General features: G+C 43.5%; 14 protein-coding genes and 2 pseudogenes across 47 annotated transcripts; 10 read left to right on the top strand and 6 right to left on the bottom strand.

The window, feature by feature from the left end:
- The first annotated feature begins 30590 nt into the window (after window positions 1–30590).
- LOC103290551 (aldehyde oxidase 4-like) lies at window positions 30591–98096 on the top strand. Of its 2 annotated transcripts, XM_054722946.1 has the most exons (36): window positions 30591–30644; window positions 34479–34536; window positions 37781–37877; window positions 38487–38595; window positions 46063–46189; window positions 48120–48181; window positions 49877–49960; window positions 50526–50606; window positions 51918–52062; window positions 52287–52379; window positions 53758–53760; window positions 54964–55115; window positions 56578–56671; window positions 57586–57695; window positions 59635–59819; window positions 61170–61332; window positions 63485–63577; window positions 64935–65104; window positions 65414–65528; window positions 66030–66152; window positions 68311–68407; window positions 71286–71410; window positions 74138–74271; window positions 75805–75892; window positions 76207–76293; window positions 76460–76651; window positions 79044–79271; window positions 82884–82979; window positions 84705–84833; window positions 89537–89611; window positions 90457–90509; window positions 90932–91046; window positions 91225–91290; window positions 93359–93544; window positions 95807–95974; window positions 97600–98096. In XM_054722946.1, the coding sequence occupies exons 1-36, from the start codon at window positions 30591–30593 to the stop codon at window positions 97651–97653; spliced, it is 4011 nt and encodes a 1336-aa protein (XP_054578921.1). In that variant the 3' UTR covers window positions 97654–98096. The 2 variants fall into 2 exon arrangements, with proteins under 2 accessions (XP_054578921.1, XP_008144698.2); XM_008146476.3 differs by lacking the exon at window positions 53758–53760.
- Window positions 98097–102868: 4772 nt separating this feature from the next.
- Window positions 102869–164122, top strand: LOC103290550 (aldehyde oxidase 2). Its single transcript, XM_054723074.1, has 35 exons — window positions 102869–102922; window positions 105408–105465; window positions 107450–107546; window positions 108517–108625; window positions 108990–109116; window positions 109348–109409; window positions 112730–112819; window positions 115089–115169; window positions 117155–117299; window positions 118747–118839; window positions 122502–122653; window positions 124302–124395; window positions 125853–125962; window positions 127810–127994; window positions 129371–129554; window positions 130769–130861; window positions 131951–132120; window positions 132834–132948; window positions 134490–134612; window positions 135427–135523; window positions 136011–136135; window positions 136871–137004; window positions 139186–139273; window positions 141347–141433; window positions 141601–141792; window positions 143049–143276; window positions 147149–147244; window positions 148640–148768; window positions 150719–150793; window positions 151519–151571; window positions 152940–153054; window positions 153752–153817; window positions 153930–154118; window positions 156049–156216; window positions 164069–164122. Exons 1-35 carry the CDS (start codon window positions 102869–102871, stop codon window positions 164120–164122), a joined length of 4038 nt encoding a protein of 1345 aa, XP_054579049.1.
- Window positions 164123–170866: 6744 nt separating this feature from the next.
- On the top strand, window positions 170867–186082 carry BZW1 (basic leucine zipper and W2 domains 1). 3 transcript variants are annotated; one of them, XM_008146472.3, is made up of 12 exons: window positions 170867–171064; window positions 172167–172240; window positions 174392–174568; window positions 177150–177244; window positions 178035–178100; window positions 180000–180135; window positions 181276–181385; window positions 181719–181889; window positions 182100–182246; window positions 182745–182883; window positions 183131–183253; window positions 183624–186082. In XM_008146472.3, the coding sequence occupies exons 2-12, from the start codon at window positions 172177–172179 to the stop codon at window positions 183653–183655; spliced, it is 1260 nt and encodes a 419-aa protein (XP_008144694.1). In that variant the 5' UTR covers window positions 170867–171064; window positions 172167–172176; the 3' UTR covers window positions 183656–186082. The 3 variants fall into 3 exon arrangements, with proteins under 3 accessions (XP_008144694.1, XP_054578712.1, XP_028008936.1); XM_054722737.1 differs by lacking the exon at window positions 170867–171064 and adding an exon at window positions 171464–171564; XM_028153135.2 differs by lacking the exons at window positions 170867–171064; window positions 172167–172240; window positions 177150–177244 and having other exon boundaries at window positions 174491–174574.
- Window positions 186083–190291: 4209 nt separating this feature from the next.
- Window positions 190292–197485, bottom strand: CLK1 (CDC like kinase 1). Of its 4 annotated transcripts, none has more exons than XM_054723213.1 (13): window positions 197413–197485; window positions 196186–196349; window positions 195707–195935; window positions 194591–194681; window positions 194114–194180; window positions 192892–193008; window positions 192620–192807; window positions 192314–192408; window positions 192089–192218; window positions 191603–191685; window positions 191109–191188; window positions 190764–190854; window positions 190292–190654 (listed from the first exon to the last, which is right to left on the bottom strand). In XM_054723213.1, the coding sequence occupies exons 2-13, from the start codon at window positions 196347–196349 to the stop codon at window positions 190511–190513; spliced, it is 1479 nt and encodes a 492-aa protein (XP_054579188.1). In that variant the 5' UTR covers window positions 197413–197485; the 3' UTR covers window positions 190292–190510. The 4 variants fall into 4 exon arrangements, with proteins under 4 accessions (XP_054579188.1, XP_054579186.1, XP_054579187.1 ...); XM_054723211.1 differs by lacking the exon at window positions 197413–197485 and adding an exon at window positions 196752–197080; XM_054723212.1 differs by lacking the exon at window positions 197413–197485 and adding an exon at window positions 196752–196775 and having other exon boundaries at window positions 192620–192786.
- On the top strand, window positions 197485–220198 carry NIF3L1 (NGG1 interacting factor 3 like 1). Of its 3 annotated transcripts, none has more exons than XM_028153138.2 (7): window positions 206901–207009; window positions 209374–209834; window positions 210663–210825; window positions 212741–212867; window positions 213133–213271; window positions 215155–215238; window positions 219565–220198. In XM_028153138.2, the coding sequence occupies exons 2-7, from the start codon at window positions 209399–209401 to the stop codon at window positions 219747–219749; spliced, it is 1134 nt and encodes a 377-aa protein (XP_028008939.1). In that variant the 5' UTR covers window positions 206901–207009; window positions 209374–209398; the 3' UTR covers window positions 219750–220198. The 3 variants fall into 3 exon arrangements, 2 of the variants coding, with proteins under 2 accessions (XP_028008939.1, XP_028008938.1); XM_028153137.2 differs by lacking the exon at window positions 206901–207009 and adding an exon at window positions 207019–207108; XR_008557450.1 differs by lacking the exons at window positions 206901–207009; window positions 209374–209834; window positions 210663–210825; ... (2 more) ...; window positions 215155–215238; window positions 219565–220198 and adding exons at window positions 197485–197549; window positions 204268–204327; window positions 204521–204580.
- On the bottom strand, window positions 199592–206756 carry PPIL3 (peptidylprolyl isomerase like 3). Of its 2 annotated transcripts, none has more exons than XM_028153142.2 (7): window positions 206666–206756; window positions 205633–205700; window positions 204493–204567; window positions 203408–203501; window positions 202988–203055; window positions 200398–200516; window positions 199592–199980 (listed from the first exon to the last, which is right to left on the bottom strand). In XM_028153142.2, the coding sequence occupies exons 2-7, from the start codon at window positions 205633–205635 to the stop codon at window positions 199854–199856; spliced, it is 486 nt and encodes a 161-aa protein (XP_028008943.1). In that variant the 5' UTR covers window positions 205636–205700; window positions 206666–206756; the 3' UTR covers window positions 199592–199853. The 2 variants fall into 2 exon arrangements, with proteins under 2 accessions (XP_028008943.1, XP_054579190.1); XM_054723215.1 differs by lacking the exon at window positions 206666–206756 and adding an exon at window positions 206359–206522.
- An 877-nt stretch (window positions 220199–221075) lies between the features above and the next one.
- ORC2 (origin recognition complex subunit 2) lies at window positions 221076–247434 on the bottom strand. Of its 3 annotated transcripts, none has more exons than XM_054723208.1 (18): window positions 247176–247434; window positions 245620–245668; window positions 244616–244722; window positions 243474–243617; window positions 242372–242461; window positions 237631–237723; window positions 236948–236979; window positions 234992–235052; window positions 234231–234424; window positions 232959–233057; window positions 230824–230933; window positions 229135–229267; window positions 227417–227513; window positions 225445–225591; window positions 224458–224629; window positions 223854–223915; window positions 223122–223240; window positions 221076–221930 (listed from the first exon to the last, which is right to left on the bottom strand). In XM_054723208.1, the coding sequence occupies exons 3-18, from the start codon at window positions 244713–244715 to the stop codon at window positions 221844–221846; spliced, it is 1740 nt and encodes a 579-aa protein (XP_054579183.1). In that variant the 5' UTR covers window positions 244716–244722; window positions 245620–245668; window positions 247176–247434; the 3' UTR covers window positions 221076–221843. The 3 variants fall into 3 exon arrangements, with proteins under 3 accessions (XP_054579183.1, XP_054579185.1, XP_054579184.1); XM_054723210.1 differs by having other exon boundaries at window positions 244619–244722; window positions 247176–247433; XM_054723209.1 differs by lacking the exon at window positions 247176–247434 and adding an exon at window positions 246902–246923.
- A 2838-nt stretch (window positions 247435–250272) lies between these two features.
- HYCC2 (hyccin PI4KA lipid kinase complex subunit 2) lies at window positions 250273–295882 on the bottom strand. 9 transcript variants are annotated; one of them, XR_008557553.1, is made up of 14 exons: window positions 295813–295882; window positions 288167–288266; window positions 285752–285830; window positions 283355–283456; window positions 278525–278704; window positions 273892–273972; window positions 272050–272165; window positions 270009–270104; window positions 266148–266264; window positions 265097–265184; window positions 263128–263287; window positions 262234–262401; window positions 257265–257988; window positions 250273–250617 (listed from the first exon to the last, which is right to left on the bottom strand). XR_008557553.1 is itself a non-coding variant. In XM_054723545.1 (14 exons), the coding sequence occupies exons 4-14, from the start codon at window positions 285800–285802 to the stop codon at window positions 257387–257389; spliced, it is 1761 nt and encodes a 586-aa protein (XP_054579520.1). In that variant the 5' UTR covers window positions 285803–285830; window positions 288167–288266; window positions 292987–293081; window positions 295813–295847; the 3' UTR covers window positions 254506–257386. The 9 variants fall into 9 exon arrangements, 7 of the variants coding, with proteins under 7 accessions (XP_054579520.1, XP_028008923.2, XP_028008924.2 ...); XR_008557554.1 differs by lacking the exon at window positions 250273–250617 and adding an exon at window positions 254506–256919; XM_054723545.1 differs by lacking the exon at window positions 250273–250617 and adding an exon at window positions 292987–293081 and having other exon boundaries at window positions 254506–257988; window positions 295813–295847.
- A 169-nt stretch (window positions 295883–296051) lies between these two features.
- On the top strand, window positions 296052–304890 carry NDUFB3 (NADH:ubiquinone oxidoreductase subunit B3). The gene is made up of 3 exons (XM_008146465.3): window positions 296052–296272; window positions 300492–300639; window positions 304667–304890. Exons 2-3 carry the CDS (start codon window positions 300494–300496, stop codon window positions 304821–304823), a joined length of 303 nt encoding a protein of 100 aa, XP_008144687.1. The 5' UTR covers window positions 296052–296272; window positions 300492–300493; the 3' UTR covers window positions 304824–304890.
- Window positions 304891–312841: 7951 nt separating this feature from the next.
- LOC129147019 (CASP8 and FADD-like apoptosis regulator) lies at window positions 312842–346551 on the top strand. Of its 7 annotated transcripts, none has more exons than XM_054723186.1 (5): window positions 312842–312865; window positions 340843–341243; window positions 344022–344127; window positions 345126–345261; window positions 346131–346551. In XM_054723186.1, exons 2-5 carry the CDS (start codon window positions 340963–340965, stop codon window positions 346253–346255), a joined length of 648 nt encoding a protein of 215 aa, XP_054579161.1. In that variant the 5' UTR covers window positions 312842–312865; window positions 340843–340962; the 3' UTR covers window positions 346256–346551. The 7 variants fall into 7 exon arrangements, with proteins under 7 accessions (XP_054579161.1, XP_054579158.1, XP_054579157.1 ...); XM_054723183.1 differs by lacking the exon at window positions 312842–312865 and adding an exon at window positions 328666–328963; XM_054723182.1 differs by lacking the exon at window positions 312842–312865 and adding an exon at window positions 328666–328979.
- Window positions 346552–348160: 1609 nt separating this feature from the next.
- On the top strand, window positions 348161–365155 carry LOC103290542 (CASP8 and FADD-like apoptosis regulator). Of its 3 annotated transcripts, XM_054723180.1 has the most exons (7): window positions 348161–348740; window positions 349725–349782; window positions 352837–352886; window positions 353604–353685; window positions 362538–362680; window positions 362819–363048; window positions 363794–363936. In XM_054723180.1, exons 2-7 carry the CDS (start codon window positions 349758–349760, stop codon window positions 363930–363932), a joined length of 669 nt encoding a protein of 222 aa, XP_054579155.1. In that variant the 5' UTR covers window positions 348161–348740; window positions 349725–349757; the 3' UTR covers window positions 363933–363936. The 3 variants fall into 3 exon arrangements, with proteins under 3 accessions (XP_054579155.1, XP_054579154.1, XP_028008916.2); XM_054723179.1 differs by having other exon boundaries at window positions 362538–363048; window positions 363797–365155; XM_028153115.2 differs by having other exon boundaries at window positions 362538–363048; window positions 363794–365152.
- Window positions 365156–365880: 725 nt separating this feature from the next.
- LOC103290618 (actin, cytoplasmic 1-like) lies at window positions 365881–367542 on the top strand (annotated as a pseudogene).
- A 14228-nt stretch (window positions 367543–381770) lies between these two features.
- On the top strand, window positions 381771–416948 carry CASP10 (caspase 10). Its single transcript, XM_028153107.2, has 8 exons — window positions 381771–382072; window positions 383489–383842; window positions 385666–385762; window positions 390962–391097; window positions 399516–399595; window positions 409902–410010; window positions 411091–411583; window positions 415066–416948. The coding sequence occupies exons 2-8, from the start codon at window positions 383496–383498 to the stop codon at window positions 415226–415228; spliced, it is 1425 nt and encodes a 474-aa protein (XP_028008908.2). The 5' UTR covers window positions 381771–382072; window positions 383489–383495; the 3' UTR covers window positions 415229–416948.
- Window positions 398832–400661, bottom strand: LOC114233330 (septin-10-like; annotated as a pseudogene).
- A 21154-nt stretch (window positions 416949–438102) lies between the features above and the next one.
- FLACC1 (flagellum associated containing coiled-coil domains 1) lies at window positions 438103–502582 on the bottom strand. Of its 7 annotated transcripts, none has more exons than XM_054723195.1 (16): window positions 502442–502582; window positions 496351–496510; window positions 495769–495843; window positions 493444–493492; window positions 491843–491976; window positions 489373–489466; window positions 487691–487752; window positions 484945–485042; window positions 483655–483707; window positions 481948–482047; window positions 479070–479173; window positions 475580–475642; window positions 472304–472393; window positions 472077–472186; window positions 470917–471074; window positions 438103–438511 (listed from the first exon to the last, which is right to left on the bottom strand). In XM_054723195.1, the coding sequence occupies exons 2-15, from the start codon at window positions 496461–496463 to the stop codon at window positions 470948–470950; spliced, it is 1272 nt and encodes a 423-aa protein (XP_054579170.1). In that variant the 5' UTR covers window positions 496464–496510; window positions 502442–502582; the 3' UTR covers window positions 438103–438511; window positions 470917–470947. The 7 variants fall into 7 exon arrangements, with proteins under 7 accessions (XP_054579170.1, XP_054579173.1, XP_054579172.1 ...); XM_054723198.1 differs by lacking the exon at window positions 438103–438511 and adding an exon at window positions 444757–444767; XM_054723197.1 differs by lacking the exon at window positions 438103–438511 and adding an exon at window positions 452665–452714.
- On the top strand, window positions 440640–469313 carry CASP8 (caspase 8). The gene is made up of 9 exons (XM_054723200.1): window positions 440640–440841; window positions 451961–452065; window positions 452229–452565; window positions 455086–455191; window positions 456323–456461; window positions 458262–458380; window positions 460581–460722; window positions 466028–466526; window positions 467957–469313. The coding sequence occupies exons 3-9, from the start codon at window positions 452261–452263 to the stop codon at window positions 468114–468116; spliced, it is 1470 nt and encodes a 489-aa protein (XP_054579175.1). The 5' UTR covers window positions 440640–440841; window positions 451961–452065; window positions 452229–452260; the 3' UTR covers window positions 468117–469313.
- Window positions 502583–503410: the final 828 nt, after the last annotated feature.

Genomic DNA, 503410 nt, shown 5'->3' with positions numbered 1-503410 from the left:
AATACAGTGTTACATCATTTTATAATTGCAAAGAGTGATGTTAGATCAACTCAGGCAAACAAGATCAGCAAACATATCTTCAATGACTCTTAGCTATTCAGAAAGAACGGGCTACAGGAAAACTGCCTCGATCGATAGGATCATTTCCTCCGCACAAGTCACTGAGAGGAATTCAGGCCCTGAAATATATTTATTGTTCTACCTGCAGGAAAACCATATCCTTTTGTTTGTTTGGAAAAGCAAAGCAAATAAGAAATTCTGGAAACTTTGCAATCTTTCTGGCATTTGCATAACTTTTTCCTTCTATCACACTTTATCGCAAAGATTTTGATTTAGCTCCTGTGCACAAAGACATGAAAAGGGGACGATTCACATTTATCTTGGTTCCTATAATAAAATGAGAAAAGCAATGCTGCATTGTCTATGTTTGGTCTGGCTGCTAATTCTAGCCAGAAAAAAAAAAACAACACTTTTGTGATGTGGCTATTTTGGCATGTTATGTAACAGTCTTTAATCAATACTATCTATGTTGAGTATTCCCCATACTAAGTTATAAACACTTTTCGGGTAAGGATTGTGTCTTGTTCTAAAAATACCTCCACACCAAAGGAATTGGGGTGCCATAAAGGTTGCTGGCAGACCACTGGGCCAGAGGCCGGGGGTGGGGGGTGGGGGCAGGCAGTAATGCTGGAAGCTAATTCCAGCATGTCATAAATACAAGAGTTTCATCAAAATGTTGATGGAACTTGGGGACTCAGTAAGGGCTGAATCACATATGTTACTGCCTGTTGGAAATGGCTAAGGGCATTTCCCCAAACCTGAAAAGGATGCATAAATGATTGCTTGCTGCCAGACAGCTGAGGGCATTTCAATCTACATGTTATTGCCTCCTGCTGGCCAAACACCTGAACAACCGTAGGCAGTTTCCCCCAACCTAACAATGCCTACTGTATATCTACCTTGCTTTAGGACAATTTGTGTTAATAAAAAGCAAGGGGTCCAGAGAGACAGAGAACTTGGTTTCTTTAGCTAAGTTTTCTCTGGCTGTCCCAAAATGCCTTCCAAAATTATGTTTTGTCTCTGGACTCTTTAATAATTTATACACAGTGCCTTCTCCAGATTTCTGAAACCCTTCTAGATGCTGAATTAAGACCCCCGCCACAGTAACATCATAGGCCTATGTGTCCTTTTGCCCCATGAAGCCCCTCACACCATCAAATGCACGCAGCTAGGCATGTTAGACTTGGGATTGAGTTTGTATAGGGTTTTTTAAACTCATATACTAAAGATGCACAAGTTAAAAACGCCCCAAAGTGAATGAAACTATTGCTCCTCATTAGAACGGGAAAAGAGAAGTAGAAAAGCTAGAGCTTTCTTGGTGGACAGAAGACTTTTCAATAAATCCATACAATTCAAATACTCTCCTCCTCCCCCCTCCTCGCCTCAAAAGTGGTAGAAGAATGAGGAAGAGGACAAGGTAAAAGCAGGTGATCTCACTGTGGTCTTGGTTGAATCCAAGCTGTGCCCTTCAAGTCAAGCCCCAGGTTGACTGTGAGAACTTCCTCTCCCAAATACCTCAATGTAATCTCTTCCCAGAAAGCTTCCCTTGGCATCGTCAATGGGAACCAATCACAGCACTTCCCATTGAGACCTGACAGGCCTGTGCTCCCTTTAGCTACACCAATCAGAAGCCCCCGTTCATTTCTGAGAGCTTCCTACCCCTCAGTTTTCAGGCGGGGTCCTCTGTGTTCTTTGCTTTTAGGAAAGGATTGGTGAAGGCCGCATCGCCCAATGCAGGTCCTGCATCCCAGGTGTGGTGATGAGCATCTACACTCCCCGAGGAAACCAGAGAGCAGTTCGTGGGACGCTTGGGTGTTGAGTCATGAACCTCTTACACTGTGGAGTGAGGATCGTCTTTAACAAGAGCAGCGGAGATACTTGAGTATTTCCCTCCGAGGAATTAAGCCAAAGGGCTTGACAAACATTGACTTGTGGATCTTTCCGGTCCATGCCAGCAGTGTTGGCAAGTATTATCCAACCCTATTTAGTGGGAGGGGAAATTGAGGCAGCCATCCAGAATGTAAAGTGAATTTTCCATATGAGTGTTCATTCTTGGCACCACGCAATTGTTTGCAGTCGTCGTAATGTAAATGTATGTTGGGGTAGCGTATGCCTATGGAAACAGTCATGGCGTGGCTGTCTTGATGCAATTGCAATGCGATCGGAATGGTGTTTGGAAATATTAGGACTTTAAAAAATTCTTTTAATTATGTACTTAGCCAAAAGAAGCAATGGCCTTTTGGTTTGTTTGTATTTTTCGTGGGGGCTGTTGCTGCTACAGTTGTTAAGTACTATTAATGCTCATGAAATCAGAGACTCTCAGAAATGGGGAACAAGCCACGTAGGACTCAGACATTTGCAATCATTTGAAACGCCTTGAGACTTTCAAAGTGTTGTTTTCCCTTTTTGTCCTTTTAGAAACTTGTAACTTCCTACTAAATTTTACAATGCGTTCTATCCTTTCAAGATACTTTTTAACTTCTATGCTAATACTTGAAAATCTGATTAAGCATTGCCTTCTCTCTGTAGGTCATTGATTAAAATATTGAGTAGAATGAGCCAAGTGGAGAACTATGAGAAAATGAATCAATACCGTTAACCTCAAACTGTTGTTCAGCCAAGCACCAGCTCTTCTGTGGTATCATACGTTTACCTCCTCCATTGCCTTCGCAGAGGGAGCAGACACTGCCAAGTGCCATGTGAAATCCCCACCTACTGTACCTATGACACTGATTAGTTCCTTCTTTTTTTTTTAATTCTTTATTGTTTAATGTATTCCGTAAGCCTCCTTTTTCCTCATTGACCTCTCCCTGGCCGCCCCCAACCCCATGGACACTGATTAGTTTCTCAGTCCAGAAATCTTTTCTCAAAAGAAATGGAGGTTGGTTTTCTTGAGTATCCAGACCCCTCTCAGGGACCAGTGCTCTAGGCCCTCTCATCAATAATTCACTCCAGAACAGAACCAGAAAGTTGCCTGAGAACAAAGTTGACCTCATCTAAGTCCATCTTTTTGAAAATCAGGATCAGTGGTTGCCTGTCTTCAGTATCCTAGCACGGCTCTGGTTTTCTGCGATGTCTCAAAAAGATTACTGACCATGGCTTCACAATCTCATCTACAAATCATTTCAAGCTCATGGGACATAATTCCCCATGATCTATCTGACCATGTGAACAAATCTGAAAAGGCTACATGCTCTCTTAAAAATCTCCCGGTATCTTGGCCTTCAGGTCTTCCTGGTGCTCTTGGTTTACCAAGCACACCTTTGGTGAAAATATGGAAACAAAAATTAGGATAAGATGGTTCTGCCTTCTCTCTGGCCTCTGTTAGTATTACTCTATAGCCACTGAGCAGTATATTTGTTCTCTTTCTGATACATCTTATGGTTATAGTATTTTCCACAAAATACATCTCTCTCCGGTGCTTTAGCCAACTTGACACTGCCTCCGTGCCACACGTCTGTCTTCAACAGTTTGTTGCATTGCTTCCGTCATATGTTCATATCCTTTATATTTGCTGATCAGAGAGAGCAACCTACTTACAACCCCCCAACTCCTTATTTCTTCTGTATCTATATTTACATTCTCCAAATTGCATTTCTGTGTACCTTTTTACAGTTTCTGGTAAGTGGGAGAGGGTCAATTATTGCTCTGTGCTTTCTGAAATTGGCTGTTCATAAGACTAAAGCCCTAAATAAAAAAACATCCGGCATTTTCCTCCTTTTCTTGTTATGAATCTAAAGTTGTTCTCCCCAAACGTTCCATGACTTCCATATTGCAGACTTTGTGGTTTGCTTGACAGCCATTCCCCTCATTTATTCCTCTCACTTGTGAGCCATGCAAGAACTTTTAAGCCCCTGTTCTTTGGAATTTCTCAAGCCTAGGTAATCAAAGCATCCCTTCCCAGCTATGTTCTTTCCTATTCCAGGTTTGTAATTAGCTTTAGGGAAGCCCCACCCATACCTGTTGTAGGACCAAGTGGCCTGTGTTGTTGAAACCCCCATGGACACTAAATGTTGGTTGAACTGGTAGGATGGGAATGGAGGTATGAAGACACCCCATATTGGGGCTGTAGAGGATACTGTAAGTGGTGTTCAGAGGAACACTGGGTTCAAGAGCCAGAAATAGAAGTGTCTCAGCATTTTGCCAAAAACTGAGAAGCTAAAGGCAGATATCAAAAGCCAAGTAAGGCCAAGGATCAAAGGTCAGGTAAAAAAAAAAAAAAAAAGCATAGAGACACAGTAAGTGAATCTGGACAGTTACCTCCAGCAAGCACCGTGGCGCATGGTGTGATGTATGAGTGAGTCAGGGGTAAACTTCTGTTTGTTTCTCTTTAAGCTCTCACTCAAATGGTCTCTATCCCCTTCTTTCCTGCGAGGTTCCTGGACTTCCACCCAAGTTTATATTTTAGGATCATATGGTCTCTGCCACCTGTGTTAGTTTTCTCTTCAGCATTGTCAGATATGAGACCCCTTAGTGAGTCTCATCCCCTGGGGTTTTGGTGGTCTCTATTAGACAACAGTAGGCATCACTGCACCAAAACTGCACGTCCTCTTTATCACCCACAGTCTCCAAGGTCATGGGACATAATTCACCATGGTGGGTACTCCGTACCAATTACGCAGATGACGAAACTGAAGTACAGAGTGATTAGGTTACTGCTAAGATCACATCACTAGCAAGTGGAATAGTCAGGATTTGAACCCAGATCATCTGGTTGCAGAACCCATGTTCTTAGCCATCTTGGCTGAATCTGTTTATTTTCTTGAGATCACGTACATTGTTATTTTTCTTAGACAATTATCAGGACCTCTTTTATTATCACACACACACACACACACACACACACACACACACACACACACTCATTGCATATTTTGGAGTATTATCCATGTAAGTTTCAGTCTTGTAATTTACTTATTCATTTCTCAAGTTCATTCCCGAGCCCTGCTATAAGCGTTAGTTGAGTGTCAGTGTGTTATGAGCAGTATGACTATGGTTCTTACCCTTAGGGCGAATCAGTCCAAACCAGGGGTTCTAATTTAGGGCCAATTAATGCCTGTAAGGGGCCCACAAATATTTTAAAGTTTGTGTAAAATGTGTACATATTCGCATGTGATTTTGAGTGTATACTCACAGAATTGTCAGTTCTCAAAGAGTTTATGACTCCTTCTTATAAAGCTGAGAATCACTGGTCTGAAGAGACACAGAAATAATTATAACAGAGTGACATTCGGAACAGATCAAGGAGTCATGCCCCCAAGCATCCTCTCTCACCCTTTTTGAGAGATAATCCCTCTGTGTCAGTCCTTCCAATGTTAGGAGATTTTTTAATACCATGTAATGATTTGTCAAGAACTGTAAAGAGTCTGAGGTTCACCCTACTTACAAGCAAACATGTTAGCCTGACACAATTTGATGGATGCTAACAGAAGACATAAGACCGTTGGGTCAGAGACAAAGGACATTATTGTTTACAGCAATAGCGTAGCTAGGGTGGTAGCATTTATGGCAGATTCTTGAGCCCCGGTTCCCACAAGGCTATGAGCAAAGGGCCAGTAGACACCTGGATGTGCAATGGGTTGTGCTGCAGGAGAGGCATCCTAAGACCAGGGAACTCGAATCTTTTATAATGGGTGGTAAGCCTCCCCTTTGACATTATCTTTATTATATTTGACAGTAAGAATTCTTGATCATTCTTCCACAGGGTGACACTGTCTTCATCTTCCAAGGCCGGTCTCTATACCAACATCCTTGACAAGATAGTCTGGAACTAGAGCAGTCAGTGGCTCTGCTCATCAGATGCGCTCCTCTCCAGCTCGTGGCTTTTTCCCCCTGTTGGGTTTCCTCTGTCCTTTGTCCTTTCTCTGCACTGACTTCTTGTTCTGCACCCTTCCCCAGAGTGCACCCCAGAAATGTTCTCTAAATGTCTTCTCAAGACACCGGTTCAATCTACAAAAGCAACTGGGATTTCGTCTATGATTCTTTTTTGAAGGAGAAAGGAGAGAGACATGCCAAGGGCAGAAGGGTCCTGTGGGTTGAGACACTGTGTAGTATGTCAACCCGGGTTCTGTACGCAGCCATGCTGAGTTCAGGCCCATTCTGGAGAGCAGGGGAAGTCTCAGTCCAGGGAATATGAAACCACTGACAGCTGCTGAGCCAGCAACTTCAGGATTAAACAGCAAAGCCTCACACCCATTATGTGCAATTGGTTTTCAAGGAAAGCCCAATATTGTGCGTTACAGACTCAGAGGTTTACTGCTTTGCCCATCTCAATGAGGGTAAGCAGATATTTTTCTCAGAAATACAGACAGGTAGTACCTTAATGGCTTCTTTGAAGGTGAAGGTTACAGAACAGCATATTCCAAGTGAAAATGGATTGGGCCATCTTCCTAACATCAAGCTTTGTGGTAGGGAAATTCAGAGAAGAGACTGTTTCTCACACTGTCATTTCAGCAGCACATTTTCGGAGTCACTGCCAAAGTGAAACATTTTGTGAAACAAATGCCTATGTCCTCTCTGAATGTGATTCCATCTTTGATCAGTACTAATGGTCTATGGGGAAGCGAGGGGAAGTCATTTCCATCTCTCATGTTGTGTGGAATCAATAGCTTCTAAGCAACCTGTAACATCCATAGAGCATTAATTTCAGACTCTCTTCTTCACACTGTCTGCAATAACCACCCTCCAAATAAAACCTATGGTGAGTAGGTAAGAAAGAATATATGGAGTCATTGATTCCAAAAAATACAATCTTTTTCCTGCAAAGATACTATTATGACTTATGAACTGCTGAAGTTATATACCCAGAGATGTTTGGATTCCTAAATTATTAAAAAGAATGTGGAAAAGTGAGAAAGAGTTTAGATGATTTCAAAAGGGGGCGTGCAAGGAAATATGTCTAAAAGAAAGAATAAAGAATGGAGACTAGAGAGCTTTGTAAATAAAATTGACATGAATAATCCATGTAAAACATTTGTTTTGGTACCTAGCAGTTATAAATATTAGTATTACTATTTACCTGAGCTGGAGAAATAAGACAAATTGCAATAAGATTTGCTTATTTATTTGTTCATTCACCTTTAAATTCATTCATTATTTATTCGAAAACATGTGTTATAGAATCTAGGTACTGTCCATTGTTACCTATAATTCATTTTCAGTTTCCTCGTGAGTTTAAAGGCTATGTAATCAGCTAGAACACCGGGACAAAGGAGCACCAAGAAAAGGCCTGATTCCCAGACTGTGATGAACAGGGGCGGGGCGGGGCAGGGGGCAGGAGGGTAAGGGGGAAGGTCACAGATTCAACAGGAGGGAGAATCCTTCCAGGGAGCCAATCCCTGGGTCTCAGGGGCAGCCGGGTGGGTATTGCTCTAACTCAGGAGGCTCCAGGGCCTCCAGGGCCACCTGGCCTTCCAGTCCTCACTGGGCAGCCTGCTCTCCACTCCTCTCTCTGGAGGGTTGTTTGGGGGATTAAGTGCCTTAATGAATGGGAAGCACTGGATTGTGGTGGACAATCAGAAAACTGTAGTTGTGGTTAATAATTAGAGGCCATGCAAAGCTGTGTTTTACAAGCACGACCTCCACTATCAGAGTGCATGGCTTCAGATTCTGACTCTGCTATTCTTTAGCTATATAATTTGATAAATTACTTAACCTTTCTAAGCTTCCATTCCCTTATCTGTAAAAGAATATTATGATCATGAGGATTAAATTAGGCCCTGTTTATAAAGTAGAAAACATCAGACCGAGCACACACTGAGTGCTCAATCAAACCTCTACTGCAGTTAACACAGCCACTGCCCCTGGTGCTACCACTGCTGCCGTCATTATTAATATTATCATTATCCTTATTGTTACCTCTCGTGGCATTTTACAACTCCAGAATGCCCTAATTTTGCCATCCTATACTCTCCCTTAGAGTCCATCTTGTTGCCAAATGAGCAGGGCAGGGAAACGTTGCTTGGCTCAAGAAGAAAACAAACCTGACTTCCAAACTCGTGCAGGTCTTCCCTTTCTCTCCTCTCTTACCTGCAGCCTCCCATATTTGGTCTCAGTGCATCCTGTCGGTTGTCCTGATGGACCTGACCAGCAGAGTCCCAGTGACCTGAGGCCTAAGACGGAGTTGGGAGTGGACCCCTGCAAACCACATTTGATGCTTCTGACATCACCAGAAGTATAACCAAGAATGAGCTCTAGGATGGCAGTTTGAATGCATAAAAAATAACGTTCCAGAAGATCTAATGAAGTGCTCCATCTAACCATTACCCGTTCTTCAGCCATAGTTTTCCCTGCATCTCCTCCCTGCAGAGTGCCGACTAACCAAGTTTAGTTCGTGTTAGAACTGGAAACTCAGTGGTGAATCTCCCTGGAACTATAACAGCCAATAGATAGAGTTGGATTCGGCAGTTCTTTGGGCTAGCTCTCTCTTAGCCATGTCTTATTTGATCTGAGATCTGCTTTCCTGTAATTCTCATATATATGGGCTGATACTGGGCAAGTCTATGCCCCATTTGATGAGACAGCCCTTCTCACAGGTGCAGCCAGCTCTCAACCCCACTCACCCTCCTTTCTAAGTTATTCTCATGAGCGTTCTTCACTTCATGTCTTATTCATTCCCGAGATTCCAAGTAAGCTCTCCATCAATGATGCCCAAACCTTTTTTGCTTCTGCTCTCTCTCAACCCTTTCTTCCTTCACACACCTGATCCAGAGTCCACTGTAACCCCACTCTTACTCCGCTGAACCAGTCTCTCTCCTGACTTCCATATGTATGGTAATGGTAGCACCATCTTTTGTTTTTCCTCCCCCATAACCAGGGCCTGAGGATTGTAACATGCACCAGCCCTCATGCTCATCAACTGCTTTTCCTCTGCACTCACACTGCGCTGGTCTAGTCCACCTTCTTTCACACTGAGATGTTGGCAACAAGGTCTTTTTCCTCTAACACCTCCCCATACAACCCAACCATGGCAGGGTTCCCCAATTTCCCAGAAGGCACCAACCAAAATGGGAGACCTAATGGTGCCTCGAATCCATCTTGCCCGCTGTACTAGGTTAAGGGTTTTGAGTGGTTGGGGTGCATGTATGTGGAAATGCTGGCAGAGTGAGTTTTAATTGGAGGACCTTGAAACTTGGGCATTTATGGTAAGGGGTGTCAACATTGGATCTTCCTGGACAATAGACCCTTCACTTCCGGTTATGTTCCAGTCCTTTAATTGGGGGTGGGAGGAAGAGGAGCAGATTTTGTGTGTGTGTGTGTGTGTGTGTGTGTGTGTGTGTGTGTGTGACTTTGGTTCTGTTCCAGGAGCAACTGGAGGTCAAAGTTCTGTCCTCTGCATATGCTGGGGCTGTATGACATCCTGTTTCAGTCTGTTGTCTCCACAGAGTAACTCAGTCTCTTATTAAACAGGACAGGTCCATTGTGAGCTGGTTCTGTGGTTACACAATGTGAAACGATTTATTGGAAATTTCACCAAAAGTTCTGCCCTTTGGATGGCTCCCACAAAAAAACAAAATAGTGTTTCATAAAATATTTTACAAGGACATCATAAAATTTATCAAACAAATTAAACAATTCGGTTTCCTTGAGAACTGGTTCCCTTATTTATTATTAACCAGGAGAAGTTGCTTAAACCATGCTTTCCCAGATGCACATAGCCATTTCGGGTTGAGAGGACTCTGGGCAGGGAGCCTGGTGCCCCCAAGTCCATGGTTTTGTTTACATTAACTATCTGAATCATCATGACCAGGTCACTTCCCCTCTTTGGGCCTTATTATATTCTTCTATAAAACAAGACCATGACCTGCACCAAGAGGTCACCAGTTTGATTCCAAGTCAGGACAACATGCCCAGGTTGCAGGCTAAATCCCCAGTGGGGAGCATGCAGAAGTCAGCCAATCAATGTTCCTCTTTCTCCTTCTCCCTTCCTCTCTCTCTCTCTCTAAAATCAATAAAAACATATTAAAAACTAGACCAGTGGTTCTCAGATTTACTCATGTAAAGAAGCAATGAGAAGTCAATAGTCAGAAATACCATATTCTTTGGGGAACACTATAGAATAGTGAAAAATTTAGTTAGAATGGAAGAAATAGGAACAATGCGACTACATTATAAGTTCCCTGCACGAGGTTAAAAATGGGAGCACAGAAGTCCATGAAAAAGAAGAGAAAGGTCACCCAATTAAGCATAGTCAACTATTTGCAAATTACCCTCATAAATCTGTACTTACTACTTGTTCATTCCATCTTATGGTCGGCCATCCCTTGTGCCACTAGTTTTAGACTAATGGATGGGAGGAAAACTTTAATGAAATTCTGCCCGTTAACTACTTCTGCTAGGGAGAAAAGTCCAATCTTCAACTGTGAAATCCCTCAACCTTGCTTGAGAAACAACGATGGTCTGTGAAAGGGAGGTCCCCACTGGCTTTTAAAGGTCTCACATTTGCTAAAACTGGTTTGGTTCAGTGGATAGAGCATCGGCCTGCAGACTGAAAGGTCCCAGGTTCAATTCTGGTCAGGGACATGTACCTTGGTTGCGGGCACATCCCCAGTGGGGGGTGTGCAAGAGGCAGCTGATCGATGTTTCTCTATCATCGATGTTTTTAACTCTCTAACCCTCTCTCTTCCTCTCTGTAAAAAATCAATAAAATATATTTTTAAAATAAATAAATAAATAAATAAAGGTCTCACATTTCATGCTTTTACCATATTTCTGTGATTCCGTAAAACAGCCAGCCTCACCTCACAGAAATATGGCCTTAGAGCCAAAAGAGCTTCTGGTCAAACCCCTAATTTGCAGATAAAGTCAGGCCTAGAGAGGTTCTGAGTTTTCCTAAATTCACCTGGCTTCTCAGTGACCAGACCGGGCCTGGCACCTGGGCCTGGTATACTGACTCAGTGTTTTTCTGCTCTGTAACCTTGCCCGACAATAAATAGCACACACCCCCCAGTGCACATATACTTAATTCTCTGTCAGTGTTCTATCATCATTTGTAACTTAGCCAACAATTATTTCTTCACTTGAGAAATTTCACCCCTGGCACCTAAGATCTTGTTTGTTTATAAGTTAAGATTTAATTAAAAATCTGTTTTTAAGTTAGAAGAGAAGGAGAAATAACTGTGCCAAGCAGTGAATTTAATTGTGAATTGATGAGGCCACTGTTCTATCACTATCTCTCTTTGTTTTGTTATCCATGGTGGGTTCCATTCAATACCACTCAGTTTGTGAGCTTTAATGAATCCCACATGTTTTGTCACTGACTTCAGTTTTAAGTTTGCATTTATCTAGTGCAGAGAATGGTGGAAGATCCCCAAAACAAATTTCCGATTTTTCACAGAGAGAGAACTACCTGGGTCACCCTAAGAACCCTAAATGACCTCTGGGACTGAAAATGAAGGACCCCCAAAGCTCATCTTGCGGTGGGGAGAGCTTGTGTTGGTGACAGCAAAAAGGTCACAGTTCCTACTTCCTACACTGTAAATGGAAATCAGTGAAAGAGGACATCATAGCACACACTCACAAATCAAAGTACATACCTGGTGATTCAAACTCACCCTTTGCCCAACTCACCGCCAGCTTGTTACATAATTAATATCTCTGGCTCCTAAAGACTCACGTAGCCTCTTATTCCAACTCTAGAATGAAGTTGACAACAAGCCTCACTTGTCGTAGTTTTATTTCACGGTGCTTATTAGGACTATCATAACCACTTCCAGGCATCGTGTTATTTGCAACACAAAATCTAGCTGCCTTTTTTCCCTATTGATGATCATTCTTGTAAATAATTCCAAAGTTTGAGGAAGTTTTCTATTCAATTACCTATCTCTCCTGCAAGGATTTTGGAATTATTTACAGTGACTAACACAAAAGAAGGCCTATTCTCCTTTGTCATGACAAGGTCCCTATGTTGCAGATGGTTCTGCTACAGAAAATTAAGACTCTCTGACACTAAGCAAATCCCCGGATTGTGAGGATGGAGGAAATCTCTTTTGCAATGTAATGTGAACCCCATTCTGATCTTCTGGAAAGATATTTCATCAGTTCAGAAAATCCTGGTAAAGACTAAGCATCCTTTCTTGAGACTCAATTTTTTTTTAATTTTTTTTTTGCACATAGCTGGGGCTCAACAAATGTTTGTTGATTCCTCCAGAAACTTATTCATCTGTCTCTAAACACCATCATTCAAGGAGGACTTGGTCTGTTTCTTGCCTCCAACATCCCGTGAGAGCAGCTCCCACATTCTCAGTTAAATAGCTCGTGGCATTTTCACAGGCCAGGGCAGTCACCAGGTATTTCTTCAGTTTTCTTTTCTCCAACCCAGCAGAACCAATTGCAGTGGCTGTCCCAAAGGCATCCAACAAGGAGAGGCATGACTTTCCCCTGCCCCCCCAACCCCCCGCCCAAGTTTTTCTATCAACATTCCTCTGAAAAGTACAGGTGAAATAAAATCATGTAAAACACCCATTTGTTTATTAATTTGATAGTCATTAAGCCTTGATCATGTGTCACACTGGGCTATATGCTGGTAAATCAAGCCTGCTGAAAAATACATGATTTCTTCCCTAGGAACTGCATTGTGGGAAATGTAGTTGTATACAAAGATAATTACAGAGTGATATGGTATGTGCTACGTGACATTAATATTTTCTTTTATCAGTGGAATCTTCCTTCACAATCTAAGGTATGTTTTCAAAATTATACTGTTTTTTGGATTATCCCAGTTACAGTGATATTTGTTAGGTCGCTGAAGGAGGAACGAGGCCAGAGTGGTGAGGGATTATGAATTTATTCTCTCATCCGCACACCAGGTGTCTGAGCCTGGATGACTCCAGCCCCCAGTGACGGGAGTCAGCGGCTTTTAAAGGACTTTTGGCAGGCTTTTTTCTGGGTGGAGACTTCTTTATGCATACCCGGAGGGGAGATAATGGGATGTGGTCACCACAAGTGAAATGCGGTCTCAGCAAAGGGAATGTCCATAGTGAAATGACCTGAAAAGCCAGTTCCTGGGGGGGGCGGGGGGGGGGGGGGCGGGGGGAGGATATTGATTCAATTGCTCCATCAAAGCTAACAACATTTACATTTTAATTAAGGAGGATTTGGGGATTTTTAAGGAAGGAAAAGACAAAACTACCCATTTAAGATGCTGCACTTGTTAATTTTAACCCTTTGCACTCGCTTGCTTTTTTCTCGATTCCTGCTACCGATGCTAACCGTGTCGAGTCACCCTCGACATGTGAAAAAGGTTAAAGCTAGTTGTAAAGTTGTAAACACTGAGTAAAATAAATGTTACTTATGTTCTTCCTAACATTATTTCCCTGTGTTTTCTATATACAAATCTGTTTGACTTTCATGATAAGAAAATAATTATTTTGTAATGTTGTTTGATAAGAGCATGAGCAATGTCCACCTCACCTCTTCTGTCATTCCAGCAGCCCTTCAGGTAACTCAAAACTTGCAGTTCACAAAACCTCATCTGTTCGTGTTGCCGATTTCACCTAAGATTTCTTTCTTTTCTATTTATTTGTTTTTTTAAATCTTTATTGTTGAGAGTATTACAGCTGTCTCTCCCCTTTTTCCCACCTCACCCCAGGCCTTCACCACTCTATTAGTATTATCTGTGTCCATGAACATTCTTTGATTAATCTCTCCCCGACCCCCAACTTCCCTCTGCTCCATGTTTCTATGCCTCTGGTTCTATTTTATTTGTCAGTTTATTTTGTTCATTGGATTCCACATGTAAGTGAGATCATGTGATTTTTGTCTTTCTCTGACTCGCTTATGATTTCAATGCTGCTCACTCAACTTCATGGTTCTGGTTCTTCATCTGAGAGATTAATTAATTCTTTCAATCTTTATTTACTTTGCCTTTGAACTTAGATTATGTCATAGTAAACATTCTTTGAAATCTTACATAAATATCTATTTCATAAGCTCAAAGGGCAGAGACCTCTATACCCAAGTGTTCAATGTCAAATCATAGTTGTATTAAAACAAGTCAGATATGTTTATGTTCCAAGTTCACAGTACAATGTAAAAAGCCACCGAAAGTGGATGTGTAGACAGTTACCTTCTTTATAAATAAATCCGTAGACTCCTGAGCTGGGATACCTGTTCTAAATTCGCCTATTTGGTAAGCAAAACAGAACCTTATTGAAGAAAATTCTGCCCCAAATTGAATTCATCAGTCACATCTATTTAAGCAGGTTAAAATGAACCTAGTCAAATTGTTTTACTTCCAAGAAGTACTAAAAGGAAACCTTATTTAAAATGAGAATTGCATAGTTTATTTCAGATTCTTTTCACAAGAGCCTTAATTTCCTGTCCAACTTCTCAAAATTAAAGCATGAGCTCCCTCTGCTGAGTGAATTCAGATGTCGCGATGACACAGGATCCAAAACATTTGCATGTTGATTATTTGGCCATTGTGTTCTTAGAAATGTAAACAATTATGAACTACAAAAAGTATTCTTTTTTAACAACTCATGGCTGTAATATGGGGTGGAATGGAAAGGTAGATAAAAAAATAATTTATAAGGTAAAGATTCTTATAAAAATAAGATTCATCTCACATATGGTTTTTTTAAAGTTCATTTACTTACATGGTTCACAAAAGTCTTTCCAGTTGTTTCAGCCTCAGACAGACCTACGGACCACACCCTCATGAAACCAAACATAATAGCACCATGGCTGACCTCAGGACCTGACACAATGAGGAACTGCTCCCTAGCTTGGCCCCAAACAATCAGGAGAGCCAACACCCCAACTCCTGTAGCCTCCATGATGAATACCCCCCCCCATATAACCCACCCCCTGGGAGCCAAAGAGAGGGAGGTCTTTGAGCACTAGCTCACCAGAGACTCCAGGATTGACGCCATTTCCTCACCTTATAAACCCTTCCTTTCTTAGCTGCAAACAAACAAATAACAAGACAAAAGTGTAGAAATTCATTAGTTGAGGTTTTTTTCCGAAGCACTGACTCCTGGCACGGCAACCGCTATCGGTGTAACCGCTATCGGTGTAATTTCCAGGAAGTATTTTCAAGCCCCTGTTCTTATACCTACTCTACTGCCTGGCTTCGGTTCAGCATAGCACTTATACCTGGAATGACATTACTTATTTACTCCTTGATCTGGCTACGGCTGTCTTCTGCTACTGGAATGTGACCTTCTGATAGAGGAGGCCTTGCCTGTGCCCTCAGCCTCTGGAACGGTGCCTGGCACACAGTAGGGGCAAGGGAGGCGGGCGGGCAGGTCCGCATTTACTTACAGCATCGCCTAGGATTACGGTTCCGTTAAAGAACGACCCAGTGCCAATCTTAGGGAACAGGATACCAGTTCAGTAGGAAAGGAGAGAAAGGAGAGAATGAACGCAAGCACGGTGGAAGAGGTGCGGCGTTCAAGCTCAGCCTTGAAGATGGGGAGGGTTTAGTCACGTTAGATGCCTCTCCCCAAATAGCACAAGCGTTGTGCTGGACACGGGGGATGCAATCTCTCTTTGTCTGCTTAAGAAAAGTCATGGACCCTGCCCTCATGGGGCCTACAGTCTGGTGGTGGAGACAGATCCCAAACAAACAATCACCCGAATAAACTGTAAAACTGCAACTGGGACAAGGGCTGCCAAGGAGAGGAACATGATGTTAGGGGAGCAGGTGGCAGGACGGACTCTGGTGGAGGTTAGAGCAGGCTTCTCCCAGCTGAGACCACAGGATCAGTGGGTGGTGGGCACGGTGCATGCCACGTGCAGAGACCGAAAACAGCGTGGAGGCTGGAGACTGAGGCGGAAGGCAGGTGGACCACACAGCAACTGGGGTAGGGGCGGGGGAGTGCTGTCTTTGTCCCAGACGCAATAACATGTTCCGAGTGGTTCCCATAGTTTCCCCAGGATTCTAAGTTATCTTTACTCTCTTTTCCCTAGTTCTCTGCACTTACAAGATGGTCTCCAATAAGCGTGTTCCTTTAGCCATCATTTAGGAAGGAGAAAGATGCCATGATATGCCCGCGCTAGCCTTCTCTCCCTGCGTGCAAGTTCCTTTCAATGATCACTTTCTTGCGGGAGCAACAAATGCAAATCTTAAGCCAGAACAAGTCCCAGTTTCTGTTTCCATTCCTGTCTCCAGAAAGGTACGAGATTATGAAAGCATGATGTCCACTTTTACCTGTTAGATTTTAATTGCTTTGTTTTTATCGTGAGTTAAACTCAACGTTATAAAAATAGAATGTGCAGCCAATATTTTACACACGCCTGGGTGAAAACAGTAACAGCAGAGCAAATGCTCACCTGCCTTGTCAGAGAACTCCAGGACAGGGCATTATTTCCTTAGCCTTCTTCCAACACTCAAAAAACCCGGGATCCTTGGAACCATAAATCAGATCACTGAAAAAGACTAATACGGTTATTGTACAAGCAAGGAGAAAGAGGCCCAAGAAATGTAATTGTTTCAATATGGTTTCAACAGCGAATGGGTGGCAGAGCCAGGACCCACACTCCACAGGACATAGAGAAAAAGGTGTGATGCTCGCCCGGCTGCGGTGGCACCATGGTTGAGCATTGCCCTATGAACCAGGAGGTCACAAGTTCGATTCCAGGTCAGGGCACATGCCGGGGTTGCAGGCTTGATCCCCTGTGTGGGGCGTGCAGGAGGCAGCAGATAACGCTTCTCTCTCATCACTGATGTTTCTTCTCTCTCTCTCTCTCTCTCTCTCTCTCTCTCTCTCTCTCTGAAGTCAATACAATAAAGATATTAAAAGAAGAAAAGAGAAAAGTAAAAGGTGTGGTCCTCCCTGAAAACGAATCTGCGACGCTGAATGAGCACAGGTCAAATTTGATAAAATCCACTCCCACCTTCAGCTGAGCTGGCGTAGGACTGACTTCTTTAGTGGGAGCTGAGGACCCATGCCTGAATGACACCCCCCTCACTGGTGGAAACTGGATAAAAAGCCTGAAAGCAAATAACATTGTTGAGATTTCTAAATAAAATATTTAGGGTTGGTGGGAGCCCACCAGCAGGGGGCAGCAGAGGCCTTCTGGCCCGCCTCCATGTAGTTTATGCTCCAGTTTTTCGAAGGCGGCTTTTTCTCCGACCAGTTTCCAGGTCTCAGAGGGCAGCAGGAAGACAGATGTGTTCTCCCTGCTTGTCATCTCCTTGGTCACAGTGAGGCATGAGGGTTGGCTGGTGAGGTGGTGCCTCCTTTTCTCCAGGCCAGACCGCCCGCATCCCACATGGCGGGATTCTTGCTGTGCCACCCAAGAGAGCCCAGTGGGAGGCAGACCTCCGTTCCCACGTTGTTACTGAGCCGGGCAGAACGCTCCACAAGAAGCTGGCATTTAAAGCACTGGCACTCACATCTGGATTTTTTTTTTTCCTTTCTTTCTTCTTTTAAAAAATATTTTTTATTGATTTCAGAGAGGAAGAGGAGATAGAAACATCAACAATGAAAGAGAATCATTGATCAGCTGCCTCCTGCACGTCCCCCGTCGGGGATCAAGCCCGCAACCCGGGCATGTGCCCTGACCAGGAATCAAACCGTGATCTCCTGGTCCACAGGTCGACACTCAACCACTGAGCTATGCCGGCCGGACTGAAGGTGATTTTTTTTTTTAATTTCTTTATTGATTAAGGTATCACATATTTGTCCTCGTCCCCCCATTCCCATCCCACCCCCCTCCCCACACATGCCCCCACCCCTCTGTTGTCCTTAACCGCCGGTTAGGCTCATATGCCTGCACACAAGTCCTTTGGTTGATCTCCCCCTTTACCCCCACCCTTCACCATGTGGATTACAGCAAGAGAGGAATCGACAGGACTACTCCAGCCATCAAGACAGAAGAGAAGCAGTCCAGAGATGAAGATGATTTCTAAAGTCCCTTTTCATCATGAGATTTTGTAACACACGGGGGCAATTTTGGTTGATGGTGAGACTTCTGTAGAACTTGGGTGCAACCTACGCATCTTCATTCTTGTCATGGAAATTAGTGAAGAGATAGACCATCCAGAACTTCAGACTCAGAGAGGAGGAGAGGGTTTTACAAAGGACCTTGATTCCTTGGCCAAAAAAGTAAGTTCTAGTGCCATCGGCCAGTGACTTCCAACCGCTGTCCCTGGCCCACAGGTTGAAAATCACCACCGTGGACTATGAGGACATTTGAGAGTCTGAATAGGAAGGTGAGGTGAGCACAAGCTCCCTCGGGTGAACCTGGCGGTGCAGTGTGGATTGAAGTGGGAAGAGAGTGTCCCCTGGAAATGAGGTGGAAGGCATGACAGTCTGCCAGGGACACAGCTGAAGTGCGTGCTGCCAGGTGCCTGCAAAGCCAGCCCTGGCCCCAGGCGGTTTCATCACAGAAACAGATTCGCTCTCAGGTAAGAACAGCTCATGCTTTGCTCTTATCTGACGGAGTTGCTGCTAAGTCAGTGATAACCAGGAGCCTGTTCTTGGGAGTGTGGCCAGGTAGGGAAATGGGACAGAGATGTATCGTACGTGCTCACAATTAATGATCATGTGGGCAGCAGTATCCACCTGTGGAATATGTGTCACGTTATCATGCTTCTTGGAACTCACTATCCCCATGATCTGGAAGAAAATACTGCTGACACCTGGTAAAACGCAGTGCATTCTGTTTTGAATATATTTAAATTTAAGTTCCTCTAAAAATAAGACCCTTGCCTGCTTGCTGTGCTTAACAGGGAAGTGCACTTGGGAGAACAGAAACATTAAGGGGAAGCTCCAGGCAAAGGATTACAAAAATGGGCATATACTGTATGTGTCAAGCCGAGAGGCAGCGTTTACACAGGTGATTCCTTTCCAGTCCTGACTTTGGTACCTGTTGATGCATTTCTAAATGAGATGGGTTTGTGTGTGTGTGTGTGTGTGTGTGTGTGTGTGTGTGTGTGTGTGTGTGTGTGTGTTTAATAGCTGTGGAACCCAGGTATGAGAGAGAATGTTTTGTCAAAGGTTGAACATCAAGATACAGGCGCAGGTCAAGGGAATGTACCTTGGTTGTGGGCTTGATCCCCAGTAGTGGGTGTGCAGGAGGCAGCTGATCAATGCTTTTTTCTCATTGATGTTTCTAACTCTCTATCCCTCTCTCTTCCTCTCTGTAAAATCAATAATATATATATTTTTAAAAGCCAGAGGCGTAGCTGAGTCCCAATTTTTACCAGTGTTCCCCAAAGGTCCTCCCCCTTCCTCTCAGATGATGACTGCCTCCTATTTCATATATAATAAAATGAATATTAATAATAATTGAGGCCATCAGTTGTTAATTGCTCCAAACACTATCTCTACCCCTCACCCCCACCACATGCACAATTTCAGAAAGTGAGGGCGCCCCTCCTTGCCAGGGCCAGTCTTTGCACCTGCTCCTTTGGTTCCACTTGCTCTCTGCAAGTGTCCCTGCTGTGCTCCGCACCTCTAACTTGCATCTCTTTACATCCTCGTTCTGATCAGTCCATAAATTCATATGTCCCACCCATAACAAGAGACCCTCCCTGGGTTCTGCTTCCTCCTCTAGCTGTTGCTTCTCCCCCCTGTCCCCTCTGAGACAAGTTTTTATCATTGCCACCCTCTCTGCTTCCTTACTTCCCATGTATGCCTCAACTGACTGCTTCTGCCCAAGTGCCCAGCGGCCTCTGGTTCTCCAATCTGAGAGACTTTACTGCTCTTTCTGGACGACCCTGCTGCCGTCCACACCGCAGACCACTTGGCCCTTGCAGCTCAACTCCCCTGCCTCTGACACTGCTCTCGCGTTTCTCCTTATGCCTCCTTGCACCTTCTTCACTTCCTCTCTGGGTGCCTCCATCTCTGCCTGGTTCTATTATTCCTTTGGGAACCCAGACCCCTTTGAGAGTCAAAAGGTGTGGACCCTTCTTCCAGATAAAAAGGGCACACAAACCATACTCCCAGCTGCCACAAACAACCCTGAAATCTTAGCGGATTAGCACAACCAGGGTCAATTTCTTTCTCTTTTTTTAAATATAATTTTACTGATTTCAGAGAGGAAGGGATAGGAAGAAAGAGATAGAAACATCAATGATGAAAGAAAATCATTGATGAGCTGCCTCCTGCATGCCCCCTACTGGGGATTGAGCCCACAACCCAGACCTGTGCCCTGTGCAGAAATTGAACCGTGACCTCCTAGTTCATAGGTCGACACTCAACCACTGAGCCACACCAGCTAGGGCCAGGGTCAATTTCTAGATTGGGCAAAGTGCAGTGTGGCTGTTCTCCTAGGCCAGTGGTCGGCAAACTCATTAGTCAACAGAGCCAAATATCAACAGTACAACGATTGACATTTCTTTTGAGAGCCAAAAACCGACTTCTGCGCATGGGCCACGAAGTTTCATTCGCACTGTAAGTGCGCGCCCGCAGGTGGTATTTTGTGGAAGAGCCACACTCAAGGGGCCAAAGAGCCGCATGCGGCTCACGAGACGCAGTTTGCCGCTCTGTTGACTAGTGAGTTTGCCGACCACTGACCTAGACTCTCGGTTCCAATAATTACAGGCTGTTGTTGTTCCTTGTGATTAAGCCCCTATCCCAGTGGTCGGCAAACTCATTAGTCAACAGAGCAGTAAACTACGCCTCATGAGCCACATGTGGCTCGTGAACCGCAGTTTGCCGATCACTGTCTAGGCCTCTCTCCTCTAGCATTGTTCAGGGATCCACCTTCTGCCCGACTGTGCTCAGACAACACCATACATATCTGTTTCCAGTGTTTATTACACACACAGCTCTGTGGACATCATGCCTGGCTCAGGACCCTTCCGCTCTGCCTAGATTACTCTCACCTCTCATAGACACCGTCTATTTATCATCGTGTCTCCACAGAAGTTGCTCCCACCACCCCTCACTGCGAGGAACACCTCCAGGTCTCCCTGACTCTGGTCCACACGGGACTCGGCTGCAGCATCCTGGCTGGCCGCCCCCAGCCTGCCCAGGGAAATGGCAGGAATCGTGTCCTGATTGATGTCTCAGTGAAACGCCAACCCTGGGCTGAGCAGAAACAGACAACATAGAAAGAAAAGGCAACTCCTTGCTTTCCAGTTTCTCTCCTCCGGCCATCGCCACCTCTCACCTGCCGCCCTGGGCTGTTTCCAGCCTTCCTCCCCCACCAGCTCCCGCTCATGCCCCCACCTTCCCAGGTCAACCTTGGACCCAGGCTTATCTTCATGGCACCTGGGCTGCTGTGCTCAGCCTTGCCCCTGACTCGGGATCTTGTTTATTGTTTCCGTTGGGCTGGCTTCATGAGCGATGGGAAACTCAGCGCAGCAGCCACTGAATGTCACACCCACGGAGGCCGCACATCAGACAGTTCTGAACTGGCATCTTGACTACAAAAACAACTGCTTCTGATGCTTTGCGGCGATAGCTGCACGGTTGGTTTCTTCGAGTGCAGGTTCAGAAGGCTCATTGCGTGTAACAGCCCTCTCCCACTCAGCATGGGATGTCAGTAGTGATCAGGGGTGACTCAGATGGCCTCCGGGTTGCCACCACCCTCGGCTGGTGAGGCAGGAGGACCAGCTGGGCCGTTCTGCTGCTCTGAGGGCCACCCAGCCCTCACTTGCCCTTTGCTATACTCCAGTCACGGAGGGCCCCTTTGACAAATGCCTTGGGTTCCCCCAAAAAGAACTTCTACATGTCCTAGCTGGTTTGGCTCAGTGGATAGAACGTCAGCCTGCAGACTGAAGGGTCCTGGGTTCAATTCCGATCAGGGCACATGCCGGGTTGCGGGCTTGATCCTGCAGTAGGGGGCGTGCAGGAGACAGCTGATCAATGATTCTTTCTCATAATTTCTCTCTCTCCCTCTCCCTTCCTCTCTGAAATCAATAAAAAAATATATTTAAAAAAAAATAAAGAACATCTACAGACTTCAATCACTCTTTCTCTCTTCCCTTCCAACTCTCTCACCCTAGGCAAGGCCAGCAGGGATCTGAGCAGGACCCCCTTGGTGTCTGGGAGGAGGCGGAGGTTTGAGCTTGTCCCAAGCAAATCAATCTCTCCTCTGCTTCTGCTCCCTGCCCACTTCCCAGCATCTCCTCTCCTGCCCGGAACCTGGACCCCGTCCTCGGCCCTTGTCCAGGCCCAATGGCCTTGCAGCGTTTCATGTTCCAAAATCACATTGAGTCACTCCCACATCCCCTTTCACTCACCGTCTAATCTCCTGACAGTAGCTATGAGGACATCACTGGCCTGTTTGACTTTTCCCCACTCTCCCTGGCTCTGCCTATTCTAGAAGCTTCTGAACTCATCTTTTTTATGCCTGTTCATCTTATCAGAGGAAGCCCCACCTGTTATCTTTGCTTCCTAAGGATCCCAGGATGGAACCCGCAGCCCACTCCACTCACAGGTGGAATGTTCAGGACCCTCGCCCAGGGTTTTCTGACACACATCTATTTCTTTTAATTCTCAAAACAGATGTATTCGGTTTTAAGTAACAAATACGTGCGCTAGCGCCTTGGAAGAGGAGGTTCTGTGCTGACAGCCAGCAAACAGTCATTTGTGTGAGCTCCACAGAAGGTTGGGGATGCCCCCCCCCCCCCCATCTCTTCTGCACCTGTGTCGGACTTGCTATTCTTGATAAATATTAAAATGTAGCACAGTATTTGGCAGATGAGCTTGACTGATAAGTTCAACCCACTACCAGGAAGAAATCAACATGTAATTAACCAAGTGGCATATAAAAGCAATGACTAAGCCTCCCCAAACAGAGCTTTGGGTGTGAATCCCATCTCTACTTGTTGCAAGGAAAGAAAACGGCTTAATGACAACCACATCTCATATTTGAAGAGAGCACACCAAGCAGCCATCCCCTTGAGTTCAGCAACATTCCCACGGTGGCCTTGAGCTTGGGAGAAGGAGGATTAAATTGCCCAAACGGGCCATGTGTCTGTTTCAGCAATTCCGCTTTGCCACTCGGTGACTGGGAAACCTAATCCTAACTTTACACAGATAATTCCTTCCGAAGTTTAACTACCCACACCCGAAATTGTGGTTGAAAGTAACCATTAAGCTCTGGAAGACAACGGCTACTTCCGGTGTTGGGTGTGTGTTTTCAAGTTGATATCCAGGGCAGGAAAAAAGAAGGGTTACAATCGCGAGTACGTGAAACCCAGAGTGTATCCTTGTATTATTATTCACCACTGCATTATTTTCCACATGAGCAACTGTAAACCTACGTTCGCCTCACCCTGTATATGTGTATTTATTAACATGCCCAAAGTTGCCTAACTCTGATCTGCCCTTTAGTCACACCCATCTTCCAGAATGTTCTTCTCTACCCCTCACAAAATTTACCTGACTAGAATTCTACTTGCTCAAGACATTCTGCCCCCCTGCTCTTGAGAAAAGGTAACCTGAGATTATGTATTAATGAGTGGCGCCTACCTGGTAAAATAAACATTTTAATGAAGGATTCCTGAATATCCGTGTTTCCCAGTTTCAGGAACCTGTGACACCAGTCAGCACCCCATAGGACACCTGCTTACATAAGGAGACCTCTTTATACCTGACCACATTCATAGACGGCTATTTAGTATACCTCCTTTCAAAGAAAAGTTAAAATATGTATGTAGCCAATATTTTGTCCCAATGAAAATAGCTTTATTGCTTTTTTGTGATTACATAAAAGATATGTGCTAATCGTTATTATTTAAAACACTTAATATATTAATATAATTTTATATATTTCTCTCTGTATATGTACATGTCTATATAACTTTACACCCTTGGGATCTCTTAGTACTTGCTTCAGTTAGTTGTAGACACACTTTAGAAGGCTTTTCCTTTGTCATTTTGCTTTGTTTTGGTGGGGGAGGGAATATTGCCTTCCCCACCCCCAGGTAATCAGTGTATGGTGTGCATCCTTCCATTTCTTTCCCCATGTTCATATATGCATAAGTAAACATTCATACATATACATGGAGTTTTGGTGTACGGTATCTTAATGTCTTTGTTTAAGAATGTTCCTCTCACCCTGGCCAGTTGGTTGAGTGGCCGTCCCATGCACTGAGAGGTGGCTGGTTTGATTCCCAATCTGAGCACGTGCCTGGGTTTCCAGCTCGATCCCCAGTGGAGGGTGTGTGCAGGAGGTAGCCAACAGATCCATGTCTCTCTCTCTCATCAGTGTTTCTCTTTCTCCCTCTCCCTTCCCCTCTCTCTGGGATCAATGGAAACATATTAAAAAAAAAAAAGAATGTTCCTCTCATCTACCACTTACTATCATTGTTCACCAAATTGAAATCAACTTAGCATTAATTTGGGTGAAAAAATAGTAGTTTCAAGGGAACTGTAATGAGGTAGGAGGTTGGGGGCGGCATTGTAAAGCCTCTCTGTCTCCCTTGGACTCCATTTAGCACATTCTCTCTCTAGACACCTCAGTCATCTCCTCTGAATCAAGAAAGATAAAACCCGCGGCCAATCAGGCTTTACCAGGCTTCTACTATGGGACTGACCAATGACGTCATCAAGCATTGGGACCACAAACAAGGGACTTGCTGTTGGAAGGTCTGAGTTTGCATACTGGTTCTGTACATTTAATGTCTATGTGACCCTGACAAGTGTCCAAGTCTCATCTCAGTTTTCTCATCTGCAAAACGGGAATCTATATATATATAAAACCCTATGCAACCGGTCGACTGGTCAACCAGTTGCTATGATGCGCACTGACCACCAGGGGGGCAGACGCTCAACACAGGAGCTGCCAAGCAAGAGCAACTTTGCAGAGTGTCCTCTAGCACTCCGGGACCCCTCGGGGGATGTTGGACTGCCGGTTTCGGCCCAATCCCCGCAGGCCAGCCCAAGGGACCCCACCTGCCAGAGGGACCCCGCTCACTCTGCAGACACCCTTCGAGCCCTGGTGCCACCCCAGGTGTGGCTGGCTGGGGAGGGACTGTGGGAGGTTGGCTCCAGGGCGTGTCTGGCCCATCTCACCCAGTAGCGCCCCGCTGGCCTCCTTTCAATGTGCACAAATCCGTGCACTGGGCCTCTAGTATTATAATAAATCTCACAGAATTGTCATGAGGACTAAACAAGGTAATACATGTGAAAGCATTTTTAAGTTATAAAGTGTATTAGACAGTGTGGGAAATATAAAGTACAAAGTAATTCTTACATAAGGGACTAAATTTTATCCAAATTGGTAAGATTAACACAGGGTGTTTCAGTCCTGGGGCAGTCGGTGGTTAAAGGGTAGGGCCATATACTCTCATGACCAAGGCCAGTAATTCCTCTCTTTCCAAGGCCAGATAAGAGATGTGCCCACACAGACTGTACCAGCTTCGTCCTATTGGTAAAGTAACACCTTCCCATCTCCTGATCCATGAAAGACTCAAAAGGGAGGCCCTTAGCACCTGTAAACATATTACTACACATATACTCAGACCTATCACTTTCACTGCTAGGAATTTTTTAACAGCTTTACTGAGATACAATTCACAAATCATAAAATTCACCCATTTAAAGTGTACAATTTGATGGTTTGAGGTATACTCATAAACTTGTACAACCTCACTACAGTCTAATCTTAGAACGTTTTTATCAACCCCTCCCCCCCTCAAAAAAAACAACAACACCTAAATCCACTATCACTTTTAGGAATTTAACCGATGGACATACAAAAAAATTCTTTTTGCCAAAATATATATATGCAAAGATGCTTACTATGAGAAGATATTTATATAAGAATGAAAAAAAAACCACAAAAAAAAACCATACAAGGTGTTCCTTATTTGGGACTTTTAATAAAGTGCATTGCATCTATATGATGGACTACTATGCAGATATTAAAATGAATGAGGTATACTATATCTATACATGGTGGCATGGGAAAATATTAGAAACTGCATAATTCTATGTGAAATAGGTCACAGGAGCTCTTAGACTAGATAAAACTCTATGGAATTCTAGCAACACGTGGTAAGGCAGGCCTGCCAGATATTCTGCAGGCCTGTGAAGATAACCTATGCTCTCCCTATACCGCCTCCAAAAGTTTACAAGAACGGCTCAGTATCTATTTCCGATCCTAGAAATAAGAGTATAAGTGGTAGAAGAATTTCCATTCCAGTGATTCTGACCGTTAGAAATTCTGGGATTATCAGTTTTCAGAAACTTGGGAACATGTCCCTTGTACAGTTTCAGAACTGCACAGGGAAAAGGCCATACTGATGCAACCCAATTCTCTTTCAGTGGTTTGCTTCTTTAAGGTATGCATTTTGCAATTAAGACATGTATAGGTTCCAAGAACCTCTTGACACCATTCTCCCCCTCCTCACCCAACACCAGTTAGGCCGTAAAACAGAGTAGAGAAGAAGGAACCTCATTGGAGATTTGGGATTATCGACTTGTCCTGCAGCCCCTGCCTTTTGCCCTGGGGGCATTGTATCTATTCTCTGAGAGTTCTTGACCTCTTGGGATTCTTCATTCATATGTGCCATTAGACAGGGCTTCATTACCTGTCTCAGGTGTTGGGCTTCTCCCATAGTCCAGCATATAATGATACAAATAACTAAATTATATAGTTGCTACCTGCCAACCAGGAAAAATGTGACATCCAGCTAAGGGTAAGATCTAGACTAGTGGAGGCTTTCCATAACAGCACAAATGAGGTTTATAGAAAGACATTAAATAATAACTAAGGCTTAAAAGTCAAAACATTGAGCAAACCTAATGTATAGTTGTATGAGTGTGAGAGATGTAAACACATATTAAGCAGGCAAATAACTACATAGGCCCTATTTTTTCTATGTTTGAAATGACTGCAGGGATAAACCACATAAGGTCCAGAGTGTTCATAGTTCCTGGGATTTTAGTTCTGTATGAAACTAAAAATACACAAGTATTGTGCTGGGTATTTTGGCACATAATCTTTCTAAATCTCTTATCTATATCTGTATCTGTATCTGTATCTATATCTATATCTATATCTATATCTATATCTATATCTATATCTATATCTAGAAAAGGCTAAGTGACTGTCTGACCATCCAACCTTCCGACTGGCCAGTACATGTGACGCACACTGACCACCAGGGGGCAGACCACCATAGGCAGATGGACCAAAGATCTGGGAACTCTGGGAGTAGCTGCTGGCTACGCTTCCCACGCTGGTGAAACTGAGCTGGGTCTCCTCACCTTCCAAGAGTTTCCTGTAAGCTGCAGTGTCAATGTCCAAAGCCATCTTCACATTGAGGAGGTCCTGGTATTCTTTTAAATATCATGCCATTTCACTCTTTGTAGTTCTCAACTCATTTTCTAATTTGTTGATTGTGTCCTGCATCGCACTAACGTGGGAGTTCTGCTTATGCTCCAGCTCTCGCAGCTGCTTTCCCAGAGCTTCGTTCATGCCCCGGCATGCTTTGATCTCCAGGGTCTTGGCCTTTCAGACACCTTGTCCTTGGCAGCGCACACCCCGTAGGTGTTCTTGGCAGTGCTCTCGGTCAGCATGGTGAAGCAACTCTTGTACCATTCTTCTGCATTCTGCATGTTCTTGGCAGCCAGCTTCTCATACTGGGCGCAAATGTCCTTGAGCGCTGCAGAGAGGTCGGACTTGGAGAACATGTCCATCTCCACGGAGATCTGAGCGTACTGGATTTGTGCCTGCAGCTCGGCGATCTCCTCTTCATGCACCTTCTTCAGAAAGGCGATTTAGTCCATCAGGCTGTCGGTGTGCTTTTCGAGCTCAGCTCCAGCGAGAGCCGCCTCATCTGCACCTTTGCGCGCCTCCATCAGCCAGCCCCCTGCGTCATCATGGTTCAGCACCTGGTAGCATGCCTGCAGGTTGCTCCCAGTCCCTTCCAAGCCCTGGTGCCTGCTAACTGCCCACTGCCCTCTCCTCGCCAGGGACAGGACTCGGTGGGCCAGGGCACAGGCATCCCATTTTAATTACAATGTTCAACCCCGGCCTGCTCCACCGGTGTCCACAGGTGGCCCGGGGGCAGACAGTGATCCCAGAGACACTGGCCATACCCCCCTGCCCGGATCCCCAATAGCGACCTGGACCCTGTGGGCGGCGTCAGGCGCTGCCCGCCCCACCTTCCGGGTCTCCAATCGCAGCCTGGACCCCGCAGGCGGTATCACGCGCTGCCCACCCAGACTGCCCAGTAACCAATCGCAGCCTGGACCTCGCAGGCAGCATAAGGCCAGCCCACGGGGCCAGCCCAGACCCCGATGGCGGCCTGGACCCTGCAGGCGGGGTCAGGCGCAGCCCACACGGCCTGCCTGGTTACCGATCGTGGCCTGGACCCCATGGGAGGTGTCAGGCGCTGCCCACCCGGCCTGCCCGGTTACCACCGTGGGGCGCAACCCCTCCCCACCCCACTCCCCCGCCTGCCTTGTTACCGATCGTGGCCTCGATCGAAATATCATGTTCTTGTATGTGACTTTTACATGAGCTGGGCAATTCATGCGAGCCATGATCATTTAGTTAAGAAACACTCAATAGGGTGATGAAAGAATTTAAAAATTGAATACAGAAATGATGCAAAGAAACTGAGCCCACTTCAGTGTACCCCACTGGAAATGATCGGTGCTTTGAGTGAAGCTGGGAGTAATGGGAAATGAGATGAACCTCCTAACAAGCACCAGCAGTTCCTCCATCCGGTAATACTGAGGCCCTCCCCTCCTCCCCATCCAGGCCTGAACTCTTGTAAAATGCTCCGCAGATTCAAGCCAACACTTCTATGGCCATGGGAACCACTCCTCCGGGGGCTTCTTGGTGGAGCAGTAATGGATTGCTACAGTCCACCCATCTGCATCGAGGGCGTGCTGTGCCTGGCAATAATCTCCACTGCCCTTCAGAAACTCCATAACCGTGTGACCAAGAACACCACAGAAAGAACCATGTTTACTCACTGAAGGTTGTGGCCTAGTCATACAACCGGTCCTGACAGCGGTGGTGGAGGCAGCCGCAGGGCAGGGGGAGGCATTGAAAGGGGGGAAGGGGGGAGAGCCGGTGGCGGCTTTGCAGAAGGCGGCAGGGGCACCAGACTCTGCCATTGAGAAACAGAGTGTGGAAAGAGAAGCGGGGGAAATGAATGCAAAGGAGAGAAGAAGTAAAGATGAGATCCAGTAGGGGTCGGCAAACTTTTTCTGTAAGAGACCCAGAGAGTAAATATTCTAAGGCTTTGCAGACCGGAAGATCTCGACTGCGACCACTCAGCCTGCTGTTGCAGCTGGAAACCAGCCAGAATCCATACCTAAATGAATGTTTGTGGCTGGGTTCCAATAAATCTTTAAGGACACTGGGAAAAGTTTCATGAGTTTCAATAGTATCCTATCTAATAAAGAGGGAATATGCTAATTGACCATCACTCCATCACAAAGATGGCTGCACCCACAGTTGAGGCCAAGTTCCCATAAGGAGCCTTAATGAGCAATCAGCAGGGACCTGAGGCTCTGCCCTCCCCTGCCCCCGTGGGGCTTGACAGGGGACCTCAGGCCACATCCCCCACCCAGCAGGACTTGACAGGGGACCTCAGGCCATGCCTCCCGCCCTGGAGTCAGGCTGGGGGACCTCAGGCTGCTTCTCTTGCCCCAGCACCAGGCTGGGGGACCTCAGGCTGCGCCCCCACCAGGTGGGGCTTGACAGGGGACTTCAGGCCATGCCCCTTGCCCCAGCACCGGGCCACGGGTCCTGAGGCTATGCCCCCTGCCCAGCAGGGCTTGACAAGGGTGGGACTGGCCAGGTCTGGATCTAGCCCAATGTGGGGTGGGGGGGCGGTTGAGTCTGGGTCTCACACGATTTTGAGGTGCATGTGGGTGGGCGGGGACTTGACTCTGGGTCCCGTGGTGTGCCCCAGACTCTGACAGGAGGAAGGTTTTCATATACATTTTACTAATTTTCTTTCATCTCTGACACTTCTATTATAAAGGGCAAATAGCAATATTAAATTATTTCCTCTAATTAATCCTTTTTAATGTGCATGAATTTTGTGCACCGGGTCACTAGTAGTATTATATTGACTGATGGTTTGGTTAGTTTAAAAATAACAATAGCCTATTTAAAACTCAATTAATATATATATATATATATTGATTTCAGAGAGGAAGAAAGAGGGAGAGCGAGATAGAAACATCAGTGATGAGAATCATTGATGGGCTGCCTCCTGCATGCCCCACACTGGGGATTGAGCCCACAACCCCGGCATGTGCCCTGATCGGGAATTGAACTGTGACCTTCTGATTCATAGGTCAATGCTCAACCACTGAGCCACGCCAGCCGGGCAAAACTCAATTTTTATTTATTAGTCTTTCTACACATTTCCCTAGCGAGCCATTCTGGGCATCAAAGGGGACAGGCAATGACTTGGCTCACTCCTGACAAAGGAGGAGACAGGTGCTGCCGAGAACCCTTTTGAAGTGCTTGCGGGCGGGGCGGGCAGGCAGCCCTGGTTGGTGCTCCTGTCTTCCGGCATGTGGCTATAAATCACCCGCTGACACTTGGGCTTTTCCAAGACTGGTAGGCATCTCGGTGCTTGCTCTCACCCACCTGCTCTATCGGAAGGAAAACCTCCTACTGGGGTGGAGGCATTGTTTCCTGGCACCATGCCTTCTCTCCCCAGTTCTGATGAGCTGATTTTCTTTGTGAATGGAAGAAAGGTAAGTTTACACAATAAATTAATATGAACTTCTGCACACCAGAGACAAAAGCCAAGCTAATTTCTTTTCACTCCTTAACCTCTGCCTTCTGTCTTTATCAAGCCATACTAGTATGTACTGGTCTGAACTTGAGCATGGGTCATTCATTCAAAGTTTAGTGCAACATTATGAAAGCATGGGGGCTTTTGCTTGCCTTAACTTTTCTTTTGGACAGTAAGGAGCTCCCATTTGTATTTGTTGGATTACAATGGGAGTGAATTCTGACCCAGGTTATGAAAAACTATATTAGCTCTACTCGAGTTTACCGATGTTATTTCAACAGAAGGCACATGTGACATTAAGGATGCTAATAGCAAAGAATGATTTTGTTTTGCCTTCATACATCCACTCAGGCTGGTCAATTAGCCCAGAAACTGAAGCAGCTCTGCTGAGCCATGGGACAGGGAGGCTGCTGTGTTCCCTGGGGAAGAGGTGCAGCAACTCAAATGCTCAGTTGTCCTCAGGCCTGTACTTGAATGAGCAAAATGAATAAGTAAAATGTTTGAGGTGCTTTGAGACAATTAGGTGGGGGGAAAAAACTTATAAAATATTAAAATAGAAAATTGTTTTGAAAAGTCATTTGGTGTTAATGATTTTGCTTCCCAAGCCTCAGATGTACGGCATTACCGATGTTCTTCCCTCAAAGAGGAGACACAACTTTAATCATGGCAAAAATTCTTGGGAGTGTTGCCTGTCAAATAGCAGGGAAACAACATTTTTAGGAAACCCGTGAACTAAAGAACAAAAAGTGAAAGAGAAAGAAAAGAACGAAGAAAAAATCTGGGTTTAGTAATACTGCTTACCAATTGGTCAGGATCTTGCATGACCTGAAGCCAACTGGCATGTCAGAAGAATAATTGCTGAGTAGACAATTCACAGGAATTCAAAAGCTAAGAACTTTTCTGAGTGCAGGGAAAACGGGGCTTTGTTGCTTTGCAGTTGCTGGGAAATGAAACCATTTATCCTTTAATAACACATTAGAATGATTTATTCCCTCTCCAGGTCTCCCAATCTTTCAAATTCATAACTGATATTTTGGTATTTTTCCCTTTCTTCGTTTTACAAATTTCTAAGACAAGTTGTAGATGGCAAATAAAAGGGGGGAAATATATGCAACTCTTTGAAGAAATCGGGTTTGCTGTTATTTTTGTGGTTGGTCTTCTTCCCTTTAGACCCAGGAGCGCAGAGTTGAGCGAAGCACATTCCTCCACCAATGGCACATCCTCATCACAGTCTGGACAAGGCTCTTCTTCTGCTTTATATTGTTTTCTTTTTTCTTTTTATTTCTTATTTTCTCCTCCCAGATGCATCCACTCTTGTGCATATACCATACATCCTTGTCATATACTTTCAATATAGTCATTTAGAAAGATAGGTGTATCCTTGAAATATATGCAGCTGACCCTTGAACAATACAGGTTTGAAATGTGCTGGTCCACTTATATGTGTGTGTGTTTTTCAATAAAGACTTTCAATGTATTTTCCTTATGATTTTCTTAATCACATTTTCTCTAGCTTACTTTATTGCAAGAATACAATATAAATATATATGTATATATAACATACAAACGATGTTTTAATTGACTGCTTATGTTATTGGTAAGGCTTCCAGTCAACAGTAGTCTATTAATAGTTAAGTTTTGGGGGAGTCAGAAGTTATACATGAATTTTCAACTGTGCAGGGGCATCAGCCCCCCCTAATCCCACATTGTTCAAGGTTCAACGGTACAGTGTTTGGCTTTGCATGCGTGTGCTTATATTCTTAAGTAACCCAAGTGAAGTTGTGATTCACTTTACAAAGACTTATACATCCCCTTCTATTTCTTTTGTGACTCACCGCTGTTTTTGAGATCTATCCATGTTGCTCTTTGAACCCCTGGCTCATTATTTCTGCATGTAGAGTTCTCCGGGCTGTGTACATCCTTCACTCTGCTTATGCTGTCCCCCGGTGATAGACACATGGGATGCTTCCAATTCCCCACTACATGCAGTGAACACCCTACCATGTATTTCCTTACCAACACTGGCAAGAAAATCTCTCAGTGAGATTATGGCATGCCAGGTGGCTTTCCAGAATCCTGCACAAGTTACATTTTCCCACCGTTGATTGCATGACAAGTGCTGCCTTCTTAACAATATACAATTTGCAAATCTATGATGTACCAACACTTGATACAATCAGACTTGCTAAACTGTGCTAATCTGATGGGTGTAAAATGTTCTCTTATTGCGCTTCTCCCTTGCTTATCTCTGGATATTGGTAAAGTTGCTCCTTTTTTCATATACATAGTAAAAAGAAATCATTTCCTAAGTGTCTATAAAGTACCAGAGGAAACAGAAGGTACAAGTACAATTTTGTGAGTGCAACTTATGGTATGACCAGAATTTTTCATATGATTACTGTAATATTTATCTATTTTTAAAATATATTTTTATTGATTTCAGAGAGGAAGGGGGAGAGAGAGAGAGAGAGAGAGAGAAAGAAACATCAATGATGAGAGAAAATCATTTTTTTTATGTTTATTTTTTTATTTTTTTAAATATATTTTATTGATTTTTTACAGAGAGGAAGAGAGAGGGATAGAGAGTTAGAAACATCGATCAGCTGCCTCTTGCACACCCCCTACTGGGGATGTGCCCGCAACCAAAGTACATGCCCTTGACCAGAATCGAACATGGGACCCTTGAGTCCGCAGGCTGACGCTCTCTCCACTGAGCCAAACCGGTTTCAGCGAGAAAATCATTGATTGGCTGCTTCCTATACTCCCCCTACTGGGGATTGAGCCTACAACCCAGGCATGTGCCCTGACCGGAATGGAACCATGACCTCCTGGTTCATAGGTCGATACTCAACCACTGAGCCATGATGGCAGGGCTGAAATGTTTATTTTAAATGGCTGGGAGTGCTATATACTTGAGATGTCAGAATTGCAGTTAGCATCCTTTCATTACGTTCCCAAAGTCTAATCTTGTTTTCTCCTTCATTTGGGCCTTGATCCTTCCATGTCATAATGGGTGCTGAGCTTATCTCTGGCTCTTCAGATCCTCCAAGGATGTGGAAGGAAGCTTGGAGATATGAGGCATTTATTAAAAATAATGTGGTTTGTTGTTGTTTTTCGTGGGGTGATAAAAATACACACACTTTTAGAAGAATAATGTCCTCTTTTTTGTTGTTGCTCAGTGCTACACTTCCAGGCGACTTTCTCTTCAGTTCTCTCTAATCTTGCCTGACTGTACCCAGTCAGGGAGCTGCTTGGGCAGGGAGGGCAGACAGCTTTCATCGCATGTGTCAGCTGTGATCTATTGGCGGCAACAGCCTGGCATGCAACGTGAGAGACAGCACAGCGATTGATGCTCCCTTCTGCTCTTCCCTCACCTGCTGGCACCTGCATTTCACTGAGGAAGGATGGAGAAGACAGGGGTGTCTCCCTTAAACCCACTCCCTTCTGATCTTATGACTCCCTTAGAAAATCTTCTGCAGCTAACCTGTTTTGTGGCTTTCTGTAGCCACTAGTTCTCTTGATCAATTTTGGAACCTGTGTATCCATTTCCCTAGATGACTAAGGTAAAACAATCCAGAATTTACACTTGTCATATGTGTTACCAAATTCAGAGGCATTAAGATGATGCTCCATCATTTTTTCAAAATTCTGGTTCCAAGTATTGTGCTTCCTTTGCTGTTGTTTTGTCTTTGGACGCCATCACCTATCAAAAACATGCCCCTACACAACAGGTAGAATTGCCATGCGTTCTGGTGTTCTCTTCCTGAAGCTCTCCTCTCGCTCCACAATGTAGGTCGTAGAGAAGAGCGCCGATCCTGAAATGAACCTGCTGTTCTACCTGCGGAAAGTCCGTATCCTTACGTTTCGCTGTAATCCGTCTGGACTGGCTGGTAAACAGTGAACACGCTAAGACTTCTGAAGAAAGCCGCCCTGTATTTGTTCTGGGTCAATAACCTGGTGGCCAATGTGTAGCGTCCAGTTGGAGTTCAGAGAATGCATCCAGAAGGGATAGATGTGTACTTTATTTGTTGTGTTTTTCACCTGAGCACACAACCAAAAGACCCCTCCAGGGAACCACGAGGGTCCACGGGGAATAGCTTTGGGAAATAACTTCATGACTTTTGGGGCCCACGGTCACCCAGATGGCGGCTCCATGTTCAGGCGTGTGAAGGTGAAAACGCCTGGCCAATTGCTCAGGGCAGCATGTCCCTGACAATGGTTTCCCACCAGCACATTTCACTGACTTGGCGCGTATGCCTTTTCGTAAACCTTATTGAAGAAAACAAGGTTTTATAAACACTTCAAAATTCCAAAGTCTAGCAAATGCCCTCCCATATCTAGAGCTTCCTTCACCTCTCACTCCTCCGAGACCTTCAGTAGAGCTTCGATAAAGATTCAAAAAGTATTTCTTGGTTTTGGGTGCAACTATAAAGGGAGTAGCATGAGGGCATGATTCTGGCCCTATATCTGTCTTTTTCCCTCCCAACATACACACCTCAATGCATGACTTTATTTCTCCCTGTTCTTCCCTTGCCAAGTTTATCTAATAAATTATGTGTGCTGGAAGCCACCTTGTCTATGGAAACCCTTGCAATATAGTTTCCTACCCCATCATTTTCCTCCTCTCATCAATATATCTACCCCTATTCCACTCACTATTCCAGGAACTGTACAGCTGACTGGGCAGCTGGGATGGACAGAGTGACTCCATGGGAGGCTGTGACCTTGGGAAGGAGTGAAATAGTGAAAGAAAGATGGGATGGCTCCCTTGGTTTCTTGTGTGACTGGGTCCCATTCTGGCAATGACGCCTGAGTCAGGCCCCATGTCAGCAGCAAATTGGGGTTTTGTGGGAGCCTGAAGTTTTTATAATATTGGAGACCTGCCTTCAGGGAAAAAATATAAAATTAGCAATGTAAATTAGGTACAGGGCCCTGGAAGGGGCCATGGGAGTCCTGTGAAAAGTGCTGGTGTATGCACACGGGGTGCTGGCTCTGGCAGAAAATCCACTATTTGTGAATCACCCACTTGAGGAACAAGTTAAAAATAAGCCTCCGGCCCAGTGGGTGTGGCTCAGTGGTTGAGCATCTACCCAGGAGTCAAGAGGTCACCTGTAGATTCCCGGTCAGGGCACATGCCCATTTGGGGGCTCAATCTCCAGTAAGGTGGGAGGGGCGGGTGCAGGAGGCAGCTGATCAATGATTTTCATCACTGATGTTTCTTTCTCCCTCTCCCTTCCTCTCTGCCTAAAAATCCATAAAAACGTATTTTAAAAATAATAAGCCTCTGACTCCATCCCAGAACTGTTGACTCTGTAATCAGAGGTTGGGGCCTGGACGTCTCAGGTGAGCCACATATACTTAGAACGACTTCTTTATGCCTTTAGGCACCAGGAAGAATGAACAGAGGAGGACACTGGGGAGATGGGAAATGGGAGGCTGGGGCAATTCTGCCTAGAGCGGCTTCCGGCCATGTTTCCTTGGGAGTCCATGCATGTTCAGCTTGCTCCGAATATCGATGAATTTCTTCATTTAGGAGGTCTAGAGAAAGCACAGAGACGTCTGTAGTGAACGTAGAAGTGCTATAAAGGGAAGTGGTAGGGTGTGCGATTTTGACGCTGGGTAAATGGGAGGTGGCAGAGCCCGGAGGGAGGATTTGGCCTGTTGTTTGCTTTTTGTGAGTTTGTTTTCCAGCTACAAGCCCAGTTCCTGGAATAACGAGTGGAATAGGCGCAGATATATTGGCTGGAGGAAAATCATACAATAATTAATGAATAAGGATACAAGAATAAACTGTGTTTCATGTACTCACCACTGTAGGCCTGCTTTTGCCCACCCCCTGTGTTTTATCTGGCAACCTACTTAAATGACGAACTTTAGGATGAACTGACAAAATATGGAAGGAACCGTTCGAGGCAGGCACCTCTGGTGCGAGTGGACGAAGGAAGCATCAAACTAGCTGTTTGGTGACCAAAGGACAAAGCTGCTAGTTGCACCAACTGTTCGTTTTTTCATTCAAGGAAATGTTAACACTTGCATCACAAAGCTGTTTCACTTCGGGAGTGTACTGACCCAACCCAGTATTACATCTCTAAGATGAAGTTAGTCTCTACCTCTACCCAAGCCAAGTATGAGCTCCACCCATGAAATCCTTTTTAAACCTCAGCCAGAAAAGCTCCCAAGCCAATTCCAGCAGATTCGTACAGAACAGAAAGCAGGGAGTTTACATAGGCTATTTGTTCTCCCTCCGTGGAAATATGCAAATGCTTTACAGAGGAAAAGTACACAGTGGTTTTTGACATGACCAGCTCAGGAACCATAGTTATTAAATTAATAGTCCCTAATCCCATAAGAAGGTAAAAGCATTGCATTGTTGAGCCAGAGAAAGGCAAGTTTCCCAGGGGGATTTTTCTAAGTTTTGCACACACCACCACCTCCACAGCAATAACGTAACCTGAGTCCAGAGTCCATGATCCACAACTCTGGATTTAACCGGCTTTTTCCTTCATTTGGATGCAACCCCTGATCTAACTGGCACGAGGCTGTAGTCTTCACGTACTCCACGTAGTGGGACTGTCCAGATGGTGCGCTGCAGAAATGGTAATATGTTGAGTTGCAAAGTGTTGCCCTAGTCCCTTCGGGAGTGCCATCTTATTATCTCCCAAAATATGAAAAAAAAAATTGCATTTAGAAATGCATCTGGAAAAGAAAGAAAATTTCTTCTCACCTTTACCAATGCGCTCCTTTACATGCAAAACTGGAACTCTGAGCAAGGAACTCAAGAGAACATGTTACTTGTCAGCATCCGCGGAAAAGGAGTGTAAAAAGCAAAGGGGCCCAGCCTGTGTGGCTCAGTGGTTGAGTGTTGACCCAGGAACCAGGAGGTTACTGTTCGATTCCCAGGCAGGGCACATGCCCGTGTTTCAGGCTCAATCCTCAGTAGAGGGCATGCAGGAGGATCAATGATTTTCTCTCATCGTTGATGCTTCTATCTCTCTCTCCCTCTCCCTTCCTCTCTCTGAAATCAATAAAAAAAATATTTAAAAAATAAAAGCAAAGGGCCTGGGCCCCTCTTTTCCTTGACTCGCTTCTTTCCAGTCCACCTCACAGGCACCAAGTACGGCTGTGGGAGTGGAGGCTGTGGCGCCTGCACTGTCATGGTGTCAAGATATGACCCCAAGACCAAGAAGATCCGGTATCCTTTGTGTTGGCCAGGGCCATGCTTGGGTACATCTGGGAAGGTTGTGGAGCCTCCCACTTTGCTGTCCATATTCACGCCTCTCCTCTCCCCAGGTGTCCATGGCACTCACACAGCTCTGGGCCTGCTCTCTCTGCAGCTTCCTGAGTTCCATATCTTTCCCATGGACTTTCTTCCCATCAGATTATATTTAATTGGGCTAGTGTGCAACCAGAGTATTTGTATTTTTAAAGGCTTTGCATGGCTGGGAATCACTGGGCTTAACTAACCCATGGTGGTTTATATAAGGCAATATATCATCTTATGATCAGTAAAACATTTCTTTCCCTAGAATGGGGGGGGGGGAATAGAGAATTGAGGGTCTCTGGGAGGCCCTACACAAAACGCTTTCTTATTCTATTTTTCCATTTCTTTTTAATATCCTACACCAGCCACATGTAAGTCCTTTCTTGAACACTTCCAGAAATTTATGGTTTTATATCTAGAGTTCTCTGTATTCTCACGGAAATACAGTCTCGTGATTCTCCCGGACCGACATTACTCCCTGAATTATGTTACCCACTCCCTATGATTCCCAGGTGTTCTCCTTACACAGTTCTATCACAGTCATTATCCAGTCACCGCATGCCTGGTGCCCATCTGTTCTCTGTATGGGGCTGCTGTCACCACGGTAGAAGGTATAGGAAGCATCAAAACCAGGATTCACCCCGTGCAGGTAAGAGTGTATTCTGATTGGGACCAGGTGTTGGTATAGATATCCCACATAGTCCCACGTACTCTAAATAGGTCACCAACTGGGAAATCCTTTGTGTTTTTAAATTCGCATTTTGTTAGATTCCATGCTTCATAGCTAGGGATCTTTTCAAAGATTGGTGTATAAACCAAGATTTCTTCATTAATTTTAATATATCTTACTTAGCTTTTCAGCCCCATCCTTGCCCTAAACTAAAACAAGGACAGTTCAGTCTTATGAGAAAAGAAAATGAGATAGAAAAGCAGAAGTTTATAGAAGATAACTGGTTGTCTACCACATTCAAAACACTGAACTCTGAATGAGAGGCTAATTGTGTGTACAAGTACTCCCCACACTCACCAAATGTCTCAGGAGAAAGTGAGCACCCAGGACTTTTTGAAGAAATGACGATGCTATTTGCATATTCTAGCATAGGAACTGCTGCAGAAGTTGTTTTAAACGCATTGTATAGAAAGAAAATTATAAATAGCCATATTTTCCCTTGACATTCTTTCCCTTCGAAAACTGTGCTTGGAGAATAGAGGCCAAGAACGTCCTCTGACAGTGTGTTACCATTGATGGGTATTTGGTTACAGTGCATGTCCTTCAACCATAACTTTAATGACTTTTTGATCTTATTAAGATCCTACCTCATACCTGACTCATCGCCTTAACAGTTTCAGAAGCACTTCATGCTGCAGCCTATCAGATTTCTTTCTCTCCAGTCACCTTTCAAAATCACACTTGACATTCAATATTACATTAGTTTCAGGTGTAAAACATAGTGGTTTGACATTAATGTAACTTATGAAGTGATCCCCCTGGTAAGTCTAGTACCAGCTGGCACCTACAGTTATTACAATATTATTGACTATATTCCCTATGATGTACTTTACATCCCATGACTATTTTGTATCTGCCAGTTTGTACTTCTTGATTCCTTCCCCTTTTTCACCCAGTCCCCGAACCCCCGCCCTCCCATCTGGCAACTGTCAGTTTGTTCTCTGTATCCATGAGTCAGCTTCTGTTTTGTTTGTTTGTTTTGTTCTTTAGATTTCACATATAAGTGAGATCATATGTTATTTGTCTTTCTCTGTCTGACTTATTTCACTTACATAATACTCTCTACGTTCATCTGTTGTCCAAATGGTAAGATTTTATTCTTTTTTAAGGCCAAGTAATATTTCACTGTATATATGTACCACGGCTTTTTAAAAATTTTTTTTAAATCTTTATTGTTGAGATTATTGGTCCCTCTTTTTCCCCCCTTGTCCCCTTCCACCTGGTTCCCACCTGCCACAGGCCTTCACCATTCTATTGTCTGTGTCCATAGGTAATGCATATCCTACATAATAAAAGGGTAATATGTAAATTACCATCACTCCGCTATGCCCACGATTGGGCCAGCAGGAGGCGCAGGGGGAGGGACTCGGCGTGGCCTGGGTGGCTGATTGGGCTGGTGGGCTGCTGAGCTCGCGTCACCATGGCTGTGCTGCGGCATAGAAGGGGCCTCTGGGGTAGCGAGCCCACGTCCTGCTGTGGACCATCAAAAGTGGGGAGCTAAAGCGGGGGAGCTGGCTGTCTGTCCGCTCTGGCACCAGGCCTTTCGAAAGCCTCCTCTGCACTGGAGGCTTTTGAAAGGCCTGGTGCACCAGCAGACAGACAGCCAGCTCCCCCTCGATCAAAAGCGGGGAGCTGTGTGTCCGCTCCAGCCCCAGCGGACCTCCTGCCATCAAAAGCGGGGAGCAGGCTGCTAACAGTGTCCGCGGAGCATGCTAGGCTTTGCGGGGCAGTGGATATGGCCTGGATGGCAGGTTAGGCCTAGGGGACCCTACACGTACATGATTTAATCATACACTGGGCCTCTAGTATGCATATAAGATCTTTGTTTAATCACTTCCCGCCCTCCACTCCTCTTCCCTCTGAGAATCGTCAGTCTGTTCCATTTCCATGCCTCTGATTCTATTTTATTCACCAGTTTATTCTGTTCATTAGATTTCTTATTCATTTATTTTGATTTTTAGATTCAATTGTTGATAGGTAAGTATTTGTTGCCATTTTGTTGTTCATATTTTTTTTTCTTTTAATATATTTTATTGATTTTTTACAGAGAGGAAGGGAGAGGGATAGAAAGTTAGAAACATCGATGAGAGAGAAACATCGATCAGCTGCCTCCTGCACACCCCCTGCTGGGGATGTGCCCGCAACCGAAGTACATGCCCTTGACTGGAATCGAACCTGGGACCCTTGAGTCCGCAGGCCGACACTCTATCCACTGAGCCAAATCAGTTAGGGCTGTTGTTCATATTTTTTATCTTTTTCTTCTTCTTCCTCTTCTTAAAGAATACCCTTCAACATTTCATATAATACTGGTTTGATGGTGATGAACTCCTTTAGCTTTTTCTTGTCTGTGAAACTGTTTTTCTGACTTTCAATTTTAAATGTTAGCTTTGCTGGGTAGAGTAATCTTGGTTGTAGTTTCTTGCTATTCATCACTTTGAATATTTCTTGCCACTCCCTCTGGCCTGCCTAGTATTTTTTGTGAAATCAGCTGACAGTCATATGGACATTCCCTTGTAGGTAACTAACTGCTTTTCTCTTGCCGTTTTTAAAATTCTCTCTTTTTCTTTAGCTCTTGGCATTTAAATTATGATGTGTCTTGGTGTGGTCCTCTTTGGGTTCCTCTTGTCTGGTATTCTCTGTGCTTCCTGGACTTATAAGTCTAATACTTTCACCAGGTAGGAAAAGTTTTCTGTCATCATTTCTTCAAGTAGGTTCTCAATAACTTGCTCTCTCTCTTCTTCTGGCATCCCCATAATGTGAATATTAGTACACTTGAAGTTGTCCCAGAGGCTCCTTACATTATCTTCATATTTTTGGACTCTTTTTTCTTTTTGTTCTTCTGGTTGGGTGTTTTTTTTTTGTTTGTTTGTTTGTTTTTTCTTCTTCATATTTCAAATCGTTGATTTGATTCTCAGACTCCTCTACGCTACTGTTGAATCCCTGTATATTATTCTTTATTTCAGTCAGTGTATGCTTAATTTCTGACTGGTCCTTTTCCTTTTTTTTTTTTTTTTTTTTTTTTTTGCATTCTCATTAAGATCCTTGAAAGTCTCCCTAAGTCCCTTGGAGGTTTCTAGAAGATTCTTGAGTAACCTTATAACCATGGTTTTGAACTCTATATCCAGTAGTTTGTTTCTTCCATTTCTTTCATTTGTGACATCTTTCTTTGTCTCCACATTTTGGCTGTTTCCCTGTGTTTGTTTCTATGTATTGGGTAGAGCTGCTATGTCTCCTTAAGTTGGTAGAGTGGCCTTGTGTAGTAGGTGTTTTATAGCGCCCAGTGACTCAGCCTCCCCAGTCACCTGAGCTGGGAGATCTAGGTGCAGTTTTGTTGTGTTGAGACTTGATTGCTATTGGTGTCACTGGGAGGAATTGACCTCCAGGCCAATTGGCTGTGAGGACCAACTGCAACTGCAGTGGGAGAGCTGCTGTGCAGGAGACACCCCTGTGGAGCAGGACTTGCTTCAGTGGGGTTTTGGTGCTCACTGAGTCTTCCCCTTGAGTGTGTTGCTTATGGATGTGTAGAGTTGTAATCTGGTATGGTCTGACACTGACCACTGGGTACACTGGCTCTTGGGTCTCCAAGGAGGTGCAAAGTCAGCTACTACCTGGGCCACCCAGCAGGAGCTACAGAGAGATCTGCAGATTTCTCCTTTGTATCAGATTTGGACGTGCCCAGACAAGGCCCAGCTGTGAAGCAAGGCAGGCTAGTGGTGGTGCCAGGTTTTGGGCTTTTTATTGATAGGTTTGGGGCTTCCTGACCCAGCTGCAGCTTGTTTGAAATTTTAACCGGAGCAAGGACAGGCCATTCATATGCAAAAGCCGCTGCTGACAGCTTGAGTGGGGTTGTAAATTGGATGAGGCAGGGTCTTAGGGAATCACCAGGGTGGAGCAAACAGAAATCGCTGCCAGTCAGCCCTGGCCCAGAGGTCCTAGCGTAGGAACAATGATCTGTGCAGCACCTCCATATGGGAGAAAGCCGTCCTGAGTTCCTGTCCTGATACCAGACAATCCAGTTCCTCCTGGTATGTGTCTGTGTTCCCCAGAGCCTCGCCCTGATGCTGGAGCTCAGAGGAAGCAAGACCTTGTAAGTTCAGTTTGTGGTGCTGGCCTTTTAAGAGGAACAGCTGGGTCTCCAGCAGCTCTGTGTCACTGAGCCCCAATCCACACTGGTTTTTACAGCCTGTAGTTTTTACTGCCCATAGGAATTTCTTTTCCCAGCTCTGGGACCCTGGGATGGGGGACCGGTGTGGGGCTGGGACCCCTTGCTCCTTTGGGCGACCTCTGCAAAAATGATTAAAAAGCGACCCATGTGGGTGCCGGACCAGCTCATTCTGTGCCTCCGCACCTCCTACCAGTCTCAGTGTGCTTTCTTCTTTAGTTCTCTAGTTGTAGGACTTCCGTTCAGCCAGCTTTCCAGTGGTTCTGGATAATGGTTGTTCTGTATTTTAGTTGTAATTTTGATGTGGTTGTGGGAGGCGGTGAGTACAGGCGTTTACCTAAGGCCACTATCTTCCTACTTTGCATATATTGATTCTGTACCACAAATATTTATGCACTAGTCCATTGATGGACATTTATGTTGTTCCCATATCTTGGCTATTGTAAATATTGCTGCAATGAACATAGGGCTGCATATATTTTTTTCAAATTAGCATGTCACGTTAACAAATGCAGTCTTCATTTCAGTAATTGTATTTTTAACTGATTTTTTTTTATGTTTGATTGTCATTCTAATGTTTCTTATCTCTTTGTTGAAGTTCTCACTAAATTCATCCACTCGTCCCCTAAGTTCATAGAACATCCTTATAAGCAGTGTTTTAAACTCTGCATCTGGTAGAGCTCTCCATTTGTTGAGCTCTTTTTCTAAAGTTTTATCCCATTCTTACATTTGGGACATTTTTCTTTGTTTCCCCAGCCATGTTGGCTGATTCTCTGTGTTTGTTTCTGTTTTAGGTGAATCTGTTACATCTTCTGGTCTTGGCAGAGTTGCCTTATATAATAGGTGTCCTGTAGGGCCCAGTGAGGCATTCTCCTTCATCACCTCAGTGGGTTGTCTGTGCCCTCCTATTATAGTTGAGCTTTCATTGCTGTGGCAATGTCAGTGGGACAAATTGACCCCAGGCTAACTGGCTGTGAGGAATGTCTGTGACTACCGCAGACAAGCTGTTTTTCAGGGGCTGATTCCATGGAGTGGTTTTGCTTTAGCAAGGTTCTGGTGCCTGCGCTGGCCATCCTTTGGGTCTGTTGTTTGTGTGGATAATTGGTTGGTGTTCTGGTGTGGTCTAAAACCAGGTATGATGGTTCTGGGACTTCTTGGGAGGATCTCTGGTGCAGACCAAGTCACTTGCTATGCCTGGCCCAAGGCCACAAGGTAGAAGCTACAAAGTGATCTGCAGATGGTTGCCACCTGTGTTGGACTTGGAGGTGCCTGGGAGAGGCGAGGCTGCAAAATGAGGCCGGCTGCCCCTTGTGCCAGAGGTATGAGGCATGCTGGGGCTAGATGCTACTTGTCTAGAGTTCCTGTGTCTCTAAGATATTTTAGGGAAGTCCACGGGGTAGGCCGAGACCTGTTACTTTAAAGAGGTTTCAGGCTTGTGCATAGTTGGGTAGGGCAGGTTCTTAATGAATCATTAGGGTGAGGTGAACAGTGTAATTAATTGGAGAATCAGATTTGGAACTATCTGCACCAGCAGGCCGGGCAGGAAAAGGGCTCAACATAGGAACAATGGTGTCCACCAGATGGCTATGTGGGAGGAGAGCTCAACCAGGGAACAATGGTGTGCACTCCAGTATTTCTGTTCAAGAGAGAGCCGCCCCTCCAGCCCTCATCTGAAGCCAGATGATTCAGGTGCTCTTATGTCCCTGGCACTTTTCAAGCTGCTATCCCTTTGCTGGAACTTGGGGCAAATGTTTGTGGGTAAGTAAATCTGTGCTCAGGCACTTTAAGAGGGTGCCTGGGTCTCCAGCACTTCTCCGTCTCACTCAGACAGAACCCCTGCTGATTTTCACAGCCAAGTATTGTAAAGACTCCTCTTTCTGGCAACTGGTACTCTGGATATGAGTCTGGGATCCCTTGCTCCCTCCACAGCCAAGGTACCCCACCCTGTTCTTAACCATCATAGGTGGGTGTTGGATCAGCCTGTTTTGTGTCTTTGCCTCTCCTACCAATCACTATGTGGCCTCTTCTTTAAATCCTTAGTTGTAGGAATTCCATTCAGCTAGTCTTCAGGTGGTTTTCAGTGATGGCTGGTTTATAATGTGATTATAATTTTGATGTGGTCATGGGAAAAGCCAAGCACAGCATTTTCCTACTCCACCGTCTTGACCAGAAGTCTCTCTCAAATATTGATAGTACATATGCTGGATTTGTTCAGTAGTGCCCTGGAATAGGCTCATACTGGCTTGTGAGAGCTGATTGTTAAACTTTCGGGAATTTTGTGAGCCATTCTTTAAACACAGCCATTATTAACAATGAAACTATACAAACTTACAATTAAATGAGTAATGATAAAAACAAAGGTAATAAATATCATCATTCATCATCTGTTAATTATTTCACTACATTTACTGTTGTTTATACCCTTAAGATTATTTGTCTATTATATCTACTTGGTGGAAATGCCAAAGAATGGTATGCCACTGTACATCTCTCACCAGATCCGCATTCAAGGACATCACATCGGAAGCCTGACACCAGCCCTATAGGAAATATCTGCACAACTGAAATTGGTAGAAACTACAAATCAGGGATTTTTTCCCCAGAGACCCAGTTGTTAAGATTGACCACCACATTTACAGCCACATTTTATATTCCACATCTGAAACCACACAGCCACATTTCCCTTTAGCATTAGAGCAGTGTCCTTTTTTAAAAATGGTTACATATGCCATGGTTGCATTAACATCATTATTTTTTTTCAATTACACTTGATATTCAATAGTATATCAGTTTCAGGTGTACAGCATAATGGATAGACATTTATTTAACTTCCAAAGTTCCCCTCAAGATGATGGAGTAAGTAAATACTATGCTTGACTTCTCCCCAATAGGTCTAGTATCCACCTGACACCATATATAGTTATTAAAATATTATCGAATATCTGTCCTTTAAGTTTAGCCATAGTTGAACTATGTGGCTTTCATCTCAGGGGGTGTGCTGTTTGAAAAATGTTGAGCCAGCTGGTTGAGCACCATGCAAGGGACACGTGGGACAGAGTCACACAGAGGAACCCAGAGTCACGTCTCCCATCAACATCTTCATGGCATAGATTGTTTGTATAGAATGGATGAAGTAAATTGTTATTTCTCACTCTCTTTTATTTCCTGTCCAGGATAAGAAACCCAAAGGCTTAATGCATAAATAATGTACCCTTTCCTCCTAGGAAAGACTTGCCAAGTGCCATGGCACACAGTGTGGCTTCTGCAGCCCAGGGATGGCGATGTCCATCTACACGCTGCTGAGGAACCACCCAGAGCCGACCCCTGAGCAAATAATGGAAGCTCTTGGAGGTGAGCCTTCTTGGCCTTCTGCAGGCAAGACCTAAGATAGGAATGGACCAAGTAACTAGAGAAGGAGGTCTCCTCCATGGAGAGAAGTTGTGGCTCAGCTTTGGGCTTCCTCTTTACTACCTCTCTTCACCCAAGTCCTTTCCAGGAAGTGCTGCCTTCATTTTGTCAGTAGAGAGGCCAAGAACTGGGGCTATATTGGTTTTATCACAAAACTTTCCCCCTTAATAGAGCCCATTGTCCTTCTGCAAAGCCATTCAGATGGGCTGTTTACAACACTTTCAATAGAATCTTTCCTAAAAGTGGAAATCTGGGCAGTATCGAAGAACAAGATTTAGTTGTTAATTTGTAAATTAATCTGTTAGGATCATTCATGAATTCTACTTACTTATATTAATTTTACAAAGAGAATAGGCTTTCAGATACTTTACAGTTTTATGTTCTGGTTGGGTTTATTATAAGATCAAAGAGGTCATAGATAGCAATTACTTATCATAATAAGCTTGGTGATGAATGCAATTTTCTTTTTTTTAATATATTTTACTGATTTTTTACAGAGAGGAAGGGAGAGGGATAGAGAGTTAGAAACATCGGTGAGAGATAAATATTGATCAGCTGCCTCCTGCACACTCCCTACTGGGGATGTGCGTGCAACCAAGGTACATGCCCTTGACTGGAATTGAACCTGGGACCCTTTAGTCTGCAGGCCGATGCTCTATCCACTGAGCCAAACTGGTTAAGGCATGAATTCAATTTTCTATAACAAATAGCTGTCAAGTTTAAGTGAACAAACACAATTTTCTACAAAAAAAAAGAGAGCATGTCATGTTATCAAATGTAGTCTTCTGTAACAAACATAGCTAGTTTCAAAGTAACTGGTCACTAGTTCTTAAGAGAAAGCTGTAGGAGCAAATCTCTGAAAATTATAAGAAAGGTCTTGGTCCCTTTCAATAAAAAGACCTAGACAGAAATTCAGTTTTATGATGAAAAGATGTAGACTAAAACAAAGTTAAAATTCAACATAAATTTTATGGTAACTGATATGGAAATATCCTCTAATAGTTTTCCTTGTCTCTCAACAACTTTTTTTTTTTAATATATTTTATTTATTTTTTACAGAGAGGAAGGGAGAGGGATAAAAAGCTAGAAACATCGATGAGAGAGAAACATCGACCAGCTGCCTCCTGCACACCCCCCACTGGGGATGTGCCCGCAACCAATGTACATGCCCTTGACCGGAATCGAACCTGGGACCCTTCAGTCCGCAGACCGACGCTCTATCCACTGAGCCAAACCGGTTTTGGCTCAACAACTTCTTTACTCAAATTTTTCCAGATTCTCACTAAGTACTAAAACTTTAGCCTATGGTTTCAATTATAATTTTAACCAAGCCTGAATAAATTTGAACAATAGATAATCTTTGTTCAGTGAAATAACCCACACTAATGAGGTATATAGAGTTTTGAAAAATCAGATATATTGTGATTTTTCTTGCTTTTTTTTTTTTTTTTTTAATATACACAATCTTATAGCAATGGAGTATTTCCTCCCAGATTCTATGCCTGTATTTCACATAGCGACCACTATGAGACTATGTTATAAAGTCTGGTACAAGATCTATTTTTGAAGAACATCTCTGTTCCAAAGAGTGATTTTGCTGGTTTGGGAAGCAAAAAAGAAGGAAGGAAGGAAGGAAGGAAGGAAGGAAGGAAGGAAGGAAGGAAGGAAGGAAGGGAAGGAAGGGAGGGAGGGAGGGAGGGAGGGAGGGAGGGAGGAAGGAAGGAAGGAAGGAAGGAAGGAAGGAAGGAAGGAAGGAAGCTAGGAAAAAAGAAAAGAATTTAATTGCTATTATAACTTTCCACTGAAAACATGAAGCACAAATATGCAATATATTTCTATATCATTTGTTAAAAATTGATCTCTTCTTAATCAGGTAATTTGTGTCGCTGTACTGGATACCGACCAATTATAGAAAGTGGAAATACTTTCTGCATGGTAAGTTAAAATAAAGAATATGTATAGAAATTTTTTCAACTGATTTAATTGTTTCTTAATCTATATTTCATTTTCTTCAATAGAGTTTGCATCTATTGAAAAGCAAAATTATTAAAAGCTCAGTATATCCTCTATGCCATGTCTATAAGCTTTGAAGGAACATGTGTGAAAGAGAATTAGTGAGCATGAAGGGAAGACACAGAGGAGGCTTAAGAAGAATAAACCTGGAAAGACATGATGGGAATGAGTGCATGGAGTTGCAGTAACTGGACAGCGCAGTATCCTATGATCCTAAAGAGGAGACATACTTTCAACAGACAAGGTCTCAGTTAGGTGTTTTACCAGCACCCATTTTTTTATGGCAAAAATTAATTATATATAATTTTGATTGACCAGAACAACTCAAGGTATACAAGTCACACAGAGGAACCCAGTTAATAGTTAATTCCAAATTCTAAATTTTTTTAAAAAAGAAACTACTGTTAGGCCAGTACTGAAGAATTCAAAAAGCTTTTACAAAGCTACAGGCTAGTTTATTTTAAATCCTGAGTAAAATACTATTTAAATTGAACCATATGAATTGCCAATATTCCACCATTTTTGACCCATGAAAACAACAACTTCATGTGATTCAACCCAATACTATGTAATTATTTTCCTGGAGGTGAAATCTATATAATGATAGGTATTGCTGTCTCACTCACTCTGGGTCCCCACATTCAGACATTTACAGTTAGTTCCTTTATTGTGCATAGTGTGGTCACAAAATCCAAATCCCTTCTTAACTCTGCAGGAAATGACCTTACCCAAGTCCTCCCCCGAGACTTGACTAAAAATATAAGCCACCACTTTCGCTCTTCTTAGTGTCAAAAACTGTGCACACCTATTGCAAATTTAATCTAACAAACCTCTTTGGAACCTGTTTCATTTTCCTAATTTAACAAACTCAACCCAGCTAGTATGTGCTAAAGCAGGAGCTAGAACCCAGGTCTCCTTGTCTCCATGTATGAAGTCACACTAGTGGCCTGTGAACGGCCACAGATGCAGGCTGTGTCTGTACATGACAAGGGCAGACAGGAATGAAATGATCCACCTGCAAGTTGCAGTCCCTGACCAGTGGACTCAGGCCCAAAACACTCCTTGGGTTCTGCACGAAAGGTCCTGAAAATTAAGCTCAAATGGTCTGGGACTTAAATTATCCAAATAACCAGAATAGCTACACTAACATGCAAATAAACTCGGGTTTTCCGTTTCTTTAGATATGTACGTAGCAGGTCTTCAAGGCAGTCTGCCTTCCCACGGCTTCATTAAAGGTCCACGCTGTCTGACCCTTACACAGAAAAAGAGCCTTTTCATTTTGTTTTGTTTTAAGTTACCACCTTACAACTACACTCCATTTACCTCGCTTTTAGTGGGAAGCCTTAACTGCTGAACAAACATCCCTCTAACTCTCTTCATCCTCCCCCGAGACTTGAGAGAGACCATAACAAGACCCTACCATGTTCGTGTTCCTGCCATTTCTCTAGCTGTTCAGTGATTGAATGCCTTGTTCCCCACCCCAGCCCATTACAGAGTCCTGAGGGCAAGGACACACTCTATGACCTCCTCCTGTGGGGCCTGGGCACTGCCTGGTACTCGGGTTAGAATTTAAAGAATCAACCAATGATTTTGTTTTAAACTGCATTCCTTCCAAAGGCATCAACTGTCTGTCAGATGAAAGGATCGGGAAAATGTTGCATGGATCAAGAAGAAAGGTCTTCTGTGAAGGGACAGGAAAAGGTAAGTATTGGTGCATTTCCCCTGCATTTGGGTTTGACTGAAAAATACCCACGTAGATCCAAATGTATTCACGTTTTCTACTCTTTTCAGTAAATTCAGGGCATATATAGCCTTCAAAAGTCCCCCAAATGGGCAGGCCCTTGACTTTCATGAGGCCAATCACCACAGAAGGCTGTCCTCCATCAGAAGCATTGCAACTTTCTGTGCTAATCTGGGTTTACCCACCCTCTCACCCCCAATCAGGCAATATAAGCAGGGGTGCCTCTTTATGCTCATGACAAGTACGTATCTGCAAATAACACTTGAGACCCAGCACAGAAGCTTAAAACCCAACTCCTGACACCCAAAGAGCCAGCCTGAGCTGAGTAAAGCTGCCAGGGGCTCCGTCGTGGTCCTCCGAATGTGGGGAGAATCCCACTGGGGACACCCTGGGCTCTGGCACCCACCCTTTGTGCCTGAAGTGTCAGAGGGTCAGGCCCTAACTCTGAAGTCCCACAGTTAGAGGCTCCTGTGCATCTCCCAGTAACTCTGAAATTCCACTTGTATTTTATTTTGTTTTGTCGAGATATGTACCAAACTGTATAATGAAGACGAATTCCAGCCCTTGGATCCATCCCAGGAACCTATATTCCCTCCTGAACTGATAGTAAGACACTTTACTTTTGTTATTTCATAACATAATGTGGTATAAGCCTTTTGTATTATCCGGTAATCTGTGGCATTACCGAGCTTTAGACATTAGAAGTTGGAATTGTGTCCACTATAATAACCCCTTTTCAGGAACTTGTTCAGCTCCATTGTAAATAATTTGAAGCAGATAGTTTAGAGGCGTGGGGCTGCCAGGACCTCAGAGGTGCTTTGGTCCCACCCGCTCCGTTGAAGGGTCTGAGCTCAGAGCTTGTAGGTGACGTACCCAATGTCACACAGTTACTCTGTGAGATACGTTTAAGGCATTTTGTAAAACTGGTAAAGTAAGATTCAAATGATACTTATTATGATGGGATTAAATTATTCTTACAATTCTCTGTGATTTCAACTCAGGTGGGAGAGAGAGAGAGAGAGAGAGAGAGAGAATATAAACAGTGCGATAGGCCCATCATTCTATGCCCTGGAGAGAGCATGAGATAAGGGATATAATTCTACTGGCTTCTCAGAGTCTCAGTTCCTCCACACCCCTCAGAGTGTGAGAACAGGGACACGCCTAGTATTTTGCGATTATATGCATACATGTTGATGTAGATACACATGTGTATAAATACAGAGTTATAAAAACATCCACATATACTATACCTGTTGGATGATTTAAGGCAGTGGTCAGCAAACTCATTAGTCAACAGAGCCAAATATCAGCAGTACAACAATTGAAATTTCTTTTGAGAGACAAATTTTTTAAACTTAAACTTCGTCTAACCCCACTTCTTCAAAATAGACTCGCCCAGGCCATGGTATTTTGTGAAATAGCCACACTCAAGGGCCAAAGAACCACATGTGGCTCATGAGCCACAGTTTGCCGACCACGGATTTAAGGGATGTTTTTCAAGGGTAACTTGACCTATAAGCAATTTTTATCCTAAAAAAAACCAACACCTAATCCCCAAAATGAGGCCCCTCTGAGTCACTCTTGGGACAGAACTAGAGTGAGAAGCTGGGCCGTTTAGACACTCATCATACCATGCGGCCTCCTCTTCACACACTTACTTCCAAACAAGGTCTGCTCTACTCTACATGCAGGCATTGACGGGCAGACACCTATTATGATGTTTAATGCCATGGTGCCCACACAAAACTTACAAATCTAGTCTCAAACAAAGCCACCCTTTCCTGTTCGTTAGAAGTTAGGTCTCATCAGAAAGCTAACATGGCCAGTGGGCCATTTGGACACCCAGAGCAGTGTATATCCTCATGGCATGCAGCCCAGCAGCCTCACCTGAGAGTCTGTGGCTTTGCTTCTCTGCAGAGGATGGCGGAAGATCCAAGCAAGAGAAGGCTGACGTTTCAAGGGGAAAGGACCACCTGGATGACCCCTGTGACCCTCAACGACCTCCTGGAGCTGAAAGCCAACTACCCCAAGGCCCCCCTGGTCATGGGGAACACCACAGTGGGTGGGTGTTTTAAAGTATGTTCTTTAGGTAACCCAAACTCCGGTGTCTCTTTAAACTCCTCCTAAATGCAATTCATCTTTACTAATGGACGCCTCTGCCACTAGAATGCTTTGTTGCTTTGTTTTGCAAATGTCATTTTTGTCACCATTTTCCCTCCTGATTATCTGTAGGCAACATCTAGTAACACCCATTGACTTCCTTTCCTAATTGCTTTTCTCCTTAAGGACCCGGCATTAAATTCAAAGATGAATTCCATCCAGTTTTCATATCTCCATTTGGGCTTCCAGAACTGTATTTTGTGGACAGCACAGACAATGGTACGCACCTTCTTTTTTTTAAATAAGATGTAATGATTGGCTGTTGGTGGACTGTTCATTATATTCAATGGGCTGATTTGAGCACTTCATAGAATATCTGCTGACCTCATTTATTCATTCAGAAATGCTTATTGAGCATCTACTCTGTTTCTGTGAGCTTTTTCAAACTAATGCACTCCCCTCAGCTGTGTCACTGAGGACTGCATTGTCATAGGAGCCATAATGGTGGGAAGATGCCACGTAGTTCAGCCAGGTACGGGGAGACTGACTGAATAAGAAGACTTAAGACATTGGCTGGCCGGTAGGAAAGCGTCTTGCTAGACATTCTTTTCTTTTTTTCCTTCACCTGAGGAAATGTTTTTTGTTTTGTTTTTTAAATATTTTTATATGTTTTTATTGATTTCAGAGGGAGAAAGGGAGAGGGAAATATAGAAACATCAATGAGACCGGATCATTAATTAGCTGCCTCCTGCATGCCCCCTACTGGAGTTCGAGCCTGCAACCCCAGCATACGAATCAAACCGTGATCTCCTGATTGACACTAAACTTCTGAGCCACACTGCCGGGCTGTTTTTATTTATTAGGGGGAGAAAGAGAGAGAGAGAGAGAGAGAGAGAGAGAGAGAGAGAGAGAGAGAGAAACACACGCCCGGACAGGAGATCTAACCCAAAACTCAGCTATGTGCCTTGACCAGGATTTGAACCCACAACCTGTTGTTGTTCGGGACAATGCTCTAACCAACTGAGCCCGCTAGACATTACTTTCTGATTCACAAATTTGTTTAAGGCTCATCTACACGCACATATATTCACACATACACACACATACACCCCCACACACACACACACACAACCTAGACTACAAAATTTTAGCTATGAACAATAACCTTATTTATTTCACGTTCTTTTCACAATTTAGCAAGTGCTTTCATATCTCATTTCTCTTTATCCTCACAACCCTGGGAGGTATACATAGCAGGTAGCCTTGGTATCTCTGTTCTCCTAAAGGATTTGTAGCGTTAAAGGCTGAAATAACTTCCCAACTTTGCACAGCTATCACTTGGTTAAGTCAGGACTAGATCCCATGTCTTCTTACTCTCAGTCAAGTACTCTTTCTACATGGCACCAAATAAGGCTGCCTGAGAAACATATCCCACCGTCCATTACCAAAGCTCAGCATCTGAATGGAGAACACGTTATAGGAGCTAAAAATGCTATGTAAAATAGGGTTCTCCCCAGTGAGTAAACAGCAATCAAACGGAAAATTGACTGCTTCCCCTATGACCTGCTAATCTGAAGTCAGTCTGCCCATTCATTCTTTTCACCTTTTACACTCCCAGGAAGAGGTGGAGCAGGGAGGAACCAGGCTGATAGAGGAGGCGGTGGGAAGGAAGGTTGTGGAAGTACTTAGTGAGGGGGGAGGGGCAAGGGTTGGGGAGGTAGAGCTTGCAGAATCGAAACCAATGTTTCTCAATCTCTTTATTGCTGCCTCTCAAAGGGGCAATAAAATTTTTTTCTCTAATCATCCCTCCATGAAATCTAAAACCACAGAGACAATGTATCTTTTTATGTACAGTACTAATGGCCTGGTGCATGAAATTCGTGCACAAGGGGGGTGTCCCTCAACTAGGCCTATACCCTCTCCAATCTGGGACCCCTCGGGGGATGTCCGACTGCCAGTCTAGGCCCGATCCCACAGGGACATCCCTCTCACAATTCGGGACTGCGGGCTCCTAACTGCTCACCTGCTTGCCTGCCTGATCGCCCCTAACCACTCTGCCTGCCGGCCTGCTTGCCCCCAATTGCCCCCATGCCAGCGTTCTCGCCCTCAACTGCACCCCCCGCCAGCCTGATCACCCCCAACTGCCCTCCCCTCCTGGCCTGATCACTCCTAACTGCCTCTGCTTCAGCCCCGCCACCATGGCTTTGTCCAGAAGGATGTCCGGAAGGTCTCCCAGTCTAATTAGCATATTACCCTTTTATTAGTATAGATATAGATCAGCACTTTATACATTAAAAAAAAAAAAGTTTTTTTCACCCCCTTGGGGGCAGTATTGCCCACTTAAGAATACCTAAACCAGATGACATCACTACTCAAAGCATCCCCTGTGAGTTCACCTGCATGAAACCGGCCCGAGGCACAGGTGGGTGTCTGTTCTCGTTCTGATGAGGGAACAGCAGGAAGTGATGGCTGTGGAAGGAAAACAAGTGGGCAACGCGAATGTGCAGGTCAATTCCCACATGGGCTTACTGAGCTTTTAAAAATCTTATAAAGTCTTGGCTGCAAATTTTATATTTGATCAATACATTCTGAAAAACACTAAATTGGAAATAAACTAATAAATTTCAAATATCTGTGACTGACATACATTAGCATATATGGCACATATGACTGTATACATGACTGAGAAAAAGAATTTGGTACCTACTATTTGGGAATAATGCAAATTGACAGAAATGATCTTGATCTTTGGTTTATGTCATTCTAAGTTAATGTGAAAAGAGAAGATCTATTTGAAAGGTGGCTTCCATGCAGCCCAGGTGTCTTTTTACTTAAAGGTTCCATTCCTGTGGTTTACTTTCAGGGGTGACAATTGGTGCGGGCTACAGCCTCGCCCAGCTGAATGATACCTTACATTTCATCGTTTCGGAGCAACCAAAGGAGAAGACTAAGACCTACCGTGCCCTCCTGACGCATCTGAGGACGCTTGCCGGAGTCCAGATCAGGAGTATGGCGGTAAGTTCTCTAGTGTCATAGGAAATGAGCCATAGGTACAGACAGCCGTACACTTCTGTTCAGTTGAGCAAACATTACTCTGAAGAGGAAATCCAACAAGTCGCTGTTGAATAAATCTCTGCAACGTGAGTGTGAGTGCGTAACTTTGAAGTTACATGAAAATTAAGGTCAAATTTAATTTTGTGTGTGTGAATGAGAGAGAGAGCCCAGAGTGAGAGGGATCACATTGGATGCATGTGGATGCCCAGAGTGAGAAGCAGCATATTATATAACAAGATTATGCTCCTGGAATCTGAAGATGCCCAAATTCTAATCTCAGCCTGTCACCTGTGAGTGGCATGATCTTGGAGAAACCACTTTAAGCCACTGTTTCTCCATTGTAAAAATTAAGCCCGGCTGGCGTGGCTCGGTGGTTAAGCACCGACTTATGAACCAGGAGGTCACAGTTCGATTCCTGGTCAGAGCACATGCCTGGGTTTCAGGCTCGATCCCCAGTAGGGGGCGTGCAGAAGGCAGCTGATCAATGATTCTCTCTCATCATTGATGCTTCTATCCCTCTCTCCCTCTCCCTTCCTCTCTGAAATTAAAAGTAAAAATTAAGGTTCAACCCAATGGCCTGTCTCTAAGATCCGGCCCGGTTCTGACAGTCTGTGAAAGGTGTCTTATCCAAGGTTTAGTAAACAAGAGCCTGCCTTCTGAAACACTCTCTTATGGATGGTTCTCCTCTTAGAGCTTTTCGATGAGGTCAGCTCCCAAACATGTGTATCCTAAATGTCAAGTCTTGGACATTCCCCCAGTTATCTAGCTTCAGCGGTTTCCTTATTATCTGAGATTTAAGAGAAAATTGGTTCAAACCACTACCCATTCCACACACGGTGAGTAGTTCAGTGGGGCTGGGAGGGGGGCACATTTTTCCTAGTTGTCTCTGGCTCCATTTCTGTTGATTCTCAAAATCCACCATATGTTTTCACCGTAGGCATCTTCTATCCCTTTTTCTGGACCATGACTTCCTCTCATCGTCTTGCCTTCTTAGCTCCCTTCAGATGTCCCATTATTGACGGTTTGGGAGAGAGGGAAGAATTCTATTGCACAGCAGCACCGCAAACACTTAGAAAAGGAGTTCCATTTCCGCGTTCTAGTTTCCTCAGGCTGCAGTCTCCATCTTCCCCTGTGTTACAGAACGCTCACTCTAGGGCCAATTCCCAAAGAGAGCTGTCTCCTCGTAACACATGGGAAAGGATTATTTTCTCAGGCAATGAGACTGAATGGAGTCAGGGGTGGGAATCTTGCCCTGTATGTTGCCCGAATCTACTTCACTGCCCCAAAGGTCTGCCAGATCTTTCTATGAAGCAAAGAAGAAAATTAAAAGCTAACACAAGATCCCTGCGTGGATAATTGCTTACCTGTTAAATAGCTAAGTGTAACTAAAAAAAAAAAAAAAATGTCACCTTTATTTATTTAGACTTTAGGAGGACATGTGGTGAGCAGGCCGAATTTTTCTGACCTAAATCCAATTTTAGCAGCAGGAAATGCTACCATCAAACTGATATCTAAAGGTAAGAGACCAATGTTTAAGTATTCTGTTTTATAATTATAACTGTCAGGTAGCTCCTCCCATGAACTATGATGTGGGAACCCAAGCATAACCAACTTTGACTTACCAAATACATATAGGTGATAGCTACATTCCCCTCAAACATAAGGATGAAGCTGAGATCAATTATCCTGTTCTCTAGATATTCTATATCTCATAGATAAGTTATTGCACCAGATAATTTTTCTCAGCTGTTTGGTCACATTCATGCACAGTCCAAAAGCAGTTATCAAAAAATGTCTGAGGTACATCTCAAGTTTTATGGCATATTCAATTTCAGAGTTTTCTAAAGGTGGAATTTTTCTTCTAGGACTTTTTATTTTAAATGAAATCGACTTTGTGGGGCACATGACTCATTACTTCTCTCTTTATTCACAGCCGGTTTAATCCTTGCCAAGGGAAAATATTGTAGTTAACGAAATAAAAGCAATGCATATTATTCATAGAACTATTGTTGCAACCCTCTCTTTGATTAAAATCACATTTAAAAAATATGGTGAATCAAATAAGAAAGTAGGGCAAACTGCTTAAAGAAAAGAAGCTATATCTGAGGCACCCCACCTTGCCACTAGTCCCGCCTCGAGCACTTTGGACAGGTCATCTAACCTCTCCAGACCTCCTCGGGACCTCAGGTTTCTACCCATTTCCCACTTGGGAAACTGGGTTGTTTCCGTATAGCCTTTTCAGCTTATCTGGCCCAACCCTTTCATTCCGATGATGAGGAGCCAGAAGCCCCAAAGGTTCTGTGACTTGCTTAAGGTGACATAGCGTGGAACCTGAAGCTAGAACCCAAATGGTCTGGCCCCCAGCCTGCACTCTGGCTGGGTATTCTCCAATTGGACACGTGCATTCTAATCAAGGTGATTTCTCTGATAGAAGGAGAACGGCAGATTCCTTTAGACGGCCATTTCCTTGAGAGATTGCCTGAAGTGGACCTTAAGTCGGAAGAGATTGTGTTATCTGTTTACATTCCCCACTCTACACAGGTAAGGACTCCTGACCCGCTGCCCACCCAGGGACACCCTGCTCACCCTGAACCCTGTGCAGGAGCCTCAGACAGACTCCAGGGGATGGTGCCATCTCCTTTTCCAACCAACAGCTGCAGGGAGACGATTGGGCTGTGCTCAGGAAGGGCCAGATTTCTCGATGACCATTTCATTTGCTTTCCTATCAGGCCCATCTTGGGCTTTTGTGGACCTTAGGCATTTTTGCCTTCCTGGGTCTCTTTGTTCATAAAGTATGAAATAAAATCAATTACCATCCTATATAACAAAAGCATAATATGCTAATTAGACCAGATGACCTTCCAGACAACCTTCAGGATGAAGCTGGGGCTGCAAGGGAAGCCGGTGCCGGCAGCTGGGGGAAGGAAGGCCTACTCTTGCACGAATTTTGTGCATCAGGCCTCTAATGTTATTACAAAGATGAATATAACCCAGTGTTATATATTCATTGTTATTATATTCATTTTTTCTTTCGTTTTTTTAAAGAAATTAAAAGAAAAACATTTCTGTGGGCCTTCTCTCTGCAAAAAGGAGAGCCTTTTGTGTGAGCAGCTGAATTTTTCGGTTTCAGATAAATATGCATTTTAGCCAAGACTGAGGCAAACTATCACCAATATAACCTCCTGGTGAACTGAAAGTTCATTATCATAAAGTACTTCCAAGTCAACCAACATTTGTTAACCAAATACTTTAAATACAATTTAAAGCCAGGCATGGGCTACATCCAGGAGACACCATGTGAATGTATAAAACATAGTGTCCTGTCTTCCAAGGTCTCTAAATCTCAGAGGAAGGGCTTGAGATAGGAAACAGGAAATGAGTGGACAAAAAAGCTGGAGTGGTTCCTGTGATGGGGAGAGCCCTCCCCTGGTGTTGTTCAAAAGGGAAGGAAAGCATAGGTCAGTGGAGAGAAGGGGCTGGTCATTCCAGGTGGGAGAACAGCATGAGGATGGGGATTGGGGTCAATGGCAGCTGGAGGAGCCCCATGGCATGAGACTGCATGGGAGCTGGAGCCCCATATCTATTGCTTCACCAGGTAGTTTGTGCATGTTCTAGCAGACAACCACCTCAGGAGACTTTCAAGCAAGGTAAACTCTGAATGAAAGAGTTTAAAGGTAAACTCTTAATGGAAGAATTTAAAGGTAAACTCTTAATGAAAGAGTTAAAACTTTTTTTTTTAATATTTTATTAAGTTTTTTACAGAGGGGAAAGGAGAGGGAGAGAGAGTTAGAAACATTGACCAGCTGCCTCCTGCATGCCCCCTACTGGGGATGTGCACACAACCAAGGTACATGCCCCCTTGACCAGAATCGAACCTGGGACCTTTCAGTCCGAAGGCCGATGCTCTATCCACTGAGCCAAACTGGTTAGGGCAAGAGTTAAAACTCTTTCATTAAGAGTTTACCTTGCTCTGAGAGACACTCCACCTCTTGATCCTCCCCCTCATCTCTTGAGGCACCATCTGATCAAACCCAACCTTCTCATTTTAAAGAAAATTAAGACCCAGTTTAAGTCATTTGCCCGAAGCCAAGAGTGGTGATTTGGAGTTGAAAGTAGATCAACATAGACTCTGAAGCCAGACGGCTTGGGTTTGAACACCAGCTCTGCCACTTACTATGTGACCTTGTGTAAGTTACGGAACCTCTCAGTTTCCTCATCAGTAAATTGGAAATGAGTACAGTTACTGTGAGGATTAAATATTAACATATGTAAAACACATGGGCCAGTGCTCACATACCATCAGCACTACAGTTAGTAACAGTGAGAATTCCAGTCCATTCCCAGGGTCCTTTTTATTATTAATAATCACCTAAGTGCCCTGTTTGTCACACAGTAGAGACAAGCACGAACCTTTCTGAGTGTTTTTATTTATTTTTTCTTTATTGAGTAAGGTATTGCATATGTGTCCTTATCCCTCCAGTGGCACTTTGTGTCGGGACTGCGGCTGGCCCAACGCCAGGAGAATGCCTTTGCCATTGTCAATGCCGGGATGAGTGTCAAGTTTGAAGATGGCACAGACACAATCAAGGACCTTAAAATATTCTATGGGCGTGTTGGCCCCACTGTGGTCTCTGCAAACCAAACCTGCAAGCAGCTCATTGGGAGGTAGGTCACAGCACGTCCGGAACACAGAACCCAGGCCTTCCTACTTTAATATTTTAATGAAAATAGCACTTAGAGACTTTTTTCTGATTATAAAATATAGCTATATATTCATTTAAAAAATTTAATTGCTGCAAAAAAAAGGATAAGGAAAATAAAAGTCACCCCAAACCAACATATTTCAAGGTACAGTAATTCTTTTATTGTGTTTCTGTAATAAGATTACTGCACAAATTAATAAAAGTAGGTATAACCTTCAAATTTTCACTTTCATTTAACCTAGAAAGTAAGTAAACATTTCTAATACTGTGTCCTAAAATATCTAAAAATTTCTTTAAACCACATAAAGAAGATGAAATATTCCAAAAGGTTAAATGGCCTTTCTCTCATCACTCTCAATACAGAGAACAGATTGATGGTTGCACCTGGTGGGATGCGGGGGTGGGGGGCAGAGGGAAAGAAGGCACAAATGGAAGAAGGGGGTTAAAAAGCACAAACTTCCAGCTATAAAATGAATAATTCATGGGAATTCAGTGTGTAGCATAGTGCCTATCCTATATATTAAAAGCCTAATATGCTAAGTGTCTGGTCGTCCAGTCGTCCATTCAACCAATCAAAGCATAATATGCTAATGATATGCTAAGGCCGCTCAACTACTCTCTATGACGTGCACTGACCACCAGGAGGCAGACACTCTGACTGGTAGGCTAGCTTGCTGATGAAGTCTGGATGATTGGGACTGAGTGAGATGGGCCGGACACATCCTAGAGCCCTCTTGCAGTCCCTACCCCACTGGCCAACCTCCCAAGTCCCTCCCTGGCCCCTATCGTGCACCCATGGGGTCCCTCGGCCTGGCCTGCACCCTCTCGCAATCTGGGATCCCTCAGGGGAAATCAGAGAGCTGGTTTCAGCCTTATCCCACAGGCCAGGCCGAGGGACCCCACAAATTCATGCACTGGGCCTCTAGTAGTTAATAATACTGTATTATATATTTAAAACTTGTTAAGAGAATAGATCTTAAAAATTCCTGTCACACTCTGGCTGGGTGGCTTGGTTGGTGGAAGTGTCATCCCATACACCAAAAGGTTGTGGCTCAATTCCCAGTCAGGGTACATACCTAGGTTATGGGTTTGATCCCCAGTCGGGGCACATTCAGGAGGCAATAGGTCATGTTTCTCCCTCACATTGATGTTTCTCTCACTGCATCAGATTCTAAATAAAGCAGATGAAACATTTAAGGACATTTTGTGTTGACTTCAAAGATGGATACAGATTGCTCTCCACCTTCCCTTGTTCTATCAGTTTAGTGCGTCTTTGCCTCTTCTGTGAAATATTTGCATTCTTTCCTACTAGACAATGGGATGACCAAATGCTGAGCGATGCGTGCCGGTTGGTCCTGGATGAGATTTACATTCCGCCAGGAGCTGAGGGTGGCATGGTAGAATATAAGCGAACCCTCATCATCAGCTTACTCTTCAAATTCTACCTCAAAGTGAGGCGAGGACTGAATAAAATGGTAAATGACTTCTCTGAGTCTCTGGGCACCTTGACATTCTGAGTGGGAGTTTGCACAGAAAAGGGCTTTCCCTGCCTGGTTTTGATGTCCACCAAGGGTCCTGAGTATGGGGCCCTCCTCGCCCTTCTTTATTCCTCTCCTTCTGTTCTCCTTCACTATTGGGCTGAGAAGGGGACAATCTTGGTATTCTATTTGCCCTATAATTTGTATAACTAATACTAATATGCTTGCAAGTTGACCTTCAGTCACAAAAAAAAACTTCAGTAAGTAAATCATAACATCTCTTCCTTATTTTAAGAAAAAAATTTTTAATAACCCAACTTTAATATTTAAAAAATGTGAATAAGCCAGAAAAGAGGAAAAAACCATTTGTAATCCTATCACCATAGCTAGCCACTATTAATATTTTGGTATGTATCCTTCTAAAACCTTCTTTATGGATGTGTATGTATATATGTCACATATATACACCAATAAGAACTGGTTGCTTATTTCACTTTGTAATATAAACATCTCTCAAAGCCATTAAATATTTTTCAGTGACATTATGACATAAGTTTGCATGTCATGTTTATGGAAAGATTATTTGGTTTATTCCTTATTTTTAGACATTTAGATTGTTTCTAATTTTTTATTAACTATTTTTTTCTTTTCTAGCCTCATTTAAAATGACTTCCATAGCAGTTTCTCAAAATATGGCCCATAACTGAGTGTCCTCTTAATAACTCATGAACTGACTCAAAATTGGCAGATAAATGACTATACCCACATTTCTTTTATGCCTGAGAATTTCACTCTCTTAGTTCAGCTAGCCCTTTTTATTATCATTTTATTAACATTATCATTAGTATTATCATATTCTATTATGTTTTATTATATATCCTATTATCCTATATAATAAAAGGGTAATATGCAAATTGACCCTAAGGGCGGAAAGACCAGAAAGACCACTCGACCAGTCACTATGAGGCGCACTGACCACCTCTCGGTCCCTTTCCCTGGCTGGCCGGCAGGCTCTGATCACCCGATGACGAACGGGGAACCAGGGGTGGGTGGTGGGGGACGCAGCTGATGCCAGGCCAAGGCCTCCGCCAGTCGCCCCAAACACAAAGAGCAACCTGCAGCATGGGTGGAGCCGGCAAGTGGGAAGGAACGGCCAACCTCTTGGAACGCCCCCCACCCCCCTGGTTGGCAGGCCCCGATCAGCTGATGGAGAATGGGGAACTGGGGGTGTGTGGCAGCAGGGGGTGGGTCCAGCTGCCAGCAGCTGGTGAAGATTGCAGACCAGGCCTAGGGACCGTACCCACACATGAATTTTGTGTGCCAGGCCTCTAGTGTGTTACATAATATCTTCAGTATATTAATATCTAATCAGTATATACCTAATATATTATTATATATAACCTATTAAATATACATTTTATTTTATATCCATTACATATTATCATATATTCTCTAAAATATTACATGTTTTATTATGTTATATATTCTATCATTATAGAAGTTTTCAAAATGCAGAGAAGCAAAATTTAAAAAATAATCAACTCTAATCCAGTAATCCTACAATTAACATATGAATACATACTTTTATATTTTTAAATTGAAAAAAATGTGATCATACTATACACAATTTTTTTCACTTGTGTTACATGAGCATTTTTCAATGTCAATAAGTATACTTCTACAAAATTATTTTTAATGACTGTAGAATATTGTATCTTATGGATATACCATAATTTGTGTAGCCATTTCCTTGTTTTGGGGAGTTTAGTTTAATTCTAGTTTCTTCACTAGCACAAATAGTCTGTAATTGGACATCCTTGTAGATAACTCACAAGTGATCTTTGCCTACTCCCTCAGTTGTTTCAGGAGGTTGGCTTGGATTTGAAAGCACAGATCCATGTAGAAGTATATACATATTCCACTCGTTCAAAAAGGAGACCTGGTCATGAAGGGAAATCTTCAATTCCTGGAAATAACATTCACATAAGTAGATGTAGTTATTCTTCAAATAACTGCTGCCAGTCTAGGGAACTTGAAGCTCAAGGCTCTCCCCGCAGAACTTGCATCTAATAACTGAAATATTTCTACATGTTTTTCCAAGCTAGTCACTCAGATTGTAAAATTAAATGTCAAATAATCTTATTTTTAGGATCCCCAGAAGTTTCCTGATATCCCAGAAAATTTCATGAGTGCTGTAGACAATTTCCCCATAGGAACACCCCAAGGACTTCAGATGTTCCAGGTTGGTGGGTAGGGTTTCTGTTTTCTAATAGGTTTATTCATTCAGATGTATGCATTACACATGTATTTCCCCCTTTTCAACAGCCATATTTTGTTACATGTAAAGATAAAGTCTACTGAAACCAGCTGATGTGACCCATTGTCACCCACACACAACTTGCTTTCATGGTTTTAGCTTTTATGTTTTTACTCAAGACTACACAAGGAATTTGATTTTGAATCTCTCTTCTTCACTATTTCCATCTGTCTTACTTAAAATTTCCTCCTTTTCTTGGCCACTGTTGGTCCTTTTTTTAAAACATCACTCAACATTTACAGCTTCTAGAAAATCCTCCCTGCTTAATTAGAGCCACCTTGAACCTCCCAGGAAACTGTTTTCCTTACACCAAGCATATCAAACTCAAAGGCTAACACGGGCCAAATAAACAAGGTTTAAGTTTATGTGGGCCGCAAAAAAACAAAAGCTTCAATTTTCATGGAAACGTAAGTTTATTTCGATAGAGACACACTGCATACAAAGGGCTGAAATAAATGAGTAATTGTTAACATAAAATAATAGAACATTTTAATAAAAATTAATATTTCTTCTTGAATATTAACTTACCAGGCACTGAATAACTGCAAATTAATAAGCGTAATGTGAATAAGCCTATTTTTCTTGTTCTTCAAAGTGAAATATTTCCTGTTGTGCACACCAAACAAGTCAGTCCAAGACTAATGACGTGGCAATCAGCTGCTAAAATATTCGCCACTAGTATTAGTGGAGAGAAATGGTGCGCCTGCGTATAAGGGAAATGAATGCAACACAATTATAGTCATCAGTCATTAGCAAACGTTGTAGTTCGTCATTAATAATTATGTATAACAGGATATTATAAAAATTAAGTTACAAAATGTTTATTAAAACATTTCTTACATACCATTATATTATCTGGGCCGCAAAAATATTCTTGTGGGTCACATGTGGCCTGCAGGTCGTGAGTTTGACATGCTTGCCTTACACCATATTAGCTGTGTAAATTATTCTTTATTATTCTATGAAATTGATCACATTATTTTAATGTATGTGTTCTGATTCCTCAGCAAGGTTGTAGAATCTTGAGGGCATGAACAATGTCATCTTGTGTGGGGGGGGGGGGGGGGGGGAGGGCCGCAGGCGAAGGTGGTTAGAGCCTGTAACCAAGAATATATCCCTTACCATAATACTCAATGGATATTTATTAACTCTGACTCATAGCTAGAGATACCCAGTTGCCCGTAGTTTTTCTTGACTTGTAAGTAATCGAAATATAACAGACCCAATTTGCAGCGCATGAGAATGTCTGGCAGTAAAATAACGGGCTTTTTTTCATAAACAGTGTGTGAATCCCTACCAACCTCCTCAAGATCCAGTCGGCCACCCCATGATGCACCAGTCAGCCATTAAACATGCCACTGGGGAAGCTGTGTATGTTGATGACATGCCCCCTGTCGCCCAAGAACTCTTTCTGGCGGTAGTTACCAGCACCAGAGCTCATGCAAAGATCATGTAAGGAAATAAAAGCTGTCCTTATAAAAGTTACTGAAATGCATTAATAATTTTATACTTAAACTGAGAGCTTACTGTATACGTAAGTCAATTAAAAGTATTTCCTCTTCTGGATGGGAATCATTCATTTTTAAAGCATAGTTATGAAAAAAATGTATGGCCAAGAGTCAGAATACCAACACAGAGAATTGCCCATGATGTAGTTATGAAGTCCATTGCACTTTTTCCCAGTGTTGGCGGAATCATGTATAGTGTACCCTGAACTTACCCTTGCAACTTTAATGTGTACTTTTACATGTTCTCTCCTAGAGCAATTGATGTGTCAGAAGCCCTGGCACATCCCGGTGTTGTTGATGTGATAACAGCAGAGGATGTTCCGGGAGATAATAACCATAAGGGAGAGATTCTCTATGCACAGAACGAGGTGTGTGATTTCTATGTGGCTTAGGATTCAAATACTTTGTGGAAAATGCCATGTCACAAAGACTTTCAGAGAACCAAGGACTCCACCTCATTTTGAATTGGGAACTCTTTTGAGATGCTCATAAAAACCATAAGCACTCTCAAGGAAGATTTCTAAAAAAAATTCATAGAAGTCTCAGAAGCAATAAAAGCATCGGCCATTAAAAGAACCAACAGAACTTCAGGAATTTCAGGATGGCTGGATCCCCGTGAGTGATTTCGGAACAGTGAGGAATGTAGCTGAAGACAGTCCTAGGCCAGACATAATCAAGTTCTGCATCCAATTTTGAACCCCCTAAGTCCCACTCAAGCCACTGTTTTAAATGTATTCTCATAGCCAGGAAATAATCTTTCTTTTGTTCACAAGAACCCAGAGGGTAAATGTAAGAACTTGGGAACAGTAAATCCTTTTTAGTGATTCTATGTTTCAACTAATTACATCCAACATGTGACTTTTCTGCAGGTTATTTGCGTGGGTCAGATCGTCTGTACCGTGGCTGCTGATACCTATGCTCATGCGAAAGAGGCCACTAAGAAAGTGAAGGTCACTTATGAAGACATAGAACCTCGGATTATCACAATAGAGGTATTCGAGCTGCTTTGTATCTTCAAGAATGACTAGGGTGATGTACTTTTGGCAGAATCCAACCCTTCCAGTCACAAAATAGTATAACTTGGGCTTCATCTATGCTTTATTCAGTGTCATCTCCAACTTGAGACATGATACTAAGAATTCTCCTGCCTGGAGCCCCGTTCCTTCCTGTGTCCACGACTCCTCGAATGGCCTCTTGCCAATGCCTGCCCCGAGGATATAGATAAGCAACACCCGAGGAAGGTCCTTACAGCTTCACATACAAGACGAGTCCATGAGAAAGTGCAGAGCCCTGTGACACTCAGAGCAGATTGCCATTGACCGAGTGACAGCTTGGGTCCTCTCGAACTCCGTGCCTATTTCCTGCTTTAAGCACAAGTTCTGGAGATAGAATACTCAGATTCATATTCTGACTCTGCCATTTAACAGGCTGTTAAATGGAAGCTTTGACAAGTTCCTTAAATGCATCGTATCTCTGCTTCTTCACCTGTGAAATGGGAACTATGTAAGTTCCTACATCAAAAGGTCATCATGAAGTTTAAATGAGAGAATCCAAACAAAATGCTTTAAAAAAGCGCCTGGGACATGGGGTGCTTTGAACACATGTTAGCTGTGATTTTATTTTAGTTGTGGTTATTAAGGAGGTCAAGAACATGCCCATGATGCTTATTTCCCTGGTGCCCAGCCAAGCACTACATCCCTAGTAGGTACTCAATAAATGTGTGTGATGGAGGGATAGATGCATAAGCAATATGAAACCCGGCCAAGTAGGGTACAGTCTTCATCATCCTCTTTGATTCTCCCCTGTTTTCCCAAACAGATGCCAAGTTCAAGTATTTTCCAGTTATCTGTTAAATGCCTCTTACATGTGCTCCTTTTTTCTATTTTCACTTACACCCCTTCCTACCCTCCAGCCCAGTCCTCACCACCTGATTGTCAGATTTACTACAATAATCATCTTATCTCAAAATACCTACCTACCATGTTAATTTTCTAAGCCACAAAGTTCACCAGATGACTTTTCCTTACAAAATACACACACACACACACACACACACACACACACACACACACACACACAAACAACAACCAAAAATACAATGTCTCCTTAGATAAGGTTCTTAGTATAAAACTCAAGGTCTTTCATAGTCCCACCTCACTCCATCTTTCAAGCTCATCCAACTGCTTATTTATCTATCTATTTGTTTATTTTTAGAGAGAAAGAGGAAGGGAGAGAGAGAGAAACCAAACAAAGGGACATTGATTTGTTGTTGCACTTATTTATGCATTCATTGGTTGATTCTTGTATGTGCCCTGTATGGGGATCGAACCCGAAACCAACGCTCTAACCAACTGAGCTACCTGGCCATGGCAGAACTGCTTCTTTTTTTTAAGAAATATGTTTTTATTGGTTTTAGAGAGATAGAGATGAAGGGAGAGAGAGAAACATCGATTAGCTGCCTCCTGCGCGCTCCCTACTGGAGATTGAGCCTGCAACCTGGGCATGTGCTCTGACGGGGAATCGAACCGATAACCTATCAGTGCACTGGATGACACTCAACCAACTGAGCCACACTGACCAGGGCTCAACTGCTTCTTGATAGAAAACTCCCCAGCCAATCTCGCCTTGTTCTCATTTTGGCCCCTCAGCTGCGTTTTAACCTCTATTGCTTTATGAGGTGCTCTTGACTTCAAGTGATTTTCAGTCTCTTCTCTGTCTGCCCTAATCATATCCAATTCAGCACCTGAGGTCACCTACACAGGCCATCCCTGAGCATCCCCAGCACCACCAGGCACCTCCTCTTGGCCACTCTTTGATCTATTATCTGCACCTCATCACAAAGTTGGCCCCTAACACCAAACTGCCTACTGTCAGCGAACCAGAGGGTAGGATTGTGTTTTATATATCCTTGTTTCCCCCACACCCCCCAGCTCTTCCTCCCAGCACTGAACAGAACGAAGTAGTCACCAATGCCTGCAATCCATTGTAACCCAATTTCTGTGACTCACCAAATTGCTCAGCTTGTCTTGGTGTGTGAAGATCTGATAGAACAGGAGCATGGGATTTTGCTGAGGTTTGAATGGCTTATTAGAATGTAGAAAAATAAGTAAAAACAAGAATCTTATTTTTTTGTTTCTTTTTCCCCTGCAGCAAGCCCTAGAGTATAATTCATTTCTTTCTGATGAGAAGAAAATTGAGCAAGGAAATGTAGAGCAAGCCTTTAAACATGTTGATCAAATCATTGAAGGTAAGTGGTCTTGGCCAGAAAAGTGAAGCTTCTGAAGATAAAGACTAAATCAGCCCATTGGTTTGAGAAATACTGAAATTCTAAGGCAGAGCTTCTCAACCCTAATGGGATACTTAAACTGCAATTTAAAATGCACAAATAAGGCCCGGCCGGTGTTGCTCAGTGGTTGAGCGTCGACCTATGAACGAGGAGGTTATGGTTCGATTCCCAGTCAGAGCACATGCCCCGGTTGCAGGCTCAATCCCCAGTGTAGGGTGTGCAGGAGGCAGCCCTTCAGTGATTCGCTCATCACTGATGTTTCTATCCCTCTCTCCCTCTGCCTTCCTCTCTGAAATCAATAAAAATATCTTTAAAATAAGTAAAATGCACAAATAATTTTAGTCTGATGAAGTTGTACATATGCAAGCAATCTGTGTAAATACTACCCACATGGAGATATAGAACATTTCCAGCACCCCAGAAAGCTTCCTGTCCCACCCCCTCCACCCCCCCCGCCCCCCACCCCCGCCCAGGTCAGCAACCTCCTGAAAGGTCTTATTCTAACTGTGGTCACTGTAGATGAGTTTACCTGTTTTGCACTTCATATAAACAGAAACTAGAGTGTGACTTTTTCTGTGTTTACTTCTTTTCATCAACATTATGTGTGGGAGATTCACCCGTGTTGGTGCATAAATCAGTAGTTCTTTTTCATTGTTCAGGAGCATTCTATTGTATAAAAATTCCACAATTTATGTTTCTCTTCTACTGCTCATGGACAGTTCCGTTGGTTTCAACTTGGGACTATTATGAATGATGTTTCTAAGCACACTATTGTGGTCCCAAGGGGATGCCATAACCCATGTAACCAAAAGTAACCTCACAGGCTGATCTGATCGTAAATTTCTAGCATGGTGAGTAGTTACCATGGCATATAACTTCCTTAGTAAAAAGTGTTATCTTTGCCTTAAACAGCCCTATCCTTTGTTTCTGTGCATCTAGATAAACACAAACTATGGCAACACCGTGCTAAGCATATTGCATGTATTATACTATTTAATAATGACAAAAACCCTGAGAAAAGAGTATTATGAAACCTATTTTAAGCTCCTAAGTATTTAGTGCTTACTATTTAATATTCAAGCAGAACGACTCTGAGAAGGAACATATATTGGTAGCTCCATTTTACAGATGAAGAAACTGAGGCTTAGGAAAGACAGGTAATTGACTGAGATCTCATATTCAGTTTATAATAGAGTCAGGACTGGAGCCCATTGACTAGGTGACCCAGAGGCCCTTGCTCTTAATCACAGTAACATATTTTCTTTTTCTTTTTATACTCACCCTAAGAGCAACGGAGTCACAAGGTGCTAGCTCTTTGTCACTTAGGATTTTAGCCATTGTGGGAGTTCAAAGTTTTAGCACAAATGGAAAATTTGAAATACGAAGGGAACTTGAAAATTGGGCAGAAATGACTAAGAATTACAGAGTATACCGACATAGAGAAATGGTGTAGATCAAAGTGTGGATCCTAGAGTCAGATTGCCTGGGCTTGAATGCCAGCTCTGTATTTACCGGCTGTGTAGCCGTGGGCAGCTTACTTAACTTTTTCATATCTCAGTTTCCTAATAATCCCTGCCTCATAGGATTGGTATGATGATTAAATGAATTTATTACCTGTAATTTGATATGCCTGAGAACAATACCTAGCATATTGTAAAAATGGTGTCGTTGTTTGAATTTAGATTAAAGTCAGTATATGGTATGGTAAAAACAAGGATTTGGGGGGAGAGCTTTTTGGGAGGGCTCACATTCTATTGTCCCAAGAAATAATTTCAAGAAATTCTTTGACTCCTGGAAAAGCAATTCACTTATTTTAACTACACAGGAATCTTTTGGCTAGTTTTAAAGTCAATTTTAAACTAGAGCCAAATGCCTCTCTTGGCACAGCCTACAAAATGATAAGGATGTTGTAACCAAGCCAAAAATCTCAGATAAGCCATTAAGAACAGGCTGTAAATCTTGTGGGAACAAGTCTGCCATTTTATTTATTTATTTCCTAGAGGCCCCATGCATGACATTCATGCAAGGGGCTCCGAGGGCTGAGGCAGCAGCCCCGACTGCCACCCCGGCCCTCACAGCAGCAGCCCCAGCTTCATCCGGAAGGATGTCCAGTCTAATTACCATATTACACTTTTATTATTATAGATTTACTTACTTATTCATTTATTTTTAAATTATTTTTATTGATTTCAGAGAGAGGAAGGGAGAGGGAGAGATAGAAACATCAATGATAAGAGAGACTCATTGATCAGCTGCCTCCTGCATATCCCGCTACTGGGGATAAAGCCCTCAACCTGGGCATGTGCCCTTGATTAGAATCAAACCTGGGACCCTTCAGTCCACAGGCTGACGTTCTATCCACTAGCCAAACCAGTTAGAGCCAGTTCTACCACTTCACACCTTTGTGTCCTTTGGCAAGCTACTTATCATCAGTGTGACTCAATTATTCTAATGTTACCTAATTGAGATGTATATTATTATTATTACCCAGATAAAGAACTGAGGCTTTAATAACATGGCCAAACTCACTGAGCAAAGAGATAACAGAGAATGGATATGTGGCCAGGTTCATCTGTGCCCTCAAGTCCAACACATCATGGATCTCACCACCCACTAGACAGATGAGGAAACCAAGCCCAAGAGAAGGGGACTGAATTACCCATGGTCACCCAGCTGGCTGGGCACAGTGAAGATTAATGAGGAAAAGTGGTTTAACCAAATGACATAAAGTCCAGTTCTCCATAAGCCGAAGCAACTGGCCCTTTATAAACCAAACCCCACTGAGCGCCTCCAGTGAGGGGCTTTCAGGCAAACATTGTCCTGTGTTCACGCTTCACAGGTGAGATCCACGTGGAAGGACAGGAACATTTTTACATGGAAACGCAAACCATCCTGGCTATCCCAAAAGAAGAAGATAAAGAAATGGTGTTACACGTTGGAACACAGTTTCCCACCCGTGTGCAGGTAACAGGATATTTTTTGAAATTGAGAATCCAGATGACTGTGGTGTGAGGCCCATACCACCAGGCATTCCTCGTTGGAGGAGTTTTTATTGTTCCCACTCCCCGTCTCAAACTTCCCTGCACACTTGACACTGGCTAATGTCTGTAATGGAGGAAGTGGGCAAATATTTCCCTAAATGGGCAGACCTTTTAAAGAGATCAGAAATGTTTTCTCCCTTCCAAAATATAGGGCAAACAACTGAATGGACGACTGAACAGGCTGAGTGGAGTGATAAAGCCAGCAGGGGGATCAGTGAGGGACAACCAAAAGACTGAGCAGCAGGCTGTGTGGGGTGACCAGGCTGGCAGAGGGGGGCATTGAGGAGCGACCAGGATGGCAGAAGGGGGCAGTGAGGGGCAACCAGGCTGGCAGAGGGCACAGTTGGCAGCAACCAGGCCGGCAGGAAGGGCAGTGACGGGTGACCAGGCCAGCAGAGGAGGGCAGTGAGGGGCGACCAGGCCAGCAGGGGGTCAGTTGGGGACAACCAGGATGGCAGGGGGAGCCATGAGGGGTGACCAAGCCAGCAAGGGGGGCAGTTTGGAGAGACCAGGCCAGCAGGGGGGAGTAAGGGGCAACCATGCTGGTGGTTGGGGCAGTTAGGAGCTACCAGATGGCAGGGGGGCAGTTAGGGGCAATCAGGTCGGCAGGCAGAGGTGGTTAGGGGTGATCAGGCTGGCAGGGGGAGCAGTTAGGGGCGATCAGGCAGGAAGGCAAGTGAGCAGTTAGGAGCCAACAGTCCTAGATTGTGAGAGGGATGTCCCAGATTGTAGAGGGTACAGGCTGGGCTGAGGGGACACCTCCCCATGCATGAATTTAGTGCACCGGGCCTCTAGTACTTAAATAAGGACACTGGGAGGAATAATTATAAGCATCCCTGAAGGGAAAAGCTGGGAGGTTCCTGGTAGAGCACAGTGAGTTGGTATCTTGAGGTCTTAAAGGGGTGGGTAGGCTCAATGGGAGAAGGAAGCTACCAAATGCCATTCGAGGCTAAATGAGGACAGTTGGGGGTGAAATCAGGCTGGCAGGGCAATCGGACTGAGCTGGGGTGTGCTGCAGCATCCAGAGGTGCACATGTGGGACTGGGCAGAGGAGAGTGGAGATATGTGCTTTGCCCCTAAGCAGCTACATGACCTCCTACAAGTCACTGGGCATCAATATCTTTTTTCTGTAAATTGAGGAAGGTGACAAAGATGACCTCTGAGGTCTCTTTTCATAGACAGTATGTGTCTCTGGTCTCTGAATGGATAACATATATGTCCTAAGGTCACTATTAATATTATTATTTTTTACATTTTTTAAATTGATTTCAAAGAGGAAGGGAAAAGGAGAGAGATAGAAACATCAATGATGAGAATCATCGATTGGCTGCCTCCTGCACAGCCCCCATTAGGGATCGAGCCTGCAATCTGGGCATGTGCCCTTGACCGGAATCAAACCTGGGACCCTCAGTCCACAGGCCAACGCTCTATCCACTGAACCACACCAGCTAGGGCGGTCACCATTCATATCTACCTGGGATACAGTGAGTCGGCTCCATAACAACAGGCATTTCCCAGGGCACTAGTCCTCACAGCTCACCACCCAGAACCTGGGGCAGTATCAAAAGCAGGCTCAGCAAGGACTTGGACGGACATTTCTCTAAGAAAGTCTATGCATGACTAATAAGCATGTGAAAAGATGTGCAGCATCATTGGTAGGAAATTCAATTCAAAACCACAGCAATACCACATCACACCTGCTAGAACAACTATACTCAAAAGGACAGACAGTAGCAAGTGTTAGCGAGGAGGTAGGAAATTAGAACCTTCACCCATTGCTGGTGACCACGAGAAATGGCACTTTGGAGAACAGCTTGGCAGTCTCTCCGGATGTTAAAAATAGGGTGACCATATAACCCAGCAGTTCCACAACTAGGTATCTACCCAAGAGAAATGAAAACACATGTCCACGCAAAAACTTATACAGGGATGTTCATAGCAGCATTTTCTATGAACGGTAGGCAAACGTAGACACAATGCCATAGCTCGTCAACTAATAAATGGATAAATTACGTGATATATCAATACAATAGAATATTCTTCAGCCATAAAGAAGAAGGGCGTGGCCCTGGCTGGGTCGCTCAGTTGGTTGGAGCATTGTTCTGTATACCAAAAAGGTTGCCGGTTCAACTCCGGTTTTGGTACATATGGGAGGCAACTGATGGATGTTTCTCTCTCTCATCAATATTTCTCTCTTTCTCTCCTTCCTCTTTCTCTAAAATCAATAAAAGCACATCCTTGGGTGAAAATGTAAAAAAAGAAAAAAAAGAATGGGTAAACCTTGGAAACATAATGTTAAGTAAAAGAAGCCAGTCACAAAAGGCCGCCATTGTATTATTCCACGTATATGAAATGTTCTAAACAAGCAAAGCTGTAGAGACAGAAAGCAGATTAGTAGTTGCCTTGTGGTGGGGCATTAGAGGGAGTTGAGGTTAGGGGGAGCTCAGAAGTGGCTGCTTAATAGATACAAGGTTTCTTTGGGGATACTTACAATACTCTAAAATTGGATTGTGATGATGGTTTCACAGTTCTGTAAATGCTGTATTTGTTGAAGTACTGATTGTCTTTTACTATGCAGAGGGGAAGTACATGGATGAGGAAATATCCTATTAAATTGCACTTTGTGACTTCAGGGGCTTATCTCTTGCAGGAATTTGTGGCTGCAGCACTTAACATCCCAGAGAATAGAGTCGCCTGCCACATGAAAAGAACTGGAGGAGCATTTGGGGGGAAACTTAGCAAGCCCGCCCTGCTGGGAGCTGTCTGTGCTGTGGCCGCCAACAAGTAAGAGTCGCAGTGCCGGCTGTTAATGTCAGAAGTCCTAGTGGGACAGGTGCCCCCCACGTCCTTCCAGCCCTCACCCACCCCAGGGTTCATTCCATTGGTCACAGGCTGTCACGTCCAAGGGGTGTGGTTAGCATGAGGGTGAAGGGACACTGCTCTACCCACTCTTCAACCGTCAGGGTGACCATAGGCAAGGCGCCTCAGTGTCCTCCCCGGTAAAGTGGAGAAAGTAATATCTACCTGGTTCACAAGGTAGTTGTGTGGAATAAACGCAGTCACTATCGATGTTGACTGGTTGCCCAGACGTAACTATATATTACTTCCTCGTGAACTGCTTTAACTTTCAATCTTTAAAATGTTTGTTTTAAATTGTTAAAATAGCCCTAGCCGCTATGGTTCAGTGGGTAGAGCATCGGCCTGCAGACTGAAGGGTCCTGGGTTCGATTCTGATCAAGGGCACGTATCTTGGTTGCAGGCTCTTCCCTGGCCCCAGGCCCTGGTCCTGGCATGTGCAGGAGGCAACTAATCGATTTGCTTCTCTCACATCGATATTTCTCTCTGTCTTTCCTTCTCTCTTCCACTCTCTCTCAAAAAAAAAAAAAAAAAAAAATGGGAAAATATCCTTGGGTGAGGATTAAAAATATAAAAAATAAATAAATAAATAAATAGTTAAAATAAATCAAGCTAGGGTGGCTGAATGGAGGGCGGGTCCAAGCCCCAACTTTACAAGGGACACATTTTGTGATGAAACACAGCAGGGTCTGCTGCTGCCTGGGAATGTTCACTTAACCTTGACATCATCCAGACAGAATAACCAGACACATTAAGAGCGAGAATAGCCATGACTTTTGGGGAACCTCTTATGTACCAGAGTTCAATGAGTATGTTCCGGACAAAGGAAACTGATCCCAGGCTATCGCTGCGGAAAGAAACACTGTGAATGTCAGTTCGCTGGCACTTTCCACCCACAGCAAAGCCTGTCCTGTGAGCAGAGGTGCGGGCAGGGGGAGCACCCCCTCCGAAGCCAGCGGGGTCCTCCACGGGCACTTTATGACGGGGAGTCTGCATGCGAGGGCGACAGAACTCAACGGAGTATTGACGGGTTCTCAACCCTGACAGCCTTAGCATTCCCCTTTGACACGTGTTTTAATGCCCCTTTTAACATCCAGCGTGAACATCCTCATCATATAACCTACTAATTCACACAATTGCAAAATCCTCATACTACAATGCCTTAATGTCATATAAAAAAGAAATAAAAGGAAAGTAACCTAAGTAAATAATGTATTGTTTCAACATCAAAATTCTCAGACATGACTAAATCAGGATAACATTAATAGGGGTTTTTGTTTTTGTGTGTGTTTGTTTTGTTACCTATTAATATCCCCACAAGCTTCCAAAATGTTGTTTAAGGTATGTCACTACCCCCATGGAAAACCACTAAGTTAGGTTATGCCCAGTCCCCTTTCGCCAACTCCATGTTTCTACACCTTTATGAAGTACCCAACGTATTAACAGAGTCACTTCCTATAGGACTGGCCGCCCAATCCGGTTTGTTCTAGAACGTGGTGATGACATGCTGATAACTGCTGGCCGCCACCCACTCCTCGGAAAATACAAAGTGAGTGAGAGCAAAAATTTTAGGAGATTGCTGAAAATATTGTCCAGGGACAACCAATCAATCATAACACAACTACTAAATTCCATACCGACTGCAAGGGGTATTTGGATGCTACCCAAAACCAATCAGAACTTTCTGTTGGGATCCCATGGTCGCCCTGGGCACCATCCTCAGTGTTCCTCTGCTGACTGTCACATCAAATCATGCTCATAAGCTGGGTATGGACTGACACGTGTGATCAGATGTGTTTATGTACAGTAGGATCTGGTTGTAAAGAACTGCTGAGAAAATGGTTTTGTCATGTGACTTTGCAGATTGGATTCATGAACAACGGTGTGATCAAAGCTGCCGACGTTGAATATTATATCAATGGTGGATGCACCCCTGAGGTGTCTGAGTTGGTAAATAAGGACTATGCCCTCCCCATAGGTTACCTGTTGAGTTGTATGTGCTACACTTTATTTGCATGGATATTTGTTATACAAAGTAGACAAAATTCTGTGAAGGGTTTGGATAACTGATTTTGAAAGTTTGATAGATGTGAAGTTCAGTTTTGTTTTCATTCAGGTGATAGAGTTCGTCGTGCTGAAATCTGAAAATGCGTATCATGTTCCTAACTACCGGTGCCGGGGTAGGGCTTGCAAAACAAACTTGCCATCCAACACCGCCTTTCGAGGATTTGGCTTTCCCCAGGTTTCAGTGGTAGTTGAAGCTTACATAACTGCTGTGGCATCTCAATGTAACTTACTCCCTGAAGAGGTAGGTAATCAGTCAGAATCCCCTTACAAATCTCTGCCATCAATGGTTCAAATATATATTGAGCACCTACAGACAGCATTATATTAACTTTTAAGATTCAATGAAAGTAGATAGTCTATGTATCAATAAGCTTTTACTGTGCAACAAGTCAATCAAAATTTAGTGGATTAAGCCCTAGCTGGTTTGGCTCAGTGGATAGTGTCCACCTGCAGACTGAAGGGTCCCAGGTTCGATTCCAGCCAAGGGCACATGCCCGGGTTGCAGGTTCGATCCCCAGTTGGGGGCATGCAAGAAGCAGCCGATCAATGATTCTCTCTCATCATTGATGTTTCTATCTCTCGCTTCCTCTCTGAAATCAATATATATATATAATATATATATATATATATATATATATATATATATTTAAAACTTAGTGAATTAAGACAACAAATAGTATTTCTTCTGATTATGTGGGTCAGCTGCTCAGTAGCTCTTCTGGCCTGGCTCAGCTTAACTGGAGTTTTATGGTCCAAGACAAATTCACTTCCATATCTGGTGGTCATTGACTGATTCGTCTAAGTGATGTCGCAGCTGGGAAGGGTCATCTCGGCTCCACAGGGTCTCTCATCCTCCAGGAGGTTAGCCCAGATTAGTTCTAATCATGGTTCATAAATTTTCCAGGAGAAGTAAGAACATGACAAGCCCTAATGCAAGCACTTTTCAAATCTCTGCCTGCATTACATATGTGTTGTCCCACTGTCCAAAGCTAGTCAGATAGCCAACCCCAGAATCAGTGTGAAACCACCCAAGGGCATGGCTAGGGAGATTGGCTTCATTCTAGCCATTTGTGCAAACATCCTACCATAGTTCAGATTTTGAGGAGCTAATCTGAGAACAGTTAAGAATAAAGAAACATTGTGTAGAAGTAAAAAATTTTGAGGCAGGAGAAATTTGTCTCATCACTAATGAAACTTGTCACAGGACTTATAATACACCTACTGTTTCTCAGGATTATTGCAAAGTTGTGGAGATTATACACTTAGTCTGCAGCCTGGAAGATATGATGTGTTCAACAGTAGTTTCTATTGTTATTATCATTACTAGAGGCCTGGTGCACGAAATTTGTGCATGGAGGGGGGTTGTCCCTCAGCCCGGCCTGTACCTTCTCCAATCTGGGACCCCTCAAGGGATGTCCGACTGCCTGTTTAGGCCCGATCCATCGGGCCTAAACGGGCAGTCGGACATCCCTTTCACAATCCAGGACTGCTGGCTCCCAACTGCTTGCCTGCCTGCCTTCCTGATTGTCCCTAAACGCTTCTGCCTGCCAGCCTGATCACCCCGTAACCACTCCACTGCCAGCCTGTTTGCCCCCAACTTCCCTCCTCTGCCGGGCTGGTCACTCCTAACTGCCCTCTCCTTCAGGATTGATCACCTCCAACTGTCCTCCCTGGCAGGCCTGGTCCCTCTCAACTGCCCTCCCTTGCAGGCCGGGTGCCTCCCAACTGCCCTCTCCTGCTGGCCATCTTGTGTCCACATCGGAGCAGGATCTTTGACCACATGGGGCAGCTATATTGCGTGTTGCAGTGATGATCAATCTGCATATTACTCTTTTATTAGATAGGATAGAGGCCTGGTACAGGGGTGGGGGCCGGCTGGTTTGCCCTGAAGGGCGTCCCGGATCAGGTGGGGGTTCCCTTGGGGTGTAGGGCGGCCTGAGCGAGGGGCCTATGGTGGTTTGCAGGCCGGCCATGCCCCCTGGCAACCCAAGCAGAGGCCCTGGTATCTGGAATTTATTTTCCTTCTACAATTGAGACTTTGTAGCCTGGAGCAGAGCCAAACCTGGGGCTCCCTCCAAGGCTGGCAGCCATTTGTGTTGGGGTTATAATTGAAACTTTGTTGCCTTAAGCGGGTGGGCCTGGCCAGGGTATGCAGAAAGCTTTGCTTCCCCTGTTGCCAGCGGCAACCCTGGCCTGCTCTCTCAAGCTCCATACTGCCGCCATTTGTTTGAATTTGTTTACCTTCTATAATTGAAACTTTGTAGCTTGAGTGGAGGCTTAGGCCTGGCAAGGGCAGGCGGAAAGCTTGGCTTCCTCTGTTACCTAGGAAACCTTGCTCTCTGTGGCTGTAGCCATCTTGGTTTGGGTTAATTTGCATACTCGCTCTGATTGGATGGTGGGCGTGGCTGGTGGGCGTGGCTGGTGGGCGTGTCAGAGGTATGGTCAATTTGCAAATTTATCTATTATTAGATAGGATGTTTATATGTTTACATTTGTACTTACATATTTATATCCATTTAAATAGTTGTTTCTTTTTTTTAGAAGACTTTCTTCATGTCAGGTATATAACAAAAACACAGGTTTCACAAATTGAATAGCATGTATGCTTGAAATGCTTTTTTCTTGTCTTTCAGGTTAGAGAAATAAACATGTATAAGAGAATTAGCAAAACAACCTATAAGCAGACATTTAACCCAGAGCCCTTGCAAAGATGCTGGAAAGAGTGTCTGGAGAAATCTTCATTTTATGCTAGGAAAAGGGATGCTGAGGAATTTAACAAAAATAATTATTGGAAGAAAAGGGGGCTTGCTGTGGTCCCTATGAAATATACTGTTGCCCTCCCTGAGGCCTACTACAATCAGGTGAGATTGGGAGAAATGAGTCTTGAGGTATGAGGTCAAATTTCAAGTCCATGTAAGAACTGAAGGGAAAAAGAGGATCCCTTTCCCTCTTTCCTAACTTCTTGGTGACAGCAATAGGGTCATTTCAAAACACTGAAAACAGACAGAGCTGTTCCATTCTCACAGAAACCCAGAGTCACCATACTGGACTCCATGACTCACAGGGTCACCATACTGGGCTCCATGACTACACAGGTTCATCATACTGGACTCCGTGACTGTACAGGGTCATCATACTGGGCTCCGTGACTGTACAGGGTCACCATACTGGACTCTGTGACTACACAGGGTCACCATACTGGGCTCCGTGACTACACAGGGTCACCATACTGGGCTCCGTGACTACACAGGGTCACCATACTGGACTCCATGACTACACAGGGTCATCATACTGGGCTCCATGACTACACAGGGTCACCATACTGGGCTCCATGACTACACACGTTCATCATACTGGGCTCCATGACTACACAGGTTCATCATACTGGGCTCCGTGACTGTACAGGGTCACCATACTGGACTCTGTGACTACACAGGGTCACCATACTGGGCTCCGTGACTGTACAGGGTCATCATACTGGGCTCCGTGACTGTACAGGGTCACCATACTGGACTCTGTGACTACACAGGGTCATCATACTGGGCTCCATGACGACACAGGGTCATCATACTGGGCTCCGTGACTATACAGGGTCACCATACTGGGCTCCATGACTCACAAGGTCACCATACTGAGTTACATGGAGTCATCATACTGAGGCTCCATGACTCATAGAGTCACCATATTGGGCTCTATGACTACTGTGCCTTCTTTTTAGTTTTACCTTAAACAGTTTTTTGTGTGGTTCTATTTCTGTTTCTGTTATTTATTGATTTACTTATTTATTTTCTTATTTATTTATGTATTTTCTTTTTTACTTGTTTCTATCCCCATCAATCTCTGAAATATCCCCATAACCAAACCCACACAAAGCAAAGAATGCAGGTCCCTGCATGGTTTCAATGAAGGATGCCCCAATACCCTTATGTCCACTCCCCTCCTCAGAGTCCGCTCACAATGTAGGAAGCAAAATGAGAAGGAGGGATGGGAGCAGATGATCAATCCTTCTCCCCAGGGAATATATCTGAAGCCAGAATAACACACAGACCATCTTTGAAGGGAAAAAATCAGTGGACTCTCAAGAGTTGCTTAAATTATCTATTTTAATGTTATTTAACTGTGTATGACAACAAAGAATAAGCTTCTTATAGTTTTGATGCCTGTATAAAACACAAGTGAATTTGGGAATTAAATTAAAGTAGTACTGTAAATGCCAGTAATATTCAAAATAGTTACATTAACTTAACATGGTGGGTGATGTTGCTTTTCCAAAACTAAATCCTCACGCAGTTCTGGCTGCTGCTGCATTTCAAGTCATTTTGAAGTCTTAATCCTAAATGTCTTTGTAGGGTGTGGTGACTCACAATCTCACCTCTTGTCTCTAATATGCCCCATCAATTATAGTCCTCCTGCTTGGTGCTTATACAAGCATCAACATAAAATCTAACACAGGCTCTGAAAGCATGTGGCAATACCGTTGAATATGGTCATCATTACTCCTGTTAGATGGTCATGAAGTGAAAATACAAAGTTTAAAAGTTCCTGTAGAGACCTTGATAGTCCTGATACTACAGTCTCAAACCAGGAGACTGGCATAGCTAAATTAGTTACACATGATGGGATCTCATTCATGTGGTCAAAATATATATATATATTTTCAACTTACATGAAGATATGGATATGGATTTTTTAAATTGATTTTAGAGAAAGGAAGGGAAGAGAGAAAGAAACATTAATCAGTTGCTTCCTGTACTTGCCCTGACCAGGAATTGAACCAGCAATCTTTTTGGTGTACAAGATCATGCTTCAACCAACTGAGCCACTCAGCCAAGACTAAATTAGTTGATGTTTTGAATTCGTAGTGGAGGGTCACAGGCATCAATGTGGGGATAGAGGTCCCAGGGCGAGAGATGCAGGGATCTGGGCCATGTGCATGAGCATATGGTGGGAATTGCTAAAGAAAAAGTCTAATGACTTGCAGAACAACCCGACATAGCCCAGCCTCTTCCTTACCTCCCTTCTCAGTCCAGTTCCTGGAGCCACATGTCCAGCCCCACAGAAGGACAATAGCATTTAGCCTGAAGGAGGCAGCACAGCATGGGTGTGGAGGACGCTGGGCTCAAGTTAGAAGTTGTGGGTTCCATTCCTGACCTTACCACAAATTAGGCACCAGGTGTGGCCAATCCTCTCCTTGTTTAGGTTTCTATTCCTTCACATGAAAAGTGGAAATTATGGACTAAACCTATAGATCCCAAATCTGACCAATCATCAAAATCACCTGGGAGCTTGAAAAAAACAAGGGCGACGGGGGTGGGGTGGGGGGGGGGGGAGTTAATCTGGCTTCCACCTCCAGCCTTCAGCTGAATTGGAATTTCTGAATGGGGCCACACCCCTCCCCCACCATCATTCCCAAGGTCAGCAGCATCTGGAAGCTATTAAAACATCTCAAGGGTCTTCCAGCTCCCCTAGTAGCCAGTGGAAGCTTTACTGGGAAATTGATTTATACTGGTTCCATTTGCTTTAAGATCAATTTTTATGTTCAAGGGGAAAGAATAGTAAAATATTGTACAGGTGGTGCTTTGGAGAGGTCGCTGCCAAGGCAGCCACACAAGGCCTCCAATAGGCCTGCAGATGGTGGGCATGGAGATGAGCTGCCACTCGTTGATCTTCAGCAAGCATGTCAAACTCAAAGGCTAACACAGGCCAAATAAACAAGGTTTAAGTGTATGTGGGCCGCAAAAAAACAAAAGCTTCAATTTTCATATGTTTGTTTCGATAGAGACATGCTGAGTGCAAAGGGCTGAAATAAATGAGTCATCATTAACATAAAATAATAGAAAATTTTAATAAAAATTAATATTTTCTTGAATATTAACTTGCCAGACACTGGATAACTGTACAGATTAATAAGCATAATGCAAATAAGCCTATTTTTCCTGTCCTCCAAAGGCAAAATATTTCTTGTTGCGCACACCAAACAAATCAGCCCAAGACTAATGACGTGGCAATCGGCTGCTAAAATATTTTCTGCTGGTATTAGTGGAGAGAAATGGTGCGCCTGCACGTAAGGCACGTAAGGAAAATGAATGCAACACGATTATAGTAATCAGTCATTAGCGAACGTAGTTCATTATTAATAATTATGTATAACAGGGTATTGTAAAAATTAAATCATGAAATTGTTATTAAAATTTTTCTTACGTACCGTTATATTGGTTGGGCCACAAAAAATATTTATTGTGGGCCACATGTGGCCCGTGGGCCGCAAGTTTGACATGTGCTTGCTCTACAGGGGTGGTTTCTATGTTTGAAGGGTGTTAAAGGGGTTGTCGGTAGCCACCAATAATAGCTTTCTTCTCCAGTATAAACAATGAGAGATTGACTCAGTGAAGCAAACCATTCATCTGTCAACCTCAGCCAAACGCGGGCAACATTTGGTTTTTCCAACTGGTTTTATAATTATTCCCCAACAGGCCGCCGCTCTCGTCCACATTTACATGGATGGCTCTGTCTTGGTGATTCATGGTGGCTGTGAAATTGGACAAGGCCTCTACACCAAAATGATCCAGGTGAGATAAGCATCCATTTTTCTCACCGTGGAAGGCTGTCACACCGGACAGTCAGTTTCTTGTTGAGCAGGAGAAATACCATCACACTAAAAGCACAGGTCAATTATAGCATTCATCTTGATATTAGGAACACATGAATGCAGGAGACTGATGGAAGTGGGTATTAGAATTGAGAAAATATGTTATATTATTCTTCCTGCATACTTAGAACCAAATCCCATCAGGTCTTCTGAAAAATGTGATTCCAGTTTTCAAAGATAAAATACTTTTCGGCTTTATGGCAAATGCTCAAAGCTACATTGTGTTCATGCAAATCTTCATTAGAAATGAATGTGTTTAATAGAATGAGAAATTATGTTCTTATTATTCACAATCTACTTAGCAACACCAATGATGGGTCATTATGTGTGCTAATTCAAAGCAATCTTCCTAATACTGTTGTTGAAAGAGCAAGAGATTATTTGCAATAGGAAATTTTCCTTTTTTAAAATATTAAATAAGAATTTGTTGAATATGAAATTTGAAAAAACATTGTGAGTAGCCTGGTCAGTGTGACTAGGTGGTTGAGTGTCTACCCATGAACCAGGAGGTCTCAGTTCAATTCCCAGTTGGGGCACATGCCCAGGTTTCAGGCTAGATTCCCAGTAGGGGGAGAAGGGGAGCAGTCAATTGATGATTCTCTCTCATCATTGATGTTTCTACCTCTTTCTTCCTCTCCCTTCCTCTGTCTGAAATCAATTTTTAAAAAATATATAAAAACAATGTGAGTGAGAGGGGGCAAAGCTTTTATCTTTTTAAATATATATATATTTTTTATTGATTTCAGAAAGGAAAGGAGAGGGAGAGATAGAACATCAATGATGAGAATCATTGATAGACTACCCCCTACTGGGGATGGAGCCTGCAAACCAGGCATGAGCCCTGACTGAGAATTGAACCAGGAACCCTTCCGTCTGCAGGCTGATGCTCTATCCACTGAGCCAAACCGGCTAGGGCCAAAGCTTTTCTCTTAATGAGAAATAGAAGGTATTTTCTTTAAGGAAATACTATTACTTAATAGTGTGCTTGGAATTAGAAAATCACAAAAATCCACAGAGCCTTCTTTGAACATACCTTGCTTCTTTAAAACAAAACCCTTATACCTACAAAATGTCTGTGGGACAAACACAATCTGCTAAATGTATGTAAGCCATGAGGAGAAGATGAAGGTAAAACAACAAGACAGAGACCTCAGTCTGGCCTGTGTGATTCCTACTGAACTGATGTCTTAGAATGACCGTATGCTGCATGGCTTCTGTGAAACTGGTATAAAGGAAAGCACATGGTATGGATCTTATACAGTGTCATTGAAAACCTTCAAACACAGAATCTACATGTCAGACCCAAGATGCTATCTTAAATGTTTGTCCCTAAAGAATTGCCAGAATTTATACTCAGTTCAAAAAAAAAAAATTAGCCCAGCTGGCGTTGCTCAGTGGTTGAGCATCGACCTATGAACCAGGAGGTCACAGGCACATGCCTGGCGTTGCAGGCTCAATCCCCAGTGCAGGGCATGCAGGAGGCAATCAATCAGTGATTCTCTCTCATCATTGATGTTTCCATCTCTCTCTCTCCCTCTCCCTTCCTCTCTGAAATCAATAAAAAAGAATTTAAAAGCTTTTAATTTGGGGGGAGGGAGGCTTAGAGTCAAAGATATCAATGGTGTTTTTCATTTGCTCCTGGCAGGTGGCTAGCCGTGAACTGAACATCCCCATCTCGTATATCCACACGTCGGAAACAAGCACAGTCACCGTGCCCAATGCCTCCTTCACGGCAGGGTCCATGAGCACAGACATCAACGGGAGAGCAGTGCAGGTGACTTTTCTTTCTTTCTCACCCAGTGACAGTGCTGGAAATAACCTTGCCCCAACCCCTCTCTTATGGGAACTGAAATTGAGGCCTAGAAAGGTCAACCAGCTGGTTTTAGACGCTCCGCTAAGCGGTTGAGAAACTTCGAGTGGTTGAAGCTTCCTCTGAGGGCCTCTTCTTTCCTCCCCTTGAGGGAAACCTACCTACAATTTTTCTAACCAACCTAAGATCATTAAAAACTCATCAATTGCTTTTATTTGCATAAACCATCTCATTCAATAATTAAAATGTTCAGTCAAAAATTCCAAAATGTACTTCAAATTGCAGTGTCTCGACTACTTAACAGCTTGGGCCTGCAGGTAGAAAGGGGTTGGGGCTGGCTTCTCTGATTTCCCTCCCTGCACCCCCGCCCCCCATAAGCTTCCTAGCCTATAGTTCAGACCCTTGTGAAGTCCAAGAAAGAGAGGGCACAGAGGAAAGAGGCAGAACACTCTAGGCTGGCATTGGTGTGACCTGGCCTTATTATACCTGACTCCTTCCCTGGTGGATGCTGTGGTGAGCTCCTTAGAGAGTCCCTTCTGAACAATGATACCAAGGCTTTAGCCACCTGTGACCTGCTCCAGCCCCACCTTAAGCCCCAGGCCTCCTCCAGCCTCTTTCTATTGAGGCACCTCATCCCTTGCAGGAAGCCCTTACAGATGGGATCCTTTCAAAAAGTGGTGATTAGAGGGTGCCAGAAGTCAGGAGGAGGGGCAAGTGGGGAGTTATTGCTTCATGGTTATAGAGTTTCTGTTTGGAATGATGAAAAAATATTGGAAATAGTAGTGATAGTTGCACGCACCAAAAAAAAAAACAAAAAACATCCTATATAATAAAGAGGTGATATGCAAATTGACCATCACTCCAACACAAAAGATGGCCGCCCCGTGTGGACACAAGATGGCCAACAGGGAGGACAGTTGTGGGCAATCAGGCCAGCAGGGGAAGGCAGTTGAGAGGGACCAGGCCTGAAAGGGAGGGCAGTTGGGAGAGATCAGGCCTGAAGGGGAGGGCAGTTAGGGGTGACCAAGCCAGCAGAGGAGGACAGTTGAGGGGTACCAGGCCTATAGGGAAGGACAGTTAGGGGTGACCAGGCCTATAGGGGAGGGCAGTTGGGGGTGACCAGGTCTGTAGGGGAAGGCAGTTGGGGGTGACCAGGCCTGCCACGGAGAGCAGTTAGGAGCAACCAGGCCATCAGGGGAGGGCAGTTAGGGGCCACCAGGTTGGCAGGGAATGGCAGTTGGGGGAAACTGGGCTGTCAGGGGAGTGGTTAGAAGGTGATCAGGCTGGCAGGCAGAAGCGGTTAGGGGCAATCAGGCAGGCAAGCAGGTAGGCAGGTGAGCAATTGGGAGCCAGCAGTCCTGTATTGTGAGAAGGATGTCTGACTGCCTGTTTAAACTGGCAGTCAGACATCCCCTGAGGAGTCCCAGATTGGAGAGGGTACAGGCTGGGCTGAGGGACACCCCCCCCCTCAGTGCACAAATTTCGTGCACTGGGCCTCTAGTGTGTGTGTGTGTGTGTGTGTGTGTGTGTGTGTGTGTGTATGAATAAGATTGTTTTAAAGTCCATGGGTAAAGTTCAGCTGACAACAGAAACCTTCTTCTAGGATTATGTAAATATTGCCAGGCACATTTGAGACAAAATAAAGTTCTTTATCTGAAGTCTAAAAACATAGGAAGTCTCAGAAGGGAGCCTTTTCACACATGGGCTTCCATCGGCTAGTTTGGGCAGAGCTGTGTCCAGCAAATGCGGAGAGCGCTCCTTAGAAGGAAAGGAGTGGCAACTTGTCACCTGGTCGCCCTTTAGACCGCCTGCAGCTCTTCAACGGGCTCCCTGGTGGGTTGATTACCAAGAGTTTTGGAGGCTCACTAAGGCTTCTCGAGGCTCCAGGTTCTCTGTCAGCGATCACTTTAGACTTTCAGAGGGAACACATGGCAAAAGCTGAGGCCTCGTTGGCTGCAAAGACAACAGTGGCTCCAACCTTGATGTAAATAGACTGCCCGTCCGTGAGAAAGGTGAATCTGTTCATTTCAGAACACCAGAATCCTTTTTAAATCCCAAGTCATTTCTATGGGAAGAAAAGTGGAGGAAATGGCTAGAAAAGAAAAATGACTTGTAGGAAAAAATCTTGAATAATTCCAAGTTAAATGCAACACTTCATGGATTAAGTAAATCAATAAGCATTAGTACATTGATGTCTACCGAAATAGAGATAAGCTACCTATTAAATGCCACGAAGCAAAGAAAGCAGCAAGTAGGGAAAATTGATTCCATTTTGGTTTTGTCTTCATCATGTTTTCTTAAACTGGAATGGTTAAATATAGAGAGTTCAATAAAATAGAAACAATTTACCCCAGGCAGCACCCACACCACAGGTTCCACCCTGACGCATGTCCCTTTGAAGGCCATGCAGGGAATCGGAGTACAGCATCTCCCCCCAGAGATGGCCCGGGACTTCCCGGGCTGCTGCGGGCTGCCTTTCACCCATAGTCTTGTGTGCAGCAGTAGACACGGATCTGTAGGCCCCCACCTCTAGAGGGCGCACATCAAGCTCTCTGAGTGGCTGTGGAGTATCTCTCGCTGGGTTTGCGATGGAGAAAGCCCTTCCTGCCACTCCGTCCTGAGAAGACGGAGATCCCAGCTCACCAACCTGTCGCAGTGCAATCCTGTCCCTCACTCCAACCTCCCAGCCTCTTCCGCTCCAACCCTTTGATACCACTGAGGCAGGTGAGGACCAATTTGCAGCCACTTTCTCTGCAAGACCTGCTTAGGAGGGAGAGCACCCCCATTTGGATTAAGGGGCTATTTGTCAGCTATTGTGCCAGTTTGTCCTTTTGAGTCCTTAGCCTAAAATTAGTCAGATAATGAATAATAAAGTATTAGGTAATAATAAATAAAGAAAAAATAATAAAAGGAAGGAAACATAATGGCAGGTGTCATGAATCGAAATAAAGGAAGTTATGGAAAGAGAAAGTGCAAGTGTCAGGGCGACCTTGAGCAGCCAGGAAACCAGGCTAGGCACTGACTGGTTGGTGACCTTGAACCTGGTCTGAAGGCAGCAGGGACAGGAGCGGAGCAGAGGGAGCTCACTTACTGTGCTTGAGGAGCTGCAAGGGTCAGGATCGTTGGAGCAGAGGGAGCCAAGGGGAGGGAGGTGGATGGAAATGTTAGGTCGCTGGGGTGAGGTTGGGGTATACATACTCATTGTCGAAACTGGGTAAGTGGTGTAAGAGGAACTATTGTACTATTCTCTCCACTTTGTGTATTTTGAAATCTTCTCTAATGCAAAGAAAGCCAGAAAAATTTGTATCTGGCACTTTGAGTTCCAATAGTGGGAAGTGACTCTACTAAGAAATATACAGTGAAAAAACTCTCCACACACAAAAAGAAGTTCAGATGTCACAAAAGAATGACAAATTGTCTCTGCTATACCTCAGTCTGTTCAAGGGAAAACTTACCTTCGCGGAGCATTAGACTGTTGGGCATAATGTTATAGCAAGGGTGCATGGTCAGGTCACAAGAGGAAGGCCATCTGATATTTGGACTGGAAGGAACTGTGCGACTTGGGTTTGCCTTGGGTGTGTTACTCTTTCGGAAGGCATGCATTTGTAATGAGGTCAGTGATTGAAGACTGAACGAACCAGCAAAGACAGATTTATGAATGCAGGGATCCCCTGAATGCATAAGAAGCCAGAGACCATTTCCCAGAAAGGGGGTGATGGAACAGAAGGAAGAGAAACCAACAGAGGGCCTGAGGCCTATTCTGAGTCTGAGAAGAATACGTTAAAGGCACACGTGTAAGCAGATTTGTATTCGAATTAAGAGAGGAAGCCAAAGCCCAGCCCGTGTGGCTCAGTGGTTGAGCATCGATCTTTGAACTAGAGCAAGCATGTCAAACTCGTGGCCGGCGAAGTACATGTGCTATAGCAGTTGAGACTTTTTCCACCTTCCAAGCAGCAATTCATCTTCAGGAAAACATTGTCCATCAACTAAATTAATGTCATTTCAAATTCTATTGGTATATACTAGTAGATTAGTCTGCACACTTTGTCATTTGGGTTTTTGCTTTGTAGACATAAAAGAGCTATAACCTTAAGGCGGCTCTACCTAGCTTCATGTTAGCATGTATTTAAACAACATTATAATAAAAATTAATTTTAACACTACAGGATCCACAAGAATATTTGTTTCTTTCAAAGGGGTTCCATACATTGTTCAAGTTTGAGAAACTCCACCTAGAGGACTAGGAAGCAGCTTACAAACTGGCATCTATGTTTGAATTGATTTAAATATTGAATATTTTGCTACTCCATGTGCCTTTCATTTCCCATGTCATTTCAAATATTTATTTTTTTAATTTCTTTATTGATTAAGATATTACATATGTGTCCTTATTCCCCCATTGCTCCCCTACCCCCCACTCATGCCCTCACCCCCCTGTTGTCTGTGTCCATTGGTTAGGCCTATAGGCATGCATACAAGTCCTTTGGTTGATCTCTCCCCTTTACCCCCACCATCCCTTACCTTCCCTGAAGTTTGATGGTCTGATCGATGTTTCTCTGTCTCTGGATCTATTTTTGTTCATCAGTTTATGTTGTTCATTATATTCCATAAATGAGTGAGGTCATGTGATATTTATCTTTCTCTGCCTGGCTTATGCTTATTTTTAGAATGCTTGCCAAATTCTCATGGCCCGTCTCCAGCCAGTCATCAGGAAAAACCCGGAGGGAAGCTGGGAGGACTGGGTGAGTGGTCCGCCTTACCCTGCCCGAGAAGGCAAATGCATCCGGATGGGTAGGTAAAGCCCTCAGCGCGTGGCTGGTTGGCGGTGCCCACGCAAGAAGCACAGCATTTACTAGCACTCGCTCCTGCTTTCCTGAGAGTGAGAGGGTGTCGTGTTCATCCCGAGGCTTCACTGAAGAGCCTCGTCTCTCACCGCGTGCAGTGGCCTAGCTCTGCTGTCGATCACACCTGGCGCGGCGCCCTGCCTGTCACTGCTCCTCTGGGCGCAGGCTCCTCCCAGCAATGGAGGTCACGGCAGCCATCTCTGTTAGCACAAGGTTACTCTGTTTTTAATAATAATTATTACAATTCTCATCATTATTATTATTTCCAGCTCTACCCAGTTTACTCCAGCAGGGAAGCTGATGTAATATACTGAGACAGCCAATCAAATAACATGGAAAAAATCAGGGTAAAAATACAAACATACTACATACATACATACATACATGCACACACAGGCACTTGTGTACACGTGTGTTTGCATATGTATATGTACATACACACCTACCTGTGTACACGCCTGTTGCATATGAATATGGCCTAGTCTCTCCCTCTCTCTAATTTAAAAAGCCAAAAAGGGTGAAAACATAATAAACTTTACACTGTGAGGCTCTAGAGGGTCCCAGGGCGCAGCGCGAGCTGCCGTGGGCGCCGCCCTCAGGAAGCGCGGCCTGGGCTTATACGCAGCCTCAGCCTTGCTCGGGGTGCAGGCGCAGAGGGTGCCGCACACAGAGGAGCAAGCCCAGCACGGAGTTCCACTGCTGTCCCCGCACTTACATGTCTTTATATCAATCATCTCTTTCAGATCGCAAAAGCCTACAAAGAATGCATCAGCCTGTCCACTACGGGATATTTCAAGTAAAGAATGCTTTTGCGTTGGTTTAGATTACACTTGGGCAGGGATGGCGTGGGCTCCTCATGCACAGATACCTGCTAAGTGCTGGCGCTCAGCCGTGCCCCGTGTCAGCCCTTCAGCCAGGGGCCGGGGGGGTGCGGGAGGAGAGCTCGGGGAGGCCAGGGACCCTTGGCGCCACAGCCGTTTCCCAGCCAGGAAGGACACCCCTGTGACCTAGCACAGCAGCTGCATGATGGAAAGTAGGGCTCAGACCCAATGGGCCTTCTTCCCGTGTCTGGGCTGGGACCCCTGTGGGAGGGGGAAGGTCAGAGAGGCCTTGGGTGCTGGGGTGGGAGCTCTGTTCATCTCCAGGACCCAGAGCGCCACCCAGGGTCCGACCACGAGGGGGAAGGAGCCTTTCTCTCCCTCGCGTTTCTCTTCGCAGAGGCTACCAGACCCATATGGACTGGGAGAAGGAGGAAGGGGAACCTTTCCCATACTTCGTTTACGGAGCAGCCTGCTCTGAGGTGGAAGTCGACTGTCTGACTGGGGCTCACAAGGTACAGAGGGGGTGGTGTTCCCCACCGTCACAGAGTGAGTGTTTCTCTGGACGCATGCTCTGTATGTGGGTAGTCATCACCCTGCCCCTGCCCGTGGGGAACCGGGGGCCGGTAGACAGTTGCAGTGAAGATCTATTTTTAAATAACCTTTTCCACCCTGTGTGTTCTCTTGGCGCAGCTCCTCAGGACGGACATCTTCATGGACGCCGCGTTCAGCATAAACCCGGCCCTGGACATCGGGCAGGTGCGTGGCACCAGACCGCCCCGTGGGGACTTTGGGTCAATTCCATTCAGAACATTATTTCCCAGAGTCCTCCAAATGCTATACCTGCTACAAGGACTCTGCAATATATGTCATATATTGCACACACACACAAATAGATAGAAAATGGAAAGAAAGTTCAAGAAAAAGTTAGCAGTGGTTGTCTTTATGTGGCAGAAATAGGTGTGATTTATCCTGCTTTATCATTCTCCATGCCTTCTAATTTTTCTTCAACAAACATTAATGTTTATAATTAGGGGATATATAAATGCATAATAATAAAGCCCCATTCATATTCATATGCGCATTGAATTTAAGTAGACTGAACAATTTAGAGAAATATAAGGGGAAAGAAATGCTTAAAAACAATTTCTCTCTGGCTGAATTTCTGATTTATATCTCACAAGTAAGTAAATCAACACACCCAAAACCTTTTTAAGCTTTAACCCTTTGCACGCGCTTGCTTTTTTCTCGATTCCTTTATTCTAATGCTAACCGTGTCGAGTCACACTCGACATCCGAGTGCAAAAGGTCAAGTGAAAGCCTTTCCTTGGTGTAGCTTTGCTTCCCCGCTGTAGCCTTGTTACTCAAAGTGGGGCCAGCCACATCCGTGCACCCCTGACCTGCCAACCAGGCCCCCGCCTAGACCTGAATAGCTGGACAAGCTGAGCACTTGGCTTCAAACCCAACAGACAGACATGTGGTTTCATCTGCCAGCAGCTTCCTGAGTCCTAAGGAGCTGGCTGACCGAGATTGGCCAATGGGCTTTCTGAGGGGCAATTTAATTGGTCCCTCCGTGTTTCTCAAAGTGTGGTCCTCCGACTTGGCAACGAAAGCCCTGACCGTGTTTATTGGAAATGTGGGTCCCTGTGCCCACCCAGGCCCACTTCTCCATCAAAAGTTTGCTGGGTGGGGACATGTAATCTGCCCATTTAACCTGCACCTGGAATTCATCCTAAGTCTGTCAAGTTTGACACCCACAGCTGGCCTCAGACCCCACCTCTCCTTCGCCTTCCTATCCGCTCCTACCAGCTTGTTCCTGCCTCTTTATTGCTTAAGCAAAGGCCAAAGGGGAAATGTTATGATCAGAAAAACCAGACATTTGTCCCATTGGAAAAGGAAAGAAAAAAACAGAAATGTGTTAGATTGGAACTCTTGGGCTTTAATCTTTTCCTTCGGGGGCAAGCATTTGGAAATATCCAAATTTAGCATTTAAATTTGTTTACTTTATTCTGTAATTTTACAATTCAATAGAATGCAACATGTAACTCTCCTTCAATTTTTTAACCTTGAGGCAGATATCCCCTTTAAAGGGGACTGTAAACCCTTTTTTCTCAGAGCATAATAGCTTGTGAGTAGAACTCAAATGGCTTTTAAATAAAACATATTTAAGTTAATAAAAAGATATTTCTTTCAACCCACCTTGTTTAAGTTTGATCTACTCTCCATCATAAATTATAAAAGGAAGCAAAAAAAAATCCAGATAGTATAATAAATACAGTGCCCCAATTCCATTTACTTAGGCCACAGTCCTTTAACGTTAGCTTCTTTTTCATATAATTCAACCAACATTTATTGAGAATGTATGTACCAAGTACTATGCTGAGAACAGAACACAAGAAGGCCAGACCTCATAATGCTTATAAACCAGTGAGAGACAGAGTGAAACGAGAGAGAGAGAGAGAGAGAGAGAGAGAGAGAGAGAGAGAGAGAGGAGTTTGCCAAGTGGACAAGCTGAGGTAGGGAGCAGTAAAGAGAGAAACTGCCCTTACAAAGAATTGGAGGGTTGAACGAATCTGGTGGGCTTGGAGAATCCCCCAGAACTTGACGAGTGCTGAGTCCCTGGACTGTGAGGTACCTGGGCAAGAAGAGCTAAGTCTAGGGGGCCAGGCAGGATGGCAAGCACCAGATGCTGAAAGACCCTTTGTAAAGTTTGCTGCAATGCTTTCAAGAATGACTTACTATGGTTCAGAGCTCCATTTGCAATCACATTGGGATATATTTTCAACCAACATCATGTGCTTATAAACTGTGCCATTTTTGCCTGTAGATTGAAGGAGCATTTATCCAAGGCATGGGATTATATACCATAGAAGAACTGAAATACTCCCCGGAAGGTGTGCTTTATTCTCGGGGTCCTGAAGACTACAAAATCCCCACCGTCACAGAAATACCAGAAGAGTTCTATGTTACTTTGGTGCGGTCCCGAAATCCCATAGCCATCTACTCATCCAAGGTAAGAAGGCAACACCTCTATTCGTTTGCTAGCGCTGCCATAACAAAATACCAGTTGGGGTGGCTTAAGCAACAGAGATATATTTACTCACAGTTCTGGAGGCTGGAAGTGTGAGATCAAGGCTTGATTTATTCGGAGACTTCTCTTTGGCGTGCAGACGGCCATTCTCATTGTGTCCTCACATGATGGTCTTTCTATATGGCACACATGTCGGGTCTCTCTCTCTCTCTCTCTCTCTCTCTCTCTCTCGTCCTAATTTCTTTATCTTATAAGCACATCCTAAAGACCTCATTTTAACTAAATTACCTCTCTAAAGACCTTATCTCCAATTACAGTCACATACTGAATACTAACGGTTAGGACTTCAACATGTAAATTGGAGGGGAGCACAGTTCAGCTCATAATAACCTGCTCCTTCAAGAAATAATGAAACAGTCCCCTGAATTTGCTTTCTTCTTGGAATTGCAGGTCCCAGAGGGAGATGGGGGAGGGGAGAGCAGACTCATGGCAGAGTGGTACTCACTGCCTTCAGAACCCTAAGTGGAGTCTTCACTCTTGCGAGAAATAATGAAATATACACTGAGTGGCCAGATTATGATGATCTCTGAACACATAATAATCTGGCCACTCTGTGTGTGTGTGTGTGTGTGTGTGTGTGTGTGTGTGTGTAATATATATATATTAGAGGCCCGGTGCATGAATTTGTGCATGGGTGGAGTCCGGCCAGCCTGGCCAGGGGGAGGAGACATGGGCAGTTGGCCAGCCTGCCTGCTGGTCAAACTCCTGGTTGAGGGGACAATTTGCATATTAACCTTTTATTATATAGGATATACACGGAGTGGCCAGATTATTATGCGTTCAGAGATCATAATCATCTGGCCACTCAGTGTATTTAAATAAAACAAGAAGTCAAACATCTTGGTTCATGAGGCTAAGTGCCACCGGGAGGTAAAGCTGAAGTTGTAGGCCAATTTCCCCAGCCCAGAGCCTTCTTTTCTGCACCCTTCCCACATGTCCTCCAGACTCAGTCCTCTCTTGCTTACATTGCCTCTGCCCACCCTCTCCCCAAGTCAGAAAGGGCTTTCAAACAAGTTCCTCACTGAGGGTGATTTGCTCTGAGGTGTGAATAGCCACTGATATAAGAGGTGTTGACGCACACGCTCCATGGCCATGGGGTCTAACTGGCCCAGGTAGACTTGCAGCAAAGATTCTCAAGCACATGTACAAAAGCACAACTTCTCCAACTGAAGTGCCATTCTGAGCCCACATCTGGCCAGACACAGGGCAACTTTAACGTCGGGTTTTCAGGAAACTACCTCTGTTTCTCAGGAGTAGGTCAGAGTTGGGAGGAAGATGAGACTTTCTATATGAATAGGCCCTCTCTCCACTTCTGCACCAGACTTCGGCCAGGGATATCTCTAAAGACTGTCCTGACACAACCCTGCCTCTTGGGGTCTAGCCCCTCCCTGCCAGTTGTGCTCCAAATAGGGCACAGGACCTCTCTGCTCTCGCCCCCTCCTCCTCACCTCACAGAAAACCCTTTCTTTTGCCAGCTCCACCTTTTCCTCCACATTTGCCTCAGAGTAAAAAACCACAGCCTGGGGTAGTCTTTATCTGCTTTGGGCCCTTTGTCCCATCTCTCTACTAAGGCCCTGGACACAGATCGAGGACCAGACTCCTTTGAAGAAAGAAGGAAGGAAAACCAGTACAAGAAGCAAGGGAGGATTATTCAAAATATAATGCCCTCACACTGTTCATCCAAAAGCATGCAGCACTTGCCAGGGAAGTGAGCACAAAGAGAATTTCAAAGTCCACTCTTCAGAGGCAACACCTCACTATCTTTCAAGCCCAGCTACAAAGATTGTGGTTCTTTTGCTGAGGGTTTGAACTAAACACAAATGGCCTGGAGCAGCGATTTTCAGCCATGACACACCGGGTGGAAATCACGGGTCTAGAGGCCAAATTGAAGTACTCCAGAGGGCACCAAGGGCTCTGGTCTTCTGGACCTGGGCAGGGGAACAGGTGTTTTTAGATGCCCTGCTACCCTGATGTCCTGGGGCATTTTCATTAACTACTCCCTCACACACCAATCGGCATGGGGGGATGGGTTCTGGAAATTCAGATGCACCCCACTCTGAGGGTTATAAAGCCAGAGAAGGTAAGTGTGCATGAGAGTGTGTTAATGCTTGTGTATGTGTCAACACAAACTAGAAGTCCTGAAGGAGCCATGCCTTCCTGACAGCCTTCTGCCCTCCTTCTCAGGGACTGGGTGAGGCTGGAATGTTCATGGGGAACTCCGTGATCTTCGCCTTACACGATGCAGTGGCTGCTGCCCGCAGAGAGAGGGGGCTGGCCAACACCTTCACCCTGAACAGCCCGGCGACGCCTGAGGCGATTCGGATGGCTTGTGCGGATCAGTTCACCGACATGGTAAGGGTGGCGAGGAGAGGCCCCTGCTGGGATCCCTTTTCCATGGCTTCCAGGTTCTCGGTATGAATTTGGTATCTATGACCGAATTCTAGGGCAGGTTCGTCTTTTCCAATGGAAATTCTCTTTTTTCCTCCACTTGCTACTTCCTAGATGCTCCAAAGCAGCTGCCTGCAAAGTGAGTGAACCTCTTAAAAGGATGTTTCATAGTTTCCAGCCCCAAAGAAAAGCACACTCAACTGAGTCAGTGCTGGTAGCAAATGGTATATATTTTTGTATAATGGTATATATATATATATATATATATATATATATATATATACATATATATATATATATATATAGAGGAGGTTTCTATTTCTTCCTTGATTTCAAAAAAAGGGGGTGGACATCTGTAATACTTTCAACAATAAAGATAAATTTTTAAAAAATAGCAAATGGGCATGGTAAGTTATTTCTTTAAACATTTGGTCAAAATGCAGTTGATGTGGTATTTGAATTACCTCAATAACCAAATTAGATTAAATAGATATCTGATCTGGTCAGTTATTCGGAAAGTATCTTTCAAGCAAACTAATAAAAAAATGTTAATGAAAATACCAAGTCACTGGGCACATGTTAAAAGAACACAGTTTTATTTTTCAGCTGCTGGAAATACATCTAGAACGATCAGAGACTATTTCTGCAGCCCTAAATGGGTCTGGTATAACATTAGACTGCAGTGTAGGCCTTTGACAATACAGGGCTTCTGGGTTTAAGATGCATTTTATCCCCAAACATTGCGAGAATGAGGAGATTTATGACTCAAGGTTGGAAAGAAATGTGAAAATTATAAGATTTTGGTAAGAATAAAATGGAGACTGACTTGTTCTTTTTAAAAAACAAATAATTTTTCTTCCGAATTACAACATTTTTCATATAACAAACAGAAAAACAGAAAAGAGATTTATTTTTCTGAAACAAAAGGAAGTTCTGGAGCCCAGGGCAGTCCAGTGATGCCATCAGGACCAGGCTGCTTCCCTGGTCCTGCTTCCCCACCCGCTCCGGGTCCTGAGAGGGGGGCTGTCGGTCTCCTGGTCACCGATGCTGGCTGCTCCCCAGGAGTCGTGACTGTGCTCCAGGCATCGTAGGGGAACAGAGACAAAGGCTAGGTGGACACGCCAGCAGAATTCGGACCTCTTTTTTATTTTTGCGGCTCTGAATTTCAGCTTTTATTTACTGCAGTGATTTTCAGATTTTCTTCTTTGACCCATTTAAATACGTTTTTTGTTTTGTTTTTTATTTTTCAGTTACAGTCGACATTCAGTATTATATTAGTTTCAGGTGTACAGTACAGTGGTTAGACATTTATATAACTTGTGAAGTGATCCCCCCAGACCTCTCATACCCAGCTGATGCCATACATCAGTTCTTACAATATTATTGACTGTACTCCCTATATTGGACTTTACACCCCCATAACTATTTTGTAACTGCCAATTTATACTTCTTAATCCCTTCACCTTTTTCACCCAGCCCCCAAGCCTCCTTCCACCCGACAGTCATCCGTTTGTTCTCTGTTCTGTTTTGTTTGTTCAGTATAACAACACTGCATTAGTAACCATCTGCCTTTATTTTGTCTTTTTCAGATTCCCAGAGATGATCCTTCAACATTTACACCTTGGTCCATCCATGTGTCTTAATCTTGTCTTTTCTTTAGAAAATGAAAGAGTTTATGATTGCCCTTAAAACTCTCAAACCAGAGCAATATATAAGGTATTTCCCAAATGTCAATGATAATTTTAGCTTTTTTATTTTTTAATCCTCACCCGAGGATATGTTTTGTTAGTTTTTAGAGAGAGGGGGAAGGGATAGAGAGAGAGAAGCATCGATGTGATAAAGAAATATTGAACAGTTTCCTCCCATATGTGCCCCAACTGGGAATTGAACCCACAACCTTTTTGATGTATGGGACAACGCTTCAACCAGCTTAGCCACCCGGCCAGGGCAATTTTAGCATTTTTTAATTACTCTCTGTAGTTTTGATCCCTGCATAATCATGTTTTAGGATGCAAATTTTCACTAAAAGGTATAATGGAGAATCAAAATTCTTCTTTTCATTGCATTATCCTGAAGATCTACAACATCCTGGGGGTTTTGTCTTAATCCTTGTCTTATCTTAATAGAATACCATAGACTGGGTGATTTATTTAAAAAAAAAAAACCACACACACACAAATATTTATTTCTCATGGTTCTAAAGACCAGGAAGTCCAAGATCAAGGTGCCAGCGGATTTGGTGTCTGGTGAGCCGCTGCTCCCTGGTTCACAGACTGAACCTATCTTCTCACTGTGTCCTGATTTGGAGGAAGGGACATGGGAGCTCTCTGGGGTCTCCTTTATAAGGGTGCTAATCCCATAGAAGAGGGCTTTGTCCTCATTAGCTAGTCGCCTCCCAAAGGCCCCACCTCCTAATACCATCACCTTGGGGGTTAGGAGTTAACATATGAATTTGGGGAGGACACAGACATTCAGTCTGCAGCATTCCATGCCTACGCCCACCCCCCCTCTGGCCCCCAAATTCATGTTCTCGTATGCAGGCAAATTGCTCTCCAACTGTGAACCTGTGATATCAAACATGTTACGTGTTTCCAAAATGCATGGTGGGACAGGCATAAGATACACGGTCCCATTCCCAAGGAGAAATGGGAGAGAGGAAATGGATGGCAGGCCCCATGGATGTTCCACTTCTGAAGGCTTGAAAATACTCCCCTTTGGCCAGATGGTCTACCCTCCAGGCCTGGTCCTCATACTCACCCAGACTCAGGGCAGGAAGGAGTTAGGTGACTCATGTGGCACTCCTGCCCTATGCACACCAATGTCAAACTTTCTCCATCCCCGGTCACATTCCGAAGGAACAACCTCTGCTCCAGGCACTGGAGGGGACCCCCACACACACAGCCCGAGGCCTCACTGGTCCCCAGCCTCCCATAAACCCAGCTGCCACCTGGCTCAGCAGAGACTGAACGGTTGGAGCTGGGAGGGGAGGGAAGAGGCCTCATAGTCGATAAGGTTGAGAATGGAGGGTCTGGACCATGGGCCTTTAATGACCCATCAAGGGTCCTAAAAAGTGCCCCTCTCACTCCTGGTCTGCTCACCTGTGCTCCATCTTCGGCTTTTGAAGAGCTCACAGCAGAGAGCAGCACACCAGGGACACGGGAGCATGGCCAGTACTTTTCCATTGGCATCAGCAAGCAGGATTTGTTACCGTGTGTGTTTTTTCCAGAAATAGGTTTGTTTTGGTTGCGGGGGGAGGGCAGTGTCATTTCCAATATTAATTCCGTCATTGGGTAAAAGGGTTCTTTGATGTAACTAATTCATGAGACCTTTCTTACAACAAATATACAAACCCCTGAGTCAGGAAGTGGGAGTTTCTCTCACCCACCAGAATAATCCATTTAAAGTGAAGAAATTCAGTCTTGCCTTTTCATTAAAGAAAAAAAAAAAATCAGTGGTTGTTTTTTTCCATTGTCTGAAATAAGATCGGAGAGGAACCCTTGGCGGAGACAGCAGCCTGCGCTCAGCCCTTGGTTCGCTCTGCACTGAGTGATTTTTGAGTTCCCAGAGCCCTGGGGTGTCTGAAGGAGAGAAAACCACAGGCCTTCAGGCCTCACCCCCAGCCCACTCAACCAGCCTTCCTGCTGAATTTGTTCACACCGCATAAGGTTTCATGCAAACAAAAGTTTCCCTGGTTGAAACAAGTTTGAAAACACTCTTGATAAATCATTCAAGGTCAGTTTTCATTTCCCAGAAATTAACATATCTGGTTCCCTTAATCCGAAGCGCTTTCATACTTGATGACTCTAATACCATAATCTGACTTTAGAGCCCTGTTCTACTTTACCCGCTTGCATTTTCTGTTGGCGCTGGAGGATCTCTTCCTAAAAATATTGGGACACGCCATGGTCTGTGGTTTTGTTGGCAGCATCCCTACTCCTGTATCAATGGGAAGCCTGTGCTCTGTATGTTCACTGCTTCCCTCTTTTAAGGGGCAGAGCGAGGTGGTGAAGAGATTGTGAACCCTTCAAAACAAAGCCTGTATCCCTTCTCCCGAAAGTGTAAGCAGCCATAAGAAGGGCGTTTGCCTCCACTCTCTCCTTCCCCAGCCTGCCCCGCCTCCATTCCCAATTCTCACAGAATCAACTCCTACTCATCTTTCAAGCCTAGTGGTTCCTTTCTCAGGCCTTCCCTGATCCCTTTCCCCAAAACAAAGCTCCTCTCCCTGTTCTGTGCTCTCACAATGGTAAATATTCTACCTCAGGTTAATTTTCTCTCTCGTACTAACCATCAACTCCTTGGAGGAAGAACACTTGTTGATCTTGTTTTTTCACTGTGCCTCTACCACTTAGCATACTGCATGGTGCAAGCTGGATGCCCAGTATCTACTGGGTGAGTGAATGAATGATGCCTTCTTCATTTAAAGTATTTTTAGATAATCAGTCAAGCATTTCTTAACCCCTGCAAAGAACAAGCTGTCATCCATGCTGGCCATTGTGGGGGATACAAGTAGCTCTGCTAATCTCCAGGAGCATATCACCCAACTGGGAAAATGAGACACCAACATTGAAAAGACAGCCAACTATTAGTGGCAGATAAGAGACTAGTTTCCTGGTTCCTGGTTTATTAAATGAAAAGTAAAGAAGTGATTGTTTGGATCTGCAAGTGTTTTTTGAATTGAAAAAAGGATAGAAGGGAGGTTTGATGCTGCTTTTTGATGGCAGGTTAAAAGGGAGGAGAGAGGGAGGGAGGGCAATCACAGCAGGACAGGAACAGGGCTGTTACCTTTGCAGACACAGAGGAGCCTCTTCAGTCACTCAACAAATACTTATTGGGCATTTGCTCTGTGGTCGGCACCATTCTAGGCCCAGAGATACAGTGACGTCCCTGCTTACATTCTAGTAGAGAAGGCAAATGAGATGAACAAAACTCCACGTCAGGTACTGATGAGAGCTCTGGAGAAAATGAAATGGGTGGTAGAAGAGAGCATGACAGAGGTGCTACTTCAGACTGGGTGATCAAGGAAGAGCTCAGACCCAAATAAGAAGAAGGCACCAGCCATGCCAAAGTCTGAGAAAACAGAAGTCAAGGCAGAATATATAACTTGCACCAAGGCCTTGGGACAGGAAAGAAATGAGCACATTCAGGAAGCAGGGGAAAGGCCAGTGTGGCCGAGATTATGAACAAGAGAGACAGTGGTTGAAGATGTGCTCACAGAAAGGGGTGGGGCCAGTCCCGAGGGGCCTCCATGGAAAGCTTATGGGGTTTTGTTAGGTATGTTGGGAGGCCAGTGGAAGGTTTCAAGAAGAAGAATGGTTGAGGCAGAAGAAGGATGAGAAGAGTAGTAGTTTTTGAAGAGCAAAAGGGCCTAACGCCAGAAATAGTGACAGATCTTGGAAGGCTTTGCACAGTGGGCCTAGGAATTTGGTCCTCATGTTCCAGGCCTCAGAGAGTTACTGGGCTATTTATAGCAGAAGTAGCATGATCAAAAAAATCTGACCTGAGTTCCTACCTTATTCACATTGTCATCTCCCACTTCTCTCATAACCCTGTTGTGGATTTATTCAGCGACTGTATAACACATGTGACACCCCCCCCCACACACACACACACACACACACAAACACATGCACATGTGCATAAACACATCTCCACAGGTGCACGAAGATGGGAAGGCCTTGGACCTAGACATTGAACTACAAAGAAAGTTGGCAGCTTCCAAGTGCATTTGGTTAGGAATGTCTCTAGCTCTGCGGTGGGAAGGATTCTGAAGCCACATCTCGACCAAGTGGGAAGGAGGATCTTCCTTAGTTAGCCAGGCCAAGAGGATGCCAGATGTTTGTTGTCTCTGGCCTGAGGCACTGTCACACAGTGAGTTTGCCTTAAGACAAAGTGTTGACTCTAACCATGGCATGCCAGGGCTCCACACACTCATGAAGGAAGTGGGCTGGGGGACAGAGAGGTCTTGCCTCCTCTCCTGAAACTACTTGAGCAGCTACCTGCATCACCCACATGTGAGGCCAAGTCCTGGGCACTGCTTCAGTTGAGAGAATATGAATTGCTTGATGTTAGCTCCAGACATCTAACTGGAGATATTCAGAAAGGTCAAAGTGATATTGTTCTTTTGATCAAGGAATCTGTCTATACACTCACAGGTATTTAAATCCAGGAGACCTTGGTTATAGTTCCCACTTTGCCACTTATGTTCTGCATGGTCCTGAGCTACTGATCTTACCTATCTGAGCCTCTGTTTACTTATCTGTAAAGTGGTTGCCTTGACTACATCACTATTTTCCAGTGGACCAATTCTGTGGGTGGGGAGGAAGTAGGAAGGGTAAAGAGGGGCTGGGTGGACACAGCACCCCACACCTCCACTTTAGGGCACAGACTGGAATTGTCCATATGACTTCCTACAAGGAGACATTTCTGCAATTAGAATGAGATCAGAGTAGGGGAAAGTGGGAGGTCCACTTCTCTCTCTTTGAGAAGAAGGAACCCATCCAGGGGCTGAGGCAGTGTACAAAGTGGGTTTAAGCTTAAATGGTTGTGTATGGTTTTCACACTGAGGCCCTCCAACCTCAGAGTAAGCAAGAAGAGGTGTGGGCCATGCACAGAGCAAGCTTTGAAGCCAGGATTGGTGGGAGGCAGAGTGAGGCACAAGGTAAGAGGCGGAACCACACAGGTGCTCTAGACTTAAAAGGCCACGAAGCCAAGGAGTCTGCTCTCTGGACTCCAACTGCCAGCTTCCACCCAAGGAAGGATTTCAGTGCTTGGACCTGAATCCTTTGTGCTCAGTCCCGTGGCTGGTGCCAAAGAGCATACCCACCTAGAACTGTAAGGTGAAACCTGTTTACAGGTGGGATGCTTGGCCTGTCGCGATCCGATGAGTTGGTTTTCTTTGTGAACGGGAGGAAGGTAAGTGTTGGGTGTTACGACCAGGGCTTGAGACAGCAGGAAACTACTAGCTGGAGGGGAGCCTTTGTGGCCCATTTGGGTTGAGACCCCTCCAGACAGGGACAAGAATACAGGGACTGGAACCCATACTAATTTGGCCTGAATTAGATAATTCAGTCACGGCTCTGCCTCTGGGATGTGGGGCGACAGTAAAGCATTGGGGTTAATCGCATGTGCCTCGGTATCAGTCTTGGTTCCAATCCAGCTCTGCCGTTTACTGTATAAACTTATGCAAGTTACTTCTCCTCCCTGGGCCTGGGAGTACCCTTCTCAGAAGCCACTTGCTGCGGCAGTTGTCAAGATTAAAAGAGAGGTGCTTCTTTCACTGATTAGGACTCCCCTCCAACTTGTAAATCACTGAGCACTGAGCCTGATACACCGGAAGCTCTTTATCTAGTAGCATATGTTGATCCTCAAACTCAGGAGGAGAAACAGAGCTTCCTTTATTTTTCTCTTTATCAATTTAATGTTTTCTGCTGAATCTCCATTATACAGAATTGGGTAAAATGTAATTGCAGTCCATATTGAGTCCCTTCTTTCCCTGGGCTGTGGCTAAGTTCCAGGAGGAACCTATATGACAAGGAGAGAGGGTCTCCCTTTGTCAGTCTCCCTGGCATCCCTCCCTCCAGTCCTCATTATCCATCCACACTGTCAACCCTCAGTGCCCAGGCCCCCCTCCTCTCCTGAGTCCCTCTCTGGTCCTTAATGGGACCATTAAGCCACCTCCCAAGGCAGATGACTTCTCTTGGGTCTCACCACCTGTCCATTAGGGCCCCTCATCTCTCTAGTCCCATAAACCTAATTGGGATTTGGCCATGTTCACCCACTGCCCACCCCAGGGCTTGGATCAAGAAAGGAGACAGAACATAGAACCTCTAAGTTCTCATCATTTCCCTTCTAATTCTCCATCCTGTATCCAATCTCCCCAGCCAGCAACCACCAGACATTCTTCCAAAACTATCACTTATGAGCTGAGCCCTTACTCGCTCGTTCCACTGCCTTAGACTTCAGAGGCTCCTTCCTCTATTTTCTGTTCCACATCCTCTGTGAGTCATGGGCCCCAAACGAAGTGGCTACAACTAGAACAGGGAATAAGTTGAGAGTTGGAGAAAATATAGATGTGTGTGGTGGGGGTTGGAGTCAGCTAGATAATAAAAACATTATCCAACCACATTCTCAGTAGATATTTTTGAAGGACCTGGGGTGGAAGGAAAGTGCAGAGGAGGGCTTCTTCTTTTGTTGACCAGGAGCCCCCTAGAGCTCCAGAAAGCAGGTGAATTTATATATACATATATTTCAGAGAGGAAGGGAGAGGGAGAGGGAAACAGAAACATCAATGATGAAAGAGAATCATTGATAGGCCGCCTCCTGTATGCTCCTCAATGGGCATTGGGCCTACAACCCAGGCATGTGCCCTTGACCCTTCAGTCTGCAGTCCGGTGCTGTGTCCACTGAGCTAAACCAGCTAGGGCACGAAAGCAGGCGAATTTTAATATCTCCACTTGGAAGCATCTTCCTGTACTCTTTTTATTCCCAGAGGTCTACACTAGGTCATGTTTTTCTTCCAGGGAGAAGGGAAGATCCTAACATGATTAGCTGTATCTGTCTTTCCTCTGATTCAAGAGAATGGCTGGAGGTGTTTGCAGGACAGTCAAAGGAAATATCCCCAATTAAGCAAATGAGAGAGAAGCACCAAACAAGGTTCCTCCATGGCTTTTAGGGATAAATCCCCACTTTTTAAGGTGAGGGAGGGAGAGATGCTAGGGTTCCGCCAAAGTCACCTGGACTCCTGAGCTGGGGCCACAAGACTCACCATCACCGCTCACCACACTGGCATGCCCTGGGGCCTCTCCTGATGACAGCAGCCCTCTCTGCCGCCCCTTCCTGCCACCAACTCTTAGGATCCCTAATGTTACTAAATGGACTCCCCACTAGAAGTGTCTCAGAGGAACCGGAATAGAAACTCTTCCTACCCAGCTTTCTTCCCTCCAGGATCCTTCATTAAACACACACACACACACACACACACACACACACACACACACACACGAATGCATATATATACATACATATACGCACATACACAACATCCAAGTCTCTCCCAGGTTAAAATATTTCAAGAGTAGAAAAGACTTGGTTGGAAAATTCCACAAAAATAGATAGTAGATCGGATCGAGCAGGGAGAACACAGCCCCAGGGCCCCTTGCACAGCAGCGGTTCCAGCTCTCATCACCTCACAGAGCATAGTCGCCACACTTGCTTGGTGAGTCTCCTGCTCTGTAAATGTACGTGAAGGTCGTTTGCCGTCAGAGCACTAAAAAGCAGGAGCAGGTGAAATCAGGACTAATATTTTACCCCAATCCCTGAATCCAGCTGGCCACGACAGACGTTCCACTGGGTCATTGATTCAGTCCCCATAATAATCTCTTTTCTGGTTTCAACGCAGGTGATAGAGAGAAATGCGGACCCAGAAGTCACTCTGCTGACCTTCCTACGAAAGAACCGGACCCTTTTGACCAAAGTCTTGGCTGTGTCTGTGTTTGCCTTGAAAGTCAGGCCTGCTGTGATTATGAGAACTAACCAAACTCTCCATCCCCAAAGAGTCAGCCCCTTGGCCCTTGCTCTCTCTTTGCTTTGGCAATGGTTTTAAGGATATTAAGTTAACTGGGCTATTTACAGAGGATGAGGTTTCCCCAGAGTTTCTCATATCTTGATTTCACAGCAGTGAAATAGAAGCCTAAGCTCTTTATTTCAGCACTAATTACTCCTTTAAGAGCCTTCCGGTCCTGGGAGGGCGGTTATGTAATAGAGGCTAGTGTTTCATGCACCCTGCCCTAGAAAGAAACCAAGTTTTCCAGATTCAGGAAGAACATGTGTCATAGAAAAAGATCTATGTCTGTTTCCTTACAGCAGATTTTCCCTCACCATTTTATATTCTGAAATTTAGGTCATCATCATGGCCAACATATTTTAACAGATAAGTCTGATGGGTCACTCAGGGATGCCAAAAAAAAAAAAAAAAAAAGACAGAAATTGCAGATTGAGGGAATCGGCCACTAAACTAGTGTTGGTTAAAGCTCACCTGGATTTAATTAGTTGTCAATGTTTGAAAATTAGGAAATCCCATGGTTTTGAATAACAAGATTTTTAGCTTCTCATGAAAAATGGGAAGCTAGTCATTCCTGTGTGGTAACAGTCTGGCTTAGCAGTAAGTAGGGACTGTCCCCAGGATGCTATGGAAAGTGGGACGTGAGCTCTCCAGGTACACCCAGCCCACTCCACTGGTTCACACGACCTCCCTGAGAAGCATTTAAGGTTATGACAATTTAAATGAATAAGCCCTATGGCTTTAAAAAAAAATAAAAGTCGGTGATTCCAAACTCTTTTTAGCCAGTCTAGTTAAGTATATCCAATCCCCTAAATTTTGTGGAAATGGACCACAATTAGGGAGAAGGCTGACGAAAGAGAGGGAGCAGAGGCTGAGCCTAGACCTGGACTTGAACCTGGACCAAGCAGGAGCAGGACATTCAAGGTGGTTTATGAAAATAAGGGTGGGGGTCTTCTCCGAATGCTCAGTCACTGGCATTCAAATGTAATACAAACTACTGGGCAAAAACTAGTGATACATTGAACTGCTCACAATAAGTTCTCTCCCAATTACGTGATTAGAACCCAGAAGAGTATCCATAATGAAATAGACTTTTTTCAAAGGGTTTTTTGCCGGGGTTCTTGTTCCAGCATTACAAAGGGTTCAGCAATCTGGAGGAAGGCTGTGCGCAGATTAAGTAGGAGTCCAAAGACAGAAGATAATTTTGAAAGGCATTGGGGGTCAGAGGAGCTTCAGCTAAAGGAGCTAAAGACTCCCCTTGTCTCAGGACCCTTGATTTTTATTGACACAATTTGTCCTAAGGCAAGGTGGAGATAATACACTTCAAAGGGTAGGGTTTACAGAAGCATTGTCAGATTGGGGAATAGCCTACAGCTGTTCAGGTGTTTGGCCAACAGGAGGCAATAACATGTAGATTGATATGCCCTGAGCTGTCTGGCAGCAGACAATCATCCTATTCAGGTTTGGGGGGAGTACCGTTTAGCCACTCCAACAGGTAATTATATATGTGACTCAGCCCTTGTTGAGCCCCCAAGTTTCATCAACCTTTTGATAAAACTCTTGTAATTATGACATGCTGGAATTGGCTCCTGGCACTTTTATTTTTATATCCACTATCCTCTAAGCTGCTTATGATAAGCATGTGAAGATGACGTGGGTATCACTTTCCCTCTTTGCAAATGAGAAAACAGGCAGGGAGAGGTTAATAGAATGTGTCGCACAGCTGACACGGTATGGAAAGGTCCTTACTGAGACCTGGAGGTGAGTGACTTCTCAGACGTGCATCCCCGTCTTTCCTTGCTAGAGACACCCTAGGGAGGCAGCTATAATGGAGGCCACAGGCCCACCTGGGCATCTTTTCCTTGACCACCTCCCTCCAGTAGGCCTCACAGGAACCAAGTATGCCTGCGGCAGAGGAGGCTGCGGCGCCTGTACCGTGATGGTGTCTAAGTGTGACCCTGTGTCCAAGAAGATAAGGTATCCTGCCCAGAAACCCAGGGCTAGGGGAGGGTTTTATTTCTTTGCCAGGCTTGTATATTCTCATCTCACAGCTAAGGAAGATCTCCAAGGACCTCCCAGCCTCGATATTTCACTATCTCTGGATCTTACACCCTTCCAAAAATCTGATAACAGCTGTGAACTGTCTTCTCAGAAAATACATTAATTAATTACATTTTTGCACAACTTTCAGGAAGATCATGGGCCTCCCACGGCCCATCTGTGCATCCCAAGTTAAGAAACCCCAATTTAGACCAACCACTCATTTTTCAGATGAGGAAACTAAGGCTCAACAATATGTAGTGACTTGTTTAAGTCATGCAACTAGTAAATCATAAAACAAGGACTTGAACCCACCCTTTTTGGCTGACACTAATGCCCTTCCTACTGTTGGGCTAGACCAACCCATAATCCCATCCTTAAATTAAGGACTAGATTCCAGAACTTCGGCTGTTCCCAAATCCACTGGCCCAAGAAATGTCTTCAGAACAAAACCATCCAACATTGTTGAGCGACCTTATACAGGGAAGTTAAAATTAACAAGCAAAAAAAAATTTATGAATATGGGTAAAAGGCATAGATGAGCCTTTTGCCTATTATGGGGTCAATGTCCTAAGGAATACCTACTGAAGTCCAATATTACTCCTGGTGACACAAGTCCATTCCCATTGAGTCCAGACCCAGGTAGTCTGTTCTGGGCTTGGAAAGTTTTCTGACGTTCGGAATGCCCATCTTTCTCTAGAGGATCCCCACTTCTTGAAGATAGCACTGAATTAGCAGAGGGGACTTTAAATTCTTCCACCTGTCCCCCCGTCCAATTCCCCATTTCCCAGGCTGAATGATAGGCCTGGGGGGTGGGGGGGTCCTGCTGCCCTTCTTGGTCCCCAAGTTCCCCAGGAGGCAGGACCGTGTTATTCCGCTTGATTTTCCTTGTACTTCTCATTCAAAGACACTTCTCCGTCACCGCATGCCTGGTGCCCATCTGCTCTCTCTATGGAGCTGCTGTCACCACTGTGGAAGGTGTGGGAAGCATCAAAACCAGGATTCACCCTGTGCAGGTAAGAGCACATGTTAACATTCTCACTTCTTGATCTTTTTACTGCTGACTTGACTGTGCTTCCTGGGGCTTCTAGGAGAGATCTTCTCACTCTGGGAATGGAGGCTGCATGCTGCTAATTCCCAATGAGAAAGATCTGGGCATTGGAGCTTGAGAAATGATTATAGTGATAGAAAATGGCTTCTAAGTCACTTCTTCCTGGAGCAAAGTAGGAGAGGGGACACTGGCCACCTCTGATGGAGGGGAGATGTGCACTGCTTAGGGAATGAGCTCTACCCTGACAAGGGAGATGCAGGGTGTGGAGCCTGGTGAGAGGTGGTGGCAGCAGGAAGGCAGGGCCTGTGACCATGTATGTGTCCTTGCAGGAGAGAATCGCCAAGAGCCACGGCACGCAGTGTGGGTTCTGCACCCCTGGGATGGTGATGTCCATGTACACACTGCTCAGGAACCACCCGCAGCCCTCAGAGGAGCAGCTCATGGAAGCCCTGGGAGGTAGGTTTGACACGGAGAATACTCACCACCCCCAAGGCCAGGGGGGTGGGAAGTGTGCCTCAAGCTGCTCCACCCCATCCACAGTGTCACCCCAGCCCCACTCAAGGACCCCCTTGGTTGTTTCTAAAGTAGCTGCAGTTCACCCCGGAGAGAAGAATGGGTCTGTTTTAACTTTCCAAAGAAACCAGTAAAAACAAAGCCTACTGACGCTCATGCCCCTTGTTTTATCAGGTAATCTGTGCCGCTGCACTGGGTACCGGCCAATTCTCGAGAGTGGAAAGACCTTCTGCATGGTGAGTAGTAAGAATGACACTGACCGCTGGTCAAGGCTGGGAATTTAGGAGTTGACTTTTTAAAACCATCTAAACAGATTATAAGAGAGAAAAGTGAGTTAGCTCCAGCTGACTCAAGGGAGTTTTAGCTATTTGTTGAGGACAAGGTAAACGTCACCCCTCCTTTGATGTCCCATGTCACACCACAGAGGGAAGCCAGGTGACCTAAGCAGACATCTCCCATGATAGTTAAGTGAAGCATTAGAGCAGGACAGGTAGGAGGGCTGCAGTGAGCCCAAAGAGACAGGCAAAGGCATGGAGTTGGCTTTAGAGAGCCAGCTTTATTCCAAGAATCCAGACCAGCTGAGAGTGTGAGCAAACAAAGAAGTCAAATATGCAGAGCAGAACCCAAAATTCACCCCAGGCACAGAAGCACAGGGAGCTTCCTCCACAAAATGAGGGTACCTCACTGGGCTGCTGTGAAGATCGGGTGGGAAATCATGGCCAAGCGTGTAGCAAAGTCTTGCTTGGCACTTAAAGGAGCTCAACCAATAGTTACTACTGTTATTGCTGACACTGTGAATAGAGATTGACGGGGAGACCAGCCAGGCACCTCCGATGGCCCTCTCCTGAGGGCAGGATCGATGTGGGCAGTACCACCCTTCGACCCACGCAAGGAGGACCCCACACTTTGAAGGGCCCCTCACTGGTCCTCCTTCAGCCACTCTCAGGAAGCCATGGGTCCAAGGTGACTTGTTCACCTGAAGCCTTCACCTCTTTTCTAGACCATGATCCAGGTATGGTCTTGACCCCATTCCCAGGCCTGACACAGCCTCTCCCCAAGTCCATCTTCCTAGAGCAGATCATAGCAGCCAGTGTGTGCACCTAGGCTGAAGGATGGCCAACAACTGGTGTTTTGGGGGAGAACAGACAGAGCGTGGACAGTCAGGCTGGGTGCTCACACGGTGTTTGAGGCCCCTCGCTGCAGAACCAAGCCAGGCTGGGCAGAGAAGGGTGCAGGGCCTCTGTTGGTTCTCTTGCTGCTGCAGCTCCACAAACAGTAGATGTGGGCCTGGTCCCACAGAGCCAGGCCAGTCCCCCTTGCACACCCGTCCTAGACTTTTGCCACATGGAGAGCCAAAGATGACAAGCTGAGAAAATCAATAGCTTGTAAACTCATCAAACTGCTGGTGTAAATGGAAAAGCACTTGTGAAACACAAACGCAGTAAAGCAGCTTAAAGGAAACCTCTCTCCCTGTGGGGATAAAGGCAAGAGTGTAGTCAGAGACCCACCCTGCAGCCAACAGGCCCCAGAAACTTTAAGGGGTGAAAGGAATGGACCTCTAGTGGGGCTACATGAGGTTCCTAGCTAATAGGCCAGGAAGACTGGCTTGTTCTGTCATCATTGACCCATGGCCCCTCCTGGGAGCTCTCAGAGGACTGAGTAAACGAGGGAGCATTGTGAACAGAATCAGGAAGCTGGCAGCCTGAGACAGTTGAGCAGAAACAGAGAACTTGGGTATCTGGAAGGTATTTCCTTAAATAGTTAGGGAAAATTATTTAAGGAAGAGGATACAAGAGGTGAGTTAGGGGAAAATGGAAAATAAGGAGCTGGCAAATGGAAACCTGCTTTAAAATTCATTGACTGTCCATTTAGTCCCAGTGAGCCCCATGCAGAGCCCAAATGTCTGGTTACCAAAGTGGTTTTCTTTATCCATCTTTCTTCATGTTTTTCTTTTATTTTTTAAGGTCCTTATATAAATGATAGCATTCAATGTTGTTGAGTCTTATATATGCTAGAGAATGGATAGTTATTGCCTTGAAAGACATCTTATTGATTAATTCTAGCACTAGGATTTCATCTAAGAAAAAATTCAGAGATGTGCACAAAATTGTACAAGCAATAGACAGAAATGTTTATTATAATGTTATTTATAATTAGAAAGTGTAGGCAAGACCTAAGTATACATCAATAGCAAATTTTACAAGTATAAATCCAGAAGATGGATTATTATGCAATCAGCAAAATTATATTTTAAAGCCATTTTAATGACATGGAAAATTACTCTAAATGAACAAATAGGTAAGTAAATAAACAAAACAATAGGCAAAAAATGAACAAAAAGGCAAAGTAAAAAGTTTATTGTATTAAAACATAGTATCATTATATATTATGTAAAAATATTGCCAGTGAATGTTCATAGCAGCACAATTTACCATATCTAAGATTTGGAAACAGCCTAAGTGCCCATCAGCAGATGAGTGGATTAAAAAGCTGTGGTACATCTACACATTGGAATACTACGCTGCAGTAAAAAAGAAGGAGTTCTTACCATTTGCAACAGCATGGATGGAGGTGGAGAGCATTATGCTAAGCAAAATAAGCCAGGCAGAGAAAGATAAATATCACATGATCTCACTCATTTATAGAATATAATGAACAACATAAACTGATGAACAAAAATAGATCCAGAGACAGGGAAACATTGATCAGACCATTAAACCTCAGAGGGAAGTAGGGGAGGGTGGGGGTATGGGGGAGAGATCAACCAAAGGACTTGTATGCATGCATATAAGCCTAACCAATGGACACAGACAACAGGAGGGTGAGGGCATGAGGGGGGGTAGGGAGGGTAATGGGGGAATAAAGACACATATGTAACACCGTAATCAATAAAGAAATTAAAATAAATAAATAAATAAATATAAAAATATACCTTTATTTTAAAAAAATATTGCCAGTGAAATAGGGTAATAATAGTTTATTTCTTTTATGCTTCTCTATAGTCTATATTATTGTTTTATACTATAACTAGAGGCCCAATGCACAGATTCATGCACCAGTGGGGTCCCTCAACCTGGCCTGCAGGGATCTGGCCAAAACAGGCTCTCTCACGTCCCCTGAGGGGTCCCAGATTGTGAAAGGGTGGTTCTCGGGTGATGCACCCCAGAATCAGACTCCCTCCTCTCTGGTTCTGAGTGCATCACCCGAGAACTGCAGCTGCCAAGTCACCACAGCTTGGCAGCTCCTGCATTGAGTGTTTGCCCCCTGGTGGTCAGTGCATGTCATAGCTACCAGATAGATGGTCAGACAGTTGGACAGTCGCTTAGGCTTTTATATATATAGATTAGATACTTTGTATATCTTATATATAAGTTTTATATATTCCATATGTATCATTTTACTTTAAAAATAAAGTAGAAAGAATAAAGATCTTGTGGTGATCCCTTTTCCAATAGAAATTACCAAAAGTGACGAAAAATGTTGTCTCATTTAAATTGCACATGCCCATTTACCTATAAAAGCAAGTTTCTCATCTCAAGGCATTTCACCTTCTTAGGAGTCGAATGGCTGTCAGCAGAAGGGAGCAGGAGAATGCTGCTTGGATCAGGGAGAAAATGATTTATCCTCACTCGGCAGGAGCAGCGACGTGAGTCCCTGTGTTCAATTTGTCCTCTCCCTGAGAGCACTGCTCCACACCGGCTCATTAGTTCTGATGCTCATTCTCAGCTTTGTTCCAAATGTCCCAAGTGCCTGCACAGATAAAGCACTTGTCATTTGGGAGGCAGATTAGGGAGTGACTCAAAGTCTGTGATCTGGCTATCCTCTTGGCTCTCGGGGAGCCTGAAACTAAACAAAAGCCCGCTCAGGCCGGAGAAGAAAGAACCGCCCCAGCAATGACCTCAATGATGAGTCCCACTGGGGGAGGTGGGTCTCTGTGCCTGGCCCTTGGCTTGCAGTGGTCCTCTATCGCTGTGTCCCCTCCTTTGTATGGAGGGCACTGCAGCCTCGGGGGAAGGGGAGGGAGCCCATGAACTCACTGGAGTCGTGGTGAGTTCACAGCCCCAGGGCTGGAAGGTCAGCCTGAGATGTCCCAATCGCTGGCTTTGCTCTCTCAGAGACACTGGTTTCCAAATAGACTCACTGCCAAGTTCTTAAATGAATTATTTAGAGAAGCCGGAATACAGGATAGATGAGGAAATCCAAGAGAACAGTCGGCCTCAGAAGAAACTGAGTCCCTCGAACCTACCTTATTCCCATTCTTGGCCTCCCACTGTCCCTGCATTTTGGTCTGAAGAAGGCGTGCAATGAACAGAAGGGTGTTGCAAAGGAAAATGGCTGCACCCCGTCCCCAACCCCATGAGCATTTCACAGAGAATTAGTGCCTTGCAGGGATCAGTACATTCGAAAGTCTAATTCTCGATCTGGTGGCCTTGGGTATTCAACCCAGGCTCTGGAAACCACCTGACTTACTTTAACCAACTGAAAAGAACATGGTGGGCCCTGATATTCCTTTATAAAGAGAAACACAAATATGAAGTAGACCTTATGATCATTGAACCCCATGTCCCTTCCCTGCAGAAAGCACACACAGGAAGTCACAATTCGAGAAGTTTGCTTGGTGAGCTTGGGTGCAGAGCAGTTGAATTATCTTAAGGGTCACATTATAGAAGACCCCCTCTTCCACCAGGGTAGATCAGACGTCTGCCCAGACCCGCTCTTCTCTGGGAGCTGTTAATATCTTCCACTGGGTACCTGTTAGTTCTTGGCCCAGCACCTGTGAGGGGGAACTTTTAATTCCTCATTATGTTTGTTTTACACTTTAATTCTCAGACGCAGTCTTATTTCTAGGTTTTAGAGATACACCACATCATTGCTCCTAGGTACTGCCCACACTTCTAATCCCAGCTAACGCAAAAACTGATCCTTCAGGTGCTGGCCTGAAATGCTTCAATCCGGGGTCCTACTCAGAACCTTTACAAGGAACAATGGCATGTTTTCTCTCTAGATCCTGAGAAGACCTCAGAGACAGAAAAAAATGGACAGTGTGAGATAAATGTCAGGCCATTTATCTAAGTGTCACAATTACCCTTCAAAATATGCATTATTTCCATTTAGCCTTTACAAGGAAGAACCTTTCCCTAGGGAGGGTCGGAGTCGGGGCAGAGCTGAGAATGAACCCAGAGCTGTGTGCCCCCAACTTCTCACCAGGCTCTACTCTCTTACTCAGACCTCCAGCCCTGCACCCACAGTGCTTCCCCGATTCCCCTCACCTCCGCGGGAATGTTTTCTGGGAATAAGTGTTTCCAAAGCCGAAACACTTTTTATTTAGAGAAGATTACAGTTTGGGTAACTTTTCATTGAGGTTTTGTTTCCTAATCGTTAAGATAGAGATGATAATTTACCTTCTTTGCACAGTTGTTGGGAGGATTAAATAAATGACTAATATGTAAAGCACTTGGGGAAAAGCATTCCATAAATGTTACCTATTGTTGTTAAAATTAGTGGAGTGTGCATGTGTGTTTACACAGGGGCATGTAGATGTAATTTTTTCTTAAGCCACAGGACTTCTCGGAGCTTTTAGCATTTTGAATACTGACTTGACAGATGAGAGGATAGTGGTTTGAATCCCAAACTTACTTAATTTCTGCTAGTTTTTCATAGACTCTCTTGATGTTCCACAGGGTACTGTTTGAAGTATCTCATAGAACACCCTTTTCTTCAGTATCATACTAGTGGTAAATCAATATTTCTTTCTTACAATAAAATTCTTAACACAAATTGGTTTGAACCATTTCCCATAAGAAGAGTAGGAAAGTTATTACTAAGTTTGTTTTGCCTGATTAATGTAAATCATTGGGGTGCTGTTCCCCGTCGAGCTGCGCTGACCGAGCCCTCTGCTTCTGCCCTTTATAAAGATTTCCACAGAGTTATTTGCGAAAGACGAGTTCCAGCCCTTGGACCCTACCCAGGAGCTCATATTCCCCCCAGAACTCTTGGTAAGATGAACCGGGTGTTTTATGTGTTGTTTAAATGTCACTGGTTATAAACTCAGTTGCTCAAACTACCCTTTCCTTCCTGTGAAGTTTGTCAAATCATGGAAATGTTTGATCAGATCAACATGCTTGTCCCTGCTCAGCTCACCAAGCCCTGCTGGTGCCCTCAACACACTCCCCAAAGCCTCGTCTGAGACTATTTCTTAAGTGACATCATCATATGTGTCTCTGTTGACTGTCCCAAGCCATACAGCTTTGCCCAACCTCTCACTTGGTCTTTCTGGCCACTCCAGTACATTAACCCTAAGGAGCACTTTCAGCCACCCACCCCCTCTCCTCACCCTCTAGCAGCATCTCCATCTGTCCTCTCGGCTTCCAATGGTGCAGTTCTACAGAATCCCTCATTCTGAAGGGGTGCTGGTGTATTTATCCATGCATGTGACAGCTATTTATCCTTCAGCCATGTGTCAGGCACTGCTCTAGGCACTGAGTATGCAGCAGGGAACAAAGCTACACAAAGACCTGGAGGAGTCTGTGATCTGGTGGGAGAGACAGACAATTAGCAAGATAAGAGATACAAGTGAGAAGGAAGGAAAATAAAACAGAAAAGAGGAATAGGATGCAAGGGGTTGCAATTTTAAATACTCAGTGAATGGAAGACTTCTCTGAGAGGTAACATTTGAAGAAAGTTTTAAAGGAAGGGAGGAGCCAGCCACGAAGATACATGGGGGAAGAGCAAACAGTGGGCACAGCAAGCGTAAAGGTGTGAAAGATGGGCGCATGCCCCCCAGATGAAGGGACAGAGCAGGGACCAGCGTGGCTGGGGGCGGGGGGCCGGGGGAGGGGGGGGGGAAGCAGGGGCACAGACCATACCCGACTTATGGGTTTTACTCCCTGTGAGATGAGAAGCTATCAGGAAGGCTGGACAGAGGAGGGGTATCTCCTATCAATATTGTCACGGGATGTGAGGTCAAGCTGGCTGCTGGGATGGGAGTAGCCTGAGGAGGGGCAAAGGGAGAGAAGCAGGGAGCCCAGTCAGGGTGCTGATGGGGGTGCTGGACCAGCTGCCAGGGTGCAGGTGGTGAGCAGCAAGTGGAGTCTGGAGATGCTTTGGAAGAAGAGCAGACAAGATTTGCTGGTGGGTGTGATGTGGGTGTGGGACAGAGAGGGGACAAGGCTGACTCGAGGCTTTGGGCAGCTGGAAAGTGGCCATTTACGGGGAAGGAGACCTCCGGAGGAGCAGAGCATTCTTCCTTTGGGAGGATTCTTTTTGGGCCTTGGAAGGGGGTGAAATATGAGGATCTTGGTGTGAACATGTTGAATTTGAGATGCCCATTACACATGTAAGAGCGGACATTGAGTACTCCTTCAGGTACATGAGATTGGATTTTGGAGGAAAAGTCCAGGCTGAATATATTAACTTAAGAGCATTAGTATAGTTATGATTTTTAAGGCCACGGTACTAAATTATGTTGAAGTAATCTCACCTGAAGGGCCAATGTCAGGTGCCAGTTCATATTGTCACTTGTCTCTGAAGAGCTACATAAAAACCATGTTAAGCTAAAGGAGTAAATCTCTAATGATGGGAATTCAGGCATTAGCTGAAACCAGTTTGGCTCAGTGGATAGAGCGTCGGTCTGCGGACTCAAGGGTCCCAGGTTCGATTCTGGTCAAGGGCATGTACATTGGTTGCGGGCACATCCCCGGTGGGGGTTGTGCAGGAGGCAGCTGGTTGATGTTTCTCTCTCGTTGATGTTTCTGGCTCTCTATCCCTCTCCCTTCCTCTCAGTAAAAAATCAATAAAATATATATTTTTTTTAATTTAAAAAAAAAGAAAGAAATTCAGGCATTAGCCGACAGGTGTCAGGAGTATCTTTTTGGTCGAGTGGACCTCAGGACCCCTGGAATCTCTAGAGGAACATGCCTCCACCCGGGATCTTGCCTAACCCAGGAAGACAGGTGTGCACTCCCTTGTCATTTGCACGTAGAGACTGGCAGAGAACCCAGAAGAAAGAACCCTGACCTTTCGTGGAGAAAGGGTTACCTGGATCTCCCCTGGGACCCTCAGGGACCTCCTGGAGCTGAAAGTGAAGCACCCGGAAGCGCCTCTCGTCCTGGGCAACACCGCGCTGGGTGAGCAAGTGCAATGGTGCTCCGGCCGCCATTAATGCCACGCTGCACGTACACCCCTCCTCTGCCCTCATCTCCAGGCACTGCCTGTTTAGGAGGAAAGCCTCCTCCTTTAAAATAAAAATACTACATGTTAATAATATATTACAAAATATACGATGACATTATATATAAATAATATAATACATATGATTATTCATATCTATAATAATAAAAGTGTAATATGCTAATTAGACTGGACATCCTTCCAGACGACCTTCCAGATGAAGCCGAGGCTGTGAGGGAAGCCTGGGTCCCAGGTGCCAGAGGGAAGCCTGTGCCGGCAGCTGGGGGAAGGAAGGCCTACACTTGCATGAATTTTGTGCATTAGGCCTCTAGTAATTATATATAAATTATACATATATGAATTATATATATTATAGCAATAATATAAAAATATAATACAAACATATCATATCATATCATATCATATCATATCATATCATATCATATCATAATGGTCTCCAAAGTTGAAGACTCTAGGAGTATTAAGGGTAACCCCTTGAGGTGTGGGGGGAAAAGTATTAGAGGTTTGAGGTTGTGGGTTTTTTTACCATTTACTCTATCTTGTTCTCTTTTATATTATTTTTGCAAATAGTGACTAGATATAGCAGAATTTTATTAAGTATTATGGGTATATTAACAGTGTGCACCCAGTTATCATCCACACCCAGTTTAAGAACGAGAACTTAACCACGAACTTTGAAGGCCCTGTGTGCCCTCCCTAATCCCTCCTCTCCCCTCCCTTCCCAATCCCTTGCCCTCCCTCGCTCCCCTCCCTTCCCTTCCCTTCCCTTCTTCTCCGAGGCACTTATCAGCTGGAATGTGGTGCTGGTCAGTCCCTTCCATGTTTTTACAGGTTTACCACATAAACTTCAATCCCTAAGTAAGACGTCATCTAGTTTTATGTACTTTTTGAACTTCACGTAATTATATTGACACGGTATTATGCTTCTGCAGTTTGCTTTGTTCATTGAACATTCTTGAGCTGAGATTCACCCACATGGTTGCATGTAACTGTGCTAGATTTCATGGTATGACTGTGGCACAATTGACTCATCCATTCTATTGTTGAAGGACATGGAGTGCTTTCCAACAATAGCTTTGAATATTACAGATGTTCTAATATATGTCTCCTGGTGCCCACATGCAAGAGTTTTCTAAAAACCTCTCATCCATTTACTTCCCGTTTTTATATAACCATGCAGTGAGTGCATAAATAAAAACATATATTGGGAGCATAAGTGCTATAAATTTACTTGGCTGGGCATATGCCCACTGCTTTCACCTCTATATACATGTATTGTCAATTTTTAAATTAGTATCTGAACATTTTTATGAAAAACGTCCAATGCCCAAAAAAAGGCATTTTCTCTTTCCTAACTCTCTCTATAATATATTTACTTTTCAGGACCTGCAATGAAATCTCAAGGACATGTTCACCCAATTCTCCTCTCTCCTGCGAGGATTTCAGAGCTGAGTATGGTGTCTACAACAAGTGAGGGTGAGTTCCTGGTATTCTTATAAAACATCAGTGATCCAATCCCTGCACTAAACTTCCACTTGCCAAATAGTTTGGAAAATCCTCATACACTTGTCTTGTCTGGCCTATTTCCAACTCTTCATCATTTTTCTGATGTGCTGTACATCCCACCATGACGCTTTGCTATCAAAACCTTTGCGCAGACAATGAGGTATTCAGATGACATCATTCAATACCTTGTAGGCCCCTGAAGGACTCTTGCCTGTTAGATGGTGACCTAGAGACAATACATTTGCAGTGTCACTTGGATGGGAAGACAGCAAGAGAGAACGGCTGTTACCCATCAGTTGGTTGAATGGTCAATTCCAGGGACTGAGGACATTTGCAGGGTGAAAGCAGGAGAAATGTTGTCTGGCACTCAAATACTATTTTGTCTCCTGGAGACAATGGCAAGAGGCCAAGTGGGACAAAGACCTGCCTGGGCAAGCACCCTGGTCACTCACAACATCCGAAAGAGCCCACTATGTGCAGGTATCATCAGGCAAGGTGGCTCTCACAGCGTAGAAGGAAACATGCAAGATGTTGCCCTCAAGATGCAAAGTTCCTTTGACAAAAGGAACTTTATTTTAGTCTTTTCTGCATCCCCCAGAGGTTCTAGCCTATAAGCAGACGCATATGAATACTGTACATGCATATAAGTGCTCAGTCGTTGACTTACTGGGGGAAAAACACACACACACACACAAATGAATGAGTTGGTCAGGAACTTGAATTTGGGATGCAGAGGAAATGATAACTTCCTGGACTTCAGCAACAAGGAGGTTGGCTGAACTGAAAGCAGGCCACGGTGTGTTTGTGGGGGTCAGTGGTGGGCAGTGGAGGGGACCTGTCTTGGCTGTATCACCTCCATCCAGGAGGCCTAGCTTCCTGGCCTTTAACCATCGTCAGCCAAGCTTAGACCGTGCTGCAGACTAGCAAGCCCACCTTCCCCAGCCTCACCCCAACCATGGGCAAGGGACGGGACCCTTCCTGGTTCTGCTCAGCACCAGGGCTTCCCAGCTTCAGCCTGGGACCACTCAGGCAGCACGCCTGCCTGCCACTCGGAGAAGGAGATGAAGGGGACCAGTCTGCCCCGCTGAAGCTGGGTCTGTTTTTTTCCGGATATTGATTTTAAGCTCCTTATTAAGAAACCAGACTCAGAGGGAACCTTTGACCCGCCCCCCTTTCCTGCCCAAGAGATTCAGACAGAGAAACCCGCTTCAGGAAGGAGAGCTTAGGAGGTCGCGCTGGCCTGAATTAACTGTGGTAAATAGAGGTCTTCAGACAGGGGCCTGGTAGCCAGATACCCGCTGTGTCCCATTTTTTTCTAAGTCGCGTAGCAAGAATTCTCCTGCCATGCGTGTTCAGCTCTCCCTCAACTACCTGTAAATCGCCCATTCTCATTTCTGAAATCTAACACCTCATTCTCCCCCTTTTCTCCTTTGTCCACGTGTCTTATATACCCAATGGAGCCTCGCCATCTTTGGAACTTTTTGCCCATGTGAATTCTCCATATGCATATATTAAAACTTGATTTTTCTCCCGTTAATCTGTTAATTTAATTATTAGCCCAGCCTAGGGAAAGTTAGAAGATGGGAGGAAACGTACTCTTTTTTTCTTTTTTTTTTAGCTCTTACAGAGAGTGGAGGAAGAGAAAATAGTAAAACGGGTGGGTTAGGAGTTTAGACAACTAGTTTAAGCACAAGGTTCAGATGGAAAGCCCTTGCCTAATCTTCACCCCAGTCACCCATATTTTCCAAACTGCTCTTTAGCACCACAACCCTGACCTCAAACAGATCTTAGAATAAGTACCTGGAAATCAGCTGCTGTTTGAAAAAGGGGAAAGCTTTCCTGCATCCTTCCTATCACTGAGCCCCTTATACCTGCCCCTGAGGGGGTTCTTTAGGGCACAACTCGCAATCCTCAGTGTAACTCCAGGCCCTCGTGTGATAGATGAGGAAGCCGAGAAGCAAAGGGACAGTGCACTTGACCAAGGTCTCTGAACTGGCTGGTGGCCGAGCCACAGGTCTCCCGCTTCCAAATCAGAGCTCCTTTGTTACTGCCATTCTCCGTCCCCCAGGCCCACCCCCAGGCCTGTGTGATTGGCTATTGGAAGGGACCCGACCACTCAGTTTGGATTCTGCCGGTAAATTAGAGCCAGATTCTGCAATCTGAGGCAACAAACACACGTCTTCCTGGGGGCCTCTTAAAATTAAAGTGTGAGTGCCCTCTAGTGGCCTCCAGCGATGTTTCCCAGGATTCTCAACCTTTTCCTAAGGCCCAAGAGTGAAGGACACTGGTGGGGCTGGGTAGTCTGGGGCCACATGTGCCCCCCACCCCACCAGCACCCCGGAAAATAAATTCCTGTGATGGCATATGTTTGTTCAAATGTTGCATGCTCACCTATATCATGTGCATGTTCAGCTCATTATACCTTTTCCCCTCAAAATCTTTAGCACAATAAGTGCTCCAGAAAGTCACCGCATCTTTGTCCCATAGACGCAGGGACTCCGAGAAGCATGAGTTAAAACAAAACCCACATCCTGAGACTCAATCCAAGTTAAAGCTCTTCAACTGCACTGGAATGCAAGCTAGGTTTTGTGACCAAAGGAGGAATACAACATGAACATAAGGACAGTAAAGAGATTCTCTCCGTATAGTGGTGTCTTGCTTAGCACAAAGCAGGGAGTGATGTGAGCAATGGAAGTGGCCAAACTAAAGTTCCTGTGGCCCTGAAATGCCATCAGATGTATCCCCCTTAATTACAAAACATCTTTCTATAGCTTCACTGCAGTTACTCAGGAGGAGGTCATGGAAAGTTCTAGTAGGTCTGCTGCCTGCTAGATGTTCCTGTCCTTCCTTCTCTCTAGCTTCCAGTCCCTTGCATCTGTTTGAACAAGAATGTAGACCAGCCCTCGCTGGTTTGGCTCAGTGGATTGAGCATCGGCCTGCAGACCGGAGGGTCCTGGGCTCTATTCTGGTCAAGGGCACATGCCCTGGTTGCCGGCTCGATCCCCAGTAGGGGGCGTGCAGAAGGTAGCCAATCAATGATTCTCTCTCATCATTGATGTTTCTCTCTCTCTCTCTCTCTCTCTCTCTCTCTCTCTCTCTCTCTCCCTTTCTCTCTGAAATCAGTAAAAATATATTTTTTTTTAAAGAATATAGACCAACTCAGGTGTCCTAACCCTGGCTGCACTCCGAGAAGTACCTCAGAGCCTTTGAGAAAGCCTGAGGCCCAGAGATTCTACTTAAGTTGTCTGGGAAGGGGCATCTGTGCTGTTTTCGAGTTCCCGGTGATTCTCTGCGCAGCCAGCGTGGAGAGCCGTGTGCTAAACAAACACTCAGGCCCTGGCGTCATGGTGACCATTCAGCGGCTCCTCCCAGGTCCCCTGTAAAAACGACTTGCTGTCCTGACCGGTTTGGCTCAGTGGCTAGAGCGTCGGCCTGCCGACTCAAGGGTCCCTGGTTCGATTCCGGTCAAGGGCATGTACCTTGGTTGTGGGCGCATCCCCAGTGGGGGTGTGCAGGAGGCAGCTGATGGATGTTTCTCTCTCATCGATGTTTCTGACTCTCTATCCCTCTCCCTCCTCTCTGTAAGAAATCAATAAAATATATTTAAAAACAAAAAACGACTTGCTTTCCAGGACTGACCATCGGCGCCAGCTGCAGCCTGGCCCAGGTGAAGGACATCCTGGCTGAGAGGGTGTCCGAGCTCCCAGAGGAGAAAACGCAGACCTACCGAGCCCTCCTGAAGCACCTGAGGAGCCTGGCGGGCCAGCAGGTCCGGAATATGGCGGTATGTCCTCCGGCCCAGCCATCGGGCACATGGCACCTGGTTCTCAGTCCCTCTGGGATGCTGAAATTGGCATGGGCAGAGCCTGTATGCACAAGGGTCTCAGCGGGCACGATAAATCAATGTGTAATGGTTAACCAACATTGCTTAATAACAGACGTAAAGGAGGATTCGAAGTCAGGTTGGATCCAATAGCCTCGTTGCACTGTGGGTAGGAAAAGGACTTCGTGGTTTTCCTGATTTTATGAGAAAACTGTCAAAGAACCCAATTTCGCCTGAGGCTGCATTAACGGAAGCATGGGGCCTGAAATAAGGAGGACAGCCTTCTCCGCTGCAGACGGTTAGACCACAGCTGGAGTGCACTGCTCAGGCCTGGGAAACACGGTTTAAGGTCGGGTTATTTGTGAGAAAGCAGGGAAGACATGGTTAGGTTTTCAAAACATGCCTGCTCCCTCTCCTACATCCCCCAAACGGTGTGTTAGAAACCCTTAGGATATAGAGAATTGGAGAAGGAGCACCTGCTTCCTTTGAAAAAGCTCTTCAAGTGATTTCAAAATCCCCGACAAGAACCCCGACGCCCTGGAGCCTGGCAAGGAGACGATGCAGGAGAGAGAGGGGCTGGCCACCGCGTCGGGAAGAGGACGGAGGGGGTGGGACAGTCAGAGGGACCATGAGAGCTGCCTTCAAATATTGATCGGCTCCAGAGGACGATAGATTCACTCCCGATGATCAAAGGCAGGCGTCCTCAAACTACGGCCCGCGGTCCACGTGCAGGTGTTTTTGCCGTTTTGTTTTTTTACTTCAAAATAAGATATGTGCAGTGTGCATAGGAATTTGTTCATAGTTTTTTTTTTAAACTATAGTCCGGCCCTCCAACGGTCTGAGGGACAGTGAACTGGGCCCCTGTTTAAAAAGTTTGAGGACCCCTGATCAAAGGGATGGAAGTATAACCGACAGGAGGCCAATTTCAACTCAGTGGAAGCGAAAACTTTAAGCTGTCCACAGAGGAACTGGGGTTCCCTGTCCTCACCAGTGTTACCGCCCAGACCACAGCAACGCGGCTGGTCACCATGGACTCCGTCACTAGGAGGGGCGGAGGGGAGTGAGGTGAATGGCCAGTCATTGCTCTCCCAAGTTCTGAGACGCTACAGGCTCAACCCACTCCGAGTGGAGTCTTCCAAAAGGAGGAAGGCACCCACTCTCAATGGCATGGGTGCCCAGCACCTTGGCATGCTCACGGGAATTCTGCAATGTGGCCAAGGCTGGGTGAGGGTTGAGGGGGTCCAGAACTGGCCCCGGAGCCTCGCTGCTGGGGTTTGAATCCCACTCCGGCCCCCTTCTAGCTGGGAGACCTCTGTCAGGCGTCACAATTTCTCTGCGCCCAGGGTCTTCATCTGTAGAATGACTCTGTGGAAACGACGTCCATCTCACAGGGCTGTTGTGAGGATGAGTGGATGTGTGGGAAAAGGGGGACAGCGGGTGGGACGCCCCCAAAGCTACGGGAGTGTGGGTCCCCATCCCTTCCTCTCCGGGCGCAGGGCCTCCCGGGCAGTGTGAACTGGTCCCCCTGGGCCCTTTCGCACAGGCAGGTGCCTGCGGGGGGCGGAGGGCGCGAGGGGGACTGGCCCGGGCTGTACCGCTCTCTCCGCAGTCCTTAGGGGGACATATCATTAGCCGGCACGGCTATTCGGACCTGAACCCAATCCTGGCGGTGGGCAACGCTACCCTCAATCTGGTATCCGCAGGTGAGCTACCCCAGAGCACTCCGAAAGCACCTCAGGATTCTCTGTCCTTTTTAAAGGCTCCTCTTTAAGTCGGAGCCCGGGTCTCTGGCTCTCGGTGCCCCGCGGGGAGCGCAGGCTCCTGCAGGAAGGCACGTGCATGGGGTGGCACTACCCATAAGCACAGACACCCACCCTGGAACCCAGCCTGTCTGATTCCGAACGGGTGCACCCGCCTCTTCCCCCTCAGGCCGGCTCCCCAGGGCCTCTAACTCCCCCTCCCCCTCCCTTCTCCCCTCCTTCACGCACAGCCCACCACACCCCACTCCGGCTGTCCACCCCACTCAGCCCATCCACTATTTACCCCGCCGTGGGCTGACACGGGCCCAGGCGCTGGGGTCAGGGGAGCAATCACAGCTGCCCCGTGGGAACTTCACGGTTGAGTCCGACCCGGAGTTCTATCCCAGGCCCCATCCCTGATCGGTGGGAACCCAGAGTGCAGGGAGAGCCGTGGGGGCAGGGAACAGCGCTCCTGTCCCCATCAGCTTTGCATGGCAGCCCTGACAGCCCTCGGCCCTTTGGCTGAGTCCTCCGGCCCGTGGTCCAGGACGACCCCAGTTGACCCCCAAAGACCAGGAGAGAAGAGACCAGACTCTGGGGCGTCAGGATAGGAAGGGCAGCTGGGCAGCAGCCGCCTCCTGCACCGGCCGCAGGAGTGGAGGGTGACTGACACGTCCTTCTCCTGGGCTGTTGCTCGGTCGTCACCCCGGCTTCAGGTCTCTGTCCTCCCAGCTCTGCGAAGCACCCGCCCCGAGCACAGCCCAGCTCCAGAAGGCCAGGCCGTGGGCTCGCTGACCAGCCCCAGGAGGGACCGAGGTCAGGGGGATCCTGGGAGCTCCTGCCTCCTCTCCACGCCTGTTCCAGTCGGCAGGGTGCTGCTTGTGCCAGGAACGGGACCCCGTCAGGGTCTCTCGGCTGAGGAGTGATCTCCTCCATGCACTCCTGCGGCTCCACAAACCCCCTTTGAAAGCCCGAGGGGACGGGGGACCGGTCAGTGGTAGCGATGGGGCTGAAAGGAGGTTTTGTGCAGTAAGCACGCAGGGCTCCGGCTTAGGGGCCCAGAGCAGCAGCAAGAACAGAAGGCAACCCCAAGGCCTGGAGCTCTGTTCCCGGTGCGGACGAACCCTGTCCCAGCGTCAGGACGCCCTCCCTTGACCGCGGAGTTGACAGAGTCGAACCGGCCTCTGCTGAGCAGTGCAACCCGCACAGGCCCGGCAGCGGGAGGCCGGCTCCCACAGCTCGTGTGCGAGGGGGTGGATGTCCTGCAGCTGCCACCACCACCCCCATCCTCCCGACCCCGTCCCCCTACCCCCGTTGGAGGGACAGGGGAGTCCTGACTGTCACACGCTCTGCCCTCCTCTCTGCCGCTGGCAGGGACACTGGCTCCCTGCTGCCTCTGCAGAAATGTCATTTCCCCCCAGGAGGCGCCCGGCAGGTCCCGCTGGGCGAGCACTTTCTGGCCGGGCTGGCAAGCGCGGACCTCAAGCCAGAGGAGGTGTTGGAATCTGTGCATGTCCCTCACTCCCGAGAGGTAAGGCCCTGCCGCTCCTGGCCGCTGCTTTCCCTTTTCATCGCCGAATCCGGCATCTTTACACGAAGCAGAGGAAGGCGCGGGAGCCATGCCTTCCTGTCCCCCAGGGCAGCCGGTGGGGGAGGTGTTGTTGCAGCTGTGGGGTGCGGCTGCCGAGCCTGCGGTCGCCCTGCTTCCTCCTGCTCTCTGACCCACTCGGGAGGGGAACCGCCCTGACGGGGGACTGAGCGTCTCTGCGGGACCCACAGGGACAGGGAGGCTGGGCCGGCCTCCACCTCCCGCTCCAGCCAACCCCCCGGTTCACAGAAGGTGAGGCCTCCAGACACCTGCCCACCCAGCATCCCTGGGGGTGAGGCGGCCACCCCCCAGCTACGGCGGGGCCTCTGTCCTCACTGTCCCCTGTGCCTCTCCCCAAAACTGTCTGAATCCCAGAGGACAGTCTTCCCAGAGAGAAACACACATTCACACTCACACTCACACATACTCACTCACACAATCACACACACACACACACATACACACTCACACACTCACACACACTCACACATATTCACTCACACACACTCACACACTCATACACACACTCTCACACACTCACATACTCACACACACTCATACACACTCACACACACACAAAACACACACACAGTCACACACACTCACCCAATCACACACAACACACACACACAACACACACACACACACTCACACAATCACACACACACACACATTAACACACACACGCACACACACTCACACACAACACACTCTTACACACACACTCACACACTCACACCCACCCACACTCACATACACACTCATACGCACACACACTCTCACACACACTGATCCAAAGCTGGGTTGTGCCGGAAGTCTCAGAGTAAGGCACGCTGTCCGCCATGCATGCCCTCCACATGTTTCCTGTGGAAGGAAAACTCTGAGTGTGTTCCCAGTCACTGTGCCTGGGTGGAAAGGCCCCGGGCAGAAGGCCTCGCAGACAAACCCGGCACCCTCGGGGCCACACAGCTGGAAACACTGGGGACGCGGGCCATCTCCATGCCCACGGCAGCACCAGGGTCCCGGGGCCGAGAGGTCGGCGGGCAGCGTCGCCCTCCTGACTGCCCCTGACACAGGCTCCCCCGCCCCCCGTCGGAAAGTCCACTTCGCCTCTCGCGAGCCGTGCACAGTGGAAGTGACGGTTTCTGCAAACCAAGAAACGCGGCCGAGCTCTGTGGCACGTTGGGCAGGTCACATGGAAAAGCACTGGCGTGGAGCCCGGCCCACAGGGCTCAGGGCTGAGCGCCGACCTGTGAACCAGGAGGCCGCGGTTCCATCCCGGTCAGGGCACATGCCTGGGTTGCGGGCTCGGTCCCCATTGGGGGGCACAGGAGGCAGCCGATCCCTGATTCTCTCTCATCAGTGATGTTTGTCTCTCTCTCCCTCTCCCTCCCTCTCTGAAACCAATAAAAAGTTTAAAAAAATAAGTATATATATATAGTAGAAGCAAAGCAAAGCACTGGTGTTGGGAGGGCCCTCCATCCTCGCAGGGGACACGGGGCCTGAAGACCCCGGGAAGGGCACCTGGAGAGATGACACATGGAGAGGAGCCAGCCGTTCTGTCCTGGCCTCGGAGGAAAAGGGTGCATGACCCCGTTCCTGGAGGAGGCCGGGCATGGGGAGCGGGGGGGTTCAGTTTGAAGGAGAAGGCAGCCAAGTTGCCCTCACAGGTGCCAAGTGTCCTTTGTGTGCCTCTCCGTTGGGGCCAAGAGATGGATCAGTGGCGCCGAGAGGCAGAGACCGTGCTCGAGGCTGACACCGAGCGGCTGCCGATGGCCTTGCCTCCGCAGGGGGAGGTGGTGGCGGCCTTCCGGCAGGCGCAGTGCCCGCACCACGCCTGGGCCCACGCGAACGCGGGCATGCGGGTCCTCCTCCAGGCGGGCACCGACACCATCGAGGACCTGAGCATCGCCTTCGGGGGGCTCGGGGCGGCCACCGTCGGCGCCCCCCAATCCTGCCAGCAGCTCCGAGGGAGGTAAGCGGTGAGCCCCGCGCCCGAGGGGGGACAGACGTCAAAGAAAGGTGGAAATTTGGCTCAGGCGAGTGTGGGTAAAGCCCGGGAGAATGGAAACTCCTGTGTGTGGCAGCACTGCCTGTTCTTTCCATAGTTTGGCTAAATGAATCAGACCTTTCTTGGCGATGATTAAGTGGGTGGCACTTTTTGGGCGAGGAATACAGCAACTAAGATGGCGAGGACTCCTCCAGCCCGGGCTCTGGTGACACCAATACTCCAGCCAACGCACACCCGGCAGCGTCCGCGTGGCACCCCACCCCTCTGCTCAGGGGCCAGCTGTCTCTTCCTCGGTGAAAGCCACGTCCGAGGCTGAGTCGTGTCCAGTTCACCGTGGAACTGGCCCTCGTGGTCTGTTTATTGAATGCCAGGTTCCGGCCTGCTGTGACCCTCAGCCCACTCCTTGCCTCGGTGGTCCTGAAGGGCTTGGTTAGGTGGTTTCTAGACTCCCGGCCAACTCAATAAGGCCCTGGCCAGTTTTCTCAGTGGTTAGACCACTGGCCCACACACTGAAGGGTTGCCAGTTCCATTCCAGGTCAAGGGCATGTACCTGGCCTGCAGGTTGGACCCCTGGCCAGATTGGGGTGCCTGCAGAAGGCAACCAATTGATGTGTCTCTCTCACTTTGATGTTTCTTTCTTCCTCTCTCTCCTCCTCCTCCTCCTCCTTCCTTCTTCTTCTTCTTCTTCCTCTTCTTCCTCTTCTCTTCTTCTCCTTCTTCTCCATCTCCTCCTTCTTCTCCTTCTCCTTCTTTCTGTCTCCCTCCCTTCTAGTGTCTCTAAAAAAATCAATGGAAAAAGTATCCCCAGCCTAGCCAGTGTGGCTCAGTGGTTGACCATCGACCTATGAACCAGAACTAGGTGGTCATGGTTCGATTCCCAGTCAGGGCACATGCCAGGGTTGCAGGCTCGATCCCCACCCCCCACCCAAGTCTGGGGCCTGCAGGAGGCAGCCAATTGATGATCCTCTCTCATCATTGATATTTCAATCTCTCTCCCCCTCTCCCTTCCTCTCTGAAATATATATATATATACACACACATCCACACACACACACACACAGGTGAGGATTAATAAAAAAAAATAATAAATTAAATAAATAAATAAATCCTATATAATAAAAGGGTAATATGCAAATTGTCCCCTCAACCAGGAGTTCGACCAGGGGGCAGGGCCAGCCCACCAACCGCCCGCAGCCAGTCCCCCCCGCCCGTGCAGGAATTCGTGCACTGGGCCTCTAGTAAATAAATAAAAAGGACTCGGAATCTCTAAATGGCCACCAAGCCACATCGAGCACCGGTCAGGCACTCTGACTGATCCCCTGCTGCCTCCATCCCACCAGGCGCTGGAACGAGCTGATGCTGGACGAGGCCTGCCGGCTGCTCCTGGACGAAGTCTCCCTCCCAGGCTCGGCGCCGGGGGGGATGGTGGAGTTCAAGAGGACTCTGGTGGTCAGCTTCCTCTTCAAGTTCTACCTGGAGGTGCTGCAGACACTGAAGCCGCTGGCAGCGCGGCCCTCGGCGCCTGTAAGTGCCCGCGCTTGCCCGGCTCCTCGCAGCCTTTAGCTCCCTCCCCACTTGCCCACCGCTTCTGCACACTGCCCTGTGGGCGGCCTGGGCCACGGCCTGCGCCTGTTCTGGGTCACAGCCAGCCAGTTCCCAGCCATCCCGCCTCCCAGATTCCGGGGGCTCCAGGCGCCAGACTGTCTTCAAGCCACAAATGTTTACCGCGTGCCCTGCGCAGTGAAACGTTATGGTGCCCCTGCCTCGGAGTGCAACTATTTTTCTTTCAGTATCACTTTGGGAAGTATAATCACACGTAATGAAATGCCCCTGTTTACATTCAGTGAGTTTTGACCAATGTGTAAACCCACAGAGCCACCCCCTCAAACAAGAAATAGGGCATTTCCATTTCCCCAAAATGTACGCTTTTGTCCCCTTACTGTCAACCCTCCCACCCATGCCCCCAGGCAACCAAATTCCAACTTCAATAGGGAGTGTAAAATAAAATTTTCTTTGTCTAAAATACTAAAATGTGTTTACATGCTAATATTGAAGTAGCTTCTTGCTAGATTTTTCTGATTGTAAATTTCTGGAGTAATTAAGCAAAACAAAACATTCCCTCCCTCCCTCCCTTCCTCCCTCTCTCCTCTCCTGACTATGATCACAACTCTCTCCCTACCTTGTACCCCCGAACCCCCAACTCCACCCCAGCAGCTCAGGGTTCCTAAAGTGTCTGATTCTCATTTACTCGGATGAAGACCCTCACCAGCCACATGCCCCAGGAATTTAATTTCTGAATTGAGACACTTGATGTGTTTAGTGACACACAGAGGGCCTCCCATTTTACCTCTCTCCCAGAAAGCCGAGTAGCTGAGAAAGGCAATGGGCTCTCGTGTGTACAGTGAACTCCAGCTCCTTCTGGGATGGCCTACCTGGCTCCAGTTTTCTGGCTTCTCCCTCTGCAGGCCAGCTCCTGACAGGCCTCTCTTCCTTCTCAGGGTCACCTGAGGATCCGCTTCAAACCAGTTGGTCCAGTTCCTCCTTATAGGGAAAGAGAGGGAGGGCAAGAAGCTTTCATCCAAAGTAAAATCCTGGAGGCGATGGGGATTTGGGTTATCCTCCCTACACTGACCGTGCAGTTTTGTGGGTACTGTAGCCAAGTCGTTTTTGCATAAACCAAAGCCTTACTTAAACACAGACTAATCAGTTTATCGGGATCGTTTTGAATCTTCGCCCAGGACGGCCTTCGATACCCTGAAGTCTCAGACCCCTTCCTAAGTGCGCTGGAAGATTTCCCGGTCACAGTGCCCCAGGGAGTCCAACGGTACCAGGTCAGTGAGTTTAATTTAACGGAAACTTAGACACCAAGAGATAAGCGGTAGCTGTGCGAACAAGCAAGCTGTTCAGAGCGGCGGTTTTCGTCCTGACGCTGTGTTTTTGCTGCACACTGGCCCTTTGTTTAGGCCGAGCCAGGGAGATGCTGGATCTGAGCTCAGGCCTGAGCCACCAAATCAATTGATTTGTCCGGGGCTGAACCGACCCAGAACAGTTTGACCGTCTAATAACTGACGATCTCTTCAAACGATCCAATGATGTCCTTCGGGCATTGGTTTGAAGAGCGGCTCAGCCCGGTGTGGGGGAAGGACAGCACAGGAGGGGAGCAAGGTCCAGCCTCCAGCCCTGATTGCAAAACCTTTCATCTCATCAGCAGAACAAGAGCCCTGCAAGTAACTGAACCCTCCCTCCTCGCAGGACAACTTGGAAAATGTCTACAATGATCTGGAGTACAACCCCTCCCCCAACCCCGTCTCCACACACCGCACACCGATCTTAGTTTCAGAGCGAACATTTGCGCCATTGCCTTACACGCCCAGGGGTGTTTCTACGCCCCTTGGAGGGCAGCCGAGGCACTTAGTCTGGATCTGGGTGGGCTCCACGGCCATTTGCTACCCCCTCCCCCAACAGAGGTCCTGCTTTGGGCATAGATTTTGGTCCCTCACCCTCAGGAATTGCATCACTTTAGCCTTCATCATCATGATCCCTTGACATGTGAACAGGTTGATTACTGGAAAAGCCAGAGAGCGGGACAGGGAGACAGACCCCTGAATTCCAGAAGAAAGGGGTACAGGGGTGCTGCTTAGAAAACGAAGATGCCAAAATGAGAAGCGGGGGTGCCCCTTCACCTATTTCACAATTTTGCCAAAATTGGCCCAGCCTAAGGTATTGCCACATAACTGAAATGACCGTTTCCCAGTGTAGTTACATCATTAAATTGTCATGCTCTTTATCGGACCCACTCCAGGGTTTGTTGCCCAAGGGTGACTGTGTGTTCTCAGTCCTGGATCAGGCGTGTTGAGAATCGTCCGGGCCCACTTCTGAAGGTTGAGCTTTTCCAGGGCAACTCTTGTCTTCCTCTGTAGCGTGTGGATTCTCGCCAACCCCTCCAAGACCCAGTGGGACGTCCCATCATGCACCTATCAGGTCTCAAACATGCCACAGGTGAAGCCATATTTTGTGATGACATCCCCAAGGTGGAAAAAGAACTTTTCATGGCCTTGGTGACCAGTACCAGAGCCCATGCAAAAATTATGTAAGTAGGTGAAAAGCTTTCAAAAAGCCTTTGAAACACACATGATGAGTTTTAGTGACACCCAGAGAGCCTTCCCATTTTACTGCTCTCCCAGCAGAGCCAAGGAACTGAGGATTTCCTCGGAGGAATGTGCCAATTCTTCTGCAATGTCCTAAACCCAAAGGACCTAAAATAGAGAGAGTAAAGAAAAGATCACACACCAAAAAAGAAAAAGAAAAGGTCACACACACACACACAAAAAAAAAGAAAAGGTCACTAGTGCCCGGAGGAGGAAGGGAGAGTATCTGGAAATGACCACCGCGGAAGAGAAGACAAAAATTGTAGCTGTGGGTTTCTTGATTCCATTGTAACCTCAGAGTGCCCCAGCTCCCTGCTGAAGCCCTAGGCAGGGCTCAAAGGAATAAGTAGAGCTGATATTCAATTGGTGATAAAATACTGAACTACTTCATTACTAAATGGTAAATGGCCATGTCCTAAGCTCCCTAAGGACGCCCCTTGCAACAGGCACTCTGGCCCATCTGACAGCTCCCCTCCCAGCAGCTAAAATGTTCCCCCCCCCCGGCCCAGCAGAGGGCCTCCTGATCAGGGCCTAAGCAGGACCAGTTGTTAGATATTTTTATTTCCAACCAGGCTCTATCCCTCCTTCAGGTTTGGGACCCTCAAAGCTTGCTGATTTCTACCTCTTAAATATTTCCTTTTTTTTTTTTTTTCAGATCAATTGATTTGTCCAAGGCCCTTGAACTACCTGGGGTGGTTGATGTGATAACAGCTGAAGACATTCCAGGCACCAATGGTACTGAAGATGAGAAATTGCTGGCTGTAGATGAGGTATAGAATATGCCTTTCCATGTGTTGTGTAGATAATCACCAAGGCACCCCCTTCAGCCAACTTACCGTGGCCTCCCAGCCCTCTCTGACAATGGGGGTAGAGGTGCCAGTTCTCCCAGCTTCTTTCTATCCCTAACATCTTTATTCAGACAGACCTACATTTCTGGAGCCATAATAAAAAGTAAAGTTATTATAGAAAAATAACTCCTAGTTTTCCCACTGCGTGCTCTTGAGTCAATTTATCCTCGTCCGGGAAATGCAGGAACTGACCCGTGTCAGGGTAGAAGAGAAAAGTGTAGGAAGCAGCGTACAAAAAACACAGCCACTCCTGTTATTTACACTGAACTCCCTCCTTTCCTGCATCAGCCCCACCCCCTCCACCTTCCACTTACCTCACACACTCCAGTTTTAAAAAAGTTGCTCTTGCCATCTTTGACCTTTAGCCGATTCAACAATCATTCACTGAGCTCTTGTGTCTGGAGCCAGACTACCTTGGTTCATGTCCCAGCTCTACCACTCACTCACTGAGTGTCCTCCGGTGGCATCTGCTGGGAGATGAGAATAGTCATAGCACCCACCTCACTGTGCTGTTGTGAAGTTTAAATGAGTTAATACGGGTGAAGTGCTTACAACAGGGCTTGGCACATGAAGGATCTCAGTGTCAGCTGTTACTGCCACATCTCAATGACTGTTTCTCCTGTAGCCTTGGCATGAATCACTGTTTAAACTCTGAAATGACACCACAAACACGATACATGTGAACCTAACTTGACAGGACAGAGCAGATTCAGGTTGAACTCCAGATGAAGTTGGCTGTCACTTAGGACCTGTATTATCTATTAGGGCTGACATACAAAATACCACAGACTGGGTGGCTTCAAAAAACAGAAATTTATGTTCTCAGAGTTGTGGAGGCTGAAAGTCCATGCTCAAGGTGTTGGCAGGTTTGTTTCTCCTGAGGCCTCTCTTCCTGGCTTGCGATGCTCATCTTCTCCCTGCATCCTCACGTGGCCTTTTGTCTGTGTGTGAGCCTCCCTGGCTTCTCCTCCTCTTCTTGTAAGGACATCAGTCCTATTGGTTTAGAGCTCCACCCTTATGACCTCATTTAACCTTAATTATCTCTTTAAAGGCCCTATCTCCCATACACTCATATTGAGGGGTTATAGGGCTTCAACACATGAATGGGGGTGGAGTGCCATGTTCTACAAAAAATACTTTCCTTATCTTTAAACTCTGAAATGACACCACAAACACGATACATGTGAACCTAACTTGACAGGACAGAGCAGATTCAGGTCACAGCCAATCTCACATTCACTCTGGAGCTTACATTCATTGAGTAAAATGGCCAATGGAAACATCTGTATTATTTTTTAATTCAAAAATATTTTCATGTGTTAACCAAGCACATACAGTTGAATGTGACTTCAAGGTGGTTATCATTTCTCAATGATGACAACTAAGATGCCACTGGTAAAGTGGAGCTTAAACCTACTCCCGCCCAGAATTTTCTACCCGCTTCATGCATGTACTTTCCACAGGTACTTTGCGTGGGTCAAATCATCTGTGCTGTGGCTGCAGAGACAGATGTACAGGCGAAACGTGCAATTGAAGAGATAAAGATCACCTATGAAGATCTGGAGCCCGTAATCTTCACCATCGAAGTAAGCTGACTGGTCTCTCGCGTAAGGTTACAGATTAAAAGTACTTTATCATCCTTAGCAAGGAAGTCAATGGCTTTAAAGCTATTGGAGAGTAAGAGTGCAGAAGACAGGTGCCTTCTGAAGTATGGAAAACGACCTTGGGTCTGACAGTAAAGCTAGGATCAGCTGTCAGTAGGTCAATTCACAGAACCTCAGAATGGCTCCCAGTCTTCTTGTATGAGTTCATTCATGTTATTATCAAAAAGAAAACAAAGAACTAGAGAAACCCTGTGAGATATGTCAAATCTCAAAGAAATGAACAAACTTCCTACACTGTCTATTGGGATTTCTTGCTCAGAAATGCATTAGGACTTGAGTCTTCTCCCTCAACACGGCCTGTTCTTTCAGATTTCTGAGTTAGAGGTTCTTGTACATGAGCTACCTAAGTCTTACACCAGTGTTTTTCTTCAGGGAAAAGGGAAGGCCCAGAACCTCACCCAGACTGCATTTAGGCCTATCACCTGTTCCCTGGAGATACACATTGAAAATGAGAAATAAGTAGTGATCACCCTGGACCATCAAAGTGCCTCCAGATCTCAATTCTTAGCCTTTCTCTAACTCTTGTTGGTTTCCTCTGCAATCTAGAAGACATTCTCTCCAACATCCCATCTCTGCAGCAAGCCCACTGCTCTAGTACGTCCCTGCTTTCAGGGATCCTTTGATGTGTCCTAGCAGATGGCAATTTGGAGAGTTTACTGGCTTTTTATTAAGAAAAACACTGCCAGTGGAAGAAGCATACAAAGAATTGGCTTTGTGTTTTTTCCCTGTCACTTAGGATGCCATAAAACACAACTCATTCCTATGCCCTGAAAAGAAACTTGAACAGGGAAACATTGAGGAGGCATTTGAAAAAGTCGATCAAGTTATTGAAGGTAAGAGACTCAGGATATTCGATGGGACCTTTGGGGGATTCTACTCTGAAGCAGACATTGAAGGCCTGTGATTTCCTCTTGGTGCTTTGCCAAATTTCTCTTAGATCTCTTCTTTCCAAAGTGTGTGTGTGTGTGTGTGTGTGTGTGTGTGTGTGTGTGTGTGCGCGTGTGTGTGTGTGTGTTGGTTTTAAGGGTGGGAGGGGTAGGGAGCAGCAGAATAAATAGAAGAAAAACTCCTAAGATTTTAAAGTGTCAGGGCAGAGTGAGGAACAGAACCAGACACGTTCAACTTGTTATCCAGAACTGTAATCTCTGAAGCAGATTGCTCTCAGTTGACACAGGACAAATGCCTGACCCATCAGTTCCTCGATCAGGACAAATCCAGGCTGGCCAGTCCACCACATCTTGCTTGCTTTTGAATTCCCCAACATGACCATTTCCAACCAGCGTGCACCTTCAGGAATTTCCCTGTGTTTGCACCTAACAGGAGAGGTCCATGTTGGAGGACAGGAACACTTTTACATGGAAACACAAAGAGTGCTTGTTATTCCAAAGACAGAGGACAACGAACTGGACATCTATGTGTCAACACAGGATCCAACCCACGTGCAGGTGAGGTCCAGGGCCACCCCCACCTCTGCAACTTCCTAAGTCTATCATGGCCTTCAACCCCCACTGCCTCAGGGTTGGCAGGCATTTACTCAGAATACAAGCATTGGACATCAGTGGAGAGCTAAGACCCCAGGACCCCTTTTTTTCCTGGTCTTGTGAAGTCACTTTAGATTTAGAGAGGACGTTCAATGGCAGTATGCTTAAATGAACTCTGTGCTTGGATGACAACACTAAGTTATATCTGTACTTGATTTTTCTCTAAGATAATTATTACAGTTAACCTGTGGAGTCAACACCTCACTTTACAGCACATTTTCATTTCCCCAGCCATAAAGCACTCAAAGTTTTAGCTGCAAATACTTCTTCTTCTTCAGGAGGTTGCTGGAGTTGGCTGTTTCTCACCTTGTTGGGACATTGAATTTAGGCATTTGTCTCGGAGTTCAGCTTCTGACAGGAACCCAGGATGGTTTCTTCTGACAGTTTCCCTTCTGGAAAATGCCATTTTTCTGCTGGAAAGGCTGTGTTCTGTGGCAATGACCCATGTTTATGACCTCAGTGGGGCTACACAAGACACATTCAGACTGTCAGTCTTTTCTTTTCTTTCTTTCTTTTTTTTTTTTTTTTTTACACACAGTAGATGTCGATGGATTTTGCAGTGATGTTGTGTTTCAGGAAATCAAAGTCTTCTTTGCCATTTCATTCTTCTAAAACTTTCCCAATATCTAACTTTTACAGAAAACAGTGTCTTCTACTTTAAACATCCCAATCAACAGGATCACCTGTCATGTAAAACGAGTGGGTGGAGGTTTTGGCGGGAAAGTAGGAAAATCAGCTGTGTTCGGAGCTATTGCAGCTGTGGGTGCCATCAAGTAAGTGCACTTGGGGGTACAGGAGGGTGGGTGTAAAATGTCAGAGCTGAGGGCCGACCAGTGGCCTGAGAGGCACTTGGGCTGCTGTCATAACCACCTGCCATCCTTGGGCAACTCAGCCTCCTGTCTCTTTCTTTTTAATTGTAGATACAATACCCACCCTCCTGGAGTTATTAGAAAAGTCATATGTAGATAGACATATGCTAATTTCCTATGAAAAGGAAAGGTGGTATTACTAGCTGAACACCTCCAGGGCCAGGCTTGTCCTGACCCTGAGCTTCAGAAAAGGTGACCCATTTAGGGGTGGGGCAAGTAACTGTCCAAGTAGAGTGCCAAGGGGAAGAATGCTCCCTCACTTTTCCTTCTACTCTCAGCTGCAGATGTGGGGCGGGCGCGGTGAGGGTAGAAAGACCCCCTTTGCCTCCTCCCTGCACCTGGGGAGAGCTGGCTTTTCAATGTGTGCTCAGAGGACAGATGACATCCTCAAAGAGAGCTCCCAGGCTCACCTCAATGGAAAGCTCGCTGTTCATGCTGTGCATGGTGTTGGCTTTTCTAGTCCTTGGTTTTGTTTTGGTTTTGGGGTTTTTTTTTGTACTTTGTCAGAGCTCCAATCAGCCTGTAAATGTCCTTTAGCAGCTTCTGTACAGTTCAGAGCTAGGAACCAAGACACTCCGTGTCTCCTTCCATGATGAGAGGTAGGAAAAAGCAGGATCTGAATCTCATCTCCAGTTCTTTTCATAATGAACCTCTCTCTATTCACATCCACCAGGGACCCAGCAAGGGAGAATCAATGTGTTGTATTCCCACCAGGCTTTGTGCTGTTAAGACTTCCCAAGCATAATTGCACATTAGAATCATCTTGGGAACATTTAAATCCAATGGCCTAGGATGCCCCATACTGACCCAACCATTATTAAATATTTTTTAAACTTTCCTCCCTGGTTGGGTGGTTCAGTTGGTTGGAGCATTGTCCCATACACCAAAGGGTTGTGGGTTCAATTTCTGGTCACGGCACATACTCAGGTTGCAGGTTTAATCCCATAGGTCAAGGTGCATATGGGAGGCAAGCCATTTCCTTCTCTCTCTCTCTCTCTCTCTCTCTCTCTCTCTCTCTCTCTCTCTCTCTCTCTCTCTCTCCCTCCCTCCCATAAAAACATTTTTTAAAGCCTTCCCAGTGGTTCTACTGTGCAGCCAAGTGTGGGAAACACCATCTTAAACAACCCTGCCTTAGCACACTCCTGCCTTGTGTTAAGTGGTCCCCAGAGGAGTGCTCTCAAATTGCTGGTAATAAGAGTCTCCTCAGGTCATAGAAATTTCTGCCTCCCCATCCGAGACCCACAGAATCAAAATCACCAGGAAATGAACCCAGACACTGAACATTTAACGGATGCTCCAGGTGGTCCTCACCATTAAAAAAGACCAGGAAACCCTACACTAGAATTATGGTTTTCAACATGTACCTAAAGACACCTGCATCAAAATTGCTGAGGGAAATGCAGATTCTAGGGCCCCTCCCCAACCTATTGCTAAAGTGCTAAGGCTCAGGAATCTGCATTTCACCAGCACTCCAGAGGACTCTTCTGCACTCCCAAGTCCAGGAGCCTCTGCCCCTGAGACACAGAAAGGCTGAAGCTCCTAGCTCCCCAGGGGCCCAGCTTGGCCAACATCATTGCAGTCCCGGTGAAAATGAAGATCCAAATCCTGACACACCCTAGACAAGTGCTGGCCTTTGCTTGAAGTTGTGTTGTTAAGTTTGCATGTACCTGTTCACACTCTTTCTCCTTTGTTACTAGTGGTGGGGATATGCAAAAATGACTGGATGTGGATGATTGTCAAATTTAAAGCCATAACAACACAAGTGAACTGCCATGTGACATTAATCACTCTAGCTAGATCTGAATTATAGACCACGGAGACAATAGTAATTTAGTTGTACATTAGATCAATGCTTCACACAGTGTATGCACTCAATGAATATATATGGAATGGATGGATGATTAAATGAATGATTGGATAAAATGGATTAGAGGGCAAGTAGAGAATGGATGGGTAGAAAGGTAGATGGATGAGTGGGTAGGTAGTTAAACGAGGGGATGGATAAATAGGTGGATGGATACTAGGTGAGTAGATGGTGGATGGATGGGTGGGATGCAGAATATGACTAAGATTTGTTGTCCTTAGAACTGGTTACCCGGTTCGTCTTGTTCTTGATCGTGAAGATGACATGTTAATAACTGGGGGAAGACACCCATTATTTGGAAAATATAAAGTGAGTATTAAAGATGAAATTATTGAAATACTTCATTCTCTTCTATTGTTTTGATTTTGTTGAATTCTAAAAATAATTATCTTAGCATCCAAAATATTCAATGAGGATGCTGTGTATCTGAATACTCATAACATTTTTGTGAGGAACTTTTAATAAATCAAGTGTAGAATTATGAAATTGAATAATAAAAATACATGATTAAAAATGCTGTTTCCTCAGTGACAAAAACCTGAAAGAAGCTACAAACATTGTTATACTAAACTTCACTTTACAAGTGTTTCCACTAAGTGGTTATGAAAATGTCATAAAAATTATTTGCAAATAGGAAAAAATAATCCACTAACAAGTGAAATAATTTTAAATTGTTTCAAACCACATTCATTGCATTTTTATGCAACTGTAGCATAAACACTATTAAAAATACTTGTTGACATCAATACTACTTTTCAAATTTGTGCCTGAGTTCTTTGGACAGTTCTAATGTAATATTTTCCTATCAAATATGCTTTATTTTTCAATTGCTCGTAGCGTGCATATAGTTAGATTTCGTATCTAATCTTGTCATTGCCTGAGATTACTAAATTGTTATATTTTTTGGCATTACTAAAACCATGGCTTTTCACAATTTTATCTCTCCCATTGGCATTAGTAATTTATATAATTAGAGAGAAATAAACCATAGTTGGCAATTAAACTTGTATTTGCCTTCAAATGCACAGAAATTAATACAGATATTATTATTTCTAGTACCAAGAGCAATGTAGAAACACATTCTGGGGTTGTGGCAATTAGTATTATGGTAGTTGCTGAGTTCTTTGGTTTTGGCCTAGATTATAAATCAGGATTTATTTATATTAGTTGTGAGACTGTTTTAATACTAGTGCCTATTAAGAGGATTCTAGACAGCAAATGTTTTGGTATTTATAATAATATAAAACATAATATAAAAGAGGGAAATCATTAGACTATTTTAAAGATCCAAATTTTATTTTATTTTTAAAGAAATATAATTGTACTTCCAACGTAATAATATGTGTGTATGTGTATACATGTACGTATATATCCTCATTAAACTTAGCTAACAAAGATTTGCTTGTATACTTTGAACTACTTGTAAATTAGTAGAGCAGATACTTATGTGTGATAGGTTCTTCCAAAATTCTTTAAAAGTTTATATTAAACAGCTGAAGAATTCTCTCTGCTGCCTTTGCTTGGCAATGCTTTCTTCAGGAAAAGTTGAAGGCACACTGCAGCCTAGCCTTTGTCAACATTGCCATAAATTCTGAATTGGTGGATTTTCCCACAGGTCCTACCTGCTCTGGTTTCTTACCCAACACTTCTCTTGGAGTAGATGATAATAACCATATAGCTGTATGGTTTCATCAGTTGTATTTGTCCCCGTCTTCAGAAGACAGAGACCAGAGGCAGTCTTTTTGGTAGAACTACAGCAGGGAGTGGGAATTTTTCTTTTCAATCTGGGCTCTACAGGCAGACTGGTCCCGTGGTGGGAGGGCCGACTTCAGAGGAATGCCAGGTGCCTCTGAGTCCCAGGAAGCACAGCAGCAGGAGCTCGCATTTGAGGCCGTAGCACTTGCAAAGCGCTCCACAGCTCTCGCGCCAGGGACCGTTCCCAGCCCTGGCTTCTGACGCTTTCCTGCAACGAGATGCACTGCCATTCATTCCATCGCACTCTGAAATTCCAGGGACTTGTCCACGGGGCGGAAACCACGGGCTAAATTAGAAGGAATGCCAGTACAAAGTGAAGGAGAATCTTCCAAGAATAAGGAAGAAGAGGGTAGCAATTACATGTCTGGAGATCGGCAAGAACTTTAGAATTTCATAATGACGCTGAAGCCAGAAAATTGCGGGTTGGAAGGAAAGGGCTCAGCAAAATTCAGGTCAGAGGAGGCCTTTGTCACCCAAGTGCTGAAAGCCAAGGGACTAGCCAGGGGGGGACACCCAGAGCAAACAGGAGCAGTGTCTGTCTTCAGTCCTGCCTAATGGTGGAGCTGGGCTGTGGCTCCAAGTTGGCATGTACGTTAATCATGTAAAATGTCCATCATCTGCTGACAGGTGGGATTCATGAACAACGGGCGGATCAAAGCTCTAGACATTGAGTGCTTCATTAACGGAGGCTGCACGCTGGACGACTCGGAGCAGGTGCGTGCATCAGACACCAGTGACCTTGGTCGTGAATAGAACACAGAACTTCTAGATGAGTCTTTACTGAACACGCTTCCTCAAGTACCAGGTTCCACAGCAGCTCGACTTTTAGAGAAAAGAAGAAAATGTTATCCAATATATGTGAATATCTTCCATTACTTTAGGTAACAGAATTCCTCATACTGAAGCTGGAAAATGCGTATAAAATCCGAAACCTCAGGTTCCGGGGCCGTGCCTGTATGACCAACTTACCATCCAACACGGCCTTTCGCGGATACGGCTTCCCACAAGGGACCCTGGTAACAGAATCTTGCATCACAGCTGTGGCAGCCAAATGTGGCCTTCTGCCAGAACAGGTAAGGTTGCAGTCAAGGTCACAGCCAAGATTGCTGAAGGATCAGATGAGAAGGGAACCAGCTACCTAGGGAAATACCCTAGAACCACTCAAATGAGCTCTGGCTCAAAATTCAAAATATGTTCGGTGCTACCTAAAAGAATTCACCTCCCTCCTCTTATCTTCCACCCTTCTTATACAAAGATTTCTCTTTTCCCTTCTTTTTAAAACTTGTGCAAAGATAATTACTCTTGCCGAAACCGGTTTGGCTCAGTGGATAGAGCGTCAGCCTGCGTACTGAAAGGTCCCAGGTTCGATTCCAGTCAAGGGCATGTACCTTTGTTGCAGGCACATCCCCAGTGCGGGGTGTGCAGGAGGCAGCTGATCGATGTTTCTCTCTCATCGATGTTTCTAACTCTCTATCCCTCTCTCTTCCTCTCTGTAAAAAATCAATAAAATATATTTTTTAAAAAAAGTAATTACTCTTTTTAACCTTTAAACCCCACTGAAGTCATTAGAGTAAAAAGTGAGCGTACCCTTTTTTTATCCCTCCATCCCTATTGGTTAAGGGTAACCATGGTCAGCATTTCCATATTTATTGTTCTAGCCCTTTCTCTATGGGTATCCACCCATCTGTATTCATACATAGATACATCATCATTGCTATGTGTTTATACATGCACGTATACAGTTACTTACCAAAATGGGGCCCTAATCAACACATTATTCTGCACTCTGCTTTTTTTCTACTTGACAATAGGCCATGGCCATCTTCCTGTGGCAATAGAATGACCTACTTCCTTCTTTTTCACGACTGAATAGTGCTGTGTAACACGGATGTACCGTCATTTGCTTAGCCATTCCACTGTTGCTGCACATTCATCTTGTTACCCATCTTTGGCTATTAAAATGCTGTTGCAATACACATCTTGGTACAGATGTCTCAGGGATACATCTTTGCCCTCTAGGTAGAGGGTAAATTTGCAGAAGTGAAATTGCCAGTGCACTTGAAAACTCTTGAGAGAGACCGCCAAAAGAACGCTCTCCAAAAACATTATTTTGAGCAATATCCTAGAAGGTGCACAGTATATACGGCATGCTAGTCAGACAGGGGCAGCTCCTGGCAGCTGAGGTCGGTGTTGATAACACTTCCTGCTCTTCATATACTCCATCAGACCCCAGCCTACTTTTTTACATTTCAATCCCGTTTCCTCAGTACATGTTGTGGTCCGTTTCTGACTTACCACAACTATCGATTCCATTTTCCACCCACTTCAGGTTAGGGAGAAAAACATGTACAAAACTGTGGCTAAAACCATCTACAAACAAGCCTTCAGCCCCGAGAGCCTGATACGATGTTGGAACGAATGTCTGGACAAGTCTTCCTTTGGCAGCAGAAGAAAGCAAGTGGAAGCCTTTAATAAGAAGAATTACTGGAAGAAGAAAGGACTTGCCATTGTCCCCATGAAGTTTTCAGTCGGCTTTGGGGCCACTAGCTACCACCAGGTAAGGTCCTAGCTGTGTAACTCACCCTGGTGGCAGACACACTCCTGGCCCGATCAGCTGGTGCTGACTGCCAGAGTGTCCCATTTCCCAGCGCGGAGCCCCTCTCCCGAGCAGCACCCCTCGGCAAGCACTTGCTCCACAGTGCCGCAGAGAAGTGCCTCCACGGCAGACAGTGGCATCGGCAAGAATGAGACCTGCAGCGGGGGGACTGCCAAGACGGAGTCCTGACTGCCCCACGGAACCCCTATTCCAAAAGGGAGCAGGATCCCACAGGGCCTGCCGTGCTGTGCTTTCTAAGCTCAAGGCTCACAAACTTGGGCAGGAAGGGGGCTGCTCCTGGCCTGCGCCCCAGACCCCATAGCATTGCTTGGTGCACCCTAAGTCTTAGGCAGGGAAGTCATTCTACGTTGCCCTGACCAGCTATTTGTTTCAAGCCACCTCCCCCAGGAACCTGTCGATTCTGATGGGGGAAAAGGGGGTGGGCCCCAAATCCTCCCAGGTAGATTTGCAAAAGGAAGAGGCAAGTCATTCAGAGGCCCTCTCCAGAAGGGCGGCATATAGGTGAGTCCATTAAATAGCACGAGGCCTGGTACTGAGTCTTCCCAGCAAGCCCAGGGGGCCATATACAGGAAAGCTGTTTAGAAAACTGGGAAAGACTGTTGCCTCCCAGGATTGTCCATCAAAAGCAGAAACGTCTTACACACATTATGTCTAAATATAAATCCAAAAAGGCAGTAGGTCTCCCTTGTGTGTATACCATTGAAAACATTCTTCCACTTACACCCAACTATTGGCAGCCAACACACACACACACACACACACACACACACACACACACACACAGACTACAGAAGCTTCCCTGTCAAAGAAAATCGTTCTTACGTAATAAACCAAGTGCCCCAAATTCCTGATCAACTTGAATCAGGCAGACCCGGGAAATCCTTGGCCCTGCCACTTACTGGCTGTGTAATATTTAACCTCTCTGAGCCTCCGTTTCCTCGGTTATAAACTGAGAATAATGATCCTCTCTCTTAGGATTGATGAGGATTCAATGAGATAATGACTGTACAGCATTGGCTGGGTTCCCGGAACACCGTGTAGTTATCAGGGCAGCCCCACCCCCACCCCCACGCCCAGGAGATCTGACACACCTCTCAGGGCTGCGGCTCCTCTGGTGTAGGATGAGACTCCCTGACCCCTGGTCACAGTCCTGTTCAGATCCGATGTGCCCATTCTATAAAGAGGTGCATGAGCGTTAATTGTCTGCACGCCTGACTGAATCAACAGCTAGGGCATAAGAGATCCTGGATAGCACATGTGTGGATTTTCCTCTGATGCCAAATGTGTCTTTTCTACACCAATTCTCCAACACCAGCTGGGTGTCCAACAATTCATTTCCATTCTGACACTAACTACCCACACTTAGTGCATAGGTCAAAGGCCGAGTCCCACAAGACCGCCCCAGTTTCAGACGCCAGCACATTAGGGTGCTCAGGCTACCGGCACTTCTGCCCAGCCAACTACAAATTTGGGGGTTTCCTCTACCCACCCCCTCAGGTTTGATAATTCACTGGATCAACCCACAGAACTCAGGAAAGCTCTTTACTTGTGATTACTGCGAATTTATTCTAAGTGATACAACCCCAAAACAGACGAATGGGAGAGGAGGCGTGAGGCTGGCGTGAGGCTATCGTGTCCTCTCCCTCCACCATGTGGCCCACCTGCTCGTGGACGTGTTCTCCGACCCGGAAGCTCCCAGAAATGTCATTACCTGGATACACTTGATTAAATCATCAGCCATCAGGATTGAAATCCATCTCTAGTCTCACACCTCCCTGGAGGTCAGGGAGTGGGGCTGAAAGATGTGACTCTCCCAGTGGTTGGTTTTTCTGGCAACCATCCTGCCTCCCCAGCCCCAGCTAGAGAGGCTGCCCCGCAAGAGTCATCTCATTAGCATACCAAGCACAGTAAATTCCATCGGTTTTAGGAACTGTGTCAAAAACCAGGGGCAAAGACCACATATTTGTTTGTATTATACCACAGTTCCCCCACCTTTATGGCTGCCCCTCACCTAAACCACGGCCTAATTTCTGCCAACTCTCATCTCACCACAAAAAAATATGCTTTAAATCAAGCAAAGTATCCCTTTGCAAGACCTCCAGCTTCCCCACAGAGTTCCAAATTGATGTGCTCAAGACACACCAGGCTAGGAGCTGAGGTGTGTTATTCCAGGTCAGCTGATGACTCATAAAGCTGGACACCTACTCCCTAAACCAGGCAGGAGTAGCATGTCCTCGCTGGGAGTCAGGAGGCCACGCTGAAGAAATACTATTATTAGAACCTACAAGCCTTGATGCCTGGAATTCCTCCAAGTTGTCCAGGGCTCAGGCATCTCCAGACAGAATAGACAGAAGTCCTACTTCCTCCTCCTCCTCTTCCTCCTCCTCCTCCTCCTCCTCCTCCTCCTCCTCCTCCCCCTCCCACTCCCTCTTCTCCTCAGAGGAAAAATACCACATGGCCATTCATCCAGTTTAACAAACATTTTTTTAGTGTCTCTGTGATTCAGACCTACTCAGAGTTCCCTTCAGGACACAAAGATGAAAAAGACTAGGCGCCCCTCCTCGCTGAGACTCCCTGTCACCCCCTGCATTCGTTTCCTGTGGCTTCAATAACCAAGTACCGCAAACTGGGTGGCTTCAAACAACACATGTATTCTCTCACGGTTCCGGTTCCAGGCTAGACGTCCAAAATCCAGGTGTTGGCAGTGCTGTGCTCCTTCCGGAGGCCCCAGGGAAGAAGCCTGCTGGGCCTCATCTCAACTAATTGCATCTGCAAAGACTACTTACAAATAAGGCTGCTTTCTGATGTCCCAGAGCAGTGGTTCTCAACCTTCCTAAGGCCGCGACCCTTTCATACAGTCCCTCATGTTGTGGTGACCCCAACCATAAAATTATTTCCGTTGCTACTTCATAACTGTAATTTTGCTACTGTTAATGAATCGTAATGTAAATATCTGTGTTTTCCGATGGTCTTAGGCGACCCTGCTAGCGGTTCTCAACCTGTTTTTTTGTCACGACCCACAGGTTGAGAACCGCTAGCACGGTCGCCTAAGACCATCGGAAAACACAGATATTTACATCATATGCAAGAGCACAGGTCAGGCAGGAACAGGGGCAATGCCAGGCTTAGAGGCAAGGTAGGAAAAGACAGGGATGAAGTGGGAAAGCACCAGAGACCGAATCCCAAAGGGCCTCTCATAATGACGAGGAGCAGGCGCCAGGGCTCTCCCTTGCAGACAATGGGGAGTTTTTGCCCACCTTGCCCAAGGGCCACACTGTTCTCCCTTTCATGATTCCATTCAGTGCCACTTTGGGGAACCCTTCCCTGGCTCTGCAGACGCAGCTGGGTCTGTCCTCCCAGGTCTCCAGGGCCCCCATGGCCCACCATTTATCTCACACCTCATTCTGCATTCTCATGACCTGCTTTCCAGCCTGGCCCCTCACTGGACTGAGAGCTACCTGAGGCAGAAGCAGATCTTATTCATCGTGATCTATCTAGAGCAAGCACATAACACGTGCATGTACTTACAAATGTTTAATTCGCCAGTTGAGTGGTTTGCCAGAGATTTTAACAGGGGAGTGACTTGCAAACAGTAGCAACCCCAAGGGGCTCCTACTAAAACCAGGTTCCTCACTAAGACTGTCTTTCCAGGTGACTTTTGCACAAAACAGAGCTAGGCCTCAGAACCCCACCAGGAGAGCTGGCCTCTGACCCTCCCCATTCCGCAGACTGGTGTTTCACCACCCCGTGTCTTCCATTGAACCTCACTAACCTGGCCCTGAGCTGGGTCTTCGGGTTGGTTGTTTTTCTAGGCAGCGGCTCTGGTTCATATCTACACAGACGGGTCTGTATTGGTCACACATGGAGGCAACGAACTGGGACAAGGTATTCACACCAAAATGCTACAGGTAAGATCAATAAAATGAAGTCATTAATCTCATTCATTGTTGATATGACTGACATTTGGCACTAATTTTAGGGTAAGGGACAACTCTCTGAGCTCAAACCCTAAGATCTTGACTATGTAGTTGAAAAACTTCTTACATATCCAATAAAATGGCTGTGGTGGTGGAAATCACACACACACACACACACACACACACACACACACAAACGTGCAAATACTCCTGAAGCGTGGCCAGGGCCCATGGATGGAGGCAGTGAGCCCCTGGAGCGTTGTGGTGGGTGTGCCATGCAGGCTTACGTAGAGTAGGAGTTTCTCACTTTTCCTATTGGAGACCAGCGTGTATAATTTTTAAAGTTTGGACAACAATATTAGGGTATTATTTTGACAAGTAAGGATGAGTATTTCATCAATAGCACTCTCCTATCATTTTAAAAGAATACTTTAACACGCACATACCTACATACAAAATAGGAAGATGTGACCCCAGGAGAAAAAATTAATTCTTTAAATAAATTTAACTGAATGACAAATACATTAGATGGTTATAGTGCATATCTGCAGCTTTTGACTATCCCTCCCCTTAGCTGCTTTGGAATACACCTCCCACATTCCGTGTAGTTCTGAAGGACTCCTCAATTCTGGTGGCTTTCCGCCCCCCTCCCCCTCCCATTACTGGTACAAGGTGCTTCCAAAAAAAAAAAGTCAATAGTCAAAACATCAGAGTTTTAAGTAAAGAAACGTGTATTGATCGAGAAGGCCCAGCTCAAGAAGATGAGGGTGCCTTACAGCTTCTGCAAATCTGTCTTTTGTTTTTCTTCTTCTTCTGCAAATGCATCTTAAGAGAGCCCAGAATTCAGGCATCTTTTTTGTCATCAAGGGAAGGAAGGAGAGGTGAGGCAAGAAGTGGTGAGGGCCATGGACAGTGAGGCCCTGACAGGGTTCCAAGGAAGAGCTGCAATTTCTAAGTCTTGTCCCCAGTTGGTGGTTGGTCTGTTGACACCCACTGATCTGAGTGTGGTCTGGAGGCTCCTTGAAAGCCTCCCATTCAAAACCATATTGTATTCTCTCCCTTATTATTATTACTACCTATCAGGTTGTCAAGACAGGCAGTCACAACGTAATTCGACACCCCCACCCCCACCACCACCACCACCACCACCACCACCACTGTTCTGCCTCTCAAGACAGTGCCTGGCCGGGTGGCTACCTGTCATGATATTGTCCAGCCCAGCAGTTGCCTGTCCTGTTGTCCCGCCCTGTAGCCGCATGTCACAAGATTTAGGCTTTAAAGGATATCACGAACATACTAAAAATAGTAATTTTTACTAAGAAAAATGATGACTCAAATCTTCACAGAACTCCTTGCTGAACTTGAAAATATGTCTTTTTCTCATAGGTGGCCAGCCGCGAATTAAAAATACCCATGTCCTATATGCACATCTGTGAGACAAGCACAGCCACGGTGCCTAACACAATTGCTACAGCTGCCTCCATCGGTTCCGATGTCAATGGCAGAGCCGTGCAGGTGCTTCCTGCTGTCTGTCTGTCTGTCTTTCCTCGGGTACTTTTACCACATCTCCGGTTTTCTTAGCTGGATACAGGCAGAAAGGCCGTCCGTGTCACTAAACTCAGGCTCAGGATAACCAAAGTGTCAGAGAGTGTGTTCGTTGCAGTAGGCTAAATGGAGGTGACAGATAGACCAGAACATAATGGCTGAAACATAACAAAGTCCCTTTCTCGTACACTGAAGAGTCAGGGGGAGTGTTTGCTCACTCAAGCACCCAGATTGATGGCAATTCCTCCATCTCCAACATGTGACTTTCTAGGCTGCCCTGAGCGTCATCATCCAATGAGCCAGGGAGGGAGAGCATGGAGGCCAGACCTGACAGCGATGCAAGTCACTTCCCCTCGCCATCCATTAGCAGGAGCGGCCTCAGGCCACAGCTCGCTGCAGGGGAGGTGGGAGAAGGTAGAGCAGTGGGGAACCACATGCCCAGCAACCATGGAAGAAGGGGAGCCTGGCTTCTGGGGCAGAGGCAGTCTCTGTCCCTCGGAGACACAGAAAGGAGAAATCTGGGAACCAAGTAGTGCAGAGCTGTGCGTTTCCCTGGCACCCATAAGGCCTTGTGGGCAGGGAGGCAGACGGAGCGCCAGCCAGGTAGACAGGGTGCAATTAAAGCGTCTACATCAGTGGAGCCCCACCAGAGTACTCACCCTTTCGGTTTGTACTTGTTTTCTAACGGGTGTTTAATTTTCACTTTTTCCGAGTAGAACCATGACTTCACATTCCTTCATTCAGATGTCTGGTTGCCTTGTCCTTTTGCCATGTTTCTGTTGTACACCGTCCACTTTTTCTGTTGGAATGTTGTGGGAAGGCATGTTCCCTCACTCCCCGGACACTGCACTTAAGCTACCAAGATGAACCACTTTTAAATCCATTTTATCTTTGTGAGGATACCCATAGGGGCTCAAAAACCAGAGATTTTTACTCAGAACAAATGTGCGGAAACCTCAAATTCATGAGATCCAATTTGGGGTAGAATCAAACACAAGCTAGGAATAGCTCAGTGTGTATGGGAGTTGTCAGCCCAAACTAAGTGTTAATTCATCTAGGACAGCGATTTTTCAACCGCTGGGCCGCAAGTTTTCTAAAAACATGAAATACCTGACTATTCAGTCAGAGACACTGACCTCTTTTCCCTTAGCTTGTCAAATTAAAAAAATAACAATACAACAATAGCCATCCAGTGTGAATGAATCAAAATTGTACCTATTGTTTTTGTCATTTCAGGAAAAAAAAATTGGAGGTGTACTGCAGAATTTTAGTAATTAGTGTATTAGATAAAATAGGTTGAAAATCACTGTTCTAAGACATTGAGTTTTAGATTTCAGTTTGGAGTAACAGAAACTTTGTAGATCAGGTTATTATAAAAAACAAACTTAATTATTTTTTTCACTTCACACCCAAAGCAAAGGCCGCCATTGCAGTACTTCGAGGTGGATGGGTGATCAGGCAGAGGGATGGACAGAGAGTTGAATAACGTTTCAGACCCAGACGGATATTGGCCTGTCATTGTTGGAGATTGGGAAGGACAAATTTGAATGGAAATAAGATGTTTTGTTTCATTTATTTTAATGGCTGGAAGATACAAAAGAAGGTACAAGTGAAAATTGTAGAAAAAGAGAAGAGGGCATTAAGCACGTGAATATATTTAGAAAGGGGACCTGAGAGGAGGAGTTCAGCTGAGCCTATCTTCTCACAGGAAGTGAAGCAGGAAGGGAAAGGCCCTCCAGTAACGGATGCTCCTCTCAAGGTCAGGGGCTGTGTTGTTATCGTCGCTGTGTCCCCAATGTGCCGTATCAGGCGCTCCATAAGTATTCACTGGCCTAGTCAGTTATCCGCTCATATTCTTCCACACAAGTCCTAACCACTGGGCTCCTCTCTAATGGGAATGCCCTTCTTTACTCCTCCAAGAACGCTTGTCAGATCCTTCTGAAACGCCTTGAGCCCGTCATTCAGAAAAATCCAGAAGGTTCCTGGGAAGACTGGGTAAGTGTTTCACTCCATTACCACAAATGAGGAAACCCACAGCAGTGCCCAGAGCACCATGGCAGCACACAGCTGAAGCTCGTAGACACAGTTCTTCTAAGAGTGGCTTTATACCCAAGGGCAAGAGCCCCAAAGGCTGAGATGGCTGTCCCGTGATGTTCACCAGGTATGTATGGAGAGAGCACCCGGGGAACAGCATCCCTGAGAAGAGGAATGGAAGTGTATGAAGAGTACCCAGAAGGCCTGACCCAGACTGAGCCTTCCTCAGACACACAGGCATGCACACACACACACACACCAGGTGTGGAGTATTGTTATTGAATAAGTCTCAAGGGAAATGATTTGTTTAATCCAACTTTACAATACCCTATATACTATTTCTTTAGCACAATTATCTCACATTTGCACATACACTACTAGAGTGCTGACATTTAGATATGAAGCACTAATACCTTGTGAACTAAGCCTGTAAGTCATGGATGGGCAGCAGGATTCCATTTTATTTCTTTAATTGAGACCTCTGAACTCAAATCAGAAGGAAATTGTTAGTGTACCAGATGAGAGAAAAAAATATATATTATGATGAGTTAGTCCTTTCATTGGTAACAAAGCACCAACAATGATCATATGTCGATTTTGACACATATTTTTATTTTGAATATTTTTATTTTCACTTATTAAATGGTGTATTTATTTTATTTTAACTAATTATGCTCATCCTGCAGATAGAAGCTGCTTTTGAACAAAGAATCAGTCTTTCAGCCACGGGATACTACAGGTAAAGATTACAATGGTAACGTCTTGACTTAGCCAAGAAAATGGGAGGCAACCATGCACTCAGGGCCTCCGTCCCTCGTTTGTAAAACAAGTTTTCATCCTGTGATCTCTGAGATCCCTTCTGGGCCCCAAATTCTAAGAATTCACATAGGCCTTTGAGCTATGTCCAAAGCAATATTAGTAACAAAAATGCCCCTATTGGGTACCAAAAAAAAGTTAAACATGACTTACAACATCTAATCATTATTTACTTTTCTTTATTGTGGAAGAAACAGAATAATAATATTCTTTAGTGTGAATAGTAAAAAGAAGTAACTTGCATATCAAGTTTACAAATCTTCCTCCCAATACCATAAAAATCTTTCTGTGCAGAAGCCCCTTGGTAGACGGGGGAGATGGACGGGAGGTCACCAGTCATCATTTGTGCAGGACCCCTCAGTGGAGGCCCTCAGAAAATACAGGTTGATTGAAGGAAGCACAGAGAGGAGAGCTGATTGTCAAATTCTGGAAGTGTATGACATTAGTGTAACAATCTAATTAAGCAAATCACCAAACGAGAAAGAGAGAGAGAAGAGAGAGAGAGAGAGAGAGAGAGAGATCTCGTTAAGAAAAAAAAAGGAGGGAATAGCCATGCCCAATGCCCTGTACACTGTGAGTTCTAAATTCCTGAGTTCAGTTACCAAGAAGAGAGCGAATCAGCCTCCAGCTGGGTACTTTTCCATTATAAATTAACTAGAGGCCTGGTGCATGGATTCATGCACTGGTGGGGGGGGCGTGGCCTGTGGGGTTAGGCCCACTGTGGGAGCAGCCACTCATCTCGGTCAGCTGACCACCAGGGGGCAGCTCCTGTGTTGACCGTCTGCCCCCTCGTGGTCAGTACACATCATAGCAACTGGTTGACCAGTCATTCTGGTCATTCCGCCATTCGGTCACTGGGCTTTTATATATATAGATGCATTGAATTGCTGGCCCTCTTTTTACCAGCTAGGGGGACCCTCTGGGAATGCCAATAAAACCAGATGAGGTTCTCAATGTGCAGAGCTAAAGCACAAGCCTAACCCATCAAAATACAGACTTGAGAAAGCTGAACTGAAACAGTCTGTTGGCTTCTCTCCATTTCTGACCTCCTAACTGTAGCACCGGGCGTCCTCTTTAAAGTGGAGGTGATGGTTCCTGTTGCCACAACCAGTGAGGTTGTAAACACAGGCTGCAGCTTAAATGAATTGAAAAGGGGAGTTGAAATAAACAGCAGTCAAATGAAATGCTATCATAACTGGTAACTTCTTAAATGAATCAACATTGTTTGCACGTGCACACACACATACATACATGCACACCCCAAGCTAAAGGGCTTTATTTCTTCCATCAGGGGCTACAAGGCCTTCATGGACTGGGAGAAGGGGGAGGGAGACCCGTTTCCTTACTATGTCTATGGAGCAGCCTGCTCGGAGGTGGAAATCGACTGTCTGACAGGAGCTCACAAGGTAATATAACTTCCTCCTTGGTGAGTTAACACAAGGACAACATTACGTTGCACATTAACAGCCCTGAGTTCTCTGTGTTATACTTGGATACAGTAGGAACAAGATTCTTTCAATCCCGTGGGAACGACTAGAGATCCAGCTTTATCCAGAATTTGCACTTAAAAAGAAGTAGTCAAGAGGCATTGCTCTTGACAGCCTTGTTTCTTATTCTAATTCAGACATCAAAATCACTTTCCAAAGTTTTTTGGGGGAAAAGGGTGGGGATGTTCTGTTTCTAACGGAAGATCAAGTTATCGAATCTGAAGGAATAGGTAATTTAGCAAATTGTCCTGAGTAAGCATTTTGAAAGCACACAGCAGTGTGATACTGTTTCTTCAGGATGGGTTTCCCCAAGGTGCTACCTCTGAAGAAAGAGATTGGGGTTGGGAGAGAAGGGGAGGGCGGAGAAAATAGCTTTGTGTTTGCCATTTCATTGAGTCAAAGCCATGAATGCCAAAGACCTTCTTCGGCCATTGACAGTCCCCCCACTAAATATAAAGAGTTAGCAGATGTCTCACCACCTCTACTGGTGATGGAGTTCAATGCCGTCTTAATTAACTAGCAGGAGTTTGGGAATCATTTGGGACCGTTTGAATAAAACTTTAAATAGTATTTTTAATTCAAGTATTCACACTGAGGTCATTTTAACTGTTGACAGAAAATCAGAACAGACATTGTCATGGATGCGTGTTGCAGCCTAAACCCAGCCATTGATATCGGACAGGTAGGTCCTGGCCCACTTAGCTGGGCGCTGCTTCCTGGGAGCCGTGGTGGGGTAGGTAAAGGCCTTCTGAAGAGCACACAGGACCACAGAGCTCGGCATCTCCCCCTTTCAGGTCGAAGGGGCGTTCATCCAGGGCATGGGCCTTTACACCACCGAGGAGCTGAAATACTCCCCGGAAGGCGTCCTGTACTCACGAGGCCCCGATGAGTACAAAATTCCAACCATCACGGACATCCCAGAGGAGTTCAACGTCTCCTTGTTGCCGGCATCCCAAACCCCACTAACCATCTACTCCTCCAAGGTAAGCACCCAAGCCAGCCCCTGTGCCGTGTGCGGGATCAGGCAGCATAATAAACGAGAGCAGGTGGACAATAATAAAAAATAAATGTCAACCCTTATCAAGGCCAAATCAAGACAGACTGTTAGCATTTGGAGATGAATCACCCCGAGAAAAGGGAAATTCGGGGAAGATGAATGATCCACCCGATGGCCATCCTGGCCAAGGATTTGATTTATTAAATCCTCTTTCAGCGAGAACTCTAATACTCAGCCAAAAGCTTTAATTGGATAGAATAACATTTTCACTTAACAACCGGAAGACTAACGTATTAAATGGGAATGAGGGCACAATGCTACCGAAACCTTAAAAAGCAGCGGCAGCGTGAACAGAACCTGGGCCAGGCCTCAGGAAGCCTGCTTCCTGCCCGAGCCCAACTCTCTGTGATATGAGGCCAATCACTCACGCAGCTCCGAGGGGCTCAGGGCCTCAGCCCCACCCCGAAATAATCTAAAGCCCCGTTTCTCAACGGGACAGGAAGGGTGGAGGGTTTGCCCCTCAGGGAACATTTGGCAATGCCTGGAGACGTTTCTGGTTGTCACGACTACGGAGGAAGATGCTGCTTCTAGTGGGTAGAGGGCCAGGGAGGCTGCTAAACAGCCTTCCATGCACAAGACAGCCGTCCACAGCAAAGGATCATCGGGCCCCCATGTCAGCTGTGTCAGGAAGCCAAGACACCAGCCCTCAGCAACTGCCAAAGTCATGAAATTGCAAATTAAAGTAAAGGTCGGCGTGCGTTTGCATCGCTGTGCGCAGGTTACAGGAGAGCCACCCTCGCAGTTGCAACTCCCTTTAGGTTGGAGATGCAGTATTAACATTTTCTTTACACTCTTTTGGGAGACTTCGTATGAGAGGTGGCAAATTAGTACCAAAATCAGTAAGTCCACGAGTCCACATGAATCTGCTGGAATCGCATCATTTCCAAAATGGATCCCTCTTGCCGCCCAGGAGTTTCTTGGGACATATAGTGATGGGGGTTGGGGGGGAGGGGAGCAATTTTGAAAGGAAGGCCAATCAACAGGCCTTTGGATTCTCTTTGGGCTGGAAGTCATGGTCAGAAAGGATGCTCAGAGCCCACAGAGAGCAGCTCTCCGGGCAGGCAGGACCCGTGGGTCCCTGTGGTTGTGGCCAGCCCCCCACAGGCAGACCTGCAGGGCAGTCATGGTTTGCACGTGTGCCGGGAAGTGTACCAATAGCGGGGACCTACCAGGTACCAGGTGCTGTGCTTTTGTGCTACCTGAGTGCCACAACACCCTGTAAGCGAGGTGTCACCGCCTGCATCTCACTGGTGAAGGGAAAGGGACTCGGAGAGAGCATCTCACCCAGAGAAACACTGCGAGTGAGGGCCAGGGCTCAGATTCAGGTTCTCTAGCTCAGGGCTGCAAATGGGGCCATTGGCCAAGTCTAGCCTGCAGACTTTGTCCCACGCAGTGCTTTTTAAAGTCATGAAATTTTATTTATTTATTTTTAGTATATTTTTATTGATTTCAGAGAGGAGAGGGAGAGAGAGAGAGAGAGAGAGAAACATCAATGATGACTGGCTGCCTCCTGCACACCTACACAGGGCATCGAGCTCGCAACCAGGGCATGTGCTCTGACCAGGAATCTAACCGTGGCCTCCCAGTTCATAGGTCGACACTCAACCACTGAGCCACGCTGGCTGGACAAGTCAGGGAATTTTACATGAAAATACAAATACCTAAATCCTCTTGATAAATTGGATGATCAGACCGTTTGGGCTGCATTTCTGGAAGGCAGCAATTAGCTAGCACTGAAGAGCAGCTGCCTCTTTTAGACAGCACATGGGTGTCTCTATTTCCCCATAATCCCCCCTGACTTCTATCGACGTATAGTTCAGGGTAGAAGCTTCTGAAATAAATGTGCTCTCTTGCAGGGCCTGGGGGAGTCCGGAATGTTCCTGGGGTCGTCTGTATTCTTTGCCATCACTGATGCTGTGGCCGCTGCCCGCAGAGAGAGAGACATAGCCGACGACTTCACAGTGAAGAGCCCAGCAACCCCTGAGTGGGTCCGGATGGCCTGTGCAGACCGGTTCACAGAGATGGTAGGAGGGGCTGTTTATTTTCCTGATGGGGCATTTTTTTTTTCCTCCTTCTCATACCTCCTAGGTAAATGTGTAATCCAATCTGTATCTAATCGAATTATAAGATGAAATTAAAATCAGTCACAATCCCACTAACCAGAAATCACTATCACACACACACACACACACACACACACACACACACACATTTTCAACCGTCTTTCCTTTGGATAAATTATTTACATACAGATACACAATCTTACACTGCTCTAGGATCTGTCACCAGTCTGACCACCCTCCTTCCGGCCATCTTTTAATTCATCTATGTTTACATGTAACATAGACCTTATTTATACAAATCTTATTTAGACCTTATTTATAGACCTTATATTTCAAATGCTCATGTCAGGGCATCCCTGACATAAGCATTTGAAAAGGTCTGAACAATGTAATTGGAAGTGACTCGGCGAGCCTTCACTCCCATCTGGATTGAGAAGATACTGTTTCCCGTGAAGATCACTCAAAAACTAGTTGCTTAAACCCAAAAAGAAAATAACTGACCCAACTCATGTATCCCACAAACTCATCATCTTTATTTATAGCCGCTGGCATGGGTTTTGGAGACAAAACCCTTGTTACTGAGGCTGCATAGACCATGTCGATTGCGACCATTTACCCTCTTCTTATCCTGACCCGCAATATTCCTCAAAGTCCACTGACCTCATATTTATTTGAAACAATGAGAATATAAATCCTTCAAGTCCTTGAGGAGCCTTCGGAGGTTCAAGAGTTCCTCTGCTCTGGCCTCCAGACCCCTCCCTCGGCTGGACACCAGCTAGAGGGTGACCGGAAGCCGCCTTGAGTGGATCTCCTGAGGGAGGCAGAAAGGAAGCCCTGACTGTTGTTTTTTTATATATACACGGAGTGGCCAGATGATTATGATCTCTGAACGCATAATAATCTGGCCACTCAGTGTATATCCTATATAATAAGAGGCTAATATGCAAATTGTCCCCTCGACCAGGAGTTCGAACAGCAGGCAGGCTGGCCAACCGCACATGTACCCTCCCCATGGCCAGGCTGGCTGGACCCCACCCATGCACGAATTCATGCACCGGGCCTCTAATATATATACTGAGTGGCATGTGCCCCGACTGGAAATCGAACCCTGAACTCCTGGTTCATAGGTCGACGCTCAACCACTGAGCAACACTGGCTGGGCTAACTCTTGGTTTAACAGAAGAGGAGCTGGCCTGACATTTCTCCCTTTCTCTCTCAGTAGCCATTCCTTCACCATGTCCTGTTCATTTCAACCCCTAGCAACCTCCTGCACCACTCTGTTCCTCCATCCAACCACTCTTAAACAAACGTTTGTTGAGTAACGAATAGGTGCCAGGCATGCTGGGTGCTGGGAATGAAAGAGGTCTGTCTCTACGTACTCTCTAGAGACTGTAAGTCCAACCCCCATCTCTCTGGTCTGGGTCAGAGCAGCCTCCTAACGTCTCCCGACACCCACGGCAGCCAGAGATTTGTGGTGTGACAGATGTGATCATGTCACTCCAGCACACACCCGAGGTGGAAAGGTCCCCATTGCTCTTGGGTTAAAGATAAAACCGTTTTATTTTCCCTGCCACGTCCAGAAACCTGTAACATCCAGTGTGGCAGACCCCTGCCCCCCACCTCTCCAGCCACACATGGTCCTCAGCCTGCCTTCTCTCTCCTCCCCAGCCACACTCACTTCTTCAGTCTGTTCCTTGTATCAAGGACAGAGGTCTCCTATGTACTCCTCCCTCTGCTTGGAGCCATCTTCTTTTTTTTTTTTTTTAAAAAATATATTTTTATTGGTTTCAGACTGGAAGGGAGAGGGAGAGAGAGAGAGAGAAAGAGAGAGAGAGAGAGACATAAATGATGAGAGAGAATCATTGATCAGCTACTTCCTGCATGCCCCCTGTTGGGGATCGAGCCCGCAACACAGGCATGTGCCCTTGACCGAATTGAACCCAGGACCCTTCAGTCCGCAGGCCAACACTCTGTCCACTGAGCCAAACCAGCCAGGGCTGGGAACCATCTTCTTTCGTTTCCTCACCTAGCTAACCCCTACTCACCTTTCATATTTTAATCATATTTAAGAAATGAATTGGGTACTTTGTTCTTGCATAGTGTGAGGTAGCAGGGGTGTACTGGTGAACCGGACACAGGTCCCTGGTCTCAAGGAGTTGACGGTGGAGCAGAGGAGAAAGACAAACACTGCTGTCAGTTGTAAGGGCTCGGCTGACTCTGGGTTATCCCTGTGCGTCCAAGGAGCAAACATTTCTAACTTAGCCCTAACCGTTTATTAGAGTCAAAGGAGGTATGGGTGTGGCTCCAGCTATAATCATTCATCGTGTAATCATTCATTCATCGAACACCTTCCATGTGCCAGGCACCACTGGGGAACTAGAGAAATAGTGAGCCAGTCGATCTTTGCCTGCTTGGAGCTTACGTTTTACTGGGGAAACCAGACAGTAACCAAACACACAATATAATTTCAGGTGATGCAAAAATAGAAGAGTAAGGGGCTAGAATGCATGGCGAGAGTTATTGTAGAATATTTTTATAGAGTTTATTGAGAAGTTTTCTCTGGGTGTTCACATTTAAGCTGAGGCCTCAATGAAGAGAAGGAGCAAACATAAAGCTGGTGATGGCATGTTCAAGGCAGAGAACAGCTAGTGCAAAGGCCCTGGGGCAGTTGTCATGGATTTAAAGTCGGCAGGGACTGAGTAGCCCTCGAAAATAAATCGTCTTCTGAAGCCTCTGATCTTGCTTCTCGGATGGAAAAACGTGTAGCTGAAAGGCTGTCATTGTTCGCACTGGCAGAGAGATAAAAGAAACCGAAATCTGTGGCTGCACCCCTTATCTTCACATCAGCGGGGTGAAACCTGGACGGACAGTCCTTCCAGTCCACAGATTTCCTGGCAGCTCGCCTCTGTTGCCATCCAGCTCTGTTCTTCAGAGCTTTAGAAATGATGTTCGCTCGCACAGCAGGCCTCCTGACGTCCTTACAGACCGGCCCCCTTACAGACCGGTCTCCTTAAGGCATCTTGGAACACATCTGAGCCTGCATCAGAATTTACATTTGATCCAGCTACAACATGGTTCATAAGTTGAAATATATAATGATTCTCACTGCCACACAATATTGTACTATACCCCAAAAAAAGTTTTAAAGAAGGGTAGACATTAACATTCTTTGCATTTGGCCTTTGAATGCTGTTGTCAAAACACAGTTTGATCTGCCCAGCCAGCGTGGCTCGGTGGTTGAGTGTTGACCTAGGAACCAGGAGGTCACGGTTCGATTCCCAGTCAGGGCACATGCCTGGGTTGTGAGCTCGATCCCCAGTGTGGGGTGTGCAGGAGGCAGCCGATCAAGGATTCTCTCTCATCATTCATGTTTTTCTCTCTCTCTCTCTCTCTCTCTCTCTCTCTCTCTCTCTCTCTCTTTCTCTTTCTCTCTCTCTCTCCCCCTTCATCTCTGAAATCAATAAAAATACAATTTAAAAAAAAACACAGTTCTGACAGGTGAGAAGATGAGAGGGTCAGAATGTCTGTGACTAGAACATGAGCACTGGAAAGTCCTCTTTTAATAAGCTCCTTATGACCTCAGGGTAAATAACAGCCTATTCCTTAAACAGAAATGACTGTTTGACAGTACTTTTCCTCTTGGAATTAAATAATATGTGCATTTAAGTGCCCGTAACAACACTGTGTAAATACAAGTCACTGTACATATTAGAGGTAAGGTCTCCGGCAAGTACTCCTCCCTGTCAATGACCTTCTCCCAGACGCGCCCTCCCCGAGGCGGGAAGTGTCCACACTCCATCAGGTGGACCTGGCCAGGGCAGAAAGCAGCTCAGGACGAGCAGCCACATTTTCCTGGACACTTAGCTTCAAGCTTCAGCAAAAGGCAGGCGTTAGCAAGAAGCCGGAGCATTTTTGCTTAAAAGTGCCACCTGGTTACTTCGGTACCGGCAGCCCATCCTGCCTGAGGTGGATGAGGCTGTCCCGGGGCAGGCAGCCTGCTCCCCCCCCCCCCACGCCCCATGCACAGCCGCCCCCCCCCCACCCGCCCCCACCCCGCCCCATGCACAGCCGCCCCCCCGCCCCCCCGCCCCCCATGCACAGCCCCGCCCCCCGCCCCATGCACAGCCGCCCCCCCCCCCCCCGCCCCATGCACAGCCGCCCCTCCCCCCGCGCCCCATGCACAGCCGCCCCCCCCCCCCGCGCCCCATGCACAGCCGCCCCCCCCCCCGCCCCATGCACAGCCGCCCCCACCCCGCCCCATGCACAGCCGCCCCCCCGCCCCCACCCCCCCCGCCCCATGCACAGCCGCCCCCCCACGCCCCATGCACAGCCGCCCCCCCACGCCCCATGCACAGCCGCCATCCCCCACCCCCCACACCCTCCCCGCCCCATGCACAGCCGCCCCCCCACGCCCCATGCACAGCCGCGCCCCCCCCCCGCCCCATGCACAGCCGCCCCCCCACGCCCCATGCACAGCCGCCATCCCCCACCCCCCACACCCTCCCCGGCAAGTACTCCTCCCTGTCAAATACCTTGCACAGCCGCCACCCCCTACCCCCCCACACACACCCCCGCAGGGCCTTCCAGGGCACAAACAGGCCGGCCACGTGGACTCCGGGGGACAATGACTCAGGGCCACTCAGCGGAGCCGCCCTTCCTCACGTGCTGCGCCCACGCCCGCTCCAGTGCGTTAGGAAGAAGCCGGAGCATTTTTGCTTAAAAGTGCCACCTGTTTTCTTCGGTACCGGCAGCCCTTCCTGTGTGTGTGAGTGCACGCTCACTCACACATGCACACACACTCACTCACACATGCACATACACTCACACACATGCACACACACACTCACACATGCGCACACACACTCCACACACACTCACACATGAACACTCACACATACACACACTCAGACACGCACACACACACATTCACACACACGCTGTCTTGGAGGAGGTCACGGGCACTCTCGCGGGCTGTGAAACTGGTGCCACGTGGAGCGCCTGTCCCAGGAGCAGGGACTGACTCTTCTCCTCCAGGCTCCCATCCAACTCTTGCCTGCAGGGGCCTTTCTTACCAGATACTGATAAGGGGGTGGCTTATCAGATGCTGTCATTAAATGTATATGTCTGTGTCTAAAAACTGTCCTACCTGGTCCCTGGAAGGTACTCCTTTAGGCGGAGACTCAGAGGAAGAGGAGAGAGGGCGGACGAAGAGAGGGAGTGAGTAGGCAGAATGCGGACAGAAAGAGGGCTTCTCTCCGGAGGGAAGGCGGTCACAGGCACTGCTTTAACTCAGTCAGGCCTCTCAGCCCTCCCGCTCCTGACTCATTTACTCTCTCTGATCACTCCACGGCCTCGTCTATAAAATGGGGGGAGAGGTGTGGAGAGAATAATTGCAATGACTTCACAGGGTTGTTGTGAGGTTTAGGTAAGATGACATGTGAAAAGCATTTAGCCGTTGGCCATACATAAGAACTGGTCAATATACGTTGATGATGCTGATGCTGATGATGGAGTCTGAAGTCCCCAAGAGCACCATCAGTTTCAGAGACTGGCTAGATGGACTCACAGAACTTCGGATGCTGTTCTCGTCCTGGTTTTGGTTTCTTCCAGTGAGAGGATGCAGATTGACGTCAGCCCAGGGGAAGGCAGATAGGGCGACTGTAATGAAATATACTGGGTTCCTGGAGTCCCCTTTGCTTTGGGACCCAGATCAACATCTGGATGCAGATTGACGTCAGCCCAGGGAAAGGCAGATGTTGATCTGGGTCCCAAAGCAAAGGGGACTCCAGGAACTCATTATATTTCATTACAGTCGCCCTATCTGCCTTCCCCTGGGCTGACGTTAATCTGCATCCTCTCACGGGAAGAAACGGTAGGAGCTTCCAACGCCTCGCAGGGGAGCTACACAGACAGACAGCACTGCACTCTCCCAGCAGCAAGGTGGGAGGAGGTACACAGAGTGGCGACAACCTGGGAAGCTCACCTGAGACTTGGCATTCTGGGTTCTTACTAGGGAGCAGTGACATAGCATAGGTCCCCTGCATCGCTGACCTGAGTTACTACTCAGTGTCCGGCCCTTCCAGACGTCAGGTGATGCCCCATGGTCCGACGCCTCAGGTAAGCAAAGACACTCTAATCAGACAGATCCTTCCAGGGTTCATGTAGGTGTTATCTCCCGGGAGCTGGTCAAGGGCTCTTTCTTTGGAATGTGCAGAGGCTGGCAAGCCAAGCCTGCTGAGTGAATCCTTTACTACACAACAATGACGATGAAGATGAGGAGGAGGAATTCTGGACTGATGGCAGCTACCACTGACACTAGGCCTTGACACCAATGAGACCGGATACAGACACATCTCAGAAGCTGAGATTTAACTAAAAGTGGACTCCGTCCTGATGGCCATTGTGAACATACTGCCTTCATTCTAGCTATCAAGAACCAACCAGGGAGGAGGAAGAGGAGGGAGGAGGAGGGAGGAAGGGGTCGATGGCACCAAGCAAGAGAGAAGATAAAGGGAAGGTCGCCAAAGGCCAAGAAAGAGCAGCTTAAGTCCCAGGTCTGGGTCTCTGAAACCAATAAAAAAGAAAGTGATGTCCTCATTCAAGGAGCTAGGGAGGAAGTCAGACCCAAGAAGGCCGAGGTAGCAAGTATTGATCTGGGTCCCAAAGCAAAGGGGACTCCCGGAACCAGGTCTGGTGGAAAGAACAGGAAGCAGGTTTTGGAAGGGACTAAACATCGCCATCACCTTTAGCAGGAGAGCTGACCTGAATCGACCTCAGACTAGACTGCGGAGCTTTGTCCAGCGTCCAGCCCGCCCAGCCAGGCGGAACGAGCTGATTGTAGATAAGATACCCATCGCAGCAGCTAAGTAGAGAATCGGGGACGTCTCTTTGAGAAGGGCAAACCTAGCTCTCCATTTATATTTCATTACAGGTTAAAAGCAAACAGTAAGAATAGAATTTGTTAAGTTATCCTGATAGGAGTTGGGTGGTTGTTTTGTTTTTTTTGTTTGTTGTTTTGTGGGTGTGTGTGGTTTGTTTTTTTTTTTACTTCTTTTTGTACTTTTGTGAAATAAATATTAGGAGAAAAGCTTTTTGGAACCCTCATAACTTTTCATTATTGATGGGAGGTTTGTGCTTTTACACCTGTGAAACTAAAAGTCAACTCTTTGGACCAAAAACAAACAAACAAACAAACAAAAAAAAAGTAACAACAGCAGAGGCAAGGAATGTAATTTCTGCTTTTTTGGCTAAACTTAAGGGAGAGCATTCCCAGCAGAGGAAACAGGAATTGAGGACCACAAGAAGGAAGGATTCACAAGTCAAGTTCCTGGGGCTTGAAGGCCAGGCTAGGGAAGTGCGCCTGGGTCTTAACGGGCAAGGGTTCTGGACCAAAACCATTTGGCTGGAGGTACAGCCAGAGCTGCTCTCAAATCATGGCACAGGCGTCCTGGTCCCGAGGCTCCAGCACAAACAACTCTCAGCCTATCCTCTCCCCTTCCCACCCTCCCTAACGCCGCAAATGTGTTCATAGGATAAATAATTCTCTGGGAGATTCACATCTTGGAAGCAAAAAGGATAGATAACTAATATAGAGTGCCTTCTTACTTAGCAACGCGAAGTGCAGCAGATATCACAATACCAGACCCCACTGTCTCTTCACAGTTGACCCTAGAGAGGAAGGGTATTCCCCAGGAATATCCTGCCTCCTCCCATCAGAAAAATTCCCCCAAACCTACAGATCTGATATGATTTTCCTGGTGAAATGTCACAATGGTATTATGATATTAAGTTTCGAATTTGCTTTCTTCCTTAGATCCCAAGAGATGACCCTAAGACATTTAGACCTTGGTCGATCCCTATAGCATAGCACTGCTGTCATTTCTCTAAAAGGTAAGGTCAATAAGCTGAAAGATAATTCCTCAGAAAGAAACACTGATCCAGTCCTTTGTGTTGTATGGAAATTTATGATGACACAAGAGTGTAAGTCAAGCTTCTTTTTTTTTTAATTTGTTTAAAATATGTTTTTTATTGATTTCAGAGAGAAGAAAGGAGAGGGAGAGAGAGAGAGAAACATTGATTTGTTGTTCCATTGATTTATGCATTCATTGGTTGATACTTGTACTAGTACCTGCCCTGACTGGGGATAGAACCTGCAAACGTGTTGTATCGGGACCATGCTCTAACCCCGTGGTTGGCAAACTGCGGCTCGAGGGCCACATGCGGCTCTTTGGCCCCTTGAGTGTGGCTCTTCCACAAAATATCACGGCCTGGGCGAGTCTATTTTGAAGAAGTGGCATTAGAAGAAGTTTAGGTTTAAAAAATTTGGCTCTCAAAGGAAATTTCAATCGTTTTACTGTTGATATTTGGCTCTGTTGACTAATGAGTTTGCCGACCACTGCTCTAACCAGCTGAGCTACCCGGCCAGGGCTCATTCAGCTTCTTATTTTATAAATGAAGATGTGGGGGCTAAGGGAGGACAAATAACTACCTCAATGTATTTATTCATAGCCATAAAGCTTACCAGTCCAATTTTTCAACCATTTATTGTTCTCCTCTCACACAAAGTCGAGGGATTTACACACTTTTATAATTATTCTCTTTTCTTCTTTTTTCAGGTGCTTCAGTTTTCTCCAAGTGAAAAGATGGCTTGTGAATCCTAACTGGACTCTACACTATATTCTTATACTGATGTGAAGAAAAAAAATGACACAAAACTTAGAAACATTATTCAAGTCTGATTACCTTAACAAGATGAATCATTATTTACAAATCATTAATGTAGACTTTCTAGCCTACAGGCCACCAGACCACCACTGCAATAGTCACAGCAATCAAGTTTAATGCTAAGTTGTTTCTGACACTATCATGTCAATACTGCTGTAAAAGCAAATTTTTCCTTTGAATCCATCCAGGATAATTGCACTGTAATATAGGCTACAATCCTAGAATGAAAGACACTTCTCAGTAGATAAGCATGTGATTATTTTCCCCGGGGATGTGTTTGATTCAGTGGCCACAGGTAGGGACACACAGAGTTCTACAAGGTTTGATTTTATTTTGTTTTTACTGTGGATTAGCTATGGGTCCGTGTATGTGCATTTGACAACAAAGCAGTTGAATTTTCCTCATTGTAGATGAGCTATTCAACTGCTTGATATTCTTTTGGAATTTGGAGGGCAAAAGCATTGTAAAAATCATTTTTAATGTAGTATCATAAAATCCTTTTACTTCTTAAATCTGTTTCTAAAAAACACCTGATCTGGTATTAGAGTTTCAGAAAAACTTCATTGCTCCATTTCCCATATATTGAAGTGGGTAACACAGAGCAAAAAAAAAATCTAAATTGTAATCACTCCGATGTTGAAGCTGAAAACATGCAGGGTCCACCAAATTTTATTCCTCAGTTTTAGAGGCCTTCATGGAAGGAGAAATCAGCAAATGAATTATTCCGTATTTGACCAGAAAGTCAGGGAGTAAACTGATACTCTGTCAACCAGAATTCATATGATCAGGCTCACCAAGCCTTCCACTACAGTGACTCCTTGAAGTGAATGAAGGAGAGGCCGAGCTGAGAGCGTTTGGTGATTGGTGAGAGAAAGTAAACATTAGACATGCCTTACAGCCTGGAGGAGGTTGAAGGTCATGCCTTAGAGCCTGGAGGAGGTTGAAGGTCACGGGAGGCCCTGGGCCCATGTGATTGGAGGGACTGGGACACAGCTGTTCACAAGCCCATTCGCTGACTTTGGAGGCTCCACTAGGACACAGGAGTCCAAAGGAGAAAGTGGGACAGGAGCACAGAGAGAAAGGAGACAGGAGCAGAGGGGTCATGGACAGGACAAAATTTACGAAAGCTTTTTGAACACATGAGCAGAAGAGTTGGGGAACTTAGTGGGAGCAGCCGGGGTGAAATTAGTTGAAATAAAAAGATGTTTTAGCCCTGGCCACGGTGGTTCCATTGGCTGAGCATCATCCCATGCACCAAAAGTTCACTGGATTTATTCCCAGTCAGGGCACATCCCTCCAGTTTATGGGCTCAATCCCCGGTCAGGGCATGTAGAAGGCAATCAGTGTTTCTCTCTCTTTCCCTCTCTCTCTCTAAAATAAATAAAAACATATTTTAAAAAGATGTATTTCTTTTTTTAAAGATGTTTTAAAAGCGTAAGTGAAGCCTTGGCCCACACAGCTACTACAGAGAGAGCCCAGGAGTGAACGGCAAACAAAGGCGCGCTACCAGGACGGCTCTTTGTTACGATCTGGTACTACTTTGGACTTGAGAGAGAGCAGGCTTTCTTTCAAACTAACCAATCTCTTTCCTAATCTCCTGTGGGCTTGTGCGCATCCTCCTCCATCCCCTCCAATCTTTCCCCCAGGTTTTCCAGGCTAGACTCCACCCCTTTTCAGTTGCCACACGCACCAGCAATGGAATTGCCACTGCTGTTTTTATCTCTCCCTTGGTAATCACAGCTAATGACTGGTAGCTGATTCTTCCTGCCCACTTCCGGAATAAAGTCCCCTGGGTGGAGAATGCACCGTCTCCTGCAAAGCCTGTGAATGCGTGGCTTCCTAGTGAATCAGGTTTAATGCCCAAGTCCATTTGCTCCCTTCTTAACTAGCTACTTATGCTAACAGTACATGCACATGTGTGTATGAGTGTGTGTACACATATATATGTGTGTATATATATATATTTAAGCCAGGTTCATAAGGTGTTCTACAATCCTTTATCCAAAACATAGGAATATAAATACTTTTCCCAGATCATTTTCCAAGGGAAGCAATGTGCTTTTCAAAACAGACCCTTGGCATCTTCCTATTGCTACTTGCCCTTGAAAAGGAAATATCTATTTCCACCACCAAAGTTAAAAATAGTAACAAGTTCACATGCAGCACCTAGCACCTTTCATCTAAATAGGTTAAAATTTGCCTGGCCAGCGTGGCTCAGTGGTTGAGCATCGACCTATGAAACAGAGGTCACGGTTCGATTCCCGTCGGGGCACATGCCCGAGTTGGTTGTGGGCTCGATCCCCAGTGTGGGGCGTGCAGGAGGCAGCCGATCAGTGATTCTCATCATTGACGTTTCAATCTCTCTCCCTTCCTCTCTGAAATCAATAAATGTATATATTGTAAAAAACAAATAAATAGGTTGAAATTTTACATCCACAAGTTCTATGGGGAACTTGGAGCAATGGCAAAGTGAAGAGGTCAGCAAATCTGTCTCCAAAAACACTATAAAACTGGCCAAGTGTCCCAAACTACTATTCCAGGACTCCAAAAATCAAGCCAAAGCCAACAACAAATAGAGAAGTGTTTACTTAGGAAAAACTGCTAAACTTTGGGTAAAAACAGGGGCCTATGGCGATCTTTTCTGGAAGGAAATAATAAAGATTGGAGTGGACTGACCTGCTCACTCCCCAGATGCCCTTCGAGCCCCAGCACCACCTCAGGTGCGGCTGGCCTGGGAGCAGGAGGTTGGCTCCAGGGCGTGTCCGGCTCACCCAGTGCCGCCCCAACGCCACCTTCTAATTAATTTCCTTTCAATGTGCATGAATCCATGCACCAGGCCTCTAGTTAATATATAAAGTGCTTAGAAGAATGCATGACACATGTGCCTGCCATATAAAAATAGCTGATATTTTTATCAGTGAAACAGTGTATCTTTAACAGACTGTGGAAGTGAGAAATACAGTTTGGGGAGAAGAGTAAGCAATAGTACTAAGAGTTTTTAGTTTGGTGTTCAGAGGAGCTACCAGATTTAGTTTGTTTGGGAGTTTGGGGAAAAGGCTAGACAGAGATTTAATTCCTTTTTTCTTTTAAACAGAACATGATTATATTTAATACACAAGTTTGATACAACCAAAAAGTAAAACATCAGAGCAAAATAGTAACAAAAAACATGGTATTTCATTTGCAATGCATGAGAAATGGTTAATATCTTTAGTCATAAACAAGCTCTTAAAAACCAGTAACATACACTATAATAATGCAAGGAAACTGGAAAAAATAAAATGAAAAAATACAAGTGATGGTTAAGCATTGAGCATATATGATTTTGCTGAGCAGAGAAGAATAATTTCTCTGCAGTACCAGTGAGCAGAATAAAGACACAGACACCTAATATTCTACAGCTCTGAACAGTGTTGTGCAGTTTGGACTCTCTAACAGCGGGAGGCAGATTAATGAGAAGCATCTATAATGAGGGGGAAAGCTCAGTTTTGAATCTATATATAAATTATTTTTAGCCAGAGCAATTCCAATTCATTGGAATTATTTCAACAAGTCAGTTGAATACATTCAAAAGGAATGATATAAAAGCATGTTTAATGCAGAGAAAGTGTGTGGCCAGTGTACGCGCTTAAAACACTACTTGCCTATCAATGTCTGAGCACCTCCAAAAGGGTGCACACCAACCATTTGTAGTAGATGATAGTGTAGGGAGTACAGTCAGTCGTACGGTGAGATCTGACTCTTGTCACTTCCCCCTGCTTCTCACATCCATCTCATCTCCCATCCGTCTCCTTTGTCACACCAGCCTCCTTTGGTTTAAGAGGTCAGGCCCTTCACACTACTGATACTCAGCCTGGAAGGGGACAGAGTCTGGACTCAGTAAGTATTTAACAATTTAACATTTGAATTTGGAACTCTTTTAAATGGAGAGAAAACTAAATGCCTGGAAATGTATGAGACTTCGGTGTGTGGTGGGTAGCCATGGCCCGAGGCTGTAACGTCTTTGGTAAAAGGTTAAGCCAGCCCTCCTCATTGTTCTTGTGCATCTAGGTTAACACACCTTGAAATGCCAGAAGTAATCCTCTTTTCCAGACCCCTCAAAGGAGTAACCATCCTCAAGAAAGCACATAATCTTGTTAACTTCCCTATAATCCAATCCCCACCTTTCTTTTTCCTGCTTTCATGTAATCTTCCTGTCATTCCCTCCTTAATTCCAAATGTATGAAAGAAACTTAAAAACTGTCAGAGGGAAGGGGGTAGGGGGTGGGGTGTGGGGGGAGATCCACCAAAGAATGTGCATGCTTATATGCAGAACCACGGACACAGACAATAGGGTGGTGAAGGCCTGGGGCAGCAGGGGCCGGCTAGAAGGGGTCAATGGGAGAAAAGGGGGGATTTATGTAATACTTTCAACAATAAAGGTGGAAATAATAAGATAATGAAATGCAAAGAAAAAAAACCAAGATCAAATGTTAGGTTAAAAAAACAGCTGTCATTCTCTGGAGGATTTGAGATCTTGCTTCCCAACACATGGCATCAGTTTGGCTCACATAAACCCTTATAAAAATTCCCTGAAGGTTTGGACATTTCTTATGTCCATTGCACATGTAAGAAAGCATGACACAAAATAAAAGATGTGAGTACAGAAAAGAGGAACCCAGCAATGACCAAGTATTGGGGGAGGTAACAAGGACAGTTAGAGTGACATTTTAAGGTCATAGGTAACAGCTCCTTAAATGCTCAGCGGTGGCCCAAAGGGGAGTACTGAAGAAATGACTGGGTTTGGCAATAATTTCAGGAAAAGAGCTCAGAAATGTTCCCTGAAGTTGGGAGGGGCAGGGGGAGCAGAGGGTACTTAGTTAAGGAAGCCACGTTATATAGACTAATTTACCAAAATGTTTGATAAAGAAAAGAAGCAAGATCCAGAGAAGGTGATTTCAGGGACAAAACCCTGTTGGGGGAGTTTCTCTGATAGGAGAGTAAGGAAGCAATGGAGAGGCAAACAACTAAGATGCAAACCGGGAATAGACACGTGAGGCTCGCTCCTGGAGGCACTGTGCATTTCAGTTTGTGCTGTGTTTTAACGTCTACACCGCTTCTCACACGTATTATCTCACCGTCCCCCAGCTCTGACACACCCTCTCATCCACGGATTCTCCAAAGGGTGGCCCCTAGGTCAGCAGCATCGGCATCCCTGGGAACTTGTTAGAAATGCACCTTCTTGAGTCCTGCCCCAGATCTCATCGGGCGAGGCCACAACCTGTGCTTTTCAAGTCCTCCAGGGGGCTGGATGCTCTCCAAGTCCCCGCAACGACCGCTCTCAGGAGAACACGGCAGAGACCACGGTAAGGAGTGGTGACAACTGTCCCGGGGCAGGATTTCTTCCTGAACCCTCAGCCGGGCCTCCCTCGCTCCTGGGGGGAGAGTGCACGACCCCACCCGACCAGCACCCCCGCTTTGGACTTAGCACAGCCCGAGCGGAAGCCAGGCCAGGCCGACCGAGCGCCCACCCGTCAAGGGCCCCACCCACCCACCCCGGCCCGCCCTCCCGCTTCGACTTCCGGTGACAGGAGCTGGTCGATGAGGAAGGAACGGGGGGGGGGGGGGGTCGAGGGGGGCGCAAGAGCCCAACTTCCTTGAGGCTGCCTGGGGTGATGGGGGGTCTTCTATGCTTCCAGCCCCTCCAAGTGCTAAGAGGAAGGATAACGACGCGGCGAGAGAACGACAGGCTAGTCCGGGATGAGTGTCCGGGAAACCTGGAACTCAAGAACAAAATTTTAAAAATTGGCTTGGAAACCCTCCGTTCTTCCCTTTCCGAGTCTCCCACCCCGAGCCCCGAGCTATAGAAAAGGCGGGGCCTCAAAAAAAAAAAAAAAAAGAAAGAAAGAAAAGGCGGGGCCTCCACGCAAAAAAGGGGCGGGGCGATGCGCGCGACGAAATCTCGCGATAGAAGAGCGGTGGGCGGGGACGGCACCGCTCCTCCTCCTCCTCGCGTTAGTTCCGGTCGCCGAGAAGAGACTGCCAGACCGCCGCTGTTGTCGCCACATCTGGAGTTTCTGGCCCTTTTCTCTTCGCCTTAAATTCGGTGAGGTTCGGGGCCCTCCCGCCCCGGGGCCGAGTGGCGGCCCCTAGTCGGCGGGTAGAGAGCGAGGGCGGCGGCGGGCGCTCTGCGGCCCGGCTCGGAGGGGCCCAGGCGGAGGCCGCCCCATGAGGCCGGGCCGGGCCGGAGCCAGTCTTCGAGGGCCCGGGCCGCCGTCTCATCGGGGAGGCCGAGGGGCGGCCGGGCCGGAACGGGGACCCCAGGGAGGGAGTCGCGGCGCTCACGGCGGAGGCCGTGGCGGAGACAGCCCCCTCGGGCCCTGCCCGGCCTGGGTAACAAAGCCGCCGCGGCCTCTGTTGGGTGATGTACGCGTTGGGGGTTCCGGCGGGCGGGGCGGAGGAGCCGCCACCACCACTGCGGCCGCCTCCCCCGCAGCTGCTTTCGCTGGAGGGCGGGCGGATGTACGGGGCGGCGGGGCCCCCGGCGCGAAGCGCCTCGGCGCCGTCGGTCCGCTCGTCGCGGCGGCCGTCCACGCCGGCGACGGGGTCAGTGAAGACGGAGCGGCGCCAGCAGCAGCCCGCCGAGACCCGGGGCACACTGGGCGGGGTGGCGGGTGCGGGCGGCGCGGGAAGGGCGTGGGTGGGGAGACACGTGCCCTCGAGGAGGCTTGGATCGCGGGGCAGGGGAGGCTCGGCCGGCTGTCAGTTAATTTTGCGGCGGGAGTGCTGCGGTCGCTGGTGTGGCGTGAGGGCAGGGTCCCCCCGCGGGGATCCGCCTTTGGACCGTGTCCCGCGCGTTGACGGACCAGTTGGTAATCTGTCAGTTGAGTAGTGGAAGGTGTCGGCGAATTTAGAGGAACGAGGAAGACACCTAAACGTTGTGTGTCTGGTGGGTGATGTGCCGCCAGTCACTGGCGCTGTCGTCACCTAAAAGTGTACTTCTCCTTCCATCTTTAAAGGGCTTCTTGTAGGGAGGAATGGCAAGTTTTGAGGTTATAGTTAATTAAAGCGAAGGTAATCGTTTTTACTGTCAGGACTGAAAGTGAGGGGTCAATTTGTTTTACTTGTGACTAGACCAAGGTTTAATGCTTTGTTTTTAAAATGAATGTTACGGCACTGTTTTTACGGCCTTGTTTTTCTTCTCCTAGGGTGTCTTTTATGAATAATCAAAAGCAGCAAAAGCCAACGCTATCAGGCCAGCGTTTTAAAACCAGAAAAAGAGGTAAATAATTTGTTTTAAAAATATCTTTATTCAGGTCTCCAGAATAACTTTTATACCTTGGTTCCTCTAGGTGACAGTTGCTCGGTATTAAAACCATAAGAGAAAATAGAGAAAGGAACGTGACTTTCTAGTTGACTATTTCAGTTACCCTTAATATTTTTAAGTTATTTACTTATTTTAGAAAAGTATGGGCTGCATTTTTAATGTCAAATTTCATTTAAGCACACTTTTGTTTGAGGGAAAAGGTTCATTTATAAAAAGAGAGCCCCTGGTGTAATCACTAATTTCACCCAAAGGTTGTGAAGATTGGTGAGAGCAAAATCAGATTTGGCCCATGGAAGTTAATTATGGAACAGTTATTAACATTGTAATTTTTTTATATTGTAATTTTTTTTGAAATTAAATATTTCTCACAGAGCTAATAAGAAAAGGACTAAAATTATACCAACTACTTTATATTAGTGGGCACTTAGATGAATACTGAATTTTGTAGCAAAGCATTGTTATATACTGGTGATGCAAAGTTAAATGAGATGTGGTCTCAGGTATATTTTATATTGGGCTTAGTATTTTCCCTTCATTATTGCTCAAAAGCACATGTCAACTTTATAGTAGATTTTGAGAAAGGGGAGAACAGGGTCAACTAGTTATAATTTGTTTTTCTACTCTGAATAGAGACATTTTGAGATGTATATTCTGAATGTTTTGTAAATCTGTAGTTATAGTTTGTCCCCCTGTATTGGGGAGATCAGAGTGATTTGATTCTAGTCTTTGCAGATTCATTTACATTTAAGTCAGTAGATTTTCTCGAGAGGAGGAACAGAAGTTGGAAACCAGAGCAATTTAGCAATAATAGGGAAGAGTATGTGGATGACGGGCATTCACCTTTATATAAATAATTTTATTGTTAACATCAGGAAGAGATGTTACTTCCTGCTTCCAGATTGAGATCCCTCATGCTCTCCTAATTCTTAACGATTGGGTCTTGGACAAACAAGGAGTTGGTCACCCTCATGCTGCGTGAAAGTTAACAGCTTCTAACCTAGATAGAGAAATCAAACCCTATCATGGATTGTGTGATAACAATTCAATGAAAGCTAGGTATGTACCCAGGGCACTGTTCTGAGTGCTTTCTACCTTAATATCATTTAATATTCACAACAACTTTATGAGATAGGCACTACTCTTAATTGCCATTTACAATATGAAAATTTACACACAAAGAATGAGACTAGTTGCTCAGACAGTTAAATGATGGTCAGGATTTGTATCAGGCAGTTTGACTCAAGAGTCCTTGCTCTTAGCTAGTGGTCTTGAATTTCTCTGGGCTTCAGTTGTCCTTCTGAATAGTTGGAACAAAAAAGATCTATCTCACAAAGTTGTTAAAAGGATGAAGCAAGGGAGCTAGTGTAGTTTCTGTCATATATTGGATCTTAATAAGTACCAAAGGAGTGAGTTTTTTTAAAGCATACAAAGTATTTTTTTAATATATTTTATTGATTTTTTACAGAGAGGAAGAGAGAGGGATAGAAAGTTAGAAACATCGATCAGCTGCCTCTTGCACACCCCCTACTGGGGATGTGCCCGCAACCAAGGTACATGCCCTTGACCGGAATCGAACCTGGGACCCTTGAGTCCGCAGGCCGACGCTCTATCCACTGAGCCAAACCGGTTTCGGCAGCATACAAAGTATTATGGGCATTTAAAGAAAAGAACAGCTCCAGTGTTTGGACAAAATTTCACTCAGGAAATTTTTAGAGGATGCCCTAAATTTCAGAAAGGCCCGGGGGCAATGGAAGAACTTTCAAATAGAAGTTGTTTCCTGGCAGTAGAAACACACTACCTCATTTAGCTTACTTACTGCGACTCAGGTGGAAAAGGAGTGGAAGAAAAGCTACCCAATTCTGTGCCCAGGCACCTGCCTTGGGTTGGCAGAGGGAAAACTTGCACAGGATGTGTGTTTAGTCTCCTGTTTATTTGCTAGCGTTCCAGGTCTTGGGTAATCTAACTTACATTCATTTTTTTCCAGCTGTTGAAATAAATGACATAGTGGTGAATGTCTTATTCAGTGATTATAACTTCCTAAGGTGGTGATTTCATGGCATTTTGGTAAGCCTTTTAAAGCTAAATGGGTTTTTTTTTTCTCCTTAGATGAAAAAGAGAGGTTTGACCCTACTCAGTTTCAAGACTGTATTATTCAAGGCTTAAGTGAAACTGGTACTGATTTGGAAGCAGTAGCAAAGTTTCTTGATGCTTCTGGAGCAAAACTTGATTACCGCCGATATGCAGAAACACTCTTTGACATTCTGGTGGCCGGGGGAATGCTGGGTAAGAGTCTGGGTTTTGTGGGAAGTGTGCTGTATGGAGAAGATTGTTAGAATCCAGAATATAAACTGTTTTGACAAGCCCATGAAATTGGGGTGGCTTTGGGGTTTTTTTAACCCCCATAGGATTTTTCCACTTTTAACTCCCAGACCATAGCAAATTAGCAGATTTCCTTGCTCTGTCTAGCTTTATATTTAAAGTGTGTTACAGAATTATAACATTTGGGATAACTTTTCTGATAACCAAACCCCTACAAGACCCCCAATCAGTGATTCTCTCCCTCTCTCCTCCCCCCCTCCATATGTGTTTGAACAGGTTGGAAAACCTTTCCTATTGTTCTATCTTATGGAATACTTCTATATTTAAAAGCCTTTAGTCCTATATGCTTCAGTACATTAGCTACAAAGTATATGTGACTGTCCAAATTGAGATGTGCTAAAAGTGTAAAATAGACATTGGATTTTAAAAACTTAGATTTCAACAATAATTTGAATACTGGAATGTTCAAAACTATTTTGATATGCTGGGTTAAAGTGTATTAAAATTTATTTCACCTTTTATTTTTAAAATGGCTAATAGAAGGTTTGAAATTACATTATGTGGCTCACATATTTTTGTTGCACAGTACTGCTTTAACTTATACATCCACCCTCAACAGCTCAGGATACCTTAACAGATTTTGCTACTTAATTACGTATCTTCAAATGATGATGGTATTTCCATAGCTCTTTAATGTATTTCAAAATGTTTTCATGGTAATAATTGTATTGACCCTCACGGCCAAGCTGACAGAATCAGAACTCCATTTGTATACATGCAGAATGGATGCTTAGAAAGGCTTCAGTGACTTACATGCAGTCAAACAATTGCTCAGTGGTGGAACCAGAAATTTAACATTCGTACATTCTCGTGCCTAGTCAAATGAATATTTCATTCATTGTATTACCAGTTTGTAGTAAGAAATATGAAATATATCTATTTACCATTCATAATATTGCTATCAAGTCTGTTTATAGAATTAGTTTTAAAACATTTACCAAGAAAATTTTCAAGCATATCCTAGAGAGAATAGTATGAACTTCTGACTCAATAATTATTAACAGTGTTATTCTGTTTATGCCCTATCAATTTCATATTTTTAAGTATTCAGACATCATTTTATCCATAAATACTTACAAATGTATCTAAAAATAAAGTTTCTAGCTTGTGAATTTATGTAAAATTACATGTCAAAACCACCTTTGAACATCTCCACTTGGAGTGACAGATTTGGCACTATTATTGGTTAATGCAGCAAGTTTCATTGAGTTGCTAACGTGGGCTATTTCTGTAAACTGCTTCACTTTATTCACACATATTGGGCCAGCTTAGCCATGTTCCTGCTGAAAAATTGACTTGCTTTTAAATCATGTTAGGACTTTATCATAGCTAGTGGCCGGGTGCACGGATTTGTGCACATTGAAAGGAAATTAATTAGAAGAAATATTTTAATATTGCTATTCACCCTTTATAATAGAAGTGTCAGAGATTTAAAAAAATTAGTAAAATATATATGAAAATAATATATAATTTTATTAATAAAATAACAAACATATAAAAACAAAAACATATAAAACATTGATAAAAACGACTGATAATTGATTAAACTTACTCTAATATCTCCCTGTATACCACATTAAGAGTAAGAACACTTCCAGAGTGCTTGACTAATTTCCCTTATAATGAAGTATTTCCAACTTTAATGTCACATTTTCGAACTCAAGAGAAAGCAACATATAACTGACCATGTCCAAAACGGGTTCAGGTAGGAATATTCCTACTCTGTCTAGAGTTTGTCCTTGTGATTTACTAATAGTCATTGCAAATGCTGGCATCACAGGAAACTGTCTTTGAATTAATTTAAATGGGAGGCCAGTGTCAGGTGGGGACAAACCAATTCTTAGAATCAGAACAACCTTTTCTTCTGCAGATCCTGTTAATACTTCAGCTTCAGTTATGTTAAGTCAAACTTTTGATAATAAATCTAGTACCATTACAAAGACCTCATTTACTATTAAGATTTCTCGGTAGCATGGTGATTGCACCTACTTTCGATTTTAATTTATGACATGGCATTCCCGAAGGAGTACTATTAAATTCGATGAGAAAATTTTCATTTTCAGCATCATCCGCTGAATCAATGGAATCATCATTCAAAATAGGTGTGAAAATCTCCATCTAGTATATCCAAAATTTCTTCATTTAATTTATGAACGTGCTCATTTTTAGGACAAAGAATGGCATGTTTAGATATAATCTATAGATATACTATTTCCAAAGGTAGTTTCAATAATAGATCATTACAAATCATTTCATGGGGGATTTCAATAATACTCATTCCGAGAGCTTTATATGTATTGCGCATGCGCAAGTCAATATTTTTAAATTGCCAGTGCATGTCATATGTACCGGCTGGTAGGAGGAACGCATGGTCGGTCACCTAGCCTTTTATATATAGAGATGAGAATCCTCACAAAAAGTAAAATTGAAATGGTACTCATTTTAAATGAAGGTCACTATAAATTTTTTGTAAAATGTTCCTTAGCCCCAGGTGGTACACTGGCAGATGACATGATGCGTACAGATGTCTGTGTGTTTGCAGCACAAGAAGACCTAGAGACCATGCAAGCATTTGCTCAGGTAAATGAAAGTTCACATAATAATTTTGGTTACCTGCCATTATCTATATGACTAATGTTTAAGGAAACATCTACTTTTAAAAGGTTGCAGTAGAAGATTGAAGGAATTTGAATTGAAGGTTTAAAGTGAATGTTCTTATGAAATATGATTAATTAGGAACTTCAAAATGTGTTGAAGCAAACAAAGTAGGAAAAGATTGAATTAGCCCTTTTCCTGTTTGTCACTCTGAAATGAATCCCTTTTTTAAGAAAAAATGTCAAAAGGAAAATCAGTTCCCTGTCATAATTTCTATCATTGAGTTATTCTGCGTATGAGTTTTTAAAAAGTGAATGAGGCAGATTAGCTTAACAATAAAAATCTCATTTGAATGTTTCATACATAGTTATGCTTTCATTACTATAAGCCAAGAATTCAAGTGTATCTAACAGATTTTGTTATCTGTGTCATTAGGGAAGTAGAACTATTTAGTATATCTTACAAATAGGTAAATGACTTGTATATGAGCAACAGTTAGTCTTTGCTTTAATATTTGGCAATAAAGATTTATTGAGGGGTGCTATTAAAGTGTTAACAGCATTACATTGGAACATTGCAGTGTTTGGAAGTTAACAGACTCTTCGCAAGCAGGTTTAAATAGCTTGTAAACATATCTAGTGGAAGGTTCACTTCTTTGCTGTTCTAGAGATACTGTCACAGAGATCTCAGGGCCCTGACCTAGATCTTTTTAGGAACCTGAAATCTGTAAAATGAATTTAATTTATTTTATTTCTTTACTATTTATTCTTCATAGGTTTTTAACAAGTTAATCAGGCGCTACAAATACCTGGAGAAAGGTTTTGAAGATGAAGTGAAAAAGGTATGAAGTGCAATATGTTTTTTAGGAAATAGAAGGTTGAGGTCAAAGAGGGGAGTTTTACGTCCTAATTCAGCCACAGGTTTCAGATCATTTTTTTAAAAATATATTTTATTGATTTTTTACAGAGAGGAAGGGAGAGGGATAGAGAGTCAGAAACATCGACCAGCTGCCTCCTGCACACCCCCCACCGGGGATGTGCCCGCAACCAGTGTACATGCCCTTGACCAGAATTGAACCTGGGACCCTTCAGTCCACAGGCCGACGCTCTATCCACTGAGCCAAACCGGTCAGGGCGGTTTCAGATCATTTTAAATGTAACTGTCATTTGTACTTGTTAGTCACTTCCCCCTTTTCACCAGTCCCCATTCCATCTGGTGACCATCAGTTTGTTCTCTTTGAGTTTGTTTCTATTTTGTTTGTTCATTTATTTTTTTATTATATTTCCCCATATAAGTGAAATCATGGCATTTGCCTTTCTTTGTCTGACTTATTTCATTTAGCATAATATCCTCTAGATCCATCCGTATTAAGGTTTTGTTCTTTTTCATGGTCAAGTATATATGTACCACAGTTTTTTGTTGTTAATCCTTACTCGAGGACATTTTTCCATTGATTTTTTTTTTTTTTTTTTTTTAGAGGGGGAGTGGAAGGTAGGAGGGAGAGACAGAGAGGAATATTGATATGAGAAAGACACATCGATTGGTTGCCTCCCATACGCGCCCTGGCCAGGGATGGAGCCTGTACTGAGGTACATGTCCTTGACCAGAATCGAACCTGACCACGGGCCAATGCTCTATCTACAGCTTTTTTTCATCCACTTGTCTGTTATGGGCACTTGGGTTGGTTCCATACCTTAGCTACTGTAAATAAATAATGCTGCAGTGAACATAGGAATGCATATATCTTTTTGAATTAGTGTTTTGGGTTTCTTAAGATAAATATCAAGTGGGATTGCTGGATCATATGATGGTTCTGTATTTATTTTTTTGTATTTAAATTTTTTTTGGAATCTCCATACTGTTTAGATTTGAGATCATTTTAGATATTTAGGTAGGTTGTTTCTGAAATGTAGTTTTGGGGTAAATCATTTAGTTTAATTTGCGATACACTGTTCCTTAGCTCTGTGTCCAAATAAGTGTCAGAAGACTAAAAATCAAAGAGGGATTTGTTCAAAAGATAGACAATAGAGGATTAGAATTAAATACATTGAGAAAGGGAAATTTAGCTTACTTGCTGTTTGAGTCTTAGATATACTATATATATAGGTGCACAGAATATATGGTAATGTTTTTGGTAACATTTACTAAATATTGCACTATTCTAATTAAACTCATTTAATATTTACGAAAACCCTATGATCAAGTTTAATCCACATTTTACATATGAAGAAACTGAGGCACAGAAGTTAACTTGCCTACGATCACTCGGCTAATCCTATATCCTATATAATCCTATATAATAAAAGCGTAATATGCAAATCGACCGAAGGGTGGACCAACCGGTAGCTATTACACACTGACCACAGGGGGGCAGGCGCTCAACGCAGGAGCTGCCCTCTGGTGGCCAGTGCGCTTGCACAGGGGCAACACCGCTCAGCCAGAAGCTGGGCTCATGTTTGGTGAGTGTAGCAGCGGTGGCAGGAGCTTCCCAGACTGCGGGATGTGTGACTGCCGGCTTTCGGACAACCCCCAAGCAGTCCTGGACTGCGAGAAGGCCAAGCTGAGGGGACACCCCCACCCCCAGTGCATGAATCTCATGCAGCGGGCCTCTAGTGTGTATTATATCTGACACGCAAACGTCAGTGGTACTCCAGAGCCCATACTTGTAACCAGTATAGTATGCTTTACTGCTTCTCTTTATATAGTTGCTCTTTTAACCTATAACTATTTATTTTTATAGCTGCTGCTGTTCTTAAAGGGTTTTTCGGAGTCGGAGAGGAACAAGCTGGCTATGTTGACTGGTGTTCTTCTGGCTAATGGAACACTTAATGCATCCATTCTTAATAGCCTTTATAATGAGAATTTGGTTAAAGAAGGTAATTTACCTTTAGTAAAGGTTAGTTTTTAGTTGGTTGAGGGTAGGGTAGATAAGAGCATGAAAGATGGACTGATATAAAACTTGGAGTTTATTTAGATTTGACTTGTGTAATCGTCTTTTTTACTATCTTTAAATGTAATAGGTTGATTCAGATTCATTAGACATTTATTATATACTTTTGGCATCCGGGGTTAATGGCTTACTATAGGTATACAGCAAATATCCAGAGTCCAGATACAATGTGATTATAAAGTAAAAGGATTTTAATTCCATGGTAATCCATAAGGAGATTAATTCTAATTGGGAGACTTGGGATCATCTTTAATAGAGAAAATGCCATTGGGGGAAATGTCAAGCTGAAAAGGAAAGTAAGTGTCCCCCCCACACCCCCCCCTTTTTTTAAATATATTTTATTGATTTTTTACAGAGAGGAAGGGAGAGGGATAGAGAGTTAGAAACGTCAGTGAGAGAGAGACATCAATCAGCCGCCTCCTGCACACCCCCTATTGGGGATGTGCCCACAACCAAGGTATATGCCCTTGACTGGAACTGAACCTGGGACCTTTCAGTCTGCAGGCCAATGCTCTATCCACTAAGCCAAACCAGTTAGGGTGGTAAATTATTCTTTATAGTAACAAAGCTAACTTTTCTTTAAGAGTACTATTTTTTATTTTTTTATAATTTTAATCTTCACCCAAGGATATGTTTCTATCTATTTTTAGGGAGAGGGGGAGAGAAATAAATATTGGTTGTTTGCCTTTCATATGTGCCCTGATGGGGAATTAAAACCCACAACCTTTTAGTGAATGGGATGATGCTACAACCAACTGAGCCACATTGGCCAGAGTACTCAGTATTTAACATGCTTTATTTTAATTTTCACAGCAACCCTGTCAATTGTAAGAACTGTTTACCCTCATTTTACACATTAGAAAACAGTTTCACTTGAGTAAGAATACACAGTCAGCAAATGGTAGACTAGAGAAATTGGAGTTAAATGGTAAGCAGTAGCAGAGGGAAGTTCAGGAGTAAGTGGGGATAAAGTGAGTAGTTCTGTGTGGTTTAACTATGGAGGGAGGAAATGGGGAGGTTGAGTCCAGAAAGGCGGTTCTGCTAAGTGTGCTCTTTTTTTCTACAGGGGTTTCAGCAGCTTTTGCTGTAAAGCTCTTTAAATCATGGATAAATGAAAAAGACATCAATGCAGTAGCTTCAAGTCTTCGGAAAGTCAGCATGGATAACAGACTGATGGTTTGTAGCTTCTTTATTGATTTTAAGAGAGGAAGGGAGAGGGAGAGAAGCATTCATGATGAGAATCATTGATTGGGTGCCTTCTGCATGCCTCATACTGGGGATCAGGCTCACCATCAGGACATGTGCCCTGATCAGGAATTAAACCATGATCTCCTGGTTCATAGGTTGATACTCAACCATTGAGCCACACCAGCTGGGGTACTTTCTGTCATTCTTTTTTGCCATTCTTGCCAGGAAAGTATAATAAGGAATTTTGTCATTTGTAATCTGTTAAGAGTTTTTCTTATCCTGATTTAAATAGAATCTAACTAGACTAACTTCTCCTTTCAGGAACTTTTTCCTGCCAATAAACAAAGCGTTGAACACTTCACAAAGTATTTCACTGAGGCAGGCTTAAAAGAGCTTTCAGAATATGTTCGGAATCAGCAAACCATAGGAGCTCGTAAAGAACTCCAGAAAGAGCTTCAAGAACAGATGTCCCGTGGTGATCCATTTAAGGATGTAAGATGTTTTTTGTTTAAGCTGTCTTTATATAGCTGAAGTATTTCACTAGAGTGGGCTTTAATTAATAGCTATAGAATATGAATATTATGTCGGGGCTTTGCCTGTCTTTTTTATATTTAGTGCCTTCTTGGGCCCAGAAATTACAACACTTGGGGGAGTATGTACATACATATCATTTATGTTCACTAAATTTGGATTCTTTTGCAGATAATTTTGTATGTGAAGGAGGAGATGAAAAAAAACAACATCCCAGAACCGGTTGTGATTGGGTTAATCTGGTCCAGTGTAATGAGCACTGTGGAATGGAACAAAAAAGAGGAGCTTGTAGCAGAGCAAGCCATCAAGCACTTGAAGGTAGTAGAGCTGTGCCTTGACAAGACATTCTGCTTTTAAACTTGGAAAAGTGAACTGTGCCTGCTTTTCTAAGAGCGTTTATCACATCTGATTCGTGGGGATAATTCAACCAGTAAATAGACAAATAACATAATTATTGATGTAACTTTTTTTAAAGCCTGGCCTGGGTTTTGTTTGGTTCACAGGTTAAAAACGAGTATGTGTTTAAAAGTAGCTTACGCCTGCAATTTGGTGTTTGGTTTTTATGGAATTTTGGAAATTTTTTTCTTTTTCCTTTAAAATAGTAAACATTGTTATTGACAGTTATCTGGAATCCCTGATGCAGTATTATTTATTTAACATAGATGCTTAAGCGTTACTATTTTTTTTTAAATTTCCACTAAATAGAATATAATTCACAGTGATTGTAAAAGATAGTTATGTTCCGTATTTTAGGAATTTTATAATGGATGGTTAGCAGAATGAATAACTGAATCTTTTCTCACTTCCCTTCAAAAGCAATACAGCCCTCTCCTTGCTGCCTTTACTACTCAAGGTCAGTCTGAGCTGACTCTGTTACTGAAGATTCAGGAGTATTGCTATGATAACATTCATTTCATGAAAGCCTTCCAGAAAATAGTGGTGCTTTTTTACAAAGGTAATTTTAAATTTCTCAAAGTTTTTTGTTTGTTTTTAATAAAGAATGTGGCCCTGACTGGGTAGCTAGCTCTTTTATGTTTTTCTTTAAAAATTTGTTGAAGATACCAATTAAAAATGTTTTGAATACAGTCCGTCCCTCCCCTCCCCTCCCCTTCTTCCCTTTCTTTCACCTTAGGTAGGTTCTAATGCTGAGATAGAGACATGTTTGAAAACTCCCCAAATGTAATGATCACTCTTCTTTATAGCTGAAGTCCTGAGTGAGGAACCCATTCTGAAGTGGTACAAAGATGCACATGTTGCAAAGGGGAAAAGTGTCTTCCTGGAACAAATGAAAAAGTTTGTGGAGTGGCTCAAAAATGCTGAAGAAGGTAAGTCTTTTGTGGCGGAAGCCTAAGAACTGGTTAAGGGTGGCCATAGAATGTGTCTACATGTGCCTCTCTCGTTCAGATACTGTTTTGTACCTAGAGTACAGATTTCTGTTGATTTATTGACTCTGAAGCAGCTGAGGAAAACTAGACTTTAATTATTAAAATATTCTGATGACCCTAGTACTACTGTCTTAGGAGGAAATTTGAAAATTTTAAGAATGTCTAATAAATATGAAATCTGAGATTTATAAATGAATACTTTTTAATATCCCTCATATAAATAGGACATTCATAAAAGACTTCACAGTTATAAAAGGGAACTTTTGCTTTCTGGTATATAATGCTTTACTCCATTTTCCCTCTTTTCTAGAATCTGAGTCTGAAGCTGAAGAAGGTGACTGAATTTTGAAACTACATCCTCAGTAAAGCAAACAGGAGTTGTAGATAAAATGTCATGTCTCATGTGTCCTGGTTCTTACATCTTCCTACCTCCCTATATCAAGCATGATATAAGGGCTTTCATGGCAAATTTTATTTTAACTGTTTCTATGGTTACTGGAAATGTTGGGTTTAGTTTCTAAAACCATGTTTTAAGTAGCTACAGGAGCTGTAGATTTGAATCTAATGTTGCATTAGTCTTTTCAGTTACCTTCTACCTCCTGTATTTTCTACTGTAATGATGTAATTTAAGGCCTTCCGCAATGAACAGTTCACTTTTTTCCTGGGTTTTCTATATAAACAGTTTTCAAGATATGATTTGGTTAAAAATAATTTGTTATAAAAATTCTGTTTGCAAATTAAACTGTAAAAGTATCCAAAGTCTCAAAAAGCAATGATTTGTGTGATAATTTGGTATGCCCAAAGCCCTCCTCATCTATAAAAATCTCATATGCAGTAATTGAATTCATTAACATGAATCGAGTATTTGGACCATTGCTTACATGTTAATATTTTTCTTGAATTTTAGCTCCAGATATGTTTGAGCTCAGTTGTTTGCTCTGGTTTTCATTCCTTAGTGAAGCCATGGAGAACAAGCTTGAAAGTGAGGTCTTTGGGAAACTATGTGGCAGAGGTGGTGGGAAGAAGAAAGTTGAGCTTTTTCCCATTGAGAAACTTCTGCATTCAGTTTCTATCTTTTCAAGCAGAACATATGGGTATTCTTGTCATACCATTTACAACTGTACCTTAGAAGAGTCTTGTCATTTAATGAATTTAACACTTGTCATACACTTCGAATGTTAGGAAAGGACTCATGAAATAGAGTAATGAAACGACTTACTAAACCCAATAAATTGTTGGAAATATGAAGTGCCAGCATGTTCTAATTGGGACTCTAAATTCAACTCATTTCCTATTGGCTTAGAGTATTTGATGTAAAGAATGGAGTGTAGTGATAGGACCAGCCTCATTCTTATAACTAATTAATATTCACTAATTAATGACTCAAGCATTTGGCTATTAACATACCCTAGTTGCCTTTTTAAATTTCTTAATTGCCATGAGCCAAACATCTTTTTTATACAATTAATTCACTTATTTTAATTTTCATCTAATGCCATCCATCTACATATGTGACCACACTTTTTGGTTGGAAAGACTTCACCTTAAAAGTGAAGATTTTGGAAGTTTTGATTGTTGAAAGAAACTTATCTTGGAATAATGCCACCAGAGACTGAGTGGAAATTGCCCCTTTCAAAGGTGCCATTTTTATGAGCCAAGAATTTGGTGTTTAACAATTCATCTGGAGGGAATAATATGTAGTATAATTTGAAGTGAAGGTGTATAGTTACCTTAAGAAGAACATTATTATTGATACCATTGTGAATGGGGTGAAATTGTTAAATGAATAACCTTAATAAAATTTTCATGCACAGGCAAAATGTATTCACTAGGTTTCTACGTAGTGATTTGCTTTTGCTTTGTAATTTGTAGTCCTTAAGACTTTTTAAAAAAATAAAGTCAGTCCTTATTCTTAGGTTATATAGGTCAATCTTTATTTTTTTTTTCTTTTGTAAATTCCATGCTAATGTCCAGTGGTAACTGTATGTTATACTTTCAGGCGTTTCTACTATGTAAGCATTAAATAATTGCTCTTTCACCCTTATAGCTCCCAAACTATAAACACCTACAAAGAATTGTGATGTAGCAGAAACTACATAACATTTCTACAACCAAATTATTGCATGTTACTGCCGTTCAAAGTGTACCCTGTTCTATTATATACTGTGTATAGTGAATGTGTAGTCTTACAGAACTACATTATGATCTTTGATCACAGTTTTTTTCTTCATAATGACAAAGTAGTGTTTACTTACAATATTATAGTAAATGGGTATCACCTGTGACAGTATAAAAAAAGGGAATGCTTTCTGAAAAGACTGCAGATTTTTCTTTTTGAATTCTAAATGGTAATTTTGGAACTCAGTTGCCAGTGCCAACCTATGGCCTCAAATATGTAATTCTTAATATAGATGTTAAAACTGTACTTGTATGATTGGATAAATGTTGATTTTCCTAACTTGGTTTCCATTTCAGAGGATAAGTCTCTTAGATGCCATAATTAAATGTGTTTAGAGCTGATCATAAGTTTTTTAATCTTAATTATTCTGGAGTATTGTCCTAGAGATATTTATTATGCTGTTCTTATGAAAATTCCAAATACCCAAAACACCAAGGATATTTTGACACAGCATAATGATGGTGGTAAGAGAAAATGCATGTGACTGAGACATGACTTCTAATTCAGTGTTTCTCAAAGCTCATCACCCTCCTCCGGGAAGCCTTTTTAGAGTTTTCTTATAGCACCCCAATAAATTTTATTACAGATAAGCTTGTTATGTGTATTGTACCTGCTTTATACATTAAAAGAATACGGGTTCGGTTTTTTTTTTTGTCCCATTTGGGGGTGACATGGCCCCCAATGAGAATTTGTACCTAATACATCTTAAATTAGGAGAGGACCTAGAGATTGCCATTTGCATCGACAGACATATCTTCATGTAGATCCATATCCTGAAGCAGTATTTTTTCCCTCAAGGGTTATTAGAAAATAGAGGAAATTTGTTTCCTGCCAGTCACCATTTTTTTGAACAGTAGCCCACCATAGACATCAGACAAGTCATTTCCCATTGACTTTGGTGGTCTTAAGATATTCTTCCTTGATTATAAATGTATGGGAGAGCTATTTGGGTTCCTTCTATCTATAAAAACCAATTAAAATTCTGGATGAGTGATTTTAAGTTGTTGGGCAAGACACTGGTAAATGGTATTGAAATATTAACTGATATTTAACTGATGCATCTACTGTCACAGGTTGCTTGCAGGAACTGGCACAACTACTGGGCTTTAAATGTAACATAAGTATCAGAGTTTTAGTGTACATTATTGCTTAAGACTACTGAATTGCCTTTGTAAAAATTTCCCTCGGGCGCTGTTTACAGGTGCCATGTAAAATAAGTTAATCATTTCCGTGAGAGTTATGCTAAATGCCTTGCTATGATTTTTTTATATATAAGTTATTAGTCCTCTAGTATATATAAGTTAACCTATTCATCCTACTGAGTCCTGAAGGTTTAAGAGCTAGTTGTTCAGTAGGCTTTAAGTGGACTCTAGAAGATAGAATCAGTACTTTTGACTTCAAAATAATTTATAATTGGCTTCTGTCTAGAAAACTTGAATTGCGGTGAATTTATACCTGAACATAACCTATGCATAATTGTATGAAACTTGGTTGGATCAGAAAGGCTTCTAAACTCCCTTTCTCCTTCACCCCTCACCCCATTTAACTGGGTAATTAGGAGTCATATCAGGTCCAATCATAATTTTCCAGTGCACTTACAATGAATTTTTAAAAGGATGAGGACAGTTTACCAATGCACTCAATCACTGTCAATTTAGTAACTCTAAGAACCTTAGTTGACCTGGCCAGAGTCGTGGCTCTATTAGGCATCATCCAGACACCAAAAGGTTGCTGGTTCAATTCCCAATCAGGGTATGTGCCAGTATTGTAGGCTGGATCTCCTTAGGGGGCATGCAGGAGGCAGCAGTTTGATGTTTTGCTCACAATGTTTCTCTCCCTCTAAAAATCAATTTAAAAAAACCTTTTAGGCCCTGGTCAGTTTGGCTCAGTGGATAGTGTCAGCCTGTGGACTGAAGGGTCCCAGGTCCGATTCCAATCAAGGGCACACGCCAGGGTTGTGGGCTCGATACCCAGTAGGGGGCATGCAGGAGGCAGCCTATCAATGATTCTCATCATTGATGTTTCTATCTCCCTCTCTATGAAATAAAAACACATTTTTAAAAAACACAATTTAAGGCCTGGGCCATGTAGCTTGGTGATTGAATGTAGACCTATAAACCAGGTAATCGACTCAATTCCAGGTCAGGGCACATGCCTGGGTTGCAGGCCTCAACTCCAGTGCCAGGGTAGGGTGTGCAGGAGGCAGCCGATCAATGGATCATTGATCTCTCGGTGTGTCTCCTCTGAAAAAAATAACTCTGCTGCTTGTGGTGTTTTATTTAATGCTCTAGAGGAGACTGGTTTAAAAAAACCTAAATCCTTTGCTTTGCAGACTTATCTGGAGGGACCAGTATCTCCGTGAACTGGTATTAGAATGTTTATTGTATTGGTGCAGCTTTGGGAGTTGTGCATAAAATGTATAGAATGAATTTGGGTGCTACAGAGTTCTCAAATATTATTGAGCTGGTCCATTTCATGGAATTTCCAGTCAGTATAACCATATAAAAAGGAAATTGTTTTAAACCATTTTTTAAAAGCTGAAATCCTGAAGACTTCTTAGTTAACTTAGAGGTAAACCTATTGGGGGAATAAGTAACCCCATTTATAGACTGAAACCTCTACTTCAAAAAGATGATCTACATTCTCTGGTTCTCTGTAAGTACACCTCGTCTTCATTCTAGTTAGCACCGCATCTTGGCATGGCAAAGTCTGAAGAACGGAGAAAACTACAGCTGATAATCCAGGTAGTTCTTGGCATTCTGAAAAACCTCAAGTAGACATCCAAGCTAGTCATCATATTGCTGTATTACTTTTAACTAAAATTCGCTTTTTGTCTATGAGATTGAATAAAATTTCATGAGACTCCCTGTTGATGTAAAGAGAAGCGGTAACTGTTGCATCCTTAAGTGCTTGAGTTTGTTAAAGCTAAATCCTTGTAGTCCCATCAAAGGGTCCAGAAATCTTTTTTCTCCAGACCATTTTTGCTTGGTTGGCTCACATGTACTTCAAACACAACCAAACATGTACATGTTCAGAAAATGCCAGTATTTCACTTCATAGGACAGTAATGCCATCTATCCTCCAGAGAGCTTCAGGTCCCTTCCCTTTCAGCCTTCACATGTAACAGGTCAAGTCCTGCCCATTCTAAACTCCAAAATAACTCCTCCAGTATCACTACCCTGATTCAGGCGACCAGCACCAGCTAGAGTAATCTTACAAGGGTAAGGGATGCCAGGCAGCATGTAATGAAATACACCCTCTAGCCAATCTGATGCAATTAATGGAAAGATTTTTTGCAAAAAAAAAAAAAACCCTTCATTGACCCATTACCCAGTTTGAACTGTTACCTTATGGCCAATCTTATTTTGTCTATCCCTGTTGCCTCTGCTCCCTCCAACCTCCTGGAGGATTTTGAAGCAAAACAAAGATACCCTAACTTTTAGGAACCCTATGACTGGAAAGAGGCAATTTTCTATTATATACTGGGGATTGAGCCTGCAACCTGGGCATGTGACTGGAAATTGAACTGTGACCTCCTGGTTCATAGGTCAAAGCTCAACCAGAGGCACATCAGCCAGGCAGGTATTGCATGTTTTAAAAATTCTTGCCACATGCACACTGGTTGAAAAATGCTGCTTTAAGTGAAAGCCCATCTGAAAAGGCTATGTACTTTGTGATTCCAACTACGTGACATTTTGGAAAAGGCAAAACTGGACAAGAGTAAAAAAGATTAGTTACTAGAAATTGAGAGCTGGAGGGAGGAACAGCTTATTTTTAGAGCAGTGAACATACTGTGTTCTATGACAATGCATCATCATACATTACATTGCCTTGAAAGTTATCTGCCAGCAGAACTATCCAAACAAATATAATGAACAGCAAAAATAAGCCAGAAGGTAATCTATAGGCTTTGGGTAATTTTATCAACACAGGCTCATCTATTACAGCAAATAAACCCTCTGGTTATGGATGGGGATAATGAGGAAGATTATGCATATCATATGAGTGGTGGTGCAGGAGGTATATCAGAAACCTCTGCACCTTCTCAATTTTATGAATCTAAGTAAGTCTTAAAACCATGGACAAAAATCTGACTTACTATAGTGACTTGACAATTCAGATTTGGCTGTAAGGGATCTGAAAACTTCTGTTATGTCCTGAAGGAGCACAGGACCTTAAACCATTTGCAAAATTCCATTCAGGGGGGAGATAGGAAAGCAGCAGTATTAAATCTGAACAGGAATATAAGGGAGAACAAAAATCTTATCTTTAGATCTTTATATCCTGTAATTATTTTTACTTTTTTATTGAACTTATTGGGATGATCTTGGTTAAGAAAATTATACAGCATCTATTATATAGTATGTTCAACACCCCATGTAATTTGATTTAGAAAAGGTGTCCCAGTGCTGGCATTCACTAAAATAAAAACAAAGCTAAGTAATTCCAAAACTGAAGGAAACCTCCCAATAGAAGAAACATGTCCATTCTTTACAGTAACAAGAAACAGAAAAATGGTGCTAAAAACAATTTGTCCAGATTCATATAAACTTCATAAACACAGCCTCAACCGGTTTGGCTCAGTGGATAGAGCATCGGCCTACGGACTGAAGGATCCCAGGTTCGATTCCAGTCAAGCATGTACCTGTTACCAGCACATCCCCAGTAGGGGGTTTCTCTCTCATCGTTGTTTCTAACTCTATCCTCTCCCTTCCTCTCTGTAAAAAAAATCAGTAAAATATTTTTTTTAAATTTTTTTTTTCAGTAAAGTATTTTTAAAAAATAAATAAAAAATAAACTTCATAAACACAAAAAATTTTATTCTGAATAGATCATTTTATACAGAAATCATTGAAAAAGATGTTAATTACTTAGCTATGCACTTAACAAATCGAACTATCCAAACAAAATAAACAAGGCAATACAAAAGTTTAAGAAATTTACAAAAGCTGTACAAAATAACTTAATTAGACTGATACAGTCTATAAAACCTCTTCTTTCGCTGTGCAATTAGAGCTCTATGTAGTTTTTTTTAGGGGATAAAAGAAAGGATGTTTTAAGGCTTCTTTGAGAGTAATCCTTTTAGTTGGCTCATACTCCAGCATTTTCTGAATGAGGTCAAAGAGAAGCTCATGTTCAGCATCCTGAGAAAGCATAAATTCCTGCAAGAAAAAGAAATGGTCAACAGCTTTTCCCACTACCACGTGTACTTTATTTCTGCACCATAAAAAGGGGAAACTCGAGGATGGTTTAAGCAGTGACCAGGCTTACCTTCAGAGGTTTACAACGCCTTGAAACGTATCTGCCGGCAGAACTGTGTTCATCCCAGTCCAATCGATCATGATGGAAATATTTACGTTTCCTAAGAGGAAGTCAATATCCATGTTTATGTTGACAATGAAAATGTAAGCTTCTAAGTGACTGGTTTAGTCATTTATTATGCGTTTATAGATTAGACTAGCATTTTCCACAGATTTCAAAGGACAGCCTAGAGATCGTTACTGGCTTCCCAGCAAAGTAATCATCAGCTACTTAAGTGAAAAAGCATTACTGTTTTATAGTTCTAATGAGGACAGGTGACCAACTGGTACTAAGGAAGGCACTCTTAAAACATACCTGGTTTTCTGTATCATATGTTTTGGTAAAGGTCCAAGAATCCTTTCCATCATTGCTAGGTGCTCCTTACTATCATGTGTCTAAAATAATAAAGAAAACTTGTTAACTACCTGAACTTGCACATGGTGCTCCGTTCTCATTTAACATAGCTGCTACATTTCTAGTCCCTACATGATTTAGACACAAGGAAGGATGTGAACACTAAAAAAGGCCTACTTTTAGCAAGTTACAGCTGGAAGGAAAAAAAATAAGGCTTACAGAGCAAGATCAACAAAGATTCCCCTAATTCAGCAAGTTTAATAAATTAAAAAATACTTTAAATAAAATCATAAATTATGAAATGCCCAACAGAATCAGAATACCATTTTTATTTCTTTATATTTATCTACAACTAATAGTCTATGATTGGGGGGGGGGGGTAAAGCTACAGAAGTAAATGTATGAGTTAGTGTTCATTCATGTAAACAGGCACTTTTCTTATATAAAGCACTTACTGGAAATACTGTAAAGCCAAGGTAATATTCAATAAGAATACATCCTATACTCCAGACATCACATGGTTGGGACCATCCTAAGGCTGTAAGACAAAGCAAACTGTTAGGGAAAAAAATCTTCAATGCTTCTTAAAAACTTTTTAAATGTGCACAAGTTGATGTTTGAGATAGAAAAGATCCTAAAGCAATGACTTAATCCAAGATTAAATATAATAGGATAGTATGCAAGAGTTAGGACTCTGGAGATACTAGTTTCAAGCCTTAAGTCAGGCTCTTGGGACTAGTGATTGGAGAGGGGGGGGGGGTGGATTTTTTTTTTCTGAGCCTCAATTTCTTAACCTGTAAAATGGGCACGCTATGCCATATAAAGACTGGACATGCAAAGTATCTGGGACATAACAAAATGATTATGTTTTCAAACTACAAGTAAAATTTAAAATCAGTTTCAATAAGATAAAGGTTCCCAAAGCACAATTAAATGCTTACCTAAAATAACTTCAGGAGCCCTATAATGTCTGGTAGACACCAATGTACTGTGATGTTCATCATCATATGTTGCACTTCCAAAGTCTACAACTTTAATATCTGGATTTATTAAGGTACGTTCATCACGTTTCTAAAAACCATAAATGATGGTTAAGAAGGCATAATATTAAGAAGGCATAAAACATTCACTTAGAACTATGAAGTTTTAATACATTGAAGACTTACCATTTTGGGATTATATGCCTCTGTGTAGTCAGACTGCACAAATAAAATGTTTTCAGGCTTTAAGTCGGTATGAGTCAACTTATTACTGTGCAAAACTGAGAATGAAACACAAAGAGTAGCTGTACTCTACAAATCAAAAACCAAAGCACCTACCAACAAAGAACACACTTCTCTGATGTCTTTGCCACAATCCTGAAGAAGAGGCAACATTCAATAGTCTGCCAGACAACCACCCGGGACTGAAACCCACTACCCTCCTTAAAAAATTAGCCCACCAACAGCTAACGTTTCATAAAAAGTACTTACAATTCACAGACTTGCATATCTGATATGCCATCTTCCTGATATGATCCATTCGAAATGGCAGAAAACCATTTTCCTTAATAAAATCATAAGTACTAAGTCCTAGTAATTCAAATACAATGCAAATGTGACCACGATGCTCAAACCATTCCAACATCTGGACACAGCGGCTACAAACACATGAAAAATAACTTAGTTCAGCTTCTTGTAATAACTTAGTTCATCGTCTTAAAATCCACCTACGGCCATTTTCTAAGTTCTATGTTGATACTTACAATGTACTGTTGGGATCTGTTGTATTTAAGTGTTCCAGCACTTGTATTTCTGAGCGGGCAGCTTCACAGTATCTATCCACATTTTTAACTATTTTTACCGCTACATGTCTACCTCCCCTGTTAAAGAAAAATCCAAGATATAAATAAAATAAAGATATTTTATTGCATTTTTTATCACTAACTGTACACTTCTACTTTATGTTTTATCTTTTAATTGCAACTTAATGTAAGCAACTAGAATGACCTTTAAAAAAAAAAAGTTGTGCCTCATGAGACAAGAATACTATTTTCCTTAAAATCTGTTCTCAACTTAAAACTGAAATTAGCCGAAACCGGTTTGGCTCAGTGGATAGAGCGTCAGCCTGCGGACTGAAGGGTCCCAGGTTCGATTCCGGTCAAGGGCATGTACCTTGGCTGCGGGCACATCCCCAGTAGGGGGTGTGCAAGAGGCAGCTGATCGATGTTTCTCTCTCATCGATGTTTCTAACTGTCTATCCCTCTCTCTTCCTCTCTGTAAAAAATCAATAAAATATATTAAAAAAAACCCAAAAAACTGAAATTAGAGGCTGCATATACTATTAATTACTACTACTTAAAAATGAAAACAGCCCTAGCCAGTTTGGCTCAATGCATAAGAGCGTCAGCCTTCGGACTGAAGGGTCCTGGGTTCGATTCTGATCAAGGGCACATGCCCAGGTTGTAGGCTTAATCCCGGAGGGGGCGTACATCAATCCCAGCCGATTGATGATTCTCTTATCATTGATGTTTCTTCTCTCTCTCTCTCTCTCTCTCTCTCTCTCTCTCCCCCCTTCCTCTCTGAAATCAATAGATATTTTAAAATATATAAAAATAAAAACAGCTAGTATCTTTTACTGGGAGTTTCCTACAGACAAGTAGAAAATCCAAGGTAAAGGGTAAAGATGCATCTAACTCATGGTCAGACCATATTCTAAAGCTACATATATTTTCTTTTAAAAGATATGTTGATTTTTTTTTTTTTTGAGAGAGAGACTTCAATCAGCTGCCTCCTGCATGCCCCCCCCCCCCCCCCCCCACTGGGGATTGTACCCAAATCCTGGGCATGTGCCCTGACTGGGAACTGAATCCGTGACCTCTTGATACATGGGCCAATGCTCAACCAACTGAGCAACACCAGCCAAGGCTAAATATATTTTCTATACCGTCGATCACTCCAAGTACAATCCGAGGATAGGAAACTTACACTTTATGATCAATGCACTCCACGACTTTTCCAAAAGCTCCTTCACCTAAAGTGTCAACAATTTCATCTAAAAGAGAAGAATAAATCTGTCACACCAAGAAGTGAAAACATATTGCTTATCATAATAAATGCTATAAATGCAGATTATTCTAGTTGATGCTACAAATTCCCTTATCACTATTTTACTGGTCAACACTGTCAAAAAACATGTAACTATTTTTAGGTCTAATTTCAGTCTTAAAGCTAATTTCATTTAACTTGATTTACTGTTTTGGAAGTTCTACATAACAAACATTAAATTTCTAAAGAAAGCAAAAATACAATTCCCCCCCCACCACCAAAAGAAATGGAAAAAAAACAAACAAAACAAAACAAAAAACAGAAAGAGAGAAAAAAGATTTCCAAATCCCTGAAATCTTAATCTATATATAGATATGTTATCTGAAAAGTTAATAAGTGTTGAAAAATATTCTATACATCTTGCACTTAGTACGTCTCCACTCTGACAGATCAGGTGACCCTCCTCATCATCCTCTACACTCCTGGATCTTTTCCTTCGGTGACTCTTCTGGAAACGTCAAGTGGGCGGCACCAAGATCATCCAGCCAATCAATATACCCGAGTGAATTCAGGGCAGAATACGAAATTCATTCAGCGGGGAGATATTCAGGCATTCAGATACACGCCAGGCCACAAACGGTTGGCAGGAGCAATTTCAAATTCAGTCCCCAGAAATTCACAGGGCACATAGTTTATGTTAACAGGAGAAAAACATGGCAAGGAACAGATTTTCAGATAAGATACTCAAAGTGGCAAGGCAACAAAACATAACACAATTGTTTTCTTTAAAAAAATGCTTAGTTGTAGCATTCACTGAAACATAATTTTAAGTTTCTAGTGTCCCAATTTACTGTTGCAAAATAGTAGGATGTAGTATTTACTTGTTAAAGTAGACTGTGGCCAAATTAAGATTTCCTAACTAATCTAAGAAAACAAAATATTAAGATAGTAAATAAAATTAAAGTCCTAATTTGGGGAAGAAAAAAACTTTTTTGGTATACAAGAATAACACCATGACACTTTAAACGCCATCTGAGCTGATCTCCAAATTAATACACATTCCATAATGTTCACATCTGTTAAATGGTGGGCTTAGTGAGGAAAAAAAAGAGAGAGAATGCTTTGCTAGAACAAAGTTACATCTAATCCTCATCAGACAAAAATAAAAAGCTTAGTCTATTTTTGTGGTAAGGCTTCAATTTATCAAAAATCAGATTTCTTGAAGTACCATGAAAAATCTGTCAGACTCTATCTATTGCAACCATTGCAATAAACTAACCTAAATTAAATTAAATCCCCTCCACTATTTCACAGAAATGACAGTTGCCAACTAGTAACAAAACCTATTATGTAACTAAATATATACTGTACTTGGGGCATTTCCTATCCAATGCACAAATAGAAAGGATCCTGCAAGTTAAAATTGAGATAGCTTCATCTTAAACAGAACTTTCTCAAATGATCAAACACAAATTAAAGTTTTCTTGTTCCAAGGGGAAATAAAATTTCCAAATGTTTTAAAAGCGCTCCTACCCCATGGGAACGATGACGTGTGGTGCTGTGGTGAATCCTGTGTTTGCTTTTATAGCTACTTCGTCCACTCCTACCAGAGGACTTGCTACTATGGTTCTGGTATCTGCTTTCATGGTCCCTATGGCGATGTCCAGATTCACACCCTTGACTGTAGTCATTTCTATATTCATCAATGTAGCGCCGACTATAATAATCTCTCTCATTCATGGACCTGCTTTCCAAATAATGACTAGAAAAAATAAAAATAAACACTTTTTCAATGCTTCAGGCTAATACCGAATATCCTCAAGTTCTCAGTAAATCCCTTAAAGACAATAAGATTTTTTCTCCCACCAACCAAAACACACACACACACACTTTTACAAGCATTACAAGCCATCACCGCCAACAGGAAATGGTAAGCACGGTTACTTATTTAAGTGACACCAGCTCTAACCATGGGAGTGTTTTTATCCTCGGACACACCCTCCGCTCCTCACCTATCCGAGGTTTTAGCGTGGTCATACTTGCAGCGCTTGCTCTCGCGGGCGCTGCTGTGGGATCGCCTCGCCCTCTTGCGGCTGCTGCTGCTGCTGCTCCATTTCGCACACTCCCAGTCTTTCTCCTCCCAGTCGGGGCAGTAACTTCTCTTCGAGTGCCTCATCTACGTAAAACACAGGTCCCCCCCGTTTTATAGGGCACCGCACGTCAACCACGAACAGCTCAATAACATTCTTCTTTGCAAGCTCACTCTAGCTGTGACCCTGTTGATCGATTTTGGCAAAATCGTACCCCCTTTCCTGCCAGCAGAAACGTACGTAATCCAAGTTCACGTGATGTAATTCTCCCCATTTGAACGCGCATCAAAAACCAGCCTCCAACTCACCAGCCACCAGAAACGCTCTCGAGACAGAACCATTTACTATGGAAAACCTCCGTAAAGGAGGGAGATCGCCCAAACCAGGAAGGCCTGGGGTCAGCGCTGGCATTGCAAAGCAAAACGACAGGACTCCGCCTTCTGGGCGCCACTCCCCGGAGAGCCCTCTTTCACCACCAGCTTTCTTACACAATCGGGTTCGGAGAGGGCGGACGCCATCTTCCTTTCATACGTGTTTCCAACGAAAACCCCTAACGGGACTCCACGTCTCCGCACTCAAACCGCTCCAAGGGGGGCGCAGAAATTCCACCCACAAAATGCCTGACCCCACACGCCCTCAAACCCTGTCTTCTTCTCCTCCCTCGGGGTCCCGGACAACACTGAGGGGGCATTCCAGTGCTGTCAGCAGCGGCGGGACGTTCAGGGAGGGACACCGCCTCATCCCGGGCCAACGCCTCCCGCCTCGGTCAGCACAGCTCCTCACAGGAGCGTCATCGACGCAGAACCCAGGTCCACACCAGCCGCGACGGGCGCTCCGCCGCCGCCGCCATCTTACAGCGCGGGAGGCGGCGGCCGCTGCAGACAAGATGGCGCCCGGGCGCGGCCCGCCCCACCCCCGCCTGGCACACACGGTCACTATCCTCCGCCAGGGTGTGGGGCGTCGAGGTTACCGCAGACACTCGCGGCGACAGAGGCTGGGCAGAGCTGGATGGGGCGAGGGGGGAAAAGGCTCGCCGTGTAGGAGACCGCGGGCGGCATCCCGCGGGCCCGGGCGGGACGGCGTCACCAGGCGCTCGCGGGGCGCAGAGACAGGGCCCTGACACCCAGCCCGCTTCCCCCCTGCGCTTACCGTCCCGGCCAGAGAGTCGACGCCGAAGGAGACAAAGCTTGTCACGCGACAGCGGAGAAGGCCCTGCCGGCTGGACGGGCTCCGACAACAAAATGGAGCTGACAGCCGCGGCGTCAGGACTCTTCTGAAAAACACAGGTGACGCTGCAGCGTGACCCGCCCCCCCCCTCGGGCGGGGCGTGCGCGGGGGGGGGGGGGGGGGGCGCATGCGCAGGAGGGGGAGGCGGGGCGCGCGGCCCCGTGTGCGCAGGCGCCGGGGCGCGAGCGGCGCTACTGAAGGTGACGGGGAAGCTGCGGTCCCGGGGAAGCTGCGACGGCGGCCATGTTGGCCAGGGTCCGCTTCGGATAATGGGGGAGCGCTGAAAGTACTAGTGAGAAGAGACTCGCCGGTGCTCACTAAAAATTGTATTGGTGAACGCTGGAGACGAGGAAAAGTGTGTTTGGTGCACATGATGTGTGGGCTGAGTGGGGAGTGTGCTCCCAATTAATCATTTTAAGTCAGTCCCCACTATCTCAACGTGACTGCCAATAGGACCTTCACAGAGGCAGTTAGGGTTCAGTGAGGTCACTAGGGTGGGACCTAACCCAATGGGACGGGTGTCTTTCCTTATAGAGATTAGGACACAGGCACACACAGGAAAGGCCACGTGAAGACAGACGGTCGCCGACAAGCCAGGGAGGCCTGGTGACCGCCCGGCACACACCTGGCCCTCCATCTCGGACGGTCTAGTCTAGGCTCCGGCCGATTTCCTGGAAGGGCCAGATGTGGTCTCTGTCTCTGCCAATCGGCATTGCTGTTGTAGCACAAACCAGCCAGGACGGACTGCGTTCCAAGAAGGCGTCCTTTACAAGAACACAAGGGCAGTCTGTTTCACCAACCTCTGGTTTAGATGGGGAACCTTCTTCCTCTCCTTTTTAAAGAGAATTTTGGTTGGTCAGCAATATTATAGTCGTCTCTGCAGTGTAATACACCCATCACCCAAACGCTAAGGTGATCAGTGGGACACGGGGCCCAGTGGGAGTGGACAGAAATCATTACTCTGGAGCTTGCCCTCCAGGTGGCAAGGATACCGAACCGCCCTACCTCTGAGATCCTTCTGGCTGTCACTGAGCTGACTTTATAAGAATGAGCCCAAAAGTGACCACACTGGCACTACTTTAAAAAATGGCATAAAATAAAAAATTGAGGGAACGCCAGTCAGTACCAAAACATCCTGTCAGTAAAAGCCTCTTAAAAGTGATGGCAAAAATTCAATGACATGTTTGAAGAAAGAGATCAGGTATAAGAAGTGTAAAACTCTGGCCAAAAAGGGCCTTTCATACTAATTCCAGAAACCGAAATGGTTCAAAGGCTGAAACAAAATGTGAGAACATTAGTATAATTAGCACCTCAGTTTAGTGGAAGGTATAGATGGTTCCAGAGGGCAGCTACAAGCTTAACTCCCAAACTGTAATTAAGAAAGAACCAAAACATTTCATCAGCCATCTGCAAAAATAATGCAAACCAAAAAATGCTTAGTTTTAGCAATACCCAAAATCTAATGAAGGCAGTAAGTGGAAAACATTCTTGATAAAATCAATAGCAGAGTCTATAAATGGCCTGATTAGGTAAGAGTGCTCTGGTGGAGATAAATAGGACAGCTTCCATTACTTAATACAGAACACGACATGCCAGAAGCTTTACACACATAATTTCTTTTAATCCTCACCATAGCCTATGAGGGGATATTATTTATGAATGAGAAAACAAAAGCTTGGAAAGTTAATTTGCCTAAAGTTACTAGTAGGGAACAGAGCTGTGATTCAAACACAGACAGGACTCTACAACTGGCGTTCTTAACCAACTAATTGCATTTTTCAAATGGGTCATCTGTAGAACTTTATCATGCCATATTTTAAAAGATATTTTTTAAAAAAATGTTCCATGGGCAAATCAGTTGGGGAATTTTGAGTGTTTACTGGACTCTAGATATCTCCTAGCCCCTATTACAAATCTAAAGACCAAAGAAAATAGCAAATGTGTTGGCTGGCCTTCCTATACTACCTCTTCATCTTGTCTTTCTTCTTTGTAACCTCACAAAGTGAACAACTAATGGAAAATGATACTTCCACGGTGTGGACTAGATATAGTAGAAGTTTACAATTAGGCTGCTCAAAAATGACTGATTTGAAACTCAGCATTTAAAAATAAATGTTTTTATGTAACAAAAGGTGAACATTTTTTAAAAATTAAACTTAAATACATTGGATATAGTTATAGTGAAGAAGATGCTCAATCACAGGAGTAGAAGTTATTTGGTTGCCCTTGGTTCCACGGACTCGGAAGATCTTCGTTGTAAACAAGCAGGATGACACAATCTGTTGACATAATTAAAGCTGGGTAAGCCACAATAAGGGTGTTCCTCAAATAGTTTGCCAAGTATTTGTCCATGCCTATTGTAACTATTGAGCAAATGGGTTGGCATGAATAGTTATATCCTTAATGTGTACATCATTAAGAGGTCGGTATGTCTTCTCATTTACTGGTAACTTCTCCAATTCATCTAGAGTCTCCAGACCGTCTATTACCCTGAAAGAGAAATAATATAATGGGTGAAAATTTTCTGATTGAAACAAAATATCCATATATGTATAGCAATTATACTATCCTTAAGAGAAAAGGACCATCCCAGTCCATTTTGTTTAAGCCACTGTTTTTCAGATCTGTTAGGTGCTGTAAAATGCTATCTCAATGAAAAGACACATTACTGTTAATTTGCATAATAGACCAGAAAAAAAGTATTAGCCTGTCTTTGAGAAAATCAGGAAATAGGCTCAGAGAGGTTATAATTTCCCAAGGTCACAGGGCAGGTAAGTGGTGGACTTACATTCCAGGTACATTTAGCTCTTAGACTGCACTTTCCATATTAGTTATGGTATCACAGCCACTCATATGCATCCTTTGCAATGAAATTCCAAAGAAGAAAACTATAACCAGGATACTCACTTTCCAAATACTGTGTATTTCATGTCCAAATGTGGCTGCTTGCCATAGGTGATGAAAAACTGAGATCCATTGGTATTTGGGCCATTATTAGCCATAGATACAACACCTCTAACGTTGTGCTGAAAAAGACAGACCAAAGTATTAATTTATCTATGTTTTTAAATAAATATTCCAAATACAGGACTAAAACAAGACATGCACTCTTTAATCTCCCAATATTTAAGGAACCAAGAAAACTTTTAATCAGCTTCTACTTGGGCAAACCCAAATATTCAGTTGCTGTATTATCTGTATCTGTGAAAACTTCTATTAAATTGTTTATATATCAAATCATATCCCCCAATTAATTCCATTTTCACTTTGGAGACACATAGCCACAAACACTTTAAGTACTACCAATGTATAATAGAAATAATCCTTACATTTATGTTATGCTGGAATGAAATGATCGGGCAGACAATAAAACCAAAATCCCCATAATCTCTTCACACATACACTGGACTCTGGCTAGTTTATCTGTAAAACAAGGGAGTTTGGACTAGTTCTGGGTTTATTCATAATTCAAATGCTCACAAAGGTCAGCAGATAATAAGTTGATGAGTGGCCAGAATATAAACATTAGGGAGTGGTGGAATCTGGCTAAAGGAGGCGGATATCTCTTGCCTAATGTCTTTAAAAATTTTTTTTAACCAGTGGCCATAGAGAATGCATCTATGGGTCTTCACCCATTGGCAGTCAGTTCATAACCCCAGGACTAGGTGATCCAGGCTATTGAAGGAATTAGCTGGAACCTTAAAATATAATCAAGGTCCTGACCAGTCCTACTGATGATTTTTCTCTATAATTGAGAGAGGGGGAGGGGAAGGAGGTAAGGTCCTACCTTTTTTTTTTTTTAATATATTTTTATTGATTTCAGAGAAGAAGGGAGAGGGAGAGAACATCAATGATGAGAATCATTGATATGCTGCCTCCTGCACGCCCCCTACTGGGGATTGAGCCTGCAGCCCAGGCATGTGCCCTTGAACAGAATCAAACCCAGGACCCTTCAGGCCACAGGCCAATGCTTTATCCACTGAGCAAAACCGGCTAGGGCTACTTTTTTATATTTTTAAAACTTCCACTGGTGAGTCTGTAACAACAGCCAAGACTGAAAAGCACTGGCTTAGGATTATAGATCCGTGTTATAAAAACTGCCATTAATTAATGTCTAAAAGGTTGTTTTGTTTCTAATTCAGGAAAAGGATGATTTTTAAAATAATGTATCACTTCCTAACCTCAACTCCTATAACAAGGGTAGTATTTCTTTACGAGAGAAAAGCAAAAAGATAAAATAAATTACTCCTAGTCTAACTATACAGAGGTAAATTCTGCAATTAATTTTTTTTCCAGAAAATCCACGGTATATTTTAATGTAACTGAAATATAATATACTAAATTACATATCCTGATTGAGGGGAATTTGTCTCTCTTTTTTAAAAATATATTTCTTTATTGATTTCAGAGAGGAAAGGAGAAGGAGAGAGAGAGAGAAACATCAATGATGAGAAAGAATCATTGATTGGCTGCCTCCTGCACGCCCCCCACTGGGGATCGAGCCCGCACCCCAGGCATGTGCCCTTGGCCGGAATCGAACCTGGGACCCTTCAGTCTGAAGACTGACGCTCTATCCACTGAGCCAAGCTGGCTAGGGCATTGTCTCTCTTTTTTAAATTATGAAGTTATCATTCTGTGCAGATACAAAGTTTAAAAGACCACATAATAAACTGTTAATTGATGTCATCTCTGGGAAGTGTTTTTATTTTTTATTTTTTTAGAGAGAGAAAGAGAGAGGGAGAGGGGGAGAGAGAAACATCAATTGGCTGTTTCCCACATACACCCCGACGGGAGATCACAGCCCACCAACTGGGCATGTGCCTTGACCAGGAATCAAACCAGTGACCTTTCAGTGTAAGGGTCGACACTCAACCAACTGAGTCACATGGCCAGGGCTGATTTTTTAAAATAGGTATGCATCAGTTTTTTAATTTTAGGAAAAAAAATTCTTTAGAAAGTTTTAGAAATAATATGATAAAGAAAATTAAAATCCCTAATTTTACATGCTAAAGATACATTTACATGCACTTCTCTTTAACCTTGCTGAAATCTACCTCAGGCATTAAGTAATGTTAACATAGGGATATTTAAACTTCTAACAGATAATAAAAGTTGGATATTGATAATGGCAATATTGCAACCAGGAGGTCTCCCCACTCTCAAAAAAGGCCAATGGTTCGTGTCATTCAACATGAATTTTACAGTGAGACGTGTAAGCCCCTTTGGTGTATTTCTGATTAAAGATTTCAGTTTGGACCCAAAGTTGAGCTCACTTAATATCAACATCCATGTGATGGTGAGATTCCAGTATATATTTTAGGCTTGTACTGCCATTTATATTTTCCCCCTGATATCATTTACCAAGTGTGCAGAAACTACAAAAAAGTGTGTATATATGTTCACTTGTGATGTTAACTTGTGTTACTACAACATATGTATCAGAGTTCCCAAGTGTATACATGGCATGAAAAAATAATTTTGAAGCTTGGGGACATACCTTAAGATATTCACTATATTCATCCTCAAATTTCTTGCCCCAGATACTGTTTCCTCCTCTTCCAGTACCTATATTACAAGACAAATAAAAGAAGTATCTAATTAGAGAAAGGGTTTATTTTCTAAAACTTAAGGGCTATTTGTAACTCTTTAAGTACAAATAAAATCTGATATGTCCTCTCTTACTTCCCAAAATTTCACTTTATAAACCAGAAAAATAAAATATCTCTACAAAAACAAAAACTCTCAATATTCATCTTTTAGAGCTTGATGCTAGTAGCTTCAGCTTAAATACTGCTTGCTATTGTAAGGTAGCCCAATTATAAACACTCCACATGCTTTTATTTTTCTATTCTTTGTCTATCCACTGCCCGCTTCATACTACATACACAATTCCCTAGATATTAATGGAATAACTTACCTGAGGGGTCTCCTGTTTGAACCATGAAACCCTTGATATTTCTATGAAATATGCAGCCATTGTAGTAATTACTGGCACAAAGAGCCAAGAAATTCTGAAGAAAGTAAAAATAATGATTGAGAAATCATGTAGCAGAAACATTTAAGATAAAGAACTAAGTGTATTTACTAAAAACACTCTAAGAGCATATTTAAACTCTGTCTTTTAGGCATTACTTTGGATGATGTTGCTTCCCTGCCTAAAGCACTTTTATGGCTTCCTTTGGGTTTTGGAGTAAGATACCAACTCCTAAGCAGGGCCTACCTCTACATCTCATGATAATGACCCCTCCCCTGTGGCTCACTATGTTAACCCCATCAGCCTTCTGAAAATTCACCCCACAGAGGCAGACTTTCCTACCCTCAGGCCTTTGTACCTACCATCTCTATACCTGGAATGTTCTTTTTACATATCTTTTCTTGGAGATGCGTCATCACCTTTCACACTCAGTTTAAGTATCCCTTTCTTGGCTAGGCCTGCCCTCACCTTCTTTTAAATAATTCCGTCCCCATTATTCTCTATCTCAACATTTTATTTCCTTCAAGGCATTATCACTCTCTAGAATTAGTGTTTTCTAGAATAAATTCCCTCCCCCCTACCTATCTCCCCACCTAGAATATTAGCTCCACAAAGGCAAGGAATGTGTCCTGTTCATCACTGTATTTCCAAACACTGTCAAGATAGCCTTTCATGAGTAACCATTGAATGAATAAATACACATAGCTGACTTTCTTTCCTTCTATCCTTGTCATTTAAACAAGTGAAATAATGGAACATACAGCTCTCTTACCTGTTATCTAATGATTACTATGTTTCCTAAGGAAAATGAGCCAAAAGGAAAAGATGCCAGCCACCCTATCTGCACTCCAATATCAGGAAAGGTACGTGGAAATTAGCCAGACATGATGATGGCTGGTTTTTCCTGGCCATGGTTTCATACAAAAGTGTTTTGGGTTTTTTGGGACATTGTTGGCTTTTTAGATCAATTTCAAAATGGTTATCCTGTTGCATTAACTCATTTTTTGTTTGTTTATAACGGTACTCACTTCACATGCTTTGGGTGTCCTCTCGCAGAAGATTTCTATTTTAATATCACCTACATCTGTATGCAGCGTCACCGACTGAAAAGGAGACAGAATGTGAGAACAAATGAGATTTCTTCAGGTGACTTTATGCACTGTATGATTTCCCTAACTAAAGACAATGTAAATAAAAACAGAAATACTGTTTCAGAGATAACCTGTCCAAATAGCAGCTGTAAGAAAAGTTGTAATCCTTCAATATTTACTTCAGCAGTAGAAAAAAGCTCCAGGAGGTAAATATGTAAGTTAGGGAAAATGGTATCTATGCTAAAAGTTGCAGAGCAAATATTTTAATTGAAATGTTTATTTTAAGTTTAAATTTTTCATCAATAAAAACAAAAACGATTGTAATGTTAGAATTACTTATTTAAATGGCATTCACCATCATTAATATTTATTGAAAAAGAGTATGAGAATGACTTTCAAAACATAGTTTCCACCCTTTCCCTTATGTAATTTAGTTATGAGGGACAAGGTTAAAAATTCCTTTCTCGACCAAAGGCAGGACATAAGAAGCATCAGTGTTTCTAGATTCTAATTGTGCAGAGGTAACCACAGTCCTTTTTTTTCATAGTACTCTTTATTTTTGTTTTTTGTATCTGTTGCTTCGGTAGCTTGAATACTCCTTTTGTTATCCCATTCCCAAAATAAGGAAAATGATTATTCTGGGGCGTCCTTGTTCATTCCTGTTGGTTTTAGGTTCGTATCTAGCAGTCAGAGAGTATGGCCAGGTTGAAGATAGAAAGCAGGAGTGTGTGTTGGGGAGAGGGGTGTGGGTCATTACTCATTGTTGTTTTTCCACTTCAAGCTCTAGCTGCCCCCCTTAAATACAGAGCAAAAGGTCCCAATTAAAGTTATAATACCAGGGCTATACCTTCTGCTCCTCCTACTCTCCCTTCTCATCTCTATCTTGTACTCAATCTCTTTCTATAAAAGGTGAATTCTCTGAAAACTTAACAAGTAATTTTGCTTATTTCTGGTATTGTTTTGAACCATTTTTCACTGCCTGGCCATTGATATTTCCATGCAGTTTTCTTTCCCTTGACTGAATTTCTAAAAATTACTTATAATGAAAGACATTCATAAGAATTCTATAAAACTTACCATTTTTCTTCTTGATGGTTACTGTTACTTAATTTCTCAGTCTTATCGAGAAAAGTTCAAAAACGAATCTCCATCCCCAAAAGAAAAGAAAAATTAAATTCATTTCCCCCCCCTCTCTTCTCACATGCTTATGTTTACTGCATATTTAAAAGAAAAAGTCTCGAAGACCACCCCCCACCCCCAAGTAATAAAAATCCGGTGGCGGAAGGGATGAAGAGATCCTACCCGACTTAAGGGCCCAGCCTCCCGATGGCCCCGCTCCCTCTCCCCGCGCCTCCCCGCAAGTCCTCCCGCAGCCGGGTGCGCGGCCGCCGGGTCTGGGCCCCGCGTTCCCTCCGGCGGCACGTCACACTGCCCCCTGCAGGGCCTTGCCCTCCCCTCCAAGGCTCTGCTCAAAACTCTCCTTCAACATGCCTTCCTCCCAGTGCCTCCTCTGTCTCCTCTCCCCACAGCACTTATCCTATAATAAACCATGTGCTGTCTTAATGTGTTAAATCTGCTGTTTCAACAACAGCCTCTCCCCCCGGAATGCTCCCTCGAAGCAGCCCAAGAACTAAACCACAGCGCTCTGCAAGTATTTGAAGAAGTCAGTGGAAAATGAGCGCGTTCCAGGGGTCCTCAAACTTTTTAAACAGGGGGGCCAGTTCACTGTCCCTCAGACCGTTGGAGGCCCGGACTATAGTTTTAAAAAAACTATGAACAAATTCCTATGCACACTGCACATACCTTATTTTGAAGTAAAAAAACAAAACGGCAAAAACACCCGAGTGTGGCCCGCGGGCCGTAGTTTGAGGACGCCTGCACCCCATACTTGACCACTTCGGGGAGCACAGCTGTGGTTCAGACAGCAAAGATGCGATGGCAGGTGCCCCCGCAGGTCTGTAGATTCCAAATTAGTTTCTTGAGGCCCCCCCGGAAGCCGAGCACCGGACCCATGCGAGAGCACGCCCCTCACGGGCTCGCCTCCTCCGCCCCCCTCCCTCTCTCAAACCAAAACGACTAGAACTGGGGAGACAATGTCATCTATGCCCACCTGGGACGCTTGTGACAGTGAAAAGGAACTCTTCTCATTGCACTCGGACAGGAATCCTAACCCGGAACTATTCTGGACAGTCTCTGGAAGTGCCTTGCTCTCAGCGGTAGAATGGGAGGGACCACTTCCGCCCGGCGCCCTGCCCCAGCCAGTTCCCACGCCGCGAGATCCCGCCCGGGACCGGAAGTGACGCGCGAGGAGCGTTGTCTGCACTGGCGAGTCTCGGGCCATTTAAATTACGGCGGACGAAGCTGCAGACCTCGGGTTCGTGCAGTTTTCTTTCCCTTTGCTGTGCAGGCGGCGGCTGTTGCCGAGGGCTGCTGCCAAAGGAGGCAGAGGAGGAGGTAGGGACAGACACCGGCCTGCCACGTGAGGGCTGGGCGCTCCCTCGGGGCTGGCCACCGGCTCTTCCTTGTGCTGGCGGCGGCCTGGATGTCGATGAGGTAACCTAAGAAGGTGCAGTTTTGCAGGCTGGAAAGTGGGACCTGCTAATGTTACTTAATAACAAACACGTGCCGACTCGAGGTCGGGTATTGTCACCAGCTTTACGTTTCAGTATTGCGGCAAACTGTGAGCTGGGCACTTCTTTCTTCAGAGTCGGAAATCACAGCGGCTAAGTCATTGGATACGCAGGTGTGGCTCTGGGGCGGTCAGTATGGTGTTAAGAGACTTGGTTCTTGTCCAGCATGCTCTGCTGCCTCCCATCGTGAATTCTGGCACCAAGCTAGGCAGCTTTGCTGTTGCCTGATCTGTGAAATGAGGGGTGTTCCGTTATTCCCAAAGGCAATTTCAAGTGTAACAGTAGGTAACTCAAGTATGGGTGGCCCAGAGAGCTGCACTGTCCCGCTTGTCAGATTTAGAAGATCGTGGGGAGTGGAGTGCTGTCAGGACGTGGACTCTGGAGGGTGGAAGAGGTTTAAGGACATTAGAAGATCTTCCAGGACCGTAGGCTGGAGTGGTTAACAGAGGCTCCTCCTCACTTCAAATCATATATTGAATAAATACTCACATCTCATCTATATATATAAAAGCCTAATATGCAAAGTGTCCCCTCGGGAGTTCGATAGCTCGCTGTGACATGCACTGACCACCAGGGGGTGGCATGGAACAAAGGAAGGCCCCCAGCCGGCACTGCTTAGGGACCCTACCTGTGCATGAATTTTGTGCACTGGGCCTCTGGTATTAAATATTTTTGCTGTGGAAATGTCTTAAAAATTCCTTTTGAAATCATTGGGTTGTGAATATTTTAATTAAATTTACAATCGGCTATGCTTTCTTGTTAATTATTGTGTAGACTATGAAATGCTTTTCTCCAACAGTTTAAGAATGGAGTTGACAATGTCCTTTTTTGTATTGGATATAGCTGTGTAGAACAGTGATTTTCAAAAGGCGTGCCACAAGAGTTTTTAAAACATACAAGACCTGACTATTTAGTCAGGAGCACTGACCTCTTTTCCCTTAGATTGTCAAATAAAAATAACAACAGCCAACACAGCAATAGCTGTGGGTGTGAATGAATCAACATTGTACACTACCTATGTTTTTTTGTCAGATCGACAAAAAATATATTTTTTGGTGTGCCGCAGAATTTTCGTAATTACTTTATGTGTGCCATGAGATGAAACAGCTTGAAAATTGCTGCTCTATTAGGCTTACAGGCTCTGGGCACTCTCCCACCTCTTGAGCCTAGCCTTCCTGTAGCAGGTGTGGGTGCAGGGGCAGCAGCTCTGCTTTTTCCTCTCTTGAACCTGCTCATTTGGGGTGACTCATCTGTGCATCTTGTAAAGAACTTAACTATATATATAATAAAAAAATTACAAATATATATATATTTGTAATTTTTTAAAAAATGTATTTTATTGATTTTTTTTTTTTACAGAGAGGAAGGGAGAGGGATAGAGAGCTAGAAACATTGATGAGAGAGAAACATCGACCAGCTGCCTCCTGCACACCTCCCTACTGGGGATGTGCCCGCAACCAAGGTACATGCCCTTGACCGGAATCGAACCTGGGACCCTTCAGTCCGCAGACCGATGCTCTATCCACTGAGCCAAACCGGTTTCGGCTATTTGTAATTTTTTTAACAAAGTGCTTTTAAAAATACCACCTTAACTCCAAACTCTGCTGAGATGGGGTGGGGGACAGTGTTTAGTGCTGGCCTGAGATATGTAAAAGATAATTCCTGTTTTCCAGTAGCATTAGCATACTGGGGAGACAGACATACAGGAACCTAATATTATGAGAATACTAGGGCAGAATGGGGCGGGGCAGGAGAGAGACACTGAAAAGGAAGATTTGTCAAGGAAAGCTTTTATTTTCGGAAGTTGAAGGGGACTTGGAAGGAAGGGTAATATTTAGAGAAATGGAGAAGGCAGGAGGGGGGCTGAAGCAGGGATGGGGAGAACAAGAGCGAGGGTGAGGTACTCTGGGGAGGAGGGGTGAACGTCTGTATTATGTACCAGGAGACTTACATATATGAATCCACTTGCCCCTCTCGATGGCCTGTGGGGTAGGTTGTGGTGTTTCTGTTTCATAGAGGAGGAAACACGCCCAGAAAGGTTCAATGACTTACCTAAGGAAATGCTGGCGAGTGGCAGGGGCAGTGCCTGAACCCAGGTATGCACGACTGCAGCTCCTTGGCTCCTGTTTTGCAAAGGCACAGGCCTAACGGATACACGTGTACCATTTTTTGTGTGTTTTGGCTTCAGATATTCAGTTTCTCCCGGTGTCTGTATGTTGTCATCTCACGTGCGCCTGGTCCCCGCCAGAGTCCGGCTCGTTCACTCCCTGGTCCGCAGTCCTTCCTGTTCCTTCATGGATCTGAAGGCTCTCGTTTCCTCCTTGAATGACTTTGCGTCCCTCTCCTTTGCTGAGAGTTGGGACAATGTTGGATTACTGGTGGAACCAAGCCCGCCACACACGGTGAGCACACTCTTCCTGACCAACGATCTGACCGAGGAAGTGATGGAGGAGGCACTGCAGAAGAAGGCTGACTTCATTCTCTCCTACCATCCGCCCATTTTCCGGCCCATGAAGCGCATCACCTGGAAAACCTGGAAGGAGCGCCTGGTGATCCGCGCTCTGGAGAACCGAGTCGCCATTTACTCTCCCCACACCGCCTACGACGCCGCGCCCCAGGGCGTCAACAACTGGCTGGCTAAAGGGCTCGGTGAGACCCTCCTCTCTCCTGTTTCGTCTTTTCCCTGTAAATGCTTTGAAGTTTTAGGACGTCTTTTCAATAGAGTCTTCCCTGCTTTAGGGTGGGGTCATTATTGTGTATGCAAAATATATTTTAAAATAGTGTTGCTGAAATCTGGCAACCAAATTACATTTGGAAAATAACATTTTTATTGCTGATGAATAAGGCGAGCCTGGGAGAGCTTCACGCCCGTCTGAGCGCTGTGACTCCTCACTCAGGTGGCATAGTACCTGCCACCCGGGCACTCCAGGAACGCTTGTTAAACTGAACTGAAAGCTTGGGCCTCTCCGGCACATGCTTAATATGTCACCCAAATAGACCAGAGTTTTAATGAGGGAATTCAGCTCATGTGTTTCAGCTTTACTTTTAGTAAGTCTTTTTAGTTTACTTACTCATTTTGGGCTGAAGCTTTTGAGGATATAAGCTGGATTGATGTGGTCGAGTAGATATGAGCATTTACACACTGAGTCATGTTGTACATGGGTAAGTTTAATAAGCAGCACAATTGTACGTATCATCTAAAACACATGCATCAGTCTTGTCCAAATTTTTGTGATATTTAAGAATACTGGAAAATAATTCTAAAAATAAATTTGATTTTGTATGTCTGTATTAAATCCCCTCATTGTTGGGTAACGTTGGTTGTATAGGAAAAGGATATGTGTATAGTATATAAGCATCTGAGAATGAATATAAAAAATACTAATTTCTTGTAAGTTTTGGGCATAATAGTTTATCTTTTTAATTAGAAAAAAAAACAAAACGCAAAAACTCCATTTTCCTACCATTTTTTTCTAGGCGTTTGCACCTCCAGGCCTATACATCCTTCCAAAGCACCCAACTGCCCAACAGAGGGAACACACAGAGTAGAATTTAGTGTTAACCACGCCCAAGACCTGGACAAAGTCATGTCTGCAGTGAAAGGAATTTCAGATGTTTCTGTCACGTCCTTCTCTGCTAGGTACAGAGTATTTCTCTCTTTTCTTGGTGGGTACTTATTTGTAAAGATCTTCCTTACAAGTTCTGTAATTCTGACATTTAGGTTTGAAACATTGTTTTCCCCGGGATGTATTTACAAAACAGCCTGCTTCTCATTTGGGTCCTCAAAGGAGGAGAACCATGGGAGCTTTTCAAAGCAATAAAGGTGATAAGGAACACTATTTCCTCTGTGGAATACATGCGGTATTTCTCATCCTCCTGGAAGTGGTGAGAGGTAGTTGCTTTTACTTTGGGGCACAGGCATACCTCAGAGATATGTGGGTTTGGTTTCAGACAAGCATAGTAAAGCAAGTATAGTTAATAAAGCGAGTTGTAATCCTTTTGCTGGTGGAGGGTCTTGTCTTCAGTTTATAAAGAAAGACAATACTCGTGTAGTTCAGTAAAATGACGTATGTCTGCTACTCAGTCCCAGATCTTCAACTCAGGTCGTCTTTTTCCTTCCTTTCAGAGAAGTGAGTATCTTTCCAAACCCATACAGAGACATGAAGAAATGTTTTGTTTTATTTGTTGTTCTCTTAATTAAGTGGTATGGTGTATTTGCCATATTACTAACACGATGTCTTAGAGATCTTCCCATGTAGGTACATAAGATCTGTTTCTTTTTAACTGCTGCATAATATTTCTTACTATGGATGTACTGTAGATTCTTTTTTTTCTTTTTTGTTTGTTTTATTTATTGTGCTGTCGATTCTTTAAGCATTCCTCTTCCTAACTGATGCCCCCCCCTTTTTGTGTAAACTGATGCACATTTAGTTTGGTTCTAGCTTTACCACGTCACAGTTAATGTCTGCGTTTGACCATTAGTCGGGGCCCACCCATTGTTTCTGCTTTTTCTTTTCAAAGCTCTGCAGATGATTCCAATATTGACAACAACACTTCCAGATTATATATATATATTATATTTAAAATATATTTTATTGATTTTTTACAGAGAGGAAGGGAAAGGGACAGAGAGTTAGAAACATCGATGGGAGAGAAACATCAATCAGCTGCCTCCTGCACACCTCCCACTGGGAATATGCCCGCAATCAAGGTACATGCCCTTGACGGGAATCGAACCCGGGACCCTTCAGTCCGCAGGCCAACGCTCTATCCACTGAGCCAAACCGGTTAGGGCCCAGGTTATATTTTAAGGTGCCTTTTAGTTCAAGTGTTCTATACTTAGAGTTTATGATTAAATGCAAAACTTTCTTGATGCCAGTATTTTTAGAGACTCTCTAAGGGCATTGCTTTTCAAAGGGCGATAAGGACTCCCTGCCCTTATGAATGGGGTACTTATACTTATGAAAAATGTAGATTTTTGGCTTCAACCTAGATCTGTGTAATTAGAATGGGGTTTGCCAGAGAATCTGTCCAGAAATTCTTGTATGCAGTGTTGTTTGAAAATGAACTTCTAGGGCTTTAAAAAGAATTCAGTTTGCCCCAGCCCATTCTAGCTGTTTCACCGGATCTGTAAAGGGTCCAGCAGCTGTCATTTTAGGAAGCGATGCACAACTGGATTAAGAGCCATTAGAACTTGCAGGAGGCAGCTGATTGATGTTTCTAACTCTCTATCCTTCTCCCTTCCTCTCTGTAAAAAATCAATAAAATACATATATTTTTTAAAAAGAGCCATTAGAACTATGGTTTCAAGGTGAGGTCCTTGGACCAACAGCATCAGCATCGCTGGGAACTTGTTAGCAAAGTAAATCCTCAGACCCCCACCTAGACCTACTGAATCAGAAACTGGGGGTGGGGCCCATCCATCTAGGATTTAAATAGTCCACAAGGTGATTTTGATGCATTTTAAAGTTTGAGTAACACTGTTCTGGGAAATAATTTGGTTTGGGATTGAATCCTAAATGTCATATAAATCTAATCTTTTACTCTGTTTCTAGGACTGATGATGAGGAACAGACGCGGGTCAGTCTGAACTGTAGTCAGCAGGCTTTGATGCAGGTGGTGGCTTTCCTTTCCCAGAACAGACAGCTTTATCAGAAGACTGAAATTCTGTCACTGGAGAAGGTACTAAAAATATCTTCTATTGCCGAGCGTTGTTTGGCAAATTCATTTGTAAATTGTTAGATCAGTAGGCCTTCCCAGGAGACTGAGCTCTCCAAGCCAGAGAGTGTTTTCGACAGATTTGTATCCCTGGACACAAGCGTTAGCCTGGAGCTGGCTGAAGTGAGCTCACGGCGTGCGTGTTATATTGCTCTCAGCATTTGCTGTTTGTTCTAGGTTTGTTTTCTAGGACTGGTGATGGACAGTTTCTCTAACTTCTGTTTTTCAGCCTCTGCTTCTGCACACTGGAATGGGGCGGTTATGCACCCTGGATGACTCTGTCTCCTTGGCAACCTTGATTGAGCGAATCAAAAGGCACCTAAAACTATCTCATGTTCGCCTTGCTCTTGGGGTAGGGAGGACCTTAGGTAAGTATGTCTCCTTTATTTGTCCAGCATGCCTCCTGTTAGCATTGGGCAAAAGTTGAAACTCTTCATTGTATTGTAAGTGAAAGAAGACCTGTTAGTAGTTATGGGAGATGCCTGAGACTGGTTTATGCTATCGCTCAGGGCGGTCTAGGTTGTGCTGTGGTAAACATCTCATTGGCTTCCACAAGATTTATTTCTCCACAGTCTGTGCATCTCAGATCGGCCGGGGAAGTCTGCCCTCTGTAGGTGGTCGCTGTTGCAAAGGGAGAGTCTTAAACTGTCAGTTAAACATTCTAGCCTAGAAATGAACTTTACCCCATAGCCCGGAGTTAGTCACCTTGCCCGATCCAACCCAAGTTGGGCACGAAGTACCATCCTGCCACGTGCTTGGATGAGGCTGGGAAGTGTGACTGCTCCAGTTTCCGTGCAGGTCTTGGTGTCTTCCAATACTGGCGACGTTTTATAGCGAGGTGCTGCTAAGTGAGCGACCACCGCAGTGTCCAAGTCTTGTAGCCACTGTCTTTTCTATCGGCTCTTCCCAGTACTGTCGGAAAAAGGAGCCCACAGGACGTTTGTTGACCCCTGCAGTTTGCCTCGCAGTGTCCTGAGTAAGTTAAGTATGCGAGTTCCCACTGCAAAGCGGCCTAGGGGTTGTGAGCGAGGATTCTGAGTGTCTTGGGTAAAAGTTATCTGTCCTGTTTGCTGCATGACTTAGACAAGTTATTTAACCCCTTCGTGTCCCGGTAGCCACGTCTGTGAAAACTGTGGTGGTAATAAAACCTGACTCATCAAAATAGATGCACAGTCCGCGTGGCAGGGCACAGTGACGGGTACACAGTGAGTGCTGGCTCTGAGCTCCGTGGCAGGTGTTAGTGTTCCCATTGTGTCGGTGAGACACTGAGGGTCAGAGATACTTATCCAGAGGTCTACAGTGGGATCAAATAACTCATGGGCGTTAATTTCCAAACAAAATAGATGGCAGAGGTGGGATTTGACTTCCAGTCCAACTCCAAAGCCCCTCTTTTAAAGTAGCACTATGGCATGACCACTAATGAAGTGTTTATTCTCGAAACCCAAGTGCTAAATACTTGTTGGATTTGGGCTTGGAAGTTTCTGTTAGTTCACTCTTCAGAAGATGCTCTTTTATTTTATTTATTTTTAATCCTCACTCGAGGATGATTTCCATTGATTTTTAGAGAGATGGGAGAGGGGGAGGGAGAGAAACGCTGTTGTGAGAGAGACACATTGATTGGTTGCCTCCTACAAGGGCCCGACCAAGACTGGGGATCGAGCCTGTAACTGATGTACTAGCATATGCCTTTGACCAGAATCGAGCCTGGGATCCTTCAGTCCGTGGTCTGACACTCTGTCCACCGCGCCACACCAGCCAAGGTCCAGCGGATGCTCTTTTAAAGTAAATATGGTATTTAAAAACGTGTCAGGTCCATTTGTAGCGTTCCTCTAACTAGTCCTGTTAGTTCCTCTGTGTCCTCGCCTGAGAACAGAGATAGTACCTGCCTATCTCTCCCTTGTTGCCTGGAGACCCAGGTAGGTTACTTCCCCTAGTAGCGCTACAGTAAAGCCGAGAGCTATACCGTTAACATCATTCAGTGGTGCCTTACACGGGCTTGGCAGCCGTGTATGTCTAAAGGAATAGTAACCCTGCCTTGGGTTAGCTATGCTGTGTAATACCAAAGAATAATCTGTCTGCCTATATGAGGACATGTTTTATTATTTTTTAAAGTTCAATAAGCAAAATGTATATACTGGTGATGAGGGCAAGCGTGAAATTTGCATTCCATTTAGGATGCTGGGTGCAAATTGTACTATTAAAATGAAGGGGAATTGTGAAGTACTGGTCTCGTGCTTCCTTCATCTTGCAGAGTCCCAAGTCAGAGTGGTGGCTCTGTGCGCTGGCTCTGGGAGCAGTGTTCTGCAGGGGGCCGAGGCCGACCTCTACCTCACAGGTAGGCAGCCGTTGGATTTCTCTTCTCCCCTCTTTGTGTGTTTGTGTCCTTTCCCAACCGTGGTTTATTTTTTACAAGTTAAAAAAGCAAATTTTAGGACTGCCCCTGACATATAGATGGAGCTAATAAATGTTTTTTGAACCTGAACTAAATAGGAACTACACCAAAATTGGGGACATACCTTATTCTTTGTGGAGAGAAAAAAAATCATTTAACAGTTTATTATCAGACTATTTAAAAATACTAATGTTTAGCATTTATTTAACCTATCTTCTTCCTCAACATGATTTCTCTCCGATTTCATGTCACTTTCTACATCTTGCCTTAGGTAGAAGATAGTTCTAACTCAGCCCTAAAGTCAACCATCAGTTCATAACAGTTCTGCCGGTGGTCTTGATCCGGCATTTAGAAGGGTTCAGGAACCTGGAGAAGGCGCTGTGCATAAATTATTCAAGAGTTCAGAGACGAAACATAATTTTGAAAGGCATTATGGGGAGTCAGAGGAGCTTAGCTAAAGGAACTAAGTTCCCTCTTGTCTCAGGACCCCTTGCTTTTTATTAACACAAGTTGTCCTAAAGCAAAGTAGATATACACTTCAAAGGCCAGGGTTTAGTACACAAATGCATTGTCAGATTGGAGAATTACCTCAGGCTGTTCAGGTGTTTGGCCAGGAGGAGGCAATAACATGTAGATTAAGATGCCCTTAGCTGTCTGGCAGCAAGCAATCATTTTTGCATCCTTTTCAGGTTTGGGGAAATGCCCTCAGCCATTTCCAGATGATTCAGTCCTGCTGACATGCTGGAATTGGCTTCCGGCACAGTTCTAGCTACAAAATCTTTCTAGGACCTTTTCCCTTATCTCTACCCAGGCATCATCTTCTACGAGAAGAATATCTTCAAGCCTCTAATCTTTTATTTTAAAATCCTCACCCAAGGATATGATTTTATTGATTTTAGAGAGAGGAAACGAGAGAGAGAGAGAGAGAGAGAGAGAGAGAAACATTGATCAGTTGCCTCCATGTAAGTGTCCCAACCAGGGATCGAACCTGCAACCTGGATGTGTGCTCTGAGAATTGAACCGCCCCCTTTCGGTGTACGGGACCACTGATCCACCTGGCCAGAGCAAGCCTCTAACCTTAACGTCCACACACTGCCCCAGAGCTAACCTTCAGAAGTACAAATTTCCTGGTGTGTAATGTCCTGGCTATAAAACCTTGAGCGATTTCCTTCACCTTCACCTGTCCCGGTGAAGCCTGACCGCCGCCGCCTCTTTCACGCAGCCTTTGCTTGTGCTGTTGTGTCTCGCTAGAGTGCCTTTTTCTTGCCCCTTCCTTTGTGCTTCTAGAGATAAGCTCAAAGATACCTCCACTGAGAAGCGTTTTCTGCCATTCTCCAGCTCCTTCCCCTGTGGTCATGCTTCCTGTCCGATCCCTGTCACTGTCCTTAACCTCCTGTGTGCATTTCTTCTGGACGGTAATGGTTTGGCTCCCAGGCTGTACACTGTCCTTGTGAGTAATATCTACTAGGTAACATGGAGCAGCTCCTCTAAGGATTTGGAGGCACTTGGTACTCTTGCTGCTACCAGCTGCATTTCCATCTCTATTCCTCCCCAGTGTCAGGGGGAGTTAAACATTACTTTCCCCACTCCTAGGATCAAGACTCCAGGGCCTTAACCCTCTGGCCGTTCCCTTGGCTACTTCTGTGCCTCTCCATTACTATGCCTCACCCATGCCTTATTATCTAGCATGCGCTCTTCCAAAGGCTGATGATACACTTGAAGCATTGTCACATCCTGAAGTATAGAGGTACAGCATCCGATCAAGCCTGATGTAGTTGCTCTGAACCAGTTGAAAATATACTTAACAATTACCTGCTTTCTTTTCTGTCCTTCTGCAGATGTAATGTTTATTTAAAACATGTTTTTATTGCTTTTTAGAGAGGAAGGGAGAGATAAAAACATCAATGATGAGAATCATTGATTGGCTGCCTCCTGCATGACCCCTACGGGTTACCGAGCTCACAACTCCAGGCATGTGTCCCGACTAGGAATCGAACCTGGAACCTCTTGGTTCATGGGTCAATACTCAACCACTGAGCCATACCAGCTGGGCAAGATGTAACATTTTTATAAGCCCTCAATCATGTACCAGATTGAAATAAACATTTAATGTATAGGCAATTTGAAAGAATATCGTACAGCATGGTGAGTGACTAATAGTATTATTTTACTTTGAAGTAAATTCAGGCCTATAGAACAGTTATAAGAATAGTACAGTGAACTCCTGTATGCCCTTCACCAAGATTACTAATGGGTAATTTGCCACATTTGTACATTCTCTCTCTCTCTCTCTCTCTCTCTCTCTCTCTCTCTCGTGTGTATATATTATATATGTGTGTATATTTTTTAGTGTATAAACATATATGTTTCCCAAAAAAACCACTTCGTAATAAATTGCAGACATGATGATCTTTTACCCCTAAATACGTCAGCATGTATCTCCCAAGAACAAGGACACTCTTATATCACCATGGAACACCGGTCAAATTCAGGAATTTAATATTGTTAAAACACTTATTTAAAATACAGTCTATATTCAGATTTTGCCAGCTGATCAAAATTTGTAGCATTCCTTTTTCTGATCGATATCCAATCCATGGTCACACACTGCATCTGGAACAGTTCCTCAGACTTGTCTTCGGAGCACTGACAGTTTTGAGGAGTGAAGGCCATCTGCTTTGGTATATCTCAATTTGGGATGTAATTCACACGGCTCATCCAGTTCCAAAATGTTGAAATGTCCTTCCTGTTTACGTGGGGAAATAGAAATTATCTTCTTACCTGGCTGCCGTTAGATGTCTGTGATCTGTGAAGCATCACTCTGGATAGAACTTCAGGGGTGAGAAGCATCAGTCAAAAGACCAATAACAGGCCTCTGCTGCCTCGTCACCCTTCCTTGGAGCTTGACATGGAATGAGGGTAAGGGAAACATATCCCAGACCCGCGGTCGGCAAACTGCGGCTTGCGAGCCACATGCGGCTCTTTGGCCCCTTGAGTGTGGCTCTACCACAAAATACCACGGCCTGGGCGAGTCTATTTTGAAGAAGTGGGGTTAGAAGAAGTTTAAGTTTAAAAAATGTGGCTCTCAAAAGAAATTTCCATCGTTGTACTGTTGCTATTTGGCTCTGTTGACTAATAAGTTTGCCGACCACTGGCCCAGACAGACCAGCAGAGGGGCTTGCTCCTGCGGATACTGTATAAACTCTCTCATTTGCCTTTCCTGTCCCACAGCTGCCATCCTGTGCCAGGCTTTCCTTTCCTTTCAGCTATTACTGTAGGGTCGCCAAGAATGTCCCCACTCCCCTGCCTTCTCCAGCCAGTGCATTTAGAACCTGGACAGCCAGCCTTGTTCCTAAAGCAAGGCTTCTAACCGGGCCACCTTAGCATCTCCTTCTATTCTTATCTTTACTATATTATAGATTGTTTTAATAGGTGCTTGAATAAAAAATATTTCTTATAATGAAATGACACATATGAGGGGTAGAAATGTGGGCAATTAAACATTCCTGGGGGAGGAGGGTAACGCTTTTTCTAAGAACTTTTTTTTTCCTTCTATTTTATGCCTTTATACGCCTATATACATTTCAAAATTATACTTTTTGTGAACAGGCCAAATTGTGCACAAAATCTTTTTGCTCTTAAATTAGAAGTCATCAGGTTCACAAATGGTGTTCTTAAAAATTCAAAAGTTTTCCAGAAATTTTTTCACAAAGGATGAGTCCTCTCCCCGCAGTAACAGAACTTCTAGGAATTTTGCCTAAGTCAAAGGAGAAGACTGTCTTTTAATTTAGAAATAACATGAAGCTCATTTCATCTTTATGAATGAGACTAGGGTTGATGCTCCCAAAGCATAAAGGAGCCTTCTGGGAAGTATGCCTAAGGTTTTCTTGAAATAGTTAATACTAACATAAGGAACGTTCTGAAAGCCCCATTTTACTTAGCAGGTCATTTATTTTATCGTGGAAACAATTTGAATGGGTGGTCTTATAGGTCTGGCTCTGGCAGTATTAGATACTGTTGGATATGTAAGTTTGGATCCTTGTCCTGGGCCTGCCAAGGAGAAAGAATTTAGAATTCTCAGTAGGATGGTTTCTGTCTCTTTAAATTGGAGGACATGTAAGAACCTATACATAACTGCCTAGATTTATCTGTGAAATTCTGCTGTATTACGTTTGCTTCATCCAGAATGCAAAAGTAGTCTTTCTGTTGTGGTTCAGCATTGCAGACTCTGTCTAATGTCGAAGTATTTGCTCTTTCCTTTGCTGGCAGGTGAGATGTCCCATCATGATGTTTTAGATGCAGCTTCCCAAGGAATAAATGTCATCCTCTGTGAGCATAGCAACACTGAACGAGGCTTTCTCTCCGACCTTCGAGACGCGCTGAGTGCCCACTTGGAGAGTAAGATTAACATTATCCTGTCGGGAGCAGACAGGGACCCTCTTCAGGTGGTGTAATGCACGCGGCACAGAAGGACATCTACCTTACAATCGTTCCCCTCTCGAACGCACATCATCAGTGGAGTCTGTATCCTTCCGGAAGAATGTTTAGAATGTACATTGTCATTTCTGGTTTGTTTATCTGCTTCACCAAATGTTCTATAGTTTTTAGGGTAAACACTGGAATGTAACTATTATTAAAAACCAAATATCTAGCCCTGGCTGGGTAGCTCAGTTTTGAGGAACTTCAATGTTTTTACTGAAAAAAACAAAAACCAATACTATAAATAAAAGTGATTCTATCCAAATTGGAATTTTATTAATAATAAAGACTATTGACACATACTCTTGCAAATAGTATAGGCACAAAAATTATAAAAATAAACTAGTGGATATTTAAGGGCAAATGTAAAGTTTACACATTAGATCATTAAAGATTTTGTATACTTTTTTATACTGCAAGTTACTAGATATGTTAAGCAAAAAAAAAAAAAAAAAAGTGCAAACCAATAAGAATATGCTATCAGTTCTGTTTTTAAAAGGAAAACATATAGGCAAAAACCCTTATATGTGCATAGACTACCTTTGGAAGGTTAAACTATCAATGGTTGCCTAAGGAATTGGATCAAGGAATAGAAAAAAACTGCTTTTCGTTGAATAGCCTTTGGTACAATTAAAAGTTTTAGAGTCAGTAATGTACAAATTCTTTAATATTTTAATAGTAATTGTCTTTAAACCCTTAATTCATGAATTTAATATAAAAGTGATTAATTATATGCCACAAAGAAATGATTTTAAAATTCTGAGCATTTTGGGAAATATTTTCATGCTGATGTGATATATACTTTATTACAGTGATATTAATGAAGATTTTCATTTCCAAGTATGAAATATTTCAGGGAATATGTGAAAACTATAGGCTGAGTACAGTGGCCAAGGTTAGCCTTTTATTCTTAGGAAAAGGGCTCATGTAAATATTTAGAAGGCTTGAAATTGTCACTAAGAAAAAAAACTGAAATGCCTTACAGTGAGTTTTAAATGTACTTGATAGAGAAATCAATTAATTTAAAGCCAGCCCAGCCCGTGTGGCTCTTGTTCAGCGTTGACCTATGAACCAGGAGGTCCTGGTTCGATTCCCACTCAGGGCACATGCCTGGGTTGTGGGCTCGATCCAGGGGCATGTGGGAGGCAGCCAGTCAATGATTCTCTCGCATTACTGATGTTTCTATTTCTCCCTCTCCCTTCCTCTCTGAAACCAATAAAAAATATTTAAAATTTAATTAAAACCCAGCTATTAATATGCTACTTACCTGCATGTTATTCAAGAAAAGAAATAGGTCAATATACAAGAATACTTAAATTTTTATTTTCTGTTGTCTTGAAAATAAAGACTAAAAAACTTAGAAGTGTACTTCTCTAGCCTGGCTTCTCACTTGTATCGTGAAGATGATGGCACAAACATTAACTGTTTCATATTTTTCATGTGCTTTCTAGGCTGGGTATACACCCTATATACCTGTTATGCTTTTCCCACTCTCCCAACTGAAAAGTGTCATGCACCCCCGCCTCCACCCAGTATGTGGTTTAAATCCTACAGGAGAAAGCTGGATCACCTAGTTTTCCCGTTTTATACCTTTCGTTAAGCCAGTTCAGAAACAGTCAGTCTTCTCCATCTCACTTACCAGCTCTGACACTCAGAGCAACCAGCAAAACAGACCTGTGTGATGCGTGTCTGTACTTCCGCACGCTGGAACAAGGAGCCCGGAGTGTTAAAAGGCCCTTAGAGAATCAGGAGTCGTACCACCTCTAATATAAAAATTAAAAGCATCCAGTTCCAAATAGTCCCTGAGCACACTGTTCACTCCAGCAAGAATCTCCAGAGAGGTAATGAATGAAAGGCACATTTTCTCCAACTTGAGGACCAATCTCATAGTACTAGAGACGGAAATAATTAGCCAGGCTAATCAAGGTTCTACTTCATGACATCCCCCTCCCAATTTTAAATCTTGTTCAATGGAAAGAGTCTGGTGTTGGATGTAAACACAGTTGAGACTGGAGGCGAGGCAGCCGGAGTACAACCTTCCACAGAATAGCCAGGAGCCAAGGAGAGCTTCACGACTCCTCCTCCTCCTTTTCCAGGAACTCCGACAACGTTTCATTGTCAATAGGAATGAATAAATATTCCACTCCATCAGTTCCCTACAAGACATAAGAAGACCCGGATGTTAGTTAAATTTGAATCCTATCGTAGGTTAAAAAATGGATTTAATATTTTATGTAAATTTAGAAGTATAAAAGTTAAGAGGAAAGGGCACACAGACATATATATATTTAAATTCACAGAGTTCTTAGGCCACTTTAGAGTGGGAAAGAAGTCTAGCAGGTGAGTGGATTATTTATTTTCTTCATCCTCCTTTATAGAATCTTATACTATTGATTTTTCTGTTCTTTAATTTCTGTTTTACCTGGATCCGGTCCATTGGTTTTAAAATACATTTAGTATCTCCCATTATTAAATAACCTCATTCTATTCCATCTATCCCCCAGCATCTGCACCTTTTCAGAGAGTTGTCTAAATGGTGGTCTCCATTTCCTCACTTCTCCCTCAACCCAGTCCAACCGAGCTGCTGCCACTATTACGTCACCAAAGAGCTTTTGTTTAGATCGGTGACTTTCAACCTTTTTCATCTCATGGCACACACAAACTGAAGTTCTGTGACACACCCAAGAACATGTTTTTGCCAATCTGACAAAAATCGGTACAATTTTGATTCATTCACACTGGATAGCTATTGTGTTGGCTGTGTCATTTTTATTTGACAGTCTAAGGGAAAAGAGGTCAGTGCCCTGACGAAACAGTCAGGTATTACGTGTTTTAAACCTGTGGCACCCAGTGTGCCAGGGCACGCCGGGTGAAAATTGCTGGCTTAGACCAAGGGGTTCCATATTCCTAGACCCAGTCATCTTCAGTCCTCTGGCCGCCCAGCAGCACCTCACTGTGCACCTCCACACTCTGAACAAGCGTATTTGCCAACAATCAGCTCCAGGAGCGTTAGGGCCATTCTGAAGACCATTCTTTTTTCCTTAAAACACGCTTTTCTTGGCTTCTGTAACATCTTGTCCTGGCTTTCTTCCTGACTGGCTGTTTCTCTCGCCTTGTAGGCTTATCTTTTACTTTGCCACTAGCTGTCACACTTCTAGGCTTAGTTCCTGCCCTCTAATCTCACTACCTTACCTCTCTACAGAGCTCAGTGGCCCTCTGCCTAAATGGATCCTTGACCACCATGGAACCTCAGCTCCACAATCAGATCTCGGTCAGAGGCACCCTTGTCCTTAAGTAAACAAGCAGTGCTGTTCCTGGAATATAAAGCTGTAACAGCCAAGTCTCACCTTCTTGGTTCTTATAAGCTTGTGGTCCCTAAATTCCGTTAACTGGGCCCGAAGTGTCAGATCACTATTGACAAGGAATGCCTCCCGACACTGCTGGTAAAAATCTTGAAAAGAAAGTCCTGGAGATTTCAAAAGGAGATGTGAACATAAATCAGCATTTCGCATAGAACCCCACATACGGATACCCATACCAAAGAGCACAGAGATAAAGTGCTGTGGCCACAGTATTTCAAAGCAGTCACTAAGTGTTGATTTAAGAACAAGGTAAGTGCTTCTGGAAGAAGCAAAACTAGAGAATACTGTGGCTTCTATTTGGTTGAAAATAGGCAACTGTGACCAAACGTTGCGTACCCTACAGGCAGTTTTAAATAGTGTGAATGAAGTTGACTATTAAAGAGGGAACTAACCAGTAAGTCATGAGAGCTGAACGATTATTAAAATGTTTAATACATTATTTTTACTCAAAGGGAAGAAAATCTAAGATGCCCAATGTATGAAATGTATGTAATTGGTAGACACATGCATAGTTAGCACACGAAATTTGAAAAGCAAGCTGGGTTGGCCTTTTAGTAGGGTTGTGAGGATATGTGCCGTGTGGCAGATACCAGGATCACAGAGCAAACCATTTATTCCCTGCACTGCTGTGAAAAACTGCATGCTATTAGATTCCAGAAAAGGAATTTATGGGGTGAAACAAAAGTGACACAATTTAATATCATCAAGATTGAATACCTAGGTAAGAAGGGTTATCCTGGTTATCCAGCTGATACTTGATTAGTAGCCTGAAAATCCCCCTACGGAGAAAAACACACAGGAGCTCAAATCCAGAATTTAACATCAAAAGATAACAGCTCGTAGTAAAATACATGAAGGGAATGTGGAATACTTGGCTTGTCTATGTTAGCTTCTGTTCCTTTCTCCAAGGAACATTACATACTGGCCTCATTATTGATGTTTCTATCTCTGTCCCTTCCTCTCTGAAATCAATAAAAATAAAAAGAATGAAGAGACCTGAGTTCTAGTGGATAGAGCGTCGGCCTGCGGACTGGAAGGTCCCAGGTTCGATTCCGGTGGAGGGCATGTACCTTGGTTGCGGGCACATCCCCAGTGGGGGGTGTGCAGGAGGCAGCTGATGGATGTTTCTCTCTCATCGATGTTTCTAACTCTCTATCCCTCTCTCTTTCTCTCTGTAAAAAATCAATAAAATATATTAAAAAAATAAATTAAAAAAAAAAAAAAAAAAAAAAAAAAAAAAAAGAGACCTGAGTTCTAGCCCCAGCTCTATCACTAACTAACTAAGTAAATAGATAAAAGAAACTATAGTTTTCATTCTTACCTTGCATTAGGGGTAAGGCTTCGTGAGACATGAGTTAGGGAACTAAGTGGTAGTGATCCAGACTGTTTAACGAGAAGAGAATTCTCATAGGAGGTTTCTTCAGTATAAGGACTATATGTAGTCGTTTCATACCAGAGCCAGTTATAAAGACTCTGCTTTACATGATCCCACACTACAGCACAAAATCAAAGAAATAAAAACAATTACTAATTATCCTTATATTGTCCTGTTACTAAATTCTACTCCAGGAAAGAATGAGAAAACATTAAATAAAAAAATGAATCCTATAAACTTGTCTTTGCCATTTCCCCATCCAAATCAGTACCTGACAATCTAATTTTATGGTCAATCAACATTTGAACCTTCATTGGTATGTTAAATACAAGTTAAAATATATTAGTGCTACCAAGGCATTCTTTTAAGAAGCTTGAATAACATTTCGTTCAATAAGAATATCACAGTCTCCAAATTACACTGCATAAAGTAAATGTTGCAATACCTCAGAGTAGAAAAAGACCAAAATAACAGTTGGGTATCCTCTCTTTCAAGAAGCTTTAGGTGTAAAACACTTACTTTACAAACTGAATTTTTATTTCCAACAATTATGTTCTAAATCAGATTGAGGACACCTAGATTCTTGGCTACCTGTGTCTTTAAAAATGCAACAAAAATAAAACTGTACTAAAAAATAAAAATGCTGCAACATTAGGAAAATTAATTTTGGCCCTGACCAGTTTGGCTCAGGATAGAGCGTTGGCCTGCGGACTGAAGGGTCCCAGGTTCGATTCCGGTCAAGGGCATGTACCTTGGTTGCAGGCACATCCCCAGTAGGGGGTGTGCAGGAGGCAGCTGATCGATGTTTCTCTCTCATCAATGTTTCTAACTCTCTATCCCTCTTCCACTCTGTAAAAAAATCAATAAAAATATATATATTTTTAAAAATTTTTGTAAGACTGATATTTCAAGAAAGAGTTGTATTTAACTTACTGAGAGGAGCATTGAGGTGATCAATAGATGCTATAAGATATATGTTACGTAAAGATGACAACTGTGCAATAATTTGCTGGCTTTTGTCTCCTCTCAACATTTGGCTATCCAGATTGTGGATAAGAAGGAAGAGTTCTAAAGAAGAATCTAAAAAGAAAAATAATTCAATTATTATTTGCAATGAGTATTTGTGGAATCCCCACCACATACAATATGAATTAAAGAATATATCAAAGGACAAAAATAACTATTGCTTAGGGATATACAATTTATTTGAGAATATGTCAGTCATTCATAAAATAGGCAAGACATTATTAAACTCTTTTAAAAAATAAAATTAATTGAAAATCAATAGGGACTAGAGTAATTAGACTTAACTGGAATGGTCAGCACTTGAATCAGACCATAAAGAAAGCCATTGTAATAAGGCATAGGTAATCAGGCAAGATGCATATTAGATTGGAGGTGAATCTGTGCGCGTTGAATGGCAAGGTGGGAGTGGAGGGGAAACACACACACACACTAAAGAAGACGAGAGCGAGTTCTTGTTAAGCATTAAGATTTAATATAGAAAAGCATTATTATCACAACAGCCAAAGGAGACAATAAAGGAGAGGGGGAGGCTTGGGACGTTATTGCTCAAGGAATCAGGAAAGTGAGAGAAGTAAAATATCGTAAGTCAAGGAAGAATTTGGAGGATGAAGCTGTCAACACCATCAAATACTGCAGATCAAGATAAAGGATGAGCCAAGGCCAATGTTTAGTAAGAAGGAAATGACAGGTGACCTTCAAGTATACAGCTTAAGTAACACAGAAGAAATTAAGAAGGAAAGAGATAGAGCAGAAGGCAGATGTGTCTTCAAAAACTCTAAAATCCTATTGAAATAGGAAAGTAAAATAGCATGGAAGGGTAGGAGAATCAGGTAATTTTTTCCTAGGATTTCTGGAAGAAGTCCTATACATAGTTTTAAAAGCCATTTGTAAGTCTCTCAGGAGTTAATAAGAAATGGGCATTTGGCAGTTATGATGGAGGATGAGCCCCTTAGAGAGAAGAATACATTCTCTTGCCCTGGGGATAGAGGGACAAGAGAGACAATATAATGACAAAAATTCTGAGATGACATATTTTCAAAGTCTAAGGTTCCTTGAATGCAAGAATCCATCAATCAACAGTATTTAAATTAAATATAAACAAACAAATTACACATAAATAATGTATGCTATATTTACAATTGTAATTATATATAATTATATAACAAATATATATCACATATAACATGTATTACATATACAATACGTATCTAGAACATATATGCATATATACATATACATATACATGTGTGTGTATATATATATATATATATATATATATATATATATATATGAAACAACTTTGGCATCTATTTTAATGAGCGTAAAAACGATACCAAAATTACCCATCAAATCAGTTAAGCATAACAAACTACTCCTTCTAATTCTTAAGCAATATTGACTGACAATTGTTAGAGCCTAAATAATTTTATTTCTAATTTTCTGAAATGCTCACATAAACAGAAAGTTCACACCAAAAGAATAACAAAATAAGTTTTTTCCCATTCCATATTTTAAAATGAAATTACTGAAATGCAATATTTACTCAGAATAAATAAGAATTTTTAATAAAAATATTAAATATAAAAGTATCACACAAAGTGTACCAATCAACTGGAGGCACTTTACAATCACCAATGAAACCTGAAAATTATTCTGAAATAAGAGGCTTTGGCTATAAGAATCAAGGTAGTAGGAGTAATTTTTTCCTGTTAGGCAACTAGTGAAGTTCATAGAAAAAGAAAACAACTATTTTAGAGTGATCTAAAATCAGCATTGAGAAAAGTAAAAATAATCCTCATTTTTGTATGTACTAATACATGAATAAGTAAAAGTGTATGCTTAGCTTCACCCTAAAACTAGAGCATATACTTCATGTTACCTTCTTTAAATTTGTTTATTATCCAATCTAGTTGATCCAGTATGTTTCGGAAAGTACCCATATGATCGAGGACTTCTTCTGTTATAGAATTCAGGATCTGTATCGTAGAAGTGCAAGAGGCACATCAATTATAACTTACTCTGCATATAAGATAAATACAATTAACAAATCAATGCTTTTTTATAAATTAAAAATGAATATAGATTTCCCTCCAAGTATAAAAAAAATTACTTTTTAAAAAAGTTCTACCTGGCCCTGGCCAGTGTTTCTCAGTGGTTAGAGCATTGGCCCTCAAGGGTTTGATTCCTGGTCAAGGGCATGTACCTGGATTGCAGGTTCCATCCCCAGCCTTGGTCGGGGAGACAACCAATCAATGTGTCTCTCTCAAATCAATGTTTCTCTCTCTCCTTGCTCTCTCCTTCCCCCCCTCCCTTCTACTCTCTCTGAAAATCAGGTGAGGATTAGCAAAACAAAAAAGTTTCTCATACTTAAGTATATCTATCTTCATAAGTGTGTGTATGTATGTGTGTGTATGTATGTATATATGTATATATACATATATATATATATATATATATATCTCCTACCTAATAGACAAATATGCAAATTGACCATACCGTCGCTATGCCCATGATTGGCCAGGAGGCGTGGGGGGGCGGGACTCGGGGTGGCTGATTGGGCCGGCAGGACGCTGAGCTCATGTCGCCAGCAGCGGCGCGAGCTCAGCGTCTGCACCATGGCTGTGCTGCGGCACATAAGGGGCCCCTGGGGCAGCGAGCCCACATCCCGCCGCGGACCATCTAAAGCAGGGGAGCTGGGTGCCTGTCCGCTCCGGCACCAGGCCTTTCAGAAGCCTCCCCCGCGCCGGAGGCTTCTGAAAGGCCTGGTGCACCAGCGGACAGGCACCCAGCTCCCCCGCGATCGAAAGCAAAAGCAGGGGAGCTGGGTGCCTGTCCGCTCCGGCACCAGGATGGCAGGTTAGGCCTAGGGGACCCTACACGTGCATGATTTAATCATGCACTGGGCCTCTAGTGTGTGTGTGTGTGTGTGTGTGTGTGTGTGTGTGTGTGTATATATATATTCTGCATAAGTTATAGCTAAAAGAAAGAAAACAGGGAATTGCAAAGATGTAAAGATAATATAAGAGGGATGCAACAACCCCTCCCCCCCCAAAAGAATACCCCCAACAATATAAGAAACATTAGAAAACTATTGATTTATCAAAGGAAACAGAACAGAAACATTGACATTTTTAGAAGGGAATACTATATCAGTTAATATCCAAAAGGTTTATATTAATTTTCAAATGATGAAGAAATATGAGCATTTGGAGTAAAAATTATCTATAAATTATTATAAAACTACAAAGTATTACTTATATTTTTATTAGAATACTAAAGTGACATAAAAGCCTAATAAAATTGAGGTCCCACATAATCCTGTCCTTCAGAGAAGTATTATTAGTATTTGGTACAGTACACAAAGCTAACTTTTCTCTAAGATTTAATACCTTATCAGTTACAAAGTATGGAGACTCAAAGCTTGAACCTTCTGAGTCCAAGCTCATCATCTTAATTAAGCAGTATGCAATCTTACTAATAGGAAGTCTAAAAGCAAAAACTGAATACTCCAGAATGAGAAGTAGCAACCTCATTAACATGGGGGTATAGACTGGCAGGAGATATGACGTTGTTCCTTTTAACATTTTTGAAACTTACAGATTTCACACTGATTCCAGGAAAGAAACCATTGATGACAATATGAATGGAATCTTGCAGCATGGTGGCTCGAAACCTTTCTAGTAGATCTCTCTTAGAACCCAAACCATAAAGCACAATGTTGAACCCCAGGCTGTTAGGAAAGATAGCATTCATGAAATTAAAGTTCAGTACCTCTTATTGCCAATTTATAATCAACCAGTTTCCTTATTTAAAGCTTATAAAAGAATACAAGAAGAATTGGGATGACTAAATAACTAGAATGATTCCCAAATTGTACAAGGTAAAAGCACAATTTTATTATTTGTACACCAAACGTAGAGTCCCAATTTTAGTAGCTCTCTCTCCAGCTCATACTACTTTCAACCTGAAGATGCTGGGAAGTAAAGGACAACATGGTAGGTGCAGGGCACTAAAACGTCTCACAGGCTGAAGCAGACTTTTAACTGATAGATTAAACTGGAAAGGTAAGCAGGGGCTAGGTCACAAAGGTCTTGGTAAGTCAACTGACATTAATTAGATTTTATTCCCAGGACTATGAGCATTTACTAGGAACTAGTCAGTTGGTAACTGAAAGGTTTTAAGCAGAAAGTAACATGATCCTTTTAGAAAGATCACACTGGCTAATGGGAGGAATAGATGAGGAGGGACAAAACTGACTTGAATTAGTTGTCAAGGAGAAAAATGTAAGGTGTCAAAAGCTTTATAGGTGAAATGAATAGGATTTGGAGAGTAACTGGCATAGACAACTTTACATGAATGGGTGACAGGAACTGTGCTAGGCAGCAGGGGCAGGTGGAAATGATGGATTTAAAATGAGTTAAATTTTATGTACGTTGAATTATTTACGGGACATCCACATGGAAACCTCTAATATTCAGATATCCATGTCTACTGCTGAGGATTGTGATCTGAGCTGGGTTGGGCTGGAGATAGAATTATGAGAGTTATTCACATACAAAAAGCAACTGAGGCCAAGAGAGTGAATGAGATGACCCAGAACACCGTGCACTAGGGGTCAAGCTAAAGTTCTATTCCATGGTTGTTTATGGAGGTCAGTCAGAAACAGTATTTATGTGATGATCTGTGGCCATGCAAGATAGCCTAGAAATAGAACAGAAGAGAGATAAATCCAAAGGTAGAGATTAGCAAGGTAGAAACAGCAGAAAAAGAAGAAGGGAATTCAGAGAGGTAGCAAATACTCAAGTAGTTAACTATGAGGTATAGGCTGGGAAGCAAAGCAAATCAAGTTATTGAAGCTGACATACTAGAAGAAAGAAGAATGGGGGTTGGGGAAGGAGACCAGAATGAAGAGCTGCTTTATGAATTTAGAATGACAGATCATAAAGAGTTACTGAGAGGAGCTGAGGGCCTACCAGGGAAGACAATCATTCTCTTCTTACTACCATAACCCTTTGACCTGTTATTGGAAAATTAAGTTAAATTTAGAAAAGACAAACTTCTTGAAAACTAGAATTTCTGAGAAGAGCCATACAATAATGAAAATTCCACATTTGCATCATAAAATTGAAAAAACACCTATTTATTCAAATTTTTATATATAACTAAAAATATATATCAAGTTTGTTGCAAAAAGAAAATCAGTTAAATTACTTTGATTTTAACACAGACATATAAATATACATTATTCTTTATTTTACACGGGTTTGCAATGATGATAGTACTTACTGTAACTGCAACATCCATTTATGAAACAATTGTTCATATTGTTGATTTAGTTGTTTAAGTTCAGCAGAAAAGGAAGGAGAAACCTTGCTCAATAAGTTATGCAAAGTTTGCTTTAAAAAAAAAGGAAGAGGGAAGAAAATCACTTTTAAATTACATACATCAAATTAATCCAAACTAAAAATATTTTCTTACAGGTAGAGGTTAGGAGAGAAGACATTAATTTGGTAATGAGTGCATGAACTGAGTATACATAATATTTTGGATATGATTTAAATATTTGTTTATAATGTTCTTTTTGGTACTAATATGTGATAGCAGTAAAGAATTTGCTAAGTTTTTCCCCAGAACCACTTACATGATTATAAGCAGGTTTTAATACCATCTCTTCCTTGGAACAATTTGGCTTTTTTTTTTTCCTTTTCATTGAATTAATCAGGTGACATTGGTTAACAAAATTATAAAGGTTTCAGGTGCACAATTCCACAACACATTATCTACACACTGTATTGTTTATTCACCACCCCAAATTAATATCTGTCTATCACCATTTATCTTTCCTATATCCTCCTCCATCTTCCTCCACTCCCCTATTTGTCTTCTTGATATATGTTTTCAGCTACTCTCTGATCTGAGTCTCAATACCAATATACCAGGTCACAAAACAAAAACAATCACACAGCACCATGTCATCCAGGTCACAGAGACTTACCCTATATTTTCCTCTTTTCTGTAGAATGAAAACTCTTGTTAAAAACCCTGAACACCTTAGAAAATTGCACTAAAATCTAGCTTGCAGAGAATAAATCATGATACTCTTTGAACTAATAATCACCTCTTTCTTCTTAGATTATCAACCCCACTTTCTACTGAAAGATTCTCTCTCGAATGGTTCTGTCTCCTCTCTAAGGGAGGCATCAATAGCTATGTGTTATTTCTCATAACATGAGGTGCTGGAACCATAGTATATAGTAACTTGTTACCATATTGCACTGAGCTGGTTTTCCATAATATCAAGAAGCAAAATATCCTCTGCTTTTTGCAAGGTTTGTAACTGAGAGAGTCAATTGTTTTATGAACAGTGTGAGGTTTAATAAATATGTGACTTAAATGAATAACAGAGATTATTGGTACATGGATATCAAATGAACTATGACTCTGATTATTATAGATCCTAAAAGAATGATGAGAAAAAATGTGTAATTATAGTCGGCCAACTAGAATTCTAACCCAGTGAAACATCCTATCTAATAAAAAGGGAATATGCTAATTGACCCTCATGCCGCCACAAAGATGGCGGCACCCACAGCCAATGAGGGAATATGCTAATTGACTGCCCCACATTCAAAGATGGCAGCGCCCACAGCCACAAGATGGTGCCACCCAGTCCCCTCAGCCCCACCCGCACGCCTGCCTCCGGAGTCCCCCAGTCTCCTCAGCCCCCCCCAAGGCCGGCCCGAAGCACAGGCAAGCCTTGGATGGCGGCTGCCCAAAGCTCAGGTAACCAGGGCCGGCTGAGGCTTGCGCTGCCAGCAGTGGCAGCAGCAGAGGTGTGATGGGGCATCGCCTTCCCCTGATTGCCAGGTCACCTCCCGCCCCTGAGGGCTCCCAGACTGTGAGAGGGGGCAGGCTGGGCTGAGGGACCCCCCTCCAGTATATGAATTTTCATGCACTGGGCCTCTAGTCTATATATATAAAAGCCTAAGCGACTGTCCAACCATTCGACCGTTCACTATGATGTGCACTGACCACTAGGAGGCAGATGCTCAATGCACAGGCATGGAAACATGGAACAGACTGATGAATCTCAAGAGGGAAGGGGGGAGATGGGAGGGCAGGAAGAGATTAACCAAAGATCTTATATACGTACTAGAGGCCTGCGGGGATCGAGCTGAAACCATGCACCGGGCCTCCGACAACCCCCAAGGGATCCCAGATTGTGAGAGGGTGCAGGCCAGGCCTAGGGATTCCACCGGTGCACCAGGCCTCAAGTTTAGTATATAATAAAATATGCAAGAGTTACATCACATTAATTTGTGTTTCATTTGATCTGGACAATAATTCTGCTTATGTACATTTAACTCTTCAAATCTGCTTGCAATAGGAAAAATTTAGAAGTAACATTCTTTGTAACATACCTGATCCAGTTTAGCTTTCTTCAATTTCTGCAGTGTTCTATCAGAGGTTAAAACTTTTGAACTGCTATGAGCTTCAAAATATTCTTCCACTAAGTCACTCTGAAAACGCAAAGTCATTTCTTAGTTTTAGATATTTGCTTTATATCAGAACCAGTCTGTAATAGTAGTGTAAAATAGGATATGTGAAATTCTTTATTTGGTATTCAGTATATTCTATTCAAAGCAACAACATAGATTTTGGACCAAACAAATTTAACTGCCGTGATAACACTGAGTAACTTTTAGGACCATAAGAGTTAAAGCCATTACTAGACTGAAGTAGTCTATTCCCAAAAATAATTATTTCTTAAGTCCCAACATATAATTTCCACTTAAACTTTAAAAAGGGGGGGGTTTACATATCAGAACCTTTGTCTTGCCTCACACAGTCTGAGCAAATCCTTTAATATCACTGCAACTGAAGCACTGTGAAAATGAGGAAGACGTCAACAGCAAGGTAAAAAGACTTGCCTACTATTATTACAGTAAAGTGGAATAGTACTTGTTCTATGATTTAGGGCAGGGCTAACCTCCATGGTGGCTATGGGATAAGAAGCCATCAAGCAGTAGGCTTCCTGACTGCTCTGGATCTTTACACAAAATACCAGATTAATTAGCCTTTGCTCACGCCATGATGTCTATGGTTTTCTTCCAAACAGCTCAGCCTGGACCCACAGCCACATTACTTATTACTTACATTTACTTGAATACGTCAAAAATGTTACAAACAATGAAACTATGTAAGAAGGTATACATTGAGAAATCTTGTCCCCAATTATCCAATCTATATTTTTAATTAAAAGCTCATTTTTATACAACTGACTTGAGATGTCACTTTCAGCATACATTACAGTATCTATAAAAATAAAAGTGTAATATGCTAATTAGACCAGACATACTTCTGGACAACCTTCTGGACAAAGCCGGGGCTGCGAGGTAAGCACAGGTCCCAGGTGCCAGAGGGAAGCCGGTGCCAGCAGCCAGGGGAAGGAAGGCCTACTCTTGCACGAATTTTGTGCATCGGGCCTCTAGTTATTAGATAAACAGGGATACAGACAGAAAGTCCAGAAATAGCTAAAGATACATAGAAATTTATGTGAAAGGCTGACAAAATATAGAGAATTGAAGAAAAAAAGTATGCTGATTTCCCCTTTGGGATCTCTTCTCTTGATAGCATATCTTTGCAAAATTACACAATTTTTCTTGAAGGTTTAAGTCTCTCTCTTCACTTACTGTTTTATCTCTTTTCATTTTCTTAGAAGGTGTTGCTTTGTAAACAGGAGCTGAAACTACTCTATTCTGAGCTTGAGTCTTCGGGCTCAATATGACTTTATTAGTGTCCTCTTCAAATTCTTGTGCAACCTCTTCATCGTCCTCTGAGTTGGAAGCAGAATATTCACTTTCGCTGTCAGAGTGAGATCTTGGGACTGTGGGGGGGAAAAGCAATTGGGAAAATTTGACACTTTGACAAAGAGATATCGTGGGGTAACAGGAAGAATGTGGGCTCTGAAGAGAATCTGACTCCTGGTTTTGCCATTACTTGCTAGTGATTTCACCAGAACCAGTTATATTAAGTTTTTGGAGCACCAGTTTCCTCAATTATCAAATGAGACTAATTTAATAGAGCATTGTGAAGATTGCAGTGAAATGTATGTAAAACAACTAACAATGCTTGACACATAGAATCTGTGGCAGAAACTGTCAAGTCATACCTGCTACCATTCTCTTTTCTTTTTATAAAAACTCAGTGGAAAGTAAAATCCAGCCCTAGACGGTTTGGCTCAGTAGATAGAGCATCGGCCTGCGGACTGAAGGGTCCCGGGCTTGATTCTGGTCAAGGGCCCATACTGGGTTGCAGGCTTGATCCCCACTGGGCGCATGCAGGAGGCAGCCGATCAATGATTCTCTCTCATCATTGATGTTTCTATCTCTCCCTCTCCCTTCCTCTAAGAAATCAATAAAAATATGCATTTTAAAAAAAAGGAAATACATACCTATTAATCTTTTCCTTAGAACACGAGTTGCTGTTGGCATAAATTCACTTTTATCATTGTTCTGTTTAAAAGTAAAAAAGTATATAGTTTAAATAGCCAAATAATAATGATGACATGGGAATTAATGATGGATCTGAGTGAAAGAGGCTAGAAAAGAAAAATATTTTGTTTTCAATAGACTAATTAGAACTAAAGGAACCTAGTTCCTAGAACCAGAAGACAATGACAAATGAATTTGTTGGAGGGGGGACGGGGGAACAACACAACAAAAATGATACAACGAATTCCAAGATTCCTAGAGTGATTCTATCAGTTGTATTCTAGATATCTGTAAAGTATGTATGTACTTTTTTATTATTATATAAAGAAAAGACATAAGTATATCAGGCTTTTGAAATATTTTTCACCCATCAGATTAGCAGAATTTTCTTTGTTAAAAGACAGCCCTAATCGGTTTGGCTCAGTGGATAGAGTGTTGGCCTGCGGACTCAAGGGTCCCAGGTTCGATTCTAGTCAAGGGCATGTACCTTGGTTGCGGGCACATACCCAGTAGGGAGTGTGCAGGAGGCAGTTGAACGATGTTTCTTTCTCATCGATGTTTCTAACTATCCCTCTCCCTTCCTCTCTGTAAAAAAAAAATCAATAAAATATATATATTTTTAAAAAGGTATGTATATCCATTGATGATAAGTAAATAAGGAAATAGGCATTCCTATACATATAGCAATGGGACTTTTATTATTTTTATAGTATTTTTAAAAGTATTTTTTAAATTTTTTATTTATTTTATTTCTTAATATATTTTTTATTGTTGATAGTATTACAGATGTCTCTCATTTTCCCTCCATTTACCCTTTTTCCTTTTTTTTTTTTTAAATACCCTCCCCTTTATCTTTCTGTGTGTGTTTGTTATTGTTAATCCTCACTGGAGGATATTTTTCCATTGATTTTTAGACCAAGTGGAAGGGAGGGGGAGAGACACAGAGAGAGTAACATCAATGTGAGAGACACACACTGATTGGTTGCCTCCTGTATGCACCTGAACCAGGGCCAGGACCAGGGCCAGAGATCGGGCCTGCAATCAAGGTACATGCCCTTGACCGAAATTGAACCCAGGATCCTTCAGTCCGAGGGCCAAAGCTCTATCCACTGAGCCAAACCGGCTAGGGTCCCCTTTATCTTTTAATATGTGGAAATCTACTGGTGTTAAAGTATCACATTTTGTGAGGAGGAGAAAAACAGAAATTTATATTTTTTGCTTCTGTATTTTTAAGTGTTTAAACATTTTACAAAGTAAAAAGTGTATATTTCTTTTCCTCACAGAATATAATACTTTTAACATCATTACATTTCTAGCACATTAAAATGCCCAGTATTGTTTACATGTTAATTTTTAACTATACTGATAAAAAGATAAAGTACCTTTGTTTTTGGGTAATATGAAACTACTAGAAGCCCAGTTCACGAAATTTGTGCATGGGCAGGGAGGGAGGCGTGTCCCTCAGCCCGGCCTGCACCCACTCCAATCCAGAACCCCTCAGGGGATGTCCGAATGCCGGTTTAGGCCCCATTGCACAGGGATGGGGTCTAAACTGGCATTCGGACATCCCTCTCGCATTCCAGGACTGCTGGCTCCTAACCACTTGCCTGTCTACCAGCTTGATTGCCGCCTAACTGCTCCCCTTGGAAATACCAAAGATAATTCTAACACAAAGGCATGCAGTAGTGTCCAAAAGACCTGCCTTCATTTCCCAACTTTCCTCCTTCTTATCTAGGTAAACTTAGACAAATCACTTCACCTCTCTGAACCTCAGATTCATTTATAAGTTAGGTATTTGATTGGCAAATACCTGTCAATTATAAAGCACTATACAAATCAAGAGACAAAATCTATTTTTCAACTTGTTTTACTTTGTAACACTAAGGTTTTTGCTAGTTTTTTAGCCAATTGCTTACCTTCAACTGAACTTCATCTGAAGTCGAATTCCCTAAAGAATGAAACAAAACCATTACTTACTATAAATACTTCACTTTTCATCACAGTCTAGTTTCATTAAAGAGAAAGTTGCAGTTTCTACCCAGAAGCCATCACATATTACTGAATTCTCAATTAACTGCATCTCCACTAGCGGCTGAATTGTTGTTATTAATTACATGATTATTCTGATTAGTGACAGCTGTGTCCTGCACTTCTGTAGCATTCATATAACAGGAAAAAATGGAGTCCTTTTCATTGTTCATTATTTTAAAAAGACACAGTGCAACCTAGTTCAAATGGGTCACTCAAAAACAACTGCTGCACAATTCTCCACAAATTATAAGTGTTATTTCAAATAATATTTGCTAAAGCAAATCTTCTTTGAACAGTTGGCTACCGCTAGCAGATGACAACAGAATTTTTTTTTAATAAAAGGATTTTACGACTGTTTCTAGTTTGCCCTATCAATCTGCACAACTTCACCAGCATGGATCTTTATTGTTAGTTAAACATGGGTATACTAAGGCACACAGCTTGTTGAATGAATTTTCAGAATAGAAAATATGTAAATATGTACTCATGACAAGGAAAAAAAAGTAACATACTATAACTTGAAGCAACTATGAAAACCCTCTTCAAATAACTGAGATAAAAATCTTACCCTTACTACATTGAGGAATGCTTGTCAAAATTTCAGGATCATTCTTCAAACTGCATGACACATTTTTCCTTGGTGTTTTTGCTAGTTCTGAAGCTGTAAACAGAACAAAGATATAAAATACCTTTTCACAGACAATATCTGAAGAGGGGAAATAGCTTTATTTCACTTATATAAAAATCTTAAAAGAAACCTGCCTGCTACTATTACCTTTCGCTTAAAAAAAAGCAGGGGATGGGGGGGACTTGAATTTGTGAAAATAAAAGCCACTTTGCTGACTCAAACTCTTTCTAACCAATTTCACACAGTTTTATCCCCCAATCTTGAAACTGACCCAAGATACTCATGAGAGTCCCCACAAATGCACTGGCTTCTTTTTCTTCACGTCCTTGGTTCTCTGTATCATTCATTAGAGAATTTCAATCTTTCTTTGAAATTATTCTTTTATTTGGGTTCAATAACATTATCCTGGTCCCCTGGCTACTCTTTTTCACTGTCCTCATCCTCCACAACAGTCTACCTGTACGTTTGCCTAAGGTTCAGACGATGATCTTCTCATTACACCTGAACAATATGCCATCCATTATAATAAAGAGCTAATATGCAAATGATCATCATGCCCTCACCTAGTCACGCCGTAACAGCTCAGACACTCAACACTGGGGAGAGAGGATGGGGACCAGCCAGGCTGCAGCCCAGTAGAGGGACAAGCCACCCGCCCCACGGTCCTGGGCGCCTGTGGCTGCGGCCCGGGCAAAGCCACCTGCCCATGTTCCCCTGCGGCTGCGGCTGGCCCAGGCAAAGCTGGCCCAGGTCCTGGGTGCCTGCGGCCAGCCAGAGGGAGGGAAGCCCAGGTCCCAGGTACCTGTGACTGGCCGGAGGAGGGAATCCTAGATTCCGGGTGTGGGGCGAGGCAGAGGCAGTTAGAGGTGATAAGGCCAGCAGGGGAGCAGTTAGGAGAGGGCAGGCAGGCAGGCAGAGGTGGTTAGGGGTGATCAGGCAGGTAGAGGGGTTAGGGGCGATCAGGTAGGCAGGCAGGTGAGCAGTTAGGAGTCAGCGGTCCCGGATTGTGAGAGGCAGTCGGACATCCCCTGAGGGGTCCCAGATTGGAGAGGGTGCAGGCTGGGCTGAGGGACCTACCTGTGCATGAATTTCATGCACCGGGCCTCTAGTTTTGCATAAAAGACTGCTGATCCACAGGATATGGAAAAAACTTCAAATAAAAAGCCACATATAAAGTAACTTAGCTGACTGTGATCATTTTGTTTTACATTGAAACAAAATTATTCTATGTGCTTTTAAATAATTAAACTCCAAAAGGATCAAGGGGGAAAAAGGAAGCATTCAAAAGGAAAAAGAATGAGTCATCTATGTATGGTTATTTACTCTAATAATAAAAAATTAGGGTATATATGCATGTTTTTTTTTAATTTTCATTTTCCTAACAATTCATTTGTACACCTGGTCTGTAACATATCTGAAATTTTAAAGTAAAATTCCTCTTCGCCTAATGATAGCTTCTCATCAGGTTATTTATTATCTGATCCTATGTAACCAATCTATTTTCCATTTCCCTAAATGATGACTTGTAGTCATCTTTCTACAAGTTGGGTGAACTCCTCCGCATCCTTTCTACTTGACTCTTTTGTTTGCATTTAGCTACTCATCATGGACATGTTTTCTGTATTTTACAAAGCTTTCCAATCTAACCTCTAGTCTACTTCTAGCCCTATGTCATGTTTAGCTCAATTTTATTTAATCATCATTTATACTCAGGTAATAGATGATTTTCTGACAGATCATAAGTTATTTAAAGATATGAAGGCATCCTATTTATTGGTATATTTAAATGTAAACACAATTAGCAATAATACTTATAAGTAAAAGAAACTCTTTAAAGAGCATCACAACAGAGGTCCTAACTAAACATAGATGTTGGAAAACATAATTACTCTCAAATTATCCAGAAAGCTATGTTTTCATGACATGACGAAAATGCACAATATAATATTTAAGTTTCCTGCAGCACATACATATATCCTTATGGTTATGGGCATGTTGATGATCTGCTTGGAGAACTTCTACTTGATCACTTCTCTATGGTTGCACTATTAGTTCTCCTCCTTCTCCAATGGTCTTTGTCCTGCTTCACTACCCTAGGGCAGGGGTGGGGTATGTAGGGCCCTGCCAAGGCATTAGGGGTGAGTTAATTAAATGTTTGACCAAATATAGCAGGCTAATTTTTAAGCTGATAAATTTGTATGGCCCATGAATGATGTTATAAATGTCCAAATGGCCCTTGGCAAAAAATGGTTCCCCACCCCTCCCCCAGGGCTTCATTTTGATCTTGGTGTCTATCTGATCCTCCCTCAAATAACTACATTAGCATTTTTCTGGTTTCTCAGAGATACTCTACAGAAGTCAGTCATTTTTCACAGATCAAAAAACTTTTACTTTCTTAATGTATATCAACACAGCAATTAATGCAAATTACTGTATGTACAATGTTAGGTTAAAAATTAATGATGTATTTAATATTACACCTCTCAGAAAAACTGAATTTTATAAATGATTGAATCATATTATTTTCAGAACTAGGTCTTTTTCTTTTCTTTTTTTTTTTTTTAGACCCTTATCAAAGGATTAGAGAGAGGGAAGGAGAGAGAGGGAGAAAGAGAAATATCAATCAGAACATGCCCCAACTGGGACCAAGCCTGCAACCCAGGCCTGTGTTTTGACTGGGAATTGAACTGGCAACCTTTCAGTACACTGGACAATGTTCAACCAACTCAGCCACTCCAGTTGGGCAAGAAACAGGTCTTATTACTTCTTATATGTTCCTCATTAGTGTCAATACTAACAAGAGTGCTTTTCACTTGACCTTGAACATTTATATGGTCATTGGCATAAAAATATACCACTTAAGAAATATATGTTGGTGCTTTATAATGATAGATTACAAGCCCTCTTATACAGCCACTAGAGTCCCAGTGCACGAATGCATGCACAGGTGGGGTCCCTCGGCCTGGCCAGCGATCAGGGCCTATTGGGGTGGATTAGGGGGAAAGACCACGGGAGGTTAGCTGGCTGCGGGAAGTTGGCTGTGGGAGTGCACTGATCACCAGGGGGCAGCTCCTGCATTGAGCTTCTGCCTCCTGGTGGTCAGTGCACATCATAGCGACCAGTCACGGTCACTTAGGCTTTTCTATATATAGACTAGAGGCCCAGCACACGAAATCGTGTGCAGTTAGGGTCCATAGGCATAGCTGAGATCAGGGCCATCGCTCTTCCACCTCTGCAGCCCCCACCCCACGAAGCTCTACACTCACAGCCCCCGCCTCTCAACACTCCTCCGCCTCAGCCACCCACGAAGCTCCACGTTCACAGCCCCCACCCCGCAAGGCTCCTCAACTTCCGCCGCCCAGCCATACCCCACTGTGCGAGCCAGACCGCTCATTTGGTCATCCTGGTCATCATGGACACTGGCTTTTTATATAGATTACATTTTACCAAGAAAACCTCACTATAATGGACTAATTTTCAAGCGTGTCTGTTAAAACTGAAAATCCATTATACAATAAATAAAGTAGGTTTTCCAAATGTGCATGTTAAAAAATTAACAAATTAGCTAGTTCACCTGTTTTTACTTAAGTAGACACATTTGTGTAATTAAAATTAAGTATGTATGAAGTTTAATGTTTTCTATATGTATTACTGTAATTTTAAATTTATACTGAATAGATCTATTAAATGCATGCATGATTCACCAGTCGCTACAAGTAAACAAATGTACACAGCTGAGGCTGTTTAATGCACAGGGGAACCTCTGCAGCACGGTTAAAACTGCTGCAGAAAGTAATGTCTGGGACAACAGAACCAATTACCACAGCGGTGTGATCATGTGCAAATAATTTGCTGAACACTGTTTATGAACAGTGATTCTTGGATTTAAATATGTAGACTATAGTTGTAGATAAATAGCATTTATTCATGTCAGCAAAATTACTACAGTGTTTTCTCCAACATATGACCTATTCACTAAAATTTGTTAAAAATAACAGTGAAATAACAAAAATATAACCTGTTAATTTAATTATAAGCAAATCTTGGTTAAAAGCATTTTAAAACTAACAGGGTATTAATTTTCACATATGAGATATGGATTGGGAATTTTGTTCATTAAATCCAAAGTCTGTTAAATTGAGGTCCGCAAAATCAAGGGTTTACCGTCTTCCTAGATTTTCATAGGCTTATGGACCATCTTAATTTTCAAATGCTTTCACATGTTATTTTCTTTGACAGTTTAATTTTAATGTTTTATGCCACTTTTACAGTCTAATTCTCTGAAAATCAGTAATTCATGTGCAATTGGTATAAATGGTAACCTGGGTAAAAAAATGTTAGAAGAGCACATTCCCAACACTTTTATATAGTTTTCTATATATAGTGTAAAACTCTTACCTAACAAATCCAGAATATGCCTCACTTACTAAACAAACCTTGTTAAGAACCTCTGCTAGAGGTTGTGGGAAGAAAAGGAAGACAGGGTTCCTACTATTAGAAGCTTGTAATCTAGCTGAGAACAGAAGACATCTGAACACATAAAAACAAAAACTAATAACTTTAAGTATGCTCAATAACATACAATGACTTGACTCATCATTCTTTTAGGGAATGCAATGGGGAATGTGGTTAAACACACCTTCTTAGAAAAGGTGAATAGTGATTACAAAAATCAACATACCTAATTTAGCCATCTTTTCAGGGTGTTTCCTATTCTGAAAAGAATAAACTTTATTCCCACCAACGGTAGCAGAGCCATTTTTCAAAGATTCTGAAAGAAAATACATGTGTTTAGAAAAAATTGAATTAACAGAAAAAAAAGATAAATTTTAACTAAAAACTTAAATTTGTACCCATCACTGCCTTACATAAAGGTTTAACAATATATATATAAAATATTTTAAAATAAAAAAATTCACAACAGTCTATGATACTGTTTATATAAATTTTATTTTTTTAATATATATTTTTATTGATTTCAGAGTGGAAGGGAGAGGGACAGAGAGAGAGAAACATCAATGATGAAAGAGAATCATTGGTCTACTGCCTCCTGCATGCCGCCTACTGGGGGCCACGCCTGCAATTTGGGCTTTGCCCTGCCTGATTGGGAATCCAACCATGACCTCCTGGTTCATAGGTTTACACTCAACCACTGAGCCACATCAGCCAGGCTCCATTGATTTTTAGAGAGAGTGGAAGGGAGGGAGGAAGAGAGGGAGAGAGAGAAACATGGATGTGAGAGAGACACATGATTGGCTGCCTCCTGCATGCACCCTGCAAACCAAGTATGTGCCCTTAACTAGGAATGGAACCCAAAATCCTTCAATCCCTAGTTGGGGCACGTGTGGGAGGCAACTGATTGATGTTTCTCTTTCTCTCTCTCACCCATTCCTCTCTCTAAAAATCAATTTAAAAAAACTGTAGAGAAAAAAACCTATAGTAGGAACTCAGTACTTCCCACCTTTTCATCTACAGAGAAAAAACCTGAAGTAATGCATTTCTCATGAGAAATATATTAATATAGCACCCACACGAAAAGAATTCTGGAGATGGATGGTGGTGATTGTAGCACAACATTTTGAATGTATTTAATACAACTGAAATGTACTCTTCAAAATGGTACAGATGGTAAATTTCATGTTATGTGTATTTATAGTAAAAGAAAAATTTTTGGAAAAAATAATATGGCACACCATTGCCTAACCTGCCAAACTACTTTATTGTATTCTGCAAAGCAATTTTGGCTATTTATAAATATACCTTCCCCATCTCTCCCCAAGTACCTTGAACATCTCGTCCTAAAACTTCCACATAGTTCTTATCTTTTAAGACTTCCATGCCATCTTCCTCCAAATCATATTCCGGTTTCTTTATTATTTTTTTTGTGTTGACCAAAAGTTGAGGTCGCTCCTTTTTAAATTTAGCTCCTATAAGAACACCCAAATAATAAGAACATGACAGGTATAAATTCTTTCTACACAATACATTTAAATAAGTAAAATAATTATACTACTTATATTGTCATTACTAAAAGGATGAGAAAAAATCAGTATTTTTCTCTTTAATTAAAGATCAAGGTAATAGTGAAGTGACTTGTGCTTTATGAAATTATTTCAAATTAGTTAAAAATATAATCTGACCACTCTTCCACTAATATAACTAAGTTTAAAAAAAATAAAACCTTGAAAGTGTATTATCACCACTATTGATTATTTCATACTAGAGGCCCGGTGCATGAAAATTCATGCACTGGAGGGGGGTCCCCTCAGCCCAGCCTGCCCCCTCTCACAGTCTGAGAGCCCTCAGGGGTGGGAGGTGACCCATCGATCAGGGGAAGGCGACGCCCCATCACACCTCTGCTGCTGCCATTGCCAGCAGCGCAAGCCTCGGCCGGCCCTGGTTACCTGAGCTTCGGCCAGCCCTGGGCAGCTGGGCAGCCGCCATCTGAGGCTTGCCTGTGCTTTGGGCAGCCTGAGCAGCTGGGCAGCTGCCATCTGAGGCTTGCCTGTGCCTTGGGCCAGCCCTGGGCAGCTGGGGGGCTCCAGAGGCAGGCGCGCAGCAAGGCTGGGCCCGCCGGGCTGAGGGGACTGGGCGGCGCCATCTTTAAGGGCATGGCAGTCAATTAGCATATTCCTCCTTATTGGCCATGGGCGTCACCATCTTTGAGGGCAGGGCAGTCAATTAGCATATTCCCTCCTTATTGGCTGTGGGCACCACCATCTTTGAGGTTGGTCAGTCAATTAGCATATTCCCTCTATTAGATAGGATTAGATATGGCTTATTTTTAATTTTCAATAAAGTTTGAAAGGAGTAAACTAAAAAGTAAAGTAGTTTTTTACAATCTTACTAGATTAAATACTTTGCTATATTTTAAAAATAGAGGGCTATATTTTAAAAAGTGAAATAATCTATAACCATTACTTATTACCTCCTTCTCTATCAAGAATGTGATTAAGAACATCATCATCTCCCACAAACCGAACCTCCAGCACTTTGTCTTCCTTTAACTCCAATTTATTCATCATTGCCAACCTAAACAAAAGCAATAAAGCACTCAAAAGAGATGAAAAATTCTTAGCAACAGCCAAAGAAATTAAACACTAACATAATGAATACATGTATATGTATAACATTTTGAAAAGTCTTTAAGTATGAAAAATATAACATGTATTATTGCATTAATATTATGTTTTTGATAATAGGTAATTCAATGCCTTATCTGAAACATAAAAGAGGAAGTGGTTCCTGGAATTTGAAAAAAGCTAAATCCAATGAACTAAAATGTAGTAGCAGGAAAACAATTCTGCCTACAAAGAAAGCTCTAATCAACGTACAGAATAACATTACCCGAAAGGGAATGGTTAACACACGAGTTTAGAAAATGTGCAGCCTAAGAATATGGATGGGTGGATTTTAATTTCCGCTCTCTAGGAATTAATACAGTCCATTCAGAGAAGTCTGTATATTTCACTGGTGTGCCAAGCCTGGATCAAACAATCCTCAGGACCTCCCTTTACTATTACTGCATGCTTACCAAACAACTTTACAAACATAAACATGGCTTTCTAGGTATCTTGGTAACTAAATCGTAAACATAAATCTTTCCAATATTTTATAGTCAGTGCTTCATTGAGCAAACATGAGTTTGGGAGACAAAAGATCAATCAACTCTAGCTACTCTGACAAGCGAGCTTCATAACTTATAAGACCAATAGCCTGATATTAATTAATGATTCCAATTAACTGCAAGCTAATCAGTTTACCCCAAAAATGATTTCCCCCCTCTCTTATAAATACTACTTTTACCTTTTCTCCTGACAAGAGGAACTACTGACTGTGCCCCTCATGAGTCAGTTATTTGCATGGAGACAGACAACTTACTAAATGTTGTAACTAGCACTCGAATGACTTGCCTTAATTTTCATTTACCTTTAAAGGCACTACACATTCTGCAGGTGGAAAATTCAGGGGCTGTCACCTGTAATTGAAACAAGAACTCAGCCAGCGTCAGCTAATAGGAAAACAAAAGCAACCAAAGACGGCGATGGGTTTTAACAAACAAGATAGATAAATGCAGTTCTTACAAAGTCAACGTTATTATGATAGCAGAGCACAGGGTAAAATGACCATCACCATTTTGGCCAGGAAACCTTAGTAACTGAGACCTGGATGGGGGTGGATCCAGGGGAGAGGCCAAATTTTGAGCACATACTGCGCTAGACACGGTTCTGAATATTCTCCATGTATTCTTATTTAATCCTCACAACAATTCAATTAGGTTGATGCTCTGTGTATAAAGACAATACTTCATCTATAATTTAGTGAACACTGCCAGTCGACACATCCTTTTGGACCATCTTTCTACTTACGAAATTGCTTATGATGAGAACACAGGGGTATAGAGAGAAAGTTTAATGCATCTACATGACATCTGTATAAAATAAACATACGATTTCTTTTATAAAGTTTTCTTGAGGGGCTATTTGCCAGGCACTGTTTTAGGCACTTTTATGTATACTAGACTAGATCATTAAATCCACTAAGGTAAAATATATATATATATATATATATATATATATATGTATATAATTCCCCCCCTTATTTATAGATGAGTAAACTGTGTTAAATAAATGTTAAGCACCAATTTTAATATCAGGTAAACCCGGGTTCTGATCTTAACTCCACACGTACTAGTAGTTAACTGTGTGGCGCTTTGGACAAAGTTGGGATTATTAAATGAAATCGTGTGTTTGGCGTATCCAAGTGCTAATTAAATGTTCCCTTGTGTGGGAATTTTTACTCTAAACTTCCACCTGACCATGCAGATCTCTTGGACTTTTCTACATCCCATCCAGCAGCTGACGGAAAAGTGCTGAGTCAGCGAGGACTGGGCCGCCGCGCTCTCCCTTCAGACTGCAGTGGGAGGCTGTGGTGGTTCTATTAGGGTCTCAGCTGTGACACCACACGGAATGCATCCACACCCTTTACTGCAAACGCTCTCCCAAGAGCCTGGCTTGTCCACACTGCGCGGCCCCGCGCTGCCCGGCTGGCTCCGTTTCGTGCTTCCAGGCGGGGACACCCCCAGGGGGGTCGCTCCAGGGCTGGTTCTGGGACGAAATCTCTCTCCCCCAGGCCTCCCTGTACCCGCTCCTCCGCCCGGACGCCACTTGGGTCACGACAGATACGACTGCAGTTCTCCCTTTACAGGCACGTGGGTACCAGGCGGCCCTTGCACAGAAGGCCGATCACCGCCGGACAGACAGACAGACAGACAGACGAACGGTCCGCCCCAACAAGAGTTCATTACGGACTTCGGCCTGGGCCTCGCGCCGCCGACCGGTTGGCTGCGCTCCGCCAGCGGGGGTCCTGGGGGCCGCGGGCTTGGCCAGCCTGGGAGAGAAACGGGGGAGACGCAGCCACCCTGGCGCGTGTGCCTGGGGGAAACCCGGGGACCCGCGCCCCAGGTCCGCCGCCTCAGGACTCACCTCTCCCGCAGGGAGCGGAGCAGGAGGAAGGCGGGCTGCGCGGCGCCCACGACGCCCCGCTGTCTCCGCCGGCGCGGCTCGGCCGCCTCGCGCCTGCCGGACGCCTCCCCGCGGCAGGGAAGGCAGCTTCGGCCCGCGGGGCAGGCAGAATTCTGGCGCGAGGAGCCGGAGGCGGGTCGCGGGGTCCAGGACCAAACCCCCAGACACGGGCGGGGGATGGGAGCGCCGCTGGGGCACACCGAATCTCCCGCCCTGCTCCGGGGGCGGGGCTCGGGGGAACCAATAGGAAGCGGGGCCGGCCGAGAGCGACGGCTCTGCTGGCCATCCGGCGCCGACCTGAGGGCCCCGCCCACCTGGAAACCTGAGGGAAACTAATCCGAAAGCGCTGGGTCGGGGCCTTTTCCTCCTTCTTCCGCTTCCGGGGAAGGGCGGGAGTGTAGGCGAGATCCCAGAAGTTCGCGGAGGTGTAGCGGGTTCAGCGGGTACTCTGTCCAGAGAGAATCTTAAAAGTGTTCATTGGTTTCTCTAGATACGGTGTTGTTTTTTAGGAAAAATATAGCAAGAATGAAGTCCCGTTTTTTAAAAACTAATGTGTTTTTGTTTCTCTTGTGTGGTTTTTTTGTGTGTGCTTTTTGGTGTGAATCCTCAACCGAGGGTATTTTTTTTTTTCACCATTGATTTTCAGAAAGTGGAAGGGAGGGAAGGAGAGGAGAGAGGTGCATGGATCTGTTGCCCCATACACGCCCCAACCACCACGGAATGGAACCTGCAACCCTTAGGTGCACTGGTTGATGCTCCAACCAAGCACTGGCCAGGGTTATTCACTATATTAATAATCTATACTAATAAAAGGGTAATATGCTAATTAGAGTGGACATCTTCCAGACATCCTTCCAGACAAAGCTGCAGAGGCTGTCAGGGCTGAAGCTCAGGCAGCAGTGGGCGGCTGGGAAGGGCTGAGGCTCAGGCTGGCAGTGGTAGCAGCAGCCAGGTAATGGGGGCTGTTCCCTCCCCTGATCCGCCAGGTCACCTCCTGCAGAGGGAGGCCAGACTGGGGGCTGAGGCAGAGGCTGTTAGGGGTGATCAGGCCGGCAGTGGGGCAAGTTAGGGTTGATCAACTGGCAGTGGGGCAAGGAATGGGCAATCAGGCAGGCAGGGGGACAAGGTAGGGGCAATCAGGCTGGCAGGCAGAGGGGTTAGGGGCAATCAGGCAGGCAGGCAAGCAGTTAGGAGCCAGCAGTCCTGGATTGTGAAAGGGATCTCCAACTGCCAGTTTAGGCCCGATCCCTGTGGACAGTAGGACATCCCCTGAGGGGTCCCAGATTGGAGAGGGTGCAGGCCAGGCTGAGGAACCACCCCTCTCCGTGCACCGGGCCTCTAGTCTATATGTATAAAAGCCTAAGCGACCATTCAACTGTTCAACTGGTAGCTATGACGTGCACTGACCACCAGGGGGCAGACGCTCAATGCACAGGCATGGAAACATGGAACAGACTGATGAATCTCAGAGGGAAAGGGGGATGGGGGAGGGCAGGAAGAGATTAACTAAAGATCTTATAAGCATACTAGAAGCCCAGTGCACAGATTCATGCACTGATGGGGTCCCTCGGCCTGGCCCGTGGTGATCGGGCCAAAACTGACAGTCCAACATCTCCTGGGGGGTCCCAGATTGCGAGAGGGCACAGACCAGGCTGAGGACCCCACCGGTACACGAATCTGTGCACCAGGCCTCTAGTGTTATTTTAATGATGTTTTCTTTTGTACTTTATATTTCCTGAGGTTTTCAAGATGAGCAAGTATAACATTTTGAATAAAAGGAAACAACTGAAACTGTCAGTGACACTCATCTTTCCTATCTACATGCAGAGCCAAGCCGAGGAGAAAGGAAAACACAGCTGGGTGAGTTGCATTATACCTTCCTCTTCTGGAACTGCTAGCCAGCCCATAAGTGGTTTTGGATTAAGGCATAATAAATAAGATATAAAGAAACATCATGTGTTTTGTATTGTTGGATCTGAATAAAAGAGAAAACAGAGCCTTGGTCTAATAAGTAAGGACTAACAGCCACAGGGGAAAAAAGCACAGAAGAAATTTTTCTAGGAAGTGGATGAAAGGGAAAAGGAAAAGAGGGCCTGGATGCAGCCCTTCATTAAATCCCCTTTCCAAGCGACGGCAAAAGCATACGTTAGAAAACGCAAGGTGGGGAAGATGAAGTTTAATAACTAGAGAAAACCAACTGCTGGTGTGTGAGGAAATGCACTTACAAAATTCACCACTGAAGGGAGTGTAAATGACCCTATATAATAAAAGCCTAATATGCTAAGTGTCCATTCATCTGTCCAACCAATCAAACTGTAACATGCTAATGATATGCTAAGGCCGCTCAACCGCTCGCTATGATGTGCACTGACCACCAGGGGGCAGACGCTTCAACTGGTAGGTTAGCTTGCTGCTGGGGTCTGGCCAATCAGGCCTGAGCGAGATGGGCCAGATCCCTCCCGCAGTCCCTCCCCGCTGGCCAACCTCCCGCGTCTCTCCCCGGCTCCAAATGTGCACCGGTGGGGTTCCTCAGCCTGGCCTGTGCCTTCTTGCAATCTGGGACCCCTCAGGGAATGTTGGGGAGCTGGTTTCAGCCCCATCCCGCAGGCCAGGCTGAGGGACCCCACTGGTGCATGAATTCATGCACTGGGCCTTTAGTACTAAAATAATGGCTCTTTATAAGGACCCACGAAAGAAAACTTTCTGACATTTCACTACTGGAAACAGTTGTGCTTCACCTGAGAAACTGATTTGTTTTAAGGGTACCGAAAATCACATAATCAATCTTCTCTCTGCTCAGAGATAAACTTGTATCTCAACAACAACATACATGTATTAATTTTACTTCTGCCTTCATGTTCACTCTTATTTTATGGTGCTCTATGTAGTTTTATATATTTCCTTAATTAATTTCATAAACTGCCTTAATTTAATAGGGTGTCATATAAGTAAAAGGTTCAAGCATACATTAATAAAATAATGCAATAAAAATGCAATGAAAGATCATTTTAAGGTATGAAATTTAGGTAAGATATAAAATTAACTCAGAGAAATCCAGTCAAAAGCCAAATAAAGCTGTATTTTTATACTGTACAAAAGAAAATTTACATTCTTAATGTAACTAGATACAACTAGGGAAAAATTACACATCTCTTAAGAAACACAATATTTAACATCTTACATATGTTTCTGCATTGCAGACTAATAATGAATTTTATACATCTTTATTTACAATACCTTAAAATATTTTTTCATCTCTGGCAGATATATTTACAGGTCAACAGTGTCTACATTTCACATTTCAACAATCAACAATATTAACCGGTTCAGTAAGACAGTTAAGATAATGGCTTACATGCACCAATAAATATGATCTTAAATGTGCAGGTTTTTTTCTTCAGCTCTGAAAAAAAAACGAAGGTTTTTGCTAGTCCTAGGTTGAAAGAATATCAGTCAATAGAGATCATATTTTCTTCATTCATGCCTATCCTATTTAAATTTTCACCAGCACTATTTATTCTCTGAATACTTGGGAAGTTTATACCAAGCCACAGGTTGATGCTGGGTTAAAAAAAGAAAGGGGGGGAGGGGAAGAGCCGATATAAATGTACATTCCATAATCTTTTATGAAGCAAACATGTGAAAGTGGGATATTTTCTTTTTACTTGTCCATTTTGACAGAGATCAGATTACATAATGCTCAAGTAGGAAAAACTTCAGAAACTGTAGCTCTGGAGAGCCAATTATGGGGAAAATCATCTTTGCCATAAATACCGTTTCACTTAACCACTTAAACTGACTGTAAAGCCAGCTTTATTTTTAGAAGAATAAAAAAGATTCATTGTTAAACAGTTGATGTACTTATTACAAATATTTTAAAACACATGGAGCATTGAGCATTATCTCTCAATTCAGTTTGGATGATAAAACCCTCAAACCTATATTAATAATTGTTAGAAAGCCAATTTTCTTTCCCAGATAGCTGGGAAATAGTAATACATTCATTACTTTTAACTACCACCTGGTATTAAAAATTATAATATATAGAACCTGTTTGGAACATCAGTTAATATACAATTACACTTCATATTTTCCACAAAAAGATCACTATTTAATAGTTTAAGTAAATCTTTTAGTTCTTATTGGTCTATACATTTAAAAAAAGAGTATTTTAGCTTTTCATAACCCAATCATGTTTTTCTGCAAAGAAAAAAATATACCCATTGATCATATACATAAATTATGTAAACATGCCAATTTAGCCCATATCATACTTACTAAAAATAATTCCCATTGCCCATTTGAAAAGTGCATTTCCAGAATTTTCCCCTCAATTTTATTTTTTAAGTCACAATATCATACAATATACTAATTTTAAGAACTTGCTCCCTTTTTTATTCAATACTGATGAGCATTAGGAAGTATAAAATAAAAGGATGTTAAAGGATATTGCTGTAACTATATAACACAGGTAATACTAAAATGTATGTCTTACATTAATAATTTGCATTGAGACATGAAAATGTGCCACAGCAATATTTGGACTTAACCTGTAACTGGTACTTTTGCTGCAAGTGTAAAATTTGACATTTTACTAACAATAAGAAAACCTCAAATGGAATCTTGTAGCTACTACTGTATATCTATGTTCCAGATGAAAGAATAATTTAATATCTATTTCTCCCAGGGCTAAAAAGCAGTCCTTCATGTTAAAGTAGCCTCATTCCTTAACAGTTAGGTACTTTAACAGTTATATTTGGCTGATATATTTTCTTTGGTAAATTTTGTAACCAATGAAGACATAAAGAATTTCATCTCATATAATTAACACTAAGCTGTGGACACTCAAATACAACAAACCAGATTGATATCAATTATGAAGTTGGGGATGGACTACCCAATTAAGTTCATTTTGCTTTGAAAATAAAAAATATTTTTAAATAATTAACTTACTTCCAAATACACAATTATTTTTAAAAGATTTATTTATACTTTAAGCCACAACTAATTCTAATTATTTGGGTATAGTCTGTATTAAACGTGAATGTGCCTTCATTTGTAAACCTTTTCTCAAAATCCAAAAGGAAAACATAGAACTTACATTTCCGTACTGTGCTGCCAGGTTATTTCACATCATTCCTAGCTTTCTGCTAACATCTGTCCTGAACCGTCTGCTCTTGTATAAATTTGTCATGTGACCAATGGCTAAGACTACACAAATACTGGAGATTGAAGTTAGCAAAATTGTGTGGTTTTACGGTCAGATTTAGAAGAAATGTGCCTACAAGGCAGGGTAAGTTTTGGTGATGATGACTCCTCTAATTCTCATGGCTTAGGATCACCACACAAATTTCTGGCACCGTCAAAAAGCGAGTGTAGTTTAAGTAAACACTGGATGATTCTAGGAATAGGATTTTCTAAGAATGTTCAGTGCCAATATGATATACCCATGAGGTATATAACACAGGTAATACTAAAATGTATGTCTTACATTAATAAACACAAACACCTTGGCAATGGGAAAGTGTATCAACCTAGTAACTCATGATTTTACTTGCACTCTTAACAATTTTATATTACATCCCATCTTCTTATAATCTGGCAAATATGCTAATATTTAGAGTTTCAGTTATTAATAATATCTAGTTTTTCAAACAACTTATTTCTAAAAAGCACTTTAGAAAAATTAAAGTATTACAAATAAGGGTCGCAACCAACTTGGTGGTTTAAAACATGACAATAATCATTCAACTTGAAAGATAAAAAGTATCATGTTCAGACTATTTGACATAGCCATAGTATAGAAAAGTTGCTCTAAAATTCTTATAGATTTTCCAACCATTGGCATGACCTATTCAACATTTTTAAACTGAAAAATAAATACCTATGTGAAATATTGATTTAAAAAAACAAAACAATATTTACCTTGCAATCCAAAATCAGAAACGGAGGGATCTCCTTGCCAGTGTTTGTACAAATAGTGTGCTATCCCCTAAAGACACATACTAATTTTTTTTAATTTACAAATGAACATGCAGAGAATTAAATGAGACAACTGATTGTCAACAACTAAAGTACTCATAAATGGACCAATAACACACCTCACAAAATGAGGTAGGAAAAACTCCCCACTTCATTAAAATATTCACAAATATAGTGCAAACTAACCAATCTGAAAAAAGTTATTTTCAGTATTCCAGTGTCTAATAAATAATTATAATTCATTTAAAGCTACTAAGTGGAATGTTGGAATATAGGTTGAAAATATTGAGCTTATATAGCTGAGACTACCACATTTAAAACACTGTACATTGGATATACACTTTGAATAACATGACGGTCACCATTCCATTATGAATACAAAGGGAATAGTCACATAAGGGAATGTTGCTTTTATCTATCTGCTCTAAGCACAAGGAAGGTTCACTCTCTTTTGACATTAGAAATTAATGGAATTGAATTTAATCTTTACTTTGTAATCCTCCCTTGTGCAAAACAATTAACCTGCTACCTAAGTGACTGTGAAAGCTGGCTGATTCAAAAATTACTTTAAAATAGCTAGAAACACTGATCGAAGCCATTTCATTGGGTTTATTTTTGCATTTAAATAAATCCCCAGCAATATAATCAACTATAAAATGGCAGCATATACTGTTATGTGGCAGAAAATAGTAAGGCTTAAATTAGAATAAGAAAAATGTATCTATCTTTATACCTGTGGTATAGATACCTACATTTCCAACACTTCCCCATCTATATTTATTACTCTGTATTTTTCTGGATTTAATACTTTTCTTAATGTGCTGTATTCACCAACTACTAGTCCAAAGCTGACAGACACTACAGAAATGGAGAGTGTTACATAACACATTTACCATAGTACGAGTAGAGGGTGGCAGTAGGGCATTTGATGGGAGACAGGAGTTTTACTCTGGCTCTGCTTCTTGGTTATGTGACCTTGATTGTGTCACAACCTTTTTGGGCCTCAGTTTCCTGAGGATGGATGGGGGAGGGGAGTGTTGTTAGGAGACTAGCAAGGTTATCTCTAGGGTCTCTGTTAGTATAAAATTCTATAATAAATAGGCACAGAAGAGTAATTAGGAGGGTAGGGGTCAGGGTTTCAAATTACAACCAACCCCCCAGCCAGCTTCTAAAATGTTTATTTAAAAATCTTTCTTCTGAGTTTGCTTTTCACTTTACATTTTAGTTTGCTTTCTAGTAACATGATTTTAATTACTGTTATAGAGACGAGTTCCCCAATCCTTCAGAGTTTTCTTAATCCAGCCTGGTATAGATGGCATCAAATTGTTTTATTATAGAAAAAAGTATTTTCTCCCTAATAAGCTGTTCCACAGATAAAAGGACTTTTCCTTTTAAATGAACATTAGGAAGTATAAAATAAAAGGATGTTAAAGGATATTGCTGGCATATATTTTAACAACTATTGTACATCCAAGACATATTTTTAATTAAATCCAATAAATAATGTAGATGAATATGAAAAATTTCTTACAAAATTTGACTTACAGTTTGTTAAACTAACTCATTCCATTTAAACTATACCTTGCACAGAACATAAATCCTGAATGCAAAGTTTGAACTAAATAAAATGTTTTTTTCATTAGGGCCAAATCACATCACTTAAAAGAAACATAAATGTTATGGTTTATGCAACATTAATGGGTTATGTATACATACAAAATATATACATAGACATACACATAAATGAAATCCTCTAAGTAGAAAGTTTTCAAAACCAACTTTTCAGGTATAAGATTTCTAATAAACCAAAGGGAGATCTTACATTTATTAGAGCTTTTGCTGTAATTTGATATTATTTGGTATTTTTTGTGTGCTTTAACTAAAATCATACTACTGTTAGATGTCAATAAATGTTCAATTTGTTGCATTAAAAACAGCCTCCTAAGTCAAGTGGGTATTTCTGCCATAAAAGTAACTGACCTCCAGCAATGGCTAAGATCTCTCACCCTGGTTAAGTATAATGCTCTTTTCCTTTTATACCTAAACTTTGCTTTCCTTACTATGTTACAAATCTTTACACTTCATTTATTTTGGCTAATTTTTAATTCATTTATCTGACATCTCTTAGTTAAATTAGAAGGGATACCTAAAATATTGTCTTTGTGATATATACATATACACACCATATATACACACATACGTACACACACACACACATACAAATCAATAAATCTCTATCAACTTTTAGCTTTATCCTGGACTTTGGCAATTTCGTAGATACTAGTTCAGGTTCTAGTTTTCCATTTTAATATGAGATGAAAAATGTTACAGACCACCAAATGCAAATAAGCATCTAATTGTTTTTATATAGATTATAACAGAAAATCCATTTAAGAACAAACAAAACAAACAAACAAAAAACCTCTTATAATTAAAAAAAAAAGGAGGGGGAGAATTATAGGTCTGAAAAGAATAAGAGGCATTTTTCCAGTTATTTTATCAAAATCTATTATAATTTTAATTGGTAGAGGTAAATTTTAAACTTTGTTAATTACGAGAATACTTGCTTTCTATAAATTCAGTATATATTTCTTTCACAAAAGTAAAATAAAAATGTCTAAATATACAAAGCACTAATAGTTCTGATGTATTTTGTGGAAGGATAACACATAGTTCAAGTCACAATATACTGATTTTCAAAAACCAACATATTCTCTTCTATTTAATCAAGCATTAGAGCCTGAGACCCAGAAGAGGTCATAATGAAATTTTAACCAACCAAATCAGATTTTTTTTTAACCAATAATGCATTTTTGTAGCATATTTACCAAATGCTACTTTACATACATTCAACATTTAACTTACTGGCATGATTTCAAAGTTTTATAAAAATGAGAAACTTTTGCAGCTATATGACTAGAAGGTACACAAATTGCATTACATCAAACACAAAGGCAGTGTGGTCCTTGTAGGAGAAATCAAGTCAGTACCCCCTCGTAGAAATGTTCTATAAAAATGTGTCACATTGAAGTGTCAGTGTTTTCAGCCAATTATCTGTCCCTGATGTATTTCCTTGGAGTATATGATATATCAGGACTTCAGGTTTCTTAATCCAAAATATCTGACTGAATTTAGGTACATCTAGAAAGCAGCTGAAAGGGTTTCTCCAATAGTCTGACATCACAGAAAGTACTTGAGAAATCCCTCTCTTTACCTGAAGACGTACTTGTTCTACTTCAGTCATAAGCTCACAAAGAAAGAAAACCAATCAAAACTTCCCCTCACACACAAAATCCCATATAAGCTAAACAAAGACCACCCCTCCCGCCACAAAACCCCAGCACCAGTGTCAGTCATTCCTGGGAAAAAGAACATGCCCCTTGGATTCTCTGATTTGTTAGTTGTTCAAACTTGAAGGACAGAAATAACCTTATGTCCTTGTGGGGAGGAGGGAAGACATGTTAATAATGACTATAGAGCCATTGAGAAAGTGCATTATCAATTATTACACAATCAACTGCCCTCTAATGGAGGTGGCCACACTTGATTCAAATGCCTCGGTAACTAAACATTCGTATCCTCGAGATAAAGGAGATGGGAGAAAAAGAGACACTCATTTTAATAAAAAAGTGCAGAGTCTACCACCTTTCCCCATGCTTCTCAAGAAAATGATTGCACAGACTCAGAGAAGTCCAAAGTCATAGCAGAATCTCTGAGGCACTCCTGGTTAAGAGAGAAAAAAAATATGACCCAGTATTCATAGTTTATAGATTATGAGAACAAACCCGTTTTTGTGTGTGTGTTTTTAAAAGAAAGCCAAAGAATCATTTCATAGGGATCATATACACCATTTCCTCTAACATATCCTCAGTCTCACAGTGTTGAAATGGGACCGATCAGCCTACGACGGATTGCACATCACCCAAGGAGAAAGGAAGGCATGGAAAATGCAAACATTTTATACTGCTTCACAAACACATTCACAAGGAAGAGGTGAAGAGAAGATATAGGAAGGAGAAGAAAGAAAACATTATTGCTGTTTCCATACAAAATACAGTATGAACATACCTAAACTAAATCAACTCTGATTACGATGACCAGTATTTTCACAACGTGGGATGCAGTTTCTTCCTGCACAATGAAGTGTTCAGTTTAAAAGGTAAGCAGACAGGTGAGACAGGACGTCAAATCTACACCTGGGATATGAGCTGCATATTGAAACTTGGGGATCGAGACTGCTTGGTTAAGGGGGCGCCCGGGCTGAGGAGCTCTTTGCCTTCTCCAGCTTGACCTAGCCGGTCTTCCTGCAGACTGATAGTCGAGTATCGATTAGCATTGCTAGTGGCTAAATTAGTAACTCCCTCAGTGCCAACCCCAAAGCTGGTATTGGCTTGACTGCCATTTACATAGTCAAATGATTTACTTGAGGAAGCACTGGCTGTCCGGATCAGACTTACACTATTGGTTTTTGGCACCACCTGGCCGGCAGGCAGACTCAGGTGTTTCTTCATCGGTGTCAGCTCAATTGAATCTGCACTAAGATCAGTAGGTTGCTGTACATACTGCCTGCGAACTACTGAATCTCGGGGGCTTTCACTGGATTTGATGGGAGAAGCCGTTTCTTTTTCCTTGACTGAACGCCCAGTTGCTACTTTCCTTAAGCTTCCCCTCTGAGAAGAGGAGGATGGTTTGGTCCCAAGTGGCTGATTGCTGAGGGAAGCCCCTGATGAAAATCCTTCATCTGCATCATTTAGGTTTACCGACTCCTCTTCTCCATTTACCCCCTCAGCACCTAAAACACAAATCAGAAAGACTCAGCAATAGCCAAATTAAATAAGAAGTAGCTGTGAATAACAACTCGACTGACTTTATCTCTTGGGTAATGTTTGATATAGGTTGGCAAAGGCTTTGTTATCAACACTTCCCCTAAATAATTTAAGGGAAGAAACCTTAATCTACACAGAATTCTAATGTTATTCAGTTTATTTAGCTTTAATACTCCAACTTTTGTAAAATTATCCACAAATTAACGTAGTATACTATCAGAATTTAGGGTTATAAACAATTTTAGGTAAAATACAACATTTTGTCATCATAAATCTTTATAATACATCCTTATCAATTTGAGGTGATCATATCTATTTAAATAAACAAAATTTTTCCTTTCTTAACCCACCATAAAATAGACCCCTTTCTAATTTCAGTCAACCAGAATAATGCCAAAAATATTTATCTGTAAAAAAAGCCAAACCCTTTTTAACTACAATAAAAATTTATATTTCTTCAACAGTTCACTGCTTCTAAATGGCTTAACCTTTATGATGGAAGTAGTAAATTTTCTAATTCTAAGAAAAACTTTACATTGCTCCAATTGTATTCCTTATTGTATTTTGTCTTATGGACATATTTAATCACTGGTTTCCATATTTTCTTGATCAATTAATGTGAAGAAAATACTTGATTATCAGAGGGCAAGCTAGGGAACCAGCAGGAATATTTCAAAAGGATTTTTACTTCCTATATTATGTATTTCTGTACAATTTTAAATTTTTAGTTTGAGAAGTTCGTAATCACAAAATACTATAATGCCCGATTATGTTTCATGCAGAAACTGCAGTTAACAAAAGAATCTTTTTCTTTGGATTTTGTAAGAAGGGAAGAAACATATATATTTAGCTTGGGGTTTCCAGAAAGCCCAACTGTCTTACTGAAAGTATGAAAAACATTTTCTTAGAAAATAATACACTTGCTTCTTTAAAAACTGATAGTGGTTTGCTACATCATTAAGTATGTTTACCAGACTTTGAGAACTTTAACCTGAATCTACATGCAGATAGCAACATTATCGTTAAGGTAAAATGTTAGGAAGGAAATCTAGACAAATATTACCTTGTGATAGGGTTACCTAAGTAAACTATATACGAAATATTTAAACACAATCTTTATTTAACATAGTACCTGAAAAAATAAGAATATTTTCTTAGTTATATTTTCTCATAGGGATTAGTTATTTCCTTCCTTCAAAAGAAGAATGAAATAAGCTTTCCTTAAAGCAAAAAGCACCTTGTTATTTTTATCCAGCAGTTTAATAATCTTTAATCATCATGCAAAGCCATATGAAAATGCAGCTGACACCACTTCTCTCAATCCCTTGTTCAAAAGAATGTATCTCAAATAAAAAACTTTAAATTATATGTCCATGATAACATCTTAGCAATTTCCTTCAGTTAGTTTAAACAACTCCAAAATGACCAAGAAGGGTTACTGGTTCAGAATTGATATCAGTAATATAAAACCAGGAGTGAACAGAAATGTATTATTGGATATATATATAAAATTAGGAAAGGAGACTGAGAGACTTAGTGCTAGCTTCTGAATCTTGCCACATGCAGATCTGGTGCCCAAGCAATATGGCCATAAAAGAGAAGAAGATAACATAAAAGCCACCATGCAAGAGAACCTACTGATGTTTCATATACTAAAAATACTGTTTCAGTATAGTGGAACACTGACTATACTTTAATCACAGGCATCCTCAATTTAGTAATAATTTTAAATCAAGCTTTAAAAATCACAAAACGTTACTTGACAATCAGAATAAAGGTAAGTAATGGGCTCATAGTCTCAATTTCAACATACAATAAGTACAGTTTTAATTGTAAAACTATTTAAAACCACATACCCCCCAAAAAATGTTTTGTTTTGTTTTTAAAGGTCAATTACCAATGTTTATCCAAAAGCTCCAGCAGACTTCAGAATTACCAGAACTTTACATGGGTTTTGGTAATTTCCTTCCTTCAGTTTAAAAAAATCTCAAGGAACAAAAGGTAATTGTGTGGTGCTCTCCCTCTCCTGGGCTCGCCTGCATCTTTCCATTCCCCTCCTCTTTGCCCTCAGTCCCGTTACCTTTACCCTTCTCTCCCCTAAGCTACAAGGGCCTTTTCTTTCACCTCTGTAACTTATTTCCTGAGCCCATTTCTTCTACTGCTCATTTCTTCCATCCCTGTGATTTTCTAAATAACCTTTCATATTATATATGTACACACGTACATATATGAAGTAACTATGCCTTAGAACATATTTTCTTTCTAATATTCTCCCTGGGTGATAACAATACTATTGATGATCCAAAGAAGAAACAAGCAAAAAGAATTTTTTTAACCAAAAAGGATGTTTAACAAATTTTTCCATTATGTCTGCCTTTCCTTATAAATTTAGCTTCTACTAATACTGATTTAAAACTACAATTTAATCTAGATTAAAAGATAAAATAACTTTTGAGAAATTTCAAACATACTGAAATTTCAGACTCAATGAGAATGACTATACTCCACCCTCACAAACTGAAATTTTCTACTAGTGATAATACTATTTTGGTTCCTTTTTCAAAGTGTCTGACTTTGATCAATTGGAAAAAATGTTTCAACCTTATCCCACACTTTCTAGAATATCAAGTGTTAACATAGTACAACTACATTTAGCACAAATACTCCAACACTCCAACAATGGTAGGAGATGCACATCAAGTGGCTCACTTAGTCATCTAGAATGTTAAGAAACACCTGAAACCTATATAATTTTAGTAACCAATGTCATCCCAATACATTCAATTAAAAAAGGAAAACAAAAAGGAATGTTAAGAAATAGGATGTTGTCCCATTTATATCAACTTTGGATTCAACATCTATTCACATATTTATTTTTATGCCTTTATACAAGGATAAAAGATACAGAAAAAATGGAAAGGGAAGGCTGCATTTCTCACAGCATCTCTGTAAAACAGCACCAACTCTTTGGGTCCCTAGATCATGCACATGCAACACTGGTCAAGAAAGTAAGGTTAATCTGGGCAAGTGGACAGAGGGTAGATTTACATTCTTACTGAGCATGCTCAAATTTTTAATGCACCAAAGAGCAAGATACTTCCTTAAGGTGGAAGTAACTGCTTCATGTATGTTTGGTCTTTAAAATAAGTAAAAATATGGAACCTATTTTAAAACTACTTGCTATGTTTCATAAATTAAATTAATGTAAAGGCTCCAAGGTAGCAATTCATTCAATAATTAAAAAACGATTAGGCTACAGTTCCCTCTTTCACAAAGCCAACTCCTATGGCATCACAGGAAAGCAGCAAATAAACACTTTCCTATCAGGGAAAAGTGTTCTTTTCCAGGTGGTGGTGGTGGTGGTGGTGGTGGTGGGATGGTGGTGGTGGTGGTGGTACTGGGGCAATGGGGATTTTTGGAAGATGGGGGATGATTCTCATTTTGAGATACCTACATTGTAGAAACAAGATCTGCAGGATACCTGACCTCTAAATAATACATTTCAACTCTGTTTGGGTGGTACGTAAGATAATCATTATTTATAATAAATGATAAAATGTAGCGTGCACCAGGGTAGGACATTAATAGAGGAAAGATGTCAGTAGTTCACTGGTTAGACCCAGGCAACTTGACCTGAAGATTATAAAAAGCCAATCAATACCAGTTTACTCTATTAAAGATGTAAGAAATTTGTATTAATTGGCTACCCTGGGATTAGAGATAAAATTGCCGGCTCCACTTTAGTCCAATTTCTTAAAGATAATGTATTAATGTTTTAAAATTCTCCACACATATTCTTTAAAGAATAAATTATTATATGAATTAAATAAACTCACATTGACTAATAAGGCTCGTGTCCATTGTGTGCATTTTCCCTCTCCTCATGTTAGAATAAACATGCTCAGTAATGAAAAATTCCAAGCATTTGCAGACCTTTTGGAGATAGGCCTCTGCCTTGTTAGTAGCCATGCCAAGCTGTTCTTTGATTACACAGGGATGCAGACTCCAGGCCAGCACAAATGGTAACTAAAGATTGTACTTGACCTGAAACTAGGCATATGGGGGTTTGTGCTTTGCAAGGAGGAGCTAATGCACTCTGGGGTAGTGGAAACACATACTAGAATGGAAAAATGTTCTGCTTGGGGTTAGAGAGCCAGGATCCTTCTCCAGAAACTGCCTCACTGACTTCTGCCTCCTCATCTCTGTCCTACCCTCTGTGGTGGCTGCTGCTGAGTTGGGCTCCGGTGAGCCGTGCTCAGGGGTCTTGCGCATCAGCACCTCCCCCTCTTGCACACGTTTGGTCCCTAGGTCAGTGGAGCCGTGTTGGATCGGGGAGCCAGGAAGACTCGAGTCAGCCTCGTTTGAGAAGTCAAAGCCATCTGGGATTCAACATATAACATTTTAGTGCTTTTTGTGCTCCTCTCTTCTTTCTGAGCATTTTGACCCAGGCAGATAAGAGAATGTATAAATGGATATGATATAAACACAAACACTATTTATATAGTTACATGTGTGTGCACAGCATACACACACATAAGGCAGCAGGTGAACAATGTAAGGTTTGCAAATGAATAGGATAGAAAAACAGGAATCATTAAAATGGCAGTTAATTTCTCTTAGCCAAGACAGTTTGACTATTCAAGTACCATATGTCTATGAAATACTGCTGGATTCAGCACTTATTAAAAAAGGAAAAGCAGATAAAAATCTAAAAAACAATAATCATTCCTTTTATGGATAGCTTGTATTATACCATTAGTTTGGCCAGTTATAATTTTCTCCCATAATGCTCATACACGCACCTTTTTTCCCCAATTTGGCAAGAAGCTTAAAGAAACTTCTTTCCTATTGTTATTACTAGTTCAAAAAAGATAAAAATTAACTTGATCTTATTTTCTGTTTCAACATTCATAAGGAATTCTAAATAACATCTATTTTATTAAAATACATTTAAGTATGTAAACCATTTTAGTGCTACTTTTAGAAACTGAACAATTTTACTTTAATTATAGAGAGCACTATAATATCATGTGCTAATATAGTCTATAAACACAGTGATAAATTTAATTGAATCCATGAGTGAGCTATAGGGATTTTGTCCTCACCTTCTCTCCTCCATCTATGGCGACGGATGGAAGCTGTTGTAATTGCAGTCCGAGAAATCCTCGGCACTGTCGGAGTGACTTCCACTTTAAGTACTTTCTGGCCTTCTTGTGAAGAATCAGGAGCATCGAATGGTAATGAATTTTTCATGGCATTAGCAACCTAAAATGATAATGTAAGTCTAGACATATTTACAACCTATATACAATTTATACTTATTCTACACTTACTCATTTCCATAATTTCTGAATATATATTTAAAATGCATTTCTGAATATGTATTTAAAATGTACTATAAAATGTAAAAGTAGAATGTTTCAGAAATATTTCTATTTCTATTATTCTGTATTGTTCTAGGCAGGTTTTTAAGATGAGAATTTTTTTTTTTAAATGTCAGTCACCTTACCAATTTCTTGAAGTTATTGACTTTCAAAGAGGAAATACATTTCATAGAAGGAAAATTGTTTAATATTTGAATCCTGACATAAGAAAAATTAGAGTAAGTTTCTGATCCTTTAGGTAGTAAATAACATGCAAAATTAATCTCTGATTAAAATAATTAGCCTTTTCTCCACTCCTTTGTTTCATAAGAAATTTTTCCCAACATGTCTGATATTTTGTCCCAACACTTTCTGCCCTCCATAGAGGAGAGTAAAATATCTGGTTCAAGAGTAATTGCCATTGATTGATTTATGTTTCTTTTAGAGAGCCAGGATTCTTCTCCTGCAACAGCCTTACTGACATCTTTTGATTTTTATTGACTTTTTTTTTTTTATTGGTCTGTTTTCATTAATTTTTAGAGAGAGAGAAAAAGGGAGAGGGACAGAGAGATAGCCTGACGCTCAAACACTGTCACAATAGCCAGGTGGGTTTATGTTCCTTAATGGGGTAGTGCTCATCTGGCAAAGATCTTGAGATAGAGGATTGTCATTCTCCCTCCCTCTCCACTTGGACAAGGACAGGACAAGTAGAGTGTAGCAACCTAGATAAGTGTGCCTTCTCTACCAACCCAAACATTCTCTGCAGAGGGAGTCGGGGCCTGCTTTAAGGTCTATTGAGGGGGAGGGGTGGGAAGTTAAGTCTTTCAGTTTAGCCTTTATCAGTGTTAAAGATAATGCCTTATTTTTCTATTTGCCAACTATTTTATCTACTTACCATCGGCTCTAGATTTGAATAGAGAAAAGGAGTGTTACTTACTGGGTCCCTCAGAGATCCCCAATAATAAAGAACTTTTCCAGGACTAGAGATTACTAATCTCTTTAACTATATTGCCTTGAAAGTGCCCCTCTACTTAATTTTTAAAATTGTTACAAAGAAAAAAGCATGAATTTAAAGAGTCTCTCAAATGCAAAGTATTATTACTGTAATATAATTTTTAAAAATCTTGTTATCCATTCATTTTAATGTAAATGTTATAGTAAAATTAGAAATGATGACATTAGAAAAAATGGGAATTTAAAGTACAAAAAAGATAAGAAAATGGCTTTAAAAATTGTACTTTTAAATCACTGTAAGTAAAAGTACATAAATAATTTTTAAAATACCATTATAAAAACACTGTAAAAAGTTTAGAAAACAAAAAAATTGCAAAGAAATAAAAATCATCCACAGTCAAATCACCTAGATAACTATTGGCATTTTGTATGTTTCTTTTCTTTTTTCTTTTTTTAACATCCTCATTCGAGGATATTTTTCCATTGATTTTAGAGAGAGCGGAAGGGAGGGGAGAGACAGAGAAAGAAACATTGATGTGAAAGAGACACATGGATTGGTTGCCTCCCTCACGTGCCACGGATTGAGTCTGCAACCAAGGTACATGCCCTTGACCAGAATCGAACCAGTTAACCAACTGCTATTATGGAATAAACCCTTTTCCTCAATGATTTGGACTGCATCAGAGTTTGCATACTAATTTCTTATATCCTTGACAGGTACAGGTATGTTTAATAAAAAGTAAATATTTTCACTTACCAATAGTGGTTGAGAAAAGAGTTCTAGCTGAGCTCTATAAATGATGTCATCAAGGACTTCCTGGCCAAGGTCCCACTGTCCATTATACCTAAGGAGAAGCAGATAGTTTACTATCGTTAACAAATATCTTTAATATTCAACAACAACCTTTTTATTGTTCCAAGTCCTACTATTTTGATTCTTAAACAAGATTTTCACATCAATTTTTTCATCATTCCATTTCTAAACGATCCCACTTTTGGTTACAAGAACAAAATGAAGATTTCAGATATTAAAGTTTAGAATAGTTTATAGATGTCTCTTCACATAAATTGTTTTTTATCATGTATTGATATTTAGGTTAACCTATTTAATGCATTCATGGAAACCTGGATTATAAACTATATGGATAGACAGTTTTCCATTATGTTCATAGCAGTGTTATTTATAATAGCTAAGATCTGGAAACACATTGTCAATACTGATGAGGTGAAAGGACTGTCCTGCCTATAGTTTCTTCTAGGAGTTTTATGGTTTTAGGAAACGCATTCAATTCTTTAATCCATTTTAAGTTGACATTTGTGTAAGGCATAAGAGAGTGGTTCAGTTTCATTCTTTTGCATCTGGCTGTTCAGTTTTCCCAGCACCATTTATTGAAGAGACTATTCTTTCCCTATTGTCTATTTGAACATTGGTAACAGTGTTAAGTCTTAAAAGTTCTCATCTAAAGAAGAAAGTTTGTAACTATGTGTGGTAATGAATGTTAAGTAAACTTACTGTGGTAGTCATTTCACAATATAAAATGTCTCATCATTATGCTGTAGACCTAAAACTAAAACCTTATATGTAAATTATATCTCAATAAAAATTGAATTCAATAGTTATATTGTTTTCAAGTTTAAAATGTACATTAATTTTAAAAAGTACTAAGAAAAGTTCATATTAGAAAAACAAGGTAATTGGCCCATCATGAAACAAAAGATTTAGTGTTGTGTGATAAAGAAAAAAAAAGAGAAATATTAATTTCCCAAACATTAGGAAAAATTCACCCAATTTCAGTCCATCTACTTACATGGCATAATAAACCCCGGTGAGAAGTTGCACCATAAATTCGGGATCCAATACTATTCGACCACAGAGTTCTTTCCAGTGTTTTTCATGTTGTCGTGGAAACCCACTCACACAAACCCTAGAAAATACAGTATTTATCATGAGTGATTTCTGGTTTCATTGAATCAAATATTTTGCTTTTATAAATTCATTTATTCAGTTATTTGTTGCTCAAATATTTATTAAATACAGTCACTACTTACCAGTCACTGTCCTGAGCCTAGGTATACAGTTGTGAACAGGTAAAAATAAAAATAAAACCTGTGCCGTCATAAAACATACATCCTAGTGGACTATATTGATAAAAACAACTTTACTCAAATAGCCAGGACTTTCAAATTCATCCTTCTCCCTCTTCACAAAATAAATGCATAACTTTCTCATATTCCAAATTTTATCAGGATGAATTAGTGAGAGATACAGAAATCTCAAAGCAAATAAAGGGACATTTCAAACTACTGATGTCTGTGAGACCATTTTTAATCAAAATACCATAAACAATCCTCTACCTTCCATCTCCTTAGAAAATGCTTCCAGAAAATGATGCTTAATAATTATCAAAAATTGTAATGTACCTATATTCTTTTAATGAATGAATTTATTGGAATAACTCATGGTGAGTTAAGAGAAATATTTTCATTTTTAGTACATCATAGTATCAGGAATTTTTTTCAAATTTTAATTTACATATACATATTTTTGTAGCAGAGACATATAATTAGGTGATCAATAATACACTTTAAAGTATAAAATAGCATTATATTAGTAAAAAATATGTGGGTAAAATATAATGAAATTCAATTTTACAAAGAAAAATGAAAAATACAGGTTGGGGCAAAAGTAGGTTTACAGTTGCTCCTATGGAAAATAATACAATAATCTTATCTAATAAAGAGGGAATATGCTAATTGACCCACACACCGTTGCAAAGATGGCAGCACCCACAGCCAATAAGGAGGGAATATATGCTAATTCACTGCCACGCCCTCAAATATGGCAGAGCCCACAGCCACAAGATGGCGGCGCCTAGTCCCCTCAGCCCCACTAGGGCGCCTGCCTCCGAAGTCCCCCAGCCCCTCAGCCTCCCGGCTGCCCAGGGCCAGCCCAAGGCACAGGCAAGCCTCAGATGGCGGCTGCCCAGCTGCCCAGGGACACCCGAAGCTCAGGTAACCAGGGCCGGCCAAGGCTTGCGCTGCCGGCAGTGGCAGCTGCAGAGATGTGATGGGGCATCGCCTTCCCCTGATCACCAGGTCACCTCCTGCCCCTGAGGGCTCCTGGACTGTGAGAGGGGGCAGGCTGGGCTAAGGGACCCCCACTCCAGTGCATGAATTTTCATGCACCGGGCCTCTAGTTAATAAATAATAGTACAAGAATTAAACTTGTTTCACAAATTCACAGCTATAAACCTACTTTTGCCCTACCCTGTATAATGTCATACTATTAAAGAAAAGCTTGTTCATTTATTCCTCAAATGGCTGATGGTGGGTATCAGATCACTGCAGTATTTACATTATATACATTTAAAACACTGACTGGCCTGTGAATCATAGACTTTCAATTTTAAAAGATGGCTCAACCCTGGCCGGTTTAGCTCAGTGGATAGAGCGTCGGCCTGTGGACTCAAGGGTCCCAAGTTCGATTCCAGTCAAGGGCATGTATCTTGGTTGTGGGCACATACCCAGTAGGGAGTGTGCAGGAGGCAGCTGATCGATGCTTCTCTCTCATCGATGTTTCTAATTCTCTATCCCTCTCCCTTCCTCTCTGTAAAAAATCAATAATAATATATTTTAAAAAAAAGATGGCTCAGTGGTTGAGCATCGACCTATGAAGCAGAGATCATCGTTCAATCCAGGTCAGGGCACATGCCTGAGTTGTGGGTTCGATCCCCAATAGGTGGCTTGCAGTAGGCAGCCAATCAATGATTCTCATCATTGATGTTTCTATCTCTCTCTCACTTTCTCTTCCTCTCTGAAATCAATAAAAAAATTTTTTAAAAAATTGATCCAACTTCTATTTGTCTTATTATGTCAACATGGGTGAGACCTGTGATCTGTTACTGAAAATAATATCATTTGCTATATAAGATAGAATGAAAAATTATAATAAATATTAACTTAAAAAGCCAGAACAGTCATTTATAAATAAACTAGAGGCCCAGTGCATGAAATTCATACATGGGTAGGTAGGGTCCTTAGTGGCTGCTGGCTGCCAGCCGGGGCCTCCCTTCCCCCCACATCGTCCCCTGGTGGTCAGTGCACATCTAACTCCCAGTCAGTCAAACTCCTGCCCATGGGGACAATTTGCATATTAACCTTTTATTATATAGGATTTATCTGTAGATAGGCAATAAGTGCTTAAACAGTGTGTTCTCTTGATAACAGTATCTAGGTTAGAGATAAGAACTTTGTTAGTCATTAATTATGTTATTACAGGTAAATGAAAATAACAAACTTATTTTAAGATCATCTATAAAATCAAACTTACAACTAATCTAGATTGGTCTCCCTCTTTTTGAGTGTGGGTGAGACCTGTGATCTATTTCTAATCAACAGAACATGGCAAAGGTGATGGGATTTCTATGATTGTGTTATTTAAGAATGTAGCGCAGGTCTCCTTTCACTCTTCTACTTTGAAGAAGTAAGCTGTCATGTTAAAGGCAGCCTATGTTGAGAGGCCTACAGGGCAAAGAACTAAGACTGGTCCTTGGCAAAGAGTCAACAAGAAACTGAAGCCCTCAGTCCTACAACTACAGGCACTAAATTCTGCCAACAAAAGTATATAATTCCTCATCTGAGCTTCAGATAAGACTGCAAATCCAGCCAACATCTTAACTGCAGCTTTGTAAGACTCTAAGCAAAGAACCCAGCTAAGTCATGCCTAGACTCCTGACACACTGAAACTACCAAATAATAAATATGTGCTGTTTTCAGTGCTAAGTTTGTGGTAATTTGTTATGAGGCAATAGAAAACTAATATAGTATTTAACCCCTTTGGGAGACTCAAGTTTCCTCAAGTAAAAATCAGCTGAGCCATGGCTGGGTATCTCTGATGGTTAGAATGTCGTCCCAATACACCAAGGTTGTGGGTTCAATCTCCGGTCAGGTAACAGACAAGAAACAACCAATGAATGCATAAATAAGTAGAACAATAATTAGATGTTTCTCTCTTTCTCTCTCTCCCCTCCTCCCTCCCTCTATACCTCCCTCTTTTTATAAAAATCAATAAATAAAAAAATAAGAAAAAAAATCATTGAATAGGATGAACTCATGGTTCCCTCTGTAGCTGAAATTCTGTGACTCTAAATGTCCTCCATCTCCAAACTGATTTATATTACTTAAATTTTCTTTCTATAGTAAATATTTGAATTTCAGCCCAGGTCTGTCCAAATCATTAGAAATTCTGATTTAGTAAAGATTAAAGAACACAAATATAAATGAGACATAATTGATACTATTACTAATTTTCTTATACAAAGCAGAGGTAATAATTTGTGAAACATAAAAGAAAAAGGTTCACATTCCTTAAGACTTTCTTCACCTATGGCAATATTTACTCAAAGCTCTCAAAGTGATTAGGTATATCAATAAACCACCCTAAGATTAAGACATCTTTGCTTTATTTGATGTTCAGATAAAAAATACTTTTTTGATACTGAAATATTTCAAGATGTCAAGATGCTTGAGAGATAAGGATTCCTACAGGAATATAAGCTCCATGAGTCTTATTTACTGCTATATCATAAGTTAAAATAGTACCTACCATAAAGAATATGCTCAGTAAATATTTGTCAAATATGAAGGTTAATGATAATTATTATTCTCACCTGGAGCCCATCCGACAAAGAGACTGATAAGATGAAGCAGGCATATACACAATAGCAGAATTGTAACACAACATAAGAAAACTCAGGACTTCAAACCTATGAAAAACAAAAAGGAGTGAAAGGATTATGAGCAATCACTTCTACTAGACACTGTGGTAAATGGTTTCTTTATTAGATGGTTATAACAATGCCTTAACATTACTTTCATGATTTCTCAATGAGATTACTATAGCCCACTGTTCCTACTGATTGCATGATAAAATCCAAACTCATCACGGCACACAAGGTCCTTTAAAATCCACCCTCGCCGAAACCGGTTTGGCTCAGTGGATAGAGCGTCGGCCTGCGGACTAAAAGGTCCCAGGTTCAATTCCGGTCAAGGGCATGTACCTTGATTGCGGGCACATCCCCAGTAGGGGTTGTGCAAGAGGCAGCTGATCGATGTTTCTCTCTCATCGATGTTTCTAACTCTCTATCCCTCTCTCTTCCTCTCTGTGAAAAATCAATAAAATATATTAAAAAAATAAAATAAAACCCACCCTCAACCATCTTCTCTACTTACCCTACCTCCACTGCCTACCACATACACTATACTACATCAATATTCTCACCACTCCATGAATATGCCATAACCTTTCATAACAACTTGCTTTTATACATACTGCTCTTCCTTACTAAAACCTTAGAAAACTCGTGCTAAGGTTTCAAGTCCTATCTCAAATTGTTACCTCAGACATAAAGCTGTTCTTAATTCTCACAACTGAAGGAAACTATTCCCTTATCTGTGTAGCTCTAATATAGCATTTATCCCACTGAATCATCATTCTCCATCTTTTCTCTGTTTTACCCATTTGGTAATAACTTTAGACCCTGATATATTCATCTCTACCTCTAGTGTCCAACACAGTGTCTAACACATTGATACTATAATAAATATTTATTAAAGGGATTAAGAATGCTTTCCTAATCTTTACAATGTCTAAGAAAGTGGCTCCTAAACCTGGAGCAGATTATAGTTATTTAAGGACCTTCTGAAAAAATGTATTTCTGTATGTCAACCAAGATAACCAACAAGTCTCTGGGCAGGATCCAAGGGAATTTGTACTTCTAAAAAGCTTCCCATAGATGGTGAAATTCTTTGTACCATCTTTACAAGTCTGAAATTATTTCAAAATGAAAAGCTAAAAATTGAGTTGTAAGTCTGACTCGGAAGCAGTCAAATGTTCAGATCTTTTCTTTTTGTCTATGTTGCTTAGTTTATTAAAGATTTATTTTCTGAAATTTAAGATTTCTTTTCTCAAAGAAGAAAAAGGCACAACTGTGGTTTAGGGTGGGGTTTGGAGGGGGAAGACACCATACTGAACACAGGAATATTAAGTGAAACAAACCTTACTGGAAATCAAGACCACAAGCTCTCCTTCCCCACTTGGCCACCAGAATGCTAGCAGCCAGCCTTCTATTTACAGACTAGACTTTTCTCTAGGGAACCTGACCCTAAGAAGAAAGATTTAAAGATATGAACTTAGAAAGTTCCCCAACTGAATAGCCCAGTGGGAAGTTGTGAAGTTCATGGTCAACTAGCCCTATTAACGTGGTTAAAACTTCTCAATTTTTATTCTCCTACTCTTAAATATATGGGAGAGAAGACATCTGAGGAATTCCACTAACAAAAAATGAGACCAAAATAAAAAATAGAAAAGAAGTACAATTTAAAGGAAACAGAATATACAAAAAGGAAAAAAAAAAAACCTCTGAATAAGGCAAATTATCACCAATATTCTCAAAAATATAAAAAATGTTTCAAAAAAACTCCAAACACACCAATTAAACAAAATCAGTATTTTAAGGACCATTCAGAAAGCAAGAAAAACTTTTAGATATACAAAATATAATTGCAGAAATTAAAAACTCAAAAAAAAAAAGGACTGACAAATGAAGTTAAGGATATAAGTAAAGTAAAGCAAAAGAAAAAAGATATGGCCAACAAGAGAGAAAAGACCACTCCAGGACAATTATTACTGTCTGCAGTTTTTACCATTACCGGTTTTGTGCAGTGAATGTTTCCCTCTGAGGATGAAGATCACTATAAACAACCCTGATGAGGTCATGCTGACACAATGCCCCTTCAGTCAAAGCCATGGATCCAATTGTTGAGGGCTATAAAAATAAAGAAAGTATGAGACTGTGTCTCTAAAATGGAGTAAAAATCTGTATTACATAAAGATTTTTTTTTTTGTTTCAAAATAGGGCAGTTTCAGACCATTTCTTCTCTTTCAAAACCCTTTCCATTTTTCAATGATATATATTCTATGGCTCTTTTTGAAAATTATATACATATATACGTACATATAATTACAATTACATATATATAATGTATAAAAATAAACAAAGTTGCTGAAAAGACTAAAGGTTACAAACATGTACATTTCAATTTGTTTGTACTCTACAACATGAGCAGTCTTGGGGACCATACATTCATACTGTGAAGTTTATCTAACTTCAGGTAGGTAAGTACTCTCATTAATCCCATTCTACAATGGAGATAGCAAGGTGTAGAGCGTTATAATTATAAAACACAAATAATATTGAAGGCTATGATCAAATGTCTCTTTAATGGTGACATAATTGATTTCATGTTTCTATAGTTAGAACCATCCATTCATAAATGGTTCACTATCCTCCATTTCATAATAATTCACAGAACTTAATTAAAATTAAATTACTCAGAAATATTCTATGCTCAAATGAGTTCTGGGCTAAATAACAGGCATTCTATTTCCAACACAAAACAAAGTCCCAGAGGACATCATTAAGGGGGGAAAAAAGAGCTATGAGACAACAGGATACTGAGTGTTGATAAGAAAATGGAATATAATTTTTAGACTACTAGTAAAGCTTCTTTAAATGCTTTCCTCACGACTTTATGCACTAAAAGCCACCTGAGGCCAGAAGCTTGATTCAGAACACATATCCTTAAAGAGAGGAGGCAGAAAGAATTCAGCTCAACAGGAATCTTCTAACCTATATAATAAGCATTGTTCTCACATTTACCAACCAAATAAATATACGCAAAAATCAGAAGTGGAATGTTAGTGAACAGCTGTAATGCATCAACTAGAATCCTTTAAATGGAAATATAATCATTACAGCGGTAATATTCTTCTAAGTAGCCATTTTCCTAAAATATAATACCCCCAAAAAAATAAAAAATAAAATAAAAGCCAATCAAACATAGATGATTTCTAATTACTACTGAAGACTTAAAAAATTTAAAGACTATGGTATATCAACTTTAATTGAAAAATAAAAATGATTTAAAGAATATTTTTTAAAACTCATAAAACACTAATAAAAAAGATTAAAAATGATACTGGTGAAGAATACAAAAGAAACAAGAACTAGAGGAAAATTATCCATTAATTACTTTCTGCCTCTCTTGACAACAGCTCAACTTTATATCACTAACTAGAGGCCTGGTTTCATGCACTGGTGGGGTCCCTCGGCCTGGCCTGCAGGGATCAGGCCGAAACCAGCTCTCCGACATCCCCCAAGGGGTCCTGGATTGCGAGAGGGCAGTTCTCGGGTGATGCACCCTGGAATCGGGCTCCCTCCTCTCTGGTTCCAGGGTGCATTACCAAGAACCGCCGCTGCCAAGTCACCACAGCTTGGCAGCTCCTGCATTGAGCGTCTGCCCCTTGGTGGTCAATGTGCATCCCTGCTACTGGTCAGACAGTCTCTTAGCCTTTATATGTATAGATAACAAACATCTACTTTTAATAAGTAAACCAATAAAGATGTGTTAGGAATATTTATCTCTAGTAAGAAGCTGACTTTTTATCTTTATTCAGTATACTTTTAAATAATTCTACCTTTCCTTACTTACCTCATGGTATATTGAAGGCTTAGATAAAGAAGGGATAGTAAAAGACAGAACTTTATTGTTTCCATCTTTATCAGCAATTTCCTAGTTAAAAAAAAAAATACAAAGATAATGAAATAATCACAAGACTACTAAAAATAGTCATTACTTTCTTAATTTACCAAACATATCATTGGTAACTGAGGAAGATGTTTAGAAGTAGTAATATAAATAAAAAAATTGCCCAGCTGGCATGGCTTAGTGGTTGAGTGGACATCTATGAACCAAGAGATCATGGTTTGATTCCTGGTCAGGGCACATGCCCAGGTTACAGGCTCGATCCCAGTAGGGGGTGTGCAGGAGGCAGCCATCAATGATTCTCTCTCATCACTGATGTTTCTCTCTTTTTCCCTCTCCCTTCCTCTCTGAAATCAATAAAAATATATAAAAAAATAAAAATAATAAAAAAATAAAATAAATTACTACCCTAATTTATCTTTGCTAAATTAGCAAATTTGTACACTTTGGTGGTTGAATTATCCTTTGAGAGATTTCAGTGCAATACTAAGTAAATCAAATACAACATGAGAGCAAAGACATGAAGGAAGCAGGCACACAAATCCATTTTCATGTTCAATTTACACACAGGGCAGGGAGATTACAAGTGATTAGATCTTTAAGTAGAAACATTAGATCTTTGAGTCAAATAAATTAAATTAAAGGCCTTAGGCAAGAGCTCCGTACTTATTAAAATAAGAAAAACACACTACTTTAACACAGAATGAATCTTGACTAAAAGAAACTCATACAATTCTTCAGCAATAAGCTAATGGCTTCAAATAAGCTACATATTAACATAATTATTAGTCCAAATAATTAAAAGTAAGTTCGTATTTAGGTCATTCTTACTGAACTACAAGAAAATTCTTGTGAATTTTAAAAGCATTTTCTCTTTCAATGAAAAGGACAATGTACCCATCATTTTTACATCCAATCTTCTACAGGTATCAATCAAAATCTGCCTACAGATGCCTGGGGTGAAATGCTCTTCCTGCATCACTCCCTTTCTCTACTGCCTCATTTGTCTATGTTTCTTTTACACTTCATATTAGTCTACATAACAGGCAGAATCATAGAGAAGATTGACCTTATTAGACATGGGAAGGTGGTCAGAGAGAGACTAAGTAGTTAAACAACATAAAAGGAAGAAAAAACTATAAAAAAAACTACAATCACCAAAACACAAACCCAGAACATCCCTATGGGGCTCATTTCTGAGTTTTATGTCATAGGATAATACCAATTAAATGTGAACAATGGTCCTACCTATAATTTGGCAGGAAAAGGGGTTTAAAAATTCCTTAGAGAGCCAGGCTGGTGTGCTGTGTTTGACTGATGACCTATGAACTGGGAGGTAGCAGTTCAATTCCTGGCCTGAGTTGTGGGCTCAATCCCCAGTGGGGGGCCATGTGGGAGGCATCTGATCGGTGATTTTCTCTCATCAATGTTTCTGTCTCTCTCTCCCTCTCCCTTCCTCTCTGAAATCAATAAAATATATATTTTTTAAAAATACCTTAGACAGATCATTTATCTACTTTATAGTCAAACTAGTTACCACTACATCTGGGCCATTGTGCCTCAGAAAGTTCATGCTAGCTAAGATGAATAGACATGATTTAAGTTAGGCAATATATTTTTAATTTTTATTCCTAAATTTTAAATTAAGCCAAATACTTTTGACCTACATTTGTAATTGTGGAGAAGTGTGTTCTAAAATTTGTTTAAGCTGAGAGCAATATAAAACTCTTCTCCAGGCTATCTGAAATAAGAGAGAAGTGCTAGAGAAAAAAAGAAAAAAGAGAAATCCTATATAATAAAGAGGTAATATACAAATTGACCATCACTCCAACACACAAGATGGCCAGCAGGAGAGGGCAATTGGGAGGGACCAGGCCTGCAGGGGAGGGCAGTTGGGGGGGACCAGGCCTGCAGGAAAGGGCAATTGGGGGGGGAGCAGGCCAGCAGGGGAGGGCAGTTGGGAGTACCAGGCCTGCAGGGGAGGGCAGTTAGGGGCAACCAGGCCTTCAGGGGAGGGCAGTTAGGGGCGACAAGGCCGGCAGGGGAGGGCAGTTAGGGGCAATCGGGCCGGCAGGGGAGGGCAGTTAGGCATTGATCAGGCTGGCAGGGGAGTGTTTAGGAGGTGATTAGGCTGGCAGGCAGAAGCAGTTAGGGGCAATCAGGCAGGTGAGTGGTTGGGAGCCAACAGTCCTGAATTGTGAGAGGGATCCCAGATTGGAGAGGATGCAGGCTGGGCTGAGGGACACACACACACCCATGCACGAATTTCATGCACCAGGCCTCTAGTAAGTATATAAAGGAAAACCAGTGCGGTAAGAAAAAACTAGAACCATGGAGGAGAGCACAGATATCAAAGGAATTAAAAGACAGAAGCCTGAGGTTGCATTTCTACATAGAATTGAGCAATATTTTTATAGTACACTATTTTTGAGATGCCAAAAGTTAATTAAACCACAGCACCAACTATTGTCAAGATCTTGTCAAGCATTCTGATATGCATGCCCTAGCCAGTTTGGCTTGGTGGATAGAGCATCAGCCTGCGGACTGAAGGGTCCCAGGTTCAATTCCGGTCAAGGGCATGTACCTTGACTGCGGGCACATCCACAGTAGGCACAGTAGGGGGTGTGCAGGAGGCAGCTGATTGATGTTTCTCTCTCATAGATGTTTCTAACGCTCTCTCTCCCTCTCTGTAAAAAAAAAAAAAATCAATAAAATATATGTATTTTTAAAAACCATTCTGACATACAAAATATTTGCTTCATTTGTCCCACTACTAAATTTTATTATACTAATCAAATTAATAAAAATAACAGCATAATGCGAAACCTAATCTAATACACCAAATTCAATTATTAAATCACTAAATAAACACTAAGTACCTGTACAAAACACTAGAGACACAATGATATATGAAACAAACTTCCTGTTTTAAAAAACAATTATCAGGCAAATTAGCAAAAGAGAATTTTATACCAAGACCAGCTTTTCATTTTAAAAACTCATCTTCAATTATGATGCAGCTAATAATCATAATAATTAAACACCACAGGCACCATGCTGGATTTTTCTAATTGTTTTTAATCCTATAATGTTCTATTTCTGTTTTATAGATGAGGCAACTGATGTCAAGATATTAATAACTTGCCCAAATTTAAAACAGCCAACAAGTGGCAGGGCCTGGTTTTAAACAAAATATAAGTGGCTCCAAAGGCCATGCATGCACCATCCTTCAGATATATGTTCTAGTGATGCAAATGTTTTCTAATAACTTTTGAAGGGGTAATACTTAGAGCAGCAAGCACTGGTTCAGAAGAATATTATTTATTGTGAGGTGCAGTGAACTGGTGTTTCCTTTTCTCCACATCCTCACCAATACTTGTTTGTTGATTTTTTGATGATAGCCATTCTGACAGGTGTGAGGTGATATCTCATTGTCCTTTTAATTTGCATTTCTCTGATTAGTGACTTTGAACATATTTTCATATGTCTCTCGGCCATTTGTATGTCCTCTTTGAAGAAATGTCTATTCAGGTCAGGTCTTCTGCCCATTTTTTTAATTGGATTATTTTTGTTGAGTTGTATGAGTATATATTTTGGATATTAACCCCTTATCAGATGTATCATTGGCAAATATGTTCTCCCATACAGTGGGTTCCCTTTTCATTTTGATGGTGAGTTCTTTTGCTGTGCAGAAGCTTTTTATTTTGATGTAGTTCTATTTGCTTATTTTCTTAGTTTCCTTTGCCCTAGATGTATTGGCAAAAATTCCAATACTGCCTGTTTTCTCCTAAGATTTTTATGGTTTCGTGCCTTACATTTAAGTCTTTTATCCTTTTTGAGTTTATTCTTGTGTATGGTCTAAGTTGGTGGTCTAGTTTCATCTTTTTGCATGTGTATCTCCAGTTCTCCCAACACCATTTCTTGAAGAGACTGTCTTTACTCCGTTGTATGATCTTGCCTCCTTGGTCAAATATTGACCATAATGGTGTGGGTCAATTTCTGGGGTCTCTGTAACGATCCTTTGGTCTATATGCTATTCTTCTGCTAGTACCAGGTTGTTTTGCTGATAATGACTTTGTAGCATAGTTTGACATCCAACTTTGTTCTTCTTTCTCAAGATTATGCAGCTATTTGGGGTCTTTTATGGTTCCATATAAATTTTTGGAGTATTTTTTTTTTTTAGTTATGTGAAGTATGCCGTTGGTATTTAATAGGGATTGTGTTGAATTTATAGATTACTTTGGGTAGCATAGACATTTTAATGATATTAATTCTTCCAATCCATGAACATGATATACATTTCCATTCGTTTGTATCTTCCTCTATTTCTTTTTCAACGTCCTATAGTTTTCCTAATCCAGGTCTTTGACCTCCTTGGTTAAGTTTATTCCTAGGTATCTTTTTGTTGTTGTTGTTGCAATGTTAAATGGGATTTTTTTTTTTAAGTTTCTCTTGTGCTCAATTTAATTAACTCAAATTTTTCAATAGACATTTCAATTTTTCTAAATATTCTTTAAGTATAATTTCAGAGGACTTTAAAAAATACTTAAAATTTCCCAAACTATCACTTTCAACTTACCAAATTATAAATTCCTAACAGAAGTGCTTCAATGCAACCATTACTCTGTCTGTCTCGGCTAACTGTAAGCCGTAAATAAACCCACATCAATTCTGGCAAGAACTGCAGCGTGAACCTCTTCAGTCGAACTTCAGAGCTACGATAGAGCTCAAACAGCTGGTGGCACACAGGTTCCAGGAGCTAAAAGTAAAGTAAAGTGCATTCGTTACTTCCATTATTTTGGATATAACTGGATTTTTTTAAAAGCACATATACTTATATTTCTAAACTAAATTCTCAACATAATTCTTGCATATTTTGAATCAGTGCAACCAAAATCTTATTAATTTCTATGTAGAGAGATTACGTATTAAACTGGCCAATATACTAACTATAAGAAGTACTTGGTGGCCATATAATGTCAACATAACTTTTAATACACTATACTACTTAAATTAGTTCTTTAATCAATGTACCAACTTATATTTAACAAGTTTCCTTTTCTGTTCTTAACAACCCTTAGTATCCTCCATTTTTAAAAAGTTTCTATTGAAAGAAAATAATCTCAAATGATCTTGTTGAAAATTAAATATCAATTTAAGACTATGATTTAAATAAATTATATACCACTCAGTAGAGAAAGGGATTTTGCAATATGTAATATTTGGACATCCAAAATGCTAATATTTTAAATTAATGCTAGCTAATAAGAGACTGATAAATTCTACTAATTATATTTATTTGAAATGTTTTGAAAAGGAGGAAATTCTACAGAAATAGTTTTTCCAATGTTTAATTGGATAATTCTTCATAAGATATCACACAATATGACTTACAAGGAACTTCATGACCTTGAAAACTGAAGAAAATGATCGGTTTAAATAAATCTTCCCCTTTCTCCTAAGCATGTACTGACGATTTAGAATGTTTTCTTTGGAATATTTGGAGACTAAACAAAACTATGATCTTAAAATGCAGACAAACACTGACAGGAAACTATAATGTTTAAAATGTAACACTAGTTTAATCAAACATTCTAGAATAAAGCCACTTTTTTTCACAATGTAAATTAAAAGTCAACTTATCCTATTGTACACATAACATATTTAGATGAGTTAAACTTAGCTCTTAAGGAACAACTAAAGCTAAAAAAATTTATACACATACATCCTAGTTTAGTAACTACTAACCCCTTTATGTGAAATCACTATCATTGTATTCAAAATCTTAAAAAACATTCCAACTTTCTCCTTATACTGAAGTCTAGATCAAACAATTTGCCAAGGACATAGAGTTTAGTGGTGTAGGAAGATACTAGAATTCAGATCTTCCGACACCAGGTTGATGTTCCCATTATACCACATTTCTTATATTACAGCAAAGATGGAGTAGGAAGTGAGAGTTGTTTAATTACAAATAGTATATTCCATATAGTGCCAATAAGAAATATGCTTTTGAAAATAGTCCAATGCTGGCATCTTTATAAAATGCTGACAATAATATTCAGGTCTTTCGGGAAATTAAAGATTGTTGCTCTTATAAATTTATTACACACACACACACACACACTCACACACACACACACAAGGTTTTTATTTTTATAAGTTTATTTGAACCAAACTGATGACATATGCTGGGGAGCAAGATCTTAAATACTCCCTAAATATATATCTTTTAAATCTACTTTCCTCTTTAGTAAAATATCCTAAAATTACCTTCTCTAATTTTTTTTACCTTCTCTAAATGTTATTGTCCATGGAACAACATTATGATTTGTTTATTTTAGAAAGATCTTAACTTCCTTCCTCAGTAGCAAAAACTACATGTAGGAGACTATATTTTAATTAAGCATTACAAAGAAATACAGACTGAGGAAAATTATTATTCTGCCTTTTTTTAAAAGTCGGGGGAAGAGTGGCTGGAAATCCAGTAACTTTTAATCAGATACCAGTGCAAAATAAGACTGTTAAAAACTTGCCATTCCTGGAATTAAAGATTTGTTAAAAATCCTTAATTCCAAGCATATGTATTAGGCCACTGTGTTCTCAGTTTCTCAGTATTATACATGACTCTGACCTCCCCTAAATGAAACTATCACCCACAGCAAAAGGTGTTAAAGGTCATTTTCCTCTGGTTAAAAAATAAATAAATAAAGCTTAAGAATAACTGACACATTCCCCAAATTTAGCAAACAGTTTGATAAAATAATTACTAAGAGACATGCTCTCTGATGAACACACTGAGACAATCTGGCTGGAATAATGGACACTGAAGCCCAATTTAGGTTAAAGAGAATGTGAGGTGAGGAAAAGAGGTCAAATAGAAAGAAGTTATAGATAAGCAATACTTTATAAGGTTCATCTGTGAAAAGAGACAACGAAATGGGGTAGATAATAAAAAACAAATCAAATAAGGCTTTTAAAAAATAGAATATGATTATTTGCCATACTCTATTCATCAGGAAAGGGGGGAAAATCAATCATGGAGGAAAGAGAGGAGATAATTAAAGGAGCAGTCTTTGAGATGGCTAGGGAAGATGGGATGCAGGCCTAAGTGAAAGAGATGGCCTTTGATACACTAGGATACTTCACCTACTGAAGAGCAGAAAAGGCAGGAGAGGATGGGTAGAGCTGCTGGTATATTTGAATGGGAAAATAAAAGAGCTCCCAACTACTTTCTTATTCTTTTTTAATGACATAAAAAGCAAGCTGAAAATAAGGAGAAAGGAGGGTAAGAATATGAGAAAAGAAGTGTAAAATGAACAGTTAAACAGTGTACCAAAGAAGTAAGACTGTAAGAGATTTTTAGTTTTGCATTTAAAATACAGAAAGTTGGAGGTCTCCTTGAAGTGGAAGAACCGCTAGAGTGACTAAGGTATCTGGAAGGAGGGAAATGAGAAAAGTAAAGCAATATGTTGGTGTAGAGATTAATGTTCTATATATTAATGATTCTACAGAGCTTAATGTTCTGTTTTTCTTAAGTATGAACACAGAGTTAGAACCTTATGACCTGACAGGAGAAAAGAATGAACAGACCTGCTCTGTCAACTAGCTGATTATGCTGACTGCTGGGCCTTGACCTTGAATCTCTGAAGTTATAATTTTTCCATTTCTAGCCATGACAAGGTCTAACACATTAATTGTTTGAAGTATTACAATATAAAATAATATAAATAACTTTTTAAAATGTCATAGCTTCCACGTATAACTGAATCAAGGAAACTGATACTTTTTTTTTTAAATCCTCACCTGAGGATATGATTTTATCGATTTTAGAGAGAGAAAAGGAGAGGGATGGAGAGAGGGAGAGAGAGGGGGTGGATGTGGGGGGGAGAGAGGGGAAAGAGGGAAAGAGAGAGAGAGAGAGAGAGAGAGAAAGACAGAGAGGAGAGAGAGAGACATTGACCGGTTACCTCCCATCTGAGCCCCTACCAGGAATCAAACCCAAAACCTAAGCATGTGCCCTGACCAGGAACCAAGCCCGCCACCTATTTGGTATAGTGGACAGTGCTCTCACCAGGGAATGTGAGTCCCAATAAAAATGACAGCATTTTAGAATCTCATTTTGTACTTCACTATTCTTCCAATTAATATTTATTAAGTGTTCATTATGTAGATGATAATATATTAGATTCTATGAAGTAACAAATATAGAATATATGACTACTGCCCATGAAGAGCTTACAATCTAAAGAGAAAGCATAAAACAAATTTTAATAAGCAAAGCTTAAATGTTAAGACAGTGCAAAACAGAGGGTGGGGAATACACACATTCATTATTCAAACAGAATTTTGAAAACGCCTGACCAAGGATATGCATATATGTACATGACCACATCTGAAGTTATAAAACATTCATAAATACACAGCAAGAGAAAAAGAAGCAAATGAATCCTGTAATTGCTGCTACACAAGGTAACAGATGCAAGTCTAACTGAGAGCCAATCCAAGTTTAGGAGATAGGAAAGAAAGAGGTCAATAAGCAAGCTTTTAGTGACTGGACAAAACTGAAGATGCACTTTAAGTTAAGCTGCTGGTTAGGAGGTGATTACCTGAACTTCTTCAAACTCACTCCAGTACCCAGCAGAGGCTCTCGTGGAGGGTGTATCTGGGAAGATAAGAAGCTACTTTCCTGTGTGTTCCTTTCATTTTCACTTTAAAGCATACATGAGTCCAGTGGTGATAAAACTGTATGTCATAACTATTGTGTTAATGAAAAGATAATGTGTGTATTTTGCATAAATTAACAAATAGATTCAATAGCTGGATTTTTTTCCTTTTATGACAAACTGAATAAAAGAAAACTCTAATTTTAAGTTTATTAATCTTGACTAGGCTAAAATATGCTTTCTCTGATAATTTTCAAGCTAAATTACTAGCAGTATCATTTTATGTTACCAGTCTAAGTTCATTGATTAGGGTATTTATACATAGTTCTATATTGTCAATAAAATAACTGCGAAGAATACTTAAAATAAAATAAATAAATTTCAATCAGTGTATGGTTAAAATTTGGCTTCCAGAAAAGGAAATATTCCAGAAAAGGAAACAAAGGAAAGTTTCGAATTAAACAAATAATCTACTAAAACGATGGTCACTCAGATGAAGAATCAAAATATACTGTCCTCAGCAGGAACCAACTTGATCAAAACATTTAAAAATATGGAGAGAGAGAGCATGAGGAAAGCCAAAGCAACTATCAGAATGAAAAATAGCAGAAAACGTTTTACAGTCCCTTAAGAAGAATTAAAAATAAAAGAGTAGGGAAAACTATAAAACTTAAATATATGTGCTTTAGTACACATATTTCATTTTATTATGTTGAAATTATTTTTCTTATAAACTCTCCTACCTCATTATTTGAATCTTGAATAACTTTGTAGAGGGCTGGTACCAATGTTTTTTTCCGGTGTAAAGTTGCTGCATAATTGGTGATCTGAGTGTCAGGTAATGCCTAAAAAATAAAAAAAAATTAAAGGAAAACAAAAGTGAACTTAAGATTTGGGAAATCAGAAACTTTATTTTAAAGTTCCTCTTGAAAATATTTACAAGAGTCAATTAAGAAAAAAAATTAAGCCTTGGCCAGTTTGGCTCAATGGATAGAGTGTCGGTCTGAGGACTGAAGGGTCCTGGGTTCATTTCTGGTCAAGGGCACATGCGGGAGGCAGCTGATCCATGATTTCCTCTATGTTTTTCTCTCTCAATTCCTCTCTGAAATCAATAAAAATACATTTTTAAAAAATTAATATAAGAAATAACCATGAATGTTAATAAAACAAATAGTTATAGTATACAGGGTGAGGCAAAAGAAGGTTTACAGTTGTGAGTACTCGAAACACAGTTTATTCTTATATTATTATTAATTAACTAGAGGCCTGGTGCACGAAATTCATGCACTGGCGGGGCGGGGAGGTATCCCTCAGGCCAGCCTGCACCCTCTCCAATCTGGCTCCCAACTGCTCGCCAGCCTACCTTCCTGATTGCCCCTAACTGCTTCTGCCTGCCAGCCTGATCACCCCCTAACCACTCCCCTGCCAGCCTGATTGATGCCTAACTGCTCCCATGCCAGCATGTTTGCCCCTAACTGACCTCCCCTTTAGGCCTGGTCACCCCTAACTGCCCTCCCCTGCAGGCCTGGGTCCCACCCAACTGCCCTTCCCTGCAGGCCCGGTCACCCCCAACTTCCCTCCTCTGCTGGCCTGGTCACCCCTAATTGTCCTCCCCTGCAGGCTTGATTGCCCCCAACTGCCCTCCCTTGCAGGCCTGGTCCCTCCCAACTGCCCTCCCCTGCTGGCAATCTTGTGGTGGCCATCTTGTGTCCACATGGGGGCAGGATCTTTGACCACATGGGGGCAGCCATCTTGTGTGTTGGAGTGATGGTCAATCTGCTTATTACTCTTTTATTAGATAGGATAGAGGCCTGGTGCAGGGGTGGGGGCCAGCTGGTTTGGTCTGAAGGGTATCCCGGATCAGGGTGGGGGTTCCCTTGGGGTGTGCGGCGGCCTGGGTGAAGGGCCTGTGGTGGTTTGCAGGCCGGCCACGCCCCCTGGCGACCCAAGCAGAGGCCCAATTCCTAATATCTGGAATTCATTTACCTTCTACAATTGAAACTTTGTAGCCTAGAGCGGAGGCCTAGGCCAGCCAGGGCTGCAGAAGCTTTGCTTCCTCCATTGCCGGGGGAAACCCAAGCCTCTCGCTCTTTCCAGCTCAGTGGCTGCTGCGATTTCTGTTTGGATTTGTTTACCTTCTATAATTGAAACTTTGTAGCCTTGAGTGGAGGCTTAGGCCTGCAACAGCCCGTGGAAAGCTTGGATTCCTTTATTACCAGGGAAACCCAAGCCTCCCTCCTGCTCTCTGTGGCTGTAGCCATCTTGGTTGGGTTTATTTGCATATTTGCTCCTGATTGGCTGGTGGGTGTGGCTTGTGGGTGTAGCGGAGTTAGGGTCAATTTGCATATTACTCTTTTATTAGGTAGGATTATTGTATTATTTATTTTCATTACAATTGTAAAACTACTTTTGCCCCACCCTATATAATTCTAATCATTAAACCATAAAAGTGATTAGAAATCACATATTATAACCATGATTTGCTGAAATGGGTCATCTTAAACTAGTCTAAAAAAGTAGTTAAGGATATATTTTAATATGTTTTTATTGATTGTTTAGAGAGAAAGGAAGGGAGGGAAGTAGAGAAATAGAAACATCTTTTTGGCTTCCTCCTGCACGCCCCTTACTGGAGATCGAGCTTGCAACTTAGACATGTGCCATGACCGGGAATCAAACCAGTGAACTCTTGGTTCCTGAGCCATACCGGCCAGGCAGTTTAGATATATTTTAATTGTTGCATTTTGTGTTTATAAAACACTTATTTCCATAATGTTAGTAATTATAGTTTTCACTCAAATCAATGAATGATTTTAAATTACAGGAAATAAAATGTAAGGCAAAAATCCTATTTCTATTCCTTATTAAAAATTGGAGGTTTCCCCTCTTTGAGTGGAATATTTTAAAATTTATATATCCCCTCATCAATCTAACAAACTATTTTCATTTTTACATATTATCTTCTAGCCATTATTCACATCAGTGCCTTTTTAGAGAGTTGCAATTACAGAAATGTTATTTCAAATTTTGCCATTTTCACTTCATATCATAATATTTCAGTTTCTCCAAAGAACACATTTTTACTGTTTGAATTACTGACATATAGAATCACATGACACATTCTTATCCCTAATCCAATTTACCTTGAATTCTGATAACCATTCTTCCACAACACCACGTTCAGATCCCAGCATCTTCTTCTACCTTCTGTTACTCTTATCTCTGAAAGAAAAAAAGCACTGAATTGAGGATAGCATTACTACTTACAGAAACTACCAAAAGTAAATAATGAGTGTCTTTCACTAAAGGAGAAATTCATCTAGTATATATCCTATATAATAATAGACAAATATGCAAATTGACCATACCTCCGACACACCCACAAGCCACGCCCACAAGCCACGCCCACCATCCAATCAGAGCGAGCATGCAAATTAACCCAAACCAAGATGGCTACAGCCACAGAGAGCAAGGTTTCCTAGGTAACAGAGGAAGCCAAGCTTTCTGCCAGCCGTTGCAGGCCTAAGCCTCCACTCAAGCTACAAAGTTTCAATTATAGAAGGTAAACAAATTCAAACAAATGGCGGCAGAATGGAGCTTGAGAGAGCAGGCCAGGGTTGCCGCCGGCAACAGAGGAAGCAAAGCTTTCCACACACCCTGGCCGGGCCCACCTGCTTAAGGCAACAAAGTTTCAATTATAACCCCAACACAAATGGCTTCGGGCCTCGGAGGGAGCCCCAGGCTTAGCTCTGCTCCAGGCTACAAAGTTTCAATTGTAGAAGGAAAATAAATTCCAGATACCAGGGCCTCTGCTTAGGTTGCCAGGGGGCGTGGCCGGCCTGCAAACCACCACAGGCCCCTCGCTCAGGCCGTCCCATGCCCCAAGGGTACCCCACCCTGATCCGGGACACCCTTCAGGGCAAACCAGCTGGCCCCCACCCCTGTACCAGGCCTCTATCCTATCTAATAAAAGAGTAATATGCAGATTGATCATCACTGCAACACACAATATAGCTGCCCCCATGTGGTCAAAGATCCTGCCCCCATGTGGACACAGGATCGTCACCACAGCAGCAGGAGAGGGCAGTTGGGAGGCACCTGGCCTGCAAGGGAGGGCAGTTGAGAGGGACCAAGCCTGCAAGGGAGGGCAGTTGGAGGTGATCAACCCTGCAGGAGAGGGCAGTTAGGGGTGACCAGGCCGGCAGAGGAGGGAAGTTGGGGGCAAACAGGCTGGCAGCAGAGTGATTAGGGGGTGATCAGGCTGGCAGGCAGAAGCAGTTAGGGGCAATCAGGAAGGCAGGCAGGCAAGCAGTTTGGAGCCAGCAGTCCTGGATTGTGAGAGGCAGGCAGAATCGGTTAGGGGCAATCAGGAAGGCAGGCAGGCAAGCAGTTGGGAGCCAGCAGTCCTGGATTGTGAAAGGGATGTCCGGCTGCCCGTTTAGGCCCGATCCCAGGGATCGGGCCTAAACGGGCAGCCGGACATCCCTTGAGGGGTCCCAGATTGGAGAGGGTACAGGCTGGGCTGAAGGACAATCCCCCTCCGTGCACGAATTTCGTGCACCGGGCCTCTAGTTTTAGATAAGAAGGCTTAGTTTTAGAACAGAACTCAAACTAAAATTTTTTAAAGAAAGAAGTTTTATTTCTTTTAAATATATTTTTATTGCTTTCAGAGAGGATGGGAAAGGAAGAGATAGAAACATCAATGAGATAGAGAATTATTGATCGGGTGCCTCCTGCACACCCCCTACTGGGGATCGAGCCTGAAACCCAGGAATTGAACTGTGACCACCTGGTTCATAAGTCAATGCTCAAGCTACACCAGCCAGGCTGTCTTTTTTTAAAGATTAAATAAGTTAACACATCAGTGAGCAAAGACTAACTATGATAACTGCTCTTAAGGGCTTCTGGTGGACCAAATTTATTAGATAAACAAAGCTACACAAGTATTAGGACAACATATGAGATAGTAAAAAATGAGTTTTGCTATGGCAAATTTTCAAGCTGTTTAGATTAAGACTGAAACTTAAGCACTTAAAATGTGCTGTTATTGTAAATACCAAGTTCCCTAAGGAAAAACCTAGAGCTATACTATCCAATACAGTAGCCACTAGCTACCAGTGGCTAATAATAACATAAAATAAAATTTAAAGATTCAATTCCTTAGTTGCACTAGCTATATTTAAGTATTTAGTAGCTAAATGTGGCTTGTGTCTCCCATATTGGACAGCACAGATATAGAATACAGACATCATCATAGAAATTCTTTTGGACAGCACTGATCTAAATGTAGTTAAATAACAGTTATGCTAAGAAAATTTGATAAGTTAGTAACTGTAAAGGTTAGACAACAAAAAAGTTAAGAGAAACAACTATTAAACAGAAAACACTTTTAAAAGTAAATTTCAAAGACATTAAGATGTGATTCTTTCAAGTCTCCTAGGTAAAATTGCCTAATAAATAGAAGCTATCCACCAAGGATTACCAAAAAGTCTAATATGTCTAACTGTATGGGAAATTCACTCTTTATCCTTCAAAAAGTTAAATTCCATAATTTTTACCTCTGTTCTAAGATCAGTTTTCTAAAGGAGGAGGTGGCACAGGAATGCGGCAGAGTTCAAGTGTGGAATTCATTTGTTGAGACTTAAATATTTTCCAACCCTATAAAAAAATGAAAATAGAAAACTGTAAAATATTGAGACATATTCTCAAGAATGTAATACAAAGAAGTAAGAACAATTTTGGTAAGACAGTTATAATATAGTTTATCTAATTTAAGAACTAGAGACTCAAAAATTTCTATAATAACTAACATATACTTGTGTACCATTACCAAACCTAATTTCAAAAAAATTAGAAAGGAAGTCCAAGTTTTAGTTGCAAATATTAATTATCAGCAAGACCTTGAGTAGGTTATTTAAATTTTCTGGAGCTGGAGTCTCACTTGAATAATCTATAAAATTAAGATTTCCATACAATAATTCTATTAATCCAATAGTACAGTGATATCATACACACATACACACACATGCAAACAATCATTAAAATTTTATTATGAAGTATAAAACCAAGCTTAAATAATAAGCATCAATGACTATAAAATCATTTTTGGATCAGTTTCACAGAACCAAAAATTTTATCATTTTAAAAAAGAACACAGAAAATGCTATTACTTGAATTTTTGTAACAAAAACATGTTAAAGGTTTTTGATCAGAGAAAATCATTTTCAAATTGCTAAAATTATACTTTTCTCACAAATTGATAAATCTTTTCATATAGTTGCTTATCACATTATGTTCTATCTCTTTTAACTCAAAACTGTATTACCATTTTAAATCTAAAACATCAAAAGGAAGTTAACATTTTAAAATGTTAACAATATGTTATTTTAAATACAAAAAATACATCAATAAATATCTCTTGAAATTTAATAACATTATCATTATAATTCAATGTTTTTCAAACTACAGATGTGTCAAGACCTCTCTACTCCAACCACAACAGCTGACTTTATCTCTTATATGAGATTTTTAAAAATATATTTTATGGATTTTTTACAGAGAGGAAGGGAGAGGGATAGAGTTAGAAACATCGATGAGAGAGAAACATCGATCAGCTGCCTCCTGCACACCCCCTACTGGGGATGTGCCCATAACCAAGGTACATACCCTTGACCGGAATCGAACCTGGGACCCTTTAGTCTGCAGGCCCACGCTCTATCCACTGAGCCAAACCGGTTAGGGCTCTTATATGAGATTTTTACTTCATGAGACGTTCAGCAGTGAGGGACAGTCTTGAAAAGGACTACGAATATCTCCAGAAAGATATACAAGGAACTCGTACCTAGTGCCCCTTTGGGAAGGAGCAGTTCCTGTCAAGGACACTCGATTTTTTAGTATCTTGGGAATTACGAGCCCCGGCCACTGCCAGACTTGGAAGCAGTGCAGCAGACTGGGGCCTCCGTAGAGGTGGGTCTCTGACAATCTTTCAGGGCTAAGGATACAGATACTAACTAGGCTCTCAATTTAAAAAGACAAAGCAAGAAAATCCAACATGGCAAATGATAGGAAAATTGAGTTTTATTAAACTTTAACACAGCTTTAAAACACCTCAATCCCTGATTAATTGGAGGTAATTAGCCCCTTCACACATTTGAGCCACAGAAAGAAATGAGAACCCTATCTGGAAGGTAACGTTGTCTCTGAATCTTTCATACCAAAAGTCTGGCACACAATATCCATAGTGACAAAAATATAACCAAAAATTAAGAGAAAATAAGACAAAAACGGCATACACATTCCTCTGAAGTGAAATGGGCTATTTTCCAAGATAGACCATATGTAGGCTACAAATCAACACTCAACAGATTTAAGAAGATAGGTATTATACAGAGTATCTTCCATGACGACAATGGGATGAAGATAGAAACCAAAAGAAGGAAAACTGGGAAAATTCGCAAGGTTGTGGAAATTAAACAACACACAAGGGAAATTATAAAATACTTAAGAACCAAACAATAATAAAGACACAATGTTCCAAACCTATGGGATGCTGTGAAAGTGGTGTTAAGGAGGAAATGTATAGCTATAAATGCTTACATTAAAAAACAAGAAAACTCAAATCAACAACCTAACTTTACAACTTAAGGAACTAGAAAAAGAATAAACTAAACCCAAGGCTAGCAGAAGGATGAAAATAATAAAGATTAGAACACAGATAAATGAAATAGAGAATAGGAAACAATAGAAAAAATTTTAAAACCCAAAACTAGTTCTTTAAGAAGAAAAAACACAAATTCCTAAAATCAGAAATGAAAGAGGGGACATTACTACTGATTCTACATAAATAGAAAGGGTTATAAAGAGAGTATTGTGAACAATTGTACACCAACTAATTAGATAATCAAATTCCTAGAAACACAAACTTACCAAGATTAAATCAGGAAAAAAATAGAAAATCTGCATCCCAATAATATCAATAAAATAAAATAAAAGTAGCCCAGCTGGTATGGCTCAGTGGGTGAGCATCATTCTATGAACCAAGAGGACATGATTCGATTCCCGGTCAGGGCACATGCCTGGGTTTCAGGCTCAATCCCCCCCAATAGGGGGAATTCAGGAGGCAGCCAATCGATGATGTTCTTCTCTCATCAATGTTTCTATCTCTCTATCCCTCTCCTTTCCTCTCTCTCTAAAAATCATTAAAAATATATTTTTTAAAAAACTCAAATTTTTTAAATCTATGGTTCATTAGATTAGATGTGCTTTCCCTTAACTTTTTCTTTAAAATGTCTCAACAAGGAAATCTTATTAAAAGAGAACTCGGCCAGGTGGATGAACCCATGCAATGATTGGTGCAGAGTGGACTGAAGGCAAAAGGAAGTGCTTTTTCCAGAGAAGAATCCAGAATGGGAGACAACAGAAAGGGGGCTCAGGAAGCATGGGTAGGTTCAGTGGTAAATTTGATTCTAACATTTCTTGGAGTTCAGTGTTTTACAAATAGACCAAAATAACACTTTTGTAACTGATGCTTTGTCATTCAATAAATTGGTGCCATTTATCATATTTTATGACTAATTTTCTGGCAGTTATATTTCAAACCTAGAAAGAACTATCCTATATAATAAAAGCCTAATATGCAAATTGTCCCCTCAACCAGGAGTTCGACCGCTCGCTATGAGGTGCGCTGACCACCAGGGGGCAGTGTGGAACATAGCGGGTGTCCACAACACAGTACTGGCAGCAGGCGGCAGTGGAGGCTCTGCTGGCCCCAATGGGCCCTGATGAGCAGGTCCACAGTGGGATGGTGGAGCAGGTGAGCGGGCGGCACCAGGCCAAGGTGGGTGCGAGCAGGGCCCGATCGCCCCACCCATTGCCCTGCAGACTGCGACCAGCAGTAGCAGTGGAGGGCAGGGCTGCCATCTGGCTCCCAGGTGCTGAGGGAGTCAGGCGGGGGCCTGATGACTCAGACTGAGAGGGGTATGTGGGGGTCTGGGGGCCCAGGTGCTGCCCAGGGCCCAGAGGTCAGCTGGGACCTGCCTTTCCACGCCAGACGCTTGCACTTTAATCGCTGGCCAGGCCTACAGACCACACCCATGCACAAATTTCGTGCACCGGGCCTCTAGTAATTCTATAAATAATCCAAGTCACATATCTTAATATATTACATAATTCAGTTTTTACTCCTTTCTCCAAAATTAAAGCTGACTCATTTACTTTTTCTAGTACTTGTCTTGATGGCAAATAGATACCCAAACAGAAAGTCTAGAATTCATAAAGATGAACCAGGAATTTCCAAACAAGATCTGTGTCAAAATCAACACATTCACAATTCCAAGTTTTACTATATATTATTGAGTGAGTGTTTACACAAAAGCTAAATGCATATCATCTTTGTATCATAGCAATATTGTAAAAAGACCTTTAATCGAGAAAACTTCCAATTCTTATTTTCCAAGTGTAGTTTGATTCTAGAATTAGATAGCTTCCAGATACATTAAGAGAACAAGATATAAGTAAATATCTGTGCAAATTAACACAGGTCTGAATCATCAAAGAAATTACCTTGGTTTGTGGAAAGCAGCTAAGTGCCAAGTAAAAACTAATCCAAATAAAAACATTCAGCACAATTTTTATTTCTGGCAACTTTAGCTCCTGGCTAGAAAATCTATCCCAGCTATGACATTAAATGGTGAAAATTTATTGAGCTATAAAAATATTGGTAGAGCCCTAATCAGTTTGGCTCAGTGGATAGAGTGTCGGCCTGCAGACTCAAGGGTCCTGGGTACAATTCCGAGCAAGGGCATGTACTTTGGTTGCGGGCACATCCCCAGTAGGGAGTATGCAGGAGGCAGCTGATCAATGTTTCTAACTCGCTATCCCTCTCCCTTCCTCTCTGTAAAAAAATCAATAAAATGTATTTAATAAATAAAAAATAAAAATAAATAAACAATAAAAAATATTGGTAGATTTGACAGCCTTTTCTCTCAAGCAAAAACTATGATTACTGGTTCATATCACAAGTAAGAGAGCCTTGAATTAGATCAATGATTTGTAAGTGAAAGCCAGCAGTGAACCATATCTAGGGAATTTTTTTTCCTTCAAAATATGTATATCTACCTTCCTTCACATTCCCCCTACCACTAAGATTCTGAAGGGAAGTGGAGATGATATAATAAATATTTATGAAGCCTCCTAGATTATTCTGTGTGTGTGTGTGTGTGTGTGTGTGTGTGTGTATAAAACCCTCCACTTTCATGGAGATTTTCTGAATTAGGTCCAATTCTATTTTTAACACTGTATCAATAGCAGGCAAAAGGAGCAGAGCTACAAAGTGACAAGAACTCAGTGGAAGGCTCTGCAGGTAAGGGGCTGTACTCACACCAACGTAAGCAACCTTCAGAGCTTTCTGTGCCAGCTCCCTCCAAAATCCACTGCATCACATTTTAGACAATGACAAATGTTCAATTCATCATCCTGAGAAAAGAATATAGTCTACTTACCAGACAAAAATGTAAAAAGAAACTATTTTGAACATCAAAAGAAACTACGAAGTCACAGACCCTGAAACAAAAAATTCCTCTGTTCTTGCATTAAAGGAATAACAACAAAATACTATTTTGTGCAGCTGATAACTTGTTTGGAGACTTTCTGCCCATATTTTATCATTTTAGTTTTTTTGTGTTTTTGGGGTGTTTTATTTTGTTTGTTTGTTTTTTTTTATTTCAGAGATTAAGAAAGATGGAGAGATAGAAACATCAAATGATGATAGAGAATCATTGATCAACTGCCTCCTGCACGCCCCACACCGGGGATTGAGCCCGAAACCTGGGCATGTGCCCTGACTGGGAATCAAACTCAGGACCCTTCAGTCCACAGGTTGACGCTCTGTCCAGTGAGCCAAACCGGCTAAAGCTGTGCGTTGGTTTTTTTTGTCTGTTTGTTTTTTATGTAGCATGGGTTTTTCTACTATAAAGCTCAGTCAAGCTGAAAATCTTAATCATTCTAGAACTTAATAAACTATTATAAGGTGCCAAAACTGTGTATTAAAAACAAACTAAATCTATTGCATGTGAAGATGGCTTGAGAGTTGGACTTAAAAACAAGCTTTCAAGGTGCAATTTAGAGCAAATGATTATACTTCTTTACAGCAATTGTTTCAAATTTCTTATAAACAGCTCCAATACGAAATGTGTCCGAAGAGTGGACTTTTAATGACATTCAACTTTATTATCTTCTACAATGACACCTACTGGCCATTAAAAAAATCATCCACTGACAGTCTAGTAGGCTGATTACATAATAAGAAACACACACACACACACACACACACACACACACACACACACACATACACACACTCATACACACACATACACACACACATACACACACACATACCACCCCACATAAAAGCAGATTTGTTCACAGGTACACTACAGAACTGCAACTAGAAGAAATACTCTTTGTGACTGAGATAGTATTATTCATGCAAAAAGTAAAAATACAATGTAACACCAAGTGTCAAAATTTTTATCTGAAGCATTGATAAATATCTTAGTACTCCCCTTCAGAACTAACAAAATCTAATGAACCACCTCTCCTTACCAAATGATGAATTTTTGATTTAGGTTCTGGGACATATTAATATAAATTAGTAATAGAAAAAGGGAAATTATGGTACACTTGCTAATACTATATTAGTTCTTATCTTCTAAGTTAAAGGCAACATTTCAATCAGCTTACATTTTGAAAATTTATATTGCTTCTTTTAAAACTGTTTTCCAGTGAGCTACAAAACCAAGTTTTGAAAAAATAAATACTGTACATATATTTTTACAATTGATTTCAGAGAGGAAAGGAGAGGGAGAGATAGAAAGATCAATGATGAGAAAGAATCACTGATCGGCTGCCTCCTGCACGCCCCCTAATGGGGATCAAGCCGAAACCCAGGCAAGTGCTCTGACCAGGAATCAAAACGTCAGTGACCTCTGACCTCCAGGTTCACAGGTCGAGGCTCAACCTTGGAGGCACAATGGCGAGCAAAACCAAGTTTTTAATGTAGTCTGTCCTTCCATAACATACACCTAATGAAATTCCTATATTAATTGTACATTTCATTGTGCAAACATGGCAATTCAGTTATTTATATCTGTAAATACATTTTACCCTCGGTCAGAGAGGTTCAAAAAGCATACTTTTAAACCTAAGAAATAATCCCTAACTAGTTCCTTAGACTTACAAATTACTTAAAAGATGACTTTTGCATTCCCTCTCTCCATTCAGACCACCTCGTTATTTTCAGTCCTTAACATCCACAATATCTAGGGGGGTGGGGGGGACCTAACAATGAGATTTCTAGTCATTTTCCAATTTGCACTTACCTCCCACTATAAATTTTTGAGGCTCTCCACTTTCCTGAAGATTAGAAATAAAGAAGTATTTGTAATCAGCCTTGACCCTCAGAAACAAATAAGTCCCTAAACTGCAAACTAACGAATCTCTCAACCCAAATCCATATTTGGGATAAGGTCTTCGTGACTATCCTTCATGCTTCCACGCTTCCACAGCCTGCAGGGGTGAAAAGCACTCAAACCAACGGGGGGAAAAACACACACACACACACACAAAAAAAAAACAAAACAACTATTCTGACATATCCATGGGGTACCAGACCTCCTCTTCCAAGAAGGACCACCTGGTTGTTTGGGTAAATAACAGCCACGGGTTACATAATAGACAGTTACAAAGAGTTTCAAGGATCTGACCGCCAGTAAATACCTGTCTTCTCCGCTCCCCCTTCCCACCCCGAGAAATCGCCCTTAAGCAGAGCAATCCCTAGGATTCCTCTCGGGTGCCTGCAACGCCGCGTCCTTTCCTCTGTCCGAGCTTCGTGCACGGAACCCCTCCAGCCCTCACGACTCCGCCGGGCTCCCGCCCGTCCTCTCTGCAGGTGCCACCGCAGCCCCCACGCCCTAGGCCCCACGTCGCCGCACCGGGCTCAGCCTCCACCCGCCTCAGCCGCCTGCTCCTCGCGACCTCCCGGCGGCTACCTGGGCTACGAAAGGTCCCGGAACCACCGACAGCGCGGCTGCCACCTTCCCAGACCGTCCTCGTCAGATCCCCTCGAGAGCTCCTGCAGCCGGAGATGAGCACCCCTTCTCTGGAGCCCCCGCGCCCCCCAAAGACAGCGCGGCCGCTTGCTTACCTGTCACCCCGCTGCCTCCGGCTTCTTACCGCCACCGCCTCCCGCAGCCGCCTGCCAACTGCAGCGCAACAAGCAGCCCTCCCACTGGCCGAGTCCACGTTGAACAACAGCCTCCCCTATTGGCTGCAGGAGGTCCGCGGCCCTCCCCTCGGTGCAGCGTCTAAGGATTCCGGTCTGCGAACAAGGAAAACGTCGCCTCTGCCCCGCCCTTCTGCCCTCCACAATGGCTCTGATCGTCGTTAGACGACGGATGCACAGGTGTACGGGGGAAAATGTCGACTGTCAGCCTCCTTCGCGTCATCTCCACCTGGTCCGTAAGTCTGTGACCCCCCGTACCGGAACGTTACATGGCTTCTCGGCTTTCCTTCCGGAAGGAACTCCAGGTGACAACTTCCGCTTCCGGTTGGCTCCGGCTGGAGGGTTGACTATTGAGTGTCCTGAGAGGTCAGATTGCTGTCAGGTAAATTAGAGAGCTGGTGGGCGATCTCTTGACTGGAAATAGGAATGAGATATCCATCCTGGGGGATTTAGAAAGGGAGAGACAAAATAAAGAAGGATGATGAGGGTGTGTGGCTCCAGAGGGAAGGAGATCGAAGGACTAGCGGGGGAGAACTGTGAAGTCCTGGGGGGTTGGGGGTGGTTGTACAAGGATACAGTGGGAATGACGGGGGTTATTCAGCCCAGATGCCTTGTTCCTACTCTGCCACCAGCAGCACCCCGTCCCGTGTTGTTGTTTTTTGTTTGTTTGTTTACATTTGAGTTGAATAAAGGCAGAACAGCCCCCAAATCAAAAATGTGTGAAGGAGGGCCCTAGCCAATTTGGCTCAGTGGGAAGAGCGTCAGCCTGCGGACTGAAGGGTCTCAGGTTCGATTCCAGTCAAGGGCACATGCCTGGGTTGCGGGCTCAATCCCCAGTGTGGGGGGTTGCAGGAGGCAGCCACTCAATGATTCTATCTCATCATTGATGTTTCTATCTCTCCTTCTCCATTCCTCTCTGAAATCAGTAAAAATATATATATTTTTGTAAATTGCAAAGGATGAGTAATTTTAATGCCTGCCTCACAAATATGTATAGTTTTAAGTGAGATTTTTTTCTGCTATGAATGTTTTGGACACGACGTTAAAGTGAAAAAAAAGCAGGGTACGAAGTCACATTCATTTTTAGAGCGATTTACTCCAAAATTTTTACTATTTTTAAAATTGCATGTACATAGGTGCAGGCACTGGAAGGGACACTAAAAACTCATTCGCCTTTTATTTTCTAATGTTCTTATAGTACCCACAATTTTAAAAATGAGAGGGAATTGGGGTGTATGCTTGAAAGTCTTTGGTAAACCGTAAAATTACACGTGTTGTAAGTGGTATTATCCTCTTATTTCCTTCTTAGGGATTCCAGCCCCTTTTAGTGGAGGTTGATACTATGGGTTCACTCCAAACATAGGTAGATAGCTTTTTTTTTTAATTTTTTTAATATATTTTATTGATTTTTCACAGAGAGGAAGGGAGAGGGAGAGAGAGTTAGAAACATCGATGAGAGAGAAACATCGATCAGCTGCCTCCTGCACATCCCCCACTGGGGATGTGCCCGCAACCAAGGTACATGCCCTTGACCGGAATCGAACCTGGGACCCTTGAGTCCACAGGCTGACACTCTATCCACTGAGCCACACCAGTTAGGGCGGTAGATAGCTTTTTAAGTTTTCATGATTACGTGGGTTTTCTTTGTGGAACTACCTTCCTTGCTATTCTTGTTGGAACAACTCTGAACTGGAAATAATCACCTGTTGTTGAGTCCTTGGCATACTTTGTCACTTTATCTAATTTCCCCTTTTACTGTGAAGTATACATAATAGAAGGGTGTATAAAACATGAGTACTTTTTAAAGAATTCTAATTAAGCAAACACTTGTGTACCCATCCTTCTGGTTAGGAAATAAAGCATTGCCAATACCTTAGAACATGCATTCTCAACACAAGTGATTGGCCTTTGAGCATATGAAAATTGGTTCTGAGATGATGGACAGTGTGTGAAAAAATCATAGATACTACTGTGGTGTGTGGCCCTCCAAAAAGCCATAGTACATAAACACGTATATAACATATCTGTAGTGTTGAAATTTCATTGGGGGAGGGGAGTGAGAATGTGATAAGGAAAACAACTGTCCAAAAAAGCTCCTTTGGCATACAAGAATTAAGAATAGGTTGAAAAACACTGCCTTAGAAGCTCTGATTTTATGTCCTCCACCAAGGGGTGACTACTATCCTGACTTGTGATAAGCATTCACTTGTTTCAAGCATTCATTTCATTTCCTATCTATACTGCGTTCCTAATTGTTAGGTTCTTCAATTTATATTGATGGGATCAAAGTATATGTATTATGACTCACCCCTTTCTCATCATATTTATAAGATTCATTCACACTGCTGCATGTTGTTTTTTGTTGTCTAATATTCCATAGGTTTCTATTTCATAATTAATCCATTGTTGGATATTTGGGTTGTTTATAATTTGTGCTAGCATCAATAATGTGGTTTAAAAGGTTCTTATAAAATATATCTATTGTTATATACACGCAAGAGTTTCTCTAAAGCAGTGTGTAGTCCAATGAAAATATAATGCAAGCCATATATGTAATTTAAAATTTCTTAGTAACCATATCAAAAAGATAAAAAGAAACAAAATTAATTTAATATAATCAGTGTTAAAAATTATTAATGAAATATTTTGTTTTCTTCATACTGTCTTAAGATTTATGTATTTTACACTTATAGAATATGTTTTATGCTATAAGTTTTCATAAACACTTGATCTATGTTTCTATTTTATCAAATTTACTGTTGATAAAGTAAATCTGTATACCCAAATTGTTCGAAATACACTCTAAATTTTCCAATAATTAACTTGAGAATCAATTTTGAAATTTAAATTAATTAAAATTAAATAGGACGTCTAGTTCCCCAGTTGCACTAACCACATTCCAGTGCTAGTAGCTACCATATTGGACAATGCAGATCTAGAGTATATAAACTTAGGAGTAGAATTGCTAGGCCATAAAGTATTCAAATGTTCCGCTTTTCTAGGTCATGCCAAACAGTTTTTCAGAGTGGTTGTGCTAAGTCACATTCTCGCCCCCTGGGTGTGAAAGTGGAAGGCACATCACAGTGAGCTGAAGTTTATTTTTATGTTATGTATAAAAATAATACTAGTAAAACTGAAGTCTTTATGTTACTATTGAGGGCATATTTTATTTAAGGAAACAAACATCAATTAAAAAGGGGTTCTTTTTAAAAATATATATTTTTATTAATTTCAGTGAGGAAGGGAGAGGGAGAGAGAGATAGAAACATCAATGATGAGACAGAATCATTTGGTCTGCTGCCTCCTGCACACCCCCTACTGGGGACCAAGCCCACAACCTAAGCATGTGCCCTGACCAGGAATCGAACCATGACTTCCTGGTTCATAAGTCTACACTCAACCACTGAGTCAAATAGATGATGATAGATAGATAATTGATGGATGGATGGATGGATGGATGGATGGATGGATGGATGGATGGATGGATAGATAGATAGATAGATAGATAGATAGATAGATAGATAGATAGAGAAGGTCACATGCTCAGGTTGCGGTTCCCTGTGGGGTGCGTATGTGTGTCTCTCTGTCTCTCCCCCTAACCCCCCGCCCCCGCCTCGCCCCCTTTCTTTCTCCCTTTCTCTCTCTTTAAAAAATAAATTTAAAAGAACATGTTATTTTTAAAAATTCAACCCATTGCCTGTTTTGTGTACAGGCCATCAGTTAATAATGTTTTTTACAGACAATCGTGTACAACCAGTTTGACATTTAAGGAACACTAAACTTTAAGCCCTAGTTAAGCAAAATGTCCTCCCAAAAATGCCATTTTCCTCATCAGTAGACCTGTATTACAAAAATATATACTCCGTTATTATGTTTGAATGTTATCAACAAAATAGTTGTGGAAAGTTGTTTTCTCTTGCTTTATAAGTACCCACATAAGTCTAAAATATTGACTATCTGGCTCTTTACAGAAAAAGTTCATGCGATCTTGTATACGTTTAAACACAATAATGCTGTATTTTAATAGGATCATCTAAAGAAAGTAACAAATCAGTATGTAAAACATCTATGAGTATGGACTCCATCTAAAAGAAAGGGAACAGGATTGCTTAGAAATTAGGAACAAGGGCTCTGAAACCAAACTGCAAGGCTCAAAACCCAGCTGTACCATTTATTATTTTTGTTACCTCCATGCACCCTCATTGTCTTCATCTGTAAAATGAAGATAATCATTGTAATTTAAGTTCCAATGGTTGCTTTGGAAGTAACAGAGTTAGTATATGTAAAGTACTTCAGGGTACCTGGCACATTTATTGACAGACACTAAATGTCTGCCATTATTTTAATGGAGAAAGGAATAAACAAACTAAATGGTCATCTCTGAGTGATGGGATTATTGACCATTTTTCTTTTTAATTATTTTATATGTGTGTGTTTCCTAACTGTGAACTTACACTGGTTATGTAATAACATGCTGTTTTATTAGTTCTCTCTTTAAAACATTAATTTTAAACGTTTTACCTTAAAACATTAGTAGTAAACTTGGTTATTTGATAGTTACAATGTGCATATTTCTCTCTTACTTTAATCTTTTCCTATAGACATGGCCCATGGACATGAACATGAGCATGGGCATGGGCATGGTAAATTGGAACTTCCAGATTATAGAAAATGGAAGATAGAAGGGACACCCTTAGAAACTGTGCAGAAGAAGCTGGCGGCACGGGGGCTCAGGGATCCGTGGGGCCGGTAAGAATCTTTAAATAATTTAGATAGAATTTATCGTAGAGAATCGTTATCTGTTTCTTTTTCATGTATTTCCCTTTAAAAAAAGTAATTGAAAATGGCTTTTTACATTATAGTTTTAAAATCCGTTTTATTGAAGTACCATTTACATACAGTAAAATTCACCCATTTTAAGTGTCTAATTCCATGAGTTTTGATAAATGTATATAATTATGTAACCACCACAGTCATGATATAAACTATTACTGTCATCCCAAAAGTTCTCTCGTGCCCCTTTCACACTCAGTGTCATCCTGCCCCTGCTCCTGGCAACCATTGACCGGCTTTGTGTCTCCACCCTTTCCTGGCCACCTGCGCATGGTACACTGCTTTGGAGACTTAGGCGCATTGTTAGCTTGTATCCCTCGTTCCTTCCTTATTGACTGCCTAGCGATGTACACTGTGTGCATTGACCTCATTTTGTGTGCAGTTCACCAATTAATTGTCATTTGTGTTGTTTCCAGTTTTTAACCGTTATGAGTAAAGATGCTATAACCAATCAAATACAAGTCTGAATGAACATGATGCTTTCATTTCTCTAAGAGTAGGATTTCTGGATCATATCATAAGTGTGTGATTATTTTCATAGGAAACCTGCCAAACTCTTTTCCAAAGTAGCTGTACCATTTTGCATCCCCACCAGCAATGTATGAGAATTTCAGTTGTTCATTGTCCTCCTCATCAATACTTGGCATTATTGGACTTTTAATTTTAGCCATTTTGGTGAATGTTGTGCCTCTTTGTGATTTTAATTTGCATTTCCATGGTTCCATGAAGACATAATCATAACATTCTTTTCCAGTGCTTATTTGTCATTAGTGCTTTCCCCCTGCTCCCCTTTGGTGCAGTGGCTATTTACATATTTTGCCTATTTATTTATCAGGGTATTTGTCTTCTTTTACTGAATTACTAGAGGCTCAGTGCACAAAATTCGTGCATGGATAGGGTCCCTAGGCCTGGCCAGTGATCAGGGCCAAACAGGGCCTTCTGGCTGCTGGCTGGGGCCTCCCTTCTCCGGCTGGCAGCAGCCAGGGCCTTCCTTTGTTCCACGCCGCCCCCTGGTGGTCAGCACACATCATAATGAGCGATCAAACTCCTGGTCTCCCAGTCAAACTCCCAAGGGGACACTTTACATATTAGCCTTTTATATACATAGATGAGAGTTCTCTATATATTTTTAACATTTAAGTCCTCTATCAGATATATATTTTACAAATGTTTTTTGTTTTATTTTTTAATATTTCTTTTTAAAAAAATATAGTTTTATTGTTTTCAGAGAGAAAAGGATCAAAAGAGAGAGAGAGAGAAAATGGGGGAGAAACATCAATGATGAGAGAGAATCACTGATTGACTGCCTCCTGCACCCCCCTACTGGGGATCAAGCCTGAAACCCGGGTATATGCCTAGACCGGACCAGGAGTCAAATCATGACCTCCTGGTTCATAGATCGATGCTCAACCACTAAACCATTCTGGCTGGGCTACAAATGTTTTTTCCTAAGAGTGTGGCTTATTTTTTCATTTTTTAAATAATGTCTTTCAAAGAGTTTTAAATTTTGATGAAGTCCCAATCTGGCACTTTTCTATTATGGTTTGTGCTTTTTGCACCCTAAATTTTCTCCTATGGTTTCTCGTAGAAGTTTTTATAGTGTTACTTTTATATCATGTGAAGTGAGGATGAAAGTATTTTTGCATTTGGACATCCAGTTGTTCCAGCACCATTTGCTAAGACCGTCTTTCCCATATTGGTTTACCTTAATGCCTTTGTAAAAAATCAATTGACAATATCTGTGTGGTCTATTTCTGGATCCTATTCTGTTATCCAGAATAGAATGTCCACCCTTATGACAATACTACACTTCAAATCAGGTAGCATAAGATCTCCATTTTTTTAAAAAGCTATTTTAGGCTCTCTGCATTTACATTTAAAATTTAGGTTGAGTGTTGCAGTTTCTACAAAAAGCTTTCTTGGATTTTAATTGGGATTTCACTGAATCTATAGCTCAATTGAGGATAATCGATATCTTAACATTATAGAATCTCCTAGTCTATGAACAATTTAGACCCTCTTTAATTTCTCGGTAGTGTTTTATTGCTTTATATATAGGACTTGTAATATTTTATTCAATTTATCCTGAGTTTTTCCATATTTTAATAGTATTATAAATGGTATTTTAAACTTTAATTTCCAGTTGTTTGCTAATATATAAAAATATAATTGGGGTTTTTATGTTGACTTTGTATCATGTTCCATTGCTAAATTCACTTTTTAGTTCCAACATTTTTTTACAGATTGTTTAGACTGTACTTCATAAGTGATCACTTTGTGTACACTTATTTTATTTCTTCCTTTCAATCTATAAACTTTTAATTTCTATTTTCTTTGCATTATTGTACTGGCTAACACTGCTAGTATAATGTTGAATAAAAGTGGTGTAAATGGACATTCTTGCCTGTTCTGCATCTATTGAGATGCTCACAGAGTTCTTTTATTCTATTAATATGATGAATTACTCTTATTGATTTTTCAAAGATTAAACCAATCTTGAATTCCTAAGATAAATTCTATTTCATCATGATATATTATCCTTCATATATATTGCTGGATTCAATTTTCTAAAATTTTGTTTAAAATATTTGCATCTAGCCCTAACCGGTTTGGCTCAGTAGATAGAGCATTGGCCTGCGGACTGAAGGGTCCCAGGTTTGATTCCAGTCAAGGGCATGTACCTTGGTTTTGAGCACAACCCTAGTAGGAGGTGTGCAGGAGGCAGCTGATCATGTTTCTCTCTCATCAATGTTTCTGACTCTTTATCCCCCTCCCTCCCTTCCTCTCTGTGAAAACCAATAAAATATATATATTTTAAAAAAAAGAATATTTGCATCTAGCCTTAACTGGTTTGGCTCAGTAGATAGAGTGTCACCCTGTGGACTCAAGGGTCCCAGGTTCAATTCCAGTCACGGGCATGTACCTTGGTTCGGGCACATCCCCAGTGGGGGGTGTGCAGGAGGCAGCTGATTGATATTTCTCTCTCATCGATGTTTCTAGTTCTCTATCCCTCTCCCTTCCTCTCTGTAAAAAAATCAATGAAATATATATTTTTTAAAAGAATATTTGCATTTAAAATAAAAAAAGAATATTTGCATCTATGTTCATTAGGGATGTTACTCTATAGTTTTCTTCTAATGTCTTTGTCTGACTTTGGTATCTAAATTGTATTTGATTAGCTCATATTTTCTAATAAGTCAGATCTTTAGTTAAGTGGTTTTTGTTCTTCATAACATGATTTTTTCCCACTGACTTATCGCTGCCTTTGAGAGAAGACTTTTTTCAGGAGAGGTCTCTGACTTCGGTTTGCACCTCTGTTTAGGGTGCTCAGAAGAATGATTGCCAGAGCAGGAAATCAGTCTTCTAAACTTCAGGCTGCTGTGACAGAGAAATTTATTAGTAGTAAGAATAATGTCAAATGTTACATACTCTCTGTGCCAAAGTATATCACACATCACCCTGGTTATTCTTTATAACAACACTGTAAGGTAGATAGTCATCACTGAGTAGGAGAGGAAGCAGGCCTAACAGGCTAAGTAACCTGCCCATCCTAAAAGGTTGTGAATCTAGTGTACATGGCAGAGCAAAGGTTAATACTCTACGTCTGTCCGCGATGCTATAATGACTAGTATAGACAAAGCCACACAGCTGCCCTGTGATGGATAGGGCCAAAGAAAGCCTTGCATTTGAGGATCTTGTAAAAATCCTGAGTATTATGACTGTGAATATGAAAACAAGTGTTTTGTCTTCTACTTTATATGTGAAACGCAGGCATATAGACCTAATTATCCTATGTCACAAAAAGATATCTATTGTGGTCCATTTAGATGGTCTTATATAAGGTTGCATTTACATCTGTTAAAAAGATGAAAGTTAAATGTATTTTACTCCGTGAATGTGCATGTATGTGATTATAACCTTTGCCCCCTTTTTTTTGTTCTAGCAATGAAGCTTGGAGATACATGGGTGGCTTTGCAGACAATGTTACCTTTGTTGGTGCAATGTTAAAAGGATTCAAATGGGGGTTTGCTGCATTTGTGGTAGCTGTAGGGGTTGAATATATCCTGGAGTCCCAGAATAAAGATAAGAAGCATCACTGAAGATAATACCTGGAAGTATCTTAGTGACTTCTTAACTATGTTATTAAAATAAGATTTCTTCACTGTAGCCTACTCATCTGTGTGTTTGTCCCTTAAAGAATACTAGTAAGATTTAATAAAGAATACATGTTCCAGTCTGGTTTTGTCATTCGTGAAAAAAAAAAAAGGTGTTCAAACCATATCAGTTTTTCTTTAGAACATGTGGTAGTTGAGGTACATGGAGCAGTGCATTCTCTACATAGCAGCCAGCCAGCATATATTTCAACAAATGTGTATGTTTTAAATGGACAGGGTCTAAAAAAGTTAAATAGTGATTAAATTTCCCATCTTAACTATTTTTTAGTGTACAGTTGCTGGTATTAAATACATTCATAATGTTGTGCAACCATCATCCATCTCCATAACTCTTTTCATCTTTGAAAATTAAAAGTCTATGCCCATCTATCTATAATAATAAAAGGGTAATATGCTAATTAGACAACATCCTTCGGGGGGAAGGGGGGCAGAGGGAAGCCCAGGTCCTGGGTGCCAGAGGGAAGCTGATACCAGTAGCTGGGGGAAGGAAGGCCTACTCTTGCATGAATTTCGTGCATCGGGCCTCTAGTTAAACAATAATTCCCTATTCCCCCTTACATCAACACCTGGCAACCACCATTCTACTTTCTATATGATTTTCTCTATAAAGCACCTCATGTACTAGTAAGTGGAATTACACACTCTTCGTTACTGGCTTATCTCACTTAGCCTAATGTCCCCAAGTTCCATCCATGTTGTAGCATATATCAAAATTTCCTTTCTTTTTAAAGCTGAATAATATTACATTGTATGTTGTCGGGAGCGACCTCAGATGACAAAGTCCTGAGAGGGCAGGTTTCACAAAGTGGCCTGCCTGTTCCCAAGGTTAGTCATGCATCCTGCCCCCCTTAGGCTTAGAGACCCTTAAGCACAATAGTTTAGTAATCACACATTCTGCCCCCTAGAGCTTAGTTAACCTTTAAGCACAGTTAATGTATAAGCGTAATTATCCTTCAGCAAGAAGCATGGCTAGATTATCTGATGGAAAGGAACTTAGGTGGCGTCAGAGGTGTATGTATAGGTATAGCCGTTGGGATCTTAGCCAAGATAAGGAACTTTGTGTAAAGGTCAGTAGGAAACCTGAAACAAAGGGGTATAATTGTGCTTACCACATTATAGGAATGATGTATTGTATGGAATGTAGCTGACCCTGTAAAAAAGTGTGGAGAAAAATAACCTCGGGACAGTAAGCGGGAAGTGCTACTGTCCTCCCGATCCCATTCTGTTTTCTGTCTGTCTTTTCTCATCCTCTCCCCCTCTTGCAGGTACAGTTCGACTGATGCCGGCAGGCTCCGGCAGTATGTATAAGTCATAATTTGCTTATCCACTCATTCATTGATGGACTCTTGGGTTACTTCCACATTTTAGCTATTATAAATAATGTGGCTGTGAACATGGGTGTATGAACAGGTTTGTAAATGGGGGTTGGCCTTGCTGCTTTTACTGTCTCCTGCAGGTGATTAGAGAGACCTACACAGTATTATACTATTAGATACTTCCTGCCCAGTTCTGATGGACTATGTGTCATGTTCATTTTTCTTTATTGTGATATTTTCTACTCTTGATTTAGTCCTCTTTCCCATGTTGTGAAAAGTGACATTTTTTTCTAACAATACACTAGACATTTCCCCCACATTGAATTTAAAAATTTTAATTAAATCTCTAAAGTTGAGACAACTCAGATTGTTGAAAAGAGACATTTTTTGCTTTAATAACAAAGCTAAGCCCTAGCCACTTTGGCTCAGTGGATAGAGCGTCGGCCTGTGTACTGAAGGGTCCCCGGTTTGATGTGTTTCTCTCACATTGATATTTCTCTCTGGCTTTACCTCTCTCTTCCACTCTAAAAATCAAGGGAAAATATCCTTGGGTGAGGATTCAAAACAAAACAATAAAACGCGTGATTTTTTTTTCTTTGTAAATTTTAATTTGTAAATATAAGCTTGAGAAATTACTAAACAAGAGGAATTTCTAATAAGCTGATAGTAGTAAATGGAATATGGTAGAATGGAATCAAAAAAGACTGAAATAAGGGAAGAGTTTAACAAGGAATAAAGAGAAGGAACAAAAAGCAATAGAACAAGCAAAAAGAGCAAGGTGGTAGATTTAAACTTAATTATATTAATTATAGCAAATGCTCTAAAATTTAAACTCTAAAACGTTCCAATTAAGACATTGTCTTGCCCTGTCCGTTGTTAGAGTGTTGTCCCGATACACCAAGGTTGGGGGTTCAGTCCCTGTTCAGAGCACATACAAGAATCAACCAATGAATGTGTAAAGAAGTGGAACAACAAATCAATGTTTCTTCCTTTCTCTCTCTAATCAATTTTTTAAAAAATGTATGGAGTAACTGCCTGGATTCCAGAGGAGCCGCAAAGCACACAAACCACTGTCATTTTAGCTGTTGCCATCACTGGGGCTAGAGTCAACTAATGAGAGATTTGTTCTGAAGATGTATGACCATGGGAAAATGCTAATTATGTGTTTGCTAGTCTCAAAATAAGCACTGTGGATGATTATATGGAAAAGTATTGGCCCCATTTTGTATGTAGGGCAAGTCCCTAGTAAAGTAACAAAGCCTAAGATGGCATAGCTCGTAAGTTCCAGAGTTAGATTTTGAATCCAGGGTTGACTCAACAGCCCATAGTAAACACTATATTACACTATCATGTCATATGTGATACGTACTATAAGATGCTATAAAATTATTCTTTGGATTTTTTATTTTTTTGGTATGGGAAAAGTTGTATTTACAGCTCTTCTTTGTATAAATAATCTGTTATGAGCTACTCATACAATACAGAATAGACCAAACACATTTTACACAACGAACACTCATAAGGCTGAGTATGAAGATTATGGAAAAATGCTAAAGCCAAAAGAGCAATGGTCATAAAACTGGTTAAATATAACACCTCTTATATCAGTAAGTCAAAGAAAAAGCTACTCTATATCCACAGTCCTTATGTGTGCCAAAGAAAAGCAATAGAGCTTAAAGAAATGAAGGACTGAACTTCAGAAGCTATAGGTTCAATTCCTAGTTCTGTTACTAACCCCCAGGAATATTTCCTCGTCTATTAATGTGAATCTTTGTGGGTTTTTAATGTGTTCTAGGGGAAGATCAGAGGACCTCGATGCGTGCACCAGATACAACCTTACGAGCTCAAATACATTGCAACCTAAAGTATTATTATGAAATCTTTAAGAGGTTATTCCAGGTTTTCCTTAGTTCCTTTTCTACAAAATGGTACAATTAGTTGTAACTAACCATTGTCCTTTGGATCTTTACTAATTATGCTTGATGTAACCAGTAAGTGTTTTAAAAAAAATCTAAGGTATGGCATGTAATATTTCATGAAAAGAGGCAACAATGAATACAGTAATTTTACTGTACACCTATACTTTGAAGGGAATTGTGTTTTGACATACCTAATGAAACAGATACACACATTTTTATAAATATATATTTTATTGATTTTTTACAGAGAGGAAGGGAGAGGGATAGAGTTAGAAACATCGATGAGAGAGAAACATTGATTCAGCTGCCTCCTTCACACTCCCTACTGGGGATGTGCCCACAACCAAGGTACATGCCCTTAACCAGAATCGAACCTGGGACCCTTCAGTCTGCAGGCCAACGCTCTATCCACTGAGCTAAACCGATTAGGGCCAGATGCACACATTTTTTTATGGTGACATAAAAGATGTGCACAAAGCCAGGCTGGCGTGGCTCAGTGGTTGAGCATCGACCTATGAACCATGAAGGCACGATTCCCCGTCAGGGCACATGCCTGGGTTGCAGGCTTAAACCCTAGTGTGGAGTATGCGAGAGGCAGCCAATCCATGATTCTCATCATGGATGTTTCTTATCTCTCTCTCTTTCCTCTCTGAAATCAATAAAAATACATATTTTTTAATATGATTTCAGAGAGGAAGGATGAGGGAGAGATAGATAGAAACATCCATGATGAGAGAGAATCATGGATTGGCTGCCTCCTGCAAGTCCCCCACTGGGAATCAAGCCCACAACCTGGGTATGTGCCCTTGACTGGAACTGAACCTGGGACCTTTCAGTTCGCAGGCTGACGCTCTACCCACTGAGCCAAACCAGCTAGGACAATTTCTACTATTTTTAACGAAACTAACCTTCTTGAAGTAGATAAGTAGCTTAAGAAGATTTTTACAAAGAAATGGCTGATGAAGCTAATACTGCTAATGCAAGAATAAGCAAACAAGAAGAAAATAACAGTGATGAACTCTTTGTCAAGAACATTATCAGACACATACAATGACCTACCATATTTTCCTGCGTATAAGACGACTTTTTAACCCAGGAAAATCTTCTCAAAAGTCGGGGGTCGTCTTATAGGGCGGGTATATCCCAAACTCTATATTTTAACTGGAAAAGTTGGGGGTCGTCTTATACGCCCCGTCATCTTATACGCCGGAAAATACGGTAATCATGAAAAAGAAGTCAAGCAAAAATAATAACCACCATCATCATCATCAAGAAGACCAAAGTATGAAGACTCACTATCAGTAGTACAATTGAAGCATCCATCTTATATAAAAACTGCTGTTTGAAATTTTAACCCTGCTATTTTGGCTTCTGTAAACACTTGCTTGCTTAAATAATAAGGAAAATAAGACTACTCCCATTCCAGAGAGGCTGTGGACTATGCCCCAGAGTTGTCAGTGCTGACACCAGGCCAGGCTTTGAGATAAGGTCTCATGGCCCCTTCCCAGCACGCAGGCCTTCTTTCCCAGAAGGCCCAGAAGTCTCATTCCAAATTTGGGAGACAAAAGAGCTAGAAAAGATATAAATAGAAAAAGTTTCCTCCATATGTGGGGGGGCCAGAATTTGAAAGGCATAGTTTTCTCTGGGCCTGCGCATAATAAAATGTAACTCCCTTTCTCTAAGCATGGCTTGGTTTTTCTCCGGTCTTCTGTAACACAATGAACCTTGCCCTAAGAGTGTATTGATTTGATATATTAACTAATGATAGGATGTAGTCATCATGTTTAGCAAAACATTTTTTAAAAATGTTTCACCTTTGTCTTCTTTAATTTCTATATTGTTTATTCTTAGTGTACATAGATGATAATATTTACATTTATAGAATGTTAAGACAAAGATTGGGGTTTATAGTGATTTCTCACAGTATTCAGTGTCATTAAAAAATAGCATTTAGAGAATTCATCAGATTTTTTAAGTGTTTTTTTTTAAATGTATAGTTTACTATATAAAACCCAGGTAGGTTATCAAGAAAAAGTGTTGTTTTATATGGCCTCTCACTCAGTTGTCAACATGAGTTACAAAGTTTCATAATAAAATCCTCATGGGTTATTGGAATCTCTCAAGTTTCAAAATATTCAAATAGATGTGCTAATAAGAATGGAATCTTCCAGTTGAATCTTGGTTTACCTTCAGTATCAGTTTTCAGAGGCGGGGATGTAGTGCAGAGGGTTGTTTTGAGGGTTTTTTGCTTTTGTTTTTACTTTTGTTTTGGGTCAGAACATCAGCTTCAGAGACTCAGAGACTAAAACACTCAATGGAAATTGCATTTACCTGCCAATAATTCTATCAGAAAGAATTTACTGCAAAGAGGAGTTTTATTTAATTTTATATATTATGTTAAATAGAAAATATGTTATGTATTTTATTTTATACAGTATTATGTTATTATATATTATAAATATTATATATAAATTAACTATTCAATTGTGGGCACCTGAAAGCTATATAATTTTGTTAAGCAGTGTAACCCCAATAAAAATATAATAAAAATTATTCAAAATGCGAACTCATATAAAGATTAAATTTCATATTGTACTTTATTGAATTAACTTTGATACATGTAAACACTTTAAAACATGGCTTTATCCATTAGAAAATGACAAAATCTTTCGTCTCAAGGTCTGTACATTTTTCTGTTTAATCTAACATGCCAAAAGATGAAGTAACTCTTGAAATGTCATCACATATTACAAAACTAACTGGAAAGGATTTCGGTTGTTGCTAAAGACATGTTTCTGAGCATTGTTACAAAATAAGAAAATTATCTGCAGCTCAGATGTAAGTCAGAAGATTCTGTGGCATTTTGAAATGTCATATTTTTCATTTTCTGTTTTAAAACGGAAAAGATAATTATTAATAATGCTCCAATGCTCTTTAAAGCACATTATGGTTAATAAGAGATAATTTCCTTTTAGATTTTTACCAATTATTATATTTGTAAGTTACTAATTAAATCTCATTTATTTTTTAAAATAAATATTTATTGTTCAGATTATTACAGTTGTTCCTCTTTTTTCTCCCCACAGCTCTCCTCCACCCGGTTCCCATCCCACCCTCTGCCCTTACCTTCCCTGCACTGTCCTTATCCATAGGTGTACGATTTTTGTCCAGTCTCTTCCCACACCCACCACACCCTTTTCCCCCTGATAATTGTCAGTCCACTCCCTTTCTATGCCCCTGATTCTATTATATTCACCAGTTTATTCTGTTCATCAGATTTTTTTATTCACTTGATTTTTAGAATCACTTGTTGATAGATATGTATTTATTGTTCATAATTTTTAACTTTACCTTTTTCTTCTTCTTCCTCTTCTTAAAGAATGCCTTTCAGCATTTCATATAATAATGGTTTGGCAGTGATGAACTCTTTCAGCTTTTTCTTATCTGTGAAGCTCTTTATCTGACCTTCAATTCTGAATGATAGCTTTGCTGGATAGAGTAATCTTGGTTGTCGGTTCTTGCTATTCATCACTTTGAATATTTCTTGCCACTCCCTTCTGGCCTGCATGGTTTCTGTTGAGAAATCAGCTGACATTCGTATAGGTACTCCCTTGTAGGAAATTAACTGTTTTTCTCTTGCTGCTTTTAACCCTACCAGACCTGAGGCCCTGAACCTAACTGTCCCCTATACCTGGGCTCCTGAGCATTAAAGAGAAAAAACCAACATGATATAGAAAAATGTTAGTTACATGCAGACAAGTGGTTAGAATAAGATGGAACTTGGAGACACTGTAGAAAATAGGTCTACCTTTCATCTAGTGCCGATATTCCACCTTTGTGTGCCAACCCACCCAGCAGGATGAGCCTTGTTTCACACAGAGGTACTTCTTGCAAAGTGAGCACCAGATGTTGCTCTTCACCTTCTTGCATGGATTGTCTTTGTAAGACACTCCAGGATTTTGCTTGTTGTACCTGGAGTGCTTTTCCATGCACACAACACAGATATGATTAGACGATGTCCCAGGGGGAATCTCTGGAAAATGATTGCCTGGGGTCATCCGTTGAGGGCAGGGTTCCTTTTGTGGGTGGCGGTGGGCTGATGTCCTGTATCCACCAATAAGTTGCAGGCACAGTTTCTGAATATATCTGGTGAAACAAACTGGCTTTTTTGAAGCAGCTTGCTGCTTTGAAGTATACATGATATAAGAATTATAAATGGCTCACATAAAAAATTTTATGAAAAGCCGCCGGGGCCAGCGGTAATGACGACGAGACCGGTGAAGGCGGGTCATCTGGTCATTTTTGTCACAGCCACCCATATATTTATTATAGTCCTTCACCAGCTGTGGCATCTGTATTTCTTGCACACTGCCATCTTTATTTCTTCTGTTTATTACTACATTTTGGGCTGGATCGTGGTAGTTCGAAATAAATGTGATGGGCTTTCTATCCTGCCAAACTAAACATGTTACACTTTCTTGACATAGATAGCGACTGTCACCCCTAGCAAGTTTTTTTACACTTTTCAGCAACTTAGGAAACTGCTTCCTGTTTTGCTGCAGGGTTTCCACAATTCCTGTGTGTAATTCTGACTGTGCATATTTAGCAAGGGTTACAGAGTTGTAGAACTGGTCCATGACAAGCACATGAGAACTAGGCAAAGTACCGAAAATTAGGTACAGCAGTATAGCGGCAGATTTGGAAATTACCGAAAAATCGGTACAGCAGTCTGGTAGGGTTAATATTCTCTCTTTGTCTTTTGCTCTTGGCATTTTAATTATGATGTGTCTTGGTGTGGTCCTCTTTGGATTTCATTTGTTTGGGGTTCTGTGCGCTTCCTGGACTTGTAAGTCTATTTCGTTCACCAGGTGGGGGAAATTTTCTGTCATTATTTCTTCAAATAGGTTTTTAATATCTTGCTCTCTCTCTTCTTCTGGTACCCCCATAATTCAGATGTTGGTACACTTGAAGTTGTCCCAGAGGCTCCTTATACTATCTTCATATTTTTGGATTCTTTTTTGTTTTTTTTCTTTTTCAGTTGGGTGTTTTTTGCTTCTTCGTATTTCAAATCTTTCACTTGATTCTTGTGATCCTCTAGTCTGCTGTTGGATCTCTGTATATTATTCTTTATTTCAGTCAGTGTTTGCTTAATTTCTAGTTGGTCCTTTTTTATATCCTCGAGGGTCTCACTAAATTTATCGGCCTTTTCTAGAAAGTTCTTGAAAAACCTTATAACCGTGATTTTGAACTCTATATCCTCCATTTCTTTCATTTGTGACCTGTTTCTTTGTCTCCACATTTTGGCTGCTTCCCTGAGTTGATAGAGTGGCTTTGTGTGCTAGGTGTCCTATAGGGCCCAGTGGCTCAGCCTCCCCAGTTACCTGAGGTGGACACTCTTGGTGCACCCCTTTGTGGGCTGTGTGCACAGTCTTGTTGAAGTTAAGCCTTGATTGTTGTTGGTATCACTGGGAGGAATTGACCTCCAGGCCAATTGGCTGTGAGGCTCAGCTCTGTCTACGATGGGAGAACTTCTGTGCTGGAGACACCCTTATGAGGCAAGACTGCTTCAGTGAGGCTTTGGTGCTCACTTAGTCTGCCCCCTGAGTGTGTCCCTTATGGATCTGAGGAGTTGTAATCTGGATAGTCCCACTCTGACCCCTGGCTACACTGGCTCTTGGATATCCAAGAAAGTGCTAATTTAGCCTCTGCCTGAGGCCACCCAGCAGGAGCTACAGAGAGATCTGCAGATTCTTCTTCTTTGTTTGGGTTTTGGAGATGCCCAGATGAGGCCCAGCTATGAAGCAATGCAAGCTGCTGTGGCCTTGGGCCTTCTTTTGGATGTTCTGGGTTTCTCTGTCTCAACTGCAGTTTGTTAGGTAATTTTAGATTTCAAAGGACCAGGCCATTCATATGCAAAAGCCCCTGCGCACAGCTTGGTTGGGGCGGTGTCTCAGGGAATTAACAGGGAGGAGCAAACAGCTATGGCTGATCCTCAGCCCTGCCTTAAGAGGCCCCTGGGTCTCAGTGTCCCTCGGTAATCGCTACAAGCACCTCTGAGAGAAAGCTGCCGCCCTCGAGTTCCGCCCGATGCCAGACAGTCCAGTTTCTCCCCGTATGAGTCTAGGTCCCAGGAGTCTTGCCCAGAACTGGAGTTCAGAGCAGTTGGGAGCTTGTGTCTCCCTCCAGATTGAAAAAGACAACTGCGTGCTCAGCTGCCAGCCCTTTCCGCCGCGTGCGTCTCCGTACCTCAGCACTTTACTTCCGCACCTCCTTTGAGTCTCAGTGTGCTTTTCTCTTTCCTTCTAGTTGTAGAATTTTCACTCAGCCAGCCTTCCTGTGGTTCTGGATGGTGTCCGTTTTGTCTTTTAGTTGTAGTTTTGAAATGGATGTGTGAGGCAGCAATTTCAGGTGTTTACCTATGCTGCCATCTTGGTTTCTTTACTCTAATTAAATCTCACTTAATAAAGCATTTAGTATGCCCCCTGCAAATGTCCTGCCTACTCTAATTTGAATTACTCAATTCCTAAACTGAATTTGGAAAAAATAACAGCATCCAACTTACATTTTTCTGCTGACTTGGTAGTTAACCAAACATCTTCGTAAATTTATTTATTTTAAGTACATTAATCATTTTTACCTTGTAGAATAGCTAAAGTTTTTTAAAAGTCTTTGCAGTATACATTTAAAAAAATATTTTATTGATTTTTTTTACAGAGAGGAAGGGAGAGGGACAGAGAGCTAGAAACATCAATGAGAGTCAATTAGGTACATGCCCTTGACCGGAGTTGAACCTGGGATCTTTCAGTCCGCAGGCCAATGCTCTATCCACTAAGCCAAACCAGTTAGGGCTGCATTCTACATTTAAATGAAATTCACAATTAAGTGAATGTTTTGTGATTATAGCTCCTCTACTGCTATATGTATGAAGTATTTTATTTCATTTATTCTCTTGCTACAAAATTGCCATGAGAATTACTAGCTGTTCAGGGACACAATACTGAAGGCCGATGCTGTGGCTCACAGTAACCATAGCAATAACTGTCCTAAAAATAAAAGGGCCTGTATCAGCACAGATGGGATCCTCTTACTGAGGAAGAATCAGGTTAACAAGCAGTGGTATCACCTGAACTTAGGAATCGCACTTGATAGTAACATAATATGAGAACATGAGGGCTTAATACAGATATAAAGGCATATATTTAGACCAGACTTCCTAGTGAAACATAATTAAAAGCTAAAACTATACCTGTAGATGCTAGGTAGGTTCCAACAAGGAGACATGGCATGAACAATTAGTATTTCTCATGTCAAAATTCATGTTTAACAACACAGAGGATTAAACTCAAAGCATTTATTTCTTAATTCATGACCCATAAATGCTTCCTTATATTTAATCTGGGTTTATCAGCAATTATGATTCTAATATATCAAATTGTGCATTTATAAGTAAATGAACAAAAAAGTTTTACAGATGGAAGACCTATGTACATTTCTATTATAGCACTTATCATAATTATTCATAATTATTCATTTACTTGTTTGACTTCCTCATTAAACTATGGCCTCCTTGAAAACAGAGACCATGCCTGTGTATCTGTGTAACAGGTAAATACCTATTCAGGTTGTCTCTGATGAATAAATTCATCATTAGAGATCTAAAAATACAAGTGAGGTAAGAGATGATTTGTCACAGATTAACACCTCTTCTATGAATCCATAAAGGTTCAGTGGGAATGGAGGATTGGAAAGACACATATTTTCCCACGTCTAAAAGGCTTCATGCATTCCAATTGCTTATTAGAAAACTGAGGCCATTTACAAAAGACCCATGATGGTGACCTGGAAATATATTCTGAGATTAGAAGGCACTCTCCTGGTTTCCAAGGCAAGGATGTTAGAATTGAGCTAGGTCTAAGCTTTCTGACACATGCTTTATATCCTTCCCTACTTATGGATGAGTTGGTGATAAAAATACTAACCATCAAAGGTCCAGATCAACTTCTGCTAAAAGCAACCAATTATTCTATGGTCATTGCATGCAATTAACATTTCTCCTTTAGCACAATACTGACTTTTATGTTCTACTAGAGGCCCAGTGCACAAAATTCATACACAGGGGTTCAGCGGTGGGGGTGTGTGTGTGTGTGTGTGTGGTCCCTCAGCCTGGTCTTGGCCTGCAAAGACACCAGCATCCCTCACCTGGCCTCTAGCAGCCTCTGGGAAGATGCTTGTCCTGGGGCCTCCTCAGTGCCTCGGCCCAGGACACCCTGCAGCTCAGGTACTCGGGGGCTTGGGCTTTCAGGTCTGGCTTCCCCGCCTATCTTGGTGCGCATCAGCTGCCATGGGAGCCTTGCCTTAGGAGTCACCCCCTTGGACCATACTACTTGCAAGGTGGGGGGAGCATGCCCACCGGACACGTCCCCAGCACAGCGCCACGCTGGTCATGTCTGGACTGCCGGCAGGGGGCTTCCGGTCTGCGACTGGAGCTGCTGGGCTGCGACTGGGGGCTGCAGGTGGAGGACCCCGGCACCCATAGGGCTCCGTCAGCATCAGGAACTGGAAAGATCCATTTTTCTAATTCCTCTCCTCCCTCCATGTGGCCGGGGTGCGGACACTGGGCTCGTGGCCCCACAGGCCCCTTTCCTTCCTCTGCACAGCCATGGTGCGGACTCTGCCATTTTTGTCGTGGAGTGACGGTTAATTTACATATTACTCTTTTATTAGGTAGGATAATTCACTTTCCCTTTTTGCTATCTTTTAAGGTCAATTTATTCTTCTCTTTTTTAACTTTTTTTTAAATACATTTTATTGATTTTTTACAGAGAGGAAGGGAGAGGGATAGAGAGTTAGAAACATCAATGAGAGAGAAACATCGACCAGCTGCCTCCTGCACACCTCCTACCAGGGATGTGCCTGCAACCAACGTACATTCCCTTGACCGGAACCGAACCTGGGACCTTTCAGTCCACAGACCGACGCTCTATCCACTGAGCCAAACCAGTTTTGGCTCAATTTATTATTCTTACTAATGATAATATAAAGCATAATAAAGTGTATAATTTCAAAAAAAAGTGACAAAATCTAAACTAAGTGGCTTGCACATGCAAACTCTGAGGAGAAATATAGGGGTTTGTGTGGCTGCCTGGACTCGTGAGAGGTGGCCTGAGTATGTTCATGATAGAGGGAAGCTGACCTAACTGTGTAGATTAACAGAAAGCATTCTTCTCAGGATGCAACAGTTTTCAAAGGTCACAGGAAATACTGAGACATCTTTTCACTAAACCACATAGATTTAGCTTCAGTGCCATCAGAATTTCAAAGCTCAGCATCAGCAACTGGTTGAAGACCAGACTATTTTCCCTGATTTCCCATATTCCCTTTCATTCCCTGTCTTACTTAGTGGAACTGAATTCCTGCCACAAACGTAATAAATTTCATATCTTCAAGCCCTCAGCCTGATGCTTGTACTTAATTTATGATTTGCCTCATTGAACTTTGCTTGACTCTTGTCTTGCCTTTAGGTTATGAATTCTTTGAGACTAAAACCATTTTTAATTTTCTCACTCCTTCCCGGTTGCCCCACTGTGGGTCCAAATGCTCACCCTTCTACACTAATAAAAGAGAAACATGCAAATTAACCATCACTCTGCTACACCCACAAGCCACACCCACCAGCAAATCAGGAGTGGGTATGCAAATTAACTCAAACAAGATGGCGGCCTGCCAGGGAGCTGGAGCAAGCAGGAGGCTTGAGTTGCCCTGGCGATGGAGGAAGCCAAGCTTCCCACCTGCCCTGGCTGGCCCTGGCCTCCACTCATGGCTACAAAGATTCAATTATAGAAGATAAATAGCCCTAACCAGTTTGGCTCAGTGGATAGAGCGTTGGCCTGCAGACTCAAGGGTCCCAGGTTCGATTCTGGTCAAGGGCATGTACTTTGGTTGTGGGCACATACCCAGTAGGGGGTGTGCAGGAGGCAGCTGATTGATATTTCTCTCTCATCGATGTTTCTAACTCTCTATCCCTCTCCCTTCCTCTCTGTAAAAAATCAATAAAATATATATTTTTAAAAAAAAGAAGATAAATAAATCCCAACAAAAATGGTGGTGGCCACAGAGCTGGAGCCAGTCAGAGGCTTGGGTTGCCCCTCTTGCTGGTGGAAGCCAAGCTTCCCGCCCACCCTGGCCTCTGCTCAAGGCTATAAAGTTTCAGTTATAGAAGAAAAATAAATCCCAGATACCAGGGCCTCCACTTGGGTCACCAGGGGGCATGGCTGGCCTGCAAACCACCACAGGCCCCTCGCCCAGGCTGCTCCACACCCCAAGGGAGTCCCCACCTGATCCGGGACACCCTTCAGGGCAAACCAGCTGGCCCCCACCAGTGCACCAGCCCTCTCTCCTATCTAATAAAAGAGTAATATGCAGATTGACCATCACTCCAACACACAAGATGGCTGCCCCATGTGGTCAGAGATCCTGCCTCCATGTGGACACAAAATGGCTGCCACAAGATGGCCAGCAGGGGAGGGCAGTTGGGAGGGACCAGGCTTGCAAGGGAGGGCAGTTGGGGGCGATCAAGCCTGCAGGGGAGGGCAGTTAGGAGTGACCAGGCTGGCAGAGGAGGGAAGTTGGGGGAGACCGAGCCTACAGAGAAGTGCAGTTGGGGGGGACCTAGGCCTGCAGGGGAGAGCAGTGGGGGGAGGGACCAGGCCTGCAGGGGACGGCAGTTAGGGGGACCAGGCCTGCAGGGGAGGGCAGTTGGGGGGACTAGGCCTGCAAGGGAGGGTAGTTAGGGGCAATCGAGCTGGCAGGGGAGCAGTTAGGCATCAATCAGGCTGGCAGGGGAGTGGTTAGGGGGTGATCAGGCTGGCAGGCAGAAGCAGTTAGGGGCAATCAGGAAGGCAGGCAGGCGAGCAGTTGGAAGCCAGCAGTTCTGGATTGTGAGAGGGATGTCCAACTGCCCGTTTAGGCCCGATTCTACTAGGATCAGGCCTAAACGGGCAGTTGGACATCCCTCGAGGGGTCCCAGATTGGAGAGGGTGTAGGCTGGGCTGAGGGACACCCCCCCACCCCATGCACGAATTTTGTGTGCTGAGCCTCTAGTCTATATTATAAAAGGCCAGCGACCGTAATGCCATAATGCCGAACGACCAAACGACCAAACGACTGGTCACCAGGAGGTGCATGGAGCACCTCTCGGTCTCTCCCCCGGCCCACTAGCCTCTCACAGCGGCAGGGCTCACGGCTCAAGGCGGATGGGGTGGCAGGCGAGTGGGCGCAGTGAGGCGAGCGTGGTGAGTTGCGTGCAGGTGGTCAGGCTGCGAGTGTAGCGGGGCAGTGCGAGCATGGGGAGGCTAGCCAGGGAGGGGCGCGTGGGTGGGTGGGGGCCACTTGATTTCTCGCGCTGGGCCCCTAGCATAAAAATAAAGCTGTGTTCCAGAACTGTTTTGGTCTTAGCCTCCTTTGGGATTACCAAAGCTGTACCACAAATTCTGATTTATGTTAGGGTTGTACACATAAGCCACATATGGCTCTACATAGACATTTAAGTATTTCTTAATACAGCAGAAGTGTGTCCGAGTGTCTTTAACAAAATCAATACAATCAGGAACCCATGTTGGTGGAAGGCTAAATTTTTTTAATGACCACTATAGAAGCAAGCAATTAAAAAGATAAATGTTTGCAGTAATACAAAAGATGTCCCAAAATATTTTATTCAACTTTATTTATACAAAAGTGCATTGCTGTAGAATTGGTATTTGTGTCAATAGTACTACTAGTTATTGCTCAATTAAAATTTTTTTAACATATTTTTGTTGATTTCAAAGAGGAAGGGAAAGAAAGATAGATATATCAATGATGAGAGAGAATCATTGATTGGCTGCCTCCTGCATGTCCCCTACTGGGGATCTTCCCTGCAAACCAGGTATGTGCCCTGACCAGAAATGGAACCCTGACTGGGAATGGAACCCTGACCTACTGGTTCATAGGTCAATGCTCAACCACTGAAAAACACCAGCTGGGCGTTATTGCTCAATTTTGATTGAGACAGCAAGAATACAGGTATTTCTGGTAAGACATATTTGATGTGAAAACGTATTTCAATTCAACCTTCAGATTTACATAACAAAGACATTTGAAATTCTCAACTTTCAACATGATACAATTTTCAGAGCACTGAGGTGGATTCCAACATTGCCTAGAATCTGGCCACATGGCCTGAAAGTTTAACTTCTTTCTGGAAATTTTTGTTTATTGCGATGTAATTGACATACAACATTGTATTCATTTTAAGTATATAACCTAATCAATTTGATATATGTATGTATTACAAAATGTTTACTAGAACAAGTTTAGTTAACATCCTTCAATTCACATAGTTACAACTTTTTTTCCTTGTGCTGACAACTTTTAGGATCTACTCTTAAAATTTCCTGGAAAATTTTCACAAAAAAACTAGTAGGAAAGGTGGTTGACCTATCTGGGGTAAGTCCTGAGTTGGGGCAGAGGGCATTACCAAGTCAGGTCTGGAGAGAATACTGAGAGCTAAAGCCAGAAAATCCTGCCCAAATAGATTGTGTAAGTAAAAAGGACGTGAGCATGGATTAAAATTCAAGAAGATTGCCAAGCCAGGCAGGCAAAGAAAATAAATGGAATGATTTTGGGTCGTAAATGGCAGGTTATTCAGATGAAATCTGGTGATAGCTGGTGCTACCTGAGACTGGATCTCACGTTTTAGGGCTGATCAAATTCATTTAAAGAGTCTGGAATGGGACAGACACTGAACTTCATATTCTGGCAACACCCCAGGGATACTGTGTCTTTAGTTCCGTCTGTTTCTGTCCAAAGGGGATGTGATGGGGCAGATTAACAGGTCATTTATATTCATAGCACCATTTAAAAACAATTTATCATGTTATGTGGTGTAGTTTTATTTGTGTGTCTTATACTTGGTTGTTTTTCTTTTTTCTTTTTTTTTTTTAGTTTCTTTGATCTATATGGATTTATAGTTTTTATCTAAGTTGTAGTTTTCAGCCATTATTTCTCCAAGTAGTTTTTCTGTCTTCTGCACTCTCCTTCAGAGTTTTCACTGGCATGTATATTAGGGTGCTTGAACTTATATTGCAACATCCCTAATATCTAATATTCATGTGTGTTTTTTCCCCCAGTCTTTTTTTTTTCCTGAAGAGTTTCTATTGCTCTGTCTTCAGATGCACTAATCTTTTATTCTTCAGTAGCTAATCTGTTGCTAACTTATATTGACATTTCTGGGTTTAATTCTATTGATTGATTGTAGTCATCATATGGGTGTATTTTCCCAATTCTTTGCATTTTTACAATTTTTAAAAATTAAATGCCAGACATTGTGAACTTTGTTGGGTGCTCGATATTTTTTGTTTTCCTATTAAATATTTTTGAACTTTGTTCTGAGATAAAGATAAGTTATTTATAAACAGTCTAATCCTTTTGAGACTTACTCTTAGGTTTTGTTATATGGGACCAGAGTAGCCTTTAGTATAGGACTAATATCCCCCCACTACTCAGTGATCCATTTACTTTGTGTTGGGAAAGGGCTCCTTGATGTGGAGTATCATGGAAGTAGGCATCACAAGTAAAGAAGAGCAGCAGTAAGACACAGGAATGCCACATCTGTACCTAGGCGTGTTCTCCATCTGTGTCAGCATTTCCCTCCAGGCCTGGAACATTGCTGAAACAGCTGGTGGCCTTTGAGCTCTGATGATGTTTCTCACCTCTGACCTTGACTATTTCTCTGTGTCACATTCTGTACTCAACACACCCCTTTAGTACTTCATGAAGGCGGACAACAGATACACAGAACTCCAACAGACCCTGGGAGAAATCAGATGGACAGGGAAACTAGAGGCACACAGTGGAGAGATGTCTGACCACTAAAACAAGAAGATAATTAAATCCTAGTTGACCAAAAGAAGAGGTCAAGGAAGAACCAATAGTTAAGGGACAAGAAAACAAACAAACAAACAAACAACTAAATGAAAAAGGAGGTCTATAAAGAGACAGAAAAAAATAATCAGATCTATGGGAGGCAAAACTGGTGAGAGTTGGGTTCTAGAAACAAAAGAATGGGGCAGGCCAACAGTGTCCAACTAAGATGAGGGGTACCTATAGGGTTAGGGAACTGCATCAATCATTTCCCACCCCGCTTTGGAAGTTCTGGCAGCCAGGTCCTTACACTGCAAACAGAAGATTGGAAGAGTCATCTCTGCTAAATCTGACCACGTTAAAAGAAAAGTTTTGAAAATACTGACAATGGAAGTTCCCCAAGTTAATAGCTCAGCTAGATCATCCACTGAGATGCTTGAGATGGATTAGATCTACGTAGGAGCTCAGAGCTTCCAATTCACTTTTGTTTGTCTGTTTATTTTAAAATCAGCTTTATCAATGTATAATTTGCATAATGTGCATAAATACACTCATTTTACGTGTATAGTTCAGTGAGTTTGACAAATGCATGCTCCCATGTAACTATCATCCAATCAATATGGATAACTGACCAAAGAGTCTAGGGTTAAATTACTTAGAAAACTAAGCAAAACAAGACAATTATTAACTCCAGGGAAAATCAAAAGTTGCGCAGGAAAGGACAGGTGATCATAGTTTGGTACATGGCTTGGTTGTGACTGTTGTTTGCAGTAGTTACTTAGTAGTATAAGTAACAGATTAGATACTGAAGAATGAAAGATTAGTGCATCTGAAGACAGAGCAATACAAACTACCCAGGCAAAAAATATGTTATTTGCATGATTATAGTAATACTAGAGGCCCAGTGCATGAATTCGTGCATGGGTGGGGTCCCTTGGCCTGGTCAACGATTGGGGCAATCGGGGAGGGATCGTGGGAGGTTGGCCAGCTGTGGGAGGTTGGCTGTGGGAGCGCACTGACCATCCTGCATTGAGCGTCTGCCCCTTGGTGGTCAGTGCGCGTCATAGCTACAGGTCAACCAGTCATTCGGTTGTAACGGTCGCTTAAACTTTTATAAATACAGATAAGTACTGAGATTGAGCTAATCAAAATCAGACAAGAACTACTTAGAAAGATAAAAAAGTTGGGGTGCACATGGAGTGAAGATTTGAGAAAAAGTGCTATAGTCTCATCTTGCATAATATGAAGTCAGTAGGAAATACCTAAACCTAAAATAATCAAGTAGTAACAATGTAGACATGTCATCTAGAAAAATCAATAAAATAATAATCTAAAAGAAGTGTTAGATAGAAAAAAAAATAAAAATAAAATAAAAAATAAGCATGGCTTTATGGTTGAGTGTCAACCTATGACCCAGGTCATGGTTCAATTCCTGGTCAGGGCACATTTGCGGGCTTGATCCCCAGTAGGGGGCGTGCAGGAGGCGGCTGATCAATGATTCTCTCTCCTCATTGATGTTTCTATCTCTCCCACTCCCTTCCTCCCTTGAAATCAAATATATATATTTAAAAAAATAACAAAAATGAATGAATGAATGAATAAATAAAAGAAGTGATAGGTTGTCTCTGGGGAGGGGTTAATTAACTATGTGCAGAAAAAACACTTCATTAAATTCAGCATTCATTCATGATTTTCTTCTTCCCTTCCCCACCCCTTCTTAATAATCCAGCCTGAAAGCCACCACGTGGGGCAGGGCAAAATAGGCACCTAAGCAGATGGCAGTTTGAGGTGAGGTATCCGGGCCTGAGCAGATCTTCTTGCTCCATATAGGCATTTACAGTTATAAATTTCCTCCTAAGCACTGCTTTAGTAGCACCCCATAAGACGGGATATGCTGCCCTGGATTTCCATTCATCTCAAAGTATTTTTAGATTTTTCTTTTGACTTCTTTGACCCACTGGTTACTTAGGAGTGTGCTGTTTAATTGTAACATATCTGTGAATTTTACCAATTTTTCCTGTTATTGACTTCTATTTCATTCCATTACCATAGTCAGAGAACATATTTTATATTATTTCTACCCCTTTAAATTTATCGAGGTTTGTTTTATAACCTAGCAGGTGGTCTCTCCCTGAATGTATACTCATGTATATTGATAACATATTCTGTTGTGTGGAGTGTTCTATGGCTGTGAGTTAAGTCTAATTGGTTTATGGTGTTGTTCAAGTCTTCTATTTCCTTGTTGATTGTCTGTTCAGTCGTTCTATCCATCATTGGAGGTGGAATATCTAAATTTCCCTTCCCCTCTACATTTCTAATGTTATTCTTGTAGTTTGGGTAGGGCTCTCTTCCTATTTCCTGACCACAACCAGTGTGGGCACCATACCAGAGTCGTTGGATAGCCAAGGCAACTCAGAGTATGAATGCCCTTGTTGATAGTACGACAGAAGGCCAAGGCCTCTCTGACCGTGGGAAACGTAATCAGAATGTCCAAGGCTAAGATACCGTAGGCAGGTGCAAGGTCAACAATTACAGTACACTGCCCACACGTGCCCTTCTAAAACCCAAATGATTGATGTCACTGTTGGCAACTGGCCTCTTTTGTCTAAGTGGTATAATACATGTTACTGACCAGTTAGTGTATTGGAGAGGCGGTTACTATGTGAGGCGGTTACAGGCAGGAGAGAGAGGAGGGAGGCCAGAGAGGCTACTGAGGCTATAGCTCTAAGGGAGAGCTCAGGTGCTGCTGGGACGTAAGGGGGAGAAAAGGCGGAGACAGGAGAGAGGCTGGGGAGAAAAGCAGGCTCAGAGGATGTGCTGAGAGACTGGTGCTGCTGCGAAGTGCAGCGGGAAAGGCTTGGAGAGGCTACGGTGACTACTGAGGAAGAGAGCTCAGGTGCGGCTACTGTGTGAGGCGGTGAGTCTGGGGCAGTGTGTGGCTGCTCCCATCATAGCTGGGGGTGCAGAGGCTACTGCTGCTTTGTAGGAAAACTGGCTTATCAGCCGGTGTGCAGCCACCCGTATAGGACTTTGCTGTGAAGGCCACCCGTATAGGACTTTGCTGTGATGGCTCTATGGCCACTGGCTTCTACAGTAAAGGCTTTCTTATATACACCCACAACTTCTCATGGTTTCTCCGTTTACCACCCGGCATCCAAGAAGGTCCAGCCCCTGGCAGAGGGGCTCGGCCCCGACAGTTAGTGCAATGGGCAGGGTTTGAGAAGGAACCTGCTCTGACAGTTGGCGTAGTCATTAGCAGAATTCAGAAGAATATACGGACTCGGGGGCAGCAGTGCTCTGTGCCGCTCTGCCGACCAGCTGTTAAGTTTCACAATTTGTTGGCTGATCGCTTATTGTTTTCAACATAAATCCGATCAAATACCGGCTCCTGTGAAGCAACAGTTTATGAGCTCAGTGTTTAATATTTGTTCTTATTCCAGGGAGACTTCCCTCAGCTGTCTTTATCTCTGGTTTTCTCTCGCAAACTAGCCAATTTACAATTTAGCCAATTTACAAGTTAGCCCATATTTTGAACCTCCTCCCCATTCATTGCTTATCACCACAACCTCCAGGGTTTTCACTGAGCAACCTGTGGCTTGAATTTCTCCATGTTCTGTTGCAAATGAAGTCAGTTCATTTGGGAATTGTTTAAGAGCGATCTGTTTTATGGACTGCGCCTCCCCCAGGCACAATCACGGAGCTTTGGCATTGCAGCCGGCAAAGTCAGCCTCCCTGGTCTAGGGGCTGAACTCTAGGTGGAGGAGGAGGCAGCAGCCTGAGGTCCTCTGGTTTGATCTCTTCTGGCTTGGAGCTCCACTTGAGGAGCTGGGGTAAGAAGAGTAACTAGGATCCCAGTATTCACAGCACTCCAGCCCAACGTAGAGCTTAGATACCAATGTAAGAACATCCAAACCTGTGGAGACTTTGTATAAAAAGTTTATTTGAGTCAAACAGAGCATACGCCTGAAAGCAAGATCTCAACAAACGGAGAAAAAAATGCTTTCAAAAACAACAGATTGCAGTTCCTTTTATGCATTTGAGATGAAAGAGGGGAGGGAGTAAGGCCCTAACCGGTTTGGCTCAGTGGATAGAGCATCGGCCTGCGGACTCAAGGGTCCCAGGTTTGATTCTGGTCAAGGGCATGTACCTTGGTTGTGGGCACATCCCCAGTAGGGGGTGTGCAGGAGGCAGCTGATTGATGTTTCTCTCTCATCGATGTTTCTAACTCTCTATCCCTCTCCCTTCCTCTCTGTAAAAAAAAAAATCAATAAAATATATTTTAAAAAATAAAGAGGGGAGTAAGGAAGATTACATAAAGGCAGGAGAGAGCAAAGTCAGGGTTGAATTACAGGACACTAACAATAATTCGGTGAAGGCCTGGGGTGGAGTGGGAGACAGGTGGAGGGGGGCACTGGGGGAAAATGAAAGGGGGTTTTCTGTAATACTCTCAGCAATAGAGAGAGAGAAAAAATACCTCCTTCAAAAACCAAAAAAGATGACGTGCTCTCTTGGGGTGGTAACCCTTTAGAATGAGGGCTCACAGAGGTGTGTTAACCTAATCCGTGGTTCTCAACCTTCCTAATGCCGCGACCCTTTAATACGGTTCCTCATGTTGTGGTGACCCCCAACCATAAAATTATTTTCCTTGCTACTTCATAACTGTAATTTTGCTACTGTTAGGAATCGTAATGTAAACATCTGTGTTTTCTGATCCTGTGAAAGTGGTCGCGACCCACAGGTTGAGAACCGCTGACCTAAATGAACAGAGACAATGGACAGGGCTTGCTTAAGGCAAAGAAAACAAGAAGTGTGACTACTACCCACCATGAGCTGCCCAGTTAGAAATGTCTGATGTATTACACCACCGCTCTTTTGTGCACTCTCTGTTCCGTGAGTGGGGCACGATGAAAGAAAGAATCCTTTATCTCTCAACCACACTCACCCAGGACCTCGCTTCAGCATCAGGTAGCTGGGGGCAGGATGAGAGCTGACATCCTGTTTCTCCCATTAGGAGCCATGGGGGAGGAAGCCCTGTGTTCTTGCTTACAGGCCCTCCACCCCACCCCCTTCCTGAGTTGGGAGGGTAAAGAGGAGGAGTCTTGGTTGAAAGACCACAGATGACCTCCTTTCTTATCTAATTTTCCTGTTTTCTTGAATAGCTATTTATTTATTTGCTGATTTCTCTTAGGATTATTTCCAAAACTTTAAATGGTTGTTTGCTTGCTTTATAAAAATTTTCATCAGTTGCACGAGGAAGTGCATCAGCCCAGCTCCTCATCACTGTCTTGCCGGCAGTCAATCTCTTGTCAACAAAAGTTAGCTGCCACCGATCTAACGCCAACGGGAGTTCCCAACATGGGCTTGGGAAAAAGGAGAGACTTTATTCAGGTGAACAGTTTGTACACAGGGAAACAGTCTCCAGAGGATCAGAAAATGTGCCTTTTAAAGAGCAAGTTCCCTCCCCAGTGGCTGGTCCATCTTCGTGCAAATGAGGTATCCAAATTTGCACAGGCTGGTGGGTCAAAATAGCATTGCCTTGATGGCCATCTTTCTGTGTTTTGTGGGTCATTATGGAGCCTGATCGGCCAGAGTGGATGCAAATGAGGATAGAGCTGTGTAGTTCAAATCCGAGGGGGAGGGGGGGTGTCAATAGATACCAAGAACCTTTCATTTTTATTATTTTTTTAAAATTTCTTTATTGATTAAGGTGTCACATATTTGTCCTCATCCCCCCATTCCCATCCCCCACCCCCATGTTGTCCTTAACCATTGGTTAGGCTTGTATGCATGCACACAAGTCCTTTGGTTGATCTCTCCCCATACCAAGAACCTTTTATAACTGTTGACTCTGACTACAGCATCTGCAGGAAGCCTGCGGTTCCGGTTCCGTTTGTGGTTTTTCTCTGAAATGCAAAACGCAAGGGACACCTCTGCTTCTTATAGCTGCTAGATGTTTTCTTATGAATTTGAACCCAATTAACCAGAAGGAGTCCTTCTTGGCGGGTATACTATTCCTTCACCGAGGTCAATACTCTGTTGGTATTATTCTTGCCACTTTTCTGTAAACTTAAATTTATTTCAAGAAAAGTTAAAAATTAAAAAAAAAATCACCAAGTAGTTATGAGGAATACATAGATTAACGTATGAAGTGCGTTCACATTTGCTACTTATGACTATTCCCATACACCAGTCAAAAGCACTAGCAGTGTTTGCTCATAATGCCAACTCACCCTGCTTTAAAACAACCCTGGGTTACTCAAGGGTTGTAAACAGAAAATGGCAGCTTGGCTGTGGCCCAGAGGGCCTTCAGCCGGCGGCGGGGACTCAGCAGGGGCTTCTGTGATACTCTCAGCAGCAGAGAAAAAGAGAAAACCTCCCTCCAAACCACAAAAGGTGACGTGCTCTCTTGGGGTGGTAACCCTTTAGAATGAGGGCTCTGACAGGGGGCCTTCCAAAGGTGTGTTAACCTAAATCCGTGGTGGGCAAACTGCGGCTCGCGAGCCCCATGCGGCTCTTTGGCCCCTTGAGTGTGGCTCTCCCACAAAATACCACGGCCTGGGCGAGTCTATGTTGACGAAGTGGCGTTCGAAGAAGTTTAAGTTTAAAAAGTTTGGCTCTCCAAAGACATTTCAGTCGTTGTGCTGTGGACGTTGGGCTCTGTGGACCAAGGAGGTTGCCGACCACGGCCCTAAAGGAGCAGAGACCACGGACGGGGCTTGCTGAAGGGGGGCTCGGGTCCTCCTCTCAGCCACGGAGCAGGGCCCAGGCTCAGGCCGGCAGACGCCTGCAGGGTTAACGGAGAGAAGCCCAGCCTCTTGGCGACGGGCGTTGCCAAACGCCACGTCCTCCTCCACTTTGCTGCGTTTCTCAAAGCGTCCGGGAAGCGAAGCCTGAAAGGTCGCGGCGGTGGGAAAGCCCCGTGGCCCGCACGGTACGTGGCCCGCACGGTACGTGGCCCTCTCCATCCCTCCGGACCTGGAGGCAGGTTTACGCGTCAGCCCGGCGCCCCGCGTGCAGCCTGGCACGCTCCCCGGACGGGGCCGGGGCCGGGGGCGGGGGATTCCCGGCAAAGGCCAGGAGGGGGGTGGGCCTGCGGGCAGGTGACTCACTCCTGCCCATTCTTTGTCTCCGGTTTGCCCGATGGGCACTGGGCCTGGGCGGAGCCCCCCGCCCCCGCGCCCACCCCCTCCCTCCCCTTCTCCCCCGCTCCCACCCCCTCGCCCGGCTCTCCCCGCACCCCGGATTGCCCGGAGGGCTGCCAGAGGCTGCGGGCATCCCGGGGGCGGTCCGTCCGGAGCGCGGGATCCGCGGGACCCACGGAATCCCCCGGACCAAGTCACCCGCGGCCCCCCGGCCGGCCGGGGAAGGCGGAGGGCAGGCGGCCCGCTTGGGTGGCCGGGCGCCAGCGTCCTGTAAACTTCAGATCCCTCGGAGGGCGGTCAATGCCTGGGGCGGACTGTTGGAAAGATCGGGCCGTTTTCCTTTCGAAAAGTGGTTGCGAAAGGCTTTTTCCTGCAGTAAAAGTGCACGCGCTTGCGGGCGCAGCTGGCCTGGCAGCGGGGGTTCCTCTTTCGGCCGAAGCCCGGGGAAGGGCCGCGAAGCCGAGCCCCTGCGGGCTCCCGGCCGGGGCGGTAGCTCGTCTTGGGGGAGTTCGGAATGATACTCTGTGTGCGAAGCCTTAGGGGGAAAAAAAAAACAAACACAAAAACCAAAACAACTTGCTTCCAATAGGGTTTTGCTTGGTGGTGTCGGGATTTGGGCCGAAAGGCCTGTTCTTAGACATGAACCATGGGTTGCAGCAGGACAAAGGGCGTCGAAATGCAGACTAAGTTCTGGTTCCGGGGACAGAGAGAGTGTGTCCCAGGGACAGAAAGGAAGCGCAAGGACTAAGGACGTTGAGGCTCTGGCGAGTGTTTTTATTTAACTTTGAAATGTGTTTCCCCGACGGGAGGTGGTGCAAAACGAGTCAGGCCGGCCTGACGGACCGGCCGTTGGTAGGAGAGTTCAGATAAGGGGGAACCACAGGGCTGGCATTTTACCCCGGCGGTGCCCTGATAATCTCACCAAAATAAGTCTCATTTGGAGCAGGATAAAGAAGACCTAGCTCCACTCCACTGGGGGGAGCCCCTCGGAGCCAAAAGGCTTTCGTTTGCCAGCCAGAAGTTTTCACACCTGCCAACGCGTGTTTTACTGGCAGCTTCTAGGTGCGATGTCCTGATTAAAGTGGCTTTTTCTAAGACTTCATGTTTCACGTGATGTTAGTAATGACATTTGGGTTTTTATTTTTTTTAAAGTATTTTTATTGATTTCAGAGAGGAAGGGAGAGGGAGAGAGAAACATCAGTGATGAGAGAGAATCATTGATCGGCTGCCCCCCTGCATGCCCCCCACTGGTGATCGAGGCCGAAACCCGGGCGTGTGCTCTTGACCAGAATCGAACCCGGGACCCTTCAGTCCGCAGGCTGATGCTCTATCCACTGAGCCAAACCAGCGAGGGCTGACATCGGGGGTTTTTAATTCTCCTTCCTCTTCTCCCCCTTCCTCCTCCTCCTCCTCCTCCTCTGTAATTATTACAATTCAGCGCTAGCAGGAGGCCTCCTGGAAGCTGACACGAAAGTATGTTTTCGTCATGGATTCCGGGGCGCCCCCTCACGTCCCACGAGCCGGGTAATTTCCCAGGGCGTCAGGGTCCCGGGTGGGAGGCGCGGCCTGCGGGGCCGCCTGGAGGAGGCTCCGGGCTCGGCCCCAACAGGTTTCGGCAGCCCGGCCCCGGGGGCGCCAGCAACGCCCTCGGCACTTCCTGCTGCTTTCGGGACAAAGGCCGTCCGCCAGTTCCCGGAGCTGCGGTGCGGGTGCAGCCAGGGGCGGCGCCTGTCCCCGCGGAGGCCTGCAGACCAGCCGGCGTGAGTACCCGAGGCTCCTGCCCGCCCCTCCCCCCCACCGGCACCCTGAGCTGGGGACGGTCGGGGCGCTGTGCCCCGGCCCGGGCAGGGAAGGGCTGCGTCTCTCGCTGTCCCGGAGCCTCCTGCAGCACTCCGGGTCTCCTGTCGCTTTTCCGACCCCCGGAATCGCTTCGGTTTGGGTCTTCCTTCCTTCTAGGGTCCCAGGGGCTGATCGCGCTTGTGTCTAAGTCCCGACAGGCCCCCTTCCCTTTGGATTCACTGTAATGCTGCCAATATGCACGGAGCTTCTCTGGGGCGGGCAGAGCTCTGGGTGCTGGGGACACCCGAGGTGGATCCGAGCTTGGTTCCTGCCCCCAGGCAGCTGCCAGAGGGGTCGGAGGAGACCCAGCCAAGTTACCTCCACGGAGCACTGGATGTCCAGCAGCCAGGCAAAGGCCACGACAGCCTGGAGTCCAAAAGAGGAAGCCAGGCGGTTACAGAGCTGTCAACGGGGACTTAATGGGCCCTTGCTTTCCTGACTATAACCAGGAATACGGTTACTATTGAAATGCCCTGTTTCTGCTTTATATTCAGCTCCTGTCACTCCCTTAGAAAGACCTCACAGCCCCTCTGGGAGGTTCATCTCCTCTGTACTTGCATCAATCCAGGGGCTATTTTTGCACTTTACACAGGATTGCACTGTATTGTCGTATTTCCTTTTTTTAAAAAAACTTTCCAGTCAAGTTATATTAGAATTATCTGGGTTAAAAATGCATGCAGAATAAACAGATAAAGCCTCCGGAGTCCATTGCCTAAGATAACCAAAGTTTACAGTTTAGTGCTGTTGTTTTTTAGACGTTTATGCACTCAAATACAACCTTTTAAGTGTTTTTAAATATGTATATGCATTTTCTTATTTTGTATGATGCTGTTTCTCCAACTGCATTTCAGAACCGCTGGTGTTTGTTTTTCTTCTTTGAACTAATATGTAGTTTAACTCCCCTCTGGAGTTTCTAATGACCACTTTTCTTGTTTTTGAGAAGGTGCGTATCCACAATTAACATTTCATTAATCTGCTTGTTCAGAAGCCAGAATGTTTTTTTCTCCCTCCTCAGCTGTGGGTTTAGAGGAATAATTTCTTCTTTGACCTCTTGTGCATACAAGTGAATGAATGGACATATGTATTCATATATGTAGTAGGTATATTCTTGAATCTTTTCTTTCCAGATAAAACTGCTTCCTTCCCTCACCCCCACTTTGTACCTTGTTGTGTATTTATGTTTCTCTGGTGTGGTCTCCACTTTTAGCCACTTTGTCTTTTCAACCATTTAATTTTTTCTGCAGAACAGACAAAAAGCTTCTTCATTGTTTTCCTTGTATTCTAGACTAGAGGCCCATTGCAGGAAGATTCCTGTAATAGGGCTTCCTTCAGCTGTCTCTGCCTGCTTCCCTCCCCTCTCCCCCACCCTGCCTGCTTCCTTCCCTTTTCCCCCATGCACCACTTGCTTCTCCGCAGCTTCGCTTGGCTTCCTTCTACATTGTCTTTAGTCTTCACTCTGCACCTGGATATGCAAATTAACTGCCATCTTGGTTGGGTTAATTTGTATACCCACTCCTGATGGGCTGGTGTGCGTGGCTGGTGGGCTTAGCAGAGATACAGTCAATTTGCATGTTTCTCTTTTATTAGATAGGATATTGGGCTGTCATTTTTAGTATTTCCCTACTTATGAAAGAGCTACACTCCTCCAATTTGATACCACATTTACCTGCATATTCAAGATGGTTTATGTCTTCTGCAGTGAACTCTTCATTTGGGGCCTGTGAGCTGGGGGCAGCTCCAGCCTTGAGCATCTGCCCCCTCATGGTCAGTGTGTGTCATAGCAACCGGTTGATTTGCATATTAGCTTTTATTATATAGGATGAGTAAGCCATTACACATGGCCTTAGTTATGGAGTTATGTAATGATGATCAGTAAGGTCAAGGCTGAGGAGCATGAGCTTGGCAAGCCTAATGAAGATGAATAAGGAATTAATCTGTCCTCAAGGATCTTACCACAAATGACAGGCACTCAAACTAGAATAAGACAAATACCAGACAAGAGTAAAAAGGATGCTGTGAAGCAAGAGGAGATGACCTGATCGTGGGGTCAAGACAAGCTTACCAAAGAGATACCCGGAAAGAGGGGAGAGAATTTCAATAGGCAGGGCCTGAAAAAAAGGAAGGAGCTTTCCAATTGGAAGCAAATACTTGAGCGAAGATGTTGGGACAGAAGAACACTGTCCAGGGAATACTGAGATTTTTATATGTCTTGATTTAGATGATGGGTTGGACAGAGGTGGAAGATACTGTTAGGTGTTTGGGCTCTGTATGAGAAGTTTGCCCTAGCAAAAGTTTAACTTTGGTTAAGAAGGAGGGGGGCCACTATATTAAGCGGATTTAGCCTTATTGTCCCTAGTGACTCTGCTTATGTTTCTATATTCCATTAGATAATTCATGATTTCTTTTTTTATCTAGATCCTTTCTCATTCTGTGGTTTTTTTCATTCCCTCGTTTTATCTAGCCTGGATGCTACTGTTATGAACCAGGGAAGTTATTGGAAATAAGGATATGCTGGAATTTGTGGGAGCTTCTCTGAGAGTCATGGGGCTGAGCCTCACCAAATAACTTTATAAAATATACCTTTTAATTTTATATTATTTTATAATTGAAGTTATCTATTGTTTGTGGGCAATTTGCAATAATTGAAATGCACTGCTTTTGAAGCCAAATAATTTTTAATGTGTGTTTTTAGCCACTGGTGCAGAATAATAGTCAGTAACACACCAAATTGGAGTGTGTTTATGTTTCAGCCTAAGTACACGGTCTTTTAGACTATGTTTGGTATGTATCCTTGGCATTTCAAAAATTCCAGAAACCGTGTGATAAATTACATATCTCATTTTATTTTATTTACTTTGAAAAATTATTTTTATTGACTTTTAGAGAGAGAGGAAGGGAGAGGGAGAGATAGAAACATTGATCTGCTGTGCCCCCTACTGGGGATGGAGCCTGAAACTCAGGCATATGCCCTGACCAGGAATGGAATAGGTGGCCTCTTGGTGCATGGGACATCACACAACCAACTGAGCCACACCGGCTGGGCCTCATCTCATTTTAAATATTTGTGGGGGGGGGGGGGCACAAAATGGCATTTTATAGTTGCAGGAGGAAAGAGGGGTTTATTGTATTAGCTGCTTGAATTGTTACCCACACAGCCCCCATCCACAGATTCTGTGCATGAATGAAGAAGGAAAGTGGGTTCTGTTACATTCAGAGTGAATGCACAGAGCTCCTGTTACTTGCGTTGGGGTCAAGTAACCCCTTCTTTATCTTCCAGAAACTGCTGTGTGAGTCCTTCCGGGCCTTGCTCATCTCAGTGGGGACTCCCAGACAGCTACCTGAAAGCAGCAGGTTTGCCTGCTGCTTCCTGCAGCTGGCAGGGCAGGCAGGCTTCTCTGCATTGCCACCTGGCTTCGTGGTGTTGCTGGGAAACTGTTTACTTCTCTACTGCGGTTCGGTGGACCTGACCTTGCTTTCCTGCTGTGACATGAATTTGCTTCAGGGAGAGAAGCAGAACAAAGAATGGAATCTTACGTTATGTCCTTGGATAGGTTAAAGTAGGATGGGAACCAGTCGTGCTGGCTGCTGTGCTACTGATTACAGAGAACGTTATGTGCTTTGGATATCAGATGGGTTGGAGGCAAAGTAGACATTCTCTGAGAAAAATTGGTCACCTGTTAGAGCTGATGCTGGATGCCAGGGAGTTATGTAACACGGAAGAAGGTGTGACCAAGTCTGTGTGGGCTCTTTACAGGAAAGCTTTGCACAGTAGCAGGTGATTCAGCGGGCCCTACAAGCCGAGAAGGGTTTTGCTAGGCAGGGAAATGGAAGAGGTAATCCGGGCAAAGGCACACAGTATGCATAGGAAAGAAAGGACTTGTTTGGTCAAAGCCGGAATGTGCAGGGTGGGTGTTAATGAGCGGTGAGGGCAGGACCTGGACCACAAGAGGCCTTGAATGCAAAGAATATTGGAACCTGCCGTGGGAAAGTGACTTGGTTCAAGCATGAACTTCAGGAAGTTCATTCTGATAGGAGATCGGTTTGGAGAGGGTGAAGCCATAGGCAGAGGGAACAGAAAGGTCAGGGGAATAGAAGGTAAGGGGAACAGTCTGGGGGAGAGATGGATGGGAGGGCACACCCTCATTTAAGGAGCAGGTGCAGAAGGAGGGTGTTGGGAGTCCGAGGTTAGCAAGGGACCTCATAGAATGCAGAGGTGCGAGGTCAGCCAGGGGAGGGGCTTACAAGGAGGGGTTAATCAGCAGACCTCAGATGTGGCCACTAGGAGGTCCCCAAGGCCTCTACAAGAACCTGTCAGCAGGAATGGGACACCAGGGTGAGCCAAGGGAGGCATCACCTCAGATACAACATTTAAGGGGGTGCTTTAACACGCAGTAATCAAGATATAGTATTCTAATGCAATATTTTTTGGGGAAAAAAAATTGACATTCATGCAAAAAATCCACAATGAGCCAAATATCAACATTTAAAACAGCCAGCATTAGTATTACTGATTTTTCCTTCGACAGCTTGTAGTTTGGCTCCGCACAGAGTGTCCATATGTAAAGGATACAGGGGTGAGAGTGGGGGAGTGGGGGTGGGGAGGGAGGATGCAGGTGGAGGCATAGCATAGTGAGGAGTGGATTGAAGTTGAAGTAACTGAAGGACCGAGTGCAGACTCTTCATGCACAAAGGCCCAGCTTCACATGAAAGTAAACTACTGCACTGGTCTGTCTAGGGCAGTGGTCGGCACACTCATTAGTCCACAGAGCCAAATACCAACAGTACAGCGATTGACATTTCCTTTGAGAGCCAAGTTTTTTAAACTTAAACTTCTTCTAACGCCACTTCTTCAACATAGACTCGCCCAGGCCATGGTATTTTGTGGAAGAGCCACACTCAAGGGGCCAAAGAGCCGCATGTGGCTCGCGAGCCGCAGTTTGCCGACCACGGGTCTAGGGGATCTGAGGCTCGAGTCTTTTGCTTGTTGCTGTTTTTTAAGATAGAAGAGACTTGAACATATTTCCAAGCTGAGGGAAGGAGTCCCTGGAGATGGGGAGAGGCTGACCAAAGAGCTCATGGAGACAGGGGCACAGGGGGACTGGTTGGCCCTGGGCAAGCCGAGGGACAACAGGTGCCAGCCCCACAGTGGGGATGTGGAAAGTTATGAGAGTTCAACCCTGATAAACGTCAGCCATCTGATGATAGCCGGCACCCATGGGTGGTGATAGGATGGAAGGGAGCAGCGTGGGCGGAGCCATTGTGATGTGGGGAAGGAGCTGACCAAGGTCTTGTAAAAACGCTTTCCGAGCAGCAGTAAGGGGCCTACTGAGGTTGAAAACCTAAGAGTGTGGTGTGGTCCCCCCCACCCCCCTTCCCTTCAGCCAGACTTGCTATTCTGGACGTATGCGAGGAGGAGGCTCCCCATTGAGGATGGGATGCTGGGGCGATGAACCATTCTGCTTTTCTCGGGACCAAGGAATTTTCTGGCACACAGAACTTTTAGGGCTAAAACTGGAAAGTCCTGGCAAATCAGGACCAGCTGGTCGCTCAAGGTGTTGCAGAGCTGGTGGTCAAGAGGCAAAATGGCCAGAGAATTAGTGAGGGTGCTAGCTGGCGAGAGTTTGTAGCTTAGGCGCTCAGTCCAGTTTGGGGAGAAGGGGAAGTGAGGCTACTACCTGGGAGTAATTTGTGAACATACCTTCATTCATTCAACAAATATTAACTGAGAGCCTCCTATGAGTCAGGCACTGGGGTCCACACAGAGGATTTAACCAGGAAGAAGATAAGAATGCCCTCGTGGACTATCCTGTGGTGATGTCAGTTGGTCCTCAGGACCCATTCTCACCTCTGTCCCCAGGGCGGACAACTACAGACTGCATCTCCCCGGCTGCTTTACAAGCAGGAAGTGACTTGAGTTCTGCAAATCAGGTGCATTCAGGCGAGCTTTACGAACAGCAGTGAGGTGGAGGCCAATAGCTGGTTGCTTTTTTTTCGTTTCTCTGCTGGCAGGCATGGTGGTTTTGACTTGGGGATCTGGGTAGCAGCGTTTAGGTGTCCAGTCACCAGGTGTGGAGTTGGTGGAGGCAGGTGTGGTGGCGGTGGGTTGCCTTCTGGTACCTGGGTGACCGCAGGTGTTCTTGAGCTCAGGTCTCCCTGTGACGGCCTCCTGATTCCCCACCAGGAATGTTTCTCAGGATCCCAGCCAAGAGCCCCTTCCCCCAGCCCTTGCTGCAGTTTTATAAACACCCATATGAAATGTATTTCCATGGGAAATACCTGATTTCTGTTTCTAAAACCTGACACATGTTCTACTGGCCAGGGTTGTGGAGATTCACTTTGGAAATTTACAGCTGAGTTGTTTAAATGACCATTGAGCCCACCCACGAATTCCCCACGAGAAATGAAACTGAAACTGGTCTTAGGTTTTGTTTTTCACTGTGAAGATCGGAACAGTTTGTACCAGGGTACAGAGGTATAAAAAGGGCAAGGCATCGTCATTAAATTAAAATTTGACAGTGGAGGCGAGGGGAGAAGAAAAGGGGAATTTTTAAAGAATCCTGTACACATAGAGATGCCAGTTATGTCTGGCTAGAAAAGGCTTAATGTAGTGGGGTGAAAGGAAAGTAATCTAATGTTGATGAAGCAGGAGGACTGGGCATTTAAAAGCAGGAAAGAAAAGAATTGGGCTCACATAGCCCCTCTGTCCCTCACCCAAGTGAGTCGAAGCAAGTGACTTCGGAGGAGGTGAGTGGAGCGCTGAGCTGGCAGCTCAGGCAGGGTGGGGCTGCAAGCGATGGGCACCTGGCTTCATAGAACTCTACAGACCTCATTCCACCTGCTGCCACTCCTCCACCCCTCGCCACGTCTTTTGAGTCATGTTATGGAAAATCGACCTTTTCCGGTTCTTTTTGAGGATAACTTTGGGATGCCCCTAGGCTTCCTTGTCCTAAGGCTTATCTATATATGCAGGGGAGCTCTAAAAGCATCTCAAATGCTGTGAAATATGTGTACACAAGAGACCGAAGCTAATTTTTCTTTTTAAAAGTCTATAAGGTTTCCTTTTGGCTTGCTGCTGTTTTCTAATTTTATTGTACTGTGTTCAGAGAATGTGGTATGAAGTATGTTTATTTTAGTATCTGTGTATACCTATTGTCCGGCTTATGAAGCAAAATATTACAAGTTCAGTCATTTCGCCTCTGTATTTTTATCTAGTCACATTCCATTTATCCTGTCGTGGAAAACAATTCAGTATTTATTATTGCTATGTATGTTTTAATATTTTCACTACACACACACACACACACACACACACACACACACACACACACCACGCCCTAAACAATATACGGAGTGGGGTAAAAGTAGGTTTACAGTTGTGAGTATTCGAAACATGAGTTTATTCTTACATTGTTATTTATTAATTATTGTATTACTTTCCATACGAACAATTGTAAAACTACTTTTACCCCACCCTATATGGTATTATTTTTTAAGCATTTGGGGTTTTAATGCACGCTTTAGCAACTTGCTTTTTGCCTAGGCAAAAATATTTCTTTTGTTTTGCTTTTTCTTTGTGAGATTCATGTAGTAATAGTTTATTTTCAGGGCCATGTGGTACTTCATTGAAGGACTATACCTTTTAAAAAAATATATATATATTATTGATCTCAGAGGGGAAGGGAGAGGGAGAGGGAGATGGAAATATCCCTGATGAGAGAGAATCATTGATTGGCTGCCCCCTGCATGCCCCCTATTGGGGATCTAGCCCACAACCTGGTACCTTCCCTGCCTGGGAACTGAACCAGCGACCTCTTGGTTCCTTTTGGAATTGCTCAACCACGGAGCCCACAAGCTGAGCTGTACATAAATATTTTATAGGTTAATTTATAAAAACTACTAACAAAATTTTGACTTTTAGTGACTGAAAAAAGAACTTGACTCGTTTCATGGAAACTAGTGGCTATTGACATGCCTGTGAGTGGAGTATAGATTTAGGCTTTCTGAAACACTTAAAGTTAATATTCAGCTTTCAGATTAAAAAAATAGTCTGAATACCAGCTACTTTTAACTTTCATTGAGCAATAATTTAGTAAATGTTATTACTCTAATTATTCACAAGTGGCCATATGTAAGTGAATTTTGGATGAATGGGCTTGGGATTGGCGTAGACGCATCAATACTTATTAACAAGTATACATTAGATAAAATGTCTACTTTTGTTAAGAGCGCACCCATTTAGACTGGTAGTGGGAGGCCAGTGTGAAAAGTATGAATGAATGAGTGGTCTATTTTAAAATAAAATATTTAAAAATTTTAAGAAATAAAATAAATAAAAAAATAAATAAATGTAAGTTTATTATTTTCAGACTCTTAATATTTTCATTGATGGGTAGTTCTGGAATTTTAGGAAAATTGTGCTTCCTCTAAGAATCTGTTTTGTTTCTCTTTTCTTTGACAGCAAGAACTATATATTTAATGTCCCATATTCCCCTTTTTGCTTTGACTGCCAGGAAGCTCAGGGACAAATTCACAGCTTACTAAAATCTGTTTGGGCCTTTCTGGCCTGCATTGTATTTACCACTCCAACCCATTTCGACACTCTAACCTAATTTTTTCCTTTGTTTGCACATAAAAAATGTTCCTGCCTATGTAATTTTATTTAAGATGCCTCAAGTCTTTTGTAGACTGAGATTATATATAAATAAAATTATTTATACATGAATAAAATAGATTCAGTGCTCTTTTCACTGAATTTAGCTACAAAAGTGTATACATATACTTGTATGCAAATAGGTAGCAACAGCACCTAGCAGCTGGGTGGTGTTTCCAGTTGTTTATTTGCTATGGTTCGCTTTTACCCTCCAATGTCCTCTGATAGAAACAGACTAGGTACTCTTCCAGAATACACACATTTTTAAGCGTAAAACATAGCCATGAGACTTTAGACTAGATGGTGACTGCCATTTGCAGCTTACACTTGGGAAGAAAATAGGTTGTGTTCCAATGAAAGAAGATAAGAATATACCCATGGCATCACCCCCCACCACTCCCAGCCAGATCCCATCCCAGGACTGGGATCTTTCCCCACATCTTCTGTTCCACTTCCTTCCTTCCACCGGCACCATCAGGAACTGCAGTGGCAATTGGCTGCCCTGCAGCAGTGTATTGAGAGTCAGGGGCCTCTGGAACTCCCAGGGGGGCATAAAGAGGTGATCAGAACCTGGTAAGGTTCAGCTGTGGTGGCAAATCCTATGAGCATTCCTGGTGAAGCTGTGAGAAAAGCCTGGGACCTTGGGAGGATGGCAGTGAAGGTTTCTGCTTATAGTAGAATGGGGGATTTTAAAGTAGAACAACTGGAAAAAAAAAGAATGGGGTAGGAATAGATGCCTCTGTCTCCCATTATTTTTGACCCCCCACAGAGGGCCCCTTTTGTGTAAGCCTTCCTGGACAAGGTCACCCAAAGAGTGAGTTAACTCTTGTGATACCAGTTTCGTTTGTCCTTCCAGCTGCTTAGTCATGGGTTTTTCCTGTATGATTTCGCCTGTACCACATTATACATTCTAATGATTTCTGGTAAAGCGTGTGGGTGGGCGTTTTGGGGGAAAATTTTGTCTCTGATTTTATTTCCTTTAAAATATAAGTTATTTTCTTTGTCTTGGTTTTGGATCAGTTTCTTTGTCTTTTGAGCGTCGCTTTTTTTTGTAGACTTAACAATATGAATTTGATCTCCTGGAGACCAGCAAGAAAGGAAAAGCCCCTATTTTGAATTTTAAGCGTAAGTTCCTTTGATAAGAGGATTTTTAAAAAAAAAATTCCCCTTTAATCACAGAACACCTCCATCGGAAAGGATTCTGAAAGAAATGAAGGACACCATCAGAAATGAAGTCAGTAGCCTCATGGCCTTCTGTTGACTGGACTGGCGTCTTGCCCTTGCAAGACACGCTGCAGGATGTCTGCTGAGGTCATCCATCAGATTGAAGAGGCGCTCGATGAAGATGAGAGGGAGATGCTTCTCTTTCTGTGCCGAGATGTTGTTGCAGATGTGTCTGCATTTAACGTCAGGGACCTTTTGGACAGTTTAATTGAAAGAGGAAAGCTGACTGCCATGGGCCTGGCTGAGCTGCTCTACAGAGTGAGGCGGTTTGACCTGCTCAAGCGGATCTTGAAGATGGACAAAAGGACAGTGGAGGCCCACCTGCTCAATCACCCGCATCTTGTTTCAGACTACAGGTAATCCTGAGGCCGGGAGGGGAGGAGGTGGTCTAGACTTCTGAAGGAGAGAAAGAAGGACAGTGAGACAAGCAGCCTCATTGCTTGCTCTGCTCACTGATCCAACTGCTGTATAATGTTACTTCATTCCTTTAAACTCTTTGAATTTCTAGGTGGTGTTTTCTTTAATTAATTGGATGGTAGTAGATCATAATGACAGTGGAAGTGATAGATGTTATGTATTTGCCCTGTGGATAGAATGAGAGAAATAGGCCTGACTAAGACAGTAATTTTTTTTTTAAATTTATTGATTTGAGAGAGGGAGAGAGATTGATTAATGTTGTCTCACTTACTTATGCATCCTTTGGTTGATTCTTGTAAGTGTCCTGACCAGGAATCCAGCCCGCATAGTTTTGGAGTATCGGTTTACAACATTCTAACCCACTGAGCTTCACCCGGGGCCAACATCTAGTAATTTTTGCAGCCTCTGTGAGATCTGAAATGGTCTCTGTTAGCTTATGTTCTATGATGTCAGACCAGGCAATTTTCCATACTGAGAAAGGAAATAAGTTATAAATACCACATGATCTCACTCATTTGTGGAATGTAATGAACAACATAAACTGATGAACAAAGATAGAGCCAAAGACACATTAACAAGTCAGATGGTGATCTTCCTGATCATTGTGGAACAGAGGAAACTATGAGTTGCACTTCCTTCGTGTGAGTGCCTAGGAGGTTCCCTCTTCCAGCGGCTTCTGTATGGAAATTCCAGCCTCACTATGGAAATTACCGTGTTCAGACGTGTCCAGCTAAGAAAGACCACATCTCCGCCCCCTTCAGAGAGGACCATCCGCTGGAGCCTCCTTTAGTTCATATAGCCTTTAAGTTGCTCCTTTTGCTCACACAAAGCTCTCTTGGAGGTTCTGGGGCACACAGAGCCACTTCTCCAACCAAAATATAATATCAGTAACCACAAAACTTCTTGGGAACTGCTTAAATTAGCAGTTCCTTTTTCTCCAGACCACCAGCCTTTAGTTATTTTTTTAAAAATATGTTTTTATTGATTTGAGAGAGAAAGAGAGAAAGGGAGAGGGAGATAGAAACATCAATCGGCTGCCTCTTGCACACGCCCTACTAGGTATTGAGCCCGAAACCCGGGCATGTGCCCAGACTGGGAATTGAACCGGTGACCTCTTGGTGCATGGGCCAATGCTCAATCCACTGAACCACACCAGATATCAATAATGTATATTTGGAGATGATGTGTATTATTAAAAAATATATTAGAGAGAGTTGAAGGCAGTATGGGTCTTGGGAAGTGTCTGAGACTTGAGGTCTAAAGTCCTGATTCAAGCCTCAGAACTGTCAGGTACAGGCCTGGTAAGCTGATCCGGCCACTAACATTGGTTGGGCCTTCTTTTTCCTAGTGGTAAAGCTAAGGATAATATAATACCTAATTTCACAAGTTTGTTTGTGAGGCTCAATTGTGATAGTCTAGCATGTGAAGTACCTTTTAAAACGGTGAAGCACTCTGCAAATGTAATTGTTGCTGTTGTTATTCTTGGTCATTTTCCACTTCTCCAACCATCGTAACCATCATATAGTATCAGTAACCCTTAAAACTCTTTGGGAGGCAGCAACTGGGTTTGTGTGAATAAGTTAGTGAGCACTCAACAGTTCCTGTTTCCTATGGTTGGTGAGTGGGGAGGCAGTTTCTCAGGGACTTTTGGCAGGAAGGCCAGGCAATGGGAGGGGAGTGCTAGATTTATTTATTTGTTTTTTTTAATGTACTTTTTAAAAATTAATTTCAGAGAGGAAGGGAGAGGGAGAGATAGAAACATCAATGATGTTGTTTTTTTAAAAATATGTTTTTATTGATTTGAGAGAGAGAAAAAGGGAGAGGGAGATAGAAACATCAATTGGCTGCCATCTGCATGCCCCCTACTGGGGATCAAGCCCAGAATCCCGGCATGTGCCCCTGACTGTAATTGAACCTGAGACCCTTCAGTCTGCAAGCTGATGCCCTATCCATTGAGCCAAACTGGGCTAGGGCCATTTATTCATTTGTTAAGTAGCTTTTTGTGTATGTATGTGGGTTGATATATGCCAGCCTGGTATTTGGAAAGTGTTAGAGCAAAATAAGTGAAAACTCTTCCGTACTCAAGATTCTGTGAGTCTAATTGGGAAAACAACCCATAAGCCCCATAAAGCATGGTGGTAGCTCTTACTGGAGCAGAGGTGACTGGCTGAGTTAGGAGGGGCTTTCTAGAGCAGGACATCTGTGGTGATAGTTCCCATGCTCTAGATGACCTTTACGCTCTGAGTTTCAGAGTGGGCCGGGTGTTTGCTTTAGATTCTTGTGACTCAAAGTATGGTCCCCAGATCAGCATCCGCATCACCTGGGAGGTTGTTCAACAGAGAAGATCATTTTCAATTCTATTTCTGTCTTCATCTTAGTCATTCAGGTTCTTTACTTATTTCTTCATAACTTCTGGGGGAGCTAGGGGATTCTTTAGGGAAGTTTTTATTCTCCGAGTTGTTTTCAGAGTAGTTAGTTGGAAAGAGAGGTACCATCTCCTATTGAAAACTGGAGAAAAGATGAATTATCTTTTGGAGTTCCCTTAAGATCTCCTTCTGGGGGTGATCTAGGCTTTCTGTCTTACTGGGGGCACATTCATATGGGGACAAGAACTAGTCTTTTAACCAATTATTGGCATAGAGGAGGGTTAAGTTCTTGGGCGGTCTCCCTGGGACTGGTATCTGAATTGACTAAAGAAAAACTTGTCTGTTTCACAGGGTGCTGATGACTGAGATTGGTGAACATTTGGATAAATCTGATATGTCCTCATTAATTTTTCTCATGAAGGATTATATGGGCCGAGGCAAGACAGCCAAGGATAAGGTGTGTTTCTTTTTCTTGGTTAATATTCCCAAGAGCCCATTGGAAATGGGAGGATACTCTCTATGGTGTGAAGAGAGGGAAGCAAGCGTTTGAGCAAGGAGGCCCAAGCTGGGGGTGAGGGAAGGCAGAAAGTGAGAACAGTATGGGTTTTATTTTTTTTAATATAATTTTATTGATTTCAGAGAAGAAGGTAGAAGGGAGAGGGAGAGAGAATAATTGATTGGATGCCTCCTGCATGCCCCACACTGGGGATCAAGCCCGCAACCTGGGCATGTGCCCTTGGCTAGAATCGAAACCAGGACCCTTCGGTCCACAGGCCCACTAAGCAAAACTGGCCAGGGCATGGTTATTCTATTTTAGAATAAAAATAGCACATCGGCAACCAAATGCTAAGCTGAAGGCAAGGGAAACCAAAGGCAATGCCTGTTTCCCCAAATGCCTGAGTAACAAAATGCCCTGACCTTGAAATTTTGCCTCCTCATATCCCCTGAATCAGAGGGAGTTGGAATGGCCAGCATTGATGAAAAATTTTAGGAACTTCCAAACGGTATCATTGGGGTTTTCCTAGTAAGTAGCTTTCCCAAACTACATTCTTTCTTCCTTTTTCAGGAAAGCCCGTAGAGTTTTTTACTATAACACCAGCCCGAGTGTTTGAAAGAGAAGCAGCTATGGAGGATTTTACTGTATTTTTTAGGCCCGCTCTCTCACCATATTCCTTAATGACACAAAAGGGCCATGTGTCCATCCCCAACCTAGGTACAGGTTGGCCACCAAAAGACTTCTCACTACCTCTTTGCTGCGTACACCTCAGGAGAGTAATTTGCACCTGGCCTTGGAAGGACTATCAAACAGAGAAGTCTAGTTTAGGATCCCTGAAGGTTTGAAGGAGCTCCGCTTGTCACCTTTTCTTGCTGTTATAAACCCATGGCCTGAGTTTTGCATTTGGGGCTTAATAGTCAGCCCTACTGACATTTATTTCTTGTTGGTGGCTCTCTTAGAGCTTCTTGGATCTTGTGATGGAACTGGAGAAGCTAAATTTGGTTGCTCCAGATCAATTGGAATTGTTAGAAAAATGTCTGAAGAACATCCACAGAATAGACCTGAAGACAAAAATCCAGAAATACAAGCAATCTGGTAAGCAGCATGTTGGCCTTTCGCTGGCCAGGGTAGGTTTGGTTGGTAAATATTCATTGTTGGGTGGATGGAAAGAACCTGAATGTTCACAATCCCCTGGTAGCCTGTGATTAGAGATCATATCCCTTTATATCTTTCATATCCCAGATCTGATGACTTCATCACCCCACGCCCATGACCAAAGAGTCTTGGCCTTCTCCAACACACCACCAGGCAGTTCTTAACATTCCCACCTTCAAGAAAGAGTTTGCACCCCCATTTCTGTACCTGGTGGAGGTGCTGTGGACATTCAGGGCTTTTGAGGATATGCCCTGCTGCCTTGCTCCAGTGTTTGGCCTGATCACCATCCAACTCTGGGTGGGATCTCGTCACTGGGGACCCATGGGTGCCCTGCATATGTTCTGAGTTTCACAAAATCTTCTCATGAAAAAGGGCATCTGTTCTGCTGAAAACCCCTCCCTGGGTAAAGGGGACCAGACTCACACTGGCCTTCTCTGGCATGTCCCCCACCCCACGGTCTTTTAGACTCAGCCTCAGCTTGGGGCCTGTTAGCAGTCTACTGCCCCCAGAGTCACAGCCTGAAGGACATGGCTGAGACCCAGTGATCTATAGAATACCCCCCCCCACACACACACCTCCTACTCGACCCCAAATGACTGAAAAAAGGTCAAGTACAAGAGTAGCATTTTTAGTCCTTTCTTAATGATGCTGGTGGAAGAAGAGGCATCTGATCTGATATTTTGAATTAAGTAAGGTGGCTGGGGAGCTGAGGGTGTTTTGAAAGATGATGATGATTGACCTTGGACTGAGCCATTGTTGAAGATTCATTTAATAATAATTGGTAAACCGTAACTCTCTTCTGCTTACAGCTCAAGGAGCAGAAACAAGTTATGTAAATGGCCTCCAGGCATCTCTCCCAAACTTGAGTCTTAAGGATCCTCCACATAATAACTTAAGGGTGAGTCTGGAGCAAATGCGTGGAATCACAGCATGAAAAAGCTTCAGAGATTTCATGAAAAAAAACAACACATATTCTCACACTATGTACTCCACTTAACACACAAAAAAAATTGTGTTAGAAATATACATGTGTTTTTTTTTAAAAAAATAACTTATGTACAAAGCTGTCACATGTTCATTGAGAAAATTTGGAAAATGATACAAAAATAACCACTGTTACCTCATTATAATAATTTCCAGTTCAGGCTTTTCCTGTGTCTATGTATTTAGATTATTTCCAATCTTTTGCTTAGACAAATAATAATTCCAAATAAATAAATTTGTATTTACCTCTCTGGGCATTTGCTTTTTATTGAGCTTATTGAGCTTATTTTAATGATGTCGGCAAAAGTGTTTATTGAAGGGCTCGGAGGTGGGCCGGGGTCGCACAGAACTGACTCAAGGCTCAGTGTAGTCAAAAAGATATTTATTCCATGCACCTGGGTGCAGGTGGACTGAGTTCGAAAAAGGAATCAGTGGCGAATGGGGAGGGAGCAGGCTTTTCATGGGCCTAAGGAGAGCTTGCAGATGGCTTCAGGCTGACACACTATCAGGACCTTGCCCCCCGTCAGTTTTCGTTTCACGGCCTTGCCCTTTGTCCTTCTTCGAGGGGGCTGTGCAGGAGTAATGCTCTTCAGGAATTTCTGTGAAATAATCACTCAAGGGGAACATGTTTGTGCAAGACTTAGGCTTGCAGAACGAGTTTTCTTTTGTCAGCCCCTGCTGAGTTAGAGCCCCGTTTCTTGATTAACCCTTTCATTTTTGTTGAGAGATGTTAATTGATTTGTGAACATAAATATGTTTTATTCTGAGAAGTCAATCTTAGCGTCATCTCATTCTCATCCCCACATAAAGATATGTGGAATTTGTAGTGAGGACTTCGATCAGAGTGCAATTTCATGGTTAAATGATAAAAGCTTTCATAAAAGTATGTGATGAAAGCATTAACTACCCCTGTGATAGAAATAGTTTCATGAAGAACATGAGCTGTAAGAGATATCACTGAGCAGTAGAATGTCAGAGCTGGAAAGGATGTTAAGGATTATACTGTCCAGCCCCCTCACTGAACAAATAAGAAAACAGAGTCCTAAAGAACGCTAAGTGATTACCCGCCTCCAGCTGCCACCAGAACTGGGCCCAGTCCCTGCGCCTTCCTCTACACCGTGGTGTATGTAATAAACTACATATTAGACACGCCATCGCTTAGATATGTCTGTCGTTTTCCAAGAACCAATCATTGCTTTCGTTTGTCTTTCTGAATCTCTGTGATATTAAATGAGATGAGACAAAAGTGGTTTAGGATGCTGACTCAGATTTTCTGAGCTTTTCCTGCTATTGTCTCTCTAATATAAATTATGTCACCATTCTTAGTCAAAAGCCTGTCCCATTTGTACTATTGCCTTTCTATTTTGTTAATGGAAGTAATTGTATTCACTGTCTTTGTAGCCCATGGAGAACGCACATGCTCTACGTCTAAACGTCTCCTTAAATTTGCTATATTAATCGGTGACCCTGATCATTCATTCATTTAATAAGCAGGCACTGTCGCACATGAACTCAGTGAATTGCTCACAAGATTTAGGAGCCGAATACCTGGATATTAACTCACACATGGCTGCAAAAGTGCTTTAAAAGTTATGGTGGCAGCCCAGCTGGTGTTGCTCAGTGGTTGAGCATCAACCCCTGAACCAAGAGGTCCCCAGTTCGATTCCTGGTCAGGGCACATGCCTGGGTTTCGTGGGGGACATGCAGAAGACAGCCAATTGATATTTCTATCTCTCTATCCCTTTCCCTTCCTCTCTCTCAAATCAATAAAAATAGATATGGTGGCATTAAATGGCACATGATACCAACATATTATAGAATAAAAAAGTTGTATGACTGCAATATAATGCTTGTTTTATTGCATTTATTTCTTTGCAATATGGTTCTTAATATATATATATATATTTAAAATTGATTTTAGAGAGAGAGGAAGGGAGAGGAAGAGAGAAAGAGGGAGAGAAAAACATTGATGTGAGAGAAACATCAATCTGTTGCCTTCTGAATACACCATGGGCTTGTGTCCCAACTGGAAATCAAACTGCTGACCTTTCTGTGTATGGGACGACACTCAACCACGTGAGCCACACCGGCAAGGGCTCAATATAACGCTTCTTAAATCTAGCTTCGACTTGATGTTATATATCTTTAATAGTATGTAAAAGTGAATGCATATCCATGTGGAACTTGAACTTCTACTTACTATCATCAACCTATGGCTAAGTCACTGGTTATTAGGGATAAAAGCAAGTGACATGTTTTTCATTAATTTAGACACACAGACTTGGCTAAAGACACAGTTTAATGAACAGTCTACTTCTCTCTTTTGGCTAGGATAGCCTCAGTGGAGAACTGTCATTTGAAAGCTGAGCGTATCAGATGGTTGACAGTATGTGGGATGTGTACCTTACACAGGACCTGTCATCTGAGAAGAAAGGGTCGGTTCAATCTTTAATTCTCTGGTTAATCCCACTGTAGCCCTCAGAAGTGGTAGCTGTTATCAAGAATCAAGCCCACGTGTGGCTTATGTTTAGCTAGGCAATTATAGAAAAACAGCAGCTGGACAGTCATTAAGCACTCCATGTGCTAAGCACTGTCCTGAGTGCTTTGAATACATTTAACCTTCACAAAAAATGTACAAGGTAGGTACCGCTATTGTCCTCATTTTGAGGATAAAGAGACAGATGTATAGAGGTTAAATAACTTGCTTGAGATTACATAGCTAGTAAGTGGCAGAAACAAAATTTATAGCCAGGTTTATTTGAGCTAGAACTCCCACTCTTAACCATACTACATTGCCTCTGTGTTAAAGGATCAGGTTTGAGGTTAATCGCATGTTTCAACAGCCTGTTCTGTCTTGGAGCTCTTTAAAAAAAAAAAAAGAAAAATATTTTTATTGATTTCAGAGAGGAAGGGAGAAGGAGAGAGAGATAGATAAAAACATCAATGATGAGAGAGAAGCATCGATTGGCTGCCTCCTGCACACTCCTTCCCCTCCCCTGCACTGGGGATTGAGCATGAGCCCTGACCGGGAATCAAACCCATGACCTCCTGGTTCGGAGGTCAATGCTCAACCACTGAGCCACACCAGTTGGGCTGTCTTACAGCTTTTATAGCAATTCTAGTACACTATGACAGCCGACTTTATTGAGCTCTTTTGAAACATTCTAACATGCTAATTTAGCATATTTACACATTAATTGTATTTCCATTTGAAAAGAAGAGTTGCCTTGTTCTTTGGCTACAAGATGTAGGATTCATGGAGTTAATAGCTCTTGCTATTCTTTAATAATTTGACAGTGAATGTGATACTTTTGTTTTTTTCCTGGGTAAAAATTCTATAGACATATTTAAGGAGGTGTAACAGAATGTGACCCCGAAAAAACTAACAGGGACTGTGACCTTATTCTTTATATTTGAAGCTTCAGAATGGGAGGAGTAAAGGACAAAGACTCATGGTGAGAGATCCTGGCATTCACAGTAAGACTGACTTCTCTTTATGTTTTTTTCTTTGTAAATGCTTGATAATTCTAGTACAAAATGTTTTCCTTTTTTTAGCGTTGGCCATTTCCTTTATCTGTACAGTCTAATTAAAGCCCCCCAAAAGCAGTTAAACTCTTAAAATGTAGTCATCGGCATTTCTAGTTACTTGCAGAATTCACTTAGTTGAATTTAAACACCTCTTACTCTATCAGCTTCATCTTCTTGGAAGGAAACAATAACCAGGACGCGTTAAACATTAATCTAGCCATGATCATGAGCCATGTTAAAGCAAATACCCAGCAGCAGGAAGAAGAAAAGTCACTACGATCATGTGTTAAGAGTCCATTTAGTAAGTCTAGGTACTCTATAGATGACATCCCCCTCTCCTAAAAAGAAAGGAAAAAATACAATTTAAAAACCTAGTAATTTCAACCTGCATGATCTCTCGCATCTCTCTGACACTAGCACGCGATCCCACCTATTTTTAAAAGTGTATTTCTTTTGCTTGTCTTGAGTCCTCCTTGAAGCGAGGCTGAGACTCAGTCACACTGCACTGGCGATGGCTCCGGACGCCTGGAGGCAGGCAGGGATGGACAGGCAGGAAAGGAGGGCCCGGCCTTACCCGAGGAGCTTGGACTTGGTCCTGTGTGCAGTGGAGATCGTGAACATTGGAGTAGGGCGGTGGCCTGATGGAAGCTATCTTTGCGTGGCAGCCTGTTTGCTGTCTGCGTGCACTTGGAAACGGAAAAGCATGTTGCCCGGATTAGCCAGATGGTGAAGCCCATGCCTGTCATTTCATACCTAAAATTTTGCGCTCCAGGAAAAGCTACGAAGGAGCGAATTAATTCCTGAAGTGACAGCATTTCTTAACATTCTGGTGAGGTGGTGAGCATTAGCGTTCTGAGAGCTGCTTAAAGGGAAATAGGAGACCTGGTAGATCTGGATGGGGATTAAAAGCGATCTGTGTTCTTTCCACTGCGCTAATGGCAGGTTTGTTCTTGATTGGGCTTGCACAGCTCGGTAAGTGAAGCTCTCCACACCCTGATGGTTTTAGGAGAGCTGCTTCGGCCTGGACATGGTTGATTTGCCAATAAAAGAAGAAAGCATTCTTGGCCTTAATCTAATAGAAGTTTAAAATAATCAAGCCCTGTATTCATATTAATTTGGATTTCTAAATAGATTTCATTTGAATGATGATAATGATGATGATACAATTCATGAAGCTCTTACTAAGTGCCTTAAATGGAGAAAGGCATATTACATAGATCATTCTGTGCTTTTAAAAATTCTGTTAATCCATGATTGCTAAAATAGAAAAAGATAAAGTGAAAATTTGCTCTTAATTACAAGTATCAACATAATCTGATTAACGTTTGATTTATATCCCTCGAAGACTCCTATTTTCCACATACAGATGTATAAATATATGCTCACAAATACATATTTTTAAGTACACTGGATCAACATTATAATATTTAGTAATCCATTTGTTACTCAATATATTCTGCATGTCTTTTCATGTCAAATACATAAAGATCTCTCATCCTTTTTAACATTGCATAATATTCCATTATATGGACATTAGAGGCCCAGTGCACTGGCGGGGAGAGGCGTCCCTCAGCCCAGCCTGTGCCCTTTTGTGGTCTGGGAGGCCTCTGGAGATGTCTAACTGACAGCTTAAGCCACAGTTGGACATCCATTTCACTGCCCCGGAGGTGGGCCACTGCGCTCACCAGCCATCAGCCCTGTGGGAGCGCACTGACTACCAGGGGGCACCTCCTGCGTTGAGCGACTGCCCCCTGGTGGTCAGTGTGCCTCACAGCGGCCGGTCATACCGCCATTTGGTCTATTTGCATATTACCCTCCTATTATATAGGATAATTTATTTACCCCATTTCATATGGGTAGACTTTTAGTTTCTTTTTAGCTCGGGGCAGTCCTTCAGTATATGTCCTTGACATTTTTTGCATACTTCTCTATTATTGCCATAAGATAAACTTCCAGAAGCAGGATGTTGTTTTAAAGGGTGTTGCTATAGTTGTTCTTTAAAAAGAGTGATTCAACTTTTACAGCTTTGAAAATGCTCATTTCCCCCAAGCCTTATCATTCCTGGCATTTTCTTGGCCTGCCTTTAGCCATTATTTCTCATTTTTGCAACAATAGTATAAAGCAGATTTTGGTTCATTCACCCTAGAGATTTTAAAAAAAAACTGAGACTTCAGGAAGAAACTTGCCCCAAGTTCACAGAGCTTGTTCGTGATGGGGCTAGGGTTCGCGCCAGCCTTTTATGGCTTTAAAACTGATGGTTTCTGTACCTCCCTGGGCTAAGAAAGTCATTTTTATCTAACAAAACGTGCTGTAGGCTCACCTACATTTGCTAAGCTCACTGTCCCTGATCTTGCCATTGACATTTAATGTTATGATCTCCCAGTGTCACTGGACGAAGAAAACCTGGCCATCTGTCCAGTCTCTAAGGCTGGTCCCTTGGGTGTTGATATTGTGGTGAAGTTATTAGATCCTCATGTTAAAAACTCAGCAGTTGCCTGGTCCTCACCTGGAGAAGGGCAAGGGGGAGCCTTCTTTCAGTTGCTACTTCAGCAGTTTTTCTACATGACCCTTCTTTAGCACAGAAACGTGGGTTAGCTTATTAGTTAAGTTTTCTTTTTCAAAAATATGTTTTTATTGATTTTTACAGAGAGAGGAAGGGAGAGGGAGAGAGAGATAGAAACATCGATGAGAGAGGAACATCATCAATGGACTGCCTTCTGGGGATTGAGCCAGAAACTTGGACATGTGCCCTGACTTGGAATGGAACCAGCGACCTCATGGTTCCTGGGTCAATGCTCAACTGCTGAGCCATGCTGGCCGGGCATATTGCTTAGGTTTTTCAGTGCAAGGTCGGAACCTCGGGGCTGAGTATAGCTGAGAAGAGAAGAGATAGTGGGGGAAAGAAATAGGGGAAGAGACCCTTGTGATATGAAAGAACGCAGCCAGCGGGGAGTGGGCTAAGTCTCCTTCCGCTTTGTAAGCGATTTCCCTCTCATCCTGCAGGAGAAGCAGTGAAGACGTCCGTTCAAGAATCCGGAGCATTTCTGCCTCGGGTACAGAACCCATTTTCTCATTTGGGATTGCACCGCATGCACACGCTCTGTGGAGAACCCCGGCTCCTTTAAACATTCCTGCCCATTAAGACTTTCTAGTGACAGCGATAGGATTCTGAGAGTGTCATTCTCCTGAGCCCTCTTCTGAAGGGGAACCGTGGACGTAGCGAGGAGAAAGATTCTGGAGTGGATTGTGTCTGTGAACTTTGGAATGCAGGGAAATTCCAAGGGCCACGGCCCTGGCCAGCTGAGTAATTGCTGAGCACATCAGGAGCCGAGACACTGAACCTTGACCTGCTTTTTGGGGGGCTGATCACCTCTGTAAGGAGAGGCAATAGGAGGACACCTTTTGTACTCGTTTGGAAAGATATCACTTGTACAAACTGAGGTTCCTGAGAAATATGTGATCCATCTTTTCTCTCTGTCTCAAATGATCTTTCTCCTGCAAAGCTAAGACACGTGTAAAGAGACTGCAATTCTCCTTACAATGAAATAAAAACAGAAATAGCTTGTTGTCTGAAGCACATTCCCTGAATAGAGGAACAGTTTGATATTAAAAGGAAATGTCAGCTGTGATGACGTCAGGCTCTGTCTGTTGACTGACTCCCCTGCCAAAGGGCCGTTTAGGAAAACCCAGAAGGGAAGATGGTGCCTGGGGGAGACCTTGGGGAAACAGCGGTGCCCAGGGTCGTTAACAATCCCTGCTTTGTTTTCCAGCCCCTCCCGGAGGACCAATACAGGATGCAGAGCAAGCCCTTGGGAATCTGCCTGATCCTGGATTGCATCGGCAATGACACAGGTAGGTGTGGGTGCTGCAGGGTAGCCGCTGCCTCCAGCACGAGGCCACGGCACAGGCAGGCTACCCCCGCCGGCCTGGTGCACACTCGCGGCTCTCACAAACCACTGCCCACCTCTGCGTGAAGGGGAGTTTCTCTGTCAGGCCACAGTCCAGTGTGGATTGGGCTAAGGCAGCGAATTTTCAAGTGGTGCGCTGCAAGGATGTTTACAACATGCCACACCTGACTATATTTAACGGGGGGCACTGACCTCTTTTGCCTTCGGTGGTCAGATAAAAAAAAAATGAGAACAGCTGACACAACAATAGCTAAAACATTATATCTTTTTTTGGGGGGTCAGATCAACAAAAATATTTCCTTGGTGTGCCGCAGAATTTTAGTCATTGGTCTCTGTATGCCATGAGGTGGAAAAGGTTGAACACCGATTGGCTAGGGTTCCATGTGGTTATTTAGTGGCTTCATCATCGGAGGCCCTGGAGTTTCCCACAGGATCCTCTCTGTCTGGCTGGTGGATGAAGGGAGTGCATGATCCCACATGCATTTGGGGACCAGGCCTCAGAATGGTTTGCCCAATTTCTCAAAAATACGTTTTTATTGATTTTGGAGAGAGAGGAAGGGAGAGGGATAGAAAGATAGAAACATCGATGATGAGAGAGAATCATCTGCCTCCTGCCCCCTCCCCCCACACTGGGGATGGAGCCTGCAACCCAGGCATATGACCTCCTGGTTCATAGCTCGATGCTGAATCATCGAGACACACCAGCCAGATGGTCTGCATCATTTCCACCCACATTCCGCTGGTCAGAACTCCTTTGTATGGCTTCACCCAACCCCAGTAGACAAGGAACCCAGTCTAGCTGTGTGTCAGGAGGAAACTGAAAGGGGATTTGGGGGACACAGAGCTTGTCGGTGTGGTTTGTGAAAGTTGCCGAAATGGAAGGCTTCTGGCTTCAGTATTACCAGACGCCTCGTCATTCCACCCGGAGAGACTGTGAACGTTTTTGGGGGGGACATTAAAAATATGGTAAGTGTGTGTTCGCTCGGAGGCAGTGTGTCACTTAGTTCTGCACCCCACACTGTGGGTGGGTTGCCCTGAGTCTAAGCTATCTGTGTGTCACCACTGTTTGCATCTGGGTTGATTCTTTGTCCAATTTTGGTGACTCAGACGAGATCAGTCACTGGTGATGCATCTAAAGAGAATGGGAAAAAGCTAGTTAAGTGGAATAACATGTTTAATTCCCTATCTCTTCCTTAAAAGGGTTGGTCGTTCTTTCTCCCCGGTTTCCTTCCGGCTCTCCAACATCCTCTCAGAATGAGCCAGAGCTAGCTTTTAGGCTCACTGAAAATGTTACCATGGAGAGATGTATGGGCAGAGAATCGAACAGAAGATCAAATTAGCAAACATTAGACTGGCTATCCCAGGATTTCTGATATGATCTCTCTTTCTCGTTTCCTATTTTGGGTTAGATGTGAGAAATGCTGGTTTCTCACTATATATAAGTGTCCTTTCTTTTGTAGCCATTAGTACCCATATAAGAAGAGCAGATATTATCGCAATGAGTAACTTCTGCTCTCAAAGAGACTGTGTGGTTGTCTTCTGCTTTCCATTTTAATCAGTTCTGTTCCATTCACTTGAGTTCCCAGGTGCACATGGCATGGCATGTACATCTGTGGCATGAAGAGAATCACACAGATAAAAAGCCACGATCTGAGGTGGTTTTGTGGCTAAAATCCATTGTCTGTGCTTGCTTCCCGTGCCAGGTTATGGGCCTCTTGCCGGCAGGGACTGAATGTGCATTTGCATGTTTCTGCATTTCAGGCGTGTGGTCAGGGTTGGGCTCTGGAATATGACTGCTGCGTGGGTGTGAATCATGGCTCTGCCATGTGCTAGCTTGTGACCGTGGGCAATTTTCCTCTCTCTGTCTCAGTTTCTATTCTGTAAAATGGATGAGTAACAGGACGTACCTCACAGGAAGGTTGGGCTTGGAGTGGTGCCTGGTCCACTGTAAATAGGTACTAAATGCCAGCTAACATTCCCAGCTAACATTGGAATGTCAGCTTGGTTGCACACCACTAAGCTAGAACTGGCCTGGCTTTGTGCATGGTACAAGGAGTCTGATCCCAGATGAGTCGGGGCCTAGAGAACTGAGGGCTGAGGCCTGCGCTGGGCCCGGCTGGGTGGGGCAGGTCCCCACAGGCTGGAGCTGGGTGGGGTGGAGGGGAAACTTGAGAGGCCGAAACTTCTGAGGAAACTCCCAGGTGGGAAGCTAGCCAGACCACTCCTACCAGTCATCCCTGTGTGAACCGGCTTGGCAGAGACAGAAGCTGAGTCCAAGGCCAGGCCCCAGGGCGGGTGAGGGAGGAGAAAGACCTGATTGGGGAGGACGGAAAGGAGGGTAGAAGTGGAGGTGGAGGCCCGGCCATCTGTGTCTGTGGTCTGAGGTGGGAGCAGGTATCGGCCTCTGGTGCATTTGTAAGTCTGCTTCCTTGACTCAAGCCCTCCCTGCCTCTGGGAGCAAAACAAATAACAGGGCTCGATTCTTCTTTTACCTCCCCTCCTGGGCACAGGCGGCCAGTGAACAGCGAAGCAACCAGACAGCACACGCTACTCCCATGGTGCTGTGGGTTCCTCTGCTGCGGGGCCCGGGTCCATCGTAAGCCCAGCGGAGACGCAGAGCCCCTGCAGAGTGTTGATTAAGACGAGTGGAAGGCACGGCCCCTTTTCCTTGCCTGTGTCCTGGGCCTCCAGCCCTTCCGCGGCCAGCTGCCCTCCTGGAGGTTTTCACCGAGGCCTGGAGCCCAGCTTTGGCTGGCGGTGGTCTTCATTCCACAGAGCAGCCCTCCTGTCTTCATTCCCATCTGAACAGCCGGGGGCTTCATCTAGAGGGACTGCCTGGGGTTTTGGTTCCTTGGTCTCTTGCCTGGTTAACGTTGTCCCGTGGTGAAGGTTGGACATCGGCGAAGCGTGTAGGAGTCTGGTAAGGAACATTACTGCCAACGGAGACAAGGGATCGGAAAGGGACTAGCCGTCACATGATGACTAACTTGAGAGTGGCGGTGATCGGAGTGTAAAAGTGACTTAAACTCGACGATGTGCTAATTCCTGTACATGGATTCTCACTGAATCTCCGTAACGAATACTGTAAGGTCCGTACTATTATCCCCATCTTCAAGGTGAGCAAGCAGAACACGGTCAACTCCCTTCCTAACTTCTCTGGGATTTGAAAGCTTGGCTCCAGAGCCTCTGCTCTTGGCTACTTTGCCATAACGGAAGTTCCATGTGGGGGGCGCTGTGTCTCCAATACCTGGAACAGTACCTGGCACATTGGAGCCCAATAAATATTTGGTGGGTGAAGGGAGGAAGGAACATGCTCTTCTAACCTCAGCGCGATTCTAAAACCATTTATTTGTACTGCAGAATCTAGCAGATGCTCTTATACCTATCTTCTGTCCTAGAAAAAAAAAAAAAAGAAAAGAAAGAAAGAAAAGAAAAGAGAGACTTTTACCCAGAGAGTATGCAAGTCCCCCAAACATTTATAGGTTTATTCTTCCTTGATCCCAGTGATGTTTATTGAGCACCTACTATTTGCAAAACCCCACGCTTGGTCCTGCGTGAAGCAAATATGGAGGCACCGAGGTGCAGTCTGGTCTCAGAGCCACGCTGTGAACGGCGATACGGTGATTTTGGGGTGGCTTGTTCCGGAGACGCATCCTCGCAGGGAACGGTGACCTCTTCCTGGAGCACACTTGGAGGCGCAGGGATTGGGCTAATTGTCGCAGTGTGGTAGAATTAAAAAGCCAGCCGTGCTGTTGTGCCATCCGTGCCGGTGACCGTGCAGAGCTGGGCTGAGCCAGGCCCGGCCTCGCGGAGTGGGGAAGTGAGTGAGTCAGGCCACAGACAGGTGAACTCTGCGCCTCGATCGAACGCCCTGGTTGGTGTGTAGGCTCCTGAATAAGAGGTTTTAAGAAATATTCCGCCCTCCCTCTTTTCTCCCTGGCTCTTTCCGGAAAGCCGGAGGATGTTCCTGTACTTTCCAACCAGGCGGAGACTGCGATTTCTCGAGCAGATGCTGCGCGCTTCCCTTGTGATCTTGAATAAGTCCAAGCTCTCCCAGCAGAGCAGCAGGAGAGGAGAAAGCCAGAGGCGGCCGGTGGGGGTGCTTTGCGGGCGGGGCTGGCCCCTCACCAAGAGGCCCTGCTCTAACTGCGCAGCCAGAATGAACCCCCCCCCTCCCCCGCATTTCAGAAAGTCGGTTTCTGAAGAACAATTCACGTTTACCAAGATGGTGCTGGGTCAGGAGCGGAATTTCCAGGGCGAGTCGAATGTGGAACTGCAGTTTGTTGAAGTTCTGTTTTCCATGCAGCCCCCAAGCTGTTCTTCCCCTATTTGCGGGAAAGGAGCGGGCGGTCACGGTGCCATATAAGGACACAGACCCTGACTGCTCTGAGCCCATTTCCTTTTCCTGGCAGGAAAGAAGAGGACTTAGCTGACGAATGATTTATCTGAGAATGTGTGCAAATCACTCCAAAACGTAGTGGCTTAGAAGAACAGACTTCAGAGGTGGAGACCTTTCTCGGGGCCCTGAGGAGGCAGGTTCCATGAGAGAGATGCAGGCTCCGTGCTTTGTGATGGGAAACGCCTGCCTTGGTTGTCTTTAAATTCACTACCTTCTGTGGATAAGCACTCACAGTGTCCAAAGCGTCTTGGCAGGAACCTCCTTGGATTTCCACTGCTCCCTTTTGAAAAAGCACATAGTATAGGCATCAGCGTTATTCCCATTTCACAGATGAGTAAACTAAGGCTGTAACTCGTTCAGAGTCACACTGCTACCACCCCCTGGATCCTGTAAGTGAGACTGGGCTGTCTCCGTGTTCTTGCTGGCCCAGCAACGTTGCATTCCCAGCTGACATCATGCCACCTCGCCGATGTGACTTCAGTGGGAAACGTCAGCTGCCCTGACGTCAGGCCGGTCTCCGAGTGACTGCCTTTCCAGAGGGGCGTTGAAAGGCTGCTCCATCGTGGTCTGAGGCCCGTCCAGGCTGGCTGTTCTTATTGTCCTGTTCTCAGCTTTGGGGACCTGTGTGGTTTTTGGCTTCCCCTCCAGCGTTAGCCTTTTTTTCCTCCAGTTCTGTTAGGTAAGGACCTCCTGCCCTGACCTCAGGCCCCCAGCCCTTTCTTAGCTCCGCTGCTGGGTAAGTCAGTCCTCGTTCAGGACTAGGCAAAGCTCAGGCCCAGCAGGCAGATGGGGAGCCGGGACTTACACTCAGGTCTTAGGATTCCAAGACTGGTTCCTCTTCTGCCCGGTACCATGTAGCTGCCTGCTCACAGCCACGTGGCAGCGGCCGTTCTAGCAGGAACCCACAGGGGCCCAGATAAAGGCACCAGACAGCTGTCCTGCCCCTGCCCCTGCCCCTGCCCCTGCATATCAGCACAGAAGAAACTATGGCTTTTTGGTTTTGTTTTGTTTTGTTAATCTCACCTGAGGATATTTTCCCATTTATTTTTAGAGAGAGTGGAAGGGAGGGGGAGAGACAGAGAGAGAAACATTGATCGATGTGAGAGAGACACATCGATTGGTTGCCTCCCGGATCAAGGCTGCAACCGAGGTACATACCGGACCCTCAGGCCTCGGGCGGACGCTCTATCCAGTGAGCCCACGTCGGCTAGGGCGAGACTGTGGCTTCCTTCCAAGGACTTTGATAACGGAGGGAATTTCTCCGGAAGGGAGGGCCTGGAAAGCAGTGAATCATCACTCTGCAACGACAAGTGAACAGAGTGGAGGCTGGTGTTTCCCTGCTGGCTCCTGCCCCCTAGAGGAGGGAGTACTCCACGCTCGGAGATCTGTGGGCCCTTTGCAGGGAAAGGAGCCATGTGGAACACAACTGGGGATGGACCTGGGGACCTAGTCAGGCTTTCTCGGGGGACGCTGCGGGTTCCAGCCTGAGCACTGTGCTGGGTGGGAGACTTGTCCACACCCGCAGGCGAGGGCCAGGGGCGCAGGGCTGGCCACCTCCGCTGCACAGACTCTGTGAGGACAAGGGATCTCTAATAGGATGTCAGCCCCCTGTGTATCACGCCCTTCGTTTCCCTGCTAATGCTTATTTCTCTTAGGGTTTTAAGGGGATGGGCACCTTCTTTATACCTCTTCACGATTATCCTATATAATAAAGAGCTAATAGGCAGATTGTCCCCCTGGGAGTTCGACCAGGGGGCAGGGCCGGCCTGCCAACTGCCCCAGGCCCCTGCCTCCGGCCGGCCCTGCCCCTGATCGACCCCCGCCCCCGCACGCTGATAGTGGGCAGGGCTGGCCGGCCAACCACCCGTGTCCCCTCCTCACAGCCGGCCAGACCCCACCTGTGCCCGAATTCATGCACTGGACCTCTAGTGTGATACACAAAATTCATTTTCTCACCTTACCTGTGGGCTAGGCAGAGGAGAAAAGTAAGTAGTCTTAAGTCATGGTTATAGCCTTTTCCTTTTCCTGGCAGGAGACAAGAGGACTTAGCTGATGAGTTATTTATCTGAGGATGTAGGCAAATCACTCCAAAGCATAGTGGCTTAGAAGAACAAACTTCTGTGAGGAGGGCGTTATGAGCTGCTTAGCTGGCTGTTCTGGCCCAGGATCCCTCCTGAGGGAGGGTCAGAGGTCAGCCAGGGTTGTCCAGGGTGGTGTGGGATCCCAGGACCTTCTCAGGTGGCTCACCCACGTGGCTGGGGAGTGGGTGCAAGGCCTCCTGCGGGCCTCCCCCCTGGGCTGCTGGCGGCCCCGAGAGGGAGCAGTTCCGAAGTGAGAAAGAGCCAGGTGGGAGCCATGACCTTTGGGGATCAAGTCACAGTGTCCCTCTGCCACATTCCAGTCATTAGAGGCCAGTTACCGAGTGTGGTCCACGCTTCAAGGGGAGGGAATGGCTCTGTGTCTTTCTAAGGGAGGAGTACCGAAGCGTGTGCGGACATATTTAAAGCTGCCAGGCCTGGTAGGGCGTGCGGCTGGTGAGACGAAGCTCTCCTGGGCTGCGTGGATCAAGTGCAGAGCACGCAGGCCAGCCCTGGCTTGTCCAGTGGCTGTTGTTCCAGCTTTTTTTAAAAAAAATATATTTTATTGATTTTTTTACAGAGAGGAAGGGAGAGGGATAGAGAGTTAGAAACATCAGTGAGAGAGAAACATCGATCAGCTGCCTCCTGCACACTCCCCACTGGGTATGCGCCTGCAACCAAGGTACATGCCCCAACCGGAATGGAACCTAGGACTCTTGAGTCCGCTGGCTGACTCTCTATCCACTGACTCAAACCAGGCAGGGCTGTTCCAGCTTTTTGTTGACCCAAGGTAGTGTTTCTTGCCCCACCTTTTGCCCTTTTCCTATTTCCTGCTGAGAAGCCAGAAGAGAAATTGTGGTTGCTTACTTTCACTTTTATACTTCGAGTGGTTGGCGAGGTCTGCAGGGCAAGAAAGTGAAAGCGAGTGGGTGCAGCCGTGGGCCCGTGAATTATTTGGGCCTCTGCAGACTGCACATCGTTCCCGTCAGTTAGTGTGGAGAGTTGAGACTCTGTCAACAGTTTTGTGGTACCTTCAGCTATGTATCTCCCTTGATGCTTTTCTGTGATGCCTCAACTAGCAGAAGGTGGGACCCCTCTGTTCCTTGGTGGAAGAAATGTCTGTTCTAATGACTGCTGTGGTGTTTGGTTTGGAGTGAATGCAGTGTAGGGTCCCGGAAGACCATTCCCCAGGCGAAGAAGAGAGGTGGGCACATAGTCAAGAGACACGGAAAGAAATCCAGAGAAGCTCCTGGGCTGACAGTTTGGGTGACAACATGAATGAGGAGATGTGTGTAAAGCCTCTGGGTTTAAGACACAGCAGCTCTCTGCCCCCAAATGAACTACAAACTGGAGACGTCACTCAGACAAGAAACAGAAACTGAATGGGTGGCTCAAAAGAATGTGGTTCTGCCTGGCTGGCATGGCTCAGTGGTTGAGTGTTGACCTATGAACCAAGAGGTCACAGTTCGATTCCCAGTCGGTGCACATGCCCGGGTTGCAGGCTCGATCCCCAGTGGGGGGCATGCAGGAGGCAGCCGATCAATGATTCTTTCTCATAATTGATGTTTCTATCTCTCTCTCTCCCTCTCTGAAATCAATAAAAAATATTTAAAAAAAAAAAAAGACTGTGGAAGTTTTGAGCGAGGAAGAAAAAGATGTCTCTCTGTGCTATTAGAAAGATAAAACAATTCAGGAGCCTGTGTTTATGTCTCCAGTGAAGGTAAACTGATCAGATGGAGAAGAAGTGGACTGGGTAGAGTGTCTAGGGTTCCAAGGCCATAGAAATTTCTAGAATAAGGACAAAAAGATTTTTAAGAAAGAGAATAGGAACTAATTTCTGTGGAGCAGCGGCAGCTTTATTTGTATTATCTCAGGTAATCCTCCCAGCGTTCTCATAGGGTGGGTCTCATCACTTCCTTTGAGAGCCGGGAAGACCCACTTCCTGAGGAGCATGCCGCCCACAGGCGTGGCAAGGTCAGCACACTCGACCTCTGCTTTTCCTACTGCCTTCCTCTGCGTCCGGAGCCAAGGTCAACCCGGGATTTCTGCAAGCTAGGAGGAGACGGCTCTGGGGCACTGTAGGAGGTCTAGGCCCAGGGTTCCCACTGCTTAGTCGGAGGTCACACTGGGAAGCAGGTCAGGAGGGAACTGGAGAGCCTGGGAATGGTCCCCACTTCCATCTTCGGGGCCTCACGTCATCCCGCAGCGAGTGGGCGGAGGCGAGGGGGCTCGAGGCCCACGCCACCCCTTCTGCAGCCGTTTGGAGCTGAGCGCCGTGGTGTGTCCATTCCTGTGACCTGTCCCTTTCTTCTCCCCCAGACGCTCTTCGGGAGACCTTCACTGCCCTGGGCTTTGAAGTCCGGAGTTTCTCACTTCTGACTATGGAGGATATGATTCATCATCTTTGCCAAGTTGCCTATAGGACTCGCCACCAGGACAAGGACAGCTTTGTGTGCGTCCTGGTGAGCCGCGGGGGCTCGCAGAGCCTGTTTGGCGTGGATCAGACTCACGCGGGGCTGCCTTTGGATCAGATCAGGAGGATGTTCAGGGGAGATGCATGCCCTTCTCTCTTGGGAAAGCCAAAGGTCTTTTTCATTCAGAACTACGAGACGTCAGAGGGTCACCTGGAAGACAGCAGCCTCCCAGAGGTCGACGGGCCAGCAGCGAGCAGCATGGATGCCAAGGCCTGGCCGCCTGAGCCCAGCACGGTTCACCCGGAAGCCGACTTCTTCTGGAGCCTGTGCAAGGCAGATGTGTCGCTGCTGGAGCGGTGCCCCACCTCGTCGTCCCGGTACCTACAGTGCCTCTCCCAGAAGCTGCAGCAGGAGAGGTGAGCGCCCAGGCCTGGCTGGTCCCGGAGCAACAGGTCTGTCCTGCAGCCCCCACCCGCTCCGTGGTGGTTCAGCACTAACGGGTGCGCAGAGCAGGGGGGCCTCTGTTCCGAGGTGGACCCTCAGGGCGCCAGCGGCATCACTGGCCTTTTATATGCGTCCTGCATGTGCACAGACAGTCCAGGTGGGTCACGGTTGGACTCAGTTGCCCCTTGGGGAAGGGGTCTGAAGTCACGTGCCAGAGTGCTGCCCGCTGGTTTGAATCACTCACTAAGCAGCTTGTCAAGTATTTAGGAAAGAACACTTTCAAAGCACCTTCCCATCAGTTGGCTCATCTTAAAAAAGTATTTTTTAGCCGACCAGCGTGGCTCAGCGGTTGAGTGTCGACCTGTGAATCAGGAGGTCATGGTTCGATTCCCGGTCAGAGCACATGCCCAGGTTGCAGGCTCGATCCCCAGTGGGAGGGCGTGCAGGAGGCAGCTGATCAATGATCCTCATCATGGATGTTTCTATCTCTCTCTCCCTTTCCCTTCCTCTCTGGAATCAATAAAAATATATTTAAAAAATATTTTTATTGTTGATAGTATTACAGGGTTCTCCCCTTTCCCCCCCTCCCAGCCCCTACGCCCTCCCCACCCCAGGTCCTCACTACCCTATTCAGTTGGCTCATTTCACCGTAATGACAACCTGTCTCCTCTTTGATGTTTGCATGTCATTAACTCTTGCTTTCCTCCTCACCCCCAGAAGGCGGCCACTTGTGGATCTCCACCTTGAACTGAACAGCAGTGTGCATGACTGGAACCTCGGAGTACCTGATAAGGAGAAGTACCACGTCTCGCTGCAGCATACGCTGAGAAAGAAACTCTTCCTCTCTTGCAAATGAAAAGCCAAAGACTGAAGAATTTAAGATGAAGGAACCAAGATGGCGGCATAGTTAAACAACTAATCTGCTGCCTCACACAACAATTTCAAAAACACAACTAAAAGACAAAAACGTCTACCACCCAGAACCACGGGAAAGCTGGCAGAGTGGAAGACTGACAACTAAGAACAGAAAGGAGCACAATCGCTGAAAAGCTGAGGTACAGAGGCACGCGAATCGGGCTGGCGGCGGGCAGCTGGGTGTGCGGCTTTTCTTCAACCCGCAGGGAGACAAGCTCCCGATCACTCTGAAATCCAGTTTCTGGGGACACTCGGGGGACCCAGACACCTATGGGGAGAAGCTGGACTCTCGGCCATCGGGTCGGAAAGTGAGAGTGACTTTTTTGCAGAGGTGCACCCAGCAATCATTGTTTACTGCGTTGGAGTGTGGGGCGCAGGGACTTGGAAACGGGAAAGGCAGAGACGGCTGACGCCAGCCATTGCCGTTGGCCACGCCCCAGCCTAGTGACGCCCTGAGACCCCGCCCCGCCCTGAGGCCCCGCCCCGCACATTCTACAAACCCGCCCAGGCTCCTCACAGCGGCTTTTGCATATAAATGGCCTGTTCTGTGGCAGCTTAACCAACTGCAGCTCCAGACTGCTCCAAAACCGCCCAAGCAAAGGAGGAGAAAACTAGCCCTTGCTGTAGCTCCTGCTGGGGAACACACAGTACACAAGGGTACACCAAGAGTGTCCACCTCAAGTAACTGGGAGGCTGACCCGTTGAACCTATAGGACACCTAGTACACAACACTACCCTACCAACTCAGGGAAGCAGAGAATATGAGAAGGCAAGGAAACAGATCACAAACCAAAGAAATGGAGGAGATCAAGCGACTGGACATAGAGTTCAAAACCACAGTTATAAGGTTTTTCAAGAATTTCATGGAAAAGGCCGATAAATTCAATGAGACCCTTGAGGATATGAAAAAGGACCAACTAGAAATTAAACATACACTGACTGAGATAAAAAATATTATACAGAGACCCAACAGCAGACTAGAGGAACGCAAGAATCAACTCAAAGATTTGGAATACAAAGAGGCCAAGGACACTCCTCCAGAGAAGCATGAAGAGAAGAGAATTCAGAAAGTTGAAGATAGTGTAAGAAGCCTCTGGGACAACTTCAAGCGAACCAACATCAGAATTATGGGGGTACCAGAAGAAGAGAGAGAGCAAGATGCTGAAAACCTATTTGAAGAAATAATGACTGAAAACTTCCCCCACCTGATGAAAGAAATAGACTTACAAGTCCAGGAAGCGCACAGAACCCCAAACAAAAGGAATCCAAAGAGGACCACACCAAGACACATCATAATTAAAATGCCAAGAGCAAAAGACAAAGAGAGAATCTTACAAGCAGCAAGAGAAAAACAGTTCGTTACCTACAAGGGAGCTCCCATACGATTATCAGCTAATTTCTCAACAGAAACCATGCAGGCCAGACAGGAGTGGCAAGAAATATTCAAAGTGATGAATAGCAGGAACCTACAACCAAGACTACTCTACCCAGCAAAGTTATCATTCAGAACTGAAGGGCAGATAAAGAGCTTCACAGATAAGAAAAAGCTAAAGGAGTTCATCACCACCAAACCAGCATTATATGAAATGCTGAAAGGTATTCTTTAAAAAGAGGAAAAAGAAGAAGAAAGATAAAAATTATGAACAACAAATACATATCTATCAACAAGTGAATCTAAAAGTCAAGTGAATTAAAAATCTGAGGAACAGAATAAACTGGTAAACTTATTAGAATCAGAGGCATAGAATGGGAGTGGATTGATAATTCTCAGGGGGAAAGGGGTGTCTGAGTGGGGAGTATGGGAAGAGACTGGACAAAAATCATACACCTATGGATAAGGACAGCGGGGGGGGGGGAGGTAAGGGCAGACGGGGGGTGGGAACTGGGTGGTGGGGAGATATGTGGGGAAAAAGGAGAAACAATTGTAATCTGAACAATAAAGATTCATTTAAAGAAAAAAAAAAAGAAAAAAAAAAAGAAAAGCCAAAGACTGCTCAGCAGGTGTGGCTCCGTTGGGGTCCCAGATTGGAGAGGGTGCAGGCTGGGCTGAGGGACACACCCCTTCCCCCTGCACGAATTTTGTGCACCGGGCCTCTAGTATTAAAATAAAATTAAAATAAAATAAAATAAAGGGTCGCGGCATGAGGAAGGTTGAGAACCACTGTTCTACAAGAAGCTGCAGGGGTGGGGGGTGGAGGGCGTGTGGCCCCCGAGGAGATGTCTGAACCCTAAGGCCAACCATGAGGAGATGACCCAGATCATGTTGGAGACCTTCAACACCCCCGCCATGTATGTGGCCACCCAGGCCGCACCACCCAGGCCCCACCACGTGATGGACTCCGGGGACTGGGTCCCCCACACAGTGTTCATCTACCAGGGCTATGCCCTCCCCCACACCATCTTGCGCCTGGACCTGGCGGGCTCCCTCATGAAGATCCCCACGGAGCGTGGCTACAGCTTCACCATCACCGCCGAGGGGGAGATCATGCGTGAGGACATCGAGAAGAAGCGGTGCTGGTCGCCGGGACTTGGAGCAGGAGGTGGCCGCCCAGCCTCCAGCTCCTCCCTGGGGCAGGTCATCACCATCGGCAACGAGCGCTGCCGCTGCCACATGGCGCTGTCTGGGGGAACCACCAGGTGGAACCACCATGCACCCGGATGCAGAAGGAGATCACCGCTCTGGCTCCCAGCACCGTGAAGATCAAGTTCATCTCGCCCCTGAGTGCAAGTCCTCGTGTGGCTCGGTGGCTCCATCCTGGCCTCGCGGTCCACCTTCCAGCAGATGTGGAGCAGCAAGCAGGAGTAGGATGAGTCTGGCCTCTCCATGGGCGGGGGGGCAGGGGGGGGCCTTGACTCAGGATTTGAAAACTGGCACGGTGAAGGTGACAGCAGTCTGTTGGAGCGAGCACCCCCACAGTTCTACAATGTGGCCGACGACTTTGATATGCATTCCAGTAGTCATTCTCCCGTCAAATACGAGAGATGCATTGTTACAGGAAGTCGCTTGCCTACCCCAAAGCCGCCCGCTTCTCCCTAAGAAAGGCCAATCCTCGCTGGAGTCCACTCGGGGAGGGTGATCGCATTGCTTTTGTGTAAATTATGTAGTCCACATTTTAAAATCTTCGCCTGAATACTTGTTCTTTTTGTTTTATTTTGAATGGCCAGCCATCGTGGCCCCCCTCCTTGTTCCCAACTTGAGATGCATGAAGGCTCTTGGTACCCCTGGGAGTGGGTTGAGGTGTGGAGGCAGCCAAGCAGGGCTTACCTGTTACACTGACTTGAGACCAGTTTAATAAAGTGCACACCTTAAAGAAAACAAAAACAACAAAAGCCATAGAGAGAGAGAGAGAGAGAGATTAAAAAAACAAAACCCGCAGGGAGAAGCATTAAAGTGCTTGTGGCCCTGGTGGTTAGCTCCGTCGGCGGGAGCTTCATCCGGATACGCCGACCTTGCAGGGTCCATCCCTGGTCAGGGCACATACAGGAATCGACCAGTGAATGTATACATGGGTGGGCCAAATCGTCGTTTCTCTCTCTCTCTCTCTCTCTCTCTCCCTAAAAATCAGTCAGTAAATTAATTAATTAAAATAAAGTGCTCCTCTCTGCAGTTTGTGGGGGTCATGACCTTACCCTTCCAGCCCCATCCTCTTCCGTAGAGGAGGCGTGACCACATAGCTGGCCTCATCCCGCCTGCCTGACATGATGAAAATACAGGGCGAGGCAAATCAGCGTCTTTTCCTTTCCCTCTTTTTAAAACAATTGTTTGTTTGTTTGTCTTTATTTATTTATTTATTTAATGGACACAGAGAGAGAGAGAGAGAGAGAGAGAGGAGAGAGAGAGAGAGAGAGAGACAATAGTGGGATGAAGGCCTGGGGAAGGGGTGGGTGTAGTAGAGGGGGGTCAAGAAGAGAGAGAGAGAGAGAGAGAGAATTGACACATCGATCAGCTGTCTCCCACACACACCCGACTGGGGATGGAACCTGCAGCCTGGGTGTGTGCCCTGACCAGAAAACTAACCCACCACCTTTTGGTGTCCAGGTCTATGATCCAACCAATTGAGCCACACCAGCCAGGGCTAAGCAATCACTGATTAAATTATGCTGTGTTGTCTGTTTCTGTACTTTTGTCGCTTTTCTTATTTGCCTTCTGATTACATTGTTTTTGTTAATACCATCCATCAGTCACTTTCCAGAGCCAAAGAGAGGAATGCCATGTGCTTGCCGGTGTGTTTTGCTCACTTGCAAGGGGTCTGGGGAGGAGTAAAGAGGGATTGTGATTCCAGGCCTAGGCTGACCAAACAGGAGGATGAAAGCCTTGCCCACGTCACAGAACTGTTCTGAGGAGGAGATGGGAGAGCCTTTATGATCAGTCCCAAAGAGAGAGTGTTTATGGCTGCTTATCGTTATTATTTTTATACCACACTGTGGAGGAGTTATTTTGGAAAGGTTGAACCAAACCTTGAGAAGTTGGTAGGGTTTTGGCAGGTTGAAATGGAGAAGAGAGTATGTTGCCAGAGAGGACCCAAACCAAGTGAGGGAGCAGAGAGGAGAGATACAAGGCGTGTTCTCCACACCTGGAGCATAGCTGTTAGCTGGAGAGGAGAGAATGGGAGCAAGGGTGAGCTGGAAGCCAGGAGGTGCTGTGGTTAGAATGTCAGAGCCTTAGAGGTATGCATCTTTGTCTTTTAGTCAGTTATCGTGGAAGTTATTTTTCTTACTTTAATCATGACTATTTTCTTGGGACACTTTTGTATATAACCATTTGATTACTAAATGCGTATTTTATTTTTTTTACTGAGTATAGTTTTTGTTTTGTTTTTAATGTTTTATTGAGCCCTAACTGGTTTGGCTCAGTGGATAGAGTGTTGGCCTGTGGACTGAAGGGTCCCAGGTTGGATTCCGGTCAAGGGCATGTACCTTGGTTGCAGGCACATCCCCAGTAGGAGGAGTGCAGGAGGCAGCTGATCGATGTTTATCTCTCTTTGATGTTTCTATCCCTGTCTCTTCCTCTCTGTAAAAAATTAATAAAATATATTTTAAAAATGTTTTATTAGAGAGAGAGGAGGGGAGAGGGGCAGAGAGAATGAATACTCCTATGCCTACAACCCGGCTTAAATCAAATGTTCTAAAATATATATGAAGTTTCTTAAGATATTACTTTAAGTAGTAATCCTAAATATAAAAGAGATAAATGTACTAAAATATTTCAAACTAATAACAGCCCCACTCTGAGAATTAGCCAAATGTTCACTGGCTGGAATTTTATGTAACCATTAAAATTATGTATACAGCCCTAGCTGGTTTGGCTCAGTGGATGATAGAGCGTTGGCCTGTGGACTGAAGGGTCCCAGGTTTGAGTCCAGTCAAGGGCACATGCTTAGGTTTCGGGTTCGATCCCCAGTAGGGGGTGTGCAGGTGGCAATGATTCTCAATGATTCTCATCGTTGATGTTTCTAACTCTCTCTCCCTCTCCCTTCCTCTCTGAAATCAATAAAAATATATTTTAAACAAGTATGTATATAGGTAAGAGTTTACATTGAGCTGTTAGCTTATTTTACATACAACTAAATTTAAGTAAATTTAACAAAACATGCCGCAATACCTTTTATTTGATAGCTATAGATTTTTAACATTAAAGGGCTTACCTTTTTTTGTGTCGATTTAAACTGAACATTATATTTGTATTAGTATTTTTTTTAATTTCTTTATTGTTGAAAGTATTACATGTTTCCTTTTTCCCCCATTGACTTCTCCCAGTCTGCTCCCATCCCCCAGCACAGGAATAAAATCCATACAAATGTTAAGAAAGTTATATTCCTGCATATTTTGTTAATACATTCATTATATCTGCTATTTGAAAGAGGCCTTTTCTGCCCTCTTCTATGTTCTTAAATAAAAATATTTTAGAATACAGAAAAGTGTCAAGCTTTTGTAAGCATTTGTGTGTTGATTTTTGTGTAGACACGTGTTCAATTCATTTGGGTATATACCAAGGAATTGCTGAATTGTGTGATAAGCCTACGTTTATCTTTGGAAGAAAGTGCCAGGCGGTATTCCCAAGTGGCTGTACTATTGTTGGGGAGTTCCCACGGCTCTGAATCCTTGCCAACATTTGTTGGTGTTAGTGTTTTGGATTTTAGCCTTTTTAGTAGATGCGTAGTAGTATCATGTTTTAATTTTTGATTACCTAATGTCCTTTTTACTATGTTGGTTGAGTGTCATCTTTCATGAACTTTATCCTTGGGAAGTAGTAGTACAGTGGGATCTGTGACAGTAATAGTCATAGTCATGTGGTGGGAGGGGTCCATTTTTCCATGGGCTATTACCTTTTTGGTTGTTGCTTTTCTTACCTTTGGGGAGAAAATTTCCAAAGTCCCCTTAAGAATTTTCAGAGCAGGGGAGAATATCTTATATGATTTTATCTGGGTTTCTTCCGATTTGAACATGGTCACTTAAAATTATAGAACTAGGTACCGAGTGCTATCAAAGCTCCTAGTTAAATGGAAGAAAGCTACGTTGGGACTAGGGTCATTTGAAAGCTTCAGCTTCAGAAAGTGACTTTTACTCTGTGGACTCCAGACAAAAGTAGGCATGAATAAAATGACTAAGAATATAATAGTGAAGAATAGCCTGCTTATCCATCTCCGAGCCATAAGGTCATCTAGCTAGAGCTAGATTTCAGAGAAAGCAGAGTGAGTCCCCCAAAAAGCTCCCTCCAGACCTTCTGAAGGGCCGAGTGTCCTGGACTATTTGTTTTTGAAGTAACCACGCAGTAATTTTTATTTTTCAGCACTTCTAGAAAAGTCTAATGCCTGGGATAGAGGAGGCTGAAACTGGGAGAGGGCCTGGGAACCGTGGAGGTGCCACGTGTCTCCCTTTATCTACTTTGAGGGTGGGGGATTTGGACCAGAGCCTGGATGTTAAGGGAAGCCAACTACTGCCACCACCATCCTCTCCCAAGGCGGAACTAAAGAGAAACAGTCTAGTATTTCCCCATTGTCACCAGGACAGTCATCAACTCCCACCACTAGAAGAGACTATAAAAGTTTTGATTGGTTCTTCGTGGGGACCCACTCAGGAAGGAGACTGTGAGAAATGTCTATTCTTTCTACTACCATCAACTCACCATCAGCATGATCTCAGTAATGACGTTCCAAATGGAAGGAAGGATGAAATGCTGAATACAAATCACATGGCACACAATCTCCCCTCTGTAACTTGGTTCAAGTTTTCCCCTGGAGTACTAGGACAAAAGGTGTCTATATTCTACCTCTACCTTCCAGGCTTGGCTCAGATACCTCCTCCTCCAAGGCATCCTCATCTGGATTCATCCCTTGCTCCTTGAGTCTCTTGTGGCACTTAGGTGAAGCCCTACTGCAGTATCACCCTCCCCAGTCATTACAGACATTATATTGTAAGTAGCAGTAAGCTTGGGATCAAGAGCATGGGATTGGGAATCAGAGAGACCTAGGTTTGAATCCTGAATTCCCACCTCTTCCTAACTTTGGGATGATGACAAGGTACTTTGCCTCTCTGAACTTTGATTTCCTCATCTATTGAACGTAGATAATAGTGCTGACTTCAGACTGTTCATCAGAAAAGATGTCAAGAAATGTAGTGGTCATAGTTATTAGGGAAGGCAGACGTTGTGTTTTATCCATGTTTTCTTTCTAAACATGCCAAATTCAGTTCTTTACAAATAAGAAGAGCTTGTTAAATATTTAAAATAATTGAAAAACCTATTGTGCTTTATGAGCAGGATAAGAAGTGGTAGTTTCACCAAATTGCCTCCTGATATGGTCCAAGGAATAAAATATTTGTGGTTGAACAGCTGAATAGAAGACTAAGATTATGTACTAAAATATACATAACATAAAATTCACCATTTTAACCACTTTTTTCATATTTACATGCAAGAAGCATAGAGATATTTATTGTGCGTGGAACCACCTAGTCTCTAAACCTTCATCAAAACCAAGTTTTAGAAAGTTAAAATTCTCCATATTACTTTGTATTTAGGGACCTCATTATATCCATTTTCCCTATATTTTTCAAAATTTTAAATCATTTTCTATTTTTCAATTACATTTGATATACAATATTAGTTTCCAGTGTATACCCCAGTGATTAGACATTATATAACTTACTAAGTGACCATCCCAATATACCTTGCACTCATCTGACACCATACATAGTTATTAGAATATTATTGACTATATTCCCTATACCATACTTTACATCCTCACAATTATTCTGAAACAACCCTTCACCTTTTTCATCCATCCCTCCAACCCTCATCCCATCTGGTAACCATCTGGATGTTCTCTGTATCTATGAGTCTGTTTCTGTTTTTCTTGTTCATTTATTTTGTTTTGCTCAGTTGTTGATAGGTACTTATTTATTGCTATTTTATTGTTCATATTTGGTTTTCTTCCTCCTCCTCCTCCTCCTCCTCCCTTCTTCTTCTTCTTCTTCTTCTTCTTCTTCTTCTTCTTCTTCTTCTTCTTCTTCTTCTTCTTCTTCTTCTTCTTCTGATTTTTGTGACTTTATTTCTTCCAAGTCAGAATATAGTGAAGGAAATAAAGGGAGAACTAGGGTGGGGGCTCCAGGGTGGGTTCCAGGCGGGCTGGCAAAACTGCTGTGTGGGGTTAAAACGCTGCCATGAAGACATCCAAGTGGCTTCCAGGAAGCGGCAGATGTGCTGACACATCTGGACAGAGCAGTCTGGCTGGCCACCTCTCAAGCCTGGTGTTTCTGTTACCAGGAGCCCCCTGGTTGGGCTCAGGCTGCCTGTCGCTCTGTCCAATAACAATGGCAGGGTTGAATCATATTAGGTGTTTATTGAGAAGGCTAGCCAACCAAGAAAACAGGGTGCTTACAAGCATCAATCTTGCCTTCCAGCAAGATGCAGGAGACAGGATTATAAAGGGAAAGAGGCTGGGGTGAGGAATACAGCTATGTGTAGGCCTGGGGGTCTGCAGATGTCAGCTATTATAATTAATCATCAGGTGATGAGATGATGTTAAAGAGATGATGTTTTGACTCCTGGTGGGTTGTCTGACCATGCTTATTGTTTCTGCTTGCTGGATTCACAGATGAATCACCTCCTCAATTACTTTGCACAGGCCTTGAAAAGTAAACTTTAAGAAAAACTTAACCTATTCATATAAATCACCCCCTCAATTGCTTTGCACAGGCCTTGAAATTCGTGCACAGGCAGGGGATGTTTGTCCCTCAGCCCAGCCTACACTCTCTCCAATCTGAGACCCCTCGAGGGATGTCCAACTGCCCGTTTAGGCCCGATTCAGGTAGGATCGGGCCTAAACGGGCAGTTGGACATCCCTCTCACAATCCAGGACTGTTGGCTCCCAAATGCTCTCCTGCCTGCCTTCCTGATTGCCCTAACTGCTTCTGCCTGCCAGCCTGATCACCCCCTAACCACTCCCCTGCCAGCCTGATTGCCCATAACTGCCCTCCCCTGCAGGCCTGGTCACCCCCCAACTGATCTCCCCTGCAGGCCTGAGTCCCCCCCAAATGCCTTTCCCTGCAGGCCTGGATGCCCCCAACTTCCCTCCTCTGCCAGCCTGGTCACCCCTAACTGCCCTCCCCTGCAGACTTGATTGCCCCCAACTGCCTTCCCTTACAGGCCTGGTCCCTCCCAACTGCCCTCCCCTGCTGGCCATCTTGTGGCAGCCATCTTGTGTCCACATGGGGGCATTCATCTTTGACCACATGGGGGCAGCCATCTTGTGTGTTGGAGTGATGGTCAATTTGCGTATTACTCTTTTATTAGATAGGATTAAAATGGTTATGTTATGTTCATCAGAAACTTGATTACTTAAAAGCCCATCTTCTTAATCATAAGAATTGAAGTTTTACTAGCTTATGTGGTATTTAATAATAAATTATTCAATACTGTTTAATAATAATAATATATAATCTTTTAGTCTAATGTATTTGACTACCTTCCCAGGGTTTGAATTTTAAGAAACTTTCCTTGACCTAGAATTGGCTTTAGGTCATTCCAATGGGCCCTGGAATGCCTCAAGGATTTGCTTTCTCTCCTCATGAAGGAAAATTTTATCCTTGAGGTATATGGGAAGCTCTGTCAAATAAGAAAATAATAATTATATTCTATTTACATGTGCATATTAAATAGAATCTGATATGCTTAGAATATTGTGTGTTACAGGACAAGATTCCATGTCATTTACATTATAATCAAATCAATAACCGTATAATTTTAAATTTCTTGTCATTGGAGACAGTCACTGTTTTGTTATGATGCATTTGGAAAAATGTTACATCTTCTAAAGGATCCATAGAAAAGACTCTGATTTGCCGAAACCGGTTTGGCTCAGTGAATAGAGCGTCAGCCTGCGGACTGAAGGGTCCCGGGTTTGATTCCGGTCAAGGGCACGTACCTTGGTTGCGGGCACATCCCCAGTGGGAGGTGTGCAGGAGGCAGCTGATCGATGTTTCTCTCTCATCGATGTTTCTAACTCTCTATCTCTCTCCCCTCCTCTCTGTAAAAAAATCAATAAAATATATTTTTTTTAAAAAAAAGAAAGAAAAGGCTGATTTATTTTAAGCTACATATCTCTGAGAATAAACTTTCAGATCATCCCTTTGAATTGGATAAAAATTATTAGAATTCTATAGAGTATCTGGATTTATAGAAATACTGGCAAGAAAAATCAGGAGAAACAGAATGTGATTATAGAACTGAATGAGCTAAAAATAATTGTATAGTTTTTGTAACTCTTATTAAAAATATTGCTGATTTTTAAACTTCTTGTTTTCCAGGCATAAGGGAACTTGTTTCTTTTCTTAAAGCAGTTTGGTAAATTGTACCTTGATAAGCAGTATTACAGCATTTATATTTTTCTCCATATCTGATCCCTCCAGAAATTAGAAACTCTTAATGAGTATTGTTGTTCTCGTGGCAATGTGTTTGTTTGCATAAATCCAAAAAGAATCTGATTTCTTCATAACAGGACATAAGTCAGTTTCCAATTGTGGTTTTATTAACCAAAACTTTACTGAAATGTCGTGTCTGAGAGACATGCCAGGACTCTGGGTGTCACCAGAAAGCTCTAAGGAATGAAGACTGACTTTGAAGCCGATAAGCCCCTTGGATAAACAGCCTGGTCCCTTGCTTGGTCACGTAGTTCATGACAGTCTTTCCAGGTAAGGAACGAAGGTTGCTTTCCTGAGAGATGGCATGAAAGGAACCTTAAGACACCTGTAGGGACCTCAACTTGAGGAATGCACCCCAATTCTGTAGGTATTGCAGGCGAAGCCAGATAGCAACTGTGTGGCTTGGCTTCTTTGCCCTGTGAGTAAACTTTCTCATGAGATTCCAGTAAAGAATATATTTTTAATAGTCTATGTGATCAACTGTTATTCTTGTTGTGTTCATGAAAACCATCAGGCCAAATTGTAGCTAAGCTTAATAAAGTAAATAAATTGGTCTTAATTTGGCTCTTTCATAAAAATGAGAGTGATTTTAGGGAGAAAATTTATTTCAACAGGAAATTATTAGAACTAAGATGTTTTTTCCTTCCACCAGACAATTTGTCATAATTCTTACTGTTCTAACTTTTGCCCAGTAAAACTAAATTTTATAACACAGCTTGTCTCCACCAGGTTACAAGCTCTACTTGCACCTAGGGAATACCACCTCTAGGCATCATTGCCACCTCCTTCTGTGGCCAGGCCTCATTGTCCCTCTGACAGAGAGCAAGGATCTCTGGGCTCTGAAAGGACTTCAACCTTCATCAGGAGGAAGTAGTTTCAGAAGTGATCCTATGTCTCCTTTCCCTGAAAGAATTCACAGCTAAGATCCTTGAGGAGGATGTGGTAGGCAATTAGACAGACATGAGCAGAGCAAGGATGATGGGCCAACTGGAGGAGAGATGGACCCTGAGATGTACTTCTGACCACTCCAACTGCTCTGAAGCTGACCTTTAATTCTAACTAATTAGAAAGAATTTATAGTTTTGGTATAATAGAAGGCATAGAGATGAAGGAAAAGAAAAGTAAAGTAGACAAACTGAAAGGGACTAGGTAAGTTGCAGAGCTCTGTGTAAGTTGCAGAGCATCTGTGAAGAGTTAGAGTTGAGGAAGTAAAAAAGGTGAGAAGGTATATAACAGGAAGAAAGGGTATTAGAGTAGAAATACTTAATAGCAGGCATAAGGCATGGAGATACATTTTTGAAGGGAAAGAAAGAAAGTGAGTTAAAGTTGTAAGAATATTTGTAAAAATCATAGAAAAGTGTAGGGAGCAGCTTTAGGGTCAAGCCTCGGGCTGACCTCTGTCAGGGCCACAAACAAGTCCCAGCCTGGAGGGCAGAGCTCTCCTAGCATAATTAAGCCTGACCTTGTAGCCCTCCCTAATTCCTTCCTAATTTGCTAGTGGGCAATGGGAGGTGCAGCAAGGGTTGCCAAAACAAGAACATTTGTATACCTGTTAATCTACCCTTGTTTTAATCAGACTATAAAATAAAGCATTGGCTTGCAGGCTGGGTCTTCTGTGTCCTCATCTAGGCACGGGAGACCCACCAAGACCCAACTGTATTCTCTTGTCTGTCTTTTCTTCAATTCTTCACCGCCCCTCCTCAGGTTCACCCTTGGCCTTGCTGGCATGGCACAGAAAAGTTGTAAAGAGAAATCTTAAAAGGAAACTATAGGTATACTAAATATTAAATCTAATTATATAAATAAATCTAAAGTAAAATAATACAGAATTTGTTTGGCTCTTTTCCAGTCTGCTAAAAGGGAAAGCTTCTTTACAAAGGAATTTACTACTATAGTACAAGGTTGATAGGTATCAACCAATCTACCTAATGGGGAGGGGGATGATAGGGGGTACTTATAATCTAATAGATAGAGCACCTGAATTAATCTAAAAAGTAATCCTATTATTTTTAAATCTTAGAACACATATACTTATGTGAATAGGGGGTTAAGTTTCTTATCCTATCTAATAAAAGAGTAATATGCAAATTAATCATCACTCTGCTACACTCACAAGCCACACCCACCAGCCAATCAGGAGCGAACATGCAAATTAACCTAACCAAGATGGCTGCAGCCACAGAGTGAGCAGGAGGCTTGGGTTTCTCCGGCAATGAAGGAAGCCAAGCTTTCCTGCACTCCCTGGTGGGCCCAGGCCTCCACTCAAGGCTACAAAGTTTCAATTATAGAAGATAAATAAATCCCAGATACCAGGGCCTCCACTTGGGTCGCCAGGGGGTGTGGCCGGCCTGCAAACCACCACAAGCCCCTTGCCCAGGCCACCCCATGCCCCAAGGGAACTCCCACCCTGATCCAAGACACCCTTCAGGGCAAACCAGCTGGCCCCAACCCGTGCACCAGGCCTCTATCCTATCTAATACAAGAGTAATATGTAAATTGACCATCACTCTAACACACAAGATGGCTGCCCCCATGTGGACACAAGATGGCCACCACAAGATGGCCAGCAGGGGAGGGCAGTTGGGAGGGACCAGGCCTGCAGAGGAGGGAAGTTGGGGGCAACCGGGCCTGCAGGGAATGGCAGTTGGGGGGACTCAGGCCTGCAGGGGAGAGCAGTTGGGGGGTGACCAGGCCTGCAGGGGAGGGCAGTTAAGGGCAAACAGGCTGGCAGGAGAGCAGTTAGGCATCAATCAGGCTGTCAGGGGAGTGGTTAGGGGGTGATCAGGCTGGCAGGAAGAAGTGATTAGTGAATTTCGTGCACCGGGCCTCCAGTAATACATATAAAACCTTTGATTCTTAGGCAAATACAGGAAAACCTCCCCGCACCCCTACCCCCCCCCCCCCAGGAATGCAGCTACGTGCAGGCCTGGGGGTTCACAGACATCAGCTATTGTAATTAGTCATCAGGCAATGAGATGATGTTGATGAGCTGATTTCAAAAATAGGCTTAATTTTCCCACGGAAAATATACTCACATCTTAAGAAGTACAACAGAGATAACATAACCTTGACAACTCTTAGGAGGCTGGAAAAAAGGTGGCTGTGTATGTGGGGAGATAGCAGGCCCCGGGGTTTGTTCCCAGGACTGTAGCAACTCCTGGGCCTCCAACAGCTTTAGTGTAAAAGTACCAATTTTTTTCCTTTATAAGGAGAGTGCCCCCTCACCCCATTGCTGCCGTTTCTGCACCCTATTCAAGGGCACTTCTACAACTCCAGCCCTCTAGGATTAATACTTGGGGAGGTTAAATGATTATTTCCCATATTTTTTCTTTCTCAGTAGAATCCTTCCATTACAGACAGACAGACAAGAATATCACTAGAAACCAAACAACAAAGAGACACAAACAACAATCAACAGAGACACTCTTATATACGATATTTACAGGTGCACATAACCCACAGACAAGGCTTAATGAATCAGAATTCTTTCCATGGATCTTTCAGAAGATGTCTTACTGTGCTCGGGACTTACAGCCAGAATGTGGGACTTAACAGCCAGAATGTGGCCCAGAGGGCTGCCAGCTGGGGTTGCTAGTGAACACCCACAAACAGAAACAGAAGGTACCTTAAACATGCCGATCTTACAGCGCTGGAGACTTACAGATAACAGGTGCTGATCCAACCAATAGCGAAGGCAACTGGCCAAGTTCGTAAGCACTTGAGGAAAGTCCTCGAGTTAAATATCTCGGCAGCTGCTAGGGAGTTTCCCCGAGGTGTCTGTAAGAAGTTTCCCAAGTCCAGGCATCCACCCTGAGTCCTTTGTCAAATCCCGAAGCGTCTTACCTTAGGGCTCGGAGAGGGTATCCCAGTGGAGTCACCAAAATATGTTACCAGGAAACCCCCGGTTGGGCTCAGGCTGCCTGTTGCTGTGTCCAATAACGAAGGCAGGGTTGAATCATTTTAGGTCTTTAATGAGAAGGCCAGCCAACCAAGAAGACAGGGCATTTACAAGCATCAAATCCTGCCTTCTAGCAAGGTGCGGGGGACAGGAGTATAAAGGGGAAGAGGCTAGGGTGCTACGTGCAGGCGTGGGGGTCCGCAGCCGTCAGCTATTGTAATTAGTCATCAGGCGATGAGATGATATTAAGGAGATGATGTTTTGACTCCTGGTGGGTCGTCTGACCATGCTTATTGTTTCTGCTTGCTGGATTCACAGCTGAGTCACCTCCTCAATTGCTTTGCACAGGCCTTGAAAAGGAAACTTAACTCCTATTCACATAAGTATATGTGTTCTAAGATTTAAAATAATATGATTACTTTTCAGATTAATTCAGGTGCTCTATCTATCCTACCTAATAAAAGAGTAATATGCAAATTGACCATACCTTCACTACACCCACAAGTCACGCCCACCAGCCAGTCAGAGTGAGTATGCAAATAAACCCAACCAAGATGGCTACAGCCACAGAGAGCAGGAGGAAGGCTTGGGTTTCCCAGGCAACGGAGGAAGCCAAGCTTTCTGCCTGCCCTTGCTGGCCTAAGCCTCCACTCAAGGCTACAAAGTTTCAATTATAGAAGGTAAACAAATCCAAACAGAAATGGCTGCTGGCCACAGAGCGAGCAGGAGGCTTGGCTCCGCTCCAGGCTACAAAGTTTCAATTGCAGAAGGTAAATAAATTCCAGATACCAGGACCTCTGCTTGGGTTGCCAGGGGGCGTGGCTGGCCTGCAAACCACCATAGGCCGCCCCATGCCCCAAGGGAACCCCACCCTGATCCGTGACACCCTTCAGGGCAAACCAGCTGGCCCCCACCCATGCACCAGGCCTCTATCCTATCTAATAAAAGAGTAATATGCAGATTCACCATCACTCCAACACACAATATGGCTGCCCCCATGTGGTCAAAGATCCTGCCCCTATGTGGACACAAGATGGCCACCACAAGATGTTGGGAGGCACCCTGCCTGCAAGGGAGGGCAGTTGAGAGGGACCAGGCCTGCAAGGGAGGGCAGTTGGAGGCAATCAACCATGCAGGGGAGGGCAGTTAGGGGTGACCAGGCCAGCAGAGGAGGGAAGCTGGGGGCAAACAGGCTGGCAGGGGAACAGTTAGGCATCAATCAGGCTGGCAGTGGAGTGGTTAGGGGGTGATCAGGCTGGCAGGCAGAAGCAGTTAGGGGCAATCAGGAAGGCAGGCAGGCGAGCAGTTGGGAGCCAGCAGTCGGACATCCCTGGAGGGGTCTCAGATTGGAGAGGGTGCAGGCTGGGCTGAGGGACACCCCCCCCTCCATGCACGAATTTCATGCACCGGGCCTCTAGTTCTATATAATAAAAGCCTAATGTGCAAATCCATGAATGATAGAATGACGGTGGAATGACTGTTCGCTATGATGCACATTGACCACCAGGGGCAGATGCTCAACACAGGAGCTGCCCCCAGTCGCAGGCCCCAGACCAGCGGCTCCTCCTTCTTCCCCCCATCGCCCTGCTGATCTCCCCACAGATTGGCCCTGATTGCAGGCCAGGCCTAGGGACCCTACCCATGCATAATTTCATGCACCAGGCCTCTAGTTAGATTATAAGTCCTCCCTATCATTTCCTAGAGCTTTCCATTGGCAAATGCTGCCTCCTGGAACTGAGGGACAAAGGTTTTGAAATAAGCCTTTGCTCTTTTGGCCATTTCATTTCCAGCCCTTCTGGGGCTTATTGGATAACTTTTGGGGCCTGGGAAGAAAGCTCTCACTATTGGGAAAGTGATGTGGTTGTGGGAGGGTGCGAGTACCGCATTTACCATTGCTGCCATCTTGACTGAAAGCCCCATTTGAACCATTTTTAAGGGTGCACTTTAGTGGCATTAAATACATTTACTTGTTGTGCGACCATCACCACTAGGACTCGTCTTTCTTTTCTTTTTCTTCTTCTTCTTTTTTTAAAATCTTCACCTGAGGATATTTTTCCATTGATTCTTAGAGAGAGGGAAAGAGAGAGAAACATCAATGTCAAAGAAATACATCGGTTGGTTGCCTCCTGCACGAGTCCGGACCAGGGCCTGGGGCGGGGTGGAGCCCACAACTAAGTACAAGCCCTTGACTGGAATTGAACCTGGGACCCTTTGTCCTCAGGCCAATGTACTATCCACTGAGCCAAACTAGCTAGGGCAGGACTTGTCTTTCTTAAACCCAGAAACTCTCTAGATGATGCCTAGGATCTGAAAATGACAGTTTAACATTTGCTAATAAAGCATAATAAATTTTACTTATTTTCAGAGATAAAGTATCTTTCTAAGATTCTGGACTTCTTTCCTGAACTTGGCAACATTTGAATTATCGTGTAGTGATTTAGAGCCAAACTTGCTGATTTGAGTTTTGGGTTTCCCACTAGCTCGATGTATGACCTTGGGCAAATTACCTAATCTTTCTGTGTCTTAGTTTTCATGTCTTAAAGAAGGGTCATTGGGTGATTTAGTGAACAAAGCATGCTTGACACATAGTAATTGTGATGTGTTAGGTATTGTTTTCATTCTTAGAAATAGTGTCTTCAAATTCTCTTTCCTGCTGGACTGAAGTGCTATGAGGATAGAGACTGCATCAGTTTTGTCTACTGTTATTGGACTTTTTTGCAAATACCTCAAATTGGTGTATCTCTCAGCTCCTCCTCCTCTGCCTCCTTCTCTTTTTCTTCTTCCTTTTTGCTTAAAAAAAATTTTTTTTTTGTTAATTTGTAAATGGAGTTGTTGAGAAAAGATTAAGATGGGTGACTACTATTCATGAGATTCTGGGTTTTATTTTAAAGCTTAAGTGAATTTGGGGAAGGAGGAGGTCAGAAAAATGGACATTTTTTTAAGACAAAAAAAAAAAAAGGCTGGAACACTGAAATCCTGAGCTCTACAGTATGCATCTGCCTTTAGGAGGTGCTGTTGATCAGGATTATCCTAAAGCCAGCAAAGGAAAAGGGGAAGGGCAGAGATGACATCAGCAGGAAATTAATATTAAACCTGAGGGGCCAGTAAAGTCAGCAGCAAGTCTTAAGTTTTCCTCCGTGGAAATAGATGCTTTCTTGAAACTTGGAGCACAGAGAGGATCCTAATTTCTTTAAAACTTTGTTTTCAGGTAATCTCCCCAAGAACTACTTCCTTCCAGAGGATCCGTGGACTCTGATTTGAAGGTATGTAATTAACATCTTTTCCCTCCCGAGGGTCTTACACTCCAGCATTTCCCCCTTGCTTTCTGTCATAGAAACTTGCCAAAACTCTTGTTTTCAGCAATGGCACTATTTCTGCCTGGATTTATTAGCCTTCCCAGGGAAAACGAAAGTTTAAAAAGCCCTAGGAAGGCTTCGTTCGACACAGCCTTTTACCAGCAGAAATACTCTAGTCTCCAAACAGGAAGCTAGAGGTTTAAGAACTTCAGGAAACTTCAAGGCAAATGTATAATGTGTTAGAATAGGAAGATCCCATGGATGATCCCATTTTTTTTTCCTTTTTCTAATCATGAAAGTAATATGTGTGTATTGCATAGGATTTGAGAAACACAGGAGCCCAGAAGAAAATTTATATTTTATATAATTATACCATCTAGATATACCCACTCTTCGTTATTGATGTTTCATTTTTGCTACGTTCTCTTTCCTTTAAGGAAGTAGTTTCTTCTTTCTAACTAGCCCAGTCTTGCATAGTGGATATATACCTTGTCCTTATATTATGAATAATATTACATTGAAAAATGTTATCAATTTACTGATCCTCTTATTCGTATGAAATTTAGTGTAGAAAAGACCAGTTTGTGAACTAGTTATGTGGAAATCTTGACTTAGTTACTTGGTGACTTTCTATATTGATTTGAGCAACCCTTGTCTAAAACCTCCCTGTATGTCTGGGAGCTAGGATTATGGCTGCTCTTTCTGTGGGTTACAAACCGGTCCTGTTATGGTTAGTAATATTACCTTGCTATCCTTGAGTTGGTAAGCACTTCAGAAATATAACCCCCACCCCCCGCTGCTTTATTTCTAAAATATGGGGCATAAATCTGAGTGCTAATTCTGCCATTTGATGGCAATGACTTAAGAGTTCCAACCAGACCCTGGCAGCTCGGCCTAGGGTAGCTCAGTTGGTTAGAAGGTCATACGCCGAGGCTTCCGGTTTCGTCTCCAGTCGGGGCACATACAAGAATCAACCAATGAATGCATAAATATGTGGAACAACAAGTTGACGTTCCTCTCTCTCAAAATCAATCAATAAAAAATAAATTTAAAAATAGAAGGGCTCCACCCGGAAGACCAACTCCAACGGGAACGGTTGTGCTGAGTTGTCCATTTCACTGGCTTCTACAGGGACATTTTGATTTCAGAGAAGTTAGGGTAAATGGGCTCCCAAAAGCTCCCTGCAGACCTCCCAAAGGGTCCACACGCAAGTGTTGTCTGTTGGTTTTTGAAATAACTGTGCAATCATTTCATGTCAGTAACTTTTACGTTTCAGCACTTCCAGGAAGGTCTAATGCCTGGAAGGGAGGAGAGGGCCTGGGGAGTGGAGGCGCCCCATGTCCCGACTCCCTCACGGCTACCCCATCTCTCTGTCTCTTCCAGACCGGCCATGTCATCTTGCGTCCAGAGTTGTATTTCCAGTCTGGAGGATAACGGTAGGGAGACGTTGCGCAGAAGGCTTCTGAATATTGATTCATACCTTGGAGACCTAGAGGTGGAAAAATTAAAGTTTCTCTGCCGAGACTTCGTCGCCCACAAGAAGCTGGAGAAGGCCAGCTCGGCCTTGGATATTTTTGAGGATCTCATGACCGAGGATCTGCTGAGTGAGAAAGACCCCTTCCTCCTGGGGGAACTCCTCTACATCATGAAGCAGAACTCGCTGCTGAGGCACCTCAACTACACCACAGAGCAAGTGAAGGGTCTGCTGCCCACCCGGAAGAGGGTGTCCCCATTCAGGTGAGGAGGGGACTGCCATCAAGGCAGAATGGGTTTCCAGTTAGGGGTCATTCCGGCCACTGGGCCTTGAAAGGAGACTGGGGTTTCATGATCTCACTCACATGTGGAATCTAATGAACCAAATACACCGATGATCAAAAATAGACCCAGAGACAATGAAGCATGAACCTCAGAGGGAAGGCGGGGCTGGGAGGTGGGAAGCAACCAAAGAACTTGTATGCGTGTATGCATAACCCGTGGCCACAGGCAGTGGGGTGGTGAGGGCCTAAGGGGCAGGGAATGGGAGAGGGCTGGGAGAGGTTAATGGGGGAAAAGGAGGGCCTATGTAATACTTTCAACAATAAAGATTTTAAAAAAAGAAAAAGAAGGAAGGAAGGAAGGAAGGAAGGAAGGAAGGAAGGAAGAAAGGAAGAAAGAAAGAAAGAAAGAAAGAAAGAAAGAAAGAAAGAAAGGAAGGAAGGAAAGGAAGAAAGGAAGAAAGGAAGAAAGGAAGAAAGAAATTAAGGAGACTGGAATTAAGATCTCTTAGGTCTCTTTCTTCCTTTTTTTAAAAATATATTTTATAGATTTTTTACAGAGAGGAAGGGAGAGGGTTAGAGAGTTAGAAACATCGATCAGCTGCCTCCTCACCCCCCACTGGGGATGTGCCCGCAACCAAGGTACAGGCCCTTGGCCGGAATTGAACCCGGGACCTTTCAGTCCCCAGGCCTACACTCTATCCACGGAGCCAAACCGGTTTCGGCAGGTCTCTTTCTTGTCCACCTCCTTGGGTGCCACTGATCTAGCAATGCTAGGAGATGTCTCAGCTCTAGGTGCTGTTGGGGTGAAAGGCTGGGATTCCCGGGGCCTGGCAGGGGCTTCCCTCGGCGTCGTATCTCACCGCCCAGGGAAGCCCACCCCAGCACAGCAGGCCCAGGCTTTTCTCCTTCCCAGTCTCCGCGCCCTCAGACAGTCCTCTCTTCCGGGTGTGTCTGCCCGGATCCGGTGATTTGAGGGGGAAAGAATGCATACTACCAGTCAGCAGAGTGAACATGTTGTCTCTGTGTGAGGGAGGGATATCATTTATGGCGTGTCTGGTTGCATGTTTTGGGTGAGACGTAGAGAGGTAAAATGCAGACGTCAGGCCTATCATGGCCAGACCTTGGACACCACTGTTTTACCTTGTCCCCTGACATAGTGGCTGCAGAGAGCCCCTCACAAGGAGGAGCCCCTCACAAGGAGGAGCCCCCGAAGTGCTGTCTTATGAATCGCCTGGGTGGTCATGTCCTTCAGGGCTTAACATTTGGACTGGCTCCCAGAACCTGAGCTCCCCTCGGCTCAGCGCGGGAATGCTGGAAATCGTTACTCCCACAATGCCGTTCAGCAACCGAGGGCTGGTCTCTGGCGTGCAGAGGCATCGGTGTGTGAGTGGAAGGTTCAGCTTTTCTGGTGATTCACCATATGACTCCCCAGAAGTCGGGGTATTGTCCTTTCTTTCTCAAGAGTGGACTTGACATTGCCCGGCATTAGGTCCTCTGTGACAAGGGCCTAGAGAGTGACCCGGAATTCCTCCAATGGAGTTGGGAGATGGAAAGCCAAGTCGTGTTCTATGCTTTCCTGGCACTGGCCTTGGAACCAGAAGGCCTGTCCGAACTGTTTACGGTGTTATCTTAACTTAGGAGGCCACTTGGAAGCGCACAGCTTTTAGTTTTTGAATCTGTGAAGTGGGATTAATCACAGGCTGTGGTCATGTTCCCGAGACAGAACCTTGGTAGATGCCCTTGATTCAGAGTGCGGTCCCCTGCCCGCGAGGCTTCATTTGTCTCTTTGGGTGTGTGTCTTAGAAACCTGCTCTATGAGCTGTCCGAAGACATCGACTCAGAGGCCTTGAAAACCATGATCTTCCTTCTGAAGGAGTCCTTACCCAAAGTCGAGACGCCGGTGAGTGGGTCACACAGAGTGGGGTCTTTGTGAGCATCGCTTTAATCCGCGTTTGGGAAGATGCTGGGAAGGGTTTTCAAGGGGGTTTACTTTTTGCGGGAGACAGTATCATCGAAGGTTAGGAACATCGACGCTGGTGTCGAACGGGCCTGGATTCGAGTGCTGGTTCTGCGACCAGTTTCTCCACATGTGAGGCTAGCGATCAGAGATTTCCGAGTCTCCCTGTTCTCATGTACCATGCCAGCTCCTTCCAGCACGGTTGAGGGGATTCAAGAAAATAATGTACATGAGGCATGAGCATAGGGCCTGTATTTGACAAACAGTAGCCGTGCAGTAAGTGATTAACTGCTGCTGCCATCCACTGCGTCTGATGATACAGAAATGTTCAGAGCACAGCCAGGAGACGAGGAGGTGGGACATAAAGGCAGAGGGGGACTCATCGCTCGTCACCTACACTGATCGAGGTTCTGAGGGAGCCGGGGGTCCTTTCCCGTGGACTTCGCAGGGTCTCCCCTGTAAGGTTTCTATGGAATTCAAATGAAACAGTTTGAAGATGTGCTTTGAACTAATAGTAATGCTTTTAATGTTAATACTATGCTCTTTGCTAATATTCTTACTGTATTGGTCACATTTGCTAATATTCTTGCTATATTGGCCGGGAAGTAGCTGCGTGTCTCTCTTCTGGGCCTCGAGACTTTATATTTTCTCTTTTGACTCCAGTAGCAGCTTGTGGCAAGCAAGTTAGTTAATTTCTGAAGGGACCAATTTTCAAACTTTACCCTGTAACATGAATTTAATTGTGTTATTTAACCGCTCCTTTAATTAGATTCTAAGTTGTATAACATTTCATAACATACAAAAATACATGTGGCATATGGAAGTTATGAAATGTAGCACTAAGTGAACAGCCATTAGTTCCCCCATTCAACTTACGAATGAGAACCTCACCAATTCTCTGAGCCTTCATGTGCGGCCGCCCTGTCCCATTCTCTCTGAGCAACTGATATTGAATAACTTAAAAAGCAACTAAGGCACGGGAAGCTGTGTTACATGTGGTAGGTCACGTGAAGACCATGCTAGCAATTCATTAAACATGTTTCTTGGTGTCAGACCTATAGACCTGAGCAGGTTATTTCTCTGTTGTGGCCATAATCTTTGAGGCCTTTTTCCCCTTTTCAGAGCCCTCAGGGATTTAAGCCTTTTGTATCCTTTGGTCATCTCTAGAGGTCCCGGTCTCCCAAAGATTGGTTATGACTTCCTTGGGGGCTGAGTTTACTCATCATTATTTCATTATTTCCCCAGAACCTTGCAATGTAATCTACCCCTTTCTCTTTCCTTCTTGAAAAAAAAAAAAAAAAAGGCCTGGACTTTCTGTTTATGTAACTTTACAATGAATAACGGGGGGGGGGGGGGGGGGGGGGGGGAGGCGGGATTGGCAGGGTGAACTAAACCACCACGATGGGGTGTGCACAGATATACTTGTGGCATTCTCATCATTGTTGCCCCTTGTCAGAATCTATTCATTTTCCTCCTTAGATAGCCCTGGAAGTTTTGATAGCCTCCTGTTATTGTGTTATTTTAACACTTTTTGTTGTTGTTGTTTTGTTGTTACCTGAGGACATTTTTTTTCCCCATTGATATTTTGAGAGAATGGACAGAGAGAGAGAAACTTCGATGTGAGAGAGAGACACATCGATTGGTTGCCTTCAGCACACGCCCTGACGGGAGGTGAGGGATGGGGGTGGGAGGGGCAGGAATCGAGCCTACAACCAAGGTATGTGCCCTTGACTGGAATTGAACCTGCGACCCTTCAGTCCATGGGCCAACGCTCTAACCATAGAGTCAAACTGGCTAGGGCTTTTCTTTTCTCTTCTTCTTTTCTTTTTTTTCTTGAAAAACACACACCAAAATGTAAGTACAGAAAAATGACACAAGACAAACATATCACTAAATGAATTATTATAAGGCTAATATCCTTGAAACCACTACCCAGGTTAAGAAATTGAATTTTGCTAGCTTTTCCAGAACCCCTCCATGTGCCCCCACCCTAATCACAGCCCCTTCCCCACCCCTAGAAGCACCCACTGAGTCCTGACTTTTATAGTAACCGAAGTCTTAGGTTTCTTTATGGTTTTATCACTTACCTGTGCATCTCTAGACCTCAATTTAGTTTTGACCAGTTTTTTCTTTTAAGTGTTCTTTAATCTATAGGTTAAACTCCCCTCCCACAATCCCTTTCTTTTGCTTAAAATGTGTGGAAGACCCCAAGGACAATTGGCCCATAGAACTTCCCCCAAGCCTAGGTTTTGCTAATGTGTGTGCTTGGTGCAGTGCAGCAAGCTCTTCTATCTTCTGCTTTTCCTGAAAATTGGCAACTGAATTCAGAGGCTTCAACAGACTCAGGTTAGAGCCTTTTGACAAGAACATAGCGGTCTCTTGTTGCATCCTTTCATTGTGAGGTACAGAAATGTTGGTTTTTTCTCTCTTTCTTTTTTTTACCCCTCACCTGAGGACATGTTTCCATTGATTTGGGAGAGAGAAAAGAAGGGGGGGAGGGGAGAGAGAGAGAGAGAGGGAGAGAGAGAGAAACAACAACACATTGATGTGAGAGAGAAACACTGATTGGCTGCCTCCTGTATGCACCCGACTGGGGCCTGAACCTGCAACCTGGGTGTGCACCGTGACCAAATCGAACCTGCCACCTCTTTGTGTACAGGACAGCACTCCAACCAGCTGATCCACACTGGCCAGGGCCTCTCTTTTTTGATATTAGCAACTATTGATGTTTAACAGTTTTATATATTGATTCTTTGGGGGTTGCAAAATGGGATTTTTGAATTCTGTAATTTGTTTCCCCCTTGTCTATTTGGTTACCTGGTGATACAGTTTATATATTAATCCTAGATTCTTTTATTTACCCAGTGTTTATGATGACTGACTGGTTTCCTGTCCTTCTCTGAAAGTGAGCCATTATAAAAAACAAATTTGAATTCACAGATTTAAACATATTTGATGGGTTTCAGTCTATTGCAATTATTATCCTCATTGAAGTTCACTTTGTCCCATTTTTGCCCAGTGGTAGCCTCTTCAAGTTGGTTCCTGTGTCATTTTTACATGAATTCAGTGTGATTATTTACAACAGTTGAAATTTTACTTTGCATGTACAATACCTATTATCTCCGACCCCCGCCCGCTTTTTTTGGTTGCAATATATCTATATTGTTAGAGTACATGGCCACATGTGTATATACTACACAATCTTCTTTAACATTTTTAAATTTATTTTATGTTTATACTTTCTTTTAATCTTCATTTAGTTCTTTTCCTACAATTAAATATGTATGTGTGGAAACCTAGAATACCCTACAAAGGTCATTTTTGTTCCACTGGCCGGTAAAATATTTATTTCTCAGATCAAATTTTTTGCAATTGTAGATAATGTAGTCTTATTAAGTCCTGGTATGGGAACCTAGGTGAGTTTCCATACCAGCACTTCATAGACTGCATCATATACATATACACACACTCCAATGAACGCATCCTCATCCTTATGTTACTGCTCTAACTTCCTCCTTCTCTCTATTGCCAAACTGCTTGAAAGAATAGTCTCCACACTCTTTCTTCACACCCTCCATTCTTGATCACATTCCATGCATTCCAGTATGGCCTCTCATTACTCCAGCCAAACTATTCTTGCCGAAGTCACCACGCAAGTTCACATAAGCAGATTTTTAGTTTCTCACCATTTCCCCACATGGTTTTCTTTGCCTGGAATGTCCTTTTCCATGTTGGCAGGAAAGCATTATTCATCCTCCAAGGTTCAATTCAAGTCTCACCTCCCACCTGCAACTGGGTGAAGCCTGCTATGTCGAATAGATGATACATTATTGAGTGGCATCACCATTGAAGTCATCTTTGACTCTTTCTTCACTTTTCCACCCACTTCCAATTGAACTTCAAAACTCACCAAATTGCAATTCAGAAACGTTCTCAAGTCCGGTGCCTCCTCTGCATTTCCACCACCAGGTCTTGGTCATCTCTGCCCCAGAGTATTTAATCTTTCTGCCAACATTTTCTCTCAAATCCATTCCTTCTCCAACCTAATCCCAAGACTCCTTTTTAAAAACAAATCTACTCATGTTACTGTTCTTAAAAACTACTATTGGCACCCCTTGTCCCATGGGACACTTGCCCAAACTTCTACATGGTGTCTGTGTTCTTTCACCATCTGCTATCAGCCCACGGCTCCAGCCATGACCTGGCTCTCATCCATGGTTTCTACTCAAAGCCTTCTTCTCAATATCCTGCACACATTATCCCTTTTCAACTGTTCAACCATTCATCATCCCACTCTGCTAATAGTGTTCACTTTCTGAATATTTTCTTTTTTCTGTTTTCTGGGGGCTCGAGTATAATTTTGTTCTTTTTTTTTTTTTCTTTTCTCAGAAGCAGCTTAATATATTGAGAAGCCCTAATCATTAAAAAGATTTGGTGCCTTCTTTCCCATATGTAATTCAATATTAAATAATACTAGCCAATTTGTAGCTTTTCCCAGGAGTACTTAAGAGATTTTTCTTTTAAAATACCAGATATAAAATTCTTTCAAAACATTTTATGCTCATTTCCTTGGTGCCTCTGTTTTGCTACTGAGTTAAAGGTAGTACAGCTCAATGGTTAGTAAAGGAGACTTTCACTGCCACTCACTGGCTCTGTGACCCTGGACAAGTTGTCGACTCTCTCTGTGCTTCAGCCGTTTCATTTTTAAAATGAAGATTACAGTTGTATCTACCTCATTGAGTTGCTTTTGAGGTTAATATATGGCAAGCACTGAATGGCAGGTAGTATTCAGGGTGTCCCCAAAAACATATACACACTTTGAATAATCATAAAGGCAGTGTTTAGTAAAATACATTTCATTTTCAAAATGCAATTGAAATTACAGACATGATGTGTATACAGTACATTTTGGGGGGACACCATATATACTAGTATTTATACTGGCTTTTGATAGTAATACAGATTGTATAGAGATTTACTTGGTAATACCTCTTCTCCCACACTACTGAACTACTCTGGGATAAACAACCTACCTTATTCATCAATGCAAAACCTGGTGCCTCGTGGCCATGTAGGCAGAGTTCAGTGAATGAATGGATAATGGTTAGGCAAGTAAACGTGACTCCATTGATTCTCTTGCAGACCTCGCTAAGTTTCCTGGGACATCTGGAGAAACAAGCTAAAATAAATGCAGATGATCTGACGTTGCTGGAGAATCTCTGCAGCACTGTCGCACCTTGTCTTGTGAGAAAGATAGAAAAATATAAAAGAGAGAAAGGTAACTAACGTATGCTTCCTTGCTTGCATCAGACCATGGGAATTCTTCAGTGAACTGGTCACGTGTGATGTTATCAGGCTGATAATATTCTTTGGGAAAGCCAGAACTCTCCTGAGCTCATTCATTCAACTCATTGATGTAGTGCATACTTTGTGCTAGACACAGGTTTAGAAGCTCCTCTTGGGAACTTGTATTCTAGTGGGAGAAAGTAGTTTTAGACAAATATCTTCTTATCCTTATGTGGCAGTGAGAGTATAGGAAATCAGTTAGAACGGAATAACAAAACAGGAGGCAGGAGAGCACAGGGATTATGCTATGGGGTCATATTGCCAGGACACCATTTATTAGTGATGCAGTGGCCCCTTCCTTAGCATTTTTATGCCTCACTTTCCCTAACTATAAAATGGGGTAATAAAATAAAATAAAATAAAATGGGGTAATGATAGTACTTGCCTCATGGTTTTTCTTGAAGATATGAGTTTTATTGTATTTTAATTAATTTATTTATTATTAATCCTCATCAGAAGATATTTCCCCATTGATTTTTAGAGAGAGTGAAAGGAGGGGGAGAGACAGAGACAGAGAGAAACATCGATGTGAGAGAGACACATTGATTGGTTGCCTCCCACATGTGCCCCTACCAGGGCTGGGGATCAAGCTTGTAACCCAAGTACTTACCATTGATGGGGAATCAAACCCAGGACCCTTCAGTCCAAGGGCTGACACTCTATCCACTGAGCAAAATCGGCTAGGACTTGAAGCTATGCATTTCATAATTCCTATGAAACGCATGCCTGGCACAGAATAAAGCATTCAATACATGTTGCTATGTATATGTTTGTCAGAGAGGAGAGTCATGAAAACGTTTCTATGGCACTCTCAGAAATTACTCTCAGAGAAGAAATTTATTATTCTACCTTTCTTTTTTGTCAAGGTAGGATTGCTTTGGTACAGAGGTAATAGCACAGGGCAGAAATCAAACCTGGCTGCCTCACCGTGTATGGACTTGTGAAAATTTGTGTTTCTCTGAGTCTATTTCTCCACTGTTAAACAAGAGCTACAGATAAAAACTCCTGAGTATATTTAGGAAGGCTTTATGCCACACCCATATTTACTTCGGTGAGTCAATCTAGTGTGCAAATTTCTGTGGTTAAAAATGAAAGTAGCCAAAAGGAAACACCTCTCTAAGAATTCTCTAAAAACAAAACGAACGTTGGAACAAAATATATTGTTGTTAAAGTGATAAACTCTCAAACCACAACTACAGCAATGGATGAATGTATAATTTAAGTAAAGGTTAGGAAGAAAAAAAATACAGGTCTTCTAACCAGCAGGGTATCAAGTGAGAAATAAAAAGCAGGAAGTTGATGAAAGTATATTTGGAATCCTCGTCTGAACTCTGACCACTGAGGTTTTGTTTTCCGATCACGTTGCCATTTTCCTGTCATGTAAACACGAGGCAAACACAGGGCCGGTGGGCAGGACTCTAGTTTTTATGTAGTGAGTGCCTCCCTGAGTCTGGAGGACTGAGCTTTAGATCAGAGGAATTCTAATTTTGACTTTTCTTTCCCACAAGCTACCTGCTGTGTGGTCTCCTTTGGGTGCTGAAAGAAAAACTCGTGTTTTCTTCTACTAGCCCACCAGCACCCCGGAACACCTCTGACCTCAGATGTGTGGGGTTTTCTAGACCCAACGATTCTCTGTGGACACCAACTGTGTGTCCTACATTTAACTCAATTTTGACACGAACCAGAGTTAGCGCAGACCTTACGTCATTAGTAAAGATCTCAGGCCCCCAAGACTGCCCGCCCCCCCCCCCCACTTCAGATGCCAATTACAAGTAGTGGGTCCCCAGAGTACACACAGCATCTGTCCGATTTGGGTACAAGCCGGTGGGTCTCATGGTCCCCTCCTCAGGTTCAATAATTGGCTAGAATGGCTCCAGGACTCTGGAAACCTGACTCCTGCTAGGTTACTGGTTTATTATGAAAAGAAACAGCCAAGCGGAAGAGATGCATAGGGTGAGGCAGGGGGAAGGACCATGGTGCCGCCAGGTCTCCGGGCAGTTCACCTTCCCCACCCCTCCATGTGTTCACCAACCCGGAAGCGCTCTCCCTTCAGTTAGTCATGAGTGATTAAATCATGGACCATATGGTTCATTCCCCCTCTCTCCCTCCTAGTGGTCTGAGGGTAAGTTCCTCCAATCCCATGGTAGAATGTCCTGCACCCAGCTCCATCCTGGGGCTATCCAGGAGCCCCTATCACCAGTCATCTCCTAGTTCATAAAAGTGCTTATATAGTAGGATGTCACCCCTGAGTGTCAAAGAAACAGATTTCATTAACAAGACATGGACATTCACACACACACACACACACACACACACACACACACACACACAGTGAGCAGTGCAGAGGGTTTCCACTTGTTTTGGCTTTATTTATTGGAAATGTCCTGAATTTGTGACAGGTCAAGCCATGATTCTTCTGATGCTTGATTGGGCTGCTTAGCTTCACTCTCTTAATGATCAAACAGATTGGCTTAACTGCTACAGCTGGACAACTCTCAGTATTTTCTCTCTGGCTTCAAAATATTTGGTGAAAGTTTGACCTAGAACAATGGTAGGCAAACTGCGGCTCACGAGCCACATGCGGCTCTTTGGCCCCTTGAGTGTGGCTCTTCCACAAAATACCACGTGCGGGTGCGCATGTACAGTGCGATCGAAACTTCGTGGCCCATGCCAGAAGTCGGTTTTCAGCTCTCAAAAGAAATTTCAATCGTTGTACTGTTGATATTTGGCTCTGTTGACTAATGAGTTTGCCAACCACTGTCCTAGGCATATAAAAGACACATCAGCGATTCTAACGATTTTGGGAGCTGAGACCACATATGTATTCATTATTATATTATAGGTATCAATGAACATTTTAATAGTGACTTTCTACCGCCTAAGAGTTTGGGCTTAATTCTGCCATTTGGAATGCAGGACTAAAGGACTGAAAAGATAGCAGGTGTGTGGATTTTAGATTCTCTGTGAGTATGAACCACAGACAAAGGCCATTTGTATCTGCTTAAGAACCACCAGGATAACTGCCTCAGTTTTCTTGAGCCTTGGTGTGACTTAGTATTTTAAAGTTATTATAAAATACTAGAGGCCCGGTGCACGAAATTCATGTATGGAGGGGGGATTCCCTCAACTCAGCCTGCACCCTTTCCAATTGGGGACCCCTTGCGGGATGTCCAACTGCCATTTTAGGCCTAATCCCAGGGATTGGGCCTAAACCGGCAGTCAGATATCCCTCTCACAATCCGGGACTACTGGCTCCTAACTGCTCACCTGCCTGCCTGCCTGATTGCCCTAACTGCTTCTGCCTGCCAACCTGATCACCCCTAAGTGCCCTCTCCTGCAGGCCTGATGTTGCCCCCAACTGCCCTCCTCTGCTGGCCAATTTGGTTTTGAATGGTCTGTTCCTATGTCCGCATCAAAAGCTTCACCTCCGCCGAAACCGGTTTGGCTCAGTGGATAGAGCGTCGGCCTGCGGACTCAAGGGTCCCAGGTTCGATTCCGGTCAAGGGCATGTACCTTGGTTGCGGGCACATCCCCAGTAGGGGATGTGCAAGAGGCAGCTGATCGATGTTTCTCTCTCATCGATGTTTCTAACTCTCTATCCCTCTCTCTTCCTCTCTGTAAAAAATCAATAAAATATATTTTAAAAAAAAAAAAAGCAAAAAAAAAAAAAAAAGCTTCACCTCCTAGGCAGACGTTGGCTCCCCACAGCATCCAGATTTGGTTCTCATTGGTCATTTTCAATGCCAGTCAGTGTCAAAAGCTCCACCTCCTAGACAGCCATTGGCTCCCCATAGCACACACCTTTGGCTTTGATTGGTCGGTTCTTATGCCAGTCAGCATCAAAAGCTCCGCCTCCTAGACAGCCATTGGCTCCCCATAGCACCCACCTTTGGCTCTGATTGGTCAGTTCTAATACCAGTCAGCATCAGAAGCTCTGCCTCCTGGGCAGCCATTGGCTCTCCACAGCACCCACCTTTGTTTCTCATTGGTCAGTTCCTATGCCAGTCAGTGTCAGAAGTTCCGCCTCCTAGGCAGCCATTGGTTCCCCACAGCACCCACATTTGGTTCTCATTGGTTGGTTCCTATGCCAGTCAGCATCTCCAGGCCTATCTCTGGGCCTGATCAAAGAGGCGGGGCTTAACAGCAGCCCACTCTGAGGCGGGGAGAGAAAGAAAAGCCTGGCTGCTGGTGAAGATCAGAAAGAAAGAGGGAGAGAAAGAGAGAGGCTAACTACACTGATCAACAGCTTCCACTGAGGCTGCAGATCAGACCCTGACTCACTTTCTGGGTCTCAGCCACCTGGGCAGTCAGTGCTGGGTTGAGAGGCTGCAGCTGGGCAACCCAGCGCTGACTTCCGGATGGTCTGCGTTTGGTTACAGGCTTGGTCCCTTCCCAAGCCCCAGGCTTTAGGCTTGGGAAGCGCACCCCTCCTCCCCGCCCCTACCCTACCCTTCCAATCGCAGGCTCGGCCCCTTCCTCCGATGGCCAGCTGAGAGTGACCTGGGTGCCGAGGAGGTTCCCGGGACCCAGGTATGTATGCAAATTAACCTCCATCTTTGTTGGGTTAATTTGCATACTCACTCTGATCGGCTGTGAGCATAGCAAAGGTACGGTCAATTTACATGTTTCTCTATTATTAGGTAAGATGTGTAATAATTACAATAAAATTAAGTAAAAATTAAATAATGACAACAATACAGAGTATAGAAGGTAAAAGTCTCTCTCTTCTCCTTTCTCCACTGACAGCCCATACTCCAGAGATAAACACTATTTGGAGTATATTTTTGTAGCCTTTCTTCTTTTTTAAATTAAATTAAATATTTTAAAATATATTTTTTATTGTTGATGGCATTACAGATATCTCCTATTTCCCCCTCTTTAACCCCCTCCTCCAAGCCCCTCCCCCAACCCTAGGTCTTCACCACCCTGATCCATGGGCTATGCCTATAAGTATATAAGTTCTTTGGTTTATCTCTTCTCGTTCCCCACCCCACATTGAGGTATGTCATTCTGTTCCATGCCTCTATGATTTGGGTCCAATTTTGTTGGTCATTTCATTTTTTTCATTAGATTCCTTATGTAGCCTTTCTTCTTTATAGAGACAATTGTGTGTGTGTGTGAAGATTAGTATATATTTAAGTAAGATCATGCTAATCATATTCCATAATTTACTTTATTCTCACCTAATATATCTGACATTTTCCCATAGCTCATTCTTATTTATGGTTCCATAGAAATACATTTGATGTATATATCTTATTTATTTAATTATCACTTTTATAAAGCTGTGGTACATTTACACAATGGAATACTACGAGGCTGTAAAAAAGAAGGAAATCTTACCCTTTTTGACAGCATGGATGGACCAGGAGAGTATGATCCTAAGCCAGTCAGAGAAAGACAAATTCCATCTGATCTCACTAATATGTGGAATCTAATGAACAAAATAAACTGATGAAGCCCTGACTGGTTTGGCTCAGTGGATAGAGTGCCGGCCTACGGACTGAAGGGACCCAGGTTCGATTCCGGTCAAGGGCATGTACCTTGGTTGTGGGCACATCCCCAGTGGGGGGTGTGTGGGAGGCAGCTGATCGATGTTTCTCTCTCATTGATATTTCTACATCTCTATCCCTCTCCCTTCTTCTCTGTAAAAAATCAATAAAATGCATTAAAAAAATAAACTGATGAACAAAATGGATACATGAAATAGAATGAAGGGATTAGCTGAAGAACATAGATGCATGGACATGGACAATGGTGTGGCAAAGTCCAAGGGAGGGGGCAGAGGAGGGGTAGAGGTTGGCAAAGGGGCGGGAAAGGGGGACATCTGCAACACTGTCAACATTAACAATGTTTAATAAAACATGTATTAAAGACTAAACGTTGACCAAAAAAAAAAGGATTTTCTTTTTCTCTCTCTCCCTTCTTTCCCCTTCCTTCCTTCTTTCTTTCCTGTTCATTTCTTTTCTCTTCTTTCCTTTTCTTTTTCCTTCTTTCTCTTTTTGTTATTATAGCTTTGTTGCTTGATGCAATGCTTTTGTAAACTCTAGTTGGCCATTATCTGACATAGTAAGCACCATACGTTTGGGAATGGTATCTAGTAAAGTCTATAACAAATTTTAAGAACAAAATTATTAAAATAATGAAAACAAAAACAATAAGAAATAAAATAGAATAATACCAGGACTGAAAATATAATGGTAAATAAAAATAATTTATAAGTTCACATTTTTTTCTGAGTATATATGTACATCTGTTTAAGCAAATGGCATTAAAAATCTATATGTTTCTGTAAAATAATTTATTTTGCTGATTGGTTTCCTTGAATTGCTGCTGGTCAGATTTTTGTTTTCCGATCTGTGATTATTTGCTGCCTCCTAGGTAGTGACATTTCTTAGACCAGGAAAGTGAATCATTGCCTTAAGGAGACGGAGAAATAATTTTTTTTTACTTTGTCTAGAGTAAATGTCAGCTTTGTTTAGAATATTCAAATTCAAAAAATAAAAAAATTATATACCTATGACTGTTAAGAAAAAGTTCATTGTTCTGAGAATACTACTAAGGCACTGAGTATAAAATATCCCTTGAGATGTGAATTACCTAAAATTTCATATCTTTAATATTCAAATGTTCATAGTTACTTTCTTAGAAATATTTTATAAATTGATGTTAAAGAGAGGAAGGGAGGAGTGGGGAGGGAGAGAGGGAGAGAGAGAGAAATATCCATGTGAGAGAGAAATATCTCTCACTCACCCTGACCAGGGATCAAACCCGCAACCGGGGTATGTGCCCTGACCGGGAATTGAAACCTCTGCCTTTGGTGTATGTTCCAACCAACTGAGCCACACTGGCCAGGGAAAGAAATATTTTTAATAAGATGATTCAGTGTTATTATTTTTCACCCTGGGATACAGAGTTTTAAGCAGCAAGTATGTAATACATCCTAGTGAGAATACTGTGATAACACTTAAATTCAAAGGCACTTAACACTAGAAAAAAGGTTTATATACTTGAATGTTTTTACTTTTAAACATATTTTGTCTCATCACAATAATACATGAACCACAATAAGGCATACTGATGCATGGAAGACCATCATCTATAATAATAAAAGTGTAATATGCTAATTAGACAGGACATCCTTCCGGGCGTCCTTCCGCACAACTTTCCTGTCAAAGCTGGGGCTGTGAGGGAAGCCTGGGTCCCAGGTGCCTGCCAGCAGCCAGAGGGAAGCCCAGGCCCTGGGTGCCAGAGGGAAGCTGATGCCGGCAGCTGGGGGAAGGAATGCCTACTCTTGCATGAATTTCATACATCAGGCCTCTAGTGTTATATAAAATTTGATACAAAAACTTAGGATCATGTTATAAATTAGATAATCATGTCAAAAATGTAAAAGTCCTATAAAATTGAGAGGTTAGAACTTCAGGTACATAATACATTTTAAAATACAGTCCCCCAATTTTCCTATTGGTTGAAGTAGGATTCCAGAAAACCTTTGTTAGGGCTTGTCTAGATGGCAGAGACATAATGTCGGCAGGTGATGCAGAAATTTCTCCGAAAAGTACAGCTTGCTTAAGAGGCCCCTGTGCAGAAGTGGCTGTGAGGCTCTGCTTTTGTAGAATTTGAGCCCAGTTAGCCGCCAGGAGCCCTTCTTACTCCTCAATGTTCACACTTCCTTCAGAAGCAAATGGAAAATGTCATTCATGGAAGCCTGGATTTTAGCGATAGTTTCACCACCTGTTGGCAATTGGTATACCTGACACCATTGCTGACCACTTCACACAGGAGCTTCATCTTAAACTCCTGTAATTTAGCATCAGAAATTGCATCTGCTTTGGCAATCACTGGTACCATGCTCACCTTGTGGTCGAGGCTTTTCATGGTTAAGAAATGAAGTGTCTTCAGAGAGTGGCCCATTGGTGAGATGAGGAAGAGGTTCGCATGGGTCTGGTAGTTGAAGAGATGATGCTTAATCTTCAGTTCTTCTTGGAGTGAGGCCTCAAAATGAGCATCTGTGCAGTCACTGTTGGTTGGTAGGTCTCTTCTTTGTTTATCTGGTCACCAAGTCCCACTGTATTCACAATGGCCAATTGTAATGGAACATTACTTTATTGGAGTTCATATGCCTGAACTTTAGGTCTAACGTGGGTAAAATGCGAGGATTCATGGTCTTCAAAATTAGTAATAATGTGTCAATCAGCATCGATTTTCCAATTCCAGTCTCCCCGACAAAGAGATGATTAAAACAGAAGCCTTGCTGAATGGATCTATTGACCAGCTGATGAGGCAAACTCTGAAAAGCAACGTAGCCAGACATCGTTGAGAAACAAATATTTTCTATTTTTTGCAGAAGCTGAGCAAACGGAGAAAGAACTACTTTCTGCTTCAGACATTAATCAAATCCGTCAAGCCTTACCGGCAGGTTCATCGGTATGTTGGTAAATGTTTAACCACCAGCTCTGCTCTCCATCCCCAGCCTCCAAGATAGAGAGAGATAGAGACACTGATTTCCAATTACTAATAAGATATTAACTGTATTGCAGAATTTAAAAAGCCTAACACTAGCTCTCACTAGCTGGCTTGAGCTGACTCCAGTGCACTACTGACTTTTGCTGTGCCATTTGTTCTGATCTTCTGGGGTTCAATCAGGGCTGGCCTCATGGGCATACAGCCTGTGCAGTCGCATACAGCCCATGCTTTTTTCACTGTCTTGAAATTATTTTTTTTAATGTTTAAATTTTTTTTTTTTTAATTTTAGAGAGAGAGGGAGAAGGATAGAGAGATGGAAACACTCTGAGAGAGAAACACTGATGAAAGAGAAACATCTATCCGCTGCTTCCTACAAGCCCCCTACTGGAAATTGAGCCTGCAACCGGGGCATGTGCCCTGACCAGGAATTTAACCGTGACCTCTTGGTTCATGGGTTGATGCTCAACCACTGAGACACACCAGCCAGGTGAAATTCTTTGGTTTTTCACCTGAGAATACGTTTGCATTGATTTTTAGAGAGTGGAAGAGAGAGAAAGAGAGAGAGAGATAGATATAGAGAGAGATTGGTTGTCTCCAGTATGTGCCTGGACCTCAGATCTAACCCACAACCTAGGTATGTGCCCTGACTGGGAATTGAAATTCCTTTTTTTTTTTTTACTGTTATTTTATTTATTTATTTATTTTTCTTTTACACTTATTTTTTTTATTTTTTATTTTTATTTATTTATTTATTTATTTATTTTTTAATTTCTTTATTGATTAAGGTGTCACATATTTTTCCTCATCCCCCCATTCCCATCCCCCCCCCTCCCCACGCATGCCCCAACCCCCTGTTGAACTTAACCGTTGGAAAGGCTCATATGCATGCACACAAGTCCTTTGGTTGAACTCTCCCCCTCCCCCCACCCTCCCCTATCCTCCCTCTGAGGCCCGATAGTCCAATCGATGCCTCCTTGCTTCTGGTTCTGTTCTTGTTCCTCAGTCTATGTTGTTCATCATTTCCCCTAGATGAGCGAGATCATATGTCACTAGATATATACTTATGAGAACTGAATGTGAGACGAGCAATAATAGTTATGCTGACAGGCAGATGGATCAGTCTGTAGTGAGTTTCTTTCTGGACCAACAGTTCTTTTGAGACCCAATTTCAATGTCCACCTGTTCCTTATGTGTACATGTCAGCACTGACCCCTCAGCTCTGGATGGTGGACAAATGGTGGTAACGGAGGTCCGACTCCCTCTGGTTTGGTCTCGGCCGGACCCAGGGGCACGGCTTCACCCGGACTAAGGGGCACGTGGCCTCACCCGGATCCAGGGACACATGGTCTCACCCGGACCCAGGGACGCTTGGCCTCTCCCAGACCCAGGGGCACGTGGCCTCACCCGGGCCTAGGTGCACTAGCCCTCACCCAGATCCAGGGACACATGGTCTCACCCGGACACAGGGGTGCGTGGTCTCTCCCAGACCCAGGGGCATGTGGCCTCACCTGGACCTAGGTGCACGAGGCCTCACCCGGATCCAGGGACACATGGTCTCACCCGGACCCAGGGGCGCTTGGCCTCTCCCAGACCCAGGGGCACGTGGCCTCACCCGGGCCTAGGTGTACGAGGCCTCACCCGGATCCAGGGACCCATGGTCTCACCCGGACCCAGGGGCGCTTGGCCTCTCCCAAACCCAGGGGCACGTTGCCTCACCCGGGCCTAGGTGCACGAGGCCTCACCCGGATCCAGGGACACATGGTCTCACCCGGATCCAGGGATGCCTGGCCTCTCCCAGACCCAGGGGCATGTGGCCTCACCCGGTCTAGGCGCACGAGGCCTCACCCGGACCCAGGGACACCTGGCCTCCCCGAGACCCAGGGGTACGCGGCCCCACCCGGGCCTAGGTGCACGAGGCCCCACCCGGATCCAGGGACACATGGTCTCGCCCAGACCCAGGGGTGCGTGGCCTCTCCCAGGCCCAGGGGCACGTGGCCTCACCTGGACCTAGGTGCACGAGGCCTCCCCCGGATCCAGGGACACATGGTCTCACCCAGACCCAGGGGCGCTTGGCCTCACCCGGGCACGGGACCCAGCGTCATCCGGGTCCAGGGGCACTTGGCCTCACCCGGACCCGGAATCCGGCCTGCACGCGGCCCCACCCAGACCCAGGGACGCGAGGCCCCACCCATACCCGGAGGCGCGCGACCACTCCCGAGCCCAGAGGCGCGCAACCCCGCCCGCACCTGGGTCCCAGCGGGGCCCCGTCCTCCCGATCCCAATGCCCGTCGGTCAACCCCCCCCAGCAACCCCCCCGGCCATCCTGCCAGAGCTCCAGGGCGGCCGCCGCAGAACTCGTCGGGCGGCTGCTTGGCGAAGCTCCGGTGCGCCCGGTGCGTGGCGGCGGGCCGGTCCGGTGTCGCTGCGCCGGCCCCTGGGTCCGCAGCGGCGGCCGGGGAATTGAAATTCTTAATAATGTATAACTGTTGTTTTGCACTGGACTGTACAAATTATGTAGCCAGACCTCCCCAGAGGACAAGAACAGAGTTTCTGTAGGGCCCAGCAACAGGAGGGTGGGCAGAGGGGAAAACATGGGAGAATCTGCAATCTGTTCCTCATGACATGAGTGAGAGCATTGGTAGACAGATGACATTCTTCCCCGGGCTTTGTTTCTTTCCAGCAGACTTGGGCAGTTCTACTAGTACTTTGCCAAACTCTGTCAGCATCAGTGAAGTTAGCTTGACCTTGGAAATTTTTGTGTAATACAAATACCATAAAATTTATCATCTTAACAATTAAAAAAAATCTTTTTATTGATTTCAGAGAGAAAGGGAGTGGGAGAGAGAACAGAAACATCAATGATGGGAGAGAATCACCGATTGGCTGCTTCTAGGAATCAAGCCTGCATACAGGGCATGTGCCCTGACCGGAATCAAACTGTGATCTCCCAGTTTGTGGATCAATGCTCAACCACTGGGCCACAGTGGCCAGGCATATCATCTTAACCATTTTTAAAATGTACGGTTCAGTATTGTTAAGTACATCCACATGGTTGTGTAAACTATCTCCAGAACTCGTTTTGTTTTGTAAAACTTAAACTTTGTAGCCACTGAACACTAGCGTCTCATTCCCCATTCCTACCAGCTCTTGGCAAACACCCTTCTACTTTCTGTCTCTATGAACTTGATTACTCTAGGGACCTCATATACTAGTAAATGGAATCATACAATATTTGCCTTTTTGTGACTGGCTTATTTCATTTCATGTATAATGTCCTCAACGTTCACCCATGTCAGAATTTTCTTCCTTTTATTTTTATTCTTTTAATTTAATAAATCTTTATTGTTCAGATTATTACAATTGTTTCTCCTTTTTCCCCCCATACCTCCCCTCCATCCGGTTCCCACCCCACCCTCTGCCCTTATCCCCGCACCCCCCGCTGTCCTCATCCATAGGTGTATGATTTTTGTCCAGTCTCTTCCCGTACCCCCCACACAGACACCCCTTTCCTCTGAGAATTATCAGTCCACTCCCATTCTATGCCCCTGATTCTATTATGTTCACCAGTTTATTCTGTTCCTCAGATTTTTAATTCACTTGACTTTTAGATTCACTTGTTGATAGATATGTATTTGTTGTTCATAATTTTTATCTTTACTTTTTTCTTCTTCCTCCTCTTTTTATTTTATTTTTTTATTTTTTTATTTTTTTAAATATATTTTATTGATTTTTTACAGAGAGGAAGAGAGAGAGGGATAGAGAGTTAGAAACATCGATGAGAGAGAAACATCGATCAGCTGCCTCTTGCACACCCCTCACTGGGGATGTGCCCGCAACCAAGGTACATGCCCTTGACCGGAATCGAACCCAGGACCCTTTAGTCCGCAGGCCGACGCTCTATCCACTGAGCCAAACCGGTTTCGGCCTTCCTCCTCTTTTTAAAGAATATCTTTCAGCATTTCATATAATACTGGTTTGGTGGTGATGAACTCCTTTAGCTTTTTCTTATCTGTGAAGCTCTTTATCTGCCCTTCAATTCTGAATGATAACTTTGCTGGGTAGAGTAGTCTTGGTTATAGGTTCTTGCTATTCATCACTTTGAATATTTCTTGCCACTCCCGTCTGGCCTGCATGGTTTCTGTTGAGAAATCAGCTGACAATCGTATGGGTGCTCCCTTGTAGGTAACTAACTGTTTTTCTCTTGCTGCTTGTAAGATTCTCTCTTTGTCTTTTGCCCTTGGCATTTTAATTATGATGTGTCTTGGTGTGGTCCTCTTTGGATTCCTTTTGTTTGGGGTTCTGTGTGCTTCCTGGACTTGTAAGTCTACTTCTTTCATCAGGTGGGGGAAGTTTTCAGTCATTATTTCTTCAAATAGTGTCTTGCTCTCTCTCTTCTTCTGGCACCCCCATAATTCGGATGTTGGTACACTTGAAGTTGTCCCAGAGGCTTCTTACACTATCTTCAACTTTCTGGATTCTCTTCTCTTCTTGCTTCTCCGGAGGAGTATCCTTTGCCTCTTTGTATTCCAAATCTTTGACTTGATTCTTGCGTTCCTCTAGTCTGCTGTTGGGTCTTTGTATAATATTTTGTATTTCAGTCAGTGTATGTTTAATTTCTAGTTGGTCCTTTTTCATATCCTCAAGGATCTCGTTAAATTTATTTGCCTTTTCTAGAAAATTCTTGAAAAACCTTATAACCGTGGTTTTGAACTCTATGTCTAGTTGTTTGTTCTCCTCCATTTCTTTCGTTTGTGATCTGTTTCCTTGTCTCCTCATTTTTGCTGCTTCCCTGAGTTGGTAGGGTAGCTTTGTGTGCTGGGTGTCCTATATGGTTCAATGGGTCAGCCTCCCAGTTACCTGAGGTGGACACTCTTGGTGCACCCCTTTGTGGACTGTGTGTACAGCCTTGTTGTAGTTAAGTCTTGATGGTTGTTGGTGTCACTGGGAGGAATTGACCTCCAGGCCAATTGGCTGTGAGGACCCGCTGTGTCTATAACGGAAGAATTGCTGTGCTGAAGACACGTTTATGGGGCAGGACTTGTTCCAGTAGGGCTTTGGTGCTCACTGAGTCTGCCTCTTGAATGTGTCCCTTATGAGAGTAGGAGAAATCTGGTGTCGTCTCACAGAGACCACTAGATACCCTAGTTTCTGGATCTCCAATGGGGTGCAGGTCAGCTACTGTCTGAGGCCACCCAGCAGGAGCTACAGCAAGAACTATGGTTTTCTCCTCTTTGCTTGGGCTTTGGCGGTTTTGGAGCAATCTGACTGGAGCTGCAGTTTATTTGGTTAAGCTGCCACAGGATAGGCCATTTATATGCAAAAGCCGCTGTATGGAGCCTGGGCGGGTTTGTAGAATGTGCGGGGCGGGGTCTCAGGGCATCACTAGGCTAGGGCGTGGCAACCAGTGATGGCTGCCAGCCAGCCTTCTCTGCCTTTCCGCGTTTCCAAGTCCCCATGTCCCGCGCTCCAGCACAGTAAACAATGATTGCTGGGCACACCTCTGCAAAAAGTCACCCTCACTTTCCAACCCGATGGCTGACAGTCCAGCTTCTCCCCATAGGCATCTGGGTCCCCCGCGTGTCCCCAGAAACTGGATTTCAGAGTGATTGGGAGCTTGTCCCCCTTCGGGTTGAAAAAAAGCCGCGCACCCAGTTGCCCGCCACCAGCCCGATTCGCGTGCCTCTGTACCTCAGCTTTTCAGTGTTTGTGCTCCTTTCTCTTTTCTTCTAGTTGTAAAACTTCCACTCAGCCAGCTTTCCCGTGGTTCTGGGTGATAGACGATTTGTCTTTTAGTTGTAGTTTTGAAATTGTTGTGTGAGGAGGCAGTTTAGTTGTTTACCTTTGCCGCCATCTTGGTTTCTCCAGAATTTTCTTCCTTTTAAAAGTTGAATAATCTTCCATTGTGTGTATATCCCACATTTCATTTATCTGTTCATCCACTGCTGGCTACTTGGGTTGCTTCCACCTTTTGGCTACTGTGAATTATGCTGATATGACTGTAGTACAAATATCTCTTCTAGATCCTGCTTTCAGTTCTTTTGGGTATTAACCCAGAAGTGGAATTGCTGGATCTTAGGATAATTCTGTATTTCATCTTTTGAGGAACCGCCATACTGTTTTCCATAGCAGCGGCATCCTTTCTACCCATAATACACAAAGGTTCCAGGTTCCCCACATCTTTGCCAACACTTATTTTCCTGGTTTTTGATAGTAGCCATTTAAATGGGTGTGAGGTGGTATCTCATTGTGGTTTTGATTTTCATTGCTTCGCTCATGATTAGTGATGTTGGGCATTCTTTTGTGTGCTTGTTGGCCGTTTGTATATCTTCTTTGGATAAATGCATTGTTTTTAAATTGGGTTGTTTGTGGAAGTTTTATTTTTTATTTACAATTTTTTTTTCCATAGAGTTCCAGTCAAGATGATGGTGTAGGCAAACATGGTATTTAGAACCTCCCACAACCACATCAAAATTACTACTAAGTTACAGAACAACCATCATTCAGAATGCCTGAAAGGTAGCTGAACTGAAGTCCTGTAACTAAGGATATATAGAAGGAGTCACGTTGACACTGGTAGGAAGGGTGGAGACATGGAACAGCCTGGTCCCACTCCCACGTGTGGCACTTAAAAATCGGGAGGAATATCTCAACTGTGAAGGTCCCCTCTGAAAATACAGGGGTCCCAGCCCAACACCAGGGCTTCCAGCCCAGGGTTTCAGTGCTGGGAAGACAAGTCCCCATAACTCCCAGCTGGGAAAACTAGTTGCTGAGTGAGACGAAGGGCTCCCGGAGTCCCAGGCATTGTGCATAAAGGGCCCACACACTGACTTACTCAGACTCCCTTGCTCTGAGAATTCTCGCCACTGTGTCTTTGTGAACCTTCCCCTTTGGAAGAAGGGAGTTGATTCTCTTCTTGTCACCTGCCAGTGGCCTTTGCTATGGCTGGAGATTAGGCATCTGTCCTTTTCTGCATCAAGTCACTTTGTTTTAACATTTATGTTTCAGGTTCATTGTAAGGGACACAACTCAAGAACATCCACGTGGGAGAGATCCATAGGGCAAGCGATGAGAGTTGGGAGTGGCAGGGAGTTTCCGTACCTTCTCAGGGCACACCACCTCAATGTGTCTGCCAACCCATCAAGTCTAGATTTTCAACTCTCCCCCTAACTCTGTGAATTTCCTGCACTTCCTCTTTCCTCAACATGAGGGGACTTGTCAAGATGAGCCCACAAGGAGTAATGGTAGATGTACCTAATGCACTTTTTATAACTTGGATTAGTATGGCAGAAAGAGATATATTTTACATATACCTAGTTATTCATTGTGACTTGGGAGAAGGTTTACAAATTAGTGGAGAATTCATTTCTTTTTAAAATATATATATATTTTATAGATTTTTTACAGAGAGGAAGGGAGAGGGAGAGAAAGCTAGAAACATCGATGAGAGAGAAACATCAATCAGCTGCCTCCTGCTCACCCTCCACTGGGGATGTACCCTAAATCAAGGTACATGCCCTTGACCGGAATCAAACCTGGGACCCCTGAGTCCGCAGGCCTACGCTCCATCCACTGAGCCAAACCGGTTAGGGCGAGAATTCCTTTCTTATCTCAATTCAGAGCAAGCCAATGAATGCATGGATTATACCAGGCTTTTCTATGGGAGGATGAAGAGGTGGTTCCCACTTTGAAAGCCTGACATAACAGGTTCCGGGGAATGTAAGCAACCCTTCAGAATTAGGACACCCTCTGTGAGGAGGGTGGGAGCCCCTGGTGGCCCTGAGGCGCCAGGCCAGCCGTGACAGAGCAGAAGGTTGAGTCTGAGGATGTCTGATATGGTGCTGCCCGCCGAGGGAGAGAGGCCAGAGAGAGGGGCTCGGCAACGGTGTATTTATTTCCTTGAATCCTTGCCCAGAAACCATAACCTCAGGGAAATCTTTCAGACTCTGCCATTGAGAGAACCTGCTTGTGAACAAACAGGTTATTGGTTTCACACGCTCCACTTCCCTAGGAATCTTAGCTGGGAGGTTATGTGATATGATGTTGGTGCGAATTAACCATTACTGAGTACTTGTCATGTGCCAGGCACTGTTCTAAGAGCTTTCTAGGGCTTATCTCATTTAACTCTTCCATCACATTATCACTGAATGATGAGGAAACCGAGACTCGAGAGGTCTTTCTAGACTTTTCGTCTAGAAAGGAGTGGAGCTGGAGTTTGGACCCGGCAGTCTGACCCAGAGCTTGCCCTCCGAACACCTGGCTTCGCTGTGTAGCTGCAGGAGCTCAGGCAACAGCTTCACTTCTTTGAAAAATAAACAAGTTTCTTCCAGTTTTGCAATTCTGAAGCCAGTGGAAACATGGCTTCCCTGGGACCTTACCTTCTCCAAGGTGTGGAGCAGGGGTCCTCAAACTTTTTAAACAGGGGGCCTGTTCACTGTCCCTCAGACCGTTGGAGGGCCGGACTACAGTTTAAAAAAAAAACTATGAACAAATTCCTATGCACACTGCACATATCTTATTTTGAAGTAAAAAAACAAAACGGCAAAAACACCCGCGTGTGGCCCGCGGGCCGCAGTTTGAGGACGCCTGGGTGGAGGACTGTGCAGGTGCAGCTCTCTGTGTGACAGCAGCCTGGGTCCCTTCAGCGCGTTTTCTGGTCTGGCGGATACTAGGCTCGCTCAGCCTCAGGTGAGCACCCAGGACAGACCCTTAACTTTAACCGTAGTTAATCGCTGACTCAGAGGCTAGGGCGGATCTCTCCAGATTCTACTGAAGTCTGGCTGGTGGGCGAAGAAGAGTTTCAAGGGACGTTTTCCTGTTATTGTCCTATGACTCATCCTTGGCTTCCTCTTTAGGATGGGCCCTTATTCAGAGGAACCGGGAGTTTGCAGAAACCCCTCAAAGCACTGCCATCTTCAGCCAATGCCAAAAGCATGACTAAGTAATCCCAGGGCTACGGACTGATTTTTGTCTTTCCCAGATTAAGTCTCTGGGCCTTTTTTAAAAAAAATTTTTAATTGATTTTATTTATTTTTATTTTATTGTTGACCAGATTACAGATGTCCCCCATTTCTCACCCTTTACCCCCTTCCTCCCAGCCCCTGCCTCACTGCAGGCCTTCAAGCACACTATTGACCTTGTCCATTGGTTGGGCATATGTGCATATGAGTTCTTTGGTTAATCTCTTCCCGTCTCCCCACTTCTTCTCCTTCGTATCTGCTCAGTCTCTCTCTAGCCAGTGACAGATACATGGTGACTCGACCCAAACAAGCTTTCTACCGGAAACGTGTGATCTGATTCATGTGGTATTGACTCTCAACCCACCTTGGGTAAGGATATCTAAGTGAGGAGATATATTTGAATATAAGTATTTCTCTTTCTCGGTGACCGAGTAACCCTGGTCTCTATGGCGATGTTGGGACCATGTGGTTACAGTCTAACTTCTGAAACCAGCACAGAGGTCTGGACAGTTTCTTCGGGGCGTCTCCAACTGGGGTGTCACCCTTCGGGACTTTGAGGGCTCGGAGTTCTTCGTGTCTGTCTTGGTTCTTCTTCCTCTTTTCGGTGATCATCTCTGTCCTGCCTCCCTTTCTTTCTAACCTTCAGAAGTGCGCTGACACTTGGCTATGAAGGGGACGCTATGGCCCTTTCAGTCACACATACTTTTTCAATTATCTCCAGAAAGGGAATCCCTTTTTTATCGACTGGTGCCACTTCTTTTCCGTTTGGATTCAAGATGTACCATGTTTTCAGGAGACCATTTTAGCCACACAGAGGCCCCCTGAAGCCAGCTCAGATAACTTGTAATCATAGGCTGTTTGTGATAGCCTTCTGAAATAATTACATACATTTTAAAATTCCCACTGTGATCGCTACCAAAGAGATTTCTCGGGTTTTGGAGGAAACAGATCACTCTGAATCCTACCATCTGGAAAAAATTACCATTTGATATTTTTGTTGTCTTGTTAGGTCCTTACCTACGCTTTCTTCACTTTGCTCACCCAAAAAGGAAGATGCTTTTGCATAAACCCTGGGTTTTCCAAAGTTAAAAAACATACTCTGTTATTTAACACTGAGAACTGACATTTTGCAATTAAACCAGGTGAAGTCTGGATTTTAGTCAGGACCTGGCCATTGATTAATTCCAGACCAGGCCCAGGCTCTTGAGAATTCTCTGCCTTTGGTACCGATAAATGGAGTGGTTGGTTAGAAACATTAAACTCTTAAAGTGAAGATTCTCTAATCTATCTCCATCTCTTCTTCTTTCAAGGAGGAAAATGTGTACAGGATGGATCGTAAACATAGAGGCTACTGTGTTGTTATCAACAACCAGAACTTTACCTCACTGTCAACAAGACAAGGGACTAATAAAGACGCTGGTAAGAAAGGCTGTAATAGTATCTTACAGGCTGGGGGTCTTAAAATCATTTTTCATTTTCATATTTTCTTTCTGTAATTATTATTCTTCCATTTCATGTAAGGATGATATTATAAATGTTTCGAAGCCTCCTATATACCCCTAGTATTTTAGTCCATCCAGGCTGCCGTATCAAACAACTGAGACTGGGTGGCTTTATAAACAACCAAGCTGTGTTTCTCATGGTTCTGAAGGCTGGGCCGTCTAAGATCAGGGCGATGGGGTTTCAGTGTCTGGTGCGAGTCTGCTTCCTACATGGCCATCTTCCCGCTGGAACCTCACTTGGGGTTTCTTTATGGGCTCAACCCTCATGGCCTAAGCACCTCTCAAAGGCCCCACTTTCTAATACCCACACCTTGAGGGTTAGGATTTCAACATGTGAATTTTGGGGAGGCACAAACTTTTAGACCAGGCATCCTCAAACTGCGGCCCGCGGGCCACATGCGGGTGTTTTTGCTATTTTGTTTTTTTACTTCAAAATAAAATATGTGCAGTGTGCATAGGAATTTGTTCATAGTTGTTTTTTTTTAACTATAGTCCGGCCCTCCAACGGTCTGAGGGACAGTGAACTGGCCCCCTGTTTAAACAGTTTGAGGACCCCTGTTTTAGACCATAGCACTTGGAGTGCCAGCAGCCTGCTTACAGGGTGAAAAGGGCCCCTGACCACATGTGATTCCGTGATGTGGGGGGAGCATGCTGGGTCGGTATGAGAAAACCTGTGTCTGAGCTCTGGCTCCACCAATAACTGCGGTTTGTGACCCTGAGAGAGTCACAGAGCCCCAGCTCCCTCACCCGTGAAGTAGGATGGACTCTGGCCTCTGCTCCCTCGCAGGGCCGTTGTGATAGCACTGTGGGTGCTATAAAAGGGCAGGTTAATTATAAAATTTTATTGTTATGAAAGTAAAGCATAAGCCAAAGTTTCAGGATATTTGCTCTGCAATTTGTATAACTATTAGCATTGTTTGACCCCTTTTATTTCATTTTGCTCCGTTTTATTTTACCATTCATCCCCGCCCACCTTTTTTTTTTTTTTTTTTAACAGAGTGCCTGAAGCATGTGTTTCAGTGGCTTGGATTCAAAGTAGATATGCAGGTTGATGTAACTAAACAATGCCTGGAGGAAGTTCTGCAAAAATATAAGAGTCATCGGGACCATGCCGAGGGAGACTGCTTTGTGTTCTGTGTTCTGACCCACGGGCAATTTGGAGCTGTCTACTCTTCAGATGGGGCCCTCATTCCCATTCGGGAGATCATGTCTCACTTCACAGCCCAGCATTGCCCTGGTCTGGCTACCAAACCCAAACTCTTTTTCATCCAGGCCTGTCAAGGAAAAGAGATACAATCTTCTGTATTTATTGAAGCAGATGCTATAAATCCTGAGTTAATAGAGCCTCCCCTTCAGGACAGTATTCCTGTTGAAGCAGATTTCCTTCTTGGCCTGGCCACTGTCCCCGGCTGCGTATCTTTTCGTCACAAGACAGAAGGGAGCTGGTATATTCAATCTCTGTGTAACCATTTGAAGGACTTGGTCCCAAGGTAAGAGTTTCACATTGTTCTATCCACCTACCTGTTTATCCACCCCCATCTATTCACCTACCTGTTTATCCATCCATCCATCCACCCACATCCATCCATCCATCCATCCATCCATCCATCCATCCATCCATCTATCCAACATACCTGTATTGAGCACCAACATATAACTGGAAAGGAAGATATGGAATAAAAAAAAGATACAGTCCTGGCCCGCAAGCTGCTCACAATCTAGAGGGACTGACAACTAGATGGGAAGAGATCCCCCTGGGGTAGATATATACTGTCCAGCACAGGGGTTATGGGCACACAGGTGTTATGGTACCTCACCCAGATTTGGAGGACCAGGGGAAACGTCTAACTGGGGTGAGAGACATGCTGAGCAGAGGGAGCAGCATATATAAAAGCATGGGGGCCTTTCATTTGCTCCTTCCTTTATTAATTTATCAGTCACGCATGTTCAGTGAGTGCCTATGTGCTGCCTTTGGGCCTTAGGCGTGGTCTCCTGCCTCGGCTCCGACAACGTTCCTTCTGTCTCTGCCACATGCTCCTTCCCTGGTTTCCTGGAAATGGGCTTCACCAAGGTTCTGCCCTGCACCTCCTTCACCGCTGTCTCTCTAGAGCAGTGGTTCTCAACCTTCCTAATGCCGCGGCCCTTTAACACAGTTCCTCATGTTGTGGTGACCCCCCAACCACAAAATTATTTTCGTTGCTACTTCATAACTGTAATTTTGCTACTGTTATGAATCGTAATGTAAATATCTGTGTTTTCCGATGGTCTTAGGCTCTACAGCAGCGGTTCTAGCAGGTGACCCTGCTAGCGGTTCTCAACCAGTCACGACCCACAGGCTGTGACCAAGTGACTAAGTCAACCTCATTCTGAAGGGCATTCTTACACATTTTCACAGGCTGCCAGACCCCCTACCTTTGCGTTGCCCTTGACCTCACATCCCATATGAACATCCTGAATTCATCTGCTGAGCCCGTTCCAGCAGCTCCCACTCCCCAGTCCTCCACCTCTAGAGATGGCCACAGTGTTCTTCTGGGAATTTAAGACAGGGAATCCGGATTGGAGCCTTGAGTGACCTCAGCTTTTCTCTCTCTTCTTTTTTCTTTTTCTAAAATATATTTTATTGATTTTTTTACAGAGAGGAAGGGAGAGGGATAGTTAGAAACATCGATGAGAGAGAAACATCGACCAGCTGCCTCCTGCACACCCCCCACTGGGGATGTGCCTGCAACCAAGGTACATGCCCTTGACCGGAATTGAACCCGGGACCTTTCAGTCTGCAGGCTGACACTCTATCCACTGAGCCAAACCGGTTTCAGCCCCTTTTCCTTTTTTAAAAAAAATTTGCCCTGCCCCTTCTTTTCGGTTCGTTTTATTCCGTTTTGTGTTTGCAAGGGACTTTATGTGAAGACCTGAGTTCCAACATTGGGGTGTTTCGGCGTTTCTGAAGTTTTTGCCCTGTTGGAGGTGACCAGAAACCCATCCCCCAGCCGTGAACATGTACTGTGTTAACTTTCTCTTCCAACGTGGACACACTTATTTGTAGTGAATAAACAACTCATTCGAAACCTTAAAAAAAAAACCTCTTCTCCATGTAGCTTACAGTCCAGTAAGAGGCAGACATATAATAAAACTGTAAGTAAATGAGTATTTAAATTAATAAGATAATTTCAGGAAGTGATGCCTGCTACAAAGAAAGCAAAACAGGATCATAATATTGGAGGAGGGGGATGCGGGGGGGGGGGGCAAGGAGCTGCTTGAGAAGGCTCCTTGGGAGAGGTGATCGTGGGAGTGGCTGAATGATGGGGAGTCAGCCACAGGAAGATTTCAGGAGAGAGAGAGAGAGAGAGAGAGAGAACAGCCAGTGTGATCAGGATGGAAGGACTTAGAATCGGGCAGGGCTTACTTTCCCATCTGAAAAATAACAACAACGCCCTAGCTAGTTTGACTCAGTGGACCCTGCAGACGGAAGGGTCCCGGGTTCAATTCCTGTCAAGGGCACGTACCTTGGTTGCAGGCTCCTCCCTGGCCGGGGCCCTGGTCAGGGTGCATGCAGGAGCCAACCAATCGATGTGTTTCTCTCACATCAGTATTTCTCTGTCTCTCCCTCTCTCTTCCACTCTCCCTAAAAATCAATGGGAACATATCCTCGGGTGAGGATTTAAAAAGTAATAATGAAAAATAACGATGACGACGAGAAGTAGCAGTAATGCTAATCATACCAACAATGATGGTCAGTGGGATATTGTAGCCGGTGTTCTAAGTGCTTTACATAAATTACCTTATTTCATTCCCATGGCAGTCCCTAAAATGAGTCCTATTATGGTCTCCATTTTAGAGCTGAGAAAACGGGAGCATAGGAAAGTAAGTAACGTGCCCCAGGCCACGTGACCCGTGAGTGACAGAGCTACGATTCAAACCTGAGTCTGGCTGCAGAGCCCATGGCTGCTTCCGATGATATGTATTGCCCGCCCTGGGACATTCCTGCCAGGAAATGTTGCACATCCTGCCACCCAGGCCCAGATGTCCTCTCCTCTCTGGACCCCTCTCCCAGCCCCGAGTTCTGTCTTTCTCCTTCAAACTTTCAACGGAACTTTGACCTTCTTTTCAGATGGCATTGAGCACATTCTGCCATGTATTATGAATTTTATGTGTATGCTATCCTTGGTACATGTTTTATGTCTGCATTTTCAGTGTTTCAGATCAAGAATTGTATCACATTTATCTCTGAATCTTGAATCCCTCTCCAAACCAAGAATAGAGAAGACATTATTAATACCAGGCTCTCTTTCTCCACCCCTATCACCTGCCTATCTATTCTTTCCATCTTTCTATGATCTATCTATCATCTATCTATCTATCTATCTATCTATCAGCTTGAAGGAAGAACATAGGAAAATAATTATATGTAAAATTCCTTTGTGGACTAAGCACATTAAAATGCAAGCTGTAATTATTATAATGTCCTTAAACACTGAATGTAGAATGGAAATTTTTATATAATTTAGAATTTCTTTTTCAGTTTCAGAGGTATTTCTCTTCTTTTTTTGTTTTGTTAATCCTCGCTCGAGGACACTTTTCCATTGATTTTTAGGGAGAGTGGAAGAGAGAGGGAAAGACAGAGAGAAACATCGATGTGAGAGCAACACATCGATTGGTTGTCTCTTGCACAAGCCCTGACCAGGGCCTGGGCCGGGGAGGAGCCTGCAACCAACGTTCGTGCCCTTGACTGGAATCGAACCCTGGACGCTTTGGTCCACAGGCTGACACTATCCACTGAGCCAAACCAGCCTGGGCCAGAAGTATTTCTTTGTAGTTGGCAGGATTCCAGTTAGAATCTGGATCTGTTGTGCTAGGAAGGAGCCACGTGATTTATGGTCTTATTTCTTTTTTGTTTTTTTATGGTCTTATTTCTAAGACCTGGTACATGATTTCTGTCTCCTGGTTGAAAATATATTTTCTTCTCTGCCTGCAGACGTGAAGATATCTTATCCATCCTCACTGCTGTCAATAATGATGTGAGCCGACGAGGTGGAACAAAGAAACAGATCCCTCAACCTGTCTTCACACTGCGGAAAAAAGTCATATTCCCCGTCCCCCTGCAAGAACTCCCAGAGAGAGTTCCCACTGACTCTTAGACTTGAAAGGAACCTTCTCTTCCAACTTCCCACCCATCGTAGGAATCAGTGACAGATGGTGAGCTGGCCTTCGTCTGTCATTCTAGCAATAAGGAATGTTCTACTTTCTGACACAGTAAATTCTGTGTTTTCCCCCCTTTTTAACAAATCTAAATGCTACCAGACTTTTTTTTCTTTGTAATGATTGATGCCTTGGATTATAATCTTGGCTTTTGCTCTGCACCCTGAGGAAAAAGCAATTGGCTTTGGTTTGTGTAGCTGTGAAGGGAAAGGTGGAACGAGGAACATTTTAAGGCTCCCTTTCGCTCGAGGGACCAGTGTGCTTAGATTTCCCCTCTACCTGACCACTCCTTGTGATAAGGGACCACTCCCTGTGTCCCCCTCCCCATGGCCCTGTTCTGGACATTGGCCAATGATGAGATCACAAGAGCATGGTTTCCAACCCTCCCTCTGCTCTTCCCTTCCCAAAGCTTTCCTTCTGCACACCTCCCGAGGGGAACCTCGGGTTTACAGCCACGCCCGCCTCCTGCTTCCCTGCTCCGGAAGGTGCTGCTGCAGGAGCGGGGCTGGCTCTAGGCAATGACAGCTGAGTGTGCACCGGACACACGCTCAGCTCCTCTGGGAGCAGGAACTTCACAACCTGATGCTACTTCCCTGTCGGTCAGAACCTTGCGGAGGCTGGTGACAGAACACTCAACTCAGACGGAGGAAAGCAAAGGATTTATTGCCTCTGCCACTTGCAAACATGAATGCATGTTGCTGACTCCCGGCGAGGCCTGAGTGGGACTCTGCAGTACAGCCCGTGTCTCCTGGCCGGGCCCTCAGGGTTGGCAGCTGCACTCACACGCTCGCTCGGCTCCTCCAGCCACAGGAAGAGGAGAGGAGCAGCTTGGGGGACCCACACTGCTCGCAGGGATTGCTGCCCCCTCGTTGGCCAGAGAGGTGTCTGGCTACGCCTGTGGGGAGGTGGCTCTGTATGGCAGCCTTGGCGCTTTTAACACGAAGGTTTTGAACATTTGTATGTATGTGAACTCTGTTTTCAATTTCGAAAGGAATTTCTCTTTTTTAATTCTTGGAAAGAGGGAGATGGAAAGTGCTGCGTTAAGACCTTCGTTTATAGATGAGGAAGCTGCGGCCCAAGGAGGTTTACCGTTTACGTGATTCTGTTTCCCGTGTAAGTGGACTGAGCAGTCATGGGACACAGCAGGGCTTTAGGAACGGCCCCTTGGACATGCGGATGCTCCTGAAAGGCGTCGGGGAATGACGACCATTCTCAGTGCTGTCTGGTTTTAGAACTACTTCTGTGAAAGTCAAATTCATTTATGGCGAACTTTCTAGGAGAAATGGTCAGGAGAACCTTGTTAATGTAACGAGTAACCACGCAGATTTGAATGTAGCTTGGCAAAGGGATCCACATGTCAGGATGGTCTTCTGAAACTATGGTTCATACAAGCCAGAGGAACAGCTGGGGGTGACAGTCTTTGTTCAGTTGCACACGCACAGCTGCGGGCCGCTTACCAGTCCTCCCCTGCAAGGGAAGCATGGCGGGGCGCAGGGCAGAGCAGAGAATCGGGGGATAGAAGGTTTGGATTTGGGATGCCCTGTGACGCCCTTGCTCTAAGACACTAACTCAAGCTGGTTTTTTGAGCCTTATCTATAAATTAGAGAAAATATTATCTGTGGGGAGGATTAAGGAATATATATATACACACACATACAGGGTGGGGTAAAAGTAGGTTGACAATTGTAAACCTTTTGCCCCATCCTGTATATATTCTTAGATGTAATGGCTATCTATTTAGTTATCTATTTAATTATATAGATAGCTAAATAGAGACACCTATATGCATATATATATATATATATATATATATATATATATAATGTAATTATGCTGCTGTGCATATAAGGCCTTTAGATGGCAGAGTCCTTTGGTAGTAATGCAGATGAAAATAGCAGAATCTGAGTTCCTTTGCATCTAATTCCAGCTACTTGTAGCTGCAAATCAACACTAGCAGTACCTACTGCCGTCCTCTGAGTAAAAAGCTGGCTCTTCCCTCACTGGCTCACCATGTCCCCGCAGCAACAAGACCAGCTCCTGGCTCTGAGTCCAGACAGACACAACACTGCTTAGGAAGTCTCCCTCGTGGGGAACATTGGGGGTTCACCGTGTGGGACCACTTCAGGGGCTGACCTTGGTGATGGGCAGGTATGATATCAAGGGGATTCCCCCTTAGTAATCCATTATCTCCCGGCCAATGCTCAGGTTATTTAAACATATAAGCAACTGGTGCATTGTGGGTACTGGCCAGTCAGAATAGACACTGACCAGTATAATCCAGTGGTAAATGCTGCTGAATAACACCCCTTTATCAATGATCAAGTCTCCACTGAAGCCAATCAAATTAGAAGTTTAGCTCATTTTAGAGATAATTTTTGTGCCATATCTACCTTACAAAGTCTTCCAGGTCTGATGCTGTCTGAGTGATTTAGTCAAGCTGTTCTCAGCCTAGAATTCTTGGGTCCACGGGTGTTTGTGGCTTCCTTCTCCGGGTCTTTGAGTCCTCCGCCATCATTTTAAATGTTGTCATTCCTTTTTGGTGACAATGGAAAGACATTAATAGAAGAACATCCTGGCTCTTCCGTATGACCACTATATGTGCATTTGAGTTCTGCAACACAAACTCTGTGCTCACATCCTGATGTTTACAAAAGTGTTGAACTTAAAAAAAAAATTTAATTGGGGTGACATTGGTTAATAAGATTATAGAGGTTTCAAGTGAACATGGCTATGATACATGATCTGTATATTGCATGTGTGCCCATACATTGGACTTTTTGATGGATGAGGGTCCTCGGCTGGAGGCCCTCTGATTTATTGTCTGGTGCCCACGGTTAATCTATTTGAAACCTGCTCCAATCCATCCTCTCACCCATGACAGTGTTGCCAATCCTCCACTATCCTTCACCTCCCATTCTTCTAGCAACGGGGACTCGAATCACATGCAGAGTCATGGATTTGGGAGCTTAAAAGAACTCTAGAAACCCTGTGGTCCAGCCTTCTGATTGTTGGGTGACTTGTTGAATTCTCACAGCTGTTAGTGAAGGGTTTGCAATCCCGTGTATCTACTGCTCTGCAATCCTGCCACCTGGTTTTTCACGCGTGGACAGCTGTAATCCTTCCTTTCTCTGTTGGACTTGAATCTACCTCCTTAGAAGGGACTTAAAACCACTGGTTCTCATTCTAAACTCGAGCCATACCACACAAGTATCATTATCCTCAAGGAGGTATGCACTGTGAGCAACAAGTTATTTAACTTTATTTTCTGGTGGGGTATGGGTCTTGTCAAAAGTCTGCAGTTTTCTTCTAAGGGTGTGTTACGAATATAGAAACAGATTTGTATTTTAGAACAGGAACTACATTTTTGAAAGTGGAACCTTGGTGAAAAGTACTTGGGGAAATCCCCTGTTTAAAAAAAAGATTCATTTGTCAATATAAACAACCATTTCTTAACATAAATTTGCATATCTGATTTTTAAAAGAGAGTTTTTTCTATTAAAAATTTACAATTGTATTAATACTTAATTTTTAAATTTACTTTTGAATAGATAATATCTTTGTATTGTTCAAAGGTAATAAAACATAAAAAGGTACCCAAGTAAAGTCTCACTCCCATTTCTGTCTATCATATGCCCAGTCCTTACCTTCTCATCCCATAAATAATTTCAGGATTTCCTTTTAAAAAAAATATATATATATATCTTTATTGACTTCAGAGAGGAAGGGAGAGGGAGAGAGAGATAGAAACATAAATGATGAGAGAGAATCATTGGTTGGCTGCTTCCTGCACACTCCCTACTGGGGATCAAGCCTGCAACCTGGGCATATGCCCTTGGCCAGAATCAAACCAGGGATCCTTCAGTCTACAGGCCGACGCTCTATCCACTGAACCAAACTGGCTAGGGCATTTCAGGGTTTCTTAATGCAGGTACAAATACAAACATGAGTGCTTTGTAAAACAGGCATTGCCTGAAGCAAAGTGTGTGCAATGTGAAACTCTCTCATTTGGTCTCATTTTAAATGATTCTGTGCAAGATGCTTGGAAATACTGGTACAGTTCTCAAACAGGAATAAATATAAACTTTGTTGACTGGATACTTGTAAAGAGTAGTAATTGACTTACCAATAAAGAGTTGTTGTTTTTCTTTTTAACCTTTGAGTAATATCTTTGATTTTATTTAATATCTTTTTTTCTGCTTACATAGTAAAAGACTCTCGTTGTGGAATATTTGGGAAATACACACACAATGCCCCGGTTTAGTCAGGGACTCAGGAGGCTTCTTGTGCAAGTGTTTTGTTCAGGAATTGCTCTTTGGCTGCAGGACCTGGAAGGGAGGGGAGAAGGCAGGCAAAGCTGAGGCCACGCCTGTTGTCCCGGCCTGGCCTCGAGGAGAGCTCTGGGGGGAACTCTGTCCTGAGTTCCACTCCACGGGAGGCACCCACCCCCCTCACCCTCCACCCTTGGCTAAGATCTGCCCCAGGTGAGGGACCTTAACTTCCAGGCACGACCAGTGGTCAAGGACAAGCCAACTTTATCAACAGTTGCAGGTCTGTGAGAAATGGGCTTGGCCAAGTTCTAGATTGTGATGAACTCTGTTACTTATAGGAAAGGTGACTCATCCTTCCAGTAACTGAACGCTGTCGGTTTACCTCCTTCGGCCCTTGGCACGGATGCCTTAGGTCGGGATTCCCTGGAAGTGCCACACCCACTCACCAGGCTCCCTAACCCCTTTTTCTGCTCCATGTGTTTAGTAAGTAAGGGGTTAGAGTTTCTGGAAAGGAAAACGAAACCGGCTTCGTGGCGGGAAGAGAACACATGCGGGTGCGCTGAGCAGACTCCCTCCCACAACCCAGCCACCTCCCTCGGCGCACCTTTGCTTCGATGTCTCACACGCCCATGGGCAGGCAGGACTGTGTTAAAGTCCTTCCACAGGCTTGCTGCTCGCTCACCCACAGCCACGCCACCTGCTTTTACAGGCCCTGAAGCCAGAGTAAACCTGGCCCCTTTCCAGCCCCACCTTTCTATTTAGGAGCGTGGAGTTTTAAAATTCTGAACTTATTTATCACTCTTAAATATATACTAGAGGCCTGATGCACAAAATTTGTGCATGGGGGTGTGTGTCCCTCAGCTCAGCCTGCACCCTCTCCAATCCGGGACCCCTCAAGGGACATCCCTCTCACAATCTAGGACTGCTGGCTCCCAATCGCTCGCCTGCCTGCCTGCCTGACTGCCCCTATCCACTTCTGCCTGCCAGCCTGATCACCCCCTAACCACTTCCCTGCCAGCCTGATGGGCACCTAACTGCTCCCCTGCCGGCCCGATTGCCCCTAACTGCCCTCCCCTGGTCACTCCTGACTGCCCTCCCCTGCAGGCGTGATTGCCCCTAACTGGCCTTCCTTGCAGGCCTGGTCCCTCCCAACTGCCCTCTCCTGCTGGCCATCTTGTGGAAGCCATCTTGTGTCCACATGGGGGCAGCCATCTTGTGTGTTGGAGTGATGGTCAATTTGCATATCACCTCTTTATTATATAGGATATATATATATATATATATATATATATATATACACACATATATATTCATATATATGTGTGTATATATATTAGAGGCCCAATGCACGAAGATTTGTGCAAGAATGGGCCTTCCTTGCCCTGGCTCCCAGCAGCCCCTTCGCTCTGACTGGAGCCGCCTTTCTGCCTTCCCACGCTGCCCAGAGGCCCGGAGCAGCTGCCCCGCCCCCAGCCACTCCGCTCCTGTGTATGCAAATTAACCCAACATCTTTGTTGGGTTAATTTGCATACTCACTCTTGATTGGCTGGTAGGCATCGAGAAGATATGGTCAATTAGCATGTTACTCTTTTATTATTATATATATATATAATTTCAGATAGGAAGTAGAGGGAGAGATAGAAACATCAATGATGAGAGAGAATCATTAATTGACTGCCTCTTACACACCTTCTATTGGGGATTGAGCCCACAACCTGAACATGTGCCCTTGACCTGGAATTGAACCATGACTTCCTGGTCCATAGGTCAATGCTCAACCACTGAGCCATGCTGGCTGGACTGAACTTATCACTCTTTTCCCTTTTATTGTTCACACTTTTCTTTATTTTTCAATTACAGTTTACATTTGATATTTTTGTGTATTAGTTTCAGATGCAACAGCAGAGAAACAGGTTAGAAAATCGTGTACTTTAGAGAGGGGTCCCCCTGATATTTCAAACACTGACTTGGCCCCATACATGGTTATAATGATGTTATTGACTATATTCCCTATGCTGTAACCTGTATCTGTGTGTTCAGACATTTGTTTCATGTGTATATGTGTCTATCTTTCTCATCTCATTATAAACGTTTTAAATTTTCTGTTTCCTTTATTTGGAAATGAAACGTAAGAACGTAGTAAAAAAAAATTTAAAACAGTGCAAAAGGATGGATGGGGAAAGTAAATTTCATGCTGACCCCTTTCCCCCAAACCTGCAGTTCCTTCCACAGAGGTAATGATCATCTCCAGTGGTTTGTCTATCGCTTCAGAGATTTCACAAAAGAAGAAATAAAATTATGACAAGATGTTCAGTCTTCTTAGTAACTCCACAAAACAAATTCAAACAATGGGTCGCTATCCCTCTGATTAATAAAAATTAAAGAAAAAGAGATGGGCCAAGGTGTGGGGAATGGGCACTTTTAAGTACGACTGGTAACATAAATTGTGCAGCCTTCCAGGAAAAGCAATGTCACACCTCTCAAAAAAAATGGAATGGCACAGCCCTATGATAGAGCAATTCGCTCCTCTTCCAGAAATGTTTTTTCAAAGCAGCCATGTTTACAAAAACACATGTCCAGAACTGCAGGGTGCGTAATGAGAAACCACCCCTATGTCCTTGAACAGGGGCATGACTAATTAAAATCGAGAAAGCTTTATAATGCTAGACCAGCTAGGAATTAAAAGAGCGAATTAGGACTCTGTGTAGGGACCTGGAAAGATGCCTATCATATCGGGACAGGTAACCCACATAAACATATGGTCTGCAGCTTGCTTTCTTCAGATACAGAGTGTGCAAAGCCATGCAGATGTGTCTCCCAGTTAGGGTCCAGTTAGAGATGGGCAGCACACCTGTCACTCAAAGGGAAAATCCCTCTAGACCAGGGGTGGGGGACGTCTGGCCTATGACCGGGTAAGACCCACGAAAAGGTTTGGTCTGGCCCTGCCAAGGCAATCAGGTGGGACTTGAAATTCAATAAATCTAGGAGCTTTTTTTAATGGCAACATACATTTATAATAAGTGAATTATGAGTATAAACATCCAAAAGGCCCTTGGCAGGAAAAAGGCTCCCCACCCCTGCTCCCGGTGAGGGAGAGCACCCAAGGAAGAAAGGCAGCTGGGAAGGCTCTTCCCACCCCCAGTGGGGACTCAGAGCCGGTGGCAGAAAATGGGGCTGCGCCCCCTGGTGGTGGGGAAGTTCCCTGGGGTGTCATGAGCCAGAGCTTGTTAGCAGGCAGCAAGGGGGAGCTGGGGCCAGAGGCCGCGCCCCCTGCTGACTCAGTCTCCTGGAGGTCGAGCACCACGGAGGCCTGTGGGCTGAGGCCCTGCCTTAGGGGCAGGAAGACAAGCTCCCCACTCGGGAAGGGAGGCCCCTTCACCTGCTCCGCCCTGCACCATCGCTCTAGCGCCCTCTACCAACAAAGCCTAAAATTGTGCTAGCTGGCCGAGGGAACTTTTACAATTTTTTTTTTTAAATTTATATCTTTATTGCCCAGCTGGTGTAGCTCAGTTGGTTGAGTGTTGACCCATGAACCAATAGGTCAGGGCACGTGCCTGGGTTGCAGGCGTGGTCCCCAGTGGGGGGCGTACAGGAGGCAGCCAATCAATGATTCTCTCTCATCATTGATGTTTCTCTCTCTCTGAAATCAATACAATTTTTTTTTTAAAGAATGAATCTTGTCCACAGTAAACAGAGATTCTTTACAAAAATGCATGTATAGACCTGTGACTATAACCTAAAACTGTCTTCTAGATATGGGGATACTAGCAAAGAGCCCTTCCCCTCACCCTTCCTCTTCTCCCTCCTCCACCACCTCAGTGACTCAGTACAGGACTACATCTAGCTCCAACAGGTGGATTAGCAAAGACTCCCGGAAGACAGTTCTTCCTAAAAACTAACAAAAGGGCACTTGTAATTACTTTACTGCCTCTGCGTTTAGTATACTTTGGGCTTTAGGACTTGTTTATCCTTGAATATGTGGTAGTATTGACTAAAATGCACATACACAACAACGCTTAGACAGTCAGCTTGTCTAAAGACTTGTGGGCATAGATCCCTTCTCTCTGTACTTCCTTCCTCCTCCTCCTCCTCCTCCATCATCTGGTAAAGAATCAGCATACTCTGCAAGGCATCAAGTTTAACAATTCCATCTCCTCTCAAGACAAACAAACAAACAAACAAACAAATAATTCCATCCCCCAAATATGACCATTTCAGAAAAAAATACTTAAAGGATGTCACTTTAACTCTCTACTTTTTAACATATGTTTTGCACTTTAAAAAAATGTTTGTATTGATTTTAGAGAGAGGATAGGGAGATAGAAACATCGATGAATTGGCCACCTCCCACACGCCGCCTACTGGGGATTGAGCCCACAATCCAGGAATGTGTTCCGACTGGGAACTGAACCCACGACCAAGTCTTGGTTCATGGGTCAATGCTCAACCACTGAGCCACCCAGGCTGGGCCTGTTGTTCACTTTTAAACATCTAGAAAGACTAGATGTTTCAAATAAGGATTTGTGTTTGGCCAGAATAAACTGTACCCTCCAAACCCAAACCCTTCAGGGAAATTTCTAGAACGAGCCTTGGTTGGAGATGAATTATTTTTAGGATGATACACTGTATTACAAAGTTCTTTTTATATCTGAGTCTCATTACACATGTGCTTTTTCAATTAGAAAATGAGTAAGTGTGAAAACAATGGACTACACCTGACAGGAGTTCAAGGTTTCCCTTGTTGGGTCTTACCAGAGGAAACAGCAGCATTCCTTCACCAGTGGGAGAGTCTGACTTGCTAGTGCTTCCTCCTGTGGCACTGAAACTGTTATAATTAACCTAGTTATAAATAACAGGAAAGGAGAAAAAATTAACAGGAAAGGAGCAAATATTGTAGGCCTGTCAGCTGGGCAGCTGTCCCAGGAAGTTACAGCTTTACACCCTCCAGGGGACCACCGGTCTGGTCTATTCACCACAGATGACTGGTGGAAGGGGCTGGGCAGGGGGAGAATAGATGCATGCCCTATAGAGTCTGGGTGACAGAGAGAAGGTACTTGTTCATCAGTCTACCCTGTGAACAGGGCATTGGCTAGAGTAGGGATGGCCACTGCAAGCACAGGAAGATTTGGGATACTTAAGTCCCTGGAAAAAGGAACTCACTCTTGAATTCATGGCTCTCACATTCCTACACTCAGCCATGGACTAATAGACTGCAACGAGCCCGATGCAGTACCAACGTGGAACAGAAACTCTGGACACTGGTTTTGTTTTTAGCTCCACTGAATCCTCAGCGATACTTCTTCCAGGACTGGATCAAGGTAAATGGGTCTTTGGAAACCCAGGGATATAATTCCATGCCCATAAAAATCCCTCACCCTCCCACGTGAGTCTCAAAAAATTCTTTTTCTTGTGATATTGGAAGGACCCCATCCCCAGCACTCAGTGGGGAAAGGGATACCACACTTCCACCGATAACAATACCACTTTGAACATTTAAAGTTGTTTCTTTTGCTATTTAACTTCACATTTATATACAACATGCTTCTACTTCTATTCCTTATTTAACCAGTGTTGTCACTTGGGTTAAGTCATTAATTGTGCTCAAATCTCTTATAGTTCTACTGTTTGTCAGTTACTAAGAGAGGTGCATAAATATCTCATACTATGATTGTGGACTATTTCTCTTTTTTTTTTCTGATCAATTTTTCTTTATGTCTAATTTGTTTGACACAATCTATATATATAAAAGCCTGAGCAACCCTCCAACTGTTCACCTGGTAGCTATGACGCACAATGACCACCAGGGGGCAGACGCTCTGACCAGTAGAGGAGGGAGCCTGATTTCTCGTGGAATCAACTGTGGGTCAGGTTGCTGCTGGGGCACTGTTGGCCCTGAATCTGCTTCATCTGCACCCTAGACCCAGAGAGGAGGGCGCCTGAGTTGGGGGTGCATCACCGGACAACCACCCTCTCGCAATCCAGGACTCCTCGGGGGATGTCGGAGAGCCAGTTTCGGCCCGATCCCCGCAGGCCAGGCCAGGCCAAGGGACTTCACCGGGATCGGGCCTAAACAGGCAGGACCTCCCTCAAAGGGTCCCAGATTGGAGAGGGTGCAGGCTGGGCTGAGGGACACCCCGCCCCCCGTGCATGAATTTCATGCACCAGGCCTCTAGTAAGCTATAAGAAACACCTTGTAATTAAACCCCAAGATTGTTAGCTCCTCTGGTTCAAACAGCCCCTCTGTTCAAACTTATCATGAAGGACATGATAAGTTACTTTCAAGGCCACATTCTTGTGTCCACCTCCTCCCTGCTGTTTTTACAACTCAGTGATAATTTGCACCAAGGAGTCTCTAGTTAGTAGAAAGTTACTTTCCCTCCTCCCCTTCAAACAAGCCTCTTTTGAACTCTTTATAACTTTTGCTCTAAGAATGTTTTACAGGCTTTGTAAAAATACTTGTAAGACACCTCCCTGGGACATCTGCCTGGACTGTCTCCTGAAAAAAAAGTCAACTTTAGCCCCAAATCCCCCTCTCTTCCTTGTCACCTAGCAACAGCAACCATTAACCTTTAAAAGGGGAAGCCACTTTTTGTTTCTTGCCCTTGTATCGCTTAGCAATGCACTGGCCCTTTCCCTTCTGGGAAAGTAAAATAAACTTCCTCTCTGAATCAATATATATATATATTGATTTCAGAAAGGAAGGTAGAGAGAGATAGAAACATCAATGATGAGAGAGAATCATTGATTGGCTGCCTCCTGCATGCCCCCCCCCCCCCCCCCGCACTGGGGATCGAACCTGCAACTGGGGCATGTGCCCTGACTGACCCCAGAAATCAAACCGTGACCTCCTGGTTCATAGGGCAACACTCAACTACCAAGCCATGCTGGTCGGGCTGGGCTCTCTTCTTTTAATTGTGAATTATTTCACAGCCCATGTCACTGGCCAAACCCTAACAGTAATTATTGATATAATTGGGTTTAAATCTAGTATTTTTTTAGTTGTTTTTATTTGTGGTGCCAGTTTACCTTTGTTCACTTCCTTGACTTCCTTTACTTTAGGTGAATTAAGTAATTTTTGAAAAAAGTCTATCTTACCTTTACTAGCTAGTTAATTATACATCCTTTTAGTTTTCTTTTAGTAATTGCTTTGAAATTGCCCTGTGTGATAATGTAGACACTAGCCATATGTCTGTTTAAAATAGCTTTATTGAGGCATAATTGATAAACAACAAATGGCACATACTTAAAGTTCATAATTTGATACGTTTTAACATATATATATATATATATATATATATATATATATATATATATATATATATATATATATATATGCCTGTGAAACCACCACCTCAGTTAAGATAATTGGACCTCCAAAATATGCCTTATGCCCTTGTTGATCCTGCCTTCCTGTTCCTCCCCACCTCTGCTTCTTTTAGGCATTTAGTGCTATAAAGTTTCCCTAAGTACTGCTTCATTTTGATATGTTTTGCTTTTATTTTAATTCAGTTCAGATTACTACTTACCTAATTTCCTTTTGATTTCTTTCTTTTTGACTCATGGATTATTTAGAAGTAAGATACCTCCCTAGGACATCTGCCTGGACTGTCTATGTATTGGGGCTTTTCCAGACATTTTTCTGTTGTCCAGGCCAATAACAAATTCCTGGGCCCATGACTTTGGATATCCTGTTATCCAGAGTAGGAATTATATTCAAGAACCACAGGTATTTTATGCCAGTGGTCATGGCCACAGTGAATTCCACCAGAGGGCAGCATTCAACATTTGAAAATTCTGTTTAAAAAGTTCTCTGATTCCGTCAAGCAGATGGAGCCAAGGCAGATGAGGAGAGAAAGGAGAAGCTGGTGAATGGACCCTGCTCAGGATTAGTCCTTAAAGGAAGTAGTGGTGAAGGAGGCTGGGATAAGATTCAAGGAGAAAGTTGACAAAAATTTTAATTCTCATTCTGATCCATTACACATATACACATTTACACATACACGTATACACAAACATGATGCCTATGGAAGGGGTTGCTGCTGAATTTTATATTTCTTGTTATTTTTGGCATTTTCAAAATTGTCTGAGGTGTGTAAATCACATATAATAAAAGGGTAATATGCAAATGAACCCTAAAGGTGGAATGACCGATCACTATGATGCGCACTGACCACCAGAGGTCAGATGCTCAATGCAGGAGCTGCCCCCCGGTGGTCAGTGTGCTCCCACAGGGGGAATTCTGCTCAGCTACAAGCCAGGCTGAAGGCTGCGAGCGCAGCGGTGGTGGCGGGAGCCTCTCCCACCTCCTTGGCAGCACTAAGGATGTCTGACTTCGGCTTAGGCCTGCTTCCCCTGGGGAGCGGGCCTAAGCCATCAGTTGGACATCCCCTGAGGGCTCCCGGGCTGCCAGAGGGATGTCTGACTGCCAGCTTAGGCCCGATCCCCTGGGGACCAGGGGTCCTGGACTGGGAGAAGGCGCAGGCCAGGCTGAGGGAACCCCTCCTCCCCCACCCTGAGTGCACGGATTTTTGTGCATCGGGCCTCTAGTACTTTTATAATCAGAAAAAAACTACAATGATCAACATTTTGAATGAGGCTATGAAGATTTCATTATTTGATGTAAGTGGAAGAAGGATCGGAATCTGGACAGGGTTCCTAGTCAGAAATAGTGATTGTGTCTGATTTGGCTGAAACACCCATTTGTGGGGTAGGCAGATGGAGGGAAGCTGAGATCCAGGGAGGGTGAGGAAGACCCCATCCTTATCTGGTAAGGGGCCAGAGAAGACAGCTGTACTGTAGCCAAAAGGCCTCAGACCCAAATGACAGATTTTTTTTTTTTTCTAAATTAACTGAGGCCATTTTGAAATAAATTTTGAACTGGCATATTTGGTTCATAAATGCAAGCAATTTGAAGCAGAATAAAGATAGTCATAACAAACTCTTTGTTTTAATTATTTGACAACGAAAGGAAGTTAGAATCCCCTAGGTTGGAGAGGAGGAATGCCTATTTGCAGTTAACTTAAACCAATGGCCTTGGCTCTTTCAACAACCTGAAGCTTTCCTTCCCATAGGGGAAATACCAGCAACAGCTACTGGACTTGCATTCTGTCAAACATGTCCAACCGAGAAATGAATGGTGAACTATGGGAGTAGAGGTAAGAAAATGAAATCAATCAATAAATCTTGAATGCTCACCTAGATCTCTTTCAGGGCACGTTCTTCCCTCTGAATTAAAATACAAAGAGTGATACAAAACAAACAAGAAGAATGGAGTGACGTGATTTTTCAATGGGAAAAAGAAAGCTGAAAAAGTGTCAGTTCTTTCTACCCTCCACTTAAATCTTTATGGCCTTTGGATTTCTTCATCAGATTCTTAACCTTTTGAAGTCTTTTCATTGTGACTTTTCTTTTTTTTTTTTTTTCTATCTTTATGAAAAGGATCTTTTTTTTCTATCTTTATGAAAACATCTAATCTAGGAGGGCCTAGAAAAGTAGATGAAATGAGTCATATGGGGGTTTTCAATATTACGTAAGTACTGAAGATTGCACAATTGTTAATTGCAGCTTGAATCATCATTGGCTTTTAGGCATTTTTTGTAACTTCTTTTTCTTCTTCAACAAAACCAAGTGTCTTACTTCTTTTTTATTTTTTTATATTTTATTGATTTTTTACAGAGAGGAAGAGAGAGGGATCGAGAGTTAGAAACATCGATGATAGAGAAACATCGATCAGCTGCCTCCTGCACACCCCCTACTGGGGACGTGCCCGCAACCAAGGTACATGCCCTTCACCGGAATCGAACCTGAGACCTTTCAGTCCGCAGGCCGACGCTCTATCCACTGAGCCAAACCGGTTTCGGCAAAACCAAGTGTCTTACTTCTTATGCCAGCAAATTTTCTCCACAAGAAAACAGGCATGTCTTATTTACTTGTGCACTGATTGTCTCTTCTGAATTCATCCGGGCTCAGAAGGACAGAAGTTAGAGTTGAGAGTTTTAGGTATGGTGCCTGGGAAACATTAAAAAGAGGCATTTTGAATTCTCATCAAAAAACTTGTACATAATTTTGGGAACAGCCTGTTGTCAAATGGAGAATAGCTATAGGGTCCTGACTGTGTGTGAGAAGAACTTGGAAAAAAGAGACATCTTCGGCTGGAGTAGTCAGGGGGAACCTCCTGGAGGAAGTGGCCAGTGCTGTGTGGATTCACTCTTTGGAGTTTCACATGGAAAGAGTATTTCAATCTGAGACAACAAATACAAGAGGGACAGAGGAGAAAATGCTGGGTGGAACAGCATGATGTTATCAGGAACCTAAAGCTGAGCTGGAGTTGAGATGCTTTAGAAAAGTCTTGAGAAGATGTGGTATGTCATTTGGAGCACATGGAGAACTTGCTGTATTGGAAGAAATATGCCTTGAATACATGGGATGTCACTTAAAGTTTCTAAAGGTTATTTATGAGATAATTTCAGGGAGTAGTAACTTTCTCTCCGAGTGTAAGAGGCACTTAAGCTTTTATTCTCTTGACTTTTCTGAAATGCATTTCTCCTCCATTGTTAGATCTTCATCTAATTTCTGTATTTTGTTGCTTGATTTGACTTTTACTTTTTGATGAATAACAAACCTTTTTAGAAGTCCAGAGACGCCTATCAGCTTACTTCTTTCTAATATGGTTCCTCCTTAATTCTCAGGTCTCTTGGGCTGGTTGTGCTTTGGGTTCATTTGCTTTCCCTTAGTGATGACTTCCTGAAGCTTCCCTACCCCCCTGGCTTGACCATTTTCACCCTTTTCATGCAAGGAAATCCTCCCAGGTCAGGTGTCACTGGTGATGGGCAACCATTACCCCATTGTCTGTGGCACCTAAAAAGGCATTTGCTCTTGCACTGTCAGAGTCCAACTGGGACAACACATTGGATCCAGAACGCTAAGGCTGGGGTAGCTGAGGTACCAGAAAGGTCCCTATTTGGGGAATTGTTCACTTGTCATATTCAGCAGCAACTCAATCAGAAGAGTCTCCAACTTAATAAAAAGATCTACCAGAAACCTAAATTTAAAAGTAATAGCAATGAGAAAAACTTTGTAAGTATTCTCATTAAACTAAAAAACATGGTAAAGCTGTCTGTTATTGATCCTATCATTTCACACTGTTCTGGATAATCAGTATCACTCCAAATAAGATGATTAGACCTGCCTGGAGGATTGCACATAACCTCAAGCCCCAGTGATTGTCAGGTGAGAAAAAGAGGTTCAATAGTCCCTCTGAGTCTGCTTTAGAGATCCAGGAGGCTTTTGACCTAAGCCTAGTGATAGGTTGTTTTACTTTGCCAGTCCCACTGGGCCAGGTATAACACAGATTCTTGGCCATCCACATTGGCTCACAGTAGGAAGTCAAGGGTTATGCAGGCATCCAACACCACTTGGGCCCAGAAACTGAGGATGATGTGGGGCCATGAATGACCTCAGCAAAGACACTGCGCACAACCCCTTCCAATGGAAGAATCCTGGCAGTGGAAATACTTACTTGGTGTTGGTAATGCCCCCGGCAATGTTCCTGAGTAACCGGGGTCCCCCTCGTTTTTGGAGTTCTCATCTTGCTCGGTGTAGTGTGATATGATCAATGGACGGGACCGTTTTGAATATTTGGGAGTCTCTTATCAATGCCCTGGATATATGTGTTGCATCGCTAGAAGGGAGGCAGGGGAAAGCCCGTGTTCACTAAAGAAATAACACCGGAGAGGGGCACACACAGCACCAAGAGTGTCAGAATCATTGCTACCATGGGAGTCCCCCAACCGGAGGTCACTCCCAGAGGGCAGAGTCCTTGAATGGACTTGTAAATCTGTGTGTGGCAGGGGCAGGTATAGGGCTCTTGAGGGTCAAAATAGCCCCAAAGGTGGATCCCAGGCCCCTTTGTTCAGATGTTCCAGTTGCCCCGTTTCCCGACAGGAGCAAGTTGGCACCTTAGAAAGCATTTGCTCTTGCACTGTCAGAGTCCAACTGGGACAACACATTGGATCCAGATCGCTAAGGCTGGGGGAGCTGGGGTACCAGAAAGGTCCCTCTTTAGTATTCAGCAGCAACTCAATCAGATGTTTATCTCCAGGGACGGGTAGTGGATGGCACATCCAGCAGGTTGTCCAATACAGGGCAGGGGCCGCTTCCTGGGACTGGAAGTGAATGAATTTGATGATGTGCAAGTCACACAGCCTACGGGAGAGAGAGGGGAGAGAGCCACTGCCCCTTTAATTGTCTGGTCCTGCAAGACATATTTACTCCCATTTTAGAGAGGCCATAAACTATCCTCAGGCGGAGTTATCAGTGCTGGTGCCAGGCCAGGCCTTTGGTTGTGGTCTCAAGGCCCCAGCCCATGGGGCTCTTTAAGAATTTGCAAAGGGAAACACCCTTATTTGGGAGACAAAGAACTGGAAAAAATATAAATAGGGAAAGCCTAACTCTCCCCTCTCTCTCCCTTAGGCTGTGTGACTTGCTCATCTTCAGTACTTACGTAATATTGAAAACCCCCATATGACTCATTTCATGCCCACAACCAAGCTCACGGGACCGAAGGTGTTCACATCCTCACAATTGAGGGACATCTCCCCATCAACTGTAGGTGGGCAATCTGTTCTGTATCCTGAGCAAGAACTATACCTTTCACCCACCCTCCAGGGGAGTGAACCTTTATCATATATTGGTGGGGAAAATGAGACATTTTGGGGGGGCTAGCAATCTGAATCTGTGCCATTAACCTAATGCACGTTCTTACTAGCCTATAGTCTAGTCACTGCCCCTTTAATTGTCTGGTCCTGCAAGACATGTTTACTCCCATTTTAGAGAGGCCATAAACTATCCTCAGGCGGAGTTATCAGTGCTGGTGCCAGGCCAGGCCTTTGGTTGTAGTCTCAAGGCCCCAGCCTATGGGGCTCTTTAAGAATTTGCAAAGGGGACCAGAAACACCCGTATTTGGGAGACAAAGAACTGGAAAAAATATAAATAGGGAAAGCTTCCTCCATGTTTTTGCTCAGAATTTGAGAAATCTCTAAGCCCGCTGGTGTAATAAACAATGTAACTCCATTTCTCTGGGCGATGCTTGGTTTTTCTCTGGTCTTCTGTAACAATATATTTGAATGAATGAATGTCCTGACTAGAATCCTGGGGAAAAAACTGAAACCCTAAATGAAAAAAAGAGCACATCATCCTGCACTCATTAAGTATTTGAACTGAGAAATGAAGAGCTTATCTTCCCTTCCGTTTGGAGCTATTTTGACCCTCAAGAGTGAAGGCCTTCTCCTCCCTTACACCAGCCCCTGCCATACACAGATTTACAAGTCCATTCAATGACTCTGCCCTCTGGGAGGGACTCCCAGCTGGTATCAACGATTCTTTCACTCCCGTTTAGCTAAATTGAGCAATCCAGATCTCAAGGGAGAAACATAGGCAACCGCATCATGGTCATGAATGGGTCAAAAATGAGGTAATTCGTCAGAGGTCATAATCTGTTCACTCTAAATAAGAGGCCTGTAGGTATTTGCAACCAGTGCTGTGCTGACTAAACATGATTTGCTGAGTATAAGTGGTGTGTGGAGATGTGCTGAATAAAAGCAACTTCCGGTTACTAAAGAGCGTTGAGCATTGTCATCTGGAAACTATGTGCCTCCCTCCGCCCCTGCTCCCCGCCGTCTCATGCCCATTGGCTAATTTCAGTTGCGCTCATTTGACTTCCTTTATACTGTCCTTCTTTTATAGTAGTGAGAGAAGCACCCAGCAGTTCTCAACGACCTTTCTTGGCGAGAACACATCCAGAAAGAACCATCTGTATTTGCCCACTGGTAAGATTTATTTACAATTTTGGGAAGGAACCAATTTGTTTCTGGAATTGTCTAGGCTGGAGACCACTGGGACATCCAAATAGCACTCTTCTTTGAACTGAATATATATAAATTACACACTTCTCTGGCAACCACCTGAGAGCTCATTTGGGTCCTTGCAGCTTCCAGGGCACAGACCTTGCTCCTGGCTCGGCCCTTTCCCCTCAGCTCTGCCTTTTCTGCCGGGGTGGCTGGATGTCTCAGCATATTCATGATCTCAACGTACTAATGAGAAACAGCTTTAATTTTTGAGCTTCGAACACCCTACTTTCTTAGTCGTGGTGATTAACTCTCTCCCTCTCTCCCTTTTCCCTACTGTTTAAATAATTAACAAGATAAAAATATCCAGAACAATATTATAGAAAATGCAGGGCAAGGAAGTCCTGGGGAGCCTCCTCTTACGGCTGGACCACGCGGGGTTGTCTGAGGTCCGCTAGCGGAGCTCTGGGGGCCACTGGCCTGCGTGCAGAGTGCATGACTGGGTGGACCTGGCGAGCACAGGCTGATCGAGGGCTGGGCCCTTGCACACTTCCAAGTGGGAACACTGTCAGCTTAGGTTTTCAAAACGAGTCTTTCAATTAATACTATTCATTTCAAAAGAAGATGCAAAATTTCCCTTAGAAAATCAAGTGACAGCGTGTCACTTTGCAGGTACTGACCCACGGTGTTGAAGGAGCTGGCGCAGGGGAAATGCCATTTCCTGACTTCCAGGGGCCGCCCAGCCGTGCCTGTTTATTGTTCTCGTTCTACGCTTTTCTGTGACAGTTTTCATTTACCAACACAGCGTGGAGATTGTTCCAGGTCATAACCTTTCTTCTCCTTTTTATCTTATTTATTTAAATTCTTTATTGTTGGGGCATGTGTGTGGGGGGGTTTGGGATGGGAATGGGGGGGTGTTGATGACAAATATGGGATACCTTAATCAATAAAGTAATTTAAAAAATTTTAAAAAGAATTCTTTATTGTTGAAAGTATTACGTATGTCTCTGTGGCCTGCCTTTTGACTCTTTTCATGGTTCAGCATTTGAACAGAAGCTCTTACCTCTAATACACGAATGAATGACTGTCCAGTTGATCATTTTTTTCCTTTAGGGTTAGCACTTTTTATGTCCTCTTTAAGGGTCTGTCTACTCCAACAACATGAAGACATCCTCTTAGCGTTTCTTATATAGTTAGGCTTCTGATCCACCTGGATTTGCATTTCTGCAGGTAGAAGGTTCTTTTTTTTATGGCTATCCAATTAATCCCTCATCCTATATAATAAAATGCAAATTGTCCCCTCGGGAATTCGATATGCAAATTGTCCCCTCGGGAATTCGATATGCAAATTGTCCCCTCGGGAATTCGATCCACCAGGAATTCAACTGCTTGCTATGATGTGTGTTGATCACCAGGGGGCAGCATGGAACAAAGGAAGGCCCCAGCTGGCAGCTGGCAGCTGGCAGCTGAGGGAAGGAAGGCCCCGACCAGCCCTGATCCCAGGCCAGGCCTAGGAACCCTACCCATGCACGAATTTCGTGCACCGGGCCTCTAGTTTATAAAGATCACCGTTTTCTTCATTTCATTGCAGTGTCATCTTTATCCATTATCGGTGATATTATATGAGTGACACTTTTTTAAAAAAAGTAATAGACCTAATTTTTTTAAGAATAGTTTTTAGCTTTATAAACAAATTGAGCCAAAAGTAGAGTTCCCATATGCTCTTCTCCTCAAACTTTCTTCTGTTATTAATATCTTGCAAGTGTGGTGCATTTGTTCAAACTGATGAGCCAATATTGACTCATTATTATTATGAACTGAAGTCTATAGTTTACATTAGGTTCACTCTTTGTACTGTACAGTTATACTGCTTTTGCCAAATGAAAAATATTATATATACATTGTTACAGTGTCGTACAGAATAGTTTCACTGCTCTAAAAATTCCCTGTGTTTCTAACATCTGGCAAACATTGATCTTTTTACTGTCTCTGTAGTTTTGCCTTTTTCAGAATGTCATAAAGTTGGAATCATATGACATGTAGCCTTTTTATACTGGCTTCTTTCACTGAGTAATATGCATTATAAACTGATGAACAAAAGGATAGATACAGAGACAGTAAAGCATCAAACAGACTTTCAAATTACAGGGGGAAAGTTAGGGAGAGGTGGGGGAGATAAGAAATCAAACGAAGGACTTGTATGCATGCATATAAGCATAAACAATGGACACAAAACTCTGGGGGGTGAGGGCATGTATGGGTGTGGGGTGAGGGAGGGTAATGGTAAGATATGTACACATATAATACCTCAATAAAAAAAATGTCAAAAAAAAAAGAAGAGAAAAAAAATCGTTATTGTTCAGATTATTACAGATGTTCCTCTTTTTTCCCCCCCATAGCTCCCTTCTACCCAGTTCCCACCCCACTCCAGGCCTTCCCCTCCCCGCCACTGACCTCGTCCATAGGCCTGAGCTCTTTGTCCAATCTCTTCCCGCACCCCCCACACCTCCCCCCCACCCCCCCGAGAATTGTCAGTCTGCTCCCTTTCTATGCCCCTGATTCTATTACATTCACCAGTTTGTTCTGTTCATCAGGTTTTTTATTCATTTGATTTTTAGGTTCACTTGTTGATAGATATCTATTTGTTGTCACTTGGTTGTTCATAATTTTTTATCTTTACCTTTTTCTTCTTCTTCCTCTTTTTAGAGAATACCCTTCAGCATTTCATATAATATTGGTTTGCTGGTGATGAACTCCTTTAGCTTTTTTTTGTCTGTGAAGCTCTTTATCTGATCTCCAATTCTGAATGATATTGCTGGGTAGAGTAATCTTGGTTGTGGGTTCTTGCTATTCTTCACTTTATATCAGGCGTCCTCAAACTACGGCCTGCGGGCCACATGCGGGTGTTTTTGCCGTTTTGTTTTTTTACTTCAAAATAAGATATGTGCAGTGTGCATAGGAATTTGTTCATAGTTTTTTTTTAAACTATAGTCCAGCCCTCCAACCGTCTGAGGGACAGTGAACTGGCCCCCCTGTTTAAAAAGTTTGAGGACCTCTGCTTTATATAATTCTTGCCACTCCCGTCTGGCCTGCAGAGTTTCCATTGAGAAATCATTTGACAGTCATATGGATACTCCCTTGTAGGTAACTAACTGTGTTTCTCTTGCTGCTTTTAATATGCTTTCTTTGTCTTTTGCCCTTGGCATTTTAATTATGATGTGTCTTGGTGTGGTCCTCTTTGGATTCCTCTTGTTTGGTATTTTCTGCGCTTCCTGGACTTGTAAGTCTATTTCTTTCACCAGGTGAGGGAAGTTTTCTATCATTACACTTGTCTTTAGGGTTCGAGGTGCTCCATTTCTTGGGTAGGGACATAGAGTAAAGCAAGAACATAAAGGACCCTCACCCTGTTCTGAACGTCAAGGAAATATTGAAAAAGCTAGGTTGGTGACATGAATATTGGCATCGAAACGCAACAGTTACTTCAGTTTCCTCCTTTCTAGATGAGTGAGTGGTATGGGTCTTAGTCTGCAGTAGTTTTAGGGTCAGGTACCAGCCACCAGCCAGTTGCAACACATGCATGTTAAAGTCGGTGATTGTAACCTCTTCTGTCTGCCTGTGACTGTCTAATCATCTCAACACCAACACAAAAATCAAAAGACTTACAATCCCAGAGGTAAGGACTTTCAAACAACTAGCTGAATCTCTCTGAGCAAGGCCTCGGAGGGGATGAAATAGATCGATTGGGATGCAATCTCTTTTCCTTTCCCTCACCACGTCCCGGGGGGAAGTGTGTAAGGCCCAGAACCAAGGCCAGAGGCTAGAGTCAAAGTAGGAGTGAGGATAGTTATGTGCAACTTAGTGAAAAAGCAACAAGCGAAGCACATGCACGTTCAGAAGATGTTTGTTTCACTGTCAGTATTTATCCCTGACTAGTGTCTGTCCTGTGGTTCAAGTCCAGATCAGTGGGAAGGGCGTGCGGCAGTACGCAGAGAGGGGGTTCCGTCCTTCTCGACTTTCCCAGGGAGGCGTACAGAGCCAAATCGGCTTTTAGCCTGAGTCCCCAGAGCAGGCCTTCCGGCAGGAGCTGAGATTCACGACGGTGGAAACCACTTGGTGGTTAAGTCAAACCAGGCCGTCCTCACGGTGCCCCGGGCGGGCGGGGGCCTCCCCCCAAGTCCTGCAGCTCCTGCAGCGCCTCCAGGTCTTCCAGCTTCCCTGGGATGAAAGACCCCATCCATTATTCATTTCAATAACAAATAGACACAGACATACATACATGTCAAGACCGAGGCGAGAAACTGTTTAGAGCAAGTGGCTGAATAATGATCCTTGCAGATCGCAGTAGGAAGGTAGCTAACTTCAGGTTCATGATTCACTGGCTAATTATTCATCTTCCTTTTAAGAAAGAGCTGAGACTGGGAGGGCCTAGGGTCAATACCTGACAAATGTCACAAGTGGAAGCCCCGAGACACACCCTCTTCTCCTCCTCCTTCCCCACACTCACCCACAGCACGGCCCCCGAATGCCTCTGTTAACCTTTAATAAATACCCAGGTATTTCTCCAGCAAAATGGTTTATTTGGGGATAACAAAGAATTGAAATTCAGGACATGTGGTCTAATGGGGTACACATGCAAGTCCAGAGAACAAAGGAGAGGAACACTCTTTATGCTGTATAGACTGGGGGGTGGGGTGGGGGGGCTGGTGTAAAGGAGTCTATAGAAAGAAACTGAATGTGTAACCAGACAAACATTGGGTCCGTGCTGCCTGTCACTACTTGAGCCAATTAAGCAGAGACAGGGTTGAATCCTATGTGAGTGTTTATTCCAATATTGCTGGCAGCACGGGAGAGCAGCAGGTCATCCACAAAAGTCTGCTCTGGACCCCACCGTAAGCCGACTGCTTAGACTGGTAGAAGTTCAAAGGAAAGTAGGTAAAAGGGCAAACGGGCAGTTTACAGATATGCAAACGGGCTGGGGATCTTCCAAGGGCTGGCGATTCTGGTCTCTGCAGCCAAGTTGTTCCTCTTTCCAAGATGATGGGCAGCTCCAAACGGGAAGGTGAGCCCCCAGGTCCGGAGGGCAGCCACCGGCCAGGTTAGGATGTGCCTCCTTTACTCAGGACACAGCAATCACGGTTAACAGAGCGTGAGTACTATTTCCTTACAATTCTAGCTGGTTCCCTAACTTTCTATTTCTGCCCCAATCAGATGTTCAAAGGGTAGTGATTTTCATTGGCTGAGTTATGGCAGGCTCCCATTGGCTGAGCTGTTACCGGGCAAGTTGGATCTCTTCTTCCTCCTGCTGAGGAAGTAAGTAGTGTAGTGCAAGTTCCTGTTCGAGAGGCAAGGTACGTTTCTTCCTGTTTGTGGTGAGTGGCACATCCCCGAGAGCTCTCTCTTCAAGCCTCTATTTTACATGAGTTTTCTGTTGAATTAACCTTCTCACCTCCAGTGGCTGGTCCGTGTCTGCCAGGCTGGGCCTGGGTGCGGACTGGGGGATGAGCATAAATTCTCCAGGGCGGCAGTCCTGGGTTTATTGGCTGGCCTTGCCTTTTGTCAGCTGATGGGCATTGAATTTAGTTTCCTCATCTGTACACATGTCCAGTCATTAAAATAGCCACCTTACAGAGGCTGTAAGCTTAAGCAGCAATGGTGGTGAGAATAGTGGAAGGCCTGGGGGCTGCTCGAAGTACTCGGCCTGTTTTATCTCCAGTAATTCTGCTCAGGTAGGCATTCTAAGGTGGGGCCTGAAGACTGGTCTTTTTTTTAAACCTCTGCAGTTAGTTCTCAGATCAGTCAAGTTGAGAACCATCATTGTTAATATTCAGACAGCAATTACCTCGCTTGGGGTCTTAGAGACAAACAGACCTCCTTCTGTCACTCACTAGCTCACTTGGCCAAGTCTTTCAACCTGTCCAGGCCTCAGTTTCCTCATCCATAAAATGGGAACAAGAATAGCACCCACTTCTGAGGTGCAATGAGCCAGTTTAGGTGACTGTGTCCGGCGCACACACCATGTTGGGCAAATGTTAGCTGGTACCGTTAGGCCAGTTCCTTTTTCTTGGGTGACAGAGCACCCAAAGACCTTCTGCTCTTTGTGCATAGGCCAGTCTGTCTTAGCTCAAGTTCATTGCTTTTCCAGCACGTTGCGTATTTCAAATCCTAAGTGTTGAGGGAAGGAGGGCTAGTATGTTATTGTGGAATAATCCTGTTTGGTCCAATAGGACTGGGTTTGAGTCTATTATCAGTTTGAGTCTCAGTTTCCTCATCCATAACGCGGGAGAACAAGACCCTGCATTGCTGTGAGAACTAGAGATAACGTGTGTAAAGCACGCAGCATCTAGGTACTGCATGATTGTCAGAGTTTTGGTTATAAAATGCACAAGATGTGGAAACAAAAAGGCAGGAAACACCTAAGGAAAGTCAAACAGGAAACAGAGACAGAGGAGTGGACGGAGGATGAAGAAAAGCTGGGGAGGCCCTGGGGCTCAGGGTCCCGGGCACAGATCTCCATCCATATTACCACCAGGCTCGACACTACACTGGCACTGGTGACCCCTCACCTGGGAGCGTGGCCAGGTTGCGACAGTGTTGTTACCTCAGGGCTGGGCCAGCCCAGCACCTTCATTTTTGTGCAGAACCCCCCCCCCCCCCGCCACCACACACACACACACACACACACACACACACACACACACACATTTCTGCTAGCAGCCTGCTCTGACCCAAGGAGAGCCCCTGCCGTCCCATCAGAGGGGCTGGGCTGTGGCTTCCGTGCAGAGTTGAGTCACTGTCCACTGCCCGGAGGGACGATTCCTCTCCCCAGACCTCTTTCAAGGGAGAATGGCATTTCACTTCATGTCCTTAAAAAGGACAGGGGTTATTCCTGCTAAATGTAGTCAGCATAAGTGCTTTCCAATGAAGCACGCCCAGCGTCCTGTATTTAGTATGCATGCGGACTGCTGTCACCTCCCGCTTCTGAATGGTTGGAAACGGGGCATCTGTCTCTTTAAATAAGAAACACTCCTTGTGACTCATCTGTTCTCCTGTCTTAGGAATCAAATTTTATTCTCTAGTTCTTTCTGTTGAGAAAGTTTCTTTCTCAAACACCAGATTCTGCCCTTCTGCCGCAGGGAAGTGTTTGCACAGTTCTCTGGTGACTTTTTAAAAGCCCTGCTGAGTTTGCGGGTGGATTGGGACTGTGCTGAAGAGACAGGAAGTGAGTCCCCGGTGAGGGCCGAAAGTGAAAGAAAAGTTACTGGAGGCGGCTCCATCCCCACCCTTTCCTTCCTGCTTGTTTCATTGTGGGTTTTTGTGGGTTTTTTCCCCCCTCTGGTTGTGTGGACAAGCCTTAGGAATTGGAGCGTGTGAAATTGGGCGACCAGAGGGGCTTGGCTTCGGGACCTGGTGACTATGAAGTTGCTGGGGCAGGTGGAGCAGGTGAGTGCCCGGTGCAGAGTGGCTTCTGGACACCACGCTGCTGGGACCTGCTGAGTGAGGACGCCCCTGGGTCCCGCCAGGATCGCCGCGTGTGCTTCTCTCTGAGCTACAGCCACCGGCCTTGCTCCTTCTTAGCTCTGGAAATCTCCAGCTCCTCTGCTGCTTTCTCAGCTGTCTCCTCAGAGCCTCGGCGGCCTCAAGCATAGACAGCGTCTCTCTCCTGCTGGATCAGCTGGGAGATCCCACAAGACGTTATGTTTTGTTTCCTCTCCGTTTGGTCCTGGGCAGAGGGCTAAGTGAATCCTGTCACATCCCGGTGTCCCGGGTCCTTGGTCTCGAAGGCCCACTGTCCCCTCCTCCCCCTGCCCTGTTCTAGGTTCTTTCTTGATCCCCGCTTCCTACCCTCGGAGGTTCCCAAAAGACAGGAGGTTCCCTGAATTGATCTTGTCTTTGCAAAACGTGTCATTGCTTTGGGTGTGGGCACTATGTGACCTGTATGTGACAGGGAGCAAGTACTTTCCCTGTGCTTCTGCTCATTAAATGGGGTTACTATTAACACGCCATCATGAGGTGATGGTGAGCATTGTGATAAGAGGTGTTACCCGCTTGCGACAGTGGCTGGCTTAGTACCCAACAAGTGTTAGCAATTATTATTACAAATGTATGACCTGTATTCTTTTACTCATTCTGTTTCCCTTTTTTGAAAAGTAAGCACTTTGTGTAGTTTACACTCAGTGTGTTTTGCCAGGTTCCACTTCCTAACCACTACACAGCATTGGGTGATGGACCGCTTACCCAATTCTCTGTAAGGACTTGCCCTCCACCCCTTGACCTGATCCAACTTGCAGATCTTTGCCAATCTGATAGGGGTAACGTGGGTCTCTCCTTGCTTTCTTCTGCATTTCCCAGGTTTACTGACGAGTTTGAGCATCACTGATACACTCTGGCTATTTGAGCACCCGGCCAGGGCACCCCATGCAGGAAACCTTTGTATGCTCCAGACAGTCCTGGTCCCGTGGCAGGTGCTGGGAACATGGGCATGACAGATGCAGCCTCCGCCCTTGTGAAGCGCAAAGCCTAGGACAGGAGCTGGTCAGAGAACAGGGGGACAGGGCTGGCTGGGTGCTCAGGGGGACGAGGGTCGGGGGCTCCCCCTGGGCCAGGATTTAGCGTGAACAGAGTTGCATTCTGTTGTTGTGTTTTCACTCAGACTTTACGAGCAGAATCAGTGGTGTGCAGGACATGGGTCTTACAATGCACCTTTACCTAGGCCGCCTCGGGGGACGAGGTGTGTCCAGACACCTCACTTGATCCTCTGAGCAGTGAGATGGGTCTGCGATCAGGCGTCCTCAAACTGCGGCCCGCGGGCCACAGGCGGGTGTTTTTGCCGTTTTGTTTTTTTACTTCAAAGTAAGAGATGTGCAGTGTGCATAGGAATTTGTTCATAGTGTTTTTTAAACTATAGTCCGGCCCTCCAACGGTCTGAGGGACAGTGAACTGGCCCCCTGTTTAGAAAGTTTGAGGACCCCTGGCTACGTCATCTGGAAGCTTATATTCCACTGGGGGAAAGAAAAAGGAAGTTGCAAGAGAAGAGGTGGTTTTTTGTTTGTTTGTTTCTACTTTTAACATCAGGAAACATCTCAACTGACTGACAGCAAAAAGGCCGGGCTATTGTGTTTTGTTCACTGTTACGTCTCCCAGGTTCCAACCATGATGCGGGCCCCAGGATTTGCCTCTTGGGTAAGGTTGGCTGGGGTGATTCCAGGGTTTTCTAAGCCACTGAGGGTGGGATCTGGTGGCCGAGGGGCCCGTGTAGGTGGCCTTTGTATTTGAGTGTCGATGGGAAAACCGTGAGACTTAGCTGTGGGAGTTAGCAGACCCTCTGTGAGCTGTGGTAAGGGTCCCCACAGTTTCCAGATCTCAACATCTCTCAGAAGTGCTCAGTCAATATTTATTGAATGAAAACATCACAAAGTTATATTTTTTATTTTTTAAAATATATTCTTGTAGATTTCAGAGAGGGGAGAGGGAGAGAGAGATAGAAACAACAATGATGAGAGAGAATCATTGATTGGCTGCCTTCTGAACATTGAGGATCAAGCCCACAATCCGGGCATAAGCCCTGACTGGGAATGAACCCTGATCTTCTAGGCAAAACATAAAATTTATGATAAACCTAGACTATTGGTAAATTCTGGAAGTATGAAAAGAAAGCAATCTTACACATCATTTAGTCCAACTTTCTAATTTTGGAATATGATAATGAGACCCCCCTAAAACACCCAGACTGACATAGGTAAAACCAACAATTTCTTGGTTCTACGAGCCTTATTACGAAACTGTGGGAGGTGCCACACGGTTAAAACCGGAAGTAGAGTCTCTTCACTCTTCATTCGGCTTAAACTCTTGCCTTGGCTAGACCAGCGGAGAGCAAGCAGCGGTGAGGGTCCCAGGCCTGTGAAGCAGCAGCTGGAGGGTCCCAGGATTTGCCTTTGGTAAGGTCAGTTGGGCCTCTGGGGAGGAAGGCCTTTGATTCTAGACTTTTCTAGGCTGCAGAGGGTGGGATCTGGTAGCCATGGGCTCCTGGAAATGAGCCCTGTGTTTGAGCCTAGTGCCTGTGGGCCCACAGATTGCCCGTCTCAAGGCCTCTCTAGCTAAGGTTGATGCATTCCTGGTTGTTTTTTTTTCTGAAATGCTCCAAGTACAGCGATCCTTATGCAGGTGAAACTTGTCAAAGAATAGAAAGCAAAAGTTAAATCTCGAAGAACGTTGCTGCTACAGCTCACCATTTCTCAGCACGTACCCACCCACATACATGCCCACGAACATGAACACACACACACATATACACACACGCACACACGCACACAATCCTGATAATTCAATCATTTATTTATTTATTTTGAGAACTTTAAAAATTACAGAGAAAATTACTGACAAAATTCGAGACTGTACTTGTGGGGTTAAGCACTTATAGGTAAACTTGGAATTTCATTCAGTTTGAAAATGACAGGGCTTTGTTGAGGTTTGAACACCTTCATTGGGCTGTGCGAAAGCCCTGGTTTCAGGGGCTGCCGGGACAGTGTTTGTGTGCAGAGTGGACATCTGGCAGGTTCTGGGGAGTCCCCACTTTCCGGTGGCCATCCCGGACGGGAGGGAATAGCCACATTATCACTACGGGCTGCGCTGGGGAGCCATTTTCAAGTCCTGTTGAGCTTGACAGGAGATGCAGGTTTTTGTCTCAGACGATGACTGCAAGTTTTGGACTTCTTGTCCCCAGTTATCCACATCCCTAAAGGATCTGGGATGCTGCTAGAATATTGCTAGACGGATTGTGTGTGAGTAGATGAGGTTTATTTGTAGTTAAATCGTGGCCATAAGGCAGTGGTGGATTTGAGGTCTAAATTTAGGCTCTAGCCCGTACTAGCTTGGTAAGGTTCTGACCTCTCTGTTATAGTGAAGTTAAGAATTCCTGTTTTTGTGCTTTGGGGTAATTTTTTGGTCTTTTAAAATTTTTTTAAATAATTCTAATATTTAAAAATATAATTATAGTAGAGGCCTGATGCACGAATTTGTGCACAGATGGGGTCCCTCGGCCTGGCTGGTGATTGAGGCCTATCAGGCGGGCTGGCTGGCCGGGGAAAGGACCGCGGGAGGTTGGCTGCTGGTCTGAGGGGGTCCGGCCGGCGGGAGGGGCCGAGGGCTGTTGGCTGGCTGGCCCTGCTCCCGTTTAGGTTGGGGGGACAATCGGGGTGGGGCTGGTCGGGGTAGGGGTGGCGGGCAGTTGGGGGGGTTTTATCAGGCCCAGATGGGGCCAGTTGGAAGCCGCAGTGCGCGTCATAGCGACCAGTGGAGCTCCCGGTGGGTTGAACTCCCGCCCGAGGGGACAATTTGCATCTTGGATGTTTTCCTTCACTGGCTTCCAACTGCAATTAGAAAAAAGTAAAAATCTCTGCAGGGTCTGTCATTGCAGCCTCCGAGTGAGACACTCAGATCTGAGCCTCATTCATCTCTTACTGGCTCTTTTCTAAACTGATTTCTCACAATAGTAAAATGAGGATAATAATAGCAATTTTGTCAGAGACTAGTAGTAAAATGAAACAAGAAAACATGTTTTTATATTTATATGGATTATATGTCATAAACATATATCTCAAACAAACCTTTATTTATTGTTATATGCTTTCAGGCATAAATATCTTATAAAAATATTAAATATACTCATAATTATGTAATGCAAACAAATTATGTGCATTTATTGTTTAACAGATACTATATAACCGAAAGCCAAAGAAAATCTCCTTGGAGGTGTACCCATCCCCATCCCTCTCCTCTGCCTTGGATGCATTATATATCAAAATATTCAAGTGTGTATATTTTACATATGCACATGCACACATTATGTATGTGTGTTTATATTATGCATATATATGTGAATAAAATTGAGGGGGGGGGAAATAACCAAATGTAAGCAAAGAATTGCTTTTAAATGGTGAATTTCTAAATGATTTTTATTTTTTCATACTTTTCTCGCTATCTCTAAGGAACAAGTGTTACTTTTACTATTTTAGGATCAGAAAAATGCAATGAGGAATGTTTAAAAAAAAATTAATCTGCCCAGCTGGTGTTGTTCAGTGGTTGAGTGTCGACCTGTGAACCAGGAGGTCACGGTTCAATTCCCGGTCAGGGCACATGCCCAGGTTGTGGGCTCCATCCCCAGTGTGGGACATGCAGGAGGCAGCCGATCAATGATTCTCTCTCATCATTGATGTTTCTATCTCCCTCTCTTTTCCTTTTTGAAATCAATAAAAATATATTAAAAAATATTAATCTCACCAAGGTTCTGGCTCATGAGTTTGTCCAGGAAACATAGGTCCCAGGGTCCTCATAGCTAGAACCCAGTGCCAGCTGCAGCCTGTGGTTAATGGTGTAAAATCTTGCGCAGGCGATTGCTTTCCAGGCACTATGACTAGAAAACTAGGTGACCCAAACAAACAAACAAACAAATAGACAGACAGACAGACTGATTGTCAGTCTTACCAGTGTGTGCTGGGAACCCTGAGCCAGGAAAGAAACCTCACTAGCATTTTACTAAGTGGCCATTTTGATATGATGCAAAAATCACTTAGGAAACATTGTCATGTTACTGCAAAGATAGTGAGACGAGCGACATGAGCTGACTAAGGGGACAGGAGCCCAGTCCCAATCATGTTCTAGCTAAACTCATGTTCTAACTACAGGGACCCTGGGACCTGCGTTTACTGGACAGTCTCCTGAGCTAGAAACTTTGTTAGATTAATATTTTTAAAACATATATTTTTAAATTTATTTCAGAGAGGAAGGGAGAGGGAGAGAGAAAGAAAAACATTAATTATGAGACAGAATCATTCGCCTTGAATTGTAATATATATCCCGGGTGGGCAAAGTAGGTTTACAGTTGTGAGTACATGAAACACAGTTTATTCTTGAATTATTATTTGTTAATTATTGTATTACAATTAATAATAATTATTATTAACCTACTTTTGCCCACCCTTGTATATATACTGTCAGAAAACACTTTTGAACAAAAGTTTTAAAAAGGTTTATTTCTTTAGACTCTAATATTACTTCTGGGCAATTATTCTAAGAGAATAATCAGAGGTGTACATAGAGCTTTGCATTTTAAGATCATCCTAAATGTAATCAGAGACTGGTTACATAAATTATGGTCCATGCATTTGATTTGCTGCTTTACAGATTTTAAAATTCATATTGCAGAAGAAAAAATGAAGACATCAAGATGTACTTACAATATTATCAATGGAATAGTGTGTGTTCAATTGTGAGGGAAAATATATAAACATAAAATATTTGGTATGAAAGAGTAAGTTATTAGGTGTTTATCTTAGGATGATGGAATCATAGGTAATTTTGATTTTTTTCTTTTTATCTTTTCTCTATTTTTAAAAATGAATACAATAAGGATTGTTATCACCAGAAAAAAATAATTTTGGAGGGGGAAAAAAGAAGACTCTGCTTGCATTAGACTCTTTGGTTGATTTTATTCTGTAAAATAAGATTTTAACACTGGTTAGAAATGATATAAAATTTTAAAGACACTGAATCCAATGGTACCCAACAGGACTAGACTTAGGTTAGGCTCATTCCAGTATATGGGTACAAATGGGTCTTTAAATAGAGATTTTAATTTAGAGGTATGTACGTTTATAATGCACATGGTAAAAATTTGAAATGGGGAAAATGTTTCACTTTCCAGTTCACCCGTAGGCCTCTATTTCCTCTCCTCTGAGGCAGCCACCGAGTAACCTCCTGTGTGTTTTGTTCAAACATCTGTGAATTCTGAAATCGATGCACCACTTAATAATACATCACATACCCAACCATGTTGCCCTTTCCATTCTTTTTAATAGTTGAATAGAGTAGCATCGGATATGGCTAAAAGCTTATTTAACTCTTCTGATTTTCATTAAACAGTTGTTTCTGCTCCTTTGTTATTTCAGGCAATGCTGCCATGAATAACCTTTGCACGCATTCAGTACACGGATGTGTAAGCTAATGTAGGGGAAAGACCTGCCAGTTAAAGTGTGGGGTCAGAGGAGCTGTACATTTTATATTTTACAGATATGGCCAGATCACCCACCCACCTGTTCTTTGTTGAAAATGGCCTTTTGTCATTTCAATTGGCTTTTGAAAAAATGGATTGTGAATGAGGTTGGACATCCTTTCAAACGTAAAAACGCCATTAGTTATAAAAATAATAAAGCCACTGGTACTTACTTTTTTTCTCTGTCTGCTTATGATCTTTACCCATTTAGGCACTGGATGGTCAGTCTTCCTCTTTTTTCCTTAAACTGACTTATAGGAGCCCTATTTATTTACTCCTTTTATTTAAAAAAATTTTTTAAATTTTTATTATTCATTTCTTTGCACCGTTTCCTTCTCTTTTTTCCTCTCATTTTTCTTCTCCTTTCCCCATTTTAATTTTTCTCTTTCTTTTCTTTCTTCCCCCATTTTTTTTCTTTTTAAAAAATAGTTCTTTATTATTGAAAGTATTACATATACCCCCTTTTCTCCCCTATTGACCCTCTTCAGCGCACCCCCACCCCCTGCCTCAGTGCTCACTGCCCCATTGTCTATGTCCATGTAGGAGTCCTATTAAAAAAAATAGTTCCTTTTCTATTACATATTATTGCCCATTTTTCCCAGTGCAAGATTTATTTATTTTTTGAAATTTTGTGGGTCCCCCGCCCAGAATATTTGTTTTTATTTAAATACATTTTATCAATCTTTCTTTGATGGCTTTTGGGTTTTCTGTTATACTTAGAGAGGCTCTTCACTGCTGCATGATTATTTTTAAAAAATTCTCCTATGTCTTATCTTAGTATTTTAATTTTAAGGATTTAATCTTTGATCCATCTGCAGTTTATTTTGATGTAAGGAGTTCAGTTAGGATTCATTTCAGCTTGTCCCAGAAGTCTACCCATTTGTTCGAATACCATGTGTTTAAAAAGCCACCTAGGTCTCATTTATGGGTAATAAAGAACATTATAAACTTGAACAAAAAGATAGATACAGAGACAGTAAAGCATCAAACAGACTGTCAAATTACAGGGGGAAAGTTAGGGAGGGGGGGGGGAGATAAGAGATCAATCAAAGGACTTGTATGCATGCATATAAGCATAACCAACGGATGCAAAACTCTGGGGGGTGAGGGCATATATGGGAGTGGGGTGGGGGGTGGCAGTGGTAAGATATATACACATATAATACCTTAATAAAAAAAATTGGAAAAAAAAATAAAATAAAAAGCCACCTAAATGTGGAGAGCCTGTTTTTGGTGGTGTGTCTGATTTGGCCATTTTTCATTGTTAACTTCTAATTAACATGTTAATTTCTAATTTCATTGTTAACGTCTAATAGCCAGAGAACATCGGCTGTATTATTTCTGCTTCTTTGGAAACCTATTAGAGTTTTCTTTGTGGACATGGTTTGTGATTAATTCTGCCCGGGTTTGAATGGATGCTTATTTCCCACTGAGAGGCGATGCCCGTTAGATGGAGGTTGTCAGCTGTGCCCGGCGGGTCTTCTGTAGTCTGCCTATGTTCAGCCTACCAGCCTTTTCAGTCTCTGAGAGAGATGTGTGAAAGTCTCCTGCTAGTCTGAGGAAAGTAAATTCTTTGAGTTCTCTGGAGTTCTTTTTAAATGTTCAGTCCTTCTAGTTTTTTTTGTTTGTTTGTTTTCTTGTAAGAACACGCATGTAATTGTGTCACTCCTCCGTGATCTTATCTCCATGCCTGGGGTTCTCTCTCCTCAGGTTCCCCCAAAGCCTCACTGCCTGCCCCTCCTCCACACAGTTCGTTCCCGTCTCTCAAACACAAGAACACACGCAGGCTGGTGTTTTAAGTTTCATTTCATCCACGCAGAGGGTACCTGCATACTTTTTCCTTAACGCGTGGCAGGAAAAGGCACATTGCTGTTCCTCACGCCTTCGCCCCCACGTGGTCACTTTCCCCTCCATCTCCAGGAGGAACAACTTGATGAGTATGGTATGTCTCCCTCCAGACCTCGCTTTTACATGCGTGTCTGTAGTCACTGAAAATCTAATTGTATTGCTTTGAGTATTTTTAAAAAGTAGGTGTATGATTTTTTTGTTGTTATACTGCATCTTGCTTTTTTTTTTTTTCTCACTATCACCATAACAACATGTTTTGAATCTCTATCCCTTTGTAGTTCGGAGGATGGAATGCACCTTTTTTTAAAAATTTTATTTTAATTTCTTTATTGATTAAGGTGTCACATATTTGTCCTCATCCCCCCCATTCCCATCCCCCACCCCACCCCCCTGTTGTCCTTAACCATTGGTTAGGCTCGTATGCATGCACACAAGTCCTTTGGTTGATCTCTCCCCCCTATCCCCACCCTCCCCTATCCTCCCTCTGAGGCCCGACAGTCCGATCGATGCCGCCTTGTTTCTGGGTCTGTTCTTGTTCCTCAGTCTATGTTGTTCATCATTTCCCCTAGATGAGTGAGATCATGTGTTACTAGAAATATACTTATAAGAACCGAATGTGCGACGAGCAATAATAGTTATGCTGACAGGCAAATGAATCAGTCTGTAGTGAGTTTCTTTCTGGACCAACAGTTCTTTTGAGACGCAATTTCAATGTCCACCAGTTCCTTATGTGCACATGTCGGCACTGACTTTTCAGCTCTGGGTGGTGGACCAATGGTGGTAATGCAGGTCCGACTCCCTCTGGTTTGGTCTCATCCGGACCCAGGTGCGCGCGGCCTCACCCGGTCCCGGGACCCAGCATCACCCGGGCCCCAGGGCACGTGGCCTCACCTGGACCCAGGTGCGCGCGGCCTCACCCGGTCCCGGGATCCAGCCTCACCCGGACCCAGGGGCACATGGCCTCACCCGGACCCAGGGGCGCGTGGCCTCTCCCGGACGGAATGCACCTTTTAACCTCTGCATGACATGGTGTGGCATGACTGCGCCTCAGTTTGTTTAGTGCCCCTTTATTGGAGGACACGTGGGATGCTCCTAGTTGCTCGAGGTTACCCGTCACGCTGTGGTGAGACGCCAGGAGCATACCCTGGTGAGCACCCAGGTGTGTTTCTATGGACTGTGATTTAGGGAACGAGCTTGCTAGTTTGTCTCTTTATATGTCCAGCAGTTTTGTCTGTTGCACTTTGAATATCTTCTGTGAGGTGCTGGCCCCTTATTTAAGATCTCTTTCGAACCAAGATATTTTCATGACAATCGATTGCTTTGGCCGTGAGAGATCTCAGCCCAGCAGCCCTTGTGAATCCAACGCAAAGTGTGTCTTCCAAGATACTATCCGTTCAGTTTCCTGACTCAAGGAGACTTGTCTAAACAATGATGTCAGCTCTACATTAAAAGGGAGGAAAAAGGTTTTGCCCCATAATTCTAATTCTAAGAGAGAATTAATCAGAGATAGGCATAGGACATATGCAAAAGCCTCTCAATACAATATGACTTTTAACAGTAAAGAAATAGAAAAATGCTTAAAATAAACTTTGATATATCCATGTGCTGAAAAATCTAGAGACATTAAAAATATGGCAAAGAAGGATATTTAACGGTAGGGATAAGTGTTTATTTTAAATGTTAAGTGTGGGGGGGGGGGCGGGGACGTGTATACACCTAGATGTGCAGCCTGATCCTAATTTTTGTATAAATGTGTGTGTGTGTGTGTGTGTGTGTGTGTGTGTGTTGTATGTAATGATAACTGGGACCATGTTATAACTCATTTTAAAATTTCACCAAAACCCCCCCACTGGTTTTATAATCAAAGTGCAGACAGGAAGGTGGTTTTTAAAAGGCTCAAAGTCTTTTTGGTCAGTTAAAAAAAAAGTAAAGCTTACTGTTAGGGTCACCAAAGGAGGAATGCATGAGGCCAAAGTGGTGCTGGATTATAAATTTATTAGTTCATCTGGATACCAGATGGGCTGTGCCCCCAAATGGCGCCAGCACCCAAAGATGGGAGCCAAAGGTTTTTAAGGGACTCCGGGTGGGCAGAGAATTCTCTGTGCAGGTCCGGATCCTGGGAAGGTCTGCAGGGGAGAGGTGACGGTCTTAGCAAGTGGAATGTGGTCTAAGCAAAAGGGAATGTCTGTTGTGAAGTGGCCTAAAGGTCAGTTTTCAAGGGAGTAGGGATTGACTCAATTATTTGATCAGACCTAACACTGATCAAAATTGCACATTACCTTAATGTGCAAATCAAAGTATTTCTATTTTAATATCATATGTACAGAATATATGGATCCTGGTTCACTACCTCTGCTTAATACTTCTGAGTGTAATCAGGATTTGCATTTTTCATCCAAGAATGTTAGTAAAACGCAGGGAGCTTAAAGAGCCGGGAACCATCTGCTTTGCTTTAGGAAGGAAAGGGGTCCAAAGAGGTCAAGGTTATTTGAGGTTAAGGAGAGTGCCAAAGGCACAGAGTCTGTGGGACCGAGGGGATGACGGAGCCAGATGGGAAGTTCAAGGTTTCTTAGTCCAAGGTTCTCACACAGCAGCTCTCCTGGAACCTCTGAAGGCAAGGGAGAGTCTGAGTAAGACTTCAACAAAGCCTTTTCTACTTTGCAGAGAGTCGGCAAACCACTGCTTCCAAGTGAATTTTCACATTTATTGTTCCTACTGCACCCTGATCACAACTCTTCTGACCACTGGCTAGATAGACCATCCCAAACAGTAAGCTACTTGAGAGCAGGAGCTTATCTGCTTGTTTTTTTCTTCCCTGTACCCCCAGCAAAATGTCTGACGTGTATTGCAAATGATGTCATAGCATTTGACGAGGGAACCAAGCAGCTAATGGTACTTTTCTTCCTCATCATAATGTTGTGTGTTGACCTAGGTTACAGCTACATTTGACTAACACGGACAAGCATGAGTTTCAGCAGTTGTCTGTATGAAATTGGGGAAGCGCTGAGCAGCGATGAGGTGGCCTCGCTCAAGTTCCTGAGCCTGGACTACATCCCACCAAGGAAGCAGGAGCCCATCAAGGACGCCTTGATGCTCTTCGAGAAACTCCAGGAGAAGAGAATGCTGGAGGAAAGCAACTTGTCCTTCCTGAGGGAGCTGCTATACCGAATCGACAGGCTGGATCTGCTGGCAAAGGGCCTGAAGACCAGCAAGGAGGAGATGCGGAAGGAGCTTCAGATCCCGGGCCGGGCTCAGATCTCTGCGTACAGGTGGGGACCATCTCTGCAGCCTCAGCACAGGAGGGGGATGGGAGCGGACACATCTCTATGGGAGGGTTGATTGCAGGTTGTTGATGTAGAATGACTTTGGAGGTTCTGGGAAGATGTCCTATCAGGGCCAGATGAAGAAATGTGGAGACCTGATGTAGAATTCAGTAAGGAAAAAAAAAAGCTCAAACCATAAAATAAAATTGTAAAGTGAAACATTACCTGCAAGTATGCTGCCATTAAAATAGACTTTTTCTAAGTGTTCTGATTCTCTTTCTGATATGTGTCTGTTGTCTTGGTGTTTCTGTTTTCTTGATGCCCACATTGTGTGCTTACTTTGTCTATCTACATATATAAAAGCCTAAGCGACCAGTTGACCAGTCGCTATGACGTGCACTGACCACCAGGGGGTAGATGCTCAATCTTTGTGATTCTCAAGACTTTAAAAATAGAGACATATTATCTACTCTCTTTCAACAATCCCCTGTTCTCAGTAGTCTTCGTCTTGTAGAATCATCCATCTAACCTCTCTCTCCAGTCTTCCTTTTGTGTCTGTTGTCTGAATCTCCCTCTTCCTATAAGGACCCAGTCATTGAATTAGGACCCACTGGAATCCAGTATGACCTCATTTTAACAAGATCACAACAGCAGAGACCTTTTTAAAATAAGGTCACATTGATGTGTTCTGGGTGAACATGAATTGGGAAGGAGGATACTATTCAATACTGGGAACTTTGGTTTAATAGGATTGTGAAGTTCTTTTAAGGAATTTTTAAATTAGGCACCAATTAATCCTAAAAAAACAGCACCCCCCAAACTAGGAAGCCTGGAAGGTCTCAGCTTGTGCCCACCGTCTTGGTCTTCTGGAGGCTGTTAGGCTGAGACAAACTGCCAGTGCCGGACATGGCCTGTCCCTCGTATAGGGCCAGGGGTCCCTGCCAGGGGCAGGATCTGTCTGTTAAAATATTCAACATGTTAGTTTGGGGGGCAGGGTGGAGCCAGCACAAGTACAAGCGACTGCTTCTTCATTGTTTATCATTAGCCAGTAAATAAAAAAATACACGTGTGATCGCTTTCCACTTATAAGAAAACACTAGACATTTAAAATGTCAAAGTAGAACTGCTACCTAAAAATAAGTGTCTTATAAACTATCCAGGTTTATTTGTAGACAATGATGGTACAAGAAAGCTAGTAGGTTTCAGTATGAGGAGAGTAAAAGGGAAAAATACCTGGTAGTCAAGTTAAAAGGGGCAATGGCTGTAGATTGGACCCAGTCTTGGCCAAAGCGAGAAAGCTTTAGCAAAATACTTCTAGGGTAGAGGTTCTAGGAGAAGAAGGATGAAGCAGATGATAATACTGAGTAAACCCCGTTTCTACACTATTTTTATTTTCAGAATTTTAATTTTCTAATTTAACTTTGAAGTTAACGTGTTTTTGCATTAAAGTTGTTTCCTTTACAACATAATAATGAAAGTTTGCTGAATTGTTCAATGAGCAATTCCTTTGCTCATTGAACAAGCATATCCCCAAATCCTATCATAGGTTAGCAAATAATAATGCCGTGTATCGAGCACTTAGTGTGTTGCCAACAACTGGTTTGAGGACTGCAGGCAAACGTACGGTATTCATGTAACCCCCAACACGGTCCAATGAGTAGATACAGAAGCATCTGCGGTCTACAATGAAGACAAACGTGTGTAACGTGTCTGAAGTCACACAGCTCGTAAGTGGTGGGACCATGGTTCCAACATCCTTAGTCTGGGTCCCCCTTTAAACACTCTCCCTCACAACCCTCTGAGCTTATGGAAGCAAACAGGGCCTGGGCCCTTCCCTCAGGGGATTTGGAGAGCTTCATAAACAGACAATTCCTTGTTAATCTTTGGGCCCTACAAAGGCACCGAGAGTGAATGCACTTAGGCAGTGCTTGAGCTGTTAGTGGATGAGTGGTTGTCTAAAGACAGACAAGGGAATAGGAGTGTGGTGGGGGGCTAGGCATAAAGGGGTGAGGGGCAGGGCAGCTGGGTGTGCTTGGAGAAGAGGCAGTGAGGGTGGTGAGGAGTGGCCGAGATGAGGGGGTAGGCTGGGCTCAACTCACAGAGGTCTGCATTCCAGCATCAAGTGTCTGGCCTTCCTACTGAAGGTAACGGCTGGGAGGACACTGACACGTTTTCATTAGGAAGCGATGATCGGATTTGCATTTTGAAAAAGGTAATTTCCAAAATCAAAACTTCTTGTTGTTGCAACAAGATCTTGATGTTATAGTGACGACGACGGGAAACCACAATTCGTGGAACTGAAATGAACTGAAGGACAGTTGGTTTGAATTCTGTTAAAGCTGGATAGTGGGGCACGAGGCAGTCGTTTTCTGTGTCACTACACCAGCCTCTCCCCAAGAACTCAACTCCTTCCCCATGCGATGAGCTGGCTTTATTCTGAAGGGAGGCCGTCGGAATCAAGTCTGCTGTGACGCCATGTATCACCTGAGAAGTTATTTAAAAAAATGTCTCCATTTCCCGCCACAGGGTCATGCTTTTCCAGATTTCAGAAGATGTGACTGCACAGGAATTGAAGGACTTTAAGTTTTTTTTGAGCCAGGAGCTCTCCAGATGCAAACTGGCGGATAGCATGGTAAGACCTGGTGTGATGCCAAGATTCAGTCCCGAGGAAGAGCCAGCCAGTGGGGATTGCTGAGGCTGAAGCGAGGGCCACTCCGGCAAAAGCAACCCAATTCTCACTTTTTAGCCTGGGTTGAAGAAGAAAGCCGTCAGGCATGCGGGTTGTAGATGTGATCCCTTTGTATGCTCTGAAGTGCTGCTCACGTTAATGACCAGGAGCAAGGCAGTGTCGGGACAAGAGAAGAGGGTTGTGGGGCTCAGCCCAAGGTGGGACTCTGCAGAGCCACGAGAGACAGGTATCTGTGTCTGATGCGGTTTTGTGTGTCTGTGTGTGTGATGTGTGTGCATGTGTGTTTATGTGTGTGGGGGGTGTTTCTGGGTGTGTGCATATCTGTGTATATGTGGTGTGCTGCAGGGTTTTTGTGTGTGTGTGTCTGGTGTGGTATGTGTGTGTGTGTGTGTGTGGTTGGTATTTTGTGTGTGTGTGTGATGTGTGTGCACGTGTGTTTATATGTGTGTGGGGTGTTTCTGGATGTGTGCATATCTGTGCATATGTGGTGTGTTGCAGGGTTTTTTTGAGTGTGTGTCTGGTGTGGTATGTGTGTGTCTGTGTGGTTGGTATTGTGTGTGTGTGATGTGTGTGCACGTGTGTTTATGTGTGTGTGGGGTGTTTCTGGGTGTGTGCATATCTGTGCATATGTGGTGTGTTGCAGGGTTTTTTTGTGTGTGTGTGTGTGTGGTTGGTGTGTGTGTGTGTGTGTGTGTGTGTGTGTGTGTGTGTGTGTGTGTAACACCAGAGGAAATGTTGGGTGTGAGGCAGTTCGCAGTGCTGTCAGCACGGGGGCCATGGCTGTCTCAGCGTGCGCCTCTGTCTGTTTCACATGAAGGTGTCACGGGTGGTTTTAGCGCAGGGCCCGGGTTCTGGGGACTGATGTTGTGTCTCCTCTATTTCTGGGCCAGAAAACACAGAAGTGCCTTCCTAGCAGTATATTGGCTTTGAAGACCAGGCTGTCCTCTCAGGAGAGTCTGCTTGGGAAGCTAGGGTGGTCCCTTGGGTTGGAGAAAGTGCAAGTAAAAACAAAAATCTAATCTAAAAGCCAATATGGCCAATTCCGTCTTCCAACTTTCTGTCTCCTCCCTCTAGAGCTTGCTTGATATTTTCATGGAGATGGAGAAGAGACTCATCCTTGGGGAAAGAAATTTGGACACCCTAAAAAGAATCTGTAAACAAATCAACCTGAGCCTGCTGGATAAAATCAGTGCTTATGAAGAATTAAGTAAAGGTAGAAACAACCTCACAGCTGTGAACCAGCAAAATATATTCTTTTTAAAAATATATTCTATTGATTTTTTACAGAGAGGAAGGGAGAGGGATAGAGAGAAACATCGATGAGAGAGAAACATCCATCAGCTGCCTCCTGCACACCCCCTACTGGGTATGTGCCCGCAACCAAGGTACATGCCTTTGACCGGAATCCAACCTGGGACCCTTGAGTCCGCAGGCTGATGCTCTATCCACTGAGCCAAACCAGTTAGGGCCAAAATGTATTCTTTTCAAAAAAGTTTTCATTTATTGATTTGAGAGAGAGAGAGGAGACAGAGAGAGAGAGAGACAGAGAGAGATATTGATGTGCTATTCCACTGATCCATGAATTCACTGGTTGATTCCTACCAGTTTATTCCATTATGTGCCCCAACCAGGGATCGAACCTGCAACCCCAGTGCAGCAAAATGTATTCTTAAATTGACAAACCCCTCTATGTCACAGTATTTTTAAAACAAAACTGTGTGTTTGCTCTAATTCGGAGGGAAGAGTGAGCCTTTGTTAAAGATTCATAAATAGCCAAAGTAAAGCCAATGAATCAGCCCTGGCCCGTGTGGCTCAGTTGGTTGGGCATCGTTCTATGTATCAAAAGGTTGCTGGTTGGATTCCCAGTCAGGGCATATGCACAGGTTGGGGTTTGGATCCCCAGTAGGGGGCCTGCAGAAGGCAACCGATCGATGTTCTGCTCTCACATCGATGTTTATCTTTCATTCTCCCTCTTCTTCCTCTCTCTCTAAAACTCAATAAAAAAAATATGAAAAAGAAACAAAAACAAAATCAAGGAATGATTGTAAAAATTTACCATGCACACAACAAAAAGACAGTTTGCACACCGGGAGCATTCAAAACACAACATGGACTAGGCTCAGGAGCACGCTGTTATAAAGCAGCTTACGTAGTGAGAAAGCAGTGATCGATTCTGATGTTAGAGTTTGCTTACATGACGGGTTGATCAGTGGTTACCTCATATCAACCTTGGAGAAAAGTCCAAGTTTTCCTCATGATTTTCAGAGGCACAAACAAGGTCAAGTTAGCCTTGTAAAATAAGCTAAATTAAGCTTTGCTTGTATGATTAAATTGTTTTTTTCTGCTCAGGGAGTTTTCTTTTTTTTTTTTTTAATAATTTTTTTTTATTGATTTCAATGAGAAAGGGAGAGGGAGAGAAAGAATCTTTGATCAGCTGCCTGTTACATGCCCCCTACTGGGGATCGAGCCGGAAACCTGTGCATGTGCCCTCACCAGGAATCGAACTGTGATCTCTTGGTTCACAGATTGATGCTCAGCCACTGAGCCACGCCCGCTGGGCAGGGAGCTGTGTTTTGTTGTTGTTGTTTTTTCATCTTAACCTCTTAACAGAAGTCCAGGTGAATTTTCAAGGGGTCGTACCTGGAGATGTTTTCAAGACTTATTTAATTAATTTACTCTTTGATATTTTCATTGCTTCCTCTCTACAACCTCCTACCCACATCCATGCCCACATCTTAATGGACCTGCCGCCGAGTACCGGGATGAGGGCTCGGTGGCTACTTCATGTCACCTCTGCTCTACACACTAAAAGATGTGTCTAGAGACACAAACCATGCGGCCTCAGGCCAGCAAGTCTGAAACAGATGCAGAGTTATTCAGTGGCAAGAATGGGACTGACTCTGTGGATTGTAAGGATATGAATTTTCCTTTTAAAAGGGACTTACATAGTTATCCCAGGTGTTACATGTTTCTTGACTGAAGTACCTTCTCTGCCACGTGTCGTTCCCTGCAGAGGGGGGGCCAATTTCAGACTATCCTCAAGAGCAGGACAGTGAGTCCCAGAAACAGAACTGTGAGCTGCCACGGGAACAGAACTGTGAGTCCCGGGAGCAGGACTGTGAGCCGAAGCAGGTATGAGGAAACCTCCCACTACTTCTTCTCTTTACATTGCAGGTTCTAGTTGGTGTATTCCTTAGCTTTTTTAGCCTCCCGATAAACCAGTAAGGAGAAGAAACGTGGTGAGGATTTTGAGGACTATAGAAAAAATTCACAGAAGTACAAGCTTCAAGTGTGACTTTTTAATGTAAAGAAAATGTGATCTCTCGGGTTAAGTGTTTATTTTAAAACCTAAGACAAAGGCACTGAAAAAGTGGGAGCAGAGGGGTGAGAAGGCCCCTGCCCGGCCCTTTCAGCAGCCGCAGCAGCCCGAAGGGCAGCGGGCTTTGGGGGCAGCGCCCAGCAGGACTGGAGAGAGTTTCTCCTTGGTGACTAGGTGCAAGAGCCATCTCTGTGTTCTCACCCCTGAGAGCCGGTCCAGGAATGGCCTTTCTAGACACAAGCACTCCTGCGGGTGTAACCCTAAGCGACACACCAAACCCATTCTGACTCATAGCCCACTCCCGCCCCTCTGTGGCGGGAAGCAGAGGAAACCCTGAACTCCAGGAGCCCAGCAGGAGACTTAAAATTAAGCCTAGAGAACAATTTACTGGTGGGGGGCGGGAGGGGGATCTTCTGAACAAGTTACCGGACCTCTCAGTCTGAAAATCAAGGATTAACCAAAGTCAGGGAGCACACTGCAGAGTAAAGCACTTTAGGCTTTGCCCCAGGAACAGCTAAGGATCCTGGGTGCAAGAGAAATTGGATAACTTGCTCGAGGTTTTAAGGTTATTAAGTACTAGAGGCCCGGTGCACAAAATTCTCAGCCCAGCCTGCGCCCTCTCACGGTCTGGGAACCCTCGCTCCTTACCTCCTGCCTGCTCGCTCCTTACCACTTGGCTCACTGCTCCTTAGCGCTGCCATGGAGGCGGGAGAGGCTCCTGCCACCGCCGCTGCACTTGCCAGCCATGAGTCCGGCTTCTGGCTGAGTGGCACTCCCCCTGTGGGAGCGCACTGACCACAAGGGGACAGCTCCTGCATTGAGCGTCTGCCCCCTGGTGGTCAGTGCACATTATAGTGACTCATCATTCCTCGTTCCACTGTAAAGGTCGCTTAAACTTTTATTATATAGATGGAACTACCTGATAGTCAATGTGCCCACCTGAGGGGACCTGGATTGTAAGAGGGTGCAGGCCAGGCTGAGGGACCCCACCAGGGCATGTCCCAGAGGTTGGCCAGCAGTATAGGGACTGTGGGAGGGATCCAGGGCATGTCCGGCCCATCTTGCTCAGTCCTGAACAGCCAGACCCCAGCAGCAAGCTAACCTGCCGGTTGGAGCGTCTGCCCCCTGATGGTCAGTGCACATCATAGCGATAAGTTGAGTGGCCTTAGCATATTACGCTTTGATTGGTTGAACCGACGGCCGGACAACTGCACACTTAGCATATTAGGCTTTTATTATATAGGATACAGCCAAGAATCCCTCACACCTCCAACCCCCCGCTCCAGCTGGGATCCCCTTTCTCTACTGGGAAGAGCTGCATGGATTTCCCAATAAATGTTGGATAATTTTGCACTGAAACAGCTCTGGGAAAATAAGGCCAGCCCAGGGTCACCACGGACTGGTAATGTCAGGTTCTAGAGTCTGGAAACTGTGACCTGCAATAGCCAAGGTCTGCCTGCCCAGTGCACCTCTCACCTCCTATCCCTGTGGTCCTGAGAACCAGATTAATCCATCAGCTTTAACAGCCTGGGGACACACTGTCATGTGTGAAGGGCAGGCCCTCAGCTGTTTGCCCAGAAACAGGGGTGAGTTGATCCGACAGCCGTGGAAACCACAGGGTCATGGAAGGGAGCCCAGAGACAGCCCTGAGATGTTCATTCATTGAGAAACTCCTGCTTGAGCTCTCACAAATGATTAAGTCCTGGTTCCTGACCCAGACGTCATCTGCCTTGAGCAGAGATGAGGACAAATAATACATTATGATGACAATATGAATGTAAGTGCAAGGTGCTCAGGAGGCCCAAGTATTGGGACATTAACTAGACACACTCCAGGTGGGGCAAGAGTCTGGGGATCCTGTGTGAGGAGAAATGAGCCAGCCTGGGTGGGAGCCACTGAACGAGCCCAGTCTGGCTCAGGGGCCAGCCTAACCTTGGGCCAGGGAGTTGCTTGTTAACATCTCAAGTGTTTGACCCGCAGTGTCAGCTCCTGGGTTGTGTTTTTGTTTTTCAGACAGCGGACAAAGTTTACCGAATGAAAAGCAAACCTCGAGGATACTGTGTGATCTTTAACAATTATGATTTTAGCAAAGCCCGGGAGAACGTGCCCAAACTTCACATAATAAAGGATAGAACTGGAACAGACATGGATGCAGGTACAGTAGAATCCAAAAGAAATGTAAAATATTTCTAACTAGAGGCTCTGTGCACAAAATTCGTGCACTGGGGGGGAGGTCCCTCAGCCTGGCCTGCGCCCTCTCGCAGTCCAGGACCCCTTGCTCCTTACCACCCGCCTGCTCACTGCTCCTTACTGCTGCCACAGAGGCGGGAGAGGCTCCTGCCACCGCCGCTGCGCTCGCCAGCCATGAGCCTGGCTTCTGGCTGAGCAGGGGGAGCACACTGACCACCAGGAGGCAGTTCCTGCATTGAGTGTCTGCCTCCTGGTGGTCAGTGCGCGTCATAGTGACCGGTCATTCTGCCGTTCGGTTGATTTGCATATTAGGCTTTTATTATATAGGATATTTATGTTTTTATCAAAAGAGGTGAACCAAAGCTATACCAATAGAGCTGTATGTTTCAGTAAAATGACTATAACCACATTTTCCTGTGGAGGTGAAGGACAGTCTTAGGTATTTGCTAGTTTTATGCTTTTCTTTTTTTTTTTTTAAACTTAATTTTAAAAATTAAAACAATGTATACATAAAGATAAAATATTAAAAGGGCTTTTACTGAAAATCAGCTTTGCCTTTAATTCAACTAAATGACTAGTGTTTCTGTTGAATGTGTTAGGTATTATAGTGTGTTAAAACATTGCCATGGTATCAAAACCATGTAGAGAAGTTGTGTTTATAACAGCACAGCAGAGACTGTGAATCCTCCACAGAAAGAGCATTTTCAAATGTTAAACTAGGCAGAAATCCTTTAGCTCAGCCTGTCTCGGCTAAGATTGAGAATTTACAAGTTTAATGAAAAACAAATTCGCAGCATGTGAACATAGAAGTGGCTACAACTAAAAGTAGTAACAGAAATAATCTGACCCAACCATTGTGGTAGGAATAATTTTTGATAATTTTTAAAAATAGTTTTTATGGGTCATAACATCAGGTAATGACTGACTTTTTAAATTGAGTAAAGTTTAGAAAAGTAAGGTAGGCTGACTTTAATCATCGGGACTCTCATAAAGGTCTCAGTTAACATTTGTTTAAGCAAATCTATGATTTTAAAAAGACAAAGAGCTTGAGTCAGTTGACTACATCACTTATCATCATACATCTTGGGACTGAGGAAGAGGTTTCAGGCCTTTGATTTCATTCACTATTAAAACATTCTTATTAAAAGAATACAAACTTTGCCAACAGATACAAACTTGCAGTCATCTAGGTTGAGTAAGACTACAGAACTACTGTATAGCATGGTGACTAGAGTTAACTAGTGGCCCAGTGCACGGACTCATGCATGTTAAAAGGAAATTAATTAGAAGGTAGCCGGAGGGGCAGGGCTGGGCGAGACAGGCCAGACACGCCCTGGAGCCAACCTTCTGCAGTCCCTCCCCAGCCAGCTGCACCTGGGGTAGCATTGCGGCTTGAAGGGTGTCTTTAGAGTGAGTGGAGTCCCTCCAGCAGGTGGGGTCCCTCGGCCTGGCTTGTAAGGATTGGGCCGAAACTGGCTCTCCGACATTCCCCAAGGAGTCCCGGAGTGCGAGAGGGCACTCTGCAAAGTTGCCTTTGCTTGGCAGCTCCTGCGTTGAACATCTGCCCCCTGGTGGTCAGTGCGCATCATACCTACCAGCCAGTCAGCCAGTCAATAGGTTGGACAGTCGCTTAGCCTTTTATATATATACTAGTGGCCCGGTGCACGAAATTCGTGCACAGGGGAGTGTGTCCCTCAGCCCAGCCTGTACCCTCTCCAATCTGGGACCCCTTGAGGGATGTCCGACTGCCTGTTTAGGCCCGATCCCAGTAGGATCGGGCCTAAACAGGCAGTCGGACATCCCTCTCACAATCCAGGACTGCTGGCTCCCAACTGCTCACCTGCCTGCCTTCCTGACTCCCCCTAACCACTTCTGCCTGCCACCCTGATCACCCCCTAGCCACTCCCATGCCAGCCTGATTGATGCCTAACTGCTCCCTTGTCAGCCTGATTGCCCCTAACTGCCCTCCCCTGCAGGCCTGGTCACCCCTAACTGCCCTCCCCTGCAGGCTTGGTCACCCCTAACTTCCCTCCCCTGCAGGGCCTGGGTCCCCTACAACTTGGTCACCCCTAACTGCCCTCCCTTGCAGGCCTGGTCCCTCTCAACTGCCCTCCTCTGCTGGCCATCTTTTGTTAGCCATATTGTTTCCACATGGGGGCAGCCATCTTGTGTGTTGGAGTGACTGTCAATTTGCATATTACTCTTTTATTAGATAGGATAGAGGCCTGGTGCATGGGTGGGGGCCGGCTGGTTTGCCCTAAAGGGTGTCCCAGATCAGGGTGGGGGTTCCCTTGGGGCGTGGGGCGGCCTGGGCGAGGGTGCTGTGGTGGTTTTCAGGCTGGCCACGCCCCTTGGTGACCCAAGCAGAGGCCCTGGTATGTGGGATTTATTTATCTTCTATAATTGAAACTTTGTAGCCTTGAGCTAAGGCCAGGGCTGGCCAGGAAGCTTGGCTTCCTTCATCATTGGGGAAACCCAAGCCTCCTGCTTGCTCTGTGGCCGCAGCCATTTTTGTTGGGACTTATTTATCTTCTGTAATTGAAACTTTGTAGCCTTGAGCGGAGGCCAGGGTATGCAGGAAGCTTGGCTTCCTCCATTGCCGGGGAAACCCAAGCCTCCTGTTCACTCTGTGGCTGCAGCCATCTTGGCTGGGTTAATTTGCATACTCGCTCCTGATTGGCTGGTGGGCGTAGCGAGGTATAGTCAATTTGCTTGCTTCTCTTTTATTAGTGTAGATAGATGATGCTGTATTGAATACTAGACATATGCTAGGCATGTATTTCAGGTGCTCTCGTCACACATACACATACACACCGTAACTATGTGTGGAGATATGTTTATTAGCTTGTCTATTGTAATCATCTCACTGTGTATATCATCATATTGTACACCTTAAATATATACAATTTTTTATTAAAAAAGAAATAAGACAGGCAGCCTAGTCAGTGTTGAAAGACTGACTAGATCTATGAATACATTTGAGGGAAAAGTAGTGTTAAACACATAGAAAACAAAGCAATAAAAAATAGTGCAATGACTAATTCCAGGAAAGACAACAGTTTCATAAGAAAGGAAGCACAAGACTTTTCAAGATGGCAGCAGAGTAGGTGGATCTTGCTCTCACCTCCTCCCAGATCCCAACTGGAAAGACAATGAAATTGGGGAGTGATCTTCCTGAATTACCCACTAAAGACAATCTACAGAGGAGACTTATAACCAAGGGCTGGCAGGAAGTGTGGGGATGTGAAGGGGCGGCTGAGGTTAGAGGGGGATAGGATCAGCTGCAGGAGGGTCCCTCTGAGGGGCGTGAAGCCTAAATCCCAGGTGTGGCTCCCCAGACCAGAGCGCCAGAGCTGGGACAGGTGCCCACCCAGCATCCGGTTGTGAGAAACGGTAGGGTTTCTGTCTGCCAAGGAGAGCAGAGCCCGCTGGAGACAGAGGCGCCCTCTAAAGGATCATTGTGCAAAATTCCGCTGGCAGCCACTCCCTCCGGGCTCTGGGCAGGGAGGCCAGTGCGGGCTGTCCGCTGAGGAGTCTTGGGTGTGGCTTTGGAAACAGGGGGAACCACTGCCAGGATGCCTGTCCTCAGTCATCCTCTGATACCGCAGCAGCCTTGTTTCTTGGGCAGAGCAATCAGCCTGGGGAAAAGCTGTTACCTCACCCTCAGGAATCCCTTTCGCCTGACCCTGTGGATCTTAAGCCCTGCTGATGAGTCAGCAGCATTGGCTGGGGCCAAGAAGTCTGGGAAAACTCGGAAGTGTTAGTGACTGGCTTTGGGGTGGCGTCATTCCCCTCACTTTCCCATGAACCAGACTGGCTCTTCCCTCTCACAGGGACCTGATAGAAACACCCTCCTGGTTTCCAGCAGACTCTACCTCTGGGCTCCAGAAGCCCTGCCTCCCCCCCCCCCCCCCCCCCCCCCCCCCCCCCCCACACACACACACACAACTACTAGGGCTCTGCCCTGCCAAGGTCAAGGAAAAACCAGGACAGATGCAGACCTGTGGCTCGTGATGGGGATCACACCCACCGTCTTTCCTGAAGTCTGAATGGCACCTGCCCTCACAGGAGATCCAGTATCTGCACCCTCCCCATTCTGCCAGAGGTTCTTTCAGTGACTGAGCCTAACAGCCAGCTGGAGAGGCTTGAGGACCCACCTCTGGGCCCTGTACTGGTAAAAGCTGGCCTTGCCACGCCCACAGAGGCAGCCACAAACTGTGGCTCACTTGTAGCTTCAAACAGGTTGCCAAGGGCCAGGAATAGGATTTAATTGATATTTACAACAGAACATTTCAACCCAAAGCAGCAGAATATATTCTTCTCAAATGTACATGGAACCTTCTAAAAGATAAAGCATGTTGGGACACAAAATAAACTGATGAACAAAACAGAACCAGAGGATGGATACATGGAACAGACTGACATGTCAGAGGGGAGGTGGGAGGGGGAATTGGATGAAAGAAGGTGAAGAGATTAGTCCCTGGAGACAGACAACAGTGTGGTGAAGGCCAGGGCAGGGGGCAAAGGTGGGGAAAATGGGGGACATCTATAATAGTGTCAACAATTAAAAAATAGAAGGGAAGCATAATTAAATATTTTGTTTAAATAGTACTAGTAATACAAACATTACTATTGATTCTACTAAAAATTGTACACAATTGTGTAAGAGCACCAGATCAGTAATTCAATACAAAAGTCTAAAATTTATCAATCAATAAATAGCAGTGTACCAAAATTTATTACAAAATGGAGGCTGATAACAACAAAAAAAGGAGTTAGAATTTGAAAGTGGTTGCCTTCATGGAACGTGACTAGGTAATAGGGAGGGCTAGAGAGGGATCGTTTTTTTGGTAATAAATAGGTCTTTTGGTTCTACTTGACTTTTTAAACATTCATATGTTTTATTTTTACAGTTTTGAGAGCATTCAGAATAAAGTAAGTATGGATAGTTTGTTAAAAGTCCTTTTGGTTTTTGTTTTCTGATTAGTGTAAGTAATACAGTTATTTTTTAGATTGGTTTGGTAGTAAGCCTAAGCAACAGCTTCCTCATCTTGTAGACGAGCTGGAATAAGGCAATGGGCCAACAATAGCATTCTACTTCTGTTTGTTGCCCCGAGACTGGGGAATTTTTTCCAGCTAGAATCTAGCCACTAATATAGAGGATCTTGTTCTTAAGTTCTGGTGCAAACTCTTATCAGTGCTCTCTTTAGCTCTGGCTGTGGTCTGGGTACTGTTTGGTGTAATATGACTTTCTGTATTTCACTTTTCAGAGGCTTTGCACAACACCTTTAGTGAGCTTCATTTTGAGGTAGTGGCTTACAAAGACGCCACAGCAAAGGAAATCTGTGAGATCCTGAAGAACTACCAAAGCAAGGACCACAGTGACAAAGACTGCTTCATCTGCTGCATCCTTTCCCATGGAGACAAGGGCATCGTCTACGGCTGCGATGGGCAGGAAGCCTCCATCTATGAGCTGACCTCTTACTTCACTGGTTTGAAGTGCCCTTCCCTTGCAGGCAAACCGAAAATCTTTTTTATCCAGGCTTGTCAAGGGGATAACTTTCAGAAAGGCATAGCTGTGGAGACCGACTCAGAAGAGAAGGAAGCCTATTTAGAAATGGACTCATATCAGAAGAGAAATATCCCCGATGAGGCTGACTTTCTGCTGGGGATGGCCACTGTGAACAACTGTGTTTCCTACCGAAACCCCGAAAAGGGGTCCTGGTATATCCAGTCACTGTGCCAGAGTCTGAGAGAAAGATGTCCTAGGTAATGCCTGTCTACTCATCCCTTCATTCATCTATACATGTCCAGCTGTGGGCCTCATAGCTGTACTTTCCACGTCGGTTGCAAAGTGGGAGAGAGGACAAGTCTTAACATCTTTAGTCACAGGTAGAAAAAAAACGGAGATATTTACTGAGGACTTCCCATTTTTTAGCACCTCAAAGGACAGGCAGGGTATCAGATTGCAGGGAAGGAGGGTGAAGTCATAAAGTCCAGCTCTGTATTGGGGCAGAATCATGACTGTGCCACCTTAACTAGAAAACTTCTAAGAAGTCTTCCAAAAAGACAATGACCCATTTTAATGTGTGCTATCCTCCAGCTCTGTCAAAAGTTCCATAATAGCTAACCGGGCTCAAACCCTCTTGGTGTATTGTGAGAGAGAAATGTGGAAGAGCAGAAACCCTTTATTTTGGTACTCATCTGGCCTGATTTAAAGCCACAAAATGTAGGAAAATCGCTTTTCCTCATTTAAATATCCCACAATTCTTTTAGTTATATGAAGTTTTGTATGTCACCCAAATGCACACACAACGGACAGATGGATAGCAAGGAATCTTCTGCTGGGTTCCTTCTAGTTCAGTATTATTATGTTTAAAGTGTATGAAGAATGAGAACTTTCTATGGCGGATAAAGGAGTGAACCATAACATCAACACTATGTTTTCATTTTGCGATTCAGACCATGAATCCTGCAAGGTTCGGGGCGTGGGCTATTTGCAGAGGTGGGTGAACAGGTTGCCCAATTAAACAGAATAGCGAGACGGGTGAGAAAGGGGGTGTGTGGCTGCAGGAGACACTGGATTTTCACTTCCCATACGTTGGATTCATCCTGAATGAATCCACAGAAGCAATGTCAATTTGGGGCAGAGGATGTTAGGGATCATTGAGGTGATGATGGGGGCAAGTAACATAGAACCTGGAGTAGAGTGAGGTACTAACAGATTGGGAGGGGAAGAAACCAAATCTCATGTTAACACTGAGGTTTCTGATGGTCTACAGAGATCCTGAGATAAGTTATTAAGCTCTGAAACATCCTTTACCTGAAAAGCGATAGTAGGTCTTAGTTTAGCAACTTATTTCATCTGCCTGATGTTTCTTTTTAAATATATTTTTTATTGATTTCAGAGAGGAAGGGAGAGGGAGAGAGAGATAGAAGCATCATGGATGAGAGAGAACCAAAGATCGGCTGCTTCTTGCATGCCCACTACTGGGGATGGAGCCCACAACCCAGGCATGTGCTCTGACCAGGAATCGAACTTTGACCTCCTGGTTTATAGGTCGATGCTCAACCACTGAGCCACGCCAGCTGGGCTCGCCTGATGTTTTGAGAGAAATAGCTAGCATGAGCACAGCAGATGAATGGGTTTACCAGTGTTTTCCCCTCACAGATGGTCACAATGCTGTGCTGTTTTACAGGGGTGATGACATTCTCACCATCCTCACTGAGGTCAACTTTGAAGTGAGCAGTAAGGACGTGTGCAGTAAGGACAGGAAGAAAGACAAGAAGAATATTTGGAAGCAGATGCCACAACCCACTTTCACGCTGAGAAAAAAACTCTACTTCCCCCTTAATTGATCTATAACACTATGCTTAATTTTTGTATTATAATGCTTTTACTTTATGCTATCATTTATTTGCATAACACTATGCTTAATTTAATTGTTAATAAGATTAGATTTATCTCCCCCATTTATTTTATGTTGTTAATCCTCAGCGGAGGGTATTTTTCCCTTTTCAATGGGTTGCTTCCGGTATGAGCCCCAAGGTACGTGCCCTTGACCAAATTGAACCTGGGACCATTTGGTCCAAAGGCTGATGCTCTAGCCACTGAGCCAAACTGGCTAGGGCCCCACCCCCCAGTTTTTGAAGTCAGAGAGGGGAGAGAATGGGAGTCAAGACAATTTAATTTTTATGCAAATTGAAGCCTAAATTTCTGGCTTTGCAACAATAGCTAGATATTTATAGCCATAGGCATGATTTTAATTGTATTTTTAATTTGATAAAAAAGTTTTAAAAACTATAGTAGATACAAAGGATAGTAAGTTTAAAAGAAATGCAACATTACAATGGTTCAAAAACAGTGGCAGAATGTGTACTTCACACATCTCTGATCTGCTTTCAGCCCAAAGTCATTTAATTCCTTTCAAATCAGCGGTTGCCACCCGGAGGTCCTTGGACCCCTGATGGTCCGTGAGGTCCAAAAGGTTGGCGACCGCTGCTTCAAATTGTTAAGAATTGTGCTCCGTGGATGGAGCACCGGCCTGTGGACTGAAGAGTCCCGGGTTCGATTCCGGTCAGGGGGTGTGCTGGAAGCAGCTGATCAATGATTCTCTCTCATCATTAATGTTTCTCTCTCTCTCCCCCTCCTCTCTGAAGTCAATAAAAATATTTTTTTTAAAAAAAGAATTGTTTTTTAACAGTTCCTCTCTTTCTAAGCCATCCTCCACACTACAATTATATGTAAGGAAAACTTTTCCTTTTTATTCATCCAGGTTCTTTGGCTTTTCTACTAATTAAAATGACGTAAGATAAATTAACAGTAGAAAAATAAAATTAACTTTCATACATGCTCATAGAAATATGAGACTAAAAAAACCCCACCAAATCAGGCAGATTTTATATCTTTTAGACAAAATAACAATAAATTTGAGAAGAATTTACAAGACAAAGAAGTTTGGGTTCAATTAGTAAAGAAATAACAAGTTTTGTTTACACTGCCTTCTTGGCCATGAATTCCCTATCTGATAATATTGATGCCTTCTACCCTCTTCATACGGGCGTGGAGGGGGGAGGAGGGGGAGTGGGGGGAGGGGCGGGGGGGAAGAGTGCCTTTCACATGGGAGATTTATTTCTGACTTTCAGGGGAATAAAACATGGTCAGAGAGTCCATCTTGTACTGGCTGTGTCTCAAGTAACTTTCATTCAAAGTAATATGCCCTGAACTGCACTACAGGTTTCTTTAAAATACAAATTCAAAAATATTATTTCTTGCATTAAAAGCTTTAAAAAACCCAAAATGGTTTTACAAATCTGTTACAATCTATTTCCAAATTCCCTTTTCAGCCTTTCCTCTTATTGCTTTTGTAGTATATGCATCCTTCTGTACATGCTTGCTTTGCTTTTTTGCTAGCATTGCTGTGCTTTAGTCATGCTTTTAAAATTATAATTTCATTTGAAATACTCAGGAATTATCTTGTTTTTAAAAGCTAATTAGGTGTTTTTTTAAAAAAAAAATTAGTTTTTCAAATGTACTTCTAATAAAATATAACTTAACCTTACTGTTCGCAGGAAATTGTTTTGCTTGTTTTGTTTTTTTGCCAATGGCATCTCATAGGTGGAAAATGTTTGGATCACAGATACATTTTACTTGAACCTCCCAATGTTGGTTCACACAGTTGTATTTTTAAAAAATGTGTTGTTCAGCCCTAGCTGGTTTGGCTCAGTTGATAGAGCGTTGGCCTGTGGACTGAAGGTTCGATGCCGGTCAAGGCCACATGCCCTTGCAGCTCGATCTCCAATAAGAGTCATGTAGGAGGCAGCCAATCAATGATTCTCTGTCATCATTGATGTCTCTATCTCCCTCTCCCTTCCTCTCTGAAATCAATATTTTTAAAAAATGTGTTGTTCATATTTAAAAATTGGGAGATGTGATATAAAAACTAGAATACCTTCTCTTGAAAAATCAGAATATTTGATCCCATTAACTCCATGCTCCTGTATGGCAGCAATGGAATGGTTTCTCTCACTGTCTCTCCCCCCACCCCACCCCCAGTCCCCTCTATTGAAGCTGCAGCCAATTGCCAATTATCACTGTGATGGTCGGATTGTTTTTCTTTATGTGCAGCCCATTTCACTTATTTATGTTGCCTGCACTGTGGCATTTGAATTCTAGCAATGGTTTAGAGAATCTGGCAAGAATTATCAGAAACTCTTCCTAAATCACAGGTTAGGGAATGTGATTGAGAGGTGAGAGTGGGGACACATGTGAAAAAGAAAGGTTTTTGAAATCAAACCAATAAATTTTTTTCTTGCTAGCTAAATGCCCCAGGTATGGTCCAAAATATAATTAACATTTTATAGGAAGAAAATTTTCAGATCAGTGTCTTCATAATAAAATATGTAAAGGTGGAAGAGAAAATAGTACACCCAGAGAAAGCTCAGCTCTGGCTACAGAGCACATCACTTTTCAATGAAAAGTCATGAAAAAAAAATCTATGTAATTGAGATAAGAATTCAAACATTCCCAACCACTCAGAAGAAAGCAAATTGTGAAAAGACGAAAGTAGAATCGAGAACCCCCAAACCAAACCCATCATATGCATTTCTCAAGAAAACCTCACAGGAGTGCTCCAGGCTTAAGAGATGGTGTTCCTACCAGCTCCGATGATGGAGAACAACTTTTCTGCTCATAGTTCTTGTCTTTTGTTGCTACCGTCTTCTAAAGTCTCAGAATCATCCTCATAAATAGTAATACAGGTTGACCTTCCAGATCGCTCTTCATAAGTTCCTCCATTCTTGGCATTTATCTTTTGCCTATAAAGAAAGAGAAAATGTATCACTATAGACTCAAAGAGTAGAGAGTGGGGTAGGATATCTGTGGTTTCATTCTTTCACTGGGAGCAATCTTACTCATTACTTGCAATAGTTTTGAATTTAGTGAGATAGGATATGGGGGTGACCAAATGCCCATCTGAGGAATTTCCCACTAAATCAACATAATAAATAAGTTCCCTTTATTAAAGTATTGATTGACATTTATTTTAATAATTTAAGATGTATCTTCAGGTTGCAGTTTAATTTCTGACCTAAAATTGATTTCCACAGGAACACAATGCAGCCACATCGAAAGGTAAACCACTAACACCTACACCCCTAAACTCTCAGGGGAGATGGATTTAAAAATAATCTTTAGTTTTTTAAATCCTGAATGCACTTAAAGAGTCTCAGATAAATACCATGTGTCATTTTGCATAAAAACTAAGACACAGCACCATTTCAAACGAACTGTTTGGGGGGTGAGGGGGCAATTCAAGTCAGAATCCTATTAGTTTGTAGGCAGAGGCAGTCTCTGGAGGCTTTGAGTCCTTGCCTGATCCAATGAGTCAGAAACAGCCTTTAACACTGTCCTGCACTAGAGATTGAGAGGTGTAGAGGATCTACCTAAAACAGTCACAAACCCAAACAGACAGCCAAAATCAGGAGACAAAGAAACAACCCCCAAATGAAAGAGTTAGAGAATTCTCCAGAAGAAGAGATAAGTGAAGCAGAGCTAAGAAACTGATCTGAAACAAGAATTCAGAGTAATGAGGGTAAAAATGCTCAACAGCATGAAAAAAGATATAGTAACTATCAAATGAACTATTTGACCACAGCAGGTAAATTCTGTGACCAGGCTCACAGTGAATATCTTCCTCATGAAGTGCCTGTGTCTTGACTTCTTTAGGAAACACCTGGGATCATCTTCACCTATTCCTCACCCAACCCCCTCCCCCTTCCTAAAGATAAGTCAGCCATGTTTTTGCACCCCATTCACACCTCAGATGAATGTTTTCTTCTCTCAGGAGATGTATGGTGAATTTAAACTTCTCTTCAGTTTCAGCAAGCTTGGTCTGGAGTGTTTTCTCCAGATTTGCCACCGCAGCTTTCTGAAAGACATGTGCATTTTAATAGCTATCTTTTTCCAACCAGAGCTGTATGGCGGAGCTACACAGAGACCTGGGATCCTCCCCCAAATGCCCATCCCCACTCCAGCCATGACTCACCTCCTTCTGGAGTTCCATCTGGGTTTGGTAGAGGGTATTGTTCAGTGATTCTAGGATAACAGCTTGTGCATGCAACTCTTCCTCTATGATCTGTGTAAGAGGAAATTGTTTTGGGATGTCTGCCCATTTATTCTCTTTTCCAGGTACCTGGACTAGAATGTTCAGCATCGACTTCCCTCCTTCTCCTGCACCACTCAGTCACTATACCCTGTTAACCCTACCCCCTCCTTTTGTCTTCTCCATCTATACCCTCCCTTACAACCTCACTGTCACTGCCCCAGAGCCAGTCCTCACCAGAGCTTAAATGGATTGTCACAACAGCTAGCAATTATTCATTCATTAAACAAGTATTTATGAAATATTGATGATAGATCCCAACTATATGACATTCTGGAAAAGGCAAAACTATAGAGTCAGTAAAAAGATCAGTGGTTGTTAAGGGTTGGGAGGGGAAGGGAAGTACGTATACTTGGGGAACAGAAGATCTTTAGGTTAGAGAAATGATTTTGTATGATGCTACAATGGTGACTATATAGCATATTGACAAAACCAATAGAATGTACAACACAAATAATGAACCCTAATGTAAACTATGAACCTTAGTTAAAAATAATAATAGTTTATCAGCTGTAACAAATGTAACACACCAATGCAAGGTATCAATAATAGAGGAAGTTGTGTGGGGATGGGGAGTGTATGTGAAATCTCTATACTTTCTGCTTAATTTTTCTGTAAACTTAACCCTGCTCTAAAAAAAAAAAAGGATGTTAATTAAAAACAAAAAACCTACTGTAGGAATGGGCTTTGGAGCAAGGTAGATCCAGTGTATTAGGTACTGGAATATTATGATGAGCAAGACAAATATAACTCCTACTCTTATGGGGGACACACTCTAGTCAGGAAAAGATAAAAAAATTAAATAAAAGCGAACAAAATAATTACAATAGTAGATTAAAAACAAATCCAGGATGCAGGTGGAAGACACAGTATAAGCGTGGGATCTACTTTAGAGAGATGAAGTGACTATAAAAATGGACCAGCCCTAGCTGGTTAGGCTCAGTGGATAAAGCGTCGGCCTGCAGACCAAAGGGTCCTGGCTTTGATTCAGGTCAAGGGCACATATCTTGGTTGCAGGCTCCTCCCTGGCCCGGGCCTTGGTTGGGGCTCATGCAGGAGGCAACTAATTTATGTGTTTCTCTCACATCGATGTTGCTCTCTGTCTTTCCCTCTCTCTTCCACTCCTCTAAAAATCAATAGAAAAATACCTTCGGGTGAGGATTAAAAATAAAGGGGGGGAGGGGGAACCAGATAAGAATCTGCTTTCACAGGCCAGGCTCATTTAACTCTTACCATCCACATAGCTCTTCCCATGTAGAGTAACCTCCCACTCTGCATAAACTTGAAAGGCACCATCATTTACTGCAACTGCATTGTACAAAGCAGGTCATTTTGCATTTTTTTTCATTGATTTATTCATTCAAAAAATCAGTTGCTATTTACAGAATGTCTGTGATACGCCAGTCACTGTGCTAGAAACTGGGATTAGTGGTAAGGAAAACAGACAAAAATCCCTGCCTTCATTGAGTTTATCAGGCTGGATGGTTATAAGTCTGTGTAGAAAAATAAAACGGGGGAAAAGGAAGTGCCAGGCGGGTTGTTGAGTGGCCCCTTGAGAAGGCAGCATTTGAGTGAAGACTGGACGGCAGTGAGAACGCTAGCCATGTGGATCTCTGGCAAAGACTTTTCAGGAGGAGAGCACATCAAGTGCACAGGCTCCAAAGTGGGAGCATCCTGGCCTGAAAAACAGCAAGAAGTCCAGTGCCGCTGGGGTGGCCTGATGGAGGGAAACCAACCAAAGGAAAGGAGGTCGGGGGAAAGAGTCCCCAGCTTGGAGTAGGTGAAACAATCCCCAGAACCAACACAGGACTGGGAAGAGCTCAGATTCCCACCAGCCAGAGTAGAGAAACCCTTCTGAATGTACACAGACAGAATTGGGTAGACTACTCAGAAGACTATCATCTCAGTAGTGGGGGAAAATTGGGCCTAAAGACTGCTGTAATTCTGCCTAACAGAGCTTAAAAGAAAACATTGAAAAGCTCAAACTGTATCCAAGTAACTTAACTGAATCCCAGAACAAAGCTCAAGGATATTTAAAGGAATACAAAAATATTCAGCATCCAAAAAGGTAAAATTCACAATGGCTTACATCCAATGAAAAAATTACCAGGTCAAGGGCACATATCTTGGTTGCAGGCTCCTCCCTGGCCCAGGCCCTGGCTGGGGCCCATGCAGGAGGCAACTAATTTATAGCTAATCAGTAGACAAGCTCAGGAAAACAGTTATAAGAATGCACTGTGGCAACTGCCAGGAGGTGGAGGGTAAACGGAGATGGAGGAGGCTATAAGGAGATAAATAGTGATGGATGGAAACTTTACTTGGGGTGGTGGACACACAATACAGTGTACAGATGATGCATTGTAGAAATGTGCACCTGAAACCTGTATAATTTTGTTAACCAGTGTCACCCAATGCATTCAATAAAAAGGGGGAGAAAACAGTACCCGGGATCTATCTTGCTCCAAAACCCATTCCTTTACTTTGTATGACATTGCAGTCTGTTTGCCTAACAATGAAGCCCTGCCTGGATGCTAAGGTATCATTCCATGCTTTCCTAATGGCTAATCATGTCCCAAACATGTCCATTCTGGATCCAAACTGAATTTTCAGTGAAAGAAGAATCACGAGGCACTTCGTGGGTTTGAACAGTTTCCCTTCAGGTATCTCCCACATGGAAGTCTCAGGAGAGAGTTCCTTGAGGGCCTGGGGTGGGGGTGGGGAATAATGTAAACTCCAAGCTTTAAGGAAAGGCTTGGAGTTAGAGTTCCAAGGGGGCAGGACAGTACTTTTCAGAGGTTGAAGAAAAGAATCTGGCATTTTACTATTTAACCTTTTTGTGGTTTGAGCCATACTAGAAATGGAAGGCCTTTGACATTGAAGACTACACAGTATATTGCCCATATATTGCCCACAGTATATTTGTTCAAATCAGGCTCTAAAAAGACACTAATGGCTTTGTTGTACAGATAATTCTAAAATCCTTTTTGACTTATTGATTTCAGCAAACTCAGCTTTAGTTCTTCTGTGTGTGTTTTTTTGTATGTTTTCTTTTTACCAGTTTTTGGGGAAATTATCATTGATTCCATTTTATTGAGAGTATATAATTTTATGTATTTGTAAAATGCTAATTCAACAGGAAAAAAAAAAGAGAAAGCTTACCTCTTTGGTCTTTTTTAGCTCCTTTAATTGCAAGGTGTCCTTTTCATGTTGTTTCAAGAGCTCCTAAAGGTAATTTTATTTGAAAAAGGTCAGCAATGGGGTTCTGGCACTTCTTTAAAAAACTAGGAAAACCAGAATAGGATTCAGAAATATAATGTAATAGTTACCAAAGTTTACATATTGGTTTCATGAAGCACACATTGTAAACTAATGGCATCACATGATAAAGTTAAATAATGAAAATCTCACTCAGGTTAAACCATACCGCATTGACAAATAGTAAAAGAAACATTTTCTTCAAAGGCTTTTCTGGTTAGCATACAGATTTAATACTGATAACTATGAAGTTCTCCACAAATTGAGTTTTATACTCAATGCAATTCCAGTCAAAATACCAGCAGGTTTTCTTAACAAGATAATTCTAAAACTTATATAGAAATACAGAGGATACAGAAAGCCAAAATAATTTTGAAAAACAAGAGCAAAGTTAGATTTTTGCTTCCTGATTTCCAGGTATAGTAATTAAGATAATGTGCTGTTGGCTGAAGTAAAGGCAAATAGTTGAATGGAATAGAGCAGAGCCCACTGCTTCCATTTCCCAGATATGACAAATACACTAACGCAAAATAATGGAGGAAGAAAAGTTTTTTTAAAAAAACAAGTCATTCTGGAACAACTGGATATCCATGAGAGGGGAAAAAAGAACTATGACCTCTATCTCACACACAAAATTATTCAAAATGGATCACAGAATCATGAAAGCTAAAATTATAAAGCGTTTCTTTAAAAAAAAGGTATCTTAATGTCCTTGGAATAGTCAACAGTTTCATTAAGGAGACACAAAAAGGTGTAACCATAAAAGAAAAAACTTAACTTTTATTAAAATTAAAAACTTCTGCCCATCGAAAGACAAAATGAGCCAAATGAGAAGGCACTTGTAAGGAGGTACATGAGGCAAATAAAAAGGCACTCCCACAGGCTGAGAGACAGAATTTGGAACGCATATATCTGACAAAGAATTTGTATCCATAATATAAAAAGTATCCCTACATATCAATAGTAAAAAGATAAGCCACCCACTTCTGTTAAATGACAAAAGACGTGAACCAACAGTGCACAAAAGAAGACATATATATTGCACAATAAGCATATACAGCAAATAATTGCCCAACATACTTAGTCATTAGGGAAACTAAAACTGTAACAAAATACCATTTCATACTCATTGGAATGGTCAAAATTAAAAGATTGGTAATACTAACTGTTGTCAATGATATGGAGCAATTGGAATTCTTCTCATGTATTTAAGACACAAGAGTAAAATGGTATAACTACTATGGAAAATAGCTTGGTAGTCTTCTATATATAAAAAAGCCTAATATGGCCGAAACCGGTTTGGCTCAGTGGATAGAGCATCGGCCTGTGGACTGAAGGGTCCCAGGTTCAATTCCGGTCAAGGGCATGTACCTTAGTTGCGGGCACATCCCCAGTAGGGGGTGTGCAGGAGGCAGCTGATCGATGTTTCTCTCTCATTGATGTTTCTAACTCTCTATCCCTCTCTCTTCCTCTCTGTAAAAAATCAATAAAATATATATATTTTAAAAAAGCCTAATATGCAAAGTGTCCCCACGGGAGTTCGACCGGGAGACCAGAAGTTAGATCGCTCACTATGATGTGCACTGACCACCAGGGGGCAGCGTGGAACAAAGAAAGGCCCAGCTGGAGGCCGGCAGCTGGGGAAGGGAAGCCCTGGCCGGCGGCCAGCAGCTGCTAGGGACCCTACCTGTGCATGAATTTCGTGCAATAGGCCTTTAGTTTCTAACTAAGTTAAACTTATATGCACCCTCGATCTCAGCAATAGCACTCCTAGGTATGCCAAAGAGAAATGAAAGCAAATGTCTACAAAAGCACTTATACAGGATATTTATAGAAACTTTATTTGTAAAAGTCAAAAAACGAAAACAACCAAAATCTCCCCAAACAGGAAAATGGTGAATGCATTATGTGATATTCTGGACAATAAAAAAGGAAAACATAACTGATATGAACACCAAATGAGTAAATTTCACAGATATTACATTGAGAAAAAAAAAAGCTATACGCAAAGAGCATATATTGTGTGATTCCATTTATATGAAGTTTAAAAATAAGAAAAAACAATCTGTGGTGGAAGGTATCAAAAGAGTAGTTGTCTTGGGGCAAATCTTGAGGGAAGGATCACTAGAGTGCATTCTGGGTTGATGAAATGTTCTAGATCTTGATTTGGGTGTTGGTTACATGGATATATACATTTGTCAAAACTCATCAAACTGTATATTTAATATTTGTGCATTTTGCTAAGTGTATAATATATATACGAGAGAGAGAGAAAGAGAGAGAGAGAGAGACAGAGAGACAGAGAGACAGAGAGAGAGAGAGAAAACACCCATTTACAGGTTTATAGTCGGCGTCACTGGAGGAAGAAGGAATACATGCAGATGATCAAATCCCCACTAAGAGGAACTACCACTATTTCTTATTCAGACATATGAGCTCTCCACACCCCAGAAGCATTATTTCAGAGCATGCCCCATCTCCTCATTATTGTTTTGCTCAGTAATATAGTGAATGTCGTACATGGGCTTTTATTGGTGAAATTAGTGGCTTTTCAATTAACATGATGGTTAGAAATGGGCTCTTAAAAATGGAATATTAGAGATTCTCTGCACTTTGTATGAAATGGGTACAAAAATCTAACAAAGCCTGTAGCGTGTGCACTTAGGGATGGGGTCTTAGGCTTGACCCCCATTGAACTGTGTCCTATGTAGGAGGAGCTCCGGTTGCCTGATGCTGACTGCAGGGTTACAGGATGCTTATAAAAGCCTACTTCGGCAACACCATCGCAAATACCTATGCTGACTCTTTCATGTACCCCAAAACTCAGAGAACTGGTGGTATAACTGCCTGGACCTGCTGGCTAATGCCTGTTTGTTTAGTAAATGTCCACGTGTTTGGTAGAATTTGGTCTGAGACCTGCTTTCATTATAACCTGGTATTAGTGTCAAGGTTGTGTAGGGGAGTGACTTACAGGAGCTGCTAACCCTCACAACCTCTAGCTTTTAGTTAGCTATCCTTATTTACTAAGAGTCGTACATGACAACATTTGCTTAGTTTAATTTGCAACAATACCCTTTCGCTTCAGCCATAGTCAAAAGTGAGAAGGATATTCAGAGACTGGGATTTTGGCAAAATCGGGAATTTTAGCTTCTGCATGTTTCACATTCTTTATTTCTTGTTAATTACAAGTTTCATTCCAATAACCCTGTGGTATGGCTATCTAGATAAAGAACAGCAAAACTGTCTGTCTTCTTGCATATGTTCCAGGGAAGCTTGGGAAGGAGAAATATTCCCAGGAAGATGGAAGCTGGTCTAATTACCAGGGCACCCCTGGAAACCGGATGTCCCTTCAAGACTGCATATTCCACCACCGATGTGCTGTGGTCTGACTCACCTCCTTCTCTCGCGTGAAGGTCTCAAAGAGAGCACTGTAGGAGTCATTTAATTTTTTCTTTTCTTCTTCCGTCTCCAACTCAAACTTTTTTGTCATCTTATGTTCTGTGGAGATGAGAGGAAGCCACTTATGGAAGGTGTAAACGTGGGAAAAAGACAGATGCAGAGAGAAAACCAGAGTATCAGTAGATAACAGAAAGTCCAGCCTGGGTCAGGCCCAAGGTGCTCTCATCCTGGTGTTCGGTCTCTGACATACACGCCTGGTGAAGCTTGAGAGTGAGGCCAACAGGGTGGTGGCTCTTGATCACATCAGCCCTGTGGGGTTACCTCTAATGTTTCCTGTTCTCTTTATGTAGTTTATTTTAGATCTGTTGCTTATTGTTTTGTTTGTTCTCTCGGCTGAAGTAACCACAAATATTATCGTGCTTTCTTGAATATCCTTATCCTATATAATAAAAGGCTAACATGCAAATCGACTGAATGGCAGAATGACAGGTCCTGATGACGCGCACTTACCACCGGAGGCAAGACGCTCAATGCAGCAGCTGCCCCCTGGTGGTAAGTGTGCTCCCAAGGGGTGGGGGTGGGGGGGCGGGGGCGCTGCTCAGCCAGAAGCCCTGAGCCTGGCTCATGGCTGGTGAGCTTAGGGAAGTGGCAGGAGCCTCTTCCACCTCTGCAGCAGCACTAAGGATGTCCAACTGACGGCTTAGGCCTGCTCCTCATGGGCCAAGCTTAGGCCTGCTCCCCCCCCCCCACCACCAAATGCATGAATTTCATGCACCAGGCCTCTAGTTTTAAAATATAGCTCTTGGCTAACATGACTTTTCCAGCAATATAAGACATTCCGTACTTAGCCCTGGGGTAGAGATAGGCTTAATCGTTTTTGTTGGTGTTTTTTTTTTTTTTTTTTTTTGGGGGGGGTGTGGGGGAGGACACAGAAACTGCCAGGAGAGATCCAATCAATATTGAACAGAAGGAAGGAGGGGTGATTCTTCTTTAGCATCACAGTACTGAATGGATAAGGAGGCAACTCCCGGGCTCACAGGATAAGTCTGGACTGAGCTACACTGGTCTCCAAGAACTAGTTGTAACATCTTAACTTAGACTTTGACAGCAAGGGATGAGTGTAGTATGAGTAGCTAGAAGTCTGGGAGTTGACCTGGGCTATGCTACACCAAGATTCTAAGCAAAGCCTCCAACAGGAGCAGCTCCACGTTCCATTCCCAGTCTAACTCCAGGGTCTTCATGCTACCTTCCAGCAGTCCAGTGTCCCCACCAGGGTAGAAATGGCCTTAGGAATTAACTTTTCCAGAAGTATCTGCATTTAAATGAGTAATTTGTTAAATCAACTAAATTTGATATGAATTAGGTTGGGGTAGGATGTGAAATAGGTTTGTAGAGGTCCCACCCCTACCTCAACTAGTCTTCTAGGTCAGGGAACAGAATCTTTATAAATTCCTCTCTCCTTTTTCTATTTATGAAGATGCTCAGGGGGGTAGAAGGCTCACCTATGTATGATCCAAACTCTGAGCTAAGTGTTGGAAATATTAAAAATATATAGCAAGCCCAGCTGGCATGGCTCAGTGCTTGAGTATTAACCTATGAACCAGGAGGTCATGGTTTAATTCCTGGTCAGGGCATGTGCCTGGGTTGAGGGCTTGATTGCTGGAAACCAAGATCAACAGTAATTAATATAAATGCGAGGAGTCCACCAGAAGGCTGAGTTTGGACTCCCTTTGATATTCACAGGGTGAATATTTACATTTTATTATCTACTGCTGACTCAATGGCCTAAAGCAGTGGTCGGCAAACTGCGGCTCTCGAGCCACATGCGTCTCTTTGGCCCCTTGAGTGCGGCTCTTCCACAAAATACCACAGCCTGGGCAAGTCTATTTTGAAGAAGTGGCGTTAGAAGAAGTTTAAGTTTAAAAAATTTGGCTCTCAAAAGAAATTTCAATTGTACTGTTGATATTTGGCTCTGTTGACTAATGAGTTTGCTGACCACTGGCCTAAAGCAAACTCCCCCAACATGATAATCTTCCTGTTTACTAAACATTACCATTGGTATGTCTGTCTGCATTCCTAAAAGGCAGTTGTGTATTCTAGTAAATAAAAGCAGCTGGGAACAGAGACTCAGTGGAACTTGACTACTACAGTTGAGCTTTTCTCTGGCTTCCCCCCATAATCAAATTAATATTTCTTGTCTTGTGTGTCAATTTGTGCATCAGCTCTTTCTCCAAGCCTTTGAACCTGAAAGCCATGCTGGCCACACTTGATCCCCAGTGGGGAGTGTGCAGGAGGCAGCTAATCGATGATTCTCTCTCATCACTGATATTTCTAACTCTCTCCCCCTCTCCCTTCCTCTCTGAAATCAATAAAAACTATTTCAAAATATATAGAAATATATAAATGTATCAAATCAATGTTATACACTTTAAACTTATACAATGTTATATATATCAATATCTCTATATATGTATCAAACATAGCTTACTGGTGGGGGGTGTGGGAATATAGAGTACAATCCAGTACAATGGATGGTGTTGCCTCTCTCCCAACAACTGAATATTTGAAACCTAATTTAAGAACTTTTTTTCCTGGAACTTTGGAGTCACCTGTAATTAGATAACAAGTCCACATTCTTACAGATATCCCAAAGCTTGTTCCAGCCCATGATGGCCAAACTTGGAATCAGTGAGTTTTAGAAGGTGTAGGCTTAGACTCCATTCCTGTCACTTTCTTGCAAACTCCAGGCACCTTCCATTCGGGAGTCTAGCCATGTGGCTCATCACCTCGGTGAATCCAAGGCTGCCTTCCTTGAGTGGAGACCAAGCTTCATGGCGGTTTTTCATCAAGACGTCAGAAGTTTCTGTACTCACTTTGCTGTAGCAGGATCTTTTCCCGCTCCGACTTCTCATCCTTCTCCCATTCTGCCTTCTTCTTTGACCACTTATCTTCCATTTCATCATAAAGGCTGTCCTGTGGAGGCACAAGGGCAGCAGAAGCACAGGGCCCTGAGAAAGGCTGCACACTGGCCCAAGGCCCAGCGCCCGGCCCTGCCAGCTTCCCTCACCTGGGACCCTTGCTGGGGTGGGGGGCTCTTTGTGGGTGACCGAGGAAAGTAAATTCCAGCCCAGCCCCCTTGAGTGCGACTGAAGCTTAAAAGCCTGGTTCTGCATGGTGTTTGCAGAATAGTGTTCCCCCATGTTGTCAACTCCCTCTGACTCATGACTCACTCATAATGAGCACATGAAGAAACAAAAGAAATGCCTAGTAGTTAATTTGAACACTTAGAAAACAAGATGTTTTTCAGTGTTCATTTCCCTTAGCAAATCTAACTTCCTTTGTGGTTAACGTTAAATAAGCCTAACCACTTCATGACAGTGGGACCTCAGAAGGGGGGGGGGGGGCCCAGGGCCCGGATGCCGCCAGTCAGAATCCTGACTGCCCTCCTTGTGAGGTTAGCAATGGAATTTATACTGGGCCTGGGCATCGGAGCTTGTTTGTAATTGTTTGTGGCCATTTAAATAGAGGTTCTCTCATCATTTTCAAGGCCGGTGGGCAGCTGTTTCCAGAGAGGCCACACTCTCTGGAGAGGCCCAGATTGAAGCAAACACCAAGTATCCATAGGAACTGGGCAGCTTACCTGCTCATCAACCTGACGCTTCTCTTAGGCTCTGGTCTATGATGCTTCCCTGACTGCATGAAGGTACATCTTGAAAAATGAGTTTTGGATTCTAGTTCAAAACTGAAACCGTGAGCGGTAAATTGAATTTCAGAAGTGGTGCTGGTACTTTACTTGATTTCCCCCTTCGACAGGATGATCAACTACACTTGTTTGCCTGGGACTCCAGACTTTCGATGCTAAAACCCAGAAGTCCCAGGCAAACTGGGATTAGTTGGTCACCACAGGATGGTGACTTGCTGCCTCAGCCCTTCCCTATCCATTCCCTACCTCCCACTCTCTCATCCCCTAGGAAGAAATCCTGCCCTAACCCTGTCCCTTGGCCTCCATCAAATTAATTGATTAAATGAATGGGTTATGCCCCGAGATGCTAGGGCACTTCCATGTTCTGCTAGAGGGAGCAGCGCAGAGTGATACAGTCTTTCTGGAAGGAAATTTGGCCAATTGTATCAAAGACCTTTACAACGGTTCTTCCTTTTGATCCAGAACTCTATTAAAATCAAAGATGTCACAAAGTACAAATATTAATAGTCGTTGTCTTGGGGTAGTGGCAGTTTTTCTTTTTGTTGCTGCTGTTGGTTTATGTATTTCCTTTTAAAACCCCCAACTAAAAATAAAATAACACTAAGCAGGCATTACTTTTGTAACCACAAACATATTTTTCAATGGGCTTCTTTAGGGCCTGGGTGACTGATTTGTCATGCACGGGAGCCATCATAGTCCGAAGGTGCACTCTCCTCCCTGGCGCAGTTAGTGTGTGCCACTGAGGTGCAAGGATGCTGGGGAGCTGATGGAATTATTTTCTGGGGCAGAGCTCTAGATTCATCCCATCATCATCAAGCAAGAGAACGTGTCTTTCTTCTCTTACTCTCATAATCCAACAAAGAGCTCTGGATCTCACCTGATACATATAAAACATATTCTTCAAATACTTGTATTCCTTTCCCATCTCCTCTGGACAAAAGGAAAACAACAGAATAAACATTATTGCTCTGAAATGCACACTTTCAAATTCAAATGTGAGCTCTCTTGCACACCTTCCCCATGTCAAACTCATCCCCTGGGTGGTAAAATCATGGTGCGCCTCAGAAACCTCTCTGGAGGCTTATTAGAAACGAAGGATGCCTGAACCCCACCCGAACCCTATTGAATTGAGCTCTCAGAGGAGAGCCCCAGTATCTGTCAATAATATGCTTCTCAGGCGATTCTGATGGACACCAAGTCTGAGAACTGAGCCCCAGGGTAAACCTGAATCTTTGGAAGAAGAGAAGCAAAATCTTGTAGCATGCAGATGCCTTTTTCTTTTTAAAATCACACTTCCTAGTGTACACTGATTTTTAAAACAATACATGTTCTCTTAAAAAAAAATCTGGGAAATCAGCAAGGTATAAATTCCACCTTAAAAAAATGAAAGGTGCCGAAACCGGTTTGGCTCAGTGGATAGAGCGTAGGCCTGCGGACTCAAGGGTCCCAGGTTCGATTCCGGTCGGGGGCATGTACCTTGGTTGCGGGCACATCCCTAGTAGGGGGTGTGCAAGAGGCAGCTGATGGATGTTTCTCTCTCATCGATGTTTCTGGCTCTCTATCCCTCTCTCTTCCTCTCTGTAAAAAATCAATAAAATATATTTTTAAAAAATGAAAGGCAATGGAAGGGGAGAAGGTTATAGAATTTCTCCTCTCTGTGGAGATTAGTCTATGAACTCAGAATTCTGAAGCAGACACACTTCCTCTTCTCAAGAACAGCATAAACAATGGGGTAAATGGCCAACACAACCCATATGGATTATAAGGCCACACAAATCATAGTGTGTCAGTTAGAATTTAATGAAACACCATCATTTTTCTGGTGAGGAAACTTGCTGAATTAGAATAGTATTATATTTGCAGAACTTTAAATATACTTTTAAAAGTGCTTTCTCATTTTTATCACACTGATAAAGGCCAATATTACTATCCTCAATTCCCACATGGAGAAACTAAGACTTGATACAAAGGGTAAGAAGGACATTGGTAGGCATGGCTTCCCTCTTTTCAGTTTCATTCTCAATCATTCCCTCTTCCTGAGCTTAAGAGGAAACCTTGAAAGTCTAGCTAAAGCCCACTCATGGCCATGAGAGTTCCTCAGCCCTAGACCCACCTGGTCAGCCTCCCGCCCCTTCATCACAGTCATTCTTCCAGGTCCTGAACGTACCTAGTTTTTCTTGGGAAGCCAACTTCTCTTCCTTTAAGGCTGCTTTGTAGTTGTTCTCCAACTCACTGAGCTCTGCTGCGTGAGCCTCTTTGAGCTCCCTGTGGGGCCCCGAGAGAAGGGCACAATCATCAGTGAAAAGAAGTCCAGAGTTGAGCTGTTATATTCACCTGACCCCACCTCTCCTCCCTCACACAGAAAGCCAGCGGGCAGGCTGGGGAACCCTCCCTTTTTTGAGGCACTTTTTTGGCATCTGTGAAGAGAAGGGGAAAAGGACTCTGGTTTTCACCAATCTCCATTGTGAATGGAGCCGGTGGGGGCCATAGATAACGTTAGAGTCCAAGGTCTCCCTAGTCTCCATTTCAGTGTTCAAGATGAGTGTTCCAATGAAAGGCTATTTGAGCTGTCAAGCCAAGAAAAGACACGGAGGAAAATTAAATGCCTGTTAGTAAGTGAATGAAGCCAATTTGAAAAGGCTTCAACTGTCTGATTCCAACTATTTGGCATTCTAGAAAAGGCAAAATAACAGACAGTCAAAAGATCAGTGCAATGGTGCCAGGGGTTAGCAGTGAGAGAGGGATAAATATGATCAAAGATGATGTTTAGGGCAGTGAAACTATTCTGTATGGTCTATAATGGTGGATACATTTATACTAATAATAGAGGAATATGCAAATTGCCCGGGACACTGTCACAGTAGCATTAACGACCAGCAGGCTGCCTGGGGCAACAAGGCCAGCAGGGGCATTAGTGAGGGATGACCAAATGACTGAACAGCAGGCTGTGTGGGGAGACCAGGCTGGCAGGGGGGATAGTTGGGGGTGACCAGGCCGGCAGGAGGGGGCAGTAGGGGGTGACCAGGCCAGCAAGGGGACAGTTGGGGTGACCACACCAGCAGGGGTGCAGTTAGGGGTGACTAGGCCAGCAGGGAGGGCAGTTAGGGGCAACCAAGCTGGCAGGGGAAGGCAGTTGGGGGCGACCGGGCCGGCAGGGGAGCAGTTAGGTGTTGATAAGGCTGGCAGGGGAGTGGTTAGGGGGTGATCAGGCTGGCCGGCAGAAGCGGTTAGGGGCAATCAGGCAGGCAGGCAGGCAGGTGAGCGGCTGGGAGCCAGCAGTCCCGGACTGTGAGAGGATGCAGGCCTAAACCAGCAGTTGGACATCCCCCAAGGGGTCCCGGATTGGAGAGGGTGCAGGCTGGGCTGAGGGACACCCTCTCCAGAGCACGAATTTCATGCACCGGGCCTCTAGTATAATAATAAAAGATTACTATGCAACTCGACCGAATAGCTGAACAACCGGCAGAACAACTGGTTGCTATGATGTGCACTGACCACCACGGGGAAGACGCTCAATGCAGGAGCTGCCCCCAGCTTGCAGGCCCCAGGCCAGCCAAGGCGGTGCCAGGGGGCACCCCCCGATTGCCCTGCTGGTCGCCTCGTGGCGGGGGGCGGGGCTGGCGAGCGGGCAGCACCAGGCCAGACAAGGCAGGTGCCAGCGGCCCCCGGCTCCAATCGCCCCACTGGTTGCCCACAGATCAGCCGTGATCACCCACCAGGCCTAGGGAACTTACCTGTGCACGAATTTCATGCACCAGGCCTCTAGTGTCATATTTTGTCAAAAATCCATAGAATATGAGTTTGTTTTTTTGTTTTTGTTAAGCCTCACCTGAGGATATTTTTCCATTGATTTTGAGGGAGAGGGAAATAGAGAGGAAAAAACAAAGAGAAACATCAATGTGAGAGAAACACATTGATTGATTGCCTACTGCATGAGCCCTGACCAGGGAGGAGCCTGCAACCAAGGTACATGCCCTTGACCGGAATCAAACCCAGGCCCCTTTGGTTCGCAGGCTGATGTTCTATCCACTAGGGCCATAGAATGTGTGTTGACAACATCAAGAGTGAACTCTAATGTACACTATGGACTTTGGGTGGGAATGCTGTGTCAGTGCAGGTTCACTGAGTGTAACAGATGCACACTGGTAATGCAGGGTGTCAATAATGGCATAGGTCATGCAGATGTGAGGTGAGGGAATACATGGGAACTGTCTGTACTTTATACTCTATTTAACTATGAACCTAAAACTACTCTAAAATGAAACTCTATTAAAAATAAATAAGTTAGAAAATAAAAAATAAATAAACGAGTTAATTAATTAATTAAAAAAATTGTTTTTTAAGGAAACAAGTCTATGACTCCATTAGGAAGACTTCTCTCCACCAGGGCTTCTGAGCCCAGCAGGTAGCATGGAGGGGATTTTATACGTTTCCTCACCCACACAGACAACACACCTCATTTACTTCCTCTTGGTTTGTCCTTGGGGCTCTGGCAACTGCCCCTCCCATACCTTCTTGCCATTTTGCCCAGGCCCTGACCTAGCAGCCAGGGAGAGCAGCAATAAGAGGAGAGGAGATGGAGGAGGAGATGGAGGAGGCCGGGCTGAGAACCACAGCTGTCTACCACAGAAATCTCACATGGAATTTTTAAAAGATGGCTCTTTGCAGCGACCAACAAAAAGGGAGATTATAATGGGGATGAAACAATTGGATAAGAAAGTGCAAAACCAGGGGTCACCTTTTCTGTGCCTCAAATCAAACCATCCTGCTCTCCAAAGACATGCATCTCATCTTCCGCATCCCTTGTTACCCAACTCCATCTGAAGCGTCTGAAATCCAGTGAGCTGAAGTCCTGCGAGAATGCAGGAGCCTTAGGGCCCTCAGCACACAAGGGCTTTTGCCAGAAAACATACCTGCTCTTGTTTTCAAAGTCCTGCTTCATCTCAGCACAGCGGATTTCCATTTCATTGGAGAGCTGCAAATGTGGCCATCATCAGCAACACAGGATTGAAGACCCCACTCCCACTCCAGTCTGCAACTTTTGAGAAGCCTTCTGACTCCCGGGGTACACCCTGCTCCCCGAGTCTCTCCGTCATTATGAGGGAACAGAACAATTCTTGCCTTGCTCTGTGTGGTCAGGCATGTGAGCAGTTTGTAGTGTTGACCATGTCTGTCACTACCAGGTTTTGTGAGCAGGCTTGGTCCTCTCTGCTGGACTGTAATCTCTTTGTAAGAGAGTGGCCTTAGACCCTCAGATACAGAATTCAATTGAAGAATCATTTCTTAAACAAAGGGCTTGGTCTGGAAGAGCCAAAGAGGTCTATGACTCAGACCCTGCCTTCGAAGAACTTTAAATCTAGTGTTCAAGCCTCGTTGGCAGAATGGCTGGGTTCCAACAGGCAAGTTTTGCCCACTGCCAGATGACCCTCCATGCTAGCACATCCAGTCCTCTGGCCACTGTCTCAGGAGGCGTGGACCCTTCCAAATTAGTCAGCACCCACTGCCTGCTGAGACAAGGATTCAGGGCTTGTCTTTCCCTCTCTGACTGAACAGTGGCACCAGCATTCCTCCCTTGCTCAGGGTCACACAACAATTTGGGGTGTTTACAGGTGGAAGAACTTTTATTTTTAGGTGAATGTTAAGGATCACAATCTGAGGTCCCTCCATGGAAGTAATCTCTAAATATGTCTTCAGTGAGTGAAAATGAGCATTTGCCCAAACAAAGGTAAATGCTCTTAGGCTAGTTATTTAACTTCCCAAGACTCAATTTTCTTTGGGTAGAAAGAAACCACAAACCTGGCAGGGCTTTCAGATAAATATAGTAGTAATGAGTCATTAGTAAGGGAAGATTCAGTTTGAGTCATAAGCTGGGTCCCTGTAGGATTCGGAAGCATCTGGGGTGCATGAGAGGGTGAAGGCTGGACCCGCTGGGAATTCAACCTTTACAAGTGCGTTTCAATAACAACAGGCAAGGTGGGGGTGGGTCTGATTATGGCTCTGGTTTATCACTCCAGTGCAGGCCACCAGGCACACCTGCTCGAAGTGGGGAAGAAGACATTATGATAAAATAGATGGTAAAATCTAAAGGAGGTTTCACCAAAATCCCCAGGAAACCCAAAGAGTGTAATTTACATCAGCGGCATCTGAAGTTTGGGCTTTGGTAGTTTCAGTAGCAACAGGAAGTGGGTACTGAAGGCTTTTGGGTAGTGTTTGAGCAACACTGCAAGCACTGACCGCCGTGGTGCCTAAGCAAGAGCCTCCACAACCTCTGAAGCTTAACTCACCGCCAGGCGGGAAATGGCCAGCGCCCCCTGGTGTGGAGAGGACAGTGGTGCGGAACACCCTGCAGGCACTGGGGGAACTCACAGAAACGCAGCTAGGCCTGGAGAAAGGACTTGAGTTCTTGCAATTATGGAGGAGGATGGAGACAGAGAAATACTATTGGGTGGCCCCAGGCCTATCCTCAGAGCTCTCGCCTGGGCAACATGGCTCCTGTGAGTCAGTACTTGGCAGCATGCCTGGAAGACAGCGTGATCTGAACACCTTGGTATTTCCTGTACCCACAGAGACGTCAGCTAGCTTAAGTATCACTCACCATTGTTTCGGCAGACCGGTGGTCTCTGTTCATTTGCTCTATTATCATCGTCAGCTCTGAGATCTGCTCTTCTAGGTCAGAAATGATATCAGTCCTGTGGGATGAGTAATTCTTCAGTCACCCACAGAGCTTTACCTCATGCCAGTCAGGCCTCTTCCTGAGCAGGAATGGATGTGGTCTGGTGAGAGCCAAGCCATGTTCTGTACCTGCTCCACCATCACTGAGGTGGGGAGGGAGGGGTAGAGGAGTGGAGAGAAGGAATGTGGCGGTAGGGTGGTTGAACCTCAAACATGGCCCTTTTGACTAAGTTAGCCAGAACTGAGTGGGGTGGTTTGGTGGCCTATTGAATAGAAGGGAAAGTGGAATATGTCAGAAACCTATTAGGGTTTGACCTTGATTTGGTAATGATAGTTGAAATGGAGGGGGGAGAAGTTCAGAAAATTAGGAAATGAGAAGGTGGGGAATAGGATTGATGCTGACATGAATCATAGGCAAGGAATGGGCCAGAAACTGGATGAGGAGGAGATTTAAGAGAGTGGCTTTCACCAGTTAGAGAAAGATAAGTATCACATGATCTCACTCATATGTGGAATCTAATGAACCAAATGAACTGATGATCAAAAATAGACCCAGAGGCCTAGCCAGTTTTGCTCAGTGGGTAGAACATCATACTGCAGACTGAAGGGTCCTGGGTTCGATTCTGGTCAAGGGTATATGCCTAGGCTGTGTAGAGGGCATGCAGGAGGCAGCTGATCAATGATTCTCTCTCATCATTGATGTTTCTATATCTCTCTCCCTCTCCCTTCCTCTTTGAAATCAATGAATAAATTTTTAAAAAATAGACCCAGAGACATAGAAGTATGAACAGACTGTTGAACCTCAGAGGGAAGGCCGGGGAGAATGAGTGGGAAGAGATCAACCAATGAACTTGTACGCATTTATGCATAACTCATGGATACAGACAATGGCATGGTGAGGGCCTGGGGAAGGTGGACGGGAGGGGGCTGGGAGAGATTAATGGGGGGGGGGAAGGACATATGTAATACTTTCAATAATAAAGATTTAAAAGAGAGAGGAGGAGAGAGAGGCCTTCAGACTTGATAAAGGCTTTCTGTGCTTCTGGGTCTGTGGCCTCCATGATGTCTAAGATTATTCAGCTCTGTTTGGTTGACCTGGAGTAGACAGAGTGGTGGGCAGTGCTGTGTGCAATGCAGCAGAGAAGAGGTCCTCGTGGACTCAAGAGGTTGAGAAAACAAAAGGATGTGGGAGAAGAGGACATCAAGGCATGGGAAAGAAAGGGTATGAGAAAGTTGAACAATAGGGAACGCCTAACATGATCTTCAATATAAACAATACAGCTTTACCAGGGAATAAAACTATTATGGGCTATTGTATTTTATTATGCCACAACTGGTGACAAGTTTCTTACTGAGGCCAAGAGGAGCTGGAGGGTGCTGGCTTGACTGTGAGTACATGGCCCATCTCCTGGAGAGGGCCTTGGATGCACAGCAAACCAAACAGGGCCTGAATGTTCCCACTGGAGGGAACACAGAGACTGGAGTCTGGTTTCGCTAGGCCAGGTCAGATCCGAGTGACTTCATGCATGGCCCCTCTCAATAGTGGGCCTCTGTGTCCTTCAGCCTTATCCCAGTCTGAATCCCTTCCCAAATGAATCCACTGCTAACAGCTTGGTTGTATCCTTTCTATATACCTATATACCTAGGTGATGTGTGTGTGTGTGTGTGTGTGTGTGTGTGTGTGTGTGTGTGTGTTCTGTTGCTATTGTTGGTCTTTTAGATTTCTGTCTTGAAAAAATAATTTTCATAGCAATGTAAAGCCCAAGGAAGAGACACTCATTGGGGAGCCATTGCAATAGCGTAGGTAGATGGGGAAGGGGAAGAAAACATGAGAGATTTAGGAGGTGGAATGAAAAGGATGTGGGGACTGCTTTTACATGGCATTGGAGGATAGAGAGTGGGTGGGACTTGAATGACAGAGAGGATGACAGTGTACTCAACTGGGAGGGAGTCAGACCAGAATATTCCAAGCTACATCTCCCAGAGGCATGAACTGAGTAGTACCTTTGGACATAATCTTTGGACATAATAAAAAAGGGATGTATACTCAGGCCTCCCAGAAACCCTGACTTTACTTTTAGTTCTCACCCAACAAATGTATTGTATTAATATCTCATCAGTTCATTACTTTCAGGAAAAACTGCTCTCCTTGAGTAGGAATTATACACCACCTAATCATTTTCCAGATCCACTGAGTTGACCTTCATCCTGACTAGAATGGGGTGGAGCGGAGAGGCGAGGTGGAGCGGAGCAGGCAGAGGGCTGAGGCATGAAGTGACCTGCAGCACCTCCAGTGCAGGACGGGGAGTGGACATCAGGCGCTTATCTTTGAGGCCAGGCGGAGCCAGCCAGGGAGAGGTTTGAGGAGCTGGATGTTGGTCCAAAGACATTACCTGCGAATGCTGATTTTGTCCATGATCTCTGATTTCAAACGCTTTTTCCTACCAAACATCTCATCTCCCAAGGTGACGGAAATCTGCTCCCTATTTCGAAAGAGGCGATAGCCGGGGCACACTTTGATCACTTCCTAGGCAACAGAGTGGAAAGTAAGAGAATATTGCAGAGAGCTGAGAGTCCTCCAAATCCACGAGTGCCCCTCTCACATCTACAAACAGAGACTTGAGATGGACTGTGCCCTCCCCAGTTACCACTCACCCTCGTATCTCCATATTTCTCTCCTGAGATCCAATCCGAAGACTCAACTAGATCCTGGATGTCTCCCTATGCCTTTCAAGCTCAACATTTCCAAAACCCAGCCACTGACACCCACTCCACATTCTACACCCAAACCTGTTCCTCCTCTATGTTCTCCATCGTGGCCAGAAGCCAGGAGGCAGCCGAACACTGTGGAAATCTCTCAGTTTTTGGAATTAGACAGGCCTGAGTTTAAATCCTGGCTCTGCCACCAACCATAGTTATTCAACATCACTGTGCCGTTTCCTCATTAGAAAGTAAGGATAATAACTCTTCCTCAAAGGGATTTTGTGAGGCTAAGACAAATTGACATGAGAAAATGCCTAGCACAGTTGCAAAAACCTTTTTTTAGTCAGTTCCTTCTCTGTCCCCCGTCAGATGCAGGGCTACCAGCCGCCATAGATCCGGATGCGACTGTACCTTCTAGAGTTGTGCAGGACACCCCTGCAGGCCACAGGTCCTGGCGTTGTTATCTCCTAAAAGTATCTCATCCTCCTCCTCTCCTCTCCCAGCCTTGCCCCTGATGGAGCCAGAGGCTACCACCATCTGTCTCCTGGGCTCTGGAGCTACCTTCCCAGTGGGCCTCTCCGCCTTCAGTCTGGCTCCCCTAAGTTCATCATCTTCCCCACCTGGAGGCTATGACATTTTGGTTTATTTTTTCCCTGCCCATTAAGGGATCGCATGATCCTCTTTGAAGGGGGTTAGGAGAGAAAGGAAAATAGGTAAAAGCAGAAAGTAGTAAAAGTACCAATTATATCCCACCAGAGGGTGTGTTCCCCGCCCCCCCCCCCCCGCCCCCTAAAATGTAAATCTTACCTGGTCACATGCCTGTCAGACCCATAAAGGTTCCAAGACATCAAAAGGTTTGGCCCAAACTTTTAGGCAGGTGTCAAGATCCTTCAGGGTTTGCTCCCCATCTCCTTCTCCAGTGTGCTCCTGCCCCCCCCCCCCCCCCGGCGGCCCCTTGCCCAGCATTTGTGGATCCCCAAGTGCAGCAGAGGGTTTCCTACACCTGTGCATGAGTTGTCTCCTGTCCTGGACTGACTGTCACCACCTGGTTTTCCCGGAACACTCTCCTCACCTTACACAAGGCAGTAAAGAGGTCATTAAACACCCTCTCTGGGGTCTGGCAGAGCAGAGTTCAAGTCCTGGTCCTACACTATATGCAGTAATTCCAGCATCTCCTCATAGGATCATTGCAAAGACTCAATGAAGTCAGTACGTGTAAAAGGCCCATGCCTACACACAGTAGGTACTCAATAACTGTATATCCCACAACCCTCTTTCCATTTTTACTCACAGAAGGTAAAGTATTGCTCTCCTCTTGTTTTCCTAAATGGGTTTTCACTCTGCAAGAGAAATGCATGCTCAGAAGCAACCAGAGAGCAAAGAGAAGCCCCAAGATCAGCTGTGCCCTGACCCCACCACTCATCTGCAAAATGTGACATTCCTGGGATGATCTGTCTGCCCGTCAGTTCTCAGAATATTATACTTTAGAAAATAGAGAATATTTAGTGGTCCAGAGATCATTGGTACATGGTTGTAATAAGATGGCAGGTAGTGAAAAAGTGGGAAATCAACTAGTCACTAGTCTAATAGTAGAACCCATTCCTAAAATAAGGGCCAAGAAGCTTGGAGTGAAATTCAAAGGGATGGTGCATAATCATAAATGCACACATTTTTTTAGTGACATGTATGTTGTCTGTGCAACCACTTTTCTTCTCATTTGCACCAGAATTCCGTGTTCTCTATGTGTTAAGAAATGGGCACGAGTGCATAATATACACTGATATTTCAATGAGGTCCACATGTAATTTAAGATTTAAAATCATTTAAAATTCAACTTAACTCAAATCAGCCATATGTTCCTAATTCAACTGTCCACAATGGATAATTTGGTTTGCTTTCTCTGAATTTAGGAAAGCCTTGTTGGGAAACCACTGGATGGCCCAGGTCTCCTTAAAAAGCTGACCATGGATTTGAGTTTATGTCATTTTTTTGCTCTTAGTAAATCTCATTGAACAAACTGAGATCTTCCACAGCATTGCTTTAACTTTGGAACTTCTATGTGGCTACATAGATACTCATTTTGTCAGAAAACGATGCTTCTCTCACTGAAAAGTAAAAGGTAAGGTTGATCCAGAATGACTCATCTTTACTCTTTTTGTCCTTGTCAACCTGTTACTCAGATTACTCTGATTACAATGACCAAATTTTGACACTTCGTTGACATTGATGAAAAGCACTTCACATTTTCTCATTTAATGAATTCAGTGAGTAGTTAATATATGCAAACCACAGTGCTCCATACCAAGAGAAATGGAACGAGATGTGCTAGTTTTATTTAAGAGATGAAAAAAGGCACATAAATACTGAAACTAGATGAAGAAAAAGAGTTAAGTGCCATAGAGAAGTACAGATAAAGAGATTTTCTAATTGTGTCTCTAAGGGATGGAGAGCGCTCTGCCACTGCCATTTTTCAAGGCCTCTGATGTATACAAAAGCAAAAGCAAAACAAACCTCAAGAATTGCTAAAATAGGGTTATAAAAATTGAGTTATAGTTCATGTTTAAGAATTGAAAACTTTTAACACAAAAAGCACATTATATATTTGCAAGAAAATTATAGGATTCACAAAAGGGACGTCAAGGTGGCATGTTTGAGGACAGAGGCCTAAGTTAAAAGTTGACTGCTGAGCAGCTTCTTTGTCCCCATTTGGAGGTCACGTCAACGTCTGCCTGGGCCTCTTCTCCAGAGTGAGGCCAGCAGCAACGGCCCTCCTGTGTGGCTGCTCCATTCCCCTTCCCAAGTGCTGGCCTGATTGCCTTTAACTGCCCTGCCCTGGCCCAGTTACCCCTATCTTCCTCCCTTGCCAGCCTGGTCACCCCCAACTGCCCTCCCCTACAGGCCTGGTTGCCCCAACTGCCCTCCCCTGCAGGCCTGGTTCTCCCCAACTGCCCTCCCCTGCAGGCCTGGTTCTCCCCAACTGCCCTCCCCTGCAGGCCTGATCCCCTCCAACTGCCCTCCCCTGCAGGCCTGGTTCTCCCCAATTGTCCTCCCTTGCAGGCCTGGTCCCTCCCAATTTCCCTCCCCTTCCAGCCATCTTGTGGTGGCCATCTTGTTTCCACACGGGGGTGACCATCTTTTACCACATGGGGGCAGCCATCTTGTGTGTTGAAGTGATGGTCAATTTGCATATTACCTCTTTATTATATAGGTTTGGTAAATTTTTAAATTTATAAGTAAAAACAGAGTTGCAATTTATAAACAATCTTAGACACAGGAAAGTAATCTGTAAAAGGGTGAAACACCACCACTGGGAGGCTCTTTGCCTTTAACAGGCATCAAGAACTGTGCCCTTTTAGGGCAGGAGACAGTTGTCAGGGCACCTGAGCTGAGAGCTCATTTATGGTGATTCTGCAAGCTGATTCTGGGTGCAGAGGGCCATAGAATCTATCTGTAGGATCTGAAGTTTGGGGGAAATCACAGTGGACTCTGGCAATTCTTTGACATTCCTGGCAACAATGAGTTCAAGTCTCAGGCAAGGGTGTGAAGGCCAAGGAAGGAGATTGTTTTATTCACATACCTCAAACCATTTCCACCCCAAGCACATGCAGATACTTACTTTGGGGAGACAACAGGTTTTGTTGGTGGTTGGACATAATTTTGTTTTTTTGAAGCTGGAGGAAGAAGGGTTAGCCTGGAAGGAAAAAATAGACAGCAAAAAGAGAGAACTGGAAATTCAGAAATCTGTTTTAGTACCCCCAGAGGAGGTACATCTCCACAGTGACCCTGAGTTAGAATATATGGGCTGACAACGGATGATCTTTGGCAGCCTCAGGCTGAATGCCTCGGCACTTGCTCACTGTCCTCGGGGGTCCCCGGTTGGCATCACAGTTTGTCCCCCAGTTCCCAAAGCTCGTGGTCCCATATGGAGGGGCAGCTGCCATGGGGCCCTTTGGTTGGAAGCCCTCCTCTCTCTGCTCAGCCAACTGTGAGATTCCTTACTTACAATGATACTACGCCTAGGCAGGACTGGCAAGAGCAACGTGCAGCTAACAGGCTGACAGGGAAAGCCGCGGAGAGCTAGGCTTTCTGGCCTCCTCGGGATCTTCGCTACCAAATTGTTTTGGAAATCTTGTGAGAGAAAGAAGGCTGCAAATGGACCCCAAGCCCCCAGTCCTCGTCCATCCCAGGTAATCCTTACTTGGGCTTCCCTGTGGAGGTCTTTCTTGGTGGCTGAGGGGTCTTGATTAGCTTCCGTGGTCCCAAGTTCCAGGGGTCCCAGCAGGTGCAGTAGATGAGAGGGTTGGGGTACATGGTAGGAGGTCTGGGGCAGTCTTGGCTGCTAGGTCAGGAGGCCCTTGCTGAAATGGGGGGAGAAGAGCAGAGTCACACCCTTCAGTCAAAGCAACAGTGCATAGAGACAAATTGGGAAGAACCCAGGGAAGGCCCGAAGCACAGATGGAAGATTCTGGAGGCTGTTGGTCTGGTTCAGGGTCTTGACTATAGAATCACAGCTCTTCCTTGACTTGAAAGCAATTTAAAATTTGCTATAACTGAGTGTTTACTGTGAGCCAGGTACATAGTAAGTGATCAATTATTCTTTTCTTTTTAAATATATTTTTATTGATTCCAGAGAGGAAGGGAGAGGGAAAGAGAGATAGAAACATCAGTGATGAGGGGGAATCATTGATCGGCTGCCTCCTGCACGCCCCACACAGAGGATAGAGCCCACAACCTGGGCATGTGTCCTGACCTGGAATTGAGCCATGACCTCCAGGTTCATAGGTCAGCACTCAACCACGGAACCACTCTGGCTGGGCTTAACTACCCGCTTACAGATGAGGACACTGAGGCTCAGAGAGCTCATGGAGGTAGCAAGTTACTGAGTAAACATAGTCTACCTGACTTCTAAGCCCTTGCTCTTTCATCAGGTCACATTAACTCTCACTGAAGTAAAGAGAATTCCCTATGGCAGGTCCTGCACAGGGATTTTCCACACAGAACTTGGTGTGGAAAATGAGCTCTGTTATTCAAATTAAACTGGATCTCCCAGTTACTCATTCCTGGCCACCTGCCTGGGTCACAGTGAAAACTTTCCCTTTTTGGCCCTGTTTAAAAAAAAAAAAAATCACACACAAAAATCCCCATTGTGAAAGTTTGCATGAAAGACAACTACCAGATAAACATGATCACACATGATTACACTTGTTTATTATTCCTCTCCCTGCCCCCAGAATCCCACTAAAATGAGAGTGCAGGATTGAAAGAGGTTTAATTTCACAAAAACAAAGAGAATGGGAGAGGAGAGATACTGCACAGGTGATGTCAGTATATGCTTGGCACAGTAACTTCCTCACTGAGCACACCACGGGAAGCTACAGCCTGTATGTCTGTAAAGGGGGTATGAACCAGAAGGAGCCACATCCCATGTGAAAGGTCCCAAAAGACTCAGAACTTGGAACTGGTAGATTATCTGATGAAACTGGCGGGCATTTCACAGGTCTGTTGGACCCTTTGGGAAGTCAAACAATGCTCCTTCCCCCCTAAAACACGTCCACGTTCTAATCTCTGGAACCTGTGAATATGCTACTTTTTGTGCCAAAGGAGCTTTATAGCCATAATTAAGTTAAGGGTTTTTGAGACGGGGAGATTACCTGGATTACTAGTGTGAGCCCAAGGTAATCACAAGCACCCTTATAAAAGGAAGTTGGGGGGTGGGGGTCAGAGTCAGAAAATGGTCAGGTAGGAGTGACCAAGGAAGGGGCCATGAGCCAAGGAAAATGGGCAGCCTTTAGAAGCTGGAGAAGGCAAGAAAATGATTCTCCTATAGAGCTCATCAAAGGAAGAAAGCCTTGCCAATACCTTGATTTTAACCCATTTTCAGATTTCTGGTCTCAGGATGGCAAGATAATAAATTGGTGCTGTTTTAAGCCACTAAATTTGTGGTGATTTGTCACATTGCATTTGTAATAATAATAATAATAAACAAACAAAAAAACCCAGAAAATTTAGGAAAAAATGAAGGGAAGATGAACAAGTGTTAAATCCTCATCTACCACAGCAGGACGACAATGGAGAATGTCTAAAAGTTAACAAAAAGGGTAGAGATAAATTATTTAGAAGTATGAAGCTAAGTTCCAAAGTAGCTGAAAATGTTGAAAATAATTCCCTCTAGAGAGCACCTGGAGGAGCAGAGCTGAGAAGAAGGGCGGGGCAGAGACTGTACCTTTTCATTAATGAATTTTCAACACAATTTGATTTTTAAATGTCAGTGGATTATTTTGATAAAAATTAAATCTACCACCAAACAAAATGTTACGGGAGCCAAGAGACCAAGAGCAGCATTACAATGACAGTAGATTTAACCCCCATTTCTAAGAAAGTGACTGGTTCCCAATAGTACCCTGGAATACATTTGTTTAAGAATCGGCTGGAAAATGAAACCTTTTTTTCTCTAACATGACTGCTGCTTGAGAAACCCAGTTCCGTGGTCTAATGACCTTTGGAGCTAAAGGGGACCTTAACATTAAACCCATTTTACAGATGATGAAACTGAGACTCAAAGGCGTGAAGCGACCGTGGGACACCTTCACAGGCTCGTTTAACAGCACAAATAGGTCTAGCTCCTGCTGTGAGTGCCATGCAGATGCTGGGGGGACACCGAACACCTGCACCTTGCCCTCGGAAAGCATGCAGGTGCTCGGGTGTTCTCAGACAGGGAACCGAGTGAGCTGTGGAGCAGGGCAGGCGACATGGCCTTGAAGGGAGGCAGGGTGTGCAGGTGGGGCAGGGGCAGGAGGGGCTGGCCAGGGGGCTGGGCCCAGGGCACGTGGGGAGTAGATGAGGGCTAGAGAGGAGGCCAGGAGGCTGGGGAAACAGCAAAGACCTAAAGACCAGGCAACATCATGCTAAGTGAAATAAGCCAGTCAATGAAAGAAAAATACCACATGATCTCACTCATTTGTGGATAATAAAGAACATTATAAACTGATGAACAAAAGGATAGACACAGAGGCAGTAAAGCATCAAACAGACTGTCAAATTACAGCGGGAAAGTTAGGGAGAGGTGGGGGAGATAAGAGATCAACCGAAGGACTTGTATGCATGCATATAAGCATAACCAATGGACGCAAAACTCTGGGGGGTGAGGGCATGTATGGGAGTGGGGTCGGGGGGAGCAATGGTAAGATATGTACACATATAATACCTTAATAAAAAAATGAAAATAAATAAAAGTTTGATGACAGTCAAAATGAATGAGTGAATGAATGAATGAATGCCAGGCAACAAGGCTACATATCCAGCTGTCTGTGCTCCCCTGTGTGTGAGGCCCTGGTCGGAGATCTCAGCGAGATGAGGTCAGGGGAGCGGATGGGATGGGGCGCCCCCGGCGGGAAGGCGACGCCACAGGGGCTAGAACGGCGGGAGAATGAATCTGGACGGAGGCCGCCGCAGCAGCACCAGGGAGTAGCTCTGCTTCTGCTCCGGATCCGGGTCCGCTTCCCGTGAGGCCAGGGCCGACCCCGAGGCCGACGGGAGAGGCTCAGGCCGGCCGGCTCCCCGGAACTGCTGCCTTCCCGCCGCCATCCCCGGCCGGCGCCTCGGGACGGTGGCCCTCTCCGGGCCGCCCTGGGTCCCGGCAAGGCAACGTGTCCGCAATGGGAATCTGATAAAATATTTGCTGGGTGAGTGTGACCTCAGGAACCGGCCCAACAAGGAGGAACAGACCGTCCGGTGGAACTGCAAAAATGTAACGGCCACTACAACATTACGGATAATATTAAAAACCAGGACTTAGAGGCCAGCCGACCGGCGGCGCCGCTTACTGAGCCTGAAGACACGCCCGCACCCGACGTGGGAGGCGGCGGCGGCTGGGAGCGGCGCCCAGCGGAGCCCGCGGGCCGAGCGGAAGCAGCACCCGCCGGCCACGTGCATCGACGAGCGGGTACCCGCGTCCCGCCTCCTGGGACTGACGGTGCGGCGGGCCCGGCAGACGCGCTCGGGGCCGCGGGGCGTGGACTTGCGGATTTGCGCAGGCGCAGGTCTCGGGCGCGCGCACGTCTTTCCCGCGCAGACGTCCCTTCCTTACGTCCCTTGGAGGCTCTGAAGCAGGATATCCGGGGAGAGCGCGGTGGTGAGAGGGTGAGGAAGACAGAGAAGACCGAGCGGGCGACGCCCTCCTTCAAGGGACGGCGATGAGGTAAATGGTGGCAAAAAAAAAAACAAAAACCCACAAAAACCCAACACACAACAAAACAAGAAACGGCAGCGCACAAAACAAACCCACAAAACCCACAAACCCGAAATGCATGGGTATTTTACGGTCCAGCTCCTCAATGGAGTTTTACTAGGTTTTGACTGGCCACTTGAAAGCCTGTAGAAACCTGAAGAAATGCTCGTGAACAAAGATATGAGATGGTATGTGTGCAATGGGTACAATTATGTAGAAGTATGTGCCTACACAGAAAAGGGTTAGGAAAGAATATACTAAAAAAAAAAAAAAAAGAAAATTGGGCTAGAATATCAGCATTATGATCCCCCCCCCCCCCACACACACACACACACAACATGGTTTACTAAAACTCTCCTTGCGCTTTGGGGTCGGTGGGCCTGGCTGCACAGCGGCTCCTGCTTCTCAGCCGCGGGACCTCAACAAACGCACTTCTCCGTCCTCCGCTCAGAGCCTGGTCTCTCCCCGATGGCCCGTCCGCACGGGCTGCCCGGCACCTCACCTTCTCCAACACTGGCCACTGAGTTGAGGAACAGTATGAACGCCGGTGGTATTTTGTTTGCAGAAGCTTTTATTTCTTTTTTAACTTTTTTTTGGGGGGGGGGAGGAGATAGGTTTATTTTTTGTGTGTGTTAGATTAAACTCATTGTAAAGAAAATTATAATCTGAAGGAAGTAAAATTTATCCAAAATGCTAACCCCTAGGAAGGACCACTGAAAATATTTTGGTTAGTGTCTTCTAGAATTCTCTCTAGTCTAAAGCAGATTTATATAATTATTCGTAAATGGGAACAAATTCTCCTTGTGTTCTAGATAATCTTTTTTTAAATAATGAGGTTCTTTGAATATCAGTAACTATACATGTGCCATTTTAAAACTTTAGTACTGTGGGGAAATTTTTAAATGTTCAAAAGTAGAGAAAAAAGGTAAAATGAATTCATCTGTCACACAGGTTCAACAGTTAGCAATTTGTGACTAATCTATTCATCTATACCCAGCCCATTCCTGCAACATCAGATTATTTTAAAGCAAATTTAAAGTAAATCTGTAATTTAAATTACACTTAAAGAAAATCTTGAAAGCAAGTCTGTGATTTGTTTGTATATTATGGCTTAATTGATATTTTATGAATGTATCCATTTACAGTTTTCCTTTTTTAAATTTATTTTTGTTTTTTCCCTTTCATTTTGTTTTGTTCCCTACTCACCCCCCTTACATTTTTAACCAGTTTTGTATTGATGAGCATTTTGTTTCCTGTTATAAACAATGCCATGGTGTGTATTCTTTTGCTCAAAAAGTAAAGTCCTTTCTCTCCAAACACCCATGGGGATGATACTCGAAATATATAACAACCAGTAAGACAGTCAGAATAGACATGGTTACAGGGCTGGAACAGGGTCCGGGAGGACCCCACTCCTCCCCCCATGCCAGGCTACAGTAACCTCTTAGTTACTGAATCATGAGGAAGATTGGAGGTGCCAGGGGAGGAGTTGGGGCAACCCAGGTGGCAAGAAGGATATTTGCGGGTCTTGGACAATGTATACATACAACCCGTGTGGCAGTATTTCACTATTTCAGTAACTGTGCATACCAACTAAACACCAACCCTCCACTTCCAGTACTTTTCCAAGAGGTACCACTGTCAGTATTTTTAGTGTCCTTCCAGAAACATGTGTAACATTTACCTAAATGAGAGCATACTTTACACCCTCTACTACACACCCTCTTTCTGCATAAGAGGATATGTAGTAGTTCCCTATCAGCATACATAGATCTCCTACATTCACAGTGGCTTGGTGTTGCACTGTATGGCTCTAAGAATACTAGTAAGGATGTGTGTGTGTGTGTGCATGTGCGTGTGCACGCATGCATGTGTGATTTAGGATTTTTTTCCTCCCCATTCTTTTCCTTTCCTGCATCTCTCCCTGATGGTTTCACCTGAGGCTCAGTGGACTGAAAGTGCCACCTGGTGGTCATCAGTGAGCCAGCTGAGCCTTCAGAAAGGCCACTGGTATTAATCAGAAGAAAATAGTTATCTAAAACGTCTTTTCCAAAGAACTCACCTTGTCTGCCCAAAGATTTGTTTTTCCCATGGGGTTTCTTCCCGAGTCAAGAGTCTTAATGACATCACAATGTTAGAGAGAACCTGTTTCCCATCCACACAAAATCAAAATTCATTTTAAGTCAAATCCAGAGGTTCCAGAACTTAAGACTTTAGTGATCATTCCAAGTGCTTGAAATGCCAAAGCTGAAAATGCGGAGTATGTGTAGCACAGAGACAGACTTCCAGGGAATCCAGTCACAGGCTTTTACAAAGGCTGAACCGGCACGAGCACGAATGTCCCTTCTGAAGACAAACAGTTTGAGTCTTTCAATATTGCAACGAAAGTCAAACTAGGGGAGAAAGTCACCCCTGTATTCAGACTTTCTTGACTTGGCCCTTTTGAGTTGTGAGGTTTGTATTAGTAGATGGTTGGGGAAGGTTTGTTTCTTTCGTTGCTATGGAAACAGAATGGCAAGGCCTCCTTTGCTCAGGCAACTCTGCTCTTAAAGAGAGAAGGCTGGAGAAGCAGCCAGTTAAATTCTCCAAGACGTAAGATAAAATACACGTAAGATATACTTTCAGAGGAAATAGAATTAAACAGCACTCCTAGGCTTAATTGGCCTATGACTGTAGTTGCCAGACAGAATCTATGATGGAGTTTAAGCTTCTGTCATTGGCTCACAGAAACCTAAAACTCGAAAGTAGCCACTTTCTTCCTTGAATTTCAAGCTTTGAAATCTATAAAAGTGCGAATCCCCAAAGGCAGGAGTCATTTTCAGTTGCTGGGAGTTCAGATTTTTCCCCCCTAAGGTAAGGTGACCAGACGTCCCGCTTTTGGCGGGACAATCCCGATTTTTAACAATTTGTTCCGCGTCCCGCGGCGTTTTAAAAAAGTCCCGATTTTTGGAAAGAATGCACGACAAGCTAGGGAACGCGGGAGAACGGGAAGGGAATATACGGTTTTCGGCGACCATGTGGCTATTTAGCC

Source organism: Eptesicus fuscus, chromosome 11 (genome assembly GCF_027574615.1).
Source record: "Eptesicus fuscus isolate TK198812 chromosome 11, DD_ASM_mEF_20220401, whole genome shotgun sequence".
Taxonomy (NCBI): Eukaryota; Metazoa; Chordata; class Mammalia; order Chiroptera; family Vespertilionidae; genus Eptesicus; species Eptesicus fuscus.
This window is presented reverse-complemented; position numbering and strand designations above follow the sequence as displayed.

Coding starts and splice junctions, on each gene's coding strand:
- LOC103290551 (XM_054722946.1), top strand. CDS start 30,591: ATGCCTTCTCTCCCCAGTTCTGATGAGCTGATTTTCTTTGTGAATGGA. Junction 66,153..68,310: donor CTCGGATTATCACAATAGAG/GTATTCGAGCTG, acceptor TTTCCCCTGCAG/CAAGCCCTAGAGTATAATTC. Junction 68,408..71,285: donor TGTTGATCAAATCATTGAAG/GTAAGTGGTCTT, acceptor CACGCTTCACAG/GTGAGATCCACGTGGAAGGA.
- LOC103290550 (XM_054723074.1), top strand. CDS start 102,869: ATGCTTGGCCTGTCGCGATCCGATGAGTTGGTTTTCTTTGTGAACGGG. Junction 109,117..109,347: donor GCTCATGGAAGCCCTGGGAG/GTAGGTTTGACA, acceptor TTGTTTTATCAG/GTAATCTGTGCCGCTGCACT. Junction 132,949..134,489: donor AATTGCTGGCTGTAGATGAG/GTATAGAATATG, acceptor TACTTTCCACAG/GTACTTTGCGTGGGTCAAAT.
- BZW1 (XM_054722737.1), top strand. CDS start 171,479: ATGTACGGGGCGGCGGGGCCCCCGGCGCGAAGCGCCTCGGCGCCGTCG. Junction 180,136..181,275: donor TGAGAATTTGGTTAAAGAAG/GTAATTTACCTT, acceptor TTTTTTCTACAG/GGGTTTCAGCAGCTTTTGCT. Junction 181,890..182,099: donor GTGGTGATCCATTTAAGGAT/GTAAGATGTTTT, acceptor ATTCTTTTGCAG/ATAATTTTGTATGTGAAGGA.
- CLK1 (XM_054723211.1), bottom strand. CDS start 196,781: ATGGCGTCCGCCCTCTCCGAACCCGATTGT. Junction 194,181..194,590: donor AGACGTACTAAGTGCAAGAT/GTATAGAATATT, acceptor CTTCTCTTTTAG/ATGAAATTGTTGACACTTTA. Junction 190,855..191,108: donor CATATGATACAGAAAACCAG/GTATGTTTTAAG, acceptor ACTTCCTCTTAG/GAAACGTAAATATTTCCATC.
- PPIL3 (XM_028153142.2), bottom strand. Junction 203,502..204,492: donor GGACACCCAAAGCATGTGAA/GTGAGTACCGTT, acceptor TACTTTCTTCAG/AATTTCTTGGCTCTTTGTGC. Junction 203,056..203,407: donor TCAAACAGGAGACCCCTCAG/GTAAGTTATTCC, acceptor CTTGTAATATAG/GTACTGGAAGAGGAGGAAAC.
- NIF3L1 (XM_028153137.2), top strand. Junction 209,835..210,662: donor CTGGCTGGCTAAAGGGCTCG/GTGAGACCCTCC, acceptor ATTTTTTTCTAG/GCGTTTGCACCTCCAGGCCT. Junction 215,239..219,564: donor GGCCGACCTCTACCTCACAG/GTAGGCAGCCGT, acceptor CTTTGCTGGCAG/GTGAGATGTCCCATCATGAT.
- ORC2 (XM_054723208.1), bottom strand. CDS start 244,715: ATGATGAATAAATTGGAGTTAAAGGAAGACAAAGTGCTGGAGGTTCGG. Junction 237,724..242,371: donor TGAAAAGATGGCTAAATTAG/GTATGTTGATTT, acceptor TTCTGTTTACAG/CTTCAGAACTAGCAAAAACA. Junction 230,934..232,958: donor AGAAAGCTAAACTGGATCAG/GTATGTTACAAA, acceptor TTTTTTTTAAAG/CAAACTTTGCATAACTTATT.
- HYCC2 (XM_028153122.2), bottom strand. CDS start 285,802: ATGCTGGGATCTGAACGTGGTGTTGTGGAAGAATGGTTATCAGAATTC. Junction 266,265..270,008: donor CTTTGTCGGATGGGCTCCAG/GTGAGAATAATA, acceptor TGTATTTTCTAG/GGTTTGTGTGAGTGGGTTTC. Junction 257,989..262,233: donor AGCAGCAGCCACCACAGAGG/GTAGGACAGAGA, acceptor TTTGTGTTTTAG/GTGCTGAGGGGGTAAATGGA.
- NDUFB3 (XM_008146465.3), top strand. CDS start 300,494: ATGGCCCATGGACATGAACATGAGCATGGGCATGGGCATGGTAAATTG. Junction 300,640..304,666: donor CTCAGGGATCCGTGGGGCCG/GTAAGAATCTTT, acceptor TTTTTGTTCTAG/CAATGAAGCTTGGAGATACA.
- LOC129147019 (XM_054723186.1), top strand. CDS start 340,963: ATGTCTGCTGAGGTCATCCATCAGATTGAAGAGGCGCTCGATGAAGAT. Junction 344,128..345,125: donor GCAAGACAGCCAAGGATAAG/GTGTGTTTCTTT, acceptor TGGCTCTCTTAG/AGCTTCTTGGATCTTGTGAT. Junction 345,262..346,130: donor CCAGAAATACAAGCAATCTG/GTAAGCAGCATG, acceptor TTCTGCTTACAG/CTCAAGGAGCAGAAACAAGT.
- LOC103290542 (XM_028153115.2), top strand. CDS start 349,758: ATGGTGAGAGATCCTGGCATTCACA. Junction 353,686..362,537: donor TTGCATCGGCAATGACACAG/GTAGGTGTGGGT, acceptor CTTCTCCCCCAG/ACGCTCTTCGGGAGACCTTC. Junction 363,049..363,793: donor CAGAAGCTGCAGCAGGAGAG/GTGAGCGCCCAG, acceptor CCTCACCCCCAG/AAGGCGGCCACTTGTGGATC.
- CASP10 (XM_028153107.2), top strand. CDS start 383,496: ATGTCATCTTGCGTCCAGAGTTGTATTTCCAGTCTGGAGGATAACGGT. Junction 383,843..385,665: donor AAGAGGGTGTCCCCATTCAG/GTGAGGAGGGGA, acceptor TGTGTGTCTTAG/AAACCTGCTCTATGAGCTGT. Junction 399,596..409,901: donor CCTTACCGGCAGGTTCATCG/GTATGTTGGTAA, acceptor TCTTCTTTCAAG/GAGGAAAATGTGTACAGGAT.
- CASP8 (XM_054723200.1), top strand. CDS start 452,261: ATGAGTTTCAGCAGTTGTCTGTATGAAATTGGGGAAGCGCTGAGCAGC. Junction 455,192..456,322: donor GCAAACTGGCGGATAGCATG/GTAAGACCTGGT, acceptor TCCTCCCTCTAG/AGCTTGCTTGATATTTTCAT. Junction 460,723..466,027: donor TGGAACAGACATGGATGCAG/GTACAGTAGAAT, acceptor TTCACTTTTCAG/AGGCTTTGCACAACACCTTT.
- FLACC1 (XM_054723195.1), bottom strand. CDS start 496,463: ATGTACCCCAACCCTCTCATCTACTGCACCTGCTGGGACCCCTGGAAC. Junction 479,174..481,947: donor AAAGATCCTGCTACAGCAAA/GTGAGTACAGAA, acceptor TCATCTCCACAG/AACATAAGATGACAAAAAAG. Junction 475,643..479,069: donor CCTTCACGCGAGAGAAGGAG/GTGAGTCAGACC, acceptor AATTACCTTTAG/GAGCTCTTGAAACAACATGA.